This window comes from Carcharhinus amblyrhynchos, chromosome 13, assembly GCF_965287045.1.
Source record: "Carcharhinus amblyrhynchos chromosome 13, sCarAmb.v2.hapA, whole genome shotgun sequence".
NCBI lineage: Eukaryota > Metazoa > Chordata > Chondrichthyes > Carcharhiniformes > Carcharhinidae > Carcharhinus > Carcharhinus amblyrhynchos.
In genome coordinates, this window is record NC_137336.1 from 32,917,836 (window position 1) to 33,378,859 (window position 461,024).

General features: G+C 43.1%; 1 protein-coding gene across 1 annotated transcript; it reads left to right on the top strand.

Moving 5' to 3' along the window:
• The first annotated feature begins 26,975 nt into the window (after window positions 1-26,975).
• On the top strand, window positions 26,976-390,668 carry LOC145351657 (testican-1-like). Its single transcript, XM_080201217.1, has 13 exons — window positions 26,976-27,139; window positions 32,030-32,153; window positions 48,303-48,392; window positions 74,815-74,860; window positions 231,964-232,078; window positions 257,824-257,956; window positions 278,834-278,948; window positions 332,448-332,501; window positions 360,378-360,497; window positions 369,889-370,110; window positions 376,938-377,000; window positions 383,645-383,782; window positions 384,850-390,668. The coding sequence occupies exons 1-13, from the start codon at window positions 26,976-26,978 to the stop codon at window positions 385,029-385,031; spliced, it is 1,566 nt and encodes a 521-aa protein (XP_080057343.1). The 3' UTR covers window positions 385,032-390,668.
• The last annotated feature ends 70,356 nt before the right edge of the window (window positions 390,669-461,024 follow it).

The window sequence follows — 461,024 nt, forward strand, 5'->3', positions numbered from 1 at the left end:
AGTAAACGCTTCTTGAGGTCATAATTAAGCTGGTGTAGACCCCAAATATTTTCTATTTTTAGCATTCATGTGAGGCGCAATTCGACTGACCAACTGGGAAACTTTTATCAAAACAAACTTTATTTAACAACACGGTTTAACTATAAAAATGAATTAGCTTAATCTTTAACAATTGAACAAGCCTTAAACATGACAAGATACAAGTCTTCACTAAGCTATCACTCAGAGTTCTAATTCAAGTCATATTCCTCTTGTAGACTTAAACCCCCTCTTTAAAATTAGTTAGCAAACACAGGCATGCTTGCTGTGTTAGGTTAACAGGCTTTGGAGCTTTCCAAAAGCCTTTGGTGAAAGAGAGAGAGCAACACTGTTTTCTGTAGGCAGCCAGGCAGCAACTGCTTATGTTTTAAAATGAAACTGAAAACACTAGGGGCGATTCTCCCTAAAGTACTGAAATGATGGCAAAATTGTTCTAGGTCACGACTGCTTTCAGCTTCAGACCTGAATCTCCCCACTCTGTGCAATGCAGAGATCGCAATTGTAAATTTAATTAAAAATATGGGCGGGGGGTGGTGGCGGCAGGGCCGATTTTCTGCCAGAGTCTGATGGCTCCAGAACTCTACACATGAGCAGTGGCACTGACCTGGCAGTCTCCTGTTTGCTGGCCAGCTCAATCACCAGTCCTGGACCACCGCAGTGCTGTCCCTCCACCACCACCACCATCACCACCACCACCTCCCCACCCCGCCCCCCCCAATCATGGCCCCCACAACAATTCCTGGGCTAGCCCTGACCCCTCCCCCCGGAGTGCCCGCAATGCCTCCACAACAGACCATCCCATCTCCCCACCCTGCCCCAATCGCTGCCCTCTCTCCAGCCTAGACCGATCCCAATGCAGAGTGGCGGTGGGACCTCCCAACCCCACCAATCGCCCCAGACCCCACCCCCTTGGATAAATACCCAATGCCTGGTGGGCAGTGCCAAGGTGCCTCCTGGGCATGGGCACTTTGTCGCTTGAGCAATGCCAGGAGTACAGGCTGGCACTGCAAGGATGCCCATGCCCAGGGGCACCACTCCCTGCCGCCCAACCCTCTGGGGGCGCCGATTGCTCCCCTTCACTTCGGCGGCATCTCACATTCATTCCCCAAATGTGGGGAGCTACTCTAAAACCCTGCAGGAATGAAGTACTCCTGGCAGGGTGGGAGATCGTATTGGGCCCAGGCAAGTTCCGTGCTGGGCCTGATAATCACATGCAAAATATATTTCAGCTACATTAAAAAAAATCCAAACGACTCACCTCACTTCCCGGTTTCGACTGCAACTGTCCTCCGGCTCTGGGAGACGTGCTTGCATTCCTGATGCATGCGCGAATCCCACGCAATGGCCAACATGCGATTCTCCGGACCGGACCTGCCAGAAAAGTTGGGGATTGCGATGGGAGAATTGGGCCTACTATTTCTTTACTGCAAGCATAGTTCATCTCATTAAGCGCAACATAACCAAATCTCTACGCTGAAACCCCCAAGTAAACACAAATGCATTAGCTCTGCGTCAAACAAACACTCCAGGTCAAAAATGAATATTTACCTTATGCTCCCAGCTGTCAGTTTAAAGGTTTTGCTAGACAACTCGGCATCCTGCAAACAAATCTGAATTTTAAATCTACCCCTTACAAGAAACATGATGTAAAATACTTCTTTTAAAGACACAGCATTATCACAGTAATAGAGGCAAGTACTGACATACAAGCTTTTGAGGCAGTATTCCTTTGATATCTTTGTGTAATTCTAGAGCACCATACGTTAGGTATGTTACATTTGATGAATTAAAATTGAAGTCAGCTGCTTTGTTTTCTGTGGCTGTTGTGTAATCAGTAAGGATCATACATACAGGATATACCCAGTTATTAAACGGAGCTGTTTATTGTGAAAGCTGCCTCTCTCTTACCGGGTCACTTATATGGATTAAGCAGAGCGCTGTGCTATTACTGGCATGGCTCGGTTTTGTAGAGCTCCATGCTCCAGATATTTTAACTGCTGGCGCACAGCTAAAATTATGTGCATGTATAAATAACAAGTCTCTCAGAGAATTCAATCTGGGTTGAAAATTAAACAAAAGAGCATTTATTTTTCTTCACTATGCAAAATGCCCTACACCAATGCATTCTCCATATTATCAGGTAGGATGTTCACAGTACACTGGTTTGCCTGTTTTTATTTTTTAACTTTGTCCAGCTCACGTAGGTGCAGAATACATGGGAATCAAATGATGAGTCCTTCAGTTGAGATTTGACCATTGTTTTCAAGGATTTTTTGAACATTATGTGCTCAAATAAATAATATGACAGAACAAAGAAAATTAAAGCACAGGAACAGGCCCTTCAAGACTGCACCGACCATGCTGCCCGACTTAACTAAAACCCCCTACCCTTCCAGGAACCATCTCCCTCTATTCCCATCCTATTCATGTATTTATCAAGATGCTCCTTAAAAGCCACTACCATGTCCGCTTCCACCACCTCCCCTGGCGGCGAGTTCCAGGCACACACCACCCTCTGTGTAAAAAAAAATCTTCCTCGTGCATCTAAGTAATACTTTAGGTCAAGTATGTTAACACTTTGGGAGATTAGTAGTGCTGGCATCAGGTGTAGCACAGTTAAAATTGGGATGTAACGCCACCTTTCCTGCCACAACGCTGTTGTGTTGAAGAACGCTGTCCACTGCCCAATGTGAGATTTCCAATAAATAATGAAGTTGGAGCAGTTGGAATGGGGAACTGGCATTCGATCACAAGGCCTTTTACAGCCAGCAAATAGTGAAAACTGTTAAGAAGTTTCTGGTGTCCAAACCATTGCACTGGTTAATAGTTTAAACCCCCTGGGTGAATTGCATTTATTAATGGTCTGGTATGAGTATTCAAACTGAATTGAGTAGAGGGAACAATCACCAGAATCAAAAAACTGTTACACTGTGGAAAAAAGCCATTCAGCCCATCTCTCCAAAGGAGCAATTCACTGACTGCTGTCCTCCTACATTCTATCACCTTCACCCATAACCCTGAATCATCTTCCTTATCAAATACATCTAATTTCCTTCTGAATGCTTTGATTGAACTTGCCTCCAACACATTCTCAGACAATCGTTTCAGACCGTAACCACTTTCTGTGTGAAAATGTTTTTTTCCCCATATTGCTTCTACTTTTTTTTATCATTTTATGCTAGTGCTCTACTTTTCAAAACTTACACAATTTGGACCAGTTTCTCCCCATCTGCTCCATCTAGACCCTTCATGATTTTAAATACCTCTATCAAAGCTCCTTTTAGTTTTCATTTTTCCTAGAGAACCAGCCCAAACTTCTCCAATCCAACTTCATTACTGAAGTTCTTCATTCCTGTTACCATCCTCATGAATCTTCTCTGCACTGTCTCCAGTGCCTTCACACTTTTCCTAAAGTGCAGCGTCCAACTGAGGCCGAACTTGTGTTTGAGACGAGCTCAACATAACCTTCTTACTCTTTGTGGTGATTGTCCCTTTAAGGGCAACACGGCAGACTAAGAGCCATGTGGCCAGTGTGATCATCGGGACTCAATGTGGAGTTACCACATGGTGAGAGAAGCTCTCTGAAGCAAGAGACATTTTGGGAGCAAGCTTCAACCATGATGATTTCTTATAGTACGGGAGTACATGTGATACTTTCTTGCAAGGATAGGCAGTTAAAAGCATTCACGTTTGCTATGTGTGTTCCAGGTCGGTCCCGATGATCACACAGATGTCAGGCCCAAAGGCAGTGTCAAAATAATTTATCCTCATTGCCACATGTAATGATGCACTTTCACAGACTCCATTAGTGGAAATCAAAGGTAGTTGATTGTTAATAAAAATTGTTCAACAGCCTCATGGCTGAAGCTTGCTCCCAACATGTCCCTTGGCTAAGAGAGCTTCTCTCACCTTGCAGTGATTCCACACTGAATCCTGATCAGTCATGAAGTCATGTGAGTCTTAATCTGCTGTGTTGCCGTTAAAGGGACAATCACCAAACTCTTGTACTCTGTACTCTTAATAAAGCCTAGGCATTGTATGCTTTATAAACTGCACTCTCAACCTGTCTTACCACCTTCAATGACTTATGCACATATACAACCAGGTCCCTCTGCTCCTACAGTCCCTTTAGAATTGGGTCCTTCATTTTATATTGTTTCTCTATGTTCCTCCTACTGAAATTAATCCTTCACATTTCTGTGGCAAACCATGTGGAAGGTTTATTGCTAATGCTTCAACTCTATATTAAATACATTTAACAGATGTGCAGGTTAGCTGGATTGGCCATGCTAAACTGCCCTTTAGTGTCAGGGGGATTAAGGGGGTAAATGCATGGATAAGGGGGAATTGGCTTGGCTGAGACTGTTGTCAGTGCAGCCTTGATGGGCCGAAAGGCCTCTTTCTGCACTGTGGGGTTTCTATAATTCTATGAAATAGAGGAATTTTTGATCTTTTTAAAATTTATTGGACTTCATCAAGTGAGACTTCTGTTATTATTCCTTTAACCACAACAACGTCAATTTAAACAGAACTCGTCAGGTACAGGGGAATGCCTGAGAGTTTTGCAATATAGGAAAGGGACATGGTGAACTTGGAAAGGACATGAAGGGAGAACTGCCACCATGACAAAGAGGGAAAGATTAGTGGAGGTTGGTGGGTGGAATAACTAACTGGAGAGTCCAGCAAGTCAGGAACACAGTAGTTGAATATACAGCGTCCATGACAACAGGGAGGGTGTGATGCCCACTGTGATAAAATAAAAAAAAGCAGGGAATAGTCTTGCCACTCCACATTTATTTCAGCATTGGAGATACTGAGTGTACAGAGTGGACTCATAGTGGTTCCAAAGCTGCTCGTAAGAGAAGTTAAAGCAGAATCCAATCAAATCAAATTTGTCTTCAGTATGTGATTATCAGTCTCTCACAAACAGGAATCTTGAGAGGTGCATATCTAGCAACAGTATCCTGAAAAATATTTGGAGTCAGCAGATAAAAGGAGTCCTTATTTGCTGTCAAATAGCAGAAAGGACAGGGAGAAAACAGTGCGAGATTTGTTTTGAAATAGTGAAAGGTGAGAGTGACTGTCCACGACATCAAGGCAGCATTTAATTGAGTGTGGCATCAAGGAGCTGCCAGCAAAATTGAAGGCAAAGGCAATTTGGGGGGGAAAGCTGTCCGCTTGCAATAGTTATCTCTGCACAAAGCAAAATGGTTACGGTGGTTGAAGGCCAATCATCTTAGCTCCAAGCATTCTTCAAGGTAGCGTTCTCAGCCCAACAATCTTCAGCTACTTTATTAATGGCCTTCCTTCCATCACAAGGTTAGAGTGTGGATGATTGCTCAGTGTTAAGTACTTCTGAGAGACTGAGGCAGCCCATGTCCGTATGCAACAATACCGGGACAATGTTCAGGTTTGAGCTAACAAGTGTCAGACAATGGTCACCTCCAACAAGAGAGAATCTAACCAACTCTCACTGACATCCAATGGTGTCACCATTGCTGAATCCCCACTATCAACATCCTGTGAGTTATGGTTGACCAAAAAGTTCACCAGACGTCTCAGTACAGTTGCTACAAGAGCAGGTCAGTGGCTGGGAATTGTGCAGTGTGCTTCAGTCTAAAAAGCCTTCCCACCATCTAAAAGGCAGAAGCCAGGAGTGTGATGGAATATTCTCCAATTGACTGGATGAGTTTGGCTGTGACAGTGCTCAAGAAGTTGACATCCAGGACAAAACAGCCCATTGGATCGGCACCCATCAACCACCTTAAATATTTACTCTCTCCACCACAGTTACACAGTAATGATAGCGTGTAGCATATACAAGATGCACTGCAGCAACTTGCCAATGTTCTTTCGCTGGCACTTTCCAAACTTGTGCCCTCCACCTCCTAGAAGGATAGGGCAGTAAAGTATGGCAAGCTCTCCACCAAGCCAGTCACCATCCTGATTTGGAAGTGGATCACCATTTCTTTACTGTTGCTGGACCAAAATCCTGCAACTTCCTTCATAACAGAACTGTGGGTGTACCTACACCACATGGATTGTAGCAATTCAAGACAGTGACTCACCACCATCTTCTCGAGGCCAATTAGTGTTGGGCAATAAATGTTGGCCTTGTCGGCATCATCGTTTCCGTGAAAGAATGAAAGAAAGCACTGTATAGAACTAGTGAAAGATTTTACTTGTCCCTGACTTGATTGTTTGAACTGTTCAACTGAAACTCTTGAGACTTTTTAAAGTTTGTGGCTGTTGATGGTGTTTTTGCATAAAGGTTTTTGAAGAGGGAGATGTATTCATGTAAAATTTGAAGTGAAGTTCTCTGACTGATTACACTCACCTGAAAGTTGGCTGCATGATTAAAGCTGCAGCGTATCATTAAGATAGTTGCACAGCAAAAGCAACTTTTGTTTCACTCTGAAGTCTTCACTTTTCAGTATTGACTAGCATGCAGTCGCAACTGGTACAAGTTGATTGAACTGAACTTTAAAATGTTCCTAACGAGGGAGGGTGTCACCAAATCGACAGGGAATTTAGCACCAAGCGCATTGTAGCTTGGTTTAAAAACAACTTTATTCTCCCCTGCAACAACCCAGATATTCCAGGATTGGATGCAGCATTTGAGAGAATATTAGCATCTTAGTAAATGTTGAAATGAGGAAGATGTGCTATAATAACCAATACAAGTGTATTTAATGGTGCTCAGCTTGTACCTTTTGTTGCAAGTAATAACCAGCGGGCGCTGTGTTATTAACACAGCGTAAGTCCCAATTTGTATCATCGAAATATTAGCATTTACTAAAACGATTTGTTCAGAAATAAATTGCATGGCAGAGTAAGCTGCTTTCAAAGTCACAGCTGCATTGAAAAATGGTTTTTTTTGCTCAAAAATTGGTTGCGTTTTATAAATGGGTCAGGAGCAAAAATTATAATATTGCCAGACCAAATGAATGTTTGTGTGTGAATTCACATTTGGGGGATTGATTCATTTTCTTTTTGATTGTCCAAAGCTTGGTCAAAGAAAAAAAAACTTCAGCTGTGTGCACAGTGTATATAACACTCAAAGTGTCAGTGATTCTTACCCAGCTTTTTAAACGTTGGAAGCTGTTCTTTAATTCTGCTGTTTTGCTGAGACGAGGAGCATTTGGACTTGAGCACTGTAAATCAAGTGATGAATGCATTGCTAGGATATCCAACTATCTTCCACAGGATTGCAGGATTCAATTGATTTGTCAGTGCCACAGGTTATCCATTCTTTGTACAAGATTACCAGGGATTGGATAGCAGCAATTCACCCCACCCACTCCCCCTTCCGCAGCTTGCATTTGCCAATAAGAATCACTGATCAGTAAACAGGGGATATGAACATAAGGAACAACTCCCATCATCCTCCATAAACACATTGCTGTCTGTCTTTTTCACCTGTTTCAGACTGAGGCTGAGCCCACATTTTCTGGCTAGGCCCAAGAGTTCTGGTGCATGTGGGGATCGCAACAGGGTGATAGGTGGTGCAAGCTCAGTTTTTGGCATTACTTTTGATAGCTGCAGGGGTCAGGCAATGTGCCCACGTGGTGTGAAAACAACCACATGACCAGTTTTGGTGACATAACAAGGGAGTCCCGGAACAGAAAGGAGAACCAGCAAGCCCCCTAAAGGAGAACCTGGGGATGATCCAGAGAAGCAGGGGAAGCACTGCGGAGGCAGCAAAGAAAGAGAATCCAGATGTTGTATGTTGGCTTCGTGAAGGTAGGGCTCAGAGAATGTGTGGGGAGCCAAAAAGGCAGCAGAAGGTCGTTGACTCCATGTGGCAGGCCATTACTGTTCTGCTCAGCGAGGCTGAAGAGCTGGAACTGTGCTCATGAGTCAGTGCTGGAGTGTAGCTTTGTGAATCCCATGGAAGGCAGCTTTCGGAGAAAACTTTGAACCTTCGTTGATATAGTCTGGGTCAGTGCAGACTTTAATGGAACCTTTGAAAGTGAATGCTTGCATTCCCTTGTAAGGAGATCCAAGTTTTCATGAGGTTGTGTAATTCCTCATGGACCTTGGCATCTGAGTTGATTGTTGAGAAAGTTATAGGATCTGTCTTAGTTGTACCTGCCATTTATTGTTCAGTTTGGTTTGTTTGACCACAAGTAACCTGCAAATTCCTACTTATCTCCGATGTTAGAGTACAAGATAGATATTGTAAATTAGAATCATAGAATCCTACCGTGCAGAAGGAGGCCATTCAGTCCAAGGAGTCTGCAACAACCACAACCTCACCCAGGTCCTAATCCCGTAACCCCACATATTTATCCTGCTAATCCCCTGACACTAGGGTTAATTTAGCACGGTCAATCCATCTAACCTACGTATCTTTGGAGTGTGGGAGGAAACCGGTGCACCCGGAGGAAACCCAAGCAGAGACAGGAAGAATGTGCAAACTCACATGGACAGTGACCTGAGGCCAGAATTGAACCTAGGTCCCAGCTGCTGTGAGGCAGCGGTGCTAATCACTGTGCCATTTTCCTGACTTTGTACAACAAAGTCTATTTTGTTTGTTTAAAACCATGGAATTTTGTAGCTTTTATCTCTTGATAAGTAACTCTGATCAACAATGGTAACTATTACTCATCTTTTAATTTACTAATCAAAAACTCAATTAATCAAATTGGGATCTTCAGATTGCTGCAATGGATAAAATATGATACAATCCTGAACTGTAATAACAAATGGAATTGTGCAATCTCATGAGCTGATTTGCTTATCAATATTTGCAGAAAAAAGTGGGAGACTATCTGAGTCAGGGAAGAAGATTTACTGATTAGAATTATAAATAATTGCTTGCTAATAAAGCCTTATGTCAACTGTAAATGATTTAAGTGCCCATGCATTTCAAAATTTCTCTGTCCACTTTTGTCTATTTACTTGTTATTTTTTTCTTTTGTTTAAATTTATCTCACTTGAATTTCAAATCATAGTATTTCCTTTCTGTATTTTTAACAAGTTCCATGAGTGGCTCCTTTAACTCAGCCTTTCATCTTTCACACAAACAATTGTTATAGTTCACACTGAGTCCTTAATCTTTCCAACGTGGGTTTTCTTCCTGTTCCCTAACTGCCAGAGTGAGACTTCCAGACCACCTAAATATTCAGCTCTGATGAAGGGTCATCCAGACTCGAAATGTTAGCTCTATTCTCTCTCCACTGATGCTGTCAGACCTGCTGAGGTTTGCTAGCAGTTTCCGATTTCAGCATCTGCAGTCCTTTGCCTTTATCTTAGATTTTAAGCTCCATTGTTTACACTGCATTGAAGATTTGTTGCCATGTTTCTAGTCTTGCATGGGACAGCAAATCTAAATGCGATTGGTAAGAGCAGTAAGTTGTAGACAGCCAGCCTATGGCACTTCTTAAGAGATATATATATATATTGGCCGTGGATCCTTTAAGTTTGAGAGTGGGTCTTCTTTGTTACGGGGTGTTGGGGTATTTATTATCTGCCTATCCAGGCAGTGTTCTGCTGCAGTCTTATGGTATGCTTATAATTACATCTTGGCGCTGATGATACATGCAGAATTGATGGCAAACTGCGTACATGAAGACTGGTGCACCTGCTGTGGGGAGATTGTGTACATGGCCAAAACAAGTTGCTCTAATGTGCATCCGTGACAGCAGCTTGCAGAGGCAGGCAAAATAACATCAATGGTTTGAGAGACTGACCGGTTCCCAGCTACTGTTGTAGAAATAAGCAATGCCGTTTTACTTTTTTTTTTCAGGTTGTGTTCAATCTTCACCGGTCAGTGGCATTGATTGTTATTATCATTATTTGCATTTTGTGAGGAACTGAGAGAGTAAAATCCTCAGCTCTTTACAAGGCAAACCTGAAAATTAATAAAGCAGTTTTCACAGTAAAGGAAGCTGCCTAAAATAAAGTCTGTTTTTATATTTGAACAGATCTGGCATGTTTTGTGGCCAACCCCAGTGAAAGTAGCAAAATAGGGCCAGTAACTGGTTGGTTTAACGAAATGTATGTTGACTTCAGTTTGGATATTTCCTTCAGGAGCCTTTCTGACTTTAATCAAAGTCATTTGACAGTGATCAGGGCATTCTAAATGATGTTAGCAGCACATAGGCACTGGAGTGTTACAAAACCACAAAGGGATGAATCTGCATGTCTTCTATAATGTATTAGGTTCAAACTGGCTGACAGTGTCCAGCTGGCAAATTCATCTGTTTACCAGTAAGAAAAGAAAACAGCTAGAATTATATCCAAGCTCACTCGCTTTTAAAAATCCACCTAAAAGAATCATAGAATCCCTACAGTGCAGGAGGAGGTCATTCAGTCCATCGAGTCTGCACTAGCTCTCTGATAGAGCACCTTTACCCAGCCCTTTACCCCACTAATTTACTCCACTAGACTACCTAACCTACATATCTAGGGACACAAAGGGGCAATTTAGCATGGCCAGTCCACCTAACCTGTATAGCTTTGCGCTTATTGGGCAGAGATTTCCCGTCCCATCCGCCACAGGAACCTTAACAGGCAGGGACAGACCATTCAAACGTCTGTTGACCTTGGGTAGGAATTTCTGGCCTTGAGGTGAGGGTGGCCAGAAAACCCTGCCCATTGAGTTTTATGCAGCAGAACTGTCTGAAACCTTGCCTTCCTTTTAGCTGACAAATTGACCATCCTTCCATCCTGCCCTGATTGCAAAAAGCCCACTGATTCATTGTGTGTTGATCCCAACTTTGTACTTGTTTCCAAGGCAGGTGCAGTGTCAGTATCTGAGCTGATGGCTGTGAGCTAATGGTGATGCTTCTTCACTAATGCTGTGCTGTAGCTTTCCTTCCTCCTTCTCCAGCTCTGGACAGTGTTTGAATGTCTGAAAGCAGAAACTGGAAAGGAAGGGCTTGGGCTGGCAAGTGCCATCAGCAGCCAAATAGCAGAATGAGAGTGAGCTGGGAGTTGAGAAGGGCATAAGGCAAAGACAAGCCTTCATCCTGATTGTTCTCTGCAAAGTCAAATGGTTACAGCTGACTGCATGACTTGGAGAACCATTTCCGCTGGAGGATTCAGGAGGTGCAGCATCTTTGTCCACTCTGCTGTCTCCCTTCTGTTTTGTGCTGCTTTGTCCTGCAAGAAAGAGGGAAGATTGTCAGTGATTGCACTGACTGGTGTTTGGATGATGTGCTTGCCATAGCTGGAGATACATGGAGGTTACAAGAGATGGGTTTGCTGCAAGGATGAGGGGGAGTGTTTGGATGTTATGGGCATTGCCTGAGTTCCAGGAAACATTGGTGGGTGAGTGATGGGTGTTTTGATGCATTGAGCAGTGTGAGTGCTTGGTGTGGTTATGAGTGGAAAATATCATTGAGATACATTCACTGACCTGCATGAAATCACTTGACCTCATGTGGCAGAGCTGCTAGGTCCACATGGTCCAGATTCCAGGGGCTGAATTCTCAGACCATCTACGTCCACTTCCTCCTGACTGCTGCCCTTATGGGTCTCCTTCCCAGCCCTCCCATGGGATCATGTTTCGTCCCCTTTTGCCTGTCAGCACCACTAATCTAGAGGCACCACTCTGCCTATAGATCTTGCTGTTCAATTCTATTGCAGAGATCTTTGAACAGCAGGGAAAAAAACAAGCTGCCTGTACCTTGGATCAACAAACCATCCTAGAGGGGAGGGAGTTACCTCCTGTGTGCAGAGCTCACCTGCAACACTAAGGAGCAAAGAGCCATGTTGGAGGTGCATCAGCCAGTACCCCAATCATTCAGATGAGCTAGGGACACAGATTTAGTCTTGGTCACCTTGATGTGAATGGATACTGGCAGGCTGCCAAACATAGCCCAAAAATCAGCACAAATGAATTTGTAGCCGTAATGTGTGTTGATGACTCAGAAGTATGGGCTAGAAAGTCAAGTAAAGACTTCAATTCTATTTACAGAGATGTCAGGGGAAAATGTAAATGTTGGGTTCTGAATCCATTGTAGATTGGCTTGTTAATCAAATCAAGGATGCCTGATGAAATCAAGTCTTTTCTTTTTGCAGGACTTTGACATCCTGATAAATTTGCCACAGCTTCCCGTCTGCTTTTCCATTCCCATCAGTTGGTTAAGTGCAGGAACTCAATCAATCACAAAATAGAGTTTTGTCAGACAAAGCCAACACTGATTGACAATCATTGCAGAGCCAAGTAAAAGTTCTGAAAGTGCCAAAGATTAGGTAGCAATCATCAATAGTTGGAAATGTTTTATTTCTTGTCAATCAAAAAGACAATAAACTGGCAATTAAAGTGGGAAGGAAGCGTAAAATTAATATTCGAATACAAAACAATAGCACTGTGTCTTCCAGAGACTGATTGTGGCCACAAGATAATTCACAGCTTTTATTCAATAAAACATGTCTTCAATTGTTGGAAAGAAAGCCTATGCATTATTTAATGACAACTCCTTATTGTATTTCTCTTGGTATTGTTAATTGGTTTTATCCTCTTAACAATGTATGTGCGGAATTGTGATACAGAAATAATATTTTTTCAATGACAATAACAAAAGATTGAGTCCTTTGATGGAAGAAAAAGCCTTTCACAGAATCAAAAAAATGCACATTGATCCAAGGAGAAATCAAATTCTTGGTCAAAGAAAGGATTTTAAACTCAAGGAGGGGCTGGAAAGATTTAAGGAGAGAATTCGAGAGAGTCAGAATTAGCAGGAATGAGGGCTGATTTTTGAGTCTAATGCAGTGCAGAATCCACTTTTTTTATATATTTGTTTGTGGGATATGCACGTTGCTGACTATGCCAGTGTTTATTGCTGATCCTTTGAGAAGGTGACAGCGAGCTGCCCTGTTGTACACCCAAAGTGCAGTTAGGGAGGGGATTCTAATATTTTGACCCGATGACAGTGAAAAAACAGTGACTGTAGCCCCAAGTGAAGATGGCATGTGGCTTGGAGGGGAATTGGCAGTTGGGGCTGTTCTTATGCATATGCTGCCATTGCTCTTAAAGAGGTGGTTGATGTGTTGCTGCAGTGTATCCTGTTGATAGTACACACAGCTGCTGTTGTGCATCAATGGTGGAGGGAGTGGATAGCTATGCTGGTGGGTGTGGTGACATTCGAGCAAATTGCCATCTGTCATGAATGGCATCAAACTTCTTCAGTATTGTTGGCACAGCACTCATCTGGGCAAATGGGGAGTATTTGAGCACACACCTGATGTGTGCCTTGCTAATGGTGAACAGGCTTTGGGGAGTCAGGAGGGAGTTACTTGCTTCAGGATTTCTAGCCTCTAACCTGCTCTTGTATTTATATGGCGAGTCCAGTTCAGTTTCTGGTCAGGATGTTGATAGTGGGGGATTCAGCAATAGTAATGCCACTGAATGTCATGGGGTGATGGTTAGATCCTCCCTTGTTGGAGATAGTCCTGGCCTAGCACTTCACTGTGATATGAATGTTATTTGCCACTTATCAGCCCAGATTTGACCAGGTCTAGCTGCATTTGGACATGGACTGCTTCAGTATCCGAAGAGTTACAAATGGTGCTGAACACACAGACATCCTTAGGTCTGTTCTTATGATGGAAGAAAAGTTGTTTATGAAACAGCTGAAGATGCTTGGTCCTAGGACCCTATGCTAAAGAACTCATGCAACAGTATCCCCACACTGAGATGATTGATTCAACAACCACAGCCATATTGCTTCTTGCCAGGTGGAGAGTTTTCACCCTGATACCCATTGACTCCAGTTTTGCAAGGGCTTCTTGATGCCACACTCGAGTGTTAAGTGTCACCTTTATGCCAGGGCAGTCACTCCTTCATTTTAGTTCAGCTCTTTTGTCCATATTTGGACCAAGGCTGAAAAGCAGTCAGGAGCTGAGTGGCCATGGTGGGACCCAACTTAATATCTGTGAGTGGATTATTGCTGAGTAAGAGGCACTTGATAACACTTTTGATGACATCAACTTTGCTGATGGTTGAGAGCTGGGTTAGATTTATCCTGTATTTTTGTGTACAGGACATTACCTGGGTGGTGTTGTTGGTATGTGGTTATCAGCAGGAGGTTCCCTTGCCCATGTTTGATCTGATATCGTGAGACATCATAGATTCCAGAGTCAATGTTGAGGACTCCCAAGGTAACTCCCTCCTGATTGTATACCACTATGCTGCCTCCAGGGATGTGTAAGATATGATTCTGTGAGTATGACTATGTCAAGCTGTTGCTTAACTAGTAAATTCATAGAATTATAGACTTTTAGAATAGAATCCCTACAGTGTAGGAAGAGGCCAATCTGCCTATTAGGCCTGTACTGACAACAATCCCACCCAGGTCCTATCCCCATAACCCCATGCATTTACCGTGCTAATTTACCCTGACACTTGGGGGCAATTTAGCATGGCCAGTCAACCTAACCCATGCATCTTTGGAGTGGGAGGAAACTGGAGCATCCAGAGGAAACACACGCAGATATGAGGAGAACGTGCAAACTCCACACAGTGACCTGAGACTGGAATCGAACCCAGGCCCCTGTGCTGTGAGGTAGCAGTGCAAACCACTATGCAATCATGTGCCAATTAGTGACACAGTGTTTAGCAATGCTATAGTCTATGAAGAGGATGCACCACTGTTGCATATGGTGTTTAGATTTCATTCCTTTCAGCCTTTGTAACAGTTGGTAACAACTCAGGGTCTTGCTAGGCCATTTAAGAGTCACCCACGTTGTTATCAGTCTGGATGGCAGATTTCTTTTCCTTTTGGGCTTTTGTGAACCCAATAGGTTTGGTTACGACTGTGGTTTTGTGGTCACCATCATACTTGCATTTAAGTGCAGATTTATTAATAGAATTTAAATTCCACCAGCTGCAGTGGGATTTGAATCTGGTTTGCCAGAGCATTAGCCTGGGCCTCTGGATTACGCGTCCAGTAACATTACCATTATGCCACCACCTCCCTGTTGTGTTGGGCCACAAAAGATGCTTGGATCAGGTGCTTGTTTAATTCTGCTCACAGGTGACTGGCCCCGGTGCACTCAATACTGCTAAATCTATTCTCCTTATACTGCTAAATCTATAGCAAAATTATAGGTCAATGTGAAGGTGAATTTGCTATTCAACAATTGTTATGGGAGTGCTGAAATTACTATTGTAAGCACAGGGAGTTAATATACAACCGTCAATCTCCTCTGGTCCAAGCTGAATACATACAAGTCTAAAGCATCTCAAATGATATAGAAAAATCAATTGTTTAGGGCTTTATGTTCTGCTGCAGTCACTATCCAATGCAAAGCACTGGTTCCTAATTCTAATTCAATTTGAAAGCTTCTGAGTAATGCTAACATCAAAAAATGCATGGAATGCTGAGAACCTCTGTAACAAACATTGACCTGCAACTTAGGGTATTGTGATTTATGAGTGATTGCTGTATTAATAATGCATACATATTCGTAACTATTGTATTTGTGACATTTCTGAAATCGTATTCTGACATGGTGGATTTAAACTAGCATCATAATTGCCAGTAGGTAATAATTGCAATCAATATATTAGTGTATGAATTGCATTTTTCACGAAGTGAATTGAAATCCGTGTTTGTGTTTGTGCATGTTACCGGCAGTTGGAAGACTCTGCTTCGCTCTATATCAGGGAATAATAAGAAATAACAAGAAACAGTACTCACAAGTCAAGGTCAGCAGTCTTTAATGCAAGAAACAACATACACTGCTTGCTTTCTGTATGCCACAGTGAAAATAGCTTTATCATGCAGACAGAGACAAGAAATATTCCATTATCATATATTTATTTTTTATGCAGTACCTCATTACCAAAACTATTTAGCAATATGAATGGAATAGAACTCTGTGAAGGCAGCTACACTTCCTAATTAATATTGATGCAGCAGGAAGTCGTATTAATTGAATTTTCTAAATAAAAAATTATGTGATCGATATCAATTAATTGCCTTCTCAAACCACATACTCAAGTACGTCCAGTCATTATTAGTAAGAAGTCTCACAATGCCAGGTTAAACTCCAACAGGTTTATTTGGTAGCAGAAGCCACTAGCTTTCAGAGCACTGCTGCTTTATCAGGTAAGTGGGATTTCTGTTCACAAACAGGGCATACAAAGATACAAACTCAATTTACAAGATAATGATTGGAATGCGAGTCTTTACAGGTAATCAAGTCTTAAAGGTACAGACAATGTGAGCGTAGAGAGGGCCAAGCACAGGTTGAAGAGATGTGTATTGTCTCCAGCCAGGACAGTTAGTGAGATTTTGCAAGCCCAGGCAAGTTATGGGGGTTACAGATAGTGTGACATGAACCCAAAATCCCGGTTGAGGCTGTACTCGTGTGTGGAACTTGGCTATCAGTCTCTGCTCAGCAATTCTGGGTTATCGTGTGTCGTGAAGGCTGCCTTGGAGAACGCTTAGCTGAATATCAGAGGCCAAATGCCCGTGACCGCTGAAGTGTTCCCCAACAGGAAGAAAACACTTTTGCCTGGTGATTGTCGAGTGGTGTTTGTTCATCCATTGTCACAGCATCTACATGGTCTCCCCAATGTACCATGCTTCAGGACATCCATTCCTGTAGCATATTAGGTAGACAATGTTGGCTGAGTTGCAAGAGTATGTACTGTGTACCTGGTGGAAGATATTCTCACGTGTGATGTCATCCATGTCGATGATCCGGCATGTCTTGCAGAGGTTGCTGTGGCAGGGTTGTGTGGTGTTGTCGTCACTGTATTCCTGAAGGCTGGGTAGTTTGCTGCAGACAATGGTCTGTTTGAGGTTGTGTGGTTGTTTGAAGGCAAGAAGTGGGGTTGTGGGAATGACCTTGGCAATACGTTCGTCTTCATTAATGACATGTTGAAGGCTGTGGTGAAGATGTCATAGCTTCTCCGCTCCAGGGAAGTACTGGATGATGAAGAGTACACCAGATACATGGTACAACACTTGCAACTTGGCCAACGTTGTCTACCTAACATGTTGCAAGAAAGGATGGCCAGAGGCATGGTACATTTGGGGGACCATTCAGACGCTACAACAACGAATGAATGAACACTGCTCGACAATCACCAGGCAAAAGTGTTCTCTTCCTGTTGGCAAACACTTCAAAAAGTCTGACAACACCAGGTTTAAATCCAACCTATTTATTTGATAGTACACTCACTAGCTTTCGGGTTAGTCCCTTCGTCAGGTGAATGGAGAGTATGCTCTGTCTGAGGCCAGAACTCTCCATTCACCTGACGAAGGGACTAACCCAAAAGCTAGTGAGTGTACTATCAAATAAATCGGTTGGACTTAAACCTGGTGTTGTTAGACTTTTTACTGTGTTTACCCCAGTCCAATGCCGGCACATCTACATCATGGCGAACACTTCAGCAGTCACGGGCATTTGGCCTCTGATCTTCGGGTAAGGGTTTTCCAAGGCGGCCTTCATGACACACGACAACGCAGAGTCGCTGAGCAGAGGCTGATAGCCAAGTTCCGCACACATGAGGATGGCCTCAACTAGGATCTTGGGTTCATGTCACACTATCTGTAACCCCCACAACTTGCCTGGGCTTGCAAAATCTCACTAACTGTCCTGGCTGGAGACAATACACATCTCTTTAACCTGTGCTTGGCCCGCTCTCCACTCACGTTGTCTGTACCTTTAAGAATTGATTACCTGTAAAGACGTGCATTCCAATCATTATTTTGTAAATTGATTATGTATCTTTATATGCCCTGTTTGTGAACAGAACTCCCACTTACCTGATGAAGGAGTAGCACTCTGAAAGCTAGTGGCTTCTGCTACCAAATAAACCTGTTGGACTTTAAACTGGTGTTGTGAGACTTCTTGTGTGTTTACTCCAATCCAACGCCAGCATCTCCACATCAGTCATTATTAGACCAGAGAAAAGAAAATTCCATTAAACAATATGTGAAGTAGACAGCATTCTCTTTTATTAGTGTGCAATTGGTTGAATGTATGGACCTTCTTCAAATGTGCATTAATGCACTTCACATGTCCAGTAGGGAGGGTGAGACAGAATGCTGGCATTGGCTCTCAATGAATTAATTTGTGCACTTGTTAGCTCAACATGTCACCACTTAAGTAAAGATCAGCCAATCTGGGAAGAAACTTAAAGCTGCTGTGTGCAGTTTTGAATTTCAGCTATATATGGAGCCTAAAACCACTTTGGCAAATTGTGCTTGTAGCCTCTTGTAGTCGGGAAGATGTTTATCTGTGATTCTCGGATTTCTATCTTGGAAAATGTGCAAGTGTCTCAAGTTCACATTCAGCACAGATCGAGTATTAATGTTGTTAGATCTACGTTCTATAGGAATTTTTATATTCCCAGGGTCTTGCTTAAGGCTCCTGTATGCAAAATGTAGACCTGTGTAATTGGCATCCTCAAGGGAACACAAAAACTGCTTTGGAGTCTCTTGGGATCTGATTTTGCAATCAGCTGCATGAATCCTGGGAAAATTGGCAGCATTGAGTAGTGGCCATACACAAGTGCCTTGTGTGTTTTGAAGTCCTGTTCCTAAGAGGAGTGCTGAAATATAATTAATATTGAGCAAATCAAAGATGTAACATACAGTAAATAATTTTGATTATTGTTGGTACATGCACGAAAGCGACTTGCAGTTTTAAGATGAATCTTGGAACAATTATTTGCTTTTTCTCTTTGTTTCTGCCTTGCATTTTATTGCTGTGGGTGTGATTACATTAATGAGATGTGCAGAACAGCAAGTTCCTTATTGCTTTTTGTCTGGCTAAATGTTGCTTCATGATCCATCGATTTATGCAAGTAAGATGAACTGATTTTATTTTGTTCTAATTATGGTTCTAATGAAAAGTCATCAACCTTAAACTTTGAGTGGGATTTTACGGCCTCACTTGTCCTGAAACTGTAAAATCCCGCCCGAGACCTTTCCATGGTTCATCCCTTATCCACTCTGAATCCCGTGGCGGGTGGGGTGGTAAAATTCCAGCCATTAATTCTGTTTTTCTCTTTACAAACGCTGCCTGACCTCTTGAATATTTTCAGCATTTTTGTTTTATTTCAGATTTCTAGCCTCCACAGTATGTCAGTGGTAATGGTGGTTAGCACTGCTGCCTCACTGTGCCAGGGACCCCAGTTCAATTCCAGCCTTGGGTGACTGTGTGGAGTTTGCTCATTCTTCCAGTATCTACATGGGTTTCCTCCAGGTGCTCCGGTTTCCTCCCACATTTCAAAGATGTGCAGGTTAGATTGTTTGGCCATGTTAATTGCCCTTTAGTGTCAGGTAAATTAGATTGGGGCCACTGGGATTGGGCCTGGGTGGGATTGTTGTTGGTGCTGGCTCGATAGGCCAAATGGCCTCTTTCTGCATTGTGGGGTTTCCATTCTATGATTGCCTTGAGAATTGTTCTAACTGGCTTAGAAGGGTTGTAAAACATCTTTGTCTTTCATCAGATTCAGTAATGCACGTATGTTGTGGGTGGCACGGTGATACAGCAGTTAGCATTGCTACCTCACAGCACCAGGGACCCGGATTAGATTCCTGGCTTGGGTCACTGCCTGTGTGGAGCACATTCGGCCCTTCTGCATGGGTTTGCTCTGAGTGCTCCAGTTTCCTTCCACAGTTGGAAAGACATGTTAGTTAGGTGCATTGGCCATGCTAAATTTACCCTCAGTGTACCTGAACAGGTGCTGGAGTGTGGCAACTAGGGGGTTTTCATAGTAACTTCATTGTTGTGTAAATGTAAGCCTACTTTGACACTAATAAATTTATAAGATGATGTTTTAAACTGTTTAGTTTAAGGTAGAGTAGCATTGGCTCGAAATTCAAACTGGGTGACTTGATTCTTTGGGGGCAAGAGGGACCCAAGTCGAGACTGGCTGAGCAAGATGCAAAGTTCTCTCACCTGGAAACAAAGGCAAGGGCAGCTGTGCTGACAGCGAACAGACTTTGTCAGCAGGCTTTTGCGGCAGAAGAGAAGATTAAAGAACTGCGGTTATTGTAGTTAGCAGAGGGAAGTTGTGAGTTCTCTGCGAGATGCCAAAGTGTGATTTTTGGAGGGTGGAAAGTCTTTGGTTGAGGGGGTGCATGCTGCAGCCATCTAAGTAACCCCTGGAAACTCATCCTGGCACGCTGGGGAAGCTGAGTGTGGGGGGTTTGAATGGGGTAATGGAGAAAAATTGATGACTTTAAGCTAGTAGTGGATTTGGAAACTACAAAAACTGAGGCAATGCCTTTAAAATGGTCACAGGAAGTTACCACCTGGCAGAAAACGGGGAAACATGAACCCACTGGAAATTGGGAGCAAGTGTGGACTGTTTCCTCCAGGGATTGTAATTCCATGGTGAGTGCGGTACAATGTATAACTGGTCATTGTTGCTTTTAGTTTGTTTGTTAAAGTAAAAACTTGAAAAACTTGAAACGTTGACCTTTAATCTGGTCACTGGGATTTTTTTTTAGTTAAAGTTAACAGTCTTGTCAGGGATTTTTTCATAGGTCCCTGATATAAGGAAGAGTTGTGGAGAGGACTGAGTCCAGAGGAGCCCATAACTTAATTGAGAAAAGGATCAGATGTCAGGCCGTCAGATACAACTATAATTGTAGAAGTAAAATTGGCTCTACTGAATAAGATGCCAGGTATAGTGAATTACTTTATTATGAGGGCCATCAGAATAGTAGGTATGGCAGAATGATATCAGTCATACTCACATCATTTTAGGTTAAGTTTATTTATCAGGCACAAGAATGTGCAGACTCCACACAGACAGTGACCCAAGCTGGGAATCAAACCCGGATCCTCAGTGTTGTGAGGCTGCAGTGCTAACCACTGTGCTACCCTGCCGGCCATGGAGTTTCCCTCTGTCCATTCCCCTTAAAACCTCGACAACTTCACTGAAGTTACCTCTAGCCTTCCAAATCCCAGGGAAACTGGAGCATCGGAGGAAACCCACGCAGATACGGGGAGAATGTGTAGACTCAGAACAGACTGTAACGGATTTGAACCGGTCCCTGGAGATGGAAGACAGCAGTGCTAACCACTGTGCCACCTGAACCTTGAACCTTGCGCCTTGCAATCTTATTCACTTTCATTCTTGTGATTCTAAAGAACATTCATTATTGTCCATTGAATGCCATCATGGTTTGCATAACCCTTTGTTCTTTTGCACAGTAACAGCTGAATTACTATGTCTTGATCTGCTGATCGGTGGATAATGGAAATTTTTTGTCTCAAAAATTGAAGGCTTTAGTACAGCTAGGAAGGTTAAGAGATGAGAAGAGATTGGGATTGGAACCATCAATATATATTGATCTCACTATCTTTTTCAGCCTCCTTTGTAATTCTCACATCTCCTTTCCAAAAACTGGTACCCTCTTTCACACACAAAGCTGTCTACCCTCAAGCACTCCTTATTTTAATAGTTTGGTCTAAGGAATCAACGCTGCTCTTCTATCTAAAGATGCTATTGCAGCCGCTTGTATTAATCTGAAAGGATACCAAACATGTTGATTTATGTTATAAACGATCTTTGTCTCTGTCTCACTCTGTCAATTATTGGGTTTTTGTGTCGGCTGTTTTTTGGGATTAGTGCCATTGATCACTGTTATAAGTAGACCTTTGATCCATCTGATCTGGAGTGCAATGTTCTACCTATCTAGTTAAATAATAGTATGACCCAGTCATCATAAGCAACCATTATTCTATAAACTGGCGATTGATGTATGGGATGATACAGTAGCACTGTGATTAGTACTGTTGTCTCACAGCACCAGAGACCTGGGTTCAATTCCAGTCTTGAATTACTGCCTGTGTGGAGTTTATACATTGTTTGCGTGGGTTTCTTCTGGGTGCTCTGATTTGATTTATTATTGTCGCAAGTATTAGCATTCAGTGTTTCTTGCACACTATACAGATAAAACATACCATTCATTGAGAAGTGCAGAATGTAATGTTTCAGTTCTAGGGTGTAGAGAAAGATCAAGTTAGGTCCATTCAAAAGTCTGACAGCAGCAGGGGAGAAGCTGATCTTGAGTCGGTTGGTACGTGATCTCAGACTTTTGTATGTTTTTCCTGAAGGAACAAGGCGGAAGGGGCAATGTCTGGGGTGTGGGGGGTCCTTAATTATGCTGGCTGCTTTGCTGAGGCAGTGGGAAGTGTAGACAGAGTCATTGGATGGGAGGCTAGTTTGTTTGATGGATTGGGCTATAGTAATGACCTTTTGTAGTTCCTTGTTGTCTTAGGAAGAGTAGGAGCCATACCAAGCTGTGATACAACCAGAAAGAATACTTTCTATGGTGCATCTGCAAAAGTTGGCGAGAGTCATTGCTGACATGCCAAATTTCCTTAGTCTTCTGAGAAAGTAGAGGCATTGGTGGGCTTTCTTAACTACAGTGCCGACATGGTGGGATCAGGACAGGTTGTTGGTGACCTGGACACCTAAAATCTTGATGCTCTCGATCCTTTCTACTTCGTTCCCATTGATGTAAACGGGGGCATGTTCTCCTTTACGCTGAGGATGATGGTGGAAGTGTTATTGCCTATCCTTACTGATTGTGGTGTGTGAGTTAGGAAGTTCAGGATCCAGTCGCAGATGGAGGTACCAAGGCCCAGGCCGCAGAGTTTGGAGATGGGTTTCATGGAATTAATAGTGTTGATGGCTGAGCTGTAGTCAATAAATGGGATTCTGACATAGGTGTCCTTGTTATCTAGGTATTCCAGGGTTGAGGGCCAGGGAAGTGCTTTCTGCTGTGGACCTGTTGCGGTTGTAGGCAAACTGTAGTGGATCCAGATAGTCCGGGAGGCTGGAATTGATTCGTGCTATGGCTAACCTTTCGAAGCATTTCATGATGATGGATGTTAGAGCTACCAGCCAATAATCATTAAGGCACACTGCGTGGCTTTTCATCGGTACCAGGATGATGGTCATCTTCTTGAAGCAGATAGAGACTTCAGATTGTTGTAAAGAGATGGTTGAAGATGTCTGTAAATACCCCCGCCAGTTGATGCACATGGGATCTGAGTGCATGTCCGGGTACCCCATCTGGGCTAGTCATTTTCTGTGGGTTGACCTTCAAGAAAGCTGCTCTGACACCTGCAATGGTGCCTCCAGATACAGGTTCATCTGGGGTTTCCAGGGTGGAGGGCATGCTCTCACTGACCTCTTGCTCAAAATGGCATAGAATGCATTGAGCTCATCAGGGAGCCAGCGATTTTACATGCCTTCATCTTGTAGCCTGTTATGTCTTGAAGACCTTGCCATGATCAATGGGGATCGGTGTGGCTAGCCTGGGAGTCTAGTTTGGTCCGGTATTGTCTTTTGGCATCTTTGATGGATCTCCTTAGATCTTATCTGGCTTTCTTGTATAGGTCAGTATCGCCTGACTTGAATGCCTCAGCAAGCAGTGGATATCCCTGTTCATCCATGGTATCCAGTTGGGGAATGCACGGATTTGCTTCTTTGGCACACAGTCTTCTACACACTTATTAATGAAGTCAGTTACTGTAATGGTATACTGGTTCAGAGTTTTTAAATACTGACCCGTCCACTGACTCCAAGCAGCCCCGTAGGAGATCATCTGTAGATTTCCTCCCATACTTCAAAGATATGCAGGTAAGATTGATTGACTGTGCTAAATTGACCGTTAGTATTGGGGGATTAGCAGGGTAAACACGTGGAGTTACGGGGATAGAGCATGGGTGGGATTGTTGTTGGTGCAGGCTCGATGGGCCAAATGGCCTCTTTCTGCACTGTAGGTATTTTAAATGTGAGGTAGAAAAGTCCTTGTCTAATTCCTGGTAATGTATATTCTCCTTCCTGAATAACCGCTCTGCTCAAATTGGACATAGGTTTATTAATGTATTTTTACAAAAAATACATGAACGACTAGCATCTACTTTCCTGCATTCCTCACTTTATAAAAACAAAATCAAACTCATTTTTCTTTCTAAATTTGAATCTACTTACTCAATCTTAACTCATTGGAGTTAAACTGGAGCAAAATAAACAACAAAACAAAATTCCTCACTGGCTGCAAAACCACAGGCAGTTCTGTGTCAGAGTCATTGTCTGCTCCCTGTTACAGATCAGTATCCCCTTAAGACAATCAGTCGTAGCCTCTGCTCACTGATCTGTCAGTCGCACAGGGCTTTTGATTTGGATCTGTCTTTACAAACGATGTAAGGAGTATCAAGGAGCTCCCCTTATGGCACAAACCTCTCAGCTGTTGAAAGAGCAGCGCTCCAAAAGCTCGTGGTACCAAATAAACCTGTTGGATTTTACCCTGGTGTTGTGAGACTTCTTACTATGCCCAACCCAATCTAACACCGGTGTCTCCACATCATGGCTTACAAACTATGGGTAGATAATAGAGATTGGGTTTTGCAAATCCTGCCACAGGTGAACAGGGCCGGATTTCCGGCTGTTTTGCTTAGCCGTGATTGCTGCCTGTCTGATTTTTATTTTTCCTTCCATTACAAAATGTACCAGTTTAGCTACATTCTCTTCCCCCTCTTTCACATATTCACCTCCTTAAAATCAAGATTCATTGCATTGTCTCCAAATCTGCTTCAGAATTGTGGATGTCACCATTCCTTTCAATCCTTTCTTTCTGCTGCAGCATTCAAGTTTTTGAAATGGGAAGTTGATGACATCCAATCACTTATTTTCTAATTCACTCGCTTTCCATTGCTTCTTTTGATTGTAATGGTGTCTCACTCTGCCGACCTTCACCTTTCTCCTCGGATTCACAGTTAAAGAAATAAAACCTTAATACGTTATCAAATGCTTGGAGCTTGGTGCTGTTATCGAGAAGTTGCAGTGTGGTACAGAGTTGGAAAGCATGTTTCTCATACCAAGGAGATAATCGAGTATTGGTAAATGTATGGCGACGGTCACCGCATAGTGACAAAAATCACTCCCGGTATTGGTAAAAATTGGGAAGTCTGAAACCGGAGTACAAAATGCAATATTGTTCATCCGGCCTGTCAAAAATATTCCAATGGTGGAGCATTGCAGCAAAAGGATTAATGGCACCAAAGTCGTGTTAAGCAGGGAATTTTTTTTTTTAAAAGGCTTATCATTGAAGTGAACAAATGCATTAAATTAGTATTGATCGCAGCACCCACCAGGAAATTGTGTTTTAACAGCTGGAGGGTTGACATATATGATCCAGTACCTTGTTGACACTTTGTCTAATTGCAAAAGCTTTTAACACCTCTGATTTAACTGCGATTTTCTTTTTAAAAAACATCTCCTAGCTCTTTCTGAAAATCAGTTAATGACTGAACTTTCAGCTCGAAATAGTCATTAGTGGAAAATTCGTGCATTGTGTACGCTAATTGTTCTTTCATTCCTACAGGTTTGCTTAGCTAGTATGTGACTCGTGTAATTATATTTAAAAGTTATATTTATGGGAACCTAAAGTGCTCTATTCATAATCAGGGAAATGCTTGTGTATGAATTTTGAGCTGTTAGGCAGGACTGTGGGGCTGGGACCACTTCAGGTTTCTAAGCCTGCCTATGACGGGAAACAGAAATGGGCCCCAAGTTTCATGGGAGTGATGATGTAATTGATATGGAGGCCGGTTTGGTGGCTAGTTGGTGGCTGCAGAGTTATGACTGTTGTGAATACAAAGTGAACTCTCAGGGGTGGGGTGGGGGGAAGTGGGGTGGGTTGGTACTTCATTTCCACAGCATCTTAGGAGAGCCAGCAGGCTGGAACCTGGGCCAGGGGAGCCCCTCGATTTTCTGACATCCATCCAGAGGTGATGCTGGATATAGGAGGGAGAGGAGGGAGATCCTCTCACCAAATGGTTGGCAGGAGAAGGCCAGCTACACAGGCCAAGTCAACGTGGATAGACATTGTTTAATGACCTGATGTACTCTGGCAGTGTGAGTGCTATCCTCAAGCCCCAGGACGGGTCTCTGCGTACTTATCCTCCAGTGGACAAATCAGCTAAAGAGTATAAGGGCGCTCCTTCTCACTCCCTATCACTCCTGAACTTTGAAGTGTACTAGGGAACCTATTGATCCCTCAGAATGACTCAGAGCCCTCGTGTTGTTGAGGGGAGCAGCATGAAACATGGAACTTTAAGGAGTAGGAGTCAGGAGCAAATAGCATTGACCATAAGGGTTGGCAGTCCTTTATATCATTCTCTTTTCCCTCACATAATGCCCGAGAGAGGGCTTAAATGGTAGCAAGGTACCATACTATACAGATCATCACAATAATGTGCTGCTTAATGTTGTGACTTTTAATAGATCTGAAACATCGTCTCCGCAGATACTGCCTCTATTTCCATCCATTTTATTTCTGAGTTCTAGCATCCACATCATTTCAGTTGTGCATTAGAATTGAACCAGGAATGTTTCTGATCTTTGCAGATCAGCTACTCCACTGGACATAATCTTGTTGAGCAATCAGAAGAACTAATTCTTTTGTTTTGTTGTGATCCAATCTGGAACAAAATGTTGTCCATGTTCTGAATAAGTTTTTGACTTGTAGCTTTTACATCATGTCGTGCATCGTAAAACTGCCTCTTTACTGCCCCCCCCTGTTGGGCAGATGTAAATTAAGTTTGTTGAATAACGGCTGCCTGTGGTTGAGTATGTGCTCATCTCCTCTCAGTGCAACACGCAACAGAGAGCTGACAACAAGGCTGGGACGGAATCCTTTTTGACATTTCATTTGAGAAATGAAGGACCAAGGAACATTGTGTCACACCTTTTGGAACTCAAGTTGATTTTGAGGCAGTTTGAGCGGTTTGAATTATTGCTTTTCTTTTGTTCACGCGGAGCTTTGAGTCAGTGTGACACATGATTGATTACGGAAACAAAGACATAAAATACATATTTGGAGACAATGGGGGAAAAATTTAATCCTAACAGAGAGGACTGTGTGTAATTTTAAAGAACATGGCTGTAAAAGAATAAAATAAGAGTTGAGGACAAAGTAAATGTTTTTCTCATCATGACGGAACCAGTTGGTTTTGATGTGGTGTCTAACCATGTAGCCACTATGGAAGATACTGAAGTTAATGAAATTCTGGACTCAAATTATGGCATAACCAAGAATGAGGTTGCACTGTGTGGGGAGTTGCATTCTGTGAAAGGAAGCAGTTGCCAAGTGGAACAGTAGCAGTTTACATTTTCAGGTCACAGAATCTCTTTTGATACTGTGGGTATGGCGCAGACTTAGAAATCAACCGCGGAGAGACATGTTTGCAGGCGGCCTAAAGGACAATAAATTACAGGAAAGGTGAAGACCTGAGGTGAAAGGAGACCTATGATGAGGCCACAGGCTTGGAAACAACAGGAAGAAATAGTCACGGGTGCCAAGGGAGTTCTTTACCTTGGCTAGCGGAACTGGTACACCAGGTTTCAGCAGAATTCAGGCCACAGCATTCAAGGTCACAGAGTCAAGAGGGCACCCGCAGCTATGTCTTTTCTGTCGTTTCCATGCCTGTGGCCTCATCATAGGCCTCCTTCCACCTCAGCTTTTCGCCTTTCCTCAAAAGCTTGGCACAGAGTCAAGAGTCGGAAAGTTAGATGCTAGCATTGCTATTGTAGTCACTGGCAATCCATTCCACACCCATTCCACCTCTCTCCTCCTCTCCCCCCCCGCCCCCACAACCACTCAGAGGGAAGATTGGGTATGAACAAGGAAGTTTCTCACAAGGGGGGTAATTTTCCAACCCATGTTATCTGTCAAAATGTCAATGCCTGTGGGAAAGTTGGTCATGTATATCCGGCCTGCAGGAGTAGAGGAAACATCATAAAGCTCCAGTTCACGGTTGGATACAGGTTGTAGCAATACTCACTAATTCAATGTTGTGGCAGATCAAAAGCTAATCCAGGAGCCTGAATATCCTTGAATGTGCATGTGATGGATATGGAAGCTGGAAGGTCAAGAATTGTATTCAATCAGAGAACAAGAAAGCAGCATCAGGGGACAGCAGGCCTGACTCCATCCTACACCTGGTCCCTCTTCCCCTCAGAACCAAGCTAATGGAAATGGAAGAAGATGTCCCGACAGAAAGAAACCAGGTTGGTTAATTGAAGGAATGTAGTAAGGGAGACAGATTGGTCTTTTCATTATCTCTTGTCAAATTATTTCTTTTGTTAAAAGCATACTGGGATTCAGGAAAACTTCTTTTAGGTGTAAGGTTCTCTAGTCATATCGATCACATGTTTTCAATGTGATCAAAGTGACAAGTATGCAACCCACCTGGTAAATTTCAGCTACTGTCGATATTGATTTTGTATTCTGAGAAATTATGTCTGTCTATCATTTTGCATTTTGACATGCAAGTTGTATTTTTTTAATGGGGAAGAGGTGTGAGTATATTACACCGCAGCCCTGTGCTGCCTTCTCTGTTTCTGTTGAAGACAGAAATAATGGCTGGCTGCAGTTGAGCTGCCTTGGTCTCTTCTCCGTGCAACATACAACACATCGCTGCTGTCATCTCCTTAATGAAGTTCTTCAGAATTAAGAATGCAATTTGCCAGTCTGGATTTTCATTTGAAAACTTCACATTTTAGATGGTTGCCTCTTCTTCAATTACAGTAAGAATAGTTTTATGTCAGCAGCTAAAAAGCCTTCATGTTTTTCGGAGGGGTGATTTTGAGCCCACGTTCCCTCTGACCGTGGGAATGGTGGCACAGCCAAAATCTGGAATATACGATTTGCGCTGGTGAGTTTCCGAGTGGATCTTTCCGGCCCCTCGACCATAAAACACAGGAACAAAAATTAGGCCACTCTGCCCTTCAAGTCTGCTCTGCCATTCAATCTTGGCTGATTTTTCTTTTCATCCTCATTCTCCTGCCTTTTCCCCATAACCCCCAACCCCCTTATTAATCAAGAACCTGCAGCGGGAAACGTGCCGTGGGACCGCAGAAAGCTCATTTTAATACATTAGCATGTCATTAGCAAGCACTCTTTCTGGGATATTCAGTGGGCTCCGCTAAAACATCATTTACAACAGGTCTACGTAAGCGCAAAGTTTGGAGGTGAATGCTCAGGTTGCCAGAACCCTGTAGGGTGTGCACTGCTCAGGCAGCACCGGAGAGGACACGGGGGAGAAAGCTCAATGTGGAGCCGGGGGAGGCGGGTTGGGGGGTGGGGGGGAACGGTGCGGTCCTAGAATCACCTTTTCAGGGAGAAGGGTTGGAGGGATTGCTTGCAGACCCTACCTTCCTTTCATTGTCGGAGTGCATGTTGTTTTACAGGGGATGTGAAGTTGGTATGCAGGCAGCACTTCCCATGTCCTCCTTCCTGGGCTTCTGTTCATAATCGCACCTGAGGGAGCTCCCTCCCTTAGGTGGGGGCTGACAAAGAGGTTGGAGGGCTTGAAAACTTGGAGGCTCAGCACTGAGGGCAATGGTGAGTAACCCGGGGTGAGGCTCCATGACAGGCCGGGCTGTCAGGGCAGAGTGGGAGGTTTCAGAAATGGGCTGCACCTCACTTCATGGCCTGAAGGGCCTCGCACTCAGGGGGAGAATGACTGCAGTGTAATTGGAACCCACACTCAGGCAGTAGTATGAGGTCAAAGGGGAGAAGCTGCCCTGGCAACCCAAAACCAATTGTCAGGGTTTCTTGCGTGTAACAGTAAATCTCACTGGGTCATGGAAGGCTGCTCAGCTCGGCACGTCTTGTCTCCTGGGAGAAACAGGGTGCCCTCTAGGAATGCTCTGGATCTGCTAATTGTTGGCCCTTCACGATTCAGCTGCGCCTCATCTGCCACAAGAGGAAGACACTTGGCTGGCCTCCCCTGACTATTGATTGTACCATTAAACAGCACAGCCATTTAGTGGAGCCACCTTTTAAGACTTTGCAAGCATATATCTCAGACATTGAACTCCCCAGAGAGGCTGCAACATTACACAGATAACACTGATGTGAGCCCCTATGCAAGGTATGATGGTTATGTCTATCATCATGCACCCAATCGAAACTCCAGAAATTGCGACGCTGTCTTCTTGCCAGCCATCTCCTGCATCCATTGTGGAAGGAGTGCTGGATAGCTGTTTATATGGCACTTCCCAGTGCCTGCAGGACTGCTGAATCTGAGAAATTACTCATGGGCATAAAAATTATTGCTAATGAGGCATAAGATTTGGCCCGAAAATGCGCCGTCGGCAGGAATCATTCCACTTTTCGCACCCGATCCAACACTCTGCCATTTTTTGTAAGATTTTGTTTAATTTTTTTTGGTGGCCTTGAGGAACTGCTATCTGGAAAATGCCTTTGCTGTGTACATTCCATGCAATGTAGGAGGATATATTTTTACTGGCAATAACTGGAGTTGTTATGGTTAACAAGATAAAAATAACAATATGATAGCAAGAGTTTTTCAGGACATTTGCCTCTTCAGTATCAGCTGCTGGCAAGATAGGATTGTACTATCCTTCATTACTTTGTGCTTCGGTAGAGGTTGACAGCAGAACCAAAACTGGGGAGCGAAGGATTTGATACCTGCCACTACAGGTATCTTTCTCCATTGATTGAACAACACTTTGCTTGGTTGCTTTTCTTCTTTTCCCCGTCATCAGGTTGGCTTTGCTTTTAGAAGCGTACACTGTCTGCGGTGGAGACTGGATATAATTACTATTACCAAAGCTAAACTCAACACTTGTATGTCTGCAGTAAGTGGTATCTGCTTTGACAAAATGCCTGCTGTGGGGAAAATGTTGCCCAGAGTTTTTGGCTTTCTAAAATTGGTATATTTTTCGAACCTATGGCTCTGAAAATAATTAAATATTTAATCTCTGTTAACTACTCTCTGAAGTGACCTTGAAAACCAGTCAGGTATATTCAAGAAGGTCGCTCTTAAGAGAATTAATGCTGGCCTTGCTAGGACAATCACAGTCCATGTTTGAATAAAATTGGCCTGGGCAAAAATATTTGCTACAGTCATGGAAGTGTGTCAGTGTCCATTTATATTAGCGTTATATTCTCCACCCCCAAATTCCATTGTTAGATCTTGGGAAATGAATTTGCCAATTCTATAAGAACATAAGAACATAAGAAATAGGAGCAGGAGTAGGCCATCTAGCCCTTCGAGCCTGCCCCGCCATTCAATAAGATCATGGCTGATCTGTCGTGGCTCAGTTCCACTTTCCCGCCCTCTCCCCATAACCCTTAATCCCCTCGCTTATCAAAAACTCATCAACCCGCGTCTTAAAAATATTTAGCGAGGCAGCCTCCACCACTTCAACGGGCAGAGAGTTCCAGAGATTCACCACCCTTTGAGTGAAGAAGTTCCTCCTCAACTCCATTCTAAACCGCCCCCCCTTTATCTTGAGGCTGTGCCCCCTAGTCCTACTGTTCTTTCTGAGCGGGAAGAGTCTCTCCACCTCTATCCTATCCATCCCATTCATCATCTTATATGTCTCAATGAGGTCTCCCCTCATTCTTCTAAACTCTAACGAGTACAAGCCTAGTTTATTCAGCCTCTCCTCATAGCTCAACCCCCTCAACTCCGGTATCAGCCTAGTAAACCTCCTCTGCACTCCCTCCAAGGCCAAAATATCCTTGCGTAAGTGTGGCGACCAAAACTGCACACGGTACTCCAGCTGCGGCCTCACCAATGCCCTATACAGCTGCAGCAAGACCTCCCTACTTTTATATTCAATCCCCGTCGCTATAAAGGCCAGCATCCCATTTGCCTTCCTGACTGCCTGCTGCACCTGTAGGCTGGGTTTTTGCGACTCATGCACAAGGACCCCGAGGTCCCTCTGCACCGTTGCATAATTTCATTTCGAATTGGATTCATGTTGAAGGAGTTAGCCTATTTTGGCACATCCTTGTGAAGAATGCATCCTTGTGAAGAGTTTTCCCATGTGGAATTTCACCTTAACGTTCATGGTTTTTATTTTGTGAGCCCACAAGGTTCTTCAGCAATGCTAAAGAACTGACTGTCACAGACGCTACAGTGTCATCAGTCATTGGGAGGAGCTGTAAGGGCGTGTGGACTGCACACCTGTTATTGCATATAAAGATGAAATGTTTTGATCATCCAACAGTATCTGGTCTCCTGTAGCCCACTATCGTTGCGATAACATACTGGCAAATGTTGGGGAGTGGCTCCGAGTGATGGGCAGCCTCAGGGCTTCAGCCCACGACTGTCTGTTGGTCAGCTCTGCATGTGTGAGCACTGAACTAGCAGTCTGTTGGTTTTTGTGATTACGTGCTATAAAAACTTGTAAAATTTGGTGTCTTCTGTCGTCACCCTTGCTTTTCCATGACGGACATCAAATCCTTGTGTTCCGTAAATCTTTGTGAAACATTTGTATTTAAATACTTAGAAACCCTGTAGTGCAGAAGGAGGCCATTCAATCCATCGAGCCTACACCGACAACAATCCCACCCAGGCTCCATGCCCATAATCTCACGCATTCACCCTGCTAATCCCCCTGTCATTAAGGGGCAATTTTAGCATGGCCAATCCACCTAACCCACACATCTTTGGGCTGTGGGAGGAAATTGAGCAGCCAGAGGAAACTCATGCAGACACGGGGAGAATGTGCAAACTCCACACTGACAGTCACTCAAGGCTGGAACTGAACTTGTGTCCCTGGAGCTGTGAGGCAGCAGTGCTAACCACAGTGCCACCATGCCGCCCCTACTTGAAACTATCACCGGTATTTCATCATGGTGACTATTAGGTTATTGGTGTTTTCTTCAATAAGCATTCTTGAATCTCTACCCCTCATTTGCTTAAGATTTTTTGCATGAATAGAGAGGACATTTCTGATTCCATAATGAAACAAAATCCAAAGATTATATGCAGTCCCTGCTATGCGCATGCAGAAGTGGCCTAAAGGAGAAATACTCATGCTAGCCATGCAAGAAAGCTACTCATCTCTTAAAGTACAAATTTTGAATTGGATGCACATTTAAATTTTTCACAGGAAACGTATCTAAGTTTGAATTTCATGTCCCTTTGATTCAGATTTCTCCTTCCCCATATTGATAAGAAATGCACTGTTCTAAATACCATTTGTAAAGCTCTTTCCTTTGCAGTTCTGCACACAACAAATGCTTTAAGAATCTAACTGGGAACCTCAGTACCTCACAGTGGACGCTGATGGCAGCAAGACATGACAGCTCTTGTTACTGCTGCTGTGCACCAAATGGACATTACTGAAGTTGGATGTTCAACTACATTCATGCCCAGGTGGCTGCTTCAGCAAATGAAGGAGCATATAGATAGGTTAAGTGAGTGGGCAACAATCTGACAGATGGTGAATAGCATGGGAAAATATGAGCTTGTTCACTCTGGCAGCAAGAGCAGAAAACAGAATATTGTTTAAATGGAGAGAGACTACCACATGCTGTAGTATACAGAGGGATTTGGGTATTCTTATACATGAATCAATCACAGAAAAAAGCATACAAAATATCATAAGCGATCTGTAAGGCAAATGAAATGTTGGCCTTTCAGCCTTTATTGCAAAGGGATTGGAGTACAAAGGAAAACCTTGCTTCAACTGTACAGGGCCTTTCTGAAATTGCACCTAGATTACTGTGTACTGTCATGCTCGCCTTACTCGAGTAGGGATATACTTGCACTGGGGGCAGTTCAGAGGATTGATTCGTGGGAAGAAGGAACTGTCTTATGAGGAAAGGTTGAGCAGGTTGGAGCAATACTCATTGGAGTTTAGAAGAATGGGAAGTCGTCATATTGAAACATATAAGGCCCAGGGGAAGCTCGTCAGAGAACTTGCTGAGAGGATGTCTCCCCTTGTGGGGGAATATAGAAATGGGGGGAAGAGTGTAAAATGAGAAATTCCCATTTAAGTCATGAGGTGAGAAGAGGAAGAGGAAGAAGAGTGTAAAATGAGAAATTCCCATTTAAGTCATGAGGTGAGGAGATGTTTCTTCATTGAGGGTCTTAATCTTTGAAATTCTCTGCAACAGCGAGAAGTGAGGGCTGGGCCATTGAGTCAGTTAGACAGATCTCTGATCGACAAGAAAGTTGAAGGTTATGGGGAGCAAGCAGGAAAATGGAGTAACAGCCACAATAGGATCAGGAACGATCTTATTAAATGGTGGGTCAGGCCGGATGGGCCACATGATCCCCTCCTCTCAATTCTTATGATTTTGTGATTCTCCAATCTAGCTTGGATGCAATTCTGTTAACATATTCTCTGCTGTGGAGTTCTGCCTTGATTATTTTTCCTTATCCTCACCTCTCTGAAATTACCAAGAGCAACAAAAAGGACCGGAGTTTTCAGTACCGTTTTAAATCTAACTTAAGCTAATTTTAAGTCCTCTTAATTTAAACTATCTCTCAACTCAAAGCTTGCAAAGAATGATTCCTGTGTTATTTTATTAAAATTACTTAATTGAAATGACTGCATGATTCAATCGTGTGACCAAACAGTGGTTTTTAATTAACGGACTAAGAAGTGATTCTGATTAACTCAAAGCAAGGGCAGAAAAGGAGACAAGAAAAATTAACTTTGGGTTTTTCTATTTTTCTTGTGATTTGCTTTTTTATTTGATGCCAATGCTCTTTCCTTCCTCCTCTCGTCTATTTCAGAAAATTAACTGAGGACAAAATGCTCCTGAGCTAATTGATAATTAATATTAAAAAGATAAATTTATAAATATTAATCACAATTACATCATTAGCTGACCCAGATTCGACATCAGCCTCTAGGATTGTATTAATTAGTCAATACCGACTACTATTTTTTGCATTTATCATTTTCAGGAGTTATACGTTTTTTTCAAAAAAGCTTGGTAGATTTATGTGGTAAGAATGACTTCAGATCTCGGAAAACAGTTATGAAGTACACGTGGAGAAGGTTTGGTTACGTGAGCCGTGGCCTTCAACACTGAGCAGTTCCATCGGCTTCTAGATTTTTGAGAAATTTAAATAATTAAATATTCATGAATACCACGGCTAATCAAAAATGCTGTGACATTATGAAAAAGAGCAAGTTGCTTGAACGAAATGGTTCAAAACCTTTACAGACAGGGACAAAAATCCACCTGCTTCAAGTTAGTGCTACCAGAACAGAGTCCTCGCAATGTTAAAACATAACTCATTAGCCTAGCATCGCTTTAATAAGGATATGCCTAAAGCTAAATCACAACCAATGAATTGGCACCAGTTTGTGCGAACTGAGGTAGATTGGAGCTGTGGACAGCCTTTAGCCAGAATTTTACCGGGGGCTGGCGAGGCTTGGAGAACGGCTTCCTCTGTTGGCTTCAAGTGGCATCGTACAAACCTCAGACTGGTAAAATTCCGCCCTGTGTGTGCTTGCTATTTTATAGAATTTTTATGGATAAAATATGATGCATGATTCAGTATAGCTAGATGGAAGGAACTCTGCATTAGAACTACAAATAGCGTGCACATACACTCCATGGGATAGAATTTGACTTAGTTAATGTTGAAGAGATTTTAAATGTTGGTTGATGAATTGCTCAGCATGTGTTAAAGATGTGACAAAGCAATAAACAAAGCTGGTACAGAGTTATATTACTAAGTCAGTCCAATTCAGATTCAAGAATGAGGCATGTTGTGCAGCACCATATTGCACTCATCTAGAAGACTGTACTGTATCATGAGGTGGCCTTTGCAAAAAAGCAGAGGGACAAGACTGATCCTTAAAAGACAATTAAACAATGAAGAACAACCTAATAAGCTGGGGCTTTGAAAAGCTACCTCAGAATCATTGCCTTTATGGAGGAATATAAAGTAGTTAATGGATTAAAGAGAGTGAACATGAAACACTTTAATGATTTATCAAGATAATGAGACAAAAAGGCCCAAGTTCAGTGTTGTGAAGGCAAGTTCGTAGCAAATATTACGAATGTTTGTTTGCACTGGATGATCAGCGGTTAGAATGAATTACTGAGAAGAGTCCTAAGGTCCATGGACTCATTAAAGAAATTTATAGCCATTGCAATCTGAAGGATCAAATTAGATGGAGGTCAAAGGTCTGCCCTTGTTTGAAAACTAGATCCTGCAGATGCTGGAAACCTGAAATAAAACTAAAAAGTGCTGCAAGTGCTCAGTGGGTCAGTCAGCAGCTGTGGAGAGAGAAACAGAGCCTGGGATTTCGTGGGATCATGAACAGCAGCTGGTGCATTTCAAAAAGAGCAGTCTCAGTGGTGTATCATTATTCTGACATGCTGGAATTTTCAATGTGAAGGCATGGGATGGAAGTCGAGACTTCCAATTAACTGCTCATTAAGTTCCTTTGAAAAGCTTGTTAACAGGCAGAAGCCAATTTTCAATTCTCAAATTTGTCAAACCCAGACTTTATGCATGTTGGTGTGTAGCTGTGGGGGTTCAATGCAGGGAATAGTTAAGTATTTTAGAGCAAAGTTTTTTTGCCACCAGGGATCTGAGACAGTAATTTTCAGTTGGCTGTTTGGCCTCTTTCATAGGAAATGAAGTTGATGGCCCTCTGATCTTCTGCCTGTTCTCCTCTGCAACATAGCTGCAGGCCCCTTCATGGCTGGAATCTGCCTTTCATAGCATCCCTACAGTGCAGATGGAGGCCACTCATCCCATCGAGTCTGCACTGACTCTCCAAAAGAGCATCCCACCCAGGTCCTATCCCTGTAGCTCTGCATATTTGTTCTGCTAATCCTCCTGACGCTAAGGGGCAAGTTAGCATGGCAATCCACCTAACCCACACATCTTTGGACTGAGGGAGGACACTGGGGCAATCGGAGGAAACCCATGCAGACATGGGGAGAATGTGCAAACCGCACACAGACAATGACCCAAGACTGGAATCGAACGTGGGTCCCTGGCAAGTGTGAGGCAGCAGTGCTAACCACTGTGCCACCATGCTGCCTGGTGGCACAGTGGCTCCTGGCGGAGCTTGGCACCAGCCCAATCAAGGCATCTACATTTGAAGAATACATTATGTGAATGACATTGATTACCAGGGATTCAGGACCAGGAAGTTATCCCGACCCAGACTGTAATTCAAGCCCAGAGTTCGAATATCAGGCTGAAATGTTAACTTTGTTTCATTCTCCACAGATGCTACCAAAGCAAATGAATATTTTCTCCTTTGATCAAGCCCATTTTATGATTACATAGCTTCTTTGTATATTTATTTAAACCAGTGTAATTGAATTATAGCTAGATGTTACAACCAAGATTACCATACATTGCAGTCAGATCGTATCAATGTTTTCTAACGCAACTCAGGAGTTTACCGTTTTATCAAGGTGACCATGAGATACCTGCCAACCGGTAGATTAAAGGTGCAGTGTTTCAATGAATGTTAATTTAGTCTTGAAGGAACTGCTGGGGGCATGCATACCCAAAAAAATAAGCTTCAAGGTTTTTGTTTGCCTCATTGCTGAACCAGAAAATGCAGGAGTGCTTCTCCAAGTTCCATTTCAAACTGCGTGCCAATGTTGACCACAGTTGCACTGTGCAATCTCAGTGAAGCTATTGGACCTGTTTACCATGACCCTGCTGCCAGCCATATGGGGGAGAATTCAATTTCTAGGTCATGATGTCCAATTTGAAATGCCGTTAATTCTATTTAGTTTAATTTTCTCAGAGATAATGTAACTACTAGTAAAACGTCTCAGTAAAGATAAATCTTTCTCCCCAAGGTAATCTTACCAAATGTTGAATATTCTTCTTGCATTACATAGTAACATAGAAGATAGGAGCAGGAGGAAGTCATTTGGCCCTTCAAGCCTGTTCTACCATTCATTACGATCATGGCTAATTGTCCAACTCAATAGTCTAATCCTGCTTTCTCCCCTTAACCTTTGATCCCATTCACCCCAAGTGCTACATCCAGCCACCTCTTGAATACAGTCAATGTTTTGCCATCAACTACTCCCTGTAGTAATAAATTCCGCAGGCTCACCATCCTTTGGGTGAAGAATTGTCTGCTCACCTCTGTCCTAAGTGGTCTATCCCGAATCCTCAGACTGATTCTGGACTCCCCCCACCATTTGGAATATCCTCTCTGCATCTACCCTGTCTAGTCCTGTCAGAATTTTATAAGTCTCTATGAGATCCCCCCCCTCATTTGTTTGAACTCCAGAGAAAACAATTCTAACCTAGTTAGTCTCTCTTCATACATAAGTCCCACCATTCCCAGAATCAGCTTGGTAAACCTTTGCTGCACTCCCTCCAGAGCAAGAACAACCTTCTTGAGAAAGGGAGACCAAAACTGTACACAGTATTCCAGATGTGGCCTCACCAAGGCCTTGTATAATTGTAACAAGACATCCTTGCTCCTGCATTTGAAACCTCTTGCAGTGAAGGCCAACATATCATTTGCCTTCTTTACCACCATCATCCAGCTACCTAAGAAAAACCAAGCAGTGTGCCTTCATGACTATTGGCTGGTGGCTCTGACATCCATCATTATGAAGTGCTTTAAAGTTTAGTCATGGCACGAATCAATTCCAGCCTCCCGGACTACCTCGATCCACTACAGCCTGCCTTCCGACGCAACAGGTCAACAGCAGACGCCATTTTCCTGGCCCTGCACTCAACCCTGGAACACCTGGATAACAAGGACATGGATATCAGACTCCTATTTATTGACTTCAGCTCAGCCTTCAACACTTATTCCCACAAAACTCATCTTCAAACTCTGTGGCCTGAGCCTCAGCATCTCCCTCTGCAACTGGATCCTGAACTTCCTAACTCATGGACCATAATCAATAAGGATAGGCAACAACAACACCTCCACGATCATCCACAACACCGGTGCCCCACAAGACTGTGTTCTCAGCCTCCCACTATACTCCTTATACACCTATGACTGTGCAACCAAATTCTGCTCCAGTTCAATTTTGAAGTTTGCTGACGACACCACCGCAGTGGGTCAGATCTTAAACAATGCCGAGACAGAGTACAGGAATGAGACAGAGAATCTGGTGAATCTGGTGCAGCAACAATCTCTCCCTCAATGTCAACAAAACAAAGGAGATTGTCATCGACTTCAGGAAACTTAAAGGAGAACATGGTCCTGTCTACATCAGTGGGGATAAAGTAGAAAGGGTCGAGAGCTTCAGGCTTTTAGGTGTCCGGATCACCAACAACCTTCCCTGGTCCCCCCATGCCGACACTATAATAAAGAAAGCCCATCAACGCCTCTACTTTCTCAGAAGACTAAAGAAATTTGGCATGTCAGCTACAACTCTTACCAACTTTTACAGATGCACCATAGAAAACATTCTTTCTGGTTATATCACAGCTTGGTATGCCTTCTGCTGTGCCCAAGACCGCAAGATTCTCCAAAATGTCGTGAATGTAGCCCAATCATGCAAACCAACCTCCTATCCATTGAGTCTGTCTACACTTCCCGCTGCCTCGGCAAAGCAACCAGCATAATTAAGGACCCCATGCACCCCAGACATCCTCTCTTCCACTTCCTTCTTTTGGGAAAAAGATACAAAATTCTGAGGTCATGTACCAGCCGAGTCAAGAACTATTTCTACTCTGCTGCTGTCAGACTTTTAAATGGACTCATCTTGCATTAAATTGATCTTTCTCTGCACTCTAGCTATAACTGTAACTACATTCTACACTCTCGTTTCCTTCTCTATGAATGGTATGTTTTGGCTGTATAGCATGCGAGAAACAATACTTTTCACTGTATGTTAATAGATGTGACAATAATCAATCAAATCAAAATCCACCTACTGCACCTGCATGCTTACCTTCAGTGACTAGTGTACAAGGACACCCAGGTCCCGCTGCAGACACCCCTTCCCAATTTACAGCCATTCAGGTCGTAATCTGCCTTTTTGTTTTTGCTTCCAAAGTGAATACCTCACATTTATCCAAATTATACTGCATTTGCCATTGATTTGCCCACTCACCCAACCTGTCCATATCATGCTGAAAGATCTCTGCATCCTCATCACAGTTCACCTAACGGGGTATCATCTGCAAACTTTGAGATGTTATATTTTGTTCTCTCAGGCAAATCATTAATATATATTGTGAACCGCTGGGTCCCAGCACCATACTACATTATTGAACTCGTTCCAATCAAGTGATTACTATTTCCACATTCTCCTAACACAGGGACCACAAGTGTTGAATGTAGCATTTGACCACATATTGTCTCATTCATAGCACTTAATCTCCACCCTTTATATCCGTGCAGCTCTCTGTCAGGTGCGTTGAGCAATACACCTATAGTTTTAATTCTATTTAAGTGCTTGTTGTACATAACCTATCATTCCGTAAGGGTTTGATAAAATTTCATTGTCCGCTTTGATTCTGACCACTGTTAAAATGAAATTTGAGGAAAAAATATTTCTAAATTGCATTTTTGTATTAAAAGCCATTGAAAAGGGCATAAAACATTGGTCGGAATTCTCCAGCTGTTCACATCCTGCCGTCACAGAAGGACAGAGAATTTGGCGCTCAGCCAACTCTCTGTTCACTGCAGCGGGACAGGAGAATCCAGCTGGCGTGGATGGCCAGAGAAACCTGCCCCACGTCTGATTTTCAATCCCATTTTTGTTGGCTATTTCATACTATCTGTGCCGGCAGTCAGTTCTGTGAGTGACTAGTTTCATCAGACAAAAATCTAAGAGCGATGAAAGACATTTAACGATGAGTTAGATTTCTTGAAATGTTACTATTTAACAAAACATTGCAGTCAAATGAATTCAGCATGTTTTTAAAAATGGTCATGAGCACTTACAATGAAGCCTAAAAGAGGCAGACACTTCAGCATCTGCTTGCACCCAATTTCATCAGAAAATGTAACGTTTCCTACTCTCCTGTGTTTTTATACATAAAAATAAGTTGTTTCATAATGTAATGACTGTGCTGGTTTGCATAATATCTTTACAAGGCGTGTGGTGGAAGAAAGTATCCCTTTCAGTGTTACTGGAATTTAACTGCATCAAACTGTTAAATCCTCTTGAGTTATCATACAATGATATAACATTCCCAATAAAATGGTTTAAAGGCCATCAATTATACTCCTAAAGTGCATTGTAATATGATTTGTTGAATTGATCCAAGTACCTCATGGGGGACACAGTGGCATAGTGGTTAGCACTGCTGCCTCAAGCACCAGGAACCCGAGGTCGATTCCCAGCTTGGGTCACTGTCTGTGTGGAGTTTGCACGTTCTCCCTGTTTCCTCCAGGTGCTCCGGTTTCCTCCCCCAGTTCAAAAATGTGCGATGCTAAATTAACCCTTAGTGTCAGGGGACTAGTTTGGGTAAATGTATGGGGTTACGGGGATAGGGCCTGGGTTGAATTGTGGTCGGTGCAGACCCGATGGGCTGAATCCTTGTGCACTTATGATTCCAAGTAAGCAGAAATGGTAATTTAGAGTGAAATATCTCAACAGCAATGTTAGAAACCCTAAAGTGCAGAAGGAGACCATTTGGCCTATCGAGTCCACACTGACCACGATCCCACCCAGGCCCTACCCCCATATTCTTACATATTTACATGTTAATCCCTCTAACCTACACATCTCAGGACACTAAGGGGCAATTTTAGCATGGCCAATCAACCTAACCCCCACATCTTTGGACTGTGGGAGGAAACCGGTGCACCCGGAGGAAACCCACGCAGACACGAGGAAAATGTACAAACTCCACACAGACAGTGACCCAAGCTAAGAATTAAATCCAGGTCCCTGGAGCTGTGAAACAGTAGCTACCTTCGCAGGTATCTCAGGACTAATGAGTAATTGTATAGGATAAATATTCGCCAGAATCTTACTGCCCCACCTGCCACGGGAATCTGAGCGGGTGAGGGGCAGAATGTAGGAAGGTCCGTTGACCTCGGGCAGGATTTTCCAGTCTTGGGCCGAGCAAGGCTATAGAATCCTGCCCAGTATTTTCTTTAGCAACCATTGAAATCCATTTCCAATAAACTCCCCCTGCATTTTCCCCTCGCGTGTGACCAGTTTATTTATTTTCTCCTTGTTGAAATGGCATTTCTTTGTAATCAGCAAAAGATAATTACACAGTTAATTAGATCACTTTGGCTGTCATCCCTCCTCTTCGCAGCTCCTCTTTGGAGCAGATGTCGTTTGCTTTAATCGATTGCCCATAGTGCGGTGGTCACAAGGGGCTAATTGGGAGCAGAGTCCCTGCCAAATGTAGGCATTATTACTTTGTAACCTGCAAGGCACAATAAGGCCCCCACCCCTTACCCTCTCTCTCTCTCTCAGAGGATTTGGTAAGGATGTAATTTCTGTTTGGTAATTTCCACACAACTCTATGTGAATGAAGAATTATGAAAACGATGCCTTTATACTTCTATTAGATTTAGCAAAGACAGGAATTGCAATCCCTCGAAGCCTTTCATTAAGTGGCTGAGGCTGAATTTTTCATACGTTTTCAGGATTTCTATATATTCTGCGGATCCTTAACAGAACAGAGCCCAGCTGCTAAATCAGAGTTTAATAACCGAGAGACATGCGTGCTCGGTGCTGTGATGAAGAACTCAATTCATCGTGTTGTCATATTTCACTGGCTTGACCTCTATTTTGCGATTTCTTGGCTTCATTTACACGACTGAGATATAACCTCTCTCCCAAATAAGCACTAAATATTAACAGTGTTATACTTGTATGTTTGAAGTGAACCATCAATCGCAATCAGGACTACCTTCTTCCTCTTTCTTTTTAGTGTATAATACAGGCCTGAGTTCAGTACAGGTTGAAATGGTTACCCATTCCCTCTGTCTTCAAATCTGCTGCCGTCTTCCCTCTTCTCAAACAACCAGCCCTGAACCCCAAGTACTTGAAAGCTACCGTCCATCTCGCATCTCCTGTTCCTCTCCAAGTTCCTCCATAATGTTGTCGTGCCATGGGGGATCGCAAAACCCACTGGTGGCTGATTTGAAATGGACCTGCATCTTACTAATGGGATGCAGGTGAAGTCCCAGCTGGAATCTCCAGGCAGGGGAGGTGATGCCCTAGTGGTATTATCGCTAGACTATTAATCCAGAAACTCAGCTAATGCTCTAGGAGCCTGGGTTCGAATCCTGCCATGGCAGATGGTGGAATTTAAATGCAATTAAAAATTTTTGGAATTAAGAATCTATTGATGACCGTGAAACCATTGTTAATTGTCGGAAAAACCCATCTATTTCACTAATGTCCTTTGGGGAAGGAAATCTACTGTCCTCACCTGGTCTGGCCTACATGTGACTCCAACAGCAATGTGGTTGACTCTCAAGTGCCTTCCAAGGGCAACTAAGGATGGGCAATAAATGCAGGCTAGCCAGCAATGCCCACATCCCACGAATGAATTAAAAAAATTATAATTCAGGTCCAAAACTCCAAAGTGTTTTATGAAGCCTGCCTGGATCATAAGTTTTGTGCTTTGAATTTGGCACTTCAGGTATGATTCAAATGACCCATCAGGGAGCTTTTATCAAACGAAGTATATTTAAGAATATAGTTAACATGTATGGAAATAAAATTAGCAATAACTTTTATCAATTACAAACAAAAACAAAATAACCAAGATAATATATAACCCTGAACAAATGTACCTAAATTGTTCTAATCAAACAAAGACTTCCCTAAGACAAAAACCTTTCCACAGGTTTAACAAAGCAAAGACTAATGCTCATGTGATACTGGGACTGAATCCTTTGGATGCTTGCTGCAGTTTGCTGAGGCACAGATGAACAGCCTGGAGTCAGAATAACTTTCCAGAACACCAGGGAGAGATCCTGGTTGAGCCACCTGGATATTCTACTCCAGGATTTCAGCTAACCAGCAGAATATCCAAAACCAGGGAGGGAGATAAACACTTATTTTCAGCTTGATGTCCCTTCTAAATACAAGCTGCAGCCAGCCAAACAGAAAATTAAACCTTAAATTCACTAGAAAGGAAAGAAAAATTGTCCGGAATACATGACCTGCCAACCAGTCTTCCTCCTAACAATGCAGGGTCATAAAAGATCCCAGAGTAAAAATAAACACCCCATTTAAACCACTGAAATAGCAATAAAAGGACTTCCATCAGATGGCCCGGCAGCAATGAAATCAAAACTGCTTATAGCTGCAGCGAACATGATTTTTAAAAAAAATCTTTTGAAGGTGCAATGTCACAATGCCCAATACTCCACAAGCCAGTGGGAAAAACATGCCAATCCAGTCTGCAGCAACACAGCATGCAGAGGTTCGGACTTTCCTGAGAAATGCCTGGGTCTACCTCCAGAGTTTGGGATAGAGGATGCCATCAACCCTGGACCCTGTGGAGAATTGCATCTATCAGCTTCAGTGCCATGGAGGAGCTGCAAGTCCATCCTCCAGCCTTAGCTTGTTCTTAGCGGTCCATCTTCTGTTAGTGATGGTGGGACACATGTAATCAAGCCCACCCTGCCATGGAATACAGCACTAAATCCCTGGGTGCATAATTAATGAGGTCTGGGCTGGAAGATGTGGCATGGTTTCCCATTGGTCTCCACAGTGGGAAGCACTCCCTGTCCCCATCCCAGATGGGGGAATTCCTCCCCACCCTGTAATTTCTAACGAGCCTTGCTGCTTCCCAGCAGAGAGTTAACCATAAATTGTCTCACTCGTGGAAATTCAACCTAAACTGCTTAAAAGGTGGTTAAGGGAAAATCCAATAGTTGGCACTTCAAATCAACTTAGAACTCTATTGGCCCCGAAGATGAGCTTCCGCCACACACATCTGTGCCATCGCCAAGATGGCCTCTTTCTATCTCCACAACATCGACAGCTCCCCAGTGCCCTCAGTTCATCTGCTGCTGGAGAAAATGTTCCATCTAGGCTGTGCGGCTGCACAGTAACCCACAATGTTCTAGCCAGGGAACAAATGGGCTGCATACATGCTGCATACTTGCATGTTCAGTTGAACAACCAGCTGAAAGGGATAGCAAAGGGCAGCAAGCAGGTGCTCACAGAAACCAGAGGGAGCATTGGTTGAAGCCCTCATCCTTTCCTAGCTGCCTCTGGTCTGAAACATTCCAGTGAATTCCTGGCTGGTCTCCCACATTCTATCCTCTGTAAATTTAACATCAACCAAAACTCTGCTGCCCACATCCTTATTTGCACCAAGTTCCAGCCTCTGATCACCCCGATACTAGCAGGCTTACATTGATTCCCTGTCAAACAGGGCCTCCGTTTTAAAGTTCTTGCCCTTTTTCAGTCCTTTCAATCCTTTTATCCTTCGCCCTGCCTCGGTAAAATCTGCCAGCCCCACAACCCATAGAAGATCCCAGAGTAAAAATAAACAAACCCCATTTAAAGCACTGAAATAGCAATAAAAGGACTTCCATCAGACGGCCCGGCAGCAATGAAAGCAAAACTGCTTATAGCTGTAGTGCATATGATTTTTAAAAAAATCCCTTAAACTCAATCAAGTTGGTGAGATATGACTGTCCCCATACAAAACCATGCTGCCTTTTACTAACTAGTTCATTTTCCTCCAAATGTACATATATCCTGCCCCTCATTATCTGGCCTCTTGAACGTCCCTGATTTGAGTTGCACCATTGTTTACCTGTTCCTGCACCTGCCCAGGCCCTAAATTGTTCCCTCCCCTTCCTAAACCTCTCCAACTCTCTACCTCACTTTTCTCCTTTAAGATGCATCCTAAGCCTACCTCATCCTAGGTATCGTCTATGTGGCTAGGTGTCAAATTGTGCTTTAGAATGATGTGAACTGCTCAAGGACACGCTTTATTCTGTTAAATATGTTATATAAATACAAGTGGTGGGGTGAGTGAACCTCTTCTATCACTGTAGCCTTCAAGTATAGATGGTCATGAGTAATTTAGCTTTTTTTTTATTAGTTCATGGGCTATGAGCATCGCTGGCTGGGCTGGCATTTATTGCCCACACCTGAGGGCATTTAAGAATTAGCCACATGTAGGCTAGACCAGTTAAGGAAGGCAGATTTCCTTCCCTAAAGGACATTAGTGAATCAGATGGTTGTTTAGAATAATTGACCATCAGTAGATTCTTAATTCCAGATTTTTATTGAATTCAAATTTCACCATCTGCTGTAGTAGGATTCGCATCTGGGTCCCCAGAGCATTACACTGGGTTTCTGAATTATTTGTCCAGTGAGAATACCACTGCCTCCCCAGCTGTATGTAGTTTGTTTCAAGAAATATTTTGGAAATTATATGGAGGAACCAGCACCATGTTAAAAACTGGGTTTAAATTAAATTTTCATCAATTTTACTTTAAAAATACGAAGATGATTCAATTCCATCTTGATTTGTAGGAATGTGGGGAAAACAGTGTGGAAGTGGACAATTAGCATAACATAATATAAATATATGCTGTTTGTCTTCACAGCCCCAGTTTTAAAATAGCATCCTCTCCAATTCTTGAAGCCAGTTGCATTGTGTGAAGGGGTGTAGGCAATGGCAAGCTGAACATGGAGAAATTCTACAAGACGTGTGAACCCCAGAGTCCTTTGCGTTTGACGTCCTTGGTGAAAGTGATGAATGTGTTTGCTTTATCAAACATAGCAGCAGTCACCCGTTTAATCCAAGCATAGTCTACAGTCTGATTGATGTTACTGATATGCTCTGTGCAGCTTGAAGGAGCCAGAGGCACAGAAGTTCATAGCTGCAGTGACCTGGATTATCAGAGGCAATGCTGTACTAGCGGTGGCAGCTGGTCGCAGGTCTGGTTGCAGCATAACGTACAAGTTTGCCACTGCCTCACTGGAGAATTGAAGCCTGTTATAGTAATGTTCCCGTAAGATATACAGGTGTGTGCTCTGGGTCTGTCAATGCTGATGAAAAGGGGAAGGATTTCTCTCCCTCTGCCCACGTTAGTTACATCTCCTCTCACTCCTTTCCAGTTCAGAATCCTCCTATTCCCATTTCCTTTTCGATCAAAAAACAGACACAGCAGGGGGGGAATTTTCCCATCCCGTCCACCACGGGAATCGTAGCGAGCAGGGGTTGGGGGCAGACCGTGCAAAGGTATGTTGACCTTGGGTGGGATTTTCCTGTTTTGGGGCAAACATGGAAAATCCCGCCCCATGTCTAAAAGCCCTCGACATTTCAGAATATATAGTAATGAGTACAAATACTTCAAGATCAAAAGACCTACAAAAACGAGAGCTGTGATTCTCCCATTGTGTCCTGAAACTTTTCTGTCGGAATGCAGTGGGTGATGTGTGTCTCTGGCCTTGAAGAGGGATTTGTGCGTCCATCAGGAACGCACGCGCATCTCCCAGGGCCGGTGAACTGGCGTCAGTCAGACTATGCTGGAAACTGGCGGGAAGGCGGGTTAATAATTTAAATCTTTTTTGCATGTATGTGAAATATGTATATTAGTTAATTATTGGGACCTTTTCAGGTCTTGATTGAGTTTCCCAGCCCACCAGGAGTACTTCATTCTGGGAGATTAGCTCCCCACATTCGGGAGACTAGCAGGAGAACCCACCGGAATGAAGGAGGGAGGCAATCAGGGCCCACAGGGGTTCAGGTGGCAGGGGTGGTGCCCCTTCAGCATGGACACCCTGGCAGTGCCAGTCTGTGCCCCTGGCACTGCCCCAGGAGCAAAGTGCCCATTAGGCATCAGGCAGTGCCAAGAGGGCGGGGCCTATTGTGGGCAGGGCCTAGGGACGATTGGTGGGGTGGGGGACCTCGCTGCCACTCTGCATGGTGATCGGTCTGGGATGGAGGGAGGGCAGTGATTGGGGCAGGAAGGGGGTTGAGGGGGTGGTGTGGTCTGCCGGGGGTTTGCCTCCGGGGGTGGGGGGATACTGACTCTTTTGGGGGAGGGGGGGGGGTGGTGGTCAGCGAGGTGTGTGGGTCTTCTGGGGTGAGGGGAGTGGGGGGATCGTCACTGCTGGGGGAAGGGGGGGAAGGTGAGCTATACATCAGAGCGCTCCGGGGCAGCGGGGTCAGTGCTGACCAGGAATTGCTGTGGGGGCCGCGATCAAGACTGAGAGGGGTGGGGGCTGGAGGGGCAGCACTGCATGGTCCTCGGGCTGAGCAGCGATTTGAGCTGGCCAGCAAATGGGGAGACTGACAGATCGGGGCCACTGCACATGCACAGAGTTCCAGAACTATCAAACACTGGCGTGAATAGGCCCTGTGCCCCCAGGTTTTTAATGAGATTTCAGACTGGGACCACTTCAGTGCATAGAGTGTGGCGATTCAGGTGAGAAGTTGGGATTTAGAACAGTTCTCCCACCAATTCAGCATTTTTGGGAGAATTGCAGTCGAAGGCATTTCATGATAATGGAGGCTATCTCCAGTGCCTACCCAAGGTGGACCACAGGCAGTCAGGATGGAAATGGCAAAACTTAACCCTGATTTAGTTATATTCAGGAAGTTCCTTCCTTTCTCAGATGGTTGCTGAAGATAATTCACAGGAATTGTTCCCCAGCAAATTAAATGAGTTTGAAAATAAAACAATTTCTCAGTGTGAGAAGCAGACGGTATGTTCGATTCTATCTGCTGCGCCACTTTTTTAATCAGTGTGAACGGGGTGACAAATATAACAAAAACAGAATGTGTATTGCTGCAGAAAACTGTACTTGCTTTCATCATTGATTTCCAAGATTGCTTTTTCTAATTTTTTTTACTCCATTCTTAAAGTTACAAAGCCAGAGTGGACTGATCGGACCCAAACCCATTCCCTGTTTACTCCAAAACCAAATTCAAGTTCCATTGAAATCCAATTCATGCTCCCCGCAAGAGAGACAAACATGATCCAAGTTGGTTTGATAAGGCATTGCAGTCCATCTTGACGCTTAATCTTAGCCGAAAGGCTGAGGGGGCTCTGGGGTGTAGAGGAGAGCGAGCCAGAGTGCCGGACTATAGAGTCATTGCAGTGCTGGTGGTGATCTTGAGACCGAAGTACTCACATAGAGTAATATAGGGAATTACAGAGTCATGAGACCAAAACCATAGAATCTCAATGCAAAAGGAGGCTATTCGGCCCATCAAGCCTGCACTGACCACAATCCCACATATTTATTATTCCCGTAACCCCACATATTTACCCTGCTAATCCCTTGACAATTTAGCGTGGCTAATCCGCCTAACCTGCACATGGGCTGTGGGAGGAAACTGGAGCACCCAGAGGAAACTCACGCAGACGCAGGGAGAATGCGCAAACTCCACACAGATAGTGACCTGAGGCCGGAATTGAACCTAGATCCCTGACGCTGTGAGACAGCATCGCTAATCACTGTGCCACCGTGCGGCCCCTAAAATCTATTCATTAACTCTTTCTAAAATGTCAGACTTGCAGCTGAAATAAATGCAAAAAACTAGGATGTTGCAAGAAAGCATTAGATTGTACTTCTGAACAGTCATTCCAGAAATCCCAGCATTTTACAGGTCCCAGACCATTCAACAGTAACTTTTGAGTGCTAATAAAAAGCCATCACTCTGTATTCCGGCGTGGAAGCAAGTCATCCTCAATCCTGAGGGACTGCCTAAGAAGATGATTCAGTGTTGGGGTTACCGCTGTTTGTAGTATTCATTATCTTGCTTCCAATGACTGTCTGTGCATGCATGTAACCTATAGAGATGGTAAGAGGTATGTTTGGACTTGCTTATCTTGCATTTGATTTTATTTGCATTAGACTTTAGTTTTAAGTGTGTATTCAAATACTATTCCCGTGTAACCAGGACTTAAGTAGCATTTACTACAGGTCTTGTGAAAATGTGAATGAAACAAAACAATTTCATTGAGGAAAGCTTTATATAATTTAAAATAGCAATTTACTGTATTCTCAGCCATCCTTTGTCTCTCTTCTCCTCAAGGGATCCTAATAGTATTTGAATTAGATGCTTCCTTAAAGACAGACCTTGTATTCGCCCCATCACCGCCCACTTTCCTTCAGGAAAGGCGGTATCACAACAGAGCCAGTGAATCCGCACTGTTATTAACTATCTCTAGTACCCCACTACAAAATCTGCGGGAGGTGAAGATAATGTGCGATGTGGAGCTTGAAGAAGGAAAGCATCATTAAAATATTCAAAGTGCAAATCCTTTTGTCTCAATGCGCCTGTAGCCCTGCAATCGTGCTGATGTTGACAGGGACAATCCTTCAGTGAGGCTTCATTAGAATTTTTAAAAAGTATTTCTTATGCTGGCCCACACCTTAGCAACAATAGTGCATTCTAATCAAACTCGTCTGCATTGGATTTGTATGTACATGTTTGAGCCACAGAGATGTTTGGAACTAACACTGATATGGACTCGATAGATTATACTCTCGTAGTGGGACACAGCCAGAGAAAGATTAATGGGATATGGATTTCTGCAGCAAGCCAGAAGGTACAGCTGAAGTGATGAGCTCCAGCTCACCAGGGCAACCCAAGATTCAATATGTTCATCCACTGTCATCCTGTCTGAAACTCACCGTGAATGCATTGATCTTTTGAATGAGGCTAAAATTGGAATTACAGGAGTAGACTAAAGAAGACAATAGTTTGCACCTGTCTTCTATAAGACACAGTGAGCAAATCTGTTGAGCAATGAATTTTGTGCAGCACCATGCAAATGGCTTATGAAAATTATCTCAAGTACTGTCAGTGACCTTAAGATGGAAAATTCTCCCTCTCTGTAAAGCTGAACTAGAAACTGGCCTTTTGTCCTCTAGCAGAACTTTGTTAACTCGAAGAAAATGTGCAGCCGAATCAAACAGTCAATCAAATAAATAATGCTGTAAAAACAACATAATTGAGGACTTTTTCACTGAAGGAATTGCTTAACCTTATTTTCCAGCAATAAAATCCATCTGTTGTTTAGTAACTTAATACATCATGTGTTGTGCCTTTTCAATTTAAAGTGCAAATTAATTCGATATATCAAGTAAATAATGGCCGTAGCAACAGCAAATGCTGGAAACACTCAGCAGATCAGCCATTACATTTTATTCCTTCTAGGGCTGTGAGCTGAGAAAGCCAACATTTTTGCTGATCCCTAATTGCCTTTGGGGAGGTGGTGGTGAGATGTCTGCTCAAATCACTGCAGTTCAATAAGATACTTTTAGCCTTACAGCCAATAAGATACTTCTGAAGTGATTAAACTGCAGTTCAAAGCTGTCGGAATTCAACCACCCCTCCCGCCATGGAATCAGAGTGGGTGAGGGACAGACAATGGGAATGTCCATCCTCCTTGGGTGGGATTTTTCGATCTCACTCGAACGAGGCCATAAAATCCCACCCATGGTGTTTGGGAGTTGGATCCAGGATTTTGACCAAATGACAGCGAAGGAATGATACCACATTTGAAAGTCAGGATGGTGTGCGACTTGAAGGGAAACTTTCAGGGCATCATGTTTCTATGCGCTTGCTTCCCTTGTTCTCCTAGGTGATGGTGAAAGGTGTTGGTGAAGAAACCTGGGCAACATGCTGCAGCACATATTGTAATTGGTACACACTGTACATTGGTGGTAGAAGGAGTGAGTATTTGAGATGCTGATCAAGTGGTTTGCTTTTAATTTGTACAGACATGCTTGAGCAGTGCTTGAAATACACCCATCCAAGCAAGTAGGGTGTATTCCATCACATTCCTCACTTGTGTCTTCGGTGTGCTGGACAGACTTAAGTGAGTCAGGAGATGAGTTCCTTAATGCACAATTCCCAGCTTCTGACCTACCCTTGTTGTCACGGTAGCTATATCAATTAAATTTCTGGTCAGTATTCACCCCTGGATATTGACGGTGGGGTAATACCACTTAGTATCAAGGAGAGATGGTTAGATTCTCTCTTGTTGGGGATGGGCACTTGTGTGGCACAAATTTTAATTGTCACTTATAGCTGCTGAAATGTTGTTTCAGTCTTGCTGCATATGGACATGGGACAGCTTCAGTATCTGAAGAGTTACAAATGGGATTGAGCACTACTCATGTCATGATGGAGAGAGGTCATTGATGATACAGCTAAAGATAGCTAAGTTAGGGCACTATGCTGAGGAACTCCTGCACTGACGTCTTGGAGATGAGATGATCTGCCTCCAAAACAAATTACTTTGTGTTGCTTATGACTTCAACCATTGTAGAGTTTTCTCCATGATTTATATGAACTTGAATTTTACTCCAGCACTTGGGCAAATGCTGCTTTGAAGTCAAGAACAGTCACTCTCACCTCGCCTGTCACATTGAAACTTTCTGTCCTTGATTGATCCAAAGCACTAATTAGAAGCTGAACAGCCTTGGAGGAACCTCAACTGAGCTTGGGTGAGCAGGTTTTTGCTGAGTGCATTGCACTTGTCAGCATTGCAATTACACTTTCTATCATATTTCTGATGACTGAAAGTAGACTGATGGGATGGTAATTAGCCCTAATAAATTAATCTTGCATTTTGTAGACAGGATATTCCTGGGCAATTTTCCATTCTGTCTGGTGGATGCCAGTGTGGTAAGTGTGCTCCGGGCCACCTTACAGCCAATAAGATACTTTTGAAGTGATTGAACTATAGGATTAGTTTCTTGTGAAATACATAAATTTTCTAAGGATAATTTTTAAAGCAATCTTTTTGATTTACTAAGCTGAGCATTTTTATCATTAACAAGTTTTGGAACTATTAGATCATATATGGAGAGTTAGTGACAAGCTACTGGCTCTCAAGCCAGGAGTTTGGATTGGTTATGGAGTTTATCCTTACTTGCATCAGAAATGTTCTTAGCCCTCCATTTTATCAGATTAATTTGAATTTTGCAATAAAAATATAAGGGGAGGAAAAATACTTTCAATACCGCTTCTAGCGATGCTACATTGACATATTTTGATTCCCTACCAATTTAAAGCTCTGTATGTCATTATCTATGCTGCCCATGTGTTCCCTGATACCACTGAAGAATAGTGTGCAGGCAGGGCAAGTGGCTATCTGCTGACTCCAAATTGAGACAAGTCTGCGTAGTACTCGTAAAGGAATTTCTCCCCCAAGATGTTTGCACTGAGCATGCAAACAAATCCATCAAAAAAAACAGCACACAGGTGCAGCAGGAAATCCTACCATTGCTTTTTCTCCCAGCTTCATAAGGGTATAGAGAAAACTTTGGGTAAGCGATTTTCATCCAATCTCTAAAGACAGAAAAATCTGTGAAATGTTGACCCCTTCAGAAGGTCATGACACCCCGTGCTATTGTCACCATTAAACAAGCAACCTACAAACATGTGTTTAGCAAAATCTCGAGCAGAGTATCTCTGTACTGCCTCGGATGCAAGTAGAAAGATGCATTTCCAAGAATCTCCAGGAATAAGTCAATACGATTCTTTCATGGTCTTGTCTCTCAATATCTCAGTTGCCTTCTACAGTTTTGCATCTCTCCAAGAATGGTGTTCCTGCATTTCTGATCTTGTGCATCTCTGGGAATGCATCCTCTTCTGCCCCACCACTGGGGTCATGGCTCCAGCTGTCAAAGTCCTAAGTTCTAGATTTCCTTCCCTTCCTCCTCTCTCCAATTCTCTGCATTCTAAGACCCTACTTAAATCCCACCTCTTATTGTCAAGCTTCTAGTCACATCTTTTTGGAGAAACTACTTCTTCCAAAAGGTTGTGACTCTGTGGAATTCATGCCCCCAAAGTGATGTGGATGCTGAGTAAACTTGATGAGGAGTTAAACAGATTTTTAATTGGTAATGCGTTGAAGGGTTATGAGGAGAAAGCAGGGAATTGGGAATGAGGAGCATATTAGCCCTGATTGAATGGCGGAGCAGGCTCGATGAGCCGAATGGCCTAATTTTGTTCCTAGATCTTATGAACTTGTAATATCTCTCTTTGGTTCTGCATTGATTGTTGTCTGTTTCTGCTTCTGTAAAATGTTAGGATTATTGACGATTTTTATTTGTATACCATAGAACAAGGCCATTCGACCCAATGCACTGGTAGCAGCTCTTTCAATGAGTCCGTATAACCTGTGCTTCCCTCTTAACTCTTCAAATGCTTAATTTTCGATCATTTATCCAATTGCCTTCCAGTAATTATTACTGAATCTGCTTTCACCATCTTTCCAGGTAATGCATTCCAGATTACCATACTTGCTGTAAAAAAAACTAATTTCTTCTTTGTTTGAAATACTATGTGAATTCAAACTATTTTTGTTGCTGATTTATGGAATGTAAATTTATATATTCTGCAACATTTAAATTTGTGTTTCTCCATTATGATTAACATTTATTTTTCTAAGTTATTAGTATACTCTCGTTTCTCTTGATCCTATAAATATTTTAGTTCTCACTGGCAGAGGGATGGTTACAATTCTTTCCTCCTCTTTATAGTGCACGTATATTGAATAGGGGTTTGTCAGCAGTTCATATTTAATATCAGAAATATTCATACATTGGCAGTTAAGTTAAGCCAGTTTGAGTCACTGTCCAAACAAAAATATCAGGAAATGCTCATAATATTCAGAGGGAAGTTGTTGCAGCAAAAAAGGTTAAAGAAGTTTCACCCTGATGTTATGTTAGCAGCTCCAAGTTTCACAACTTATCCACACCTAACTGATATTGCAGTAACTGCTGGGTGCTGCAATCTATATTGGGCCCATTCATGGTCAGAAGAAGTTGCCAGAGCAGAAAATGGATTTAAGAGTAAACTATTAGAGAAAGAAGGGCCTGGCGTTCATGCTGAATTGATTTCATTTGACATTTAAGATGAAGCGTTTTGACTTTACCTGAACAAGAACTTTTGGCCCACATTTACAGGCAACTCCCATTTCAAGTGGGATTGGTGTAAACAAAATGTCCCTAACAATAGACCTCCGGTCTCTTAATGGGATTTCATTGCGAGCGCAGGAGTAACTGCAGCTATAAGTTACTGAGTGCAATAGCAGAGAAAGAGAAATAATAGACAAGTTTCATGATCAAGATGATAGGTGGAATTGATCAGATGTCAGTAAGTTGTCCAGTGCTTTTGACCTATCTTTTGAGCGGTAATTGGGTTGTAGGTTGCATTTTCAGTGGTTAATGTTGGCCATCCTGTGTTAAATTGGGCAGAAAACTCATTTTGCTGAATTGAGTCTGCCACTAGCTATACCGGGATAGATCTTGTTGACTTCAGACTGAACCCAAAAATGCACTGTGATTGCTTCATTTCTGCACCAAATGAAATATGGTTTTAAGAGTATAAGGGAGATGAAAAGATATTGGTTCTCAGAAAAAAAATATTATCTTCATACTGTAGCCTATTGTACCCTGTAACCTAATAACAGGTAGGTCTTATTGTAAGCCTATCTCTGGTATCCAACACTCTAAACTTTTATACCATATAACCAAACTCAGTTAATAATAGCTAAAATCTATTAATTGGGAAAACAATAATGGGCTGAAAAGTTGCCACTTTCCAAAGAAATCTTGCATATAAATTGGAACAACCCAAATCAGATGATTTATATTTACATGAAAGTAGAATCATGAGGCTGAATTAGCTCCCGGCAGGCATTTTCCCCATGGGGGGTGGGTGGGGGGCATGAAAATTAGGGCAAATGCTAATCATATCACCTCCCAGCTCACCCCTGAGTTCTTCCACTTAATACAGGCTGAGGATGGGCACCAAATCTCACTGTCACCTTTCAAGGTAGGCACTGGCCTAGTGGTATTGTCGCTAGACTATTAATCCAGAAACTTAGCTCATGCTCTGGGTTCGAATCCTGCCTCGGCAGATAGTGGAATTTGAATTCAATAAAAAAATCTAGAATTAAGAATCTACTGATGACCATGAAACCATTGTCAATTGTTGGAAAAATCCATCCGCTTCATTAATGTCCTTTAAGGAAGGAAATTTGTCTTCCTTACCTGGTTTGGCCTACATGTGACTTCAGAACCACAGCAGACTCTCAACTGCCCTCTGAACAAGGGCAAGTAGGGATGGGCAATGAATGCTGGCTACTCAGTGATGCCTATGTCCCATGAATGAATAAACCCTGTTGCCCCAGAACCACGGACCACCTTGAGAATCACTTTTGTGACCTCTCTATTGACACCCTTCAGCCCTCCCCTATCACCTGATACTCTGCCCAGGTTAATTTAAATGTCCCCTTTCTTCCCAAAAATCCCACCCTCATAACGATAGAGATGCCCACTCTCATTCTTTCTACCCACTTCCCTACTTCCCACAAATCTGAATCAATTTTTGCATCCTTGCCAACAAGCTCCTTCTTATAAAATCTACCTCCGACCCTCCCGCTGTCGCCCACCAGCTTCTCCCTGCATCAGTGACCGTCCAATATCACCAATTGTCTCCTAAAACTCAAACAATTTATCCCACCATCAAGAAACTGATTTTCTGTCTCCCATCAAATTAAGTGACCCCATGATTCCCAAGCTGGTGGGAAAGGAAGATTCTGCTCCTTTTTAATGGATTGAGATTCCAGAATTATGTTCCAACAACATTTTGAGGCCAGTTCACAAAATTTAGGGTGCGATTCTTCCAAAAAGGCTCTCAAGTGCTGAATTTGCAGGAAAACGGATGTAAATCACGATTGGTTTTTTTTCCAGTGGGAGTTCACACTCAAATCTCCCACATTCTGTGCACTGCAGAGGTCATAATTGTAAATATCATTAAAAACTCATGCACAGTGGCCCCGATCTGTGAGCCTGCAGTTTGCTAGTCAGCTCGATCACTGGCCAGCCCAGGTCCCTGCAGTGCTGCCCTTCCACTCGCCCCCACAGACAATGGCGGCGCCCACAGCCATTCCCAGCGCGGACTCTGCCCCAAGGGAGATGGATTAAAATCATTTACCTGCTGATCCCGCTGGTTTCCAGTGTGATCCCGACTGTGCTGGATATCCAGCACTCGGAGATGTGCACAAGTTGGGAACGCATGTGCGAATCCCGCGAATCGACCCACATGCGACTCTCCCAGCCCGCCACACTAGTAAATTAACGTGTCGGCATGGAAAAATCGCACCCTTAATGTTTAACACATTTGTTTCAATTCAACTATGGAATGTGGATGTTGCTGCCAAGGTCAGCATTTATTGCCCATTTCTGAACCCTTGAGAAGTTACTAGCTTCTTGAACTGCTATATTGTATTTGGTGTAGGTACACCCATAGACTGTCAGAGAGGGAGTTCCATAACTTTGAACCAAATGCAGTGAAGGAACAGTGAAAAAATTCCACATCAAGTTGACTTGTGACATTAAACTTGAACTGGTATGTTCCCCCCACCCCACACAGTGGGTTTTCCCTCAATGGACATGGTTCACCATTGGCAGCTGGTGGAATTGTCCAGTCCCACGAAAGTCTACCCCGATCTGGCGCACCCATTCCACCACCAGGGAACGCACAACAGGGTTCAACTTTCAGGACAGGAAAATCCTGCTGGCGAGAAGAGCTGGAAACATCTCAGCCTTGCAGTTAGTGGTATTCATCTGCTGTGCTTTGTTTCCTACAAGTTAGAGGTCACGGGTTTGGAAGATGCTGTCACAGGTGATTTGGGGAGTTGCTGCTGTGTATCTTGTAGCTGGTCCATACTGCAGGCATTGTCTGTCAGTGGTGAAGGGAATGAATGTTTAAGGTGGTGTGTGGGGTGCCATCAAATGGGTTGCTTTGTCCTGGACCATGTCATACTTTCAGAGTGTTGGAGCTGTACTCCTCCAGGGGATAATTCCACCACCTAGCTTGCGTCTGGTAGATGCTGGATGGACTTTGGGAGTCAGGAGGTGAGTTACTCACCACAAGATTCCCAGCCTCTGACCTATTCTTGTAGCCACAGTATTTATATGGCTGGTCTAGTTCAGTTCCTAATCACAGATAATCCCCAGGATGTTATTACTTTGCTAACCTGTTTGCAATCTCCAGTACGTTAATGCCAAGATTACCATCATCAAGGCAAAATCCAAAAATTACGGAGGAGCAAAAATATCTTCCAGAGCATTCTAGAAATTCAGCTTGTTGGGGGTGTTTTTTCCATTGGGTGAAGATCATATACAGATGCTCAGTGTGCTTGTGTTAGGTTGTTCTGTGTATTTCTTTTTCATGCTTAATTAAAATAACGCATGTCTAAAAAACAGACCAATGTAATATGTGCACATTAGGATCAGAAAAATGCAGCTTATTCTTCTTCGTGATGTAGATTTCTTAAATATTGGGTTGCTGTCGTGCTATACAAAATTCTTCAAAGATCGAGAAAATATTCAGTCCAGTAATAATAAAATAAAATCCCAGTAAGTGCAGAAAATGGTGTTTATTTGCTGACAATTGACCTTTGGAGCATCCTCATTAGTTCTGTTGGCTCTTTGTAGCCTTGCTCTTTGTATAAGCTCTGAACTGTGCAACTGGAGTCTAATTACACGCTTTATCTGCTGCATGTGGAGCTTATCATTCGCAAAATATTAGAGCAGTCCTTGTAAATGCTGGGAATGGAGTGCTTCACATATTCCAGAATTCTATAATCAGAACTGCATTATGTATGCAGGGTGAACATACATCAAGGGTCAATTATCTGTGTGCTAAAGCTCAGGGAAGTTTAAGCTACATGATATGGCAAAGCAGAACCTTTCAAACTAATGTGTCTGGCACATTCAACTATACCATTGAAGCATTTTAGAATTTTACTTTGGATACTATGGACTGATTAATTTTTTTCTGCTCAGAGTTGCATCTTGATTTGATTTATTATTATCATGTATTAGCATTCAGTGAAAAGTATTGTTTCTTGTGCACTGTACAGACAAAGCATACCATTCATAGAGAAGGAAACGAGAGATGTAGTGTTACAGTCATAGCTAGGGTGTAGAGAAAGATCAACTTAATGCAAGGTAAGTCCATTCAAAAGCCTGACAGCAGCAGGGAAGGAGCTGCTTTTGAGTGGGTTGGTACGTGACCTCCGACTTTTGTATCTTATTCCCGCTGGAAGAAGGTGGAAGAGACTGTGTGGGGTTTTTGAATATACTGGCTGCTTTGCCAAGGCAGTGGGAAGTGTAGACAGAGTCTGTGGATGGGAGACTGGTTTGTGTGATTGGGGTACATTCATGATCCTTTTGTAGTCCCTTGTGGTCTTGGGCAGAGTCGTCATCATTGGCGCCATTGGAGATAAAAACAGGAATTAAATCTGATGTTTGCCCTGGGGTGGTATTTTGCCAGCAGGACCAACCCCCAATTGAGAATGGTGCTCACCCTGAGAGCTGCTGGCCCAAGTAGAGAACTGGCAGCCAAGTAACTCGGCAGCATCACCCCTCCTGACCCTGACTATCCTTGACACTGCATCACATAGGAGAGAGCACCTCAATGCCAAGGACCCCCCCGGAATACATGTAAGCATTTGTGAGGAGAGCAGGTAAAAAGGGCTCAGTGATCAATGGGGGCGGGGGGGGGTTGTGTGTGTGTGTGTGTGTGTGCAGGGGTGTTTGGGAGGGGGTTTGTTAGCCCCTGGATGGGGATGGATTCCATTGGCAATGGAATGCCCATGAAGAAGGACCTCCACTGAGAACTTGCTGGGTGGCTAGCATTGTTTAACTGGCAGTCTCATGGCAATAGACCCCTCCAGTGTGTGGAGATGGTGTCTAATTGGGCTCTTCGATGGTTCAGTTGGGTGGCCATGCTGCTAAAGTTTGCGTGCTTGCAAATTGCCACAATGACAGGGCTTCCCTTCTGACACCGCCGCACCGTTCCCCCCCCCCCCCCCCCCCCAACACATTGTCAGCCTTTCCTTCTCCCAGCCTGCCGCTAATGGGCTAGGAACATTCAGCCTCGTAAAACTCTGACCTAATCATCCACATCATGACTCTAATCGTTTTATACATGAGGTTAGACAAAAACTGTATTGCTCTTGATGTATTTTCGTGATAAGGTTACAAGTTTACCAAGAAACAAAATCTGTTTCCAATGTAACCTGAACTTACCTCTTTGGGGTGACAATCACTTGAAGCAAAATATATTATGATGCTTAATTTGAAAATATTGTGATTTCATGAACATTTTGATCTCAGAGTATCCACGGATTCACTTTCTCAAATCTGTCAGCTACATTTCACAATTAATTAATCAAAATGTTTATGTTTTACAACGGGAACCGTTAAAAGGCATTTTCTTGACGGGTTCAAAATGCCTAATGAGTTCTCATGCAGGCTCAATGATTTCTACAGCTGTCTTTTATAGGTTTTCCAAAAACGTTCAGCTTGCATTTTGGGGGGAAAAAAATGCCTTTTCTATCTCCTTTTTCCTTTTCCTGCTGTTGAATTTTGCTTAATTTCCCCTTGATTTTCCATTTGTCTTCCTGTGTTACTCATTCCCTACTCCCTTCGTTGGTTTAGCTATACACAACAGTTGAAGAACATTTTTTAAACTTCAGCCCACATTGGGGGTGAAATTTAATGTCCTGCCCTGCCAAAAAGTTTGGAGGTGGGGTGGAGGGAGAATGTGGGGTGCGTTTAATAGGGCAAGAGGAAGGCAAGTGTTTCCACCTCTGCCGTACTAAGGCTGAGGTGGGAAGGCTTGTGGACAGCCTTCCCAGCCGGATGTAAATTAAGGCCCAGTTGGTGGGGGGAGTTGCCACATGGAAAATCTGAAAAGCAAGCTCTTGTCTGGTTTGTTCGCAAGCTTCATGGGGGTTCCTCATTGTCAGGCACTCCATGCCTGATCCTGGAGCCTGGCATTGAGTAGTGGAGGCTAAAAATACCCCACTGACTGCCTTTGATGTCACCTCACCTCCTGCAGCAGCCCGCACCCCATGACCCCGCTGCACTTGCTCATCTTTGATCTTTTGTTGATCCTGGGCTTCTAGTTGGTACATTGTAGGCACTTGCCACTATTACCAGTGGTGCTGCCTGCAACAGAGAGATTGGCCGGCAGCTCTTGAGATTTCTTTCCTTAGTCCGTAATCGAAGGAAGGTCGAAAGGCAAGTACTTAAGTGCTTGATTGACAATCTTCTCCATATTAAATGCGTAACGAAGATGATACAGATCTCTTACTGGCTCTCCAGATGGTTGGTGAGACCTTAGTCACCTGTACTAATTCCTTCCTTTGTATCGAGTGTGTGTGCTTGTACCTCTGTGCCCACATATACTTGCACCATTCTTCTCCATCTTTTTTTACCTGCATACTTTCAGTCTCATTCACCTACATGGCAGATGCAGTATAATTTGTGGACAAATGTGAGGTTATCCAATTTGGTAGCAAGAATAGGAAGACAGATTATTACTTGAATGGGTGTAAATTGAGGGAGGTGGATACTCAATGAGACCTTGGAGTCCTCATGTATCAGTCGTTGAAAATAAGTGCGCAGGTACAACAGGCACTAAAGAAGACTAATGGTATGTTGGCCTTCATAGCAAGAGGATTTGAGGATAGGGATATGCAATTGTATAGGGCATTGGTGAGGCCCCACCTGGAGGACTGTGTGCAGCTTTGGTGTCCATATCTGAAGAATGATGTCCTTGCCATAGAGGAAGTACAGCGAAGGTTTACCAGATTGATTTCTGGGATGTCATATGAGGAGAGACTAAATTGGTTAGGATTATATTCACTGGAGTTTAGAAGAGTGAGAGGGAATCTCATAGAAACTTATGAAATTCTAACAGAGTTAGACAGGGTAGATTCAGAAAGAATGTTCCCGATGGTGGGGGAGTCCAGAACTAGAGGTCATAGTTTGAGGGTAAGGAGTAAATCTTTTAGAACAGAGGCAAGGAGAAATTTCTTCCCCCAGAGGGTGGTGAATGTGTGGAATTCACTGCCACAGAATGTAGGTAAAAGGTCTGATTTCAAGGAGAAACTAGATATAGCTCCTGGGGCTTACGGCATCAATATGAAGGGAAGGGGGAATCAGGATATTGAATTTGATGATCAAAATGAATGGTGGAGCTGACTCGAGGGGCCAAATGGCCTAGTCCTGCTTCTAGCTTCTGTTTCTATGTTTCTATCTGTTCATCGTGCAAATGCACCATTTCTAATTTGTCAGAAATATATTTTCTAGCTCTCGAACAGAGAATTGCTGTAATGCCTCCATTAAGTCTTCTATCTGACACATGGGAAGAGGAGTCAAAAGCAATCAGATTTGACTGAATTATGTAAAATGTACCTTGTAAGATTTTCCAAACCTGCATATATATTAAAATTGCCTTTTTAAGATGGCATTAGTTATCATAAATTCTGAATTATGATCAAATAATTGTTGGGTTTTGAGAGCTGCAATGAAATGGTAAGTGTGGGATACCATTGAGGTAATCTTCAGATACTAAATGTTGAAACGCATAATTTCCAGCAGTCGGTTTCAAAATATTGTCCATTTTCAAGTATTGTCCGTTTCTCATGTTGGTAATCTGGATTTCGTAATGCCCTAACCATGTTAGGAGTTGTGGGTTTTATACAAAAAGAAAAATATGTGGTTTGCACATGTAACTTCTAACTAACGACAACAGATTTATTGAAGGAGCTCTTGCCAGCGGAGAGTAGAAACTGAAATTAAGCAGGAGCCCGTGAAACACCCCAATGACGACATCACCAAATCATGTGACAGGCTCTTAAAGCAATCTTGCAAGCACTTAAAAATGTAACAACTGTACTCTGGCAAATTAATTAGGTCTATTTCATACTGCTTTAATGGCTTTCATTACTTATTGAGAACATGTTTCTATGAAGATTAGACAGAACCAAATCATTTGAAATTGGAATGTTTTTAATTTGCAAGCAAGGAGAGGGTGGTGGGTGGTGGTGGAGAGATTTCTTTTCCATTTGCTTAGAAGCCAGTGATGCATGAGAACTTAATTTTCTGGTCACTGCATAAATATATTTCGACAATAGTAAGTGCTGATCTGCAGTGATGGGTTTCCAAAGCTGGCATCCCGTCACTGCAGATCAGCAATTACTATTGTGGGAAATTGTGGAAATTTGTGGGCTTTAAAAAAAAGTTAAACTGGAACTGGTGTCTTTTGAATCTGTAGCAGCTTTGTAACACAGCATAACTAGTGCTAGTTTCAGTATTTTCATGCAGGTATGAGCAATAAATAAAACAACTCAGCCCTCAACATGCAAAGTGACAAACATTTCAAGTATGCAAACACTTGATTCCTGGTCAGAAACTCTATTCTATTTTATGATGTCGGCCCAGACAGGCGACGGTGCAGAGGGACCTCGGGGTCCTTGTGCATGAGTCGCAAAAACCCAGCTTGCAGGTGCAGCAGGTGGTCAGGAAGGCGAATGGGATGCTGGCCTTCATAGCGAGGGGGATTGAATATAAAAGTAGGGAGGTCTTGCTGCAGCTGTATAGGGCATTGGTGAGGCTGCAGCTGGAGTACTGTGTGCAGTTTTGGGCGCCGCACCTGCGCAAGGATATTTTGGCCCTGGAGGGAGTGCAGAGGAGGTTTACTAGGCTGATACCGGAGTTGAGGGGATTGAGCTATGAGGAGAGGCTGAATAAACTAGGCTTGTACTCGTTAGAGTTTAGAAGAATGAGGGGAGATCTCATTGAGACGTATAAGATGATGAATGGGATGGATAGGATAGAGGTGGAGAGACTCTTGCCGCTCAAAAAAGACAGTAGGACTAGGGGGCACAGCCTCAAGATAAAGGGGAGGCGGTTTAGAACGGAGTTGAGGAGGAACTTCTTCACTCAAAGGGTGGTGAATCTCTGGAATTCTCTGCCCGTTGAAGTGGTGGAGGCTACCTCGCTAAATATTTTTAAGAAGCAGGTTGATGGGTTCTTGATAAGAGAGGGGATTAAGGGTTATGGGGAGAGGGCAGGAAAGTGGAACTGAGCCACAACAGATCAGCCATGATCTTATTGAATGGCGGGGCAGGCTCGAAGGGCTAGATGGCCTACTCCTGCTCCTATTTCTTATGTTCTTATGTTCTTAAGTTTTACACTTAGAATTAGACGCGGGGAAGCAGAAGATGTTTCTCTCCAGATATACTTCAAATGACCCACTAGAGATATTTTATCAAAGTTTATTTAAGAATACAGTTAACCTGTAGAAAGAAAATTAGTTATAACTTTTACCCATTGCAAACACTTCCTTACTTCCTCCCAAGTTTAGCACAGAAAATAAGAATGCTGGCACTTGAGGCTCTGCAAAACCTGTTGTGAATTAGCCCTTTGGATGGAGAATTGAAACTCTGGCTTCTCCGTTCTGGAAATCCCAGCAACTTGAGGTAGATAATGCCACTGCTAGCAAACCACTAACTGCAACAGTTTCACTCCAGCAACTGCTTCCAACTAGCCAGCAAAATTTCTAATACCAGGGAGAGAGACAGAAATACTGCTTTTTAGCCTGGAGTCCAACAGCTTCTGACTCGCCAGCAGCTAAAACTGAAAGTAAAGAACTCTTGGGAGAGGAAACAACTGTCCCAGCTGATCGGCCAATCAATCTTCCCACAACAATTCGAAGAGGGTCGTAAACCCCCAGATTAAAATAAACAATAAACCCATCTAAATAATTTAAGCAGTGATAAAAGATGTCACTACGGATCTCATGGCGTCAATAACAAAAACAAAAAAAAACAGACTTTCTTAGAAACTGCAGAGAACATAATTTTAAAAAATCTTAAAGGCACAGTAATGCCACATTGGCTAAACACTTATTTGGTACAAGTCCCAGAACCCATACAAGCCCTTTTGCAAAGCTCTTATGCTACAGACTGCAAGCCACTTCACATGATGCATTCATCTTCAGTGTGTTTGTAGTTCAATTCCAAGAAGTCGTATTTGTTTTCTATCACCTACGTTTACCCTACAAAAAATGGCTCCTTGTACCAAAAACAGAGATCTAATACAATAGTGAAGTAAGTCTCTGATATTTGCCACCTGAAAGGAGGGACAAAATACAATTACGAAGTGGCTTTCATCATTTCAGGGTATCTCAAAGTGCTCCACAGTGAATGAAGTATTTCTGAAGTGCCTTCACTGTGAGGTAACCTGTGAAAGTCACCACTTTCCCACAGTGGAAAGCACCTGAGCGCTAAACTTAAAGGCCTGAATCTTCCAAGCAGCAGCAAGCACAAGTGGATTGCTGCTGTGCTCGAAGATTCCTCCCGAGCTGCCGCTGCTAAACATTTTGATCCCAGCTGTCAAAGAAATGTGCAGCACTGCATCCATAATAGGGTTGGGCAAAGACAGGACATGCACCCTTCTTACTGCCTACTGTGTGATAAGTTTGAAGGTTCAGTCTTTGAATGTTAGTGGGCGGGAATGTCATTGGGAGTACATGGGTTGGTTCAGGGGGTCAGTCTGGTTTGGGTCATTCAGGTTGAGGGGGTAGTTGAGTCAGGAGGTAGTCTGGTGATAGGGAATTAGTTGGGTGGTCAGGTGGTAGTCAGGATGTCGGAGGAGTGATTGGAGAGGTCAGTTGTGGAGTTACCCAGGTTTTAGACTCAGTTTTAATCTGTCATTTCCTGGCTAACTAAAGAGCTAAGCACAGTAGAACCTTCCCAAGTCTCTGGCCAGAACTCTTACCACCTCACCCACCATGGAATCAGAGCGGGCGAGGATCCGACAGTGGAAATCTCCGTTGACCTTGGGTAGGAATTTCCAGTCTCCCTTGATCAAGGCCGTGAAATCCCGCCTTCTGGGTCTAATTTAGCTGGATCAACATATCAGGACTTCCATTGAGTCCTGACACCCATCTTCAGTCATACATCCAGTCTCTGACAGTCCAGAGGTGGGAAGGTGTGGCACAACATGTCCAACTGGGATTCTTACAACCAACAAACAGAAGCCTTCTAATTCCTCAATCTGGGTTGGATTCAAACCCAGCAAACAGGTGAAAGTGTTCTGACCAGTTACAAAGACTCAATTCAGTACATCTGAAGCACACATTGCTGATGATCTGAAAATTGCAGGGTATGTAAAAGATGACACTTTTATCTCACCCAAAGTGTGTTATGCACAAACTCCAAGCCACATTGAGAAGCGACTGAACAGCCTAACCAACCACTAATTCTTTCTCTAATATTGGCTTGCTCATACCATTTAACTGTTTCCTTTTTATGAATTTTAGCCCCGTTTAGCCTTTAGTCTTTACTTTCACTTGTTACATTGTTTGTCTCAGTTTTCGGGGAATGCTGTGATCCTTCCTTCCTTTCTTTCATTGTTATGTTTCCCTAAGTCAAAAATTGCATTTCAGGTTGTTTGTTCTCTTTTTTTCCTTTTCTTTTGTTTGAGAAATTAGGTCAAACAAAACTGGTGCTCAGGACATGAGAAGGCTGGTGTATTAACACCATGATCAACACTTGTAACATCTGAGCTGTTGTGACCTGTGCTGCTGGGAGTTTGTGTTTCATTTGAGTCTGACACCATTTGTAGCTTAGGGCTTTCTGTACTCTCCATCTTTCTGTACATGATTGGAATGCATGGGCTGGGGGGCGAAGCTATTAAGTGGTTCCTCTGCTATGCAATGGCTCCTTTGATCACAACCCTCCTTGCTTTTGAATATGGAGGCCAGACTCCTGGCTTCCTCCTGGGAGTATTGTGGGAAAGAAGGATGGTTCTTGATGCTTCAGGCTGGTGGAGTGGATCAAAGGCCAGGTCTGTTCTGGTAGCCAAATTGAGCCTCCAATTTGTCTGCAAATTGCAGTTTAAGGATTGTGCTTTCCTTCTGTAGCTTATGCAAAGCCACATTCTGATTGCTTGCACGTAGCCCATGAAAATTCCCCTGCTCGCTGGGGCGGTACAGTGAGAAGGCTCACGACACCAGGTTAAAGTCCAACAGGTTTATTTGGTCGTAAACGCCACTAGCTTTCAGAACACTGTTCCTTCGTCAGGTGAGTGGAGAGTTCTGATAACAAACAGGGCATATAAAGACACACACAGTTTACAGAATACTGATGAGAATGCAAGTCTTTACAGCTAATCTGCTACTCAAGTCTTAAAGGTGCAGACAATCTGTGTGGAGATAGCATTAAGCATAGGTTAAAGAAATGTGTATTGTATCCAGACAGGACAGTAAGTGAGATGTTGCAAGTTCAGGTAAGTCATGGGGGTTACAGATAGTGTGACATGAGCCCAAGATCCTGTTAAGGCCGTCCTCGTGTGCGGAACTTGGCTTTCAGTTTCTGCTCAGCGACTCTATATTGTCGTATGTCGTGAAGGCTGCCTTGGAGAACGTTTATCCGACAATCAGAGGCTGAATGCCCGTGACTGCTGAAGTGTTCGCCAACGGGAAGGGAACAATCTTGCCACAGTAATTAGCACTGCCGCCTCACAGCGCCAGGGATCCAGTTCAATTCCCGGCTTGTGTTACCATCTGTGCAGAGTCTGCAAGTTCTCCCCATGTCTGCATGGATTTCCTCCAAGTGCTCCAGATTCCTCCCACAGTCCAAAATATGTGGCTAGGAGCATTGCCTGTGCTAAATTTACCCTTGGTGTACCCGAACAGGTGCCGGAGTGTGGCGTCTAGGGGATTTTCAAAGTAACTTAATTGCAGTGTTAATGGAAGCCAACTTGTGGCACTTATAAATAAACTTTAAACCTTACTGTAGAATATAGGAAGCCTGGGCTGAATTGGCAACACTTGTATTCACTGGTCAAGGAATTCAAATAGTGGAAAACGCTGTTGAGGGCATAGTTATCTCACTGTAAGTATTTTATATGTTTTTCTAACGTAGCCAGCCTCTGGAAAATGATAGGGGTGGGGGTGGAAGAGGAGCAAACATGATAAAAAGCAATGGAACAGGTCCCCAAAACTCTTTCACTGCTCCCCATTCCAGTATGCTGAAAACTCAGCAGGGACGTAAATGTTGGAAGGTCCATCATATTATCTTTGCTCTTTGTGTTACTAAACACTTTGTTAAAAAAGGCTGTAAATGTTATTAATGGTGTATAGCTGCTTTAATTTTGTTGAGTTTAATTCTGTGCACCAGCTTGAAATACCACCATGTGTTTTAACCACTTAACTTTGCCGTAGCTTTATCTTTTTTGAGGGCTGGTTTGAGCATTCCTTAATATGAGTTCCATGTTGGAATAGTCTCCTACCAGCTGAAGTGGCACTGCTTCCTTTTACCCTTGTTTCTGGCAAGGTAGACAGACAGGATCATGGCGCCAGTCAAATCAGATGCTGTGCCAGATGCTGCCTTAGTGCGGAAGGATTGGAGGGGTGAATTTCTATTCTCTCAGCCCACTTATGTCAAGCCCTTAACTATAACAAGGTTCCTACTGTAAGGGTGAGCACAATCTTGTCATTCCCAGCAGCAATACCAAACTAAAGATCTTTACAACTGGATTTTTTACATTTCCAAACTTTAATGCAGAATAGTGTGAAGTGATTCATTTAGATGCTAAAATTAAGGAGAAATAATATTATCTAAATGGCACAATTTTAAAAAAGGGTGCCAGGAGCAGAGAGGCTTGGCATAGACCAGTGCTTGAAATTAGTAAGGCAGATTCAGAAGACTGTTCAGAAGGCATACAGCATCCCTGGCTTCAGAAGAATTGGCATGAGTACAAAAGCAAGGAGATTAGGCTAAATCTTTACAATACATTGGCTAGGCCCTAGGAGGAATACTGTGGCTAATTCTGGGCAGCAAGGAGGTCAGTGCCTTCAAGAAGGGACAGAAGAAAGTTGCTAGAATGGCATCAGGGATAAAAGACATCATTTATGTGGAAAGACTACAGAAGCTAAGGTTGTTCTCCTTGGAGCGGAGAATGTGAAAGGGAGATTTGATTGAGCTGTGCCAAACCGCGAAGCGTTTTGTCAGAGTATACAAAGTGAGACTGCTTCAGAAGGCCGGTAACCGGAGGACGCAGACTTCTAATTGATTTTAAAAAACAATAGAGGTGACATGAAACAAAAACAGCAAAGTGAGTTATGATCTGAAATGCAGGTGCCTGAAAGGGGTAGTTGAAGATTCAATAATGACTTTTAAAGAAAATCAGGTAAACATTTGAAAATGAAAGATTTGTTGAGCTACAGGGAAAGAACAATAGTAGGACTAATTTAGCCTGATCTTTCGAAGGACCGGTACAGGCATAATGGGATGAATGGCCTCCTTCTGTGCTGTAGCATTCTGTGATTCAAAGTACCTGTATTTGTTTAAACGATCTAACACTCTCTCTCCTTTGTTTTTTTGCTTACCTACACAGGAAGTAGAGGTTTGTACTTTTATTCAATTTCAAATCTGTTTGAGCTTTTTAATTGTTACCATAATGTATGATTACCTTGTGATTTCTCAAAGGTTGTTAAAAAAACAGGATAACTTAATACAGTCTTGAAAAACTTATAAATTCTGATTATAAAAAACTTTCCAATAATTGAATATTGTTTCAAAATTTTGCATTTTTTACTTCCATTAACAGTCATGCTGGTTTGTATATATCCTCCTGTTTATATTGGTGCTACAGTGCTGCTCACTCCTTTCATATCTCAGTTAGCCTGCACCATGTAGTTTAGTAGTGAGTGTATGCTTAAAACTAGTGCAAGTGCTGAGATGCAGTTGTACTGTCTGGTCACAGGGAAGGAAGGAAAGCAGCATGTTATGCATGTGTTCCAGAGAGCTCCCTCAAAGGTCTTCTCATGAAGTGTTGATTTCCTGTGAAATTTTGAGAGGTTACTGGCCTGTTGATCATTTGGATTCATTAGCTGTAAGGGTGGAATTTTATGACCCCGTTGCAGCAGGGATGGGGCCATAAAATGCAGCGAGTTGTTCAATTATCTGTTGATATCAACGGGATCAGAAAACCTAGGAGGGGCTGTAAAATTCCGCCTTTGGTGTAATGCAGATTAAAGTGGTCACTTAAACCTGCTCACAACTCAATAATTAACACTGCCTGCCTCATTCCATGGAATATGCTGTGGGGCTAGTGGAGTAGTTTCAGGAGAGTGCTACCAATGGGAGACAGCCTAGCTAATCTTGCAGTTCAGACAAATCAGACTGCTCCACTAAAGGTTTGGTGGCACAGTCCATCATGGGTACAATGAGCAGAATTTTTGCTTTTGGAATCAAGTTAAAGAATAGCAGATATTTTGCTGACTGTTGATCTTGTGTTGCTCTGAATGCTGCGAAAGTGGACTCCCCAATCGTGCGGGCTCACGATATTAAGGCAGGAGGTCAGAGCATTGCCATCTCACGTGTTGAGCAATTGACTCAGCTCAGCTGCCATCTTTGGCCCAGCCCCTCCATTCCAAACTGTTTTCACACTGTGCAAATGATCGCACCTCTCCTCTGTGTACATTTAATTTTGTATATCTACTGATGCAGTCTCATTGGGAAGACTTTGTGCTGTCCCCTTTGACAATTATGGACAGTCTCTAACAGTCATAGAACCCCTACTGTGCAGAAGAGGCAATTCAGCCCATCGAGCCTGCGGTGACAAAAATCCCACTCAGGCCCTATCCCCTTAACCCCAAGTATTTACCCTGCTAATCCCTCTGACACTAACAGGCAATGTAGCATGGCCATCCACCTCACCTGCACATCTTTTGGAGTGTTGCTATTTCTACAGTTGATATTCTGTTTACAAATCAAAATGTTACATAAAGGGAGAACTTTCAGAAGAAAGCTGCACTTCTGCCTGGTTGATATCTGTTCTTATTGCGCTATTCTTTGTGATGTCTATGACTGTCTGCTATTCTTTGAATGGGAGCCAGTTGCCTGTCCTTCATGTAGGTGTCACTGTCAGAGCATTTTTACAGAGGAATAATTATTCCACTTTATGTGGAAGCTTCTTTCTTGTTTCATGCAAAGAGGTCAGTGGGCCATAAGTTTTAAGAAGTTATATTGCTGGAGAGTTTTTAGATCAGAAAGGAATTTTGTAGACTTCCTGTTTTAGTTGTCGACTAACCCTCGATTCGAGGATGTCTGCTTGTAATAAATTGAGGATGACTCGAGGAGGCTTCAGAAGCAAAGAGTGTTATTGCCAACACAATATTTAACTATATACATGATAGGATCCAATAGAATAACTATGTGACTGTACACTATTCCTCCCTGGCTCCAACTAACGTCCTTCCCGAGTCAGGATACATGCCCTCGCACTCTATTGAATAAGCTTCCGACCTCGATCCTTCAGAGGGTCCAGCGCGATCACGTAGCCCTCAGAACACCCCCTTAAAGGGCCACACTACTCATAGTTGCAAGTTTCTGCCCCAGGTTTTCATGTGACTGAGCAGGCCAATTCATGACTGGCAGATCTTTAGGGACACGGGGCAGGACATCCCACAAGGTTTTGGGACCCAACGTGCAGGATTTGCTGCTTTTTTTTTCTTTCTCTGCTGCCGCTCTGCCTTATCGTTAAGATGTTGTGACTCAAATTGTGATGCAGCTTGATGGACAAACTGTTGCTCTTTTGAGTGATTGGTAGCAAGCTCCCAGTCATTAATGTCAATGCTGACACACTTCAAGGAGAGCATCAGTACGTTTTCTGCCCAAAACACTGGCCATCTGAGAGTTGAAGAAACAGAGACACTTTTCAGCCATCCAGACACCATGTCTAGTTCATGAATGTTGATTTTTCAGAAGCTTTGCCTGAATGCTTGTGGAGCTGGCTTCATGAAGAACTGGTTCTCCAGTACTCTCACTGAATCTGGAAGTTGCAGTGGGACATTTCCAATGGAATTTGTCTAGTGCTCATGTCTTTAATACATGTCCATATCTCACTGTGGTACAGAAACATGATGTGAACCACACTGTACTCCAGGACATCATTGACTTGCAGAGGTCTTTGTTTTCAAACACTGAAAGCTGAGCTGTTGCAACAGTTCTGGTGTTGGGCCTCCAATTGTCAATGATAGGCTTTTGAGAGAGGTTGTCCAAGGTAAAGTAAATGTTCAACATATTCCAGAATCTCTTTCAAACATATTTGGGAGGGGGAATATTTGGTTGACCAGATGTGGATTTATATATGAGTTTTGCTTTGGCAACATTGAAGGATAGGCTGAGTTTGTTGCATGCAGAATTAAAGAGAATGAGAGTAGCTTACAAATCTGGTGTAGAGCGGGCAATGACATTGCAGTTGGCTGAAAACTGTAGATCATATATAACTGTGGTGGTCAGTTTAGTTTCGGCACGGAGGTGACTGATATTAAAGAGTTTTTCATCTAGGTGATATTTGATGGTAACACCAAAGGGCAATTGATCTTTGATGAGGTGAATAGCCACTGTCAGGTGGATTTTAAATGGAATGAGGACTATCCCACAGCCTTGCATGACATTGGGTTTTGAAGACACTTGTTTTGGATTTCCCACTCAAGACAATTGCAGCCATATCATCATGAACATCAACTGCTGGATCATGATGAAGATTCTTGGACATCCAGATCACGAGAGAACAGTCCGCAGAGCCTTATGATTTACTGAGTCAAATGCTTGGGTCAGGTTTGTGAACGTAATGAAGATTTCCCAGTGGTATTCCCAATTGGATATGTCTGGGAACAAAAACCCATGCAAGATGTTCCCCATGGAAGGTCTAAAGTCATGCTAGGAGATTTTTTTGTCAGCTACAAGTGATTCAGGAGAGTGTATGTCAGGATTTCTCCCAAATCCAGAGCAAGTGTGCATGGAGTTGTGATGTGATAAATGTACACCAACTTTGAAGGCCTCAGCTAGAATACCATCAGGGCCACAGCATTTGTTGTTTTTCATTCATTTGATTCCTTGTTGCAGCTCTCCCATTGATGGTGGCTCCCCCATGGGTTCTGTCATGGGGTATGGGAAGAGTATCGGCTGCCCATTGTGGATTCAGTGGGGAAGTTATTGAAAATGTTCTTTCCAGTATTGATGAATGGCATTGCCATCTTTAAGGAGAGAATCACCATCCTGTCAGCGAAGACGATATTGTCCATTTGACCGTGAACTATAGATGACCCTGGTGGCTTCGAAGTAGAGCTTTCCCTGTCATGGTGGTCAGCATATTGTTGGCTCTTTCGGGCTTTCTCTTCCCACTAGATTTCCTTTTATCTTCCAGAATTGTCTTTAGGTATCAGTCTTGAACTGTTCCGATGCTGCCTTCTTTACTTACAATGTTGGGTTATTCTTGGGGTTTTGGGTCTTGTGATGGCTTGGTACTCGATGAATGTTCATCACCAATTGATCTGCCCAGCAGACATCAACTTCTCATAAGGGTTGACAGATAGTTATTACTTAGAACTTTGACCCAAGCAACTATATAATCCAGAAGGTACCAATGTTTTGATCTAGGATGCTTCCTTGTGGTTTTATATTTGTCCTTCCATCAGAAGAGTTCATTATAATTTTTGGACTGTCTCAGCAAGAATACAAGAGTGTTTGTTATAAAGAAGCTGTGCTGAGCGCACTTTGTCAGCAGGATGTCATTTGCATTGGCTTTTCCAACTCTGTTTTCCCATTGATTCTGCTCCAGACATTGGGATCACTGCAATCCCTGGCATTAAAGTTCCCCAGAAGGATGATCCTCTCTTCATTAGAGCTGGCAGTGAGGAAGTCATCAAGATCAAAATAGGACTTTTCCTTAACATTGTCATCAGAGTCAGAGGTTGGGATGTAAGTGCTGATGGTGGAGACATTTTGGTTATGGCTGAGCTGTAGGTGAAGTGTTATGACTCTTTTGATTATCCTGTTGGGGAGTTCTGGTACTGCACGCACCATCCTATTCCAGATGGCCAAACCAACTCCATGAACAAGAGGTTTCTCTTCCAACAGAAATTGTATCCTGCTGCCTGTTCCCTCACCTGCTTCTTGCCTGCAAAATGAATCTCACCTAAGGGTGGCATGTTAAATTGGAGTCTTGATCAAATGATACAATTTCAAACAGTCAGTCTTGAGATTATCCATGACTGTTCTAACATTCCAAGTGACAACATTGAAAATGTTCCTCTTTGACCGGAAAATGCAGGGTGTGGTTCTCCAGTGAAAAGAAAGCGACACAGCCTATTTTTGGGGGAACCTTTGTTCAGTCTTCACCCACTACTTACTCCAAACAGGGGATTCTGAAGAGGACAACTCAGTCATAGATGCTGCTGCCCAAAGGCATCTTTTGTCCCAACACGGGTATCCAGTCATCTTGATGCATTTGGCGCCTCTGCAGATTCTTGATGAGGAATTCCCAGATTCACATAGAAACCCTACAGAAGGAGGCCATTTGGCCCATCGAGTCTGCACTGACAACAATCCCACCCCAGGCCCTATCCCCACAACACCACACATTTACCTTGCTAATCCTTCTAACCTACAAATCCCAGTACACTAAGGGTAATTTAGCATGGCCAATCAATTTGACTGCATGTCACTGGACTGGTGGGAGGAAACCAGAGTACCTGGAGGAAACCCACACAGACACAGGGAGAACGTGCAAACTCCACACAGGCAGTGACCCAAGCCGGGAATCAAACCCAGTTCCCTGGAGCTGTGAGGCAGTGGTGCTAACCACTGTGCTACCGTGCCACCCAGTCACATTCTTGTCCTTATTGCCATTCCTCTATTAGCACAGGACATTGCAAATGGTAGGAGCTTTTGCATGACTTTGTTTAACGTGGGGACCTTGGGGTGGCATCAATGTGTACATGATCTTGATGGATTGGTGGTGGTTAGATTTTGCTGAGCTCTTGAGACAACCTTGCAGCTGCAGCCTTCACAGCTGTTTAAATGCACAGCCTTCCTTTACCAGTTCTGCCACTGTTGACCATGCTTGGTCTGGCAGCTCCCACACCCCGCCTCCCCCCACCACCTCCAACCCTTTCTGTTTCACTCCACCACCCCGTCCAGCCCATACTGCCATGGGTGACCCTACCAGGAGCTAGCTCCTAACGGCATTACTCCAGGGATAATCAGGGCACGCAAATCTTCACCATGTCAAGGTGGCAAGCCATAGAGGAAATGGCACCCCTTAGTAGGCTAATATGTTCATGCTCCAGTGCAATCCATAGATAACTTTGGAGTTAACTGTGACACAATATCTTTTACTCACTTGTACTTTGTCATTGAAATATCTGAAGACAACACAGTGATGGGAAGTATTGGGAATACATTGACTTTATTATTTCTCTTTATTCTTTTAGGATGATTATTTCAGAAGCTGGAATCCGAACAAGCCATTTGATCAAGGTATGATTTCTTTGACTCACAAAATGGATTTGTGGATCTTAACCACAGATGTGTACCGTGGTTAAGCACCATTTGAAATGATGAGTCCATGTGGAACTGAAGATAGAACAGGTCCCATCATTGCTTTAAAAAAGAATGATGTACACTGATCTTAGAAACATGAGAGAACTTGTATATCTTTCTCAACAGTATGTTTTCTTTCATATAAAATAGCATTAAAGTTTTTAATTTGATCCTTTTAGACGTTCAACTGAGTCAAAGGCAAATGTGATTTTTTAAAAAATATATTTGTACATAATCTAAATAAATTATATAAATTGCTGCACCAGCCTGAACATTCAAGCATCCCTTGCACTGTGTATGAAGAATCTCACTTGAAATTGATTTTTGTGATATTCACAAAACATTTTGTGACCACGGCAGTGTGTAGAATTGTCTGAATCTGGGTCTGAAGCTCTTTTGTGGGTCACACATCATTCATGGAGATGGCCCAAAAATAGTGCTTGTTTCCCGCTTTTTTAAAATTTTGGGATTTGCAATGTGGTGCAAGCGAAATTACAGGTGTGATGGGTGAAATTCCAGATGTGGTGGGTAAAATTGCAGCAGCTATTTGAGTTAATTTTACACAAATGGCTATGTTTTAGACACTATTACCTTCTAGTGCCAGCAGCTGTAAAATCTTGAAAGAATGCATTTGTTTTGTCTTTTTTATGTAAGTAACAATTTTCAAGAGGATGCTCCAGTTTAGGTGGAGGTATTCGAATGGACAGCTGGGTCTGGATTTAGCCCTAGTGTCATGGTGCCCATCTCAGGCCTAGTAGTCAAAGGGGATCAGGCTCAGGCCTGTGGCGGTCAGTCAAACCCGATTACGTGGTGTCACGTTCATGAATGTGGTGACATGGGCTCGCCACCGGAGCAGGGGCGGCTCTGATATCAGATGCCCATATCCCCAGGTAGCAGTTCCGGAGCTGGTGTCATACTTAAAGGGCTGCCAGCCTTGCGTTTGGGTTGGAAGTACTCTTTCAGGTTTTAAAGAAAGGTCTGCAGTTCAAATCTTCCAGCATCTGAATATCTGCTGTTCCAACACACAGTGGTTCCAAATTCCAGGGAGAAGGTTCTTTTCCTCCATCGCATAAGATCATTTAAGTCTCAGCAGCAGGTTCAGTTGTGATCTGAGATGTCATCATCTGGCCAGCACTCGAGGTTGAATGAGAACAGGCTGGGTGATTCCCATGATGGCACTGCCTCTCCCTTGCCTTGCAGACAGCCTCCTCAGTGTCCTCTCCTGAGGGGCTCAGCTCTATGATGCCATTGTAAGGGAAGGCCCCTAAGCACTTCGGATATACTCTGCATTATTAAATCCGGCCCCCGTGTTTCTAGGTTCTGAATTTTCTGCCTGAGACGCAGCCCCTTTAAAATGTCAGCTCAACAAGTTTTCACACAGGGAAGAAATCTTCCAAGATCAATTCGGTGTCCTGCAACTCAATCTCCCGGAAGGCCAAAGGACTCTCACACTGAATCAAGCAAACCACATATAAACCACCAGCTTTCACTGGGTGAGCTACTGAAAGTATGAGAGGCACGTGTGAGTTTTACTAAACCGGGAAAAGACTCGTCTGGAATTGCATTTAAATTATATCTAAGCGGTAAAGTAAGTAGATCAATGAGCTTTCTGGTGCTAATGGGGGAGGTTCCTGCTTGATGTTGTTGCCATCGACTTTAATCATTTACAGCTTTCCCGACCCTGCCTGTGATTGTCTCCGTCTGCTGCAGCAGGCTCCACAAGACTCAGCCCTTGATTAAATTCTGCTTTCTTAATTCGATGTGTTTTCTCGAAGGCGGCAATCTGAAGCGGATAAATCTTGACCAGATCCGAGCTCATCAACACATTTAGTTGTTACCTGTAAATGTAATTGCTTTGGTGCAGATCCAAACATGTCGCTTGTCTCCATTTAGTTTGCACGCTAGATGCACAAGAGCAACACCCGTTTTACTGCTGCTATTTTGTAAACAAAACTGATCCCACCTCAGTTCGGCACTGGAGGTGAGGAAGTACGTTTCGGTCTTCACATGGGCGCTAATCTGGTTGAAAAAAACCACCTGACCGTGATGCAACCTGTCTGCTCTGTCCTTCCACGTTGCAACCTTAGAAATAAGCAAGAGTTGTAAATCAGATTGCTGTTGCCGGATCAGCGGCGATTTGCAGAGAGTGGTCTCAGAAAGAGAAAAGTAAAATTTGGTGTTGGGCCTTGTGCTAATGGGAGGCAAACAACTAGGGAAAATAATCTGTTGTAACATTGATTCAGCAACATTAAATTTCAATGCGATATCATGATACTGAAACTTGGTGCTAAAATTGCCATACTGCTATTTATTTTGCTACATTTATCTGGATTATTTTTCTGTTAAGATCATTTTTAAGATGCCAGAGGTAAAATTCATTAACTGGTCAACCCCACAAATATGGATTTACACATTTGACTTAACGCATCTGAATTTGTAGCAGTGGGAAATCATTATGGCAAGCACAGTTCAATTGAAGATATATAACACATATGTAGCTATCATTATATTAGTAAAACAATGAGCCTTTGGGCATGCCTGTGCTCTAGTAAGCAGTACACAGAACATAGGAAGTGAAGGTTGTAATTGGACAGCAGTAATACAGGACCAACCTGAAATGGAGAAATGTATCTCATTTAATCCAGACAGTGACCATCAGGTTAGGGGCACACAATACAGCCTTCCAGCTTGTCATGACAATGCTGAGATTGCTGCCAAAGTATAGTGGCATTGCAAGCGTAGCCCTTCAGATCCAGGCAGTGCACAGCTTTAACACTCTCACTGTTTATAAAGAACACAGTGCTAACTGCGTCCATAGTCCAGATAGTGTGCAATGCTATCACTTTGCCATTTGGGCAATACATAAAGTTAACACTCTTCCTGCTTGAACAATATTCTCCACCATTTGGGCAATGCACGCGCAATGCTCCACATTATGCAGACAATGCACGTGCTAACACTCCCACAGTTTATACAAAGCACTGTGCCAACGCTTATCCATAGTCCTGACAACTCACAGTGTGGACACTCCTCACCATTCAGACAACACAGCCACTTGCACACTCCATGTTCAAACAGAACACACAGCAACACCCCCGAGTTCAGATTAAAATTGCTCACCTGCCTGGTTTATGCTGGGCAAGCAGGGTTAAAATTGCTTCTTCACCTTTCACAACTGCTATTTAAATTTGTTTTTGCTTACTTGCCAGATTTCAATACCGAACAGCAGCACTGCATTTTCCTTTGGGGAAGGATCTGTAATTGTGAAAAGCAGTTTGGCTTTATAGAAACAGCCCACTTGTACTATTCGTAATTTCAATTTGGATGCCTGAGTGAAAGCCTTAGGGATTAAATCCCCCGAACAGCAACGCCCCCTCCTTACTCTTTGTAGAATCTGCTGCTGATTTCAATGATATGGAAATCAGGCAGAGGCCCACTCCATCAGGTGGCTCACAGTGAGGTTGAAAATGACACCACTGAGAAAAATCCACCCACTAATGGAAAGTTCATTGATGGCAATGGTTGGCATTTGTTTGGATGTGAGAGGAAGCCAAACACTAAAACCCTCCAGTTAAATGTTTACTATTCTATTGAGTTGCATTTGCAATAGAGACTTGTAGTTTGGGTATAACAAAATTCACAAATGAATACAATCCCTTTGAAATGGCAATGTGGTGGTAAGCATCATTACTTCATAAGTTTCCATACTTTAATTTCATTTCACTGCCATTTTAATAATATTGTTAAAATTTATCTACTTGCAATGTGGAAATGAAAATGCTGCCATAATCGTCTTGACTCGAAATGGATCAATCCCTTTACACTTAAATGTTTTCTGTAGAAACAGATCGATAGTAGTTTGCTTCAAGTGGATCCTCAATTTCAGTAGCTGCTTTGATTGAGGTACCAATGTAAGTGGGCCAAAAATTGAAGAACTTTATGTGTTACAGAGGTTGCCCCCTTCAGGAATTAATAGTTATGTAAAACTAGACAAGGTTTGCCTTGATTAATTTAAACTAGCTATCCATCTTCTACCTTTAAGTATTGTAAGTGTAGAAAATGCAGGCATCTTGCTTCCTAGTCTAAAATATAAAATTCAAACTTAAGTTCTGAATGGTCATATGTGTTAGAGACATGTCTTGTTTGTTATCTAAGGATTTCATGCTTCCCCACCAAGAGATTTGAAAGCAGAGGACACATAAAACTCAACAAGTGACCTTCCCATCACCTATCTGACCTGTCTGAAACCTCGCAGGGACTGGAAGGTAGCCTGACACAACTAGCCCACACAGCTAGCAAAAAATGACCACTCAAAGGCTTCATCCTGTTGCCATGGGGGAACCCATGCCATGAAGTAAGCCCAACTACTTTAGCTGGGACTTTTGAAGATATTGCAGAAAAAGCTTACAAGAAAATTGCGAATTGAAAGAATTGAAATATCAGGATGGATTGGATAGGCTACCGCACTTTTCCTGGGAAAAGGGAAAAGATAAAACCTGCTGGAGGCCTTTACAATTCTGAAAGAGTTTGGTGGATGTGGAAGCTCTCTCTCCATTTATGGGCAAATTCAGAAGAGGGAGGCATAAATGTGAGATAGCGACTATCGAATTAAAAAGATTTTAAGAATTATTTTTCACACAAGAATGACAAAATTGTAGAATCTGCTATTACATGGAGTAGTTTAAAGTAAGAATATTGAATATGGAGTCATAGAATCCCTACAGGGAGAAGGAGGCCATTTGGCCCATCATTTAAGAGAAGCATTGTGCATACATGAGGGAAAAGGGAGTTGATGGTGATTGGGGCAGAGTGAGAAGAGATAATGAGAGTGGGTGGAAGCTTGGGCCAATTATAATCATCAGTTTATGAACCTTTTGCACCCATTTATGCCCAGTTTTAACAACTTCAAAGGATAGCTGACATCACCCCCCCCCCCCACCTCACCTGGCCTTCCTCAGGGCCTTCCTTACCCGTTCCAAAGGTATCCCATAACCGAATCCAAATGGGTACCTTCGCCTCTCCAAAGAGGTATGTACCCTGGCTATCCAAAGAAATGCACAAAATATAGGCCTATTTTTACCATGTCTATTTTGCACAGTTCAGACTTGCAGACTCCTGTGCTGTCAAAATTCAGTTTGAATGGAGGTAGCTGCTGAATGAACTGACCAGCTGCCTCTGTGAAGCACGCATGCACAAAATGTGAACTGCCCCCATTCTTACACTGGTGAAAATGGGGAGTGCCCCCAATCAAGGATGGGATTTTTGGGCACTTCGACATGGTGAAAATCCGGGCCATTGTATTCTACCAGAAAGATGATAAGAAGTATTAGATCATAGACTAAACCAGCAATAGTACAATAACTTTGCTTTTTTCTAATGGGCATGAATGGTGTCATACTTTATCATTTTGATATTGATTAGCTTTCATTTGGGAAATTCAATTTTCTCTGTCTTGCCTCCAAGAGAAAATTTTACTCAGTTCCAAGATATGAGAAACATCTATTAAGATCACTTTCTGTAGCTGGTAGTGCTGTCAATAAATACATTAGTGAGAGTATAGTGTGGCTCCTGTTCAATATACTTTTTGCCTGTGGCTGCAGAGTGATTTTTTTTTTGATGCCAGAAATAATAAACTACCACCATTGCTTCCATTCTCTCAAATAATCACTTTTAATCCCAGAACATTTCACAACTAACCTGTCTTCATTTTACCATCTACTGCATTTTCAAGTTTTCATGACACCATTTCCCCACATTAGAAGTTTCTCATTAACGTTAAATTGGTTTCCATTGATTGGACGTTGTCACTCACATTATAAAACCGCTTCTAGAAACTCCTCCACCTAAAATCATTCTCTTAGTCCAATCATCCACTCCAACCCACACCCCATCTTTATTTTCCCTTTTTATCTTAGGTTCTTAAGCTTGTGGGTGGCGTGGTGACACAGTGGTTAGCAGTGCTGCCTCATGCTGCCGGGGACCCAAGTTTGATTCCAGCCTTGGGTGACTGTCTCTGCTGAATTCATACACTCTCCCCATGTCTGTGTGGGTTTCCTCCTGATGCTCCAGTTCCATCCCACAGTCCAAAGGTTTACAGGCTAGGTTGATTTGCCATGCTAAATTGCCCCTTCGTGTCAAGGGAACCAGCAGGGTAAATATGTGAAGTTACGGGGATAGGATCTGGGTTGGACTGTTGATGGTGCAGGTTTGAATGGCCTCTTTCTGCACTGTAGAGGTTCTATAATTCTGTTATTTTACCCAGCTCTGTGTTCAACTCTCCCACACCATTGTGTTGTCGTCCATTTGGTCGATATTCCCACAATATCTCCTGTGGCTGCTACATTTAATTGCATCTCCCCTCAAATGTGTTAAACAGCGTTCTGCTTGGGTTTCCTCTGGGTGCTCCAGCTTCCCCCCACACTCCAAAGACGTGCAGGTTAGGTGGATTGGCCTTGCTAATTTGCTCCTTAGTGTCCCAAGATGTGTAAGTTAGATGGATTAGCCACGGGAAATGTCCGGGGTTACAAGGATAGGGCGGGCAAGCGGGCCTGCGTAAAATACTCTGTCAGAGAGTCAGTGCAAACTTGATGGGCTGAATGGCCTCCTTCTGCACTGTCAGGATTTTATTATTCTATGATAATTATTGAGTTCCTATATGAAAGCCACAATTGAACCCGACTCAAGCACATTCTCAGGGAATACAATTCAGTGCCTTATGAAGTGATTTTCCCTCATGCCACCTATGGTTCTTTTGCTGTTCACTTCTTAAAAAAATGCCTGAAAGTAGCAATTTTGAGCAGAATTTGTACCCACTTCACCGATTTGGACCTAAAACCTTTGGTCCGGGTTGTTAGCACAAAATTAATCAACTACAGTTTGACGCTTCACTATAGGGAACTGTTTCTCCATATCAACTCTGTCCAGACAACTCTCAGTTTTGAACACCTCCAGTAAATCTCCTTAAATCTTTTCTCAGGAGAACAGACCCATCTTTGCCAACCTAGCCATTTAACTCTGATCTTTGGAACCATTCTTGTAAATCCTATCCGCATCTATCTCGGCCTTACATTTTTCCAAAATTGTGGTGCTCAGAATTTGGCACAATATTCCATTTGAGGTCCAGACATATAAAACCCAGAATCCCACATGTCTTAACTCCTTTCTCAACCTGACCTATCAGCTTCAACATTTGTGCACATCCACCCTCAGGTCATTTGCTCCTTTAGAATTGCAATTAAACCATGTAGCCAAAGTGTATCATAATTATAATGGAAGATGCAAATATAGCAAAGCTTTGAGTTATACTAGGCATTGCATGTTGAAGGTATGCTGTGCTGCCAGTTACGTGTAATCATGTAAATTAGTTGACCCTTCAGAAGTTCAGCCTATTAACTTCCTGTAGTTGGCCAGTTTTATGTTAAGAACCTGAACCAAAGGTTTCTATTTCAGGTGAAAATTCTGCTGAAAGTAAGTGACAGCTATTTGCTGACTCATTCCTCAGGGCAATACCATGACCAATCAGGGTCAGTCTGTCTGCCTTAAATTTCAAACAATGCTTAGCAGTTAATTGACAGTCACCTGATACAATTTCCATGGCAGTGCCTCTGTCATCAGTATCCATTTGCAAACCACTCTGCACTCTCAAACAGTATACATTGTTATTTTCCTCTTATATTGGTACTCTTCCAAATGTCCTGATGAATGCAAGACAAAAAGCTTTGACATGTCTCTTTTCAGCAATACTCAAGTTCTGTACTTTCAAATGACAAATAATTTACGAGTTGACCCGTACAACTTTTGGCATAACAAGATTAACGTGGCTCCATGCCAAATGCCAACTGTACATTAGATCTATTTTGCAATAATTGATGTATAAAGTAAACTGTGTGTATGAATATTTGAAGCATGAGCCACATTGTTCAATGAAAATGCTAGGGAACTGCCCAGACAGTGATTATCTGCTTAGGTTCAGAAATAAGGGTGATAATAGATGGTAATAGAGATATTGATTTTTAATGTAATTGTGAGTTATATTCTTAAATTTTCCAACCTATTCAGTCTATTATGCCTGTGGGATCTGAGAGACAATAAATTACTTACTCCTTAACTTTTTATAGAGGTTCAAAAGCAAAACGCTTAGTATGTTAGCCTGTGATTATAGAGTTATGGTTATATTTTACAACTCTGCACATATCAAAGCACAAACACGTTTTTCTCACAAAGCCATGTTGCTTCTCGCTATACGTCCACTTATTTCAAAGTGGGAGTAAATCCTGTCTTGAAGAATCCTCTCCAATAATTTTCCTACCACTGAGGCAAAGCTCATCGGTCTGTAATTACCTGGATTATTCTTGCTACCCTTCTTAAACAAAGGAACAACACAGGCTATTCTCCAATCCTCTGAGATCTTCCTCGTAGCCAGTGAGGATACAAAAATTTCTCTCAAGGCCCCAACAATTTCCTCCCTTGCCTCTCTCGGTATTCTGGGATATATCCCATCAGGCCCTGGGGACTTGTCTACCTTTTAATGTTTCTCAAGAACCCCAATACCTCCACCTTTTTGATCTCAACATGACTCAACCTATCTATACACCCTTTCCCAGAGTCATCAATACACCAATCTTTATTTTGCTAGTGGTAAAATAATTATAAAGCGAAGGGTCATCAGTGCCTTTTGCTTCTTGATTTGCTGTCTGTGAGAATTCTCCAACAAGATTGGCTGCTGAGCATGCTTGATGTCATGACAGTTGCTGGATGCTGGAGATTATCTCTTCCTCTGTTTGATATTGGAACAAAATTAACTTTGGGAAAAGGGAAATCTACACTCCAGAAATAACTAAATCTTTGCGGAGAGTTTTCTTTGAGGTCAGTGGCAAGCACTGTCATATCATTTAAAAATCTACATCTGGGCATTGTTACAATGAATGAAACTTGAATCTTTGTTTAAGATGACCTGGGTTATTTTCAGTTGCAAGATATTGAAGGGTAAATATTAAAATAAGTGAGCAGAAGATCCAGACATGCTAACTACCTTGGCTGAGAGATTGGGTATTAATGTATAGTAAATATTCCAGAATCTTGGCAATGAGATCAGTTGGAAGAACAAACTGCTATGCCACTGTTTGTTAATGGCTCTCTCTGCATTTTTTAAAATCTTAAAATAGATCTTAAACTGATTAAACAAACCTGTCCTGACTTAAACTCTAATCTTCCTCCTTAAATCCTGCAATAAACTTCCTCGTTAATGTCATTAAAAAGAAAGAGGAGTTGCACAATAAGTTAACTATAACGGTAAGTTGTTGGTTGCCTTCACCTTCTTGGGGTATTGGTTTAATCAGATTAGATTGGGTGATGCAGTCGACAGGCGATTGTCCTTTCACAACTGGTAAATACAGCAGCAGTCACTGCCAAATTTCCACATTCTGGCATTAAGACCTGTCGGTGTGCAGAGATGGCTTTTCATCTGTACCCGAGTTTGTTGTATCTTCCTGGGAAATGCTGGGCGCTGACATTAGGATACAGAGATGTAAATAGAAAGATTGGTCTATTTTGCAGCACTGAAAAGGTAAAGAAATAAAAAAAAATCAGCAGTGTGCTGTTCCATTTGTTCCCATGATGTGGATCTGCCGGCGTTGGACTGGGGTAAACACAGTAAGAAGACTGACAACACCAGGTTTAAGTCCAACCGATTTATTTGATAGTAAACTCACAAGCTTTTGGGGTTTGTCCCTTCGTCTGGTGAATGGAGAGTTCTGTTTCCAGCAGTTTAATTAGACCCATAGTCACACTGGAAGATGTGCCTCTGCCGCTGGTTGAGGCTCGTCTCGAATGGCTAGATTTTTTTCCATCACCTATGGAAGATCTCAAGACATTTAATAAATGTCCTTTTTTTTCCCCCCCCAAAGGATCACTTTTGTTTTATTCTTTCACATTATTAACAATCCCTTTTACCTGAGCTGTGTTTTCAGTACATTTAGCTTGCATATATTCTGCAAAACAAAATCCTTTTTGTGAAAGGGATTGGTGTGGAAAATTAGTATGAAGTTGTCCTGCCTCATTCCAATATAATTGTGATTACATGTTTAGGTTCAGCTGTAATGTGAATATGAATAATTATGTCTTCTCTTTGATTAACAAGAAAGAGCTTGTAAAAATAACATCAAACAGAAATGGTAGATAAAAAAAAATTAAAGAGTATGGGATGCTCTTTTTAACTGTTCTGCGTCTCAGCAAAATAATATTATGCCATAATATGAAAGTAAAATACTGTAGATGCTGGAAATCTGAAATTAAAACAGATAATGTTGGAAAACCTGAGCAGGTCTGGCAGCATCTGCAGTGAGTTAAGGTTTCAAAGTCAAGTAGCTCTTTATCAATATTAGACAATGTTTTATTGTAGCCAGTGCAGAAATGGAGGCCAATGCGTATTTGATTTGTACAACTTCTGTGACATTTTGCACTGGACTTTCTTGTAGATGGTATATAAATTGGTGGAGTTGCAAATAATGATGAAGATTGTCAAAGGATACAGCAGGATATAGATAGATTGCAAACCTTGGCAGAGAAATGGCAGATGGAGTTTGATTCAGACAAGTGTGAGGTGATGCATTTTGGAAGATCAAATTCAGGTGCAAATTACACAGTAAGTGGCAGAACCCTTAGGAGTTATGACGTACAGAGGAATCTGGTCATGTAGGTCCAAGAATCCCTGAAAGTGGCAACACAGGTAGATAAGGTGGTCAAGAAAACATAGAACATTTTTGCCTTCATTGGACGGGGCATCGAATATAAAAGTTGGCAAGTCATGTTACAGCTGTATAAAACTTTAGCTGGACCACATTTGTAATATTGTGCGCAGTTCTGATCGCCACACTGCCAGAAGGATGTGGATGCTTTGGAGAGGATGCAGAGAAGGCTTACTAGGATTTTGCCTGGTGTGGAGGGTTTTAAATATGAGAAGAGATTTGATAAATTCAAATCATTTTCACTGAAAAGATGGAAGCTGAGGGGCAACTTTATAGACATATACAAAATTTTAAGAGGCATAGATAGAGTGGATAGTCAGAGGTGTTTTCCCCAAGGTGGAGAGGTCAACCACAAGAGGGCACAGGTTCAAGATGAGATGGGGAAAGTTTAGGGGAGACGTGTGGGGAAAGTTCTTCACACAGAGTGTTGGGTGCCTGGAACTTGCTGCCAGATGAGATAGTGGAAACAGATGCATTAGCAACATTCAAGACGTATCTTGATAGACACATGAGCAGGAGGCAGACTTGGTTCAGCACAAGCTTGGTGGGCTGAAGGGTCTGTTCCTGTGCTATATTGTTCTTTGTTCTTTGCTAGTGGAAGGTTGAAATAGTGTGGCACCCAAGAATTGTTAATGAACAGTGCAGAGTCGGAACTTTGTTTCCAGGTTCCCACTCTACACAGTCCAATTAGTACACAAAGAACACTAAGTAACATTAGCCTGGTCACTTAATTTTACAATTAATTCTGGCCTAGTTTTCTTTTTTACAGGGAGGGTAGAAGTAAATCACAATATCTTTGAAAATATCAGGGCTGGGATTCTCTCAAAAAAATTCTAAGTGCCAATTTTGTGTAAAAACAGAAGAAACTCCTGTTGGCTTTTCTGGTGGGGTTTTCAAAATGAGTTTCCCACAATCTGAGCGCTGCAGAGTGGCTCGGGGGATTTAATCCCCCGTGAATGAAAATCCAGGGGCAGGACATATTCCTGCTGGAGAGGTCAGCAGCAAAGCATTGAGCAGTCTGGTATAGTGGAGATCGGCGCGTGTGCAGTGGCCTCCCCCTGCTGGCCTCCCCTTTTGCTGGCCAGTCCTGCGACCCTGCAACGCTGCCCCTACAACTTACCACATCGTCCCCCCGGCAGCCCTGATCCCCCTCCCTCCACCCCCCAACAGCCCCGTTCAGCCCCTAGCCAATCTCTGCACCCGATCCCGACAGCAGAATGGCAGCGTGGCAGCGCCAAGGTGCCCCCCTTTGCCCCTTGGGCAGTGCCAGGGGGCTAGGCTGACAGTACCCAGTGAACACCACAGCCTTACCCCACCCTTACTCTCGGGAGGGCTCAATGGCCTCCCTTCACTCTAGTGGGGGTCGGCTGCAAAGCTCCCTATTAGTTAAGACCTGTTGTAAACTCTGCCGGAGTGAAACACTCCTGGCGATGGAAGAGAGGCTAGTGGGCACAGAGACTTCAGTCCTGAACCCGCAAATGATATTAAAATGAGAATTTTAATATTGAAATCAGTTCTGCACCGTTTTCTGGCACGGAGCTGACGAGTCCAGAAATCCAGGCCCCGCAAACGTATGGAGGCCAGGGTGCCGAGTGGGGAGCCTGCTAAACGGCCTCTGCTAACTCTGCAGCAGGCTGGGAGAATCATCCCCCAGGAAATTCTATCGGAAAGTTGGTGCAATATAAATTTGAATAAAACCTAATATTTTGTTAATAGATACTCAACTCACAGGTGTAACCTCATTATTGTAATAAACTTTCCCCATAAAATTAAGATTAAGATTAAGACAGAAATGCTTCTGTCCATAAATGGACTAAAGATCCTCTGGCTGCTACTTGTTGACAGTGTAATAAATGGAGCAGAAAGGTATCCTCACAGTAGTGAAACCATAAATGTATTTTTTGATTGTGGTTTTAGATTTTGGTAGAAATTGCAAACAAAAAAAATACTTGCACAATAATGCTCCCACTCACAGAACTCATTTAAAGCTTTTAAATCTTCACAACTGGTTCACCTCTTGTTAAAGGTTTACCAGTGTTGCCAAAATCAGTGGATTTTTGGTTAGCTCACTGCAGATGGGGGCTGCAAAATCCCACCCTCTTGTTTATTCGGGAAGTGTAAGCAACATCAAAGGATTGACCTTGTAGGAAGTTGAAAGAAAATTAGGAGACTTTTCAGAGAGAGATTCACTGTATCAATCTGCTGAATGCTCTACCATTCATGTGAGCAATGCGTAACCAAGTTCAGTAGGTTTAGTGGACTCCTGTATATCCTGTGAAAGATTCCATGGTCTTCCTGGTGCTTCAGTCCAAAAATGTGTGGGTTAGGTTGATTGGCCATGCTAAATTAACCCAAGTGTCAAGAGATTAGCAGGGTAAATATAAGGGGTTACGTGAAAAGGGACTGGGTGAGATTGTGATCAGATGTGGACTGAATGGCCTCCTTCCGCACTGTAGTGACTTTATGATTCACCGTCTGTAAAAGACTGAAAAGGACTTGATTGACTCACCACATGGTTTTTAACTTGGGTGACTACTGAGCATTTGGAATACTCGGAACATTCGTGAGGCTATCCTTGCTTTGCACATGCAATTTTCACTGCTTTTGTTATTCCTAATTGCCAATATGGCTCACTGCCCGAATCCAGTTTATTGTATCACTGCTACCAGCTTCTTTTCTGTCGGCTGTACTGTTTGCAGTTTCCCAAATCGTCATCTTAAAAACAACAATTGCTCACTCCTTGGGGAACAGAAACTGTCAGGTATGGGCACAAACGAAAAAGTGGAGCTTTTTAAAGGAACAAATACTGCGTGTCCTTGGTAGGTATGTCCCTGGCAGGCAGGGAAGAAATGACCGAGTGAGGGAACCACGGTTCACAAAGGAGGGTTGAATGTCTTGTTAAGAGGAAAAAGGAAGCATATGTAAGGATGAAAAACAAGGTCCAGTTGGGTCGCTTGAAAGTTACAAGGTAGCTAGAAATGAAGAAAGAGCTTAGGCGAGCTGGGAAGGGGGCATGAGAAGTCCTTGTTGGGTCAGACAAAGGAAAACCCCAAGGCTTTTTATTCTTATGTAAGAAATAAAAGAATGACCAGGGTGAGGTTAAGGCCAGTCAAGGATAGTGGTGGAAACTTATGCATGGAGTCAGAAGAGATCGATGAGGTGTTGAATGAATACTTTTCTTCAGTATTCACTTAGAAGAAGGGCCATGTTTTTGAGTACGTGATACAGGCTGTTAGGATGGAGGCGGTAGATGTTCTGAGGGAAGATGTATTAACAATTTTGAAAAACCTGGGTCGATAAGTCCCCTGGGCCAGATGGGATACATTCTATGATACTTTGGGAGACAAGGGATGAGATTGCAGAGCCTTTAGCTTTAATCTTTGGGTCCTCACTGTCCACGGGGATTGTGCCAAAAGACTGGAGAGTGGCGAATGTTGTTCCTCTCTTCAAGAAAGGAAATAGAAATGACCCTGGTAATAATAGGCCATTTAGTCTTACTTCGGTGGTCGGTAAGTTAATGGAAAGGGTCCTGAGAGATAGGATTTATGACCATTTGGAAAGATGCAGTTTAATCGGGGATAGTCAGCATGGTTTCGTGAGAAATAACTCCTGCCTCACAAATTTGATTGAATTCTTTGAGGAGGTAACTAAATGTGTAGACAATGGTAGAGCAGTTAATGTCATTTACATGGATTTTAGTAAGGCGTTTGATAAGGTTCCCCATGGTAGGCTCATGAAGGAGGTAAGGAGATGTGGGATAGAAGGAAATTTGGCCGATTGGATAAGTAACTGGATGTCTCATAGAAGGTGGTGGTGGAAGGAAAATTTTCAGACTGGAGGCCAGTTACCAGCAATGTACCACAGGGATCAGTGCTGGGTCCTCTGCTATTGTGATTTTTATCAATGACTTAGAAGAGGGGCTGAAGGGTGGGTTAGTAAATTTGCTGATGACACCAAGATTGGTGGAGTAGTCGATGAGGTGGAGGGCTCTTACAGGGTGCAAAGTGACATTGGTAGGATGCAGAGCTGGGCCAAAAAGTGGAGATGGAGTTTAACCCTGGTAAGTGCGAGGTGATTCATTTTGGTAGGACAAATTTGAATGCGCATTACAGGGTCAAACGCAGGGTTCTGAGGAATGTGGAGGAACAGAGAGATCTTGGGGTTCATATCCACACATCTATGAAAGTTGCCATTCAAGTGGATAAAACCGTGAAGAAGGCTTATAGTGTGTTAGTGTTTATTAACAGAGGATTTAGCAAGTGTGAGGTTATCCACTTTGGCAGAAATAATAATAGGAGGGATTACTATTTAAAGGGTGAAAAGCTGCAGCATGCTACGGTGCAGAGAGACCTGGGGGTCCTTGTGCACGAGTCGCAAAAACCCAGTCTGCAGGTGCAGCAGGTGATCAAGAAGGCAAACCGAATGCTAGCCTTTATAGTGAGGGGGATAAAATATAAAAATAGGGAGGTCTTGCCGCAACTGTACAGGGCACTGGTGAGGCCGCAGCTGGAGTACTGTGTGCAGTTTTGGTCACCGCACTTGCGCAAGGATATTTTGGCCTTGGAGGGAGTGCAGAGGAGGCTCACTAGACTGAAACCGGAGATGAGGGGGTTGGACTGTGAAGAGAGACTAAATAGACTGGGTCTGTACTCATTGGAGTTTAGAAGGATGAGGGGGGATCTTATAGAGACGTATAAGATAATGAAAGGATGGATAGGGTAGAGGTAGACAGATTCTTCCTGCTTAGAAAGAATAGCAGGACTAGGGGGCACAGCCTCAAGATAAGTGGGGGGGGGGAGCAGTTTAGATCGGAGTTGAGGAGGAACTTCTTCACTCAAAGGGTGGTGAATTTCTGGAATTCTCTGCCTGTTGAAGTGGTGGAGGCTACCTCGCTAAATATATTTAAGTCACAGGTAGATGGGCTTTTGACAGAAAAGGGAATTAAGGGTTATGGGGAGAAAGCGGGAAAGTGGAACTGATCCACTTCAGATCAGCCATGATCTTATTGAATGGCGGAGCAGGCTCGAAGGGCTAGATGGCCTACTCCTGCTCCTATTTCTTATGTTCTTACACTCAAATAAGAGCATAAGAGCTGTGGGATTATGCTGCAACTATACCGGACGTTAGTGAGACCACATTTGGAATATTGTGCATAGTTCTGATCACCTCACTGTAAGAAAGATGGGGAAGCATTGGAGAGAGTGCAGAGGAGATTTACCAGGATGCTGCCTGGTTTGGAGGGTAGGTCTTATGAGGAAAGGTTGAGGGAGCAGAGGAGGATGGGAGGCGACTTAATAGAAATTTATAAGATGATGAGGGGGATAGATAGAGTGGACGTGCAGAGACTATTTCCTAGGGTGGATGTAACTCTTATTAGGGGGCATAACTATAAGCTTCATGGTGGGAGGTATAGGAGGGATGTCCGAGGTAGACTCTTCACTCAGAGAGTGGTTGGAATGTGGAATACAGTGCCTGCTGTGATAGTGGAGTCAGACACTTTAGGAACTTTCAAGCGATTATTGGATAAGCACATGGAGCACTCTAAACTGATAGGAGTGGGATGGCTTGATTTTGGGTTTGGACATAGCTTGGCACAACATCGAGGGCCGAAGGGCCTGTAATGTGCTGTACTGTTCTACGTTTCTCTGTTTTAGCGGGACACTTTTAGCAGTTAGGGGGTCGGTTAGCTCAGTTAGCTGGGCGGCTGGTTAGTGATGCAAAGTGATGCCAACATTGTGGGTTCAGTTCCCATTCTGACTGAAATTATTCATGAAGGCCCTACCTTCTCAACCTTGCGTCTTGCCTGACACGTGGTGCTCCTCGGGTTAAATCACCACCGGCCAGCTCTCCTTAAAGGGGAGGGCAGCCTATGGTCATCTGTGACTGTGGTGTCGCTCCTTTTATTGGTTAGATTGCTTAATATTTTCCTAAAAAAAACTATTGACTGTTATATGTTCTATCATCAGCTTTTACATTTTGATGCCACTAACTAAATCATTTTCTCAATGTTTTAAAACCCTGCAATCCTGCGGTTTTGTTAGTGAATGAAAATCATAATAAACAAATACAATTCCTCCAGATCTTCCAGCAAGGGGACAATCCAGTCTTTGCGGTTTGCAGATTGGGTGAACCTAATCTAGTGGTAGCAATGGAGTGCAGCCCGGCATAAAAATCTTATGCAGTCTGCATACCTCCAGTCATGGCACAGCCAATTTACATATGATTACTGTACAAATGCGTTACAATCCTTACCTCCCCGTAATGCCCTCTGGCTTATCTTTATCCAATCTCAGTGTGATACTGAATTGAACACTGAAAAGAATTGAGTGAAACAGCTGGGGATCTCAAGCTGATCGTTTAAATGGCCAACACAAACAGACGTAGAATCTTAGCAACTGCCATTCATTCCAGTATTTCACATTTGAAAAATCACTTGTTACAGAGTAGGGGACTGCGGTTAGAATATTTCCAAAGCTCCGCGTTTCTGAGAGAATTGAAATAAAGCCATAATTTCCGAACATTCATTCAAACCTTTTGCTTCTTATTTCTCACTTAATGGAAACCAGGGACTTAGACCTCCCGTGTGGGCACTGCTGGCACCCCCAGAGATTGTCACTGATCTGGTGTGTGCCCATGGGAGTCTGCTGACCTTGACAATATGGTGATGAGCTCGTGAACACGGGTGACGTGTGTTTGCCACCTAATTATCTGGCGGGGGATAACTGTGATGTCAGGAAGCCCACGTCACCTGGTGGCAGTGCAGGAGCTGGTGCCAAATTTTAATTCTTAATCTGCGCCTAAAAGTTACAAATGCTCAGAATGGACCGGGCAAACTCAAATCCATTCCTTGCGTGCTCCAAAAACCAAACTGTTTGCTCCGATTCTGGCCTGAACTCTCCAAGATGGTTTCTGACGGAATCTGACAACCCAATGGGTGGCACAGTGGTTAGCACTGCTGCCTCACAGCGCCAAGGACCCAAGTTCAATTCCCGGCTTGGGTTACTGCCTGTGTGGAGTTTGTAAGTTCTCCCCGTGTCTGCATGGGTTTCCTCCAGGTGCTCCGGTTTCCTCCCGCTGTTCAAGGATGTGTGGGTTAGGTTGATTGGCCCAGCTAAATTGACCCTAGTTTTGAGGGGATAAGTAGGGTAAATATGTGGGGTTACGGGGATCGGGTGGGATGGTTGTGGGTGCGGGCTCAATGGGCCGAACAGCCTCCTTCTGCGCTGATGGGATCCTTTAATTCTATGAATCTGACTCATGGTCCCCACATGAGAGACAAACAAGGTCCAAGCTGACAAGATAAGACATTGCACTCCATCTTGGGCTTAATCTTAGCCAAAAGCCAACCCTCTATTAGAATTGGAAATCAATCATCTTGCAACTTGTTTACAGTTTGCTTCAGCACAAGAAGAAATTCCAAAGTCCAGGGAGAAGATTGCTCTGCTATAACACAAGTAATTGTCTGTTGCAGCAAGGTATTTGGCTGAAGTATAATATATGGTCTAGTCACAGTATCTTCACCAGTGGGAATGCAGGAGGCTGGGCTGAATGATTCCACTGCTGACAGTACCTCTCCCTTTCATTGCAGACAGCCTCCTGATTTTCTTCCCCAGCTTCTTTTACATCCCTTCATCTTTCTTTAGTTGCTTCGTCTTCAGATCATTCTCGTGATTTGCTTTTCAGTCAGAACCAGGATGAACAGTAGTTTATTTCTCATTCTTTAAGGGGTCTGGGTGTCGCTGGCAAGGCCAGCATTTAGTTACCTATTGAACTCTGCGAGGCCATTTCAGAGGGCATTTAAGACTCAACCACATTGCTGTGGATCTGGAATCACATGTAGGGCAGGCCCAGTAAGGACGGTAGATTTCCTTCTCTAAAGGACGTAGAATCAACGAAACCCTATAGTGCAGAAGGAGGCCATTCTCGACAACAATCTCACCCAGACCCTATCCCTGTAACCCCATATATTTGCCCCAGTAATCCCCCTGACACGAATGGATAATTTATCATGGCCAATTCACCTTACTCTCACATCTTCACGGAGGAGGACGTGAATAATTTGCCGGGTGTTAGCGATGGAAAGGTGGTAGGACTGGAGGGTCTTAATGACATTACTGTTACTAGAGAGGCGGTGCTCGACAGACTGGAGGGGGCTGATTGTGGACAAGTCCCCAGGACCGGATGGAATGCATCCGAGGGTTCTGAAAGAAATGGCGGAGGTGATAGTGGATGCCTTGGTGGTTATTTTCCAGACGTCGCTGGATTCCGGGGAAGTGCCGGATGATTGGAAAACGGCTAATGTTACGCCGTTGTTTAAGAAGGGTGCCAGGCAAAAGGCGGGGAATTATAGGCCGGTTAGTTTAACGTCTGTGGTAGGTAAAATGTTAGAATCTGTCATTAAGGAGGAAATTGCAAGGCATCTTGAAGGGAATTGCTTGATAGAGCAGACGCAGCACGGTTTCATTAAAGGGAAGTCGTGTCTGACAAATTTACTGGAGTTCTATGAGGATGTGTCTAGGGCGGTGGATAGAGGAGAGCCGGTGGATGTGGTCTTTCTAGATTTTCAGAAGGCGTTTGACAAAGTACCTCACAAGAGGTTATTGCAGAAGGTCGAGGGACATGGAGTTGGGGGTAGGGTGTTAGCGTGGATAGAGGATTGGTTGTCAAATAGGAGGCAGAGAGTGGGGGTCAACGGGTACTATTCGGATTGGCGGATGGTGACTAGTGGAGTGCCCCAGGGGTTGGTGCTGGGGCCTCAGCTTTTTACCATTTATATAGATGATCTGGAGGAGGGAACCAAGTGTAGGGTGTCGAAATTTGCTGATGACACCAAGATTGGGGGAACGGCAAATTGTGCGGAGGGTGTGGAGAGTCTGCAGAAGGATCTAGATAGGCTGGGCGAATGGGCCAGGAAATGGCAAATGGAATTTAATGTTGGCAAGTGTGAGGTGGTCCACTTTGGTAGGAAGAATGGTAGGAAGGACTATTACTTACGTGGCGAAAAACTGCAGCAGGCGACGGTGCAGAGGGACCTCGGGGTCCTTGTGCATGAGTCGCAAAAACCCAGCTTGCAGGTGGTCAGGAAGGCGAATGGGATGCTGGCCTTCATAGCGAGGGGGATTGAATATAAAAGTAGGGAGGTCTTGCTGCAGCTGTATAGGGCATTGGTGAGGCTGCAGCTGGAGTACTGTGTGCAGTTTTGGGCGCCGCACCTGCGCAAAGATATTTTGGCCTTGGAGGGAGTGCAGAGGAGGTTTACTAGGCTGATACCGGAGTTGAGGGGGTTGAGCTATGAGGAGAGGCTGAATAAACTGGGCTTGTACTCGTTAGAGTTTAGAAGAATGAGGGGAGATCTCATTGAGATGTATAAGATGATGAATGGGATGGATAGGATAGAGGTGGAGAGACTCTTCCCGCTCAAAAAAGACAGTAGGACTAGGGGGCACAGCCTCAAGATAAAAGGGGGGCGGTTTAGAACGGAGTTGAGGAGGAACTTTTTCACTCAAAGGGTGGTGAATCTCTGGAATTCTCTGCCCGTTGAAGTGGTGGAGGCTGCCTCGCTAAATATTTTTAAGACACGGGTTGATGGGTTTTTGATAAGAGAGGGGATTAAGGGTTATGGTGAGAGGGCGGGAAAGTGGAACTGAGCAGCGACAGATCGGCCATGATCTTGTTGAGTGGCGGGGCAGGCTCGAAGGGCTAGATGGCCTACTCCTGCTCCTATTTCTTATGTTCTTATGTTCTTTGGACATGAGTGAACCAGATGGGTTTTACAAGAATTAATAATTTAACCATTACTGAGAGAAATTTTCAATTCTGGATTTTATTAATTGAATTCAAATTTGGTGTCAAAGTGCAAGCCTTCAGTTTTTCTTCTTAAAGTTTATGCAGCGGGACCTGGGTGTCCTTGTGCACCAGTCACTGAAGGTAAGCATGCAGGTGCAGGAGGCGGTAAAGAAGGCAAGTGGGTATTGACCTTCATTGCGAGAGGTTTTGATTACAGGAACAGGGATGTGTTGTTGCAGTTACACAGAGCCTTGGTGAGGCCATGCCTAGAGTATTTGACCTCCTTATCTGAGGAAGGATGTTCTTGCTCTTGAGGGAATGCAATGAAGGTTTACCAGGCTGATCCCGAGGATGGCGGGACTGATGTACGAGGAGAGATTGACTAGGTTAGAATTGTTTTCGCTGGAATTCAGATGGATGAGGTGGGATCTCAAAGAGACTTGGAAAATTCTAACAAGACTAGACAGAGTAAATGCAGGGAGGATATGCCTGATGGTGGGAGAATCCAGAACCAGGGGTCACAGTCTGAGGATTCAGGTTAGGCCTTTAAGGACTGAGGTGTGGAGACATTTCTTCACCCAAAGAGTAGTGGGCCTGTGGAATTCATTGCCACAGGAAGTAGTTGATGCCAAAACATTGAATGTATTCAAGAGGCGGCCGTATGTAGAACTTGGAGCAAATGGGATCAAACGTTATGGGGAGAAAATAAGATTAGACAGTTGAGTTGGATGATCAGCCATGATTGTAATGAGTAACAGAAGAGATTCAAAGGGCCAAATGGCCTCTAGTCAACAAACAGGCCCAACACAAGTCCGAGGTAAAGATATTGACTATCGAGCTGATCTGTGCCCCTCATTATTTTTTAGACAATAATGGTAGTATCTCACCTCTTTAATTACCAAGGGACATAGTTTTAAGATCGGTGGGGAAAAGTCTAGAGGAGATGTGTGAGGCAAGTTTTTACACAGAGGATGGTGACCGTCTGGAACGCGCTCCCTGGGGAGGTGATGGGATCAGGAACAATATCAGCATTTAAGGGCTACCTAGGCGAATACATGAGTAGGATGGGAATGGAAGGATACGGACTCCATAAGTGTATATGGTAGTTTAGGCAGGCACCCTGATCAGCACAGGGTTGGCGGGCCAGAGGGCCTGTTCCTGTGCTGTACTGTTCTTTGTTCTTTGAATCTGTGTCCCCAGAGCAGGAGCCTGGCTCTCTGAATAACTGGTCTAGTGACTTTGCCACTATACCACCATCTCCTCCAGTAGTAACTGACACAGTAAAGATAGCTAGCATTGTTTCAGGACAAAATGACAATGATTATGTTTTACAATTGACCATTTGATTGATGCAAGTAATCTAGTATTATGGCAATGAGTGCTATCATAAGTGCACTCTAATAATCTAGCCCCCGTGATGAATACGTCTGATTTTCAAGATGGAAAGTAGTTGTATTTTTAATTTTACTTTGTGGTATCAAAGTCCAAGCCTTCCATTTTTCTTCATAAAATTTATTTTGTATCACTTGAATTCTTTCGCAATGGGCCTTGGTTCAGAGGTAATATTTCACCTCAGCTGAAGGTTATGGATGAATTTTAACCTCAAAAGGGAGGCTTTTGAGATTGGGTGAGATGTTTAAACTCTGCTCCAATCCACCCAAACATCTCTTCCACTTCCCTCTTCCTCAGACATCTCTCTAGTCCCCACTCTTCAGACGTCAGTCGTGTCCCCCTTCCCAGAATTCTCTTCTGCAACCCTTCTCCAAATGTCTCCTTTGCACCCCGTTCTCCAGACGTCTCTCTCACCTCCTATTCTATTCACCCCCAGCCCAGACATAGCTTTCCCATCCACACCTTCCCTTGCAGCTCTTTCCCTGCCTCCTTCCCTGGATATATCTCCCTTTCCCTCCCACTTCCTTAACATCTCTAATCAACCCCCTTCCCTGGACATCTCTTTCCTCCCTCCCTTGGATGTTTCTATCTCAACCCTTGCCTTCCCCAAACGTCCCTGCCTCTATCCCCTCTCCCCCCATCCCACTCTGTGCCTCTCACAGGCTGGAAAGGAGACTCCAGCCATAACACCCACATCCCAGCAGAGAGTGAGGAGTGCCCCCAACCCCAGCCCACTCAACCCCTTGGCAGCAGCAGAGGGGCAAATGGCAGCCAGCCTACTTCCTTGATCTATCTTGTGGCCCAAGGCATCAGGCCAGTGTGTCAGTGCCAGCGTGCTGGGGGGGAAGTACACTGCTGACACTGCCAAGGTGTGTGGCCTGAAGGGAGGATGAGTGGGGAGCCCAAGGGGAAAGGGGGCTGAGTGGGGGAGTTGGCAGGGGAAGGGGGGCCTGCATGGGTCATCTGAGTGGGGAGGGAGTCTGATTGTGGGCTCTGATGGGGAAAAGGATGCCTGAGTAAGGTCTGAGGGGGGCGCTGAGTGGGGTCAGAGGCAGTTTGGGTTACCCTCATGCCTGCATGGTTTGGGGGGGGGGGGTGGTGTTATTACCTATTATTTGTGGATGGAAGAGAGGATGCCCCTCTTTGGTGAGGTGTTGGTGGTGTTCCGCTGGTCACTGTGGGGCACTGTTTATGTCATTGTGGGCAGTCAGTCTAATTTAAGGAAAATTGTGGCCCAAGTGTGACAAGGAAATGACTATTTACCTTCAGGAGATAAATCAGGAATTATGCATTCAAAAATATGATTCTGATTTCCTTGTCTATTCCAGTTTTTGTTCAAAATATAAAAGTGGGACATTTGATGGATGATGCACAGAGAGAGAACAGCAACAGCCCTATGATTAGAGTAATTTATAAACCAGTCAGCAAGCTTTTCCATCATGAGTGTAACTTGCCTGAAGAAGTGCAGTCATTCACGGGAATAATTGCATGTGACTGGATCATTGTCAGAGGGAGTTTCTTTGTTTTAGGTTGTGCGATATTGAAAATAACACAAGTATCAAGAATATTCACATAGTCATTTGGTAATACAGAATGAGTACTGCTGAAAAAGACATTTTGTCGAAACTTTCTGTCTTGCAATCATCAGGACAATTGCAAGAATACCAATGTCAACAACAACTTTATACATATACAGTTTCGAGAGAGGAAGCGGCAATCTGTTGTCTGCACAATTCATTTTAAAGCATTTTAAAGATCCCTTTTTCAATGCACATTCAATTTGCAAATAACAGGTGAGGATTTTCTGAAATATCATGCTTCGACATTCTGTGACACTTGGATTGACAACAACACATGAACTGAGATGAGGAGAAAATTCTTCACCCAGAAGGTGGTGAATGTGTGGAATTCGTTACCACTGAATACAGGTTCACGAGGAGGTCGCCATCCTGACCCGCCCCTCTCCGCACCGGATGCCCATAGGTTAGGAGCGTGGGACTGAAGTGCAAGCAAAACATCAGTAAAAGGTTTTTGAGGAAAATAGAAAGTTGTGCAATCTAAAACATAGACATGGTCCACTGATTCCACGAAGTCACAGGAGGGGCAGCCTTGGGAGCCCGTGAACCGGAAAAACCTACAGTTGTATGGCACTGCTGCATGCAACACCCTCCACCCCAGGTCCCCAAGATAATTGGGGGCGATCCCTCCGTAGAGGGATCTCCACTGGGGACCTTGCCGCCTGGTGGCAACAAGGCCTGCCAAGGTTAAAGGATTCATCAGGTAGTTCATACTCTAGCAAGCCAACCTCATTAGCCTGGCTGAAGTCATCACAGCTGATCAGCAAATTTATTATCTGATTCCTCCATTCCTCCCATATTTCTTGATTCCTTTAGCCCCAAGAGTTATTTCTAATTTCTTCTTGAAATCAGGCAACATTCAGATGGGTGAGGGAGGATCTCAAAGAGACTTAGAAAATTCTAACAGGGCTAGACAGAGTAGATGCAGGGAGGATACTTCCAAGGGTTGTGAACCTGCTGCTGGGCCTGGCGCGACGCGCCATCAACAGGTCCAGGCAGCGGGTGATCGACGGGGCCGTCCGTCCCGACTGCCTGCCCCTCTACCGCGGCTACGTTCGCGGCCAGGAGTCCCTGGAGAGGGAGCACGCGGTGTCTGCGGGTGCAGTCGACGCCTTCCGTGCCCGTTGGGCACCGCAGGGGCTGGCGTGCGTTATAGATCCCCTCAATCACATTTTGATTTAATGTTTTAAGTTTCCTTTGGACTTTGATTTCTGTTCGGGCCGTTCCCCCCCCCCCCCCCCCCCCCCAAACCCCGCTTCCTTATGGGGGGGCTGCCCCTCTTAATTTGTCCCTAAGTTAATTTGAGTTGGTTTTGCTTGTTTGGCTAACAAGAGCTACGCGATGAGTCCTAATTGATGGTTAAATCAGGGAGCCTCATGCTCCCTATTTAAGGTAGGTGTGTCAGTCTCCCAGCCTGTGTTCAGCACGGAGCAACTGGATAGTTTGCTGTGTAAATAAAGTAACTTGGTGATGGGACTTTTCACCTCTGTGGAGTTATTACATCAGCCGTGATCAAGATGAATGACAGAGCAGGTTTGAATGGCTTACTCTTGCTCTGAGTTTCTATCTTTCAATGTTTCTAACCACACATGAACTGAGTTTATGGACTCCTGCCTTAGTTGTAATTTGCAGTTTGTTCTGGTTAGTGGGTAAACCCTACAGAACAGTTTATAATGTCTGTTAACACTACTTTGGTGATCCCAGTTGTGTTCTCAAAATCTGATCAGTTTCTCAGCAGTGATGTGTGCTCACAATTTACAGTGTTTTTGAAAAGTGGGCAGCTGCAGTAGCAGGCCAGACATTGCAATCTCAATTTTGTGTGGAATGACTGCAGAATTGCATCGGAACCTGTCAGCTTTGTTCTTCAGTCGCTTCCTGCATATGCACAAGCTTTTGCCAGTTTGAAATGAGTGTTACTGTGCCATTTGGGAAAAGCACCTGTGTCATTAAATGAGAGATCTAAGCATTGGACAGAGCATCCTTTAATGTGGCAGCAATAACAGTGAGCTGAGGAAGTCTCGGAACGGCTGTCACGTGGAGCATGCCAGAACGTTGGCACCTACCTGAGCCTGCACCTTTTGTTAACAATAAAGGGATGGAATATCAAGGGAAACTCTTCAGAAATTGAGGAGAAACAGATGGATTTGGACTCACATATGGAGTAAAAGTAAAGTTAGCTTATGTAGTCACAAATAAGGCTTACATTAACACTGCAATGAAGTTACTGTGAAATTACCCTAAGTTGCCACACTCCAGCGCCTGTTCGGGTCACTGCACCTAACTAGAGCGTCTTTCACAATGTGGGAGGAAACTGGAGCACCCTGAGGAAACGCACGCAGACATGGGGAGAACGTGCAAACTCTACACAGACAGTAACCCAAGCCAGGAATCGAACCCGGGCCCCTGGCGCTGTGAAGGAGTAATGCTAACCACTGTGCCATCGTGCTGCCCCTCTCTGTGCAAAATATTGCAAGGTGGCATCTCTGGTATGTTGCCACATAAGGAAACCATTTAATTATGGATAACATTTTTATTTATAAAACATTTTGCTGAAAGTTGCTAACATAAATGTATTGCATCACTTGTTGTGGGAAGAAGTGAGGTTGGAGGAAGTGAGTAAAAGGCTGGTCACCAAGACTGTAAGGGAGGTGAGAGTGCCTGTCAGGGGACAGGACATTTTGTATGATTTAGGCCATATGTGTGGTCCAAGTGCATTCAGGCACAGCCCCATTTCTTGGTCTACATCAAAGGGGCTGTACGTAAATGTAAGTTGCTGTTGGCAGGGTCTTGAACTGGGAACAGAAGCGCAGTCAGAAAAATTTACAGGTGAGATTCTGGCTATGACTGGACAGTAGCTTCAGTAGGTCGTGGAGAGCCTTGCTCTTCAGACTGCTTCTAGAGGTCTTGAACCTTCTAGTTGGTGAAGGTCCCAGCACAAGTCATGATGTAAGTCCCATTATCCGATAGCTCCTGAATGTTTTGGGATGTCCAATTTAAAAAAGCTGACAAACTGCCAAAGAATTTGATCAAGGCCAGTCTTTCAAGATGATTGGAATATTCTATCAGCACATTGGCTCTTATATTTTTTGTTATTCTAAGTAGCTCTTGATTTTAGCATGAATCAGCTGCAGTTGTATTCTGGTGAGGAACTAAACAAGTGCAGCTTTTAAAAGTAAAGGATTTATATAGTTTGGCATGAGAAATGGGTAAAGGAATTGTTCATTGCTGACTCTCAGTGCATGAGTTTTGCGCATCATTTACTTCATTGCTAACATTTTGAAAATGGGCTTCATTGAACAAAAACATGATGCGTTGCTAGTTGTATTTCGTGCGTTAAAATAAATGTTGCTCTAAGACATGCCTGATTTCCAATTTTTAAACATCTTCAAAATGCATGGTGGGGGGGGGCATTTTCCGGCCCTTCCCACTGGCGGATCTTCCAGTTCTGCCGAAAGCAGCTCCCCCTCAATGTTCTTGCTGGGTTCCCTGGTGGCAGGGTGGGTAAACAGAGCAAGATGCCATAGACAACAGCAGGAATGGAAGATCCCACTGGCGATCAATGACAAACTCCCACCGTCACCAGAAAACACACCACGTCGGGCACGGGGTGGGGGAGGGGGTTGAAAATCCCACCCATGAAAACTTGAAATTTGTCCAAGTAACACGTAATAAATTGCGGGCTTCTCCATAACTTTGTCATGACGATTTTGGTGTGCCTCAAGTTTGTTGAAACGTGACCAATGACTTATGTTGCTGAAGCAGATTGGTCCAAGTTTAGTACTCTCAGACAATGGCGGGGAGTTAGTCATGCTAACGTGGGGCACATACCTGATCTCCAGCCTCCCAGTGCTTTGAAGCACAACATTTAAGGTTCTTGTATCCAGCCTGCATAGAATTGACACCTGGAACTATCTCTGGCCCCTTGGCTTTGGGCCCTATATCTATGCTGCTTGCCACTTCAGGCCCCTGCTGTAAAGAGAGGGTTATACCCACCACCGGGTGGGTAGATAGTTGACTACATTCAGCATAGCTTACACCAGCCAGCTTCATCAGTTTGCTCGCCATTGGGATGATGATCAAGCTGAACTGAAAGCAACCTCAGATGGGTAGATTGACCCCAGCTCATCCATTCAGACACTCAGCCTTTATAAAGATCTCTGAAAGGAACAAAAGATTTAGTAACTTTTGTGCAGAAAAGCTCGACCACCTCGAGTTTATTTTATAGAGTTTTCAACTGTTACAAATGAGAACCTTGCTGTAAGTAGTTCTCGGGTTTAATGATTGCTCCTCAGCATCTTGGTTTTACGTGAATCAACTCACATGATAACATAATGCACAACAGTAGTATTCCCTTGGCATCTGGACAAGTCCTACAAGTCTTTGGCACAAATACAGCTATCGCTTTGTGGATGGAACAATTGGAACAAACAAACACCTCGGTGAAATGAAACCTGATATAAATAACAAGGCTGCTTCATTATACAGGAACATAACTGTTGTATTGGAGGCACCTACTGCAGGCAAAGCCTTTGCTGATATTTAAACATCACATGCTGTGACACAATTAAGACGCTTGTGCAGTTTTTAATCTGGATTATGGGGGGCACAGATCGTTTTGGCTCATCAGTGAAACTGAGCAACAAGCTGATGCCAATCCAGAGTAGACCCAAAAAGGTCCATTTATTTCAAGGCTTGAATATAGGCTGAAGAAGAACATTTCTCATCAGGGCTCCAAAAGGAAGACCTTGGACTTCTCCTAACTACCTTCCTCCACCCCTGACCAAATTAATTGATTCTAGATTATAAATATCAAGTCTGCCCCCACCCCTGACCCCACCTCAGACATATTGGGTAGAATTCTCCCATCGGTGGGTTCAATGTGGGTGGGAGAATTCGGCAGGAGTCAAAAATTGATTTGACACCGGCATGAATTTCCCACAGGATCAGGATAACGGGAGGTCAAAGGTGATGCCTGGGTGTGGTAATGATGATTGGAGGGGTGGAGGTAAGACAGAGCTGACAAGGCCTGAGGATCATGATTTTCACCAAAGCAAAATGAATCACAGTTGCATGATGGACACACACAGGTGCTGCATGGGAACGATTGGACAGAGATGCTGGTTAGCTCAAATGGATAACTGAGAGGAAACTAAGGCCCCAAAGACTCCTTCCTGGTGTATCCGTGATTTACAAATAATTCTTTCAATTTGGAATATTATATTCAGTGTAAATGCCGACTGGGGGTGACCCTTTTGTGGAACTCCATTAAGAACATAAGAAATAGGAGCAGGAGTAGGCCATCTAGCCCCTCAAGCCTGCCATGCCATTCAAGATCATGGCTGATCTGAAGTGGCTCAGTTCCACTTTCCCGCTTTCTCCCCATAACCCTTAATCCCCTTGCCTACCAAAAACCTATCTACCCATGTCTTAAACATATTTAGCAAGGTTGCCTCCACCACTTCAACGGGCAGAGAATTCCAGAGATTCACCACCCTTTGAGTGAAGAAGTTCCTCCTCAACTCCGTTCTAAACTGCTCCCCACCCCCCCCCACCCTCTCATCTTGAGGCTGTGCCCTCTAGTCCTGCTGTCCTTTCTGAGCAGGAAGAATCTCTCTACCTCTACCCTATCCGTCCCCTTCTTCATCTTATACGTTTCTATAAGATCCCCCTCATCCTTCTAAACTCCAACGAGTATAAGCCCAGCCTCTCTTCATATTTCCACCCCCTCAACTCTGGTATCAGCCTAGTGAACCTCCTCTGCACTCCCTCCAAGGCCAAAATATCCTTGCACAAGCGCAGAGACCAAAACTGTACACAGTACTCCAGCTGTGGCCTCACCAGTGCCCTGTACAGTTGCAGCAAGACCTCCCTGCTTTTATATTCCATCCCCCTCGCTATGAAGGTCAGCATCCCATTCACCTTCCTGATCACCTGCAGACTGGGTTTTTGCGACTCATGCACAAGGACCCCCAGGTCCCTCTGCACCGTGGCATGCTGCAGCTTTTCGCCCTTTAAATAGTAATCCCTTCTACTATTATTCCTGCATTGAATATGCCAGTATAACCCTGAGCCGCCTGTCATTTTCATTCTCCGTCTGGCTCTGACAACCAACCTTTCTGTCCTTGGTCTGCATTGTTCCAGTGAAGCTCAATGTGTGGCCCCAAGGTACAGCATTCTGACTTGACATTCTGCAGCCTTCTGTCTCAACATTGAGTTCAACAGTTTTCGCTAATAACCTCTGCCCACTTTTTTCCTTTTTATTTTGCTGGTTTGATTTATTTTCTTTCTTTCTTATTCCCTTTGCTCTCAGGCACCGATTACTTATGCATCTTTTGTTTCTTATCCCATTACATGTCCCTTTTCCCCAGCACGATTAAACTTTTTAATCATGTAATACTGTCTGCCCTCTACCCTATCACAGATCTTCATATTTGATTCCCCCCTCCTCCACTACCCAATTCACTTCTTGAAATGCTATTATGTTTCTGACTTCGCAGTTCTAATGAAAGGTCATCAGCCTGAGATGTTAATTCTATTTCTCGCTCCCCAGATAGTGCCAGACCTGTTGAATATTGCCAGTATTTTCTCAAAATTGTCACACTGATTGTGTGAAGACTCATGTAAGTGCTCACTAATTGGGTCTTCCAGGCAAAACTCAAAGACTGATTGTGTATGGATGACAGAGGTGTGTAATTATTGGTAGTAATGATACAAGTCAGTAACTGCAATTGCACTGAATATGTCTTGCTTTGTATTTCCAGACACACTCTCTCTCTCTCTCTCTCTCTCTGTCTCTGTCTCTGTCTCTCCTCACAAAAGATGCTGTGGATTTTGCATTATATATCCAACAATCCCAACTCTCATATTTCACAAGTACGAGGAAAACCTATCCCCTTAACACAAGTATCATGGGAAGTTCACCTGCAAAGCCTTTATGAGAATGATCTTCTCTTTCTCAATCGTAGTTGGCACACTGTTGAATTCAGTATCCTTTCTTAACACCTGATTTGATTTATTATTGTCACTTGTATTGAGGTACAGTGAAAAGCATTGTTTCTTCCACACTTTACAGACAAAACGCACCGTTCATAGAGTACATAGGGGAGAAAGAAAGGGGAGGGTACAGCCATAGTTAGGGCATAAAGAAAGATCTTTGGTTGCAGAAGTCTGGTGGTTGCAGGGAAGAAGCTGTTCTTGAGTCGGTTGAAATGTGATCTCAAACATTTATATCATTTTCCCGACGGAAAATGGAGGAAGAGCGTATGTACGGGGTGCGTGGGATCCTTGATCATGCTGGTTGCTTTTCCAAGGCAGCAAGAAGGATACAAAGGACAAAGAAAATTACAGCACAGGAACAGGCCCTTTGGCCCTCCAAGCTTGCACCGACCAGGCTGGCAACTGAACTAAAACCCTCTATCCTTCCGGGGACCATATCCCTCCATTCCCACCCTATTCATGTATTTATTAAGCTGCCCCTTAAAAGTCACTGTCGTATCTGTTTCCACAATCTTCCCCAGCAGCGAGTTCCAGGCACCCACCACCCTCTGAGTAAAAAAACTTGCCTTGAACATTTCCTTTAGATCTTGTCCCTCACACCTAGTAATTGACTCTTGCACCCTGGGATAAAGCTTCTGACTCTGTCCATGCCCCTCATAACCTTGTAGATTTCTATCAGGTCGCCCCTCAACCTTTGTCGTTCCAGTGAGAACAAACCAAGTTTCTCCAACCTCTCCTCATAGCTAATGCCACCCATACCAGACAACATCCTGGTAAATCTTTTCTGTACCCTCTCCAATGCCTCTACATCCTTCTGGTAGTGTGGTGACCAGAATTGAACACTATATTCCAAGTGAGGCCTAACTAAGGTTCTATAAAGCTGCAACATGACTTGCCAGTTTTTAAACTCAGTGCCCTGGCTGATAAAGGCAAGCATGCCGAATGCCTTCTTGACTACCTTCTCCACCTGCGTTCCACTTTCAATGATCTGTGTACCTGTACACCCAGATTTCTCTGCCTATCAATACTGTTAAGGGTTCTGCCATTTACTGTATATTTCCTATCTGTATTAGACCTTCCAAAATGCATTACCCCACATTTGTCCCGATTAAATTCCATCTGCCATCTCTCGCCCCAAGTTTCCAACTGATCTATATCCTGCTGTATCCTCTGATGGTTCTCATCGCTATCCACAAATCCAACAATCTTTATGTCATCTGCAAACTTATTAATCAAACCAATTACATTATCCTTCAAATCATTGTAATATATCAGCAAAGGTCCTAGCACTGATCCCTGAAGAATACCACTTGTCTCAGCCCTCCATTCAGATACGCACCGTTCACTGCTACCCTCTGTTTTCTGTGACTGAGCCAGTTTTGTATTCACCTTGCTAGCACACCTCTTATCTCATGTAACTTCACCTTCTGCACCAGTCTGCCATGAGGGACCTTGTCAAAGGCCTTAATGAAGTCCATGTGGACAACATCCTCTGCCCTCCCCTCATCAATCATCATTGTCATTTACTCTAAAAACTTGATCAAGTTAGTGAGACACGACCTCCCCTTCATAAAATCATGTTGCCTCTCACTAATACGTCCACTTATTTCCAAGTGGGAGTAAAACTTGTCTCAAAGAAGCCTCTCCAATAATTTCCTTACCACTGAGGTAAGGCTCACTGGCCTGTAATTACATGGATTATCCTTGCTACCCTTTTTAAACAAAGGAACAACATTGGCTATTCTCCAGTCCTCTGGGACCTCCCTTGTTCCCAGTGAGGATACAATAATTTCTCTCAAGGCTCCAGCAATTTTCTCCCTTGCCTCTCTCAGTATTCTGTGGTATATCCCATCAGACCTTGGGGACCTGTCTACCTTAATGTTTCTCATGAACCCCAAAACCTCCAACTTTCTGATCTCAACATGACTCAAACTATCTACACACCCTTTCCCAGACTCATCATCCACCAAGTCCTTCCCTTTGGTGAATGATGGTGCAAAGTACTCATTTAATACCTCACCCGTTTCCTCTGGGTCCATGCATAGATTCCCTCTCCTGTCCTTGAGTCGGCCAACTGTCTCCCTGGCTGCCCTCTTGCTCTGTATGTATGTATAAAAAGCCCGGGGATTTTCCTTAATCCTGCTGGCCAATGACTTTTCGTGACCCCTTTTAGCTCTTCTTACTCAAGTTTCTTTCTACTTTCCTTGTACTCCACACTTGCTTTGTGTGTTCTCAGCCTCCTGGCTTTGATAAATGCTTCCTTTTTGTCTTTGACTAGGCTCACAATATCTCTCGTTATCCAAGGTTCCCAAATCCCTATCAACTTACACTTGAAAGTCTCCCACATGCCAGACGTTGATTTGTCCTCAAATGTCTGTCCCCAGTCTACATTCTTCAGTTCCTGCCTAATATTGTCGTAATTAGCCTTCCTCCAATTTAGCATCTTCACTTGAGGACTACACTTACCTTTCTGCATATTGATTGGTCGACCCATGTTGGACGCGGAGGGCTCGAGGAGGAGTTCTTGGAATGCTGCCGGGATAGTTTCCTCGAACAGTGTGTGTTGGAGCCGACGAGGGAGCGAGCTATCTTGGATCTGGTGCTATGTAATGAGGCGGGTAGAATTAGGGACCTTGCGGTGAAGGATCCTCTTGGGGAGAGTGATCATTGTATGGTGGAGTTTCTGGTGCAGATGGAGGAGGAGAGAGTGGGTTCCCGGACACGCGTACTGTGTTTGAATAGAGGGGAGTACTGTAGGATGAGAGAAGAATTGGCGAATGTGGACTGGGAGAGCGCGTTGGAGGGAGGGTCTGCTGAGGAGCAGTGGAGGATCTTTAAGGAGATCTTTCTTGGTGCTCAGTGGAAATTTATTCCGATGGTCAAAAAGGACCGTAGGAGGAGAGGTAATAAGCCGTGGATAACGAAGGAGGTGAAGGAAAGTGTTAAATTAAAAGCGGAGGAATTTAGAGTAGCTAAGAGTAGTGGGCGAGAAGAGGATTGGGAGAGGTTTAAATGTCAACAAAGATTGACAAAGAAGTTGATAAAGGGGGGTAGGAGAAACTATGAAGCTGGGCTAGCGCTTAATATAAAAAAGGATAGCAAGAGTTTTTATAAATATATAAAAAGGAAGAGGCTGGCTAGGGTGAATGTTGGTCCTTTAGAGGATGAGAAAGGGGACCTAGTGGTAGGGGATGGGGATATGGCTAAGTTATTGAATAACTTTTTTGTTTCTGTCTTCACGGAGGAGGACGTGAATAATTTGCTGGGTGTTAGCGATGGAAAGGTGGTAGGACTGGAGGGTCTTAATGACATTACTGTTACTAGAGAGGCGGTGCTCGACAGACTGGAGGGGGCTGATTGTGGACAAGTCCCCAGGACCGGATGGAATGCATCCGAGGGTTCTGAAAGAAATGGCGGAGGTGATAGTGGATGCCTTGGTGGTTATTTTCCAGACGTCGCTGGATTCCGGGGAAGTGCCGGATGATTGGAAAACGGCTAATGTTACGCCGTTGTTTAAGAAGGGTGCCAGGCAAAAGGCGGGGAATTATAGGCCGGTTAGTTTAACGTCTGTGGTAGGTAAAATGTTAGAATCTGTCATTAAGGAGGAAATTGCAAGGCATCTTGAAGGGAATTGCTTGATAGAGCAGACGCAGCACGGTTTCATTAAAGGGAAGTCATGTCTGACAAATTTACTGGAGTTCTATGAGGATGTGTCTAGGGCGGTGGATAGAGGAGAGCCGGTGGATGTGGTCTTTCTAGATTTTCAGAAGGCGTTTGACAAAGTACCTCACAAGAGGTTATTGCAGAAGGTCGAGGGACATGGAGTTGGGGGTAGGGTGTTAGCGTGGATAGAGGATTGGTTGTCAAATAGGAGGCAGAGAGTGGGGGTCAACGGGTGCTATTCAGATTGGCGGATGGTGACTAGTGGAGTGCCCCAGGGGTTGGTGCTGGGGCCTCAGCTTTTTACCATTTATATAGATGATCTGGAGGAGGGAACCGAGTGTAGAGTGTCAAAATTTGCTGATGACACCAAGATTGGGGGAACGGCAAATTGTGCGGAGGGTGTGGAGAGTCTGCAGAAGGATCTAGATAGGCTGGGCGAATGGGCCAGGAAATGGCAAATGGAATTTAATGTTGGCAAGTGTGAGGTGGTCCACTTTGGTAGGAAGAATGGTAGGAAGGACTATTACTTACGGGGCGAAAAACTGCAGCAGGCGACGGTGCAGAGGGACCTCGGGGTCCTTGTGCATGAGTCGCAAAAACCCAGCTTGCAGGTGCAGCAGGTGGTCAGGAAGGCGAATGGGATGCTGGCCTTCATAGCGAGGGAGATTGAATATAAAAGTAGGGAGGTCTTGCTGCAGCTGTATAGGGCATTGGTGAGGCCGCAGCTGGAGTACTGTGTGCAGTTTTGGGCGCCGCACCTGCGCAAAGATATTTTGGCCTTGGAGGGAGTGCAGAGGAGGTTTACTAGGCTGATACCGGAGTTGAGGGGGTTGAGCCATGAGGAGAGGCTGAATAAACTAGGCTTGTACTCGTTAGAGTTTAGAAGAATGAGGGGAGATCTCATTGAGACGTATAAGATGATGAATGGGATGGAGGTGGAGAGACTCTTCCCGCTCAAAAAAGACAGTAGGACTAGGGGGCACAGCCTCAAGATAAAGGGGGGGCGGTTTAGAACGGAGTTGAGGAGGAACTTCTTCACTCAAAGGGTGGTGAATCTCTGGAATTCTCTGCCCGTTGAAGTGGTGGAGGCTGCCTCGCTAAATATTTTTAAGACACGGGTTGATGGGTTTTTGATAAGAGAGGGGATTAAGGGTTATGGGGAGAGGGCGGGAAGGTGGAACTGAGCCGCGACAGATCAGCCATGATCTTATTGAATGGCGGGGCAGGCTCGAAGGGCTAGATGGCCTACTCCCGCTCCTATTTCTTATGTTATGTTACCTTGAAGCTTACTGAATTGTGATCACTGTTCCCAAACTTCTCCCCTATTGAAATCTCGACCATCTGGCTGGGCTCATTCCCCGATACCAGGTCCAGTATGGCCCCTTCCCTAGTTAGACTATCTACATACTATTTCAAGAAGCTCTCCTGGGTTCTCCTTACAAACTCTGCCCCATCCACGTCCCTAGCACTAAGTGAGTCCCAGTCAATATTGGGGAAGTTAAGATCCCCCATCACAGCAACCCTGTTATTTTCACACCTTGCCAAAATCTGCCTACATACCTGTTCCTCTATTTCCTGCTGGCTGTTCGGCAGCCTATAGTAAACCCCCAACATTGTGACTACATCCTTCCTATTCCTGAACCCTACCCATATTGCCTCACTGTATGAACCCTCCGAGGTGTCCTGAGTACAGCTGTGATATTCTCCTTGACCAGTAGTGCAACTCCCCCCCCCACCCCCCACCTTTTACATCCCCCTCTATCCTACCTGAAACATCTGTATCTTGGAACGCTAAGCTGCCAAACCTGTCCCTCCCTTAACCAAGTCTCTGTAATCGCAACAACATCTTAGTTACAAGTACTAATCCAAGCTCTAATTTTACCTGCCTTACCTTCTTGTGTTGAAACAAACGCACTTCAATCTACCAGACCCACTTTGATTAGCAACCACACTCTGCCTGCTCTTTGAGTCTTACTGGCCCTACTCTCTGGTTCCCTATCAGTTAATTCAACTTTGCTTTTCACCAATAGATGGGAGGCCCATTGGTGTGATGGACTAGGCCAGGTTCACAATCCTTTGTTAGTTTCTTGTGGTCTTGGGCAGAGCAGGAGCCATACCAAGCTGTGACACATCCAGAAAGGATGCTTTCTATGGTGCATCTGTAAAAAAAAAATGGTGAGAGTTGTAGCAGACATACCGGATTTCCTCAGCCTCCTGAGAAAGTAGAGGCATTGGTGGGCTTTCATAGCTATAGTATTAGCATGGAGGGACCAGGGCAAGTTGTTAGTGATCTGGATACTGAGAAACTTGAAGCTCTTGACCATTTCTACTTCATCCCCAGAACTCAGGGTCATAGTTTGAGGATAAGAGGTAAACGTTTTCGAACTGAGGTGAGGAGGAGAAATTTCCTCACCCAGAGGGTGGTGAATGTGGAATTCACTATCATAGAACATAGCTGAGGCCAAAATGTCATTTGATTTCAAGAAAAAGATCGACATAGCTCTTGGGGGCTAAAGGGATCAAGGGATAAGGTGGGAAGGGGGGACTCGGGATATTGAATTCGATGATTAGCCAAGATCAAGATGTATGGCAGAGCAGACTTGAAGGGCTGAATGGCTTACTCCTGCTTCTAGTTTCTGTGTTCCTATGTAGACAGGGGCATGTTGTACACTCGGTTTTCTGAAGCCGATGACTATCTGCTTTGTTTTACTGACACTGAGGGAGAGATTATCGCCTTACTCAGTTCAAGATGTGACAGCAGTGGTGCAGCTACCCACTGCTGCCAGATAAGCTGGGTTACTGCATCTGACTCAGTGGGTACTCAGGAGCAGAATTCACCAAGGTCTGCCTGTGGCACAATTCTTACGGGCAGAGTGGGGCCAAAGATTGAACAAGACGTATTAGACACCCAAGACCAGCATCCATGTATTACTTATTGTGAGGTCTGATTTTGGAATATCTTGATGACAAGCTAAAAGAAATTAACAAAATTTAACAGAGTCATTTCTTTAGGAAGAAGACTGAGGAGTGATCTGATAAAATAATTAGAGTTTGACAGCGGCGATGTAGGGAGAATGTTTCCACCTGTGCCGAGACCAGCACTGGGGACATGTGGAAAAGATAGTCACTAATAAATCCAATAATTCAGAAGAAGCTTCTTTACCAGAGAACAGAGGAACTCAGTACCATAGGGAGCAGTTGTGATGAATAGCGTAGATATATTTAAGGGCAATCAAGAAAGGAATGGAAGGACATTTTGATTTGATTAATAGAAAGAAAAAGAAGTTTATTTGAACACAACTTCCAGCATTGATCTGTTGTGCTAAATGGCCTGTTTCTGTGCTGTAAATACCCTGAAGTCTATGTGATTGAAAAATGGACGATACCTGGAACTAAGTATCTACTGATGACCGTGAAACCATTGTCGATTGTCAGAAAAACCCATTGGGTTCACTAATGTCCTTTAGGAAAGGAAATCTGCCATCCTTATCTGGTCTCGCCTACATGTGATTCCAGAGCCACAGCAATGTGGTTGACTCTTCACTGCCCTCTAAAATGGCCCAGTAGGCCACTCAGTTCAAAGGCAATTCGGAATCGGCACTAAATGCTGGCTAGCCAGCAATGTCCATGTCCCATGAATAAATTGAGAAAAAGGTGGATTGTCTTTATGGTTTGGATATCACCAGGGAGTCTCCAGGTTCTCAACTGAGTTGCTGGTTAAGGGTGGCATTTGACAGCATCATCGCCCCAGATTAAAGTAAGGAAAATTGGCTCAGATTCCTGCTGCTGTTTGTTGTTGAAGAGCCCCTGCGATATGTGCATGTGATTATGCATGGACAATGAACAAGATCCTGATGGAACTCAGCTGTGATGTTCTCCGCAGTCAAACAGTTTGCTAGTATTCATTGTCAAAGCTTTCATTTGAATAAAGCACGTTTGGATGAGGTATAGAAACACAACCACCATCTGTAAAACTGTAAGGTGCCTACAGGTGGAGAGAAGATGTACCAAACGTGCAGTGTTCTAAAAATAACAGTCAGTACGCCTGTGGAATAAACAGAATCTCTTACCAGTGACAGAGAGTTACTGGAGTTGCTTTCAAAATGTCTGCTGCATAATTCATGAGCTCTGTTGGCACTGGTGAATTATAATGGTATTTCACCAGTAGTATATTAAATAAACATTTGCATTTTTATTTGTTTTAACACTTAACTGAAAGTGAGTGATTTTTTTGAAAATAATGTTGGACTATTTTTATGTAGTACGTTTATTTGTAAAATATAAAACCCTGATTGTATTGCTTTGTGCTGTAATTTTTTAACTGGTAATATGCCTGTCTTTCAAATGGTGCAATTCTTCACAAATAGGCTTCAGAAAATATAGTCTATGTTCCTACAGTTTAGATCTGCAAATCTGTACAGGGTAATTAATTGCCAGTGTCTGCACTTTGTGCACTGTATTGGCTTCATTCTGGATTTTCCCGCTCCCCTTGATCAAATAAGTTTAAGTATACTTTTTCAGTTTGTATTTTAAAATCTCATTTAGTCCCACCTTCCATTGCTCATGTACAATCATTGAGTGTTTTTTCAATCAATGCATTTTTTTAAGAGACAGGGGTAGAAGGGGAGCAGATGGGAAAAGTTACAAAGCAAATTGTGGCACAGTGGTTAGCACTGCTGCCTCACAGCGCCAGGGACCTGAGGCCGATTCCCAGCTTGGTTGACTGTCTGTGTGGAGTTTGCATATTCTTTCCTGTCTGTGTGGGTTTCTTCCAGGTGCTCTAGTTTCCTCCCACAGTCCAAAGATGTTCAGGTCAGGTTAATTGGGCATGCTAAATTGACCCTACTTTCAGGGGGATTAGCAAGGTAAATGTGTGGGGTTACTGGGATAGGGTGGGATTGGTGTCAGTGCAGGCTCAATGGGCAGTACTTCTGTACTGCAGGGATTCTGTGTAATTGGTAATGAGATGGTGTAACTTTTCTTTAAGGAGGTAAATGCCCAATATCAACTCTAGACCCCGTTCAAGTATAATTTTCACAGTAACATATTTGATTTAATTAGGTACTGAAATAAAATAAAAATGTAAACGTTTATACAGTAAATTAAATGGACCACTCATGAAATAGCCTTTCAGTTTGCTGACATTGCCAATGAACAATGCGGTTAATGTTTTGGAGGCTTCATCATTAATGCACTGTCATTAACGAGAGCTTTTGGGGGAGCGGGATTTTCCGGCCTCGCTCGTCCCGAAACTGGAAAATCCTACCTGAGGCCAATGGACCTTTGCATGATCTGCCCCCTCATCCGCTCCAATTCCTGTGGTGGGTGAGACGGTAAAATTCTCCCCGTTGTTTCCAAATGCCTTATTTTTACCATTGTGTTAGAACACAGATGAATTTGTGTGTCCCTGAAGTTGAAAGAAGGTTATACAGTAAGCGTTAGCACAGTGGCTGACTGCACCTGAGCAAAAGCAAATAAAATTGAAACATAACCATTTTCACAGATTACAAGTAGATAATTCTCAGGAAAACAAAGAAAAGTACTGTGTACAACTAACGGAAACAAAAGCTGCCATTCTATTAGCAAAACAATCAATGGAATAGAAGGTCAGGGGCAATTATTGTCATAAAAAAATCATCTTTAGTTATGCTAGAAGTCAGGACTATTCAAGACTGTATTGCCCATGGAGGGCTTTTCTAGAACAGCTGAGAACAGGGCAGTACAGTGGCACTGCTGCCTCACAGCGGCACAGTTAGCACTGCTGCCTCACGGCACCAGGGACTTGGGTTCAATTCCCGGCTTGGGTCACTGTCTGTATGGAGGTTGCACATTCTCCCCACGACTGCGTGGGTTTCTTCCGAGTGTTCCGGTTTCCCCTCTCAGTCCAAAGATGTTAAATGGATTGGCCATGCTAAATTGCTCTTAGAATCAAGGGGACTACCTAGGGTAAATGCGAGGAGTTATGGGGACTGGGTGGGATTGTGGTCAGTGCACTCTCGATGGGCCGAATGGCTTCCTTCTGCACCGTAGGGATTCTGTGAACAGATTCTAAGGATATGGTGGAGATATTTACTTTGCATCAAACTATACCCTTGAAAACCATGGTCAACTTGATACCAGTTAGTTGTGGTGTTAACTGTAAAATTGTTAATACTGTAATAGCTGAATACATTAAAATAGGAACAACATAAATAGGAGCAACAGTAGGTGTATTTCCCCCTTGAGCCTGCTCTGCCATTCAATAAAGTCAGGGCTGGTCTTTGACTTGAATGCCATCTTTCCTGTTTGATCTCATATTCTTTGATTTCTTGAAAGTTGAAGCATTGATCGATCAACCCGGAATTGACTGAACACTAGCCAAGATCTCTGTGCCTCAGAATTCTAAAGATCCACAATCTTCTGAGTGAAGAAATTTCTCCTCATCTCAGTCCAAAAAGACCATTTCCTTATCCCGAAACTATGGCCCCATGTTCTAGATTTCCCCAGCCAGTAGAAACAGCCACTACCCTTTAGAATCTTACATCTCTCAATTAGATCACCTCTTATTTTCCTAACCTCCAGATTATATAGGCCAATTTTACTCAGGCACTCTCTATAGGACAGCCCTGTCAATCCAGGCATCAATCTAGTGAACCTTTGTGGCACTGGCTTTAAGGCAAGTACCTTCCTTTAGGTATAGAGAACAAAACTGCGAATAGTATTTCAAGCGTGGTCTCACCAAAGCCATTTGCAATTGCAGAAAAGTCCCTTCCACGTGTATTCCAGACCCCTTGTCAGAAAGGTCAACATGGTATTTGCTTTCCCAATTGCTTGTACCTGCATGTCAACTTGCTATGTTCTTGTACAAGGACACCCAACCTGGACATCAGCTCTCACTGCTTAGTTTTATATTTCTGTCTAGTTTGTTCTCATGTCTATTTTCTCTCTCTTTATCGGTTTCTGAGCCATCCTTTGCAGGTATCTAAAGCTCTCTTGATGCTGAAGCTTATTACTCTACTTGGCAATAATATAAACCATTTTTTAAAAAATCTAATCCTATCCTTGACCTTTTTAAAGAGCTATAGATGAAACATCTTGTCATGTTGATTTTATTTTTCAATGGAAGGTGTATGTTTTTGAGAATTGTTTAATGTTTTCTTTGGCTGCCCCCCAGGGTTGGGGATGACTAGCTTCCACTCCAGGGAGGTGGGCTGTGCGGTGGGTGAACAGTCCAATCCTGTTGCTGCAAATTTTGCCACCGGTTTGGCAGTAGTGTTTGATGAGGTGGGTGGGTGGGACACTGTATTCTGCACTCGTTTTTTCACTGCTTATGGTTGGCCTCCACATGTACCACACATGACGCTTGAGGTAACTGGCTTTACGGACCCTTCTTCTCCAGTTTGAGTGTTCTAATGCAAGCGATTCTCACATATCGATGGGGATGCTGCATTTATCAAGGGAGGTTTTGAGAATGCCCTTGTCGCATTTCTTCTGCCTTCTTAGTGATCGCTTGCCATTGCAGAGCTTGGAGTAAAGCACTTGTTTCAGGAAGCTTGTGTAGGGCATGCAGACAATATGGCAGCTGCTAGAGCGTGACTGGTGTCCCTCGATACTGGGGACATTGGCCTGTGACAGGACACTCACGTTGGTATGCCTACCCTGCCAGCGGATTTGCAGGATTTTGTGGAAGCATCATCGATGGCATCTCTCCAGGGATTGGAGATGTTTGCTGTCCATTGTCCATTATTTCTGATGCATAAGGAGGTTGGGGACCATGGCTGCTGTGTAGACCATGAGCTTGGCGCTGGATTTGAGGTCTTGGTCTTCAAACACTGAGTTCCTCAGGCATCTGAAGATTGTACAGGCACATTGGAGTCAATGGTGGATTTTATTGTCGATGTCTGCTTGCACCGACGGGAAGCTCCCAAAGATATGGAAAATGATTCGTATTGTCCAGGGACTCGCCCTGGATCCTGTTGGTCGAGGGCAGTTTTGTGTCACAGGAGTGGGCTGGGAGAGAATCTTTGTTTTCAGGATGTTTAGTCTGAGGCTCATTCTCTCGTATGCATCGATGAATGTATTAACAATTGTTTGTAGGTTGGCCTCTGAGCGTGCGCGCTCACAGGCGTTGTCTGTGTACTGCAGCTCGATGACAGAAGTTGGGGTGGTTTTGGTTCTGGCATAGAGGTGTCGGAGATTAAGTAATTTCCCGATTGTCCAGTAGGTTAATCCCACTCCAGTGAGAGTTTCAGGGTGATGGGGCAGAGTGTTGCTACGAGGAAGATGGGGAAAAGCTTTGGTGTGGTGAAGCAGTCCTGTTTGACCTTAGTTTGCACTCATATTAGGCCTGCTTAATATATCTTTAAATGTTTGTCATTGCACATTTACTTTCAACCTAATTTCACAAGCTACTTTAACCAACTTGCCTATTATAATTGTGAAATTTGCTTTAAATTCACACTCTAGTTAGGACTTATTATGTCACTCTGAGATTGGATGTGAAATTTTTATCATACAATGATCAACGTTCCCAAAGGATCCTTTACAACGAGTTTATTAATTATCTGTCTCAATAACAAGGCAAGATCTAAAATAACTCCTTCCTTGGTTGGTTCTGTGATGTATTGCTCCAGAAAACTGCTGCAAAAGCATTCTCCAAACTCATCTTCCTAATAACCTTTGCCAATTTGCATTGTCCAGCCTGTATGAAGATTAAGTTCACACAAAATTATTGCATTGTCTTTATGACAAGCTCTCCTTGTTTCTTGATTAATACTCTGTCCCACATCAGAGCTATTGTTTAAAAACTATAATCTGGTTATAAACTAGTCCCACCATTGTTTTCTGACCTTTATTATTTCTTGTCTCCATCCAAACTGATTCTGTTTCCTGATTTTCTGAGGCAAGAACCTTCCTCACTATTGTCTTCCTCCCTTCAAGGTCAGGAGTACCACCCCCACTCCTTTTCTGTTTCAGAAAATAGAAATCACAATATTTGGTTCCTACCTTTGGTCACTGTGCAAAGGTGTCTATGTGGTGTAAGATAAAGCATCTTTAATTTAGCATTTTACCATTGCCCCTGATTTGACCTCCTTATATAACTAATACTGCTGCAATTATATCAATGATGAAAATACATTGTGAATCTCTGACATTCATTTTTATCATCAGCTCTATTACTCTCATCTCCCATATACTGTTTCTCTTTCTCTCTGACAGAGTATAATGTTTGATCTTCCTGTTTGATGGTTCGATACTGCAAAGGCTATGGGCCCGGAAAACATTCTGGCAATAGTACTGAAGGCTTACTGTCCCCTAGCCAAGTTGTTTCAATGCAGCCTCAACACTGGCATCTACTCAGAGAATCATAGAATCATACATTGCAGAAGGAGGCCATTCAGCCCATTGAGTCTACACTGACCATAATCCCGCCCAGGCCCTATCCCCATAACCTCATATACATTCACCCTCGCTAGTCCCCTGACATTAAGGGGCAATTTGGCCTGGCCAGTCCACCTAATCTGCACGTCTTTGGGCTGTGGGAGGAAACTGGAGCACCCAGAGGAAACCCCAACCAGACACGGGGAGAATGGGCAGATTCCTCATAGACAGTGACCCAAGCCAGGAGTTGAACCTGGGTCCCTGGTGCTGTGAGATAGCAATGTCATAGAGGTTTACAGCATGGAAACAGGCCCTTCGGCCCAACTTGTGCATGCCACCCTTATTTTTGTTTGAGACCCTGAAGCTAATCCCAATTGCCCACATTTGGCCATATCCCTCTATACCCATCATACCCATGTAACTATCTAAATGCTTTTTAAAAGATAAAATTGTACCCGCCTCTACTTCTACCTCTGGTAGCCTGTTCCAGACACTCACTTCTGTGTGAAAAAACTGCCCCTCTGGACACTTTTGTATCTCTTCCTTCTCACCTTAAACCTATGCCCTTTAGACTCCCCTACCTTTGGGAAAAGATATTGACTATCTACCTTGTCTATGTTCCTCATTATTTTACAGACCTCTAAGGTCACCCCTCAGCCTCCTACGCTCCAGAGAATAAAGTCCCAGTCTATTCAGCCTCTCCTTATAACTCAATCTATCAAGTCCCGGTAGCATCCTAGTAAATCTTTTCTGCACTCTTTCTAGTTTAATAATATCCTTTTGATAATAGGGTGACCAGACTGTATTCCAAATGTGGCCTTAACAATGTTTTGTACAACTTCAAGACATCCCAACTCCTGTATTCAGTGTTCTGACCAATGAAACCAAGCATGCCAAATGCCACTCTGTCACTCTTCACCACTCTGTCCACCTGTGACTCTGCTTTCAAGGAGCTATGAACATGTACCCCTAGATCTCCTTGTTCTGTAACTCTCCCCAATGCCCTACCATTAACTGAGTAAGTCCTGCCCTGGTTTCAATCTAGCAAAATGCATCACCTTGCATTTGTCAAAATTAAACTTCATCTGGCATTTGTCAGCCCACTGACCCGATTGATCAAGTGCTAACCACTGTGCCGTCCAAATTAGCAATGGGAAAAGTTTTCCAGGTATGTCCTGGACACAACAAGCAGGAAAACTCCAATCCAATAAAATATAGCCCCATCAGCCTACTCACAATCATGAATAATGTGGAGGTGTTGCTGGCAGTGCTATCATGTGGCATTTACTCAGCAATAACCTGTGCACTGGGGCTCTGTTTGGGTTCCACCAGAGTCACTCCACTCCTGACCTCATTACAGCCTTTATCCAACATGGACACAGAGGTGAGTTCTGGGGTGGGGGCAACAGCAGAGTGGTATTGTCACTGGACTAATAATCCAGAGACCAGAGTTATATTTTGGGGACCCAGTTTGAATCCTACCACGGCAGGTGGTAGAATTTGAATTCAATAAAAAAAAATCTGGATTTAAAAGTCAGACAATGGCATTTGTTATTTTTTTTTAAAAATGGTTTTTTTTTAGAAATGTTCTCTAATGTCCTTTAGAGAAGGAAACCTGCCATCCTTACCTGTTCTAGCCTACGTGTGACTTCAGATCCGTAGTAATGTGGTTGGTTCTTAAATGCCCTCTCACAGCCACTACCAAGTCAACAAAAGGGATCAAACCATACCGACTACTTGGCATGAACCACAGCATTGGAAACAACAATAGTAAACCCAGCCCTGTTGTCCCTGCAAAGTCCTCTTTTATAAGATCTGGGGGCTTGTGCCAAAATTGGAAGACTTCTCTCACAGATCAATTGAGCAATAGCCTGACAATCATATTCACAAAATTATACCTTAAAGAAATTGTCCCAGACACGACTGGCAGGACAGATTCAGCAGAGGTGGCAGCGCAGTGGCATACTGTTATTTGTGAGCTCTTGTTCTTTAGATCCTGACAAAAGTGTCTGTAAAGTTTATTCCTAGGATGATGCAAACCCACAGAATGTAACTCTTGGTGCAAACTCAATCTTAGTCATGCCTCAATAGGGAGACCAGAATCTCATTAAGGATAGTCCATCGTTTTGGGGTCTGTCAGGTAATGCCTGGTTAGAAATGACATTAAAAGCACCTGGCCCACCATTTACTTCATCCTTGTCTCCTTTTTTCTTTGCTTTCAGCCAAATGTGAAACCTTCATAATTACACCATCCTCTTGGTTAGGTTTAAATCCATTGTCCCAGATATGTCTCTTGTGTCGTTATTTCTTCATTCAATCATGTACCACACTAACTCATTGAGCTTTTTGTGAACAGAATATGTGCATCTTAGGTAAATAGAGGGTCCTTTGATCCAAATGTACTTTCTTTCCAACTTTTACCAGTTAAAATTTAAAATTCAGCAGCCAGAACACCATTCCAGGGGAAATTTGGAGTTTTTTTATATTAATTTGTGGGACATGGGTATCGCTGGCTATGATGTGGAGATGTTGGCCTTGGACTGGGGTAAACACAGTAAGAAGTCTCACAACACCAAATTAAAGTCCAACAGGTTTATTTGGTAGCAAAAGCCACCAGCTTTCGGAGTGCTGCTCCTTTGTCTCACCACTCACCTGATGAAGGAGCAGCGCTCCAAAAGCTAGTGGCTTTTGTGACCAAATAGTTCTGTTGGACTTTAATTTAGTGTTGTGAGACTTCCTACTGTGTTGCTGGCTGGCCAGCATTTATTGCTCCATCCCTAGTTGCCCTTGGTGGGCAGTTGCGAGTCAACCACATTGCTGTGTCTCTGGATTCACATATAGGCCAGACCAGATAAGGACTACAGATTTCCTTCCGTAAAGGACATTAGTGATCCAGATGGATTTTTCTGACAATTGACAATGGTTTCATGACTCGTAAACTTTTAATTCCAGATTTTTTTTATTGAATTCAAATTCCACCACCTGCCATGGGAGGCTTTAAACCCAGGTCCCTAGAACAGCTGAGTTTCTGGATTAATGGTTTATCAGTAATACCAGTAGGCCATTGCCTCCTCCTTACTGCCTGAAAAATTCCTGTCAGCCCCTAAGGCATTAACTGGGCTTTAAATACCCTCAATTGGCTACCCTCCATTTGCAGGCGATTAGCCTTGCAGCCCCATCCCATCTCTGGGAAATAGCCTAAGGATGGAACGTGCCAGCCTGCTGGCTGGCTAGGTGAATTTTTGCACATTCCCGCCTTCATGACTTGCTTCCCATCGGGAACTGAAATGTCGCCCCCAGTGCCAGGGGGGATGAAGATGAAATGATGATGATGATGATCCAATTCTGCACAAGACAAGCACATTTATGAAGGATACATAGTAAAGAGGCCACATCTGAATTTTTCAGTTTACACTTGTAGAATTTCTCTGATGTTGCTCACAGCAGTCAAAGAATACAGGAGCGTTACATTGAATACAAATCCAATTTCCACGGCAGGCAGGACAGTAAAATTCCAGCCTGCATCTGAAAATAATAATTGTTCACGTTACATCAAATCGTGGAAGTGCCCTGGAAAGAATCTTTGAGGAAAGTAAAAGAAAAACTGCATTTTGCATTAAAGTTTGAAGTTACTTTTGCTTGTTATCCTCATCTCATGCAACCTAAGTAACACGTAGCAACTCTGTTGTAATAATTCAATTTGATAATTTGAATTAAGTAATTCTGAATTGAGGGCATTTCACTTCTTTGGGAGCAAATGTGAAATAAATAGGACTGTAATGAGTGACTGAAACCCTAGCAGCTCATAAAACGATTTGCTTCAAGTTCACGCACAAATAATAATGGGAGAAAAGAAGTCCGATTGGTTTTGGAGGGCCAGGCCCTGCCCTTCAGGTGATTTAATGTTCATGTTGACAATCTCCAATCCCCCTTTTCCTGGTGGAACACTGTCAAGTTGATAAAGGGATTGAAACTCAATAGCTGACAGGCACACGCATAAAGCTTCAAAACCTATTTCTTTCCAACAGTAAAACATCAGGGAAAACAGTGAGTATTTGACTAAGAACAACAAAAGCAGTATGGGTTGTAATAAGCTGAAACATCAAATTATCATTTCTCTTTATAGATGTTGACTGACCTGCTGGGCATTTGATTAATTTTCTGGTTCATTATCCCAGCATTTGCATCTTTTCCTTTTTATGTTTTTTTTTTGGGAAGCATGAAGACTGGTCAACTTGTAATTTTGAACCTTTTGTTTTGCCTTTATTGCTATGTGATTTTTTTTTATTAACTTAAAAAGTTGGCAAATTCCAATATTAGCTGTCCCTTGCTCTCTGACTATTACTAGACGTGTTGAGCTGCCAGCCACTTTAATTGGCTCATTCATGTCAGATTTGCGATTGAAATGAAGACATGCTCACTAACATGACAGCCATGATGTGGAGATGCCAGCTTTGGACTGGGGTAAACACAGTAAGAAGTCTCACAACACCAGGTTAAAATCCAACAGGTTTAGTTGGAATCACGAGCTTTCAGAGTAGCGTTCCTTCAACAGGTGACTCACCTCTCTTCAATTATCCTCTCTAAATCCACATCAGATTGAAGAGGGGCTTTGATGGTAGAAACACTGGATGGGAGGTGGGAGCTTGAATGGAAATATTCCTCACTGGGATGAAAATTTTAATTAAAAATCCAACCTTAGACAGAATCGGCATGTCTCGGAATTAGGAGAAGGGATGGTAATGCTTGGCTGTGTTTAGTCAGCTGTGGCAAAACTTGCTGAAGCTGTCACTGGGTTCTGGACTCGCTGATAGAACCTTCCAATGGTGGGGGCCATAAGTTGCAAATTCCACTTTTTTTTGTCTGAATATTTTTTCTACATTTCCAATGTTTTCTTTTTTTTTATTCATTCATGGGCTCTGCCAGCTTAATGCCCATCCCTGAAGGCATTTAAGAGTCAACGACCTGCTGTGCTGCCTGGAGTCACATATAGGCTAGATTTCCTTCCCTGAAGGACATATTGAACCAGATAGGTTCTTATGACAGTAGTTTCATGGTTGTCATTGGGCTTTAATTCCAGATTTATATTGAATCAAATTTCACCATCTACCATGGTGGGATTCGAACCTGGGTCCCCAGAGTATTACCCTGGATCTCTGGATTACTAGTCCAGTAAAATACCACTAAGCCCCCACCTCCTGCATTAAAGGCACTATATGCATGCAAGTTATGGCTGCAAATTTGGATACACAATGCAAAAATATTCCAAAATCTGTTTAAATAAAGGCAGTCTTCACTCAGAACAGAACGTGGCCCAGACTGTTTTGCCTGGGTCAGATATTTCTAGGCCAGAGGCCGCTCCTGATGTGAGGGGCAGCCGATGATTTGACATGTCATCCCGAGGAACGTTTGAGTGAAAGATGGTTATTTTTCACAGCCCAATTCTTTATATCATTTGCCAGGCAGTTAGGCCAATTTGATTTCCTACAGTTAGTGATTTTATGGCTGAGGCACATGGAGATGAAAGGGGTAGGCAGACTGCCTTCTGGGGAATTGGAAAAACAGTTTTTACTTTGAGGTTTCACAATGCATAGAGAAGCTTGAGGTCAGAAAGGTGTTTCCAATGAAGAAAATAGGATAAATTACGGTTCAGTGAGTTAAATAATGCACATTTCAAAGAATAACTTGAAGAGGAATAAAGATAAAAGACGGAGGGAGGCACTGCTCTGGGAGAGGGACAGGCCTGTGAAGATGTTCACACACTGGGCTGAATGTTGACTGTGTGCTTATTGCAGCATGACAAGCTCATACGGCAAAGTGCATTATAATTAGCGAAGGCAACTTCTAACCATGTGCAGTTATGTTCTTCTATTTGGCGTAAACATAACAATCACTCGACAAAGATTGGGTAGACAGTAATGTGGGTTCTTTATTTGGAGGTAAGATTCCATTCACACCATGATATTTGGGAGATGACGTACCCGTGTCTGACTTCCACAATTACTCCTGGTTTCTGAATGTAAGGTCATGGAATTCCACATCACATTCTGTCTAGAGGTGAGTAATGATTGACAGCAGTTTAAGATATGCCTCATTAAAGCTACATCCTTTTTTATCGGAACCAGAGATCGACCCTTAAAGAATTAAATTGTTTGCCTGACAACAAAAGAAAAGACCATTGTGTCTGTTTATACCATTATACAAAGCAGTAAAGCCCCTCCAGCATTTCAGCAGTTTGTTTATCTGTCTACGTTTAGTTACAGTGATCTTGGTTAGTGGCTGCTGTAAATTTTCAGAAGGCTGGTTCGGAGAGGAGTGTTTGTGTCACATCTTACACTGTGTGTTTTATTCACAATAGAGTTACATATTGTTTCTGGTTGTGGTATTGTTCTAATTTGGTATCCTTTTCATTACACTGTCATACCATTTGGCATTTGTACTTAATGTGCTGAAGCTTCCTGTTCTATTCCATGTAGTCTTGGTTGAGTACTGTACTCAGATTTTTTTGTCTGATGTTTGAGGTTGGGTATTTTGTCACCCAAATGGGCATCTTTCATCTCTTCGTGTGTTCTGCTTGTTCTTTTAGTGATCCAGGAGAATGTTAAAGAAGAGACAGGCTAGAATTCCAATCTCCAAATATTTACATATTACATATCTCTAAATATTATACACTCTTTTGCAAAAGAGTAAACGATACAAAAGAAATATAAGCAACAAGTTCATGGCCTTCTGTCCATCGAGGACCCCAATAACGACAGCTGGTCTGGATCTCAAAAGGTCCTGGCACCATTTGGAACCTGGTCCTAGGTGAAGTCCAACTTATTCATGGGGGTTCCTCCTTTTTACAGAGTGGCATAAGCAGCCATACATGAGAGTTGGTATAAATACAGGCTTGGATACAATATACATAGCAGTAGAAGGTCAGCTTGTTATTATAGTGATATTGTTCATATAATGTCAGATGCATTCAAAGCACAGTCGTTTCCTTTAGGTTCCCACTGCACGGATATTGCTGAGTTGACTGGCGAATATGTTAACTCTTTCTATGCATCCTGCTTTTCAATTAATGCATCGTGTACTCCTGGGAATATTAACGAGTGATGACTGGGGAGGTTTGTCTACACTTGTCTGCTGAATAGTAATTCTGTACTGCTTCCTGAGTTTGAGTTGGCAAATTTGGAATGAGTATACACATTCAGTCCATCTGTGCCATGTAGCCTGTCAGCTGGTGATCCTTAGAGTTAGGTGGTCATCTCTCGGTGTAAGCAAGCTATTTCCAGTGCCATTCCTTGTGGTCTCTGATCTTCATCAGTGCCTGAATGGTGACCAAAGACATGTCCCTGCACAGCAGTAAGCCGTCCATCACTGGACCCATAGTGTTCACGACATAAAATACCAGGGCTGACCACGGTGAGATGTTGTAGCGACACTTGAGTGTAACGGATCCCAGGAATGGAACCTCTGAGCCAGAGAACCTGTTCAACAGGTCCTTAAGGGGCAGTAAGTAGCAGTAATGGATTCCTCTCTGTGTGTCATTAAGCTTAAACCAAAACCCTTCAGATTTGATCATTTAATCTCTGTTCCTGCACAATCTTAGCAGCAGGTAGACGTACGCTAACTGAGCTGTCCGAACATTGAATAATCTTACCAGGACCTTGTGCCTTTGAGCTGTTGTGAGGTGCAATGTCCCAGAATACTGGCAATGTGTGGAATCGCTGCAGTGCTGCGCTTAATCCATGGTGAGTTAATACTTGATGGTTGTTTTAAATCCATGCCAGTTCTACTGTATGTGTAAAAGTCTGCGTACTTCCTGGTCACATCTTCATGAAGTACGCTGCTGCATGTTGCATCCTTCTATTTAATGTATCACATGACGAGGATTGGTAAAACAATAGTTTGGGCTCTTTATTTAAAAAGATAAGGCCATAGATGGGATTTTCCAGCCTTCCACGTCAGTGTAATTTTCCAGTCCTAACCAAGTCAGCTTCTTGCAGTGGGTTACCCAGCACAGGACGGGTGAGCTGTGTAAATTGGTAGGACCAGAAAATCCTGCAGGTGGACAATGACTCACCATGGGAAAACTTGCTGTGGGGCGGGGCTGCAAAATCCCTGTCTATATACACACAGTTAACTGGGAGGCTACAATTGCTGCTGGACTCTGAATACAAAGTTGTAGGGCGCGATCTTACCAGCTCACCACACTAATCAACTGGCACAGCGAGCCGGCAAGATAGGGTGAGATGCGAAAAATCAGGTTTGCGCCCAGTTTCTCAGCTCTCAGAGCTTGCTAGCCCAATTTCGCCAGCAGAATCAGCCTCACTAATTTCATTATTAATGACACATCATTAACGAGCTCCAGACCGTAACATCCGGGCTCACTTACCTTAGCCCCCTCCTTGGTCGAGTCCTCACTGGCGAGGATCACAGATGGTTCCCACCATTGGAGACCAGATGTGACGGCCTTGCCAATGGGACCAGAGGCCATTGAATCCCCTGGATGGTTGGTGGCAAGGCTGGATGATGCCCATCCTGGCACTGCCCACTGGGTAACCTGGCTGAGCCCACCATGAACTATGGCAATGCCAAGCAAGTGGGCTGAGGGGGTGGAACCTGAGGGGGATGGGGCTTGACAGGAGGAGGTCAACAGGATGGGATGTGGGGGGGATCTTCATCGGCGGGAGGCGGAAAGTGGGGAGCTCTGCAGAGTTAGGGGGTTCACCGGCTGGGGGTGAGGGGGTGATCAGACGAGGCAGTGATCAGCGTGTGGGGGGGGGGGGAACAATCAGGGGACGGGGAGCTATGATGTCCCTGGGGTGTGTGATAGATCTCCCAGGATACTGTGTGTATACAGTACACTGGGAGATCAGGGCACTTGTGCAATAGTGCACCTAGCTTCACAGGCGATCTGAGGCTCCACCGCCCTCTACTGGCAGGAATCACATTAACACTTCTGTTATGCATGGAGTGTTGTAATTCTTCTTACTTATTTCGCTGAAAAAAGTGGCAAGAAAACCAATCACTTTCTTGACCATTCAACATGTAGAGGGTGATTTTCACATAAAAATTCTAAGTGCTGAATTAGCAGGAAAAATGGTGTAATTCACGATTTTTTTTTAGTGGGAGTTCAAACTTTGCAATGCAGAGATCACAATCAAACATTAGAACATAAGAAATAGGAGCAGGAGTAGGCCATCTAGCCCCTCGAGCCTGCCCTGCCATTCAACAAAATCATGGCTGATCTGAAGTGGATCAGTTCCACTTTTCCGCTTTCTTCCCATAACCCTTAATTCCATTGTCTATCAGAAACCTATCTACCCATGACTTAAATATATTCAGCAAGGCAGCATTCACCACTTCAATGGGCAGAGAATTCCAGACATTCACCACCCTTTGAGTGAAGAAGTTCCTCCTTAACTTCGATCTAAACTGCACCACCTCCCCCCGCCCCGCTTATCTTGAGGCTGTGCCCTCTAGTTCTGCTATCCTTTCTAAGCGGGGAGAATCTCTCTACATCTACCCTTTCCAGCCCCTTCGTTATCTTAAATGTCTCTATAACATCCCCCCCTCAGCCTTCTAAACTCTAACAAGTACAGACCCAGTCTATTCAATATCTGTTCATAGGCCAACCCCCTCATCTCCGGTATCAGCCTGGTGAACCTAAACGAATATCATTAAAAGCATACGCTGTGGCCCCAATCTGTCAGCCTCCCTTTTGTTGGCCAGCTCAATCGCTGGCCAGCCCAGGACCCCTGCAGTGCTGCCCCTTCAATCCCCTCCACAGTTGGATCGCAGCCCCCATGACCATTCCCAAGCCAGCCCCAACGTCCCCCCCCCCCCCCCAATCCCAGAGCGACCCGATCTCCAGCACCCCCTATGTGTCAGCATTGACAATATCCCCCCCCGCCCCATCCTGGCAGACCTCGCCCCAGAGGCAGATCCCCTAGCAGACCATACCACACCGCCCCGCCCCCCCATCCCGTCCCGATTGCTGGCCTCCCTCCAGCCCTGACCAATCCCCATTACAGAGTGTCACAGGACCCCTGCCCCCATCAATCACCCCTAAGTCTCGCCCACAATAGCCCCCACCCCCTTGGCACTGCCTGATGTCTGGTGGGCAGTGTCAAGGTAGCCCCTGGGCATGGGCACTATGCCCCTTGGGCAGTGCCAGGGGACACAGACTGGCACTGCCAAGATGCCCATGCCCAGGGGGGAACCACACCCCTGCCACCCAACCTCCTGGGGACCCTGGCTGCTCCAGCAGAGTCTCCTGCTAGTCCCCCATACATGGGGAGCTACTTAAACCCCGCTGGAGTAAAATACTCCTGATAGGGTGGAAGATGCTATCGGGCCTGGAAGATTCAGTCCCGGGCCCAATAATTACATTTAAATTACCTTACAAATAGATTGAAATCACTTACCAGATCTTCCCACCGGTTTCCAGCACGATCCCGATTGCGCCTGCTCTCCGATGGTGGGAGACGGGCACGTGTCGGGAAACGCATGCGCGAATCCCGCAAAATGGCCGACACGTGCATCTCCCAGCCCGGCAACCAAAGAATTAGCTCGTCGTGATGGGAGAATCGCGCCAAGAAAATTCCGCTCGTGGGCTTACACATCATGGATGGAATTTTCCCAAAAAATGACTAAGGGCGCGACCTTACTGGCCATTGACGGCTCCACTGAAGCTGCAACCAGGGCATGGAATTTGGTGCTGAGTCAAATCTCCATTCACTGCAGCGAGACCAGAAAACCCGCTGGCGTGAACAGCTGGAAAATCCCATCCTTAGTGTCACGTTGGATGGTAAAACCAGTGTGGTGGTGTGTATCAGATCACAGTTTTCCCACACGAGAGAGGAGTGAGTTTTGTACTTGGTTCTGAGGGGAGCAGGACCTATATACGCCAGCAAGCCCAGCTACACAGGGATCAGCTGTCGTTTATAAAGAGCGCCTGATCTAACAATGAAACTGAAGACCCTCCCCTCCCTTTCCCCACAGATTATAGTCCTGGAATTCTATGCTATGCATAGCCAGACCTCCAATAGGTATTAGTGGCAAGATGAAACTGCCCCTCTTGGGCAATATTCCCTTAAAAAATAACAACTTCCAAGAAGCCAGTGTTCACAAGAAGGCAAACTCTTGCTGGAAGTATTTTACAAAAAATGTTTTCAAAATTATAATATAAGTGTCTCAGTAACTTTGTCAGACGAAAGAGGAACTGAACAATTATACAATTATCTCCAAAGGTTATGAATGAGCCAGCAATAGTGTTCATTATGTAAGTGATTTTTTTTTGAGTTGTGATTTCCAGGTCGGTATTTCATTTATTAGTCTGTGAATTTAAATCATAACCTAGACTTTCCATGGAGGATGTCACATTCTTAAGCAAATGAACTCAAGCCAATTAAGCTTTATAAAGCAACTAAAGCTAACTAATTGTAGAAAAATAATTAGTTGGCAGTGGGGACAATGTGCGCCAAGAGAAAATTCTGATTTATGTTATTACAGTCAGTGAAGGTATTTCCATTAGATTTGAACATGTCTCCATAGTGTTTCCTTGCCTGAATATAGCTATATGTTCGGATTAATGGCTCCTGCCAGATTTCCTGTTTCATATATTTGTGCACCTTCATTCCCAGCCCTTCCTGCTCTGGGATGCTGAACAAGCAGGAAGTTAGAATGGTTCCTCTCCTTTTCTTGTCCCCCAAGGGAGAGAAATCAAAGGAATGCTATTATGAGACTGGCGTATCCCTCGAAAGTAGAAGGGCTCTGAGTAATATAAGGTCTACAATTTTCATGATGGTTTTATTTTTCATGATGCTTTCTTCTCCAGAAGTGCTTGGTCTTCAATGCAGCAACTAACCTCAGGGGCTCACACTGGAAGTGGTACAAGTGTAGCCCTTGTGTAACGCAGCAGATTGGTGTATTGACAACAGTGGCCTTTGAACCAAGCACCTCTTAACAAAGGTAGACTGAGTAACATAGCTGAAAATTATACAACAAAACGTAAATAGATAAAAGTGGCAAATTAAAATTACACATAAATGCTTCCGGCAACACTGTTATCCTCCAGAAGTCCCCTTTATATACAGTACAAATAATATTTTATAATTTACTAAGAATGTGTTGTGAAATCCTCAGAAAATAAAATTATGACAGTTATTTGTGCAAAAAACCTACTGTACAGAATACTTACAAGAGATTTACACTTTCTACGATGGCCTGCATTTGTAGTTAGCAGTGCTGAGAGTTGGTATGTAAGGTGCAGAAAGGTTCTGTTACCTAGTGCTACCTCTTGAATCTACTTAATTATTTCAGATAAGGTACTGGCTGCCTGCCATGACTATTCATTAAAATTACTGCATACCCAACTATAGCTTGGAAATATGCCAATAGAAATGATTTGTAAAGACTCAAATTGCTAACCAGCAATGATCTTAAAGTTGACTTACATGGTGCGTACATGTGGTTGATCAATTTTTATGGTGTGTTTCTATGTTAAGTGGCAATCTAATTATTTCAAACATTTTTATTTGCCTAAGCCTTGAGGTAGCAAAAATCTAATGCATTGTCAAATGAAATTATTTAAATTATGGTTTTTTTGAATGTTCTTTGCAAATGGTTCCATTTGTTCCTTTCAAACTGCTGAGTCTATTTAGAATGCCACTGTTGTAAAGAAGCAATATTTTGGGTGTGGAATACTGTAATTGATTAGTCTGCTGCCTTTCATCTTTCGGGCTACATTTTAAATACAATCTAAAACAGTGGACTGTCAAGAAGCGGGATTTTTAATTAGTATGTATCCTTGCACAGAAATGCGTCAGCTTGGCTATAGTAGTATTCTTGTCTGAGTCATGGGTTTGAGAGTTCAACAGCCAGCTGAGGATTTAAGCAGTTAAAATTTACTTCAGTATTCCACTGACGGTGTCTATGGTAGGCCGTCTTTGACACAAACAGATGTTTGTTTATGTAGATGTAAACAATCCCATGGAACAGCAAGAGGAAAAACAAGAGAATTCTCCCACTGCCAACATTTATCCCTGAATGAACATTGACAAAACAGATTAACTATTCCATTGTGGGATCTTGTTGTATGCAAATTGATTGTGATGGATAAAACCTTTGGTTGGGTGGAACGGATGGTCAGTTTGTGATCACCCATTTTTTTACTCAATGAGACAAGTTAGAATTAAGCCCCACTGACATTTAAATCTAAAATGATTTAAGTTGAATGAACGTTGATCAACCATTGAAAATGAACCAATTTGAGTTCTGAATACAATTCCACTTCACGCTGGCTTAATATTATTTCCATTAAATGTGTTGAATATCAGGAACAATATATGGCATTAGTCTTATGTAATTGATACTGGGACAAAAATTAGGTGCCTACCTTTGATTGCATGGTAAGTATTATTGTAAAGTCACTTGGTGAATGCTAATTAACGGTGTCAATTCAATAACTTTTTCCCAGTCAGCTTTCTGATTCTAACTAGCTTTGGAGTTCAGATGAGTGGGCACCTCTTTGCCAGGCTATTTTCCTTCCCCCAGATATGTGCATGTATATCCTTTCTCTCTGCTTGTATTCTTTATCAAGTTCCTGCTGAAGTAACTCTATTTCAAATCCATAAAAAGAGGACATATTACTTTGTGCACTTTCCACTTGTAGTAAATACCCATCAGCTAGGGATGGGATGAATGCCAGTCTTGGCCACATCTAAGAATCAAAATATATATTAAAAACATGCCAGCCCGCACCTGAATAATCAGTAAAACATAAAACCCCAACCTCTAATGAATGGGGCAGGGTCACCCCTGCGCAGTTGTCCAGTTACCATCAATTCCGTCTCCCCAGACCCAAGGAGGGTACTGGGACTTAGCCATGAAGTCACCATCTCCACTGTCTCCAGGTGACTTGCTAGGACTATCCCCATACGCCACTGTCTGCTTTCAGGTGTGTCCCTTGCACCTGTGTGCTGCTTTTATAAATTACTGACCCATTTTCAAAACTGCACTGCTGCTGGTTTCCATATTGTCATCCACTTTCCAGCGACCTCCCTGTACTACCTGCATACAATGGGGCTGTACCAACCTGAAAATGAGTGCTGCCAAATTTCATTGGAGACATTAAGTATTACTTGAAATTTTCTTGTGGGCCCTTTATCGACTGGGATCCCCGGCGGCAAACCCCTGCTGTATGTTATTAAAGAAATGCCAGGAATGAGTAAGAGGACAAGATTGCCTATGGATGTAATGGAATAGGAGATTCATATCTAGTTAATAATAATTTACAAACTGAGAATTAGGTAAACACTGAGCAGGGGCATTACCAATATATGGAGTATTTTGCACTGTATCAAATATTAAATGTTGTACCTGCATTGTAGACTTAGCAACCTATGCTTTACAATCTATATTATGGTGAAATGCATTGCATACAACCTTTCTTTTAAAATGTTTTCATTTCTGTGTGACAGTAAATCCTTTGTTCTGAATGGCAAATGTGTATTCATTCCCCCTAGAACCTGCTTATGAGAAAATAACTAGTATTTCTTCAGAAGGATTTAATAATTTCATCACGATAAATTACTTTAATACAGCATATCCACGAAAGGCCACATTGACATTTAAATCGGAAATTAAACTCATTGTGTCAAGGATATAATTCTGAGAGGTTGATGCTTGTGCAGCAAAGGCTCATAAATGGTAACTGTTAAACATACTATTATTTATTCATGAATACATGATGCATTTTATTTTTAATTGTAGTACGATTGGGGCACAAAGGCTATCTCCAGTCTGCAGATGGTTGACTTATGATTTATTATTTTTAACAGGAGAGTTTGTTCTAACCTTTATCATCACAATTATTGTTTCTTGTTTTTTTTTCTGACGCCAGTCACAGGATGCTCAAATTCATTACTTAAGCAGCCTTGTTGCATGAAGATGCCTACAAGACCATCTTAATTTAGTTTGCTTTTGCAGCAATGCTCGTTCTGCAAAACCCTGAACAATCTTTGGCTCAGGTATTCGATAAGCCAGAGTCAGTGCTTTATCTGTCTGCGGTGCTTCATATCAAAGTGCAGGTTCTTTAATGGGTATGGAATGATGTAAAACTATATAGAATTAATGCAGTTCGGTGCTCCTATATTCACTGTGTAATTTAATTGAATAAAGTTATCAGGACACTTTGTATTTAGGGAAAAAAAAACAAGATCATTTTCAACATTGTCAACTAGATAAATAATTTACTGAGAGGTTTGATCTTGCCAGTTTAAGCAATTATTTTGAAATATTGAAAGTACTTTGTGACATTTCCACAAAGGATGCCTCTCGGTGTTTCCTAACACTGGCGCTAAAGGTTGATTTTCTTCAAGTAAGATTAATTCTCGTGAATCACGAGCGTCAATCTCCATGAAGAAATGTTACCAAGGCTGAATTATATTAACCATTCCCAGCTGCATAATTAAAAACTAGCATGTGCAGCCAGCTGATAGAGCTACCTTGAAAAGATCCTTGAAACCTTCATTATCCCGATTTCTTAGGAGAATTTTCTATTATCGTTTGCACTTGGGTTCACTTAAAATCCTTCCATTTCTTCTATTTCAAAATACTGTGATTTGCTAGCTCACCCATTTAATATATTAACAGCTTTGCAGTGATTTGTGAATCTTCTTGCGATTCAACAATGCATTCAAAAAGAATATTTTGCAAATTTAAATTTGGTTTGTCTTCTGGAATTGAGTCTCCGCATGATGTGACATGACTGCACGCACCTCCCTGATGTGCAACAAGCAAAATCCAAACAAGAAACAACAACAATGACAATTAGACAAAGAGACTGCATTTAATTGTCTGTGATCATTTCTGAAGAACAGCACTGCATAAGAGTGGAAGTGGACAACACAAATCAATGTGAAAGCACGTTTATTCAGCACCAATTCGAATATGTGCAGCAATTGATTACTCTCACAAGGTAGTTAAGCATTCTGGTCATTCAGTAGCGCAAAGAAATTTGGAATTGTAAGGTTAAATTCATCACAGAAATGGTCCTTGTTGCTTTTCAATTGTAGAAGTGCAGAGGGTGAAACAAAGACCTGTAAGTGGCAGAGGTATGTGCAAAAATTCAGCATAGTCACGATGAACCAAATGGCCCCCTCCTGTTCAAATGATTTATGTGGTCTGGATTTTTGTGCTTGGCTATGAAAACATAAGTCAGACTGTTCCCCCACTTTGAAAATCTGAGCCTGTCCCTCTAACCATATCCATTATATTTTTAGCTTCTGGAGAGGTGAGAGGCAGGATTCAGGTTTTAGGACTCCCAGGGCAGTGTCGAAAGACTGTGTCAAGGCGGGCTGGTTAGAAGGCCTGCCTTAGTTCTGTGGGACATGAGCCTAGTTCTCCTCATCATTCCTATACACCCATCTCTTACCTTCAACCCAGCCCCTTGCCTCTTCATGCCCTTCGTGCACTCGTCATGCCCTCTTATATTCCCCATGCCTTCTCCATGCCCATCCTATTTCCCATGTCACCTCCATACCCTTCATATTCCCCATGTCTCCTCCACACCCCTATATTCATCAAGTCACTTCCTTTGAATCTGCCATTTAAACTGTGTACACAATCCAAAGGTAAAATGAGCAGCTTTTGAAACCTGGCAAGCATTCATAATGGGTTCAACTATCAAAACAAATCCTACAGCCTCAAACAGTGGAGCCTATTGAAACTGAAATAAACAGATGCTAGGTTTCTTTCTAAGCTACATCGGGTGACCTGTCGATCAAGATAGCCCAGGAGCTGTTGTTTTCCCCATAAGTGAGAAACTGTTTGCATTCTTTTTCCAAATTAATGCATTTATATCACTTCAGATCATGACATGAGAGTTCCCAAGAATTGTTTCCTTCAGCTTTGAATGTAAAATAGCACTTTACAAATGCAAACATGTGAATACAAAATTGAAAACTATGTAATCATCAGTGAATGTCCACACATCTGACCGAATGATGAAAAATAAACAACGAACAAAGAACAGTACAGCACAGGAAACAGGGCCTTTGGCCCTCCTAGCCTGCGCCGCTCATTGGTCCAACTAGACCATTCATTTGTATCCCTCCATTCCTAGTCTGTTCATTTTGCTATCCAAATAAGTCTTAAACGATCCCAGCGTGTCCACCTCCACCACCCTGCTTGGCAGTGCATTCCAGGCGCCCACCACCCTCTGTGTAAAATATGTCCCTCTGATATCAGAGTTAAACCTCGTCCCCCTCCCCCCCGCCTCACCTTGAACCTGTGACCCCTTGTGTTTGTCACCTCCAACCTGGGAAAAAGCTTCCCATTGTTCACCCTATCTATGCCTTTCATAATTTTATACATCTCTATTAGGTCTCCCCTCGTTCTCCGTCTTTCCAGAGAGAACAACTCCAGTTTACCCAATCTCTCCTCATAGCTAAGACCCTCCATTCCATGCTACATCCTGGTAAACCTTTTCTGTACTCTCTCCAAAGCCTTCACGTCCTTCTGGTAGTGTGGCAACCAGAACTGGATGCAGTACTCCAAAAGTGGCCTAACCAACGTTCTATACAGCTGTAACATCAGACGTCAATTTTTATACTCTATGCCCTGTCCTGTAAAGGCAAGCATACCATATGCCTTCTTCACCAGCTTCTCCACCTGTGATGCCACCTTCAAGGATCTGTGGACTTGCACACCCAGGTCCCTCTGTGTGTCTATACTCTTAATGGTTCTGCCATTTATTATATAGCTCCCCCCTACATTAGTTCTACCAAAATGCATCACTTCACATTTATCTGGATTAATATTTCACAGAATCACAGAATCCCTATAGTGCAGCAGGAGACCTTCATATCAAGTCTGCACTAACTCTCTGACAGAACATCTTACCCAGACCCACTACTCTGCCCTATCACTATAACCCCACAAGTTCATCACACTAATCTATCTAACCAACACATCTTTGGACATAAGGGGCAATTTATCATGGCCAGTCAATCTAACCAGCATATCTTTGGCTTGTGGAAGGAAGCTGGAGCACCCAGAGGAAAGTATGCAGACACAAGGAGAAACGTGCAAACTCCACACAGACAGCCACTCGAGGCTAGAACTAAACACAGTTGTTTAATTATCCATCACCATTCACATTAGTTGTAGCAGGATTGCAGAGCTTTGACCTGATCATCAACTCAACAGCTTAGTCCTGCTTTTTCCCCATAATCTTTGATCCTGTTTGCCCCAAGTGCTATATCTAGCTGCCTCTTGAATACATTCAATGCTTTGGTATCAATTACTTCCTCTGGTAATGAATTCCAACAGGCTCATCATTCTTTGAGTGAAGAAATGTCTCCTCATCTCTGTCCTAAACAGTCTATCCTGTGTCCTCAGACTATGGTCCCTGGTTCTGGACACCACCATCATTGGGAACATCCTGTCTAATCCTGTTAGAATTTTATAAGTTTCTATAAGATTCTCCCTCATTCGTCTGAATTCCAGCAAAAACAATTCTAACCTAGTCAATCTCTCCTCATACATCAGTCCCACCATCCCTGGAACAAGCCTGGTAAACCTACGGTGTACTCTTTCGAGAGCAAGAATAACCTTTCACAGAAAAGGAGACCAAAACTGTACACAATATTCCAGGTGTGGCCTCACCAAGGCCCTGTATAATTGCAATAACGCATCCCTGCTCCTCTTGCAATGAAGGCCAACATACCATTTTCCTTCTTTACCACCTGCTGCACCTGCATGCTTACTTTCAGTGACCAGTGAACAAGGACACCCATATTCCGCTGCACACTCCCCTCTCTCTATTTACAGCCATTCAGGGAATAATCTGCCGCCTTGTTTTTGCTTCCAAAGTGAATAACCTCACACATCCAAATTATACTGCATCTGCCATTGATTTGGCCACTCACCCAACTTGTCCAGGTCATGCTGCATCCTTGTCACAATTCACCCTCCCATCTAACTTGGTATCATTGTAAACTTTGAGATGTTACATTTTGTTCCATCATTTAAATCATTAATATATATTGTGAATAGCTGGGGTGCTGCACCAGTCCCTGTGGCACCCCACTAGTCACTGCCTGTCAATTTGAAAAGGACCTATTAATTTCTACTCTTTGTTTCCTCTTTGCCTATAGTTTTCTATCCATCTCAATATACTTCTCCCAATCCCATGCACTTTAATCTTGCACAATAATCTCTTACGCAAGACGTTGTTAAACACTTTGAAAGTCCAAATAGACCACATTGACTCCCCTTGTCAACTCTCCCAGTTACATCTTCAAAGAATTCCAACAAATTTGTTGAATATGATTTCCCCTTCATAATTCCATGCTGTTTTCTAAGTCCTCCACTATAAAGTTTTTGATAATGGATTTGAGAATTTTCCCTGCTATTGATGTTAAGCTTACAAGTCTATAATTTCCAGTTTTCTCTCTACCTCCCTTTTTGAATATTGGAGTGATATGAGCTACCCTCCAATCTGCGGGGACAGTTCCAGAGTCTATAGAATCTGATGACCACCAGTGCATTCCACTATGACCACCAATGCATCCACTTCACTGCTAAGCCAATCTGTCAAACAGGTGTGGGCACAACAGGAGGTGCGGGTAATATTTTGTTTTGTAATGTAATGGTTTGGTTTAAGACTCCCTTTGGATAGAATCCCAGGACCCACAAACAAAACTGAGTTCTGCCCTCCCATAATGGAACTCTCCCTCCACTGCTTTCTTGACCAGTGTCACTGTTCCTTAATTCCTGATTATGGATTCCTGTTGCACAAAATCCCTCTTCCAGCTCCCTCCTTCTCCCAGCCAATCTGTCTTCTACTGGATTCAGGTTGGAGACTGACGTAAGCTGTGCAGATAAGGTGAATTATAAAAATATAGGTGAATAATTGAATTGCAGTGTGAACAGTGTTACTAGATTTTATTACCAGGTTCTGTGCACATTGATTTAATCACAGAAGGAAGTGATGCTGTTTTCTTTTTTATTAAATACATCATTTCAGATGAGAACATTAAAAAGCAGCACTGTTGAATGTGCGTTCAGGCACTAACAAAAGAAACCCTTATGCCATATCCAATAACTAAGCACAACACTACTTCTGGGTAAGAAACTACTGCACATCAAAGCAGTGACAGGATTTGACTTGATTTGATTTATTATTGTTACATGTATTAACATAGAATGAAAAGTATTGTTTCATGCACACTTTACAGACAAAGCATACTGTTCATAAAGAAAGAGTGCTGAATGTAGTGTTACAGTCATAGCTAGGGGGTAGAGAAAAATCAATTTAATTCAAGGTAAGTCCATTCAAAAGTCTGACAGCAGCAGCGAAGAAGCTGTCCTTGAGTCGGTTGATATGTGAACTCAGACTTTTGTATCTTTTTCCCAAAGGAAGAAGGTGGAAGAGACAATGCATAGGATCTTTGATTATGCTGACTGCTTTGTCAAGGCAGCAGGAATGTAAACAGAGTCAATGGATGGGAAGCTGGTTTGCGTAATGGATTGGGCTACATTCACAATCTTTTGTAGTTCTTTGCGACCTTGGGCAAAGCAGGAGCCATGCCAGACTGTGATACAACCAGAAAAAATGCTTTCTATGGTGTGAATGTAAAATCTGATGAGAGACGTAGCTGACATGCCAAATTCCCTCAGTCTTCTGAGAAAGTAGAAGCGTTGGCGGACTTTCTTATCTATAGTGTTGGCATGGGGGGACCAGAGCAGGTTGTTGGTGATCTGGACACCTAAAAACCTGAAGCTCTTGACCCTTTCTACTTCATCCCTGTTGATGTAGACAGGGGCATATTCTCCTTTTATGCTTCCTGAAGTTTTTGACAATCTCCTTTGTTTTGTTGACATTGAGGGAGAGATTACTGTTGCCGCACCGGTTCACTAGAGTTCTGATTGTCAGTTCGTTGGGGGAGGTGAAGGAGAGAGAATTACAAAATGCTTATGCACAGAATGAAGCTATTTCTGTTTATCACGTCCATACCAGCTCTCTGCAAGAGCAACTCAGCCAGTCCCACCCTTCCCGTCCTTTCCCCAAAGCCCAGCAGATTTTCACTCCTCAGATGTTTAGCCTTTTCCTTCTTGAACACCATGATTGGAGCTGCCTCCACCAGATGCATCCCCAATCCTAGCCACATCCCCAATCCTAGCCGCATCCCTGATCCTCTTAGTCACATCCCTGTTTGTTAGCCGTTTGTTACGTAAGCTTCCTTTTCCCCCTCATGTCACCCTTGCTGCTTTTGTCAATCACTTCAAATGAGTGCTGTTTGGTTCTCAACATTTTGAGAGGAAATGGCCTCTGGCTGTCTTCTCTCTCTTGAGCCCTCATGACTTTGAACATCCCTACCAAACCAGCTCTGTAAAGAGAACAGCCGAGAACATGGATCCGTCCGTGTGGCTGAAATCCCTCATTCCTGGAGATATGCCTGAAAATCTTTTCAGCTCCCTGGCTAAAACCTTCAGATATTTCCTGCAGTGCCCAAAATTGAACACAGTACACCAGTTGACGTCAACTTAACGTTTTACGAAGGTTCATCGTGGCTGCCATGTTTTTGTGTTCTATGTAGCCTTATTTATAAAGCCCAGAATCCCTTTTGTCCCAGTTGAGTTGGGAAGAATACAATACCAAGGAAGGGCTGAATGCTCCGGATACAGCTAAGTCAGTGAGTCCTGATGATAGGCCGGTTGTGATGCCGAAGACTTGTTCTCCAGAACTGGCTGCTCCCACAGCCAAGCTGTTCTAGTACACCAGGAATGTTTGCATCCACCTGACAAAGAGGAAAATTGCCCAGGTATGGCCTGTCAGGGGAGATCTCATTGAGATGTATAAGATGATGAATGGGATGGATAGGATAGAGGTGGAGAGACTCTTCCCGCTCAAAAAAGACAGTAGGACTAGGGGGCACAGCCTCAAGATAAAAGGGGGGCGGTTTAGAACGGAGTTGAGGAGGAACTTCTTCACTCAAAGGGTGGTGATTCTCTGGAATTCTCTGCCCGTTGAAGTGGTGGAGGCTGCCTCGCTAAATATTTTTAAGACGCGGGTTGATGGGTTTTTGATAGGAGAGGGGATTAAGGGTTATGGGGAGAGGGCGGGAAAGTGGAACTGAGCAGCGACAGATCAGCCATGATCTTATTGAATGGTGGGGCAGGCTCGAAGGGCTGGATGGCCTACTCCTGCTCCTATTTCTTATGTTCTTATGTTCTGTCCACAAAAACCAGGACTAATACAGCCAAATACTGCGTTGAGTCTCCTTTTGATTGTCGGGGTGAGGAAGATATTGTTCTCAGCACTATCAAGCAGCACTCACTCACCAACAATCTGCTCATGGATATTCTGTTTGGGCTCAGTCGTGATCACTTGGCTGCAACATTACTGCAACCTGGCTCCGAATGTGGATAGAAGAGCAAAAACCCAGCGGTGAGGTGGGAGTGACTGCCCTTGGCACCAAAGAGGCATTGGATCATTGTGCCATCAAAAAGCACTTGTAAAATTAAGATCACTGGGAATTAGGAGAAAAACTCTCCACTGTCATACCTAGGGCAAATGATGAATCCCTTTCTCTCACTGTTAAAGGGGATCATTTCCTCCCTCCAGATACCATACGCCAAGAGGGCATTGGTGACTGTGGACATCTATAGGATTGGCTCATAATTATGCTCAGCAAAGTATTGCAGTGGGTTGCTGTTGACTTCTGCAATATGGCTAACCAGGAAATTCTCCCACTCTCACCATCTGCCGCAAACATATTGGAAGGATTTAAGGGCTGATAACCATCTGTTTGACAAAGTTACGAACATATCTTTCATGACCATCAAGTGCTGTAGTGGGACTAGGCACAGAGCTAGGAATGCTACCACTGGGCCACAAGACTTTTCATAGGGATCACCATTGACCACAAGCTTAATCAGACCAGCCGCATAAATACTGCGGTGAGAAATGCAGATAGGCTGAGAATTTTGTGACGTTTAACCTGCCCCCTGACTCCCCAAAGCCTGTCTGCCATCTACAAGGCACAAGTCAGGAGAGTGACGGAATATCCCCCCCCCCCCCCCCCTTGCTTGGGTGAGTGCAACTCGAACAACACTCAAGAAGCTTGATACTATCCAGGACAAAGCAGCCTCCTTGGTTGGTACCATATCCACCACATTAAACATTCGCTCTTCCACCACTGACACACAGTGGCAATAGTATGTACCATCTATAAAGCTGCACTTAAGCAACTCACCAAGGCTGCTTCGACAGCACCTTCCAAACCCATGATCTCTACCATCTAGAAGGACGATGTTAACAGTCGCATGGGAAGACTATCGCCTACAAATTCCCCTCTCAAGACTAACACCATCCTGACTTGGAAATATGTCACCGTTTGTTCACTGTCACTGGGTCACAATCCTGAAAATTCCTCCCACGCAGCATTGTGGATGTACCTATAACACAGGGACTGCCGCAGCTCAAGAAGGCAGCTCACCACCACCTTCTCAAAGTTTAAAGTTTACTTAATAGTCATAAGTAAGGCTTACATTAACACTGCAATGAAGTTACTGTGAAGATCCCCTAGTTGCCACACACTCGTCAGCACCTGTTTAGGTCAATGCACCTAACCTGCACATCTTTCAGACTGTGGGAGGAAATCCACGCAGACATGGGGAGAACATGCAAATTCCACACAGCCAGTGACCCAAGCCAAGAATCGAACCTGGGACCCTGGCACTGTGAGACAGCAGTGTTAACCATTGTGCCACCATGTTGCCCCAGTTAGGGATGGGTTTTCCTACTCACTTCGATGCATTAATGGAGTTAGAATGGTGTATGTGTTGGGAGGAGTGGGCTGAACGATGGCAGTGGTATGGATGGACTTGTAGAAACTGGGTTTGTCATTTAAATATTTTAATGAGGCTATAAGCTTCAGAATTAAGCTAACCACCCAGTCAGGTTTCCTACATTGTCACAATCTCCTCTATCCCCCTGCCCAAAGGGCCTAATGTAACCCCACCACCTCCATCCCCCACCAAAGCGGCCCTTTGAATCTCCTCTCATCCCCCTACTCCTAAGGCCTTCAATCTACTTCACCATGACTGACCCTTTTCATCTCTTCCAGCCTCTTGGTTGTGGTGGCCTAGTGCTGAAGGCCTACCCACCCTCCAGCCAGTCAGCTGTGAAGTAGAGACAAGCAAACATTCATGCAGTCCTGCCATTAAATGCGTTCTTCCAAGTCTCTCCCCCTCAAACGTACAATCTGATGACCTGCTGAGTGTTTACAACCCTGTTTTCAGTAGCGGCAATATTTATGTGCACGGCTATTTGGCTTCAGTTACAGTTTGGTTATGGAGCTCTGAGGAGTGCCATTCCGCATCATTTATCTTCCAGACATCTTGGAGAGTCAGTTAAAATTGATTAATGCAGTTGAAACTTTGATAGCGATGGTTCGATGTACTTTCCGATGAACTTGAGTGAACATCTATTTTGTTTGGGAATTGGCAAGCTCGCTGTGACTCCTGAAACCAACTTCAACCCATTAGCAGTTAAATAATCCATGTAAAGGAAATTCCTTCTTTTACTTCAGACTCATGCACACTTAACCCCTCAGAAATTTGCTAAAGAAACTTTTCTGTCAGCTCTTTCTCCATAAAGTAAAATGCCATCTGCAATAAGTTCCACTCCTAATATCCTCTCCACTGTTATGTAATTTGCCTTTGCTAATCAACTGATGCCAAACATCCGATGGTCACAAACATCTTCCATTTTGGAGTATTAAAAGTCTTTAGTTGACCTGAATCTTTCCCCAAGTTAAAGCTGACAGAAAAGGTCAGTGTCAAAAAGGGCTTCTATCACAATTCAGTCATAAACTGCTCATATTTGTTATTTAAGTTTTTTAGGTTTATTTATTAGTGCCACAAGTAGGCCTACAATAACACTGCCATAAAATTACTGTGAAAATCCCCTAGTTGCCCGAGTACACCGAGGGAGAATTTAGCATGGCCGGTGCACCTAACTAGTATGTCTTTCGGATTATGGGAGGAAACCTGAGGAAACCCACACAGACATGGGGAGAACCTGCAGACTCTGCACAGACAGTGATCTAAGCCGGGAATCATACCCAGGTCCCTGGTGCTGTGAGGCAGCAGTGCTAACCACTGTGCACCATGAAGTGCACTTGGTTACTTTAGATTTGTGTTGCTGTTGGCAATACAAGTGTCTCTAATAGATTACATAAACATTACAGTCTGAAAATAAAGTAAGTTAAACATTTTATTGAGGAAAATATGACTGATGGGCAACACAGATGGGTCCCATACTAGTTAACCATTGTGCAGTTTTTCTCTTTTTAACTGAAAACCTATTGATCCCACCACAAAGCTTCCTGATATCTATCTGCAGAATTATTGTCAGTTTTTAACTTGGTTAGCTAAAGAGACAGGGAACAATACTGATACTTTACAGGACTGTTGACTTTGAATAATAGGGGGCAGCACAGTGGTGTCATTGCTGCCTCACAGAGCCAGGGCCCTGGGTTCAATTCCAGCCTTCATACTGTCTGTGTGAAGTTTGTACATTCTCCCCATGTCTGCATGGGTTTCCTCCAAGTGCTCTGGTTTCTTTCCACAGTCCAAAAGATGTGCGGGTTAGGTTGATTAACCATGCTAAATTGCCCCTTAGTGTCAGGGCAACTAGCAGAGTAAATATGTAGGCTTACAGGGATAGCATCTTGATGGGATTGTTGTCGGTGCAAGCTCGATGGGCCAACTGGCCTCCATCTGCACTGCAAGGATTCTTTGAAAGTCTTCCCCATTGATCATTGCTGCTGAATTCCACAAGATAAATTAACTGTTTAAGTTCATTAACATAAGTGATTCCTTTGTGGTAGTTTGATAGAACCGCAAGAAAAGGTTTTATGATAAAGATGCTAGACAGCATTCATCAATGCTTAAATTAATTAACATTTATATATTTATTAATTTATTAAAATAAGTTGGAGAAGTAGTGCATCTTCTATTCTTTGTAAGTTTCATTGCAGATACAAGACATGATAAATAGTTATTCCACTCTTATGTTTTTTCAAAGACCAGCTTGTTGGAGCTGCATTCATCCAAGGAAGCGGAGAGCATTTAAATGCTCTCCTGACTTGTGTCTTGTAGATGATGGACGGATTATGGGGAGTTAGGAGATGAGTTACTCTTTGCAGAATTCCCTGCCTCTGACCTGTCCCGGTAGACATAACATTTATATGGCTGGACAAGTTCAGTTTCTGATTAATGGATATTGATAGTAGTGTATTCAGCAATGGTAATGCTATTGAATGTCAAGAGGAGATGATTAGATGATGTGTTGATGGAGATGATAACTGTCTGGCACTTGCATAGCATGGATGTTCCTCACCCCCTGTCAGTCCAGGCTTGAATCATGTCCAGGCCTTGCTGCATTTTAACCGACTGCTTCAGTATAGAACAAAGAACAACACAGTACGGGAAACAGGCCCTTCGGCCCAATGAGCCCGTGCCGCCATCTTAACAATGTATTTTTCCTACACCTCCCTATACCTACCAAGTATCTGAGGGCCTTGTATAGAACAGGCAGAATGAGAAGCTCTCGGAGTTCTAGTTTCCCAGGAGGGTTCTGTTGGTGGAATAATGAACTCCATATACCGTATACTTTCTGCCAACACTTTTTGAATATCTCCACATGCCGATGTTTACAATGGAAATTGTCTATGTAAACTTCAGAATCAGATGGCTCAATTATTACGTATCCAGGTTAAACAGATGGTTTTCATTATTAGCATGGTCACAGGAATTATTAAAAGGATAGGTTGTATGATATTAGAGCAATGTATTACAACTGCACACCCTAGTGCAATTATCTAGGTATCTAAATCCGCTCCCATTGAACTCAACACCTGAGAGACGAGCAGGACTCTCAAATGTTTGGCTGCAGAGATTCTGTAAGTATCGTCGGAGCCTAATCCATAATGCTAAACAAATTGATTTGTTTAAAATTAGCTTTCAGAATTTTCATTCACATCTGAGCAAATTTGCCATTTTGATCACAGTCCTTGTTGCACGATATTTTGTTGCCTTAAAAGAGCCAAAGTCTATTAGCACCATAGAAACTTGCTATATGGAGTATATCAAATATTAAATATCCCATTCTGCTCTAAAGGGTTATCATTTTGAGCTGATTTAAGACATGACTGAGGGCAGCATAAATCATGAGGGAAACCTATGTTATTTCAAACTTCTAGGGAACAGTGAAGTAGCTCTTTTTAGCAGAGGTTGTTCTCGCCCAAGGTTTGAGTTGCTCCACAGTAAAGAGACTGGGGAATATTAGTTATAATAAGAAAGATGCTGCTGCAGACTTGATTTGAATAAGTTTATTACCGACCAGTGGTCAGATTCTGCAGATCATTATATTTATAGCAACAATACATTTGTGAGTTTCTATGCCCACATACATAATGGGAAATGTTTGACAGAATATATGACAAAGGTAGCAACAGGGAATATATACAAATGCAACCTTTTAGTTCATTATAGTCTTGGTGAGTCCCCATTTGTATTAAACAGGGAGAGTCATGGTCAGGTGTTGAGTTCAATGGAAGCGGATTTAGATACCTAGATAATTGCACTAGGGTGTGCAGATGTAATACATTGCTCTAATATCATACAACCTATCCTTTTAATAATTCCTGTGACCATGCTTTATAATGAAAACCATCTGTTTAATCTGGCCATGTAATAATTGAGCCATCTGATTCTGAAGCTTACATAGACAAATTTCCATTGTAAATGTTGGCATGTAGAGATATTCAAGAAGTGTTGGCAGAAAGTACACACATATATAAGTACAAATATTAGAGTTCAGAGTTCATTATTCCATATTTGGATCACATTGATCTGTTATTGTATATTTGTCCACTGTCTCCTGTTCAGATTGCCACATTCAAGCATGTAATAATTTCACTGGAACATTTTTGACTATAGCAGGGATTATAGCAGGGCTTCTGTGCTTGACCCCATGATAAACAATGTTCACTGTGCACTGCATGTTTTGGTGCAAGGTACATCTGCATTAATTCACAGCACAAAATGATAGGCTATATCTTTCTGATGTGTGTCATTTTTTTTCTTCTGAATTTAACCATTTGCTTTTGGGAGGTCTGTCACACATTTCCTCACTGCCTTGTTTTAGCTACTTTTCATTTGGCAGTTTTTCTACAAGTCAGTGTATTCTCAAGTTGCTTCTGACTGATTGCTTGAGAATAATGAAATTATAATAATTTTAAAATCCTTTTGCAAATCAGATGTGAAAAAAAACTATGACTTGATAAAGTGGTAGGAATTTGTGATCTTTTATACACCTGTTGCTGTGACTGGTTGCTGATTAGTGACGATGCTTAGTTAACATAGCTTTAAATTGAGGGGTGATAATTATAGGACGGATGTCAGAGGTAGGTTCTTTACTCAGAGGGTAGTAAGGGTGTGGAATGCCCTGCCTGCAGCAGTTGTGGACTCGCCAACTTTAAGGGCATTCAAATGGTCATTGGATAGGCATATGGATAATATTGGAATAGTTTAAGTTAGAGGATCATTAGATTGGTTCCACTGGTGCGCAACATCGAGGGTTGAAGGGCCTGTACTGCGCTGTAATCTTCTATGTTAACCTTTACTGCACCACAGAAAAGGGGAAGATAATAGACACAATGGTACTCGGTGCGCTATGTGGGATGAGCAAGCAGTTTATATAGCAATACTTCACAGTTTGATATCTGCAAACACATCAGATATTGACCTGTTTGCATTGTGACTGGACTACATTGATTAATGGAGCACAAGCACTTGATTAGTTAAAAAGCTGACCTTTTGAAACAGGACTTGTCCCTCTTCTTGCAGAGAGAAGCAATATTTCATTTTGTTTTCCACTCCTACAATGGATAACAGGCACAGACATTGTTTCTAAATGTGAATAAAGGAAACTATGTAAGTAATTAGAATCACATAAGTTAGCGAGAAATTTAGTGAAACTAATACAGGAAACAGAAGCGGAATCTGGGGAAGCAGGTATTCTTTAAATTCTTTGAATTATTTTCATGCGTTGATTTTATTGAATGGAATGGATATTGCAGGAACAATTTCACTCTGAACTTTTTAAAAGTTTTATTGCACTAATGTTACTACTCATATTTCAGTATCACCGTACGCAAGCTGAAAAGTTGGTAGCCAGCTGGATAATGGTTTTTAACAAGGATTGTGCATGATCAGCTAGTACAGTTGGTTGGCTTCTAGGGATAGATTTCCAACTTGCCGTCCTTCCCACTTCCCAAACATAAAATACATATGATGGATCTGCTGCCATTTTCATTCCTGTTGATTCTAGACACACACTCTCATCTAACCCCAAATGAAACACAGGGGATGGATGCACTGTACTCTTGCCATCAATCAGCTGTATGTAAGGGTATCTGGCATAGCAAAGGCCTGGAAAAATACGCCCAATATGTTGTAAATCAATGCATAACCCAAGTTCAGTTGTGGACTGGACAGAGACCTGTGTAGAAGCAGGCATGGAGTTAGATCATAGCTGGGGCTATACCTTGTATCTGGGTAAATGGTTACCTATTATCAATAAAACACTTTAATGTTCAATCATACAATACCAGAATCTTTCTGTGAGACTGACTGAGCATGGAACGTATATCATCAGCCACTATGCCCTTGTTGTTCTGGACATTCTCTTCCAGCATCACAAGCCCTGACATGGGATGGAATTTTCTACGCAACCTACAGTGTATTTCGCAGTGGTGAAGGTGGCCCTCCATTAGCTCATATCGGGATCTTTTGGTCTCGCTGTTGTCAAGGGGGTTTACCGTTGAATGCATCCCTTGCTACCAGGAAATGCCCGGTGGGGGTGCACCATCAGCAGGACAGAAAGATCCCACCAGTGTGAATAGCCAGAAAATTCAGGCTAATGTGTCTCCATAACACTTGGTATTAAGAGGGAAATTTCAAACATGAGTCAGAATCAGGAAGAGAGGTAAGGGTGGAGAATGAGATGAGGCAAAAAAGAGAGGTTTTGAGATGACTTACGCTTAGGAAAAGAAAGGAAATTCCATAAAGCGCTTTCATAACTTTTTGCCACCAGAATGGAGTGGCGAGATGTGGGTTACATAGGTCTTCAGACATCAGTTACTCTAACCTGTGAAGAGAATGATGAGGATGCAGATTTCAGTTGAGGGAGGGAAGTAGGAATATTGTGCTTGGAAAATATAGATGACATGGTGATACAGTGATTGTGGAGTTTGATGCTCTGCTACGTGTTGAATTGAGTACTGGAGTTCTGCACTATGGATTAGAAGTTGGAGAGGGGGATGAATCAACCAACAATGTATGAAGTTTCCGGGAAGATCTGAACAGTACAGCTGTATTAAAGCCTTATGAAAAAATCCATCTATTGATCATGCATTTGGATTCCCCTTATCCCACCCAGTCTCCATTATTCCCACAAATGAATTGCTTTTCGACAATCCCTTAAATAATGAGACCACTAATAATGCAAAATTTTTATTCAATTACTTACCCGGGTCTTTAGGAGTCATGTGTAGACCAAACATTGATCGTTTTTATAGCATGAATCCAATGTCTTAAGGTTAATAAGAATGTAGCTTTGACCTAAAAACAGATATGTCAATTTTGCTAACACCTCTTACCAGTAAAGCTAATTTGGTGTTAGAATACAGTACTTTATAAAAGTGAAGAACATTGATTTGATGGATTCCAACATTCAGAAGCAAGTGGCAATCCAATGTCTGTCAAAAAAAGATAACATTTTGCCATTAATTGTTTATTTTTTTCAGTTGCAAACAATTTGAAATTGGCCAGGCTTGATTGGAGATTTTGTGAGCTTCAGTGAAATTAAGCCAACACACATCCACATGCAGAACGGTGAAGTACATTTCATTATTCAGTCATTTCTGGGATTGTCTGCAGTAATGCTGTTGTCAACCCTCAGTTGGAAGGTCAGGATGCAGTAGAGTGATAATTGGTTCCACAGAACGTTGAATCTGGTTTGAGAAGTGTGCACACGGTTATTCAAGTACCTGTGCTTTTCCTGAGGATGTTGTTTCTCACACAATGGCAGTGATGTTAATGGTGATTTAGTTGGGGAGGGAAACAGGAAGGTCATCAGACCGATTAAAGGTCATGGACCTGAAACATTAACTCTGCCTCTTTATTCACTGATGCTGAGTATTTGTAGAAGTTTCTGTTTTTAGTCTCCCATTTCCAATATTGGTGATGTTTTGCTTTTATACCAAATGAGCACTTTTTCATCAGTTTTTAAGACGATGCTGTTGAAGTCAAACTGAATAAGGTACATTATAATATGTAGGAGCTGAAGTAGGCCATTTGGCCCATCAACTCTGCTGCACCAGGTAATCATTGAGATACTAGGTGGGCTGAACATTGATGAAGAAGAAATATTAGAAAAGCTGGCTGAAAAATCATCAAGACTGGATGGAACGTATGAGGGAAGTAAGGGTGGGAATTGGGACATATTGACCATGATCTTCCAATCCTCCTATGATATAGAGGTTGGATCAGAGAATTGGAAAATTGCAAATGTAACTGCTTTATTCACAAAAGACTACAAGGAGAAGCCCAGAGATTATAGGCTGTTCAGTTTGACTTTGGTGGTAGGAAAATTATGGGGAATGAAAATTTGGGACAACATTAACAGTACTTGGATGCTTATGGATTAATTAGGGAGGGCCAGAACTAATCAGCAAATTTAACAAACTCAGTTGTGGTTTTTGAGCCAGCAGAGAAGGTTGATGTGGAGTACTTGGGTTCCAAAAGGCTTTTGATAAAGTACCACTTTCTATAAAATCTGAAGTTTATTGAATTAATGACACATAGACAGCCTGGACTGGCAGTTGTCTGGGTGACCGGAGCAGAATGGCTTTAAATGGTTGTTTTCTTTTGAGAGTGGGTGAAGGTTTATAGTGGGATTCCTGGGCAGATAGCATTAGGATCACTGATTTACTTGATGATATGGATTTGAGTTTGCACAGTTTCAAAATTTACAGGTGACAGAAAACTTGCAACTATTGTGAACTGTGAGAGGGTAGACTTCAAGAACACATAGACAGGTGGCAGAATGGATAGATAACAGACAAAGCTTAAATCAGGGAAGTATGATGCATTGTAGTAGGAAGAATAAGGGGAAGCAATGTAAAAGAAAGGGTGAAATGACGAAAGAGGGTCCAGGAACAGAGAGAGACACCTGGGGCTATATGTGCACAAATCATTAAAAGTGAAAGGACAGGTTGAGAAACTGAATATAAAGGCCCATGGGATCATGAGTTTTACAAATAGAGGCATGGTGTCCGAAAGCATTGATATTATGATGAACTTTTTAGAACACTGGCTTGGCCTCAACTGGATTATTAAGCAGGATTCTCTTTTTGGGGCCCCTGTCCCCACAATATAAGGGTATTACTCACACTCTGGAAAGGTAGTTAACATTTGGTGTTAAGTTAATTGGCTCCAGGTGAGACTTCTTCCCCCATCTGAGGAGGGATTCCCAACACAGCTACTGGCCAATCAAATGACCAGCAACACTCTGGTTTCAGCAGCTCCATTAGCATTCAGTGCTGGAACTGTACTCAGATCCCACTGGTGACTGTCACTGGGTCTGGATGGAAATGCAAGATGAGAGTATCACGGGGCCAAACTAGGAGTCCCTGCCAAGGTGCATAGACTGAAGGTGGGCGGGGAGGTGGTAAGAAGGAGAAAATAACTTTGGAGGGCCTCCGATGGGCACAGGGAGCTGGAAAGTAGATACCATCCCTCCTTTTCTTGACAACTTGAGGAATGAGACATTGCAGGCTTCAGACTTGGTGTTGGCCTCTGTACACCAAAGCAAATGTATTGAGGTAAGGTGGGAAAAGGCATCAATTGCTTATTTAAGTGCTTCAGTTGGCCCAGGCGAGTGGGTTTTCCCAACATCTCCTTCGCCACATGTAGAATTGTGGTAAGGTCGGGGTCAATGCCTATGGCATGGTGCCCACTCTCATGTCCCCTGCTAGTCTACCAAACTGCCACTGGCGAGTGTAAATTTCTGTCCATTGCACCCAATTCTGGGCACTGTCTTTAGGGAGGACATAAAGGCACTGGAAAGAATGCAGAAAAAGTTTACTAAAAGGTTCTTGGGATGAAAGACTTCAGTCACGTGGGTGGAGAACTTGGTTTATTCTCCTTGCGAAGGCTAAGAGGAAATTTGTCATCAGCGTTTGAATTCATGAGGGATCCAGGCAGAGCAGACAGGGAGGAACAGTTCCTGTTAGTGGAAGATTTGAGGACCAGAGGATGTACATTGAAGCTGGCAAAAAAAGAAACATGAGGAAGAACTTTTTTTCTCACACACCGAGTACGGTGGAAAAATATTCACTCGTGGCTTTCAGAAGGAAATTGGATAGGAACATGATGAGAAAAAAATTGCTGGGCTGTGGGGAAAGGGACTCGCAGAGTTGCCTTTGCTGAGAGTCAGCATGGATACAACAGGCCAAGTAACCTTCTCCTGTGCTGTAAATATTCTGTGATTCTAATAATCAAGGGTCTAGGCTCAGACAAGCAGGAGGTAGGACCATTATTGATGGAGATAAGAACTGACCAAGGTCAGAAAATGTTGGTGAGAGTAATTTGGGCCTTCTGCAAAAGTAGCTATTATGTTGGCCGGAGTATTAATAAAGAAGATGAACTTGTAACAAAAGCAATACAATAATAATGGGAAACTTCAATTTTCATATGGATTGGGCAGATTGGCAGAAGTAGTTTGGAAGACAAGTTCTGAATACATTTGAGGCAGTAAAGGTGAACAGTACATCATGGAACCAACCAGAGGAGAGGTCATTTTGTATCTAATTTAATGTAATGAGATATTAGTAACCTCATATTAAGGGATCCTTTGGGAAAAAAAATCATCATTATTAAAGGAATTTCACATTTGAGTTTGAATGATGCATGTGAGTCTGAAACTAGAGTATTGAACTCATTTAAAACCAATTACATAGATATGATGGGTGGGTTAGCTAAGGTAGAGTGGGAAATTTGATTACGAGATATGATGGTAGATGAACAATAATAAACATTTAAAGAAATATTTCATAATGCCCAAACAAATCTATATTCCATTGACAAAGAGAAATTGCAACGTTAAAGAGGTCCATCAGTGGCTAACTAACAAGAATATGGACAGTAATAGATTGAAAGAAATCTAATTTCTTAATTATAATATTGTCAACAGTATAATATTGCCAACTTATAACATTGCCAACAGTAGTAGGTATGATGGTTGGGAGAGTTTCAGAAACGATCACAAAAAATTGCTATAGGCAAAAAAAAATAGAATGAGAGAAAGCTTATCAGAAACATGAGAAAAATGACATGAGAGAGCAGCAACTCTAAATGCAAATCGTTTAGAAACTGAGAGAAGAGAAATTATAATGAGGAATAAGGAAATGGCAAGACGTTAAGAATATAGACTTGATGTGATTGTCTGGACTCCCAGCGTGTTTCTTGGCAACTTGTCACTTTCCAGAGGTGGGATCTACTGGTCCTACCAATGTCAATGTGATTTCTCATTGATTCAACACCATTTCTCAGAGAAACTCAGAGCAGGGGTGCACCATCATTGGAAGCAGAAGATCTCATGGGCATGAATGACCTGAGAATTCTGGCCTTTGTGCCTATCTTCATGTTAGGAGACACAAAGGACATTGCAGAAATAGTGTGGGTTTGTAAGGTGCTATCCAAAGATCTTTGGTGAATTTCTGAAGTGCATCTTGCAGATAGTACACACCACTGTTACTCAGCATCAGTGGTAGGAGGAAGTGGATGTTTGTAGATGTGGTGCCAATCAAGTAGGGCTAGTATGTCCTAGATGGTGTCAAGCTTCTTGGATGTTGTTGGAGCTGCTCCCATCCAGGCAAGTGGGGAGTATTCCATCACGTTCCTGACTTGTGCCTTGTAGATTGTGGATAGGCTCTGGGGAGTCAGGAGGTGAGTTATTTACTGCAGTATTCCTAGCCTCTGACCTGCTCTTGTAGACACTGTATTTATGTGGCGAGTCCAGTTGAGTCTCTGGTTAATGGTAACCTCAATCAGCTATAAAAACATGAATGGTTTCAAGAATAGGATACGAGGTAACAATATCCATCATTTGCTCAATACTGTCAGATTCCCATTTGCTAATGCATTTCAAATAAAGCTCTTTGTGCTGTTTAAAACGGTATCACAGAATCTCAGTGATTGGTGTATATATAACTTTTTGTTTCCAAACCTACCTGTGATGCTATCGTGTTCATCCAAAACACAGTTCCGCAATGTCAAGCTCATCTGGAAAACAAAACTGATATTTGTAATTGCTTCAGTGTAAGGTCATCATAATTTGAATTGATGTATAGAGAAATTCAGCTCTGATTTGCCAGGTTGCCTCTTGAGTCCCATAAACAATATTTTAAAATTGTGTTGGGAGTGAAAAGATTTGTACAGCTGCTTTTGATCCCTCTATTGCCTCATCATTTTCATAATCTGTGCAAGATCATTAAAGCTCCTGTTCCATTAACTTGACTAGAAATGCAGAGGAATTTTGATAATTGCATTTCAGACATTTCACGTATTTATGGCGATATGTTCACTGAGCAAGAAGTGGGCACTCCTGTCCATTAGTTCTTTAGGAATAAGAAAAGGCTGTTTGGCCTCACAAACAATATTCTATCTTGAGACATCTCCGATCCATCCACTTGTGTTTTCGTTGTAACCATTTCGGTGAGATTTTGGGTTTGGACCAGGGTCTTGATGTTCACACTAAATGGGGGAAAAGACCTTGATGTCTAGGTTAAATGGGGATTAGGACCTTAATGCTTGGATGAAATAGGGGTCAGGACGTTGATGTTTGGGTTAAATGGGGATCAGGACCTTGATTTTTGGGTTAAATGGGGGTTAGGACATTGACGTTCACATTAAATAGGGGTCAGGACTTTAGAAATTTGGATTTAATTGGGGTCAGGATCTTGATGTTTGGGTTAAATGGGGGTCAGGACCTTAGAAATTTGGATTTAATTGGGGTCAGGATATTTGATGTTTGGGTTAAATGGGGGTCAAGGCCTTGATATTTGGGTTAAATGGAGGTCAGAACTGTAACGTTTAGGTTAAAGAGTTCAGAACCCTGATGTTTGGATTAAATGGGGGTCAGGACCTTGATGTTTGGGATAAATGGGGGTCTGGATCCTGCATTGTGTTGGAAGCAGTCACCCAGCAGTAATTTTTCCTGAATTGGCCAATTTGTGGCTAAAGGCTGCTCAATTAAAGACATGGTCACTGTAGAAGGAGTTATAGCCTGCTGTTGTAGGAAGGGAGAAAGGGGGAATTTTCATCTTTAGGTTTCCTCTCTCAACTTGAAGAACTTTTTCATTAAAAATGGCCTCATCTGCTGGACCCTCATCGTAGAGAGGCTGAGCCTGTGACCGAGTCAGTGTGGATGGTCTCAAAGTCTACCTGGGACTCTGGCCCCTTGCTCCGCCCGGCATGGGCAGCTGAAGACTGTAAAATTCCAGTTAGGCCCTGATAATTGGCCTATCCTTGATCTCAAATAGCCTGGAGATGGTATGGTACTGGCAAACTATCATCCCAGCCAATGGCGTGAAATCAGATATCTACCAACTTCTCCCTACTCACCATCAAACCAGGATAAAAATTCAGCCTTCCATTTCTTTTTCAGACAACATCCATGTTAATTATGTCGCGCTCACTTAGCTCACCTAATTCAGTGGCCAAATCTGTCAACTGATTCCACGTAAGAACTTTTCTCCCATTTTCAAATTATACCTATACACCCAGTGAATCATTTTGTAGAGCCATGTGAAAGTTTGAACTTCAACTTTGACAAAAGTCTTGATGGTTTTGTCAAGAGCAATACTCATCAATATCACAATCATACCAGCTATCGAATATTTCTCTAGGATTTATTGCTTGTACTTTGAACAAATTTCTTTACATATGTTATTACTGATCCATAAGTGTCTACTTCTCATACTCAAGTTGACAAAGAGTCATCTAGACTCGAAACATTGGCTGTATTCTCTCTCCACAGATGCTGTCAGACCTGCCAAATTTTTCCAGCACTTTTTGTTTTCTTATTACATTTAGTTTGAGAGTAAGAAGCAACTCGGGACAATGTATAAAATGTCTACTGTGGAATAGGATATGGTGAGCAGAATTGGTCTGTACCAGCAGCGCGAAATGAGCTTATGTTCTACCACTTTTTTTAACAACATCAAAGGAAGAGAAAATTGGACATGATAGAAAGCAAGCTTCTCATTTCACACTACTGGTGCAGTTGTCTTCATTCTATTTTTGAATGCCTGAACAATGAGACAAGTAATTCTTCTCCTCGAAGCCTGCCCACCATCTACATGACACAAGTCAGGAGTGTGATGAAATACTCTGCACTTGCTTGATGATTGCAGTTCCAACAACACTCAAGAAACTTGACACCATCCAAGACAAAAGAACATATTTGAATGGCACCCATCTATCATCTTCAACAGTCACTCCCTCTACCTCCAATGCACAGCGGCAGCAATGTCTAGCTACAAACAAGCCACAAACCAGTCTCCCATCCATTAACTCTGTCTATACTTCCTGTTGCCTTGGCAAAGCAGCCAGCATAATTAAGGACTTCATCCAACCTGGACATCTCTCTTCCACCCTCTTCCTTCAGGAAAAAGATACAAAAGTCTGAGGTCACATATCAACCGACTCAAGAACAGCTTCTTCCCTACTGCTGTCAGACTTTTGAATGGACTTATCTTGCATTGAGTTGATCTTTCTCTACACCCTAGCTATGAGTATAACACTACATTCTGCACTGTCTCATTTCTTTCTCTATAACGGTATGCTTTGTATAGTGTGCAAGAAACAATACTTTTCACTGTATACTAATACATGTGATGATAATAAATCAAATCAAGATGTACTTCAAAGACTCAATTAGGCTCCTACCACAGCATCTTCTAAACCCTCGACCTCTAACCACCTGGAAGGTCAATGGCTGCAGGTGCAAGAGAACACCATCACCTTCAAATTCCCCTCCCAGTCACACACTGCCCCAACTTGGAATTATATCACTGTTCCTTCACTATTGATGGGTCAAAATCCTGGAACTCCCTTCCTAACAGCACCAGAGATGGGCATAAATTGTTGATCTCGTCAATGACACTCACATTCTATGACCAAATATAAAAAGAATGAGGGCCAGATTTTCCTGCAGGAGATAAGCTATGCACAGTAAGAAGTCTCACAACACCAGGTTAAATCCAGCAGGTTTGTTTGGTAGCATGAGCTTTCAGAGCGCTGGTCCTTTATCAGGTGAGTGAGGACTTGTGTTCCAAACAGGGCACTTACAGACAGAAACTCAAAAGATAATGGTTGGAATGTAAGTCTTTATAGGTACAGACAATGCAAGTGGAGAGAGGGTTAAAGAGATGTGTATTATCTCCAACCAGGACAGTTAGTGAGATTTTGCAAGCCCAGGCAAGTCGTGGGGGTTACAAGTAATGTGACGTGAACCCGAGATCCCAGTTGAGGCTGTCCTCGTGTGCGGAACTTGGCCATCGGTTTCTGCTCAGTGATTCTGTGTTGTCGTATGTCTTGAAGGCCATCTCGGAGAATGCTTACCCGAAGATCAGAGACCAAATGCCTTTGACTGCTGAAGCGTTCCCCGACAGGAAGGGACCACTCCTGCCTGGTGATTGTTGAGCAGTGTTCATTCATCCGTTGTCGTAGCGTCCGTATGGCCTCCCCCAGTGTACCATGCCTCAGAGCATCCTTTGTCTACCTGTTACACTGCAGAAATGTTGGCTGAGTCGCAGGAGTGTGTACCGTGTACCTGGTGGATATGCGAGGCAGGCTTGATTCAGGGTCACAGACCCATCTCATCAAGAAGCTGGAACTGACAGTGATGTTCCTGGGTCAGATCTTTAATTAGGTTCGGTGCTGCCCTGGTGTCCAATTAGGCTGCCAGGACACACGAACAGAGAATAGGCCAAGTCAGGACCGGGCAGGGTAAAAGCCCTGCCTCGGCCACTAGTGTTGTGACTGAATAATATATCGTTCATTTCCAGGTTCAGGTACGAGAAAGCCTATTCTGTCGCCTCATCCTGCTGTATCACTTCCTGCAAACTGACCTTATATAAAGCACACACAATAAGCTGTTAGAAACTATTGATGGAGTCTCTTGCTCTGAGCCTTCACGTTCCTGGCTCAGAGTCCCCTTACAAATATAACTGGTGATGGCCCCGTAGCATTCTCTGTACTCTCCTGTCTGTGAGAGCAGACTGTAATATGCAATTACTGGAGCAAAGTGTTACAATTGAACAGATAAGCCACGTTGATGAGTCTTCCCAGACCCCTAAATCAGCCGAAAGATGAGGCCGCTGAATGAATAATGCCTTGGGCACTCCTGACTTCACAATGCCCCCTCCTGAGAGAGGAGTTCGACGAGCTCTACCACTTAATAATTTTGACACCCAGCCTGAAGCCATCCGGTAATGGTCAGAATATAGCCACAATGGTGCTCCGGCTAACAGTGATGAGGGTTCTCATTGAGGGTCAATACTGGGAGAAGCAGCTGATGTTCCCAAAGGCTGTGCAGGCTCATGCACTGTGAATGGGGGAGAACAGCAGCAGATGAACTCAGTCATGTCTTGGGGCCGAGTGCATGAACCTGTCCGTGAGAGAGTGGCAAACCCCGTGAAGAGTCGTAAATGGCACCAAAAGGACTGCGCTCACAGCTGGCTCAGAGAATGCTTGAGGTAATCGATGCCAGCTGTGCCTTAGTAGCGGCTTACCCACAAGTGGCAGGAGCAGCACCAAGGGCCGAGGAGATGTGTGAAGAGGCGATATTTCTCACGGCGTTCTCACCATCGCCTGGCTGAGGGAGCTGAGTCCAGTGGTGAGAGCCGTCCCTGAAGAAATGCCAGCAGAGCAGTGCCAAGAAAGGCCCCAGTGGCTTTGTCCAAGATGAGGACTAGCACTGCGGGTGTTACAAACAAAGCCAGGGAGATGAGCAGGCTGGCTTCACCTCCTGCGTTAGGAATCCATGTATAGCGGGCACTAAGTGGTGCTGTGTAGGTGTTGCACATTATTTGTAAGCAGGCCACACCCTTAAGTAAACTCGTTCTTTTGTTATCATGCAATAATGATTTAATTAACTACAAGTACGTGAACAATATGTTGATGACAGTGGAGGCTGCAGGTAATAGCCCATCCCTTTATGTGGGTAAGAATTTCCAGCTGGACACATGGGCCAGGATTTTCCATTCCCCTTCATGTCCAGTGGGTTCAGCGACAGGAATAGAAAATATCACGAGAAGGCCAAAATCGTGTTTCATAACCACAGAAAGCAATTGTTTCCCCCACCGCACCCCTCAATGTTTCTCGATGTTGAATGCCAGGAATCACATTATAATAAATTAACATCATTTTCAAGCCCGTATGTCGGAATCATTCTCCGCACATCAAAAAATCCATCCACAGCAATGTGATGTCAGAACGCCTTGGAGCATGACTGGTCTTAGAACTGCGCACCTGATGCGCGTAACTCCCAAGGTAGCTGGAAAATGAGTGCAGCACTCAGCTGAGGAGGGATTAGTGCCAGGGCAGTCCCAACTTTGATGCCAGGGAATGCACCCTGGTAAAAGTTGTTTCCTGGTTTGTCAGATGTGTGGTGGGGCGGACTTTAAAATTGGTGTTTGGATCATGGAGTGGCTAATTTTGATGGTGGGGCCGGCGAATCAGAAGGCACCTGCCAGACATACATCGTGGAACCCATGACTATGAGTTTCTTTTTTAAGTCCTGGACTATATTGTAGAAAAAGCCATCATTGCCACCGGCAGCCTCAGCACAGCTTTCCCTACCAGACATTAGTCTTTGCTGATTCTGGAGAAAATCGTACCCGTGACTGTAATTCCTGTGTTAGTGCAGACTTGCTTCACTCACAACCACTTCAGGCAGACATCTTTGTGACACTCTGAGTCTTGCTACTGGACCAGCCCACACAGCAGCAGGTCCTGCCTTCATGCCACCCACCCCATTCTCCCCTGTGTCCTGCTCTTGTTCCTCCAGGGACCTCATAACTTCATGTCTATGCCTGATAAGGGCTATTACCCTTTGCTGGACTATGTTATGAAGCCTGCAGCAGGCATCAACCATGTGAGAGACTCTCGCCGGTATGCATTGCAGGACAGCCAGCCCAGTGGTCCAGACAGCAGAACTGCATTTCCAGTAGTTTGGCCTACCATATGAGAATTCTGGTGAGCAGATGGCTATTATTGTAATGTCTTTCTGGCTTTGTTCCTGGTACATATCCATCCACAGACATGGGGGTGGTGTTCCCATGTGTCTGCCGCCCTTATTCTTCTAGAAAATAATGGTCGTGGGGTTGGAAAGTGCAGTCTAGGGAAGCTTAGTGTGTTCCTGCATTGGATCTTGTAGACGGTAGATACTGTTCATTAATGGTGAAGGCAGTGAATGTTTGTTTGTGGAAAGGTTGCCAATGAAGCAGGTTGTTTTGTTCTGGATGGTGTTGAGCTCCTTGAGGGTTGCTGGAGCTGCATTCATACCCAAAGCCACCCTCCTCCCCCTAGCATGTGAAAACTTCAGGAGACATACCGAGATGAAAAAAATACTTCAAACAACCTCTTACAGCTCTCACCTATAATACACATTTGATGGAAAAACTCCCATTCATGAAACCTATTCAAAGCTTTTAAATCACCTGAAGTGCGCAGTCTGTTTTTAAAAAGACGATTTCTATTCTGAGCCCTCATCAAAGCTAGTTAATAGTCAAAAACTCAATCAAACTCTGAACTCTTGCTGAGATTGCTTTTGCTTTTGAAACTCAGCCAAGCATTCATAATGACACCACACCCCTTGGGGAAATGTCAACAAAGAGCTTTATGGAGACTGCACAAACAGATCTTATTCGATTTTTTTTTTCCTCAAGCCTTCAGCAAATGGCCTGTCAAACAAAACAGTCCAGCAAAGCATCTGGTCACAGCTGTAGACTTTTTTTTAAGTTTAAAGGCCAGGGAATTAAAATAAATTCAAATCATGACAGTTACACAGACCTTATTCACTCTTCAAGAAAGTATACATCATTGCCATAATTTTTTTTCCCACACTGTAGGTTAAGGTACCGCCAAAATGGGATCTGTTTGAATTCAGCACTAATTTTAAATGGCCCTGTTGAGTCCAGCTTTCCCTCCTGTGTGAATTACACCCTGTACCTTTTCCACTTGTGGCAAAAATTGAATATCTGAAATTGAGGCGGGGCCTCTGCATCTGGGTTCTGCCCACTGCTTTTAAAGATCCGTGGAGTCTTCCCCATTCTGCAAAGAATCCGGCCCTTAATAAGAAACCAATGAAAAAATGGTAATTTTCACAATGTTATTTTAGGGGGAATGTTTAACTAATCTAATATGAACACAGTGGGCTTGGAATTTTAACTCCGTTGTATTGGCTTTCTCAGCATAATTTGTATAAATGTGCAAGACTTCCTCCTGGAGAGGGGTGCAAGTCTCACCTAATAATTAAAGGCCTGTTGGTCATAAAATTGTTGTGCATCTAGCCAGCAAGGCAGAGGTTGGCTCACCCCTGGGTATTTACACTGGGGTGCAGGGAATCTTCCCTCAATGTATATTCCAGCCTAACGTATTACAGCTAGGATTTGACCAGTGGTACAAGAAAACTGTAGTTACCCTGTTGTTACAAGAAGCCTGCAGTTACATTGTCTCCCAGTGTAACAATACTGCCTACTTATATGCTATAGAGGAGTGACGGACGTTCACTACATGATCATTAAAACTGATATATGGAGCTGGATTTGCAGGTAAAGAGCTGTCTTAGTTTATTTGCAGTCACGCCAAACTTGTGAGATGTCCTTATTTACGTTGAGATTCAGCCAGCAGCAGTAACATTACACTATACTTTTAAAGCCAGTGCCAAAAAAAATGTATAAAAAAAGGTATAATCAAAACTGTTGAAGTGTTATTAATTTTATGTCTTTTAGTTCATTTATGATACGGTGGCACAGTGGTTAGTACTGCTGCCTCACAGGCCTGGGTTCAATTCTCGGTTTGGGTCACTGTCTGTGCGAAGTCTGCACATTCTCCCCGTGTCTGCGTGCATTTCTTCCAGATGGACTGGTTTTCTCCCACAGTCCAAAAGACATGCTGGTTAGGTGCATTGGCCATGCTAAATATCCACTCAGTGTACCCGAACCGGCACTGGAGTGTGGCGACTGGGGGATTTTCACAGTAACTTCATCGTTAATGTAAACCTAATTATGACACTAATAAATGAACTTAAACTGGAGAAATTGGGCACCAAAAAGACATGAGTTTTAAGCAGAAAAATAATTTATCATTATAACAATGATCAAGCTTAATTCTTGGTTATCATTTCACAAACACGTGTTCTTTGGAGGAATTTCTTTAAGCATTATAAGCATATTGCACATTGATTAATAAGACTTCATGTTTCTGGCATTATAATTTATGCACTCTGAAGACTTGCATGTTTTGATCATCCCATTAGATGTGTGGGCCAATTTGTAGCTAATGTTTTCAGTCGAGGTTTTTAAATAACTTGCTCATACATTTAATACCAGTACTTGGCATGTGATTACGCTGATTGTAGCTAATTAGAAATCAGCAACTATGTGTTCATGGTGGGGTCACTTTTACGATGAACACGGGGTCTCATTTCTGGTCATCTTATCTACATAATAAGGGCAGTCAGGTTGCTGGAGATTAATGTTAACATTAATTCATTTATTCAGTGCATTACCACCTATGTGGAGGATTTGTCAACAGCAGAATTGATGGGTTAAGCAAATATTTAACTTGAGAGTTTTATGTTCTTATTAATTCAGGTATTATTGATGACACCAGAGTAATGAGAATGTATATTAATAGATATTCCATTTTGCTTCTCCAGTTATGCCTCAGTGAAACAATTGCATCCAAGATACTATGGAGTACTACTGTGAGCTGAGTAGTTGGGTCATTAATTTCTGGGATACTGCAATAAATTGTGCCTCTCAGACATGGCTTCTGTTACCTCCAAATGACTTCTCTTGCTGAAGTGGCATGCGTGTAATATTTATTTGAGGAAGCCAGTGATTCAGTTCCTACTATTACTTCTTGTCATACACAGTGTTATTTTTCACAATCAGCATTTTGGTTTATCAGTGCTTGCACTTGGCCAGCTTTTGAAGTAGCACTATTCCTCTTTACTGCTAAAGGCAGACATTTGGTAAGGAGGGCGGAATGTTCGCTCGGCTGCACTGCTTTTTATCTGCAAAATAATTGATTTTGATACCTGGTAGAAGTTTATAAAACTGAGGGGTATAGATAGGGTGAACAGTTGGAAGCTTTTTCCCAGAGCAGAAATGATAATTACAAGAGGACACAAGTTCAAGAAAAGGTGGGGCAAGATTCAGCGGAGATGTGCGGGCGATGTTTACATAGAGGGTGGTGGGGGCCTGGAATGCACTGCTAAGTGAGGTGGTTGAGGCAGTTACGTTAGCCACATCTAAGATTTATCTTGCTCGGCGTGTGAACAAATGGGGAATAGAGGGATATAAGCGGTTGGTTTAGATAGAACACCACGATCGGTGAAGGCTTGGAGGGCCGAAGGGCCTGTGGCTGTGCTGTACTGTTCTGTGTTCTTTGCTTTTCATAAAATACACCCGAAATTGGCCAAACAAAAGTCAAGGTGATCTTTGAGTTGGAAGCCAACAACTCTCAAAATTGACTCTGTCCCAGATTGAATTAAACATCATTGTGATTTTCTATGAAGCGTATCAAGTTTTGAGCTTCTGTTGAGATTCACAAAATGAATAATTTTTTTGAGGCACCTTTTGATGGCCTGACTGTAATCTATTTGTAAGTTTAATTTGCTAAGAAATGGACATACCAATGTAACTTGAAAATTATTGTGCAGTTTTTTAAATTTAAAATTGGGATGCTCACAGGTCATTTCTGATGTGGCAGAGTGAAACAGGAGTAAGATTCAGTGCTGGGGCCTCAGTTATTTGCAATCTAGATCACTGACTTAGATGAGGGGACTGAAGTAAGTCAGCAGAGGCTGGTATCCCTTCCCTTACAAGCTCTACTATCGTTTATAAAGCGTTACAAGTTCTGAGTCAGCATCCAGACTGCCAGGAGATCTGACACTCCCAGTTATATACACAGCATAGGCTCCCTGATTGGACAGGCAATAAATAGCTCAATCAAGGAGATCTCTTGGTGTCCAAGCAAATAAACAAAATCAAACTAATTCAGGAACAATTCGAAAGGAGCAGCTCCCTAAAAGGAGGGGAACTGCCCGAAACAAAAGACAAAGTGGAAAGGAAACTTAAGACATCAAATTAAATGTGATTAAAGGAGTCAGTAATACACCCCAGTCCCTGCGGGCATGGAAGGCATCAACTGTGCCCTCGGACACCACACGCTCCCTTTCCAGGGACAGCCGGCAGCAAATATAGCTGTGGGAGAGGGGCAGACAGTCAGGTTGGACGACCCCCTTGATCACCCGCTGTTGGACCTGTAGATGGCATGCCTTGCTAGGCCCAGAAGCAGGTTCACGAGGAGGTCCTTCTCCTTCCCCCTCCCTGCCTCTGCACCGGGTGCCCGTAGATCAGGAGGGTGGGGATGAAGTGCAAACAAAACATCAATAAAAGGCTTTTTAGAAAACTGAAAACTTTGTGCAGCCTATAACATGCTCACGGACTCCACAAGGTTGCAAAAAGGGCATGCTTGGGAGCCCGTGAACCAGTTCAATCTATAGTTGTACGGTATCGCTGCATGCAGCACCCTCCACCACAGGTCCCCGAGATAGTAGGGGGAGATCCCTCCATAGAGGGACCTCTACTGGGGAAGGAGCTCAATCAAGCAGTTCATCTTCTAAGAGGCCAACCTCAGTGGCCTCGTTGAAGTCATTACAGGGACCAAGTGTATTATTTAGGATATGATGGACTAGTAACTCAGTGATCTGGTGGAGGGGGGTGGTACAAAAGTTCTGGGATGAGAGAACTGTTCTATGAGGAGAGATTGCATGGAATAGGCCCCCAGAACTCTACAATCTCTAGAGTTTGAATGAATGAGAGGTGATTTCAACGAAATGTATAGAATGTCTGAGGGATCGATGTTGAGAGGTTATTTCCTTAGGCTGGAAATTCTAGAACCAGGGGCTATACTCTTCGGATAAGGAGTCGACCACTTAGGATGGAGAGGAGGAGAGCTTCACCCAAAGCATGCTGAATCTTACTGCCCTAAGGGGAGCCCTAAGGATACGCAATGAATTAGTATATTGAAGACTGAAAGATTTTGGGTGCCATGCGAATCAAGGGAGATGAAGTTGGGTGGAAAAGTAGAGTTGATGTGGATGCCATGATACTATTTAATGATGGGCCAGGTCTGAATTGTTGTATAACCTACCTCTGCTTATGTTTAGGTGGGAGACTGGACAGACTAAAATGCTTACCTTTTTTGTGACAAACCCATTTTCAACTGTATTGATTAAAAAGCATGAGTTATAAATGCATTGAAGAGTTTTATAATGCAGCTTTTTCAAAAATTGCTTTCTTAAACCATGCCTAACTGCTTGGGATCAAGCAAGATTTTCTGCACAGTGATATGCAAATGAGCTTGAACAACATGGCCACTTTGCAAAACGACTGCAATCTGGGTGAATTGGTACCTGGATTGCAAATTACCTTACAAAATTCTTGTCTGTGTTTCTTAAATTCGGCTAGTAACTCACAGCTGGTGTAATTCAAAAGCAGTGTTCCATATTGCAATGTCAATTTAAGGTACGGATCTATACTGGCTGGTCTGAAGCCAAAAGACAAAACAATACTTTATGTGGAATTATGGCTCAAACGTTTTGCAGTTTTCTTGGGTGTAAAACACACAATCGGTGGCCAAGCACACTCAGCACTTTGATAACATATTTCAGATTGTTGGACATGTCTAATACAAATGTTTCATAGCACATCAGTGGAAGAAATATTCCCTTATTGAATAAGGTCGTTACAGGGAGCAACTTATGAAGAGTAGGAACAGTTTCCTGTTTTGTCCCAATTGAGCCAACATCAATGCAATTTTGAGTTATGTTTTTCCTGAACTCTAGTCATAGTGCAAAGAAAATTGAAGTACATTTAAATATCAAGTGAAATTCTGTTGATTCTGCAAGCAGTGATATCTTAGTACTCTTCCATGTCGATGTTTTGTGTTAAACTTGGGCGATAGAATTGATTGGATCTTGCAGTTATTTAATATTCTGACATTAATTTTAAATTACTTTCTGTCGAGCACAATAATTTGATGTTTGTTGACATTTGAGGAGTTGATCTTCAACAAAGTATCAGCCTAATTATACTCTTCTACATCTCCAGCCACTGTTGAATCCACTGCACTGCAGAAGAGGCCAGTTGGCCAATTGAGTCTGCACCGTCAACAATCCCATCCAAACCCTATCCCTCTGACCCCTGCTAATTCCCCTAACAATAAGGGGCAATTTAACATAGCCAATTGACCCAGAAATCTTTGGAGTGTAGGAGGAAACGGGAGCACCCGGAGGAAACCCTCACAGACACGGGGAGAATGTGCAGACAGTGACCCTAGCCAGGAATCCAACCTGGGTCCTTAGCGTTGTGCCATTGTGCCGCCCAGCAGTAATCGGGTATTTTCTTCATTGGTAAATGTTGAAATTATAACCTTCAGATTTCAAGGAAATGGTGTGTATTTCTTGAATAATATTGAGCAGATCAGATGTAAACCTGCTTTATCAACTTGAGAGAAAACAAACCTTAATTTGACCTCTGGCTCTTGACCAGATTTGCTAAAAGATACGAAGGATCCTCTTTCAGAAGGTCACTCAGAAAAATCAGAGCAAGGTAATTTTGCATTTTGTTTGTCTGATCAGGATTGGGAATAGAGTTTACAATCCAGTTTGGAAATCTGGGCCAAGATGTCTGGCTAGCTCTTCGCATTGCTTGAACAGCCTAAACATTCTCTCAAAGCTTTTTTCTTTCTGTGAACATCTTGCTGATAATTTCAATAAACAGCATTGAATTTGCTACTGTTCCATTAACTGTGCCACCTGAATTTGCATTGCCCCATTTTAACAGTCATCATAGTTGGAGTTAAATTTCTCCCCGGAGATCAAATAAGACATCTACTTTCTGAAAATGAGAAGATGAAAATTACCACAACACTCAACCACTCTGTGCAGGCAAAATGATTGATCAAGTTTATCTACAATTAAAACAAATCTGTGGAAGCACAAAGAACAAGGCTAAGCAAAGAGAATATTTGTTCAAGGAAACTGGAATCATATATCGTGTCATGCCTACCATGCAGAAGGAGGCCACTCAGCCCATTGAGCTTGCTCCAACACAATCCCATCCAGGCCCTATCCCCGTAACCCCAACATATTTACCCTGCTAGTCCCCCTGACACTAAGGGGTAATTTAACATGTCCAATCAACCTAATCTTTGGACTATGGGACGAAACCGAAGCACCCGGAAGAAACCCACAATGACACAGGGAGAATGTGCAAACTCCACACAGACAGTCACCCAAGGCTGGAATTGGACCCAGGTCCCTGGCACTGTGAGACAGCAGTGCTATCCACTGTGCCACCATGCCACCCCACAGTGGCACAGCGAATGGAAATCAATTCACAGGTTGGAATACTATCCTTTTCTAAGTGCAGTGTTCAGCTTTTCGTAGATTTTCTTTGAAAAATATTGTTTTTTCTCCGTTAAATCCAATGAGCCTTTTTTCTGAATGGTATTCCATTTCAAGATGCACCATAATTCAGATTTACATTTGGGATGTCTAAGCGTTCAAATGTACATTGAGTTTGATGAGTCTATTCCAGAACACAAAATTAGCAACTATTCAGACTTGATCTTCTTTGATGTAATTTCTTTGAAGCAATCAAACAAAATGTCAACAGTTTTGACCTCTTATTAAACAAGGAAATGGTATCAAGTAATTGTTGCCATCTGCCCTTACTTGCATTTCAACCAGACTATATTGGCGCATGACTATCATCCAAAATTAAATATTTGTCTTTCTCTTCACACCAGGACAAATTTACATAGAGTATTCCTGCAGAAAATCCCAATGGGTGTTAAATGAAAGGCAAACGCACAGTCTGGATTCCAAACACTATAGAACTGAACACTGGTAGACAATCTAGTTCAACTTAATTAGACGTACACAATCCAGTTCGCAAATGGAACAAAAGGATCTTCATAATGAAATCTTTGAGCCGTCTCCATTTCCTACAGAGTTAAGCTGTATAAAACCAAAGACTAAAAATCCAACTGCTGTCACAATTTTTTAAAAAATTTATCCTTCTAAATAAACAGATACCGAACAACAGTGAATGCGAATACAAACACTTCCATTACACAGTCTGCAGATTTGATGGCTAATATTGTTGGTTATCTGACATGGTAAAACCCAAAAATAATTGTACAATCTAACAGGACCTTGCAAATATATAATAATTAGCTTAGAAATCTTTCACCTAATTTTAACGCAACACTCTCCCGACTACAGGGTACTGAATGTAGCTAAGGTGCAGTACTGTGGATGGCTGACACCTTATTTGTAGCCTTTACTCTGATTTTCGGTGAGGGTCAGCAAGAAAGAGGATATCTCAGCTGATTCCACCTTGGGCCATAAAAAAAGCAGGCTTGTGACTTGGGGAAGAGGAAATGTGGCCAGTTTGTTTTCCCCATTCAAAAGCGAGTGTTTGAGACTGTACAAAGACTGAATGTTGAATCTAGGATCTTCCTTTTCAATGGTTTAGTTATTCACAGTGTGAATGTTGCTGAACCACCAGGGAACTCAACTTGGAAAACCTTTTGTTGTTTGAAATTTTTATTATAAATTTACATATTAAGCAATAGGGACCCAAGCTCCCTGATGGTTCAGTTCAGAGGACAACTTACAAAGCAGTTCCTAATTTTGTCAAGTGGAGGAATAAAATGATTGAATGAATTAGAAATATAACATCTATTACATTGTTAAACCATCTTTAAATGCAAGAGTGATCTAATTTCCAGATTTCAAATAAATTGAATAGGTAGACAGTAATTCAGTGTGTGTGGCAGTGACATTTTTCACTGTCTCTGGCTTGCCACATGGGAAAGAGAGAATGGCTTCTTCCGATCACTTAATATAGGCTTTGCATTCCACAGGGGGTAGCTAGATTGATGAGTAGTTGTCTGACCAGTCATCAATTCAAAAATTTGAAGACTTTGAAATTCCAAGTTCCCTGCTCAGGTTGTGTAGTGGACACAAATGAATACATAGAATAATAGAATTCCTGCAGTGCAAAAGGAGGTCATTCAGCCTGCACTGACAACATTCCTACCCAGGTCCTATCCCCATAACCCCATATATCTACTCTGCTAATCCCCCTGACACTAAGGGCAATTTAGCATAGCCAATCCACCTAATCTGCACATCTTTGCAACAAAACTGGAGCACCTGGAGGAAACCCATGCACACATGGGGAGAATGTGCAGACTCTGCACAGACAATAACCCAAGGCTGGAATTGAACCTGGGGTCCCTGGCACTGAGAGGCAGCACTGCTAACCACTGTGCCACCCTGGATTTCACAGTAATCACTGAAATGACTACATTTAGCACTGGCTTCAAAGAAAGCTGCTCATAAAATTTAGTAATCCCTTAATGGGTTTCCTAACTTCACGTTGAATCTGCTGCCAACCAAGGGTCGAGTGAGAAGAAGGAATTTAAGAAAACTAATGGGGCTGAAAGCCAATAAATCCCAAGGGCCTGGTAATCTACATCCCAGGATACCAAAGGAGATAGTCATGGACTTAGTGGTTATCACCTTCCGAAATTCTGGAACAGACCAAGAAGATTAGAGGGTGGTAAATGTAACCATGCTAATTTAAAAAGAAGGGAGGGAGAAATTGGGAATTACAGACATGTTAGCTTAACATCAATAATAGGGAAAATGGTCAAGTCTATTATAAAGGATATGATATCAGGACACTTAGAAAATATCAATGGATTCATACAAAGCCAACACGAATTTCTGGAAGGGAAGCATGTTTGACAGACCTCCTGGAGTTTTTTGAGAACATAACTAACAGAATAGATAAGGGAAAACCAGTGGATGTGGTGTACTTGGATTTTCAGAAAGCTTTTGATGAGTCCATGTAAGAGGTTAGTGTGCAAAATTAAAGCACATGGGATTGGGCATTGCATATTGGCATGGATTGAGAATTGGACAGTATACAGGAAACAGAAAATACAAATAAACAGGTCACTTCAGAGTAGAAAGTGGTGATCAGTCAGTACCACAGGGATCAGTGCTTGGGCCTCAGTTATTAACAATAGATATCACTAATTTAGATGTAGGCTTCCTCAGTGCCTGATGATAGAAGCAGGAGAAGCAAACTTTATTAGAGAGGTTGTGAGGTGACAGGAGATGTGGCATTTTATTGTCTGAGATGTTTGTGAAGGAGATGGTGTCCATGGACTCAGATGGAAGTAAAGCACTGGAGCTTTGCTGAAGGAGCATTGAATCACTGCTTCCATGAAGATTCCTCAAGTTTGCCTCCATGTCCTCAAGCTGTGTCTGCCCAGACCCCCCCTCGGATCCATCAGTGGAATTCTCCTCTCAGGCCTATGGAGCTGCCTCAATATCCTCATCCTTGATTGGGTTCCCCAAAATTAATGGCAGTGGTGCTATCAAAGTTCCATGATTAAAACATAGGAGAATGTGAATCAAGAAATAATGGTGAGGTGATGAAGCTTCGTTTTAAAAAGTCTAAATATTGCAAAGCAGAAAGGAGACAAGGAACATTCACAGTTTAGAGCTGCTGGAAGAGTTGTTATGACTAACTAACCAGTCTAGATTTCAAGCCTAGCGACTCTAGTCTGTTTATCTGGTTTGCAGCCATTCCGTATTTATTGCTGCAAATCACTCATATTCTCACTTGTAAACCAAGGTAGAATGAAAATGAGAGAATCAAACAAGAACTGGGGCACATCCTTCAATGTCCCATGATGTTCTCGGTGTGCAGTTGAATGCAAGTGTTGTCTTCAGGAAAAGCAGGTTTGATGGCAATGGATAATCGAACTGGGACAAGCAAATGGAATTCAATTCCCAGCGCATATATTCTGGCTTTACTTTCAGATTGCATTATGTGTTCACACGTCCAGATTTATATTGGAAACAGTCTATATAAAACTTAGCATTCAGTAGTTACACCCTCCAACTAGTAGTTGCACTGTAACAGCTCCACTGACTGGAGGGTACAATACAACACTACAAATTTCAACAAACAGTTTATTATAGAAGTTGTAATGGAATATGTTGACAGGAAGTGCATGTAAATCAAATTCTTTGTTCTCTTCCCATGCCTTGAAGCACATAAGGCAGACAAAGCATGTCTGTTTCCATAGCTTGTTTTTCCTGGAACAAGTCGCTAGCCTGAGGATGAGGCTTTAGTTTGAGTCGCATCATTCCACATCAAGCGTGGCTGACCAGGAATCTCTCTTTCTCTTAATGCATCCCATGGCTACACTGGAAAGATCTGCAAGTTGATAATCGATCTGTTTGGCCATGCTACAGATATATTTACTGTAGCCATCGAGTCCCAGGGTGAGATTCGAAGCTGGAACTTCTGCCTGAGAAGCAGGGATGCAACACACTGTGCCACAAAACCTTCTGCGTGTAAATGCAAGATTGTTTATCCTTCATTCCCCAAAGTCTATATTATACTGGTTTCATAATTGGCATTAAATTATGTTTTTGCTTCAGGGTCATTGTGATTCTTTAACATTTAATTTTACTATCATATAGTAACAAGTGTGTATATATTACAGAACACAAAATTGCAGGGTGACAGATGGTTGTGTCTCGCAACATCACTAAATAGATTGTTGTGCTTCCTTTTATTAATGATTTTGACTGCCAGTAAATCTGTTTGACTGGCTGCCACTTAGTACTTCTCTGCATATGTTCATGAATTGAATGATTTAGTCTTTAGCTTTCAGTGTGGCTTCCTCCATGGAATGCCTTGCCTGTGTGGATGTAACAGTCAGGGAAAAGCAAGGGGACTTGCTGCTGACCGTGAAGAAAGTCTCACTGAAAGACGTGGCCAGCTCTGGGGTGAGAGTTCCACTTCACCATCACTGTGATGGCTGGTTGCAATGTTCTTTCCCTGGGCATACTCAGTGAGGAGCTGGAACGATGTCAGGCTGTCCAAGAGCTCAATTTAAAGGATTTTCACCAGCAGGAAATTAAAAGCCTCGAGTGAATTATAGATGAGGATATAAACATGGACAAGGAAGAAGCTGAAAAATGTTTTAATTTTTTAAACTTAAAATTTACCAATCAATAATTTAACATAATTTCACAATTATAAAATTACTTCTTCAGGGTCAGTTCCGCTGCTCAAATTTTCTTAATCATAGATCCTGACAGTGCAGAAGGAAGCCATTTGGCCCATCGACCCTGAACCAACAACAAACCCTACCTCAGGCCCTATCCCCATAACCCCACGTATTTACCCTGCTAATCCCCCTGACACTAAGGGACAATTTAACATTGCCAATCAACCTAACCTGTACATCTATGGAGTGCCACAATGCCATTAAACACTCAACAAGCAGGAACATGGGGTTGAAGGCCAGGGTCAGCATTAATGGTACCGAATGGTGGAGCAAGCTTGACGGGCCGTGTGGTCCATCCCTGCTCCTATTTCCTATATTCTTTGTGAGTTGTACTTCCAATTAAAAAGTGACACCGTTCAAGCAGTTTCAATCTGGAGACAGGGAAACGTTGTTCTCACAGACTTCATATTTCAATGATTGCAGGCTGTGGGGTGCTGGGGAGTGGGGAGAGGGGGAGAAGAGCTGAGGTATATGAGGTCCATAGTACAGTCTGTGTCAGAACCCTGAATGACATTGCAACTTCAACATTTATATGCATGGTGGCACAATGGTTAGCACTGCTGCTTCACAGTGCTGGGCATCTGGGTTCGATTCTCAGCTAGGGTCACTGTTTGTGTGGAGTTTGTTCGTTCTTCCCATGTCGGCGTAGATTTCTTCCAGTTTCCTTTCACAGTCTGAAAGACGTGCTGGTTAGGTGCATTGGCCATGCTAAATTCTCCCTCAGTGTATTCAAACTAGGCAGGCACCAGAGTGTGACAACTAGGGGATTTTCACAGTAACTTTGCAGTGTAAATGTAAGCCTACTTGTGACACTAATAATAAATAAGTTAAATATCCAACATCCTGAAATTGTGGTCAGTTTCAGACATTCACCATCAATCCTACATCCTCTGGACCAATACTTGTCAAAAATCAACTAGTCCACGTTATTGGCACTGGTAGGATACACTCAGACATTCAAACATTTGTCTTCTTGATTTAGTGGTAATACTGTTGCCTCAGAAAGTTATGGGTTTACATTGTTACAAACTCAGTGAGGGAGCCAGGAACAAAAATAACCAGATTTATCAAATGACCCACAAGCGAAGAAATTACCAACAAGATTTTACTTTTCATAACTTTTACTCTAACATGAATCAGAACTAATGCAAATTAACCCATGAATGAACAAGAGGGTAAATTTTACTTTGAACAATCAATACAACAAAGATGTGTCTTGCACAACCACAAGAATGTACATCGCTCCCTGTACACACGTGGCCCATGCAATTCCAGATTTCTTTAACTCAGCCTCCCACTCAATTGATTTGGCCCTTGAGTCACATTCACAGCAACTGTGTTCTTTTCAAGGTCCACGGATATGGTTAATGCCGGCAGGGTACCATCTAGGAACCTCCTCTCACTCAGTTCACATCAGTTCCGATGGTATAGCTTTCCATAGTCCCTTTTGCAACCAATCTATCAACCAGCAATAACCATTTAATACAGCTGTTTGCAAGCCTGAGCTTTACGCATTGAATTTAGGAGTCAGCTCCTTTTAGTTTGCTCGCATATCCCTTTCCCAAGAGCTTCTGGACTTCTATTTTCCTCCTTACTGCCAAACTGAAAACTGACCTTTTTTTGGCGAGAGCTTTGTTGGCTTGTCCTAACCTAAATTCTGTGTTCCTCCTCCTGTCTCTGTCTTTACGTGACTGCATCTCTGTGTTGATCACCTTCTGCATCCAGCTTTCCTCTGCTCTTTAGAGCAGTATCTGTCTTCTGCGTGTGTGTGTGTGTGTGTGTGTGTGTGTGTCTGTGTGTGTGTGTGTGTTCAGGGCTTTTCAACTTCCTTGCTTTTCCATCAAGGTCATATCATTCAGGAAAATTACAATTGGTCCCTGTACAAATGGTGAAAATCTCAAAAATAATTTTCAAATATTTTAAAAGCAATTACACTTTCACAAGAAATTGTTAGATTTCCTTACACCGTACTGCTTCTGGGTCCAAAGCCATCACAACATCCTTCTCGGGATCCAAGCGCATAATCCTAGCCCACAAAAAAGTGCAGTACTTTGATTGTACTGTCTTGCCAGGAGTATCCTGTCACAGATCTTATGCTGAGTTTGTGAAATACTCCATAGCAATGTTCAACAAAGGGCAGGGATTGTGCTCTGGTTTGCTGGTCAGAATGTATTCCTTAACTAAAAGCATATTAATGACTATCAACCCCATTTGCTATTAGGAAGTCACCTTTGTTTAAGTCGCCCAAAAAATACTCCCATTGCCTGTAATGTGCTTTGGGATAATTTGAGAGCGTAAAGGCATGTTCTTTCCAAATCTTATCCACATTATCTAGCAATATTGTTATCCTTAACACCACCAGATGACTCATTTCATCTGCACTGTTGAACTTCTCTACTCAATCACTGTTTGAAAGGTACTTTTAGCTCGGAAGATACATGGGAATTTTTGTCATTATTTTCAAGGCTCATTGCTGAGGCTTCTTCCAGCATGGCACCTGCTGCTATTCTGCTGGGCACTTGCCAAAATTCAGCAGTTGTGAAGATTTCCCATTTTGTAAAATTGCGCACCAGTGCACGTGTGATAGATTAGTCGCACATTTTAAATATCTTTATTAACTAAGTTTAGCTATTCTCTTTTTTTAAAATTATTGGACAATGCTTAATGCATTGACCTTTCTCTGTTCATTACTTTGGAATAGGCACAACATGGTTTAGAAATCTGCAGAAGTGTAAGGAAATCGGTAAACTCGAATGATTCTTCATGCTTCATGCTTAAACGTCTTGTAAATGAATGTTTATTATTCAACAGCCAGTAGCATAATAAAATATGGCTTTACTTTAATTCATGCAAACCAGTTTCATAGAACAGAATCCCTACAGTGCAGAGGAGGCCGTTCGGCCCATTAAGTCTGCACCAATTCTTTCTGACGGAGTATCATACCCAGGCCCCCTCCCTCTCCCTCGCCCTGTCCCCCTAACCCTACACATTTACCATGGCTAACCATCTAACCTTTACATTTTTGGATTGTGGGTGAAAACTGGACCACTCGGAGGAAACCCACACAAACACAGGATGAAGGTGCAAATTTCATACAGACAGTCACCCAGGGTTAGAATTGAACCCAGGTCCCTGGCACTGTGAGGTAGCGATGCTGACCACTCTGTTACCATGCCACCCATTTTCTACAGATCCAAAGTGATCAAGCTTTGCCTCTGCTGGGGTTGGATTTCCATGAGACATTCCATAGGCTCAAACTACACAATGGTTGCTATCAGTTCATATCAACCTTCCTTTATCCATCTGTCAAATGTCCAAAGCACTTCCCTTAAAGGATTTTCCTGTTTAATGTGAGTCATTATCACATGATGTGCTGAATGTATGTTGACATGATGTTCCAGCTGACCAAAGCTTCAGATTTTGATGTAATAGACATGTTGATGATTTAACTGCATAACCTGATGTTTCCAGTCTAACATTTACAAAGGAACAGTTTGTTATCCTGGACTATCTCAGCTAATGTGATCATTGCCTGTCCATACACAGTTTCTCTCCTTCCGGTTCCAGTTAACCTCATATTAACATACCTTTATCTGACAATATGTGATTAACTGTAATGAGACACTTTGCACAAAGCAACTTCTAACATTGTACTTCACGACCATAGTTTTAAAATCTGGTTCTTTTCCATTCTGTCCTCTCCAATTATATTCAGCTCAGGTCTGATCACCTTGTGTTTACAAACTTTATGAATTATACAGTACTAACTTTTTTGTCAAATTTGCTTCAGTAATTGGAAGCCCTGAATACTCATGACATAAGAATATTGGACCAAAACGAGCCTATTTTGCTTAATGCTATGAAACATTCAGCACTGCAAATCACCAAGTATTCCATTTAAAACCACAAACTTGTGTTACAAGTCAGAAGTTGATCAGACCAGCGTTATGACCCCATGATGCGAATATGCTAATAAAGAAAGAAAGACAGACTTACATTTATTTGACACCTATCATGACCACATGATGACTCAAATTGCGTTGAAGTATAATGTAGATAACATGGGCTGGCAACATCCCAGATTGGAGAGCACTCCAAGAGGTGTTAGTATCAGATTGACCAGATGAAGAGATATGAAAACTAACTGACTAGCTGCAGAAGCGCATCAACCACTTGAGATGATTTCAATGTGATGTCATATTTCTTTGGAGCACAAAGTTAAGTTTAAGTTGAGTGATAGGCAAACAAACAGAATAATCATTTATCTATTGGACAGATGGGCTTAATACAATTGTGATGGTTCAGGAAACGGATGGCAGTATTGAATTGTCTCCCCAGAGGAACAATTGCATACTGCTGCTTTGTTGTTCCTTAGCTTTAAAAGCAGAGACAAGTTTGCAGTTTAAATAGGGGATTCAAATGTAAGCATCACGCTGAAGAGTGTTGAGTCGAAAGGAAGGCACACAGATACTTGGCCCAGGGACATTGTGTTCTATCCAGAGTAGGAATGGGTAGTAACAATTCCTGCATTATTCTGTAAACTATTATTTAATTACTTGCATGTATTTATCCTTTACTCGACAAAATAATCACCATTAACTGTATTGGTCAGTCTTGAACCATCTTGTTCTTCCATCTCCAAGTTAAGGAACCATAAACTCATGGGGATCTTCTCAGACCCACCTAAATAAAAAGCCGGCTGGACGTCCAACCGATCTTCCAACCAGTGATACATAAGAACTAGGAGCAGGAGAAGGCCACCAGGCCCCTCGAGCCTGCTCCGTCATTCAATAAGATCATGGCTGATCTTTTTGTGGACTCAGCTCCACTTCCCTTTTGTTAATAGGTACTTTTATAACATGCACACAGTGCGACAATAATAGTTTTTCAATATGTGTTAACTGTTACTATAAAGAAGTCACATTCATATTGGTTGAGTATCAGCCTGCAAAATCTTTCCGACATGCCAGTTACACACAGTAAGAGCAGGAGGCATTCCTGATCGGCCATACTTGATGGAGCTTGGCTCAAGCTATAAGACTCTGGCGACAGACTGGTGACCTGGAATCAGATAAAATTTTGTCTGGTGCACCACTATGTGCAGAAAGAGAAACAACAGCAACAAAAGTTACTAAGAATGTAAGTGCGTACAAGCTATTCTGTTTCTTATTCGTTCATGGGATGTGGGTCTTGTGGGCGAGGCCAGCATTTATTGCCCATCCCTAATTGCCCTTGAGAAAGTGGTGGTGAGCTGTCCTCTTGATAGATGTGGTGTAGGTACACCCGCAGTGTTGTTAGGAAGAAAATCCAGGATTTTGACCCAGTGACAGTGGCAATGTAGTTCCAAGTCAGGATGGTGAGTGGTTTGGGGATGATCTTGCAGTTGGTGGTGTTCCCATGTATCTGATGCCCTTGTGATTGAGGTTACGGATTTGTAAGGTGCTGTTGAAGGAACCTTGGCAAGTTGCTGCAGTGCATCTTTTAGATAGTACATGTTGCTACCATTGGTGGTGGAGGTAATGAATGTTCAATCAAAGAGGTTGCTTTGTGCTTTGTTCTGGATGGTGTCGAGCATCTTCAATGCCGTTGGAGCTAAAGAAATTGTTCATATTACCCCAAACATCCCATTATTTGTGATCTTATAGGGATTTTATTCTTATCAATACCTTTTATTATTCTGTTGCAAATTAACCAATGGTCTTGACTTCAGACTAAGATGACAAGATGAGGGTTTGCTGAAATAGTCCCCTGAATATAGAGCTGCTTCCAGAAGGGGCAATTCTCATTGTATTTCTTTAAATGGGAGGATAAACTGATTACATTTTACCTCCAACTTTAAATGAGGAGAGACAAACATAGCGATATTAATTAGTCAAAGAATTTCCCAAGATGTAAGTGTGAGGCACCAGTTATAATATAGTACCTTCACCCTCCCTCAGGTCTGCAGTTCTTACATAGCCAGGATTCCACTGGCTTATAGTGACTGTGAAATCTAGAGAATGCTTATCTAATGTGACCCCGCATGCAGGCATAAGGTATTCGTATGCATCACAACTACACACCCCTTTGTTTACAACACCAATTGTGGAGCCAAACAAATGCCCTTTTTAGTCAATTATCAAGCATGATCCTGACACTCCTTAAAATGGGATCACACAGTTGGGGCTACAAAATTAGGCAATTGGATTTCCAATATCTCATATTTCCAAGTCTATCACTGGCTTGAGAATGGCCCCAGAGGTTAAAAAAAAAGTTCAGTTTTCCCACATGGGGTAGCCATGTGATGATTATAGAGTGATACGGTTGGGTCAATCTGTGGTAACAGCAAACAAACTAATTCACTAATCATATCAAAGGCAACTAATCCTTTAATAGCCCCCTAAAACTGTCAATCAAAATCTGAACTCAGATTCCCCTCTTTTTATTGGATATATAATAGAGCTGGCACTACCTTCTTTGGAAGAAATATAAGGCTGAAGCTGTATAAGGCTCTGGTCAGACCTCATTTGGAGTGTCATAGCAGTTTTGGGCTCCATTTCTAAGGAAGGATGTGCTGGCTTTGAAAGGAGTCCGTGGACGTTCACAAGAATGATCCCTGGAATGAAGGGCTTGTCATATGAGGAACGGTTGAGGATTCTTGGTCTGTACTCGTTGGAGTTTAGAAGGATGAGGGGGGATCTTATTGAAACTTACAGGATACTGCGAGGATAGAATGGACATGGAGAGGCTGCTTCCACTAGCATGAAAAACTAGGGCACAACCTCAGGCTAAAGGGATGATTCTTAAACACAGAGATGAGGAGGCATTTCTTCAGCAAGAGAGTGGTGAATCTGTGGAACTCTTTGCTACAGATAGCTGTGGAGGCCAGGTCATTGAGTGTCTTGAAGACAGATAGGATAGGTCAGGGGTTATGGGAAAAAGGCAGGAGAATGAGGATGAGAAAAATATCAGCCATGATTGAATGGCAGAGCAGACTCGAGTGGCCTAATTCTGCTCCTATGTCTTATGGTTTTATGGCAGTCACAGAAGTTGGTGAGTGTGAAGTTGGGCTGGTTGGCACATCCACCTTGGTTCTCTGAGGCTTCAGCCCAGATGTGTATAAAGCTGTTAAGCTCTCACCAGTGTTATCCACAGTCGTTTCTATCTGTGTGCAGATGAATTTTGTTATGTGCGAGTGTGCGCCACCTGTAGTAACAACGACACCTACATGTCATGGGCAGAATTTTGTGGCCCCGTCCTGCCAGTCAGATTTTCCAGTCCTGCCAATGTCAATGGATGTTGGAACATTGACTTTCCAACCCCCAAATCAACCCCAGCAAGGGAGTCATAAAATTCCACCCATTTAGATTTTACCACAGATATGGAGGAAGAGAAAAGGATACCACCCCCACAAATGACTAGACATACTGAGTTAAATTTTAAATTTACTATGGTTGTCTTTGAACTCAAAAGCTGTAGGATTTTAAGTTCAGAACCATACTTCTGTGCATGAAAGAGGCGTTTGTTGGTTTTTATATTGTAGCTGGTGTTTTAGTTACTTGACAGAAGAAAATTGAATTGATGACAGTGTCTCAAGGCAAGACAAGGATCTTTTGTTTTGATGTGACAAGCTCAGAATAGAAAGAGCTAAGAAGGCTTACCTTTTGAATTGATAGAAAATGTGCAAAAGACAACTTGTATTCTTTCAGCTTGCTGAGTTTTTCTTCTGAATTGCTTTGAATCGTGAGGAGAATTAGCCTAGTCATTCCCTCACAAAATCAGACAGACATAAAGTCCATAATGAACTAAAGGACCATAGGAATCTCTCTCATTCCAAAAGGGACATTGATTTAAGGGGCACTACTCTGCAAACATGGGCAGTTTTTAAGTTTATTTATTAGTGTCACAAGTACATTACATTAACACTGCAATGAAGGTATTGTGAAAATCCCCTAGCCGCCACACTCCAGCATCTGTTTGGATACTCTGAGGAAGAATTTAGCATGGCCAATGCAACTAATCAGCACACCTTTCGACTGTGGACGGAAACTGAAGCACCCAGAAGAAACCCATGCAGACACGGGGAGAATGCGCAGACACTATACAGACAGCGACCCAAGCTGGTAATTGAACCCAGGGCCCTGTGAGGCAGCAGTGCTAACCACTGTGCCATAGACAGGGCCTCTGTGAGCTATCACAGCTGGTACAGAAATTCTCTCTGAGAATTTGAAGAGAGGTTGGCTCTTGTGAACTGGAGAGTGAATGTCAGCGTGATACCGGGCTGGATTTTCATCCTCAAGCTGGGTAACTGGAGTTGGGGATGGTTAGGTTGGAGTCTGGCCTGCTGTCCTTGCAAGGAGACAGATGGCCAAAGGGGCTGGAAAGCCCTGAGGCAGGCTGGTCTGCTGCCACTTTGCATGTGGTCGTTGGGGGGGGAGGGGGGAGGGGGGGGGGCAGGGGGAGTCCGCTGCCACCCTGCATGTGATCAGTGGGCAGATGGGGCAGGGTTCTGCAGTCAGTCTGGGTAGTGGGGTGGGGGGGGGGATGGTGTAGGGATAAGGGGATCATTAATGTTGTGGGAGGCAATGTCTGTGGGGGCCATGGGGGAGGCATTATCCGGCCCAGGGATGTGGCAGGAGAGTATTTTTCCATCTTTTTCTTACTACGCATGTGCTGTTGAAGGCTCCGATCGGAGCTGCAGTGTTTTGGGTGCGTTAAGCCCCACCCACAGGCTTCTGCAGTGCAATTCAGAATCGCTGCTTTTATTTCAGGCGGAGTGCGTATGGGGACGCCTGAGAACGGGTCTAAAAGTAGGATCTGAAACACTCCCAGTTTCAAGTCTGTTCAGCACTTAGAATCAAAATGATAAAAAAGGACCCTTTGGCCAGAATTTTATTGACATGCTAGCCCCGATCCCGGGAGCAGGCATGGCTCGGAGAATGGCCTCGGGTGGGATCGTGCGAAACTTGGGTGGATGTGCCGGTAAAATTCTGCCCTTTGTCCCTGTTGTTTACTTGTATTATGCCTCCACCGCCACCCCACCCTCCTCAACCCTCACTACTCACATCCATATACAGTTGGTTTTCTGGCAAGAATATCATGTGGAATGATGCCAACATCACAAGTTCAAACCCAATACCAGCTGTTGTTGCTTACGGACACCCTGTCTCATTACCTTGCCCCATGCTTGCAGAGTATTGCCCCTCAAACCCTTGTAACCAATTGTCTCTCTCTCCCTAAAGGAGAGAGATGCCTACAGTTCTTCCCCATGGACTATGGCAAATTACTAGATAATAACATGGAACACGAAGGACTCAGACCTTTGGCTCTGTTTGGACCAGTTTCCTGATTTCCCATCAGTATATTTTATCATTGTAGCGCACTCACAAGAGGGAGAGAGATACCAAATTGGTTTTGATGCCATGACCAGCAGATTCCCATTGCTGTTACCAATGCCTTTGACATGAATTCCTGTTCTATTCTGTCTCTCGCGGCACACTGTGGAACATTCCTGCTGTGTAATCAGGGCTTATCATCTCAGTCATTCTCTAATTTCTCTCCGTGTTCTGCTCTGAAGATATCCATAGCAATCATCAGGAGCCATACCGACACTGAATGACACATTTGAAGCTGCCCAAGTCTAACAACCACATCTGCTCAACTGACAAGTGGTCAATTTCTCATATTTAGACTGGTTTCTACTAACTGACTTTGGTCCTTCCGTCTCCCAAGGCCTCCAAGTCTCTCATATCTTTGTAGGCAATTATTTGGCGAATCTCTCTACATGCATGTGGCTATCACCTTATTATCAGCTAAGTGTTGATGAATTCCCCATTTCCCCATCTCCATGGCTTGTGGATACATGGTATTGTGAATGCTGAACTTTACAAGATAGTTATGTTTTGACATATACCTTTAATTCAAACTAAAGCAGTATTCTGGATAAATGCCTCATCTGGGATCAATTCCTATGTGTTCCGATTGCCATGGTGAGAGAAACTTGAATGGAAACCCATTGAAGCCTGATGGCCTTTGACCTGGAAGCTGTAACAATAAGGAAATATCTAATTACTTTAAAATGTTTGGGGACTGTTTGTATCAATTTTAAAAGATCAATCATAATTTTAGATAATAAGTAAAATACTGGCCCATGTGACCTGGTGCCCCTTGATATGGAAGCAGCACCTGTATGAAGGAAGTTTAAAATGAAGGCCATGTAACACATGCTCGCTCGCTCGCTCACTCACTCACTCACACAGAAGAAAGAGTTAGTGAACAGTGGCGTGCTCAACAAGCCAAACCAGGGAGCATGTTTAGACATTGCTGCCTATGAAAAGGTAATGGTAGTTTTGGTAGATGCACGATAACATGACTGGGAGCTGAAAATTGAGAGCCAGAAAAATGTGTCATTGAGAGGGTTGCATGGGCAGAATCCTGTTTACACTCGAGCTGCTGTCTGCAGAAAATTGGTGGGTTAGATCTTTGCAGGCAAGGGAATGGAATTCTTTTTGGAAGACTACATAGTTGAAGCTGGGACCTTGTCGGCAGAGTGGGTCTGCCGACTAGCTCTGTAAAATGATCTTTGTTGTATCCGATATTCCATGGGTAATTCAAAGTCCATTATGGTTTCCAGAGTCTCATGGAGATTTTAATACTGGGGCCTACTGTCATGACCTAAAAACATATTATTTACAGGTCCTCATGCCAGTGTGACAACAACTGGTCATAGTGGACTTGGGGCACTACTTGGCTTGTAATATAGCCTCCCCTTGTGCCAAGATTGACACATAAGGTTTTACCATTTGTCGCCTCTCATGATCTGACCAGCACAATCAGTTTTGCAACAATTTCCAGTGCCAGACTGAATAATTTATTTAAATTAGATTTAAATCATTTTCTCATTGAATTAATGAGCCTGGAACATCATCGTCTAGCAATGGGGACCAGTTGTGATGGCTCGCCAGTAGAACTGGAAGTCACTGAGGTCCCGGGGAAGGTTGGTGTATGTGGGGGTGACCCTTGGGTAGTGCCAGCCTGGCACCCTGGCAGTGCCCCCTATTCCTGTAGTTATTTATTTTAGAATCATAGGATGCAAGCTATCAGGGCCAGGAGACCCATCTGCTTTTAGCCCCATAAGTTTATCGAATTCTACTTCTTAGTGATGGTACTTAATTGCTCCGCTGTATTCTTTAGTATTAATGGGATGTTCACAGTATCTTCCACCGTAAAAACTGATGCAAAATATCTGTTTAACTCCTCTGTCATTTCCTTGTTCCCCAATCCCTTCTGCTAACAATCCACCTCACTGCTTCCTCTTTCTATCAGGCTCGCCCCATGGGGTCAGCTAAAACTTGTTCTGCACAATCCTCGGACCAGTGGCCCCCTTGCCCACGGTTCCAACACATTGGATTTTATGGGAGTGCTGGGCAAAGGTCCCAAAATATTGACATCCCTCATTCCTACATTCAGGCTGGGGGAAAGGGGCTCAAATCATTTGGGTCTTTGCCTTTTGGGGATTTTGCTTGTTCCTGCTTCCAATTCATCCATTTCCTTACCAGCTCTTCAATGTGCCTTTCATTGGAAAGATCATTAATATCTTTAATGCCTTTGTATCATTTCACACAGTTAAGTCACTGATCACAATCACACCTGGAACAGGCTGCCTGATGGTGACGCCATTAATCAGCCTGAATGCACTCTCAGTCACTTACATTTCAACAGGCCTTTTACAGCATTTTGATTGGATACTAACTGGTGATGTGGATTTTCACACCATCTCTCACCCCTTTCCACTTCCCAGCCCCTCTCTCTTAATCAAGATGGGAAAGAGTCTTACACATGCATTTGGTAACTAGTGGAGTGCCCCAGGGGTCGGTGCTGGGGTCTCAGCTATTTACCATTTATATAGGTGATCTGGAGGAGGGAACCAAGTGTATGGTGTCGAAATTTGCTGATGACACCAAGATTGGTGGAACGGCAAATTGTGTGGAGGGTGTGGAAAGTCTCAGAAGGATCTAGATAGGCTGGGCGAATGGGCCAGGAACTGGCAAATGGAATTTAATGTTGGCAAGTGTGAAGTTGTCCACTTTGGTAGGAATAATGGTAGGAAGGACTATTACTTACATGGCGAAAAACTGCAGCATGCAACGGTGCAGAGGGACCTCGGGGTCCTTGTGCATGAGTCACAAAAACCCAGCTAGCAGGTGGTCAGGAAGGCGAATGGGATGCTGGCCTTCATAGCGAGGGGGATTGAATATAAAAGTAGGGAGGTCTTGCTGCAACTGTACAGGGCACTGGTGAGGCTGCAGCTGGAGTACTGTGTGCAGTTTTGGTCGCCGCACTTACGCAAGGATATTTTGGCCTTGGAGGGAGTGCAGAGGAGGTTTACTAGGCTGATACCAGAATTCAGGGGGTTGAACTATGAGGAGAGGCTGAATAAACTAGGCTTGTACTCGTTAGAGTTTAGAAGAATGAGGGGAGATCTCATTGAGACGTATCAGATGATGAATGGGATGGATAGGATAGAGGTGGAGAGGCTCTTCCTGCTCAGAAAGGACAGTAGGACTAGAGGGCACAGCCTCAAGATAAGCGGGGGGGGGGGACAGTTTAGAATGGAGTTGAGGAGGAACTTCTTCACTCAAAGGGTGGTGAATCTCTGGAATTCTTTGCCCGTTGAAGTGGTGGAGGCTGCCTCGCTAAATATATTTAAGACGCGGGTTGATAGGTTTTTGATAGGCAAGGGGATTAAGGGTTATGGGGAGAGGGCAGGAAGGTGGAACTGAGACACGACAGATCAGCCATGATCTTATTGAATGGCGGGGCATGCTCGAAGGGCTAGATGGCCTACTCCTGCTCCTATTTCTTATGTCCTTATGCAGGACATGGACTACCAGTTTCACTCTTCCCTCACTCTCTGCTTGCAATTGTGGGTCAGTTACTTGTTTAATTACGATTATACTGGGACTCGGTCCTCTGTCAGCTGCATCTATGAGACTTTCAGGCTTCTCCGTTGAAGAGAGTCAAGGGGTAATGTGGTCATGTCCCCTTTCTCACCTTGAGGGTCAGTATCACCCCCTTTCCTTCTAGGCCCATAATTCCACCATTTTCATTTAGGTCACTCTGTTCTTTTTTATTTATATTCCCAAGTAGCCCAGACGAAACGCTTCCCAAATCTTCCTGTGCAGTGACCTATTTTTCCCAATACAGAGAACACAAGACCTCATTGTCACTTCAACTCTTTCAATTTAGATTTACTAGGATGCTACTGGGACTTGATGGTTTGAGTTATTAGGAGAGGCTGGGACTTTTTTCCCTGGCGTTTTGGAGGCTTAGGGATGATCTTATAGAGGTCTATAAAATAATGAAGGGCACAGATCAGGTAGATAGTCAATATCTTTTCCCAAAGGTAGGGGAGTCTAAAACTAGAGGGCAGAGGTTTAAGGAGAGATACAAAAGGGTCCTGAGGGGCAATTTTTTCACTGAGGGTGGTGAGTATCTGGAATGAGCCAAAGGCAGTAGTAGAGGTGGGTGCAATTTTATCTTTTGAAAAGCATTTAGACAGTTACGGGGGTAAGATGGGTATAGAGGGATATGGGCCAAATGCAGGCAATTGGGACGAGCTTAGTGATTAAAAAATGGGCGGCATGGACAAGTTGGACCAAAGGGCCTGTTTCCATGCTGTAAACCTCTATGATTCTATAATTAGGGAATCTGTTTTTGGCGTACCTCATGAGCGTTTCATTTTACATCAATTTTCTGGTACTCCACTCATTGCTTAAGAATACCTCTTGAAGCAGCAGCACCCCAGTCACCCATTTTTCTTCAAGTGTTGTTTGACCAGCCCTTTGTTTTCACCCAGCTCCAATTCAAACTGCATCAATTTTCTTATCACCGTTCGAGCACTAGATGATTTGAACTTTAAATTGTTGCAAAGTCCATCTGTAATAAATGTTCTCTGTTTATGATACCTGCTGGTAAGATAAAATCCTTATTCATATCAATGAATAGCAAAGTTGCAAATTTGTTCTGACAATTAAGTTTGTAATTGCTAAGAATATCAGACTACTCATGAGAATCAAATTTACTGTTCTCTCATGGGTGAATTTTAAATATTTAATTACAATTGTTATACGCTCCTACTAGCATGGGGTGGTGTGGTGGCAGAGTGGTTAGTGCCACTCATAGCGCCTGGGTCCTGGGTTCAATTCCTGGCTTGGGTCACTGTCTGTACAGAGTCTGCACATTCTCCCCATGTTTGCATAGGTTTCCTCCAGGTGCTCCAGTTTCCTCCCACAGTCTGAAAGAAATGCTGGTGTGGTGCATTGACCAGGCTAAATTCTCCCTTCGTGTACCCGAGCAGGTGCCGGAGTGTGGCAACTAGGGAATTTTCACAGTAACTTCATTGCAGCATTAGTGTAAGCCTACTTGTGACATTAATAATAAATAAACTTTAAACATAAGGTCAGAAACACAGCACAACTTTAATCTCTTCAATTCCCAGTCTGTTTCAGGTTTTATTGCTCTCAATGTCCTCTTTTATGTTTAGCTGACAGTAGCAAGTCTTCTCTTATTCCAGGTGCCCACCTTCCAACAGTAAGTATCTTTAAAGGGCCCTTGTCGGCCTGTTATTGGCATACCTCAATTACCCTGCTACATGAGGCAGTGATGTCTGTTTTTTTAGGTAAAATACTTCATGAATGTAATCTCTCTCAGAAGACTAAGGAAATTTGGCATGTTAGCTATGACTCTCACCAACCTTTACAGATGCACCATAGAAAGCATTCTTTCTGGTTGTATCAAGACCTCAAGGAACTATGAAAGGTTGTCAAAAACCAGACTCCCATCCATTTACTCTGTCTACACTTCCTGCTGCCGCGGCAAAGCCGTCAGCATAATTAAGGACCCCATGCGCCCCAGATATTCTCTCTTCCACCTTCTTCCATCGGAAGAAAGGTACAAAAGTTTGAGGTCACATATCAATCGACTCAAGAACAGCTTCTTCCCTGCTGCTGTCAGACTTTTGAATGGAATTACTTTGCATTAAGTTGAACCTTTCTCTACACCCCAGTTATGACTGTAACACTGCATTCTGCACTCTCTCGTTTCCTTCTCTATGAACAGTATGTTTTGGCTGTATAGCACACAAGAAATAATAGTTTTCACTATGTTAATACATGTGACAATAATAAATCAAATCAAATTAAAATCAAATAATGTAATGTAAATACTGCACCTATATGATGTTTTTCAAATCTTAGAACATCTTGAAGTGACTTCCAAAGAACAAAGGGACCTTAGCGTATTTATCCATAGATCCATGAAGGTGGAAAGGCAGGTTAATAGGGTGGTGAAAAAGGCATATGGCACACTTACCTTTATCAGTCGTGGTATAGATTACAAAAGCAGAGAAGTCATGATGGAATTGTATAGAACTTTGGTGAGGCCACAGCTGGAGAACTGTGTGCAGTTCTGCTCACCACATTATAAGAAGAATGTGATCTGGAAGGGGTGCAGAGGCGATTTATCAGGATGCTGCCTAGGATGAAACATTTAAGTTATAAAGAGAGGTTGAATAGGTTTGGGTTGTTTTCTCGGGAGCAGAGAAAGTTGAGGAGTGACCTAATTGAGGGGTTCAAGATTATGAGGGGCATGGACTGGGTGGATAGGGAGGATAGGGAGCAACTGTTCCCCTTTGTTAAAGGGTCAGTTATAAGGGAGCACAAGTTAAAAGTGAGGGGTGGGAGATTTAGAGGGGATTTGAGGAAAACCGTTTTTACCCAGAGGATGCTGATAGCCTGGAATGCACTGCCTGGGAAGGTGGTGGTGGTGGGATGCCTCACATCCTTTAAAAAGCACCTAGATGAGTACTTGACACGCCATAACATTCAAGGTTACGGGCCAATTGCTGGCAAGTGAGATTAGGTGGGCAGGTCAGGGCCTTTCATACTTCAGTGCAGACTCGATGAGGGCCCCTTTGGCTCTGTAGTTTCTGTGATTCTGCTTTTGAAGTATAGTCACTGCTATTCTGAAGCAAACACAGCGGCCAATTTGTGCAAAGCACCCACAAGTAACAATAGGATAACTGATTTTGTTATCTGTTTTAAGTGTGAGTTGAAGAATAAATGTTGGCCAAGACTCCATGGCTCTTTGAATAGTGCCATTGGATCTTTTACTTGCACGTGAGAGGGTAGAGAGGGATATAGGCTGGGATCCTCCAATCTCCTTCACTCCGTCAACACAGCCAGTGAGAATGGAGAACTTGGCTCCATTCACTGTAGCGGGACCAGAGAATTCCAGCCATCAGCTGAAAGTGATACCTCAGATTGTATAGCATTCCCTCAGAACTGCACTGAAAGGTCAGCCTGGATTCTGTGCTCGGCAGAATGCTTCCTATATTAGTCAGTTTTCACCAGCTTTTTCAATATCTGTTTGTATATCTTGTGGTTTTTGAGGGAGGTTCTAATTGTCTGGTGTGGCATCAGATGTGAAAAAAGATGGGATTAGATTTTAGATCCCTCAACATAATATTCCTTGTTGCCAATGCCTTTGAATTCTGGATCTCTGCCCAACTCTCTCTGTCTCCCTAATTGTCATGTCTCTGGGTGTTAAATGTACCGCTGCAAATTGCATAAGTGATTTAGCTTCCTTCTCTAGCACAGACCTTCCCATCTTGTCCACCTTCAGTAGTCTTATATTGGCAATCTTCATCTTCCCAGTGACACCTTGTACTTATTCTGCTGAAATCTGAATATCCATCTCCCGATCCTAGCACATGGTTTTGATCTCCGAGAATGTATTATTTCCAGTAATTTATGGTCTATCAGTAACTCAAATTCAAAACCAAACATGGAATCTTTCATGTGCACTGACTAATCCCAAGACCTCCTTCTTTATCTGAGGATATTGCTTCTCCACACCTGTCAGAGAGTAGTTTGCTTAAGCGATGACTCTTTGTCCTCCTAAGTGTGCCTGCACCAGCACGAGGAGCGACAGCCTGTTTTTGGGAGGGTATGCAAGATGTGACTTTACCCTCCATAACACCCCACCCGCCCCACCAACACACACACATACCTACATTGCTTCTTACTGAAATAACTGCTGATGTTTTTAACTTGACTAAAATCAATATCAACAATGTATCACCGTATGGATATAATTTTAATTGTACCGTGTATTGTGTTTACAAGAATAGAAGTCAATGGAATCGGATTCAAAATGGAAGAGCAACCCAGGGCTTGCATTGCAATAATCATTACACAACAATTGACATTGAGAAAATAATCACATTTAAAGTTAAGAACAATCACTCCGCATTGCAGAAACCATTACACAACAATAATAACTCATTTGAGGGGCAGAATTTTATTATTCCATTGTAGGTAACCAGTATTGCTTGAAACTCACAAATAAATTGCTGCTGTCTCACACATCTTGCTTTCAGGCTGGCCAATGTTTCTTCAAAGTGGGTGGATGTGGATGAAGCAGCTTGGTGCTCAGTTGTGTTAGTCTTTCTTGGCCCACGGTAGACCACAGGTAATTCTTAATTAGTTTTAGTTTGTTGACTGATCTCTGATGTTGCCTTGTCTCCAGGATGTTGGCTATGAGGAGAGGTTGAATAAACCAGGATTGTTTTCACTGGAAAGACGGAGGCTGAGGGGAGACCAGAGATCCACAAAATGATGAGAGGCGCAGACAGGGTGGATAGCCAGAGGCTTTTTCCTAGGTTGGAAGTGTCAGTGACAAGGGGGCACAGGTTCAAGGTGAGAGGGGGAAAATTTAAGTGAGATGTGTGGGGGAAATTTTTCATGCAGAGAATGATGGGTGCCTGGAACGTGCTGCTAGAGGAGGTGCTGGAAGCAGGCACATCGGCAATATTTAAGAGGCATCTGGGTGGGTACATGAATAGGGAGGGAATAGAGGCATACGGGCCGAGTAAGGACAGAAAGTTTTTTTTGGTTTAGTTAGGGTATCATGATCAGGACAGGTTTGGAGGGCCGAAGGATCTGTTCCTGTGCTGTACGTTGTTCTCCCCGTGGACGCCACTGCGACTAGTGAGAAACATTCTGACGGCGACTGCCAAGTTTGGGAAGACCGATTCAAAGTCTCTTTCAATGAAGTTCAATTTCTCGGTGTCTCCTTTAGCAGATGTTTTGCAGGGTGAATCTCCGGTATGATATCTTTAGAAACATCTAATGATCTGGTTGCATAACATAAGAAACATAAGGACATAAGAACTAGGAGCAAGAGTAGCTGATCTTTTTCTGGACTGACTCCCACTTACCTGCTCGCTCACCATAACCCTTAACTCCTTTACTGTTCTGTGCCAGTGACTTCTCCAAATCTTCCTTTGACATGCCATCCATTTTCCTGAGAAAACAAAATTTTTCAGAAATCTGTCTGAGATGGGGAAATCTGCCCTCCAGACCACTGCTGGCCATGCCAACGATGTCGTGTTTAAAACTACATTGGTGGTCTGGGCTTTCCAAATATTCAGCATAAAATTAATTGTGAAAAGCCTTGTGTTTTCTTTTGCGTATCTTGGGAAAATCTGTGCCAGCATCCAGTTCCGTCGCTAGTGTGCAAGCAGTGTTTACAGATCTCTCAAATCCACCACTTCAATACCTAGATAATAACATTTTCGGAATGTCGAACAGATATCTCTAAGGAGATGTCTGCAGACTGCACTGCAATGTTAATGCAAGTGATTTCTGCCAACAGATTGTGCCACATAACCAGGCAAATCAGAAATTCCATGCCCTGTATTTCTTTTAGTATGAAGTCTTACAATACCAGGGTAAAGTCCAACAGGTTTATTTGGTAGCAAATGCCACTAGCTTTCGGGTCTCTGCCCCTTCGTCAGGTGAGTGTGGAGTTCTGATCACAAACAGGGTATATAAAGGCACACACTCAGTTTACAGAATAGTGATTAGAATGCGATTCTTTACAGCTAATCAAATCTTAAAGGTGCAGACAATGTGAGTGAAAATAGCATTAATGCTATGCTTAATGCGATCTCCACTCGCATTGTCTGCACCTTTAAGACTTGATTAGCTGTAAAGAATCGCATTCTAATCACTATTCTGTAAACTGAGTGTGTGCCTTTATATACCCTGTTTGTGATCAGAACTCCCCACTCACCTGACGAAGGGGCAGAGCCCCGAAAGCTAGTGGCATTTGCTACCAAATAAACCTGTTGGACTTTACCCTGGTATTGTAAGACTTCTTACTGTGCTTACCCCAGTCCAACACCGGCATCTCCATATCCTGTATTCCTTTTGGCAGGGCATGTGCCTTTGAACACGTTCTGCCATTTTTTCATTCAAGCTCAAGTTTTTTTGTAGGGTGGCAACCACACAAGTTAAGTTATTATCACAGAGCTTTAACTGAATCCACCTCTGCTTCCCATTTTGTATCACCCAGAGATTTCAATGTAATTTGAACAAATTCTTCCAGTGCTCCACCGATGAGGAAAACATTGTATATAGCCTTTGTACTGTAGCAGAAAAATTCAAAGACTTTCCGTGTGAAGAGGCAGCATCACATAGCAGCAAGTTCAGACTATGACTTGCACACAGTACAAATGAGGTCTTGGGATTCAAGTGTTAATGACTGTACACCGCAGTGAATTCCCCTCATGTTTGAACCATTATCATAACTCTGGTTGTGACAATTTGCAAGATCAATCCCTCGGTTGTCAAGAGTACTCATTAAAGTCTCTGCTAGCCCTTTCCCTGTTGTGAATTCAACAAACGATCCCTCAATCTCTGCATCTTTATTTTCATCAATGTCTCCGTGGTGGATTATTACAGGCGCTTGCTCCTGCTTTGAGATATCGGGGTGGCAATCTAATTTCACTGCATAATGTTTAACTTCTTTGATATATTCACTCATTTTATAAATGATGCAGTCTGCGAGGGACTTTAAAGATTCATTTTGCGGACACCAACTCAGATACGATGTAACACCCTTTGTCGCCCTAAATAACTTGGAGATGTTCTGCCATCACAATTACCGTACCAAGCTGAGAGCTTTAAAAGTCCAAGCAAATGTCCATTTGTTGAATTTCCCAGTTCAGCATTTTTAACCTCTCAAAGATCAATACCTCTTTGCAAGCAGCAGAATAGAATCAGCACTCTAGCAAGAATCACTCTCCATCTCTGCCTCAATAGCACTTGGCGGTTGACTGCAATATATTTTCCCAGCTGTAACCGTGTCTTCATTTCTTTCCAGGCAAGATAAGACCATATGTGATTATTTGCTGTTTTGTAGGTGTAGATGACAGACTTCCATAGAATCCCTGCAGTGCCGAAGGAGACCGTTCAGTCCATTGAGTCTGCACTGACTCTCTGAAGGTGCATCTTACACTGGCGCTCGCCTCCACCCTATCCCCATAACCCCATCCATCTACCATGGCTGATCCACCTAATGTACACATATTTGGACTGTGGGAGGAAACTGGATCACATGAGGGGAAACCGACACAGACACAGGGAAAATGTGCAAACTCCACACATTCACCCAAAGCCAGATCCCTGGCACTGTGAAGCAGCAGAGCAAACCACTGTGCCACTTTGCCAGTTATCATATCCTTTAAATAAGCAGTTGCTGTGTATCGTGTCTCCTGCAAAAAGTTTGCATGAGAAGCAGAAGCTTTGTTCATTTTCTGTGAATACATGAGCCAGCCGCATTCAAATTGTCCCCCAACGCAAGCCGCCTGAGACAATATGTTTTGAAAAAGCGCCTACTGGCTTTGCCTGCTCTGGGAAATGGTCCATCAGGGCATTTAACAGGTTCTGTCATCTGAAACAAAATGAGTCACTGACATTACCTAGGGAAGGCCAGTCTGAGGGATCAAGCCCTTGTCCATAACTCTCGCTTGCTCGGCCTGGCTGTTTTCACTGGTGACTGTAAAATCTCGGCTAACTGGGATGCTCTCCTCGTTTGTGTTCACCTCACTATCATCAGTGGCTACTGTAATGTTATTTATGCTAGCCTCCCTCGGACCTCACTGTTGTCGTTAATGGAGTGGTGGCTCTGGTAACTATGCTAGCTTCAGTGCTGACCTCCCCCTGAACCTCACTATTGTCATTAATGGAGTGGTGGCCTTGGTATCCAATGCTAACCTCAGTGCTAACCTCTCCCCAGGCCTCACTGTTGTCATTAATGGGAGTGGTGCCATGGTATTCAAGCTAGCCTCAGGGCTAGTCTCCCCCTGGACCTCACTGTAGTCATTAATGGGAGTGGTGGCCCTGGTATCCATGCTAGCCTCAGTGCTAACCTCTCCCCGCGCCTCACTGTTGTCATTAATGGAGTGGTGGCTGTCGTCTCCATGCTAGTCTCCCCCTGGACCTCCCTGTCATCATTAGCAGCAGGTGCTGCCATCAACATTTTGCTGAGATGAATGCTGGGAAATGCAATTTGTAATCAACGTTTTTAACTTTGTCTAACCATCCTCTTGATTTATTTATTGTTTTCATTTTTGGGCCCCTAACCAATGGTTAATCATGTTTGACTCGCATCATGTAGTTTTTTTTTCCCCACGTTATGACGGAAAGTGATGTAAAATGATAAAACGTGCATGTCAGTTAGCTTTTAAGAGGAAGAAAAATCCTATCAGAGTGTGGAGTTCAGTAGCTAACACCAAATTGATGTTTTATGCACTGTATTTTCAGATATACATTTTCATGTTTAAGAATGTGCATTTTTGTCATGTTTATGGTCAATTGCGATGTAGCCTACTTTTTCAAAAGATATTTCATTGATGTATTTGGCAAATTGGGACCCCATAATCCCGAGTTGTGCTCCCACTGGCACTGCTTTGAGTCTCACAGGACTGGCACCTATAATGATCATTGATTTTTGTGCACTGCAGCATCCAAGAATTTGAACACTCATCAACTTTGCCTTTGGTAGTCTGAATGTATCTTTCTGCTTTTGGCCAAATACAAACCGTTCTTCCTCATCAATGGAGCAATCACTGCAGTGACAATTGGTATGAATTTTGTACAATCATGTACTTGACCGAGAAAACTCTTCAACTCACTGGCTTTCTGTGCTTCTCTTGAATTCTTCCTTCATCACAGCATTTGACTTCACTGAGTCAATCCAATATATAACACCCCTAAGGCACAAATTGTCTCTGCTCATGAGGAATTTCCCTTTCTCGTTGATAGCCAGAAACTCTGCGCCTATCTTTCTGTCAGCTACTTGCCCTACAGCCTTCAAACCTCCCACAGTTTGAAATGGTATCTTGGATGTTTATGGGAACAACTCATTCACACTTCTCCATGATGTGCACTTGATTCTCCTCTTCAATTTGTTCCACAGTGCTCCATCAATCATTTTACGATGACTTCCAGAGTCTAGGGTGATGTCCACCTTTGCCCCATAAATCAGCATGAAGTGTTTCCAGCTTTCTCATTGAAAACAGGTAACCCTTAGCACAATCACCATCATTCTTGTCATTCTCCAATCACCATGTATTTCTGCCATATTTAGACCACTATTTTCCTTTCCCAAACTTTTTTACTTTCTCAGTTTTACTTCTTGGCAAAATGATTTCTCAGGGTTTTTCACATTTTCATCAGCTTTTTTGTCAAAAAGTTTCTCTTCTCTTCTCAAAGATCTCTTCACTTCTTGAAGATCTCTTCACGGCTATCGGGTGCCTCAAGTGCCAAGATGTCTATTACTTGAGTGAACAGTGAGTGTCAGTAAGTTTAGTTATCCTGGGGGCCAAATAGTAGAATCCATTGTTTTACTTGTATTAAATAAAACCAAAATGCTGTGGATGCTGGAAATTTGAAATGCTGGAAATAAGAAGCTAACTTGTGGACTTAAATTAAAAATGTGTTTAAGGTGGATGTTATTTAGGGAAGACCATAAGATATAGGAACAGGGTTAGGCCATTCGACCCATCAGGTCTGTTCTGCTGCCCTTGAATCATGGCTGATAAATTTCTCAATCATCCCATTCTGCCTCTTTTTCCCTTGACCTTTGATCCGTTACCAGTCAAGAACCTATCTATCTCTGTCTTAATTACACTTCATGACCTGGCCTTCACAGCTTTCTGTGGCAATGAATTCCAAGGATTCACCACCCTCTGGCTGAAGAAATTTCTCCTCATCTCGATTCTAAAGGGTTGTGTCTTTATTCTGAGACTGTGACCTTGGATCCTGGTCCATAATGGGAAACATCTTCCCCAAGTCCACGCTATCCTGGCTTTCTGTATTCTGTAAGTTTCAATGAGATCCCCCCTCATCCTTATAATCTGCATTGAGTACAATACAAACACAGCTTGGTATGGCTCCTGCTCTGCCCAACTCCGCAAGGAACTACAAAAGGTCATGAATGTAGCCCAATCCATCACACAAACTAACTTTGCATTCATTGACTCTGTCTACACTTCCTACTGCCTCGACAAAGCAGCCAGCATAATTAAGGACCCCATGCACCCCGGACATTCTCTCTTCCACCTTCTTCTGCGGGGAAAAAAAATACTAACCGACTCGAGAACAGTTTCTTCCCTGCTGCTGTCAGGCTTTTGAATGGACTTACCTCACATTTAGGTGATCTTCCTCTACACCCTAGCTATGACTGTAATGCTACATTCTGCACTCTCTCATTTCCTGCTGTATGAATGGTATGCTTTGTCTGTATAGCACGCAAGAAACAATACTTTTCACTGTATGTTGATACATGTGGCAATAATAAATCAAATCAAATACCATTCATATGTCAATTCTTTCATTCCTGGGATCATTCTCCTGATCTCCTCCTCTGGACCCTCTCCAGGGCCAAACACATCCTTCCTTAGAAACGGGGCCCAAAATTACTCTCAGTGCTCCAAATGTGGTCTGACCAGAGCCTTATAAAGCCTCAGTGATGCATCCCTGCTTTTAAGTTCTAGACCTGTCAGAATGGAGAAGTCTTACTCAGTTCAGGTATCAGGGATATAGTTGGAAAGAGGAGCAATTCCTAGGTATATCTATGTGCATGTGTATTGCTCCAGTGTTTATGAGCCTTATAGAATTATAGTCCTGCTCATGTATATTTGTTCTTTTTTAATTTAATAAATAGCCTTTAGTTGATACACAATGACTGGGCTGCTTCACCTGACTCCTCATACCATTTAAAACAAATATCCACCACCACTAACCAGTATCCCTATGTTGAGGCGCACACACACATATCATCAGCTTGGTTTGTGACCTGCTGTTACAGCTATGGTATTTATATGGCTCGTTCAGTTCTGTTTCTGGTCAATGGTAACCCCAAGGATGTTGATCATGGGGAATTTGTCTTCCATGATACCTCACATGGCCCAAGTTTTTGCGTTTTTTTTTCTGCACACTTGGGCTGGACCAAAGAACTCAAAAAGTGCAGAAGTGCACATGTGCAGCCTGCTGTCGGTCTGCCCGTGTGCAGCCTGCTGCTGGGCTGTGCATGTGCAGTCCACCGCCGGCCTGTGTGCGTACAGCCCACTTCCAGCCTGCACATGTGCGTAAACCCTGAGGACCATTGAGACCTGGAGGTCTTGACCTCCCACTCTCCAATAAGGTAAATAAATGAGGGTTATTAAAAGCACTGCAATAGCCTTTTAAGTTGAAAATATCAAGCAAATTTATTTTAACCTGATTAACAAGAAATTGGGAATGTTGATTTAATGATATATTTATATTAGATAGTGTTGCACCTAACTGCTTGAGGGAACAAAATAAGACTGCAATTGAGAACAACGTTGAGTTTTTGCAAAAACTTTTAAACTCCTTCCCTTTTCTTCTCTCCCCCCGCCCCCCCCCCCCCCCCAAAAGTGACAATTCCCACAATGTGCAGAACTGGAAGATTTAGGTCTTAGTTTTCCTCCTCCTTTCAATACTGAACAAATCAACATTGTTTCTGCTGAGATTTCCAACAGTCTCCTTCCCTCAGATTTCCCAGTTTATTTGTTTTAAAGGGAACAGTTTCATTTTATAAAGAACAAAGAAAATTACTGGAAAAGGAATAGGCCCTTCAGCCTCCAAGCCTGCACTGACCGTGCCGACTGAACAAAAACCCTCTACCCTTCTGCGGACCATATCCCTCTATTCCCATCTTATTCATGTATTTGTCCAGATGCCCTTAAAAGTCATATTGTCACATCCTGGCACTCTCAAATTCAGATCGGAAATACAAACAGAACCAAAGACACAAGATTGTTTCAATTTCAGTTCTCTCTGGTTCAAGCCTGAAACCAATAAAAGCTTCAAGTACTGGAGCAGGGAGTTGCATTTTTGTTTCTTTTCACGCCACTCAATTTAACACAATGGTTCCCGAAAGTGAATGCCCCATTGTACGTTGATTACTTAGAGGAGGACGAGGAGAGAAGCTGGTGAACAGCAGAATCATCTATTAACAGATTGTATCAGTGAAGGAATGATCCAAGCTGGACTTTAGCTGATCCAGTTTGCCCGGGAGGCAGTAACAAGATTGTGTGACGTGCTGCACAAGCATCTGCTGTGAACTGCTTTTGCTTCAGACACTTTGCCAGGGCCAATTCAGGGGCATTAGTGACATCAATTTGTAATGTATCGCTGTCTCAAACAGCTGAGTGACACATTGTTTACCAATGCAAGCAGATGTTTCAATTTACCCATGGAAATTGAGAAGAAAACAGGCAAAGTCACAGTTTATTTTCTTGAATGTTCGGATTTCCAAGCATCCTTCATGTCTTAGACAGCACCTACGCAAGCCTAGATATTTTTGTACATGACTGTCCTGTATATGGAATGCCTAAACCATGTTTATGACTATTTATTACAGTGATACATTTCTAGATTAAGCCTATTGTAAAGGGGTGGAATATACCTTCAGCAGCTTGTTAAGTTTTTTTTAATAACTGCATTTGCCATTCATCTGAACACATTTCCTCATTGATTGAATGATTTATTGTTCTCCTGCCTTACCCCATAACCTTATACATTCTTTCTTTTCAGAAAGAATGTATAAGGTTATGGGGCGGAGGGGGGGCGGGGGGAGGTGGTGGTTGGTGGTGCAGGGGGGAGGCTTCTCATTGGTCTCCTTTGCACATTGAGCACACCAGCTTCCAACATTCCCGATCCCAAGTGCGCCCTCAACTATTAGCCTTTCCATCAAGTCCCTCAGCCTCTCTTTCCAACATTGGGGGTTTTATCATGTCATCCCAGAATTGCCACATCCAATTTCACATGGTCTCTGCACCCAAGTGAAAAAAGCGTGTGCAACATGCACTCTGCTCCTGTCCTCGGGTACAATGTGATTCAACTCTGCAGTTATTTCCAGTTTTATTTAAGTACTGTGCAGTCAGTCAAAGAAACAATATATTTAAATACACATTACTCTTGTCAGTTAGTATTTTTGTGGGAAATTGTTTTGACTGACAGTCTCACTCAATCTTAAAGGGCTATCATGAACTGGACTGGGAGGAGGCTTGGATGTGTTGGAGTGATTGTTGAGGTAAATTGGAGAAGTGGGGTGAGATTCTCCGGCCTCCCAGCCACCTGTTCCCTGCCGGTGGGTCCGGAGAATCCTGCCGGCGTGAATGGCCGGAGAATTCCGGCCCATGTTTTTGGAGCATTGTATTTCCAAACTAATTAAATGTTAAATGTTGGGAGTCTGGAGGAAGTAAAGTTTTTAAATAATGTGCATCTGACCTAGTATTTCTGTGATAAACTGCAAATTTGTTTAGGATAAAGTTGCAGTGGTGATGTTATAATATCACAAATATGAGACAGCAGACACCGAGAGCAAAAGGCGGTACAAAAATCAGCCAAAACAACAAATGGTAACCTCTCATCAAACTGTAACAGTACACATTCAAAATCATATATCAGCAAATGATTTTCAAATCTATAATTTATTCTCTGCGCTCAGCTGGCAATTAAAAACTGCTCCAGCCTTACTTTTATGGTTTGGTATCTGAAACCATCTATTATTTGTTCCTTGCAATCATTTGCAAGCATTTATTTACATGTCAAACTTATAAATTAATGCATTGTGGGACTTTCTAGGTTATATACTCTTACAAGTCTAAGCCACCATTATCAAATCTGTCACTTAAGACATTACCAGGCTGCCATAGACATGTCGATTAGCCTCCAGATTGTCTGCCTGTTCACTGCCTTTTCTTTACACTTTCTCACTTTCTAAGCTTTGGTTCTCCATGTGTTTTGTTTGCTTGTCTTCCTTCCCTTTTTTCCCCTCCTACCTCCCACCTACCCACGTCCCTCCATCCTTCTTAATTCCCTCACCCTTTCCTCCCCCTCTCCTCAATCTGCCTCCTGTTAGTCCACCAACGGTCCCCTGTTCCGACAGCTGAAGTTCCAGCCCTGTAGTCTGGTGGGGTCAGGTGATGTAGGTGAACGGACATCAAAAAGCTGATGGAGAACACCCACGTGTCCATGATACTATATTATCCTTGACCCTTGCCTGTGATTTTCCATGAACATTCCTTTTACTCGCTTATATACGCATCTTTTTTCACCTGGAGAGCCGTTGGCAAACGGAGCAACAAGAAGCCAAAAGCATCATTTTCTTACCATTAGGTAGAAACTGCTCCAGCTCCACCAGTAATGTTCCAGCAGATCCTCAGTGCCTCCTTCACACCTTGCACCAGCTAAGGTGATTTTTCACACGGCAGCCCCTTAAGATGAGCTACTGAAACTTGTCATTCTCCTCCCAGTGCTCCTCGCTCCCTACTTGTTCACCACCCTCCCCATCACATCCACTATCACTTTACTAATCTCTTCCTTATCATCTCTGTGTTCCCCTTTCCTTTCTGCTCCTCTCTCTTTCCTACCTCACACTCCATTCCCCCCCCCTCCTATTCCCTCCGATCTCCTTCATTTCCCTTCCCTTTTGTTGGCTCCGTTTATAACCTTGCTTGATCTGAAAATTTCACATTGGCTTTGACTGCACATGGGCGGTGATATAGTAGATGGAGTATTAATTATCAAATTGAAAGAATAAACCACATTTCACCTGGGATTTCCAGCCACGCTCGCCCCAAGCTAGAAAACCCCACCCGAGGTCAATGGACATTTGCATGGCATGTGTCCCGCCTGCTACGATTCCTGTGACAGGCAGGTTGTGTTGTAACAGCATGAAAATGTGAGTTCCGCTTGCCAGTCTTTTGGTGAGCTCAGTGTGGCAATCTGTCAATTTCTTCAACAGTTGGGAGCTTTGCACTGGGAAGGAGGGCTGGGGGGGAGGATGAAGTCCAGGTATGCAGGCTTCAGAGCATTCAGGCACCACTGCGCAGAGCGCCCTGACCTCCTACTGAAGCAGAAGACTTCTGGCTCCCCAGCCCCACAGACACCGGACGCTTCCCCCGCTCCCATGAACAGGGGTCACCAGCGACAGAGCATCGAACCATTCCAAATGGGTTCCCTGGCGGACCACTGGCACGACCCTCCTCCATAGTCACCCCCGTACGCCCATCCCCCTGCAGAGCTCCCCCCACCTTGCAGAGCGAGTGCTCCCCCCATTGCAGAGAACCACACCCCAATTGCAGAGATCTCCTCCCCCCGTGCAGAGCTTCTCTCCCCCACCCCCGACCTTGCAGAGACCTGTCCCCCTTGCAGAGCGCTCTCCTCCCGCCTTGCAGGGAGCTCTGCCCTTTGCAGAGAGCTCCTCCTTGCAGTGCTCCCCCCCCACCTTGCAGTGCTCCCCCTTGCACTCCGCCTCCTTGCAGAGAGCTCCCCCCCTCCTGGGCAACACAACAGCTCAGTGACTATCGCTGATTGCTGTGCAGATACATGGATTTGGGCCAGTATCTGTGGGAGTTCGCGCATTCTCCCCATGCTTGCGTGGGTTTTCTCCAGGTGCTCCGGTTTCCTCCCACACCCCATCGATGTGCTATTAGGCTGATTGGTGTAACAAATTGTCCCTAAATTAGTCTCCCCTCAATCTGGTTTCCATTGTGGAAATGTGCCATAAGCGTAGACAAGGGTCACGGGTGGAAGAGGGAACTCACAATGTTAAAATGGCGGCGCGGGCTCGTTGGACTGAAGGGCCTGTTTCCTGTGCTGTGTTGTTCTTTGTTCTTCGTTCTTTGTTCCTTGCAGTGCTCCCCCTCTTTGCATAGCACCCCTCCCCATGCAGGGCCCCCTCTCTTGCAGCGCCCCCCCTCTCTTGCAGCGCCCCCCCTCTCTTGCAGCGCCCCCCCTCTCTTGCAGCGCCCCCCCTCTCTTGCAGCGCCCCCCCTCTCTTGCAGCGCCCCCCCTCTCTTGCAGCGCCCCCCCTCTCTTGCAGCGCCCCCCCTCTCTTGCAGCGCCCCCCCTCTCTTGCAGCGCCCCCCCTCTCTTGCAGCGCCCCCCCTCTCTTGCAGCGCCCCCCCTCTCTTGCAGCGCCCCCCCTCTCTTGCAGCGCCCCCCCTCTCTTGCAGCGCCCCCCCTCTCTTGCAGCGCCCCCCCTCTCTTGCAGCGCCCCCCCTCTCTTGCAGCGCCCCCCCTCTCTTGCAGCGCCCCCCCTCTCTTGCAGCGCCCCCCCTCTCTTGCAGCGCCCCCCCTCTCTTGCAGCGCCCCCCCTCTCTTGCAGCGCCCCCCCTCTCTTGCAGCGCCCCCCCTCTCTTGCAGCGCCCCCCCTCTCTTGCAGCGCCCCCCCTCTCTTGCAGCGCCCCCCCTCTCTTGCAGCGCCCCCCCTCTCTTGCAGCGCCCCCCCTCTCTTGCAGCGCCCCCCCCTCTCTTGCAGCGCCCCCCCCTCTCTTGCAGCGCCCCCCCTCTCTTGCAGCGCCCCCCCTCTCTTGCAGCGCCCCCCCTCTCTTGCAGCGCCCCCCCTCTCTTGCAGCGCCCCCCCTCTCTTGCAGCGCCCCCCCTCTCTTGCAGCGCCCCCCCTCTCTTGCAGCGCCCCCCCTCTCTTGCAGCGCCCCCCCTCTCTTGCAGCGCCCCCCCCCTCTCTTGCATAAGCCACTTCATCAGAAAGGTCTGGTGGGAGCAACCATAAGGATGGAGACAGCTGTGCTGAACCTAGTAAGTACATTTTAAATTTAGTCATTTTTATGTTAATGGGCTTCACGCCCTAAAAAGGGGCCGGGAAGATAGAGATCTGATTGGCACCTTGCACAAATTGGATTGTTGGCCTCTCAGCCCATCCTCCCGGCTCGCCACACTGACTGATGCAGTGAGCTGGTCAGATCACGCCCTTTGTTTCCATTAATCTAACAATATGAATAAAGCAAATGAAAAGAAAGAAACTTCAAAATCTCTAAAGTACAAAGTCTAAACACAGGTTATGTGTCACTGAAGCATTAATGACTTCATCACTATTGATTGAAATATCCCGGTGAATGTTTAGAAATGTATTAATCTGCTTGCACTGGTTCGATTGAGGAACTGGGACTATGTCTGGAAGATCGTCAGTCCTTTGCATCTTACTAACTGATCCAAGGCACGCTGTTCCAAAATGAGTGTCCGTTTTTTTTTATGCCCCTGCTGTTGACAATCCTGGAAGCCAGCTATTTTAATAAAATTTACACCCGTCTCCTTGTGACTCCCTCCTTGTTTGAGAGCCTCATCTTTCTTCTGAAACCTGTGTGGGTGCTTGTGGTCTTTGCTGAAAGGAGTCTCATGTCACTGAATGGTTTGACAGGAAGAATAGAAGTGCCAGCTGGCAGCCAGTCAATTGATGTTGGCTCTCTACCTTTTTGGCCGGGCACCAATGCCAACACAGCATGTCTGGTGCTCACCATTTGATAAGGTTAGCTCAGTGGGCGCAGGTACAACCTACACATGAGTATCTGTGACCAATAGTGCTGCATAATTAACTTCATTTACTAATAGGATTTCTTCTGTTAACTTGTGGGGGTGGCAGTGACATGGTTAAAGATTTAATTTGAGGAATACAGTGCATATTTTTTTTTCCTCAAGGCCTTTTCCTGGCACACTTTCGAATCTCTCATTGTTACGTTGCACTAGACTGTGTCTTCTCTTTGAAGCTGATGTTTAAAGTTAATGCTTGGCTGATTCTATTTTTTTTATTAGTTTTCCCTTTAGTCTTCATGAAAGTGCAGAGCGGTTCCTGAGCTGCACAGGTGTGAAATTGGATTGGAGTGGAGGGGAAGATAGTGTAGACTTGGTGTGAAGTCATGTCGAAATGTGGGAGGGGTGATTTGGGTTTGTTATTCTGTTGAAGGGATTAAAATTCTCTGAAGTAGAAATGAATAATAAAGTAATTAAAAAAATAAATTATTTTTAAAAAATATGCTAATATGTAAATTAACTGAATTCTTTCTTCAGTCAGGTCTGACTGCTGCATTTTATCTTTGGCCAACTCGGAATACTAAAATGACAGGATCTCTGCTGGTCCAAATAAGCTTCATACATATTTAAAACTCAACCCACACAACATGATCTTCATATGTCATTTTATATAAATGTCCTCAAATGCAATAGTCTCATCATCAACAAATGTGGCTGACACCAGCCTGGGTCTCAGCCAAAGCCCATTCTTTCCTTTCAGTCAACTATCTGAAAATCAGAATTCTCAGCTTAAATAAAAGTCTTTTTTTTCGCACTTTTATCTCATGGTGTGGAAGGATTAATTGCTAAAAATGTTGGCAAAGCTCTCATTATTAACAAAATAAAGAGCAGAACTCAAGCTAACTTCAGACACATCCAACCCAACATAAAATTAAATTGTTTTTCGACATGTTGCTCGATACAAGTCAGCACTCCAGCTATTCATATAATCGCACAGAAAAGGATGCCGATATCTTTGGGTTTTTGAATGCAAGATCAAAGCTTACCTATGATCTAGAGCTTAAAATCAGGCCATTTGGGACAATCCAATCTGGCCTAATAGGTCTGTATCTGCGTTTATGCATCAGACAATTTGCTCATGCCCTACTTTCATATATTTCTATTCCTTTCTCGCTTACGTATGTATCAAAGTTCAAGCCAGTTCTTCGGCATTATTCTTATGTGTTGATTTTTTTTTAAATACATTGATATTACCTACCACCTCTGTTATCTCCTCCTTACTTGAATTAAATATCCACGGACACAATTCATCTGAACCTGGAGGTTTGGTCTTGATTAAGTTTTGCTGGTTTATCCCTTCTTAACTTCTGTAATATCCCACTTGACTTCTTTCACATCTATCATTTTCTATGCTGTAAAAAAAACTAAGCAAGTATAAATTTAATATTGCAACTATTTCAGCATCTTCCCTGCTGATCCCTTAATGCTATCTTAATTCTCTTTTAATTACTCATGTACCTATTCTTCCATTCCATATTCCACCTTTGCTTTCCTAATTGACTTTTTAACCATTTTCCCAAGTTCATCATATTCTCTCTTCACCATCCTTTCCTTTATTGCCTTTTTCTATTTCCCTTATCTTTAGGTTCAGTTTGAGCCTGTTATATTTTAATACTGCTGTTTTATTGTCAGATATTTTATTATCCCTTCAGTTCTCTGATATTTATGTCATTTTAATATATTTTTTAATTTGCAACTTTGCTCTCACTTTTTTCTTACTGTTAGAGAGGGATGCAATAGTATAATGGTAATGTCACAGAGCTAGTAAACCAGATGCCCAGGTGCAGGCTCTGCGGATATTGGTTTAAATCCCACCAAGGCAGTTGGTGGAATTTGAATTAAATTAATAAATCTGGAGTATAAAGCTAATCTCAGTAATGGTGACTGCTCAATAAGGTCTATCTGGCTCACTAATCTCTCTGACTGAATAGAGAATTCAGTTAATTTGCACATTAGCATATTTTTTAAAAGTATATTTTCTTTAAATTACCTTATTCATTTCTACTTCAAAGAATTTTAATCCCTTCTACAGAATAACAAAGCCAAATCACCCCTCCCACATTTCAACATGACTTCATACCAAGTCTGCACTTTATGGAAGGAAATCTTCCATCCTTGCCTAGTCTGGTGTACCCGTGACTCTAGATCCACAACAGCTCTTTAAGTGCCCTCTGAAATGGCCGAGGAAGCAACCCAGTTCAAGGGCAGTTAAGAATGGGAAATGAATGCCTGTGACACCCACATCCCATTAAAGAATTTTTCAAATTACTATTACGTCAGTCTCACCATTCCCTACCCTGACTTTTAAAAGGTAAAGTCGCCACCATCTCAGGTGACCATAAGCTACTCTCCCAATTGAACTGGTGGTAAGTTAACCTGAGGATCACCACATCTCAGGCAAGGGGCTAGGTTGAGAAGGCAGGACTTTCATGAATAACCCCAGCTGGTATGGGAATTGAACCCACGCCATTGGCACCGCTTTATGTCACAAACCAGCTGTCCACCCAACTGAGCTAACCAACTCCCCGCCTGAATGTTTATTAACTTAGTCATATTTATCCTTGGTCCCAGAGCCAGTTTAGCTGCTGCTCATACTGCACTGAGCTGAGTATTTCAGAAACTGACTTCCTATACCAACTTTTAGCCACACATTTTCTTAATTATCAGTCTCTCCTTATGCTGGTCAGATAGAAATTTTGTGATTGCCACCTCAAGGTCCAGCATAATTTAGCTCCTATCCCTTAGCTGAGGAAGACCTCCTGTCTGTTTTCTATATCATTAGTTCTAATGGAGACTACAAGAGCTGATTCTGTCCCCTGTAAGTCCAAGTTCCTTTTCAATTGATTAGTTTGAACACACAGACTTTAGGTTATCACATTACTTTCCCAATGAATCAGACAATTATTGATAGCCTTATTCTAACGTATGTCAAGGTCCCTCAGGGAAAGAGTTCCAGAAGAAATTAGGTATTTTATTTTTGTCTTTCTGCGCCTCCCCACGTATCCTTTTCTGAAAGAACTTAAAGCAAAATCCAGAGCCTGATAGTAATTGGGAACAAGATTAATAATGGATTTCGTTCCCCTTCCCACTTGTACCCACCCCCAACCTGGATCTTCTGTGGTTAGTTGCCACTGTTCTTCTAGCTGAGACCAAGTTAGCACACAAGGGAGACCAAGTTAGCACACAAGCCTGAAAACTTCCTCTTCTACATGACATGATTCATTGAACGCCAAGCCATGGATTTGCTCCCAGAATCACTGGAGCCCTTCAAAAACAAAGACTGAATTTTACTTTTTGATTATCATTCTGAAGCAAAGGTAACAAAGTTGGGTTGATTCCTGAAGGATTTATTTGATGCTTGAAAATAATGCTTGCTCGCACAATCTTTTGTTATAATTCGAGCTGTTGCTACCACTGGACAAGTCTCGGATTTCAGGGTGGAACCCAGCTTGATCAATCCTGACCAGGATTTTCCGGCCTCACCATGGGGAGAGTTATCTTTTGGGGGAGGTAGCTTGGCATTGGAAGATCCTGCCAAAGTCAGTGGTCTTTTGCGTTGCTCACTGGCCACATTGCTAGGGAGTCAACTGTGGGGAGGGGTGTTATCTTGGACGGGGCTGGAAAATCCAACTGGCATGAAGGAGCAGAAAATCCTGGCCTCTAACTAATGTACTTTTAACAAAAGGATAAACATTTATTAAACAAGAAAATATGAACAATAGTAGTATCTATAGTTAACAAAAGATACAAAATCTCTCTAATGTTCACAGTAAGCGCATGGTCCATGTAAACTAATAAATATAAAATGCTCAGACACACCACACTCTGAAACCTAGTGGCAGATACCTAAATAACCTCTATGGATTTTTCACCAATTCCTCCCAAACACTTGTCAGACTGAGAGCAGTTGGTCTCGCTGGAGCTCTGTCCTCAATATGATGATTTCTAATCTCTGCTTTCAAAGAATGCACCATGGAATTTTCTGATATTTTCTCACAAACATCTTCAAGGATCCACCTCCAGGGTTTCAACATCTCCAGCTGATATATCTCTCTCCAGTGCATAATGTGTTTTGCTTCCACACAATCTCTCACAAATATCCAGCTATGGCAACAGAGCATCATTGATTAACAGGACTGCAATAAGGAGCCATCAACTTTCAGTTATCTCTACTGATTTCCTGATTTTTCGCAAGCCCACATTATTCTAAGTCTGAACCCTGCAGCCATATTTTTTAGTTTTTAGCCTATGCCTCTGCTGTTTATCCTCAGCTTAATTGAACAGGATTCTGTTTACAATCCATGTCCTTGTTCTGGGCCTTAGTTGTTGTTTTGGGACTTTTGCCTGTCCCTCCCTAGTTTTTGGAATCTACTTCTTTAATTTGGGTCTTGCTTTCTGTCCCTTTTGCAAATCCTGCCAGTTCTTCCACTTTCTACAGAATGTCATTTTCAACTGAACTGAAACTGCCTTTTCTGTACCTGTAGGCCCCTGGTTGCTATATAACAGTATTAGAGTCTCCTGTTTTAAGGGTTGTAAAACCTCATTTGAAATGCAGGTATTAAAAAAAAACCCACAAACTTACAGTCAACTTTTTAAAAGTGGAACCAAAACCCATGTTCTCTTAACACACAATTACAAAATTGTAACTTGAACTTAAACTTAAAGTCATAGTGTGTACCTAACACACATAAAGGCACATGTAGCTTAAAACTATCTATATTTCCTGACACTATTATAAAGGCCTGACCCTTTTGAACAGCAGTCTCTATAACATAAATAGATACTATCCAGGCATTAAGGGAGACTTGGAATTGAGTGAGTTTTACAACGGTAATAATATGAAATAATACATAAACAGTTATCTGAGTATATCACCACTTATTGTTGTTGTTTAATTTTTGCTGTATGCTGCACAGTTTAATGAGACAAAGGACTTCAATAATTGTTGTGAAAGTGATGTGTTCCAAGTACAATACACAAGGCCATATGGATAATCACAGTACAAGGGTACTTTCTAATAAAGTATATTAGAAAAGGCGAAACAGTTTAGTTATTATTATTTCATTTTTTTTTACATTACTATAATAAAAACTCATTTTCACCGTGGTATAAAATGAGTAATATTTGCATAACCCATCTTCAGGTAATGGCTTTCATTAAAATAAAATGTCCTAAAGAGGTTTACAGAAGTAGCAGTGGATGCTGAGTGGAAACAGATCAAGGAGACACAAGCACACTGAAAGAATAAGATTTTTGGGCAGACTCTTGAACGCGGGAAAAGTGGTAGAAAGGCAAAAGGGTTTTGGAAGAAAATTTCAGAATGCCAAAGGTGCGATGGCTGAAGGAGAGAGGTGCAGAAAAACAACAGGAAGATGATATTCTGGTGGAACTGAGGGAGGGAGAAGCAATGTAGAGTAGATCAGAGTGGAAAGAGTATGTGCTGGAGACCGTTGCACAAGTAAGGTTGAATCAGGATGTGGATATGTTTGAAAGCCAGTCTTTGGTAATCTTTGTTGTTAGTTTGAAATGAGCATTTTGTGATTATTGGATTGTGCTGTAATAAATTCAGTGCTAAGGAGATTACGGATGAAAAGGAAAAAGTCAATGATGTGAAAAGTGCATTTAACTCACTACTACCTTTTCCCTCTACTATTGAAATTCACTCAGTCAAGGATTTTGAATTCTTTATATCTTTAACACCGTTATCTTGCCTCGCCCCTGCAGTTATGGAATGAATAGAATTAATTCAGCCAGGGAACACCCTAAGTGAGGAATGATTCACGATGTACTCTAACAGTATGGAAAGCCTCTTCACTGTGTCCTGCTTATCCTTCATCATCCACTGTTTAGCAGGAGGCTGCACTGCCTAAATGAAGTTCTGATGTGATTTGCTGTATACATGGGATGGTGAAGACAGATGGATGATCCACAAGGCCCATGACTGGGTTCTGATTCATAGCCTCTGGTTTCCCCTGGTGGCACAGTGGTTAGCACTGCTGCCTCACAGCGCCAGAGACCAGGGTTCAATTCCTGGCTTGGGTCACTGTCTGTGCAGAGTCTTCATATTCTCCCCATGCCTGCATGGGTTTCATCCGGGTGCTCCAGTTTCCTCCTACAGTCCAAAAGATATGTTGGTTTGGTGCATTGGCCATGCTAAATTCTCCCTCAGTGTACCCGAACAGGCAGCGGAGTGTGGCGACTGGGGGATTTTCACAGTAACTTCATTGCAGTATTAATGTAAGCCTACTAGTGACACTAATAAATAAAGTTCTAAAAAAAACTTTTAAACAATGATCTTCAGTGAGAGTCCCAGTATTTTGAGGGTTTTGACTGCTAATGAGGAGGGGTTCCTAGATTTAAGGCATCATTTCAGGAGCTTATGGAGGCCTTCACTAATGGGAAGATCTGAATTTGCGAAGACCCCATTGTAATTTCTCAGCACTGTTTCCTCCCTTCTGAGAGATGGTGGCAGGAGATGAAGAAGGTCAGGAAGTTGAACTGTTGCCATTGATTTCAGCCTTTTTGTGAAGATTCTCCACAGTCAGTTCTTGCCTATGCTGATGCACGTGTCAGTAACTGATGGCCCCTGTTCACCAGCTAATTTGGGGATTAAGTTAATCCTATTCTTTATCTTGGCTTCAGTTTTTGTCTGATGTTGATGGTATGTGAAACCATGATCCTGAACCACTCCAAGGTCACCTAAAAAGCCCTTGTGTCTAAATTCAGCATGACAGAAGGAAACACTCGGGTGTCTTTATTGCATGCTGGTTGCTCAAGTCAAAGGTGAATGTAAACACTTTCTGATGTTTTGGACAAGGCCGCCAGAGCTTATAACAATCCAAATGTATTTTATGCTTGGATGGCTATCGCAGGGCCATCTGCATTTTCAGATTTCCGGGCTGGATCAGGGGGCTATTACCGATATAAATGCTAAAACTAGAGGTGCCAAGATTGAGTATTGTGGGAGCCTGTCAGTCAGGTTGGCTAATCTGTTCCATGAGATATCTGTGGAATTTATTGTTTCTAAGGCTGGGCTTTTTGTAGAAGAAATATTAGTTTGCAGCAAGATAAAAGTAAAGAACTGCAATGCTGGAATCTGAAATGAAAACAGAAAATGCTGTAACATCTCAGCAGGATTGACAGCATCTGTGGGGAGCGAATAGACCCAACATTTTGAGTCTGGATGACTCTTCGCCAGAGCTGATGAAACATTCACAAATACTATTGCTGCTTTGGTTTGATCTTCCTATGCTCTTCCTTGTTTAATTGCTCCTGCCAAACCAATAACATCAAGGCAACTGAACACCAATTGATAGCCTTCTAGTCTGCAAAGTAACAAGCTTGATTGCCTTTGGTGGTTGGCTTAGGTTAATGAAATAGTAGAAAATGCTTTGTAGAATGCAGAGGCAGATGGTTGGACAGTGAGAACAAAGGAGAAGAAGACATTGGGCAGGAGTTTCCGGCTGCGCTTGCCCCAAGCTCAGAACCTCCTCCTCCCCCCCCCCCCCCCCCCCCCCCCCCACCCGAGGTCACCAGACCTTTGGGTAGTCAGTGTCCCATCGGCTACAATTCCCATGGCAGGCGGGATGGTAAAATTCTACCCATCATCTCTGGGTGAAGACCTTTGTAGTGAGATCCAGATCCTATTTTAAGATGATTTTGGGAGAGAAGGGATGATGGCAGGAAGATGGAAATGCGATTGCCTGAGTTGATGTTTCTCTCTATCATAATGGAGGGGATTGCACAGCTGAGGTTAAAGGACATTTCAGAAATGCTGTTACGAAAGGTGACATCATCAAAACAGATGCAATGGCAAAATTGGGAAATGGAAGTGGTGTTTTTATAGGAAATGGTTTTGGTGGGTTTATAATGGATATCAAATGAAATGCCATCCTTTGATCCAGGAAAAGAAGTCTAAGGAGGATGGTAAGAGTTGGAGACTGACTTTGAAAAAGCAAAGAGGGGTTGGAGAATTGGAAGACAAAATAATGATCTGGATGCAAATGGGACACAGCACTGATATGGTCTTGGATGATGTGGAGTTGCCTGACGAGGGAGCAATGCTCTGAAAGCTATCAAATAAGTCTGTTGGACTTTAATCTGCTGTTGTGAAACTACTTACAGTCTTGGATATAATGTTGAGGAAGTGCAGAGGGAACCTCTGTGGTCCAGGAGCAAAGCAGGTGTGCCATCTTCTACAAAAAGAGGGGCATAAGTTGAAACCACGCCAACCTCCATAATGAATACTTTACATGAGAGGATTGGGACTAAGATCAACCAGGTGGTAGTATTCATGGACTGTCTGAGCTGTTATTTGAAGACGATCAAGGTCCTCAAGTTATGCTAGTGATGGATGGAGGTGTAAAGAAAGAAACTGAAATTCTATTGTCCTTTTTGTGGAATTAGGATGTCCCAAAATATTTTACAGCCAGCAAAGTAGTTTTGAAGTGTTGTCATTGTTGTAATGAAGAAATAAACACCAACCAATTTATGCATAGCAAAGTCCAGTAAACACTAAAGAGATTAAGAACCAGATTGTCTGTTGAGAATTCCCACGCTGTCCTTTGAAAAGTGCCATGGGAATATTTGTGTCATCCCGACATCTCATCCAAATCCTAGGACGTCTGACAGTGGAGCACTTCCTCAGTACTGGACTGGTGTGTGTCATCTTGCGATGTGTGTCTAAGTATTGGAATGGGCCTTGTGCCCACAACTCCCTGAAGTGTGAGCACTACTGAGCTGGACAGTAGTACACCGAGGTGAGGAGGGACGGTGGGGGTAGGGGCTGAAATTCAATGATGCTGAGAGAAAGTAAGTTCCATAGATAGGAGCAGACTGCAATGCTCAGTCTGCTGCCCAGAGGTGAGGTTGGCACCCAATTGGGGGCACTGGGTGCTTTTAGGAGGAAGGAGCTGACTCCAGAGTCCAGTGCTCAAAGGTAAACGGTTAGCTACTGCCTTGCAGGTGAGCAAAGGGCCAACATCCTCTCAGCACAGTCAAATGGCCAAATGGTACTTAAGAGGTACTAAACCTATTCTGTGGGAATAATCCTTATTTTCCAAACATTTGACTTCACCAGGAACCTTACTCAATATCCCCATTCATTGCACCTGACAGCTTTGCACCAAATGTAGGCCAAACTCTTCCCAATCCATCAGCTTCTGGGCCTCCCCAGCCCATTAGTGAGAATAAGAGGTCCCCCTTTGAGGCTGAAGTGAATCTTTTCCTTTGAGGATCATTAGTCTGCGAAATTCTCTTCCCGAGAGAGCAGTGGAGCCCGGGTCATTGAATTTATTCCAGACAGAGCGATACAGATTTCTGAGAGTCAAGGCAGCCCAGAGTTCAGGGAGCAGACAGGAACGTGGAATTCGGACTCAACCAGATCAGCCATCATCTGATTAAATGGTGCACAGGCTCAAAAGGCCGAATGACCTTCTCCTTCTATGTTCCTACTAACAAGCTCTTCAAGGAATTTAACAGCCAATTAGTTAAAGGTGAGCAGGCTGTCAGCTCGCCACCCTTGCTTTGAAAATAGCAGTGTATCCAGGAAGCATCGGAAGACTGACACACCATTTAGAAGCATTACTTTCAAAGCACACCCACAACTGATGTGGCCCCCACAGGCCATTGAAAATCAAGCCAACTAATGTGCCAAATGGGGCTAGCTTGGCAAGTGGTGGGAAGGATATCAGGTTCAATATACTGCGAACAATTATTGAGCTTTGCACTACTAAACTGGTTAAGTTTTAGCATTACTAAAAGCACACACACATATATATAGCACTTTAAAACTGAAAATCAACCTGAGATACTTTACAGAATCACAAAGGAATAAAAAGGACACAAGTTGAAGAGAGAGATTTTAAGCATGATCTTAAAAAGCGAAACAAGGAAGTTAAGGAAATATATTTAAGAACATGAAGCCTATGTGGTTAAAAATGTAGCTCCAACAACAGATCAAAGGGAGGGGCATTTGAAAGAGGCAGCAGGCCTGGGAATAGAGGTTTAGGGGATAAACCTCTGTTCTTATCGACTTCTGGCCTCTTGTGCGCCCCAGTTTTCCAATGTGCCATTATTGGAATTTTTACCTTCAGCTGCCTTCAGAATTCCCTCCCTAAACACAGGCCTTCCTTTATGTCACTCTTTGACACCTATTTCTTTGACCAAAATATCCAAATGACTCACAATGTCGTTGAGTGTCAGATTCTGTCTGATAATGTTCCTGCGACATGTCTTTAGACATTCTATTACTTCAAGACACTATATAGATGCAGAGTACAGATGTGGTGCTTGGGGTAATCAGAGATGAGGAGAGGTGAGACCGTGGAGAGATCTACTAAACACAGAGATAACTGGTCAGTGAGAAGAGAGCTGATGGGTGAGGAGGACTTGGGATAAAGGCAACAGAGATTTGGATAAACTGAGTTCTTGCAGGATGGGTGACTGACTTGAAGAATGTTGGAATTGTTGAGCGTGGAGATTATGAAGGCCTGGATGATGGGTTTAGCAGTAGATGGATTGACATTGTGGTGGAGGCAGATGATAGGCAAGTGGATATACATCCAAGTGACACAGCTTATATCTGCTTGCTGCAGCCATCGAATTAAGTTAAGTTCAGTCGGCTCACTCGAGGGTAATTATGGATGGGCAACAGATACTTTCCTGGCATGCCATATTGTATGAATAGTTTAATTAAAATCCCATGTCTTTCTGTTCAGTGGTTCAATTGATTTCTTTCTGAATCCTTCAAAAATGTACTTCATAAACCAGCGAGAGAACTCACTTTGAATATAAATTTTCTTCTGTCCCAAACAAAGGTCTGATGCTCTGAAATTTGTGACTCACAGGGCAGATAATCCCTGTGGGCTTTGTGATCCTGCTGTCACTGTTAAATGGGGAACAGAAGCCTGCACTGTGTGAGGAACAGTCAAGTGACTAATTTACCTCAACTTGACCAATTATTGACCAGAGGGTGAACTCACCATCGAATAACAGCAGTGAAGAAGCAGTATACTGTCTTTACAGGTAAGTTAGAAGGAGCCCACCACAATATGGAGGTGTCCTCTCTCCTTTTTTAAGAGGAAGACAATGGCCTTGTGGCATTATCACTATATTAATCCAAGCTCAGCTAATGTTCCAGGGGCCTGGGTTCAAATTCTGCCATGGCATATGGTGGGGGAATGTGAATTCAATAAGAATATCTGGAATTAAGAATCTGCTGATGACCACGAAACCATTATCGATTGGCGGAAAACCCACCTGGTTCTTTAATGCCCTTTTGGGAAGGAAATCTGCAGTCCTTACATTGTCTCAGTAAGAAGTCTCACAACACCAGGCTAAAGTCCAACAGGTATATTTGGTATCATGAGTGCTGCTCCTTCATCAGGTGAGTGGAGAACGGGTTCACAAACAGGACATACATAGACACAGACTCAATTACAATATAATGGTTGGAATGCGAGTCTTTACAGGTCAAGACTTCTTACTGTGCCCACCCCAGTCCAACACCGGCATCTCCACATCATGAATTACCTTGTCTGGCCTATATGTGACTCCAGAGCCACAACAATGTGGTTGACTCTCAACTGTCCTGTGAAATGGCCGAGCAAGCCACTCTTTATGAAGAAGACAGGTCAACGGCAACAAGAGATGGGCAATAAATGCTAGTCAGCCAGCGACACCCATGTCCCACAAATGAATTAAAAAAAACTTTGACTTGACAAATGGTCTGAGCCACCAAGTGTGGAGGAGGAACCTCTCTACAGGGAGGCCTGTAGCTGCACCTAGGCAGTGAGGGAAGGCTTCTAACCATGACGACTTCCTTGTCTGCCACTGCCTGCAGACAGCTGCATGGTTTCCTGATGTCTCCAGGGACTGGACAGCCGAATGCAAAATAGCTATAAATCTTAAAAGGCTTTTCTCAGGCCAATTGGCTGCCCACACGTGTGTGTGTGTGTGTGTGTGTGTGTGTGTGTGTGTGTGTGTGTGTGTGTGTAGTCCTGCAAGCCCCCCCAACCCTTCTTCCCCCCCGCCCTTAAAAAAAAATAGCCCAGTGGTGGAATGGAGCTGGGGAACTGTCAGGCCCACCGTCAGCACAAATCCATGTACTCACCCTCCCTTCAATCCCCGCCTTTGGAGCCTAAAAATGCAGCCAGAGATAGTTGCAACCTATTTAACTTTGTACTGTAATGATTAGGATTAATTAAAAGCTTCAAATCTAACTCAATGTTACATTAAATGTGGTATCCATTATCTTATACTGACAGTCTGCTGATTTAGGAAAAAGGACACAAGCTGTGAAATGTGTGGATGAGAAGAATATTGTAGGTTTTGTTGGCTGTCATAGCAACAAACTGCTACTTATGATAAATGAATGTGGGTCAGAGCTCCAAATCGCTTAACAGTAACAAAAGATTTTGACTAATTCTTTTACGGATCATTTATCATCATCACAATTAATCCTCTGCAGGATTGGTATCTCTCATGTTGTTTCCTACAGCTTGTCATTACGTGGGATTGAAAATGTTGACACCAAGCACGGTGAGAGGTGCAAGCATCAGTTTGAAAAGCTGGAACTTCTGTTTGTTGATTTTACAATGAATAGTATCAACCACAAGGTTGGAAAGAACTTTCCTGGCTGTCATACTGGAATTTTTTTTTGTCCTGGGGGAAGGGATTGAATTAACACCTTTCTGAGAAAGTCTTCTCGCGGCATCCTCGTGGTCTGCATGTGATAGTTTGCAGGTTGGAGCAATGCCAGTCAAATTCAGGCATTAACTCTCAGAGTTCAGCCATACCTGAATTATGTGACAAAATAACATTCCCCGAATGCGTTTGAATTTGTATGACCACGTAACTAAGGCACAGCCTAACCACTTTCTGGTCAATTACTTGTAATTAAAAACACAAGGTGAAGTTCACAATTTTGAACCTCCTAATTAATTTGAAATGGATCCAAATCCACTGAGGGAAAGCCTGTAATTCTGACTGTTTTAAGATTATTTGACTTTATGGTGCTCAACCTGACTGACTAAAGAATTAATTGTGTAAGTTATTTTGTATTGGCAACTGAAGCATGAATTGGTAGTGATCTGCCAGAATCAATGGAATATGACTCACCTTTGGAACAAAGAGACGTATTCAACTCGTTACCTCTGATTCTCGCTCTACTGATGCTGGTTTCTTCCAGCACTTGCTATTTTATTTCACATTCCCAGCATCCGCAGTGTTTTGCTTTTTATTATTATGTCAAGATCAGTCCTCTAATTGGTTTGATTTCTGATTTGATTCATTTTTGTCACACGTATTGGTATGTAGTGAAAAGTATTGTTTCTTGCGCACTATACAGACAAAACATTCCGTTCATAGAGGAGGAAAGGAGAGAGAGCAGAATGTAGTGTTGTGGTCATAGCTAGGGTATAGATAAGGATCAACTCAATATAAGGTAGGTCCATTCAAAAGTCTGATAGCAGCAGGGAAGAAGCTGTTCTTGAGTCTGTTGCTACATGACGTCAGACTTTTGAATCCTTTTCCCGACAGAAGAAGGTGAAAGAGAGAATGTCCAGGACGTGTGGGATTGAATAAAAGATAAAATTAGAGGGTATGCTAGGGATAGCTCGCAAGACATCACCACCCATATAAACTCTGGGTCCTTCTCTCAGATTACGTCTCTGGTTATTTTCATATCATTTTCCCCATCGCTGCAGTTTCTTGCTGGGACTGATTTGGAAGAAATACAAATGATCATTCACGATTGTGACATTTTCTCAATTCCAAAAACCATTGTTTTAGTTTATTGATCTCATCCATCCTGCAATCCATCTATCCAACACAGGCAGCAGACTTCTGAAGTGTGCAGCACTTTACATTCACAAACTGCCCTGAAAAGCTGTTTAAATGGGACAATTTAGCGCAGTTGGCAGCACGGTAGCGCAGGGGTTAGCACTGCTGCTTCACAGCTCTAGGGGCGTGGGTTCGATTCCCAGCTTGGGTAACTGTCTGTGTGGAGTTTGCACATTCTCCTCATGTCTGCGTGGGTTTCCTCCAGGTGCTCCAGTTTCCTCCCACAGTCCAAAGATGTGCAGTCTAGATTGATTGGCCGTGCTAAAAATTGCCCCTTAGAGTCGTGAGTTGCATAAGTTAGAGGGATTAGCGAGTAAATATGTAGGGATATGGAGGTAGGGCCTGGGTGAGATTTTGGTCCGTGCAGACTCGATGAGCCGAATGGCCCCCTTCTGCACTGTAGGGTTTCTATGATTCTATGAGTTGGTACACCTGGCTTTTCGACTGCAGCTCCACATGACTGGTGTTATAGATTTACCCCTTCATGTGTTTATCTAATTCTCTTTTGAAAGTTATTATTGAATCTGCTTTGACCCATCCTTTCAGACAATGAATTCCAGTCACTGCCTGAAATGATTTTTTTCCTAATGGACTGGTTCTTTTGCAAATCACTTGAAATCGGTGCAATTTGTTGTAGTGACATTCTAATTTGCCACGGTAAGCTGTAAAACCACGATACTCTGGGTTCAACATTCACAAAAATCATATTTGTGTTAAATTAAGCTTAAGAGGAGAACAGTAGGTTCTAAACCGAGGCAAGAAAGTGGCCGCAATTTTCCAGCCGTTCCTGCCGGCGGGATTCTCTGGTCCCATTGGCAGCACACCCCTGTCTGCGGGTTTCTCGCTGATGTGGATGGCGTCAGTGGGAATTCCCATTGATGGCGGTGAGACCAGAGAATCCTACTAGCAAAAAACGCACCACCTCCCGCTGGCTGGAAACACACGGCTGGGAGACCAGGGAATCGCACCCAGTGACTTATGTAACAGCTAGGTAAGAAGTGGCAGAATGACTCCCCTCCCTTTCCACCTCTTGGTTGATGTTTTCAGAAAGAATTTGCTTATCAATTCAGTGAGTGTTTAAGTGCTGTGACTATAGAAAGTAAGTTACAAAGAGGGATGGTAGGTGAACGGTTTAAGTATTCCAAGCAAGATTCAATCATATATAATTGCTGTAGATTGATGACTTGATCGGGTTCAGGCTAGGTTCAATGATCCACATTCTGCATCGAGACAATTTAAAATGTCACTGGACAATCCATGCCTCTTCTGGCATCAGTAACAGCTCATTTGTGTGAATGATGTTGCCTGCAGTGTTTGACAGGTCAGAATACAGGTAGAGTGTACTTGTAGAATGAATGGAGAGAGAGAAAGGGATCGCAAATTGTCATCTTGCTCTTATCCCCTTGCTGCACATTATAGGGAGTTGGGCAGCTCACTCCCCTGAAGGAAGGAAAGTCGGCTGCAAGCCATCACTTGACGCAGATGGACTAATTTGTCTGACAGTGGGACTTTCACCCCTCACTGGCGAGGACATCCCACCCTCAGAAGCTACTAGTCGAGCAGAGAGGCTGGCAGCTCCAGCAGTTCAGACAGTGTCAAGATCTCATTCATGTGAATTTCCGGAATTGCAACCAGTCCAAAGAAGAAGGCCCAATGGATTCCAGAGCTACGTCTGGGGTGTCGGGTGAGGAGGATTTGTCCAGCTGAGAGGTGCTGGATGGTGGATGTGGGGCAGTAGTTTTTGTAGAGCAGGCAGGTAAGAAGAAAGTGGGATGTCCCATCTCAGAGGTGGCTGCCCCCACTACACAATGCACACCCCTGAGGATAGTGCTCTGCCCTTCCTTCCCACCTTTTAAAAACTTTTTAACGTGGTCGTGAGCTCTGGGGCTGAGCAGAGAGGTGGTGGCATGGGTACTTGCTATATTTTACATATCCCTCCTGTCTGAAAAGATCCCCAGATGGGAGCGTGCAAAATTCAACCCATGGTCTTTTTGCACTCTGACCCTGGAAATCAGTGTCTTTATACAGAGAGCTAGTTTGCAGTCACATGGCCTAACTTCACAAACTAACCAGTTACCAAACATGGTCATAAAATCAAATTACTGCTGATGCTGGAATCTGAAATCAGAAGAGAAAATGCTGGGAAATCTCAGCAAGTCTGGCAACATCTGTTAGTAGAGAAAAGAGCTGACCTTTCAAGTCCAGATGACCCTTTGTCAAAACTTTTGAGTCATCTGGACTCGAAACGTCAGCTCTTTTCTCTCCTTACAGATCTGCTGAGATTTTCCAGTGTTTTCTCTTTAAGTTTCAGATTCCAGCAGCTGCAGTAATTTGCTTTTAACTGGATTCAGAAGGTCTGCAAGGCCCTTCTCATCTAGAGGCCATTGTTGAAAATGATTGGGTTTAATGGCTTGGTTCACCAGAATAATTAGATTATGTCTGAACATCCCTGAGTCATTCAGGAGATGGCAATTCACACACATTAAGGCCTCTTGTCTGTGCTGGGCTATCTGCAGACAACCTCTCGTGTATTGATAGCTTTGTAAATGGTTAGGTGTTGTAATCAGATAAATGGTTGGCTATTTTGAGACTCGTGGGTTTGTTAACACCTAACTGTGGCTTCAGTCCATCCAATAAGCAAAGTCATTTTTTGAGCTTTATAACAATGTCTATTCGTAATAAGGTCAAATATGGTTCCATTTGATCAAGAGTAAATGTCATCTTGCTGCTAAAGAAATGCCTGCCTTCTTATTATTACTTTTCCTGGCTTTGTGGTTGATTAAATTAGTGGCACACTGGTCAAATATCCCAACAAATGGGACAATGGACAGTATGCCTTACTGCCATTTACTGTGGTGTATGAATTCACTACTGCATTGAGTCACCTTCATCTTCGAATCATAGATTCTTGTGGAATTAGTGGGCAGTTTCTGCAATGGATTAAAAATTGGCTGCATGCCCACAAGTGAAAAAATGCCATCGATGGATGTGCATCTGCTTGGAAATTGAGTACTGCTGGTTTCCTGCGGGGATTGGTGTTAAGCTGTTTACTATTAATGAACTAGAAGAAGGTGCTGGACAGAATGATTTGTAAATGTGCAGATACTGTACAAGTCATCCTGGCAGATAAGATGATCTCATTTTTCAGCCCCAAAATGAACGTTTAAGCCTATTTAAGTCGGTTTCCAACACCCCACCCCTCATTTTTGAGCGTGTTTTGGGCTACATCCACACTAGGGATGTGATTTTTCCCTGCGCGCTGCACTGTTCAAGTGGCACAATGGGCCAGAAACTGTCACTGGGGGGCCTCTTGGGGGATTTGCAACTGGCGTCTAACTGATCTTGACTTTCCCCAGCCATTTTTTCAAACATAATCAGGCTCATACCGAAAATCAGTGCAACGCACAGTATTGTCCAGGCACGCTAATGTTTTCCCCAACTATTGTTAGGAATTAAAGCTGGTCCCTATCAATGGGGACCAGGCATGATGGCCTCACTGATGTTGATGTTGTGAGACTTCTTACTCGCTGATGGGAACAGAGGCCATTGAGGCCCCTTCCCCCTGTGAGGTCAGGGGCAGGGGATGAGGCCTTTTGGGGGGGCAAGGCCAGTTGGTGGTGGTGGGGGGAGACAACTGCTGCGCACTCTGCATTAGGGATTGGTGATAGAGAGGGGAAGGCGGGTGATTGGGGAGGGAGCTGGGGAGTCCATTGAAAGGCTGGCAATGGGGAGGCCAGTGAAGGAGGGGGCCAGTGCACTGATCTCACTGCTGACAGATCGCAGTGTGCGCAACGGCCCACTCAGTGTGCTAATGCCAGCCTCTCAACTGGGATAAGCCCACCCCCCGCCTACTGGCATGAATCCCCCCAGCAGACTCTGTGGAGCACAGCATGCCAGAAATTCATTCAACTGAGTGCACCCAAAAAACGGGTGGGAAACCGGGAGATTTTCCTGCCCATTGGGCACCTGGTTTCTTTTTGGGAAAACCACCCTTAGGAGTTGGCCTCAGTCTTTTCAGCTCCGAAACACACAATTCAGATATACTCACATTATAATCTCATGGGATCAAGTGAGCAATGTGGCCATGTTGCCAAGAAGCTGAACAAGGAGTTAAGAAGGGGAAAAGGGGTCTGCTGCCACTTTGCCTGAGATCAGTGGAGGGGGAAGGGGAGGAGGGGCCTGTGATCAGTCCGAGTGGCAGGGGGGTTGTGGGGGGGATGGTGGGGCAATGCCTGTGGGGTCAGGCGGAGGTATTATCCAGCCCAGGAGGAATGTGGCAGGGGAGCAGCGTTCTATCTTTTTTTTGCGCATGCACAGTTGGTGGCACCAATTGGAGCTCCAGGGTTTTGGGCGCATTAAGCACTGCCCACAGGCTCGTGCAATGTGATATTTTTGCAGGCAGTGCACATATGGGGATCTAAAAGTCGGATCTGAAACACTTCCAGTTTTAAGTCTGCCCAGCACTTAGAATCAAAATAGGGCCCACAATCTGTGGTATTTTGGGAAGTGTATGCTGCAAATGGTTACTGCAAATGCATCAAAAATTTTACATTTTTCTAACTATGGTATGCATATTTAATTGGTAGTATAAAAGAATCTAGAGTTAACATTCATATACTTAAGAATTTGTAGAAGACAATAAATCATACATCATTCCATTTAATAATGTTTAATACAACTGCACAATGTTCGTGATTCATTTTTTTAAATTTTGGTGTTTGCAATCTTTTTAAATGAATTTAAGTCATATCCCGTGTTCATTATTAATACACATTTAACACAACTATTATTAGTAGTTATATATTAACTAGTTTTATACTGTGGATATATGAATACGTGCATTACAGCGCGGCCAAGTTCCTCTCACTGATGTAAGCTATTGTTCAGACTATCCCTTTGTATAGGAAACTGCATCTTATGCGGAAATCTTGGGGGAGTTGCAAGGATGGGATTATCAAACTTCTGAAAGAGAGAGACCAATTCAAGTTATAAGAACATGTAGGAATGCCCATGATGGATGGAAATTCAAGTGAAGAACAGATGCAATCATCCCAAAATTTGTCAGTGTCAGTTTCAGACTTTAAAAAGTTTTAAAGTTTAAAGTTTATTTATTAGTCACAAGTAAAACTTACATTAACACTGCAATGAAGTTATTGTGAAATTGGTCTAGCTGCCACACTCCGACACCTGTTCGGGTCAATGCACCAAACCAGCACGTCTCTCAGAATGTGGGAGGAAAATGGAGCACCCAGAGGAAACCCACGCAGACACAGGGAGAAAGTGCAAACTTCACACAGACAGTGACCCCAGCCGGGAATTGAACCCGGATCCCTGGCACTTTGAGGCAGCAGTGCTAACCACTGTGTCACCGTGCCGCCCACTGGTGTGTAGATGCCCAGCCCCAGCTGCGCTGCCAAGTTTTCTCTCCAGATTCTCTGTGCACTCAGTGCACAGAGAATCTGGGGGCATGGTTAGCACCATCACTCTGGTAGGGTGGGACCTGATAGAGCCGGCAAGGCTGGCTCCACAGAGATCGGGATGCCATCTTTAAAGGCCCAATCAGCATGAAACAAACATCCCCACCCATGGTCTCAGAGGAGCTCCCAGTTGCATTGGGGCAACTGCTTCACAGGCATCAGGCCACACTCGCCTCACAGGCATCGGGGCAAACCCCCACCTCACCTCGGCACCCGAAAGCATTGAGGCGTGTTCACCCACCCCTCAGGCGTGGAGAACTGATCCTATCCTCCCCCCACCACATATAAAGGGAACCTCCAAAATGGGCAACCCCAGACTCCCACCTCGCCACCAGCTCTCACGAAGGGCCATCTAGACCCAAAACGTTGGCTCTATTCTCTTTCTCCACAGATGCTGTCAGACCTGCTGAGATTTTCCAGCATTTTTCTGTTTTTGTTTCCAGGATCCGCAGTATTTTCCATTTGTACAATGATGGAAGTTACCTCTGGAGTTGCTCTCAATATTGTTCTCAATCCTTCAGGCCATCCAACAGTTTGCCTTATGCATGCCCAGCATTCTTATCATTTCTCCCAGTTTTGGATGGAGACCCATGTTGCAAAATGGGCAGGGATATTTACACCCCGATGGGGGTGAGATTGGAGCCTGGCTGGTGCAATAATTTGTAGCATGGGCTGGTGTGCCAGTTTGCCAGAGGTGAGATTAAAGATGGAAAGGCATAATTAGCAGGTGGCCAATTGATAATAATTAGAGGCTAATTAGGTATATTAGAATATTCCCTGCAACTAGCCCCTTCAACACCAAGGCATCAGAGGCAGGGTCCACTGCTTGGAGGCTGATGCTCCAGGCAGGCGTTGAGACCCTCACCTATCGCAATCGTGGTCTGGTTAAAGATATATTTTAATTTGAAAAGCTGAAGAGAAGGCACGTCTCTCTCTCTCTCTCTCACTCTTTCTTTCTTCCTCTTTCTCTTATCTAAACTTCAAGCTTCCAAACTGGAGCCCTTTATTGGCCTACCAACTTTGAAAGCCCAGCTGCCATTATGAATTGGGCAGCGATCCCACACTCTGACCACTGGGTAATTTAGGGAAAATAACAGCCAGGTGACTGTTTGCTACGCAGATTGAGGTTGTGATCCCTATTTTACCCTGGCACCAGGATCCCAAAGTCCATGGGGAAAATCCTGCCCATGATGCTGAAGTTTAGGGATTGAAATGGCCCACATCTCATGCCAGCGCAATCACAATCATTTTCTCACTATTCTAGCCCCTTCACACTGCACTTACATACATTCTGAGTTGAAATTGGCCCAATGGGTTCTGCCTCAGCTGTTAACGCAAGAAGTGAATTTCATAGCTTTACAACCCTCTGCATGAAGAAATTTCACCTTTCCTTTATTCAAAGTATCTTAACATTTAACCTAACATCTGTGGCTCCTCATTCTTGACCCTTCAAAATATTGGAAATAATTTGTTTCTACTATTCTGTCTGTGTTTTCAAAATTGTAATCATTTCTATTATATTGCCCTGTCATCTACAAAGAAAAGAGCTAATTTCTCTTCATATTTTTTGTTCTCTTTCAAAGACCTTAATAAGCCTTAAGGGGTGTTGTGAGACTTCTTACTATCAATGTGGCTTGCAGACCTCTGATTGAGGACATAATGTTTTATATAACTTCATAGCTGCCTATTGGTTTTTATATCCCATAACCCTTGAAATAAAACTTGGAAGCCTATTATATTTTTAGTGGTCCCATCAACCTGCAGTGCTGCCTTAGTGTTCTGTGAATCTGTGCCCGAAAGTTCCTCGTTTCTTCCACATACAGTAACAAGCCCACTTCAAATCAGAATATCAGCATAGCTGCATCGCCTCACACTTCTGACATTCAATTCCAGTTGCCACTTTTTAGCCAGTCTTCATCCAAACGCTATCCCAATGCAGTTTCTGCCAAAGAATTAACTATATTTCCTGTTTCAGTATCATCAGAAAATCAAGTACCTGCATCAGTATTCGAAGCTAATGGTCAGGATTTCAACAATTCTTTTGTGAAAAAAAAATCACTTTCTCTGTTGCAATTGTGAGATAGCCATATATTAAATAATTTGGAAGGATTGGAAACTGTCGGAAACAGCTAAGTAACTTGGTGGACCATTTAAAAAAAGAAACAGCCAAAACTTATTTTCTCTCACTGTTGGCTGCTGATAAACGTGGGGGAGGGAATTATAGTTTTCTTTTTTAGCTATTTGTCCACAAAGTAGGAGATATAAGATGTTGTAAATAGAGTACTTTTCCTCCACTTAACTTTCTAGGCTACGTCTGGTTGTTGCTTCATGTGAAGGTCTTTTATCTTCAAGACCAGTTGACGCCAATTTTTTTGAGATCAGCTGGTGTGAATTCATTAATTAACTGTGCTTGGGCATTCCTGCCCTGGTATTTGTAGCAACGTGCCAGGGTTTGGCAATATAACAGTTGAATAGTGTTGGAATAGTGATGAACTTGATCAGTTTTGTTTAAATTATAGCTTTACAACCGGAAAGTTCACCGGATCAAGTGTCAGCTCAAAATGTTTGTTGGGACAAGACACAAATCCTGTAACTTATCCGCCCAAACAGAAATGTCTTGCCTTCAAAATCATTCAGTCATTTCTCCATCCGCTGTTTCATGATCAAAGCTACGAGATGCCGAGTTGGCACTATATTTTCAGTCTAGTTTTTCATGACAGATTTTCCTCACTCGTACACAAATGTAAATAATTGCCTCGGTAAAAGACGTTGGGGATAAGAATTGATTGTGAATTCTGTCAGAGCTCGCCCGATTTTTTTGTCTAGTAGTTTAAGTGAACATGAAGTTATGTGGGATCCGTTATGAGTGCGTGGGTTTCCCGGCACCATTTTCCACTCTGTGCTCTGCACAGGTGATAAATCCAAATGTGAAAGAGAAAATAGCTGGCCAGTCTTGCTTTCCCATGTGACCCATATTCAGGCTTGTTCTTGGAGCTGTTCACTTACTGCAGGATTGTGATAGTTTTTGAAGCCATCTGCCAGCTTTTTGCTGAGCTTCATGGATGCGTGCGTAATTGTTTCTAATTAATTTTTTAAAAATTATTCATTCATGGGATGTGGGCATCACTTGCTAGGCCAGCATTCATTTCCGCTCCTTAATCACCCTTGAGAAGATGGTGTTGAGCTGGCTTCTGGAGCCACTGCGATCCATGTGGTGTAGGTACACCCACGGAGCTGTTGGTGGGGAAGTCTCAGAAGATTTTGACCCAGCGACATTGAAGGAACAGTGATATAGGGCAGGAATTTATGGCCTCGCTCATATCGAAACCGGAAAATCCTGTCCGAGACCTTCCCATTGTCCTCCCCTCGCCCGTTCCAATTCCCGTGATGGGCAGGGCGGTAGAATTCCGGCCATAGTTTCACGTCAGGATGTTGTGTAACTTGGAGGAGAACTTGCAGGTGTTAGTGTTCCCACACATCTGTTTTTGGTCAAGTTTTTGAGTTTGGAAGATGCTGTCAAAGGAGCCTTTGCTGAGTTGCCTTTTTTCATATGTTCATTCAAGAAATGTGGACATTGCTAGCTACTCCAGCATTTATTGCCCATCCCTGATTGCCCCCATTTAGAAATATCTTCTGCTAGCGCTCTGCTATGCAATATCATTTAAGAAATGCTCTATAGTTAGCAGAATCACACAATCTTCACATTGCACAAGGAGGCCATTCAGCCCATAGGATCTGAACTGGCTCACTGAAAGAACATTCTACCTAATCTCACTCCCCTACCACATCCCTGTAATCTTGCGTATTTTTCCATTTCAGAAAGCAATCCAGTTCCCTTTTGAATACCTGGATGGAATCTGCCTCCACCACCCTCCCAGGGGGCTCATTCCAGAATTCCAACTGCACTCTTAGATGGAAAAGATTTTCTTCACATCACCGTTATTCCTTTTGCCAATTATTTAGAAACTGTGGCCTCTAGTTCTTGATGCTGTCTTGACTGGGAACAGTTGCTCACTACTTACCTTATCCCTCAGGATGATGAATATCTCAATCAGGCCTCCTCTCAGCCCTTTTTTTCTCCAAGGAAAGCTGACCCAACCTCTCCATTCTATCCTTATAGCTACAGTTCTTTATTCCTTGAGTCATTCTTGTGAATAATAGTCTCACAGGAGAAATGAGAATCTCAATAATTTTCAAGTGAGTAACTCCTGCGAACATCAGACATTTCTGGTGTGTGTTTTGAAAGCTAAAGGTGATGTGGAAACATTGCACTCTCTGCAATGGAACTTTCCGAGTAAGTTTTAGCCAGACGGTGTCATAAACATCAGAAAGCAATTAGACTTGCCAACACAGTTAGCTCATACTAATGGAGATTTTCTTACCTATAATTTCATAATAGTTACAGTACAGGATGAAAACATACAAGTGATAAAGTAACCCTCAGTCCTTTACCGTGGTCAAACATTAGATTGTATATTAAATCATCTGTGGCATACAATTATGATTTTCTATTGGCTCACCCTCATGAGTAAGGCTCAAAATTGTGGCTAAATTAGAATTTAAAATGTCAAAAAGCAATTGATTTCCAATCATTTTTTCAGAGCTTTGAATTTCTCATTTTCCCCAAGTATGGAAATGCAAACATAAATTAACTGAGTGCATTACTTTATATTTCCAAAGCAATTTCTGCTTAAAACTCTAAATAAGATTTTCAGACCCTCTTGTCCACTTCAATTATTTCAAACTGAATTCAGTTCCCAGTGCAATTTATTTTCTTTTCCTGCAGCATTTCAAAGGCAGAAATCGAGAATTTAAAGTGTGTGTCCCTTTCAAAATTATTTTCCCCAACCATTATGTGCAATGTGCATGAAATTATGTTGTGTCAAGTGCGTCTCCCAGTTTTCTGTTGCTTTTATGGCCTTTATTGTCTTCTAAGTGATTTCACTTTAATGTAGAAAAATTACAGGTGCAGGGAGTACGCTCCATAAGTGGTCCCTTTGTGCAGTTCCAACTTGTTACGTGGCACTGAACTCCACAATGCTTCAGAGTGGACCTCAGTGAAAAGAGAAATCAAGATAGATATAAAATGGGCTCCTGGCTCCTCTGTCACATGTTTCACACAAACGCACAGTTAAAATCTACTCCAGAGGATGTAAATGGGTTTTACTTCACCACTTGTTCAAATTTTAAGTGATATATTTATGAACACTGCTGCCATATCAATCCATCATGAATTACCTGCCAAAAACATCAGACTTGTGACACCATGAGAAAATCGCATTGTATGCACCGTTCCCCTTGTATTCAATGTTTCCGTGTCATTGGCTTATCTCAGAAAATTTGCAAGGTCAGGAAACAAGATACTTTATTACATTTTTCAGTGGAATTGAAAGATAAATGAGAAATAAGTGAATACTGGCCTGGAAATATAACAATGACCATTCCAATACTGATCTTGTTGCCTACATTAGTCACCTCTAGAATTCACTTTTGTGAATCATTCACCATTGCCTTAGGCTTTGTTAAAGCCTTTAGTAGAGTTTAGTGATTAGGTGTGCTGTGTTCAAAGCAAATCATCGAGATGTACTCCAGTGTAGTTAGTGTAAAACCAAAATGAACTCCACCACCAAATGTATGTTCATGTTCAAAGTTTTAAAGTTTAAAGTTTATTTATTGGTGTCGCAAGTAGGCTTACATCAACACTGCAATCGTAGAATCCCTACAATACAGAAGGAGGCCATTCAGCCCATCAAGCCTGTGGCGACAGCAATCCCACCCAAGCCCTATCCCTAATACCCTACACATTTACCCTGCCAATTCCCCTGATGCCAAAGGCCAATTTAGCATGGCCAATCAGCTTCATCCACACATTTTTTTTGTTTCATCTTTGAAGTTACTGTGAAAATCCCCTGGTTATCTGTTCAGGTACACTGAGGGAGAATTTAGCATGGCCAATGCACCTAATTAGCACATCTTTCGGACTGTGGGAGGAAACCGGAGGACCCGGAGGAAACCCATGCAGACACAGGGAGAACGTGCAGACTCTGCACAGACAGTGATCCAAGCCAGAAATCGAAGCCAGGTTCCTAGCTCTGTGAGCCAGTGGTGCTAACCATCACTATGGTTGTCAAGTGATCAAATTTCATCTCAAATCATGCTCTTTTGGCTATAATTACTGGCTTATCTGCCAATTCATATTGGGGGAATTCTCCCAGCAGAGACTCAAGCGGAGCTGTGTAGCAGGCTTCCCATAGGGCACCATGGCCTCCGCGAGTCTCTGACCACAGATTTCCAGCACCATCAGCTCTGTGCCAGAAATCATCATGGAATTGTATAATGTCCTCAACTGCTCATTTAAATCTAATTAGCGAGCCAGGGATTGAAATCTCTGGGTCCACTCGAGTCTCTGCCCCTAGCAGGAGTGGCTCACTCCATGGGGTTTACAACAGCTCCCCACTTGCGGGGATCTGGTGGCCCAACTCTGCTGAAGTGAAGATTGGGAGTGAAGGGGGGGGGTCCCCTTGGACGTTACCAGCCTGGCCCCCTGGCAGTGCCCACAGCACAAAGCGACAATACCCAAGGAGCATCCTGGTACTGCCCATCATTTATCAGGCAGTTCCGAGGAGACAGGGCCTATGGAGAGTGGGCCTTTGGGATGATCGTCGTGGGGAGTGGATCCTGCTGCCACTCTGCACTTTGGATCAGTGACAAAGGGAGAGATGTCAGCGATCAGGGCTGGACATCGGGATTGGGGGGATGGGTGGAAATGGAGGCGGGCCTGGACACATCTGGGGGGCCAGTGATTGGGGTGAAGGGGGGGGGTGGGGGCTCTGTGTGCCAGTGATGCAGGGTCGCGGGGCTGGCCAGTAACTGGGAGGCCAGCAATGCGGGGCGACTGTACATGCACCGATCTCAGTACTGACAGATTGGCGCATGCGCAGTGGCCCACTCAGCAATATGCTGCTGACAGCACCAGCAAGAATAGGTCCTGCCCACAGATTTTTCATGGGATTTGCGCTAGGGCTCTCTGCAGTGCATAGTGTGGGAGATTCATTTTAAAACTCGCACTGAAAAAAAATGGGATTTACTCCTGGTTTATGCAAATTCGACACTCAGAATCTTTTTGGGAGAATCCCACCTGTTATTATTGGCTCAGTAATCCCCATGCCCATGCTAAATTCCACATTGTTCACCTCCTTCACCCCATTTCCTTCACATCGCCTAATCTTATTCACTCTTCTGCTAACTGTTCTTAACCTCACATAAGCCTAAAACTTCCAGTCCTAATGCACTAGCTTAACAAAAATGTCCTAATGTCCTTCAGGCCCTTTAAAGGGAGTCAGTTTATTTATTTTCTTTAAAGATTCAAGCCTAGACACTCAGTTAAACCTTGCTCGTATTTCAGATGCAAAATGGGCATCCAGTTGTCAAATATTGGGTTCCGTGTCTTCATTACATACAGGAAGTTTGCTATCCACCATACAGGTAAAGGCAACAAAAGAGGCATCAGTCCTGAAAGAAGATATATAGAAGTATAGAGATAGGAGAGCTAACGCCAGTTTTGATCTTATTTCCTATGGGCTTCCAGGCCAACTGCATTCAGGAAACTTGGTTTGCATGTAAATTAATCAGGGTCCTCACAAAAGGATGGTTGCAGCTTGCCATCAAAAAGGCAAATGAAAAATAACTTAGCTGAATGTGGAGTCAGAGGTGTGGGAGTGAACTTCCTGGTTTCACTGCAGCGCTGAGGACTGTTGCCAGCTCCTGCTCCACTCCCCCCCCCCCCCAACCATCTTCCACACTCCAGGCTTCACCAGTGAGTCGCATTGGACAGCAGTGTCTGCAGCTTGTTGATCACTTATACATAAGGGGTACAAGCAGGCTACCCATGCAATCAATGTGCATTTGTCTTCCCTTTGAAAAGGATTGAATATAAGTAGAGCAAGCCAATTGCAGTAAATAGTGCAGTATAGGGAAAGGCTACTACGCCAGCAAGTTGGTAATAGGGCAAAATGAATCCCTAAGGCATTTTCTCTGCTACTGATTCAGAGTGCAGAAATTGGAATGGCTGTGCTATGTTTTGGAAGTAAAATTTTAAGGTAATACTGATCGAATCTAATCTCCAAAATAGTAATAAGAGTGTAGTGTGAGAAATTGAAAATATCAAGAGGGAAATGTTTATCTTTGTATATTTTAATGCATTTTTGCGCTCATTCACATACATATTATTCATGCTGTGGAAGCCAGATTGGGCCGACAGTAACAAGATCAGGTCTGACTCCCAGGCTGGATAGAGCAATGCCAACAACAAAATTAAAACTTCCCTTTACCTTGAGCGACAAATACACATCATTATGCATGTGCACGGATATTTCCTGGTTCCATTGACGTTCTACACAAAATAGCACTAATGAAATAACATATATTTGTAAAAATGTGAAATATATACCTATGATCATATTGCCTCTCTTATTTTGAGTTGACACGAGTAACATGTGAAAAGGAGTATATTGTGTCCACCCACACATTGGGGAGAATCTTGAGGCCTCCCCGTGGCCAGTAACTCCCAGTAAGACAACAGAAATGTTTCAGGGATAGCTTCAAAGCATTCCAACATAGATCTTGGTATGTGACCAACCAAAATGGAGAAGACTAATTCAGAAAGGACTGAACATGTTGAGAGATTCAGTCTGCAGAAAAGCAAAGATGAAATCAAGGAGTACACTGGAGTACATCTCAGTGATTTGCTTTGAACACAGCACATCTAATCACTAAACTCTATTAAAGGCTTTAACAAAGCCTAAGGCAATGGTGAATGATTCACAAAAGTGAATTCTGGAGGTGACTAATGTAGGCAACACGATCAGTATTGGAATGGTCATTGTTATATTCCAGGCCAGTATTCACCTATTTCTCATTTATCTTTCAATTCCACCAAAAGATGTAATAAAGTATCTCATTTCCTGACCTTGTAAATTTTCTGAGATGGGCCAATGACACGGAAACATTGAATATGAGGGGAACGGTGCATACAATGATGTTTGAACACTGTGATTTTCTCATGGTGTCACAAGTCTGATGTTTTTGGCAGGTAATTCATGATGGATTGATAAGGCAGCAGTGCTATAATTATATCACTTAAAATTTGAACAAGCGGTGAAGTAAAACCCATTTACATCCTCTGGAGTAGATTTTAACTGTGCATTTGTGTGAAACATGTGACAGAGAAGCCAGGAGCCCATTTTATATCTATCTTGATTTCTCTTTTCACTGAGGTCCACTCTGAAGCATTGTGGAGTTCAGTGCCACGTAACAAGTCGGAACGGCACAAAGGGACCACTTATAGAGCATACTCCCTGCACCTGTAATTTTTGGAGGAAATCAAGGAGAAAGGACACAAACCTCCAACCAACACATCTACCCAACCCTTCGAGCATCACTTGCTCCACACATGGCAGTCTGCAGATTACAGATTGGGCTTACCAACTATTTCAGAGTCCGTCAAATAGGAGTGAAAGCAAGTTATTCTCAATCCTGAGAAATCACCCAAGAGTCAACTTGGTGTTATTGCATTATGTAGTCAGCCAAAAATAGTAGCTGTTTTCCAAATGGTGGCGTTCTTTGTCAAAAGACCAATGATCTATTGCATTGGATCTATGGTAGCAAAACCTGCGATCCACTTCCAACAATGTGTTATTTAGCACAATCAGAGAACAGAGTTGTGATGTCCTGTCGAAAGTATGGATTGTATTGAGGGATTAAATTGTCTCTAAAAGGATATTGTAAAGTTAGTTTGATTGAATGACTAAATGCAATTTTAATTGTTATTTCCCTTTTCTTTAGCTCTGGATCCAACAAAAGATCCATGTTTGAAGGTGAAATGCAGTCAACACAAAGTCTGTGTAACCCATGACTACCAAACTGCAGTGTGTGTGAATCGCAAACAGCTAAAGCACAGGTAGGAAAGGATTTGTAACAGCTTGCACTTACAGAAAGCACCCTTAACATTAGAAATGTACCTGCAGAGTGGTTTATAGATGAGATCATTGAAACTGAGCACTTAGTAGGAAGGAGAATGGATTGAAAGCATTTAAGGCATAGTACCAGAAAAGGAGCATTTAGTTGGATCAAAGGAGTGCCAGAAAGATAAAGGAGAGTGTAATTATTTTAAATGCAGAAGCTTGGAATAAAGATTCCACGCATATATATAAAGAATGCATATTGCAAAGTTATGTATTTTGTTCCCGTATTCTATATCCTTTAATTTTATTAGGCTGAATATCATGAACTGGGATACACCATTTTGCAATATGTGTTCCAAACATGTGAAAAAAAAGGAAGTAGACTCTTTATTGCCAGCTGTCAATATTCTGGATGATGTTCACTGAGAGAAAGTCTATCAAATCATTAAAGTGTACAGTGCAGAAGGAGGCCAGTTGGGCCACCATCTTTTTTGCAGAGCATCCAGTTAGATTCACTCCATCTCATTCTTTTTCCATTTCCTTGCAATTTATCCCCTTTAAGTATTTATTCAACGATCTTTTAAAAGTGATGACGAAATATGTTTTCACCACCCTACAAGGCAGGGCTTTCCACACCCTAACTACTCATTGCATTAGAAGATTTTTCAACATGTTGATCTGGTTCTCGTGGCATTCACATTAATTTTTCCTTCCTTGCTTACCAATCCTACAGCCAATGGAAACAGTGTCTCTTCCTTTACACTTTCTGAACCCTTCATGATTTCAAATACCTCTGTTACATCTCTTCTTTATTGAAAGCTCCAGCTTCTGTAGCCTATGCAGTGACTGCAGTCCATCACCCACACAACTGTTTTAGTGAGTATTTTTCTATATTCCTTCCAAAGTCTTCACATCCTTCCCAAAGTGTGCAGCACCCGGAATTGGACACAGGAGTCTAAGTTGTGAGGTGGATGTAAACCAGATGTTTTACATATATTTTGCATAATTTTCTGATTTTAGTATTCTCTACATCTTTTTATAAGACCCAGGACTCCATGTGCTTTATTAACTGCTTTTGAAGTTCTCCTGCTACATTGTGCATAAACACTCTGGGGTGCTTACTTTCTTGCGCACCATTTAAAGCTGTACAATTTGACTTGCATTTATGGTGGGGAGAATGTAGGAAAGAGGAGCTGGATAAGCCATTTGATCCTTTGAGTCTTCTCGGCCGTTCAGCAAAATTATGGCTGATCCTCTAGTTCAGATCCAACTTTCCACACAACTTTCCCTTGTCCCTTAATTTCCTTGTTACCCAAAAATCTATTGAGCTCTGTCTTGAATATACTCAACGCTGAGCATCTGCAACTCTTATTGGATCACAGAATTCCTACAGTGCAGAAGGAGGTCATTCAACCCATCAAGTCTGCATTGACCACAATCCCACCCTGGTCCTAGCCCCACAACCCTACTTATTTACCCTGACAATTTAGCGTGGCCACTCAACCTAACTCGCGCATCTTTGGAGTGTGGGAGGAAACCAGAGCACCCAGAGGTAACCCATGCAGACACAGGGAGAATGTACAAACTCCACACAGACAGTGACCCAAGCCAGGAATCGAACCCCGGGTCCTTGGCGCTGAGAGGCAGCAGTGCTAACCACTGTGTCACCATGTTGCCCAGTTGGGTTGAGAAATCCAAAGATTTAGCACCCTCAGAGCAAAGAAATTTCTCCTTAGCTCAGTGTTCGATGGCTGGCCCCATATTCTGAGGGCTGTCGGGCAGATTGTTCATCTCCCATCACTGAGCAAACCAGTGCTGGGAGGACTAAGTGGGAGGCACACAGGACAGCAGTTTCATACTTACCCTCTGGATGTTGCTACCTGCCATTTTCCTCGGGTCAGGAAACGGGGTGTGCTGTGACCCAGTGCGCACTTAAAGTGACATTGGATTTGATAAATGAATCCTAATCCAACCTTCATATAGATTTCTATTCTGACGGAGATTGATGGGGTATGCACCAGGGTAAATCAGTTTGTGAATCTTGGAGGAAGATTACTGGGGATTCAGAAGTTCTTCGACAGATAGATGAAAATGCTTCAATTGTCATAATTAGGTGTTGTTTAAAAAGTTAAATATGTTACTAATGCAATGACTATGTAAGGGTTCAGATGCATTAGAGACTATTACCCAGTTCACCAAGTCCTCTTTTGCATTCTACAGTATGAAGAATTAGATATGAATTATGTGCAGAGGCTTAGCTTTCACATTGATTTACTGTCCTGACATCTGAGCGTTTGCAGAACTCTTCCAGTATTCATGAGGTGCAGAAGCCATCAAGTCATCCAATAATACTGGCATGTCCTTGAAATGCTCATGAAATAAAAAAATTAACAGTTAGATATTCAAAATTCCCTTTGGCAAAAATTACATTATCAAACTGGCAATCAAACACAGGCAGCTGAAGTCCCATTGAAGAAAACTTTAATCTATTTAGCATCTGCTAAACTTGTATAAATAAACAAAAAGGTAGTGAAAAACTCTTTCAAAGAAAGATAAATTCATTAAATACTTACAAAGTTGTCAATCATAGCTAGCAGCCCCATTCAGGCTGGAAAACAATCCCTTACAGCACTGAATGCATTAGCGAGACTTGGAGTTCAGCCTAACATTCATAATGAGTCCATCTGGCAAAACAGATGTCTGACCATCTATTTAGCCTGCACTCAGATTTACCTCTTACTTCCCCAGGAATTTTCATGTAAGACATACTAATCTTATACTATACAGTGAAAAATATTGTTTGCACGCTGTACAGACAAAGCATACCATACATGGAGAAGGAAAGGAGAGTGCAGAATGTCTTAATGTTACAGTCATGTAGGGTGTAGAGATTGATCAGCTTAATACGAGATAAGTCCATTTAAAAGCCTGGTGGCACAGGGAAGAAGCTGTTCTTGAGTTGGCTGGTAGGAGTCCTCAAACTTTTGTATCTTTTTCCTGATGGAAGAAGGTGGAAGAGAGTATATCCAGGGTGTGTGGGATCCTTGATTATGCTGGCTGCTTTTCTAAGGCAGTGGGAAGTGTAGATAAAGTCAATGGATGGGAGGCTGGTTTGTGTCATGAACTGGCTTCATTTGCGACCCTTTGTAGTTTTTTGCCATTTTGGACCAAGCTGTGATACAACCAGAAAAAGTACTTTCTATGGTGCATATATAAAAGTTGCTGAGAGTCATAGCAGACATGCCAAATTTCCTTAGTCTCCTGCAAAGGTAGAGGCATTGGTGGGTTTTCTTAACTATAGCATCAGCTTGGAGGCATCAGGACAGGTTGATGGTGATCTGGACACCTAAAAACTTGAAGTTCTCGACCATTTCCACTTCATCCCCATTAATGTAGACGGCAGCATGTCCTCCACTACACTTCCTGAAGTCAATGACAATCTCCTTCATTTTGTTGACATTGAGGGAGAAGTTATTGTTGTCGCACCAGTTCACCAAATTCTCTATCTCCTTCTTGTACTCTGTCTCGTCATTGTTTGAGATCCACTTGTCGGCAAACTTGAAAATCGAATTGGTGGGGAATTTGGCCACAGAGTCACATGTGAATAAGGAGTATAGTAAGGGGCTCTGTTAGAGTTCTTTGAGGAGGTAACAAGGAAGTTAGATAAAGGAGAACCAGTGGACGTGATTTATTTAGATTTATTTAGAAGGCCTTTGATAAGGTGCCCATCAGAGACTGTTAAATAAGCTAAGTGTTCATGGTGTTAAGGGTAAGATCCTGGCATGGATAGAGGATTGGCTGGCTGGCAGAAGGCAAAGACTGGGGATAAAGGGGTCTTTTTCAGGATGGCAGCCAGTGACTAGTGGTATGCCTCGGGGGTCAGTGCTAGGACCACAACGTTTCACAATTTACATTAACGATTTGGAGGAAGGAACTGAAAGCACTGTTGATAAGTTTGCAGATGATACAGAGATATGTAGAGGGACAGTAGTATTAAGGAAGCAAAGGGCTGCAGAAGGACTTGGACAGGTTAGGAGAGTGAGCAAAGAAGTGGCAGTTGGAATACAATATGGAAAAGTGTGAGGTTATGCACTTTGGAAGGAGAAATGGAGGCATAGACATTTTTTCTAAATGGGGAAATACTTAGGAAATCAGAACCACAAGGGAACTTGGGAGACCTTGTTCAAGATTCCCTTAAGGTTAACATGCAGGTTCAGTCGGCAGTTGGGAAGGCAAATGCAATGTTAGCGTTCATATCAAGAGAATACAAGAGTAGGGATGTACTTCTGAGGCTGTCTAAGGCTCTGGTCAGATCCCATTTGGAGTATTATAAGCAGTTTTGGGCCCCATATCTAAGGAAAGATGTGCTGGCCGTGGAAAGGATCTGGGAGTTTCACAAGAATGATCCCTGGAATGAAGAGCTCGTCGTATGAGGAATGATTGAGGACCCTGTGTTTGTACTCATTGGAGTTTAGAAGGATGAGGGGGGATCTTATTGAAACTTACAGGATACTGCGAGGCCTGGATAGAGTGGACCTAGACAGGATGTTTCCACTCGTAGGAAAAACTAGAACCAGATGGCTAAAGGGATGATCCTTTAAAATAGAGGAATTTCTTCAGCCAGAGAGTGGTTAATCTGTGGAACTCTTTGTCGCAGTACACTGTGGAGGCCAGGTCGTTGAGTGTCTTTAAGACTGAGAAATTAGATTCTTGATTAATAAGGGGATCAGAAGTCATGGGGAAAAGGCAGGCGAATGGGGATGAGAAAAATATCAGCCATGATAGAATGGCGGAGCAGATTCAATAGGCCGAGTGGTCTAATTCTGCTCCTATGTCTTATGACATAGCTTTGTGGAGCACTGGTGTTGGAGATAATCATGGAGGAGGTGTTGTGGCCTTGTTGAAAGTTAATTGGCACTCCTGTGACTCTGTTCATGCATGTCTTTTCAAGTAAGTAACAGTTCTGGTTGATTGAGTCAGGGATACTAACTAGCCAGTAGTAACATCAGCTGGGATCGTAGCAATGGCAGCCCCAGTTAATGTGCAGCCTGTACAATATTATAAATAAGAAATTGGCAAACAGGGACTCTCTAGTTAGTGCCCCCTCACTCTCTTCCCATTAGTCTAGATAATGAGAAAAGTCATGTTAAAAGGTATCTCAACAATTACTCAAAACAGCAACAAAGATGCTATCTGTCAGATTTTCTGACATTATTTTCAAATCTCGAAAGGAAACTCTACCAAAATAGGTAAGACTCATTTTCCTGATGGATAGCCTTTACACACAGTTTTAATTAGATCTAATGCTGGCAAATTACTAGTTATCTTTGTTGCCTGGCATAAAGCATCATCTATTAAAGCATATATGCCTGAAAATGGGGAAAATCTAAATGAGGCAATTGGGCCTGTAATTGCACATTGTTGGGTACTCCTGGAGCCACTAACAAAAACCTAATTGTAAACCTGGATGGGACATTAAGTGGATGAAATCTGATATAATGGTCCTTCCCTTTGCACCAGTGAGTTGTTCTCAATTTAGACACTTGAACTAGGCATAACCAATTAGAAAATGTATCCATGTGTAACAGATATAGTAATACCTTTGTGACAAGAAATGATCTTGCTCATACTGTATGCTAATATTTATCAGTGTTGAATTCCCTGTGGGCCATTCCACTGATAAAATGGAATTGGTTGAGACTTCTGATCTCCCATTGTTTGCCTCTCAGTTCATTTCCTGGTGCCAGGCGGATGAAAGCGACAGAACTCCCCGATAGCTTCTGGTTCATCATGGAACTACATGATAAGCTCTCTGAGAGAAAAAAAATAAGTGACCAGAAGTGCATTCTACCATTGATGCATTAGGGCTTCCTAGTACAGGCCCTTGAACTGCATGTGTTCTTTAAATCCCATTATCTTTTAGAGACGGTGCATACTGCTTTGAAGCTATTGGTAAAGTTACAGAGTTTTAAAAATTTAGTACTTGATATTCATGGGCTGGATTTTAGATTTCACATGGCAACAATTGTTGTAAATTTTACAGAAAGCATGGGAAACTTCAGGTAGCCTGCCCACCCTTAGGCCTATTGAGACTCTTAAGTTAAGGCCCTGATTTCCCCGACTCCTCTGCACCCCCCCGCCTGCCCCAAATTGGGGTGTTCACTCTTCAGACTTCTGCAAAGCTCATCTGATTCTTAAAGCTAAATATTGATAGCTGCAGTGCTGAATAAATATAAATATCACAGCTGATTCCAAGTAAACGTGATCCATTTAGAGACTTTTACTGTGACTAGTTAAAGATCCGGTTGTCATTTTAAAATGATTGGATGTAACCTATCAGTGCTGTTTTTCATAAAAGAGGAAAATTAACTGTGGAAGGCATGCATCAAAACTAGGACATTTAAAGTTTTGAATTGAGTGTACTGGTGACAAATGTGTTGATAAAGTCTTGAAACTGTAGTTCTAACCTGTAATTTCTAACATTATATTTATACTGACATCAGATACACTGTTGGTGAAGGTTCCCTTTGTGCTTTTAAGTCGTAGCAAAAGCTTACTTCTGTTTATAAAAAACAGATTTATGATTTTGTTTTACACTTCAGCTCCAACCTCCTACTCCTTCTAGCCTTCCTCTCCTTCTGTATCCACCCTGCAAAGAACTCTCTCCCAATTCATTTGCACAACTCTGCTTACAAAATCCCAATGGTCTTGCCTGCAGTCGTCCATTCACCACAACATTTCTATGGCAACCGATTTGCTCACCCATACCCTCACCTCTACCTTTGATGCCCAAGTCTCCATTAGGTCCATTACTCTTTCTTACCTTGGACACTCCTCTTAAGCCCACGGAAAGCAGACTTGAACTGATATTACATAAATCTAATTTATCTATTCCCCACTAGGTCACATTAAGTGATACTGAGTCCTTCTCTCACATGTCAAACTATTCACTAGTTCAGGATTACCCTGGAATGTAAAGATAAATGCTGGGACGTTTCTCTGCTGTAGTCTTCTTAAACCCCTGTCCCCTGTCTTCTCCAGAACCATCTACAAAAACAAATGAGAGTAACCCAGGGACTGACTTCTTGCTAAGATTGAGACCATCCGATCAGCTTCCTTTCCTTCTCCTAGCCCACTGGGTCAAACTTCTTCCAAGGTTTCTCATTGCCCTAGCCCTGAACTCACATTCTCTAGCTTCTCTCCTATCCCCCTCCATGACCTTATCTTGTCCAGGAGACTCAACTCTTTGTGCCTTGTCTCTAATCCCACTAAACTGTTGACCACTCCAATCCCATTACTGCTCCATTCCTGCCAGCTAGTCGTTATGACTGTTCTCTCCCTACAGGTATTATCTTGCCTATAAATCTGCCATCATCTCACACTCACCCCACCTCAAAAAAAAACACTTGACCTCTTTCTTCAATGCAAACTACCTGCTTGTTTCCAAATGTATTTTCCTGTCAAATCCTTGGCCTTACTGTTGCCTCCCAAATTTTTTTAAAATTAATTTGAGATTTGAGCATCACTGGCTCAGCGAGCATTTATTGCCCATCCCTACTGGGTGATTTACTATGTCACTTCAGAGGTCATTTAAAAGTCAACCATATTGCTATGGTTTTGGAGTCACACATAGGCCACACCTGCTAAGTATGGCAGATTTCCTGCCCTAAAGAACATTAGTGAACTAGTTGACAATCAACAATGGTTTCATGGTCTTCATTAGGCTTTTAATTCCAGATATTTTATTTGATAGAGATTTTTAATTCCTCTATCTGCTGTGGTGGGATTTAAACCCAGGTTATTACCTCAGGTCTCTGGAATTCTAGTCCAGCGACAATACCACTGTGGCACTGCCTCTTCTTTGTCCACATTTTTCCTGGATCTTTGCATTTGAATCATTCCAAACAGATCTCCACTCCTGCCACAGTACTGAAATGGCTTTTATCCAAGTCCCAAATGGCATCCTACGTAACCTTGACTGTGATAAGCTAATGCACCTTATCCTTTTCAATCTCCTCCAGCAAGACCTCTCCTAGATTGAGAAGCTCACAAATCCAAAGATAAAGCCACGATGACAAAGAATATTGTGTCACCTTTGGATCATTTTGGAGTAAATGTGCTACGATCATGAAAGTTGCGACATTAAGATTTTTTTCTACCTAACTCTAAAGTTCTTGGGAGGAAGCTCCATCTTTTCAAATTTCTCTGTGTGAAGCAAGACTCCTTGATGTTTCAGCACTGCGATAATATGATGGAACAATTTCTGCTGGGCCCTTATGTCAACAATATAGGGTGCGTAGGGAAGGAAATTATAATGTCCTAATTTTAGGGTTGTAGGTTTCTCCATTGAAAGAAAAGCTCTAGTTTGCACATGTAGATTCAACTACAATGCAACAGATTTTATTGAAGAGCTGCTCTCTGCATTTCATCAAATACAAAACTGCAAGTAAACACACTAAGCACATACCCAAATGACATCACCATCAGATCAGATTTAAAATCAACCTGCACTGTTCTTAAAATATATAACATCCCTCCCTTGTTAATTCTGTGGTCATGACAACAAATTACTATGATGGTATACATAATATTACTCTAGAAACAGTACTGTGCATTATTAATCATTATACAGTCAATAAGAACATCAATCAGAAGAATGTCTATTCCTCTTGGTTGTGTATGATCTTCTGGAATTTGACTATCCTTAAGCCTAAAAATATGCGTTTGAGCTTCAGTGAACCCTTTTTCTCAAAGAACTAATTCTGTATCATTGTCACTCAGTATAGTAGTATAGACACAATTATAAGGCAACTTGGATTCAACTAAGGCTTCCAGAGTAGTGTTCACAACATCAGGGATTAAAGAAGTTGTTACTTCTGGAGATAATTCTAAAAAATTATTTCAAGATTGGGACAATTCGTCAACATGACAATGCCAAATTAGTTCACCTCTGGTTTGAATAATGGAAGAAATTGGACCTTATGTTTGCTAAAACTATGACAGACACTCATTTTTCATTTGTGACATAATTACGCACCAAACTTGATGAAATGAGCGATATCTTGCCTTCACTTCTCACTAAGCAACTTGAGATTGTTGTTGATTTTCTACTATCTCTAAAGTTTCTGGAGATAATAAATAAAATGTAGTTCTGAACTTTCTCTTAAAGAATAATAATGCAGGTGAACTTTCAGTAGTCACATGAGTAGTTTCTCAAAAGATGACAAAAAGCTATTCACATGATGTGATAATGAACCTTGCTCTTTTGAAGCTTTTAAAAAATGTTTCAAGCATTGTCCAAATCTTTCAGCTAATCCATTCATTGATAGATGATAAGATGTGGATTTTATCTGCCGAATACCATTTACTTTGAGATAATCTTCAATATCTTGTGAAGTAAACTGTGAACTATTATCACTTACAATCTGTTCTGATCTGCCAAATCTTATAAATATGTTGTCAAGTTTTTCAGTGGTTTAATCAGATGTAGTAGAGCTCATGATAACAAATTAGGGCCACTTTGAATGTGCATCAATTAAGACTAAGAATATGTAACCCTCAAATGGACCAGTAAAATCTACATGTAATTGTTGCCATGGCATTTTAGGCTAATCCCAAAGATGTGAAGGAAACAATGATAGTATATTTCTTATTCATGCACAGGATGGACACTGTCCCACATCTTCAATCTGAGCATCCAAATTCAGCCACCAAAAATAACCAAGTGCTAATTCCCTCATCCAAACTATGCCGGGATGATCTTCATGTAGTAGTTCAACAACCCTTCCATGCAGACTAGGATCACACACATCACTTGGATTCCCCAGAATAGACACCCATCTTGGTTGGGCAAATCAAGCTTTCTTGATGCAAATGGTTTCAAATCAGGATACAGGTGATGTGTTCCAGCTATCATTCCTATTGGTACCATATCCTTCACCTTCCTGATCACTGGATCATTTCTAGGACGTCTCTGAATTTGAGGAGCTGTCACGGATACATAACAAAACCAGTTGGTGGTATCTACTCAATAAGTAAAAGTGCGATAATGCATCAGCATGGCACTCTGATTGATGATACTTTATATCATAGGAAAGTTCAGATAAGATCAGTGAGTATCTTTGCAATCAACTTCTGCTTACGATGGTATGCCTTTATTTGGTATTTGAGGGTAGTAATTATCGGTTGATGATCAGTCAATAATGTGAATATAAATAATGATGAAACTTTTGTACACCAAAAACTATACTCGATGCTCCTTTTTTTAGCTGAGCATAGTTCAGCACGAGCCAGACTATACGAAGCAAAGGATTTTGGATGTTCTTCTCCCGAAGGCATAATATGTGAAACTCCTACTCCGTAAGGTTAAGCATTGCAAGCAAGCAGTAATGATTTCTTTGGAGTAAAATGAACCAATACTTTAGACTTCTGCAAAACATCTTTGACAAGCTGTATATTTTCTCACATTCCGCTGTCCAGTCTCATTTCTGTTTCACACACAGGTACATTATTGAAGCCAATGCACAATTTACTAAATTAGAAACAAATCTGCCATAATAATTAACTAATCCTAGAAAGGACCTTAATTGTGTCACATTCATCAGACATGGTGCTTTTAAAGTAATGTCCACCTTCTTTAGTGCTTTAGAAAGTCTTTACTATCAATAGCATGACCCAAGTACTAGACTGATGTCTGGAAAAAAATCACACTTTCCTTTCTTGAACGCAGACCATTTGCTTGAAGATGTTTCAATGTTGCTTCTAAATTATTCAAGTGCTCTTGTTCGCAGGAACCTTTAATTAGGATATCATCCAGGTAACATTGTGCACCAGAGAGACCACTTAAAATCTGATCTTTGGGATGGGACGGTGGCACATTGGTTAGCGCTGTTGCCTCATAGTGCCATGGACCCATGTTCAATTCCAGTCTCAGGTGACTGTTTAGAGTTTGCATTTCTTCCCATGTCTGCATGGGTTTCTTCTCACAGTCCAAAGAGATGTGAGTTGGGTGAATTGGCCATGGTACATTGTCCCTTTGTGTTAAGAGGAATAACAGGGTAAATGTGTTGGGTTACGGAGATAGGATGGAATTGTTGTTGGTGCATGCTCGATGGGCCGAATAGCCTCCTTCTGCACTGCAGGGATTCTATGATTTTATGATCGTTTGACATTTAGAATGAGGCTTTCCGGTGTTGTTCCAAAATCACATACCCCATGAAATCACCATCAAATCATATGATCAGTTCTTAAAGCAACTTGCACCTTTTTAAAAATATATAACAGCAATGAAGCAGTTAATCGTTTTGCCTTATACATGTATCTGAATGAAAACAGTGTGAATGATTACATGATGTATTCTTTTTGCCTTTCACAAGAAGCGTATGGAATACAAAAACTGACTGCAACTCCTTCTTTTAGGCTGGTTGGCCCTTGTGAGTTTGAGACTCTGAAGGATTACTGCTTGACCTGTTACTATTGACTAAGCACTAGCAACTCTTTTACTAATTAAGCTACTGCTTTGAACAGACAGTGGTAACATCGTACAATCCAATTAGTTCCGAAAATGATGGACAGAAAGGCTAAAAGCTACTGCTTGGCACAATCAATAACATGTCGCTAGAGAGTACTTGAATGGTTCAGAGGGATTCTGGATCCACGTGGATAATGCGGTGATACAAATGCTGCCATCCAGTTGTATTCATCTGCGAATTATTTCAAATTGGATCAGAATTGTATTGACAACTTTAATGCAATTTCATAGCATGAAATTTGTAATCTGAGATTAATCTAAAAGTCTTGCTTCTTAGTGCAGACGATCAGGTGGCACATCCTATAAAGCAGCACAGTTTGGGACTGATTGTTTCCATTGTAGTCTGTGAATGCTGAACTTTGTAATCCTGAACAATTGTGACATTTTTAATATTTTCAATGATTAATAAGTGCCAGTGGTTCCTTGAATGTATGAATCGTACTCACATTTCTGCAATGTTTAGTCAAAATCAAGATTTTGAGCAAAGCAGGGTCAGACAGTAAGATATAACTAAATTAATGCATGCAAACATAATTATGTTACTTTAAAAAATAATTTGTTCTACCTTTTTTTAACATCTAACTACTTAATTTCAGTTTTGAGGATTTTTATTGGTTTATTATCATTTTTAAAGCTGTAGGTTAGCTTTTGCTCTGTTAGCATGCATTTCATACATCAAACTTAATTCGTTAACAGAATTACTGAAATCTTTTGAATATACTAATACATTTTGTGCTAAATTAGCTAGTGGTCAATGATAGCCAGCTTTGAGTTAAATAAACCTAGTTATCTTATTTTGCATAACATGTCATCTTACTCCAATGTATTTTGAATCTAAATCAAAATAAGCTTAGCTATTGCAGACCATTTTGATATTAATAAATACTCTTGAGACTAATTAAAGTTGTGTGTATACCTGGGGGAGAGAGAGGTCACGCAACTTTGAGTAAGCACTGCAACTACACAACTAATAAGAAAGAGAACAAAAAAAATTACAGCACAGGAACAGGCCCTTTGTCCCTCCAAGTCTGCATCGATCATGCTGCCCGACTTAACTAAAAAGGACAATGAATGTTTTAAGAGTATACAGGGATGTGAGAAAGAATAGATTCTCTGAATGCAAAGAGAGGGGCAGCATGATGCATGCCAGGAACCTGGGTTCAATTCTGACCTTGGGTGACTGTGTGGAGCTCGCATGTTCTCCCTGTTTTTGCATGAGTTTCCCTCAGGTATTCTGATTTCCTTCCACAGTCCAAAGATGTGCAGATTAGATGCATTAGCCATGGAAAATGCACAGGGATAGGTTGGTGGCGAGGCCCAGGGTGAGATGCTGTTTTGGAGAGTTGGTGCAGTCTCGATGGACTGAATGGCTCTTTCTTCACTGCAGGGATTCTGTGAAAGGATTGGAAGTGAGAGGAGGTAGTAGGAATTTCTGATCTGTGAAATTAAATATTCCACAATTGATTTAATTTATGTTAAAATCAAAGTTTCTAATTATTCTCTTAAATTTTATGCTGTCCAGGAGATTGAAGTTTGGGGTTCTTTTAGCTCAGACTTTGTAGCTGCTGTTGTTTTAAAATGGAAGTGCATTATTAAGATTATAAGTAAATCTTGTTCATGTTTAGCACATACATAGAAATAGATAGAAATTATGACATAGAAACAGGCCCACCTTCGCCCAGCTAATCCACACTGGTGTATATTTCCCAAGCAAGCAAATAGTTCAGGTTACATAACCTCTCTTCTCAAAACTCCCATTTCCTGTGTCTCTTTCAGACACCTAACTGACCCTAATCTTGCATTTTGTCAAAGTTTCAGTCCCAGCCACTAACCCTGGAAATGAACTGCACAGCCTTAAACTGCACAGGAGTGTTGTTATCTCACTCTCTGATCTAAAGTTCTCACTTTTATCTATATCACCTCAGTCAGGACCCTCAGCCACTGGTTATAGTCTGTATCTTTTTAGCCATCCTTTCATAGTTTTAAACACTGCTATAGTATCACCACATATGTTGTGATAAAAAAAATTCTGCTTTGAATTTATATGTCCTCATGCCAGGCAGTATCCTGGTGAATATGTAATGTGCCATCTCTAAAGGCTGAATATCTTCTCAGTAAACCGTGGAGCTCAATGCTGCACACAGTGTTCTGAAGTGTTGAGTTTATTATATTTTGTTTTGATATTTCACACCAATTGCGACACCGAAAACTCCATTAGTTTTTTTAACAGCCCCTTCAACCTGCAGTACTCCCCTTATTTTGCTGTGATCATGAACCTCAAATTCCTCTGCTTTTCTACAATACCAAACTCATTTCCATTCTGAGTATTAATACTGCTTTTTTTTTGTTCTGAATATCAGTACTGTTGCATTGCATTATTCTGAGTGTCAGTACTGCTGTCAAACTGACTAGTTAGTGAGCAGGTTATTGCTGAGTAAGTGCCACTTGATAGCAGTGATGGCGACTCCTTCCATCATTTTGGTGATGATTGAGAGTGGGCTGATGGGGCTGTAATTGACTGGATTGGATTTGACCTGCTTTTAGTAGGCAGGACAAACCTGGGCAATTTTCCACATTGCCAATTAGTGTTGTAGCTGCAGTAGAACAGCTTGGCTAGGGATGCGGCTAGATTTGGAGCACAAGTCTTCAATACTGTTGGAATATTGTCTTTGCAGTATTTAGCCATTCTTGATATCGTGTGCTGTGAATAAAATTTTCTGAAGACTGGCATGACAGGTGGCACGGTAGCACAGTGGTTAGCATTGCTGCTTCACAGCTCCAGGGACCTGAGTTTGAATCCTGACTTGGGTCACTGTCTGTGTGAAGTTTGCACATTCTCCCTGTGTCTGCATGGGTTTCCTCCGGGTGCTCCAGTTTCCTCCCACAGTCCAAAGATGTGTGGGTTAGGTTGATTGGCCTTGCTAAAATTGTACCTTAGTGTCCTAAGATGCTTAGGTTAGAGGGATTTAGTGGGTAATAATATGTAGGGATATGGGGGTAGGGCCTGGGTGGGATAGTGGCTGGTGCAGACTCAATGGGCCAATGGACCTCTTTCTGCACTGTTGGTTTCTATGGTTCTGTGGCATCTGTCTTGCTGGGCACCTGAGGAGAAGGCCAAGATGGATCATTCACTCGGCATTTCTGGCTGAAGATTGTTGCAAATGCTTCACCCTTATCTTTTGATAGAATCCCTACAGTGCAGAAGGAGGCCATTCAGCCCATCGAGCTGGCACAGACAACAATCCCACCCAGGCTCTATCCCTGTAACCCCATGTATTTACCCTGATAATTCCCCTGACATTAAGGGTCAATTAATATGGCCAATTCACCTAATCCACACATCTTTTATATTGATAGGCTGGGATATTTGAGAATGGGGATATTTATGGAGCACAAATAACATTATGTATGTTTAATTGCCTAACACCATTCACAACAGGACGTAACAGGACTGCAGAGCTTCAATCTGTTCTGTTGGTTGGGAAGTTGCTTAGCTCTGTCTATTACTTGCTGCTGATGCTGTTTGGTGTGCAGGTTATCTTGTGTTGTAGCTTCACCAGGTTGGACATCTCATTTTTAGGTATGCCTGGTTTTACTCCTGGCATGTTCTCTGCATTGAACTAAAGTTGATGCTCCGACTTGATGGTAATGGTTGAGTGGGGGATATGCCAGACCATGAGGTTACATGTTATGATTGAATACAACTCTACTGCTGATGGTCCACAGCCCCTTATAGATGCCCAGTTTTGGGTTGCTAGATGTGTTTAAAATATATCACATTTGGCACAGTGAAAGTGTCACACATGACGGAGAATATCCTCAATGTGAAGATGGGACATCATCTCATCAAGAACTATGTGGAGGTCACTAATACCCATCCTATCATGGGCATATGCATTTTCAACTAATAAATTGGTGAGACCAAATTCAAGTCAGTTTTTCCCTCTGACCACCTGTTACAGATTCAATCTAACATCTATATTCTTTAAGTCTCAGTAGGTAGTGGTGCTACTGAGCCACTCTTGGTGATTGACATTGAAGTCACCACCCAGAGTACATTCTGTGCCCTTGCCACCCTCAGTGATTCCTTCAAGTGATGTTCAACATGGAGGAATACTGATTCATCAGCTGAGGAAGAGCAGTAGGTGGTAATCAGCAAAGGATTTATTTGCCCATGTTTGATTTGATGCTGTGAGACTTTGTGGGACCTGAATCAATGTTTGACGATTCCCAGGGCAAATCCCTCCAGGTGGGTCTGTTCTGCAAGTGGGACAGGACATTCTCAGGGATGGTGACGGTGGCGTCTGAGATATTGCAACTATCCAGTTTCACTGCCTCTCCCTGCCCTCTACCCCAGCGGGTTTAATGGTGGATGGATGGGGTAGGGGAAGAACATGGCAGGAGTTGAAATGACGATGGCAATTTGCGCTCTCGCCTATCAATAATCATTCCCACCAATGGTCAGCATGAAATCTTTTTGCATCCTGTTAATGCGAAATAGATAAAGGCCAAACTACAATCATCCCCTTTCCCTCAACCCCTCACTCTCCCCACCTGATTGTCCAGCAGATATCACACTAGTCTGGAACGTCCAGAGTTCAGGATGGAAAACGGAGACTTCCGTTGACTGGACCCTGGAACACCATGTCCAGCAATGGGTGGATGGAGCATCAACTATGTGGATCTTGACACTGCAGTGTCTTGTAATAGGTGGGCAGCAATGGTCTATACTGATAGGGGAGTTAGATGGGAGGAAAGGATTGAGGAGCTGGCGTGGATATTGGATCCTAGAGGGGAAAGGGAGCGGTTAGGAGTGGCATGAGAAAGAGATTCTGTGGGAGTTGTTGAATGGGTGAGGCTGTGTGGAGTGGGAGGGTGAGAAGGGCCATGCTGGGGTGGGAGTGGGGTTGGGGAGGGGGTGGGAATGCTTCAACAGATGCACCCTGGGGACACATTCAGGAAATCAGTGGTAAGAAGGGGTCATGTGGGTTAAAGCAGGCAGTGGGAGCCTGGAGGGTGAATCGTAGAGTCAAGGAATTTTAACAGCAGAGTCTATCAGGTATGATTCCATGAGTTTGCCTATTTTAGGCTATTTTGACAAGTTTATGGGACAGTTCTCGATTTTGGCAGAAGATTCCAGATGTCAGTAAGGAGAACTTTGCAGGGTTGATAGTGCTGGGTTTGTTATTGTTCCTGGTGCATCGGTCAAAGCCATGTGGTCTATCTGGTTTCATGGTAGTGGCTTCATACAACTGAATGGCTTGCGAGGCCCCTTCAAAGGGCATTTAAATCAGCCACACAGGTATGGTCTGGAGTCACATGTAGGCTGGACAAGGTAAGGACAGGAGACTTCCTTGCCTAAAGAACATTAGGGAATGAGTTTTTTTTTTAATGACAATTGACAATGGTTTCTTAGTCACCATTAGACTAGCTTTTAATTCCAAATTTATTAATTATTGTTTTACATTCTACTAGCTGCTGTGAAATCTTAGCTCTTTATAAATTTACAATTTTTCAGCATTTAGTCTTTTAACTCAACAAGTTTGAAGCTGAATATTCACGTTTTCACGATTGCAACAACAGTGTCAATATTTGTATTTCCCGCTCACATAACAGGAAGCAACGGTTCTATTTCAGATAGCCAGTTGATGAAGGAGCCAATCCCTGCACACTTTTTTAATATTTATCTACAGAGTGACATATTACAATCATACATCACCAAACCCAACTGCCACTGTTTTAGTCTGTATCTAGATTTAGGGGCTCAAGTGAATGCCCACCATCTGCATAAAATTAAACAATTATTATACAATTATCGCAACCAGTGTTTACATCCTCTTTAAAAAATGTAGTAAAATTTATCTAGTATGCTTAGCATTCAGCTTTAAATAGGCAACCTCATTAATTGCAAATGTCATTGCATAAATTAGAATCAAGTCAGTGTATTCCCAACTGCAGATGTAAAAGGATGATCAGAGCTTAGATGCATTTCTCCCATGTATATAGCGAGCACAAATGCCCTTCCTGGCATTACAACATGTCATTGTACAGATGTGTGGCATTATGACCCACTCACTATGATTATTCAAAGGACCTGGCTGCAATTCCCATTGACAAAGAAACCACTTTGAATTTTCTTTTACTTTACCTTGGCTTTCCATTTTGTTCTGGTTGCTGTTCCTTTTCCCCTTATGTTTAGCACAGACTCCAGCCTAGCCCGGCTAAAATTTATGACTTATTCTTTTGTCTGCACTTCATCCTGTTGGTCTTTATCGAAAACACGCACTCAGTCATGCAGCTGGTCTCCAAGGTATTCCTGCTTTCACGCTTGCCAAAAAGTTAGTTGCCCTTGGAGGTTTAGATGGAGTGGAGGACACATTTGTAACAAAGTTCATTGCTATGGTTACCCTTTACAATGGGAAGGATGCATGGCAGTCACCAAGGCAACTTGTGCTAGCAGCCGGTTAAACTTGTTGAGCACTTCCTGAACTATTGTTGGTTGAGAAGCTTCTCTCTATCTTCAGATTGCAGGCACTGGCAAACAGCATACCACCAAAATAACTCAGACATTGAAAGCAGCAGTTGTGTACGGCATTTATCACGTCTTCCTCTGTAATTTCTTTTGCATCAAGTTACAAACAAATGCATCACCTCACATTTGTCTAAATTAAATTCCATCTGCCATTCGTCAGCTCACTTGATCAAGATCCCGATGCAATTGGAGATAATTTTCTTCACTGTTCACTATGCCGCCAATCTTAGTGTCATCTGCAAACTTACTAACCATGCCCCCTATATTCTCATCCAAATCATTAACATAAATGACAAGTAACAGTAGACCCAACACTGACCCCTGAGGCACACCGCCGGTAACAGGCCTCTAGTTTGAAAAACAGTTCTCTACAACCATCCTCTAGCTTATGTCAAAAAGCCAATTTTATATCCATTTAGATACCTCAGCCTAGATCCTGTGAGATTTAACTTTATGCAACAATCCACCATGTGGTATGTTGTCAAAGGCAGACTTTCATCTGTTCCCATAGCAAATTTTCCTGGAATTGGTTGCCAGCCTGTCAGCAGAGGCTTATAGTTTGAGGGACATCACTCTGCATCAAACTCAGCTGACCAGGAGTCTCTCCCACTCTTATTGCCTGCCATTGGCTTGTGGGAAGAGTTTTGCAGATTGATGCGCAACCTGTTTGGTCGTGTTATGAACACATCCAAGTCCTGGGTTGAGACTCGAACCTGGAGCTTCTGGTTCAGAGGCAGAGATCTGCCTCTGAACCAGATCTCCCATGCCTCTGTTCTAATATCATACTATATGTTGAGAAATTGATTTTTCATTCTGCATGCAGTGATAATTCCTAAAATGCATTTACAGATCCTGAAATTCCATTAAAAAAAGTAATTTATTATGAACATCATAAAAAACATATGTTGAATTGTTGAAGAAGTGTGGGAAAATGCTCGTGAATTCCTGGTGTATATATATTTAAGCAAAATTTGCAAATATTTATGCCTTGTTCACTTTATTCAGACATCTCTTTGTTTCATTCTCTCTCGCTTTTTACGTTTCACATTATTTTCATCTGCATGCTGTGCCATTAGTGTTTTGGCTGCCACAGTGAGTAGCGATGTGTTAAGTATTTTAAATTGGCCAACAAAATTCCTTCAGTGTAAAATCTCATAAATTATTGAGATTTCACATTTTCTGCCCATATCTAGCTTTGCCCTCCTTAAGAGAATCCCAGAAGACCCAGGAGTGCTTTATTTATACAAACATGACTTGAATTCGTTACAGTAAGAATTAATATTTTTATGTTTATATGTGGTCATGCTAGAATTTAAAAATTAAATCCATTAACTGATGCATTTCGGTAACGACTATGATTGCCAGTTCTGGCTTGAGATATTTCTGGATGTCGGATCACATGGCATCTGAGGGCCTGGGGCTGGATTTGCCTTTAAAAAAGGCAGATAGGAGCATGTCAGTGTTCAACAGCCCCTGTGGCCATTTCTGATCTGCATCCAGAAGCAGCGAGACACTGGCAGCCTCACAGCCTGGTCTCCGTGGCTGAACCCCTTTCACAGGAACTGTTGCAGTCCCAGCAGTGGCCATCACCCCTGGTGGCACTGCTGAGCCAAGAGATCTGCCAATCATTTGATTGGCCCGCAGCACTTCATGACTTCTCCGTCAAGGAGAGGTGGGGGGGGAAATGGGGGAGCAGCAACACCGCCCTCAGGTTTAAAATTCAGCCCCACGAGGGTGGCAAGTGCTTTCAGCTGTAAGCTGTGGTTTGAATGAGTACCAGCCTGAGTGGAGCTAGCATGAGATTTAATGAAAGAGTGGTAGTGCTGTTCGAGTTTTTGACAGAAAATATGGAATAGGTGATGTTTTATGGAATCCAATTGTGGACCATCCACCTTGTTCATGGTACTATTTGATAGTCTTGGCATGTTCCTCAAAATTTCTGTATTCACTACATCTGTCCTTAGGGTTATGCTGATACAGTGAATTGCTTTGCCAGGCACGGTGTACTCCTGTTTCCTGGGAATTACACCCTGGACTACTAGTCGTTCATATCTTTCTCACACCATTACATTCCTATTTATTGATTACAGCTGAACCTTCAACATCATTATTCCCACAAAACTCATCTCCAAACTCCGTGGCCCAGGCCTCGGCACCTCCCTCTGCGACTGGATCCTGAATTTCCTAACTCACAATCAGTAAGGATAGGCAACAACACTTCCTCCACAATCATCCTCAACACTGGTGCTCCACAAGGCTGTGATCTCAGCCCCCTACTCCTTATACACCTGTGTCTGTGCGGCCAAATTCCCCTCCAATTCGATTTTCAAGTTTGCTGACGGCACCACCGTAGTGGGTTGGATCTCAAACGATGATGAAACAGAGTACAGGAATGAGTTAGAGAATCTGGTGAACTGGTGCAGCAACAATAATCTCTCCCTCAATGTCAACAAAACAAAGGAGATTGTCGTTGACTTCAGGAAGTGTAAAGGAGAAAATACCCCTCTTTACATCAAGGGGACGAAGTAGAAAGGGGTGAGAGCTTCAAGTTTTTATGTGTTTCGATCACCAACAACCTGTCCTGGTTTCCCCATGCCAACATTGTGGTTAAGAAAGCCCACCAACGCCTCTACTTTCTCAAAAGACGAAGGAAGTTTGGCATGTCAGCTAGGACACTCACCAATTTTTACAGATACACCATAGAAAGCATTCTTTGTTGTTGTACAAAGAACAAAGAACAAAATCAGCCCGGGAAACAGGCCCTTCGGCCCAACGAGCCCGCGCCGCCATCTCAACACCACCAGTCCCCCCACTCCACCCACGACCCTTGTCTAATGTTTTATGGCCATCCAGATTGAGGGAATCTGATTTAGGGACAATTTATTCCTGCCAATCAGCCTAACAGCACATCTTTGGGGTGTGGGAGGAAACCGGAGCACCCAGAGAAAACCCACACAAGCACGGGGAGAATGCGCAAACTCCCACAGACACCGGCCCAAATCCATGTGTCTGCACAGCAATCAGCGATAGTCACTGAGCTATTGTCTTGCCCAGTGTCTGGTCCAGTTTAGGCACACACTAACGACATGAAGCACTAGGCCAATCTCGAACAACCAAGAGCAGCCCCAGTACGACCCATCGCGTGTATGCCCCTCGTTGGACATGAGGTGGACTGACTTAAAACCTGCGAATGAAAAGAGAAAAAACATTATCATACCATATCCATTTACATTACCAGGGACGTCCCAATGCTAATGACCCTTATTTAAAACAATCTCCTATATCCACCCATCTCCAACCCAGTCATGTGCCTGGGTCCTGCTCTGCCCAAGATTGCAAGGAACTACAAAAGGTCATGAATGTAGCCCAATCCATCACGCAAACCAGCTTCCCATCCATTGACTCTGTCTACACTTCCCGCAGCTTCGGAAAAGCAACCAGCATAATTAAGGACCCCACGCATCCTGAACATTCTCTCATCCATCTTCTTCCATAGGGAAAAAGATACAAAAATCTGAGGTCACGTACCAACTGACCCAAGAACAGCTTCTTCTCTGCTGCTGGCAGACTTTTGAATGGACTTACTGTGCATTAAGTTGATCTTTCTCTACAGCCCAGCTGTGACAATTACATTGCATTCTGCACTCTCTTGTTTCCTTCTCTATGAACGATATGCTTTGTCTGCAAAAAACAATGCTTTTCACTGTATTCTAATACATGTGACAACAAATCAAATCAAATCAAAAACCTCAAGCAGCATCAAAAGGCCTTTGCCATTCCAACACTAACCCACGGACTAGATTTGTTCATTGCCGTGACATCTTACTAAACTTCATGACTGCCACTTTTCTGCCTTCCCCGAGCCCTGTCCCCCCTCTCCCCCTCTCCAGCCCCCAGACAGCTTCCTGAAAGGCTGGCAAATATTTTAAAACTGTTTCGGATCATGTTGAAGCCTTTCAGGATGCCTGCACACTCCAGTCACTTAATTTTACCTGATTGAATGCCTTCATGTTTTTTGCAGCAGCCATTATGGAATTCATGTCCTGACTCTCAGTACAGAATCTATACCTTTGCTGAGGTGTGCCTCAGTATTACTTAATAATTTAACTGATCTGATTCTCAAAGCTGAGGACGTGGTCAGTGCATTAATGGTGCGCACTAGTTGAAAGGACCAGCAATTCCTCTGTCACAGCAGCAAGGTCAGACAATCCATTCCAAAGTTTAATAGAATTACATTGTCTCTGCCAGGAATTTTAAATAACTACATTTTCCCCTTTGTTCCAAAGAGGAACTTCTGCAGAAGAAAATACATGTGAAGTATTCTAAGACCATAAAAAAATGTAAACTGTTACCTGTGAATCATCTCTGGAAACCAAACCAGGATTTGTAATTTTGAAGTGGCCAGCACAGTGTTCAACACTGCTGTCTCCCAGTGCCAGGGACCCAGGCTCGATTTCAGCCTTGGGTAACTGTCAGTATGGAGTTTGCACATTCTCCCCGTGTCTGCGTGGGTTTCACCCAGGTGCTCCAGTTTCCTCCCACACTCCAAAGATGTACATGTTAGAATCACAGAATCCTATAGTGCTGAAGGAGGCCATCCGGCCCTTTGAGTCTGTACCGACCACAGTCCCACTCAGGCCCTATCCCCATAACCCCATGCATTTACCCTAGCTAGTTCCCCTGACACTAAGAGGCAATTTAACATGACCAATCCACCTACCCCGTGCACCTTTGAACTGTAGGAGGAAACCAGAGCACCCGGATGAAACCCACACAGAACAGGGAGAATGTACAAACTCCACACAGACAGTGACCCAAGCGGAAATCAAACCTGGGTTCCTGGCGCTGTGAGGCAGCAACGCTAACCACTGTGCACCAAGGTGGATTGGCCACATTAAATTGCCCCTTAGTGTCCCAAGATGTGTATGTCAGATGTATTAGCTACAGTAAATGTGTGAGGTTGGAGGGATAGGGTGGGGAGAGGGTCACATCAGACAGTCGGTGCAGGTACAATGGGATGAATGGCCTCTTGGGCACTATAGGGATTCTATGATTCTATGAAGTCAATTGGCCACAGCTAAATTGGACAAAAATAATGGCGATATGTCCAATATTAAATTAGTTTTATATCCCAAATTGAGCCTAAAGATTTTGACTAGAGGATATTTCGGAATGTTCCTTAAGAACCAAAGCTATTTTAAACTTAATTTTTAATGGACAAAATAGCAGTATGCTGCCTTAGCCTAGATACGTACAAGACAGGTTCTAACATGGCTGTCTTCATAATGTGATCAGGAAACAAGGGCCAGATTTTCTCCATCGTGATCAGAACCTTGAGTCATGAAATTTTCCAACTCAGCAACTTTAAAGGGGCACCTAACTGCCACAGCTTCATTCCAGGGAAGTGGCCTTCAGGGGTAGCCACTGAGGCAGACAAGTAGCAAGGCAAATGGTTCAGCCTGGTTGTATCAATGGCTCTTTGGTTTAGTGGCCCTCAGACCAACTTCCCTTTGCAATCTCCATGCCCACCCCTCCCCCGGCCACGGCATCTCCATAGCCACTCAAACAGTATTCGTGAGTGACAAATCAAGCTTCTACAATCTAACAGGGCTCTCACTCACATAAACCTGACACTGAAAAATCTCCCATTCATGAAACCTGATCAAAATTGTCACATCCCCTCAAGTGTTCAATCTATCGTACGAACAATAGACATGTCTATTCACAAACCACTATAAAACCGTCCAATTCTGAGCAATTACAAGTTCTCCTTGCTCTTACTGCTTCTGAGTCAAAGCTCATCACAAGGCCACATTCCTTCAACCCTTCACATGTAAAGATATGTGGAACTATCCATTCCACAAAGTTGCGAGGTTTTGTAGAATTGGTCAACACTAAGTATTCCAATGCACCTTGCGTCACTGGCATGCCAGCCTGAGTGACCTGATGTATCTGATAATAGAGCCCCTGTGGCAATTCAGGAATCATTGTTTCTAACATGATTTCCATGTGCAGTCTCAAGTGTGGAAAACCACTAGGAAGTTAGCAAAACTTTGTAAAGGCCAAATAGCTGGACTATTGATCCAGAAGAGTGCAACATCCTACTGAACACTCAAGATTAGATTTAGCGATAAACAAGTCAGTTAACTAGGTAAGACCTCCATCTCTTCGCAAAATTGAATAAGTTCTTTGATCAATGCAATCTATAGTATTCTCAAACTCAGGCTGTTACACCATGGTCACCTCTCACGTAAAGGGACATATTAGATTGCAACATTTAAAGGTTCTATTCTGCTAAGCTAGATGCATGATTTGCATTACAAGGATAGCAAACTTTCATCTCTATTAGAGAAAGCTCAGTTCCATAATTTGAAAGAACTCAGATAGGAGAAGGCAATTTAAAATATCAGTCTTGCACTAAATAGATTCTCCTTCACCAGGAATACGGATACAAAGAGAGCATAAAATGCTGCAATTTGCAGATATTCACAATCTTTTGATGGGTCTGATATATTGGCTGGAACTTGGCAAACATCCATGTCGCCCCTACTCACCAACACCTTCCATACTTCCTGAGGAATGGGCTGGCAAGTGGGGTAATTGAAGGGGCAAAATCAGATGGGATGATGGGGGAAGGATAATGGACTTGGCCCATCGCCTACCTGTCTGTGCCGGTATCTTAATGGCCACTCAGATCCATCTTCTCCCTGCTGCTGGAATGCCAGTGTTGATGTTTTATCACTAGCAGAGGTGCCCATGTTTCATGCTCCCCACCCATCGCCCTGCAGTGGATATAGCCGCTTGATTCTGATTGCTGCCTCTAGCACAACTGCACTGATCCTGAACTCTGGCCTCCAGAGACTTGTCTGCTTTGAGACTGGCTGCAGTCCCAGCAATGGCCACCACTCCCAATGGCGCTGTTGGGACCAGAAGGCTGCTGGTTTTTTGATTGGGTGGCAGCTCTTGGAAGTGGCTCTGCCTGCGGGGTTGGGTGGAGGCAGTGGGTGGTTGGAACACACAACCGCAGCTAATTTCGCACCTACCACCATAACACCTGGCCATGTCTTCCAGGGCCAGTAGAATCAGGGTCCCTCACCATCTTCCAGGTGGTGGACAGGGCCACCATCTCTGTATAAAATTCAGCCCAGTACATGCACAAATATTTACTCATTTAATATTATCCTTTGTCACCTTTTGAATCTGTTCTTTTTTTTATTCGTTTGTGGGATGTAGACATCGCTGGCTGGCCAGGTTCATTGCCCATCCCTAAGTTGCCCTTATTCAGAGGGTAGTTGAGAGCCAACTACAATGCTGTGCCTCTGGAGTCACATGTAGGCCAGACCAGATAAGGACGGTTTTTCTGACAATCGACAATGGTTTCGTAGTCATCTGTAGAATCTTAATTTCAGATTTCAATTTTTTTTTAATTCAAATTCCACGATCTGCTGTGGCAGGATTCAAACCCAGGTATGCAGCACGTTAGCTGAGTTTCTGGATTAATAGTCTCGCAATAATACCACTAGGGCATTGGCTCCCCCATACAATCAGGCCAATACCTCCACCCCAATGATGCAACTCACCTTCGGAACATCTCCAGGAATAGCAACAAGGAGATTTTTATTATAGAATATATATTGGCTTTGCCACTTCATGTAATCAGCTGTATTTTCTCTTTGCAGTGTCAGACAGAGAAAGGACAGTCTTCTTCGTAGACAGTCAATCGGAGGAGCCAATTTGGTCAAATGCAAGCCCTGTGCAGTGACGCATTCCAGTTCTGTCTGCGGGTCTGATGGTCACACTTACTCCTCTAAGGTAAAGTATTTATGAAAACTGCAGCAATGAGGAAACAGTTAATGAAATTATTTTTCATACTTCCCTTTTGGGTGCAATGAGTTAAAAATAAAAACCTTCGGCAGAACGGATATGTAAAATTGATGGTTTGAGAGAGGGAAAAGCAACTTTTTTTTTAAATGAGAAGGGTTAACCTCCTGAAGTACAACTTCTAGTGAACAATGCAGGAGAGAAACCAAAGGATACACAAAAGTGGATAGGATTAAAGAAATGGCAGATCCCACATTGCGTACGGGGGTTTGTTAATCTTTCCTCCAACAGCAGTCTGTTTGAATGTAATAATAACAGTAAGCTTGAGGTTTTAAGTAAACATCAAAATCCATTAACCAAGTTAATTCATCCAGCGGGATTTTGTGAGGAACATTATTTATCTACTGCCAAGGAATTCCATTGAACTAGAAATCTGCAACTTTAAATGATTGAGACCAGTGAGGAATGTTATTACAGAATGTTATAGAATATTAGCCTCAAAGAAGGTTATGCAAATAGATAATTCATTTTACAATTGCATGGAGAAAGGTTTTTTTTTATTATGCTCACGCCAACCATTTGAAATTCCCGTTTATAAGATTTACTAGATTTTAGGATGTAGTAATATTTTATACAGTTTAGGGTCCATTGTATTTAACATATCCACTTTATGGGAAAGCACATAAAATTCTTCAGCAGCCTTTAGAATAGTTGAACAGAATGTAAGAGGTTTCAGAAATCAAGGTGTCCAGTTATTTTGCTTTCAAGTGACCAGATCTGTCTTGTGCAATGTGTGAACACTTATCTTCTGCAGTTTCTGGGCTGTTTAGTTTGATTTTGCTGTTGTGACACTTTGGCAAGCTATCAGTATTCTCTGTGCTAGTTCATCAAGCTGCATAGTTGTTTTCCATATCTAATAAGAGTGAAAGTATTTGTATATTGTCCATTTATATATAACTTTGTTTTCAAAATGCATCTTTCATGTTTTGCCTGATTTTGCCCAGAATGCCTTACTGAAGTTTAATAGTTTTAACCATGGTGGGTCTGATAAGTTCCAAATACATTATTTCATGAAGTTCTATATATTTTAGCATTAGAAGGGTGTGAATTGTTCCGTTTGGGTTCCTGTGGCCTGGATTTATATTGAGAACAGAGAAGGATGGGTGCAGAATTTCATGGTCACTATTACTAGCTGTACATTCCAGTTCAAATTCCATCAGCTACCTTGGCAGGATTTGATCCCATGCCGCCAATAGGGCTTTGGGGCCCTATTTTACCATTTTGATTCAAAGTGCTGGGCAAACTTGAAACTGGGAGTGTTCCATATCTGACTTTGGGTGTCCCCATATGCACTCTGCCTGCAAAAATATCAGCGATTCTGCATCGTGCTGCACAAGCCTGTGGGCGGGGCTTAATGCACCCGAAACTTGCAGCTCCGATCGGCGCCTCCAACTGCGCATGTGCAAAAAAAAGTGATAGAATGCAGCTCCCCTGCCACATCGCTCCTGGATCAGATAATGCCTCCCACTGACATTGCCCCAACCCCTCCACCACCCAGACCGATCACGGGGCACCCCCCTTTCCCACTCACTGATCTCAAGCAGAGAGCCATTGGATGCTCGGCACTTAGCTCCTCACTAACTGGAGCGCCCGAATCAGATTTTTGTGGACCATGTCTGTTTCGCGCCAATTTTGGATGGGCAAACGTGGTGGTAAAGGGGAAAGTGCCAATAAGGTTGGGTGTGCAGCCAATTAAGTCAATTTTGTAGCCATTTTGGGATCTTGGTAAAAGGGAAACCAGCGCAGAAGCGGGCGCAGATCGCACTACTCGCCTCACACCCGACTTTATCAAGTTTTCGCACCTGAAAACGGGCGCAACACGATGGTAAAATCGGGCTCTTGGTCTCTGAGTTACTAGAAACAGTGATATTTCCGCTATGCCACCATCCCCTCCATCTTAAAAATCTTATAGAACAAAAGCCCACCTTATCCTGGACAAGTTGCATTGGTACCTTTTAAGGGCCATTGTTGAAGCCTCACTCAACACCCAAAACTAATGTATGTGGTTCATAGTCTGATCATTGGTAACACAAACTACGTCGGGGCCGTACATACATCATGTAGTATGTAACAATCAGGCTCCCGCCTGAACGTGATGAGCATCAAAAACCCCAGCTAAAATAAAAGTGAGCAGGAAATGGATGGTAAGTCTTTGCAAAGATTTTCATGCTTATACATATCTTTTCCGACCTTTCCACAGTGAAAATGGGATCTGTTGGCACTTAGCACAGTTCATATGTAATTCATGCCCTGGCACCTTTCCCTGATCATTGAAAATGGAATCTGTCATAAATGGGACAGGACTTCTGGATCTAGGATCCATCTGGCATATGGGAGCCTCTGTGGAGATTTTTTTCTTTGTGCTTTCATGGGATGTGGATATTGCCATTGAACTGAATAGCTTGCTAGACCATTTCAGGGGGCAGTTAAGTGTAGGCCACATTGCTGTGAGTCTGGTATCAGGTAAACCAGACCAGGTAAATACCAGGTTTCTCTTTTCCTTAAGGACATTAGTGAATCAAATTTTTTTTTTGCACAATAATCAATGATAATTGCCATGGTCACCATTTCTGAGACTAGCTTTATAATCCAGATCATTAATTGAATTTAAATTCCACCTACTGCCAGGGTAGGATTTGAACTCATGTCCCTACAGCATTAGCTTATGCTTTTGGATTACTGGTCCAATGTCATTTCGCCTCCGTGAAAATTCTGGCCTTAATACAAGTTAGCAGACACTGGGAGCAGGTGAGATCCTGTTACAATTCCTCTGAACATGACAGCGATTTAAAAAAACCTGCTTATCTCCTACAAGTATCTGCATTATGTAATGGAAGATGTACCATTCCTAAAAGCATGGAGGAGTTTGGTGTGTGCAGTGTCATACTGGCAGACTATAAAACACGTGTTGATGCAATGGCAGTGAGCAGAAAGAGCCTGGTAAATAGTCTATAACAATTCTAATCTGTTTTTCTCCTAATGGGCATGGTCAAAATTGCTCCACTGTAGTTATGGCTTCAGTTGCTTGGACCCCAAACTCCAGAATTCCTCCCTATAATTCTCTGCATCTCTTCCTCACTTTCCTCCTTTAAGGCCACTCCTTAACAGCTATCTCACCAAGCAAGCTTTTGGTCAACTAACTCACGGGGCCAAAACTTCCAAGTCTCCAGCTTGTCGGAGACTGGACATATGACTGAAGTTGTGCATCAGGACCCCTTGCAAATCCAATGTGCCCATCTACGTGGGAATTGCTTGGGATGCCTAAGCTTCCGTTGGCCAGGACCATCGCAGATGCTTCCAACTCTGAGCTAGATTCAGAGACTTGGGACAGTTAAGTGAGACTCACCTCAATATTACCCCGGAAATGTAGTGGGTGTACGTACACACTTGGACTGCAGTGGTTCAAGAAAGCAGCTCACCACGAGCAATTAGAGATGGCAATAAAAATGCTGGCCTAGCCAGTGATGCTCACATCCCATAAAATAATTTTGAAAGATCTAGGCTAATTAGAATCTAGGCTAACACCTGAGTAACTCCAAACCACCCCCCCGCCCTCCCCTGCCACCTACATGACAACCTCTTGACTGACCCACAACTCAATCCTGACCACCCGCCACCTCACACAATCCTCTGCTGCTCTGTGAACATGAGTTTGCTTCAAAGCTCAGCTGATTGACAGTGAATTAGGTAGAAACAAAAAAGGCAATTCTCCCAAAACAATTCAAAGTGTCAAATTTGTGTGAAAACTGGAATAAATCACGTGTTTTTTGTTTCCGTGGGAGTTTCAAAAAGAATCTCTCTCACTCTATGCACTGCAGAGAGCACTAGTGTGGTTCGCTCCAGGAATCAGTGGATGGAGCCCATTCCCACTGGAAAGGCCGGCAGCATAGCACTGAGTGGGCCACTGCACATGCGCCGATCTGTCAGCACCGAGATCAGTGTGTGTGCTGTGGTCCCCGTCTGCCAGCCTGCTGATTGCTAGTCTGCTCGATTGCTGGCCAGACACGCGACTCCTGCAACGCCAGCCTTCTCATCACCACGGCGCCCCCTGCCCCTTCACTGCCAGATCCTGGTCTCCCGGACACGTCTGAGCCAACCTTGGCCGGCTTCAATCTCTCCCCCACAGCAATCCCAAACTCCCCTTGCGGCAGCCCAGACTCCCTTACCTGGTTGCTTCCACCCCCGCCACCCCGATACCCAGCCCCAACTGGTGGCCTCCCTCCCGCTGTCACTTAGGCCAAATGCAGAGTGGCAGCAGAACCCCACCCCCACTTCCCAGAGGCCCTGCTCCGTTCGGCCACACCCGCTTGGCACTGCCTTATGACTGGTGGGCAGTGCCCCCTTAGGCATGGGCACATTGCCCCTTGGGCAGTGTCAGGGCACACTGCCCTCCCGGCGCTCAATGCTTTTGGGGGGGTGGGGGGGGGTCTCGATTACCCACCCCCCTTCAGTCCAGCTGGGTTGGACCACTAGCTCCCTGTTAGTGGGAAGCTGTAGTAATCCTCGCTGGAGTGAAATACTCCTGACAGGAAGCGGGGGAGATGCTAGCAGGCCTGGAGACTTCAGTCCCAGGCCCACTAATGATATTAAGATTAAATTGAAATCAGGGTCTGAATATATAATGCAGCCTTGTGCCGGAAGTCGGCGTGGAGCTTACGGCACCGGAAATCCGACGCTGGGGTTTGCCCTCAAGTGCGGGTGGCCTGCGTGGATCACGCGAATCAGCTGACATTTGAGTTTCCCAGCCCGCTGCGCTAAAAAATCATTGGGAAAATCATTTCCAAAATCTTGAACAGTTGTTTATTTGTTGTGAATAGTTTGCCACAATTTTATATCATTGCATTTAAAACTGTTAAAGAATTTTAAACTTCATCTGCTGTCAGTTTACATGTCACATTGTAGACAGTGCGTGAAATGGACTAGAAGTTCTCGGAGAGAAATTTGTAGCTACTACAAATCAAACCGCCTTCCAAGCACTTAATCACCCACAGTATCTTGTCCATCTGTGGGCTCTAAAAACCTGATCATTCACTCTTATTCATGAATTAAATATGCAATGGAATCTCATTATTGCAAACTTTGATCGCACATTACTTCCAGAAATGATTGCATTTGATGCTGTTGGAAACTTCATTTGTGTCCATAGAGTCCTTGGCAAGAAGTACTTTGGTTCCCTCCATGAATTTGTAGTGATGGTGTTTGACTGTGTTATACAGTAATTATAGATAATTATATGTAGAACAACATTAGGAAACATTTAAAATGGTGTTCAACAGCATGCAGGGCAAATATATTCCACTGAAAGGAAAGAACAAACTAAACGCTAATTTGAGTCTATGGCAGAATACTGACATAAGGGGACAATTGTGAGTTACGAAAGAGGCGTGCATCAAGTACAGAGACAGCAGATGGGTACATATAAGAGAGAACACAAAGCGATTCGGAGGCAAGTCAAAAACGGAAGGCAAAAAGGAACTGCAAAATTATACCATCAAGGAACATAAAAGAAAATAGTGAAACACATTACAGGCACATCAATAAGAACACAAAGGCTTTGAAGGGAACAGGATTATTAAGGGATAGACAGGCTGATACCACAGTTAACAATAGAGCCATTGGTTAAGTATTAAATAATTACTTTGGTTCTGCATTTAGCAGGCTGATGGAACAGTTTGGGATTACAGTGAACAATTAGATAAGCAATGAGATAAATGTATTTAAAATTTTTAAAAAGGCAATAAACTAATCACAGTCTAAGAGGAAAAAAATCCCTCTTTGTTCGTGGGTCACTGAAGAGTTCGAGACACATTGGACATGGTGCCTTCTCCACCAAACTCTGCACACCTTCCACCCCAGACACCATTTTGAGACTCACCAAATGAATTGATCCATGTATTTTAAAAGCATTTAGGGAAGAGATAGCTGAGATATTATTATAAATGTTTAATAATTCATTAGCATAAGGTGCAATATCAGGAAACTGGCTGATTTAATTCCTATATTTCAGAAAGGGGATAGAACATGCCTAGGGAAATATAAGTTTAACATCAGTGGTAGGAACAATAACTGAACCCCAAGTAAAGGAAAGAATTGAAGAGCATCTAGAAACAAAAAATATCATATTGCATAGTTAACATGGATTTCAAAAGGGAAAAACTGTCTTGACCAATCTTGTTAAATTTTTGGAGGAGATTATGGAGAGAGTTGACAATGGGGAATGGAATAGTTGTAAGTTACCTGGATTTTCAAAAGGCTTTTGATCAGATGCATCTTAATACAAAGAATGAAAAAAGTACAGCCCTTCGGCCTCTAAGCTTGTGCCAGTCATGATGCCTGCCCAAACTAAAATAGTATGCACTTACCGAGTTCCCATCCTATTCATGTATTCATCTAGTTGCCCCTTAAAGGCTGCAATCATACCAGCTCCCAACACTTCCCCAGGCAGCGAGTTCCAGACAGTCACCACCCTCTGTGTAAAAGACTTGCCTCACACATCTCCTTTAAACTTTCCCCCACGTATCTTCAATCTATGTTCCCTAGTACTTGACTTTTCTACCCTAGGAAAGAGCATCTGACTATCCATTCTGTCCATGCTATTCATAATCTTGTAATCAGGTCACCCCTCATCCTCCGTCATTCTAGTAAGAACAAACAGAGTTTATCCAACCTCTCCTCATAGCTAATACCATTCAGACCAGGCAATATCCAGGTGAACTTTTTCTGTACCCTCTCCAAAGCATCCACATTCTTCTGGGTAATGTGGCGGCCAGAACTATACACAACATTCTAAATGAGGCCTAAGGCTCTGTACAGCTAAAGGTGTGACCTGCCATTTTTATACTGAATGCCTCGACCAATGAAGGCAAGCATGCTGGATGCTTTTTTGACTACGTTATCCCCCTGCATTGCCATGATCAGTGGACATGTAAGCCCAGATCTCTCTGCTTATCAGTTCTCCTAAAGATTCTACCATTTACTGTATAATTCCTACATGCACTGGACCTTCCAAAATGCATTATCTCACACTTATCCAGATTAAACTCCATCTGCCATTTCTCCACCCAAGAGAAATGGATGAATGAGTAAAGTCAGAGAATGCGGAATCAGCAGACGGGGCAGAATGGATGCTTCAGAAAGCAGAAAGCGGAAGAGTAGGGTAGTTATTCAAATTGGCACAAAGTAGGAACTGGCGTTCCAGAAGGATCAGTGCTGTTTGTAATTTACATAAATAATTTGGACTTTGGAGTCAAGAATGTAATGAGCTGCATTTTACATGCCACGACTCGGCAAGTTTCCAGTGAGTTGGGGGAGGGGACATGAATGAAATAGGATGGGTGCCCATCCCGCCACCATCCCACCAAACTCCCAAGCTCATCCCCATCATATGGAGGGCACTGAAATTGGCAGCCTGCCCACCACATTTAAAGAGGTAATCTAAATCAGTTACGCTTGTTACCAAGACAGTTGCCCTAATAACACTCTGGCCATTCTAAAAAACTTTTGGCATGGTCAGCTGGGCAGAAGTGGCCAGCGCAATTCCTAAAAATACAACTTTCAAAGGGTGGGAAGGAAGGGACAAGCAACAGGCTACAGGAACAATGAAGAAACTTTCAGAATGGGCAAATCATGAGCAAGTAAAGTTTGGCAAGAAGAATAGGGAAATCATTCCTTACATGGAAGGAGCAATGTTAGGTGAGGTGGAGGAGTAAAGTGACCTTGGAGGACAAGTACGCCACTCACTACAAGTTACACCACAGGTTAGCAAGACCTTCAAAAGAACGCAAATCAAGCAGTTGCTTTACTTCTGGCAGGGAAGAATTGAAAATTAGAAAAGTTATGCTGAACTCGTATGAAAGCTGTGTGATTCTGATTGCCATATTATGAAAAGAATATAAAGTCACTGAAGAGCGCAAAGAGAAGATTTACAGGGATGATACCAGAAATGCCGGGGTATACATATCAGGAAAGGATCCACAAGCTGTGCTTCTTTTCTGTTGAAAGAAGGAGGCTGAGTTTAATCTAATTGATGTCTTTAAAATTCTGAAAGGTTTTGATGGAGTGGATTTTGAAAGAATGTTTCCTCTTGTGGGGTACAGCATAACAAGAGGCCATCAAAAGAAGACAGTCACCAAGACATACGATAAACACCAGGGCCGAGATTCTCCCAAAATAATTCTAAGTGCCAAATTTGCGTAAAAGCAGGATAACCCCTACTGGTGTTTTTAGCGGGATTTTTGAAATGAGTCACCCAGATTCTGTGCACTGCAGAGTGCCTCACGCTGAAAATCCAGGGGCAGGTGTCTATTCACACTGAAGAGGTCCGCAGCATAGCGCTGAGCGGGCCACTGCGCATACACTGATCTGTCATAGTGGAGATCAGTGCATGCGCAGTGGACCTGCGCTGCCAGGGCACCAGGCTGGCAATGCCAGGCTAGCAATGCCGAGGAGGCATCTGGTCCTTATCTTCGACCTCCTGGGAGGCCTTCGTGGCCTCCCTTCACTCTAGCGGGATCGGGCTGCCAGCTCCCCACTAGTGGGGAGTTGTTATAAACCCCCCTGGAGTGAACCATCCCTGGTGACAGGGGAGAGGCTGGTGAGCCCTCTTTTTGTTGTAAAAATCAATCCGGTTCACTAATGACCTTTAGTAGAGAACATCTGCAGTGCTTACTATGTCTGGCCCACATGTAATTGCAATGTGGTTGACTTTTCACTGCCCTCTGAAATGTACTAAGCCACTCAGTTCAAGGGCAATTACAAATGGGCAACAATGGAGGTGGGGGGGAGGTGTTTGGTCGAATGGGGTTCAGGAAGGGTAGGCTGAGATCAGGCTTGCTGGTGGGAAGATCAGCCTGAGTTGGGCCTTGGGTGCTGGGGTAGTTAGTGTTGGGGGAAGCTCCATGGTGAAGTCGGGGGGTGAGTAATTCCCGTGGAACCAGAGGGTTTAGGGTTCCCAGTCCTATGGGGAGGGAACATGGAGACTCCTGGGGGTTTAGGAATGTGAAGAGTGTCCTGTGGGGAGTCAGTGTGGGTCTGCGCAATAGTTACCCAGAAGCTAGACATGGTTGTAACTTCTCTCACTGCTTCTGGGTAACTATTGATGTTACACAGTCAGAATCATCTGAAGATTGCAATTTTAGATGGTTCCCAGTACTAGCCATTGGAAGTGCGTACTTCCCATGGTAAAGTGCCCTGGAGCTCGGACCCTGCAGTCCAATAATCATTTTCACACACCCTCAAAACTGTCTGCTATAACTTCAGGGATCGGCTCTAAGAGCCTATAAAACATAACCATTTGCAGAGTGCCTTCAGTGGTCTTTCTATACTCAACTCTCGCGATCCCTCTCTGGGATAAGGAGCAACACGCCCCTATGGATCTCCGACTCTGTTCCTGATTAGACTAGTATGTCACATTGACTTCTCCCTCAGAGAACATCCCGTATTGGTCCTAGTGACTACACTGTCGATCTGTTGTTATAGAGTTGAATTGTAACGTGTGGACAGGGTTTCTTTCTCACAGTAATACATTGTTTCAAAAGAGCTACTTTCCCAGCTTTGGCCTCTGAAATATCCTCAGTGTAAAGTTAAATTTCAAAGGCATTACATGTTAGGCTGCGTCTGTACTGTAACTGTCTATTATTAGATAGTTGTAATCTAGTATCTGTTGGCTGATGTGAAATCAGCAGACTCTGGTTCTGTCACAATTTGATCACAGTCTGATGAACAGCGAAGTAGTCTAATAGCAGAGTTCTGTGTTCTCTGATGGAGGTATAAAGCTCCATTCTTTCTGTAGGTGATTTTTCATATTTGGAGACTGTTCTATATTTATGAATGCTTTAAGATCTGGTAACATGATTTGATGTTGACATCATTACGGTGTTGCCACAGGCTGCTGTTTTACTTTCAGTTTGTTCTCTGTATAGACAAGACCTCCTGGAATGAATCTGTTGTTGTTACTTCAAATCTACGTGTGCAAACCACAGCTTTTACTTCTGTTTAAAACCTACAACCCCAAGGACATTACACAGTGGGTGTGCATGTCAGGACTTGTTTTATATTCTCATATTAAAAATGTCAGTAAGATATTTTAAAAGCTTCCAGCAGATTAGAATCAGTCTCATTCTTGATGCATTGATGTGCATCTGAAACTGTTATGCACCAACGCGAAATGCAATTGGCCCATAAGGGCGGCACAGTGGTTAGCGCTGCTTCCTCACAGTGCCAGAGACCTGAGTTCAGTTCCGGCTGTCTGTCTGTGTGGAGTTTGCACTTTCTCCCCATGTCTGCATGGGTTCCCTCCGAGTGCTCCAGTTTTCTCCCACACTCCAAAGATGCACTGGTTAGGTGGATTGGTTGTAATAAGTTATCCCTTTGTGTCGGGGGACTAGCAGGGTAAATACATGGGATTGTGAGGAGAGGTCCTGGATGGGATTGTGGTTAGTACAGATTCAATGAACCGAATGGCCTCCTTCTACACTGTAGGGATTCTGTGAGCATTCTATGAGTAGTCATGATGTGGAGATGCCGGCGTTGGACTGGATTAAACACAGTAAGAAGTCTCACAACATCAGATTAAAGTCCAACAGGTTTATTTAGTAGTAAACGCCACTCGCTTTCGGAATGCTGTTCCTTACCTGATGAAGGAACAGCATTCTGAAAGCTAGTGGCATTTACTACCAAATAAACCTGTTGGACTTTAACCTGGTGTTGTGAGACTTCTTACTGTATTCTGTGAGTAAGCAGTCTGGATCTGCTAGCCACATTTTCTGTTTACACAAGACAGCTAAAGCCTTGTGAACAGTTCACACTACAATTCTTACATTTGTTAAATGGAGTGATGAGAGTCGCATGAAACTAAGTAAGCAGAGCACGTGTAATAATATATAATAATATGTTATATGGAATAGATGGCAACCACATAGTTAATATATTCATAATCTTTAATAGTAATCACATTTAATTAACACAGAAAAATCTTAAATTGCTGTTTTCTTATGTATACAGAAACTTTCTCATTTGACGATTGTAAACTTCACTTTCTCAGCCTTCTCATTCGATTACAATTTAGCACTCTGATGAGCTGACAGTCTGACTGGCATTTTGAGTATCATTTCAACACGTTTTTACCAAAATTAAATAACCATAACACTTTAAGATGAAAGTAAACACCATGAGGTAGAGTCTTTGCCTCAGGCAAGGTTGATGATCCTTGCTCAGATTGTGCTCCAGGTTGTTCTAGTTCTAAGAAATTATTTTTCTTATGTTACCAATCACCAAGCATTGAGTCTGCCATGAACCAACGCAGTTGGTCAGTCCTTTTGAACCTGACTTTAAAATGTTGTTAAAAATTGTTGAAAATGTGGCTTTTAAACATGTTTCTTGAGAATAGTTCAATGGTAATTTGGTGCAGTTCGATAAACCCATTTTTGGTTGTGTTAATCACAAAAATAAGCAAATCAGAGCATCTAACCTACCAGCCATGAATAGCCCAACTTTAAATAAATGGAAGCAACTTTTTAAGGAACTAGACATAAACAGTTTCTGATTATATTGGAGTTATATAATGGCTCCATTCTTGGTAAATTAAATGGCCCTTTTAGTGTATAAAGGCAAATTACTGCGGATGCTGGAATCTGAAACCAAAAGAGAAAATGCTGGAAAATCTCAGCAGGTCTGGCAACATCTATAAGGAGAGAAAAGAGCTGATGTTTCGAGTCCAGATGACCCTTTGCCAAAGAGTCATCCGGACTTGAAACGTCAGCTCTTTTCCCCCCTTACAGATGCTGCCAGACCTGCTGAGATTTTCCAGCATTTTCTCTTCTGATCCCTGTTATTGTCTTTGCACCCAGCTTAATTTTATAGTCTCCTTGAAGCCCACTAGATAGAGCAAGTAATGGAACTATACCATGGTAATTAATCTGAGGCGTCACCAATTTTGTGGGAATGACCAGTTTCTGTCACAATGATTTTAAACACACCAAAAAGTCACAGGAAGTTTGTGCTGAACATAAGTGTTCATGATTTCCCCAAACTTCTGTGCTGTTTGTGCTGACAAAACAAGTTCAACAGAGCAGAAACCCCAGGCCCTGAGGTAGACAAAAACAAATCACTGATCTTTTCTGGGTAGCTGTCAATCACAGAAACTTCCTTTCAAACAAAAAAGTTGAAACTTTACAAATGAATGGAAGAGTTAGCATGTTGCAAGGTCTAAGCATTTTGTTATCTTGTCATCTCGAGTGGGGAGGTTTAAATAATGTTAGATCAATAATGTCTCCCTGCAACTAAGTTAGGGAGGAATTTTCTAGTCCGATGGGATCTTCCGGTCCCACCAAAGGCAACCCCCTCCCCATAGTGGGATCCCCGGCAGATGAGAGAACCTCACAAAACACCGTAGACATCAGGACTAGGGGATCCTGCCAGGGCTGCCGGAAAACATGCCGTGGGGTGGGGGGGCGGGGGGCGGGGGGGGGGGGGGGGGGGGGCCAAAAATCCCGACCCATGTCTTCCTCTGTGTAATACACAACCAGAAATCCATTCCTGGATTTAATATCAGCCTCTACTGTAGGTTACACAGCAGCGAGTGTTTAATGATTTGTTTCTTATAATATTGAATGTTTAATTAGCTGTAGAAAGGTACCTAAGGATGATTATATAGTGTTACATAGCTGGAATGTTGAAAGATTAGACACATGCTATGTTCATTATCCCAATAGTTATAAGCAGTTATGAGACACACAGCGGTGTAACAAAGCTATGTGTACTTGTAATTAGCTATAATCCACAAAGGACCGTGGGCATTTCTTTCTGTTAGAACATAACAAATGGCAATAAAGCTTGAGGGGCAGCAAGTGGGGATGGGGGAAGCAAGAAGGCAGCCTTCCATGTACCTCTACCACCAGTTCGGGGTTTGAACCTGCACCATGGGCATCATTCTGCACCACACTCTCGCTCCACCAAGCCAGCTGAGATAACTGACTCCAGCGCAGGGGGATATGGGGATAGGACCTGGGTGGGATTGCGGTCGGTGCACACTCGATGGGCCAAATGGCCTCCTTCAGCACTGTAGAGATTCAATGCTTCTATGTGTGTACTTGTGAAAGTTTAACAGACCCTAAACATTTGATAATGTGCTGCAAAATACACTCTTTTATGATATGAGAATTATTGTAAACGTGGAAGTATTAAATATTCCTGACTGAAATAGCTTTGTGAAACCTCAAGCCACAACTGGAAGGCACAAGAGTGGAAGAATATTTGAAGGCTTTTCCTGTTCCGATACCTCTTTTTCCAAGATGTTCTTTAAAACCTAACCCTTTAACCAAGCATTTAGTCATCTTCACTAATGTCTCCTTTTGTGGCCCGTCATCATGTTTTTACTTTTGAGTTTGATACGATTGTTATGGTTTGGGGGTTATGTCTTTAAGTTAGGGCGATTGAAGAGGGTCGGGTGACCTATCAGAAATCTACCTGACAACACATCTGGGTGACACAGCTGTTAAAGGACAAAGAGGGGCCAGGTTGTTTTGATGGGAAGAATTTGAAAAGACTTTGGAGACAATGGCTTCAGCACCTGCCTTACAGTCGTTAGACTTGTAGTCTACAAAGTCCAAGGAAGGGCTCCTCCCCCACCCCCTGCACCGACCCGGATGGCCAGCCATGAGCACCTCTTCCCTCCCTCTGCCTGAGATTCCGATTGCAGAGTGGCAGCAGGGCCTCTGATTGTCCCTCCAGTGAGCCCCACCCCCAATAGGCCCTCTGGCACCACCCCCTTGACACTGCCCAATGCTTGGCAGGCAATGCCAGTTTCCCCTTCAGCAGTGACTGGCACTGCTCAAGTGGCAGCCCAACCTCCTGTGGTGGCCCCAATGGCCTGTATTCCCTTCAGCAGGGTCAGCTGCCTCTTCCCCATTAGTGGGGAGCAGGAGCAAACCCCGCTGGGGTGAATCGCTCCTGGCATGGGAGGGAGACCCTGGTGGTCCCGAAGACTTCAGTCCCGGGCCCGCTAATGAAATGGAAATTGCGATTTCCATATTATAATCAGTTCTGCACCAATTCCAGGATAGAGCTCATTACGCTGGAAATCTTTGCCTGGGAGACACATGGAGGCCATGGTGCCCAGCAGGAACCCCACAAAACGGTTACCCCAATATTTTTATTTCCTTTCTCCTTTTTTACTTGGTCTTTCTGTTGTTGATTTTCCTCGGTGAGGACCCACATTCTTTTCTACTTAGGATCTTTTCTCGATGTTCTTGATGAAACAAACTCCCATCCTCGTTGCCAACTTTCTTTTTCTAATGTCCTAACCATGTTAGTATTGTGGGTTTTAAACATAAAGAAAAAGGTGTGGTTTGCATATGTAACTTCTAAATAATAACAACAGATTCATTATAGGGGCTGTTGTCTGTACAGAGTAGAAAATGAAACTAAGACAGAAGCCTGTGCAACACCTCAATGGTAGCATCATTAAATCATGTGACCTTAAACGATCATACAACCACTTAAATATATAAGTTTGTCAAAGCGATTTCAGTTTGCTTATTATAGTAAAAGTCTTAAAATGTGAAATCTTGGCCGGAATTCTGCAAAGTACGCCCAGCCAGTCAGAACGGAGAATTTGGCGCTCAGCCAAAATTCTTCTCACTGCAGCGGGACTGGAGAATCGCAGCAGCGGCCGACATCAGAGAATTCCAGCCCTTGTGTCATCCTTTCAACCATTAACTGGAAGTTCAATTTTCTTTTTAAAGTACGGAGATTGCAACATTTTAGTGCTCCCATGCAGCACAATGGGATGTCTTATTTTGTTAAAGGTACAAGCTGTTTTTGTTAATTTTACATCTATGTCCTCTTGTTCTATCATCGTCAACCACAGGAAACAGTCTCACCAGGATTTTAAACACCTCTTATCACATCAAAGTTTTATTTCCCCTTCCATGACAATAAAACCTGACTTCCTCACACCTTTCCCATGTAAGAACTTCATAATTGAATTCATCATCCCTACTAAGAGGAGGACAGAGTTGATGCAGAAAATCTAGAGTGGGAGAGTTGGAGTTTATTTATGTAGTGTCAGGCATGTTATATAGCGTCTCAGCATGAATAATGAAATGAAAGACCACAGGCTAGATTTTCTGTCTGTTCACAGTCAATGAGCAGAAAATCTAACCTCCTTGTGCGCCGTGTGCCTCCATTGAAAGGCAAAGGAACCACAGAGATAAAATTATTCACAAAGCCTAAAGTCAAAAAATCTTCAAGTCGCCACCATCTCAGTAGCAGAGCTCATCAAGGGACAGACATGTCAAACCTCCTTTGAAATTGAAGTGCTGTGATCTGTGAAATAATGAGCCGTAACTTCTGAGCTCCCTGGCGTCAGATATGAGAGGTACCCCAAAGATGTGCTGGGGAACCAACCCCAGGTCTTTTTCAGGTAAGAGTTTGCACTGTAATTGCCCAGAAGCGCTAACTTCCTCCGGATAATTGCGCTTCCTGGGATCCATCCAAAAATTGAAATTTAATCATTAACTTTGGATGGTTCGGTGCTGGCAACATCCCAGCTATCTGTCTGCACCAAGGACGGCACAGATCATGGGAATATTTACTCTGAAAAAGTTAGAAGAATTAAAGTTGTTTGTAACTTCTGGGCAACTGTAATAAAGACCCAGACCGACTACCGCACCCCACCCCCCCACCCCCACCCCTCACCTCCATGGCTTTCCCAACCACGCTGACCCGCAGACCTGATCCAAGAGGATGGCTGGATCTGATCTGCCCCAAACCCTCCAGCCCCCTGTCCTCTGATCCCTCCCACACCACACCCTACCCACAAACCCAAAGTCCACCCATGGACCCCTGACCCCCAACCCCCCCCACATCACCTGATTCATAACACCCCCGCCCCTTTGACCTCTGGCATTGAAATACCCCCTCGCCCTCCCCCGACCCTCCCAACCACTCAGATCCCATCACTTGCCTCTCCCTGGTCTGTCAAGTTTGATACATCTAGTTGCTTTACAGCAGCGAGTGCAGTGCAAAAAGAGGATGTGGCCTGCTTTAATCTTATGTAGCTGGACTGTGCTGGGGCCTGTGAGGACTCTCTCAATATAGGTCGCAACAGCTCTATCCATTGGAGGTTTCAGCGTAATTATCAAGACCACGTAGATCTTAAGAACATATGAACTAGGCCATCCAGCCCCTTGAGCCTGATCCACCGTTCAATAAGATCATAGCTGACTTTATCATGGACTCAGCTCCATTTACCCACCCACTCACCATAACCCTTAATTCCTTTACTGTTCAGATATTTACCTATCCTTGCCTTAAAAACATTCAATGAGGTAGCAAGGAATTCCGCAGATTCACAACCCTTTGTGTGAAGAAGTTCCTCCTCAACTCAGTCCTAAATCTGCTCCCCCTTATTTTGAGGCCATGCCCCCTAGTTCTAGTTTCACCTGCCAGTGGAAAAAACCTCCCTGCTTCTATTTTATCTATTCCCTTCATAATCTCATATGTTTTTATAAGATCCCCCCTCGTTCTTCTGAATTCCAATGAGTATAGTCCCAGTCTGCTCAGTCTCTTCTCATAAGCCAACCCTCTCAACTCTGGAATCAATCTAGTGAATCTTGTCCAGTGCCGGTATATCCTTTCTCAAGTAAGGAGACCAAAACTTTACACAGTACTCCAGGTGTGGCCTCACTACCACCTTATACAGCTGCAGCATAACCTCACTGTTTTTAAACTCCATCCCTCCAGCAATGAAGGACAAAATTCCATTTGCCTTCTTAATTACCTGCTGCACGTTTTGTGATTCATGCACAAGGGCACTCAGGCCCCTCTGCACAGCAGAATGCTGCAATTTTTTCCCCTTTAAATAATAGTCAATTTTGCTGTTCTTCCTACCAAAATGGATGACCTCACATTTACCAACGTTGTACTCCATCTGCCAGACCCTCGCCCACTCAGACTATCTATATCCAGTTGCAGACTTTCAGCACCCTCTGCACACTTTGCTCTGCCACTCATCTTAGTATCATTTGCGAATTTTGACACACTACACTTGGTCCCCAACTCCAAATCATCTATGTAAATCATAAACAATTGCAGTTCCAGCATTGATCCCTAAGGCACACCACTAGTCAGTGATCATCAATCAGAAAAACACCCATGTACTCTCACAAATGCTTTCTATGAATTAACCAATCCTCTATCTATGTTGATACGTTACCCATAACACCATGTAACTTTATCTTATGCAGCAGCTTTTGGTGCAGCACCTTGTCAAATGACTCCTGGAAATCCAGATACACCACATCTACAGGTTCCCCATTGTCCACTGCACATGTAATGTTCTCAAAGAATTCCACCAAATTAGTCAAACATGACCTGCCCTCCATGAATCCATGCTGCATGTTCCCAATGGGACAATTTATATTCTGATGTCTCGCTATTTCTCCTTGATGATAAATTCAGGCATTTTCCCTACAACAGAAGTTAAGTTAATTTGCTTTTTGTCTACTTCCTTTTTTAAAGAGTGGCATCACATTTGCTGTTTTCCAATCTGCGGGAACCGCCCCAGAGTCCAGCAAATTTTGGTAAATTGCCATTAGTGCATTTGCTATTTCCCTTACAATCTCTTTTAGTACCCTGGGAAGCATTCCATCAGAACTAGGAGACGTGTCTACCTTTAGCCAAATGCTTCAAATGTTTTTAATTCCAGTGGGTTGTGACTTTCCAATACTACACAGAAGTTGTGGCTCACTTGGGGGTGCATTTTGCCTGCCTCTGCCGCATGTATTTATGGCAGGGGGCACATAAAATCAAGTAGGTGCCCACACCACCAGCTTCCTGCCCATCCCCAAGTTCATGGATGGCTGTCGAAATAGGCAGCTCATCTACCATATATAAATAAATAATCCAGGGCCAATTGGGCTTTTTAACAAGCCATCTGATCTGATAATATGCTGCATAAAGCGGTAGGCATGGGCAGTCGAGTGGGAGTGGGCAGGCCATTTTTTAAAACATTTTCAAATGGACGAAAGAGGAGAGGTTATTATCTTCATGGGGTGGTCTTTGCAGTTTGAGGTGATGGTCCTCTATCCTCCTACCCGCCTACTCCATTAAACACACCACCTCACCCACCCATCCCTATCCTTTACACCCCTCCCCCCCCGACTCTCCCTATGCCCAAATCCTCCCCACCCAAGACCCTGGGCGTAGTTGTTTCCAGGGATCCATCTTGTTCCTGGTTGCAGTACTTGGTTGCACCATTGTTACTGCCGGGACTGATTGACTGACTGAATTCAGTTGGCAGGGAGCTGCTGAAGGCGGGACTCCTCCCTAGCAAGGGTTGGAAGCCCTGCACTGTCCCAATGTAGCCCATCCACAGCGCATTATGTTTGTAGGGCAGGCTGGCGTGGAGTAGGTCGACTCCAGGCTGTCTTTGTTTCCAGGGATTGATCTGTTTGTTTTTGGACTGAGTTTGATCTATGCTGTTTTTGGTGAAGACAGATAGCTGGGAGGTTGCCAGCACTGAAGCTGCTTGCGTAGTGAGTGCACACTCTGCAGTCACAATGTCAGTGAAATGCAACCTTTGTTATTCCAGGGAGTGAGGCTGATGGAATTATCAGATAAATATAAAATTCTGCACATTGAGGAATAAATGATACATGATGCATGCTCCACGAATGATGTTGAAATAGTTGCATTTGAAGTCGAATGAAACCTTGGTTGACTCGTTGCTCAACATTTCCAAACAATGCAGAGCAGTAATCAGTCAGGCCAAATGGATACTAAAGTATATGGTACAGTGGTACGCATCAGAGGAAGCAGTGAATAAATTGCAATATACTAGTCAGATCACACCCTGAGTACTATGAGCAATTCAGGTTGCTGATTAAGAAGGGGGAAATGTAACTGCTGGAGGTAATACAGAAAATGTGGACCTCTACAGAGGGCAACTGGTATGGAAAAACTGATGCAGAATATGGTGATACAATGTAAGACACCAGTTTCATGTAGTGAGAGTTTTAAAATTTATTAGTTTCACAAGTCGGCTTACATTAACACTGCAATGAAGTTATTGTGAAAATACCCTAGTTGCCATTCTCCAGCACCTTTTCAGTAAAACGAGACAGAATTTAGCATGGCCAATGCACCTAGTTAGTGCATCTTTCGGGCTGTGGGAGGAAACCGGAGCACCTGGAGGAAACCCAGGCAGACACGGGAAGAATATGTAGATTCCACGCAGATGGTGACCCAAGCCGGGAATGAACCTGGGTCCCTGGCACTGTGAAGCTGCTGTGCTAACCACTATGCCACCCAGAGTTTTATGGCAGTTTTAGGACTGATATCAGGAAATTTTATTTCGTGCAGAGAGTGATGAACATTTCAAATGGACTTCTGCTTAGAGTGATAGAGGAGAAAGCTCTGGAATTATTTATGAAACAAGCACATACACAGCAAGGGGGAAGTTTAAGTTCTTTCTGGATGGATGACTTAGAATGGGCTGAGTGGCCTTCCTCAACCACTAGTATCTTCTTGCAGATAGCAAAGCAGTGAGGGATTGTTATCTGCCACACAGTAATTATCAAGGTTAGATTGATTGTCTCAGCAAAGTTAGAGCACATAATCAGAGGAACCTCGCTGAAATTTCAGGTGAAATATTCAGGGTGGGGGTAGATATCAATTCTGCATTCTCGCAATATTTAACTAAAATCTGTATTGGTTTAAAAATGTCTTTGGGAAATCTAAGAAAATTCTCGAGTTGTGTCAAACCCAAGATGTGTGAGACCGCATCCTTCAGATTGCGCTGGTGTCAGGTTGACCTTAGACTAATGCTACAACTTCAGTAGTGATGTGCAGTGGCCTTTGCAACAATGTGAGGATTACAGTTTAAACACATTTCTTGAGAGAGACTGAGTTAAAGGGTGCTGGTTGTGCGTGTAGATAAGAAACATCGAGCCGTGAAAGAACCTTCTTCCACGCTATAAATAACACATCAGCCGACAGATTGGGTGGTGCCACGTCCATTGTTCAGGCACTAAACTGTCAGTGTGATGGAAAGGAAACACACACTCACAACTAGCCAAAAATAAGCCAATTGCTTGATTGGCATAGGCAAAAGATGTCCAGCGTCCATACCAGAAAGCAACATTGCATCTTGTTCATATTTGAATAAATGGCTTAATGCTTGACACTCCTCTGCAACATTGGTTGCCCTGCACTCACAGCAAGCATCAGGTAAGCCGTGTTCAGGAAGTTAGGTTTACAAGCGGCCCGACTGACTGCTTAAATAGCCACAATCAGTAATCTCTGGTTAACTGAGGAAAGCAGGAGCGGTCCTCTCAGAACCACATTCAAACCTTGTGGCCTGCTGCCAGCCACTTTGTGCCTGCCTTGTCCACCCCCTCCCACCACCACACCCTTTATCATGATCTTCATCTCTCAACAAATGTGCTGCCATTCTCCAGATCACTGTCAATCACTTCCCAATCATTACTGCTCTCTTCCCATTTGGACGCCACTACCTCCCTCTCGATTGCCCTCCTTCTGGATTTCCCCTGTAAGGACATACCTGAGGGCCACTGCTGAAATCTCAGCAGCTTGACCTTCCAGTCCTTTTCTCTTGCAAGCTGTTGGGAGGCTCATTATCCAGATGATAATGAAGCCCAAAGTCTGATATTGTGTGTGATGGATGTTGGGTCTCCACATTGCCTGTTTTTGGGCCCCTCCAAATTTCTAGACCATTATTACCAATGGCGTAGGTTGAGAGGAAGTGATCATATTGTATAATATTCCCTTTGCCATTTTTGATTGCAGTGCAAACTTGAATACCAAGCGTGTTCCTCACACAAGACGATCACCTTGAGATGCAAAGGACCCTGTCCTTGTCTGCCTGGCCAAGAGAGTGCGAAACTGAGAAGTGAAAAGACAGGTAAGTCACAAAAGAGACTAAAGTAATCCTATATACTTACCAACTCAAATTACAATTTACTTTTCTATTCAAGAACACTTCTGTGAGCCAATGATTTGATTCAAATTGATTTCTAAAGCATCGAAGAGATTATTTAAGATTGGATGGTAAAGGGTGAATTTAAAATAACAAGATTGTTTCAGAGTTATGAAATTAAAGTAGGTAAGGTTAACTCTAGGGATATGAAACAGATTTCCATCAGAACTGCGCAAGTCCAGTGCCAACACGTAATGCATAGCAAACAGAATTCCAGCAAAACTTCTTTTGGAATACCAGTATGTAAACTTCATAAAATAAAACCATAGAGTAGGTTCCCTACAATGCAGAAGGAGATCATTCAACCCATCAAGTCTGCACCCATTCTCTGAAAGAGCATCTTACCAATCATGTGCATATACCTCACCTACATGTCTTGAGGCAGTAGGGGACAATTTAGCATAACAAATCCTCCCAATCTGCATTTGTTTGGATTGGGAGGAAACCGGAGCAGCTGGACAAAACCCGCACAGACATAAGGCTAACGTGCAAACTTCACACAGTCACCCAAGGTCGGAATTGATCCAGGGTCCCTGACACTGTGAGGCAGCAGTGCTTATGTTCATTTTCAGATGTGGGGCTGCAATTTGAAAATGTCTGTCCATTTGGTGCAGGCATTCCCACAATTGTAGCATTCAGTGAGCATGTCCCATGCTGCTGGTTGGCCAAACGCTCAGAGGCAGGCCTAGCAATGTGTATGTCTAGCATGCGTTCCAGCTTCCCTATATCTCTTTAAGGGGATCTGCATTCGTTAGCAGGAGGGTACTGAGGACCGCCTTTCGTGAAAGTGGCTGCAAGTAGATGCTAAGACCATAGGACATAGGAGCAGAATTAGGCCACTCGGCCCATCGAGTCTGCTCTTCCATTCAATCGTGGCTGATATTTTTCTCATCCCCATTCTCCTGTCTTTTCCTCATCATCCCTGATCCCCTTATTAATCAAGAACTAAGGAAATGCAAGAGAGAAGTCAGGATGGTGAGTGACTTGGAGGGGAACTTCCCAGGTGGTGGTGTTACTATGTACCTGCTGCCCTGTCCTGGGTGGGAGTGGTCATTGGTTTGGAAGGTGCTGTCTAAGCAATCTTGGTGTGTTCCTGCAGTATATCTTTGTAGATGTTATATACTGCTGCCGATGTTCATTGGTTGTGGAGGAAGTAAATATTTGTGGAAGGAGTGTCAATGAAGTGGCCTGCTTTGTCCTGGATGGTGTCGAGCATTTTGTGTGTTGTTGGAGCTGCACCCATCCAAGTAAATTGGAAATATTCTATCACTTTCCTGACTTGTTCCCTGTAGATGGTGGATTAGGAGAGTCAGGAGGTGACTTATCTGCCACAGGATTTCTCACCTCTGACCTGCTCATGTGGCCACAGAATTTATACGATTGGTCCAGTTCAGTTTCTGGTCAATGGTAATACCCTCAGTGGAAATGGTCTAACAGTAACCGCAATGAAGGACAAAGTTTACAAGAAGAAATGTTGGATCCTTGTGAAAAAGGGACAGCAATAATCATGGGTTTTATTTTATTCTACTTATAAACTGGATGAATCATATGGGCAATAGTAGCCTGGATGAGGCATTCATAGAATGCTTTTGAGATAGTTTCTTGGCACAGCACATTTTGGAACCAACCAGAGTGCAGATTATATTAGACTTGGTATTGTATAATGTTATAGGATTAATTAATGACCTCAGAGTAAAGGCACTCCTAGGTAGAAGTGACCACAATATGATTAAATTTTACATCGAGTTTGAAAGGGAGAAAGTGGGTCTAAGACCTGTATTTTAAACTTAAATAAGGGCAACTATGTGAGCAGGAAAGCTGCACTAGCTGAAATGACCTGGGACACTAGGTTAGGGGATAGATCAATAGGGAAGTAGTGACAGACATTAAAGGGGACATTTCAGAATATTCAGAATAAGTGTATTTCTCCTATGAAGAAAAATTCTGAGGGAAAGACCCACCATCTGTGGTTAACAAAAGAAGTTGAGGTAAACATCAAACTTAAGGAAAAAGCATAAAACTGTGCAAAGGTGAGGTAATGGCCTAGGTGTATTATCGCAAATCCAGCTGATCTTCTGGGGACCTGGGTTCAAATCCCACCACGGCAGATGGTGGAATTTGAATTCAATAAATAATATCTGGAATTAAGAATCTACCAATGACTATGGAGCAATTGTCGGAAAAACCCACCTGGTTCAGTAATGTCCTTTAGGGAAGCAACTCTGCTGTCGTTACCTGGCCTGGTCTACATGTGGCTCCAGAGCCACAGCAATGTGGTTGAACAAGAGCAATTAAGGATGGGCAATAAATGCTGACCAGCCAGCGATGCCCATGTCCCAGAAATGAATTAAAAAAAAGCTGAGTGGCAGGTCAGATGATTGGTCAGAATCTCCATAATGGCAGAGAATGACTAAAAGGTTAGTCAGGAGAAATAAATCAAAATGTGAGAGGAAGCTGGCCAGAAATGTAAAAACAGGTAGCAAGTGTTTCTGCAGATATTTAAACAGGAAAAGTAAAGTGAGTGTTGGCCCTCTAGAGAGTGAAAATAGAGTATTAATAATAAATAATATTTCACTTCTGACTTCATTGTAGAGGATACAAAAACATTCCAGTGATAGCTGTACATCAGGAGCTGGAGGGGAGAGACGAACTTGGTAATTATAATCATGAGGGAAGCAGTACTGAGCAAATACAAATACACAAATAGAGCAGAAGAGACTATTTGGCCCCTCAAGCCTGCTCTGCTAATCAGTAAGATCACAGCTGGTCTCTTTGTACTGCAAATTCCACATTTTTTACAGGGTGTGGGAGCTGTAGCCAAGGTAGCTGTGGGAGATGATGGGTTGGTAATGAATATTGCTGGTCAGTCTATCGCCACAAATAGAGACAGAGCAGTCAAGGAAGGGAAATGAAGTGTCAGAGATAGACATTGTGAAGTTGAGAGAGTGGTGGATATTGGAAGGAAAATCAGTCAGTATTTTGAAGCCCGGAGGAGAGCTTGAAGCAGCTCCCCATGTATTCAACAATGTGACAGAAAAAGAATTGTGGGAGAGGGCCTGAGTAACATTGGAACAATGAATGTTCCACAATCTTACAAAAAGACAGGCATAGCTGGGGTCCATGCGGGTACTCATACACCTTCGATTTGCAGGAAGCGAGACAAGTTAAAGGAGAAATTGTTGAGTGATAGAACAAGTTCAGCTATGTGGAGGAGAGTGGTGGTGCATGGGGATTGTTCGGATCGCTGCTCGAGGCAGAAGCCAAGAAACCTCAGACTATCCTGGTGGGGAATGGAGATGTAGAAGGATCGGATATCCACAGTGAAGAGGGAGTGGTTCGGGCCAGGGAACTGTGACCTGAGAAATCGGGGAATCGTGAATGCAGGTGGGAAGGGACTGGACGGGGGCGGGTGGTGAGTATAGGGTCATGAAGGGAAGAAATGAGTTTGGTGGAGCAGGAACAGGCTGGTACAATGGGTCTACCAGGGCAGCCCTGTTTGTGAATTTTGGGAAGGAGATAGAAATGGGCTGTGTGGGGTTGAGGACTATGAGGTTGGAAGCTGTGGAGGGAAGCTCTCCAGAAGCGATGAGGTCAGTGATAACCCTGGAAACAATCACTTGATGTTTGCTGGTGGGATCATAGTCCAAGGAGAGGTAGGAGTAAGTGTATGAGAGTTGGCGCTCAGCTTCTGTAAGGTACACCAAACAGGAACAGGTTAAATAACAAGATCAGGGTTGGAGTTGAGAGAACAGAATACAGCAATTTCTAATCTTCTTCAACCAGCTGAAGATGCATGGGCCCTGTTATTAACTACCTAAGAGACTAATTATGTTGAAAAGGAGCTAACATTAACCCTTTGACAATTGAACTAAAGCAAAGTCAAAGCAATATTGCAAGTTTTAAGTTGATTTGTAGTTTGGTAAATTTCTAATTATACTAGTGGGGATAAAACTTGGTTGGATGTTGTAAGCAAGGAAAGATGATCAGATTGCAAAAGCTGAGTCCTGTGAGTTTACAAAGCAAGTAGAGGTTAGGAATAAGAATGCATGATCTGATTAACTGAAAAATTCTACTTTAAGTTAGGTAGGTTTGCTATGCTTTTTGAATAGCAACAGAGTCTTTTGCATTTGAGATGAATTGTTTCTTCACCCACTGTGCATCAGTGTCTGAGCATAGTCCTTTTGGCAGAAGTCACCAGGTGCAAGTTTTGGTGTTCTGTGAAAAAGAGTAGAACAGGCTAAAAACACAGAATAGGGATCAAAACTGATAAATGTTAAACAACCTTAAGCAAACTCTTCATTATGTTCCAAACATTTTATGACTTAATCCCAACCTGTGTGTACTAAAGAGTCCTGATATTCCAATAAATTGTGTAAACAATCCGAGTAATCTTATTCATCTGGATGGATTCGGTTCTGTACAAGAGTACATGTTATTATTGCCACACAAATACTGAATAGTCTCAGCACCATGATAGCAGCAATAGTGCTGTAGATCAATATGCTAAACTAATACCGATTTCCTTACTTCTTTCAGTGCAGGATTTTTTTACAACTCATTACTTTGGCGAGACCTAAAGCACAATCAAAGAAAAAAGTATGCATTTGTGCCTATAACCAGTGTCATATAGACCTTGTTCTGTGCTGTGAAATTGATATACGCGTCTCAATGAAGATAGCCTAGCAGGCCATCACAAAGCATGCTGGACGAGGGATCTACATGATCGTGCTGTAAAAACAGGAACAGAACTACTACTAAGCGAAGGCATCAGGCTGGGGAGCTGGCTTGATAATGGACAGGAAGACTGACCAGTAGACCCATCAGACTGCCAAATTATGACATAAAATCAAATTACAATTAAAACTCAGTTAAATTTGGATGGATGACTTAGATTAAAGAGGCAAGATCAGCAATTCGAGAATTCTGCAAGTGAAGGAAAGACCTGGGATACATCAGAGGAGCTTCAGGGTCAAGTGGGAAAGGAGCAGGGAGCCAAACATTGAAAACCGTTTCTCAGTTGTCATGATTCCTTATGATTTAAAGAGACATTGTTGCCCATTAAAATGCCTTTGAGAAAGGTACTCTGGGCAGGAATCCTGATGGGAGGCCAAGATCAGTTTCTTGATGGGGTGACATAGTGGCACAGCGTAGCACGCTGCCTCACAACACCAGGGACCTGGGTTCAATTCCTGCCTCGGGTCTGTGTGGAGATTGCACATTCTCCCTGTGACTGTGTGGGTTTACTCCAAGTGCTCCAGTTTCCTCCCACAGTCCAAAGATGTGCAGGTTAAGTTGATTGGCCATGCTAAATTGACCCTGGTGCCAGCAGATTAGCAGGGTTATGAGAATAGGGCCTGGGTGGGATTGAGGTTGGTGCAGGCTTGATGGGCCAAATGGCCTCCTGCACTGTAGGGATTCTATGATGTCAGGAAATTAATTTGGAAGTTTGTTCTCCAGACTTTGGGGCATCTTAAAGGTACAGAGTTATGTGGAAACTCTATTTGCATCTCATGAATGTTCATTAAAATCCCAGCACAACGGAATCTTGCCCCCAACCTACAAATGTACCGCCCCACCAGGGGGAATTTAGAATGCTCTGTTTCACCATTGTACGCCAGTGGGGTGTACCTGGTGAGGTAGATTCCCTCTTGGACTTTCTGACAGTGCTTTCTCCTTCCTTGAACACAGCCACAGTGAGATGTCAGCTGCCTGTCACATATGCTTCACCAAGGCTGGCACAAGGGAGGGGTGAGACTGAGCCAGGACTGGGGGAGGGTGAGATCAAAGGACGAAGCAAGAAAACAAATGGCTGTTTGAATGCTATTTAAATATGGTGCCTGGACATTGGAGTCTATGAGATGAGTGGGCCAGGGGTTGGGGGGGTGTGGGGCAGCTGCCTGTCCCACCACATAATTCAACACATTCCTCACGGCTGCTTAATTAATGAGGTGAACAGCACGAGGTCCTGAATGTTTACCCATCCTGCTCTCCAGTAGAAGTCACTTTGACTTTTGCTTCCACTATCAGATCTAGGCTCCAGAATGGAAAATTCTGCTCCCTGAAGTCTAGAAATCTATGAAAAGCAGTGAAGGGACTTTGGTGGCACCTTTCATAACCTCAGGGATTTCCCACAACACTTTACAGCAAATGAAGTGTAATGACTTGCCAATCAGCAACCGATTTGCACACAGCAAGCTCCCTCAAACTACAATGTGGTCACTACCATACAGTCTGCCTTGATTAAGATTGCTGAGTGATAAATATTGGCCGCGACATGGGAGAGAACTTTGAATTGGCCCATGGGATCTTTTATGTGCAGGCAGTTGGAACCAGCTGGGATGGGCGGGGTGTTAAGGGCGGGGCAGGGAGGGAATTCTAAAGAGCCCAGGATCTTGGGGGGGTCGGACCTCATTATTCTGTAGTGGACACAACAGTAGAAACCTGCCAAGGTTAAGGCGCTAGTGTTCAAGTAGGTGATTGAGGAAGGTTTCAGGATTTTAGAGAAGGGATTGACCTGACAGGGGACCCAGGAGTTTGGGAATGAACATTGGAGGCGTCTGCAAGAGCACTCAGGAACGGGGCACTAGGAGGTTTAGACCTAGGTTGTGGAGGGATCTCAGAAGTGGGTATGCTGGTGATTAAGGTGACTACCTCCCTTTTTTAATTCTGTGCTGGCCAACATTGATTTCTCTGGGGGCAGTCTCTGGTTCTGGTCATCTCAGGCAAAAGCCAAAGTTGCAAGAGGGAGCAGAAGAAGGCATTTAACCCCGCTTTGCATATGTTAATTGCCCAATTTCTGGCTTTTGTTTGGCCCTTACCAAGGTGGCGCCTGACATGGCCTGCACCAGAACTATGTGCACACAGCATGAACACTCTGTTAAACGCACAATGACAAGTGTGCTGCTGAAGACCCCGGTGCTTTGGAGCTGAATTTCCAGCCCAAATCTCTGACAGTGCAGCACTCCTGCAGCACTGCACTGAAAGGCAAGTCTAAATTTTACTTTCATGTCCTTGAGTGGGCTTTGAATCTACAATCTCCTTACCCAGGGGCAAGAGTGCAATCTGATACTTGAACTTAATAAATGAAATGGAAGAAACTGGTTTCATAGCAAATTAGCGAATTCATGACTTTGACACATCCTAATCCATTTTACCAGCCAGTAACTGAGCATTTCTAATAAAACGCTAACATGTGCTGGCCTCAAGCCACATGACGTTTTTGAACTTCATTACACGGGCCTTTACTTGAAGATAAGAGTGTAGGCTGAAATTAATAGGGCAGATCATTATTGCAAATGAAAATCTGAATTCAGATCGATGGGATGAGCTAACTCAATGAACAATGTAGAGACATTATAAAGCAAAATAAACCAGACAAAAATGGCAATTTCTTTACTGCTGACAACTGAAGAAACATCTCAGGTCTTCTGCAAAAGCGAAGTAGGGCTAGTAATAAGTACTCCTATTATCTGATGTTGATAATAGAAACCCTACAGTGCAGAAGGAAGCCATTCAGCCCTTTGAGTCTGCACCAACAACAATCCCACTTAGGCCCTATCCCTTTAACCCCACAAATTCACCCTGCTAATCCCTATAACCTATGCATCCCAGGATACTAAGGACGAATTTACCATGACTAATGCACCTAACCTACACATCTTTGGAGTGTGGGAGGAAACCACAGCACCGGGAGGAAGCCCACGCAGACATGGGGAGAACATGCAAAGTCCACAAAGACAGTGACCCAAGCCTGGAATCGAACCCGGATGTCTGGAACTGTGAAGCAGCAGTGCTAACCACTGTGACATCGTGCCGCCTTATACCTGTCCCTATCTTATTTGCTCTGATGGAGCAGTTTTGGCAGGTCTTAAAACCTCTAAGGATTTCATTTGTCTTAAAAATCTAGTACCAAGTCTGGGACTGTTATAAGTGGCTTCAGTTATTATAAAACAAGCTTGATAGTTCACATGGTATACACATCTAGATGTATTACCACTGCACAATTTATGTTTCAGTTTTTTTGAAATATTTCATGATAAATGTTGAGGAAAAAGAATTGGCCATTCAAAGTGAGAATGGGTTACGATAATTGACCACAGCACTGCTCCAGCTCTGAGTTTAATGGAGATGTTTTTGGATGTCTGCAAGTAGCCCGCTCGCCAAAGCTGAATTTTAATTAGCACAGACACATGGATACTTATTGCTACAATTAAATCCTTGTCAGACATTATTGAGGTGTTTTTCAAATTTAATTTAATTTCAACTTAATTTAAATATCTCCAGCGCAGCTTTTTTATGGCTGAGAACTGGCCACATTTTGCTTTCACAGGCTACCCTTCCCCTGCTTCAGCTGTCTTTATAATGCTAGCCCCCCCCCCCCCCCCCCACCCGCCTCTATCCCCCGACAGTACTTCCCGTTGACATCATCTCTCAATGACAATGTTTATTTGCCTTGACAGAGCCAGGGACCTGGGTTCAATTCCGGCCTGCACGTTCTCCCCATGTCTGCATGGGTTTTCTCCAGGTGCTCCAGTTTCCCCCCACTGTCCAAAGATGTACAGGTTAGGCGGATTGGCTGTGCCAAATTGCCCCTCAATGTTCAGAAATTTGTCGGTTGGGGGATTTGATGGGTAAACACATGGAGTTACAGGGCTAGAGCTTGGGTAAGATGCTCTGTTGGAGAGTCAGTGCAGACATGATGGGCTGAATGGTCTCCTTCTGCACTGTAGGGATTCTACGATTCTGTGATAGCTCACTGCTTCAAGTCTCAAACACCCCATTCCTGCCGAATAGACCACACCTTCAGCACTTTGCTGTCCTCTCCACTCCTTCACCCCTACTCTCCAGCCTCTGATTTAATAGTGCCAAGTTTTAATATAAATAACAACTTAATGTTGGATTCCACAAACTTTCAGTTTTCTTCTTAAGCATCCAGTAAGCACATCAAACACGCTCTGACAGGCAGTGGGGGCGATCCTCCCACCCTGCCGCCCTGTTTTTCTAGTGCAGCGGGTGGGAGAATCTCATGGCCAGGCACGCATAGGATTCCCGCATACGTTCCCACCAGCATCTGAGGGAGTATCTGTAGTGCTGGATTTCCGACACAGTCAGATCCACGCTGGAAACCAGCAGGAAGACAGGTAAGTAATTTACACCTTTACTTGAATGTAACTTAAATGTTATTAGTAGGCCCAGGACTGAATTCTCTGGGCCCACTAGACTCTCCCACCCCGCCAGAGTGTTCCACTCCAGCAGGGATTACACTGGCTCCCCACTTCCGGGGAACTTGCAGGATGACCTTGTTGGAGTTAAGTGGGGGGCAATCGGGATCCCCAAACAGTTGGGCAGTGGTGTCCCTGGACATGAACACCCTGGCAGTGCCAGCCTGGATGCCTGGCACTGCCCAAAGGGGAAACTATCCAGGCCTAGGGGACACCTTATGAGGACACCGGGTATGGGGCAGTGCCAAGGGGAAGGGCCTGCTGGGGATGGGACCGAATGGGGGCAGGGCCTAGGAGCAATCAGTGGGATTGGGGGTCCCACTGCCACTTTGCGTGGGGTTTGATGGGGACAGGAGGGAGGCCAGCGATCAGGGCTGGTGGTGGCAGGAGCAGTAAATGGCAGAACCTTTAAGAGTATTGATAGGCAAAGGGATCTGGGTGCATGAGTATACAGGTCACTGAAGGTGGTAACGCAGGTAGTCAAGAAGGCATACGGCATGCTTGCCATCATCAGCCTGGGCATTGAGTTTAAAAACTGGCAAGTCATGTTGCAGCTTTATAGAACCTTAGCTAGGCCGCACTTGGAATATAGTGTTCAATTCTGGTCGCCACACTACCAGAAGGATGTGGAGGCTTTGGAGAGGATACAGAAAAGATTTATCAGGATGTTGTCTGGTATGGAGGGCACTAACTATAAGGAGAGGTTGGAGAAACTTGGTTTGTTCTCACTGGAACAATGAAGGTTGAGGGATGACCTGATAGAAGTCTGCAAGATTATGAGAGGCATGGACAGAGTGGATAGTCAGAAGTTTTTTCCCAGAATGGAAGAGTCAGTTACTAAGGGGCACAGGTTTAAGCTGCTAGGGGCAAGGTTTAAAGGAGATGTATGAGGCAGATTTTTTACACAGAGAGTAGTGGGTGCCTGGAACTCGCTGCCGGGAGAGGTAATGGAAGTGGACATGATAGTGACTTCTAAAGGGTGTCTTGACAAGTACATGAATAGAATGGGAGTAGAGGCATATGGCCCTTGGAAGGGTAGGGGGTGTTAGTTTTGTCAGGCAGCATGGTCGGTGCAGGCTTGGAGGGCCAAAGGGCCTGTTCCTGTGCTGTAATTTTCTTTGTTTTGTTGTTTTTTGTTTTGAATTCCTGTAATTTCTTAAGAATAATTGTTTTACATAAATCCACGTTGCGAAAAATAAATTGTCTTTGTAAATTAGGCATGCTTTTACTGCCTTTTTAAATTATACTCTGGTAATTTCCCTCATAGCAAATGTCAAGTTAACGCCACACTAATTTTCAGCATTCTGTTCCTGACCGTTTTTTGAGGAATGGAGTTGTTATCTTCAGACCATCCCTACATCCAATGAAGTTCACAATATTTTAAAGTGGAAGTGCCAAAAACAGCTTCAGAAATAGCAAATGTACCTTCTGGTGCACACTATACCAGGCAATCAATGTCTTACACTCACTTTGAAAGCCACCCAAAGCTGAAAGTGTGTAGAGGACATATAGCACTGTAAGCTCTTTTTGTTAAGATGTTTCTGAGTTGTTCTGTTATTTCTGATGACAGTTTTTTTCAGATTACAGGTTTGCATATTTATTCGAACTGATGCAATAATTCATCCTAGATTGACTGTGGCACACTGGTAGGCGACACTGTCTCACTGATGTTGCAAAATTGTCAAAGGTTATGGACAGGAACAATCTTTTTAATGAGAGATTGCAAGAGCAGTGGATAGCGAAACCATGGAAATAAATGTAATGGCATTAACAGTGCCTTAGGCACTCGCACAACACATAGGGCTGAATTGTACAAGGTGTTCTGCCACTCCCTGGGTAAAATCTCAGCGAGGGTGGTCTGCGGGGAGGGTGGGATGGGGTTTGCCAGTCAAGGGTGACATCTGTTGCCGAAACAGGCTACCGCCCTTCTAGATCAGAACGTCCTACCACAGAGAGCTGTCAGCCAAAGGATGATTTTTTTACTTTCCCACCCTACCTCATCCTCTCTTGTCAGTCTGAAAATCGAAGCTGGGCAGAAGAAGCCCTTAAGTGGCCGTTAAGTAATCCCATGAGGGCTTAATAAGTGAAAGGGTGGGCTTCTTCGCCACCCCAACCGTATTTGCAATTGCGTCTGGGAGGTAGGTTGGGGATGGATGGGGAGGTCCCAGGGGGCAATCCTGTCCTTTCAATTTTGTGCTCCCCTGTCCTTTGAACCTGCTTTGGGGTTGGTGTAAGATTCTGCCCCAGATGTAGGAAGTATGTTTAACACAAGTTGCTGCTCAGTTTTGTGCCTTGATTAATAATGATGGCTATGAAGGAATTAATTTCATTCTCTGAAACCTCATCCTCATCCTATTGTGAGATGACATTTAAATGCAATTGCTGCATAATGTTTATATCCTTCAGGGAGTCCCTGGTGTTCAAGTTATGGTATGTAATACTTGATAGCTATCACTTTTCCCCCTTAGATTGGGAAATATGTTACCCATCCCTAATTGCCCTTGAGGAGGTGAGTGGCTTCTTAGGACATTTCAGAAGGCAGTTAAGAGTCAACCACATTATTGTGGGTCTGGAGTTGTATGTAGGCCAGACCAGGTAAGGATGGCAGATTTCTTCCCTAAAGAACATGAATGGACCTAAGGGTTTTACAACAATTGACAATTGGGTTTCTTCCCACTGTCCAAAGATGTGCAAGTTCAATGGATTGGCCATGCTACATTGCCCCTGGTTGTCGGGGGTTAGCAGGATAAATACATGGGGATAGGGATTGTTGGGTTTGGGATGGGATTATTGTCGGTGCAAGTTCCATGGGACGAATGACCTCTTTCTATTTTGTAGGGATTCTATGATGCTATGATTCTAATAGTTTCATGGTCACCAGTACTGGGACTTGTTTTACATTTCAAATTTATTCCAGATTTATAAACTGAATTCAAATTCCACCAGCTGTCATGGTGGGATTTGAACCTCACAACCCCAAAGCATTAACCTAGGTGGATCACCAGTCTCTGGTTTACTGGTAATTTGAATTTGGCAGCAGCCTTTTCCAAGAATGTGCCTGATTAAGAGCAAGTATGTCAAATAATACAGGAATTACTCAAACCAGCATTGTTTACCCTGGAATTTATAAGGTTAAGAGGTAATTTAGTTGAAGATTTCAATATATTAAAGGGCCTTGAAAGAACTTATTCCCAGTGGTTGGGGAATTAAGGACCAGAGTACATAACCTGAAAGTCAAAGTCTGATCTTTCAGAAGTGAAGTGAGGAAATATTTTTATTCACAAAGAACTCTTTTCCACAAATGGCAATTGATACTAGATAATTGCTAATTTTAAATCTGGGATTGTATCAAACTTCAGATCAAAAACCCAACGTATATTGTGAAGCCAGACAAGACCCCAACAATTTTTCTATTTTGGCATTAATGTGAGGACAAGATGTTTTACTCCAGATGCAATTCTGTTGACAAATTAGGGAGCTTTTATCAAAACAAACTTTAGTTAACAACAGAGTTTAACAAATGAATTACTTTAACCTTCAAAAATTGAATAATACTTAAACATGACAAGATACATGTCTAACTGATGACCTATCACTACTAGCTCCAATCAAGCGATATTTCTCTCATAGACCCCTCTTTAAAATTAGTTAGCAGTGCACAGGTACTCTTGCTTGTGACTTAAGTTAGCAGTCCTTGAGCTTTCAGAAAGCCTCTGGAGAGACAGAGACACTTCTTTTTTCCATTAACTTCAGGCAGCAACTGCTCTTTATTTTAAATGAAACTGTTTTCTTTCCTGCAAGCTTAGCTCCTCCCATTAATCACATAACTCTGACCCTGTAAATCAACTTAATCAAAAGTCACATGCCTCTGCACATTAGTCTAAAATCCCAGGAGAACATAAGTAAACAAAAGGCCTACTTAAAGGCCAACTCTAATGTGGTCCCACTATTTAAGAAAGATTGTAGAGATAAGCCAGGGAATTACAGATTAGTGAGTCTCATGTCTGTGATTGGGAAACTACTGGAGAAAATTCTGAAGGAGAGAATCTACCCCCATTTGGAGAGGCAAGGTTTGACCAGGGATAGTCAGCATGGTTTTGTCAGAGGGAAGTCATGCCTAACAAATTTTATTGAATTTTTTGAGCATATAACCAATTGTGTGGATGAGGGCAGTGCAGTTGATGTGGTTTACATGGATTTCAACAAAGCCTTTGATAAAGTCCACATGGGAGATCTATTAAGAAGGCTAATGCACATGGGATACAGGGTGATATGACAAGGTGGATTCATAATTGGCTTAGCTGTAGGAGACAGAGGGCGATGACAGACAGAGGTTTAGTGACTGGAGGCCAGTGATCAGTGGCATACCACAGGGATCCTTGCTGGTCCCGCAATTCATCATTTATATAAATGATATAGATGACTAAGTGGGAGGGTAGGATCAGTAAGTTTGCCGATGACACAAAGATTGGCTGGGTGGTTAACAGTGAAGTTGATTGTTTTGCATTACAAGAAGATATAGATGAGATGGTCAAATGGCGGATAAGTGGCAGATGCAGTTTAACCCTGACAAGTGTGAGGTGATACACTTTGGAAGGAGTAATTCGACAAGAAGTATGCTATGAAAGGTCTGACTGTGGGAAGTTTCTAAGAGGAAAGGGACCTTGGTGTGTTTGTCTGTAGATATCTGAAGTGGAAAGGCAGATAAATAGGGTGGTGAAAAAGGCATATGGTACACTTGCCTTTATCAGTCGGCATTACAAAATGAGAGAAGTCACGATAGAGTTGTATAGAATTTTGGTGAGGCCATAGCTGGAGTACTGTGTATAGTCCTGGTCACCACAATATAGGAAGGACATGAATGTACTGAAGGGGGTGCAGAGAAGATTTACCAGGATGCTGCCTGGGATGGAACATTTAAAGTATGAAGAGAGGTTGGATAGGCTTGGGTTGTTTTCTCGGGAGCAGAGAAGACGGAGGGATGACTTGATTGAGGTGTACAAGATGATGAGGGGCATAGACAGGACGAATAGGGAGCTTCAACTGAGTCAGTTACAAGGGGACACAAGTTAAAAGTGAGGAGCTGGAGGTTTTGGGGGGATTTGAGGAAAAACCTTTTTTAGTCAGAGAGTGGTGATGGTCTGGAATGCACTGCCTGGGAGTGGGTGGCGGCGGGATGCCTCACATTCTTTTAAAAAATACCTGGATAAATATTTGGCACACCATAACATTCAAGGCTATGGGCCAAGTGCCGGCAAGTGGGATTAGGTGGACAGGTCAGCGCCTTTCATGCTTTGGTGCAGCCTCCTCTACAGTGTAGTATTCTGTGATCATGGGATTCTACAAACATATTCCTAGCCAAAAACAGTTATTAGCCTGTATTCTTAGCATGTGCTGTGTGTTTCCCAGATAAATCGACTTTTGTAACAAAACGCTGCCACTTAAAGCAGTCCCACCTTAAACACAAAATAATACAGTATCATTTGAACTGATAGATTTTTGTCAACCAAAGATATGAAGGGATATTGAATAAAGGCAGGTATGTAAAGATCAGTCACAGAAGAGTCTGGACCCCATTGAATGGTGGTACAGACTTGAGAAGCTAAATGATATGCTCATGTTTGTATGTTTGTACAATTTAAAAAAGTGATGACCCCTTCTGGTAGGATGTGGGGAAAATTGAGTATTGCTAACACATGAATCACTCAGAAAACTACTTCAGTCAGAAGTATCTTTAAAGTCTAGACAATTTGGAGATTTTACAGACTTTTTAGAATATCTTCAAGTAAGTTTGACAGTGGGTGAGCTGGGGCCAATAAGAGATGCATCAGATTGAAGCTTCCCTGGGTTTGGCTCCAATGTTGGGTTCCATCTTGGAGAGTTCAGGCCAGAATCAGAGCAGACAATGTCCTGGGAGGCAGTGTGTCTGTCACCAATGGGAACAGGTGAATCATCTGAAGATTTCTGAGGAGTGAGATTGTCATTAGCTGCAATATTTGGCCACTCTCGTTCTGACCATTTGATATCTCAAAGGCACTGGACTGCTGCAATTCTCATAACTGTTTCTTAAGGCACCTCCACAGGGAACCATCCAAAAGAAATAAAAATGGCAACTTCATTCTTTTGCTTAATAACATCAACATACCACTTTTATATCCATGGAAATTAGGCATGATACTCTTTCTTCCTCACAATATTGTTTCGAAGTTGGTGATCCAGCAAATTCTTGTTTGCTTGACTCTGATGTTTTCAAATCAAGTTTAAAAATATCAAAACAGGTGTGTGTAACCTTTTTTTCCAATAAATAACTAAGAACGTGCCGCATCTGCAAGAATATGAGGCATGGATTTAATAAGTCATGCCAAGTGTAATTTTCCACAGGGTTTATTGGTAAGTTTATCAGAAACTTGAAACCCACAAACATCTACAATGCTATTAGCGAGGAATGGCATCTATGTGTGAACTCCAGCTGGTTTTTTTTCTAATTATTGTACCAGAATGGCCAGCATAAGAGTGCTATAACGCTAGGAGTCAACTGTGAAGGAACCACGTTTTTATTGCATAAATGAAAATGAGCAATAACCACAAGTCTGTGATGAAAACATCAGGTCCCAAAGAGACTAAAAGATGAATGAACCCGCTCAAGGTCTTGTTTACTTGGGGCTCGGTGTATGAGCTCCACCTGGTGGGCTAATTACCAGTCACATTGCTGTTAGGATGAAGGATAAATATGGCATGTTTTGGGAACCTTGGATAACGAGAGATATTGTGAGCCAAGTCAAAAAGGATGAGGAAGTATTTGTCAAAGCCAAGAGGCTGGGAACACATATAGTAAGTAAGGAGTACAAGGAAAGTAGAAAGAAACTTAAGCAAGGAGTAAGGAGGGCTAAAAGGGGTCACAAAAAAGCATTGGCCAGCATGTGTAAAGAGCCAGGGAGGGTTGGCCCACTCAAGAACAAGGGAGGGAATCTAACCGTGGAGCCAGAGGAAATGGGCAAGGTATGAGTACTTTGCATCAGTATTCACCAAAGAGAAGGACTTGGTGGCTGATGAGTCTGGGAAAGGATGTGTATATAGTTTGCGATCAAAAAGGAGAGAAACGTTAAGGTAGACCAGTCCCCAGGACCTGATGGGATATACCCCAGAATACTAAGAGAGGCAAGGGAGGAAATTGCTGGGGCCTTGAGAGAAATCTTTGTATCCTCACTGGCTACAGGGGAGGTACAGTAAAAAGTCTGACAACACCAGGTTTTAGTCCAACTGATTTATTTGATAATAGACTCACAAGCTTTCGGGTTAGTCCCTTCGTCAGGTGAATGGAGAGTTCTGGCCTCAGACAGAGCATATAAAGCCAGAGGATTGGAGAGTAGCCAATGTGGTTCCTTTGTTTAAAAAGAGTAGCAAGAATATTCCAGGTAATTACCAGCCAGTGAGCCTTACAACAGCGGTAGGGAAATTATTGGAGAGGATCCTTCGAAACAGGGCTTATTCTCACTTAGAAGTAAGTGTACGTATTAGTGAGAAACAACATGGTTTTGTGAAGTGGAGGTCATGTCTCATAAACTTGACAGTTTTTTGAGGAATTGACGAAGATGATTGATGAGGATAAGGCAGTGGATGTTGTCTACATGGACTTCAATAAAGCCTTTGACAAGGTCCCTTATAGCAGACTGGTGCAGAAGGTGAAGTCGCGTGGGATCAGAGGTGAGCTGGCAAGGTGGATACAAAACTGGCTCAGTCAAAGAAGACAGAGGGTAGCAATGGAAGTGTGCATTTCTGAACGGAGGGCTGTGACAAGTGGCATTCCTCAAGGATCAGTGCTGGGACCTTTGCTGTTTGTAATACATATAAATGATTTGGAGGAAAATGTAACTGGTTTAATTAGTAAGTTTGCGGACAACACAAAGGTTGGTGGATTTGCAGATAGCCATGAGGGCCATTAGAGGCTACAGCAGGATATAGATCAGTTGGAGACTTAGGCAGAGAGATGGCAGATGGAGTTTAATCCGGACAAATGTGAGATAATGCATTTTGGAAGGTCTAATACAGATAGGAAATATATAGTAAATGGCAGAACCCTTAAGACTATTGACAGGCAAAGGGACCTGAGTGTACAGGTACACAGGTCACTGAAAGTGACAATGCAGGTGGAGAAGGTAGTCAAGAGTGCATACGGCATGCTTGCCTTCATCGGTCAGGGCATTGAGTTTAAAAATTGGCAAGCCATGTTGTAGTTTTATAGCACCTTAGTTTGGTTGCATTTGGAATATTGTGTTCAATTCTGTTCGCCACACTACCAGGAGAATGTGGAGGCTTTGGAGAGGGTACAGAAAAGATTTACCGGGATGTTATCTGGTATGGATGCCATTAGCTATGAGGAGATTTTGGAGAAACTTGCTTTGTTCTCACTGGAACGATGGAGGTTGAGGGGCGACCTGATAGAAGTCTACAAGATTATGAGAGGCATGAACAGAGTGAATAGTCAGAAGCTTTTTCCCAGGCTGGAAGAATCAATTACTAGGGGCAGAGGTTTAAGGTGCAAGGGGCAAGGTTTAAAGGAGATGTACGAGGCAGATTTTTACACAGAGGGTGGTGGGTGCTTGGAACTCGTTGCCGGGGGAGGTCGTGGAAGTGGATACGGTAGTGATTTTTAAACGGCGTCTTGACAAATACATGAATAGGATGGGAATAGAGGGATATGGCCCCCATAAGGGTAGGGGTTTTAGTTAAGTTGGGCAGCCTTGTCGATGCAGGCCTGGAAGGCCGAAGGGCCTGTTCCTGTGCTGTAATTTTTTTTGTTCTTTGAATATGGGCTCCCTGAGGAACAATGAGCCCTTTTGGGAAGTCTAATAGTGATTGTCCCTCCAGATCATGGGGCATATCACAGGTGCTGAAACAGAGAATTTTGGAATTTAGGAGAAGTCACGGCACAAAGTCAGCACCCATATTCAACCAAGAATTCACCTTAATGTCTTATATATAATCATAATTCTGCTAGTAAACATTCATCAGCAGACCAGGCATTAACCGTACTGCACGGGATAGTGTAGAGCTGCACGCTGTAGCATTATGCACCTTACTTAGCCTGAAGGATAGAGTGTTCAACTGTTCAGGAAACAATTCCTGTTCTACTGCAGGCTGAAAAATTGATTTTTGGCCAACATTAACCTGATATAGGTCGTCAGGAGTAAGAGGAGCTGGACTGGCTTTTGACTTTGATAGTTTAAATTAGATGTCATATCTGCCAGGTGATAATTGAATAGCATATCTTTGAATTCTCATTGAAGCTTAATTTTCAGAGACAATGAAAAGTAAGGCTTCTGGGCAGAATGAAATGACTTCTGACTGTGTTTGTGTGAAATGTCTTCACTCAAAGTATGATTGCAAGGGTCTCTCACTCAATCTGTGAATAACTGTTCTTTCAGAGAGCAAATACAACCTGTCATTTTAAACTGGTAAGGCTTTGATGAGAAAACACAGTTCCTACTCCCACAACAGATGAATCAACTGATAAATTCAGCAGTAAATTGGGATCCCTGGGCACAGAAATCATTGCTAAGGAGGCAGCGCTATTGAGGGCTGACGCTACTTTGCTGGGTGCAAGGTGCTGTGTGTTGCTTTCTGTGGTGATCTACACTACTGGTGATGCCTACAGAATGCATTAAAAGGCTGTGAATACATGCTATCCTGGCATCACATACGAACATATGAAGTAGAAGTAGGCACTCAGCCCCTCCAACGTACTTTGCCATTCAGTAAGGTCAGGGATAGCCCTTTGTTTGCCTTGCTAATTACACTAGTCTGATAGCTGGGCTTGTTACTTTGATCTCTCTTCCTGATGAGGGCAGTCTCTTTCAGTTGTCCTGAGGATCTCTCTGAAAACAGGTTTTGTATTTTGCTGCTGCCTCGTTGGCAGAAAGATGGCCATTGTCAAGTGACCTGGACAACTGCCATGCCATCTTCCAAATAAAGCATTTGAGATCATTTCATTAAACGCTGTGTAGCAATTTGCCACCCGTGGCTTTTGAAAAGTTTTTATAAAGTTTATTAAAGTTTACTTATTTATCACAAGTAGGCTTACATTAACACTGCAATGAAGTTACTGTGAAAACCCTCTAGTCGTTGCACTCTGGCACTTGTTCGGGAACACTGAGGGAGAATTTAGCATGGCCAATCCACCTCACCAGCACATCTTTCGGACTAAGGGAGGAAACCGGAACACCCAGAGGAAACCCACGCAGACACAGGGTGAGTTTGCAAACTCCACACAGACAGTGATCCAAGTCGGAATTGAATCTGGGTCCCTGGCACTATGAGGCAGCCAAGGTAAAAGTTTATATGTTTACAGTGAAGTGTTGAGAAACTTCATTACCTCTTGGATGAAACCAGGGTGAGCCGTTACTAACTTAAGGATTGTCCTTTGTCCTCTCAAAAGTCAAACATAAGTCAGACCTAGAAAGCTATCTGGTAGCTTGGAGCCATTTTGATGTTCAGTTTTTGAATCAGTTCATCATAACAACAGTCGATGAGGAAGTGCTGGAACCTATGTCTAAGGAAGTCTTAACAATATGCTTAGAAAGTTATAGTACAATCAGATTAAGTAGGCATGGTTATACAAAAGGGAAATTGTGTTTGAGAACTTAAGTTTGAGGATGTAACCAACCTGGGGAGTTAGATAAAGGGAAATCTGAAGATGCAGTATACCTGGATTTCTAATGGTGATGAAGTACCACCAAAACGTTTAATAAGCGAAATAAGTTTATGAAGTGGCAGTGATGTATTTGTACAGATAAAGTGTCAAGATGGGTAGCCTAAAGAGAGATGGAGTGGGGTATCTGAAGGGGAAGGGGTGAACTTTATTTTTCTTTTCTACAAGTTATTTCCATCAAACAAACCTCATTTCTGAAACCTTTCCTTATACCTGAATTAGTTCTTGCGGTTGGTACCAAATTGTCCGTAGCAATAACTTTCTCAGCCAAGTGAAATATGACGATACAATGACTATTAATATGAATTGAGGGGTTGTTAGGACATGGAGTATTCTCACCAGAATAGTGTCAGGAATCGACTCCATCAAAGGCTTTCGATCTGAAAACTTAAAAAAAAGAGAAATATGGGAAATAGGATGTCAAGAATAGTTCTTTCTGGGAGTTGATTATGACAATGATGGGCTGAGTAGCTTCCTTCTGTGCTGTGAAACTTTTATAGTTCCCACGTGGAAATCGGATATCCGCTGGAATTCTATTGTCTCGTCTGCCACGGAATCGGAGCAGGAGAGGGTGGACAACAGAAATGTCCGTTGATCTCGAGTAGGAATTTCTGGTCTCGCTCGACCGAGGCCATAAAACCAGACCTATTATTTCAGGAGTACTGCTACTGATTAAATCCATTAATTCCTATCATGTTGAGTGAGGAAGAAGTTCTTGCCTGCACTCTCAGCTATCTTTTACCCTGTTCTCTTCTCTATTAAAAATGGTAACACACCTTAATTTCCTACCAATTATCGTCATTTCGTAGTATACAAAGCCTTATCATTTTAGGTATTGTGGTTATGCTTTAACTAGGATAAATGAAGTGATGGACAAAACCTCTGGAGTCTGAAAAAACCTCTGCATTCTTAGAGAATTTGGCCTTACATGACCCAACTCATGATCCTTATAAAATATTTATACATTGGGGAGTCTGAAGAGGTGAAAGCCCTGGTGCTGGGATTCTATAATAGAGGCCATTGACTGATTCACTTCTGCTTGTGATAACACAAAGGAAGGAAGGATATTAATGGAAAATCAGAATTCATTGTACTTGCTGAAAAGAATGAAGGCTTGAAGTGGACTGACTTGTCCTTGCCTTAGCGCTAGTATAAGAGATTTGCCTGTAGAATGTGCTTTTCCCTCTTGATGAGCTGGTAGTGAGCTTCTGTATGTCGCACCTGACTGCGATGGTGGCTGCCTTGTGAACACTTACAGCAGCCAACTGTGTCACAATGCTGGGGCCACCTCCCCGGGCAGAGACCAGTGTGAGGATCGTGAAGGGGCAGGGCCATTTCCTAGATACAATTTTATCTCTTCCCCTGACACACACACACACACACACACACACTCTCTCTCTCTCTGTCATACACACCCACATACACAGACACACACACACACACTCTCTCTCTCTCATACGCACTCTCACACACACACACAAACACCCTCGCTCATACCCACATACTCACTTTCACACTCACTCACTCACGCACACTCATTCTTTCTCCCACATGCAAACTCCTCCTGTAATTCCTCCAGTGCCACGTTTGTCACGCTGGAACCTTCTCTGGGCCCTGGTGTTCTATGTAACGTCATTCAAATATACAATTTCACCACCACCCGCCTGCTGCTGCTACCAGCTTCACGCTTGCTTCTCATGCCTCCACGTGTTATTCAGTTCTACTTCCCTTTAAGAGGGACACTCTCCCTTTAAGAAGAGCAGGCAGGCTGTATCATGTGATCCCTGCACACCCCAGCCCCTTTCTAAGCATAGAAACAGCTGGCAGCACGAAGCCTAAGGAAACAGTGAGGAACCCGCTCAACCACACAGTCCAATCACACAGATGAGGCACCAAATTTATATTCTGCCCACTTCAGTCGGAACCAGCATGGGTAGGTGTTGAATTATAACCCCCATTCACGATGATACAAGCTCCTATACCCCAATGTCACAATAATGGTGAACTTACCAGTAAAGTTTTTAGCCATTCAAAACAACTCTGGCTCCCATGACACATTACACAGAATTATTTAACATTTACAGCACAGAAGCAGTCAATTCGGTCCCTCAAGTCCATGCCAGTGCTTATGCTTACAAAAAATCTCTGCTGTAGACATGATGGGCTGAATGACCTCCTGTGCTGTAACAATTCGCTGTAACAACAGGGCAGCATGGTGGCACAATGGTTAGCACTGCTGCCTCACAGTGCCTGGCACCCAGTGTCAATTCCCGGCTTGGGTCACTGTCCGAGTAGAGTTTGCACCTTCTCCTCATGTCTGTGTGGGTTTCATCTGGGTGTTCCAGTTTCCTCCCATAGTCCAGAAGATGTACTGGTTAGGTGGATTAGAGTCATAGAGGTTTACAGTATGGAAACAGGCCCTTTGGCCCAACTTGTCTATGCCTCCTTCTTTTTTAAACTCCTAAGCTAATCTCAATTGCCTGCATTTGGCCCATATCCCTCTGTACCCATCTTACCCATGTAAATGTCTAAATGCTTTTTTAAAGACAAAATTGTACCCACTTCTATTACTACCTCTGGCAGCTTGTTCCAGACACTCACCACCCTCTGTGAAAAAATTACCCCTCTGGACACTTTTGTATCTCTCCCCTCTCACCTTAAATCTATGCCTCTAGTTTTAGACTCCCATACCTCTGGGAAAAGATATCGACTATCTAGCTGATCTGTGCATCTCATTATTTTATAAACCTCTATAAGATCACTCCTCAGCCTTCTATGCTCCAGAGAAAACTGTCCCAGTCTATCTAGCCTGTCCTTATAACTTAAACCATCAAGTGCCGGTAATATCCTAGTAAATCCTTTCTGCACTCTTTCCAGATTAATAATATCCTTTCTATAATAGGATGACCAGGACTGTACACAGATTGACCATGCTAAGTTCTCCTTCAATGTACCCGAACAGTTGCTGGAGTGTAGCCACTAGAGGATTTTTTACAGTAACTTCATGCAGTGTTAATGTAAGCCTACTTGTGACTAATAAATAAATAATTCTGTGTGAAAGGGTCCAATGGATATATGACAGTCAATGTATCTGGGACAAAATTCCAATCGTAGTTGACTAGATCCGGACTGCTCATTTACCACATTCGTCATTGTAGTTACAGAGATCATTGCTTCAATCTTCTTCAATTGTTCCAAACAAAACTTATTAACAATTGAGAGTCATGTAACAGTAGGCAATTGGACTTCTTTAATCAGAGCTTAATGCCAACACTTCAAATGCTTCAACATGCAGCAGATGTTCCTACTAGCAGATCATTGAGTTCCTTGGAGACCAGCTAATATTATCTCCAAAACTCAGACATTTGTAATGTTAAAACCCTCAGTGTATATTTATAATTGTTAAATTATACCAGAACTCCTATACCATGGTTCATGGAGCTATGCTATTTTGTTGTCTCTATGTAAATGGTGTCCCCTGGAGGATTTCTTATTGCAATGCATTAAAATAAAACAACTACAACGTTTTTTACAAAATTGCTGAAGAGAAGAAAGAGACTACCAATTTGCTAAATTACTTGAAGTCATTGCAGAATATTCGGATTAAAAGCTTTATAAGAGTCTTTTTGCTGTTGGCATTTTCTTTGCCACACTGACATACACTGGCTGCTGCTTTAGCAATGCCTCAGCTTTAAAATTCCCATTCTTGTTGTTAAACCCCTCCATGCTGGCACCTCTCACTATCTCTGTGACCTGCTCCAGCTCTGCAAACGTCCAAGAGATTGGAGCACCTACACTTCCAGCCACCATGATGACTGTGCTTAACTGCCCAACTGGAAGCTTTGGAATTCCCTCCTTAATCCTCTGCTTCTCTTTCCACTTTTTAAGCACTTGTCAAAACCTCTTTGGACAAGCTTTCAGTCATCAGTGTTAATATCTCAGTTGCAAATTTTCTTTGATATTGTTACCTTGAAGGATATTGAAATTGAAGGATATCAGCATATTGAAATTGATGATCACCCATGATCAAAATGACTGGTGAAGCAAACTTGAAGGGCCTCCTCCTGCTTCTATTTTCTATGTTTCTAAGTGCCTTGGAGTGTTTTATGACATTGAAGACACAATGGGATTAAAAGTTGCCTTTGTTGTTTGGTGGATTTGGGTGGTCATAGGCATATTCAACGGATGCCAAAGCCTCGAGGGCCCCAAACATTGATGCTGCAAGTGACAATAAAATTGTTTTAAAAACAGTCAAAAACCAGTTGGTAAGCAAAATGTCAGTGAGGCCTGTGAACCGTACATTTACTGTGCCAGCCAGTGACTGACATTCCAAAGCCTTGCCACCTGGTGACAAAGGCCGTGGAACTACAGTATGACAACTGATGTTGACATATGCTTTTGCCATTTTGACACGTTCATGCAGGTTTTCAAATTAGACAAGAAGAACGGATCAAAATTATGGCACAGGAAGGAAAGTTAATGAAGACAAGAGATGCATAACTTAAGCAAGACATTTAATATACTTTTCACTGCATACTAATACATGTGACAATAAATCAAATCAAACTAAAATGTATTAAAATTATATTTTAAATTTGTTACTAAATCTAAGAACCATATGTTTCATGGTGTTTTCAGGAATTGATCACATCTGTGAGGTGCAAAATATTTATGGTTGATGTATTTTTATATCTCCATTGCCACGGGATTATCAGAAAGTACATTGTAGGAGATCATACAAGCAATTCATGCTCAGTAAAGGTGGATGGAACAATCTCAACCAGTTCAGAAAAAGCTATTTTCAAAGCCCTGCATGAAAATGTTATTCGTGTCTTTCTCTTGGGTGGGTAATAGGTGAAATGTCGATTATTGCTTGAGACAGATAAATTTGTCTTCAAATCGAGAGTTGCACTCTTGTAAAAAAAAATCTAATGCAGACATTTGAGAAATTACCTAGTCTATAAATAATAAAATTTTCTCCCCTAATTTCTCACTGTCTGATTTGCTTTGTTTTCTGGCCACTACTCCCCTCGCTTAGTGGAGTAAGGGAATAATTGTCCTTGAATTCTACTTTTGTAATGGATTCAGACGCAAGGAGATGACAAGTGTTCCACAGCAGGACTTTAATCATATGTCTTATAATGTATGCCTCAGTTTTGAGAAACAGTAAATTGCCTGGGTCACTTCTGTTTCAAGCAAGGTTTTAAAAGGGATTGTGCCTTACCAGTAAATGATTGTTTAATATTAAGCTTTCTTGTAGAAAACACAAAAAGAGTTGTTCAGTCATGTGGTAAAAAGCCTTGTAGCAATGAATTTGGACTGAAATGCCATTTTATGTTGCAATTAATGCTCTATTTAGATGAACAGAGTTCCTGTTCCGTTTCTTAATGTGCTTTACTACAATATTTTACTTTGCAAGAAACACTCAAATGCATTTTTAGCCATCGTTGTTAAATCTGGAATGGTGTTTTATTTCTTATTAATTCATTTGTGGGACATAGGCATCGCTGGCTGGCCAGCATTTATTGCCCATCTCTAGTTGCCCTTGTCCAGAGGGCAGTTGAGAGTCAACCTGTGGCTCTGGAGTCACATGTGGGCCAGACCAGTTAAGGATGGCAAATTTCCTTCCCAAAAGGACGTTAGCGAACCAGATGGTTTTTCCACCAATCAACACTGGTTTCATGGTCTTTAGTAGATTCTTAATTCCATTTTTTATTGAATTAAATTCCAACGTCTGCCATGATGGGATTCGAACCCAGGTCCCCAAAACATTAGCTGAGTTGCTGGATTAATAGTCCAGCAATAATACCGCTGAGCCATCACTGCTCCTTTAACATGAGTGGCCTTCTTTACAAAAAAATCACATCAGTGAAAAATGTCTCCAATCTCAGAAATTTAAATGAGCTTGAAATTGGTATAGGATAATTGGGGATAGATAGGAAGATTTAAAACAATTTCCTATTGCATAGCATGGATGGACTTTCCCACTAGCTCAAAGCCAAATCGTTAGTTTCTTGCTGAATATAACTCATTGTAATGGCCGATCACATTTTTCTTGATGTCACAAAACTCTTTGGCTGGAATTTTCCTGCCATTCACGCCAGCGGGATCTTCTGTTCCCACCGACGCAGGATTTCCAACAGTGAGGGATGCATTCAACGGGAAACCTATTGACAAGGCAGGACTAGAAGATCTGTTGGCCAATGCCAAGCTGGCTTTGCAGCAGTTTGCATGGAACTACCTACCCTTTATCTCTGTAAAATCTTACCTTAACAATTCAATAGATTATTGAATCGGTGAAGCTATAACAATTAGGCAGGGATTCTCCCAAAAAAATTCTAAGTGCTGAATTCGCATAGCAACTGGAGTAACTCCCACTAGTTTTTTAAATGGGATTTTCAAAACGAATCTCCAACACTCTGGATACTGCAGTGTGCCTCAGGGAGATTCACGCTGAAAATCCGGGGGCAGGACCTATTCCCACTGCACACGCACCATTCTGTCAGAGTGGAGATTGGCGCATGTACTGCAGCCAGCACTCCCGCCTCCCGATCACTGGCCAGGGGAGACGTTAAGACTGGATGTCTCGGAACCAGTCCAGATGTGTGTACGCTGTCCTCCATGCCCCCCCGCCCCCCCCCACCAACCCCAGTCTCCACCCTCTCCCCCCACTGGCAATCCCAACCTCCCAACAGCCCTTCACTACCTCTGCCACCGATCCTGACTACAGAGTGGCGGCGGACCCTCCACCCCCACGAACTCCCCCATAGGCCCCACCCCTTAGCCTCTGTCCGATACCTGGTGAACAGTGCCAGTTTGCCCCTTGGGCTGGGGCCAGGGGGCACTCCCTCCCTTACTCTGACCTCCTTGGCCTTGCCTCACTCCAGTGGGGTCGGGCCGCCAGCTCCCCATTAGTGGGAAGATGTTGTCAAACCCCGGTGGAGGGAACCGCTCCTAGCGGTGGGGAGAGAGGCTATCGGGCCTGGAGACTTCAGTCCCAGGCCTGCTAATGATACTAAAATCAGAATTTTAATATTTAAATGAGCTGCACACGGATTCTGGTTGACGATACCAGAAATCTTGGCCCTGGAGTGCTGCTAGAGCATCTCAGCGGGCTGGGAGAATCACTGCCATGTAGTTTGAACATCTGTAAATGAGTCTAGTACGAGAAACTCCCTGCTTATATCTTGCTTTGAGCTTTTAAGAGTGAGCTGCGGCTGGAATTTGTCAATATTTTTTTTAAAAAAATTCTAATCTTCTTAACAAAAGCAAATTACTGCGGATGCTGGAATCTGAAACAAAAAGAGAAAACGCTGGAAAATCTCAGCAAGTCTGGCAACATCTGTGAGATCCTCTTAATATTTACTACCTGCACTATTGATTGCCTGGGCTGCATCTTGTCAAGGCTTTGGAGTAGTTAATGGATAGGAACTGAAATTTCATGGGCTTTCTCCCATTTCCCGGAGTTGTAACAGGAGACTGATAGAATCTCCACAGGATTTCAGTTCCTGTCTCTCAACACAAGAGCGTGCAGTTCTAATCAAAAGGTGTTTTGCGAGGACTGCAGTGAAATGACCTTAAAGCAGTCCCTTTAACTTGTGGCACTTTCTGTCACTGGGAAGCATAGAAACATTCTCTTTTGAGATGACTAGAAACTTATAGGCTCCCTTGAGATTTGCAGCAACGCGACAGTCATCTGTGCTGTAAGCCCCTGAACAATTATAATTTTCCTTTGGTAAGAATTTAGATATATTCTTGAGGTCAAGGATAAATTGAAATCTGCTTGACGTCTTAGAGATGGTAAAGCTGTAGGAATAAGATAGCACGACTTTTAATGTTACATATCTTCTTAAGCTAAGAATACAAATTTTCTGATGCCTCCTTTGGAAGGATATCTCCTAAAGCTAGAGAAAAACCAATTATCCCCTTGAACTAGGGTAGACACGTTTGAAAATGTACATTTCATTACATTGAAATGCATTCCAGATGATCAAGAAAGTCCAAAATGCAATCCCCTAGCCTCTGAGGGTAGACTTAGTGCATTTAGAGTGGGTGGTTAGCTGCGGCAAACAATTGAAGTCTTTAATACAAAGGGATCAAGTACAAGTTAAATGGGTTTAAGATGGTCTATTGTCCAGGGGGAAATAGTCGCAGCAAGCTGATGCGTGCAATAGAAGTACAATAACATTTTTGATATTTGCTCTTTCAAATATTTGGAAATAAAAGATTCTCAAGAAAGTCAAACATTAAAGGGAATTAGAATTCAGAAACCCATTAGAATAAATAGAACGCTGGGAGATTAATTTCTGAGGTTTACTCTGTCACCTTCACAGTGGAAGTTGTATTTGAGTCATTCCTTGATGCTGCTTTTTTAGATTGACAATTCCCTTCAAGTGGCGTTTATTCATCTGTGTACTCATCTAAACTCCGACTTTCAATTTCAGACGCCAAAATAACAACATTTCATTATAGCAATCTCTTTTATCTTTATTACCTTCCTCCCCTTTCCCTGGTTATGGGTTCTGCCTCATGCCAACATAATACTAATTTACATTTCCGATCTACTCTTCGGCTCTCCTGTGCCGTGTGTAACAGCTCAGTGATTCATTTCTCAACGCAATTTAGGTTTCTTTCACGTAGAAGGATCTGTCCTTCCTTAGCAGACCAAATGCCGTAGAGCCATGTTCATCCCACTGATGGACTGGTCTAGGACATTAGTGCAACGAAAACAGCAGTGGAGCTATCGCAGTTCCATTCTCAAATCATGGTTCTAAGGTACCAACAGGACTGCAAATGTGCTATCAAACAGATGGAGATTGTCCCGTTTACACAGAGCCCATTTTTGTTTAGGGGCTTTTCCTTCCTCCTGGCCATTTAAAAATAAAACTCCAAGGGCAGGATCTTTCTTCCTCTTCATGAAGAGTTTCGCTGGCGGCAGAATCTTATTGTCCCGCCGTCATCAACGGGCGTTCCCATTGAATGCATACCTTGCCATCAGGAACTCTGCAGCAGTGGGGCGTGCTGTCGGCGGGACCTTAGAATCCCACTGTGCGAACAGCAGCAAAACTTCAGTGTAAGCCTCTCCCGCCCATTGCTGGGATCTCTTTCAGTCCCTTTATAAATTACCTAGATCGAATCCAACTTGCCGACCTCATTCATTCAACTGTCTGTTCCAAATAATTATCTGCGGAATGCTATGAAGAGACTTGACCATCAAAATGCTCAAGACGTCCAACCACTTTCAAAGACAACCAACCAGCCTCTTCCATTCTCTTGCTGCCCAGGGGAAGTGGTCACCTGAAAACTGCCTCTCTGAATTTGTCCTTATAAAATTCTAATGATTGATAGGCCAATCCAAGCAGCAAAAAAAGTATTATAAAATGAGGACAGTCGCAGAAGAGCTGTCTCTCTAAAAAAGTTGCGAAAAGGCTTGAAACTTAAGGGTGCGCATTAAATCGTAAATATTTTGAATGTCTGTGCGTGGGAAGACAGGGCCAACGTGTGCGTCTCACTTCAGTATCAATGAGAGAGATGCAAGAATCAGCCTCTGTGTCCTAATACCCATTTTTGGTCAAGACATTGAGGCCTCACAGCCCATGCACCCATGCTGGGCAGCCCAGGTCCCCAAAATTGATGCCCTGTGGGGAATGCGCGTGAAGGTTGCCCACAACTCAACCCTGCTACAACCCACATGTCTGACTGCTGACAGCTTCACTGCTCAACTGGATATTCTGCTCTCATCTCAAGCGTTGGCATCGTCCTAACCTGCACTAGAAGACTGTTTGGTATGAGTGTGAGGGTGAATGTCAAGTGTGTATCTTACAATAATTTAGGGAGTTGGGAGCATTCCCCTCTGTGAGTGTTCTATGGCCACTCAGACTTGTTCATCACCCAATAATTCTGCCGTTCCATAAAACTCTGTTGATTTTGAAGGCTTAGCATAGGGGTTTAACTCTAGGGGAGCAACCAATGCCACTTTGAGTGGGCATCATTTCTTTACTTGCCTGACTCCACGTGTGTTGGCTGAGCTGATGCTAAACTGTGGCACTGCCCCATTTTTGCCATTTTCCAGGTGGATGGCTGTTTAGTCACCCAAAACAGCTCCCCCACCGCCAATCATGTGTTTGGGAGTGATATTGTCACTGGATTAATAATCTAGAGACCCAGAGTGGTGCTTTGGGGCATCCAGATTCGCATCCCGACACAGCAGCTGATGAAATTTGAATCCAATTAAAATCTTAAATAAAAATCCTAATGATGACCTTGAAACCATAAAAACCTACCTGGTTCACTAATGTTCTTTAATGAGGGAAACCTGCCTTCCTTACTTGGTCTGGCCTACAGGTGACTCCAAATCCACAGTATGGTAGTTGACTCTTAAAATGCCCTCTGAAATGGCCCAGCAAGCTATTCAGTTCAAGGGCAATTAGAGACGGGCAATAAATACCATCAGACCTTTGAATGGATCTACCATATATTAAACTGATCTTTCTCTAAACCCTGGCTGTGACAGTATCACTATATTTTGCACCCTCTCCTTTCCTTCTCCCCTATGTACTCTATGAATGGTATATTTTGTCTGTATAGCACTTAAGAAACGATACTTTTTCCTGTAAGCTAATGCATGTGACAATAATAAATCAAATCAAATGCTGGCCCAGCCAGTGATGCCTACATCCCGTGAATTAATAAAAAAAAAACCTTCCCCACTCTTCATTCCCAATGGAATCCTAGCCCTGAGGCCTTTTCCCTTTACACAGTGCTGCCTTGCCCCATCGAGAATGGAGCCCTTGCTGGTAAGCCAGCCACACCTTACCCTTGGTATGCTTGTTCTGCAGACTTGCCTGAGAGCCACCCGTGAATCCGCGACGGCTCTTAGTTCAAAGGCGTGTACTGATTCTGCGAGTGCCGCACTAAATTGTGGAAACTAACCTCAGACTTTTTGGTGAGATGCAGGTCGCCAGCTGCACATTGTTTAGGTCTTGCTGTAAAACACGTTGGATGGGATTTACCAGCCCATTCCAGTGCCGCCAAAGGCGGACCCCCCCAGTGGTGGATTCCCCGCTGGTGGGAATGGGCGAGCCACGCAAAATGCACCAGACTTTGGTGAGTCTGAAAAAATCTCTGCCAATGGTGAGCCGCTTCCACCACCAGAAAATTCGCCGCAGGGCATTGCGGGAAATCCTTCCCGTTGTTCTGGCTTCTCACCAATGTGCGATTTAAATTCAACCTGGGAAAGGGCAGACTCCGCGAAGTGGGAGTCATAATGAAATGCAAAGATATGATAAAGACATTCACAGCCCCCCACTAAAGGGGGAGCACACAATTGCTTCCTTAATCGTAGAATCCCTTTAGTGCAGTAGCAGGCCATTCAGCCCATTGAGTCTGTACTGACTGTCCGATGAGGAATCCCACCCCGACCCTATCCCCATAACCCCATGTATTTATCTGCAAATTCCCCTAACCCATATATCTTGGAACACTAAGGGGAAACCTTAGCATGGCCAATCCACCGAGCCAGCACATTTTTCAGACTGTGGAAGGAAACCGGAACACCCAGAGGAAAGCCACACAGACACAGGGAGAACGTGCAAACTCCACACAGACAGTGATTCGAGGTGACTGTCTGTGCGGAGCCCGAGCAAAACTGGAATCAGTGGGTGTCAGGGGGCAAACACTCCACTGGTTGGAGTCATACCTGGCACATAGGAAGATGGCTGTGGTTGTGGAGGGTCAGTCATCTCAGCTCCAGGACATCTCTGCAGGAGTCTCTCTGGGTAATGTCCTAGGCCCAACAATCTTCAGCTGCTTCATCAATAACCTTCCCTCCGTCATAAGGTGAGAAATGGGGATGTTTGCCAGTGATTGCACAATGTTCAGCACCATTCACGACTCCTCAGATACTGAAGCAGTCCATGTTCAAATGCAACAAGATCTGGACAATATCCAGGCTTGGGCTGACAAGTGGCAAGTAACATTCGCACCACACAAATGCCAGGCAATGACCATCACCAATAAGAAACACTCGAACCACCACCCTTTAATATTCAATGGTATTACCATCACCGAAAACCCCACTGTCAACATCCTTGGGGTTACTATTGACCAGAAACTCAATTGGATTCACCACATTAACAAACACAGTGGATACAAGAGCAGATCAGTGACTAGGAATACTGTGGCGAGTAACTCACCGTCTGACTCCCCAAAGCCTATCCACCATCTACAAGGCACAAGTCAGGAGTGTGATGGAATACCCCCCACTTGCCTAGATGGGTGCAACTTCAATAACACTCAAGAAGCTTGACACCATCCAGCAGCCCGCCTGATTGGCACCACATCTACAAACATTCAATCTCTCCACCACCGACACTCAGTAGCAGCCATGTGTCCTATCGCCAATACACACTGCAGCAATTCACCAAAGACCCTTAGTCGGAACATCACCACCTGCAAATTCACCTCCAAGCCTCTCACCCTCCTGACTTGGAAATATATCGCCGTTCCTTCACAGTCGCTGGGTCAAATTCCTGGAATTTTCTCCCAAACCCACAGCAAATGGACTGGAGCAATTCAGGAAGGCAGCTCACCGCCACCTTCTCAAGGGCGACAAGGGATCGGCAATAAACCTGGCCAGCCAGCGACGCCCAAGTCCCACGAACGAATAAAGAAAGTCAGGAATCAAACCCGGGTCCCTGGTGTTGTGAGGCAGCACTGCCAACCACTGTGTTTCTGCTTTAACATTGTCAGAAATTTCACCTCTTGGGCTTTCTTGTGAGATTTTACTATCGTAAAGACCAATCAGGTGCAGAAAATCCTAGCCAAAGCTAACATTTCAGGTCAATTTTACTGCGAGTTTTGTTTTCCTCTCCCTTTCATCTAATTATATTATATTCCCATTCTTTCTTTAACAATCATTGCTCTTTTTCTGCGCTAGATTAATCGTTGATTTTTGACCCACATCAAAGCCTGAGTGCTGCAGAAAGACAGGTTTCACTTCCCCTTGCTCAGTTACAATTAGCAGGTCAGGCTATCGTGCAGTCTTGTGGGGATCCTGTTACTTTGCCTCCAGTTTTATTATTCACGTCTTGAACCACGCATACATTTGCCACAAGGTTTTCTTTTTAAAAAATCATTCTCAGTGGGGTGTATGAGTGCCATCTCTAACCTTTCTGGCTTCCTTAATGATATGAAAGCAAGCTCCCCTCAGCAGTTACCGACAGACTTTCATAAGTCAATTTCAAACAAAATGCTTAAAGCTCTTACACTAAGTGTGTGCCTAGGCAACAGATGGATTTCTGAAGGTGGTCACAGACTCCCAGTATTTTCTCTCCAGGACTCCTTTGCAGTCATCTATGCTTGAATATTTTTAATACTTCTCTGACAAATGAGGGAATGAGGGGTTAGTTATGTCTGCATTAATACTTTTTTGACAGTAAAAAAGCAAAAAGAGTGCACTTTATTGAGATTAGCTTTTAAAGTAGTGACTAGTGGGCGAAGCAGAGGAAAAAAAAATTTCAGAAGTACACTTACAAAACCAAGCACTGGATTTGCAATCACACCCTTTAAGTGGTTTATACTTTGAGGAACCTCAATTGCTGTGGGCAGTATTTTTTTTTAAGTGCATATCCAGTTTAACATGCAGAAAATCGCATCAACAAATAAATGCGATCATACTCAAGATGCAAGCATATTGAAATAAAAGCTGCTGCCTCTTCAGTGGGAGCTTTCTGAACATGCAAATGAAGTGTGTGGAAACATAGAAGCATTGAAAATAGGATCAAGAGTAGGCCATTCGGCCCTTTGATCCTGCTCCACTATTCATTACAATCATGGCTGATCGTCCAACTCAATACCCTGATCCTACTTTCCCCCCATATCCTTTGATCCCCTTTGTCCCAAAAGCTACTTCTAACTCCTCCTTGAAAACATACAATGTTTTGGCCTCAACTGCTTTCTGTGGTGGCAAATTCTATAGGTTTACCACTCACTGCGCGAAGAAATTTCTCCTCATCTTCAGTCCTAAAAGGTTTACCCCATAGCCTTATGACTCCAGGTCCTGGACATTCCCAATATCAGGAGCATCTACCCTTTGTAGTCCTGTTAGAATTTTATAGTTTTGATGAGATTCCTCCTCATTCTACTGAACTCCAGTGAATGTAATACTAACTGACTCAATGACTCAACCTGTCCTCATACGCCAGTCCCGCCATCCCAGGGATCAGCCTGATAAACCTTCTCTGCACTCCCTCTATAGCAATAACATCCTTCCTCAGATAAGGAGATCAAAATTGCACACAGTACTCCAAGTGTGGCCTCAACAAGGCCCTGTATAATTGTAGCAAAACATCCCTGCTCCTGTACTCAAATTCTCTTACTACAATGGCCAACATATCGTTTACCTTTGTTACCACCTGCTGCATCTGCATGTTTATCTTCAGCGACTAATGTATGAAGACACCCAGGTCTTGTTGCACATTCATCTCTCTTAATTTATAGTGTTCAGTTAATAACCTGGCTTCCTGTTTTTGCTAATGAAGTGGATAGCTGCACATTTATCCAATTATACTGCATCTGCCATGCATTTGCCCAGTGCAAGGAGGCCATTCAGCCCCTCAAGCCTGTTCCATCATTTAATTATGGCTGATCTGATGGTGGCCTTAATACCATTCTCCTGTCTAGCCCTGACACCCTTTGGTCAAGGATATATCTATCACTGCCTTAAAAGTGTTCAGTGACCCCACCTCCACTGCTGTTAAGGAGTTCCGCAGATTCAGGACACTCAGAGATAGACCCTCAGATAAAAATGTCATCCCATCTCTGTCTTAAATGGGATAACCCTTATTTTTAAACTGCTCTCCTATTTGGGTCTCTCATGCACGTGGGAAAACATCCGTTCAGGATCCAGCTGTCACCAATCCCACTGAACGTTGGGTATATAATGAGGAAAGAATTAACATGTGGTGGTCATTTTGGACTATTCTTCCAGCTTACTCCAAACTACAGCATCTAACTGACTGGAACGCTGTCCTATGATTAGCCTTGTGGCACTACAGCCGCCAAATTGCCCAACCTTTCAATGGTTGTTTCTGTTTGCAGGGATTCCACTGGTATCTCACTAATAGAAAATGGACAAACAAATTATCCTCCAATTGTGTTACTCTTTTTTTCCCCCCAAATCTCAACTTTTTGTGAGCTGCAGCAAGCACAGAATTAATCAATCAAACCAGTCAAATCATCTCCTTGGTTTTCTGGCCACTATTTTCTTTCTTTGTAGGGTCAGTAATGAAACTAATAATATTTTGAACAAAACAATTTTCTTTAATATTATTGAATTTTGACCTCACTCAGAAAGTTGGCCATTTAAAGTTGGAAAGGCCTGTGATGCCTCCTGCCCACGTTCTTTGATCTACCCCCTGATGTGTCAGCCTTAAAGATTCCTCGCTGCTGTAGAGTTAACTAGCTGATTGTGTGTATGTGGGTACGTGTGTGTACGTGTGTGTATGTGTGTCTGTGTATGGTTGTATGTGTGTGTGGTGTGTGTGTGTCTGTGTGTGGTGTATGTATGTGTGATGTATCGCAGGAGTTAGTTATTGTGATGCTTCTGCTGAACTAGAATATGAAAAAAATAATACCACTGTGTATCACAGCAATTTACATCACTTAACCAGCAGGCCCAAAAGGACCAGAGAGTTCTAGTTCCATTTGACAGTGCGTGTTGTGTGCGCATAGCTTTGTGTGATGGATTGGAAATCTGTCATATCTCAAATCATAAAACACTTGATATATTAATATTTCTTTATGGGAATTCAGAGCTTGGCAGTGCAGTGACAATCTCTCCATTGCTTTCTAAATGGACCGACTGTTTCTCTGTATTGGAGGAATACGTGGCTTGACTATACCTTGATGTCCCCTCTGCTGGGATCGTCAGGCCCTGATGAGATAAATTGCTTATCTAGCATCAGGCACCCTCTCTTATCAAGGCTGGTGAACTCACCAGGGAAAGTGGCAGTTTTTTTCTCTGAACAGCGTTGCTTTATTTCACAGGTACAAACTCTGTGGGCTGAATGTTTGAGCCTCCTCCCACCCGTCCAAGAGTGAGAATGAAAATGGGTTTGCAGCCAAAGATGCTTTGCTGGCCAGCATGCCAGTTTCAGGATACCATTCTGGTGCTGGCAATGTTAACCAGGGCAGGGAGAAAGGGCAGGACAGTGCTCCCACTTCCTCCCCGATTGAGGTCAATTCAAAAACATGAAAAAACCCTCCAAGACCTTGTTGCAGGAGCAGGATGGAATTTTGGAAAGGTTCAGGACTGCTAAAGGGTGGCGAGTACAGAATGGGGATCCATTTCTGGCTGCCCTATAAGAGGGTCAACAGAACAAATGGGGGCTCAGTATTTGGTAAAGCAACACCCTTGGTTCAGGATAGGAGGTGGAGAAGAGCAGGCATAGCACTTGGTCATCGTGAGGGCAGAAGAACAGGGGGAAAGGGTGTCAAAGACAATTCCCTACCTCCATGGCAAAAAAGCGGCACAATGGCACAGTGGTTAGCACTGCTGCCTCACAGCACCGAGGACCTGGGTTCGATTCCCGGCTCGATTCACTGTCTGTGTGGAGTTTGCACATTCTCTCTGTGTCTGCGAGGGTTTCCTTCGTGTGCTTCAGTTTCCTCCGTGTGCTCCAGTTTCCTCCCACAATCTGAAAGATGTGTGGGTTAGGTGGATTGACCAACCTAACTTGCCCCTTAGTGTCAAGGGACTAGGTAGGGTAAATGCATGAGGTTGTAGGGATAGGGCTTGGGTGGGATTGTGGTCGGTGCAGACTCAATGGGCCAACTGTCCTCCTTCTGCACTGTAAGATTCTAAGCCCAGGAAGACCTGTCTGGTTTCTGTGCTTCTGAATACCATTTTAATTGGCAGCATTTACTTGAGAATGATAGTTACGCAGTTCCCTGAGAGGACTTCAAAGCAAAGCGAGTTGTAATTGGAGCATTCCATCGGCATTTCTTCAGTGTAGCTCTGCTTTGATGAGCATCTAGCGAGGTTAAGCTCGTGGAACACTCCAGGATCAGCCCAGTGTTGTCCACAAACTTTGCATCATATCCATTGCTCAAATTAGGAGCTTTGCTTCAAAGAGCTGAGAGATTTTTGAGAGACTTTATTGTTTTGCAACAGATTCTGTAAATTCAATGAGACTTTTAAATGCATAGTTGTTTATACTAGTTTTATTTTCTGATTAATTGAATCATAGTTGATAGCTGGCACATTTGTCAGTTCTGGTGCTCTTTGTCCTTTGTTTGAAGGTGGTCAGGAGTAACTTGCTGGCTGTGTTTGATTTGATGGGTAACACTGTACCTTCTAAATAATATCATGCAGAAGGGCAGATTTCAGTTCGTAGAAAGCAGCATTGCTTTGTTTTTATGGGGGATTGGTAAAAAATGAAAGTATCATCCCCTCCATGCCTACTATTCTCTTTTAGTCAAATGGAGTATTTGTATTCTGGTCTTTCTGTATCTTGAAATATAGATGCACAGATACACTGGGGGCGATTCTCCCAGCCCGCTGCACAACAGGCTGGGAGACATCAATGGAGGCTGTTTAGTGGGCTTCCCACTGGGTGCCACATGTCTCAGCTCCAAGTCTTTTGGAGTAATCAGCTCCAGGCCGGAAATTGGCACAGGGTTGATTTAAATATTTAAATTTGAATTTGTATTTCATTAGTGGGCCCTGGACTGAAGTCTCTGGACTTCATCTCTCCATACCGCAGCAGTTTAAGACAGCTCCCCACTCACAGGAACAGGTGGCCTAACCCTGCTGGAGGCAACATAAGACCTAGGAGCAGGAGTAGGCCATCTGGCCCCTCGAGCCTGTGCCGTCATTCAATAAGATCATGGCTGATCTTTTCGTGGACTCGGCTCCACTCACCATATTCCTTAATTCCTTTCCTGTTCAAAAATTTATCTATCCTTGCCTTAAAACCATTCAACAAGAAAGCCTCAACTGCTTCACTGGGCAGGGAATTCCACAGATTCACAGCCCTTTGTGTGAAGAAGTTTCTCCTCAATTCAGAATAAATCTGCTTCCCTTTATTTTGAGGCGGTGCCCCCTAGTTCTAGTTTCACCTGCCAGTGGAAACAACTTCTCTGCTTCTATCTTACCTATTCCCTTTATTATCTTATATGTTTCTATAAGATCTCTCCTCATTCTTCTGAATTCCAATGAATATAACCCCAGTCTACTCAGTCTCTCCTCATAAGCCAACCCTCTCAACTCCAGAATCAACCTAGTGAAACTCCTCTGCACTCCCTCCAGTGCCAGGACATCCTTTCTCAAGTAAGGAGACCAAAACTGTACACAGTACTCCAGGTGTGGCCTCACCAGCACCTTATACAGCTGCAACATAACTTCACTGTTTTTAAACTCCATCCCTCTAGCAATGAAGGACAAAATTCCATTTGCCTTCTTAATTACCTTCTGCATCTGCAAATCAACTCCTTGTGATTCTTGCACAAGGATGCCCAGGTCCCTCTGCACAGCAGCATGTTGCAATTTTTTACCATTTAAAAAATAGTCCATTTTGCTGTTATTCCTACCAAAATGGATGATCTCACATTTACCAACATTGTATTCTATCTGACAGACCCTTATCCACTCACTTAGACTATCTGTATCCCTTTGCAGATTTTCAGCATCCCCTGCACACTTTACTCTGCCACTCACCTTAGTGTCATCTGTGAATTTTGATACACTGTACTTGGTCCCCAATGCCAAATCATCTATGTAAGTTGTAAACAATTGCAGTCCCAACACTGATCCCTGAGGCACACCACTAGTCACTGATCGCCAACAGAAAAACACTCATTTCCCCTCACTCTTTGCTTTCTGTTAGTTAAGCAATCCTCTATCCATGCTAGTACATTACCCATAACACCATGACCTTTATCTAGTGTAGCAGTCTTTGGTGCAGCACCTTGTCAAATGCCTTCTGAAAATCCAGATACACCACATCCACAGGTTCCCCATTACCCACTGCGCACGTAATGTTCTCAAAGAATTCCACCAAATTAGTCAAACATGACCCATCCTTCATGAACCGATCCTGCGTCTTACCAATGGGAAAATTTATATCCAGATGTCTTGCTATTTCTTCCTTGATGTTAGATTCAAGCATTTTGCCTACTACAGAAGTTAAACTAACCGTCCTATAGTTACCTGCCTTTTTTAAGCAATGGTGTTACATTGGCTATTTTCCAATCTGCGGGAACCACCCCGAGTTCAGCAAATTTTGGTAAATTACCACTAGAGCATTGCTATTTCCCCCGCCATCTCTTTTAATACCCTGGGATGCATTCCATCAGGGCCAGGAGACTTGTCTATCTTTAGCCCCATTAGCTTGCCCAACACTACCTCTTTCAGAGCCAGAGGCCATGGAGGCCCCACTATGAGGTTGGGGACAAGAAAGCAGGGCTAAGGGTATTGCCTTACAAATGCTGAGTTCCCATTTGCTCTGCTGATCCTCTTTTGGGGCAGGGGCAATTCTCTGGGGCAGCCAGGACTAGATCCCCATCCTGTACTTGCCTCCCTTTAGCAGTCCTGAAACCTTTCAAAATTCCACCCTGCTCCTGCAATACGGTCTTGGAGAGTTTTTTCATGTTCTTGAATTGAGCTCAATTGGGAGCCCAGCCTGGCCCCCGGCACTGCCCAAGGGGCAAACTAGCACTGCCCACTGGGCATCGGCAGTACCAAGGGGCTGGGGCCTGTTTGGGGGGCTGATTGAGACTACAGGGGAGAGAGGTCAGGGAGATTGGGGCTGGTTGCGGGGGGGGAGGGGGGGGGGGGGTTGCGGTGAGTGGGTCGGAGAGGTCCAGGAAGCCAGTGATCAGGGGGTGGGATGGTCGGAGGGGCAGCAGTGAGGGTTTGCAGGGCTGACCAGTGATCGGGAGGCCACTGTCATGTGGCAGTCTCCATTCTGACAGATTGGTGCATGTGCAACGGCCCACTCAGCACTATGCAGCCGGCTTCTCCAGCGGGAAGGCCCCGCCCACTGATTTTCAGAGTGAATCGCACTCAGACACTCTGCAGCACTCAGACTGTGGGAAATTCATTCTGAAAATCATGCTAAAAACATCGGTGGGCATTACTCCTGTTCTCACCAAATTCAACACTTAGAATGTTTTTGGGAGAATCACCCCTGTTCTCATTTGAGTGAATTGGTGATCATGTTAATCTCGCAAATCTATAAATTCAGCCGTATGCCCATGTTTTCAAGTTAAAATAACAGGGAGTCTTGATTGCATACACCATTGCTTTTGCATAAATGATACAGCAATTTCAAGTGAGGTTCATGCAGATATGCAGTTAAACTATATCAAAAACTTGGGACGGAATTTTCTGCGCAACCTATCATGTGTTTCCCAGCTGCAGATTTGGCCCATCTTTGGTAAGACCTTGTTAATGGAGTTTCCCATGGAATGCACTGCTCGTCGCCATGAAACCCCTGGCAGTGGTGTACAGTTGGTGGGACTGGAAGAAACCGCCGGTGTGAATGGTCGGAAAGTTCTGGCTTTGCTGTCCAACTTGCATCAGCGTGCCATTAACTTCATGAACAATGGCATCTCACTCTCCATCTCCCCATTAAAATGCATTGATAGTGTGAACTTGCTGTATTTGTATAGTAGAGATGAACTAGACTCATCAGGAAAGGTTAATTCTTGTCTATTGGAGTCTAATTACTCTTTTAATGACACAAGTGTTAATTGCTGCCAATTAGCTTGTGAAAATGATCTATTGCAAGCATAGTCTCCTCACTTCAGATTTTAATTGTTGTTGAAGATCTCTTAAATTAAAATGTATTTATTATGTCCACTTTACCCTTCTTTCTCTTTTTCTCACTCTTAATCCAGTTTTTCTTTCCCTTTATTTCTCTTCCCGTATACAAATTAGAAGCAGGAATAGGTGATTCAGTACCTCGAGTCTGCTCTGCCGTTTGATAAGATCCTGGTTGATTTAATGGTGACATCAACTCTATTTTCCTGTTGACCCCCTATAACCTTTGACCCCCTTACCTTGAAAAAAAATTCAATGACCCTGCCTCCAGTTATCTGTGGGAAAGAGAATCCTCTAAGAGAGAAAAAAATTCTCTTTATCTCCATCTTAAATCCTTTAATAATAGATTCTAGCATTTCCCCTATGACAGATGTTAAGCTAACTAGCATGTGATTTCCTGTTTTCTGTCTCCCTTCCTACTTGAAAAGAGAAGTTACATTCACTATTTACCAATCTGATGAGATCTTTCCAGAATCCAGGGAATTTTAGAAAAATAAAACCAATGCATCTATTATTTCACAGTCAATTCCTTTAAGACCTATGGGTGAATTCCATCAGGATCTGGAGACTTGTCAGCCTTCAATTCAAACCATTTTCTCAATACCCTATCTCTGGTGATTGGAATTGTTTAAAGTTCCTCTCTCCCGTTCACCTCTAGAACAAAGAACAGTGCAGCACAGGAACAAGCTCTTCAGCCCTCCAAGCCTGTGCCAACACGTGAATCTTTTCTAAACTAAAGACCCTTTACCTCCATGCAGTCCATAACCCTCTATTTCCTGCCTATTCATGTATCTGTCAAGATGCCCCTTAAATATGCTTCTACCACCTCCTCTGGCAGCTTATTTCAGGCAGTTACCACCCTCTGTGTAAGGAACTTACCTCTCACATCTCCTTTAAACTTTCCCCCTTCTACCCGAAACCTATGTCCCCTTGTAATTGACATTCCTAACCTGGGAATTTAAAAACCTCCCAGATGTAAAAATATTTCTTGGTTGTAATTTGGGTCTTCCAAAGTGAAGACAGACGCAAAGTATCTGTTCAAAACTTGCGGCATTTCTTTATTTCCCTCGAGAGGCTCTTGAAAGGAACAACACTCACTTTAATTATTCTTTTTCCCGTACCTGATTTGACATTGAATTCACCCACTGTCATTTACATTACCTTCTTAGTTCTTGCGCTGCTAATTTCACCATCTTTCAATCTGATTGATTAAGGAGATGTGTATTTGTTTGCCCTGTTTTACTCAGGTCCCAGGAGGATCTTTCCTTTGCTCTGACGTTATCAATTCACATTTTCAGAGGAGACATGCACTCTAAGAGATTACAATTCTAAACATGAAAGAGTAAATCTAAATAAATGCAGACATTGTTAGGTGACCTGCAATAGCAAGATCTGGCCCAATACGTTCATGTAAATGTGAGGATAACATAAAATTATTTAGCTTGTGAAATGGTTTGGACAACTTGTAAATCAGGATAATGGAGTGTTTACACAGAATCAGAATCACAGAATACTGCAGTGCAGAAGAGGCCCTTCAACCCATCGAGTCTGTACCGACACATGGAAGGCCCTGACCTGCCCACCTAATCCCACTTGGCAGCATTTGGCCCATACTCTTGAATGTCATGATGTGCCACAGACCTCGAAATGACTATTTAAAATGTATTTTACTGGCTGGAAATGTGAGGAGACTGACAGAATGTGCAATCCAGTTTTAGCAAATTATTAAGAAGACATTGGGTGGAAATCTCCCAATATATGGCAGAGTACGATGGTGGGCAGGAAAAGTGGCATTTAGCCCGTCGACAGCGATGGTGGGTTATTGTGTGGTATTTTTAGGGACTTTACAATATTTCAGCACAAGGTTTCATGCCCCCTCTGGTGGCAGCCTCTGATTTTCAGCAACATCTATCCCAGCAACGGTGGTCAACATCAACTCCCTGCAAAGGAGAACAGCCATCCAGTACTGGAAAAGGGGAGTGATCTCCTGCGTTCTGCCAGGGTAAGTCATTCTACTCATCAATCTCAACTCACACGCTCTCAACCCCATTATATTCAGTCCCAGCTCGAGGGTAACCACCACTCACTCTCCCAAGCACATCTTCACCTCCCCTGCAGGTTGTCTCTTCGTCACCTCGCTGCTTCCACTCACCATCCTCACGTGCCAAGCATCCATACCATCTGCCCTGGCACATGGTCTGCTTACACTCTCTCCATCTGCTTTCATGCAGGGCAAGTTGGCACACAATAAAGAGGAGAGATGCCAGAATTAAAAGTGCTCACTGAGTTCGAGGAGGAAGCTCTCCAGCAACCCAGGGAGGAACTTGATTGCTCTTGCGTGAAGGGTGAGATGGGCAGAGAGAAACCAAATGAGGATCCAGAGTACTATCTTCTAGCACATCACACTGTCATGAGTTATGTCCCCTCTAACTGAAGGTCTCTGCCATGCATGAATGAAATCTCCCTTCTCTTGCAGATATATCAGAAGAGTAGCCCAGACCCTCCAACAGTTAGGCACGAGACTCCACCTCAGAGACTGACGATGAAAATTTCACAGAAGTAAAGATCAAAGAGCTTCCATCCATGCCGTCCATTGGCACAGAGAAACACACTTCACTGGAACTTGGTGTTAGAGATGCTTCGGGGTCAAACTAGTGAGCACCTCACTGTCTGACCCACTGCAGACAGAGGCAGGGACATCCAATGGCTGTGGCGCTTGGAGGATTGCTCGAGGTCTGGAATCTGCTCGAGGCCCAGTCAGGTGACGCTCCTCTGGATTCAGTGCCTCAGTTGCTGGCACTCCAAAGGCAAACTCGGGAACATCAGGAAGGGATGTCAACTACACTGCTCGGATTGAAAAGCCACATGGAGGAGTGCTACTGTCCAAGGAGATAGTGCCAACACCCAGATCAGCCAGGTCAACACAGCATGAGTAAAGACCGCAGTGGAGACCTTGGTGCAAGACTTCTGTCCTGCAGTGTTGTAGGACATGCACTCCATGGTGCATGACAATAATGCAAGCACTTGCTGGGATCCATGAGTGTCAATGCCAGAGGACAACGGGGACCTCAGGCTCACTCCAGCTGGCCCTCTGTCCCAAGAAGAAAACCAGGGCCCTCAGGCACTCATTGGAAGGAGGATCAGCTGGTGCACACTCCAGGGCCATCCAGCTAGGTGACTCTGGGAGAGTCCAAACCATCTGCATCCCCTCCTCCTGCAGCCACTCCAGCTCCACAGGCCACACAGCAGGAGCCCAAAAGCAGGCTGGGGCCCTCTTTGCCCTCCAGAGGACACCCACCAAGGACATTGTGGACAATGGAGCATGGCAGAGGGCAGGCCGTTTCTAACTCTGCTGTAGATCCTGAGGTGTAGCAGCATGGGTTAGAAAGGTTAAGATGGTTTAGCTACACACATTGTGGACACAGGTGTTAGACACTTGTAGATTGTGATCACCTCTCTAAATAACCCTTAACTTATTGCGACCCTCTCTATGGCTCCTTGTTCTGTCTTCTTGTGGTGCTGCTCAGACAATAGGGCTCCTGTTTTACAGAAGACAGGGTGCTCAGTCCAGAGCTTCCTCCATCTGGTCTCTGCAAGGGTGCCCACACAGTGGTGCTGTTCCCTCACAATAATGGAACACATCCGTCTTGCTTGTTTCTCATGGAGAATAAAGACATTCCCCACAGCGTTTAGGGCTAACATCACTCATCCCAGTCATTGTCAATGTGTGCCCTCTGCACGTGTTGCTCTGCTGCTTGACGTTAGCCTCAGCCTCTGGTGACACTGAGTCTCAAAGGCACGGATCAGTAAGGCTGAGCCTACATCAGGAGAGGTCAAATGACATCACCCTGATATGATCCAGGTCACTGAGAATAAGCGAGCTGCCATCAGCTGCACAGGGGTCAGACATTCACAGTAGCTCAATGAGGTTCTGTGCCCACTGCAAGTCGTCATCATCCTGCAACATTGGGGGTATGGCAACAGCTTCTCCCTATGAAACAAGCCATTTCAGTGAGGCTTTCCACTACCAACAGTCAGGCAGGAGTAGGATACGAGGATGATGGGATGTGCTTAGTGATCCACATCATCTCCATTCCTAAATCGGGCGGCTGTGGGAGTGTCCCAGCTTGTCTGCCCTGTCAGGCCATTGGCACTCCCTCATGGCCGACGTTCCAGGATCTCCGCTTCTCCGTCTACTTCAATGTCCTCCTCATCCAAGGGAACATGATGCTCCTCCATTCTCTGATGCCATATGGATCTGAGTAGCACATGCGTGCAGGCAGCTTAGACCTTGGAAAGCCGTAAATCTGAGCAAAAATGGCTCTTGATGCATCCTGGCTTCCCTGAACCCAGTCAAAATTGACACAGTTGTGTACCCTTGAGAAGAGTGTAACTGTCACCTCCTTCATGCATTCATGTGCGGAATCCTGCAAGATGCAGCAAAGTTATCCATGGAACCCTGGGAGGAGCCAGGAGCATAAAAGTTGAGGGTATTTGTGACTTTGAAAGCCACAGGCATGCCCTCCAACTCCCCATGGCACCATCCCCAGCAGCAGTGTACATTAGTGAGCACCAGGTCACTTAATAGGCAAACTCTTTACCAACACTGGTTTTCGTTCAAGCGAACACTCTCTGCGGTCCCTCCTGTGTCAGCAGCGCAGCCCTGCCACCCCTTCCTCCGCACAGTTTTCCTCCTCCCTCTGGAGACGTCCATTGATGTGTTCTCTCCCCTTGATGTGCCAGAAGAACGATTGCCAGTTCCACAGGCTCCATCTCATCCTCACGCCAATCACTGCAAAAGTAAAAAGAGTTAACAGTTAGATTTTGCCTGTGTGTTAACCCTTTGCCCATTCACCTTTGGTAGCTGCATCTCAACAGTTAGTGACTCACGTGCTGGTCACCACATTGAGGACCTATCCCTCATCAGTTCTCAGAATGAGCCAATACCCACAATACCCTTGTTCCATGTACCTTGACCAAGTGGCCACAGCTTTGGCCACTCTTCTGTATCCTAAGCTCTGCTGTAAGGCACAGGTATTCACCCAAGCCTCACTCCAGTGAACCCCGGTGAATGGGAGGAATCTGCCAAGATGCACCAGCACATATCTAACGGGTTGGAGCGGTCTATTCAGTCCTTGCTCACTGTCAAAGGTGATATATATGCTTGTCCACTTGGCCAATGGTGCAGGGAATCCCTTGCAGTCACTGATTTTGCCAGTCAACACACCAAGGGTTAATTGCTGAGCAGTAGTGAGTGGCACTCACACACATCTGTGGTGATTCAATGGGCATAATTGGGGCAGCAGTCAGATAACAGACAATCTCAGTTGCAAATGAACTCTCATTACTGATTACTGACATGCCTCACCATTAGACTTGCCCCTGTCAGTAATAAGCTCACACGTTCTCCCCCTAACCCACATATGTGTGGATCCATCAGCCTGGGATAACTGTCCACCCACCTAATGCACTAGCTCAGGATTCCTTTTCCAGTGCCAGAGTTCACCAGAATGTAGAGACCCAACATTTGAAGAATGCAACCTCAGGAAGAGATTCTCGAATACTTGGCTGGCTTCCCTTTCTGGTGCTGAGTCTTCCCTACTTCTGGACCCACCTTTTTTTCCCCACTTCTGGCCCCAAGACCTTTGCCCCTGTGCCTTCGACCCCTGCCCCTTCACCTTTTGGGACCTGTGCCTTCAGTATTCAGGCCCAGTGCTTTGGCCCTCTTCTGGCACTAGTCCTCTGCCACAACATGCTCATCCCCGCTGTAATCCCCCAAGTTCCCTGCTGGGACCCTTCCCTTGTAACCCCTCCCTCCCCCCAAATCCTCTGCCTTGTGCCCTTCTTGCCGGTACCCTCTCTCCCCTCAGAATCAGCAGTGGCCCGTGGCGTGCTGCACTCTCACCTCCGAACTCCCCTCGGAGATGAGCTTGCCAGGTTGCTGTCTTTTGGAAGCTGTTGTAAATCATGCTGTCATGACAACAGTGGGCGGATATTTGAACACGGGAGAGTGATTGACAACTGAGATGTCAGTGAATGGAAATGAAGTTCCTGATGTTGCATAATAGGAAACCCAGTATGTCACAGTTATCAGGCAGTGCAATGGTAGGCAAGACATTCTGCCAATGTAAACTGTGATTTGGGCTTCCCATGAGATTTTCCACTCCTGTCGGCATTCCCCACACCCCTCTGAAAAAACAGGAGCGCAAAATCCTAGTCATTATTTCAATTACATAACTTCCAATTTGTTTTATGGCATGCGGAAATTGGTGTCACCCAAAGAGCATTGTGCTCACATGTCTGCAGGATTGACCAAAGCCAAAAGATTCAAAAAAAATAAGAACATAAGAACTAGGAGCCGGAGTAGGCCATCTGGCCCCTCGAGCCTGCTCCGCGATTCAGTAAGATTATGGCTGATCTTTTTGTGGACTCAGCTCCACTTACCCGCCCGCTCACCATAACCCTTAATTCCTTTAATTGGTGGAATTCTTTGAGAACATTACATGCACAGTGGACAATGGGAAACCTGTGGATGTGGTGTATCCGGATTTTCAGAAGGCATTTGACAACGTGCTGCACTAAAGACTGCTACATAAGATAAAGGTAATGTATTAGCTTGGATAGAGGATTGATGAACTAACAGAAAGCAAAGAATGGAGGTAAATGGGTGTTTTGCTGGTTGGCAATCAATGACTAGTGGTGTGCCCCAGGGATCAGTGTTGGGACCATAATTGTTTACAATTTACATAGATGATTTGGAGTTGGAGACCAAGTGTAGTGTGTCAAAATTAGCCGGTGTCACTAAGATGAGTGGCAGAGCAAACTGTACAGAGGACACTGAAAGTCTGCAAAGGGATATAGATAGCCTAAGTGAGTGGGTGAAGGTCTGGCAGATGGAGTACAACGTTGATAAATGTGAGGTCATCCATTTTGGTAGGAATAACAGCAAAATTCACTATTATTTAAATAGTAAAAAATTACAACATGCTGCTGTGCGGAGGGACTTGGGTGTCCTCGGACAAGAATCACAAATGAAGGTAATGAAGAAGGCAAATGGAATTCTGTCCTTCATTGCTAGAGGGATGGAGTTTAAAAACAGTGAGGTTATGTTGCAGTTGTATAGAGTGCTGGTGAGGCCACACCTGGAGTACTGTGTTCAATTTTGGTCTCCTTACTGGCACTGGAGGAGATGCAGAGGAGTTTCACAAGGTTGATTCCAGAGTTGAGAGGGTTGGCCTTTGAAGAGAGACTGATAGACTGCAGCTATACTCATAGGAATTAGAAGAATGAGGGGAGATCTTATAGAAACACATGAGATAATGACGGCAATAGGTAAGATAGAAGCAGGGAAGTTGTTTCCACTGGCTGGTGAAAGTAGAACTAGGGAGCACATGGCCTCAAAATAAGGGAGAGCAGATTTAGGACTGAGTTGAGAACTTCTTCACACAAAGGGTTGTGAATCTGTGGAATTCCCTGCCCAGTGAAGCAGTTGAGGCTACCTCATTGAATGTTTTTAAGGCAAGGATAGATAAATTTTTGAACAGTAAAGGAATTAGCGGTTATGGTGACTGGATAGATAAGTGGAGCTGAGTCCACGAAAAGATCAACCATGATTTTATTGAAGTATTTCTTTTTACAAAGTCAACATTGGGATATTTCAGGAAAAAATCTAACAGCACTGAGCTACATACGGCTAAATGTGAAAGACCTTCAATTTTGATTCAAAGTAACTCAATAACATTTAAACATTTCCATTTGTAATGTGTTAGCACATGCATTCCATTAATATACCTGATAGCAACTGCATCAGCACCTGCGGAAAAATAGGAATGATTTTGAAGTATTATCTCATTTTAAAAAGTCCTTAGCCCCACCAATGAGATTAAAGGTCAAACTAATTTCTATCGCAAATTACATTTGATTAAATTCCTTTCTGTCACCTCATTTGCTTTAAGGTGAACTCAAAACTTGATAGTCTGTGCCACTTTAGATAAAATTGAGATGGTATTTGCATTTGACAGCAAAGGTAAGGACTTAATAATAGCTTTTATAATTTCATATTTTGACTCTGCGATTTTTTCTTGTAATTATCTCTTTTGCTAACTTTCATCCTCCTGAAAGTGTGAAGAGTCATCTGATACTTCACCGAATGGGCAGTCATCTTGTGTTGGTAGGCTGTGGAGGCCTTCACATTTAAACATAATGTTGTCCTCGGCCATTACCCATCCACATACATTCTGATGAGAGTTGCTGGGTAATGATCAGCATTTACCATCCTTTCTATGATTTTCTGCTTCTCAGATCAAGGGTACCAAAAGCGCATTATCCTGTCTGGGATAAGTCAGCTCAGCACAGGCAAGAACTCAAACCTTCTCACTTAATCTTTTCAAGACTTTTATTTTCAGTAATCTGTTCTTCAAATCAAGATGTCAGGCGCCATCTGACTGGCTATTCGTGCCAGGCTCCCACTACAGTAAAGTCGGAGAATTTGACCCATGGCCAGATCTCCATTCACTGCAGCAGGATGGGAATATCCAAGCCACAGTTGAAGCCGGAGAATTATTATTTATTTATTATTTATTAGTCACAAGTAGGCTTACGTTAACACTGCAATGAAGCTACAATGAAAATCCCCTAGTCGCCACATTCCATTACCTGTTTTGGTTACGCTGAGGGGGAATTTAGCATGGCGAATGCATCGTACCAGCACATCTTTCAGACTGTGGGAGGAAACTGGAGCAGCCAGAGGAACTGAGACTGATGCCACACAGACACATAGCCAGGGAGAGCGTGCCAACTCCACATAGACAATGACCCGAGCTGGGAATCAAACCCGGGTCCCTGGCGCTGTGAGACAGCAGTGCTAACCACTGTGCCAGCATTCCGCGCTGGCACGAATCCGGCCCTTTTACGTTCCAAGTGTACATTATCTCTTTCCTGTGAAACTTTGACTTATTCAAATTTCAAGAAGAATTTGCAGCTGTGGTACTTGCCCATGCCCAGTTGAAAAAAACACTCCTTTTTATATAAAAGCAAAATATCACGGATGCTGGAAATCAAAACATAAAATGCTGGAAACACTCAACTTTTCAAGCAGAGGGGGACATAAGGGGCAACACTTCAGCTGGGTGACCTTTCTGTGTACTTCTGTTTACTTATCTCAAGGGGAAAATGCACTGGCGTTCTTTGCTCTTGCATTTGGGAGTCAGAAACCCAGCGTTTCTATTCAGTTTTTTCCTGAAATGTGTTTGGGTTTGGTAAAGCTTTATTTGCTGTGTTATCCTCTGTTCGTGATTTCATCTCCGTGTTTGCTTTCTGCACAGGTTTTTCTCAGCCCCTGTGGTGAGATCAAAGGCTGGTGTCTGACAGCACAAATCTTTGTATTCCGCTGCGACAACCACACTGATTGAATGATCTTTTGTTTCACACACCTACTGAAATAAGCGTGTCATGCAAATGCAAAGAAAAGTATAACTTACTGATATTTAAAAGATGATTTACCATCGCATTTCCAAACCAAGCCATTTGCTCGTTCCTGATTGTGGCTAGTGTGAGTGATAAAAGTCTAATATGTTTGTGTCATTAACTCGTATATATTCATGGTGAAAACCTTTAAGAAATGTAGCAAATGCAATTCATTCAGATAATTGAGGCAACATCACATTAGGAACACAAGAATTTCAAGGTCACTTTCTACACAAACCGCACACATTCCCAATTTCAGTTGTGACTTTAAGATGTGAATTGAATCATTATCTGAAGAGAAATATTTTACACAGCCATATGGACAAAAGCTAATGCATGGCAATGGGTGACTTGCTCTTGCAGAGAGTCAGTACAGACAACGCTGGCCAAATGGCCTCCCGCGCTGTAACCATTCTATGATTGTAAGCAGTTTCCTTCATCCATCTTTACTGACACATAACAATAGAGGCAACTGATATTTATTCAGCACCATTAGTGCAACTAAAGTGCTTTGCAGAGGGTTAGGGTGAGGATTCCAGAGTTTGCTCGGGCCGAAGCAGCCCAAGGCACAGCTACGCCATGATGGAGGTGTTTAGCTCAGGGATGCTCAAGAGGACAGAATTAAAGGAGCATAAGTACCTCAGAGGTTTGTAGGGCTGGAGGAGATTATGGAGACAGACTGGAGCAGATTTATGAAAGGATCTGAAAAACAAGGATAAGAATTCTAAAGTTGAGGTGTTGTTTAACAATGAGCATTAGAGTGATGGACGAATGGCATTTGGTAAGGACAGGGGCAGCAGAGATTTGGATGATCTGAATTTAGGATTGAATGTGAGAGGCCATCAGGAGTGCATTCGAATAGTCAAGTCTGGAGCTAACAGAAACCTGGATTTCAGCAGCAGAAGAGCTGGGGCCGGCACAGAGATGGGTGATTTATGGAGGTGAAAATAGTCAGTCTTAGTGCAGCATTGGACAATTGCCAAGGAGAGAAATGGAGTTGGTAGTGGAGTTAGTACAGGGACTGAAGACAATAACTTCAGTTTTCCCAATATTTAATTGGAGGGAATTCCTGCTTATTCAGGAATGGATGCTGGATAAGCAGTCTAACAATTTAGAGGTAGCGGAGCACTTGAGAAAGAGAGATGCTAGCGAGATGAAGCTTGGTCCCACTCACCTAAATGGCAATTACAAAGAGGCACGAACGAGTTCAAGATAAAGGGGGAAAGGTTCAGTAGAGATGTGCGAGGGAAATTTTTTACACAGTGAGTGGTGGGGCCTGGAATGCACTGCCAAGTGAGATGGCTGAGACAGACACGTTAGTAACATTTAAGACTTACCTGGAAAGACATACTAACAGATGGGGAATAGAGGGATACAGGCAGTTGGTCTAGATAGGACAACATGATCGGCGCAGACTTGGAGGGCCAAAGGGCCTGTTCCTGTGCTGTACTGTTCTTTCTTCTGTGCACAGTGGAGAGGAGAATTGTGCAATCAACTATACCAAAGACTGCAAACAGGTGAAGAAGGAAAAGGAGAAATAATTTCACTTTGTTGCCATCACATGGAATATCATTTGTGATTTTGAGAAGTGTTTCAGTACTGTGGGCAGGGGTGAAAACCTGATTGAAGGGATTCAAATATGGAATTCCTGAACAGATGGACATAAATTTTGGAGACAGCAGCATGTTCGAGGACTTTGGTTCTCCAGTGCCCAGCAGATCCCCTCCTATTGTTATTCTAGCAGCTGAACACCTCTGTGTGGTGATGCAGAATTGTAATTTTCTACATTTTCAAGTAGATGCCAAGGTTGTAACTATATTAGAACAGCTTGGGTAGATAATGGAATATTTCTGGATCAAGACTTTTCACACCCCAGCTGGCATGTTGTGAGGTGCCATAGCCTTTGCTGAACCAGTGTACTTAGCTATTTCTGGATAGCACTTGCAGCGAATTGAATTAGCTAAAGTTGGGCATCTGTGATGGTGGGTATCTCAGGAGGATAGGGAAATAATCATGCACTTGATACTTTTGGCTGAAGATTGTTGCAAATGCTTCAACTTTGTATTTTCACTGGCATTCGGGATTCTGTAAGAAGTCTCTCAACACCAGGTTAAAGTCCAACAGGTTTTTTTGGTAACAAAAGCAAAATTTGGTAGCATCATTCAGGACTGTGACATTGTTGAGGACTGGGATATTTGTGGAGTCACGTTCTCCTGTTAGTTCTTAAACTGTCCATCACCATTCTTGACTGGATACAGCAGGGCAGCAGAGCTTATGGGACTGTTTATCTGTAGCATGCTGTTTTTGCTGTTTAGAATGCATGGCGTCCTGTGTTATAACTGCATCGAGTTGACACTTTACCTTCAGGTATGCCTGGTGCTGCTTTTGCCATCCTTTTCTCGTTGAGCTAGGGTTGATCATCTGCTTGATGGTGGTGGAATATTAAACAGTATACAGAGCGAGGAGCTTGCAGAGTGTGGTTGAGTGCAATACTACTGTTGCTAATAATCCACACTAACTCATGAACGCTTTAAGCCAGTGTTCACCTGTAAGAGCTGTTTCTAACCTGTCCCACAGGGCATGATGGTCATGCCACACAACATGACGGAAGATATCTTTAATGTGAAGATAGAATATGGGGCAGGATTTTCTGGCCATGCTCACCCCCAAAACCGCAAAATCCTGCCCGAGGTCAACAGACCTTTACACGGTATGGCGCCCCCGCCCGCTGCAATTCCTGTGACAGGCGGGATGGGAAAACTCCCCCCATGGTCTCCACGATAGCTCAGTCAATACATGATGTAAATCCTAATAACTGGTTAAAATTAATTTTACGATACTGACTGTGAGGAGCCTGTCAGGCCACTTTAACACCAATTGACTTACAGGAACAAGGAGTTTCCATACCTGTCATTAGTTTATTCCTTATTCTATCTGCAAAATGTTCCAGGAGACATTGTCATTTTACCTTGATAAATGATATATGAATAAAGAAAAATGTAATATAATTTAGAATCAAGTATGTAACCTTTCATTATTTAGTGTGCATTTTGTACTTTGAAATGATATGTTCCTTCCTGTTAATTAAGTTGACCTACATTTTTTTAATACACTATGTGATTCAAAAAAGTTATGATAGTTAACTGTTTGAAATTAACTTCACATTTTTATTTTCCTGTTCATTTTTCATGTTTTGTTCAATTTAGATGGAACCAAAACCCGAACTGAAGGCAAAGATACAAATCGTTCAACTTTGAGAGGTAACCTGATGAAATTGCCAGTTCCCTGTCTGTTTTATTATATATACATAAGAACATAAGAAATAGGAGCAGGAGTAGGCCATCTAGCCCTTCGAGCCTGCCCCGCCATTCAATAAGATCATGGCTGATCTGTCGTGTCTCAGTTCCACTTTCCCACCCTCTCCCCATAACCCTTAATCCCCTCGCTTATCAAAAACCCATCAACCCGCGTCTTAAAAATATTTAGTGAGGTAGCCTCCACCACTTCAACGGGCAGAGAATTCCAGAGATTCACCACCCTTTGAGTGAAGAAGTTCCTCCTCAACTCCGTTCTAAACCACCCCCCCTTTATCTTGAGGCTGTGCCCCCTAGTCCTACTGTCCTTTCTGAGCGGGAAGAGTCTCTCCACCTCTATCCTATCCATCCCATTCATCATCTTATACGTCTCAATGAGAGCTCCCCTCATTCTTCTAAACTCTAACGAGTACAAGCCTAGTTTATTCAGCCTCATATAGTCATCTAAGCATTCACTAACTTGCAGTAATATTGAATAATGCATAACAGGAATGGTTCAGACAGCAGACATTTAAACATGCAGATAAATCCTGATGTCCATTAGTTACCAACTCATCAAGTTCATTCTTGATGCTCTGTAGTGTTTCCGATGAGTAAGCAAAGTCCTGATTGTTCCGGATGCAAAGGACTCCCTTCCTGCCCTATCCCTGCCCATCCCAGATACTCCACAGCCATTTTGCACGGCAGACAGGACCTCGGCTTCTCATTCCAGGGGGATGCGGGATGAGGGGGGTGAAACCCAACCTTAAAGAGCTGCCAGCCAGTCAGATTGGCTGGCTGTGGTCCAGGCCTTGCAGTGACAGGGGTTGCAGTGGACTGAAGAACAAGTGCGTCAACGTGCCTGAACCAAAGACCCACCACCAAGGTAGGCATAGACTCCTGCTTACAATTCCCGTTTGCTACACTATTCAACCAGCCCAGCAGGGCAGGAAAATCACGCCCATTGCCTCTAGTCTGTACGCAGCAAGGTCTCAAAAACAAAACAATAAGAAAAATAACCAGTTGATCAATTGATTCATTTTATGTATTAATTCAAGAATAACATTAAAAGTTTATTTATTAGTCACAAGTAAGGCTTACGTTAACACTGCAATGAAGTTACTGTGAAATTCCCCAATTGTTGACCAGGACACTGAGAGAACACCCTTGCCCTTTTGTTAATCATTTACGGAATGTGGATGTCACTAGCTGGCCAGCATTTATTGCCCATCCCTAATTCTCTTGAGAAGATGGTGATGAGCTGCCTTCTCAAATCACTGCAGTCGCTGAGGTGCCACTAAACCCACAGTGCTATTAGGGAGGGAGCTCCAAAATTTTGACAGCGAAGGAACGCTGATATATTGTCAAGTCAGCAAAATGAGTGAATTGGAGGGGCTGGAATCAAACCCAGGTCCCTGGCATCGTGAGGCAGCAGTGCTAATCACCGTGCCACCCATACCTCACAATGTTTTACTTACACCACTATTCATCAACTTGCATCCGTAAATACCATAAAATGTAATGGCATGTCAAGTTTAAAAGCAGAATGTGCCACATTGGAAATGCTTGGTTACACAAACAAATGTGAAAGAAAATGGATTCTGAGAAAATGGAATGTAGAATTGTAATCAATTCCTCAGGGTAGTACTTTGAATTCATCTAGAAGGTAGGGAGTTGATGCTCACGCAACCATAATAAAAATCTAAAACCAATATGAGTTTGACAGATATTGCAGGGATTTTCTTGAGACAAAGAATAATCAAGCAGTTGTTTCATGGTGACGTGAATTATTTTAAAATTTCTCTTTTCTGAAGGAGAGGCAAGGGAAGAACTGTGCTTTCAATTAATTGTGATCTTCAGTTCTTGTCATGCTGTTCTACAGTCTTGGGACCTATTTATTAACTTTTCCTTCCACGGTTGTCACTGTTATCGAAGACCTGAGTTACACAGGCTAGAATTTTATGTGGTTCAAACGGAGGCAGGAGGGGTTGTGTGTACCTGACCCAGAAGTGTGTGCAACAGGCCAACATCGTCGCACGCTCGCCCAATAATTCAGTTGGCACACGGGAGCGGGATGCTGGCCACTGACGGTTAGGTGGACAATTAGGCCCATTGAGGCATCAGTTAAAAGTGGTTTTATGTGGCTTTCATCCACTTTTATGACTGGTGGGTGAGCCAATCAGCCAGGCAGCCTTCACATTTTAGCTCCAACCTCGATCGAGGGTGGAATGAAATGTCAGGGCGGAAATAAAGTTAAAAATAGTGTCTGGGGACTGAGGTTTTCTGAATTCTGCTGTCAGGTGTTTGTATATGCTGCCTGGACACAGTTTGCTGCGCTTTCTCATCACATTTAACTTGTCCAGGCCTGCAGCTCCCTGAGACAATTCTGCAACAACGCCCTCCCCTCACATATGCCAAGCAGGCACAAAATTCTGTCCCTAGAAATCCTCAACATTAGGTAGAAGATTTGGTTTAATAGTTTGTGTCTCAAAGCATTTGTCTTTACATTAGATTTTTTATTCATAACTGAAGGAAGGTTTTCTGACAAACCTGATTGAATTTTTTGAAGAGTTAGCAAGGAAGATTGATGATGTTAACATGTAGCCCCACATGGATTTGAGCAAGATTGGTGACAAGGTTCCCATGGCAGACTGGTCAGCAAAGTAAAAGCCCATGAAATGTACGGGCAAGGTTTCAAGCTGGGTCCATAATTGGTTGAATGGCAGGAAGCATGGGGTTATGGTAGGTGGGTGTCTTTGTGATTGGAAGGTTATTTCCAGTGAGGTTTTGCAGGACTGAATATGAGATCCCTTGATCTTCAGAGTATGTGCCAATAATTTAGCCTTTAAGGGGCATGATAGGAAGCTTGCAAATAACAAAAAAAAAGTATTGTGCACTTGATAATGAGGAAGAAAACTGTAGGCCCTATGAAGAGATATCAGTGGACTAATCAGCTGGACAAAAAAAAAAGCAAATGGAATTCTTTCAGGAGAAGTGTGAGATAATGCATCTGTGGAGGAAAAAAAAGCAAAGAAATCCTCAATTAATCATAGAATCATACAGTGCAGAAGAGGCCCTTTGGTCCATTGAGTCCACACCGACACATTAGAAACATTTGAACTCCCACCTAATCCCGCAGCCCTGAATGTTACGATGTGCCGAATGTTCATCCAGATACATATTAAAGGATGCGAGGCAACCCGCCTCTACTACCTTCCCAAGAAGCGCATTCCAGACCATCACCACCCTCTGGGTAAAAAAGTTTACCCTCCCATCCCCTGCCAAACCTCCTGCCCCTCACCTTCAACCTATGTCCCCTTGTGATTTACCCTTCAACTAAGGGGAACAGCTGCTCCTTATCCACTCTGTCCTTATCTGTCATAATATCATACACCTCGATCAGGTCACCCCCCCTCACCACCCCAGTCTTCTCTGCTCCATCGAAAGCAACCCAAGCCTTTCCAATCTGAGTGTGGCAACTAGAGGATTTTCACAGTAACTGTGTTAATGTAAGTCTACTTGTGACTAATGGATAAACTTCATAACTTAAATGTTCCATCCCAGACAGCATCCTGGTGAACCTCCCCTGCACTCCCTCCAGTGCAATCACATCCTTCTGATAATTTGGTGACCAGAACTACACACAGTACTTTCGTTGTAGCCTCACCAAAGTTCTATACAACTCCAACATGCCTTCCCTGCTTTTTGTGACCTATGCCTCAATTGATTAAAGACAAGTGTCCCATTTGCCTTTTTCACTACCTTACTAACATGCCCTTCCATTTTCAGAGATCTGTGGCCCCTTTGTTCCACAGAGCTTGCTAGTGTCCTACCATCCATTGATTACGTTCTTGTTAAATTAATCCTTCCAAAGTATATCACCTCACAGTTTTCAGGGTTAAATTCCATCTGCCACTTATCTGTCCATTTGACCATTCCATCTATATCTATTTGTAGCCCAAGACACTCCACCTCACTGTCAACCACCTGTCCAATCTTTGTGTCATCTACAAACTCACTAGTCCTACCCCCACATAGACATCAATGTCATCAATATAAATGATGAATAATAGGGGGCCCAACACAAATCTCTGTGGTATGCCACTGGACACTGCCTTCCAGTCACTAAAGCAGCCTTCTGTCATCACCCTCTGCCACCTACAACTGAACCAATTTTGAATCCACTTTATCAAATTACCCTGTATCCCATGTGACTTCTTCCCAAGTCTTCCGTGTGGGACCTTGTTAAAGGCTTTGCTGAAATTCATATTAACTACATCGACTGCGCGACCCTCGCCTACACACCTGGTCACTTCCTCAAAAAATTCAATCAAATTTGTTAGGCATGACCTTTCTCTGATGAAGCCATGCTGTCTATCCCTGATCAAGCTCTGCCTCTTCAAATGGATTTAGGTGCTTTCCTTCAGAAGTTCCTCTAATAGTTTCCTACCACTGACATAAGGCTCACTGGTACGTAGTTCCCTGGTTTATCTCCACAACCCTTCTTAAATAGCAGAACCACATTAGCTGTTCTCCAGTCATCTGGTATCTCCCTTGTGGCCAGAGAAGAATTGAAAATTTGAGTCAGAGCCCTTGCAATTTCCTCTCTTGCCTCCCACAATTCATCTGGACCTGGAGATTCATCCACTTCTAAAGCTACCAACACCTCTAATACCTTGCTAATACTATGTCTAATACTATGTCAATTTGCTCAAGTATTTGACAGTCTCTCTTCCTGAATTCCATACCATCGTCTTGGATGGAGATTGATGTCAATTAATCCAGTGTCCTCTGTCTCCACCCACAGATTGCCCCCTGGATTCCTAATGGGCCCTACTCTTTCCCTGCTTGCCCTCTTCCCATTGGTATGCTTACAGAATATCTTGGGATTTTACTCTACTTTTACCATCCCCTCATTGCATTCCTGATTGTGTTCTTAAGCTCCACCCTTCACTTTCTATACCTCATGAGTGCCTCCACTGATTTGCTCCCCTTGTACTTATTAAAAGCCTTTCTTTTCCTTCTCGTTGTATCATGAACATCCATGGTTCTCTGGGCTTGTTATTCCTACCTGTCACCCTACAGGGAACAAGCTGGGCTTGCACCGTTCTCATTTCTTTTATGAATGCCCCCCACTGCTCGTCTGTAGATATGGTAGGATACAGATAAATGTGAAGGAACAGAGGGACTTTGATATGTGTGTCCACAGATCCCTAAAGGTAGCAATACAGGTGGTTAAGGTATCTCAGAAAACAAACAGGATAGTTTCCTATAGTAAAAGAGGAATAGTGAAAAGAACAGGGAGATTTGCTGTAACTGTATAAGCAACTAGCTAGGCCACAAGCTAGAATATCATTTACAGTTCTGATGAATGTATAACCAGAAGGATGTGATTGCATTAGAGAGGATACAGTGAAGATTTACAAGGATTTTGTCAGATATTGAGAATATTAGCTTTAAGGAAAGATTTGTTTAATGGTGTTAGTTATTTTAGAACAGAGAAGTATGATGGAAGATTTGGTTGGGGTGTACAAAATGTAATGCTTGGACAAAGTGGCCAGTTTTCTCTTAGCAGAGTGGTCAATGACCATGGGGCATTGACTTAAACTAATTGGTAGAAGAATTAGAGGAGAGTTAAGCAGATTTTATTTTTCACCCAGAGGATGATAGGGGTCTGGCATTGACTGCCTGAAAGACTGGTAGAGGCAGAAACCCAAATCACATTTTAAAAAAAAAATATTCGATATGTATTTGAAGCACCGTAACCTACAGGACTACGTACCAAGAGTTGGAATGAGGGAGTAGGCTGGATATCTCTTTTCCAGCTGGCACAGACACTGTGGGCCAAATGGCCTTATTCAATGCAAGTTTTGCTATGTTTTGATGCATCTGTTTTTACTTTTACTTCCCATTGAAATATCAAGGGTAGCATAGTGGTTAGCACTGCTGCGTCACAGCACCAGGGACCCACGTTCAGTTCCAGCCTTGGGTGACTGTGTGGAGTTTGCACATTCTCTCCGTGTCTGCATCGGCTTTCTCTGGGTGTGCCAGTTTCCTCCTACAATCCAAAGTTGTGCAGGTGAGGTGGATCGGCCATGCTAAATTGCCCCTTAGTTTCCCAAGATGTATAGGTTAGATAGATTAGCCATGGTAAATGTGTGGGGTTACTGGGATAGGGCCTGGATCAGATGATTTGTCAGAGAATCGGTGCAGACTCAAGTGGGCTGAATGATACTGTAGAGATTTTATGAATTTCTGGTAACTGGAATGTTCTGATGTAAGTCCAATGTTGGGAATACTTAGACTCAAAGATTTCAGCATTTACTATCATAGGAACTGTTTTCCTTCTCTCCTTCCTCCAGACCCACCATCAGTGATAATCTTGAGGTGTAATTGGCACCTCCTGATGACCAACGTGGATGGCATGGTACTTTATGGCCGTTTGCACCCCAAATGTGGTACCATCCAATGTCTAGTCCAGGGGCTGGCAACCTGCAGCTGCTGAACTGCATGCAGCTCTTTAACATCTCATTTGCAGCTCCTGTTTAATGTTGTTTCTTAGCCATGCTTGTGATTATTCCACCCAGCAGCTAAAGGGAGAGTTTCTACTGGCACCTGTCATCATTGCATTAATTAATCCAAAATCATGCAACAAGAAATATCCATAGTGCCTTTCATTGACCTTGTGTCCCAATGAATTTTAAAATTCAACATGTGCACATAATAAAGTGCAGTAAACTCACTGCAATGTGTTAGCAAAGCTCCCAAAACTCTTTTTGGAAAATATCCACCAAGAAGTGAAAGCAAAAATGCCATTACGATTCTCTAGGAAAAGCCTGACAAAGCTAAAGGCAAATTTCAAATTTGGCTAGCATCAAGATTCAACTTTGAAAACAGGAATGATGCTTTTAACTATTTCTGGGATGTAAATGCACATTTGCTACTTGATAAATATTTCTTTTCACTTAAGGTACGCTTATGCATTTATTACATTTTTATCTATTTTTCTGTCCTGCAGCTTACAATAGTCTTTATTTCAGCAGGTTAAACTGACTTCCATCCCTTGGTCTAGGGCACAATCCCCTAAGCCAGAGGCGAGAGTTTCTGTTGAGTCATGTTGCCACATAAAAATGAAATGGATTATTTTCCATTATTAAAGCAAACATAATACATTTTCACTTTGAACAGTTTTTTTTATTGTTCATCGTAGAAAACTTCCAAGCTTTAAAGATTAAAAAAAGTCTTTTCTCCAGCTGCTCTGAAATTTACCAATCGGTTGATACCTTTTGTTAAGACATTGCGTATCTCTGTCAGACCAGCCTGTCTCTTTTGTCATGTAATTTTTACTTTACAATAGCCTATTCCTCTGTTTTAATGACCTATGTGGTCATGTGGTAATGTTAGAAATGTCAGCTTAACATTTGTAGGCCTTTCCTGGTATTTATAGACTTGGGTGAAGCCAGTGACAGGATAATTAAAGATAGCTGTCACTGTGAGTACTTGGCTCAGTAAGAGGTAGGTCATCAGAACAACTGTATGAGATATGAATGACACAGCTGTCAGTTCCCATTAGAAACAGATGAACAAGAAACTGAAAAGGACAGAAGTGAATAGAGAAACAAGAACTTCAATATTTGCCGCCCAATATATTAATGAAAAATCAACTGATGCATGGGATAGGGCTCTCTAATCATCAGGTGTAACCAAAGGGTGTATCCAATGTATTTTTCCCCTCTGTTGGATAAATCACATTCTACCTTTGTGAGAGTTAACTGGCACATTGAAGGGATTTCAGAAGTCCTTACATGCCCTACGCAGCCATGGTTTATCGAGATAAATTAAACATAATTGTCATGATTGTCAGATTTATTTCAGTGAAGTTGAAGGTTCATTATATGTTGACATAATTGAATGTTTGCCTTGAAGCAGGCTTCATCGTGTCACAAAAGCCACATGTTTTGCCCAGATGATCGTACAGGAATGAAATATGCAATTTAGTGCAACTAATTACAAAATGTGATCGCGCATATTTTTAATGAAACCAAGTTTCTCCTGAACAGACTACATTTTTCAATCTCTTATTGCCAGAAAATATAACTGATGATTTGACAAGTGATTTGCTATTCTATCAATATTTTCTATACACAGAGACTAGGTTTGAACAGACTAAAATGACAGCCTGTTCCGTAGCCCCTCGACTCACATCTAGCATTCATTCAGAAATTAAAAATTCAGTGCTTACTGTGATCAGTTTATTTATCATCCCATCAAAGCAGATGCTACTTAAATTTAAAGACCTTAGTTTATGGCTCTTGCTTCTCTCTCTCTCAAACCTAATATCAATTCAATCATCTTTATAGTCACTATTTAGAAGGTGGTACCGACAGTCAGCTTGTTAACGATGTTTTTTTTTAATCATCTCTAAATCTAATATGACCTTATCCATTGCTGATTCTAAAATACATTGACTCCAATTTTATCTCCTGTTGCTGGGCAGAAACTGGATTCGGGTTAGTGGGAGTTGTTGGAGTGGCGGGGGGGCGGGGGGGGGGGGGGGGGCGCGAGGAGGCAGAATTAACTTGAAGAGGCAACATGCCCATTCATCCTGCTGAGGAGCAGTAGAGTGCTCTGCCAAATATCACAAGGAAGCTGTGCGCCTCCCTTGCCCAGGCATATCCCCCCACCTCCTCAATCATCTTTATCTGTTGTTCCCCCCCTTTTGCCATTTACTGATTGCTGGGGACTGATTTCCTGCCTAAGGTATTCCTATATCCCTTGTTCTTTTCAAACACTATCCAACTTTCTTATTCTGAAGAAGGGTCCATACTTAAAGTGTTAGCTTGTCTCTTCTCTCCAGTGACTGACCCACTGGGTATCCCAATGTTTTCTATTTTTGTTTCAGATTTCTAACATTTATACTTCTGTTCCTGTAGGATATGAGCATATTATTTAACTGATATGCGTGAGGATGAATGGCAAGAATCCGCAAATAAAACATTACGTTTCTTTGGAATTATTTTCACCAAAATATTCTTAAGACCCAATTTTATTTCAGGATTATGAAATAGGTTAATCGCTGTAGTGGCAAGATTTAAGACCATTGGTCATGAAAATAACAGCAAAGTCAATTAAAATTGAGTGTGTTTACAGAATGCACAAAGCATACAATGTTTGGAGGCTTCAGTACATCATTATTAAGTGACTAGTTGACAAAATTGACTGATTTGAAGTTTCCACCCATTGTTTTAGCAGCCATATCATGAAGTGGCAGCTTGGGATTGTTTTATTAATCTTAATAAAATTGGAGAAAATTATGCTCCAGTTTCCTTTTGATCACTCAGGTGACAATAAACTGTTTTATTGCAGCATGAGTAAGGAAGATAGATTATTTGTACCATTATCTCACTGGATGCAAATTACAGTTTGCCCGATGCCATTGAGTAACTACCAGTGAAAATTGCTTCCTGCCAGCTGACTCCTCTTCCACCAATTATACGTTGGGTATCAATGAAGGGAATAATGAATTTGATCATTTAAAGATGTCCTTTTTATTACAGTCTTGAGATTGAACATCAGAATGCTGGTGCATCATCGGGGTCTGTAATTAATTCCTCGTCCACTAAGTGACTCGTATTTACAAAAAAAACCCAGCTATTTTAAAATGATGAATTGATTGGCACTTTGTAGAAAGATTTTTAAGTCAGTATAATCTGTGTGTCATCAATTTTTGTCATTGGTTATAAAACTGGTTTGTCTCATTATATTACCGGCAATCATTAAGATGTCAATAATTTTCCATGAAGGCACTGAGGTGGAAAATCCATTAGATTTGACGGCCTTCTGATTGATGAATTGCTTTTTCATCAGCTATTCAGATTGGAATCATTATAGACTTAAATATTATTGTGAAGAAGGCTAATACCAAAGTCTTTTTGTGAAAGGATTTATGTGGCACGGTATTTAGAGGACATAATTTAATATTGATGGAAATGCTTATGTGTCAAATCGTTTGATATTTCAAAGTGTTTCTTTTCTCTTGTTTACATGTTACTGGTGTGGAGTGGCTTTGTCTTCCTGACGTGTGACTAGAGAAAGGTGGACAGATACTGTACCAGGGACAGGATTTCTGAGCGCTAGCAGGGGCAGGAACAAGGTGGGAATGGCCCGAAAATGCCAATGGCAGCCAGAATGCCACTTTCACGGTACTGTTCCCAAAGCCAGCCATTTTGGAGGAGGCAGATTTGGGGCTAGCAAGGTGACATGACCCAACCTGATAGGCTGCAGCATAGGTTTAGTAAGAGCCTTGTCAACTCCAATTAAAGGAAATGGACTGAAATTTTCTTGCTGGCCTCCAGTTTCCCACACCAGGGATACCTGGAAGCCGACATCCCAGGGGCAGACCGGGAGGCCATTAAGCCAGATGGGCCTATAAGTTCTCCCTCCCAGCCCATGTAGGTGTGAGCGCAACTGAATGCCACCTTGGCGAGAAACTCCTCCCCCTGTGCATGGAGGCCTTGCTGCGTGGTGGCGCAGTGGCTAGCACTACTACCTCACAGCACCAGGGTTCCAGGTTCTATTCTAGTGTCAGGTCACTGTGTGGCATTTGCACATTCTCCCCGTGTTTGATTGGGTTTCCTCCAGGTGCACTGGTTTCCTCACACAGTCCAAAGATGTGAGTGATAGGTTGATTAGCCATGATAAATTAACCCTAGTGTCAGGGGGATTAGTAGGATAAATGTGTGAGATTGTGGGAATAAGGCCTGGGTGGGATTGTGGTTGGTATAGACTCAATGGGCCAAATGGCCTCCTTCTGTGCTGTAGGGATTCTGTGATAACCAAGAAGTTGCTGAAAGGGTTCACCCATGTTGAAATGCTCTCTCTGTTACTAATCTGCTATCATAACTTTTATAAAGTTGGCACATTTACTAATTTGCTCAAATGTTTAATCCCTCTGTGATTAGCTGTGCCTGTCAAGCTCTATCACCTTTGATTGACCCTCCAGCTTCAAGAGTCCATCCTGTCCTCAATCAGACAGGAAACCTGTCTCGATGAGGGTGCCTCCATAAAAAACTCCAATGAGCAACTATCTGCCACTGGGGCAGTTCAGAATTTGAAAACTTCTGTTTTCCAAGAAGAAAAATCCCATTCTAGATGTTAAAAATCCAAATGTGGTTGTCCATCCAGCAGTAAGGATACTCCAGTAGCAAGCAATATATAAAAAAAACAACTGCACAAAGTAAATCAAAGTAAAGTTTTAATAAAGAAACTTCATTACATCACCACTTGGGCACAAATGCTCTTCCCAATCCCCATCTGCTTTCTATTTATACTGGGGCAGCTGGTCAGCTGACCGGCACAGCAGGTAACCATTGGTTACACCCGTAACAGAGGTTTGCCAAACACATTGAATTGTAAGAAGTCTCACCACACCAGGTTAAAGTCCAACATGTTTATTATTATGTAGTGGATTTCCTCATCAATGTCAACAAAGTTGAAGGATATTCAAATTTCAAAAGTCAGATATTTAACCCTAATAATTGTTCCATTGTAAATCAATTAACTACTTCAGAATTAATTTTTATGGATTATGTTATTGTCCTTTTATCCTATTTGAAGTGGCACCTGTTGAATTACAGATATTCATACGATAGAAATCCCTCTCCAGCTCACTCACGTGGCCATTCTTAATATGTCAGTTTGGGGACATGAGTCTTTCTTTCATGAAAGCACTCTTAAATCTGAGCCTCTAATTCATTAATTGGATGTGGCCACCATTGGCAAGATGGTATTTATTGCCCACCCTTATTTGCACTTGAAAAAGTGGTGATGAGCCATTTTCTTAATTAGCTGCCCACTGTACGATGTAGGTACATTCACAGTAAAGGAGTTCCAGGATGTTGAACCAACAACAGTGAAGGGCTAGCAATATAATCCCAAGACAGAATGGTGTGTGGCTTAAAGGAGGTGCACCCACTATCCTTCTGTTTCTTAGCCAGTAGAGATCACAGATTTGTAAGACACATTGAAGGAACCCTGGCAATTTGCTGCTTTGTGTCTTGAAGATGGTGCACACTACTGCCATTGTATACCGGTGGTGAAGGGAGTGAGTGCTTCAAAGGATGGGTGGGGTGTCAGTCAAGCAGGATGCTTTTATTCGGATGTGGTCAAGTTTCATGAGTGTTATTGAAGCTGCACTCAACCAGGCAAGTGAAGAATATTCCATTACACCCCTGATTTGTGCAGTGGTGGAATGGCTTTGGAAGTCAGGTGGTGAGTTATTTGCCACAAAATACATTGCATCTAATCTCTTCTTATTTGTATGCTGTCTACATTGCAACAAATGGCTGCAGGTTAATTGCGATTCCCAAGCCCATTTTCTGGCCTTATCAATTTTCCCTTCATTGATTTTGATGCTTTGCTACCATTGGCCTGCTAATATCCCGCTGCAAAATAGAAACCACACACTTCATTCCCTGACAGTGCTTATAACTCAAAGCTGCACCCAGTAATTCAAAGAGTGAAAATCATCTGCAATAGTGAATAGTTTAGAAATGTGATGTGATCTTTCGAGGCATTTTCTTAATATTTTGTTTTTCTTATCAACCATTCCAGGTAATGTTGTCATTTCTGACAAGCAATCTAACACCGTTCAGGAGATTGACTTGTCTGAATAACCAGCTGGTTTCGCAGGCTGGATCTGCATTCTATCTCAGGGATTCACAGCTTAGACACCGAAACATTGGATCAGCACTGTCTCCAAATTTATGGCAAATACACAGAGAGAAGTTTGCTCACTGCAGGCTTTTAAAAATGCCAGATAAAATTGGTCACAGAAAAGTTGTGCTGGCTACAGACCCATGAATGATACAGAATGATTCAACTGTAGTTACTCATAGAGGGATTAAACATTTGAGGAAATAAGTAAATGTACCAATTTTACAGCTGCAATCTAGGATCTTTCCTGAAGGTTCGTTATTAAAACATTGGCTTGGCCACATTTGGAATACTGTGTCCAGTTCTGGTCACCACACTACCAGAAGGACATGGAGACTCTAGAGAGTGTGCAGTCACGTTCTATTCACCTAAATCCAGGCAAATGTGATTGTTGAGTGAATTCCAAAGTGTGAGTACATCCATGTTTGCTCGGAGGCATTGTTAGTGTGTAGCCAACTAAAACTACCCAGTTTATTAGCCTACCACACTGATTATCTTCCCACAAGCCTTTCAGTTAAGACCCGGTAAGGACGTTTGTCAAGATAGCACAGAAAATATGTTATCCCAGTGACGGATTTACTCTTCTTGATCCCACCAATAAGCTAAACTGACTTAGGCGTATTGCAAAACTGCTCGGCTTAGGTGCTACTCACCGGAGTGGCACAGTGGTTAGCACTACTGCCTCACAGTGCCAGGGACCCAGATTCAATTCCTGGCTTGGGTCACTGTCTGTGTGGAATTTGCACATTGTCCCCATGTCAGCATGGGTTTCCTCCAGGTGCTCCAGTTTCCTCCCACAGTCCAAAAGATGTGCTGGTTAGGTGCATTGGCCATGCTAAATTCTCCCTGAGTGTACCCGAACAGGTGCTAGAGTGTGGCGACTAGGGGAATTTAACAGTAACTTCATTGCCTACTTGTGACTCTAATAAATAAACAAACTTTGAACAAGTTTGCCATCAAGATCAAGAATTCCTAACACCAGGCATGTTTTCTGGGAGCCCAATCCTTCCCCTTAAGCAGTCCTAGTTGACATTCAATTCTTTTGCTTGGCTTTGCGGATTCAATCACTTCCAGCTGACTGTGGTCTGCAGCAAGTGCAGACATTCAAAATACTGCTGCTTCTACCCATGAGGAAAATACATAATTTTGAGTGAGGATCAAGCGTAAGAATGATGTTTCTGAAGATTAAATAGCTTTCAGATGCTGTCTGGTCACACCACGTGGAAAAAAAATACTGTTTGAATGAAACCTGCCAGCATGAAGCATAGAATGGCTTTCAAAAGAGAAACAGAATGTACATAGACAGGGGAGAACATACAAACTCACAGGATTTTCTTGTCAAAAATGATTGGAGAGGTTTGCTTCAATGTGTTCATATTTTGTGATATTTTTAATTTCAAGGTTGAGATACCACATACTTTGGAAGGGTTTTGTAAAATGAAGGGTGGCTTGTTACCTCAGTTGTCTGGATGGCTAGTGTGTGTGATTCAGAACAACAACAACCTCGTGGGTTTGATTCCTCTTTTTGCTGAGATAGCCTTGATGGCCTGTCTCCTCACCTGCTCTGAGAACGGAAGGCCATGGCAAACCACCACTGACAAAACTGTCAAGAAAATGGCTCAGAGTGAAGCATCAGCAGACACTGAACCAAGAACCTACCTTTGTGCGCAACAGATACGTTGGTGGCACAGTAGCATAGTAATTAATACTGCTGCCTTACAGTGCCAGGGCCCTAGGTTCAACACTAGCCTTGGGTGACTGTCTGTGAGGAGTTTGCATGTTCTCCCCATGCCCTGTGTCTGTGTGTGTTTCCACTGGGTGTTATGGTTTCCTTCCATGGCCCAAAGATGTGCAAGTTAGGTAGATTGGCCCTGCTAAATTGCCCTTAGTGTCCCAAGATGTGTAGGTTAAGAGGAATTAGCGGGGTAAATACATGGGATTACAATGATAAGGTGTGTATAAGATGCTGTGTTGGAGAGTTGGAGCAGACTTGATGAGCCAAATGGCCTCCTTCTGCACTGTAGGGATTGTATGCTTCTGAGGAATGGCTGTTATCGGCTGAACACATTAGTTGAGTTCTCTTCATTCATATTCAGAAATGAGAACATTGAGGATTACAATGGGACATCTAGGGGTTCTCTACGATAGCATTTTCATATTTATTTGCTGGTTACCTTGACATTCTGTCAGTTTCAGGAATAATTTGATCTACTGAATTTATGCTTTCCATTCACTGAAGCTACAATTTAAAGGTATAATGCAGTCAATTTTATCTTAGTGTGGATGAATAACCTTGGTTATGAATGCAAAGTTGAAAAGATTGTTCTGTTTTAAAATGTCTCTTAAAGTTAAGGTAAAACGGGATAATGAAAAGGGCTATGTGATCTGCCCAACAACAAGCTTAGTGACTTGGTTGCGATGGGGAGAGGATGGCCCAGGTTGAAATTTATTGAGAGCAAAGTGTAAAATATTCGCACCTGAAATCATAGGCAAGAGCGGCAGAGTGGTTAGCACTGCTGCTTCACAGCCCCAGGGACCCGGGTTCGATTCCCAGCTCTGGTCACTATCTGTGTGGAGTTTGTACATTCTCCCCATATCTGCATGGGTTTCCTCTGGGTGCTCCTGTTTCCTGCCACAGTCCAATGATGTGCGGGTTAGGTTGAGTGGCCATGCTAAAATTGCCCCTTAGCATCTTGAGATGTGTAGGTTAGAGGGATTAGTGGGTAAATATGTAGGGATATTGGGGTAGAGCCTGGGTGGGATTGTGGTCAGTGCAGACTTGATGGGCCAAATGGCCTCTTTCTGCACTGTAGGGTATCTGTCTATCTATGAGCAGTTGTTCTGGACTTTCATTATCCAAATTTTTGAACATAACTGAGAGAGAGATCTCATAGAGAGAGAAATGCTGCAGTTGGTGTGGTAAGCAGAGTGAACAGGGCTGTGGGTTCTGTGTGATCTACCATGCAGAGATGAAGCAGGAAAGATGATCTGTGGTGAACAAAACACTTCCTATGGCAATCTAATGAATCCAGAAGATCCATCCTGGCATGGCCAGGAGGGAGAAAATCACCTGAGTGTGCTTTATTGCTGATATTCAGTTCAGAACTTCTCCCAAAATGGAGAGAAGCACCTCCTGATAGCACTTAACGTTATGATTCAACAGAATCCAGAGAAGCTGGGAATGATATTGGTCTGAGTTCCTGTAAAAACTGAAATTCTGCAGAGTGGGCCGTAAGATATAAAAATGGCAAGGAGTTTAAAAGTTAAAGGGCAATATTTTTTCTGTGGTATTCTATTTTTGGTTGTTAAACACTATTTTGCCTTTGTGCTTTTAGTTAGTTTGTTATGGTAAATGTCTTAAAATGTGAAATCTCCTGGTGCAATTCGTTTAAGTTATTTACTAGGTATTTAATTCTATGGCTAAAAGTTATAGGTCCCCTCGGGAATCATAACATCTTGTTCTAAGCGACTGTCGTAAATATCTGAGGATGACTCTTACACTGCTGGCAGGTCCAGGAATGCTTATTTTTCCAGGGTTGCCTGCTCTTTGGGAAACAAATAAATCCTGAATGTATCGTAAGAGAAGCATTCAATTGCCAATAGCATAATTACTGTAATATTGACCCAAAAAATTCAATGAATGTTATCGTTGTCAAACCTCTGGCAGGAAAGCCACAGAAAATGATGTACATCGTAACTGTTGGGTGCAGGTTACTGGAGATGAATAGGAAAATCTCACCGAAATTCAACCCTTTACATTCCAAACATCAAAGCTAAATGGTCTTTTCCTAACTTCCCTCTTTCTGATTTTCTTTCATTCCTATTTCGTTGAACTTTATTTTTACTTCTAGATAATTAATGTGGAGAAGGTGCTGTGGCACATTGGGTAGAATCCCAGCCTCTGAGCCAGAAGCTCTGGGTTCAAGTCCCAGTCCAGGACTTGATGGTTAAAGAAGGTGCATTCATAATGAGATCAAACGGTTTACGCATCAACTTTTCAATCCTTACAATGATAGAAGGTGAAGGGTGGGAGAGATTCCTGGTCAGCCATCTGATGCTAAGAAATTGGAGCTTGTAGAATCCATGGAACCCCTACAGTGCAGATAAAGGCCATTTGGCTCATTGGTTTGCACCAGCTCTCTGAAAGAGCAACCCACCCAGGCCCTCCCCTCCCTCCTATCCCCTTAACCCTGTGTACTTACCATGACTAATCCTACACATCCTCCACATCTTTGGATGCTAAGGGGCAACTTAGCATGGCCAATCCACCCTAACTTTCACGTCTTACCTACAATCATGATCCATAGCTCCAGGACAGCAACGTATATGTAAAACTCTATGTTGCCACAGCAACTCAGGCTCTGTGGCGTGCTGGTTGGATCAGTTGACTGGACGGCCAGCATGGATCAGATTGGTGTTAACAGCGTGGCATTAATCCTGTGTTCTGGCCGGGGTGAATTTGGATTCTGTCTCTTTACTGTACTCATGGTGGAAGCTTTGGCACTGTGATTTGGACCAGGCTCAGACAGAGAACTGAAGAAGAATTAATATGACCCAATCTAAGTATTTTTCTAAAACAAATAATTTATGAGCAGTTTGCTGATCTTTGTAACAGTGTATCTTGGGATTTTGTGGGTGGGAGCCACATCACAAACTGAAATACTCAGACATGCCTCACACTTAAAAATTTTTGTGGCATAATATTTTGGATGTAACTATTAAGTGGAATAGTGCAAATACAAAATTGTCCTCAATTATCTGTGGTTGAAATAGAGTTATTTTGCCTCGCTGTATGAGAGAAAAATAATTTGCAGAGCTGCCAGGAGACATATCACTCCCACAGAGCACATATGAAGATTTGTATTCTTCCTGAAAGAAGAACTCTGGGGACAGCCTGTAGTATGCCTGACCCTTATTCAAAAGATCGACTTTCTTCTTGGAATACAGGGCTTCAGAATGTCTGACTGTTTATTTATAGATTCAGCGTGGCTTAAAATTAGCAAGCCATAGACGCTGCGTGATAGCTGGTTATGTCAGATCTCACTGTTCAGTGGCGCTCTGTGTTTTGGCCGTGGGAAACTCATGCATCTGTTTTTGTGACACTTGGGAGCAAATTTCCCCATTCTGCCCACCACTGGAATCGTAGCGGACAAGGGCGGACCATGGAAAGGTTCGTTGACCTTGGATGGGCAGCCCTTGAGGAGCGCAGTGAAAGTCAGAAGGAACGTAAACATGGAATTAGGAGGGGCAAAGGGGTCAAGGAGAACCCCAAAGCTTTTAATGCCTATATTACGAGCAAGAGGGTAGCAAGGAAAAGAGTAGGCCCACTCAAGGACAATGGAAGGAAGTTATGTGTGGAACCACAGGAAGTGGGTGAGATCCTGATTGAGTACTTGTATTGGTATTCACCATGGAGAAGGACATGACGGATGTTGAGGTCAGGGATAGGTGTGTGAACACTCTTGTGAACATCAATATAATCAAAGGAGGACGTGTTGAGTATCCTAAATTGCATTAAGGTAGACAAGTCCCCAGGGCCAGATGGGAACCATCCCAGGTTACTGCGGGACACAAGGGGAGAAATAGTTGGGGCCTAAACAGATATCTTCACACCCTGTTTGACTGCAGGCGAGGACCCTGAGGACTGGAGAATAGCCACTGTTCCCTTGTTTAAGAATGGAAGCAGGGATAATCCAGCAAATAATAGGCCAGTGAGCCTGACATCAGTGGTGGGGAAGCTTTTGGAAAAGATATTGAGGGACAGATATATGCACATTTGGAGTAAATTGAACTAGTTAGTGAAAGGCAGCATGGTTTTGTATGGGGACGGCCGTGTCTCACCAACTTGATTGAGTTTTTTGAAGAGATGAGGGAAGGGCTATGGCTGTAGTTTATATTGACTTTACTAAGGCTTTGACAAAGTCCCACATGATAGACTGGTACAAAAACTAAAATCACTTGGGGTTCGGGGTGGACTGGCTAGATGGATGCGGAACTGGCTTGGTTATAGAAGACAGCACAGCGATGGAAGGGCATTTTTCAGAGTGGAGATCTATAGCTAGTGCTGTTCCACAAGAATCAATACTGGGACCTCTGTTTTTTGTAGTATATGTAAATGATGTGGAGGAAAACGTGGGTAATAAGTAAGTTGCAGATGACACGAAGAATGGCGGAGGTGCTGATAGTGCCAAGGATCATCAAAGGATACAACAGGATATAGATAGACTGGAGATTTGGGCAGAGAAATAGCTTATGGAGTTTAATGCAGACAAATGTGAGGTGATGCATTTTGGAGGATCAAATTTAGATATGAATTATATTGGCAAAACCCTTAGGAACATTAACATACAGAGGGATCTGGGCATGCAGGTCCACAGTTCCCTAAAAATGGCAACACAGATTGCCAAGGTGATTAGGAAAGCATATGGCATGCTTGCGTTCATTAGCTGGGACATTGAGTGCAGGAGTGGGAAATCATGTTATAGAGTCGTAGAGGTTTTACACCATGGAAACAGGCCCTTTGGCCAAACTTGTCCATGCTACCTTTTTTTTGGAAACTCTAAGCTAATCCCAATTTCCAGCATTTGGCCCATATCTCTCTATATTCATTGTCCCCATGTAATTATCTAGATGCTTTTAAAAAGACACCTCTACTACTACCTCTGACAGCTAGTTCCAGACACTCACCACTCTCTGTGTGAAAAAAATTGCCCCTCTGGACACTTTTATATCTCTCCCCTCTCTGGTTTTAGACTCCCCTACCTTTGGGGAAAGATATTGACTATCTAACTGATCTGTGTCCCTCATTATTTTATAGACTTCTGTAAGATCACCTCTCAGCCTCCTATGCTCCAGAGAAAATAGTCCCAGTCTACCCAGCCTCTCCTTATAACTTAATCCATCGAGTCCCGGTAGCATCCTAGTAAATCTTTTCTGCGCTCTTTCTAGTTTAATGGTATCCTTTCTATAATAGGGTGACCAGAATTGCACACAGTATTCCAAGTGTGGCCCTACCAATGTCTTGTACAACTTCAACAAGACATCCCAACTCCTGTATTCAATGTTCTGACTGCTGAAACTAAGCATGCCAAATGCCTTCTTCACCACTCTGTCCAACTGTGACTCCACTTCAAGGAGTTATGAACATTTACCCTGAGATCTCTTTGTTCTGTAACTCTCCCCAATGCCCCACCATTAACTGAGTAAGTTCTGCCCTGGTTCAATGTACCAAAATACATCAGCTCACATTTGTCTAAATTAAACTCCACCTGCCATTCGTCAGCCCACTGACCCAATTGATCAAAATCCCATTGCAATTTGAGATAACTTTCTTCACTGTCCAGTATGCCACCAATCTTAGTGTCATCTGCAAACTTACTGACCGTACCTCCTATATTCTCATCCAAATCATTAATATAAATGACAAATAACAGTGGACCCAACACTGATTCCTGGGTCCACTGTTATTTTGTCTTTTAAAAAGCATTTAGATAGTTACATGGGTACAATGGTCATAGAGAGATATGAGCCAAATGCTGGCAATTGGGATTAGGTTAGGGGTTTCAAAACAAATGGCAGCATAGACAAGTTGGGCCCAAGGGCCTGTATCTATGCTGTAAAACCTCTATGTCTCTATGACTCTATAACATGGCTTCCCACTCCTCAATGCCCCAGCTGATGAAGGCAAACATGCCATATGCTTTCTTAATCACCTTGGCCACCTGTGTTGCCATTTTTAGGGAACTGGTCACAGGTCTCCAATTTGAAAAACATGACATCCTTAGTTAGCCCGCATTTGGAGTATTGTGTGCAATTCTGGTCACCACATTATCAGAAGGATGTGGAAGCTTTGGAGAGAGTGCAAAGAACTTCACCAGGATGTTGCCTGGACTTGAGAATGGTGGCTATGAGGAGAGTTTGAATAAACTAGGATTGTTTTCACTCGAAAGATGGAGACTTGGGGGGAGACCTGATAGAGGTCTACAAATGACGAGAGGCATAAATAGGGTGGATAGTCAGAGGCTTTTTTCGATTCCTGGCTCGGGTCACTGTCTATGTGGAGTTTGCACATTCTCCTCGTGTCTGTGTGGGTTTCCTCCGGGTACTCCGGTTTCCTCCCACTGTCCAAAGATGTGCGGGTTAGGTCGATTGGCCATGCTAAGAAATTGTCCCTTAGTGTCCAGGGATGTGTAAATTAGAGGGATTAGTGGGTATAATACGTAGGGATATGGGGGTAGGGCCTGGTTGGGATTGTGTTCGGTGCAGACTCGATGAGCCGAAGGGCCTCTTTCTGCACTGTAGTGTTCTATGATTTTTTTTTCCTAGAGTGGAAGTGTCAATTACAAGGAAGCACAGGTTCAAAGTGAGAGGTGGAAAATTTAAGGGAGATATAAGCGGAGGGGGGAATGTTTTTCATGCAGAGACTTGTGGGTGCCTGGAACATGCTAGCAGGGAATGTGGTGGAAGCAGGCACATCAGCAACATTTAAGGGGCATCTGGATGGGTACATGAATAGAGAGGAACTAGAGGGATACGGACCGAGTAAGGGCAAAAGGTTTTTTTGACTTAGGGCATCATGATCATCACATGCTTGGAGGGCAGGAGGGCTGTTCCTGTGCTGTACTTTCCTTTGTTCTTGCTTTATATTAACTCCCTTACAACCATGTTACTGCTGCAGTGCCCAAATGATATTGTCCATAATCATGTTTTTGAAATGTTAATTCATGAGTTTGCATGAAGAGTATTTCAGAGGGAAACTTGTTACGTTATGTTTCTCACTCATAACAGTCTTAACTACATCATCTTTATAGTAAACCTATGATACAATACCTAAATAATTCTATAAAAGACAGAAGTTCTCCCTCTGGACTTCAACTCGCTCTGATTTTTGCTATGCAAAATAGCAAAAAAAGGGTTGGATGGGAGAGGGCAGGGAGTGATTTTCATAATGTTTCAGTGGGTAATCTGTTAAATTAATTTGCAAAAGGAAGTTATTAGGCTTTCAATTTAAGAACCCAGGGACGCTATTATATTAAAGACGCTAACTGTTGTTCAGAACAGTTAATGTAACATGCTGTGTAACTTCTGCCATGCAATTCTTACTTGGGTTCCCATGTGGCACTTAGAATCCTGTTAGCTATTTAGACTCATGACTGCCTGTTTTGAGAGTTCAGATCACGGGGTCTAGCAACACGTGGGACACCATCATGTTCACTGGGAATTTGGTGTGGCATTTATGGGAATCATGCAGTCACTATGAGTTTGGAAATATCATTACACATTATCCAGATAACAAATTCATGGGCCAACAGATACATGAAACTTCTCCGGATTGTTGGAGACCGGATAGAGTCAGGACCTCATGGGAGCCTGACTTGTTCGGGAAATTTCAACTTCTGATGGTCAATTCCGCTGCTCTCTGAGACCTTCCGCAAATGTGTTTGACTTCAAGCTCAGTTCCAATGTACTTCACCTGAAAGGTTACCCAGGAAATGTTGGAGAGAAACATAGTTGTCTCATTCCTAGTCTAACAACAGGCACTCAACCGCACACATTGACCTTCCGCCCCTCCCCATCATCCCCCCAACCTACTTACACTCCAGCCCAAACTGACTACAACCTTTCATTCACCCAACATTGTGACCACCCCCTGAATCCTGATCATCCCCGATCAACCCTCAACTACCTTGTAACCAAATCCAACCACCCCTCCCCACTATGCTACCCCCCCAACCAAACCTGATTAGCCTCCAACCTGGCTCACCCTCTTGATCTGACTACCCATCTGCCTACCTCACCCACATGCCACCTTACCCATCTGTCACCCTACCCACCTTACACCTACCCACCTGACACCTCACCCTGCTATCTGCCATTCCAGGCTCCTTACCTCCCAACCCACCCACTATCTCACCCACTTCACCCACACCGTCATATACACCTACCATCCTACACATTTGCCTCACCCATTCTACCCACTTACCTGACCCACCACCCAACCAAACCACCTCATCCATTCACCTATTCGCTCATTCATCCATTCACCTGTTCGCCCACTCACTAACATCAAAATGGATCTTTATACTTGCTATACAACAGCTAAAAAGCAGAATGTCCTGTCTTTCCCCTGACTCCAGTCTGCTGCCGCAGAGATCTCTGAGAGACACTGTGTTCCACATTTCTGGGAGAGCCAAGTTCAGAAGGCATTGCAAGAAATGCAAAGCGGTATTGAGTTGAGGGTAAGCATGGGCAGAGCAGCAGTCCAATGATGTCGCCATTCCTCAGTAGGTTGGGTTGTGATGTACAGGTTGTCTCTGTGATTTCGTGCACAGCTTTGACAGATTGATCCCTGGAATGAGAAGGCTAACCTCTGATGAGAGAGTAAGTACAATGGGTTTGCTTCGGACAGGAGAAACAGAGAGAGAGAGACAATCTAACTGCATTGATTTTCTCTTACCACCTATCTGCAAGCAGAAGGTATTTCGAATTTGTAGGCAGCCACACATTTTCTCAATCCCTCAGGGATTTTGTGATCCAATTTTACTGATAATCCACAGCAAATTCAAGCTAGGATTAACTCAGACACGGGATACAGTTATGCAGACACCACACACACACACACACACACACACACAACAGACATACACACACCACGCACATACACACACACGCTGCACACATACACACACACGCTGCACACATACACACACGCCGCACACATACACACACACCACACACATACATACACCGTGCACACATACACACACACCGCACATACACACACCGCACACATACACACACTGCACACATACACACACACTGAGCACATACACATACACACGCTGCACACATACACACACTGCACACATACACCACACACATACAGATACACCGTACACATATACACATACATACCACACATATGCGCACACACCGCGCATGTACACACACTGCTCACATACACACAGCACACATACACTTACACTGCACACACACACACCACACACATACACACACTGCACACATACACGCACGCACTCACACACACCGCACACATACACACACACACACACACACATACATATATCACACCACACATACACATATGCACCACAGACACACCACACCACCCCATGCCTCCGTTTCCCCATACACCACACCACACCAGACACACTCATTCACTATTGGTTCACATGAGTTCCAGAATCCAATAATGAATTCTTTTACGTAGGCTTTTGAGTTTAATTGGGGAGTTGTTGTTTTCACTTTTCAGTTGCTGCTACTAATTCTGCAAGATAAAGCAGGTATGTAGAGATTTATTTGATTCAGTAGATGATGGGACCAGATCTTTCAACAGGGCCATCTATTTGCAAACAGAAGGTATTTTGAATTTGTAGGCAGCCACGCATTTTCTCAATCCCTCAGGGATCCAGTTGGATTTGAGGAGACCGTTTTTTGGCTCACCAGTTCCATGTTAAAGTAGGAAATTGACTGTGAAGTCGTAAGATGTACTGTTAAAACTGTCCAAATAGGCTGAAACTTGAGTCATATGACCCAAGCAATGATTAATTGCAGCTGAGTAATCAGTTTCTTCACTCCTGGCCAGAATTCCATTGTTTCTCTTCAGTATAATAAGTTTCAGTCTCCCTCTTTTGTGAAAGTTAAGGATGAGAGAGCCATCATCTGCACTTCTTCTGCTTTCATTGATTACAAGGGGTTTGTACAATGAAGTGTGAAATTCCTGAAGATAAAAAGACAATTATTTTCATCCATTCAAAGGATCAACCCTGGGGTCAGGTGACTTGTAGCAGCTGTCTTTGTTTTCTTTGTTCATCAGAAAAAAATCCAATTTTTCTTTTGAAAAGTAAGAAGGTTAAAGTTTTGAATATACAATGTTGGGTTTCCCTTCATGTTGTAGAAGCCCCAAAGACCTATATTCTCTGGAGTTTAGAAGAATGAAAGACGAATCTCCTTAAAATGTGTAAATTTCTTAGCTGGCTTGATAGGATAATGCCAAGAGGCTGCTTTCCCTGGCTAGAGTGTCCAGGAAACTTAGTGAGAAGGTGAAAACAGGGTACAAATTGGTTGCCATACTAAAAAGTACCTGTTTAAAAGTCTAGTTTTAGTGCATAATTTTGATTTTTAAATGACAATTACCGCACTTTAACATGCTTGGAGGAGCTAATCAGGAGGTTTAGCCCTTCCAAGATAGACACATTATCATTAGAATGAAATGTGTGGGGTCCAATCACCTGCTTCCACTGAGTGTGATAGCTGACACATGCTGGTGCAGGGACTGAGTGAACAGACACGCAGGTTCTTGCCGGGACCTACTGAAGGAGATTCAGAGCATCAGGGCGGATGCAATCCATCCCACCCTCCTCGCCCACCTGTTCCTCTGTCCTGCAGTCGCCCTGGCTCCTCTGCCTGGCCTCGCATTCTTGGTGGCACAGTGGTATACACTGCTGCCTCACAGCACCGGGAACCCAGGTTCAATTCCAGCCTCAGGTGACTGTGTGGAGTTTGCATATTTTCCCTGTGTCTAAATGGGTTTCCTCCAGGTTTGGTCCAGGTGCTCCTGCTTCCTCCCACTGTCCAGGTTAGATTGAATTGGCCATGCTAAATTGCCCCTTCGTATTAGGGGGTTTAACAGGGTAAAAAGCTAAGGTCGTGGGGATAGGGCCTGGGTGGGATTGTTGTCAGTGCAGGCTCGATGGGCTGAATGGCCTCCTGTAGGGATTCTATGATCCATTCCTTCACCAGACCCATTAGCAAATACTGGTTACTAAGCACACCCTTTCTCCCAGTGATAACAAGGATATCCAATAAGCAGCAAGTGAATAGTAATGCTCTTTAGTGAGCATTAGCAGGAATTTTAATTGTCAATCAGGTCTGTAATGATACCCCAGGTGGCAATTTCTGACATGTACTTAACTCTTATACCAAGGTGGCGACTCGAACTAAAGTTGGGCAAAACCGGTGTTGCATCTTAAGATGCCAACTTAAGTGGCTATCTCTCCAGCTCCTAAATTATTTGGGCAAAATCGGCCCCTAGAAGTAGGGAATGTAATAAATCTTTGGAGGCAGAAATCCTTTCACCAAAATGTCTTTTCTTACAAGCTCTAACAACATAAAGTGCTAGCAGTTTGCATTCTAGTCCAGGGATGTCAGAGGATCTGACACTCAGGTTAAGTACAAGGCAAAATCTCCCTGATTGGCCTATCAATTGGATCCTTAATCCTTAGGTGGTGAAGGACTGGAATGCCCTGCCTGCTGCAGTTGTAAATGCGCCTAGTTTGGGGGCGTTTAAGAGATTGGTGGATAGGTTTATGGACGAAAAGGGATTGGTTTAGATTAGTGGGTCAATGTTTTTTTTTAAAAATAAGACTGGTCGGCGCAACATTGTGGGCCGAAGGGCCTGTTCCGCGCTGTAATGTTCTATGTTCTATGTTAATCAGGGACATCTTTTGTTGTACCAGTGCTGTCGTCTTCTATTATGAGGAATGAATGGACCCTAGAGCAGGGCCTTCATGAATAACCTCAGCTGGTATGGGAATCGAACCCATGTTTTTAGCGTTGCTTTGCATCAGTAACCAGCTGTCCAGCAAACTGAGCTAAACCGACTGCATTGAAGCTTATGGCACCTGGTAGTCGCAAGTGGTCTCCCATCCAAGTACTAACCAGGCCTGAGTCTGCTTAGCTTATGAGATGTGGAGATGCCGGTGTTGGACTGGGGGTAAATACAGTAAAAAGTCTCACAACACCAGGTTAAAATCCAGGTAGCACAAGCCACTTGCTTTCAGAGCGCTGCTCCTTCATCAGGTGAGTGGGATTGCAGTTCACAAACAGGACATATAAAGACATAAACTCAATTTACAAAATAATGGTTGGAATGCGAGTCTTTATAGGTAATCAAGTCTTAAAAATACAGACAATGTGAATGGAGAGAGGGTTAAGCACAAATTAAAGAGATGTGTATTGTCTCCAGCCAGGACAGTTAGTGAGATGTTGCAAGCCCAGGCAAGCCATGGGGGTTACAGATAGTGTGACATGATCCCGATTGAGGCCGGCCTCAAATGTGTACAACTTGGCTATCAGTCAGTGCTCAGCAATTTTCCAAGGTGGCCTCCATGACACACGACAATGCAGAGTCGTTGAGCAGAGACTGATAGCCAAGTTCCACACACATGAGGATGGCCTCAGTTGGGATCTTGAGTTCATGTCACACTATTTGTAACCCCCATGACTTGCCTGGGCTTGCAAACTGTCCTGGTTGGAGACAATACACATCTCTTTAATCTGTGCTTAACCCTCTTTCCACTCACATTGTCTGTACCTTTAAGACTTGATTACCTGTAAAGATGTGCATTCCAACCCTTATTTTGTAAATTGAGTTTGTGTCTTTATAAGCCCTGTTTGTGAACTGCAATCTTACTCACCTGATGAAGGAGCAGCGCTCCGAAAGCTTGTGGCTTTTGCTACCAAATAAACCTGTCGGACTTTAACCTGGCATTCTGTAGCTTCTGAGATCAGAAGAGATTGGGCTTTTTTTTTACAAACTAACATGGCCTTAGGCGATCCTTAATCAGGGAGTTCGTATGCCAGTAGGCCAATCCAAGTGGCCTGATTGAAGCCATTACAGGAATCATAATCTCAAGTTAAAGCATCAGCCATTTTGGACTGAGGAAAGGGGAAATTTCTTCACTCAGAGAATTGGGAATCTTTGGAATTCTCTAGCCCAGAAGTGGTGCTCACTCACTGACTGTTCGTCAAGATTGAAATCAATAGTTTTTTAGTCACTAAGGGAATCAAGCAAGGCAAAAGGGCAAGAAAGTGCTGCTGATGTAAAAAAAATCAACCAGAGTTTTCTTTTAATCATTCATGGGTCATGGGCGTCGCTGGCTGGCCAGCATTTATTGCATGTCCCTTTATTGCCCTTTCATGACGTAAATATTCAGCCCCGATCTTGTATGACTGAGCAGATTCGAGAGGCTATTGGTCCTATTGTTTTATCTTATGTTCTTGTGACAATGCTGCATAGTGGACTAAAGGGATTTGTTTTATTAAATTCTCTATAATGCACCTTTACTGCTCTGTAACTTGTGTTTGTTTTTATCTGTTGTTTGACAGTATGCCATGAGAAAGAACTGAGAAATCTTGCTTCCAGACTGAAGGACTGGTTCGGGGCTCTACATGCTGATGCCAACCAAGACTTAAGACTTAAATCAGTCAAGCAATCAGAACAGACCAGTGAGTGAACCTCTTTACAGGCACTCCAAACAGCTAAAAGTCAAACGCTAACCAGATGCTGTACAATACTTTCATAGTCAACCAAAACTATTTTTTGATATATAAAGAATTTTAAAGTTTTGTACTCAAATTAAGGATTCCCCCAACTTTCATGCTCAGACGTTCAATGGGAGAGTTCCACACCCAAGAGAGTTATGTTGCATTCACGCTCCAAGTTTAGTGTTGCTGCAAAGTGTTTTTGGCTTTCTGTGGCGTAAATCAACTGTGAAAACATGAACTGACTCCAAACTGAAACGGAATAACAATTCCTCTTGCAAGCCCACATGCCGAAGTCAAGCTGCATGAAATATTGGACTGGGTTTTACAGTTCTCCACTGACAGGTTTGAAGGCACAGTAAGAATTCTCACAGTTATGAGACTTCTTACTGTGCCCACCCCAGTCCAACGCTGGCACTTCCACATCAGGTTTGAAGGCGGAGGGGGATTATGAAATGCCACAAAGTGGCCTTCCCACTCACCCTGACTCAGTGTTATGGGATGTAGTGGAAGCAGTGCGTAAGCAGTCTGCCTTCCAGCCTGTTGAAGGCCCTTAAGTGGTCAATTACAGTTCTTGCATGTGCCTCATCCAGTGGCAGTGTAGGACTGTGCGAGGTGGGTAGTCCAGCAGCTTTTACTGGATGGGCTGTGTTGGGAAAGTGGGGATCCCCTATGCCCATCAGAGGAAATCCCCACCTGGTCACACTTCTGTCTTTACCCTCAACCCCTGGCCTCCACTTCCCCACCACGCACCCCCCCAGATTTTTGTTGGGCCTGTCCTGCCGCAGCCCAGTCTTACCTTCAGTCCAGCCTCCATAACAACCTTCTCTTCCTGGGCTGCCTGTAGTCCCATTGGTGGCCACTGGTCGAACCTGGCACCGCTGGCACTTCAAGCTTTCTAGCCAGTCGGATTTACTGGCAGCTCTCTAAGGGAAGACTTCCACCCCAGTGAAGCTAGCTGTTTTGCACTGCTACTATGCGATTGCAGTGCTGCAACGGTCCACTAACAGGAAGCTGCCATCAAGCCAAAAAGACAGTCCTGCCAATCACACAAATAAGTGATTTCAGTGCCAGTGTGATGCCAAGTCTGTAGGCCGTACGTTCCAAAAGCTGCTGGACTGTATCATGTCCTTTCTGCTCTTTGCAACGGGCAAGATACAAACTATACCCAACCAGCTCATGCTTGCATATTTCAGATCACAGTTTCCAACAATAGATGTGATTTTGTGATTGGACAACATTTGGTAAATAATCTTCAACGTGCTGAAACTTACGCTGACAACCAATTTAAAATTGTGAGTCGGGCTCGCACTGTGGCCCTATTCTTTGCAATCAGAAAGAACACGTATACATTGTCCCTGTTTCAGCTAAATAAAATAAGTGATACCCATTCACCGGTTTATTTCTCAGGGTAATGCCTAACCAATCAGCGTCAAGTTGCGTGGTTAAATTTTCAAACAACACATGGCAGTTAACTGTCAGTCACCATCAACTGGTGCATTCTCAATGCCTCTACTAGTCAGAGTCCACTTGCCAAATAGGCAGCACCGTCTTTCCATACAGGATAAGGTAGTTGTTTCCCCTGACATTGGTATTCTTGTGATTGTCCTGATGAGTGCAAGATGAAAAGCTTCGACACGAAGGTCAGAGTTTTATGCCCTTGCTCGTTCCCGAAACCATAAAATATCGCCTGACGTCAATGGACATTTCCGTGGTCCAGCCTCGCCCGTTCTGATTCTCCTCTCCCCTTCCTACCAACTCCCCTTCCTCCCCTCCTCCTACCCCCTCATCCACACCCGTTCTCCTCCCTCTCCAACTCCCCCCTCCTCCTCTTCCCCCTCTGCCTCCCCTTTCTTGCAACTCGTTTTAGCATCTTTTGAGCGGCCACTGCTCATTCTCTCAGTCACTTTGTATCCCAAGGGGAAGGGTTACTAATTCACCCATGTCTGTGAACAACCGTTTTGTGCACACAAGTCTTGAACTCAGAATAAATTGCTTCAGAACCTGCCAAACTACTCCCCGCAGACTTGCGCGACTTCAAAGAAAGCACCTAACACTTGTACAATCACAGCAACTGCCAGTGGAAATCAATCAGTAACTAATCAGAAAACAGTTAATGATCACTTTGGATAGCGCTGGTAGGGGGTGCTTCCTGCTGCTGAGCACGAGTTTAGCAGTGCATGGTTAGGAGACAGTATTAATTAGAGTGTCAAGCTCCAAAGTACCAATGTTGACATCAAATCAATGTTACACACTGATGTCCTGAGCTGCCTACTCGGCGTATTCCCAGCAGAGATTCTCTGTCCAGGGGCTAATGCCCTCACCAATATGGCATCTGGCAATGATTCTGGCAGAAGATGTGACGATAACACAAATGCTACTTTGAGCCTCCAAGGCCAGTCATAACGCTTTAGAAACAAGCACTACATATCCAAATTCTGCGCACCTCTGTTTTGTCAGTGTTGGTTGAAGGATAACTGTTGCCCAAGGCAACATGAAATTTCCCTGCTCGCTCTTTAGTAGTGTAATGGAAACTTATTCATCCTCCTGAGATGACAGTCAAGGCCTCGGTTTAGTATTTGACTGTAAAAAGTACCAGCCACGGTGTCCTTGCCAGCATGCTGCAGCCAATTATGCTTTAATTTATAAACCTCCTGCCTCTTTACTTAAATTTATGTCCACTGGTTATTGACCCCTCTGCCAAGGGGAAAAGTTCCTTCCTATCCACCGTTTGTATGCCCCTTATGATTTTATACACCTCAATCAGGTCCCCCCTCAGCCTTCTTTGCTCCAAGGAAAACAATCCCAGCCCACCCAGTCTCTGCTGATAGCTGAAAAACTCCAGTTCAGGCAGCATCCTGGTGAATCTCCTCTGCATCTTCTCTAGCGTAAGTGCTTTATCCTACAGTGTGGCAACCAAAACTGCACATCTCCAGCTGTCATCTAACCAGCATTTTATACAGCTCCATCAATGTTTTGGTTAATAAAAGTAAATAACCCAGATGTGTTCTTATCCACCTTATCTACCTGTCCTGCTGTCTTCAATGATCCATGGATAGGCGCACAAAAGTTCCTCTTATCCTCTGAACTTCCTAGGGGCCCGACCATTCATTGAATAATCCCATGCCTTGTTAGTCCTCCCAAAATGCATTACCTCTCACTTTTCAGGGTTAACTTCTATTTGCCACAGTTGTACCCATCTAACCAGCCCATCCAAATCGACCTGTAATCTAAGGCTTTGCTCATCACTGTTTACCATGCCACCAATTTTTGTCTCATCCGTGAACTCACTTCTCATACCTCCAACATTCATATCCGGATCATTAGTGTACACTATAAAAGAGGGACCCAGCACCGACCCCTGCAGGGCACCACTGATTACAGGCTTTTGGTCACAAAAACAACCTTTGACCATTACCCTCTGCCACGAAGCCAACTTTGGATCCAATTTGCCAAATTGCCTTGGATCCCATGGGATCCTTCTTTATTAAACCTTCTTGAAACCTTCTTTATTAACCTCTCATGTGGGACCTTGTCAAGAGCCTTACTGAAGTCCATGTAGACTACATCAACTGCACTACCCTCATCTACACCTGCTCGAAAAGGCCCATCAAAGCTGTAAGACATGATCTTGCTTTGACAAACCATGCTGACTATCCTTGATTAATCCTTTCTGCCCCAAGTGGAGATTAATATTTTCTCTCAGAAGTTTTCCAGTTCCTATCTCTGAAGTTAGACTTGCTGGCCTGTAATTTCCTGTTTTTTCCCCTACCTCACTTCTTGAATAATGGTACTGCATTAGCTGTCCTTTAGTCCTCTGGTACTTTTCCTGTCACCATGGAAACAGTACAACTGGTGGACATTACACTACAGATGTCTTCCACATTGATCTGAACAGCTGGCTCGCATCGATAAGAAAAAAACTTAAAACCACATCTTACAAAATAACACACAACTCCACATTTGAAGTTGCAAAGATCGCCGTTCTCCTGGTATGAAGAGAAAGATTTTCAAAGTCCAATGAACCTATAGGCTCTTTGCAGTTGTCTATCACTGTGGAAACAGTGCAACTGGTGAACATTACACTGCAGATATCTTCCACATTGGTCTGAACGGCTGGCTGTGCATCAATGATAAAGAACTTTTCCTGTGGTCAGAGAAGATTTGAATATTATTGTCAGAGCCGCTGCAATTTCCTCCCTTGCCTCCCCTTCACAGTAACTTCATTGCAGTGTTAATGTAAGCCTAATAAGTAAACTTTAATAAATAAATAAATAAACTTTAAACATAGCAGTCTGGGATACTTCTCATCTGGGCCTGGGGATTTATCCAATTTTACGCTGGTTAAAACCATTAATACCTCCTCCTCCTCCATATTAAATTGTTCAAGTAAATCACAATGTCCTTCCTTGATTTCTACACCTACACCATCCTTCTCCATAGTGAGCACAGATGTAAAATATTTTTTTAAAACCTCACCTACATCTTCCGTTCAACACACAAATTGCCACGTTATTTCCTGTTGGGTCCTATTTCCCTAATCATTCTCCTGTCCTTAATGTACTTACAAAACACCTTTGGGTTATCCTTTATTTTACCAGCCAATGTCCCCTCTTCATTCTCCTAATTTATTTTTTAAGTAACCTACCACCGCCTCCCCACCCACCACCCCCCGGCTTCTGCTGTTTTGAGCCCTCTGTAGCTGCCATAATCCTCTCTTTTTTTTAATTATCCAACCCTGGATATTCCTTGACATCCAGGGTCTTTGGATTTGTTACTCTCACCCTTCACTTTCATGGAACATGTTGGCCCTGTACACTCTCTATTTCCTTTTTGAATGAATCCCACTGTTTTGATGTAGGTTTTCCTATAGGTAACTTCTCTGAGCTAACTTCAGCCAGATCCTGTCTTATCCTATAAAAAATGGCCCCCTCCCCAGTTCAGAACCTTTATTTCTGACCCATCTTTGTCCCTTTCCATAGTGACTTAAAATTCTACTGAGTTATGGTCACTGTCACCAAAATGCTCCCCCACTGAAACGTCTACCACTTGCCCAGCTTCATTCCCTTAAACTAGGCCCAGCACTGTCCCCTGTCTTGTGGGACTTCATACATATTGGTATAAAAAGCTTTATTGGATGCATTTTAAGAATTTTGCCCCTCTAAGCTTTTCACACTTTGTCAATCCAAGTTAATGTTGGGGAAGATGAAATCCCCTACTATTATTAATCCATTGCTCTTACAATTCTCAGAGATTTGCCTACATACCTGCCCTTCTACCTCTCCCTGACTGTTCTGGGGCCTATAGTACACTCCCAGCAATGTGATTGCTCCCTTTTTGTTTTTAAGTTCTACCCTTGAGGTCTCATTTGATGAATCTTCTAAGGTATCATCCCTCCTTACTGCAGTAATTGACTCCTTGATCAATATTGTGATACCACCTCCTCCTATTTTATACCCCACCCCCATCTCACCTGAAGATTTTACACCCCAGAATATTAAGCTGCCAGTTCTGTTCCTCCCTCAAGCATGTCTTTGTTACAGCAGTAATATCATATTCCCACGTGTTAATCCACACCCTCTACTCATCTGCCTTACTCGCAAAACTCCTTGCATTAAAATAAATGCCATCTCAGCCTTGTCTTATACTCCTTTGTGCCTTAACTTGTCTATAATCACTCTGCCTTCTGGCTGTCTAGATTTTTCCTTTAAATTTGGCTATGCATCACCCTCTATTCTACCTCCACACCGTATCCCATTCCCCTGCAGGACCTCATTCTGCTTTCTACCGATGTCATTGCTACCAATGTGAACTACAACCTCTGAATATTCACCCTCCCCCTTCAGAATGCCCTGCAGCCATTCAGTGGCATCCCTAATCCTGGCACCAGAGAGGCAACACACCATCCTGGAGTCATATGTTTTATTTTACTGTACTATATGCTCTATTAACGACTTTCTAATCCTGTCCTGAAATTTATGCATCTTCACATCTTAGACCTTCAGCTCCTGCATCCCTTTTAGAATTGTACCCATTGTTTTATACTGTGTATCTACGTTCTTCCTATCAAAATGAATCACATCACATTTCTCTGCATTGAACTTCACCAGCCACCTAACCACCCATTCCATAGACTTTCCTGTGTCCTTTTGAAGTTCTACACTATCATCCTCATGGTTCCCAATGCTTCCAAATTTTGTATCATCCACAAACTCTGAAATCGTGCCCTGTACACCAAGGTCTAGTACAGTAATAAACACATCAGGAAAAGCAAGGGTCTCAACACTGAGCCAGGGAAACTCCGCAACAAACCTTCCTTCAGCCTGAAAAACATCCATTCACCACTACTCGCTGTTTCCTGTCCCTCAGCCAGTTCAATATCCACATTATTGCTACTGTCACTTTGATTCCGTGAACTATTACTTTTCTCACAAGCCTGTTGTGTGGCATTGTAACAATTGCCTTTTGGAAGTCTATATACACCACATCAAGCATTACCCTCATCAATCCTCTCTTCAGAAAAAAACACAAAGCCAGTTAGTTAAACATGATTTTCCTTGAACAGTCCATGCTGGCTTCCCTGAATTAACTAACGTTTGCCTATACGACTGTTAATTTTGTCCGGGATTATTGTTTCTTGAAGTTTCTCCACCATCAAAGTTAAGCTGACTGGTCTAAAGTTGCTGAGCTTATCTTGATAGCCACTTTGAACAAAGGTGTAACATTTGCAATTCTCCACTCCTCTGAGTCTAAGGAAGACTGTAAAATTATGGCCAGTATTAGGGCAATTTGCACTCTCTTTATTGTTGGATGTATGTCACCTGGTCCTGCTGCCTTATCAACGTCAAGATAGCCTATCCAATCCTTCTGCCTTATGAAATTTAGTATGAAGTCACACAACACCAAGTTAAAGTCCAACAGGTTTATTTGGAATCACAAACTTTCGGAGTGCTGCTCCTTCATCAGTTGACTCACCTAATGAAGGAGCAGTGTTCTGAAAGCTCATGCTTCCAATTTAACTCGGTGTTGTGAGACTTCTTACTGTGCCCACCCCAGTCCAACGCTGGCATCTCCACCTCATCATCAAATTTAAACCCTTTTTTGTCTGGATTACTTTCTCCTTCACCAACATCTGGGCAACATCTTCTTGACAAAGGCAGAGGCATAATATTCATTTAATACCTCAGCCATACCTCCTGCCTCTATAAGCAAATCCTCTTTTTTGCCTCCAATTGACCATACACACACCAATCTCACCTCTGCCTCCTGGGCTGAATGTTTAAGAGATACTTTAAGTAAGGGTGCCTAAAATTTGATGGTCCAGCACCAATGCATGTTCTTTCGTGAAGGTTACAGATGCTTTACAGGTGCAGATGTTTTAGTTATAATCATCTGAAGCACTCTGGATTCAGAAATTGTCCCTTTAGATTTGAAAATTGCAAATGTAATTCCATTATTTAATAAAGGTGAAAGAGGGAAAGCAGGCAATTATTGACCTGTTAATCTAACATCTGCTGTGGGGAAGTTATTGGAATCTATAATTAAGGACAGAATGAGTCAGCATTTCGAGAAATGTGAGCTGATTAGAATGAACCAACATGGATTTGTAAACCGTAGGACATTTCAAACAAATCTAATTGAAATTTTTGAGGAAGTAACTGAAATATTAAACCAGGGAAAGTCGATGAATGTGGTTCGTATAGATTCCCAGGAGGCATTTTATCAGACTCCTCATAAAACAAAATTAGTTTAAAAAAATAAAGCCCAAGGAATTGAAGGTAAACAACTGACTTGGTTAGGAGATTGGCTACATGGTAGAAGACAGAGCAAGGAAAATAGATGTGTACTCTAGTTAAAAGGAAGTGACTGGTAGAGTCCCACAGGTATTTGTGCTGGAACTGTTCACTATATTTACTCTTTCGTGAGATAACACAATAAAGAGCCATGCATTCAAGTTTACTGATGACACAAAGATTGGTGGTATATTATTTAAAGTGGAAGGGAGCAGAAAATTTGAGTTTTAGTGTACTGTAATTGAGAAAATGATTTGATAGCTACGTAAAGAATAATTTCTTTGAGTTATAGACTAGATTGAAAGTTGTACAATGGCATAAAATAATCCGGGAACATTTCCAAAATGATTTTGTTAATTCTGGAAGAACAGTTCAAGAAAATTCATGACAATTTTGCATTCTACTGTTACATGTTGCAGAAATGGCACCTGCATTTCTTGTTATGAACTGTTGTGTGGCAATTAATTTATTATAGATTAAAAATTTAAAGTTTTTATTTGTGCCAAAAGTAGACCTACAGTAACACTGCAGTGAAATTACTGTGAAAATCCCCTAGTCACCACGCTCTGGTGCCTATTTGGGTACACCAATGCAGAATTTAGCCAATGCACCGAACTAGCACATCTTTTGGACCGTGGAAGAAAACCGGAGCACCCGGAGGAAACACACGCAGGTACGGAGAGAATGTGCAGACTCCGCGCAGACAGCGACCCAAGCCAGGAATTGAACCCAGGTCCCTGGTGTTGTGAGGCAGCTGTGCGGACCACCGCACCACCATGCTACTCATGTCTTGCTGTAATATACTTGTAAACTACCTACAGCCTATCATGATCAACTTCACAAAATAGTAGAAATTTTCTGAATTTCTTAATATTGTAACTGAATCACATCAACACGAGGGGGATTTTCCAGTCTCAGACCTTTTAATGGCCCACTAAATTGTCCATCCCACCCGTGACGATCCTGCAGCGGGCAGGATTGCAAAGCTTACCCCCATGTTTCAGAAACCTGAGTAAAGTCCTGCTGAAGCATTTGAAGTAAACGCTGTATAATGCTAATATCTCTTTACTGTATGTTATTATTATAATTCGCTAGCGCAAAGAAACGTGTGGATAATATCAACTTCCCAAAGTTATTCTCCATATTTTAATAAGCCATAATCAACTGGGAAATATTTAATTAATTTAAGTTTTTTTGAAAAACAGGATGAATTTTATAGCCACCCAAGAACGAAGTAAATGGAGGAATTTATTATCATTACAGAATTACTGCTTGCTTAAAGTAACAGCTGTTGCAAAGTACATTTTATCTTATTAATATCTTATCTGACTATGCAATGAAGATATGCAAATATTTGGTTAAATAATGATTGACGACTGCTGTGAGCTTTTTAACTCACTGGGATTCCAATTTATCTTGTACATCAATGCTTTTATACTCTGTTGTGTCAAGGTGAAACATTGCTGAGTATTATTCATGTTGGTCCTGAATTCAGGCTTTCATCTCCACTTTGAGCATTTATCAGTTTTCTGCGCAAAATCTGATTGAGTTATCTTTCACAGGATTTGACACCAGCATTCTTCCAATCTGCAAGGATTCGTTGGGCTGGATATTTAACAAGCTGGACATGAACTATGACCTTTTGCTGGACCAATCTGAGCTGGGAACTATTTATCTTGATAAGTATGAGCAGTGCATTAAGCCACTTTTCAACTCCTGTGATACGTTTAAAGACGGAAAGCTCTCAAACAACGAATGGTGCTACTGTTTCCAGAGGCAAGGAGGTAGGCTTTTAAAGAGAACTCAAAAGTAAATGCAAATAAAATCCCGTGGATGCTGCAAATCTAAAATTGAAAAAAAAAGGAAGGTACCTAGAAAATCCCAACAGGTCTGGCAGCATCTGCGGAGAGAGAAAGAGGAGCCCGGATTTCCCGACCTCTTCCACGAAAATTTAGCAATCTGCTCAAGGATCCATTGAATTTAAGCCAAAATCTCCGCAGGCTGGAACAAGAGTTAATGGTTCAAATCCAATGTAACTCTTCTTCGGAACTAAAGAAGAAGTTCTGAAGAAGAGTTATATTGGATTCAAAATGTTAACTCTGTTTCTCAATGAAAAGGTATATTGCATTACACATCATAGTTCTAGTTAGGCAGTTTTATTCTGCTATTATATTTTCCTTGAGTTGTTGGGTTAGTAGGCTTTGAGAAAGGCACAGTAATAGTTGGTGTTTGTTGTATTTAATTCAAAGCAAACATTGATTTGATTTATTGGTTTATTATTATTGTCACGTGTATTGGGATAAGGTGAAAAGTATTGTTTCATGCACATTTGACAGACAAAGCATACCACTCATAGAGTATATAGAGGAGAAGGAAAGATGGGCAGAATATAGTGTTACAGTCATAGCTAGGATATAGAGAAAGATCAGATTTATATAAGGTAGGTCCATTCACAAGTCTCATAGCAGCAGGGAGGAAGCTGTAAACATGCTAAGGGGAGGACAAGGCATCTATGGCTGATGAGGGAAGTCAAGGACAGTATAAAAGCAAAAGAAAAAGCACACAAAGCGGCAAGGATTAGTGGGAAGCCAGAGGATTGGGAAGCCTTTAAAAGCGGGCAGAGGACAACTAAAAAAGCAATAAGGGGGGAGAAAATGAAATATGAGTGTAAGCTAGCTAGTAATATCAAAGAAGGTAGGAAGAGTTTTCAATATATAAGAGGTAAGAGAGAGGCAAAAATAGCCATCGGACCATTGGAAAAAGAGGCTGGAGAAGTGAAAAACGGAAACAAACTTAGCATAGGAACTGACTAGTTACTTTGCATCAGTCCTCATGGTGGAAGACACCAGTGGGATGCCAGAGCTCCAGGAGAGTCAGGGGCACAGGTGAGTGTAGTGGCCATCAGAAAGGAGAAGGTTCTGGGGAAACTGTAAGGCCTGAAGGTGGATAACTCACTTGGACGAGGTGGACTACACCCCAGGGTTCTAAAAGAGACAGCTGAGGAAATTGTGGAGGCATTGGTGGTGATCTTTCAGGAATCACTGGAGGCAGGGAGGGTACCAGAGGACTGGAAAGTAGCAAATGTAACACCACTGTTTAAAAAGGGAGGGAGGCAGCAGACAGGAAGTTATAGGCCGGTTAGCCTGACTTTCGGTCATTGGCAAAATTTTAGAGTCCATTATTAAAGATGAGATCACAGAAAGCTTGGAAGTGCATGATAAAGCAAGACTGAGTCAGCACGGCTTTGTCAAGGGGAGGTCATGTCTGACACATCTGTTAGAATTCTTTGAGGAGGTAACAAGGAAGTTAAATAAAGGAGAACCAGTTAGATTTTCAGAAAGCCTTTGACAAGGTGCCAGTTAGGAGTCTGTTAAATAAGTTACGTGCCCATGGATAGAGGATTGGCTGACTGGCAGAAGGCAGAGAGTGTGGATAAAAGGGTCTTTTTTTAGGATGGCAGCCAGTGACTAGTGGTGTGCCTCAGGGGTCAGTGCTGGGACCACAGGTTTTCACAATATACATTAACAATTTGGAGTAAGGAACTGAAGGCACTGTTGATAAGTTTGCAGGTTATGTAAAGATATGTAGAGGGACAAGTAGTAGTGAGGAAGCGGGGGTTCTGCAGAAGGATTTGGACATGTTAGGTGAGTGGGCAAAGAAGTAGCAGATGGAATACAATGTGGACAAGTGAGGTTTTGCACTTTGGAAGGAAGAGTGGAGACACAGACTATTTTCTAAATGGGAAAATGCTTAGGAAATCAAAAACACAAAGAGCCTTGGGTGTTCAAGATTCTCTTAAGGTTAATGTGCAGCTTCTTTTGGTAGTTGGGAAGGCAAATGCGATGTTAGCATTCATGACGAAAGGGCTAGAGTATAAGAGCAGGGATGTATTTCTGAGGCTATATAAGGCTCTGGTCAGACCCCACTTGGAGTATTGTGAGCTGTATTGGGCCCCAAATCTAAGGAAGAATGTGCTGGCCTTTGAAAAGATCCAGAGAAGGTTCACAAGAATGATCCCTGGAATGAAGAGCTTGAGGAAGGTTGAGGACTCTGTCTGTACTCGTTGGAGTTTAGAAGGACAAGGGGAAATCTCATTGAAACTTACAGGATGCTGCGAGGCCTGGATAGAGGATGTTTCCACTAGTAGGAAAAACCAGAACCAGAGGGCACAACCTCAGGCTAAAGGGACAATGCTTTAAAACGGAAATGAGGGGGGAATTTCTTCAGCCAGAGAGTGGTGAATCTATGGAACTCTTTGCCACAGAAGGCTGTGGAGGCCAGGTCACTGAGTGTCTTTAAGACAGAGACAGATAGACCCTTGATTAATAAGGGGGTCAGGGGTTATGGGGAAAAGGCAGGAGAATGGGGATGAGAAAAAAAATCAGCCATGATTGAATGGTGGAGCAGACTCGATGGGCCGAGTGATCTAATTCTGCTCCGATGTCTTATGTTCTTGAATTGGTTGCAATGTGACTTAAGACTTTTGTATCTTTTTCCCGAAGGAAAATTCTCTGGTTGGGTCACAGACTCTAGGGGGTGGGCCACTATCCTTAATTAGTTACCCTGGCAGCGGTCAATTAATTGACAACCACCAGGAACATGCGTCCCTGGGTCTCACTGCCAGTCAATGTGGGTCAGCTCCAATAGCAGGACTGTTGCTGCCTGCACAGGATTCTGGCGCAGAGTTGTGAAAGACTACAGGACAGCGTGGTATCAGACTTGGAGAGGAAAAGCTTAAAGATACTTGAGGCTAGTGAGAGTGAACTCAGATACAGCCAGGGGATGTATATAAAGACATCAGAGGCACAATAAATCAGCTGGAGATGAAATGAGAAAATGATCAAAGGTGAAAAATGGATCCAGAGCAAAACATCTGGGTAGAGGGAGGCTGAGGTGCATTGATTCAATGAGACCGGAAAGGTATTAAGATATAATAGTGTAAGTGCCTTAGGTCTGTCTTAGGTTGTGCACATAATTCATTCACCAGAATCTGTTGTTGAATTATTATTGTTTCAGTAAAATGTAGCTCTGCTAACCAAGTCATGTAATATTTTCTACACTCGCAGTGGTTAGTTGCAGAGAACTCCTGTCATGATCACTCAGTCTCGAGCTGTAATTATTGTAATATTTCTCTTTTTAAATACACATAGGGCCCACATTCACCGTCTGAACAAGCCACTGGATTTTCACTGGCTCTTGCCAGTGACAGAATTAGATTCATGCCCATAAAGATGTGCAAAACATTCCTCCCCACCACCATCCCCACATTCCTGACCAGATATTGAGCCCATGTCATATTTTCAAAGTTTACAATAGGTTCACCCAGACGTGAACCTGTTGTGGGATCCCCCAGGGGGAGAGTAGTGATGAGTGTAGTCCCTGGGAGAGGGGGACATGCCCAGGCAGTAGCCTGGCAATGCCCCTTGGCTCTGCCTCTTAGCACAGGTTGACATTGACACAGTGCCAACCTGTGCTAAGGGGCAGAGCCAGGGCAACCCCAGTGGAAGTCTCATGGGTGAGAGGGATTCATTTATATGTGGTGGTGGTGAGGGGGAGTGGATGTGGGAGCTGCCGATGCCAGCAATGGCTGTTTGGGGGCTTGGAAAGAAATATCGGATCCAATCAGTGGGGGTGAAGAGTGAATGTCGGTCCTGACTGTGGAGCTGGGTTTGGGGAAGCCTTTGAGACGGAGGTTACTTTTTGCATTGATTGGAGACTTTAAACATAGCTCCCTGGTCTCAGTGCAGCTGGGCTTTGCCAGCATGTTGAGGCCCCGCCCTCCTACATGATGGCATGAAACAGTTTAACATTTTGTGACAGTTTAATAAGATCTGTAGAGAAAAGCAGCATGTTTCTCTGGAGAGAAATACACTGTTTTTCTCATCAGAACCAATGTTCTGGTAAGAATCCCCCCATAGTAACAAATAGTACCTGAGAAACTTGACATCAGACTATTAACCAAGTGAATACAAGTTGAATGAATATGAAAACGTAGACTTGACATTAGAGCCCAGGCATGCCAGGTGGATACACAAACACACACACACACACACACACACACACACACACATATGGAGACACACATACCGACACACACGCAGACACACAGCTCCATTTTCCCAAGGATGTCAAAGGTGTCCATCTATACGTTGCTAGGCACACATGGTTGACAGTGCATCATATTTGCGGCCATTCGTACTGTCCCATTGTTGGGTGGTCTCTTTGGTCCACTGTTGTGCTATAATTGGAGGAGACTCACACCCTATGCAGCACCTGGGGTCGTGTTCTGGCAAAGCAGCCAAGCCACCAGCCCAGATGCCGACGCATTCCCTCCACATCACCAACATCCTTTGATGAAAAGAAAGTCAAGGTTATACCTAATGTTTGAAGTTACTAAAATAAAGTACGGCAGCATGGACAGGAGATAAATGAAATAATACTCTGGCAGCTAAACTGAGCTTAGTTGAAGAGCGTAGGAAATGTCAGAATGAGAATGGGAACTCGCAATCAGGGTTCATGTTTGCAGGCAGAATGGAAGTCACTAGAGAAGTAGTTGGCTGATCTGTATTTGATCTCCGCCCTGTATAAGTGATCACAGTGTAGGCAATACATTGAATAAAGTAGATTGGAAGAGCCTGCGTATGTTGCTGTCACACAGGCTGAGATTTTCCAGTCCCATCACAACAGGCTCCGCCATGGGGGATGCAGCAGGCCAGCCAAAGGTCCATCATCTTCTGGTGGGACTGGACGATCCTGGCAGTCGTTGGGGCTGGGAAATCCCGCCCACAGTATCCAAGGTTCTGGGTGGTTATATGTGATGAGGTGAATAGACAGCGATTGCAACTGTCGCAGTTGCATGTGGAAGTGCCTCAGTTAAGATGCAGGCGGCAGACATCTTCTGACACATGGTGTGGGTAGTGGGATGGAAGGTGAGAACAGGCAGTCCTTATATTGAGAGGAGAGGGTGACAGTAGATGCTGAGGAAAGTCAAGGACTCTGGCAACTGGTTCAGACAGGAACGATTGCCTAAAGAAAAAAGGGAAAGGCATGGACTAGAGCCTGCAAAAAAGATGCAATGAAGGCAGTGAAACTGGGGGAAACGGATGCCTACAATTTCCGCAGGGGCCCCGTCACAGTTGATTGGCAGAACCCTGTCAAGGGACATCAATGTTATGTATATGGTCCTCTACAATATCACTCAGTTCTACCAATCCTCCAGTGAACCTATAGCAGGGGCTGTGAAGTACAATGCAGAGACTCTGAGCCAGAGTTGATATAGGAAGTGAATGAGAAAAAAACACAAGGCAGGTGTGGATGTTAATCTGTGCACTTGTAATTGAAATAAACGTAGAAGTTATACTTCTTAAATTTGTTGCCAGCATTCATTGTCCATTCCTAATTGCTCTTGAGAAGATAATAGTGAGTCACCTTCTTGAACCACCGTAGTCCATGTGGTGTAGGTAGGTACATCACTGTGCTATTACAAAGGAAATTCCAGGATTTTGACCCAGCAACAGTAAAGAAACAGCGACATATTTCCAAGTCACGATGGCATGTAGCTTGAAGAGGAACTCGCAGGTAGTGGCATTCCCATTCATCTGCTGCCCTTGTCCATCTAAGGCATGGGTTTGGAAAGTGCTATCGAAGCAGCCTTGGTGAATTGCTACAGTGCATCTTGTAGACGGCACACGTAGTTGCCACTGTGTGTCAGTGGTGGAGGGAATCAATTTTTATAGTGGCTTTTTCCTAAAATAGTTTTCCTAATATTTGTTCTAAAATACTACCCAACATGCACATTTGAGCAAAAGCGATATAGTTGTACTATAGAGCGAAAAATTACATCAAGATTGGGGTGTCCCAAATCCTGGACAAATAGTGCAAAATCCACATTGTTTATTACAAGCTTTGGGAGGAATGTTTTAATGGCTCTGCAAAATTTCCAGTCTCAACTGCGACAGTGCTTCCGATATCAGGGCTGAAAAATCCCATCCGTTGTTCTAGCTGGTGCAGGAATTAGCTACACAATGTGAAAGCCTTTGTTTATTGTCAGAGTTGCTAATGTATCTAGACTGAACTATGGTCAGGTTGCACAGTTGCTTAAGGTAGCCAAGGGCTAATATGTTGGCCGTGATTGTTTCCACTTTTGTTTGACAAATCTAACTTTGATTAATGAGTTATCAAGCACCACCTAAATTCTACTTCTAACCATCATAACAATGAGAGTTCAACTAGCCCATCATGAGAGAGCAGGCTGTGCAACCAAAGCTTCATAATGGACACTGGCAGTTGATTTGAAATGCTTGGATTCAAACTGTACGAGAAGATAACTTTACTCCCAATGATTTATGACTTTATGCAAATTTTCAGGAAAGGTAACATCTGCCACCATAACACATCCATTGACCTTTCTGCAAGTATTGAGATTTGTCAAAAAATGTAATTTGCTTCTTTAAGCATTTTAATTGAATGCTGTCCTCTGCTTTGTGTGAAAAATCGCAGCTTTCTGAATCTCAAGTATAAAATGGAAGCAGCAATGTTTATACATCGGTCGATCATTGAACGTATCATCCCTGGCTGATTGGGATCTACTATTTACTAAATTCTATTTCAGGTCTTCCATGCCAAGCTGAAATGAATAAGATTCAACGGCAAACCAGGGGGAAACATCTTTTAGGTAAGCATTGGGAAATGATGAAGACTATATGTTCTGATTAATTACTGTTCAGTGATTTAAAAATGTATAAACAAATAAATAAATCTGATTCTTTAAGGTGAGGTAAGCTGAATGTATTCTCAAAAGGGAAGAAAAGTGGTTAGCGCTGCTGCCTCATAACGCCAGGGAGCCAGGTTCGATTCCCGCCTCGGGTCATTGTCTGTGTGGAGTATGCCAGTTCTCCCCGTGTCTGCGTGGGTTTGGTCTGGCTTCCTCCCAAGCTCCAAAGATGTGTAAGTTAGGTTGTTTAGTAATGCTAAATTGCCCCTTAGTGTCAGGGGGATTCGGAGGTTAAATATGTGGGGTCTTGGAGATAGAGGCTGGGTGGGATTATTGTTGGTGCAGGCTCGATGGGCCAAATGGCCGCCTTCTGCACTGTAGGGACTCTATGGTTCTATGATTCTATGAACATACAGCAATAATTTCAAACTTTGTTATTGCTGCATGGAATGAAATGAACAATAAAAGCATCAATACTGGAACCACCCAGTTATGGGAATTAATACTTCACGATTGTCTTGTTCAGCTTTCTTCCAACTTCACAATACTCTCATGCAATCCTTCTGCCTCTGTTCAAGATGTGAGAATGTGAACATTTAAAAATCCTGCAGATGACTGGGAATTACAAATGGTTGAGCATGCCATGTATTTCCCTCTATTTCTGGATTCTCCTCTTGCCCCTGGGCCCTCACACAAACAGGCATATTCACTCATCAATAAGGACGTACCATCAAATGGATAGACAGGGTAGGTAGTGGATTGGGTTTGACGTTCAAGCTGAAGAATCATCTAGAAGATGAACAAAAAACATGGGAGATAAAGATGGGAAGGACAGTGGACAGGAGGATAGGGGCTCATAGAAACATAGAAAACAGAAGCAGGAGTACGCCATTCAGCCCTTTGAGCTGCTGCAACATTAACTTTAATCATGGTTGATCATTTTTTATCATGGCAGATCAAATAGAGAAATTTCACATTTGTGATGGATAATCATAGAATGAAATCACAGAATCCCTACAGTGCAAATGGAGGCCATTGCGCCCATCGAGTCTGCATCAACTTTCCAACACAGCATATTACCCAGGCCCTATCCCTGTAACCCCACATATTTACCCCACTAAATCCCCTAACCTGCACATCATAGGACACCAAGGGGCAATTTACCATGGCCAATCCACCTAATCCGCACATCGGAGTGTGGGAGGAAATCGGGCCACCCGGATGAAACCCCCACAGACATGGGGAGAATGTGCAAACTCCACGCTGACAGTCACCTGAGGCTGGAGCTGAAGCGGGGTCCTGGCGCTATGAGGCAGAAGTGTGAACCACTGTGCCACTGTGCTACTCAGCATTCAACAACACTAAATCAAAGTAATTAGCACTACGCATGACATATTGCTATGTAATTAGAAACGCACAATAAAAGTATTGTGTATCTACATATAATTTAAATGCATTTTGACTCCCATATATGATGGGGCAGCACAGTGGCACTGCGGTTAGCACTGCTGTCTCACAGCACCAGGGACCTGGGTTCAATTCCCAGCTTGGGTCACTGTCTGTGTGGAGTTTGCATATTCTCCCCGTGTCTGCATGGGTTTCCTCCAGATGCTCCGGTTTCTTCCCACAGTCCAAAGATGTGCGGGTTGGGTGGATTGGCTATGTTAAATTGCCTAGGGGGTGTAGCTAGGATAAATGCCTAGGACTGGGTGGGATTGTGGTTGGTTCAGACTCGATGGGCCAAGTGGTCTCCTTCTGCTCTGTAGAATTCTATGATATAAATAAATCCAAATATATCCCTGCAGTGTGTCAAATATAAACCTTAACATATCACTGAAATGAGACACAATTATACAACTCAAAGTAGCAGATCACTCCTCTACACACATTGCATCATCAGAAAATGTTGAAGAAAAATATCAGAGGCTTTTCAGTATAAAAATTGGATTTTTGCCTTCCGCACGTTTCAAGGCACTACTCACAATCTGATGGTCTGTTACTCTCTTTAAAAAATACTGTACGTTTATTCAGAGTTGTATTGGGATTCAGAAGATGAAAGCTTCTGTTCTCCCTTAATTTAAAACCTGAATTTAAAGTAGGCTGTTAGGCTAGTGAGAACATCTTGACTTGACCACAAGAGATCTGTGTGTATGTGCAGTGTATAGATTAAATGTGTCTCTCTAACACACCTCTTAGCAAAAATGTATCAGTTTTGCAAGAAAGAAATCATTACAGCTCCAGCCACAGAAGGTGACTGTGTGCAGGGGTATTAATTATACATCCACAAGAAAGCTTCTCGCTGCACACATAAAATTACATTTCCCATGAAATACAGACAATCACTTCATGTGCAGAGTTGCATATTGCACACAAAAAGCAGTATATTATTTTGTGTTCAGTCTGAGTTTGTCTGAAATTGACTAAATTCATATCACAGTTTTCTGATGAGAGTTTTCACCCATTGGAGTTGAGACAGTGGGTTTATTGCTCATGACTTATCCAACAAGCATCCAGTCTGTGATCTCAGTCGCTGGGCATAGTTTGATGGTGCGAGGGCAATTACTAATTTCAGTAACACCGCAAGATCAGGGAGTTACAATTAATCGGGTTTCCTGCTTCTGATCATGATACATTGAGCCCTGGAAGTGTGCACATGTGGATATAAAGTGGGGACACGATTGTGTTTGACTGTGTTATCCCATACATTCAAAATGGTTTCTGACATTTCTTGTGAAGGCTCACACTTGTATAATGGCAACTTAGTATCATGGGTCCATAACCCATAATGAGTCAACGCCCTCAGGAAATAAAGTATGGAGAGGCAGAAGCTGTGAAAAAAGGCACTAACTATTAATAAATAACGGGAAGTCCCATTGACTCCACCCCATGTTGCACCATTGTGGGACCAGAAGATCCCGCCAGGGTGAACAGCCGGAGATTTCCAGTCATTCTTTCTTTTCTCAGTTTAAAACTGCTGTTTTGAAAATGTGTCCTGACAAATCCTATTCAGTCAAGCCCGCCTTTTTTCTCCTGAATCCTGCATTTCCCTAGATCAATTCCAATTACTCTCCTCTCGCCTCCAGCTACCCAGTCGTTGTTTCAGTTTTGGTGCTGAGGACAACCTGGTCAAAATTACCAACAAGTGGAGCATTTTATTAGTCCTCATCTTCCCCTGTGGCCCTCCATACAGTTGATCATGTCCCATCCCTCTCTATTGTTCACTGATTCTCCTTTGCCTCTCCTCTACTGTCCATCTCCATGGCACATCCTCCTTGCATTCCAAGTATCAACTCTCCCAATATCATCAATCCATCTCATCCAAAGTTTTTATCATGTGTCCATACCTCAGAGGTGGCCCGTATTCACTTGCTGTCCTGCTCCTGAGGTTTCATTGCCTCCTTCTCCTGTTCCCTATCTTTAAGCAATCCCTCCTTGGTATCATCTTTCAATATAGTGTAGGATTGCACGTGTGTGCTGATGACACCCAACTCCACCTTTCTGCTTTAATCTTTGGTTGGAGACTGTTGCCGAACCGTCTGACTGCCTTTACGGTGCCTGGGAAGAGCCAATTCCTTCTTCTATTCAACAATTGTGAGAATGAAAACATCCTGAATCTCTGATTATATCTCCTTCATCGGCAGTTTGTTCAGGCTGAACCAACGGGTGTGCAACCTCAGTGACCTGCTGTACCTCGAAGTGTGCTTAACTCTGGCATCCTTTCCCAACCAAGAAAGTTTACTTTGTACCTGAACTGTCGCTTGCCTGTATCTTACCCAAATCTTACCTGCACCTTCCTCAATATTCTCCTCATCCAACTCCTCTGTTTAACTTTTTCAAATCCCAAGCTCACCCAGAACTCTGAAATACAAAAAAACAGAAATTACGGGTAATACTGAGGTCAAACTGCATCTGTGGAGAAGCGGGAAAAGAATTCCAAGTGGAATTTTCCCTTTTTTTTGGCAGAGTGGTGCAGCAGGTGGGGAAAACGGCATTAAAACAGCCGGCTCTAACTGCGCCGTATTGTCAAGGAAATAGTCTAAAAATGTTAAGGAGGCAAGTCCCCAGACGTAACGCTGGCGACACAGGCTCTGATTGAGGCCACCCTGCCAGTAACTTAACCTTTTAAAGATTTCAGCATCTTTTTTATATGGCTCCCCAATACAATAAATGAAAAACAGAAACCACCCTCTCCCTCCACCTCCACCCCCACCCCAACACCATCTCCCATCCCCATCCCAAACACCCTCCTCTCCTCCCACATTCCAACGGAGTGTTTCAACAGAACGCCCCCACCCAGCATTGCCCCCGGCACTGCCCGAGCCCCATACAATGCCAGGAGGCAGTGCCCAGCATGATCCAACCCCCCCCCCACCACCACACCTCTACCCCCAAAGGATACACTGGCCTAAATTCCTCTGGTGGGTTTTGCATGCTAGCTGCACGTTATGGGAGTCCTGCTGTGAATCACATTGGCCTGAATAGATTGTGTAAGAGGGTGATGGGGGAGGTGGCGATTATCAGGCGGAGGTATCTGATAATCAGAGGTTAATGTACACTAATGGGGATTCCCATTATGGCACTGGCAGAGGGGTTGGGGGTGGACAAGAAGGAACAGTAGGAAATCCCACTGGCATGAAACTCAACTTGGGCGTCTTACAGGAAGAGGAAGCAAAAACATTTCCCCCCGCCCCACTACATTTCAGGCCAACACCCTGGAATCAGAACTCTAATAATAGGTCAGTGACGTGAAGTGTCATCTCTGTAGCTCTCTCTATAAATCCTCTCCAACTGGCTGCCTATTTCCAGCATTTTCTGTTTATGTTTCCGATCTCCAGCAGCCACAGGATTTTGCTTTTATATCTGGAATGCTGCAGTCTGTACATTACTCCACAAAACGTACAGCACACCTTTCACTCCTGCCCTATCCCTCCCCTGCCCACACTGCTGAGCTGACATCCCTGCTGTTTGAAGCTCCGTATGATCACACTCAGCCCTAGCCCCATGATTCTCTGCAGCTCCATGTCCCAGCTCACACCTCCTCTCTGCAGACCCTGATTCACTCGTGTATGGCCACCACACCCGCACCACCCCAGGCACCGCACTCCACTCTCAACAGCAGAACCTTCAATCACTCCGCTCCTACTCTGTTAAAGTCAAAACATTTCAAAGTTCTTTGATTGTGCCTATGATTACTTCCCTTAGCTTCTCCTGCTCACTGTTTTGCTTCTTCCTGCGTAGGAGCATGGGGATGGTTTGTTATGTGGAAGGCATTGAATGCAAATTGCTCGTGTTGAGGGCTTTAAACTGATACACAGGCTGCGATTTAACAGCCTTGTAGATTGTGGGCACGTATCCCATAATGGCCGCGGCGCAGTGTTTAGCGCTGCTGCCTCACAGCACCGCGGACTCAGATTCAATTCCTGGCTTGGGTCACTGTCTGTGCGGAGTCTGCATGTTCTCCTTGTGCTCGCAAGGGTTTCCACCAGGTGCTCCGGTTTCCTCCCACGGTCCGAAAAATGTGTTGGTTAGGTGCATTGGCCATGTTAAATTCTCCCTCGGTGTACCTGAACAGGCGTGGGATTGTGGCGACTAGGGGATTTTCACAGTGACTTCGTTGCAGTGTTAGAGTAAGCCTACTTGTGATACTAATAAATAAACTTCAAACTTTCTCATGAGTGGCAAAAAAATGGTTTTTGCACCTGCAAGATCTCCACTTGAGATCTTCCCCATGTCCTACTGGTGTCATGAACAGGTTCAGTCCCAGAAAGGGGCTCAACCTGATTTCCATGTGTTTTAATAAATTAGCATCTACTCACCAGCAGTGACTCCCACCCAGTCAGTGTGACTCACGCCAGTACAAATCACTGCTGGTTTTCAAAAATAAAAAGTAGTCGTGGTGCTTGTGTGGGAGCGCAGAGGTAAGTAAAGTCCTTGGGAGATGAGGGGCATGACTAGGCAGTATCCTGGCACTGGGAGTGCCACATTGGCAGTGCCAGGTTGGCAGGGGTGTGCCCTTAGGGGCGCCCTATTGGGGGTTCCCCTTATGTGGGGATGGGAGGTGGTGGTAAAGAGGGGAGATCTTGAAGCCTGTAAGAGGAAAGGAGGTGTCCTGAAGTTAGCGTTGTGGTGAGGAAAGAGGTTTGCCCTGATACTGGAAGAGGCGGGGGAATGTCCCTGATGTTGGAGTTATTATGGGTGTGCCCTGAAGTTGGCATTGCGATGGGGGGTGCCTAGTGCTTGGTGGGTGGTGGGACGGTGGGGGTGACGGTCCTGATGTTCGTTGGGGCTGCAGAAGAGGGGGTCCTTCTATTTAAGTTGGAGATTAGGGCGCCCTTTAACAATGGTGCCAGGACCTCAGGATTCCTGGCCTTGCCAGCATCGTGAGGCCTTGCCCCTCCAACTGACAGGATGTATCTGGCTTCCCCTTTCAAAATGCACAGAGCGTTGTTCAATACAGTGAGAAAAGTCTGCTCTGAAACTTACGATCTTCACACCAGTTTATTGCCTGAACTCCATGCATTTTTGGGAAGAATACGCCCATAAATTTGGAAACTTGAAGTTAAACATTTTATCACAACTTTTCTCTTCATTTTTACTTTCTGTAGGTATTTTTATACCAAGATGCAATGAGGATGGATATTATAAACCGACCCAGTGTCACAGTAGCACCGGACAGTGCTGGTGTGTTGACAAATATGGCAATGAAATAGCCGGTTCACGGATAGAAGGGGCTCCAAGCTGTGGTAAGACCTGCTAATGAAAGACACTGTTCACTGTTTTTTTTTCAGGGACACCAGTTAAGAGGGGAACAAGGTATTATTAAAATCCTTCTCTAGATATAGGCAAAGAAACAATCTGCCGTATGAATCTTTTGATGACTAAGGTAGGATTTATCAGCCCTCTTTGAAGGTCAGGACTTCCATTTATTATGGATGGCATTGCTTACTGAGTTCAATGAATCAATTCAGTCACACCCACCTTTGAAGAGTGTGATGTTACTGAATTATAGGTTATGGTGTGATTAATAATAAAGAGAAAGATGGCAATTAAATCTCGTGTTGTGAACCTGAATGGACCTCTCCCTTTGCAAAGTACAAAGAAACACAGCTCATCCCATTTCCAAGAGCAAAAGGTCATGATGACGCATCTTCTGAAATAGATCCTAAGGCTCTGTTGCCGTGACTTAATGATTCATTTTCAAACTAAGTAGGAAAAATTGATATTAAAGGATAGAAACTTAACAAGCCGTAAAACATTTCTCTACTATTTTTCAAAAGGTATTAACCCAATTAAAGTCAGTCATAGATGACTGATTAAATAATATAATTAATCACATTTAGCATTTCTCCACTAATATCACCAACTTCCAGATCAAACAATATTGGGATAACAGGGAACAAACTGAAATGAGAGTCATGTCATCAGGTAGACTATTTTGGAAGCAATGAATTACCTATGGTTTGTAATATAGTTGCTTTCTATTCAGTTCAGCCAAGTTTTTTTTTACATTATGCATGTTTGAAAATGCTTTTTTAACCTTTAAGATCTGAGATTTTGATCTTTCTAATCCAGATGGGAGTTCACTGGCATTTAGTTTTAACTGCCATATATTAAGTAAATCTGTTCAATTTCATTCTAGTTCTTTGTAAGTTGAAGTTCCCAATACAGATATTTCTCACCTTTAGTATTAGATGACAACCCCTCCAAAGTAATAATTTCAGCTAAGTACAGAGTAACTGTTGAACATCATGGCAAATATATTTTTCTTATTGAAAGGCAATCTCTTGAGGATTTGATCTTTTACTTTCAGAAGAAGATCAGGAGACTTCTGGTGATTTTGGTAGCGGTGGATTCCATGTCTTGTCTGATGACCAGGATGACGAGAGAGAAATACAAAATGAAGAGGAAGAGAAGGCACCTGAGGGCGGAGGCATTGAAGATGATGAAGATAGCGAAGATGACAAAGATGATGATATTGGCTATATTTGGTAGTTGCGCTTACTGCATCACTACCCGGAACTGTCATATTTTGCACACTGCTCAAGTTCATTCTTATCTCAGTTTGTCTGTGGTACTGAGGAAATGTTGCATCTGAGATCAAGCAAACAAAAAATAACTTGTAGATAATAAAACGTTGATTCAGTGGGACCATTTAGTTCATCTGTTGAGCATGCTCAGTGGCGAAATGCATTTTGAAATGTGTTTCTGCATAGCAAGAAAGTTCAGGAAAGAAGTTATTCAGATTTATAACAAGACTCTAGGATATGAGCGGTACAATTTACTAGTCTCATTCTGAATCCATACAGCTTAACAAACCCTTAAAATTCACTGCTTTTCCAAGAAGAGTTGAAAATACAAACTGTGGAGCTTTCTTATCGTCAATTCTTTGGCAGAGAAACAAAATATCTCAACATACTTTAACATCACTATACAGAAATATTTCACAAATGTTAGATATTACATACATTTTATTTACATTTTTTAATATATTTATATGCATTTTTGTCCATTCATTTTCACATAGGGCTGGAAGAAGTGCCCACCTCACTGAGGCAGCTACCCACAAATCACACAATTGAGACAATATGACATTACCTGTACTAAATTACAGGAATTCTGCCTTCCCATCTGCCCCTGATGATGTGTGCCACTATATATTTAAAAGGCACAATTTGCAAGGAGCCACTTATTAAGGTGGAAGCAATTGGGAAAATGGACACTGTCCATTCAAGTTACTGGTGATGGGTTTTGGCCATACTTTGGCACTCATTGCAGACATTACAATTTTTTTTATATTTATACTCAAGGAGCTGTCCCTACATTTTTCATTACCCTTAGAAAGCATTCTATTTCAGAATTATTAAATTCTTAATTAGCTAACTACCCTACCCATGCCCAGGGGCGGCACGGTAGCACAGTGGTTAGCACTGCCGCTTCACAGCTCCAGGGACCTGGGTTCGATTCCCGGCTTGGGTCACTGTCTGTGTGGAGTTTGCACACTCTCCTCGTGTCTGTGTGGGTTTCCTCCGGGCGCTCTGGTTTCCTCCCACAGTCCAAAGATGTGCGGTTCAGGTTGATTGACCATACTAAAATTGCCCCTTAGTGTTCTGAGATGTGTAGGTTAGAAGGATTAGTGGGTAAAATATGTAGGGATATGGGTTAGGGAATGGGTGGGATTGTGGTCGGTGCAGACTCGATGGGCTGAATGGCCTCTTTCTGCACCGTAGGGTATCTATGATTCTACAATATGTCCTGTTGGGTATTTTTCTCACTTCTTTAGATACAATGTCAACTTTCCTTTCGCATCCTCCAAACTAGTTTAAAACTTTTCCCACTGCCCTATGTATCTGCTCTGCATGTACATGCATACCCCTCTGAATTAAGTGACAGCAATTCCTGTTTAGCCTTACCTGGCCCCTATGGCCTAGGAATCAGAAACCATCTTTTCTACACCATTCTTCCAGCCATGTTTCACGATGCTGCTGTCATCAAGTGTCCGCACATGTGCCAATCCCTGAACTGGAACCTGGGGAAAGGTGATTATTGGGAGAATAGACCTTGAAGCAAGTCAGCTGAATACTTTTGCAGCCATTTGCAAAACTTCCCAGTATACATGATTGATAAAGGCATTTCCCCTATACTTGCAGTCTTTCATTCAACACTTCTACATTGAGTTGATTGACACTGACTTGCTTGGAATCCCTTACGAAGCATGTTCATGTTTTACTCTCTCTAGCCTGTCCTGCAATAGAGGAACCCTAACCGAATGTTACTGCACTGCAAGGCAGTGGACTCCTCCCCATCTCAGCCATTTGCAGCAGGTCTTGTGATTGGGTCAAGGAGAACCTTCATATATTTCAGATGTTCTGCTAGAATAGTTCCCTTCATGATTGATCTCCTGAGATTACCAACTGTTTTCTGTCCAGCCAAAGTCTGATACAACTTATGCCGCCATTCAGTTATATCAAGCTCCACTTCCACATCTACTTCCTCTGGCTTCCTTACATGTTGGGTCTAGCCAAGTTTCAATTCTTCATCCAGGTCATCTGTACCCCTTTGAATGCAAGCCCCCTGGGGTACTGTATACAAGAAAAATGGTGAATGGCAAGGTGGATGAGTAGTTACCAGTGCCACCAGCAAAGGAATAGACTACAGTATCTTACTCCTTAGTGATGTTCTCTACAAACTCATGCCTGCCAGTCTCTGGAGGAAGAAAACCACTGTTACTCCACTGTTAACTTCAGTCTTTTTGAGCAACTTTCTGTCTTAATGAGCTCTTTTGTGCATCTTTTATGAGGAAAGTTGTATGAGCAAACAGATTGAAGAATATATTCAATAAGAAAAGATTCTCATGATTGCACTGAAAACAGAGAATCCTAGGTCTCCACCTTCTATTTTCCAGACTAGAAGCAAATTACGGCATTTTTTTTCCTCTTCATATAATGTCGAATATCACATGGTGGAATGTCCTCCTCCTGCATTGACATCTCCTCTAGGACAAAGCAGTGTTGATTGGTTACTATGGTCTCCAGATCCCGCATTCATATGCAGTTGGGATTCTCAAAATGCATAATAGTGATGTGTGTCAGGGAACAAGGACCTACCATGTCATGAGAGTTAAGTGTATTAGAATGTATTATATGATATGATACACTTAGCAGGCATACTGGCAAGTGAATTTTCCTCAGGCTGAGGTCCATAGTGCCACATGATAGCCTGAAGTGTAATGCTTGACTAATGTTCCAAGGAATGTCAAGTGTTTCTCTATGATTCGGTTCTCTGCCCTGTTATTCATCTGAAAACACTCTTACCTTTGCTGACAGAGTCAATAAACCTTTTCTGACACCGTTTGCAGTTTCTTGAAATTATGGAGGTCCTTTTCACAGCCATCACATTCCACATGTCATGTGCAGTTGTTATATGTGATAGTCTCTTCCCTAGTTATCCAACAATAGTATCCTGCCACTCTTAAACTTGTGCCAGCAACACTTCTACACCAGCCACTGAAAAATCAGAAGCGCATTTTATTTCCTTCCTTTTGCTCCACACCTTCTTCCAACAAGCTGCTTATCCATTTAACTCCATGCAAAGCTTTAAAAAGAAAAGCTACACCCTCGCCAGGCCTAAATTGTCCTTTCTGAATCATCCTGGCATCCCTGGTGTGTCCCACTCACTGCTGGCAGTTTCTACCTTTCTTCTTCCAGCTTCATTCAAATTAGTTGGCCCCAAAGAGAAACTGCCTTCTCAAATGTTCATGGGCATACATTCCCCTCTACTAATGTGCAAATGGATTCCAGGAATTACCAGACATTGAGTCCTCCTCTTTTACAATGCTGCATTCCTGACAGTGTTTTGAATAACGGTCTATTATAGAATGAAATATATTGATATGGAATTTGATAAGAGAGAAGAGTTGTCTTTAATAGGCTAAAGCTGGTCATGTTAAGTAAGATTTGCCCTTGCGGAATTGGCTTGTAACTAGTCCTGCCTTCATGAAAGGTGGTTGATTAACTGGAATAGTTGGGTGATGAAAGGTCATTAGAATCTTGTGTTGGGTTGGTTAGGATGAATGATAAACAAGTGATATAAAAATGGTGCAGTTGATATGCTTGTTATGATCAGATCATGAACTTAGGAGCAAACATCTCTATATCTATATAGATATCATGGCTCTTCTACCCATGATAGCTATATAAATGTGCATGAAATTCTTTATACATTAAACATTTTTAATGTTATGCAGGATTGACCTTGGATGTATTCTTAAGCAAGCTCCACTATGGTACTTTTCAAATTCCTAGTGTACGTGTATTGTATCAAAGGTTAGGGGGTTTGAATTTGAAAGAAGAATTGCGTATTGCCTTCCCTTGCTATGACTTTGTCAGAATATGCCTGAGTTATTTTGTACATTGTTTTAAAGATTGTAGTACAGATTGTGGTAGGAAAGGCAATAAAAGTGCTCATTAAACAATAAACCCAAAGGCATGTTATGTAATGTTTCCTAATGTGTGGTTATAAATTGTCCTGCAAATTTGTGTCAAAAATTTCTTTATAGAATTCCTTCTCTGGGTCTAACTTGGTGTGAAAAAAAATAACTGGAGCAAATTGTGCAGTTTCCTATGGGTTGAAAAGTTAAATGCACAGATTTAAATTTTCATGTATACATAATTGATTAATTTATTATTTCAGCCTAAGAGTAGATTGTAGCTAGAATTTTCTGGCCGTTCACGCCAGCGGGATTCTCTGCTCCCACTGAAATGAATGGTGATTTGGCTGAGTGCCAAACTCTCCCTCTTCGCTTGCAGCGGCAGTGGGATGTGAACAGTCAAAAAATTCTGGCCCATAAGTTGAAATCGACCTCACATTGATTTTTTTTTTAACAGGCTGGTTATAAAGGAACTAAAGCATTCTTTACCACGCATTAGTTCACCAGTTTTGGATAATGATAAAAACTAATACACACATTATCAGCAGAGTAATTAACATTTAAATAGTTTTCACATCTTTAAATAGAGGAGTTTGTTTGAAGTTACCATAGTATTTTCTTGTGGTTTGCTTTTTATTCTGAGATTACTTTTCTGATAATTTACATTTTGAAGCTAACTATGTCTTCACTTTATGGTTTGGCTATTCCTCTGTAATGTTGTTGTTAAATATTTATTCTGGATATAAAGCTGAAGTTGTCTCTGGAGACTGGTTGATTGTTAGTTGTATAGTGTAGGTTGTATCTTGTAGACATATCAATTTACTAGAGGGAGCCTCCACTAGTAGTTGTAATACAGTCTATCTAGGCTATGTTCGACAAGAAAAATCTCATATCTGAGTTCTTGCCTTTTTCATTTTGATGTTCTTTTCTGGTGGGCGTCTTTGCTTTGATGTTGCAACTGCATTGCCGTGGGGTTTCTGTACAAACTAGTTTTCTCAGAAAAATGTGTAGAGAAAGAATCTTGTGACCACGCGACCTTTTAACTACCATTGAAAGTAATAATATGAGGACAACCTGGTGAAACTACAGTTTAGGTTTGAATCCAGTGACTGGTTTTCATACTGGGCGAGCGAACTCACATGATCAGTGCACTGCCTTGCAGACAAAGAGCAGTCCACCTTGAAAGAGAATGAAAAACCTTTGCATGCTGTAAACATACCCTGTCTGGCCGATGTGTAGGATCACTGTTGGTTGTTGTGACAATGAACATGAGAAAGCCCATACCACAAATACTGCTGAAGAACATGGCTTGTAGTCAAAATATTATCAAAGGAGAAATATAGCCAGTCGTCAAACTCAATCTGCAGCAGCAACTTGACTAGCCATAGTTACTTTCTTCAGTAATTTATATTTGTACAGACAACTATACTCTGTAACCTACATATTCTTTATTCTCACGTGTAAGCTTTGTAGGTGTATTTATAATTCTCTTTTAGTACCCGTACCAAAAATCTGTTCTTCTCAAGTTATTTGTCTTACATACCCTAGAAGTTAGACAGACTATCATGATGAATATTTCTAATTATTCTGTATTCTATACAAAAGCAAAGTGTGTGCCTTGACTGGCTTTCTGTGTAACTGGTCAGTTAACAGGTCTTTTATTGTTTTGTTGTTTGTCCCAATAAATCACATTCTGCCCATTATCTCTCTCTGACTATGATTCCTAACATTGGAGGTGTTTCCGTTGTTCTTTATTCTTGTTGTGAACGAATGGAACAAGGCTTTGGCATTCTGTAAGATACCCCTAACTAGTGTGCCCCCAGTCTCCCACTATTCCACACTCAGGTAAGGAAACCACAACTTTGAGGTTTTATGGAGAAATAATTGATTGCAGCAGTTTTGTAAGAAAATAATATAATGTGCAGGGCAAGTACATTTTAAGAGCTACAAAAATGCATTGTGGATGTCATAACTCAAAGATGCCAACGAAGGAGTGTCAAAAATGTCAAAGAATTCCCTCATTCCGCCTTCTTCTTTGAAGCAGTAAGTCATTAAAATGATGAGGAATATTGCAGCTTAGATTTTGCCACGTTACAGTTAAAACTGGATCCGTTTTTAAAGTTATTGTTACTGCAGGATTATCCTTCGTTGAAACTGCCATTTCTAAATGACAATGAAGAGGTGAAATTCTGTGTTGTAACAAATCGAGATTGGCATTCTTTCAAATGTAATATCCATTAATAGAAAGACATTCAAAAGCCATGTCTTCCCATTGATTTCATCAGGCTTTTTGGTAACAGAGAAGTTACTGACGTTTTTCACAAAAGCAGAAATTCCAACTTCAAGAACCATTAAAACAAGGATTTTATAAAGGAAAATATTTTGTAGAAAATAGTATGCATTGCACCTAGATTTCTGTAAAACTGGCCTGCACTGATGTTATCGGGCTATCATAATGTTTTCTTGTATTTAAACTATTGTTCCCCTCAAGTAGCCAGACAAATTCACAGAGTGGTTTCAAAATGATTAGCTATAGGACTCTGATTTAAGTCATCAATGCCAGTCAGAGCACAGAATTCAGAAATACACGAGCGGTTATAGTTTCAAATTCAATTACAAGTAATGAGCATATACCAATCAAAGCATAGGAGTTATCTCTATCCTCTCAAGGTTATCGATTAAGGTTACATTATGCATACATAAGGGTATAGTGTCCAATTCTGTGTGTTATATCATCAAGCAATGATAGCTATATCTCTGATCATTGGTATATCAACCTCCCTTTCTGATGTGGATCTGACAGCATTTGTGTGGAGGGATTGAGCCAACGTTTTAAATTTAGATGACTCTTCGTCAGAGCAAAGAACAAAAAGAATCAGCAAAGATTTATGCTCATTCTTTAGACCTGCAGATGCTGGCAATGAAAGAAAAACACAGCCTTTAATGTGATCCAATTGTGGATTAAACCAAGGTCATTACTATCTGTGTGCTTTAGCTATTCAGTGTCTTATTCAAGTGGAACTCTTGCAGAAGCCCATCACTCATGAATTTTAATAAATGTGGCAAATTATACTAAGCAGGAACATAAGTAAGAAAAAGACAAGTGCAGAATGGTTTTGAAATTAAAAGAGGAACAGTACAGCACAGGAACAGGCCCTTCAGCCCACCAAATCTGTGCCAACACAGATGCCTCTCTAATATTTTCTTGCCTTTTCATGGTTCATATCCCCCTCTTCCCCGCCTATTCTTGTATCTATCCAGATGCCCCTTGAAAGTTGTTATAAAATCTGCTTTCACCACCTCCTCTGGCAGCGTGTTCCAGGCATTCAGCACCCTCCGTATGAAAAACTTGCCCCTTACATCTCTTTTAAACTTTCTGCCTCTCATATTCAACTTATGTCTCCAGTTAATTGAGCTTTGACCCTGGGAGAAAGACTCGGACTATCTACTCTATCAAAGACTGTCATAATCATAAGAGTGGTGACCAATTGTGCACAATACTCCAAATTTGGCCTAACCAAAGTCTTATATAGCTGCAACATGATTTTCCAATTCCTGTATGCCCCCGATCGATGAAGACCAGCATGCCATATGCCTTCTTGACCAATTGTCCACCTGAATTGGCACCATCAGGGAACTGCGGATCTGCATACAGATCCACACAGCCACCCAAGGCCAGAATCAAACCCAGGTCCTTGGTGCTGAGGCAGTAATGCTAATCATTGTGCCAACATGCCTCTTCTAAACTCTAATGGATACAAACCTAACCTCTCCAACCTTTCCTCAGAGCACAATCCACCCATTCCTGGAATTAATCCAGTAAATGTCTTTTTTGCCCATAGCTAATTGCCCTTGAGAAGATGGTGGTGAGCTGCTTTCTTGAACTGCTACAGTCCATCAGGTGCAGGCATGCCTGTTGTAAGGGAGAGAATTCCAGGATTTTGATGCGGTGACAGTGAAGGAATGACAAAATAGTTCCAAGTCAGGATGGTGAGTGGCGTGGAAGGTAACGATATATAGTCACACTTAAGTGTAAACAAGTTAATGAGTGAAGGGGATTTGTCTTATTTGCAAAATTTTGTTGCAAAGAGGTAAATCTTTTCAAATAATTGTTTGAATAAAAATCTGAACCCAACTTCTTTCAAAAAACAATTCATAATTGTCCATATCTTTGCTCTATTCCAACATTACTACACTAACTACACTTCAAAGGTACTTCAGTGGTTGCAAAGCACTTTGGGAAATTCTGGGGTTATGGAAGATGCTTCACAAATGCAAGTCTTTTCTTTAAATAAGGATTGTGACGCAATGTTAAAATTTTACATAAACCTATCTGATGGTGATGACAAATCAGAGACTGGAAGTGGAATTACATCAACAACCCAAAGTTTTAACAATATAATATTTGAATTAAGATAAAGATAACTTGGCCAATCAAGAAGGAAATTTGATTTTGCTCTTTTGGCTCTCACAATTAGTCAACGATATGCAAATATAAAACAGCAACTATTTGTAAATAAAGGTCTCAAGATTTTAGGCTTACCACAGGATTGTATGATTATAGTCATATACAGGTAAGAAGCTTTCCTTATACATGGATCACTTCATATGTGAGTATATGTCGTACAGACATACCCATTACACATGACAATGTTCTATATTTATCTCCACTTTAAACAAACATTTATCTGAGTTTTTGTAATCCAATACATATGCATCACCATAAATGACACCAGTTATTAATTTATCATTGAAGAATCATAGAATCCCTACAGTGCAGAAGGAGGCCATTCAGCCCATTGGATCTGCACCCACCATAATCCCACCCAGACCCTATCCCTAACCCGTATTTACCCTAGCTAGTCCACCTGACACTAAGGGGCAATTTAGCATGGCCAATCCACTTAATCTGCACATCTTTGGACTGTGGGAGGAAACCAGAGCACCCAGAGGAAACCCATGCAGACATGGGGAGAAAGTGCAAACTCCACACAAACCGTGACCCAAGCTGGGAATCAAACATGGGTCCCTGGCACCACGAGGCAGCAGTGCTAACCACTGTGCCACCGTGCCACATTTACACATTTTGTGTATAAATTGACATTCGCCACAATTTATTCTTCAGAGTGAGTTTTAAGTTTCATAGTGAATATATTCCACTTTCTAAGTATAGCATTTTCTAATAGAGACGCATAATCTGCCAAATCAGAGTGAAGCAAATAGAATTAAATTCTATACCGAGTTTTCTTGCCAAGATTATTTAGTTGTTAGCACAATACTTAAGCGCAATAATTAAGACGCTTTACAACTATGGCCCCTTTCAATTTGTGGATTTTATCTGCAATGGTGCTGTGCATTAGTATTAAGCTGTCACGGAAGGGACAGAGTAGTATAACAAGCGAACCTGCAACAAGGACTAAACTATGATAATGTCAACCAAAATGAATTTGAATGGTGCCTCCACATCACTGCAGAACACTTTGTAAAGAAGCACAAGTTAGGATTGATGGTTCTTGATCCCATTGAAATCCATTATATTCTCAGGTGGGTGACATTGGGTCATTGTAAATAGTTCCTGAGCATTTGACAAGATGGTTTGCTTTGGGATTTCCTTGGGATTTCTCCTGCTGCACTGTCATAACTGCAGCAATAATCTTGCTTACACATGAAAACAGGGCCCAGATATTCACCACAGCAGAGAGACTCACTGTCATAGTGAAAATCCAAGAAATGGCCAGAATTTCTAAATCCAGTTCCCAAACCCAGCATTTCCCATTTTTGCGGGCTGGGACTGGAGTCGGGCCAGAGTTTGCACATGCATGGTTTACGGAGGCAGCTAACTATTTAAATCACCAGCTGTCTGCACTGAAGTGGGATCTTGGTGCGCTAGAAGTGTGAAACCCGAAGTGTACAGAATAGACCAGATAAGAGAAAGTCTGAACTTAGATTTATTTGGATAGCCAGTGTTTATTATTTAATTATTAGTCACAAATAGGCTTACATTAACTGCAATGAAGTTACTGTCAAAATCCCCTAGTCACCACACGCACTGAGGGAGAATTTAGCGTGGCCAATGCAGCTAACCTGCACATCTTTTGGACTGTGCGAGGAAACCGGAGCACCTGGAAGAAACCCACACAGCCATGAGGAGGAACGTGCAGAGTCCACATGGACAGTGACACAAGCCGGGAATTGAGCCTCGGTCTCTGGTGCTGTGATGCAGCATTGCTAATCACTGTGCCATCATCCCGTTTGGCAAGGTAAGGTACCCCTTTGGACATGTTCCAGGGAATCTTTTGGGAGAGGTAAGGCACCCTTTGGCATCATTAAAAGTGAACATGGTTGTGCATGTTTTAGACACAAACTCATTGGAAATGTCCAGCTGTTAAAGAACTGTTAAAGAACTGTCCAGCTGTCAAAGAAATGACAAATCAAATAAGGAAGTGTCAAAGCTGTCAAGAAATTGTCCAAGGATAGTAGGTAAGTCCGCATGGAGGGGGTAAGGGTAAAGGGTGATGGGTAATGTCAAAAGTTAGTACTAAGATGGCATGGAGGTATGAGGGTAAGGGGTTGGGTAGAAGGCATGGATTGGTATAATAGTGTGAGGAGCCATGGAGGTAGATGGGTAGACATGGGTTGGCATAGAGAGTGTGTGTGTGTGTGTGAGGGCGGGATGGCTGCTTTTTATTTTATTAAATTGATTTAAACACAGTTCCAAAGTAATCTGAGGTATGATTATGGCAAGTGCAGCATTCTTGACTTATGGTTCCCAGTAATTAGCAACAGATGTGTTTTCCCCACCTCCTGCAGGCTAATGGGTGGAGATTCATTACTATTGTTAATTAACAATCTATTATTATTCTATTACGTAAGAGCCAGGATGCTCGAAGGTGAACTTGGTTGATCTTGGTATTTCTGTTTCCAGAATGTTGCTTTTGTGTGTTACATCTCTCAGAAGTATCTCCGAGTGTTTTATATACAATGAATCATTTTGACAGGCAGTGGCATTTTGTGAAGTTGAATGTTCACACTGGATGTTCATGTTTCCCATGATGTGTATTTGCTTTGAAAGAATCCACACTGGAAGGCAGCCCAATTGACAGTGTCCTTTTCCAACCTGGTAGGGAGCAGTCCAGGAGAGGCTGCGGCCATAGGTTAAAAAAACCCGCAGCTGCTATCGGGAGCAGGAATGTGGTGGGGATTTGATCCTGGGGGCAGAGGGAGAGGAGGGTGGGGTGGGGTAGGGTGGGGTGGGGTGGGGAGGTTTGTTTGATCCCTGTCCTCACAAGGGATGAGGGGGGCAGAACCACAGAGGAGGGAGGTTTCCAAACCTGGAGTGGGGACTCTGGTCCCCAAGTTCAGAGGGGTCTATTCCCTGGGGGTGGAGCTGGCATTCCAATTCCAGGGAGTCCATTCACAGGAAGGGTCCACTCCCCCAGTGGGGAAGAAGTCTTTGGATGGTGGGGTAGTGGGGGGGAGCTGGAGGTCTAATAGGGAGTAGACCCAAAGTCAGGGATGCAGGTAAATATGGTGGCTGAGGAGAAGAACTCATTCTCTGGCCCACAAGCATGCTGTAAAGGTACTTGCCTTCTCCCAATAGCTGCCCTCACCTTCTTTAAGCTACCAGGTTACCCAAGGTTCAGGAAGCGTGACTAGTTATTTGTAAGAGGAGTAAATGTGAGATGTCCATCCTCGTTATATTATTCAAATAGTCAGCCCATCATTCTCCATACCTAACTTAAAACTAATGGAATTATGGTCACTGGTCCCAAAGTGATCCCTCACTAACACTTCTGTCGCCTGCCCTTCCTTATTTCCCAAATGGAGGTCAAGTTTTGCTGCCTCTCTAGTCAGGCCATCCACGTACTGAATGAGAAATTCCTCCTGAACACACTCAACAAATTTCTCTTCATTCAAGCCCCTATTACTATGGTGGTCCCGGTCAATGTTGGTAAAGTTAAAGTAACCTATTATGACCACCCTATTTTTCTTGGAGCTATCTGTAATCTCCTTATATATTTGCTCCTCAATTTCCCGCTGACTATTTGGGGCCTATAGTACAATCCTATCAAAGTGATCTCCCCCTTCTTATTTCTCAGTTCTATCCATATAGACTCAGTGGGTGAACCCTCAGAAATATCCTCTCTCAATACTGTCGTGATGTTCTTTCTAATCAAAAACCCAACTCCCCCTTCTTTTGTACCTCCTGTTCTATCTGAAAACATGCTGGTTAGGTGCACTGGGGATGCTAAATTCTCCCTCAGCGTACCCGAACAGGCGTTGGAGTGTGGTGACAAGGGGATTTTCACAGGAACTTCATTGCAGTGTTAATGTAAGCCTACTAGTGACTAATAAATAAATAATGTTTTAAAAAATTATTTTTTCGATGCAGAGATCAAAACTGCACACTCCATTTCTGATGTGGTCTCACCAAAACTTAGTACAATTGAGACTAACTTAGTGGAAGCGGGCAAAAGGGATTAGTTTCATGGTAAAAACTGGACAGGATGGGCAAGTTGGGCCAAAGAGCCTGTTTCCATGCTTAAACCTCTATGATTTTACAACTGAAGCAAGAGTTCTTTATTCCCATACTCCCATTCCCTTGCAATAAAAGCCAAAAAGCAATTTGCCTTCCTAATTGTTTGCTGCACATGTACACTAACTTGCTGTGTTCCTTGTATGCGCAAAATTTACTGGAAAATGGGCAGTGCCTGTGAGCGCCATTTAATCTGGGCATTTAACTCAATCTTCCTTTGCGGTTTAACGAATTAAGAACAAGTTATCAGATGGCTGGAGACCAGAGTGCAATCTTTTTAAGTTAAACCATTTGGCAATAGATAACTGAGTAAATTCTAATGGGTGCATATATCAATAAGTTAGAGGTCAAACCATTTCAATCATGCTTGTTAATTCAGCCGGGATTCTCTACTATATTTCCATGGTAATATTGACAGCTTTCTCTTTGGAAAAAAAAAGCAAAATGTTAAAGTTTATCAGCAGCTTTGTAACTGGTGTGTAAAGAAGATATTGATTGTGCATCTCTCTCTTTTAAGGAATAAAATAGGCTGCACTGTTACTGTCAGTTTGCTGTGATACCTTTTCTACAAATCTGTCAGTTCGGGATGGACCTGTTCTTATGATATTGACAGCAATCTATTTTCCATCTTTACTCTCTGGCTATCAGCATCTCACACCAAGCGATCCTAAGGATGGATTAGGTCATTGCCTTTTTTCTGTAAGTTAAAGGTTAAATTTGAATGCTTCAGTAATTTATATTCAAAACTCTTTCTCATGCAGATTTGACAGAACTGCATCATGCATAGATAAGAACCCAAATATTAATTTAGCATTATTTAAAAGACACTTCACCAATGTATTATAAGACAAAGCTCCCACCTTTCACAATATTATCCATTACTATGAAAAGAACTGATGTGATAAACATGGTTGTTTTAATTTCTTTATCAAAGACATGCTAGAATGTATTCAATTTTAAAGATTTCCCATCTAAGCCAATTTTTTAACATCTTTGGATTTACTATTCACTGTATATATTTAATATGATTTCAAATATTAACCTACTGAAACCTATTATGGTATGAACTGTTCAGAAAAGCTGCACAATATTCCTTTAAAAAATATATCAAAATAGATTTGGCAGAAAAGACTTAAATTTCAGGCTGTGTAGTTACTATCAATTTTCCTTCATCCAATGGTTGACTCTTTGTTCACTATTGTCAAACTGTTGTGTGGCTAAATTAGATAGCCTTCAAAAATGAGTGTTGAGATTATGGTACGCAATTACCTCACAACCGTTCATTGTAATCAAGGCAGCATGCCTTGCCTGCTGATTATCACGACTGCACATACTAGCAGGTACCCAGACATCATTACCTGTCAGCTCTATCTAAAACCAGCCTGCCACCTTTTAAAATTATAGAACATAGAAACTCCACTGTGCAGAAAGAGGCCATCTGTCCCATCAAGTTTGCACTGACCACAGTGCCACCCAGACCCTACCCCCCACATCCCTTTACATTTTACCTGCTAACCCACACATCTCAGGATACTAATGGGCAATTTTTTAGCATGGCCAATCAACCTAACCCACACACCTTTGGACTGTGGGAGGAAACCTACGCAGTCACAAGGAGAACATGCAGACTCCACACAGACAGTTACCTAAGCTGGGAATTGAACCCAGGTCCCTGGAGCTGTGAAGCAGCAGTGCTAACCTCTGTGGTGTCATGCTGCCATAAGGAAGGTGCATGTGGCTGCTGGGATGCTGACATCATTTGGAACAACACTATGCAACAAAGGCCATGGTTGTCCACAGGAGAGAATGTGAACAAAGGCTTCCTGACATTATACTGGCAATCAAGATGGAGGGCGTGGAAAAATGTTCTATAACTGCAGCAAGGCAGGAGACCCTCTATTTGTACAATGCAAAACTAGTGAGAGATGGAAGTTAATGCCAGAAATCAATCATCAAGGACCTGGACGCAATGTGGCGCTGATTTAGTTTATTGACCTCAAACCAGTGATCAAGGTCAACTAATGCATCTTCAAATGCCACATCCCAGCAACTGCGCTACAAGCCTCACATTAATTTACCACACACCTACCAACTATCTCTATCAATCAGGATTCATGCCTACGTTCACATGGTGCATTCTGCACACTCACACATGCACTGCTGCAAGCACAAACTGTCAGCAATTCAACCACATATGAATTGGCAGCCACATCACCAAACAAGTAGATTGGGTGGAATCTTCCCATAATTTGTCAGTTCAGTTTTAGTGAGTAAACCGATGTGTAGCCCTCCTGCTGCACCACTGGGCTTTCTCTCCAGATTCTCCAGTGCACAGAGAATCCGGGGGAGTGGGTTTTGCTGTCACTCCGGTTTTCAAATGTCACTCAGTGTTATTAACTGCGTGCAGGTAATTTTGCCAGGGCCACATGTCAACTTTGAGAGGCTCACAACTGCATCTATCACATAACCAAAAGAGAGTAGCCAAGGTGTTAATAAGACCGAGGAACTTAAGGTCATTAATATCAGCAAAGAAAAAGCATTAAAGAAACTTAAGTAGTTAAAAGCTGACGAGTTCTCACGAACTGGTGGCTTTTGTAATGGGAGTCTAAAAGAGATGCATGCACTGAGGGGTGGCACAGTAGCACAGTGGTTAGCACTGCTGCTTCACAGCGCCAGGGACCTGGGTTCAATTCCTGGCTTAGGTCACTGTCTGTGTGGAGTTTGCTTGTTCTTCCCATGTCTGCACGGGTTCCCTCCGGGTGCTCAGGTTTCCTCCCACATTCTGAAAGACGTGCTGGTTAGGTGCTTTGAGCCAAACAGGTGTCGAACTGTGGCGAGTAGGGGAGTTTCACTTCATTGCAGTGTTAATATAAGCCTTACTTGTGATTAATAAAAAAAAATCAATAAATAGATCTTTCAAAATTCCCTAGATTCTAGAATGGTTCCAGCAGATTGAAAATTGGCAAATGTAACAGTACTCTTCATGAAAGGAGTGAGAGAGAAAGAAGGGAACTGCAGGCCATCAATCACGGAGAAAAATTTGGAATATATTGTTAAGGGAGGTACATAGATATAATGGATCATCAGGCAAAGTCAACCTAGTTTTACAAAAGAGAAATCATGTTTTGACAAATTCCTGAGGGTTTTTTGAGGATGTAACTCATAGGGTAGATAAAGGAGAGTCAGTAGATAAAATACACTTGGTGTTTGGTTACATTGATTGGCCATGCTAAGTTGCTCCTTAGTGTTGGAAAATGTCAGGGCGATTAGTAGGGTAAATATGTATGGTTATGGGGATAGGGCCTGGGTGGAATTGTTGTCAGTGCAGACACGATGGGCCAAATGGCCTTGTTCTGCATTATAGGTATTTTATGATTCTATTATATAACTGGCGACAAAATGGCCAATGCCCAAAGGAAAAATTGATCAGCAATTTGCAATCTGTATTTTGTTACGGGAAGGTATGCACACTAAAGTCAGAAGCAAAGATTTCAACACCACTTTTGGAGATTTTTAATATCGAAATACTTCTTTCTAAAAAAAACTTAAACACACGTCATTAGAATAACAAGGTTAAATATAATCTGACATTACCCAAAACGTTTCAACTTAGCTAGATTCACAAAAAAAACACCCTTTTTCAGGCAACAGTCCTTATCGATTCTTAATCCATAAAAATTCAAGTAACGTTCACTGTTGCTATGGAGAGGTATCTCGCAGGTCTTCTCTCTCTCCATCTCACTCAGCAATGGAAATCCAAAGCTTGGAACAAAACCTTCCTTTCTGAAACAAACAAACACTTCTCTGGGGGTGGCTGGAGGCCACTTATTCACAGGTTTGTCCAAGCACAGCGCACTCTTCAAGATAGCACGTGAACACTCCTCCTGACAGTTTTCAATCTTTCCTTAAATATGGTTGGGCAAAATCTTACCAAAAAATGGCAGAGTGCTGTTTCCAGCAAAAAAAACTGATGTTTTTCTCCAGAGAAACCAATTGGGTTTTTTCTCCAGATCTTATGACACTTTGTCAAAAAAATCAAGGGGGCATGTTTCCTACCATCATACCAAGGGACAGGGGCTCAAAACAGTGGCAAAACCCACTGCTCAGAAATCGGGGTGCTGTCTTTAAAGGGCACCCCAGTCAGAACCTGAGTAAACCTTCTCCTCAGTCCACCATGGATGTCTGAGGGGCCTTCCCTCCACCCTGGATCAGAGTCAGCCTTCTCTATTCCACCAATCAGCAGCCCATTCTACTTCCCCATGATCATCAGCTCCTTCTCTCTCCCCCACAATTATTGGCCCTTTCACCTCCCCCTGCCCCTGATCATCGACACCTTCCCACTTTCTCCCCCCAACCCATACACAGTCTGAACCAGCACCCACCTCCACCAACCCCTCCTACTAACAACCATTGTTGGCCATCCCTTGTTCCTCCATTTGCTCCCAGCCACCACCACATGTAAATGAATTCCACCACCCCCCCCCACCCAACTGTGAGGCCCCACTGGGGCCAACCCCTTGGCACAGGTTGGCAAATGGCACCAACGTGACGTCATATTGGTGTGGTATCATAGGTGTGGTTCACGCCTGCTATGAGCATGAACCTTAATGAGTCACCGGCGAGAGATGGGGATGATCTGAAATCACGTTCTCTCCGGTGAGAACTGCACCTTCCGGATCTTGAGTCCCACAGGCAACCTCACAGCTGGCCAACATGGGCTCACGACATTGCCCTCCGAGTCACAGTTGATCAATTAGAGCTGATATGAGGAGACATTTTTTCACTGAGTGTGTTGAATCTTTGGAATTATTTACCCCAATTGGTTATGGACCCTCCACTTTGACTATATGCAAGGCTGATTTAGACAGGATTTTTGATATCTCTGGGAATCAAGAGATACGGCAAGTCGCCTGGAAAGTGGAGCTGTTTCTGAAGATTGTCCATGATGACATTAAATGGTGGAGTAGGTTCGAGAGGCCGTTTGCTCTGCTCCAGCTCCTGTTTATGCTCTCCAATGAAAAGGATTCCGCTCCCTCAATGTCCAGCTGCTGTGTGATTCTAAAGGAGCAAACTAAGCAGCTCTATTGCTTGTATTCTCACAGCAAACATGATGCCTTCATTCTTTGGCAGTCCTCTGTGCCATCTGTTTTTGAATAATCGTGACAAAGCAGAGGACATCTACAAGGCCAACCAGAACAGCTATCCTTTAACAACATGGCTCGTGACCAAGTCCAGGGAGAGAAATCATGGCCCCTGGTACCTCTCCTGTTTGAAGACCCCTTACTCCCCCCTCTGCACTTTAACACTCCTCCTCCCCCAATCATTTTTCTTCTTTCAAGCTTCATCAATCACAGGAAGGTACTGATAAAATGATAATACCCAATTCTGACATCTGGCTACAAATGCTATCCAATATATATATATGCAGCATGGACCATTAATATTCAGAGCAGCAACGGTATAATGCAGTGTTAATTTGTGTGCACCCTGTGCAGTGATTCCTCTGTAACTATTAAACAAAGCAGAGAGTACAAATTTTACTTGGACAATATTCTGCAAAGTTGTTAGTTTGACAGGAAAATATCCCATTAGCTATTTATAACACTGTGCAGATGATAACACTGATTATGGGTGACTTTCTCAGCCCTCATGAACAGGTTCTGCACATTGCCCCATATGGACATGATGACAGTATATTCATATTGGGAGAAAGAGTCAATACTTGCAACCCAGATCAACAGCGCAAGATCTTTTCTATCCTATAGAAGTAGAAAAAATGCTTTCTTCTGTCTGGATACATGATATTATTCAATATAATTATTTCATACAAGTGGTGTAATTGGATTCTATTTTATCAGTAATCTCATGGGTTAGAAAGATCAAATCACTCCTGAGCAACAATGTGGGATGATTGAACAACATAGGTCTTTACTGTCAGTGAGAAGTATTGGAGCCCTTGGGTTTCTCTGTGTGATAGAACTTTTAAGAGGTAGAGGACAAAGACTGAATGACTGATAATTAAATGTGTCTTCTTGAAAACTCTGCTGCTTCTCACTATCAGAATCACGGAATCGCAGAACCCTACAGTACAGAAGAAGCCCTTTGGCCCATTGAGTCTGCACCAAAGTACAAAAGGCCCTGACCTGCCGACCTAATCCCACTTGCCAGCACTTGGCCCATAGCTTTGAATGTTATGGCGTGCCACGTACTTACCCAGATACTTTTTAAAGTATGTGAGGCATCCCGCCGCCACCACTCTCCCAGGCAGTGCATTCCAGATCGCCACCACCCTCTGAGTAAAAATGTTTTTCCTCAAATCCCTTCTAAACCTCCCACCCTTCGCTTTTAATTTGTGTCCCTTTGTAACTGACCCTTCAACTAAGAGGAACAGCCATTCCCTACGCACCCTATCCACGCCCCTCATAATCTTGAACACCTCAATCAGGTCACCCCTCAGTCTTCTCTGCTCCAGAGAAAACAACACAAGCCTGTCCAACTTCTTTTTATAATTTAAGTGTTCCATCCCAGGCAACATCCTGGTAAATGTCCTCTGCACCCCCTTCAGTGTGTTCACGTCCTTCCTATAATGTGGCGACTAGAACTGCACACAGTACTTCAGCTGTGGTCTCACCAAAGTTCTATAACTTCCATCATGACCTCTCTGCCTTTGTAACCTATACCCCGATTGATTAAGGTGAGTGTGCCATATGCCTTTTTCACCATCCTGTTAACCTGCCTTTCCACCTTCAGGGATCTATAGACAATACACCAAGGTCCCTTTGTTCTTTGGAACTTCCCAGTGTCAGATCTTTCATAGTATACTTCCTTGTCAAATTACAATATATTTTCAACATCTAAGATGCAACATAAATTTAATGCAATATTTCAATATCTCAAAAAAACCCATAAATAGCGCCAAGGTAGAATGGGATAATAGGTAACTAGAGAAAAGGAAAAGATTGACATTAATGGGAAACAAAGCTCTGGAGAATCATGTGCAATGCGAAAAAGGTTATTATTTCACTACGAGTCTATTATGCACTCCTGGCCTGGGAATTTCACCCCACAAATTCCACTCGCATTTTCATTAAAAACAAAATAAACAGAACTCCAACCGTGATTCCATCCTCTGCTCGCAAGGTAGTTATGGATGACACAAGCCATCTCATCCAGCTCTTCTTGTCTATCTGGAATAACATACAATACATATCAGGAGCTAGAGTAGGCCATTCAGCCCCTCAGTCTGTTTGCCACTTGATAACGTTGCCTACATTATTCCAGTGAGTACAACTCAAAAATGTTTAATTGGTTGCAAAGCAATTTGGGGCATTGTGAAAGGTGCTGTGTGAATGTAGGTTTAGTCCTTCTTTCATTATACCTGCATGCAGTAGGCAGAAGACTGTCACAATCGTGAAATTGAAGCCCCCTTGCTGAGTCTTTGAGATTAATTAATCACAGAACAATCAACTAATGTTAGCAATGTGGCTGTAAAGAAATCAATATGTTTACAAAAATAATTCCAATCTGTAGCTAGTACAACCTTAACAGTCTGGCTTTACTGGCACCAACTCACTGTCATACAATTGTGCTGTATACTATGAATTTTTAGCCTATCCACGTGTCCCATATCATGTTTCATTACATTTGTACAAAATAAATGTACAAATAGTATGTTTATTAAATTCCAATTGTTGTTTAAGATATGAAAGACACTGGGAAATTGAGTGGAAAAATGTAATTAATAAATAACAAACTCCAACAGCGAAAGAATGTGTGACAACAAAATCCTGAGAGAAATCATTTCCAGAAGCACTTAAGTCATAGGATTAGGTTTCTATATAGTATAAGCTCTTTATGCTATTGCTCTGGGATTTCAGTGGGGAGGATTTTCCACTTCCTTGTTCAGTCAGCGGCGTTAGAGACAGGAGTGGCAAGAGGCCAAAAACGCAATTTACAGCAGTGGGATTTCCCTTTGTGATTATCCCCCTCTCCACACAGTGTGAAGGTGTGAAGGCGTGCCAATCTGAATCACAACAGGTTTCCTATGGTCTGCACCTGCCAAGCAAAACCCACCAGAGCAATTAAGAACATAAGAACATAAGAAATAGGAGCAGGAGTAGGCCAACTAGCCCTTCGAGCCTGCCCCACCATTCAATAAGATCTTGGCTGATCTGAAGTCGATCAGTTCCACTTTCCCGCTTTCTCCCCATAACCCTTAATTCCCCTGTCTGTCAAAAACCTATCTACCCATAAATATATTTAGCGAGGTAGCCTCCACCACTTCAACAGGCAGAGAATTCCAGAGATTCACCACCCTTTGAGTGAAGAAGTTCCTCCTCAACTCTGATCTAAACTGCCACCCCCCTTTACCTTGAGGCTGTGTCCTCCAGTCCTGATTCAGGGAGTACCTTGCTCAAGGCGGGAGAGAGTCATTTCTGGGCACTGGCCTATGACACTGCCAGGGGCAGTGCTAGGCCAGTATGTTCTGTGGGGGGAGTGGGGGGTTGTTTAGCACAGCCAATGCACCTAACCAGCATGTCTTTCGGACTGTGGGAGATGTTCCGTGGGAGAGAGTGTGAAGTGGGGCGGAGGATCTACTTTTAATTTTTTTGTATGAGAAGAAGTTAAGTTTCTGGTGGGGAAGATTTGATCACAGCTTAACTTTTTCGGGTGGCATGTGGCATAGTGGTTAGCACTGCTGTCTCACAGTGCCAGGAACACAGGCTCGATTCCTGGCTGGGTCACTGTCTGTGTGGAGTCTGCATGCTCTCCCCGTGTCTGCATGGGTTTCCTCCGGTACTCCAGTTTCCACTCACAGTCTGAAAGACCTATTAGTTAGGTGCATTGGCCGTGCTAAATTCTCCCTCAGTGTATCCGAACAGGTGGCGACTAGGGGATTTTCACTTCATTGCAGTGTTAATGTAAGACTACTTTTGACACTAATAAATAAACTTTAAAACTATTAGGATCGGCCCCCTCAACCCTTTTCCAACTATTTCCCTGACAATACAGCAGAGGAAGCACACCATTGGTGCAGACAGTTTTAACACCATACTACGCCATACTCCGGTACCTGTTCAGGTACACTGAAGGGGAATTTAGCATGAACAATGCACCCAAGCAGCACATATTTCAGACTGTGGGAGGGAACCAGGGCACCTGGAGGAAACCCATGCAGACAGAGGGAGACGTGCAAACTCCACACAGACAGTGACCCAAGCCGGGAATTGAACCCAGATACCTGGCACTGTGAGGTAGCAGTGCTAACCACTGTGCGACCGTGCTGCCTTGTTTTCAGGGGCTATCCATTTTGTCCTTCTCATATGTCCATATTTTTGAGTGGCATTTTATTACAGTCGGTATTTCTGTGGCTTCAAGAATCTAGGCTATATCTGAATGAACCAAATCTGTTAATATTGTAGATTTATACAATTAACCTGTAGCATTCTCTTTTATCCTTGCTGTAGAGAGATGATAATGTCCCTGCACATTTCTTATATAGCAGCCCATCAGCTTTTGATTAGGCCCTCTGGGAGACCAAGCTTATATTAATATTCAACCCTGACACTTCATTCAGCTGTTAAATTTTCATCAGTCTTGGAATCTACTTCTAATTGTAAAAAAAAACCCATCAAATCGCTTTGACGTTTACTCTGTGTGAATTATTCTTCTCATAAAAATATTACTATCACAGCAGGTAATTGCATATATTACATCACAGAATAATTTAAACTTATTAGTGTGTTAACAATGATTTTTGAAAAATAAAGCCTCTATATGTAAAACGAAAGCAGATTGTGCCCAAAGGTAAATTAGTTTCAAATGCATGCTGCTGAGTTCATTTTGTATCTATATGAGCCCAGAACAGGTATTTCTTATCAAATAAATGACAATGGCTTCTGTCAGGATTACACAAAACAGAACTGATAATTAGCTGACATATTAGTCTGAATTCTCCTTTGAATTATCACCAGTCTTGGAGCAGATAACAGAATGAAATGTGTTCCTGTGGCTACCAGGGTAAAAAAATTGCATCTGCACCCTCTTCCAAAAAGCCCCTCAGTTTTACCATCAGCTGTGCCCCACTTAGGTGGGCATGACTAGCCCTCCCTGCCGGCTTCCTGGATTTCTGTTCCAAAGCTGTGCTAAATAATTAATACTGCTATCTCAGCGATGTTGCCCATTACTGGTTGGAGCCAATTAAATGGTGCACTGTAACCATGCCACTCCCCTTTCCAACAGCAGTTAGCCAATGACAAGCACTTGTTTAGCCTCTAAGTCTCGCTGCGTGGCTACTGAGGATTCTGGGAGGAAGTTACTCCTGGCTGGTGGTAGTTTCACCTTAGCAGTGATGTAATCCTCTACAAACCCCCCAATGGGAAGTAAACCCAGTTTTAAGGTAGTTTAATGGTCAGTCTGGATGGAGAATGACATTTATATAAATCAAGCATCGAGGCACTGGTTATGTCGAATCAGCTGCATTGGGGGTGAGATGGGGGTGGGGTTTGGGGTCGCGGGGAGGCAGGGGGCAGGGGTCAGGAGGGCACATGGTCCATCACAGCAAGTCACTACTAGGAGAACAGAGGAAATATTTCAGGGACTCCCTCAGAAAAATGCAAGGTTACCACCTAAATGTGAGAATCTCTTGCTCGAGAACAGCCAAGTTGGAGGAGAGACTTCTGTTAAGTGGCCGACCCTTTCAAATGTCTCTCTCAGACTCAGTTGGAGGCCAAATGCAAACAGCAGAAGGAGCAGGCAAAATCCGAGCATCGCACCCACCTGCCTCACCAAACACTGCCTGCCTCACCCATGGGCAGAGCATGCCGAGCAGGCTTTGAACCTTTTAGTCACCTCAAGACCCACAACCCCAGAGTGGGAAGAAAATCACCCTCTGTCCCAAGGGACAGCCAAAGAGGGAGAGGATTAAGCAGAACGTATATTGCTTTTTTTTAAATAAACATTTGCTACCAGTTTGCTGTGCAAATTTGCCAAGTAAGAATGACATGCCGGAGGCTACAGGTCTTGTTTTCAAATTTGCATAGCCGTTTAGAAAGATTCTTAATTTATGAAAGTGTGAACTCAGCGATTAAAGTTTCTGTAATAACCTATGGAGTGGTTTGATCGTCCACTTGCCTAACTCACTTTCAATAAGGCCTTGGTTTTAACTGCTAATTGACCTGGCACAAAGGAAGAAAGGTGCTGAAATGTGTTTCAAAAGCCAAGATGCTGCATAACGAGGAGCCTCAGCGCATTCGCTATTCAATGTATGTCAACCCAGTGAAGTGCCACAATCCATTAAGCCAATAGAATATTGATTACAGAGTTAAACCACGGGGTATCAGTCAGGGGAAGCCATGACCAAACTGCAGAGTGTTCTGGTGAAAATGTACTTTGAGTACTGTCCATTTCCCAAGGCACAAACCATAAATTCAGGTGTAAGAAATAATTAGAATGAAAGCTACAAGACTCCTGCCTAAAGTTAGGTGTTTTGAGTTTTGAGGGGAAAAAAATTGAAGAAACTTGGCCTTTTCACCCTGTGAAGGATACATCTGGTAAGTTTCAAAGGGTCATAAGATAGTTGGGGGGCGTGGCGCTGTGGTACAGTGGTTAGCACTACTGCCTCACAGAGCCAGAGACCCAGGTTCAATTCTGGCCTCGGTCATTGTCTGTGTAGAGTCTGCACTTCCTCCTTGTATCTGTGTGGGCTTCCTCCAGGTGCCCTGGTTTCCTCCCACAGTCCAAAGATGTGTGGGTTAGGTGGATTGGTCATTCTAAATTGATCCTTAGTTTCAGGGAGATTAACAAGGTAAATGTGTGGTACTCTGTGGATAAATGTGTGGGGTTACAGGACTAGAGCCTGGGTGGGATTGTGATCGGGTACAGACTCGATGGAGTTCTGTACTGTATGGGTTCTATGATTCTATGATAGTTAAATGAGTAGAAAAGGTAACAGCAGAATATCACTTAAAGTCTGATTGATTCATGCCCTTCACTTTGCCAGTCTGACTCTGATAGGCTGTGATTCCTCCTTCCAAATTATCTGAATGGTTAATGCCCAAGCAAGATGACATCTTCGCATTCGAAATAAGTTTACTTAAAGTCCGAGCAGAAATCGTAAACCTTACAGGGGAGAAGAAAAATGAACAAGATACTCGAGAAATTTTTATAATGACTGACTTAGTGGTGCTGGCAGAGTTTCTAGCTTAATCAGCATATTTATTGTTTTATCTTCCAGATTGGCTCAAAGCTCCTGTTTTATGCATCCTAATCTATCTATTACATCAGAGAAAATATTGTTTTTGATACCATTTATCCACAGTAAATGTGTGTTTTGATTTTCAAACAAGAAGAAATGAAAACATAAGAAGGATTTTTCGCTTACTTGCAGAGTGCTGGCTGAGGTGTAAGAAATAATGCAGAATGAAAATATATCTGGTAATTTTCAAAAGGTTATAAAAGAGTTGGGGGGTTGGGGGAGGGGCAGCGCTGTGGTACGGTGGTTAACAATACTGCCTCCCAGAGCCAGAGACCAGGATTCAATTCCGGCAGGGGACATGTCTGGCTTTTCTCCTCACATTTTGCAGCCCGCCATGCAGAATAAGTCTCCCACCCTGCCCCACACTGATAGGTTGGGGCCTAATAGAGCCAGCAACGCACAGTGCCAGTATGCCAGTGCGGTTTTGCCATGGGGCAATGTGAGTGGGACAGTGCCAGTGTGGCAGTGCCAATGGGGCATTACCTTGGGCCAGTGTGGCAGTGCCAGTGGGGCAGTGCCAGTGTGGCAGTACCAGCGGGGCATTGCCTTGGGGCAGTGCCAGTCATATTCCCATATCCTATGAGCAAATTTAAAAAGCCACAACTTGCTTGCATCCACTGAAAATTTCCAGTAAAATTCCTTGAGATGAAAGGTGCTACATTCTGGATGAGTACACGGGATTTAATGGGATTGAGAGTTATAGATAGGCCTGGTAGGTAAGGATATGATCGGCGTAACTTGTGGGCCGAAGGGCCTGTTTGTGCTGTAGTGTTCTATGTTCTATAAATACCAATACCAGTCCTCTCTTTACTCATAACAGGACCTGCGTGCAGATTGTAGGAAACTCCAGCCACATGTATACATATATTTGTAGGATTAGGATTTGGTTTAATTTCATATAACCAAGGTTTGTGCTTTCTTTTATTTAGGTAGATTTGCCCTACAGATTGAAATAATGAAATAGTTAAAAGTTGCTCATTCTCCGGATGATGCTTTAAAGTTTAAAGTGTCAGGGAATAATATTAGCTGACTGTGGTGTTTAACTGCACATGGAAGTGCAGATTCATGCCCATTGCCCTCATTTTGTCAATAGCTTACCATAGTGATAGCAAAATGCCATTGCATTGATTATATGGTCAGCTGGAGTTCTGTAGCAACTCCCTCATTTCTGGAGGCCCTGTTCACAATAAATAATTAAATACTTACTGCAGTGTACATGACTAGAGGTCTATACAGATCTTAAACTTGCCTTCATAACATGTAACAAGATCAACACAGGTTACACCTAGCCACAAGAAAAACACTTTAATCATGATTATTTATCTACATGTCTACTTCCCAGAGACTTTGAGTGAGTCAAAGGATTGTCTGGAAATAACAAATGCATCAAGGTTTAAACTATATTGAGATGTCAGATTTGAATATTCCTACAACCTCACTTTGATGATTGGCAGTGGCAGCGTGAAACGCACGTCATGGGCACTGCTCCTGTGAGATTTCTGAAATATTCCCAATTTTAATCGCTCCCTTGCCCCATGCCTCACTGCACTCACCTCATGATTTCAAACTTCCATTCATAAATCCCACAAGAATTTTTAATTATCCTCAAATAATCGCCTGAAAAGCTGCTGTGCAAAGCAAGTCAATTCTCTACATTTATTTAAATATCTGGCAGAGCATGGGAACATGTATGCTAATTATAACAAGGTATAGAATGACCTCCATAGAGTAACTTGAATCTGCTGAGTTTAAATTGCAGATTCAGACAAGTGGGCATTTGAATCAGAAACACTTTCTTCCAAGTCATTATCATCAATCATAGGGGGCCCGTTTAGCTCAGTTGGTTGGGTGGCTGGTTTGTGATGCAGGGCAAAGGCAAGGAAAAGAAGGCCATTTGGCCTATCGAGCCTGCATGGACAACAATCCCAGCCAGGTCCCATCCCCGTAACCCCACTAGAATAAAATCATAGAATCCTACAGTGCAGAAAGAGGCCCTTCGGTCCATCGAGTCTGCACCAAACACAAACCTGCCCAGGCCCTACCCCCATATCCCTACATATTATACCCACTAATCCCTCTAACCTACGCATCCCTGGACACTAAGGGGCAATTTTCTTAGCATAGTCAATTAACCTAATCCACACATCTTTGGAGTGAGGGAGGAAACCAGAGCATCCGGAAGAGACCCATGCAGACACAGGGAGAGCACGCAAACTCCACAGGCAGTAGCCCTAGCCAGGAATTGAACCCGGGTCCCTCTCACTGTGAGGCAGCAGTGCTAACCACTGTGCCACTGTGCTGCCCGTGTACCATTGTGCCACCCATTTTTGTACCAGCTGAGGTTATTCATGGAGGCCTTATTTTCTCAACCTCACCCCCTGCCTGAGATTTGGTGATCCCCAGGTTAAATCACCACCAATCAGCTCTCCACATTGGTCATCTTGGACTATAGGCAGGGAATAGTGTCAGCTCACAGGATGAAAGAACTAATAATAGTACGTTAATAAACTTCTCCAAAAAAATCAGATACGATAGTGACTTTTAAGGGGCGTCTTGACAAATACGTGAATAGTATGGAAATGGAGGAATATGGTCCCTGGAAGGGTAGGGGATTTTAGTTCAGGTGGGCAGCATAGTCGATGCAGGGTTGGTGGGCCGGAAGGCCTGTTTCTGTGCTGTAATTTTCTTTGTTCTTTGCCATTGATGGTCGGGCAGAAATTTCTGGCTTTTAGACCAGCGTGGCCAGAGAAGTCCACCTAAGTATGAAGGTGAGTCATTACAGGTAAGCTACGGTGGCCCATAAGGTGAGCTCAGTGAAGTTTGTGAAGTTTTAATCTTCATTAATTTTCACAAACTCCAGCATGGGGACACTGAGTCGCAATGCTGATGTCCAATGTGAATGTGTATGATTGGCATCTTGGTATTAGATGGTAGAAATAAACACTATATAATTACGACTCTTCAAAAATGTTCACAATGGCTCAGTTGGTAGCACACTTGCCTCTGAGTCAGAGACAGTTGTGTGTTCAAGTCCCACTCCAGAAGGTTAAGGATAAACGTTGAAGCTCAAGTTTTGATATAGCACTGAACACACAAGAAAATGAAGCATGAGTACGTCATAACGTCCTTCAAGCAGCTCCGCCATTGAATGCGATCATGATTAATATATGACAGCCTCAATTCCTTTTCTGTGCCATTTCCCCATAGCTCTCTATTCTTCGATTTATCAAATATTTATCCATCTCCAATTTAATTACTTCTAATGATCCTGTCCCTTTTGGAGCAATGGATTCCAGAGATTCACCACCCTCTGCAAGAAGAAATTTCTGCACGTCAGTTTTAAATGACCAGCCCTTTATCTTGTAGCTACCTCCCCATGTTTGAAACTCTCCCACTAGTGAAAACATCTTACCATCTACCATCAGCGGGAAAGAGGCTATTCTTGAGTCGGCTGGTACGTGTTCTTAGACTTTTGTATCTTTTTCCCAATTGAAGAAGGTGGAAGAGAGTCAATCCCTCTCAGGACCTTATATATTTGAATAAAGTCACCCCTCGTTCTTTTATATTCCAAGGAATACATATCCAGACTATTTAGTCTCTCTTGATAGGACAACTGTCTCATGCCAGGAATCAGCCTGGTGAATCTCCTTTGGGCTGTGTCCAATGTTACTATATCCTTCTGAAGGTAAGGGGACCAAAACTATACATAATATTCCAGATGAGGCTTTACCAATACTCTATAAACAATTGCAACAAAACCTCCCTATTTTTAAACTCCATCCTTTGATTCATCTTAGCAAAGTGCATGACCTCACATTTCCCCACATTAAATTCCATTTGCCAGGTTTTCACCCTTCTATGTCCTATTGCAGGATCACAATATCCTCATCACAACATGGCCTTCCACCTACCTTCGTATCAATCGGCAAATTTGGAATCTTTACATTTTGTTTGTTTTATTTTTATTTATTTGTGTCATATGTAAGCTTACATTAACACTGCAATGAAGTTACTGTGAAGATCCCCTCGTCGCCACACTCCCGCGTATGTTCGAGTACATTGAGGGAGAATTTAGCATGGCCAATGCACCTAACCAGCACATCTTTTGGACTTTTGGTGGAAACCGGAGCACCTGGAGGAAACCCACGCAGACACAGGGAGAATGTGCTGACTCCGCACAGACGGTGACCCAAGCAGGGAATCAAACCCAGGTCCCTGGTGCTATGAGGCCACAATGCTAACCATTGTGTCACTGTGCCACCCACCAGGTTCCTTCCACTGGGTCATTAATGTAAAGATTGAATAATTGAACTGAGAGAACACTGTATGACTGCAGATGTTAGACATTAACTAGAGGAATATCTCTCAGGTGGATAGAAAAGATCCCATGGCACTATTTTGTAAGAATTGTTATACTTATTATTTCACTATTTTCCCCGAGTGCCTTGTTCAATATTAATTCCTCAATCAAGATTGCAAAGACAGAGTTCGTTCATTATGATACTGTTTTTTGGCAGATCTTGCTGTGTGCAAGTTAGCTGCCATTTCTCCTATATTACCATAATTAGTACACTCCAGAAATAATACTTTATTTGCTATAAAGTCATGCCCTGAGGTTATGAAAGGTGCTCTGGAATGGAAGTATTTCATTTAAATTTCCCATATTACTTAGTATCTTAGAATCATTGCAACACAGACGGAGACCATTCAGTCCATTGAGTTTATGTCAGCTCTCTGTAGAGCAATCCATCCAATCCTATTTCACTGCTCTGCCCCAGTTGCCCCACATTTTTACTTCCTTCCAATTTGTTTTTGAAATTATTTATTTTCTCTGTTTCATTAGAGAATTCGTGATAGCCTCAAAACATATCTTTGCACTAACCCCCATAGGCAAACAGCACTCCTGGTGATGAGGATCGCATGCTAGAGGAGGAGGAAGAGGCTGTGTTACCAAAGTCCACATTTTCCTTGTGAGCCAGGGGAGAGAATGCCTGTCCTTAAGCTCCCCAGCAAGGAAAGGTTTCGAAAACTCATCTTCAGAGGCCTCAGTTTACTCCCAGTCGCTTTGTGTAGTGTATTGGATTCATTCTAATGTTAAATATGCTAATCAAATACTGTGTACATTATCATAGGGAGTGATTAAATATCACATGATTATGTATACCATGAACATTATAAGTTGGCAGAATAGTTATGGAGATGTCTTTATCATTGCCAGAAAGCATTGAGAAAGTCCCAGATCCCAACCAAGCAGAGATATGGTTGTACTGCTATTGGAGATTTGCTGGATATGAACCCATTCGAGCTTGACTGTGAAGGTGAGCAGCGAGCAAGTCAGTACACTGCTTATATGATGGGTGGCTGCTCAAACAATATCCTTATCAGGTAGCGTATTCGTGAGGATAAAGCAATGTATACTGAAGAAATCAAAGTACTTGGAGAAAGAATACCATTTGTGAGCAGGTTAAATTTAACAAATACACCCAACGATGAAGGGAAAGTGTTGAGGCATTTATAAATGATCTGTTTGGCTTTACTGAGAACTGTAGGCAAGCCAACATGAACGATGAGTCGCTAAGAAGCAGATGCTTCTCTTTACACCAATCTGAGATCCATATTCACTTCACGAAGACGACCATCACCCCTGTCCCAAAGAAAAGCGAAATAGCGTGCCTTAATGACTATCACTCGGGGGCTCCTGTATCCACCATTATGAAGTGCTTCATAAGGTTTGTCATGACACAAATCAATTCCCAGCCTCCCAGATTGCCTGGATCCACTACAGTTCAAGTACTGCTGTAACAGGTCCACAGCAGACGCCATCTCCCTGGCCACACGCTCAATTCTGGAACATCTAGACAACAAAGACCTATGTCCGACTACCATTTATTGACTACAGCTCAGCCATCTCCAAACTCCATGGCCTGGGGCTCGGCTCCTCCCCCTGCATCTGGATCCTAGACTTCCTAACCCGCAGACTCCAAGCAATAAGGGTAGTAACAACACTTCCTCCATGATCATCCTCCACACCTCTGCCCCACAAGGCTGTGAGCTCAGCCTTTTGCTATACCCCTTATACACCTATGACTGTGTGGCCAAATTCCCCTCCAACTCATTTTCAAGTTTGCTGATGACACCACCATAGTAGGTTGGATCTCAAACAACAAGAAGATGGAGTACAGGAAAGAGAACTTGATGAACTGGTGCAATGACAATAATCTCTCCCTCAATGTCAGCAAAATGAAAGAGATAGTCATCAACATCAGGAAGCGTAGTGACAGACATGTCTACATCAATGGGGAAGAAGTGGAATGGCCGAGAGCTTCAAGTTTTTAGGTGTTCAGGTCACCGACAACCTGTCCTGGTCCCTCCATGTCGACACTATAGTTAAGAAAGCACACCAACCCCTTTACTTTCTCAGGGGGCTAAGGAACTTCAACATGTCTGTGATGACTCTCACTAACCTTTACAGATGCACCATAGAAAACATTCTTTCTGGTTGCATCACAACTTGGTACGGCTCCTGCTTTGCACAAAACCATAAGGAACTACAAAGGCTCATGAACAAAACGCAGCCCATCACGTAAACAATCTTCCATCCATTAACTCTGTCTACACTTTCTGCTACCTCGGAAAAACAGCATAATCAAGGACTTTACACACACTGGACATTCTCTCTTCCACTTCTTCCACCAAGGAAAAGATACAAAAGTCTGAAGTCACGTACCAACCAAGAACTTCTTCCCTGCTGCCATCTGACCTTTGTATGGTTCTACCTTGCACTAAGTTGATCTTTCTCTACAACCTAGCTGTGACTGTAACACTACATCCTGCACCCCCTTCTTTCCTTCCCTACGAATGGTATGCTTTGTCTGTACAGCACGCAAGAAACAATACTTTTCACCGTACACTAATACATGTGACAGTAATAAATCAAATCACATCAAATAAATCTAGGCAATACCTGAAAGATGAACCTGAGTCATCTTTCAATTTCTCACCAGCCCAATGGACTGGTTAAGTGGTTGAACAATAATCATTGGTGTGAAATTTCTGTGGAAGTTAGTAATCCCACCTTCTGGCCGTATATTGGAGTTCTGGAGCAGAGATTTGATTAAGTGAAGAACACAGCTATGACCAGAATAACGCCTACAAATCACTATCCAACACTTAGAACAAACAAATCCAATGAAGTTGAGGCCGTTGTCACCTTTAGTAAAAACGTATTATAAATACTAGGCTTGCCCTTCAGGATCACCCACAATTCTGTTTGAGGAAAGACTTTTTCAAAAATTACCCAAAGCAAAAAAAAGACTTAACAAAATCAGAAAGCTACGTCTGGGATAATGGGTTTATTTCCCCTGTTACTTCCTCCACCATGTCCAAAGCAGTAATGCACAGCCTCAGGTTTTCCTACCCTGTTGCATATTGAAATCAATTATCCCTCTTGTTGATGTTATCTGTTCAATGTTAAACTCAACTTTCAGTTGCTGCTGTTTGCACCTGTCAAGACAATGCAAAGGAGTCAATTTTGTTTTGATCAACATTTTTATTCTAAGGGATGAAATAAAATCAGTGTAAAAATGGAGCCCTAAGGAATGTTTCATGAAGATTTTGTTGTTATGTGTGAACAGTCTTTCCATTTGACGTTTAACCTCCAAATGTGCTTGTGTGGCCAGTGAGCAACTGCACACAATCGAAGCCCACGGCAGCTGGAAAGCCTTCCATTCCATCTGTCTGTAGTTCATGTGCAACCACTGAAAGGTCACCAGACTTGTTTGTACAAGATTCCCATGGAGACATGATGCTTTTGCCCTGAAGATGTGAAGCCTATGTGAGATCTTCCACACCTTGAAACAGAGTTAGTGCTGGCTCCTGAAAGACTAGATACCCACTGAAGACATGACTGATGATACCCCTTAACCATCCAGACAATGATATCCAGAAGCGCTACGAGCGAAGCCACTGGGGCTGTTTTAGAGCAAGCAACTGAGGAATTGAAGATGTCTTTCAGCTCCTTCGACAGATCCAGGGATTTTTTATTTTTGTTCTTTCATGGGACATGGGCGTCACTGGCTGGCATGTATTTATTGCCCATTCCTAGTTGCCCAAGATCAGTTGAGAGTCAACCACATTGCTGTGTCTCTGGACTGACATGTAGACCAGACCAGGCAAGGATGGCAAGTTTCCTTCCCTAAAGGGCATAGAGGTGAACTAGATGGATTTTTCCGACAATGGTTTCATGGTCACCAGTAGAGTCTTAGTTCTAGGTTTTTTTTATTGAATTCGAATTCCACCATCTATCGTGGTGGGAGGTTTCTTGGCTGGGGAGGTTTTGTGTGCCTGTTGCTGAGTCAGTCTCCGGATTGGGGGAACATTTTCTGGGTGTTACCTGGTGGGCTACTGGAGGGAGATTGGTGATGGGGGGAATATTCCTTGAGGTTTCCTGATAGGAATGTTGATGGGAAGGTAGTGGGTTGAAGGTTAATTTGTTGTCTTCCCATGTCTTGGCTCTTCTGCCTCCCATGTGTTTCTACTGGGGTGGGCAGGGGTCAGGGGCTATGGGAGCTAGAGGGATGAAATGACCTTTCTTTTGTGGGTGTTATGTTGTGATGGGCAGGATGGTGGGTGTGGATTGGGTTAGAATCCATCAGGCCGATATGAGGGGACAATGAGTTGGCAGAGGAAAGGGATTAGGAACATCCTTGTTTATCAGGAAGGTTTAAAGATTTGGCATGAGGTCAGAACCTTCATTGGCAGTGCAAAAATAGTTCTTCAACAATTTATTTATTAATGTCCCAAGTAGGCTTACATTAACACTGTGATTAAGTTATTGTGGAAGGGAACACTGACGGTGAATTTAGCATGGCCAGTCCACCCAATTGGCACATTTTTAGAGTGTGCGAGGAAACTGGATAGACCAAAGGATGAGCCCACTGGCAATTAATCCTGAACCTACTTGGAGTCCCCAAGCCCAGCACAAAGTTGTGCCATTCTCTACAATTCACTTTCACAGACAGCTGCTGCTCATGTTTTACTGTTGTCATATCTTTCTTCACAAGGGAGAAAGTCTGAAAACACATACCAACTGACTTAAGAACAGCTTCTTCCCTGCTGTCATCAGACTTTTGAATGGTCCTGCCATACATCACACATTAAACTGATCTTTCTCTTCACCCTATTGATAACTGTAACATTATATTCCACACCCTCTCCTTTCCTTTTCCCCATGTATTCTATGAACATTATGTCTTGTCTGTAACAGGTCACCAGAAACAATGCTTTTCACTGCACACTAATACATGTAACAATAATCAATCAAATCAACCTGGGCAATAGCTGATAGGTGAACCTGAGTCATTTTCCAATTCCCCACCAGCCCAGTGGAGTAATTAAGTGGTTGGTGTGATGTTTCTGTTGAAGATATTAATCACACTTTCTGGCTGTGTATTGGAGTTCTGGAGCAGGGATTTAGCGAAGTGACGAATACAGCTATGACCTGAATAACACCTACAAATCACCAACAAACACTTAGAACAAACAAAGCCATTAAAGGTGAGGCCGTTGTCACCGTCAGTAAGAATGCATTATTAATACTAGACTTGCCTTTCAGAGTCACCCACAAGTCTGTTTGAAGAAAGGCCGTTCCAAAAATCACCCAAGGCAAAAAGAAAAGACAGAACAAAGTCAGAAAGCTATATCTGGGATAATGGGTTTATTTCCCCTGTTACTTCCTCCACTGTGTCCAAAGCAGTAATGCACAGCCTCAGGTTTTCCTGCCCTGTTGCATATTGAAATTAGTTATCCCTCTTGTCGATGTTACCTGTTCAATATTAAACTCAACTTCCAGTTGCTGCAGTTTGCATCTGTCATTTGTTCTGAAGACAATACAAAGGATTCAATTTTGTTAAGATCAACACTTGTATTCTAAGGGGTGAATTAAAATGCAGTGTAAAAATGGAGCCCTAAGGAATGTTTCGTGAAGATTTTGTTGTTGTGTGTGAACAACCTTTCCATTTGAAGTTTAACCTCCAAACGTGCTTGCGTGGCCAGTGAGCAACTGCACACAATCGAGGCCCACGGTAACTGGAAAGGCTTCCACTCTATCTGTGTGTAGTTCATGTGCAACCACTGAAAGGTCACCAGGCTTGTTTGTACAAGATTCCCAGGGAGCAGACATGATGCTTTTGCCCTGCAGATGTGAAGCCTCAATGAGATCTTTCACACCTTGAAACGGGGTAGTGCTGAATCCTGAAAGGCATGGCTATTGGTGCACATTAACCGTCCAGACAATGATATCCAGGAGCAGTACAAGTGAACCTGACCACTGGGGCTGTTTTAGAGCAAGCAACTGAAGTGTTGAAGATGTGTTTCAGCTCCTTCGACAGATCCAGGGATTTTGCTTTTTATTGATTCATTGGCTGGCCAGCATACATTGCCCGTTCCGAGTTGCCCGAGATCAGTTCAGAGTCAACCACATTGCTGTGACTCTGGAGTCACATGTAGGCCACACCAGGTAGGAACAGCAGGTTTCCTTCCCAAAAAGGGCATTAGTGAACTAGATGGGTTTTTCCAACAGTGGTTTCACGGTCACCAGTTGATCCTTAGTTCTAGATATTTTTTATTGAATTCGAATTCCACCATCTGCCATAGTGAGATTCAAACCCGGATCCCCAGAACATTAGCTGAGTTCCTGGATTAACTTTCTAGTGATAATACTACTAGGCCATCGCCTCTCCTATCAATATGCATCAGCCCAGGTATTGAGAAGGACAGTAGTTTGCCCTGCCTTGCACAACATAGTACTGCATTGAGCTCTGGTCTCCTGGGAGATGGAAGGTGCTGAGCATATTGCCCCTTCAAAAATGGAGGGAAAACAATATGAGGTAGAAGGGGAGAGAGAGATTTGATTTAACAAGGATATAAGCGGTAGACACATAGCTGCCTGTGATGCCCAGAATAATCTAATTTTGCAATGTTTCTGTTTTTGGGGTCAGACAGAAAGAGGACATATCCCCCTTATCTTCATACTCTGCCTCTTTTTGTTCCACTCAGGTCCAAGCCTTGTTGCCCCTTGTGGTGCCTTGCCCTGGTACTGTGGCTTGTTGTCTTCTTGGCTCCTGGGCCTTTTCTTTTTTTTATTATTACTCATGTTAGTTTTATTGTAGGTGGTTGGAGAGAGGTGGTTGGGTTGAGGTGGTGTGTGTTAATGGGAGGAGTCTGTTAGGTTGTTGACTTTGTTGTGTTTCCAGGGGTCAGGATGGATGTCAAGATGGTCTATGTGTTGGAGAGTTTCGTTTGGGTTTCTTGGCTGGGGAGGTTTTGAGTGCCTGTTGCTGAGTCGGTCTCTGGATTGGGGGAATATTTTCTGGGTGTACCTGGTGGCAACTGGGGGGAGGTCAGGCGGTGGAGGAAAGATTCCTGGGGGGGGTTGCTGACAGGGATGTTGATGGGTAGGTGGGTTGAAGGGTGGTTTGTTGTTTTCTTGTGATCTTGGCTCTTTCGCCTCCCATGTATGTATCTGTTGGAGTGGACGGGGAGGAGGGGGCTATGGGAGCTGGTGGGATGGACTGATTTTTCGTTTGTGTGTTCTCTATGTTGAGGTGGGCGGGATGGCGTGTTGTGGAATAGGGTAATATGTGTCAAGCCCGTGTTGGGGCTTTAGTTGGCAGGGCAAAAGAGGCTTTAGTTGGCAGGAACAATCTTGTTTATCAGGAAGGTTTATGGGTTTGGCATGAGGTCAGAACCTTTGTTGACAGTACAAAAATTAGTTCTTTGACAATTTATTTATTTATGTCCCAAGTAGCTTACATTAACACTGTAATGAAATTACTGTGGAAGGGTACACTGTGGGAGAATTTAGCATGGCCAATCCACCAAATTGGCACATCTTTAGAGTGTGGGAGGAAACTGGCTAGAGCAAAGGATGAGCCCACTGGCAATTAATCCTGAACCTACTTGGAGTCCCCAAGCCCAGAACAAAGTTGTGCCATTCTCTACAATTTACTTTCACAGACAGCTGTTGCTCATGTTTTACTGTTGTCACATCTTTCTTTACAAGGGGGAAAGTCTGAAAACACATACCAACTGACTTAAGGACAGCTTCTTTCCTGCTGTCATCAGACTTTTGAATGATCCTATCACACATTAAACTGATCTTTCTCTTCAGCCTATTGGTAATTGCAACAATTCCATTCCCTTTCCTTTCCTTCTCCCCCATGTGCTCTATGAACTGTATGTTTTGTCTGTAACAGATCACAAGAAAAAATACTTTTCACTGTATTCCAATACCTGTGACGATAATCAATCAATTCAATTCCGAAGGTTACTTTGCTGGCAACTCAGTAATAATGCAATATGTGAAAAGGGGATAAAGAAACTTGTCTTCGTTTTTCACCACCACCAGACATCTCAAAATACTTCACAGCCAATTAAGTACTTGTCCTGAAATGTAGTCACTGTTGTAACATAGGAAACGCAGCAACCAATCTGCCCTCAGCAAACTCCTCACAAACTACAATGTAATAAGGACCAGATTATTCTTTTTGAGGTGTTGGCTGAGAGATAATATTCAAATAATAATTTTCAATGATACTAACAAACCAGGAAATTAACAATCTGTCATTTGTATTAAGCACCCACGGGCAAAACCCCTTGTGCAAGTACAACTCCTTACTCTTCCTTTTTCTACTATTTCCATGTGTACAATTCCTGTACCTTCAGCAGGGGTGGAGGCTGGCTGTTCATACCCCTTGCTCTGGCTGTGCAGGTGCTCTTGGCCAATGTCCTCTGGATTTTGAAACCTGTGAAAGTTCGGCCAAAGACTGCACTCTAGTGGAATTATTTTGAACAGAAGCCCCACTTCTGTGTCCCTTTCCCCGTCATGTCTTCCACGGTCCATCCACACTTTTCAATTAAAAATGATTTGGAGAGCACTTTTCTCCATGTCAATGAGACACTGAATGGGAAAGGTAAAGGGTTCCTCATTGTTGTTTATGGTTGTACAGGCCATGGATGATGACATTGGTCACTACCACATCTGATGCTCCAGGCAGGTGATAACTCTCTCCATGGACATAGACATCATCGTGAAGATCTTCAATGCTAACAACAAAGGTAGAATTAGAAAAGAGTTTCTGCGTGGAGTGTATGAGCAGCTAGGGCTAAATTACAAAGCAGGCCCTCAAAGGTAATAATCTCTGCATTAATACCTGAGTCATAAACAAATTGGATTATAATAAATCAGATTACAGAGTTAAATGCATGACTCAGAGATTGGTGTGGGAGAAATGGGTTTTTCTGGCATCAGTACTCAGGCAAGTGGGAGCTGTACTTAGGATAGTCTTTTAGTTAGTTTATTAGAGTCACAAGTAGGCTTACATTAACGCTGCAATGAAGTTGGTGTGAAAATCTCCTTGTCACCACACTCCAGCTCCTGTACACTGAGGGAGAATTTAGCATGACCAATGCACCCAACCAGCACGTCTTTCAAACTGTGGGAGGAAACCAAAGCACCCGGAGGAGATCCATGCAGATGTGGGGGAGAACAAACAGTGGCCCAAGCCAGGAATCAAACCTGAAATCTGTGTTCTGGCAAGTCATATAACCAGAGCAGTACAGAAGGCTTCAACTAAATAGTGAGAGTGACGGATCAAGTGAGAGGTACTATCATCTAAAGAGAGAGGACAAGGCAAGAGTGTAATGTGGCTGGAAGGGACAGAGTGTACAAATTTAAGAGTGCATTAGCAGTTAAGGCTAGAGGCTGTGAACTAATAAGAAGGCATAATTGAAGGCACTTTATCTGAATGCACGCAGCATTCACAACAAGGCCCAAATAGAAATCAAATAGAAAGGTATGATCTAATTGTGATGACGGAGGTGTAACTGCAGGTGCATTAGTCACTCAACCAAGTCACTGCTCCAAAACTCCAGTACACAGACAGGAAATGAGATTGCTTTCATCAGCAGGCTGGAAACTGAATGTTCAAGAGTGTTTGACACTGAAGAAGTATAAGCACAAAAGATAAGGAGGTGGGGTAGCGCTGCTAATAAAGGATGCAATCAGTACATTAGTGAGAGAGGAACTCAGATCAAAAAATCAAGATGTAGAATAAATTTGGGTGGAGCTAAGAAGCAGCAAGAGGTAGCAAACAATATCAGCTGTTGTTCACAGGCCTCCAAAGCTCGCCTTAAATTTATTTATTAGTGTTACGAGTAAGTTTGCATGAGCAATGCAATGAAGTTACTGCGAAACAATAGTGTTGATGTAGGGCACAGTATAAATCAGGAAATTCGAGGCATATGTAACAAGGGGGGGGCAGCATGATGACACAGCCTCACAGCTCCAGGGACCTGGATTCGATTCCCGGCTTGAGTCACTGTCTGTGTGGAGCTTGCACATTCTTCCCATGTCTGCATTGGTTTCCTCCGGGTGCTCTGGTTTCCTCCTACATTCCAAAGATGTGTGGGTTAGGTGAATTGGCCATGCTAAATTCAGCCTCGTGTGCCCGAACAGGTGCTGGAATGTGCTGACCACGGGATTTTCATTGCAGTGTGAATGTAAACTTACTTGTGACTAATAAATAAACTTCTTAATACAATAATCATGGGGGATTTCAATCTACATGTAGATTGGGTGGCTCTAATTAGCATAAATCCTATGGAGGGTGAATTCCTGGAATGTACACAAGGGGCAGGATTCTCTCGCCTCAAAACCAGAGAATCCCACCCAAGATCAATGGACCTTTTCATGGTCCACTCCCCGTCCACTACAATTCCCGTGGCGGGCGGGACAGGAAAATTCCAGCCAAGAAGATTTTTTTCAGAACGGTATTGTGCAATAAGAAAGGGCTAATTGATAATCTTGTTGTAAAGGAGCTTCTAGGGAAGAGTGACCTTAAAATAATAGACTTGAAGGTGATGTATGTCAGTCTGAAACCAGGGCCTAAAATCTACACAAAGGAAACTATGAAGGTATAGAGGGACAAAGTGACTGTGGTAGATTAGGAAACTACATTAAAAGTTCTGAAAGTAGACAGGCAATGGCTAACATTTAAATAATTAATACATGTTTACAACAAATTTACATTCCTTTGAGGCACAAAACCCAGCAGGAAAGCTGATCCAACCATGGCTAACAAGAGAAGTATGAGAAATATGAGATCAAAGGAACAGGCTTATCCAGTTGCCAAAGAAAGTAGTAAGCCTGAGGATTGGGGGAACTTTAGAATTCAGCAAAGGCGGCCCAAGAAACTGAAAAAGAAAGAGAAAATTTAATAGGGAAGCAAGCTAGGGAGGAACATAAAAAAAGGGCTGTAAAAAAATGAGTGTCGGTGTGTAAAAATGAAAAAAAGTAACACAGACTAAAGTGGACTGTAGGCCAAAGTATCATTAAAATGTATTGTATTCATTGATTTGACTATGTAACAATGTTTTTACTTTTTTTGTGTTAATGAATGTAAGCTGGTTTTGATGGGGTCCTCTTTGCCTCATGGTGGTAAGAAGACGAAGCTACAGAGAGCAGTTTTTGACAGAAAACAACACTGAGGCTCTGATTGAACTTTTAAAAACAGAGATGCACACACACACACACACACACACATGCACGCACACATACGCATGCACATACACACAGCTTGCACACACACGCACACATACACACACACATGCACATACACATGCACACACACACATGCACACACACACATATTCACACACATGCACACACACACATACATACATACACACATGCACATGCACACACAGACACACGCACACACACACATATACACACACACACATGCACACTCACGCAGGCAGATACAGGCATATCCTTGAAATGGTGGTTTGCCATGGGCATTTTGTCTACAGAAACTAAACTGAGCACTCAGGAATGAGTGAATGATCTTTTTCCTACTCCAAGATACAGTAATCACACCCAATGCTGACATGTATCTGGAGATTGCCCCTCTCCCCTCCCCAACCCTAATTCTTTGTCATCCTCCTGAACCATCTCTTGTGGGATGGTTGTTGAGCCTCTGGGAAATTAAAGACACAAATTAGAGCTGTCAGGGTAACAAGTTGTAGATTATCATTCTGCATACAATCATGTTTCATAGTTGACTTGATATCAGTAACCAAAGTGATTGTTGTTGCTCTTATGATATTTATTTCTATCACAAGTAACTGAGAGATCTGCATCTCTCCAGATCACCTCCAGTTCCTCTTCCTTTACAGCAGTGAGCGTAGAGGGTCACCACTGATTTTCTAACTCCCCCTGGTGTTCTGTGCTCTCGTCTCCTGCAATTGGGACTGAGAGAAGAGGCTTGTGTGTCTGGGCCACCCTGTCTAAGGAGCTGTTCCTATGTTGACTGCAGTTGTCCAAATTACCCATTGGGCATGTCTTTATAATAAAGATATACACACTTACTCCACAATTGGTCTGCCCACTGCAATTAAAGTGACAGCAGTCCTCAACATCTACAGTTTCAAATCCTTACAGGCTGCCACAGGGGACCTCTGCTCCATTAATCAGGCAACTGTCAAGGCCTACATTCAGAAAGTGACTGATGTCTCTTCTATAAAGCAACCAAATTCATCGTCCCGAGGCAACAAAGGCTCAGAAGTCTCCAACCAAACAGTCACAAACGTATGTGACTCAGAAGGAGTTCTATATCTTCCACGTCCAGCTTGTCTTAGTGCAACTTAGGTCGTGATCTCACTGGGTACACACGGAATACTGGAGGATAGGTTCTTCATGATGCAAGCATTGGCTGATCAACTTGCAGTGGCAAAAGCACATCTTCTGCTATGCATCTTACCAGATAACATCTCGGTAGCCCAGCAGGAATTTGACAATATCATTCACCACGTGAGGATTTCTGAACCGACTCAAAGGCTTAATTCCTGACTTCCTGTAATGTTTTGAAGTGACAAATCACCAGACAAATGCCCAGTGCATTTCAAAGCAGCCAATTATTTCTATTTCAGGGTAAAGTGTTGGAGGATGGTTACGTTTGAGGATAAATGGGTCAGTTAATTGTGGCAATTGTGGTGGGAGAAATGCAGTGAGAGATGTGGGGTGGTGAGACGGTTGAGTGGTGGAAGATATTTTGGGATTGTACAGGGCAGCTAGTGTGTTACTAAGATTCTGTGTGTCCCAATGCAAAGGGCAGTGCAATGGGTTAATTGTGTAAGTGTTGTTTTAAGAGGATGAAGAGTGTAGTAGTTGACAGGGATGAAAAGAAGGCTGTGGTGACATGTAACGCTTGTCTGCCTTTGAACAGTGTTTTCATTTCTTTCTGTACTATTGATAGACATGGATGTAATGAAGACTCAGAAATGTTAAATTTCTGTCTTGTAGCACTTGGAGGATGGTTTCCACGTCTCTATCAGAGAAGCCAATTGTATTTTTTTCTGCCTGCTGTCATGGTATGATGGCCAGTGAGGTCAGTTTCACTTACGTGGGCATAGTGGTGCCGATGTGGACAGATACCATGTGTGATGGATGCCATCAAGTGATTTGCTGAAAACTATCAGTGAAGCCACTTGTCATCTGTTTACTATCTGATATTGCTGCCAACTGTCTTTAAGAAATTAAACCAATGGTGCAATGAACAATTCTTGGGGAAGAGGGGGGGGGTGGGGTCAGCAGTTTAAGTAGTTCCTAAACTCAAGTTACAGAAGAGTTGTGCCAAAAATATTTCAATTACATCAGGAAACTTGTGTATAACTTCCTCTGCTGATGAACAAATCCTGCATGATGTGCACTCATTCACATATTATTTATTTATTTTATTATTAGTTACAAGTAGCCTCACATTAACATTGCAGGAAGTTGCTGTGAAACTCCTCTATTCGCCACACTCCGGCACCTGTTCGGGTACACTGAGGGAGAATTTAGTATGGCCAATGCATCTAACCAGCACGTTTTTTGGACTGTGGGAGGAAACCCAAGCACCTGGAGGAAACCCACGCAGACACAGGGAGAACATGCAACTCCACTCAGATAGTGACCTAAGCCAGAAATCGAACCCGGGTCCCTGTGAGACAGTGTGCCACTCATATTGCCAAATGACCCGTGCATCGGTAGAGATGGACAATGTGGAGAGGGTGCTGGAAGTTACTCCTGCCTGGTACAGAGAAGTCGCCAGAGACCTTTATAATAAAAGAGATAAACTGTTAAAGTCATCATCTGTGTCACCAATCCTGCACAGCCACACAATAATACATGGTATCCGGAGCTGGCTGAGATGGCACAAGGACACCAGCACGCGGACCTGCTTAACTTTTGATGAGAACAACCCCAACAACTAGAAAAGATTGGAGAAGGAATGGCACTCCTGCAGCTAGGCAAGTCTGTCTGACAAGTCAAAATCCAAGCCATCATGTTGCTAAACTTGGCGGGCTCAGAGAAATTGCTCATCTTCCAGGAGTGGGAAGACTGAGCTTCCTGAGGTACTAATAAACAAATGGACAAATCTGCACAACTATTAAAAAATATAATCATGCTTTCAGCACTACTAGTCAGAAACCCGATGTATTGATACAGCCATACACTGATGATTCTGACAAAATAGTGTAAATGCGGTGGTCTCACTGATGGACTTGTAAGAGACCGTGCAGTTTGTGGAATACATAGCGACTGTGTGACAAGCAGCTGCTCCTTGAAAAAAATTTGATGTTGGAATCTACCATTAATATTTGCATACTGAATGAATAGGACAAGAAGAACACTAAAGAATAAAGAGAAGCTGAAATCTTTGCAATACAAAACACACCCTTCTCAAACTGCAACAGCCAACACTCACAAATAAGAAGCACATACTTTGCACTGTAACAACTGTGGTAAATGGAATCACTTCGCCAAGTGTTGCAGATCAAAGCCATATCAATTAGTTACTGTCGCAAGACTTGTTGCAGTCAGCTATTTCTGCAAAGCTCAACATATAAAGGGTAAATAGCTGGAGATAAATCAAAACCTTGAGTACCTGGAAGCATTCTATTGTAAAAGTATTGACCTTATCACCGAAAACAGTTAATTTTTCACAACACTCAACATTGCTCACTACACAACCAAACTGAAAGTCAAAACTGACACGGCGATGTTTTCTCAAATCTGCTGTGGAAGAAAGTCCAGCCCTGTGCTGAATTCACCAACAAAGTGAACCTTGTTGCAGTTGGTGGACAGACCAGACGCACAGAAGCCATAGTTACCCTAGACTGCACACAGGGCAAGTTTCAATTAAATGCTGTCGACCAGGATGTTAAACCTTGCTGGGTCTCCGTTGCAGTACTGCACTAGGACTAATTCACCATGAGCCAGACACGCACATCTTCCAGCCTCAAGTACCAGTGATGCTGGAATACAGAGGCTCGTCTGCCTGTGATGTTATTCGGAATCTGCTCAATATATATCACATGAGGCTGGATGATTCTGTGTCACTCACTATCTGTGCTCCTAGAAGAATAAGTCTTGAAACAGACGCTCACAGACAAACAAGACAGAGTGATGAGATTGGGTGTTATAGCTCCCATGGATGAGACCACGGAATGGATCTCCACTGTGGTAGCTGCAATAAAGAAAGGGGCACAGTCAGAATCTATATTCACCCAGTTCACCTTAACACAACACGTCTGAGACCTCTTCATCCAATGAAGACAATTGAACAGGTCATAGCAGAAAGTCAATGTGGATTTTAGGAAATCCCATTTGACAAAGTTTACAATGTTATGTCTCTAGTAGGCTGATACAGATTTCTGTACATGCCCTGTGGTATTTCTACGAGTAATGAGGTCTTCCAAAGGTCATGGAACAGCTCTTCGCACAGCTACCATGGCAGCATGGTAGTACAGTGGTTAGATCTGCTGCCTCACAGCACCAGGGACCAGGGTTCGATTCCCGGCTTAGGTCACTATCTGTGTGGAGTTTGCACTTTCTCCCTGTGTCTGCGTGGGATTCCTCCAGGTGCTCTGGTTTCCTCTCACACTCTAAAAATGTGTGGGTTAGGTGGATTGACCATGCTAAATTGCCTTAGTGTTGGGGGACTAGCTAGAGTAAATGTATGGGGTTATGGGGATAGGGCCTCAGTGGGATTGTGGTCAGTGCAGACTCAATGGGCCGAATGGCCTGTTGTTGCACTGTAGGATTCTATGATTCTACCTTGTGAAATCAGCATTGACGCCACCCTCCTTTGGGGGTACACACTGGAGGAATATGTTGACCATCTGTGTTTGGCCCTCAAAAGTATCAGAAACACAGTTGAAGCTCAACCCTGCCCTATGCAAAGTTAGAGTCAGTGAGGTCCCCTAGGTGGGCTACATTCCGAATGCTGATGGTGTGAAACCAGACTTGGATAAGACAAAGGCTATAGGGCAGACGTCCAACACTGATGCCAAACATGCCTGGCAGCATTTCCTCAGCATGATAAATTATCTCTCAGAGTTATCCCCTGCTACAATGAAGTGACTGCATCCCTCCACCAACTTCCCCACTAGCTCATGGGATGGTGCTGGCAGGAGCACCAGAACAGTGTGTTCAAGAACCTGCTTGCAGCCCCTCCAATGATACAATACTTTGAAATCCGAAAGCCTGTAGTGCTATCAGCAGACGCGTCTCGGCAGGAGTTTGCATCCAGAATGGCAGATCAGTGGCATTTGCATCAAAGGCCCTCACTGTCACTGAAACTCGCAATGCCCTGATTGACAAAGAACTCCTCTCCCTTCTCTTCGCCTGTCAGACATTTCAGCTACAACTGCCCTGCCACTATTGAAACCGATCACCCATTCCTGCCACAGAGCAGCTTGTCAGGCAGTTCACCGCCCCACCGCCCACTGAGCAAAATCTTAATCCCCCCATCCCCATGACTCATGCACCTACCCACAACTCAAAACGATATTGCAAAAGCAGAAACTCAAAAACATGATCAATTTACTTTGAAGGTCCAAAGGGATCTCTAATGATACAAGTTCTATTAAAGCCCTTTCGGAAACAAAAGATTCATGTCATTGTTTAAGATTAATTATGTTGCATCATTTGATATAATTTTCTTCTTCAATTTAAGATTAATTAAAGCTGTGCTCTAGAAAACAATGGGTATAGAAGCAGACAAAGCTTTCATTTACTTGTCCGGGAGCTGGTAATGAGCACTGTCACACAGATATCAAGGGACGTTTTTCCAAACAATGATGTAAAGACTAGCATGAATTCCAGTAACACAAAGAGGCAGCATCGCACAGGCTGAATTTCAGATAAGAGAGAATTGTAAAGCTGCAATTAAACGCTGCAGAGCAGGAACAACGTATTAAAATAAATTAAAATAAAACCATCATCAGATCACACGGCGCTCTTGTTAAATCATAAATTTGACTGTGCCTCAAACACCATTATATAATGCCGGCTGACATTAGTTCAAATAGCTTCTGAGCAGCGCAGCCACCAGGGGCATCAGCTTATCAAGATCTGGAGTCGCAAGGCCCACATTTATTGCCCATCCTCAATTGCCCTTGAGAAGGTGGTGAGCAAGCCTTCCAGAATCACCGAATATATGGTTACAGGTGCACCCATTGTCATACGAGGGAAGGAGTTCCAGAATTTTGACCCAACGCACTGAAGGAATGGAGATATATTTTCCAAGTCAAGAGGATGTGTGGGGAACTTATAGGCGGTGGAATTGTACGTGTCCATTGCCTTTGTTCTTCTGGATGGTAGTGTCATAGATTTGCAAAGTTTGTTGAAAGCGCATTTTGCAAGTTGCTGCAGTGCAAATTTTGAATGTGGATGGTTCACGCTAGTGGTTGTGGAAGTGAATGACGCTCTACTCGTTGTGGGAGTGAATGTTTAAGGCGGTGAACAGATGAGGTGCCAATCATGTGGACTGCATTGTCCTGGATTGTGTCAAGCTTCTTGCATGAAATATGTGCACCAAAATCTTACTGCCGTTTATACCAGCGGGATCTTATTGTCCTGCCACCAACGCATCCCTGCCATGGGTTTCTGGATGGTGAGAGGTGTGTTCAATGGGAAATCCACACATCTGCTTGTCCTTCTAGTTGGTAGAGACCGTAGGTTTGGAAGGTGCCATTGGAGGAACATTGCCAAGTTGTTGCAATGCATTTTGTGTATGGTACACAGTGCTGTCACCGGTGGTGGAGGGAGTGAATATTTGTGGATGGGCTGTTCTGTCCTGGGTGATGTTGAGCTTCCTGAGTGTTGTTGGAGCTGCACTCATCCAGGCAAATGGAGAGTATTTCACCAAGATCTTGACTTGTGTCTTTAGTTGGCCAACAGGCTCTGGGGAGTCAGGAGGTGAGTTTGCTGCCCTCTGACCTAATCTTGTAGCCACAGTATTGATATGACTAGTCCAGTTCAGGTTCCAATCAATGGTAACCCCTGGGATGGTTTTAGTGTGTACAACAACCTGACAGTTTCATGGTTCAGATTACTGAAATAAGCTTTAATTTTAGGTTTTTATTCAATTAACTGGGTTTAACTTCCCCAGCTGTCATGGCAGAATCTGAACTCATGTCTCCAGATTATTAATTTGGGCCAGAATATTAATTTTGGGAGGGTGAGCTGTGAGGACAATGCAGAGATGTTTCAGCATGATTTGGACAAGCTGAATGAGTGGTCGTATGAATTGCAGATGCAATATAATGTGGATGAATGTATGGTTTTATGCTTTGGTAGCAAAAATAGGAAGGTAGATTATTATCTGAATGGGTGTAAATTAAGAGAGGTGGATACTCAGCAACAGCTCATGCATCAGTTGCTGAATGTAAGCGTATAGATACAGCAGACAGTAAAGAAGGCAAATAGTATGTTGGCCTTTATAGCGAGAAGATTTGAATATACAATTAGGGATGTCCTATTACAATTGTATAGGGCATTGGTGAGGCCACACCTGGAGTATTGTGTGCAGTTTTGGTGTCCTTATCTGAGGAAGGATGTCCTTGCTACAGAGGGACTACAGCAAAGGCTTACCAAGCTGATTCTTGGGATGGCAGGTCTGTCAGATGAGGAGAAACTAAATTGGTTAGGATTATATTGACTGGAGTTGAGAACAGTGTTAGGGGAATCTCATAGAAACTTACAAAATTCGAACAGGATTAGACAGCTTAGATTCAGAAAGAATATTCCCAATGGTTGCGGAGTCCTAAATCAGGGGTCATAGTTGAGGATAAAGGGTAAATCTTTTAAGATTGAGGTGAGGAGAAATTTCTTCACCCAGAGGCTAGTGAATGTGTGGAATTCACTCGCGTGGAAAGTAGTTGAGACAGAAGTGTTGTGTGATTTCCAGAAGAAATTAGGTATAGTTCTTGGGGCTAAAGGGATCAAAAAATACAGGGGGTGGGGGGGTGGAGGTGGGACCAGGATATTGAATTTGAAGATCAGCCACATTCAAAATGAATGGTGGAGCAGACTCGCAAGGCCAAATGACCTACTCCTGCTTCTACATTCTGTGTCTTCTAGATTTGAGGGCATATTGTGACTATCCCCCATTTCTACCGAGCCATTTATTTAAAACGTATACAATCTGCAGCTGAATTAATACACATTTTCCCATTTTTGCCAGTTAAGTAGGTTGTTAGTTGCTTGCGATGGATTAAAGTACCTTAGTGTTTAGCACATCACTTTTTCATAGCTGCTGATGAAGTTACTCTCTCAAGAGGTGCATGCTTCAAAGGTTTGCAATCCTGAGAACAAAAGATTCAACATTTTTCAACAACTATTGGATTCAATTGTTTGATTTTATATTTTCCTGTGAAATGTTGGCTTAATAACATTTTCAGGTGCCTGCAAATGAATTACTGCTTTAGTATAAGATATGGGCACATAGTGTACGGTTGGGTAACATTGATTAATGTGCATGTATGGCATGCAGAATTGTGGGGACAATCTTTATAATCCTCAAAACTATATTTAATTGGTGCCCCTCCAGAGTGTTCATACTCTCTGTAGCTTAGGAGAGCTCCATAGAAAATGGAATCAAGGAGCACACAACTCCCAAATTTAGTGAGACCTCACCACAGACCCTTTTGGATACAGTCGAGGTTCATGGCGATGTCCGCTAGCCCCACTCTGGTTACAGGACTTTCAGTAAGGTGGCCAACTTGGGCCTGGAGACAGTGGCAGCAGTGGTCAAGGCTAATGCCCTGCCACCCATCCTTGGTTGCTGTAGAGTAAAGGAGACGTGAGTTCTGCTTCTTCATAAAATACCTTTATTTCTTTGATCCAACTCCACACACAATTCTCCATCAACAAATACTGCCACCTGTATGTATCAGTGACTTCTATTGAATAATTGATATCAAATTAGGGCTTAATTTGAAGGTCTGTTAACCCATTTCTAACACCCTGCCATATACTCATTATCTCTCCTCTCTTTTACAAGCCCCTTTGGAAAGCTGGTGCAACCATGAGCCAAGAACTCATTTGCAGCCTTGGATGGGATCCTGATGACAGCTCTGTTGGAGATCCATCACTACGCTCACCCCCACCCTTCACCAGCACAATCAACACACACCTCACTAGGACCTGGTCCTGCAGTGGCCTCGGGATCACAGTCTGGTGAACTCAGCGCCCAGCTTTTGATGCACAGCAGGCAAAGGAGACAGGGCCATGAAAAGCTGTCGATGCTCAGAGGACAGGAAGCTGCTGAGTCTGAGTCAGATGGCGAACCTCCAAACCTGACCTGAAATCCATTGGTGGAGCTGCAAAGACAGTCAAGGGAGCATCAAGAAAGGATGTCAGCTTTCCTCCTCGTTGCAACAGACGCTGGGTGAGTTAGTCTGCATTCAGTCTGAGGTGAAAGCGCCAGCATGCCAGGGTACTGAGGTCAACAGGCAGGTTGGCAGTCACAATGGAGACCGTGGTCCAGGACATCAGTCCTGAACTGCTGCAGGAGCTGCACTCCATCACTGCCCCCATTGGCGCCATCCAGCAGTGTCAACGCAAGCTGGCAGTAGATGCCAGTCCAGCTGCTCGTTCTTCTTAAGGAGTCAGCCAGTCGCCCTCGGTCACCCACAGGGAGGATGACTAGCAGCATGGCACTTTGGGGCCATCCACCCAGGGGACTCCAGGAATGTCCAACTGATCCAAATCCCCTCTTCCTGGCCTTTGGATTTTCAGTGTCTACCTCTCAAAATAAACTCATTGGGCAGAGTTTTCCAGCCATTTTCCAAGCTGGAAAATCCTGGCCGAGGTCAACGGATCTTTTCTTTTCCCTATCCACTGTTCCCCAAGCACCAACTGAGACAATCTTCAGCTCAAACTGGCTGTTTAAATTCCATATTTTAATTTCTAAGCAATCATTTCATAGGACTCCTTTTTTTGCATGGGATCTATGCCAAAGCTTCTCTAATGGATATCAAATTCTTGAAGATCCATCTCTGCCAAGTAATGGCAGATGCATTTCATCACTCATCAGTATAAATCTCACACAAAATCCACACAAAGCTTCAGAGAGAAGAATTGTGGCTTTAATAAATGGGCCTGAAGAGAGTGAACTGCTCTGCCTGGAAGTGACAGAAGTATGATAAAAAAAATGTGTCTTTCATGGATAGATATTTTTCAAAGGATGTCATGTCATGATGTCTGAAACGGTTATAACCAAAAGCAAATTTCCTGAAATGAATTGAAAATTAACTTCCAGCTTTCTGCTGTAAATCAGAACAGAATAATATTAAATAATCCTAGGACTGGAGGATACAGAAGTTTGGTGGTGGGCGTGGGATTGGGAGTGATTCCCATTGGGGTATATGGGACATATTGGCCAGAATTTTACCAGCATGCCCACATCGATTCCAAGGGCGGGCGAGGCTCAGAGAATGGCATTCTCTGTTGGCCTCCAGTGGGAACATACAAACATCAGGCGGACGTGCCGATAAAAATCCACCCATTGTCTTGTATTTGTCGGCTTATTATATATGCATCCACAAGGGACTCGCTCATTCTCGTGGCAAGGAGAGGGTGTTTCTGCCCCCACCAGGTCCAGGCATCATATTTAACAGGCCCCCCAACAGCCAGCACTGCTCTGCTAACTCGTCCTCCCTTCCTTGGTCAGGTGTTTCACATGTATCGGTGCAGACTCGATGGGCTGAAGGGCCTCTTCTGCACTGTCTGATTCTATGATCCTCTACACAATCTGCATGCCCGCCACCCAGTCTGAAGCATACACTGGTATTCACGGATATTTCCCAAAGAAGATAATGCAGCAGCAACTCACCGTTAACCCTGGAGGAAATCTACGTCTCCACGTCCACGCCGCTAATGTGCAATTGTAAAAGTGATGTGAGGAGTTTAATTTGAAGGGAGAATGTCATTCCAGCAAGGTGACCTACTATTGAGCACACACGACTTGTTAATGCATACAAAAGGACTTCCTGACTTTGTTCTTTGGAAAGCTCAAACCAGCCTTTAATCTGCCTTGAAAGTCCCAGGAACAGAATTCCAAATACTCATTCAGACATTGAGAAACTGTATTTTGGCTTCATGCCAAACTAAGTATAAGTTTATTAATTAGTGTCACAAGTAGGCTTACATTTATACTGCAAGTAAGATACTGTGAAAATCCCTTAGTCACCACACTCTGGCACCTGTTCAGGTACACTGAGGGGGAATTTAGCATGGCCAACGCACCTAACCACCATGTCTTTCAGCCTGTAGGAGGAAACTGGAGGACCCACCATGTCCCCTGTTGATATCGTGGGGTCAAAGTTCCCCTGCTGATGGCAGGAGCGGAGGATTCCACCCAATATAATTGAAACATTGCGGCTACAAAATGCAGCTCCATTGGCTTCGTCACTGACAGCACCGCAGAAGCTCAGACCTGTAAAAAGTGTTGGCCAAATCACTTCCAGCCATTGCCAGCAGAGTTTGTGTAGCGCACACTGATTGCAAGAGTGCTGGCAGGGGTGTGCTGTTCTTACACTGGAACCAAGCAGAGTGAACCTTGGTGGCTGCAGATAGAGCACTGCCATGGGCTTTGTGAGGCAGCCAGCCATTATAGAATAGAACACAAATGTCTGAGACCAACTTCCTGAATAATGCAGTCTCCTCCAACACCAACACTCTGTCGTTTGAAGGAAGCTGACTCTTGGCTACGTCTTGGGCAGCAACATCGTCTCCATGCCGGCCCATTCTGCGTTCCTCTGTCCTGCTCCTGACCAGGATTCCTCTCTTGGAGCACTCAATCCCCTTGCTTCTCAGCATTACATCAAAGTAGCCTGTCTGCCTCTCCTGTCACCAAACTGCCGGTGATTTACGCAGCAGGGATTCTCCTGCCACTTTCTGCTGCCCTGGTGATGCCAGCAACCTGATGCCTCTCTCAGGTCTCCCCCACCCTTTCACACTGTTAAGAGGGAGATGTAAACCTTTCAGCAATGGCAGCTCTGTACCACTGGTTAAGCACTGAACATGATGGTGACCAGAGTCTCCTCCGTTAGCTCTTGTGACTCCCCGCTGTGTGCGTGCCAGACTTGCTGTACCAACTGATTGAAGATCCAGACTGGACCAGTGAGACCTTTTCATTGGCTCTACAACAAACGTAACAGGCACTTAGAAACGTATAGAAAAACAGAAAGTAGAAGGAGGAGTAGACCATTCGGCCCCTCGAGCCTGCTCTGCCCATTCGTTTTGATCATGACTGATCATCAGATTCAATATCCTGACCGACCTTCCCCCCATTCCTTTGAGCCTTTAGCCCCAAGATCTATATTTCGTTTCATCTTGAAATCGCACGATTTGGTCTCGGCTACTTCCTGTGGTAATGAATTGCACTGATTTGCCACTCTGATAGAAAGATGGAGATATAGTGGGTTCCTGACGTCCCTTCCCATCCTCCCATTGAAAATTGCGTGACATTCCAGAGACAGTGCGATCCAACGTTGTCGTCTGGGAGTTCGATTTTCAAATCATACCTGAATCCACTCCTTCCTCCACCAGCATTGAAAATCCAGACCCATATAACTATTCAAACTCGAATACAGAAAAGAGCGCAGTGAATCTATCTGCAAGATTCTGTACTCCCTGTTATCTATATTTTGCGATCTAATGGTTTTCCGTAAGAACATAAGAACATAAGAAATAGGAGCAGGAGTAGGCCATCTAGCCCTTCGAGCCTGCCCCGCCATTCAATAAGATCATGGCTGATCTGTCGTGTCTCAGTTCCACTTTCCCGCCCTCTCCCCATAACCCTTAATCCCCTCTCTTATCAAAAACCCATCAACCCGCGTCTTAAAAATATTTAGCGACGCAGCCTCCACCACTTCAACGGGCAGAGAATTCCAGAGATTCACCACCCTTTGAGTGAAGAAGTTCCTCCTCAACTCCGTTCTAAACTGCCCCCCCTTTATCCTGAGGCTGTGCCCCCTAGTCCTACTGTCTTTTTTGAGCGGGAAGAGTCTCTCCACCTCTATCCTATCCATCCCATTCATCATCTTATACGTCTCAATGAGATCTCCCCTCATTCTTCTAAACTCTAACGAGTACAAGCCTAGTTTATTCAGCCTCTCCTCATAGCGCAACCCCCTCAACTCCGGTATCAGCCTAGTAAACCTCCTCTGCACTCCCTCCAAGGCCAAAATATCTTTGCGCAGGTGCGGCGCCCAAAACTGCACACAGTACTCCAGCTGCGGCCTCACCAAGGTCAAGGGTCTTTTCACTAATGCCAGCTTCTCTGTGAATTTCTACCTTTACAGGTATGCAGCAGGGTTTTAAGTTCAAAAGGTACAATTGCTGTGCATTCTGAAATTAATTGTGGCTCCACTTACAGGCCATGTTACAAATAAAAATGCTGGGTTTGTTTGACAGATCAATTAACACAGCGGAGAGAGTGGGGCCAAGTGGTTCTTGGGCAGAAGGTGCTGAAAGAGATAATACTTGAGATTTCTTTGCATCTAGAAAAGAAATGAGGTCACAGGATCAATATCCTAATACCCCAATGTATGTTATCCTAACGATAAAAATGATCATGAAAACCTTCTCACATTACAGTGGCACAGTGTTTAGCACTGTTGCCTCACAGTGCCAGGAACCTGGGTTCGATTCCTGGATTGGGTCACTGTCTGTGCCGAGTCAGCACGATCTCTCTGTGATTGTGTGGGTTTCCTCCACGTGTTCCAGTTTCCTCCCACAGTCTGAAAGACGGGCTGGATAGTTGCATTGGCCATGCTAAATTCTCCCTTAGTGTACCCGAACAGGCGCTGGAGTGTGGCGACTAGGGGATTTTCACAATAGCTTCATTGCAGTGTTAATGTAAGCCTAGAATCATAGAATCCTACAGTGCAGAAAAAGACCATTTGGCCCATCGAGTCTGCACCGACCACAATCCATCCAGGCCCTATCCCCATAACCCAATGCATTTACTCTAGCTAGTCCCCCTGTCACTAAGGGGTACTTTAGCGTGGCCAATCCACCTAACCTACACATCTTTGGACTGCGGGAGGAAACGGAGCACCGAGAGGAAACCCACGCAGACACGGGGAGAACATGCAAACTCCGCACAGGCTATGACCCAAGCCGGAAATCCACCCTGGCGCTGTGAGGCAGCAGTGCTAACTACTGTGCCACCATGCCGCTATTTGTGACACTAATAAATAAACGTTAAACATTAAATTAACTTGGGAAATATTAATTGTGTTTATTTTAACCTTTATATGCAAAGTCTATTACCGCTGTTACGGAAGTGAGTGGCAATCAATCACTTGCAAAGAATAACTAAATTAAAATTAATCGATGATGTTTAACTAGATTAGAAAAGACCTGGGTCTGGATTTTATGAGGAGTGGGGTGGTGAATTTGAGAATGCATTGTCAGTGTTTATTATCGCTCTGAGGCTGACAGTGACTTCAGGAGATTGGGAATAGACAGATTAGAGTAGCAATTTTTCCCTCTGGCTCTATCACCGGTTGCACTGTGGCAAATGCCCACCTCCCTGCCCCCACCGTCAATGCCTCCCAAAGCTTCAATTCTCACACCTGTACATCACAGGTCGAAACTCCATAAAATGTGACATCATGGTTCAATGAGGTGTAACTGAGTTTTTACTGGCAATGTAATTAATAAAACTTGATGATTAACAAAACTGGCTCTGAAGAAATACTTTTATGTACATGGAATGCTGTTAAGTGATTAATAGTAGACTTTTCAAGCTATTTTTTAAATGGGTTTTACATTTAAACAGTTTACCGTATTTTAGCTTCAAACTTTACCTCACATACATGTCCAAATATCTAACCTGCTCTAAAGGGAAAAAAAAATTGATTTCTCCTTTTATTTTCTGCTTTTAACACAAAAACATTGAAAATAGGGGGCAGGAGCAGGCCATTTGGCCCTTCGAGCCTGCTCACCATTCATTATGATCATGGCTGATCATCCAACTCAAACGCCTGATCCCCCTCTTCTTCCTATATCCTTTGATCCCATTCACCCTAAGTATAGTTGGAATGAGTAATAGCTCACTGTTGGCAACCGATGTTTAACATGCTGCTAAAGTCAAACACCTTCCTTAATCCGGCAGAGAGTGGCATGGCGGCACAATGGTTAACACCGCTGCCTCTCAGCACCGGTTCAATTCTGTTTGTGTGGAGTTCTGTCCGTATCTACGTGGGTTTCCTCAGGGTGCTCCTGTTTCCTCCCACATCAGAAAGATGTGCTGGTTACGTGCATTAGCCGTGCTAACTTCTCTCTCAGTGTATCCAAACAGGAGCCGGAGTGCAGCGACTAGGGGATTTTCACAGTAACTTCATTACAGTGTTAATGTGAGCCTACTTGTGACTCATAAATAAACTTTAAACATAAAACCTGCAGAGAAAATGTTTTTGTTCAGCAGCCTGAAAATACAGTGTTAAAACTCACCTCTACCACCATTGGCAGGGTAAACCTTTCCCACCCAGTCTCACACTCTTCCAGACTGTGGACAAATGGAAGTTTAATCAATCCAGTTAATTCCTTAGCTACAATATTAAACAAAAGCATCCAGTGAGTTTTCATTTGGTATTACCACAGTGACATTTGAAGTTACAATATTTTATCGCTGTATAAAATTCATTAACATTTCAACATTTTAGGTGTATAGTAAATGTTACATTATAGTGAGGATGTTATAAGCTGGTGAGCTTTTGGGACTTCACCTGATACTGTGAAATAATAACCTATGGAAATATAATGCATTCATGTGAAATTATTTTTACTACTGTGCTTCAGAAAGAGCCTGTTTCAAAAAAAGGATTAATATTTGCATTAAAATAACAGCCAAAGACAATTCAATGGGATGTGTTAAGCCACAACTGCCCTGGCGATCCACAATCTCAGAGTGTGCAGCTACCCACATACATCCTTCTTTCCAGACCCTTTCCCCCTCCCCTAAGGCCCCACTCCTTGGAACTGCCCGGTGCTCATTGAATTGTGCCAGGTGCACCCAGTAGACAGTACCAGGGTGTCAGGCATCCAATGCCAGGCTGGCACTGCCCAAAGGGCACTGCTTCACCATCCTGACTACCTGGGGGAGCCTCAATGGCCTCTGGCAATTTTATGGGTGGCACAATGACATAGTGGTTAGCATTGCAGCTTCACAGCACTAGGGACCCAGGTTCAATTCCAGCCTTGGGTGGCTGTCTGTGTGGAGTTTGCACATTCTCCAATCAGCAGGTCAATGAGTACTGGGGTGATGGAATGGATCTTACTGTGAGTTGAGATATGGGCAGAAGTGTTTTGGAAGGTCCAAAGTTTATAACAATATCGGGATAAGTTTACATCTACAGGAAAAGCCTGCATTTACAGGTTTACAAAGCTCGGAATTCCATGATGTCAATAATTCCAAAACATGTCATTGCCCATAATGTCAGGTCAAGTTTGCAAACATGTTTCTTGCTTCAGAGAGGTAAGTCAGCAGATCCTATCTTCAAAATGTTGACATGTATCTCTTGTGTTATTACGCATGTGGAACATTATTCTAATTCATTGACAATCCATTGTCAATCAAATGCGATTAAATAAATAGAACACCTCAAAGCCAAATGTACTTTGACAGTTTCCTACCGGTGTTTACACTGAGAGATTTTTTTTTCACTATTTCAGTCGGATACCTCTTTTCTACCCAAATCATCTTGCTGAATAGATCCTTGTTAGAGAACCAGCTTCACTCTAGAGTGCTTTTTTTCTGTTGTGTGAACAAAATGCTAAGATACTGCTGTGCTACAGTGTGCTCAAGTAAAACGGCATGGAAAATCCAGGGGTGAAGAATTTAACTCGAGGGGAGTTATCTGTTCTTTGCAGTTGCAACAAGAAGATTGGTAGGCTACAGTAAATTGCAATGGCTGCATACCCTGTGCATTTTTTTTATTACGCATTAGTCTGAACTGTTGGTTATGTTCTGATTAAATTTAACTAAAGCAGTCTATCTGAAAATACTTGTACTTACATTTGGTGTTCACAAACTGTAAGATGCCAGGCCACATTACTGGGCTGTGGCTGCGCAGATTTTATGTCACAGAGAAACATCATGTTTATATATTTTTTTGTATAAAATTATTGTAGTTAATTAACTGTAGAAGAGCCACTGTTGTGTGAGCAAAGAATCCAGATGGCAGAATTTTGAGTGTGGTGTGATTTATAGATAACGCAACAGAGTCTATACAAATACAATTTGAATAAAGGACATCATTGATGTACAGTAGAATGATCATTTTAAAATTATTGTTTCTACCCTGATCATTTGTCCTTTTTGCCAATCCCATTTTCTCAATTCATATTTACATTTGAGCTTGCCAATGGTACTAACACGACACTGTATTTGAAATGTTGCATTACTTCTTCATTTTTGTTCAGGTGTCTGATTGTTTCTTTCTCTGCTTATGTGAATCTCTATGTATCTGAGGAGCAAAAACTAATGTGGGCAAGGGTGCAAAGATTGTGCCATCACTTGTCTAAGGTGGATGTTTGCATTAAAATAGTCCTACATTTAGATATCATTCACAAGCAGGAGCACTTTAGTAACACAATGTCCTGCACAGAAATGACTGTTATTAAGCATCACTTAGGAGTTAGTTATTGAATTGCCAAAGCATCCCATTTCTGTTCCAATCAAGCTGAGGAGACCTGAGGCAGCAGGATGACACAGTGGTTAGAACACACTAACCTCACAGCTCCAGAGACCTGGGTTTGATTTTCAGCTTGGGTCACTCTCTGTGTGGAGTTTGCACGTTCTCTCCATGCTTGTGTGGGTTTGCTTGGGGTGCTCTAGTTTCCTCCCACAGTCCAAAGATGTGCAGGTTAGGTGCATTGGCCAAGTTAAATTGCCCCTTAGTGTCCCAGGATGTGGAGGTTAGAGGGATTAGCGGGATGAATTGGGATTAAGTGGGATAGATATCAGTGCAGAGTTAATGGGCTGAATGTCCTACTTCTGCACTGTAGGGATTCTATGATTCTATTCTGAAGATGTACATAAAAAAGATTCAGTTTATTCTCCTTTGCATGAGAAATTCCTTCTGGTATAAGAACATAAGGAAAGTCATAAGAACATAAGAACATAAGAAATAGGAGCAGAAGTAGGCCATCTAGCCCTTCGAGCCTGCCCCGCCATTCAATAAGATCATGGCTGATCTGTCGTGTCTCAGTTCCACATTCCTGCCCTCTCCCCATAACCCTTAATCCCCTTGCCTATCAAAAACCTATCAACCCGTGTCTTAAAAATATTTAGCGAGGCAGCCTCCACCACTTCAACGGGCAGAGAATTCCAGAGATTCACCACCCTTTGAGTGAAGAAGTTCCTCCTCAACTCCATTGTAAACCGCCCCCCCTTTATCTTGAGGCTGTGCCCTCTAGTCCTACTGTCCTTTCTGAGTGGGAAGAGCCTCTCCACCTCTGTCCTATCCCCTCTGTGCTTGATGGATTGGCTTCAATTGGAAAAATAGGAGTAAGATGGGGGGAAAAATATACAACAATAAATGAATTGGAATCATGTTAATTCTTTCAAGACTTTTCTCATAACAATGAGATCGCCAGTTCTAAAGCAGTGATGTATGATAGTTCCATGTGGGTGCATTTCTTTGGATAATGATAGACAATAACTGCTTTGTTCAATATCTGTAACTGGTCATTTCGGTTTTGTTTCTAAGCTCCGTAATGAGATTGCTCACTGCATGTTCCTCAATCATAATCAAGGATGGTAAAGAGAACTGCTTTTACCAGAGACTAACCAATCAATCAATGGGTATGTGTTTGGACTGGGCCACTGATTGTTGGCTACTGTTTGGTAAGATGAATGGAAGGGAGTTACCTGTGAGGTAATGGAAGTTAGTTACATTGGATTTGTACCAAACCGTGTACATGAGTATTCAGAGAATGCCATCCAGCAAGTATGTAAGCACTCATCTAAACTGTATCTGATAAAAACCCTTAAATCTTAATGAATAAGTCATTATTGCTGATTTAACAAGGAGAGGCAGCTACTAATCTCAGAACGAAATGTCAGTCCAAGTAGCATCAGAGATCAGAAGTGCCAGACCTTCTGATGTGCGGATTATTTTTCATTCTCTTATCAGCACTTGGCTGTGTCAAATCGCATTCTAATGCCATTGGTTGCTATTGCATAACTATGACAAGCACTGAGCATTTATCATACCCATACCTTACAGCATTTACAATATGCCAGATGCAACAACACAGCTGATCACTTCCTCCAGAAACTCAGTTCATGGGGGTACACTCGCACTGAGTAAAGCTTGTGCTATTTTAGAAACATTACATTGACAAACATGAATGGCAAATATATTAAAAAGGATTTACTAATTCAGAAGCTGGCTGTTACTTTGGTGTGTTTGCTGATCCCTGCAAGCAAACAACAAACTTAATTTTTTTCCTTTTTTTTCTTTAAATTCTGTCACGTTCACATCATATTAAGGACAAACTTCAATCATTTGCTGTGGGGGCCAGAAAATGTTCTTCCAGTGGCTATTAAATTCTGCACAGTAAGAACCCGGGGTTAATCATTTTTCTCATTGTTGCTTTCATAATTCTGTGGCTCCCAGTGAGGTTGGCACTCACTGGGCTGAATTTTATGTGCCCCAGCAGGCATGTTTCATGTGTGAGGCATGTAAATGGCATAGACACCCATTCCCCCTCATCCCAAAGTACATCCACAAAGTATGGAGGCTGGCAGGCATCAAAATAGGCAGCCTGTCCGCCAAATTAAAATAACCATTTAAATGTCAACCAGACATATTAACAAGTCTATTGACCTGAATAATTTGCTGCCCACACCACAATACAGGAGCGAGAAACCCAATTTCTGACTTCAGATGATTAAAAGGTGGGAGACAAAGGAGAGTCACTGTCCCTGAGCTGCCCTGTATCAATCACATGGTGCCACACCCACCTCCTTAGACTGAATCCCCCCCCCCCCCACTTCTTGCCCAGCCACTCCATCTTTTAAACACACCCACTTTCCCCGCTCACTGCCCCTCTCCCTAATGCTCCCGGCCTCATCTGCTCCAGAGATCCTGGGCCTAGGGCCCTCTTTTTGGCTGCAGTCCCACAGATGCCACTGATGCCGACCTTCTGCTGGCAAAACTGATGGACCTGCTGGTTAATCGGATTGACTGTATCTCCAGAGTGCAGGATTTTGGCCCCAACCCGCCCTTGTTACCAATCCCCACAGCACATTATTGCCACGGGGCTGCTTGACGTGAAGTCAGTCGGCGTTACGCCAACATGGTATCCATAAGGGCATGTGCCAACTTCACCACCCCTCCCCTCTTGGCTCCACATCCATACTATTGTGTGTGAAGAATCCGTATCCTCAGTCGTTATGAACTACACTGTGTATACACAATATCAATGTCATAATGATCATGAACAGTCCCTGTTCTAGTTAACTAATACTAAGGTGCTTTCCATAAAGAAGATTATAGCATGTCTTTTTAGAAATAATCTAATCATTGCTTTTTGACATTGTTAGCAGTTGCAATTTTATTAATTGTTCAATGTTTGGTTTACATTAATGCTTATTAAAGTATTTCACTACAATTTAACATACACAGGTTACAAGTACTTATTTAGATAATAGATCAATTGTTTATCATAGATCATAGAATCTCTACCATGCACAAAGAGGCCATTTGGCCCACTGGGTCTGCACTGACCGCAATCCCACCCAAGCCCTATTCCCATAACCCCATGCACTTACCCTAGCTAGCCCCCTGACACCAAGAGGCAATTTAGCATAGCCAATCCATCTAACCCGCACATCTTCGGACTGTGAGAGGAAACTGGAACCCCTGCAGGAAACCCACGTAGATACAGGGAGAATGTGCAAACTCCACACAGATAGTGACCCAAGCCAAGGATTGAACTCAGGTCTCTGGCGTTATGAGGCAGCAGTGCTAACCACTGCGCCACCGTGACACCCACAACCTTTATGGAAAGGTTAGAATGTATATTCCCACACCAGTCTTTCTGTTCTGTTTATTTCCATTGAAAGGTTCAACATTTGTATTTTGCCAGTAGGTTATGTGTTTTTTTAATAATGTAACTGAGTTTATTTCAAGATCGAACATTGCATACAAGCGATGGAATAAATATTGCATGTGTGGTAATGTGCAACAAAGCAGGAATAAACAAATGTAGGAACCAACCTTTGGAGTTTGGATTAATAAATGCTGAATCTAATGAATTTTGAGAGCCTTGATTCTCCTAAAGGAATATCATTTTTATCATTAACGTTTGCAGAAGGGAGTTTCACTACATTATTAACAAAATATAGAAATCTATCTCTGGAATGTTCCTGCACATGGAATAGCTCCTGAAATGAAGTGAAACCGTGCTTGTAATGCAAAAGGCACAAACACATAAAATGCATCACATCAGCAATGATTCTTCAAAAATACCTTCTCTGCAAATGAATGTAAATTAACATTCAGAAAGCAGCAATTATTAAGCATCCTTTTGTTTTATTACTGTGTAGAAATAATAAGCTTGTTGATATGTATAGTATGATGTGAAAACAAAATTTACGCAGGTTACTTTTGGAACTATGTGGATTGACTTAAACAAAAGATCAGAAAAACTTGGAGCTGGAGTGGGCAGATTTTCCCTTTGAGCCTTCTCCAGCATTCGGCAAGATCACGACTTACCTTCAGCTCAACTCCACCTTCCCGCACCATCCTCATTTTGCTTATTTCCTTTCGTACAGCTCTCTGGAGGTAGACAGTTCCAAAGATTAACAACTACTTGAAGGAAGAAATTTCTCCCCATCTCAGTCTGAAACAGCTGACCCCTTATTCTGAGACTGTGACCCGGGGAAACAATATCTTGGTATCTACCCTAGAAGGAACACCATGGCTCATTTAATAGGTGGGAAAGTTCCATTATTGCTTCTTTGATGAAGCAACCCATTCTTTAGAATTGTTTTATACCTTCAGCAAGGTGGCAGCATCTGTTGTAGTGAATCTTCTATTTTCTATTCACTCTATTTTTCTCCATCATCTATTGCACCCTACATCATTATTCTCCAAACAGAAACTGGTATTCTGCAGTAAGTGATTCACCTAACTCCTCAGAATCTACAAGACACAATTCAGGAGTGTAATAGAATACTCTCCACTTGCCTGGATGAAAGCTGCTCCAATAATACTCAAGGAACTCATCGCCATCTGGGGCAAAGCAGTCCACTTGATGGGCGCTGCATTCATCACCTTAAACATTCACTTCCATCGCAGACTCCCAGAGGCAGCAGTGTGTACCATCGACCCAGCAGCAGCAACCCATCCAAAGCTCCTTTAGTAGCACCTGCGACCTCTACCACATAAAAGTACAAGAGGGCAGGCGCGTGGAAACAGCACCAATTGCAAGTTTCCTCCAATCTATACACCATCCTGACTGCATCATCACTGGATCCATATCCTGGAATTCCCTCTCTAAGGGCACTATGGGAGTGCCTCCACCACTCGGATTATAGTGATTCAAGAATGTGGCCCATCACCATTCAACATCTTCTCAAGCGCAATTAGGGATGAGCAATAAATTCCAGCCTTTACCAGTGACGTCCCAGCCTGTGAATGAAAACAGACCATAATAACTTAGAAAAGCATGGAATAGCACTCCTACTCTTAGGAAACCTTCAGCATGCGTGGACGAGGAGCGACAGAACTCGCTGATGGTCTTAGAAACGCTTCAGAAAGTCATTCTCAGCTTGATCAATTCCCAAGTGTTCGGCAATCTCCAGCCTCATTTCCCCCTGTCTTAGCTGATCCGAGCAACAACTGTGCATTTTATTTCTCATTCCAGCTTATTTGTAAAACCAGGAGATGTGTGACTGTAACGCCGCTCCGACTTATTAACATATATTGTAAGGAGCTGTCTCGGGAATTGTTACATGGAGAATGGATCACAGAGGTGGGAAGGGGGGCACAACATCAATATGGGGCAGAAAACATGCTCCAGCCTTTTTCTTGTTTTGATAGCACAAAGCCCCACCTGCTTCAACAGTGAAGGTAGCCAAGGATATTGAGGGATCGAGGATACTGAGATGATTGTCCATTTTGCTTTTAATTTCACTGTATTTAATGGTGGAGGTAGTGCAGAAAATTAAGATCTTCATCAGGCAGGAGCTGAACAGATGCAGAGAGCCAGGGCTGAAACATGGGATAGTCCGCATTAGGGAATAAGCAGAGAAACTAAGGCAGAAGAAGAAAGATCATCCTTTGCATGAACAGCAGAAATAGGCGACAGACGCAGACATCTGACTGGGATAATTTCACATCAGTTGCAGAGATAAAGGGAAGGACGATAAAGAGACCAGAGGAAATGGGGAGGAATAGAAGTGGCCACCCGAGGAACAAAATAGCAGAAACAGGTAACAGCTATGAAGAGAAATTAGAGATCACAAAAAAAAATTTCAAGCAGGGAGAGAAAATACAGAGAGAGAAGCAGAAATCATTTACTGCTCCTGGATCAGCACATAACCTTGTCTTACAAAGAACGGATTAAATTTATACGTATGAATGTACAAATTAGGAGCAGTGGTAGACCACTCGGCCCCTTGAGTCTGCTCCACTGTTCAGTACAATCATGGCTGCTTCAGCTGGGGAGGGGTTTGTATAGGCGGCATGGTGGCACAGTGATTAGCACTGCTGCTTCACAGCACCAGGGATTTGAGTTCAATTCTCGGCCTCAGGTGACTGCCTGAGTGGAGTTTATACATTCTCCCCGTATCTGCTTGGGTTTCCTCTGGGTGCTCTGGTTTCCTTCCACAGTCCAAAGGTATGTGAGTTAGGTTGATTCACCATGTGTTAGGAGGACTAGCTAGGGTAAATATATAGGGTTATGGAGATGGGACTGGGTGGGATTGTAGTCAGTGCAAACTCGATGGGCCAAATGGCCTCCTTCTGCACTATAGGATTCTGTGATTGTCAGCTCAACTCCATGTTCCTGCCAATCCATGACATTAGTTAATGCAGTGTACACTTTTGGGCTAATTTTAATGAAAATTACTGTGCTACTTTTGCACTGGTTTTTAATGACCATTAAGATGCAGACATTCTGAAAATCTGATAAGACTGATTCCAGCTGTCACAGGCTGTGGAGCTGGGAGAGTGGGGACCATGGGTGGGTTTTCCTGCATCCCGTGCAGCGTGTTTTGTGCTGGCTGAGGTGGCTTGCCATTGTCCAGCAACGGGATCTTCCAGTCCCGCCACTGTCAAAGTTCGCACCCTCCACCGCTGGGGATCATACAGTGGTGGGGGGGTGTGGGGCGGGGGTGCAGGGTGTGCGTAGGGTTGTCAGCAGAACCAGAAGTTCCCACTAGGGTGAATGGCCAGAAAATCCCATCCCATGACAGGCTTTGCTGGAGTGGAATAATGCAAATTAGAAGGTAAGAGAGAGTCAAACACTCGAATGGTTTGGCCGCATGAGAACGACAGTGAGCAACCACTGGCAGGGGTGCAGGGAGATGAAGGGAGATGCAGTGCTGGATTGTTATACTAGTGACAGGAGCCTCAGCTACTGCGAGGGCTGAAAACAGATCAATGGGACCTGAGGACAGAAATCAATGAAGTGACTATACTCACTGGAATTCAGAAGAATGAAGGGAGATCTTATAGAAACATATAAGATTATGAAGGGAATAGATAAGATAAAAGCAGGAAAGTTGTTTCCATTGGCGGGTGAAACTAGAACTAGGGGGCATAGCCTCAAAATTACGGGGAGCAAAGAACAAAGAACAAAATCAGCCCGGGAAACAGGCCCTTCGGCCCAACGAGCCCACGCCGCCATCTCAACATTACCAGTCCACCCCTCTACCCACGACCCCTGTCTAATGTTTTATGGCCATCCAGATTGAGGGAAACTGATTGAGGGACAATTTATTCCTGCCAATCAGCCTAACAGCACATCTTTGGGGTGTGGGAGGAAACCGGAGCACCCGGAGAAAACCCACGCAAGCACGGGGAGAATGCGCAAACTCCCACAGACACTGGCCCAAATCCATGTGTCTGCACAGCAATCAGCGATAGTCACTGAGCTGTCGTCTTGCCCAATATCTTGTCCAGTTTAGGCACACACTAACAACATGAAGCACTAGGCCAATCTCGAACAACCAAGAGCAGCCCCAGTACGACCCATCGCATGTATGCCCCTCGTTGGACACGAGGTGGACCGACTTAAAACCTGTGAATGAAAAGAGAAAAAACATTATTATCATACTGTACCCATTTACGTTACTAGGGACGCCCCAATGCTAATGACCCTTATTTAAAAGGATCTCCTATATCCACCCATCTCCAACTCAGTCATGTGCCTGTCTAAGTTACTCTTAAAGGACTCTAGCGTGTTTGCCTCCACCACCTTACTTGGCAGAGCATTCCATACCCCCACTACCCTCTGTGTGAAAAACCTCCCTCTAATATCTGTGTTGTACCTCTCCCCCCTCACCTTAAGTCCATGGCCCCTTGTCCTACGTGTCTCTATTATAGGAAATAGCTTACCTCTGTTTACTCTATCTATACCCTTCATAATCTTATATACCTCTATTAGATCCCCCCTCAGTCGGCGTCTTTCAAGGGAAAAGAGCCCCAATTTCTTCAATCTTTCCTCATACCCCAGTCCTTCCATACCAGGCAACATCCTGGTAAACCTCCTCTGCACTCTCTCCAGAGTCTCCACGTTCTTCTGGTAGTAAGGCGACCAGCAGATTTAGGACTGAGTTGAGGAGGAACTTCTTCACACAAAGGGTTGTGAATCCATGGAATTCCCTGTCCAGTGAAGCAGACTACCTCATTGAATGTTTTCAAGACAAGGATAGATAAATTTTTGAACGGTAAAGGAATTAAGGATTATGAGGGTGGGCGGGTAAGTGGAGCTGACTCCACAAAAAGATCAGCCACGATCTTACTGAACAGTGAAGCAGGCTTGAGGGGCCAGATAGCCTACTCCTGCTCCTAGTTTTTATGTTCTTATGACTGCCGTCCCTATGAAAGAGCTATCAGAGGGTCAGCAACACCATCAGAAGGGCAGCCATTACTGATGCTACACCAGGAGGAGGGAGGGGAAGAGGAGGTGCATCCTCAAATAACATACTTCCTGGGTCATATTTCCAGCCTTCCCCCCTCCCCAGTCCATCCCTAAAGGCGTGGTAAAATCCAGCCCCCACTGATTGGGTTTTGAAATGCAATCCTTACCAAGTGTGCTAAGTGGTTTGCCATTGTCATGTGACCTCCACCATGATGGAATGTGCAGCCATGACTTTGGCAGTTCAACAAAGATTTACATGATGGAGTACAGAAGAAGCATAGCTGTCCTTGAACCTGAAACACCCTCTTTTTTTCTGTGTGTATACCTTATTTCCAATCGAAAATCCAATTCAAAACAGACCCAAGCTGACAAGATGAGAGAGGCATTACACGCCCTCCCAGGCTTGATCTGAGCTTCTCTTAGCCAAAAGACTCAAATGGCTTTTAAAAAATTGCTTTGGGTGACGACTCAGTGTAACCTCATTGGCAAGACAATATGCAAGACCAGAGTTACACTTGATATTAGCCAAAAGGCGAGAAGCGATATGAAACACCCTCTTGGGTCAGTAGAAGAGAGAAAACCTTTTAAGCTTCAAGGAAAAAGATGGGATGATACAAAGTAAATATCACTGACATTATGGAGTGGTGGGCCCATGAGTAACAGCGGACAGTCCATTACAATAGCATCGGAAAGAGGTAAGAAAATAGAGCCTGACTCTGAATGAAATGTTAACTTTCCATTGTTTGCCTGAAAAAGATAATTTAATCAGTAAAGTTATTGAGTAGGAATGCAACTCTCTGAAGGGAGGTCACATAGTAAGGGATTTACAATAAGTTATCATTTCATGTGAATTGTATTTCAATTGAGTACTGTGTTTAAAAAAAAGGTCAGTAGGAAAATGTCTTTAGATGGGTCCATTTTAGATAAACGTGCTTTTTGCTGTAAGTTGATTGGGATTTATAAAATCGGCTGCAACTGGAGACAGGGCAGGCGGAAGATTACTGGAGATGAACTGGAGAAGGTTTGAAACCAGATGAAAGCTTACTGATCGAGTTGCAGAAACAACTGCAAAGATAAGACTTTTCTTCAGGGCTGATGGTTTGAAGTGATACACTTGCTGAGCTGTCTTCCTCACACATAATGCACCTTTTTGGTGATTGAAAGATCCTCCAGAATTGTTGCTTCAGTTGGTGTTTTATCACTGATATCTGCTGCCCTCTATTACTGAAACTCAATTGTTTAAAATGTTTACATGACACACTATCTTCAACTTGCAAATAAGTTGTGCAAAATGGGCATTGTTTTAACTATAATAGGATGTGGGCCGGAATGGAGAAAGTCAAAATTGTTTCCAACTGAAGGATTAAGCATGTTTTTGTGATTTTTAACAACAATATACAGAAATATGGATTAAAAAGTTAAAAGAGACTGGAATTGAGATCCATTTAGTCTCTTTTCTGCGGCATCTGATGTCTTTGTATCAGATAGACTTTATATATTACATTGAAAACTGGCAGTGGGGGATCATGACTTCTGTTAATAGTGTAAAACAGGGGTCCCCATTTCTCTTGATTCTTATTTCCCTCAAATTTAAAAAGATATTTGTTTTTCTTTCAACAAAAATGTGCTTATATTTATCAGGGCTGATCCCATCTGATTCTGTTAAAATTTACTAACAGTCCAATTACGTTACCGTGGATTTTTTTTAATTCTTCCACTGCATGTGGACATCACTGGTAAGACCAGCAGTCATTGCCCTTTCCTAATTGTCCCCAAACTGAGTGGCTTACTGGGCAGTTAAGAGTTAACATTGCTGTGGATCTAGAGAAACATGTAGGCCAGACCAGGTAAGGATGGCAGATTTCCTTCCCTAAAGGGTATTAATGAACCGGATGGGTTTTTATGACAATCAGTGATAGTTTTTGTGGTAAGTCCTTGGAAGCAGAAGTCCCTTCACCACATTAGAATTAAAACATTGGGCGCAGTAAGAAGTCCCATAACACCAGGTTAAAATTCAGCAGGTTTATTTGGAATCATGAGCTTTCGGAACTCTGTTCCTTCATCAGATGAGTAGAGGTAGATTCACAAACACAGCATGTACAGGCAAAGACACAATTGCAAAATATGAACCCAAGTTTCCGGTTGAGGCCATCCTCATGAATGCAGAACTTGACTATCAAGTAAGTCTTGGGTTTATGTCACACTACTTGTAACTCCCACCATACTGCCTGGGTTTGCAAAATCCTACTAACTATCATAGCTTGAGACACTTCTTTAACCTGTGGTTATCCCTGTCTCCTGTTGTACATTGTTTGTACCTGTAAAGACTTGATTACCTGTGAAGACTCACATTCCAATCTTTAATTATCCTGCAATTGTGTCTTTGCTTACATATGTGTGAATCTACCTCCACTCACCTGATGAAGGAGCTGTGTTTATAAAGTTCATGATTCCAAATAAACCTCTTGGACTTTAACCTGGTGTTGTGAGACTTATTACTGTGTCCCACATTGGCATCGCCAGCTCATGGCCACCATTTTGAAGTGCCCTCTCTCTTACTTACCCTCAGTGCAGCCTGCTGCCCCTGTTGAGCTGGAATCTCTGGCTTTGAGAGTCTGCCCACAATCCTTAATTGGAAACTGAGTCTGTCCTCTGTCCATTAGATAGACTTTATGCATTACATTGAAAACTGACAGTCAGGTGTATTCATGTCTCCTGTTTTGAAGAAAATCACAATGACAGACTGTTTCCATCCAGTGTAGGTTTCTGACCTAAATTTCAACCTAATGCTACGGTTCAGACATCCACAGGAAAAATCTAACCCATTGTCTCGAGAGATTGTGTATGTTCACAGATAAGTGATTCCGTGCTATTCCTTCTGTGTTTCTTTTTATTCATTTGTGGGACCTGGGCTTTGCTGGCTGGCCACCCATCCCTATTTGCCCTTGAGAAGGTGGTAGTGAGCCGTCTTCTTGAATTGCTGCAGTCCATGTTCTGTGGGTTGACCCGCAATGCTGTGAGGGAGGGAATTCCAGGATTTTGACCCAATGACTGGGAAGAAAAGGCAATATATTTCCATATCCAGGATGACGAGTAGCTTGGAGGGGAACTTGCAGGTGGTGGTGTTCCCATGAATCTGCTGCTCTTGTCCTTCTAGATGGAAGTGGTCGTGGGTTTGGAAGGTGCTGTCTAAGAATTGCTGCAGTGCATCTTGTAGCTAGTACACACTGCTGCTACTAATCATCGGTGGCAAAGAGAATGGATGTTTGTAAATGTGATGCCAATCAAGCGGGTTGCTTTGTCCTGGATGGTGTCAAGCTTCTTGAATGTTGTTGGAACTGCACCATCCAGACAAATAGGAAGTATTCCATCACACTCCTGCCTTGTGCCTTGTGAATGGTGAATCGGCTTTGGAGAGTCAGGAAGTGAGTTACTCACCGCAGTATTCCTAGTCCCTGACCTGCTCTTGTAGCCATTGTGTTTATGTGGTGTGTCCAATTGAGTTTCTGGTCAATGGTAACCCCAAGGGTGTTGATAGTAGGGGATTCAGTGATGGTAACACCATTGAATGTCAAGGGGCAGTGGATAGACTGTCTCTGATTGGTGATGGTCATTGCCTGGCATTTGTGTGGTGCGAATGTTACCTGCCACTTGTCAGCCCAAGCCTAGATATTGTCCAGATCTTGTTGCATTTGAACATGGACTGCTTCAGTATCTGAGGAGTCGCAAATGGTGCTGGACATTGTGCAATCATCGGCAAACGTCCTCACTTCTGACCTTATGACAGAGGGAAGACCATTGATGAAGCAGCTGAAGATTGTTTGGCCTAGGACACTACCCTGAGGGATTCAGATGTGGAGTACTTCAGAACAAAGTAGTGTAGAATAAGTACTGTGCATATATATCAAATTAGCATCAATTTTATTATTTGCAGTTTATGAAAAGGAAAGCCAAAAAGAATAGAATGCATATTCTTTAGAAACATAGAAGATAGGAGCAGAAGGAGGCCATTTGATCCTTTGAGCCTACTCCGCAATTCATAGGACCAAATGGTCTCCTCCTGTTCCTATCTTCTATGTTTCTATATTAAGATAATCAGAGGTTTCTCTTAAATATGTCGAATGGTGAATAATTTTACTTAAAACCTGACTAGTTGGAATATAACTGTTAGGTTTATATAAATTATCATTTTAGCAATATCACTGTGCATGACTTAAAAATTTCTAAACTGTCTCCAATTGTAGCCGATTTTATAAATCCCAATCAACTTACAGCAAAAGGCACATTTATCTAAAATGGACCCATCTAAAGGCACTTTCCTACTGAGAGCAGCACAGAGAGTGTGGCATTCTGTCTATCTCTCTACTACTCTAAGGGTTAATATGAAAATCCACACTTTCTTTCATTTATTTGTATGAATTTCAGATCAGTTTAAACAAATCCAGATTCACAAAGCACTGTGGTCATCAATTCTTTGACTACTAAACGCAGCACAGAAATCAATTATTTCAATAAAATTGATTAAATTAAATTTTAGATGGATTTAGTTTGGAAATATCAAACAATGGAGTAATTTTGAAATTGATTTTGATCTGGACTGTTTAAAAAAACCTCGAAAGGGCCAGTGTAACTTTGACTGTTTGTTCTCTTTGCTGCCTTTGGCTAGCTGTCTTCTCTATTAAATTTAATTATTAACTTGAATCCATCATTTTTCATGTCTGTTCTATAAAGTCCAAAGGCATTTCTCTTTACTTCTATTGATGCTATTAAAATGCTTCATCTCCCTGTAGTCTTTTTGATCCTTTCAGTCTGACAGATGCTCAATAGAATTGCTTTGGCCGGCTATATTATAAAATGACTCTGACACTTGATAGCGATGTCCAAAAATGTTTCTGAGGTGAACTTTAAGATGTAACAAAACACTCCGCTATTAAACTTCAAGATAGCTTAAATAACTGTAAGATTCATTTGAGGATTTGACGATGGCAAATATGGAAATATTTCAAAGTTTAAACACTAGAATTAAATGCCTGGTAATCAGTAAATGCTGTATAATAAATTACAGTTCTCTGCTGCGAAGGGTCTAATTAACTTCCTGAGCTCCATACATTTATCACAATGTGTAAGCGAGCATTCAAAGCATGTTGTAGTTAAAAAAAATAAATTTATCTAGAACATTGTCCTTTACAATTACTGTCAGGGCATGATTGAGAATTTAATGAAATCACTTGTTCCACTGTTCAGTAAATGACAGATTAACAGGGTAAGAGCTATAAGGGGCAATTCCCCTGGGTTGCCAGCTCCAAGTGGGTCAGTTGAATCGGACGAGAGGTCCTGATCGGAATACCCGCTAGGCATTGATCCTGTTCCCAGTCTCTCAGCTCACTGCACCTGGAAAAATCACGCTTTCAGTCAGAGCAGGTGAGGAGCTGATGTCAGCTGTTTGATGTAAATTTGAGCATAGTTTGCAGACTGTATGCCTGGTTCGATCCCTGGGCACCAAACAGTGCAGGTCCTGACGAGCATGGACTTGGCACCTTGTACTCTGGGTGGCGGGGGGTGGGGATGGGGAGGTCAGTACTGTACCCATGCACTCCTCTGCCACTGCCAGACTGCAAAGGGAGGGTTCCACAAAGGATCTGGGAGTTGGGTGGGGCTCAAGGCTGGGATGGGAAGGGGTTGACCCCTGGACTCACCCCTAGGATGGGAGTCTCATGGCTGGACCTTCCCTTCTTGCCCTGAGAAACAAGTCGGTCACTGTTAGCATTGCTTGTGTTCTGTAAAACCTTTGCAGTGGCCTAGTCACATTATTATCCATGCCTCCCGAACATCTGAAAGACTTTGGAATCACAGCAGCACTCCATTCTACAGAAATGATTGCCTTTGGTTGATTTTAGAAGCCTCAGGTGTGATCAGACCCTTTGAAGTACTCTGATTGACAAGAGTTGTCAGTTTCACTAGGGGAACTCCTCCTTTCAAGCTTGAATAAGCTGTAGCTACTGGTTGGCCTCGTTGAACTGCTTTGATTGACAGGAGATGTCAGTTTCACTTGCTTCATTAGCGTTTGTTTATATACTCACCTTCCCCTCCATTGACTTTTACAAGGCTGTTTGAGACAAATCACATCAAAGAGGGGATTATGGGTTTGCTTAGCTAAGCTAAAGTGAGTGGGCAAATGTGTGCAGATGCAATATAATGTAAATAAATGTGAGGTTATCCACTTTGGCAGCAAAAAGAGGAAGACATTGTTATCTGAATGGCTATAAATTAAGAGAAGGAAATGTGTAACCAGACTTTGGTGTCCTCATACACCAGTTGCTGAAGATAAGTATGCAGGTGAAGCAGTCAGTAAAGAAGGCAAGTGGTATGTTGTGCCACATTACTGACAGGGAGGGGGACAATCATGTCACACATTTACATCATCGTGAACTGTGATCTGGGACTTCTCAAGATTTTCCACTCCTGCCGCATGACACTTGCACCCGACAAAAATGGGAGTGGAAAATCCTGGCCATTGTCTTTGCTGAGGTTTCTGCAGCATTTTTGAACTGTATGGTTAAGTCTTGTATTCTCCCACTGTCCTTCTCATGCTAAGTTCCTGCAGGAGACACGCTGTAATTGTGAACGAGAATTATCCTTTGCACCATGTTCAGCGAAGCACTTTCCTACAGAAATGAATGACATGTTATTTATATTTTCCTGGCAAAATTATGAAGCGTATAACCGACAGGTATTCATCTATGTGAAGCAGGTTACTTTGAATCATTGCTGCCCTCAGCTGGTTCTGTAAGAGCATAGCATTGACAGTCAATCTATTCAAAGGCAGGGATACTGATTTGATACAAGAACTCATTAATTCAAAACCTGTATATAAGACAAGGAGCTAGGTCATGCAATAAGCTTCACTTTATTAGTCCCAGGGGTTGTCAATGTCCTTCATCCGCTGCCTGAAGATACATTTTCAACGTGCGCCAGCAAATGATAAATTTAAAGAGTCAAAGATGTAATGTGTTCTGCAAATCAGTTTACATGAGACACAAACATGACCTTACTTTCTTTATAATCTGTCTACTTTTAGAATACAACACCCCAAGGAGATGAATCTTCCCACGGATATTAGTTATTACCAGCTTATAAATGAAAACATCCATTTGAAACCCAATTTTTAAAACACCATGAAACTTTTTTCACCCCTAACCGAGGCTGTGTACATGTTCATTAGTGACTGGAAGTAACTGGTCAGATTTTCTCACTTTGTTTCCTTGTTATTACTCAATTGTAATGAGATCATCAAAATGAATTGGTAATCTTAAAAACATGCATATTCTTTTACTTCTCCAAGTAATATACCATGAATCCCAGTGGCTGCTGATTGTGGTACATTAACCTGATAGCAGGGGGTAAGCAAGTCGACAGGTAGCTCAAAGAATATAGCCACAGATCTGAAATGAGTGCAAGCTGGAAGATCCTAGGGTCTGTGCTGAAGCACTTGGTACAGTGGTTAGCACTGCTGCCTTAGGGACTTAGGTTCGATTCCCAGCTTTGGTCACTGTCTGTGCGGAGTCTGTACTTTCTCCCCCTCTCTGCATGGGTTTCCTCCGGGTGCTCCGGTTTCCTCCCACAGTCCAAAGATGTGCTGATTGTGTGGATTGGCCATGCTAAATTGCCCCTTAGGGAGATTAGCTAAGGTAAATGCATGGGGTTATGGGGATGGGGGGGACTGTGTTTGGTGCAGACTCGATGGGCCAAATGGCCTCCTTCTGCACTGTAGGGTTCTATGGTGACTCTATGAAGTGATCAGAATGCAAGTAACAGAGCAGATGCTACATGTGAAGAAGATACATTAAATTTGTCATATTGTCTTATTTTACAAGGGTGTGCATCCTCAGCTTACTTATTTCTCTCATTATCATCATACAAGATAGACCTTATTAACGAATCAAGTCAAGTGTATCAACTGGCTTGAAGAGTAAGTACCATTAAGGAAGTCAAATCTGAATGAGACATGGGGCAAGTGCGATGAATAATCGAAAGAACAGTAGGCTGTTTCTCCGACCCCACCGAGTTTGCAAGATGAAGTCCTGTCTGTTCTCAGCATCACTTCACAAGAGTCTGGCTTTGGCTTGCAGATGTTCAGCTTGACTGATTCATCAGATTCGGAGCTCAGAGACTGCAACCTCACTGGCTGCATACAAATAGAGTTTGAAATATGTGCATCAGTGTTCCTCGGGAACATTTGAGAGTGTAACAAGCAGCCTGTTTGGAGTTGAATGTGGAGAAATCGACTTTTTGCAGCATCTCAGTGTAGCGTAATCACCTGCGGTTTAAGCCATCGTCAGATGGTTCTCATCCGCCTCCAGAGTCCGCAAGAACAGCGCCACACAAAATTGTACTCACTAAACCTTCACTGATAGAATCTTGGTTCTGACAAGAAATGACACAAATCAATGCAAAAAGCCAAAAAAAATTAATTATATAAAGACAAAAAGATCTATTTCAGGATGAAAAACAAACCACCTTGCAGAGAATTCTTTACAACAGCAATGCTGTGAGTGACTGAAGGTGTTTTTCTGCAAATGGCCATTGAAAACATCATTGCTGCCAAATGTTAAATATTGCTTCAATCCCAAATAAGGGGAGCAGATGCCATTTGCAGTGTTCTCTCCTGTTCCCGACTCAACCAGTTAGCCCTTAAGGCATGCTAAAGACCTATAAATAGTGTGCCTGCTTTTCAGACCTCATACACAATTGATACTAAACAATTTTAAAATAACACCAATAATCAAAGCAATCAAAGGATACCAGGAGTAGGCAGGAGAATGGCATTGAGGCCACAATCAAGTTAGCCATGATCTTATTGAACGGCACAGCAACTTTGAGGGGCCAGATGTCCTGTTCCTAATACGCATTTTCATACATTCGCAATGTTAATACATTTCTGATAATGTCCTGAATGTTACTGTGGGAGTGATGGCAAAGCTGTCAATGTTTGCTGTCATTACTGAATTGAAATGTTTGGAGCTTGCATTTGTGCAGAATAACATGGAAATCCAGATGCTGTTAGTGATTCCATGCTTCTCTAGAGGGTGATGCTACTGAGGAATGGCCATTACACTCATCATCCTACAAGATAGCAATCAATGGAAATCAAGCAAATTGGAGAAACTGCGATTCATGTACAAACCTTTGAAAAGGTATAAGCCCTTGTTGAAAGAAGCGCAAATAGATTTTCCTGGCATACAAAATCCATAATTACTGCTTAGCATCCTTAACTGGCCCTGTCAGCTAATTTTACATATATTGAACATCCCATTTCTCCATTAGAAAAAGAGTTTTTTTTTCAAAAGTTTGTTTACCTTTAATCTAGCTTAAATCTTAACCCGATTGTAATAATTTGTTGCATTAACTGAAAATTTATGCAAAAAGAGTTATATTTATGTAAAAGAATGGGTGGCATGGTTGCACAGTGATTAGCACTGCTGCCTCACAGCGCCAGGGACCTGAGTTCATTTCCTGGCTTGGGTCACTGTCTATGCAGAGTCTGCACGTTCTCCCATGTCTGCATGGGTTTCTTCCGCGTGCTCCGGTTTCCTCCCATGGTCCAAAGGTGTGTGGATTAGGTTGATTGGGCCATGCTAAATTGACCCTAGGGTCAAGGGGATTAGAAGTCAAATATGTGGGGTTACTGGGATAGAGCCTGGGTGGGATTGTGGTTAGTGCAGACTCGATGGGTTGAATGGCCTCCTTCTGCACTGTAGGGA

Bases quoted from the DNA above. Each gene is read 5' to 3' on its own strand.
- LOC145351657 (XM_080201217.1), top strand. From the start codon at position 26,976: ATGACGGAACCAGTTGGTTTTGATGTGGTGTCTAACCATGTAGCCACT. The intron at 48,393-74,814 runs GTATGTTCGATT...TTATTCTTTTAG, and splicing joins CTCAGTGTGAGAAGCAGACG to GATGATTATTTCAGAAGCTG. The intron at 332,502-360,377 runs GTAACCTGATGA...GTTGTTTGACAG, and splicing joins AAATCGTTCAACTTTGAGAG to TATGCCATGAGAAAGAACTG.